This window comes from Pinus tabuliformis, chromosome 9 (genome assembly GCF_031772625.1).
Source record: "Pinus tabuliformis cultivar Carrire ecotype Pingquan chromosome 9, CPIR1, whole genome shotgun sequence".
Taxonomy (NCBI): domain Eukaryota; kingdom Viridiplantae; phylum Streptophyta; class Pinopsida; order Pinales; family Pinaceae; genus Pinus; species Pinus tabuliformis.
The window spans coordinates 1,867,624,396-1,868,201,111 of record NC_142307.1 but is presented as its reverse complement, the minus strand read 5'-3'; the positions used below and the strand labels follow the sequence as shown (position 1 = coordinate 1,868,201,111).

Sequence of the window (576,716 nt, the reverse complement as noted above, 5' to 3'; positions counted from 1 at the left end):
ACTTACTGACATCCATAAGCATGACTGTAAGGAAACCTTTTTCATATATCTAATTGATAGAATACCTCGTTGGACGTTGAATATTGACATAAGAAGAATCAATTCATATTTGGCTACAGGTCAATGAATTGATCTGCATATCCGGATACAAATACACATCCAAAATGATAGTATCCATGGTAATTATCTCTAACTGATATCTTTCTGTTTCATTAAATTACAATACATTTCAAAGATTCAGTGTGACTGATACATTGATAATGATACTTGGCAGGAACATACAATATTAAATCGTCTGGAATTCAATCTTACCGTTCCCACTCCATATGTATTCCTTGTCAGGTTTCTCAAGGCAGCTGGTCCTGACAGAGTGGTAAAGTGATGAACTCCACGTTTCTTTTGTATTGTCAGAATAATCTTCTGATGTATTGATCAAATTGACTTTCAAAATGCTTCTGGAAAATTGAGATTTTGGTTTAAATGTCTTTTCTTCATTGTATTTCCTAATAATCCTCTCCTGTACTGTTAAAAATTAAAATTTATTATCGCAATGGTTCAGATGGAAAATCTAGCATTCTACTTGGTTGAGCTGTGTTTGCTTCATTACAAAATGATCAAATACAGTCCATCAATCCTTGCTGCTGCTGCTGTCTACACTGCTCAATGCACTTTGAAGAAAGATCCATGTTGGAGTAAAACACTTGCTCTTCACACAGGCTACGCAAAAGAAGATCTCAAGTAAGTCTTCTAGTTTTCAAGGCACCATGCTTTTAATGAGTTTAACTTTAGAAAGGATACTTTTAAATATGCTAGGAATTTCCATGAATTACGTAATCTGTAGATTATATATCCAAAACCTAGTGGACCTGCTACAGCACTAATTTACTGGCAACCTGTCTGAAATTGTATCTAATTCTGCAGATGGGAAAGATTGACAAATATGCACATCAAACTGTCTGGGGTGTGTGCACATTTAGTTAACCCTGTACATTGTTAAGGAATAACATTTGATTTACTTGTTCCAGGGAATGTGCAAACTTCATGGTTGACTTCCACTTAAGTGCAGGAGGAAATGAGCTGAGATTTGTTCATGAGAAGTATTCAGATCCATGTCATGGCTATGTTGCTTTTTTATGCCTTGCCAACTTACCTAATGATGACAGTTGCACCACCAACAATGACGCTGTCATTATTATTAGTGAAAACATAAACTCAAGTGCACAAGAAGGGGGATTAGAAAGACCTAGCCAACTGAAAGCCAGGAAACACACTGCACCATCATTGACTGCAATGCTAACATCTCAAAGTGAGGTCTGTGTCACTCATACTTTTCTTGTTCTTGTTCAACAAATATACACAAACCAAAGAGTATCCATGTCCACTCCAAATTACTAGCAAGTTTTATAACCTTAAGATAGCTTTGTGTTTAGTCAACGTTTTATAACCTTAAGTCAGCTTTGTGTTTAATCATGTTGTAAGTTGGATGAAAATGATTAGTTATCTTGATAGCCTCAAGTTAGTGTTGTGTTTATTTATGATGTAAGTTGGCTGAAAATGATTAATAATCTTGATAAGTGTATTTCAGGATGCATTCAGGGATTCCCATCGGGTGCTCCCCAACATTGATGATGGAAACATTGAAAACCAATTGGCGGTTGTTGAATACATTGAAGATATATACAAATTTTACAGGACAATTGAGGTATGTTTCTTGTGAGTGTGAAGGTAAAGTTTTATTTTCCTTAACTAAAATTTGGTATTCATGTATGCCCAGGACATGAGTTGCGTACCTCCAGATTATATGAGAAACCAGGTTAAAATCAACGCAAAGATGAGGGCAATCGTGATTGATTGGTTGATAGAGGTACAACTTTGTTCCTATGCTAGTTCCAACTTCCATTTGCTGTCAAACTTACATCTAAAAGAGATTTATATGGTCTATCTCTTAGGCCTGACATCAAATTCTTAAAATTTTCAGGTGCATCTGGAATTGGAACTAATGCCAGAGACGTTATATCTCACTGTGAACATCATTGACAGATACCTTTCTGTTCAGAGTATTGCAAGGAAGAATTTGCCATTACTGGCTATTGCTGCAATGTTTATAGCTAGCAAATATGAAGAAGTCTGTCCTCCACGGGTAGGATGACTCGCTGACATCTGTAAGGAAGGATGTGTATATATCTAATTAAAAGAACACTTTGTTGGCTGTTGAAAAGTACATGCACCAGCAATCTCTACTCCTACAGAAGATTACGCTTTATGCTGGAATCAGCACAAAATTTATATATAATGGGTAACACAATATTGATAAGAGCTGGTTTATACTTGGCTACAGGTCAATGACTTCATCCGCATCTTCCCAAATGAATGCATGTCAGAACAGATAGTGGCCATGGTAATTAGCTCTAACTGATAATGCTTTGTCATTGATTGCAACGTAGTCTCCAAACATTCAGATTGACTGATCAATTGATAATAACTCTTCGCAGGAGTCTGCGATATTAAAGCAACTGAACTTCAAGCTTACAGTTCCCACTCCATATGTATTCCTCCTCAGGTTTCTGAAGGCAGCTGGTTCCGACAAAGTGGTAAAGTTTTGAATCACACCACTTTTTATATTGTTGAAAGCAGCCTGTGTGGCATTGATCAAATCTGCTTTCAAAAATGCCTCATAAAATCTAGCATTCTTCATGTTTTAAATTACTTTTCTTCATTGTATTCCTAATAATAATCTGCTGTACTGACAAGTCATACTATCTATTATCAAAATGCTTCAGATGGAAAATCTGGCATTCTTCTTGGTTGAACTGTGTTTGCTTCAGTACATAATGATCAAGTACAGTCCATCAATGCTTGCTGCTGCTGCTGTCTACACTGCTCGATGCACTTTGAGGAAGGATCCATGTTGGAACAAAACACTTACCCTTCATACAGGCTACTCTGAAGCAGACCTGAAGTAAGCCTTACAATTTTTAAAACATCATGCTTTTAGTGATTTTATCCTTCTAGAAAAATCCTACTCCTGGACATTTTAGATTTCTTCATCAATTACAGGCAGGCATTGTTGATCAGCGACGGCCAGAACATTGTGTCTTCATCAACTATATGTTGGAACTCAGTTACTAACACCCTGTCTGAATTGAATCTTTATCTAATACTAACGCGCATACTAAGTGTCTGGAGGCGTACGCACATTTTGTTAACTCTGTACATTGAAGTAATAACATTTATGTGCATTGTTCCAGGGAATGTGCGTATTTCATGGTTGATTTTCACCTAAATGCGGGAGGAAATAAGCTGAGAGCTGTTCATAAGAAGTATTCAGATCCATTTTTTGGCTATGTTGCTTTTTTAAGCCCTGCCAAGTTATCTGCTGAAAACAGTTGCAGTTCCAACAACTGATGAATAATGTGCACCATATTTACTTTTCGAGTCTAATTGAAGGTGGCCCATTCTTCAATTTGGGTGGAAACCCAGTTTTGATGGTGCTGTTTTGAGTTATGTTCGTGTAAATAGCCCTTGACAAAATGTATGTTAACTTCTAGTTGAGTTTTTCATCTCTGTATAAAAGTAGAGGGGCCAATAGACCAACAGTTTAAATGTAAATTTGCGCGGGTCCAGAGTTGAAGTGGAATTAGCTCGCTGCTTCAACTTTTTCTAACCAATGTGAATTTTCAAAGATCAAGAAGCATGAATGAAACTTGGATGCAATTTTTCTTGCATTTTATGTTGGTATTAGGCCACTCCTTCAACCTTTCCTAACCATTGTGAATTTCTAAAATCAAGAAGCATGAAGGAAACTTGGATACAATATTTGTTGCATTTTAACTTGGAACAAGATCCCGGTACAGGCCACTGGCCTCCTGCAGATTACTTTTAATTCCAGTCCATCAATGTACTCAAATGAAATCTGTTTATATGTCACAGATGGTCACTTAATCGGAAGCAACGATGCATTTAATAAGAGTTACGAATGAGTCGAGGATCAGTCTGACACGATGGATTTGTGGTAATGATACAGCTGTGATGTATTTATAGTTAAGAATGAATGGACGCTGAATATGACTCGACAGACTTTGAATAACTATGATGAATTTTATTTATAAAGATGGTCTCTTAATGTCAGGAGACCACTGACGTATTTTAAGAGCAGGTAACAATGATTATGGATTGGTAATAGTAATTGTGGTTATAAAATATAATTGATTGTATTGTTATATAATATTATTTATGTGAATGAATTATGTAAATCTCTAATCATGGAGTGGTTTATTCATGAATTTTACGAAGGACTTATGAATTTTATTTTCACTTATAAAGTATAATGGATTTATGAAGTGAAATAATGAATGGATTTACGAAGTGAAATAATGAATGGATTTGGTTGAGGAAGACAATGTTGGTCAAGTTGAATGTGATATTTTGATTTCAATTTGTGTGAAAGGGTTGTTTTAGGGAACATAACATCATTCTTTATTTTAAAGCTTGGATTTAGTCATTTTGGAAATCCACGTAAATTGGGACTAATGCATGAATATCAATATGAGTTCTTGGTGGGAGAGTGTGGGGAAGGGGTTTCTTTCTTTCAAATCAATGTTACTTTATAAATATTTTATTAATTGTTTACATGTTGAGACGAACATCAATAGAAAACATTTTGGGGAGGGTGTGGGGAAGATCTCTTTTGTTGGGGGAAGGATGTGGGAAGGATTTTTTTTGTTATAGGGAGTGGGATGGTAGGGGAGAAAGGGAGTGTGTATCACCTTAGGTCCAATAATGTGTAAAGATTTGGAGGGGATGACTTAATGCCAAAATTGAAGCATTTCATTGATAATTAAAGTCAAAATTTTATGGTCTTTGTATTCTATAAAATTCTTATAGGAGCTATGTGAATCTCTAAACAATAAATGATTCCATCCACAATTTTCATAGGAAATAGGGCATACCAAGTGAAATTGGCATTGGACTTGGGCTTTTGAAGACAACCTACTCACATGGAATGTGGAATGTGGTGCTTTTAGCATGCCCACAAATGTTAAGGGGACAAATCAACTCTACACTGAAGGAGACTCTAAAAGAACATGATATCATCATCTTGAGATGCTCTAGAGCTTGGATTTTACCACCCTAAAGACATAGCTAAAATTGGGAGTAATACATGAGCTTAGTTATTATAGGTTTTTTGAGATCTATCTATATTAGCTTTAAGTGGGCCTTGTAGATCACATCAGGAATTTCTTCCATAATGGCATAAGCATCAAATAGAAGGGGAAGGTTGTGGAGTAAGAAGAGAGAGGAGGAACCAAAGGGTGATTACTCTAGATCTATATATGTGGAAAGATTTGGAGGGGATGGTTATGCAAAAAATTAAACATCATATGGATAATTAAAGTTAAAATATTATTGTCATTGCACTCTGTAATTTTTTTTAAAGGAACTATGTGAATCTCTAACCAAACAATGATTTCATCCACAAATTTCATAGAAAAGAGGGGATACCAAGTGAAATACTTTGGACTTGCACTCTTGAAGACAACCTGCTCATGTGAAATGTGGTTCTTTGACTCCCACTAAAGAAGATTGGTCAAATCTAAATTTGTGCTCAAGGGGACACTCTAACAACATGATATCATCATCTTAAGATACTCTAAAGTTTGGGTTTAACCATGATAGATACAACTAAAAATTAGGAGTAACACATGAACTTAGTTATTGGAGACTTTCGAGATCTAATGATATAGACTTCACATGGGCCTTGTAGATCACCTCATGGATGCTTTTCTTAATTTCTTGCATATTGAGATGAATATCAATATAAAACCTTGGCAGAAGGGTGTGGAGTGAGAGAGTAAGGTGGTGGAGTTGAGATGTGGGGGGATCAAGGGGTGATTTCCCTAGCTCCATATATGTGGATGGATGATGGGGGTTGGGTGGGTAAGTGATAACCTAGAGTTCATGGAAACTATGTTGTCAGCGATGGATGATCAATATAAAAAAAATACGAAAGGGTCTTCTATTGACAATAAATATCATTACATGCAAGTCTTCTTAAATAATTATATGATGGTGTTCTTTCCTTGACATGGGAAGTCTACAACCACCATTGATTTGCAAAAGTGAATACAAAAGTGTCTTAAAAATGATACAAATGAACCTTTGAAATGAAAGTTTCAAATTAAAACACATCCAAACATAATGATATAGATATTCATGCCAATAATAAAACACTAATAATAATAATACTTATAATAATATTATTATCAATAATATTACAGCTATAGTTATTATTAACATTATTATTGTGTTGAGAGACATTCTCCAACAAAATCTGAAAGAGATGTTGTAATGTCTTGTCCTATTATGTTATGTAAACATTTTGACTTGTCAAATTACATAAAAATAAAAATAAAAATAAAATAAAATAAAATTAATTAATTAATAAGTATAATTATTAATTAAAATATTTTGTCTTGGTAAAATTACATAAAAATAAATAAATAAAATAATTAATTAATAATAATTAAACCAACCAAGGTTCATCTTAACTTTGGATCTACCAAGCATCTAGAGCGATCAAATCTCTTAAGGTGCAAACGTTTTTTAAAATGAAAAGAGATTTCATCCCTCTTGGCACTTTGTAGATCTAGAGTTAGAGATGGATCTAGATTGATTTTAATATTACCATTAACATGAACAATATTAATAAGTTTATAGGAATAATATCTATTATTATAACAATTATATATTATTAATAGTGTTAATACTTATAATACTAATTAATGATTAAACCTTTTAATAATATTATATTAATATTAATAATCATAATATTAACTTAACTAATTAATGTTATTGTATTAATATTATTAGTAATATGAATAATATTATAGGGATGTTTGGAAGAATGAAGCACAACGCTAGGGTTCTTTCTCTTTGTTGTGTTGCACAAAGTGCCATCATCAACCTTGTGTTCACTCCTAACAATGTAGGCGAGCCAAGGCATGGGGATGTCAAGATCTGCTACTTTCATGGCAACAACCATGGATGTTTTTGGTTTTTATTAGGGTGTTTTGGCAGCTTCTTGTTATGCTCAAAGGTCTAACAGAGAAAGTGTGGGATCGACTATGTGGAAGCTTCCACTATCTGGGCCCATATTATGAAAGAAAATCATCTACAAAGTGTTGAAAAGTGTCTCAAAGATTGCTTTGATGGTAGCTTCTCATAAATTTTGTCGCTGACATATTTGATTTCTTATGTGTGCACAGTCTAGTTGTTTTGGCAGCCCACAACTGAGAGTACGTCTGTGTGCTTGGGATTTCTCTCCCTTGTTTTCCCCTCTTTGACCTAGTTGAAAGACAAACATAAACATATATGAAATATATTCAGGTTTTCTTAAATAATCTAAATGGAAATACCTCCATCTTCTGGATTAGAGACTTGGACCAGGTGGAAAACTTGAAACAAAACATCCATATTTTTCTAGGCATCCCTGCAACTTCTCAATGCATGTTATTTGAAGGGAAATTGCAACATGATTCCTTCAAAATGAAGGACTATTGCATCAAGGGGAATGCCACCATTATTTTGAATCTATGGTTGTGTGCTTAGCTTCAAGCTCTAGAAACCCCAACACATCCATCTCTTTCAAGGATGTAGTGAAAGGAAAGCCTTTCATCCCAACATAACATATCTGAAACATCTTATGACCCTATATTGTAGGTTAACTCATTGCTTTGGTGCTACCTTCACCACTAGGTATCAATCTCGATCTACCTAGGTGAATCTACTAGATTGAAAGAACTAATGTTGTGAGGTGTATCTCCTGAATGCATTCAACATATACAAAATGTAATTTTGTTCTTTCTTTTATAATGATTAAAATTATGGTTGTTCTTTCTTTTATAATGTTTAAAACTATGGCTTTCATCAATAATATTAATAATAATGTTAATACTAAATAATGATTAAATTGATTAATAATTTCATGTTATTATTATTATTATTTTAATTAAATTTTATTGCTCTAATATTAATATTATCTTAAATTTAAATAATTTAATAACAATGTTATTGTAATATTATCATTAATAAGAGTAATCATTATCAATATTTAGGATAAATAATAATAATAACAACAACAATAAAGATTAAATTTATTAATAATATTTTATTAACGTTAATCATTACTAGCTTAACTAATTAACCAAATATTATTATTTAAGATAATATACTAATATTAACAATATATTAATTTGTATTCACTATATTAACTTCATATTTATTCTAATAATAGGGTAGCCATATAAATTAAATGGTTGGTAAATTCCCATAAGAATTAATTCATAAGAAGCAATAAAGAACTTACTTCATACTACATCTCACATTAAAAAAAAAAAAAACTAAATTATTATTATTATTATTATTTACAAAAAGAATTAATAGATAAATTACATTAAAAAAACACATGGAACAAGATTATTATCCATGGAGACTTATGTCCATTTTACCATAGAGATTCTTAATTTGTAAATAAACTTTGTTATAATATCATGGGCCAATACCATGGGTTATGAATACCACGAGACCACTGACGTATTTTAAGAGCGGATAAGAATGATTATGGATTGGTAATAGTAATTGTGGTTATAAAATATAATTGATTGCATTGTTATATAATATCATTTATTTGAAGGAATTATGTAAATCTCTAATTATGTAATGGTTTATTCACAAATTTTGAGGACTTATGAATTTCATTTACAGATGACCTATGAATTTTATAAAGGGCTTATAAAGTATAATGGATTTATGAAGCAAAATAATGAATGGATTTGGTTTAGGAAGACAAAGTTGAATGCGATATTTTGATTTCAATGAGAGTTGATGTGACAAACATCGGGAATTTCTTGCGTAATGGCATAAGCATCAAATAGAAGGGGAGGTTTTGGAGTAAGAAGAGAGAGGAGGAACCAAAGGGCGATTACTCTAGATCTATATATGTGGAAAGATTTGGAGGGGATGGTTATGCTTAAAATTAATCATCATATGGATAATTAAAGTTAAAATCTTATTGTGATTGCACTCTATAAATTTTTTAAAGGAGCTATGTGAATCTCTAACCAAACAATGATGGCATCCACAAATTTCATAGAAAAGAGGGGATACCAGGTGAAATACTTTGGACTTGCACTCTTGAAGAGAACCTGCTCATGTGGAATGTGATTCTTTGACTCCCACTAAAGATGATGGGACAAATCTAAATTTGTGCTAAAGGGGACACTCTAACAACATGATATCATCCTCTTAAGATACTCTAAATTTTGGGTTCAACCATCGTAGATACAACTAAAAATTAGGAGTAATGCACGAACTTAGTTATTGGAGACTTCTGAGATCTAATTATATAGACTTCACATGGGCCTTGTATATCACTTGATAAATTCCTTTCTTAATTTCTTGCATATTGAGATGAATATCAATATAAAACCTTGGTGAAAGGGTGTGGAGTGAGAAAGTGAGGAGGTGAAATTGAGGTGTGGGGGGATCAAGGGGTGATTGCCCTAGATCCATATATGTGGGTGGATGTTGGGGGTTGGGTGGGTAAGTGATAACCTTGGATCCAACATCATGGAAATATTTAGATGGTATATTTTAATGTCAAAATTAGAACATTTCATGGATAATTAAAGGCATAATTTTATGGTCTTTATACTCTATAAAATTCTTAAAGATATTGCGTGAATATCTAAACAAGCGATGATGTTAACCACAAAATTCATAAGAAGGAGGACATACCAAGTGAAATAGTCTTAGGACTTGTGATTTTGAAGAAAACTTGATTGTGTTAAATGTGGAATGTAGCACTTTGATTCCCACTAAAGTCGACGGAACAAATCTAAATTTGTGCTAAAGGGGACTTCCAGGCAACACGATATCATCCTAATGAGATAGTTTAGAACTTGTGATTCACCACCCTAGACACACAACTAACACTACAAGTAATGCACAAGCTCAGTTATTAGAGATCTTTTGAGACCTATCTATATTACCTTAAGTTGGCCTTGTAGATCACCTCGTGAATGGAGTTATTAATTTATTGCATGGTGAGATGAGCATCAATGGAAAACCTTGGCAGGAGGGTGTAGAGTGGGAAGGATAGTATGGGGATGGTGTGGCGGGAGGGTGGTGATGAGGGGTTAATTACCCTAGATCTATATGTGTGGAAATATTTGGAGGGAGTAGGTGTGGTTGTGATGATGATACTTTTTTCTTTTGTTTCTTCTTTTGGTGGTGAGTTTTGGGTGGTGGATTTGTAATATTAGACACATCATTAGATTTAATTCAAGGAGAAAAGTTTTCCTAGTGAGGGGAAGGGAGTCATTTTGAAATGTTTTCTCTTTGAGTATTTTTCTATAACCTCTATTTAGATTTTGTGGAAACCATTACAATGGCGATCATTGATTAATAGAAAAGGGGAGGAGCTAGTCTTTAGTTCCACACAAGAGAAGAGAACATGGTCCTTTATTCTACTGAGAATTAGAATTTAACGCAGATTTTGAGAGGTTTTGGAGGAATGATGTATTTGAATTTTTTTAATTAAAGATAAAAAATTGAGTGTGAAATCACCATCTACCCCCTCCCCGCATTAAAATCACTGCAAATGTTGTAGTCAATCATGGTGGGGGGGTCGAGGGATAGTGTAATGACTACCTTGGGTTAGGATATGTGGAAAATTGATGGGGGAGGAGTTACCTTACATTTGGATATGTGGAAATATTTGGAGTGGATGATTTTACATATAAAGTAAAGAATCATATGGATAATTAAAGCCAAACATGTATGGTCCCTAGTAAAATTCTTCAAGTAACCATATGAATCTATATTTACAACTATTCTTTTTTTTCTTCTCTTTCTTTTGCTAGAAGTGAATTGTAGGTATTGGTGTCAAATTATCGAATGATGAGAATTATATGAATGGATAGACGTTTGCTAATCTTGGGAGGGGAGTGGCTATGAAATGTTTTCTTTCTCTTATCTGAAGGAGGAGAATTTTGTAGCCTTTACAATGGAGTCCATGGAAACTATGGTGTGAGTGATGGTTGATCAATATAAAAAAAGACGAGATGGTCTTCTATTGAAAATAAATATCATTAAATGCACTTTTTAAATAATTATATGATGATGGTATTCCCTTGACATGGGAAGTCTATAACCACTGTTATTTGCAAAAGTGAATACAAAAGTGTCTTAAAAATGATACAAATGAACCTTTGAAATTAAAGTTTCAAATTAAAATACATACAAAAATAATGATATAGATATTTGTGCCAATAATAATACACCAATAATATTACAACTATAATTATTATTAACATTATTATTGCATCGAGAGACACCCTCCAATAAAATATGAAAGAGATGTCGTAATTTCTTGTCCTATTATGTTATATAAACATCTTGACTTGGTCAAATTACATAACATAATAATATTAATAAAAGAGAAAAATAAAATTAGAAAGAAAATAAAAAGAGAAAAAATAAAAGCATAGGTATGAAAACTAACATTGATGAAATTTTCTATGCATAAAATATTAGTTGAAAAACAAGGGGTCCTTGGCAGCGTATATTTTCACATTTCCATTTTTCTTTTCCCACTTTCTTTTATCCTACATTTTCTCTAAAATAAACTTGTAAGTTTGAAGCAACATCATCAACAGAGAAACATCATCAACATTGTCAGAAATCGTCATCAAAGGTCATCAACGTCATCAACACGATTAAGGATCAACCACATCAACAACAACAATTTTTCAAGTAAATGGTTAAATCGAGGTTAGCTACGAAATTTGCAATATTCTGCAACTTATTTCAAAATATGTAGCTAGTAACGAACCTGCAAATCAATGAACATTTAAAGTCTCCAAAGGCATTTCATATTAGCAAAAAAAGACCAGACATCAATGTTAAAAGGTATGCAATAGGATGTTAAATTATTTTTAATTAAAGGAACAATAAATGTATGAGTCTATTGAATATAATGATATATCTTTTATAATGATGAGCGAAATTATGAGTTGATTTATAGTCCTATCCCAATATTCATACTCATATCATAATCCATCATGTCAAAATCCTCTCTGAATCATTTGAACTTCTAATGGTCCTGAAGGATGAGATCATTTAAATCGTGGAAAATCATGAACGTATAAGCTAGAGTTATATTGGGAATTACCCACCGCCTTGGCAGTTTATCATACTCCAACCATGAAATTACTTCATTCCATCACCATCTACCCATATTCATCCATCTCTGTCAAAAAGAGGCAATTCAAGGATCAACTTCCCTACAGAATGGGTGTTATTGTTTGCTTCGAGCCAAATGGAAAGAATTTCATCAATGCTTATCCACAAGCTAAGGATTAGTTGTAGAAGTCAAGGTGGTTAAAATTATTTAAGAAATTCAATGACTATGAAATTGAAGTGACTAGGGAATTTTCCAGAGCATTAGATAGTGTGGAGGCAGAGATAGGCAACATTAGGCTAAAAAATATGAATTTTTTCATAATAAGGGCTACAAATATTCCTCACCATGCTGAAAGTTGGTTCAAGAGTCAAATACTTAAAGATGAGCATAGGAAAACATTTCTACATGATCCAAGCATGGACACCTCGGCCTTCAAGAAGGGAATTTTGATCACAATGCTCAAATCCAAATGGAGGAACATGTTGCTTGTACTCCAAAAGTTCCTTACTTGTGAAGGTATGTACGAAACCCTCCTTTTTTATCATGAAATCTTGTTAATGAACTTTTTTAAAGGAAGATAATTAAACCTTCTCTACTATTTGATGTCGAGCATGAAGAAAACGACCTTCAACATACATATAGATTCTAGAAACATTGATAGGGTTATTATCACCACGGTTTAGTGAGGATACTTATTGAAGCACATTTCAAGTCTATTGATGATAATTGGTAAGAATTGTTATTAAGGAATAATTTCATAGAGGTTTCAAAAGAATAAGAGCAACCAAAAACTAAGAAGAGTTGATGTAGGATTTTCTGGAACCTTAGCCATGAACCTACAGAAGAAAGAATTGAAGATATGCCAATTGATGAATCGATAGAGACAAGAATTCCACACGAAGGTGCAACGAATAAAGTTCACTTAGGTCAGTTCTTAAAAGAAGTAAAATAGAAAAATAGTCAATATAATGTTAGAAGAAAGAAAGTTGGCCAAAATACTAAACAACTTGAGGAAATTCCATAGAAATTACATATGCAAGGTAGAAAGAAGAGAATTTTGATAGAGGTAGTGCAATCTAATCAAAAGTTGAGAAGGAGCAAGAGAATTTCTATACAATCAACTAATAAAACACAATAAGAACCTCCTGAGACCATAAATCTTGAAGAAGAATATAATGCTGAGACAGAAGTCAGTGAAGAACCCTTAACAAGAAGGACCCCCGAAGTTGATTTTGTTCAACAACTAGTGTATGAAAACTTAGAGAACCTAGAGGAGAGAGCACAAAAAAAGGTGAGTCTTCCTGAAGAAATAGAGTTTCATGAAGAATTTTTACATAATAGTCCTAAGATTAGTCTTGAAATCAATGTTACTTTTGAGACAGACAAGAAATTCTTAACACTCTCAAATAGGATGTATATGCATTAAAAGAACTAAACGGACACATAGAAGAAGAAAATAAAATTGTTAAAACTCAGAACAAAATCCTAAAAGCTTAAATTGAAAGCATGTTATTGAGGATACGTAACTGGTATAAAAAGAATCAAAATTTGAAGGAAAATGAAAATATACTCAAGCATAGAATTGTAGGACTAGATGGGAGACTTGTGATGAGAAAACCCATATGGTCTATTAATGTGAAGAGCAAAGGGATGCCAGGTAATATGGATGTGTTAATTCAGGCCTCGGAAGCAACACAGTAACAACAACACTTCTTCAATTATGATATTTTGATTCATGAGGACATGCAATACCCTCAATGTGGGGGGATGTTGAGGTCATTAATTGTCTTCATATTTTACATCCTTTTATCACTACTTCCATCTTTTTAATAATAATTTTGTTATATTTCCAAGCTACCATGTCATTTCGGTCATGCTCAGACACATTAAAAGGTAGCATCTATTCATGGCTTATAATTTGTATTTTCTTTATGAAAAATATTGAAAACATTCCTATAGCTACTAAAATGAACAAATTTCATAGCTAACTAGAAATTTTGCAGCTCATCCCATGGTTAAACAGGTTTCCCCGAGCTAGAAGGTGAACAAGAAATATGGTTAGATTCCAAATGTTGAGTGTATGGGTGACCACCTGTTGAGCCTACCTAGAAAATCACAAACCATGAGAAATTGGTCGGTCAAACTAGAAGTCAACTATGGTTCTAATAGTCTATCCTTGTGCGAAGTTTGAAAGCGAGCAATGTCATCAACAAATGAGCATGGAATTAAACAAGAAAAGCTTGTTTCGAAAGCAGAGGATGTGTTAAAATGAAATCTTCTCATAATTTTCTCTTATCGTAGCAAATCACGAGAAGCATGTTTCCTATTGTCATTTGAATATTTATATGTCATTCGAAAAACTAGTTTCTCAGCTTCAATGCCTTCGAAGAGGTTAGATTAAGATATTATTTTTTTCTTTGCAAGCAAAGACAATAAAAAGTTTGGTTGTATATTTTAGTTGGTTCTCGGATTTAAGACTGTTTTTAATACAATCACTATATTATTCACTATGATGCAAATGTATTTGTGAGTTAACTTGTTGATCTGAGTTTCACTACACTCAAACTCGAGAGGAGGCCCCCCTGAAAAGTGTGTGAGACTGTATTATTTCTATTTCATTTCTTTTACCAAGCATTAGATTCATTTTGCTTTGATTTCTGAAATGGTTTCACTACTTCATTTCACTCCATTAAGCATTAGTTTGTTTCTGTGTTATGTAATAGGTTGAGCACTCATTTAAAAGATAAAAACACTAAAAACATTTCCTTTCTCAATTGTTTACTTTAATTGATAGCTTAGTCTCAGATTTAATGTTACTTTGGATTGGTTATAGAAGAAATTGCGGACACTAGTAATCTTAGTAATACTTGAATCTCCTTTCCAAGTTGATTTTAGATTTAGATTTCAAATTGATGAATAGAATAGACTTCCATTATGTCCATTAGCATAATATTTTAGTTTTTTTTATTAGTGTTGCATTTCAATTCTTCTCATTAGTATAAAATTTCAATTTTTCTCATTAAAATAGCATTTTAAGTTCATTCATTATAATAAGATTTCAATTTTATTCAATAGCATAAGTTTTATCTTTCATTTTTCTCTTTAGAATAGAATTTCAATTTAGCTCTTAACATAATTATTTTGATTCTTAGCTTAGCATAGTTGTTTTCAAAAGTTTTTAAGAAACAACATGTGTGTTAATTTAACAAGAATGAATTTTGAGTAATTGCATTTTAAATTTCACTTTATATTTAGAACACTTAACAAAAAATAATCCTCCTAGCACATATAGTGCACATATACTTCATAAGAATATGATCCCCGAGTTTGATAATTTAATTACATAACCTAACTATCAATCAAATTACCTAACATAATTATAGGGATTTAACAACAGGATTAGCATAATCTTTTGTGTAGGGTTTTATGAGGAACTAAACAAAAGTGGAGAAACATTTCCGGAAGAAATTTTAAAAAATCAGTAGGGATAAAAGTAAACCACTTATGATTCTACTATTTTAATTAAATTATCTTATTTTCCCTCTCAAAAACCCTTCAAACCATACTCTCCCATTATTTTGTCATTTCCTCTCTCTTCTCTTCTCCTCTCTTATTCTTTCTCCCTTAGGGTTTTATTCTCATGGAGGCTATGGCTTATGTTTCATGGAGGAATTTCTATGAATAAGGTAATGGATTCTTCCATCACTTCACTTTTCTGCCACTTTTACATTGCTTTTCCTTTATTAATTACTAATAGTTATTGTCTTTTTGTTTTTGTAAGTCTAGGCTTTGATGCATAGAGGTTAAGGTTTCTCAAAGGAAACTCTATGATGAAGGTAATGGCTTCTTCCTTCCCTTCTCCTCCTTCCTTTCTATTTTAGTTTTATTTTACTTTCTTGATTTGGTAGCATGTTCTTTTGTATTTGCGGTTTAGTGTTTCATGTATCAGAGCTAGGGTTTCATGAAGGAACCTCCATGAGGAAGATAATGGCCTCTCCCTTCCCTTCTTGTACCTCCTTCCTCTTTTACTTTGCTTGTATATTAATTTGCTAAAAAATATTGTTGTTTCTTTCACGAGTTTAATGAGGAAAGAAAAAAAATGTAGCATGTAGGGGTGTCAATTTAATGCATGGTTCTAGTTGTTGGTATGGCCTAAGGAAGGCCCTTGCATTCCTATAAGGAGATATAGACCCAAATCCTAGAACTTATCTATCTCTCATTACTTAATTTTTCTTTAATATTAAATTTTAACATTTATCTTAAATATGTATTATTGACTTGTTTGCAATGCATAGATCACGTCATTTTCAATTTAGATCCACATTTTTAATGATATTATTTTTGTGGGGTTGTAACTTAATTAGAGTTCTTTCCTTTTGCAAGTGATTTAAGTCCAAATCCCAAAGTTCTATAACAAATTCCCATTTAGGTTTTTTTTTAACCATATGCATTTCTATTTCCATAAACTTTAAATTAGGTAAGTCTAATTTCACTTTATTTTGAAAGTTTGCTTAAAAATAATCTTATTTTATTTTATTATTTATTATTTATTTTTTCTTTTTAATTTTTTAGCCTTTTTAGAGAGAGATTTTTTTCCCATTCTTTTAGGGAAAAAGAGACCTTTGTTTCTATTTTATAATTGTTTTGTAAACTATATATGTGTTATATAAACTAAAAGTGTTTTTCTATTATAATTTTGTTTTATTTTTTTCCACTAGTTATGGTCAAGTTTCACCCCCTTCTATTATAGTTCTTTTTCTTGTATTTTTTTCCTTTGGTTTGCAACAGTATAAATGCTCCATTTTTAAGACCCAAAAAGAGGTGTTATTAATAGCATTTTTGTATGATTCATGATTTGATTTTAATATTTTTGTTGTAGTGGAACTAGTTGTAAATGTTGTGGTTCCAAACAAGTTGTAATTTGAACCTGAAAAGAATGTTGTGTTACTCGTAACACTGCTTTTCGATTTAGGGTTCAATTCATTCTATTGAATGTACCAACATAAGGCCCAACCTTGCAATCCCAACCCCTTCCTTTGTGTAGTCATGGGAATTCCTTTTCTATAATATCCACTAATTGCACTTTTATATGCTTATTCCAATTGTTTGTATCAATTTTCTCTTGACACTTAATAAATTGGTTATAAATCAATAGGTTTAAAAATGCAATATATTCCCTTTAATAGTGTGTAATATTTATGTTGTAATGGTACATCTTAAAAAGGCCATAGTTTCAAAAAGTTGTAGCTTTAACCTTGAAATATTTTGTTGCTAGTAGCACCACTTTTCAATTCAAGTGTTGATTTTAAAATTTTTATTGTAACGTTATTGGTTGTTAGAGCCATGATTTCAAATAAGTTGCAATATCTCGCACCCACCAAACACACACACACATGCCCAAAAAAGGATTAAGGAGAGGGAGGCACAGTGGTTTGGTTACTCAAGGGGGAATGGGAAGTGTGCTATTGTTAGCATTTCTTTTAAATTTAAGAATTATTTTTATGGTTTTGTTAATAAGATTATGGATTTTTAAGGCCGTGCTTACAAAAGGTTGTAATTTAACTTTTAAAAATATGATTTTGGGATAATCACTTTGTGATTTAAGAGTTGATTTAATTTATTTTTTTCCAAATTACATTTTTTAGTTCTAGAGTTCTCATTTTTATGTTAGAGTTGTCATCAAGTCAATAAATATGTTAAATGTTCATCGATGTTGAGAATGTTGTGTTTCTAACAATGGTGGGAAAGATAGATCTAGATTGGAAGTAGGATTTAGTTTATAGGACTGAGGTTGATCAATAGTGACAGCTTGCCCTTCGTGAAGGAATTGCATGGTGTAGAATACCAAGAATGTGGCCACTTTCTAAGAGTAATTTAACTGTGACATAGCATGATCATTAGAGAAACTTTGAGGGCAAGAATGGACATCAAAATAAAAATGTACAACCAAAATTGACTTTATAAGAACCAATAAAATTGAATATGACGATGTCAACCATGGGGGATGATTCACCATTTTTGGAGTAAAAAGGTAAAATGATAAAATAAGATAAAAAAACAAAAATTTAATTTTTCAGCTTGCATTTTCAATTTAGCTTGCATTTTCAATTTATCTTCCTACGATTTTACTCAAATTTCGAGTGAGAGTACTCATTGGATGTAGGATTTAGTTTTGCATCCAAGGAGTACCCATGTTGAATATTTTTGATGAAAACCACTACATGAAAAATGAGAAATACATGAAAAGCATGATTGAAATAATGTGTTTTCATTTATTTCTCAATTTTTGTGTAGTGGGATCCATTGAAATTATTTAACATGAGTAATCCTTGGATCTGAAATTAAATTGTGCATCCAACTGCTTGAAATTTGAGTAGAATCGTAGGAATATAAGTTGAAAAACAAGTTGAAAATGTAGTTTTTTTATTTTTTCACTCCAAAATTTGATGAGATAATCTAATCTAATTTTATTATTTCCTCTGTTGTTTTATAATTTTTCTTACAAGGCTCATTTTAAACCTCAAAAATTCTCTAATATGTTTTAATTAAATGATAATTCCATATCTTCAAGAACATTTTAGTAAAGTCTTATATGATGGTAAGAGTGATCATCATCAAAATGTAGGGTAATGGTAGATGGGGTTAACTTTGAAGATATGATTTTATTTCAAACAAATTAGGATGTAGCACACAATAGGGGAATTTTGAAGTAAAAAATAGACCTTAAAAAGAAAAATGTACTAAAAAATTCAATTATAAAAGAACTAAGAGCATTCAAGACGATGTCATCCTCAGGAGGTAAATATTTTGGAGGGAAAAGAAGGAAACTACTTTTTTCAATCATATTTTTATTTTATCTCTATATAGATTTACTCATATTCAATTGTGGGCACTCATTGGTTTAAGAGTACACACTCTACATACTTTTGAGTAGACTCGTAATAAGAAAATACATTAAAAGACCATATTTCTTGAAAAAAACATGTTTTTTCATGTATTTTCATTTTCTTGGTGTGGGTCTACTTAAAATTATGTGAAGTGGGTAATCATTACAAGAAAAATTTAATTCTACATCTAATGAGTGACAACACTTGAAATTTAAATTAACTTATAATGATGTAAGTCAAAAATAAAATAAAAAAGTAATTTTCTTTATTTTCCTTTAAAAATTCATAAATCTTATTTTAATATTTTTAATATTATTTTATTATTTTCCTTAGGAGGCCTTTTTAGACCTCAAAATTCCCCTAATGAGTAGGCATACCTTCATATACATGTTATTGATGAATAAGAAAGTTTTGAAACATGGTGAGAAGGAACTGGAAAGTTATTGAAAGGAGAAGCCAAGGCTCTATATTATGAAAATCATAGGTCATTAACTGAGAAGTTTCAGGGGTCAATGAGTGATAACGTAGAAAAAAAATCCTTTTGTTGGGAAGAGAAAGTCAAAAGGACCTCTAATGTTGAGATGGAAATTCTAGCAAAATCATCCACAATATCATACTTGTGGTAGGTCCCTTGCATGTCAATTGTGTACGATTTGTTTCAAAGGTGATTTAGGTATACGTGGATGAGGATCAACAATGGGTCAAAGTATGTGCACATGGACACTTGAGGATTCATGTGGTATGTTTCTTTGTTTCCAAATGAATTAAAGGCAAGGAATTCAAAATTCATGAGATTGTATGTGGAGGTGAATATCATTTGATGCAACCATCTAGATGCATGCTTGATAGGATTTCCGTTTGGAGATGGGTCAAAGGATAATTTGGCTTAATACTTATAATCATAAACTCTAATTTTTTAGGAAGATAGATTCTAAAGAACCTAAAGTTACTACAAAATAGTAGCCTAGAATGTTGAGTAGGGGTTTGAGAGGCCGCACATTGCTTACATCTATTGAATCTCAGGTATTTATAAACAATGATGTGTATAGTGTCCATATAACCCACAAAGGACACAAATAAAAATTCATCTTGATCAATGTTCTATTTCCTTCCTTATTTTGATTATTGATGCCCCTAACATGATTTCGTTGACTAGGTTCATTGCCCACTACTTTCTAAATTTGGTTTGGGTAATTGAGAGCATTATATTCTTAATTTTTACCCTTCTCCTTTCAATTATTTTAACATAGTTGATAGGGATGGTTATAAGTTTGGTTCTTTTGAGATGGAGAAGTTTGGGCCGAATTGATACTAGTAAGAGGAGTAGGGTTATTATGGAATGCAAGTCCCTAATAAGATGAATCTTCTTGTGGTACACCATGATGGAAAGGACCAAATTATTTCAGAGGAAGGATACCTCCATAAATAGTGTGTGGGGGTTTGGGGGTTGTGTGGGGGGGTGCTCTTATTATCCATTATAATATGTATTTGCGTAATGTCGTGGAAAAATGGGTCCTCCCATAGGATGCGCAACCTTATCTATAATGATTTTGATAGAGATTAGCATTATGGTTTTGTTGTAGCCGCTACAACTACCCTCCAAAATATTTCTCGTGATTTGATTTTGGAGCCTCCCTTTTATCCATAGGAGCTTACCTTTCACTATCACCAATTATTCATGCTACGATAAAGACTTATCTTTTCATGCTTTACTTGTGATGTATTGATCTCAGTTTGATATCTTTCAGACATAAGTTATCTCTTGACTTGACCTTGTAGCATTTTTGGGCTTGCCTTTGGAAACTTTGCTCATCAAACTCAATGCGGTCTCTATACGCTACTAGAAGTCCACTGATGAATCTCTGAACCTTGCCCTTCTCTTCCTTGAGGTAATGCACATATCTCAAAAACTCGAAGAACCTACTAGTAAACTCATCATTTGTCATGGAGCCCATTTGCAACTCATAAAACTCCTTAGCTCTGTCATCATAGTACCTGTTGAGCCTCAAACCTGCACTCATTTACCCATCCTCCCAATAGCCTTTTCCTACTCATTTCATTCTTTTGTCATCATTTCCTTCATCAACTTGTTCAATTCATTGCATTATAGGACTTTTTATCATGATTTGCTAATTGTGCTAATGACTGTCTGTTGGTTTAGATTTTTGGTTCAAGTGCTGCAATTCTGCAGCTTATACAGGGTTTCCGCAGCCGATTTCTGATTCTGCAGCCGATCCCAGATTCCACAGCCATTTTCTTATTTGCTATGCTCCAGGTGTCCTCCAAGGGAAAGAGCCACATGGGCAAGTTTGTATGACTGTGTACATGGTGCGTGTGCTGTCAGCTCAGCCAAACTGGTCGTCTACACCCCTGGTCAACGCGGAGGTAACTCTGGTCAAACGGCAAGGTTGCAAATGGTGGCACGGCTCTGCGTGTTCAGGTGGAGCACGGAACGCACAGCTGGCCTCTTCTTTAGCCACGAAGACTACAGGGGACAAGAATCCAACAGCAGATTTATCAACCACGATGATCGTTTCCTAAATCCGTGCACGGTGTTGCTGAACGTGTCTTTTGCACAGTTGTTAGTTAGCTTAGTTTACGCATAGAACAGTTTGTGTTCCTGCTATAAATAAAGCGTTTCCACATGCTGATTAGCTAGCTTTTTATTTAGTCTTTTGCTGTTGTTATTCAGTTTGTAAAACTCTGTTTCAAGACTATTTTACACAGCGTTTACGCTCCCCACTGTATTTTTATTATGTGCTGATTTAATACCAAGAAGACAGTTCTGTTCTTACTTGCGTAGCTGATCTTTTTACTTGGTTGAGTGGATGGAGGGCCCCTGTCTGCTACAACCATTGTACAGTAGCTTTTAAATTTATTTTCCTGCATTTCTTTTTTCTAATTTCCCATGTATATTAATGTACAGTTTGATTTCTGCAATTTTGATTTCTTTTGACATGTATATTATTGTACAATTTGAATTATGCTGCTTTACATTTCCGTACTTTTCATGACTGATCAGTGTGTGTTTTTGCAGCTTTATTAGGAGCCCGGGACAGTGTGCTTTTCCTTCTTTTTATTACTAGTGGCATTTGAAGTTGTCTTATCTAAACTGCTGACTTTTGCTTTGATTTTCATTAGTTTCCTTGCTTAGTTAGTTTCCTTGCTTAGTTTACTTTATCAAGTTTTGTCAAGTTGCTAATCTCTCGATGGTTCTTTTTATCATAATTCACTAACTTTTATGGGACCAAAACATCATTTAATTGCAGCTTGGTTTATTTAGTTTTAGACTCATATTGCTAATTCACTCCTAACTCTTTTTCACATGATCAATTTAGCTAAAGGCAGAATGTTAAGGGAGAATTAAGTAGTGTGATTTGTCACTTAATTTTTGCATTGCTTTAGATTCAATAGAGGAGTTAGAGTAGTGTTCTTGCTTTCAATTGAGTTAATGTAGATGTCATTTTCATTCTTATCAGCAGTAAAGGTATTGGACTAGTGCCATTGGTCTTTTTGTTTGATGCTTTACTTTCATTTGAAGCTTTAATTTCATTCCAAGTTATTGTTCAAGTTTTCTCTTTAAATTTCAAGAAGCATTTAGAAATCGCCACATACACACACATTCACTCACTTGTTTATAACTTCATCACATCACATTAGGAAGATAAGTCAAACATGAACTAAAAACGACAAAAAGAACTAGGAAAGGTTACTTAAGTATATATTGTACACTTCACTTCATCAGCTTACGAGCCTCGGGTTGACAATTTATGATAGCAATTTAGAAAACACTAAATTGACTAGACATTTTGGCGCTGTTGTCGGGGAAGTGAAATTAGGTAGCCAATTCTTAAAAAAAAAAACAAGAAAATTTCAAGGAAGGAAATTGATAACCTCTCAAAGTATGCTCTCCTCTTGCACCTAGAGTGACCTGGAGAATTAGAAAAGAGAAAGTTATTGGTTTAATAATTTCTTAAGTATGCTCTCTTCTTGCACCTAGAGTGACCTGGAAGATCAGAAAGAGAATTAGTATCCGGACTTGAAGAAAAATAAAAATGACATGCATAGAGCTAGAGATTCTAGGGGAAGGTTTTTAGCTAGAGCCAAGAGTTTGATTTTTACAAGTCCATCTACTTCAATGGATAGACAAGAGACACCTCCCTCATCTCCAACTGACACTCCTAGCCCTATGGTTCCCAGAATTCAAGAAGCAGGAGTCGACTCTCCCATACCTTCTATCGAGTCTGAATTAGAAAGAGATCCTTTCCTTCTTTCTCCAGAGAGGCAAATTATAATTGAAGAAGTAGAATCACCTGAAGAAGGAGGGAATCCTTCTCATACACCCTTAGTAGAAGAACCAGAAGACTCTGAAGTCTCTGGGGAAACTACCATGGCAGAGGAAGGAGCACCTGGATTTGGTAGAGGTAGAGGTAGAGGAGGAGGAGGAAACAATGGAGGAGGTAGAGGTAATATTGGAGGAAATAGGGATGGGGATAACTCATTCGGGTTCCCTATAGTTGATGAGGATTCCCGAGCCACCATGAAGAACATCTCACCATCTGTCCTCCCGAACTTTCATGGATCAAGGAATGAGGACCCTGAAACCTTTCTATTTGAGTTTGAAGTCGTATGTCGAACTTATGATTATCTGGATGACTCTCAAAAACTCAAACTGTTTCCTTCAACATTGAAAGGACAAGCTTTGAAATGGTTCATGGGATTACTCACTCAATCCATTAGGTCCTGGAATGATATGAAACAAACGTTTTTGGATAGGTACCTGGACTATTGTATGCCCACCAATCATAAGGATGAGGTATTCAAAATGGTACAAAAGGAAGATGAAAACTTGGAGGAATTGATTGAAAGATTTCAATATAATCTGAAAAGAGCAAAAATGAGTAACTTGGATGAAGAGACCTTGAAAGCCCTATTACTAAAAGCCATTAGAGATGAATGGATAGATCTTTTGAATATGATGGGGAAGGGAGATATATCTCAGCTTCCACTTTCTGATATAGCAGAATTATGTGTCCATCTCTCAAGGGGGAAATCCAAAACTCAAAAAGGGCCTAGAGATCCTTCCCTCCTCAGAGTAAACAAATTTGCAACTGGATCAGTAAGTAGGGCTGAAATCGGCAATATGCTTGATGAATTCAAAACTGACATCTTAGGGAGTCTTAGCGAACAATTAGACACCCTTAAGATCCACAATAAACAGAAAGCAGAAGCTGAGGCCTTGGCCATCTTTTGCCCAAAGTGTAGAAAGAAACATGCTCTAAGGGAATGCCCCTTGGATGCAAAAGTTGTAGAAACATGTGTAATCTGTTCAGAGAACCATGAGACCAAGGATTGTCCTTCAATCCCTGGGCTCAAAGCTGTTTTTCAAGAAGATCCAAGTACACTTGAATCTCTCTGTTTTGTTGCAAAGAGACCTTGGCAAGGGCAACAAAATCAAGGGTTTAACAACTCTATGAATTTTCAAACCCCACCAAATTGGAATCCTTGGCAACAACCTTGGCCCCAACCTCAAAATTCCTTTCAATCATGGGTACAAGGTATGCAAAATCCTTATGGGAGATTTGCTCAGTTCTACCAATATCCTCCATCTTTTCAAAATCAACAAGCTCTGCAACTTCCAAATCAAATTCCACTACTATCATTGCCATTTCCTCAACAACAACAACCTTCTCCACAAAATCAAAATTCTCAACTCTTGCTTCCATCCCAACAGAAGTCAAATCAACTTCCTTCTCAGCCATTGCCAAACCCCAATAATAAAAACCCTCAAAATGCTTACATGATGGAAGGTCAACCATTCCCTACCTATATGATTGTTCCTCTTAATGAAGTACAACTCAGATCAGGTAGAGTTCTAGATAAACCTTCTATAAATACTCAACAGCCAAGCATTTCTGAGGAAGAGTCTCTTGAAGCCAATAAGGGTTCTGAAGTTGCTCTTCAAAACCCAAACACTCAAAAAGAAAAAGAAAAAGAAATGACCCCCACAACTCCCATAGTTGAGCAACCTACATCTTCATCCACTCCTCCTTTTCCTGAAAGATTGCAAATCGACAAGGGAGTGGAAAAACAAATTTGGTTGCCTGACTATAATTTTCTAGATGAATTGAAAAATGTCTGTATCAAGATTCCCTTGTTACAAGCCATTAAAGAGATTCCTATTCTAGCAAAAACAATAAAGGAGTTGAGTCTTAAGAAACCAGGAAGGAAACCAAGAGATACCAGAAGGATCCACCTGGTAGGGAAAATTGCAGACATCATGATGGGAAAGATTACTATGCAGAAATATGTAGACCCCGGTAGTCCTATTGTCAAAACACATATCAATGGGGTAGAAATACCAAATACTTTGATTGACTTAGGAGCCGCTATCAACATTATGAGTAGACAGACCATGGACCAGTTAAAACTTCCTAACCTTCTCTTTACACCTACTTTACTGCAACTTGCAGATCGATCAATCATTAAACCTGATGGTGTATTGGAAGACATTCCAGTCTCCCTAGACTCTTGGGAATATCCAGTTGATTTTATGATTTTAACTCCCAAGAACAATCTAGGAGGACATCCTCTTATTTTAGGAAGACCTTGGCTAGCCACAGCTGATGCTTTCATAAGTTGTAGGTCTGGGGATATGTATATTTCTGATGGTAATTCAACAAAGAAGTTCAATCTGTATCCTCCAGCGAAAGCAATTACAGAAATAGGAGATAATGAGTGGGTTGATGATGAAGATACTATACAACCCGTCTTTACCATTTATGAGATTAGTGAAGATAGTCAAATTCTGAACACATTAGAAAACTTTGAACCATCTTCAGAATATGACTCCACACAATTTCAGTTGGATTCTGACATTGAGTGTCTATCATCTAGACAGATGTCTCTTTTCTCTATGGAAGAGTTTGGTAGTTCTGCCATTGAAATTTTTCCAGGAAAAACACTGAATATCAACAAGAATTTGGAAAAATCACAACATGAAGAGCTAACCAAAGTCTTGCAAAAGCATTCTACTGCATTTGCATGGGAGTATACCGATATGAAAGGTATTGATCCTAAGACTTGCATTCATCACATCTATATCGAGGAAAATAGCAGACCAACCAGACAACCTCAAAGAAGGATGAATCCAAATCTTAGGGAGATAGTGAAAGAAGAGCTCCAAAAGTTACTCAATGTAAACTTCATTTACCCCATTTCAGATAGCCGGTGGGTTTCTCCTTTGGTTATAGTACCTAAAAAGAATGGTAAATGGAGGGTTTGCATTGATTACAGGGAGTTGAACAAAGCAACCTTGAAGGATCACTTTCCTTTGCCCTTTATTGATCAAGTATTAGATACTTTAGTAGGCAAAAAGTATTTCTCATTTTTGGATGGTTTTAGTGGTTACAATCAAATTCAGGTAGCACCTGAAGATCAGGACAAAACCACATTTACTTGTCCATGGGGAACTTTTGCTTACCGAGTACTTCCTTTTGGATTATGCAATGCACCCGCTACATTTCAAAGGGCTGTACTAGGAATCTTTTCAGATCTAATCCATGATTGTGTAGAGGTCTATATGGATGATTTTACAGTTTATGGTAATACATTTGAAGAAGCCTTAGAAAATTTGGAAAAAGTACTTATAATATTTAAAGGAACAAATCTTTCATTAAGTCATGAAAAATGTTTTATGATGTTTACTGAAGGGATTGTTTTAGGACATCATATTTCAGGAGATGGAATTAAAGTTGATAAATCAAAAGTTGAAGTCATCTCCAAGTTACCTATTCCAAATTGTCAGAAAGATGTAAGAAGTTTTCTTGGGTTTACTGGATATTATAGAAGATTTATTGAAAACTTCACCAAGATAGCATCTCCGCTCTTCAAATTACTTACAAAAGACTGTGAATTCAAATGGGATCCTGAGTGTCAATCTGCATTTGAAACTTTAAAGACTAGAATATCTGAAGCACGCATTTTGAGAGGGCCAAATTCCAAACTCCCTTTCCACATTTCTACTGATGCTTCAGATACAGCTCTAGGAGCTGTTTTGGGACAAAAGGATTTGGTCCCTTATGCCATTTACTACACCAGTAAAAATTTGACTCCCACTGAGTTAAATTATATTGTAACTGAAAAAGAGTTCTTAGCCGTTTTTCATGCAATCAACAAGTTTAGACATTATATAACCAGCTATGAAACTTTTGTCCATACTGATCATTCTGCAATTAGATATCTTATGAACAAACCTTTTACTAATGGCAGAGTTACAAGCTGGCTTTTACTTTTACAAGAATTCAATATTACTGTGTTAGATAGACCAGGGAAACAAAACACAGTAGCTGATTTCTTGTCTAGAATCCAAAACATTAACGAAGATTCTCCTGTAGAGGATAAGTTTCCAGATGAATACTTGTTTGCAGTAACTACTAAAACCCCTTGGTATGCAGATATTGCTAACTATTTAGTTACAGGGAAGCTACCTCCACACTTATTTCCTAATGAGAAAAGGAAAATCATTCAGGAGAGTTCACATTATTCCTGGATTTCTAATGAATTGTTCAAAACAGGGCCAGATTGTGTGATCAGAAGATGTGTTCGGGAAGATGAAATACCTGACATCCTTAAAGCATGTCATGATGAACCATGCGGTGGACACTTTGCTGACAAGAGGACGGCCTATAAAATCCTTTCTTTAGGATATTATTGGCCTTCTCTCTTCAAAGATGCAAAACAATATGTCAAAATATGTGACAGCTGCCAAAGAGTTGGGAGACCAACTCTTTCAAATGAAATGCCATTACAGCCACAGGTATGCATCGAACCCTTTGAAAAATGGGCTTTAGATTTCATTGGACCTATTAACCTACCATCTAAGCAAAAGAAGTATATATTGGTTTGTACTGATTATGTTACTAAATGGGTAGAAGCAAAGGCATTGCCTTCTGCCACTGAAAATTCACTTGTTCAATTTCTTTTTGAGGATATTTTTACTCGTTTTGGTGTCCCAAGAGAAATTGTGACAGATCAGGGAAGTCAATTTACATCTAATTTGATGGAGAAGCTGATGGAAGAATACAAGATCAAGCACAGAACATCTACTCCATACCATCCGCAAGCAAATGGTCAAGTGGAATCTACAAACAAAGTTCTTGAAAGCATCATCACCAAAACTGTTCATCTCCACAGAAGAGATTGGGCAGAAAGGCTTCCTGAAGCCTTATGGGCCTATAGAACTACATGGAGGAACACAACGGGACATTCTCCCTATGAACTTGTTTATGGGAAAGAAGTCCTACTCCCCATTGAGTTCCAAGTCAAGACCTTCAATATGGCAGTTCAATTGGGGATGAGCCTATCAGAAGCCCAAAAGCACAAAATGGAGCAGCTAAATGAGCTAGATGAGATAAGACAAGATGCAATTTTAAGGGCTGATCTAGTTCAGCACCAAAGAACTAAGTGGCATGATCGACACATCAAAGAGAGGAAGTTTCAAAAGGGAGATTGGGCACTATTGTTTGATTCCAAATTTAAGGACTTCAAAGGAAAATTTCAAACTCATTGGCTTGGACCATATGAGATTGATGAAGTCTTTAACAATGGAGCAGTTCGAGTAAAGACTATTGATGAGTTTCAGACTCCTCTCATTGTGAATGGCCACCGATTGAAAGTCTACCACAAGCCACTCTCAAAGGAGGAATTTGTTAAAATCTTCCAAGAAGATTCTGCAATGAGGCTGGTGGAGAAGAATTCTTCTCCTCCATCAGCCTAGTCTTTATTTCTTTCAGTTGAAAAAAAAAAAAAAAGAGAAAAAAAAAAAGAAAGAAAAAAAAATCTCTTGTATAAGCCTGAAAACCAATCTTGGATTGGCGGTCTTATGCAGAAAATATAAGGTGAAAATCAGGGTCACCTGACACTTTATATTTTCCAAATAAAAAAATCTCTCTTTCTCTTTCCATCTCATCCGCCATTTCATCCATCTCATCATCTCCATTCCACTTCATTTTTTCCTTCCAGTTCATTCATTCCATCTCATTTCCACCAATAAAGTCCCTCTCAGGACTATTCCATTCAGTTAAGTTTGTTCTAATCATCTATGTGCAGGCAGAAAAGTGTTGTTGCAGTTTCCGCAGCTAGGAAACCGTTTCCGCAGCTCATACCAAGTTTCCGCAGCCAGCACACTCTGTCTCTGCAATCAAAGCAACTCTGTTTTCAAAAAGAAAAAATTTACAGTCAGAGGTATCATCATCATCAAAGAGCAGCAAGGATACATAGCACCTATAAGGTCAGAAAGCAATCAAAAGTTAGCCACCATAATCAACAAAAGGATCAAATGCAAACGTATGAAGGTATGTTCCAAATCTTTAACCAACAGTTTAATGTCATTTATGCATGGTTTTCAAATCATGGTAGGAGTCACTTAATGTAATGATTGACAAGATTATCCCACTCCTCGTCCACGATCACGCTTAATCCACCTCATCACCCTCCTAACGGTTCCCTAATTACTATTGATTCAAACTTAATACGGGCTGCTCTTCCATTAATTACTCGTACCTCAGTGACGTATACCAGTGTACTAGCCAAATGTACGTAGCCACCCGACGCTTAAGGATTTGGCCGTTGCTTCATCTACTCATATTTCCATTTCCCGCATGCATAAACTCATTGCCGTATTGTTCTCTACTCTCTCATACCACTGTTTCCATTCTCGTTTTCATACACCACTCTCGTTTTTACTGTAAACCTCTCTGTTCTCTTTTTCCTCACCTCTCTGTTCAAAGCCCCGATCACAAGTTCTGCACCATACCGTTTATCACATTACGGCTACTCCGTTACAGCCATAATTCCCTTGTTTTTCCCGTGAGCATTCTCCTCAAGTGTCCATATACCACTGTTAGAGCTTCAAGTAAAACTGAGAGCCGAAAATGGGGAAATTGTTAAGAGCAGAACCGGAGGGTTCGAAATTTTTAGAGGGTTACCCTCAGACAAAGGAAGCACTGCAGAAAGCCAAATGGTTGAAGTTCATCCAGAAATTTAAAGGGTACAATAAAGAGGTGACAAAGGCATTTGCCCGGTCATTTAATGCAAATAATGAAAATACCGTGGAGGTAGGAGACCTGCGGTTCACCATAACAGAGAGCACCTTGGCCACAGCAACCGGTTTGCCTCAAACAGGAGAACGCTGGTTCAAAAACAGAACAGTTGAAGATCAAGAGTGGAAAAATATGCTCAAGAATCCAGGTATGGATACCTCCATTTTCACTAAGGGAATCCCTGTACATGTCATTAAGGAAGAGTGGAATTCATTATTGTTTCTTGTTCAAAAAATTTTAACATGTGAAGGCCGCTTCGGTACCATGTATGTATACCATGCAAGAATCATGATGCACTTTATGGATGACCATGCTATCAACCTACCTTATTTCTTGTTAGCTAGTCTAAGGAAGATGAGTGCCACTGTTCAGAAACACGTGGGAAACATTGAATCCCACTTGTATCATCATGGACTCATTAGAATTTTAATTGAGGAGCAGTTGAAAATTAAAAAGGATACGTGGGAGAAGTTTCTAGTTAGAAACCATTTTCAAGAGGTAGCTGAAGCCTCTAGCAGCTCTCCTAGGATACCAAAGAGAAGTAGGAGAAGAGGGAAAGAAACTGCCCAAGAAACTGCTGTAGAAGAAACTGCCCAAAAGACTGCTGAAGAAACTATTCAAGAAACTGCCCAAGAAATTGCTCAAGAAGAAAGGAAAAAGGGAGGCAGAACTAAAAGACAAAAGAGGGATAAAGGGAAAGCCATTGTGCAAGAGTCATACCCTTCACCTGAGCCCTCAATTGAAGAAGACTCCCAAACACTAGCTGATAGACTTGCTCAACTCCATGCTACTGCCCTCTCAAAGAAGAAACAAAAGCAAAAACAAAGTACCTTGCAAAAGCAAAAGAGCACTAGTGCCGTGAGAAGGAGCAGCAGACTACAAAGGCAAATGAGGGTCACTAAAGACAAACAACCACATTTTATTGACTTGGGAGAAAGTACACCTGAAAAGGTTGCTACCCAGCTTGATTTTAAATCAAGTTCCCCACGTGTTGAGGTCACTCCTCCACGTGAAGAAAGCCCATTTCAGCAAGACCCTCAAACAGAGTTTGAATATGAACCAAGTCCAAGAAGATCACCTGACATTGACCCTGACCAGCAGGAGATGTATAATTACTTGGAAACCTTAGAGCAATCAGCTGCCGGTCCTAGCACTATCTTGCCTCTTGATCAATAGGTTCAATCTCTAAAACAAGAAGTATTCGAGCTAGAAGTCCTGAATCGCCATATTAAACAGGAAAATGAAGCATTGAGAGAACAGGGCAAGGTGGACAAAGTTGTCCACGACAACACAATGCTTCACTTGGGTCTTTGGCAGAAAAAGAATAGGAAATTGAAGAGGAAATGCAAGAAATTGAGCAGAGCCTTGATTAACTTGAAATTTAGGTGTTTGGTTAGAAAACCAAGAACAAATGTGGCAGCAAGAAGAAAAAGGAGAAGGTTGGATGTCTTGGCAGAGGCATCTGAGCATATGGACTGAAAAATCATGACAAAGTTTTGGTTGCATGAGGACATGAAACACCTTCACAGTGGGGGTATGTTGAGCCTCAAACCTGCACTCATTTACCCATCCTCCCAATAGCCTTTTCCTACTCATTTCCTTCTTTTGTCATCATTTCCTTCATCAACTTGTTCAATTCATTGCATTATAGGACTTTTTATCATGATTTGCTAATTGTGCTAATGATTGACTGTTGGTTTAGATTTTTGGTTCAAGTGCTGCAATTCCGCAGCCGATTTCTGATTCCGCAGCCGATCCCAGATTCCGCAGCTATTTTCTTATTTGCTATGCTCCAGGTGTCCTCTAAGGGAAAGAGCCACATGGGCAAGTTTGTATGACTGTGTACATGGTGTGTGTGCTGTCAGCTCAGCCAAACTAGTCGTCTACACCCCTGGTCAACGTGGAGGTAACTCTGGTCAAACGGCAAGGTTGCAAACGGTGGCACGGCTCTGCGTGTTCAGGTGGAGCACAGAATGCACAACTGGCCTCTTCTTTAGCGACGAAGACTGCATGGGACAATAATCCGACAGCGGATTTATCAACCACGATGATCGTTTCCTAAATCTGTGCACGGTGTTGCTGAACGTGTCTTTTGCACAGTTGTTAGTTAGCTTAGTTTACGCACAGAATAGTTTGTGTTCTTGCTATAAATAAAGCGTTTCCACACGCTGATTAGCTAGCTTTTAAGTTAGTCTTTTGCTGTTGTTATTCAGTTTGTAAAACTCTGTTTCAAGACTATTTTACACAGCGTTTACGCTCCTCACTGTATTTTTATTATGTGTTGATTTAATACCAAGAAGACAGTTCTGTTCTTACTTGCGTAGCTGATCTTTTTACTTGGTTGAGTGGATGGAGGGCCCCTGTCTGCTACAACCATTGTACAGTAGCTTTTAAATTTATTTTCCTGTATTTCTTTTTTCTAATTTCCCATGTATATTAATGTACAGGTTGATTTCTGCAATTTTGATTTCTTTTGACATGTATATTATTGTACAGTTTGAATTATGCTGCTTTACATTTCCGTACTTTTCATGACTGATCAGTGTGTGTTTTTGAAGCTTTATTAGGAGCCCGGGACAGTGTGCTTTTCCTTCTTTTTATTACTAGTGGCATTTGAAGTTGTCTTATCTAAACTGCTGACTTTTGCTTTTATTTTCATTAGTTTCCTTGCTTAGTTAGTTTCCTTGCTTAGTTTACTTTATCAAGTTTTGTCAAGTTGCTAATCTCTTGATGGTTCTTTTTATCATAATTCACTAACTTTTATGGGACCAAAACATCATTTAATTGCAGCTTGGCTTATTTAGTTTTAGACTCATATTGCTAATTCACTCCTAACTCTTTTTCACATGATCAATTTAGCTAAAGGCAGAATGTTAAGGGAGAATTAAGTAGTGTGATTTGTCACTTAATTTTTGCATTGCTTTAGATTCAATAGAGGAGTTAGAGTAGTGTTCTTGCTTTCAATTGAGTTAATGTAGATGTCATTTTCATTCTTATCAGCAGTAAAGGTATTGGACTAGTGCCATTGGTCTTTTTGTTTGATGCTTTACTTTCATTTGAAGCTTTAATTTCATTCCAAGTTATTGTTCAAGTTTTCTCTTTAAATTTCAAGAAGCATTTAGAAATCGCCACATACACACACATTCACTCACTTGTTTATAACTTCATCACATCACATTAGGAAGATAAGTCAAACATGAACTAAAAACGACAAAAAGAACTAGGAAAGGTTACTTAAGTATATATTGTACATTTCACTTCATCAGTTTACGAGCCCCGGGTTGACAATTTATGATAGCAATTTAGACAGCACTAAATTGACCAAACAATACCTCTCTAACAAATACTTCTTCTTGAAGAGTCCCTCAAACACATTCCAAGTTAAGTCATCCTCCCGAATACCTTTAACATTCTTAACATCCTCCCATCATATATCTTCTTTCCTTTTAAGACTAAAATTGGTTATCTTTTCTTTCATGTTATCTAAACAATCATGCAATTTGAATAAATTCCTCATACCAAGCAACCATGCCTCTGCATCTTGTGATTTCTTCATTTCTCCATCGAATGTAGGTTGATTTTCTTTCTTAAACTCATCCAGAAAATATCCCTTATCACTCCTCTTATAAGGATGATATCCATGACGATCATAATGCCTGTCAGAACCAGAACATGAATAGTACTTGTGTTTATCACCCCTCCTATCCGGAGTATCCAAGGACCTGCCATCTTTGATCGTTTCCTCTCCATCCAACATGTACTCACCATGAGACATGCTTCCATATGCCCTGTTAGTTCTATCGTCTTGCTCATGGCTGATCCGAAGTGGTCCCTGTCATTGCCATTGTAACAAACTCTAAAGTATCACTGCATTTACCTAAGCTTCTTTCTCATGTGCCTATATGATTCTATCATTGTCTGCCTTACAACTCCTTATTTCTTCCTTTAAGATTCTCAATGTGTCTGCCAAATCAAAAGAGTGCCCAACACCACGTCGCTCATATTATCCATATGGAGAGTCTTAGTAACTGTAGTCTACCATCTTTCTAATCATCTTTGATATTCTTCCTGCAAGGTATGTCATGTCAGCTAAACCAAATCACAATAAACCAACATACCTTAGCATAATTTAGGGAGGATACCTCATTTGCAGGAGCAAAAAATCAACGTAATACATGTACAACATAATCATGACAACATATAGGAATATAACACATGAGCATATAGCCATATAACCATCATTCTAGCTAGAGTCCAGTCATCAATGCATGACCATATCAACTACACATACCATGACCTCATGCATGACAATAACCACCACATCATTGTACACTTGACCACATGTGAATATTAATGTGCATAAACAATTCATAATCAATCATACATTCATGACGACCTCACTGCAACCATACCCCATACCATACAAATACAACAATCACATGGTCTTACAACATAAGAAACGCATATGCAACCGACATGAATGCATAACCAACACACAACCCATTCAATCCGAGGGGTTAACCATGCTTTGATACCACTCTAAAATACCCTCATCCCATATCTACCCAAGTAACCGGAAAACCGAGGTAAACATGTGATGATAAGTTACTATGATATGATTAGACTCCCTATGTTTCAGTTAAGGAAGTGGAATCAACAGAAACACGCCATAATAGACCTTTTGCACATGCTACAGGACTCCCAAATTGCATCCTATTCATTCCCGAGATGCATGCATATCCATGTTGTGTGTGTGTCCAGAGGTCTTCAGATGCACCATTATCCATATCAAGGGAGCATCTAGGGGTTTAGTGGTCTCAAAGCTTAGTGGGACTAAGGGGTTGGTTGGGGGAATGAATGGGATGCGTTCTGGGAGTCCTATAGTAGGTGCATAAGGTCTGGTATGGTGTGTTTCCATCGATTCCACTTCCTTAACTAACACATAAGGAGTCGAATCATATCATAGTAAATTATCGTCACATGTTTACCCCAGTTGGTCGGTTACTTGGGTGGATGTGGGAGGAGGGTGTTACACCAAGGCTTCCTCAGGCTTTACATTATATCCCGCCAAAGGATTCCTAGGCTTGAACCCTCATCAATACAACTAGGATTTACCGCACTCCCCACCGGATCAGTAGGCCTTGAACAAGCATGGATGCCTCTAGGTCTCTCCACCTAAACCATGAGGAATTTGTTTGTCTCAACCTCTCAAATATAATGTGTATCCCACCATTACCAATCAAGGGATTCCTAGGCCTACGAGGTCTACACTCTTTAGGATTTACTGTGTATACCACCATTACCGGTCAAGGGATTCTTAGGCCTATTCAAGGGTAATCACCTATAAGCTTTACCATGTATCCTGCGATTCACCGGTCAATGATTACTAGGCTCAATCGAGGTGTTCACACCCAGGCATTACCGTGTATCCCATTCCAGATTTCCTAGGCCTTGTGAATAATCCTAAGACCACCCCACTCAGCTTAATGTCCATCTGGAAATCTAACTCAACCAAATACATGAGAACCCACCACACCATGGCTATCCAGAAATGGAAAGGCAAGGCTGAAGAATACTATCACACCTAGAAAAACCCATGTTAATGATAACAAGAGAACCAAGAACCCACATGCATGTACCATGCATGTCACATCTAACAAGGAAATCACACATGAAAATTGATACCTGTAAGTAATCTCAATGTAGCCACTTGCTTCTACTCTCCTTTGCTTTATCTTTTCTTCCCTTTTCCTTCTTTGTCATTCCTTTGCTTTCCTTGATCTAATGCTAGAGTGAGAGAGAGAGAGAGTAGAGAGAGAGAGAGCTCCAAAACTGAATTGATAAAAGGTTAAATTGACAAAAGGTTGTGAACTGATCCTCAAAATCCTTTTAATTAATGAGGCCTCTATTTTTGTTATTTTCCATCATTTTTCTTTCATTTTCCTCCTCACATGCAACCTGTGACCTTTTACCTTCCTTTTCTCCTAATTTCCATTATTTTCATAAATAAAATGCCAATTTGCGTTTCCAAAGCCTTTGCCATTGTATTCGACAATTTCCATAGCCATAATAAACCAAATGAACACCCACACTGGGATGTTTTTTCCAACATTCAACTTTGAATACATGTCCCATGACCTTGGTTAATTTTTCGTTTATTAACTTTATTACATGGAATTTGACTAGGGATGTTACAGAATCCCCCCCCTTGGGTGAACACCGTCCTTGGTGTTTAGTGACACCTACAACCAAAAAAACCTGTTGAAAATTAAAAAATAATACTTCCCATGGAGCTTTATAACTTAGCTCGTTGCGGTATTTACAATGATCAACCTGTTGATAAGCACACAAACATGACAACCATAATGAAATGACACCCATACTGCTTATTGGAGCTTTATAACACATCTCATGGTAGTATTTACATCCATATACATATGTACATATAACAAAACATCACACCAAAACATATGCAAAAACATTCACTAAACCAACGAATAAAGAAGGATACATGGCCCACATTTGATCTACCATCTCCCATGTAGCTTCATCGGGCCCAAAGTGCTTCCACTACACTTTAACCTACTCGATTACTCAGTTCTGGAGCATCAGCATCTTTCTCTACAAAATACACTAAGGTTTTGACTAGAATTCTCCTTTTGGCTCCACCTGCAATACAAACAAGTCAATCACATGATCAACATCTTTAACATACTTCTTAAGCAAGGACACATGGAAAACATCATGGACTTTCATTTTCAGAGGTAGTGCAAGTTGATAGGCTACTGGTCCAATCCTTTCAAGAAACTTTAAAGGTTCACAAAACCGAGGTTTCATCTTTTCACATGATCCAATCCTCAAGGATCTCTTCTTGGGATTGATGTGCAAGTACACCTGTTCTTCAACCTGAAACTCCTTAGACATCATGTTTTTATCTGCATAAATTTTATGTTTGTCCTATGCTATTGTTAGATTATTTCTTATTACCTGCGTTTCCTATTCCATCTCTATTAATATGTCCAGTCTTATCAACATCATGTTCACGGGATCACTCCAACTGATGGGATTATTACAAGTCCTCCCATAGAGTGCCTCAAACAAACTCATCCTCAATGAATCCTAATACCTATTGTTATAATAAAAATAAACCAACGGAAGGTACTCCTCCCATATCCTCTGCTGATGCATCACATACATCCTCAAAATGTCCTCCAATATCCTATTGAACCTCTCTGTCTATCCATATTTCTGCGGGTGATAAGTTGTGTTGAAGGCCAACTCTTTCTGCAAACATGCAAACAACTCATTCCAAAACTTGGTAGTGAACTTAGCATTCTTTTCTGACACAATCTTCCGCGAAACACCACACAACCTCACCACATCTCTGATGAAGGCCTATGGTACGTCATTAGCTAAATACGTAGACTTCATGGAATGAAGTGCATTGCCTTTGTCAACCTATCTACCACAACCATGATGGAATCATGTTTTCTAAATGTCCTTGATAAAACTGTGATGAAATCCATGGAGATGACTTCCCATTTCCAATCTGGAATCGGAATTGACTGTAGTAGCCCCCCTGGATGCTTACATTATGCTTTCACCTACTGACATTCCAAGCATCTAACCACAAAATCGGCCATTTCCTTCTTCATATTCGACCAATGATAACACTTCTTCATTGTTGTCAATGTCTTTTGTTATCCCGGGTGACATGTTGTTTACATGAAATTCCCTCAAGATAAGCTTCTTGAGCTCACAGTTGTCTAGAACATATATCTTGTCCCTTGATAAAGCCATTTGTTGTAAGATGACAGTCCACATGCTGCTCACATGTACCTTTTTATAACCTGTTCCTAAGCTCCATGTACCCATCATCCTATTTTCATGCTTGTAAGATATGATCGTGTAATTTTGTCCATAATAAATAATAGCTACTATATGACTCACCTCTACTCTGCTGCTAAGAGCATCTGCAATCATGTTCTCCTCACCCTTGATGTACCATATTTCAAAGTCAAACTCACTAATCGTGGCCAACCATCTAGCTTTCCTGACTTTCAGATTCGATTGGTTAAATAGATACCTCAATCCACTATGATCACTCATCAATACAAACCTACCACCAAGAAGATGGTGCCTCCACATCTTGAATGCATGGATGATCGCTGCTAACTCAATATCATGTGTCAGATAATTTTGCTCATGCTCATTCAGTTTCTGTGACTCATAACACACTACATGTCCTTCCTGCATAAGGACTCCACCAAGTCCTCTCTTGCAAGAATTTGTACACACCACAAACTCTTTGTTTGGATCTGTAATCTTTAACACTGGAGCATTCGTCAACAACTGCTTCAATTGCTCAAAACTTGTTGCACATTCCTTTGTTGATTCAAATTTCTAACCTTGCCTCTGTAGTGAGGTAATAAGATATGCAATGCAAGAGAAGTTCCCGATGAACCTCCTATAATAACCTTTTAGCCCCATAAATGATCTTACCTCATCCACATTTCTAGGAGATTCCCACTCCATGATAGCCCTTATCTTTTTTGGATCCACTGCTATGCCTTCTTTGGAAACCACATGCCCCAAGTAATGTACCTATGTCTGCAAGAAACTGCATTTGCTAAGCTTGGCATTCAAAATATCAGTACTGCTACGAAGTGCTCAACATGCTATTCCTCATTGTTAGAATATATCAAGATGTCATCAATGAATATAATAACAAACTTGTCTAGATAAGGACACAACACATTATTCATCAAGTACATAAAGGTAGTTGGAGCATTATTCAAACCAAATGGAACTACAACAAACTCATAATTCCCATGCTTGGTCCAAAAAGATGTCTTGTAGATGTCCTCTTCCGTAATGCGTACCTGGTGATATCTTTATCTCAAGTAAATCTTTGAGAACACTGATGCTCCTTTCAACTAATCAAACAAGTCATTAATCCTCGATAATGGGTATATGTTCTTAGTCGTCACCTTGTTCAACTACCTATAATCAATGCATAACCTAAGAGTACCATCCTTCTTCTTTAAAAACAACACTAGTGCACCCCACAATGATACATTTGGCCTAAAGTATCCTTTGTCAAGCATTTATTTCAATTGCAACTTCAACTCTACTAACTATGGAGTGCTCATCTTTTAAGGTGACTTCGATGCTGGTGCTTCTCCTGGTACCAACTCAATGGAAAAGTCCACTTCTATGTGAGGTGGAAACTCTGAAATCTCTGCTAGAAACACATCCTGAACCTATTGAAAGATCAAGTACATGATCAATACCTCTGCATCCTCCTCCTCCTTACCTTTATCACTATAATTATGCATTGCAAATAACACACACCCTTTCTGTGACTACAGTTGTCACCATTCTAATCGATGTTGCCTTCTTCTTACGCTGCAAGACTCTTTGTTCTCCATTGTCATTTAAGCACTCAATTGCCTTATCATAACAATCAATCGTATTCCTGTGAAGGTACAACCAACCCATGTCCAAAAGCATACTATATGACCCCAACGATAATACATTCAAATGTGTTGATGTAGGCATACCATTCAAATCGAATGCACAAGCTCTTACCCAATGATGAACTCTATTATTTGTACCTATATCCAACTACACTAACCAAGGTTCTTCATGCACTTATTTATTCAAAACACACTTATCCACCAAGTTAAGGTTATCATCACTATAATTATATCTAGGGTCAATCAAAATAGAAACAACTTGGTCACAAATCTTACCATCCATCTCGATAATGGATGTCTGGTATCCTCCTGCTTGTTATCCAATGTTGTATAGATATGAGGAATGCTCTTCCTAACATCCCCAACAACCTGAACTTCCTGTACACTGTAGATTTGGGGTCTACCACCCTGACACTGTGGACAATCTCTCTTGAGATGCTCCTTGCCACATATCCAACACTGCAATAGTCCCATACCATCACCTATGTTTTATTGCCTTCTAGACTGTGACCCATGTCCCTGTCTAACCACATTGAACTTCTTATAAGGTGCAACATTTTATTTCTCACCGACATCCTGAGGCCTTGTTCTTTTCAACTGCCATTTACCTTTAGCTTTGTATTTCCCTTTCCAACCCTGCTGTGATTCTATCTTATGCTTTGACTGCTCATAATAGTGCTTCAATTTCCCAATAACTTCCTCAAGTGACTAAGGCTCATCATACTCAATTTGATCTCTAAATGCTAATGGAAATCCACTAACAAATCTCTGAACTTTGGCCTTCTCATCTTTAAGATATGGTACATACCTCAATAAATCAAAACACTTGTTCGTATACCCTTCATCTGTTATCAATCCCATATTTAGCTCATAGAATTCCTTAGCTTTGTTGTCGTAGTACCTTTCTGACAAGTATTTATTCCTGAAAAGTCTCTTGAATTCATGCCAATTCAACTCTTTTATCCTGATGTATCTGACCCGCTTCACATCTTCCCATCAAATTTCTGCTTTCCATTTGAGACTAAAGATAGCTATTTTGGCCTTCATATTCTTTGTGTACTCATGCAACTCAAAGAATTTATTCATCCCAAGTAGCCATGCCTTTGCATCCTCTGACTTATTCAAATCCCCATCAAAGGTAGGTGGTTTTGATTTCTTAAACTCATCTGGAAAATATCCCCTATCACTCCTCCTATAAGGATGACAATCATAGTGCCTATCAGAATCAAAACTAGAATAGAAATTGTGTCCATCGCCTCTTCTATTTGTAGTATCCAAGAGCCTATCATCTCTAATTGTGTCATCCCTATCCGACCTGTGCCCACCGCAAGATCTACTTCCATATGCCCCATTAGTCATGTCCTCCTACCCATGACTGATCTGAAGCGGTCCTTGTCTCTAGAATTCTAACAAACTCTGAAGGATTACTGATTTGACTTATGCTTGTTTCTCCTATGCCTGAATGATTTTGTCATTATCTGCTTTGCAACTTCTTATTTTTGTCTTTGAAATTCTCAATGTGTTTATTATGTCAGAAGAGTGCGCAACACCACGCCACTCATCTGATCCATAGGGAGAGTCTCGTGAACTATAGTCTACCATCTTTCTAGTCATCTTTGATCTTATTCCCGCAAGTATACCATGTCATCTTAAACCAAAACATAACATAATCAACATACCTTAGTATAGTTCAAGGGATGATATCTTATTTGCAAAATCAACCAGATTAGTGTAATATGTGTATAAACATAATCATATAAGCATATAATCATCATTTCATCCATTATCCAGTTATCAATGGATGACCATACCAACCACATATGACGATCTCATGCATGACAACTATAACCATGTATTTGTATGCATAATGACATATAAGCACTAACATGCATAACCAATGCATGACCGACATACACTCATGACAAACACATTCAACAACAACACCATTAGCTTTCACATGGCGACACAACTGCAACCATGATTGCCACCATGCATACACAACAAGCACATAAACCACAAGAATAAGGAACACATATGCAACCGATATGTATGCATATGTCCAACACACACCGCCCATCCAGTCCAAGGGGTGAACCGTGCAGCGATACCACTCTGTAACACCCTCCTCCCACATTTACCCAAGCTAACCAGTCCACTGGGGTAAACATGTGAAGAGAGGTTACTATGATGTTATTCAACTCCCCATGTACAGTTAAGGAAGTGGAACCGACAAAACAAAACCAATTTGACCTTCCACACATGCTACGAAACCTTAAGGAGCCAACCAACCCTTTCAGATGACCAACCCTTGAGGCAACTTGACGCTTTACTGATATGGACACTCAGCTGCTCCCATGAAAAGTCATGCATGTGACTAAGGCCTTCCACTCACTCCCACAGCAAGGCATGCCAGTGATTATGGACCTTTTTAGGTAGATCGTAGCCAATGACCCTGCATTCTGTGTCACTTTTTAAGGGCCATGACTCATGCCACTGCCTAGAATTTCATGAAAATTTAAGAAATGATAAATAACAATGGAATAAAGCTATTAATGCAATCACTGGTATGAGTACTTGATCTGACCCCTGCTATCCATGACAGACATTTAGTTAAACATGTTACAAATATGTAATCTATAGGTCATAACAACATATTTGAGCATATGGGTCTCATACTTATCTGAGATCCGTAAGGAAGCATTGATGCCTTATTACAATAGTTGCATTATCATATATTAGGTTATATATTCATTGTACAGTCAATTTTTAATCGAAACATGATGAGAGCCATACATCAAGTTTGTCATAAAACAGATTGATAGCTAACATATAACCAACAGAAATAATAAGGATATAACAACCATAAGAATCACATTTGAACTAATACATTTACACATGAAATACCAAGGATAAGAAGCTCTTATTAATGAATGCATAAGCCAACCATGTCAGGGACTTTCATGAACCACCCGACCATAGATTGGGATGAACCAAATCTTTCTTTTATCCAATCAACCTCATGCTATATTCCAAGCATGAATGTGGGACTCGCAACAAAACCAACCATGGCTTCCTCAAGCTTTACCGTATATCCAACCAAGGGATTCCTAGGCCTTAACACTCATCAATACAACCAAGATTTATTGCAATCCCCATCGGATCACTATGCCCCGAACAAGCATGGATGCCTTCGAGTCTCTCCACATAAACCATGAGGAGTTTTTCCATCTCAACCTCTCGGCTTTACCGTGTATCCCGTCATTACCAATCAAGGGATTCCTAAGCCTACGAGGTCTCCACCCTCCGGGCTTTACTGTGTATCCCACCATTACCGGTCATGGGGCTTCCTATGCCCAATAAAAGGTATTCACCTATGAGATTTACCATGTATCCTTCCATTCACTAGTCGAATATTCCTAGGATCAATCGAGGTGTTCACAACTAGGCTTGAACATGTATCCCATCCTAGGATTCCTAGGCCTCATGAATAATCTTGAGACCACCCCACTCAGCTTCGAGTCCATCCAGAAATCCAACTCAACCAAATACATGAGAATCCACTACATCATGGCTATCCAGAAATGACAATGCAAGGATGAAGAACACTGTCACACCTGGCAAAACCCATGCTAATGACAACAAGAGAAACAAGAACACACATGCATGTACCATGCATGCCACATCTAGCAAAGGAAATCACACATGCAAATCGATACCTGCAAGTAATCTCGTTGTATCCACTTGATCATGCTCTCCCTTGCTTGATCTTTTCTTCCCTTTGCCTTCTTTGTCCTTCCTTCGTTTTCCTTGATCCAATGCTAGAGTGCTCCAAGAATGCTCTAAGTTCCAAGTGAGAGAGAGAGAGGGAGAGCTTCAAAACTGAAATGACAAATCATTGTGAACTTATCCACATAGTCCTTTTTATTAATGAGGCCTCTATTTTTTTCATTTTCCCCCCATTTTCCTCCTTACATGCAACCTACGACCTTTCACCTTCCTTTTCTCTTAAGTTCCATTATTTTCATAAATAAAATGTCAATTAATGCCACTTTGCCTTTCCAAATCCTTTTCCATTGCCTTTGCCAATTCCCTTAGCCGTAATAAACCAAATGAAAACCCACACTAGAATGTTTTGCCCAATATTAAGCTTGGAATACGTGTCCCATGACCTTGGTTATTATTTTTCCTTTATTAACTTTATTACATGGAATTTTGACCAACATTGTTACAGATGCATTGTCAATTTCACTATCAATATGGGAAGGATTGAGAGAGGATTAGGTTTATCTGGTTAATAATGAGAATTAGAAGCTTGACTAACATATCTCTAGTTCAAAGACCACAAGATAAAATAAATGGAAATCGTGGCCATCATAGAAAAATAATGTAGAAAAAATTGAAACCATAGAAGCCAAAACTAAGGTATTGGAGAGAATGATTATGAGTTTGCTTAAGGAACGAAGAAACAGGAAGTTTGAGGCGCCTCAACCAAATATGGCTATATGTTCATTCCGCTAGAAATTTGGTAATGGGAAAAAGGAGACAACAATGAAACAATGTTGGAAATTGAACGGTGGGGAACAACAAGCTTTTTTCAAGATGGAATCGAGCTTAAAATCTTAATAGAAATGATTGCATCTAGAGGCGCATTATACATCGTAATGTGAGGGAGATGTGTAATTCCTTCCATGCTCAACCTCCAGTGGACATTTGTCCATTTTAAAATAAAAATAAAATATACTTTAAATAAAAAAATATTGACTCTAGTAAAAACATAAATGAATATACATATTTGTTTAGTTTTAATAAAAGCATTATAAAACATCAATAATTATACTCTTATTTTACAACCCAATATAAAATAGATGCGGTAAAAATATTTTACTTTCACTCTCAAGCCATAAATAAAATATTTCAATGTCAAATTTTATATCAAATTAAAAACATTATATCAAAAAAAAGTTGACTATAGTAAAAATGTAAATGAATATACATATATGGTTAATTTTAATTAAAAGAACTACAAAACATCAATAATTACACTCTTATATTATAAACCAAAATAAAGGAGAAGTGGTATAAATATTTTACTTTCACTCTAGAAGCCATAAATAAAGTATTTCTATGTCAAAATTTCTAAAGTGGTAAAGTAATTAAAATTTCTTAATTTTTTTATTATAGAAAATGATGCATAATTCTATTCATAAGAAAAGAATGAAATTAAATTTTTTATATGAGAAATCGCATTACATAGCTATAGACTGTGAAAATAAACTAATTCCATCCAAAAAATCCAAGAGGGCTGATCCAAAGACCACACCATGAGGCATTCCCAGTGGAAATAAACTACACATTGTACACAACCATTTTTAAATCCGTAGGGTCTTCACAAGAAAGACAAACACTAGGACACAGAAAGGAAAACCTTGCAAAAAATAGAGGCAAGGCAAAGACCCCCAAAAACAAATAGACTATGAACAATATCGCATATTACAAATAGGGCACATCATCTTACAAGCATAACCCCTGAAAAATAATAAAGTTGGGTACAAGTCACCCAAAAAGCCGAGACAAATAGTCCAAAACCGAGCATCGAATATATACAAAACAGGGAAACGAAGTCTAAGAAACAAACCTACAACATCATACTAGCGAGTAGACACGAGCGCCTACCAAAGAGGGCATTACTAGCGATAGAAAGAAGTTGAGCAACGACACTTCAAAGCAGAATCCCAAGCAGCTCCCAACCTGAACAAGAAAACTAAACTATTGGTGGCACGAAGGACCCTGACAAAAGTAGAGGGTCGCGACAAAACTCAAAACATGTTGACGAGGTTGCAACAAAACACCAATGCTTTCCACAAAGAGCCAAACCATATATAGAACCATCTTAACCATGAATTTAGAGAGGGATTGAATGTGTTGGGAGTACATTTTTTTCAAGTTTTGCACTCTAAAAGAGGTTTGGTCTCTCTCAACACTTGGTAAATCTGTGATTAAGATGAATCTATACTAGTAATATATAATCTCATCTTTATTGATATTTTCTTGTTGCAATTTAATTTTAAATCACCTTTTTAAATAATATTAAAAATAGAATCTTAAAAAACAATTTTAAATCGATATGTCTTTAAGTGCGCTTTTAAAAAAAAATTGGTTTATTTTCTGATCTAATTTTCCAGAATCCATCATGGATTCATTGAAATCACAAGTTTGACAACTCTGTATAATCGAAAGTGCCTCAAAGGTTTTTCAGGGTGTTGAATCCATATATGCAGTCAAAAAACTAGTTTAAACAACACAAATCAATATTTCACAACATAAATTTTCATTGGATTCTGGCTAGAAATCTGCCAGAAACTCCAAAAAGTCTCACTTAAAGTCAACTCTATTTTAAATCATTAAAAATAACTCAAAAATAAATTTTGATTTTCTTAAAATAATAATAATAATTTTATACTTTTATTTTATATTATTTTCTTTAATTTTATTGTAATTAAATAATAATATAAAAATATCTTTTAATTATAATAATAATACCATTAAATATTATTTATTTATAAATATATAATACATATAATCTCGATAATTTTATTTATATCATAATATATTTTTTTTTAAGCTATATAAGGATATTTATTTTACGACAAAAATGATATTACATTGATAATTGTGTTTTCCCAAAACCTTAGTGGGATCCCCTAAACAAGTAGATTTTGAACAACAATTGTTTCCCTAATCCCAATTAGCCAAAAAAGACAAGAAAAATTATTGACTAGCTTTCGAACTATGTAGCCCATTGGTAATTACATACATTAGTGCTTGATGGGCACTCAAACAAAACAATGTTCTCATATAACATCGTAAGACATATGGACCGCCATAGACACATAGTAGAGATATACATAGCACATACAAAAAAGATAAACCAAGTGCCATAAAAGACTATTAGTCTAATATAATGACCAGAGAAAGAGCATTGGAGTTTCCTTGGGGTGAGTCCTCTGCTAGTGCATTGATAACATCTTGTATGTGAGGCTACGAGTCAAAGCCAAAGCTAGAATTAGAGACCGCATAGCATTCCAACCATGTTGGTATGGTGACTATATCATCCAGATTATATTTGATATCTTGAATGGTCGTTGACAGTGCAGAGCCATTGGTGGAGAAAGTGAAGTTTTCTTTTGCAAAATTTCCCAGGATCTGGAGTCCACCTGAAGGTGTTGCCACTGATTTTAGTGTTAGAAAAATATGTCTTGTTGCAAATTTCCTTTGCTTCTATGTGAAGGATCTCATTCCTCACTTTTGAAGAGACAGAGTCAAAGTAGTAAGCCACTGAGTGCCAACCAAATAGACATCAACGTTGTGAAATGAAACTACTTACAACGCCACCCTAACGACTAGCTTGGTGCAAATGAGAAGCCATAAAAACATTTATTATAGCTAGACCGGACTGAAACAGATGGTATGACTAGACACAAATTGTGTGACCGAGAGTTCAACCCGAATACTTTAATGATGGAAATATGAGAATTCAGGGGAGTAGAAATTAGAATGCGAGTGAAGACAACACATTAGAAAGGTGTCGTGAACCATGAACACAGTGAACGCCCCTAGACACTTGATGATCTATACCTCTATATATTATGGTATATCATAATATATCTCAAAGTAACAATTTTAATACTTATTCTTATTCAAATGCCACCATCAAAGAAATAGCTATATGATAAAAGTAAGGTGGTTGTAAGTGAAGAATCATGTGGCTTTCTTCCTGGGGGGGGGGGGATTTTTAGTTTTTCTTTGGTTGTCATTTCATGGACCCGTTTTCTCGAAGGTTTCAACTCATTTATTTGCGGTTTGGGGTTCTGAAATTGTTTAAGGTTTAACGTTTTTAATTATAATTATTTATTTAAATATTTTTGAATAATGAATGAAGACAATTTATCATATTTTTCTACGTAAGATTGAAGTACATATAAATATTTATTTATGAATGTATTTTTTAAATATAAATAATATTACATATATTTTTTCAAAGTAATGGATATTTATTTTTGTGTGGAGAGGTTCATTCTACAATCCATTATGAGGGTGATGCGTAATTTTATCTGTGCTCAACTTGGATTTGACATGTGTGGCTTTAAAAAATATTTTAAATGAAAAAACATTGTGAGCTATATTAAAAACATAAATGATTATAAATATCAATTAAGTCGAGAGGCTCATTCTACAATTCAATATAAGGGTGATGTGTAATTCCGTCTGTGCTCAACTTGGAGTTGACACTTGTCCCTTGAAAAAAATAAGTTAAATGAAAAAATATTGTCGGTTATAATAAAAACATAATAATATGCATATCTAGTTAGTTTTAATTAAAACCATATAAATTAATAATCACAATGTCATTGTCCTCACTTGGTTCGTCAATATCTCACTTTCTGTATAAATAAAATATTTCGATGTCTATATTAAATAATACATAATATAAAAAAAAAAACTTCCACTTCTCTTATAAATATTTCAATATAAACATAAATCAACTATTTGAATATCGATATTCACTATAATATATATATATATATATATATATATATAAAATGTGTGTGTATATATTTAATGTTGTATTTCTACGTGTGGATCTCTTCACATATAAATCTTTTTTTAAATTTTCATTCTAAAAAGAGATTTACATATAATAATATTTGATCTCTCTAGGCGCTTGGTAAATTATCCCCGTCCTCAGCTTGTTGTTCCAGTCTCCCTGTATTTTTCTTAAATCCGCTCATAAACTAAATATTGACATGAGCGTAATAATTATGATTTAACTTAATTACTCATGCTCAAATTTATTTATGATGCCTTGTAAATAATGTGCTTCATTAAATATTAAATAGGTTTTTTTTTTTTTGTTTGAATGAATTTGTGTTGCATTATAAAAAATACTTTTGAAAAAATCAGTTGTTGAAGAGCTTGTGGTGACTAAAATGATGTATTAAATCCGTCATCATAGTTACATTGTTTGCGAAGAACTTGGAGTAGCAAACAATGGCCTTCGAAAAATATATCCAATGATTAAAAGGTAATCAATTTGTCTATATTAATAATATCAATATATAATATATCTTTGTTACTTTGTAAGTTATCATAACTGATGTCATTCTACATAATCTTCAATGATTGGTTATCCTCACAGTTGTGACAAATTGAACTGCTCCTTAATATTCTCTACTAAAATTAAATAAGCTGATTATATTATAATAATATAAAATTCTGAGCTAAAGTTAGTTTTAATTAAAACCATGATAAAACATTAATAATCACAATGTCATTGTCCTCACTTGGTTCGTCAATATCTCCCTTTCCGTCTTTAAGTAATAAATAAAATATTTCGATGTCTATATTAAATAATACAATATTATATAACTTTAAAAAAAAAACTTCCACTTCTCTTATAAATATTTCAATATAAACATAAATCAACTATTTGAATATCGATATTCACTATAATATATATATATATAAAATGTGTGTGTATATATATGTATATCTACTAATGTTTAGCTTAGTAAAATATTCAATGTTCAAAAGGAAAAAGTAATTGAAGGTAAATTAATTTAGTTACATCTTAATATGAGGACAATACGCAACTCTTTAAATTTTTAGAGAGAGACAAAAAACCATTATAGATATAATTTAATCACGAATTTATCAAACATTATAAGGAATTAAATCTCTTCACATATAAATCTTTTTTTAAATTTTTCATTCTAAAAAGAGATTTACATATAATAATATTTGATCTCTCTAGGCGCTTGGTAAATTTATGATTAAAATGGATTTATATTGATTATATTAAAAGGAAAAACTAAAAACTCGATCAAGACTTTAACATATTTCTTCATGTTATAATATATACTACTTTAGAAGTCAAAAACATGGAAAATATGATTTATGGAAACTTTTTACCTACTATTCTAAATAGATGTGGACTATATATCCTTGGAAAAAAACTCCAACAACATTATAAATCTATATTGCACAGAAATTCAAAACAAGTAACAAGATTATATGTCAGAGTAATCTCATGGTATTCCAGCCTCACCATGCAGATGTATCCCCGTCCTCAGCTTGTTGTTCCAGTCTCCCTGGTGTGCCTGGGCTTCTTCTTCTCAGCTTCTCCGCTGGTGCCAACCGCTCCCACACTGAACAGGTAACTACCACTAGCATTCTCCTCAAGCTCAGACACCCTGATGTCCATAGCCGTCGGCTCGGTTTGAATTTCCGACATGAACTATTCCAGTTTCCCCCACATTAATTCGTGCTTAGTGTTCATGAGAAGCTGATATTTTTTGCGCTTCTGCTGTTCCACGATGTTCTTGTATTAGAGAGTGTGAAACAGTCTTGCTACTGATTCAAGCTACCGTGATAATAATATGTTAGTTTTAACTTGTTCATCCTCCTAAACTTGATTACCCAAATCCACCATTGTTGGACTCTGATGCTCTACAAATCGAGATTCTATGAGTGGTTGGTTGCCTTTGTTCACGACTTTGAACGCTCATCAAGAATGTAGTGTAGAACTTGAATACCACACAACACAATATATATCGATACCTTGTTCAGATGCCATTTTAGGAATTCCATTAAGTCTGGTTTGATTCATTATTTTTTAGAAATAAATATAGACAAATTTTTAAAAGGTTGATTAGAAATTTAAATTCATTAAATATTAAATAGGTTTTTTTTTTTTTTTTAAGAAAAAATAACATTATTTTTATATAAATATTATATATAAAATTGAATTTTATAAAATTGAATTTCTAACTCTTTATGTGTGCATGTGTGAATATATACATATGATTATGACAAATGTTGTTATCTTCTTTATTTAAGTTTGGTCTTTGCAAGTGATATGATATTTTTCATATGGACTATACAAATATTTCTCATTTAAAAAATATAAAAAATTAACATATAATTATAATAATAATTAAGTTTAAGGGCTTGGAGTATGCCCTAATACTGTTTATGTTTGGCTAAGAGCTTGTCTTCCTTGGACGTAATGAAACATGTTAACGGCCCAAGACCCAAAGGCATCCAGAAGGAGTGAAAGTGTACCCCTTACGGAAGACCAACGAAAAATTCCAAGTGGTGTAGTTTTCCTTGAATAACAGTGTTGAGTCAACCTGCATCAATGGATAGCAACCAATGATGGTTGTTCCCATAGTTGGTTTGACAACTAAGTTATGATACATTTTCCCATTGTGTAAAAAAATAATAATCAATTTTACATATAAATAATATCTCTATCATCTCTCCCCATGGTGGGTGCGTTTATGGGCCATCTGACCCAGCCTCGAGATGAGAACAAGAAAAAACATAAGGGATGATAGGTTTCCTTCCACTTGGTAGTCTATATTGATACAACACCGATGCATAAGTAGACGAGCATATGGAAAGTTATTGGATGTTGTTGCAACACATAGATGGTTCATGAGGTGTTTAAGGAAGGTACAATCACACAAAAAAATGTATAGTGAGTAGAGGAGGTTGCCTATTATGGGAGGTCATGGACTGTAGCAAGAAAATATGTCGAAAGGTGGAAAGGAGGAGATTGACTAGTAAGGAGAGAGCACCTTTGCATGCTTATAAGCAACCAACCATGGCTAGAGGCAAAAAAAGTTGGATCTCTTGGATCAAAAAAATTAATCCATGGAACAATTGAGGCTAGGGGGTTTGATCCTGATTATGAACAACAACTACTTCAGTCTTCTCTCTCCTTCTCGAGCGACCTCCTGCAACAATTCTAACAATTTTAGGTTTGGTTTCTTGATTCTTCCTCTTTAGAATCATATTTCAATCTTGAATTCTCTTGTTTTTTGTTCTCTTTCGTTTACAAGCTTCATAGGATTTTACATCAGAGGAAATTTCAGCCTAAAAGTGCCAATGCAATTTTCATGTAATTTCATGTCATAATATGTAACCCAATCAAAATCCTTTAAATTTAAAAATAGGTACATGTAAATATTTTGGAGGGAAAAGAAGAAAAACTACTTCTTTTAAGGCATAGTCTAACTTATAAATGAAACAACCTTTTTCACTAGAATTTACCAAAATCCGGCAATACAATTTCAAGATTTTTTGTTGTTTAAAATACATCTTTAAATCCATAAATGGATTCAACACCCTTGAAAACACCTGTAGCAGTCGAATTATTCATATTAAACAATTTAAACTCAAGTTTTTAAAAATCTTTGTCAGATTTTGATTAAAATTAACCTGAAAAATGGTCGTGAAAAAGGCCATCTCATCTAAAAGTTAGACTATGCCCTTCTTTCAATTGTATTTTTGGCACATATCCTGGTCAGTTTACTCAAATTTCAAGTGTAGACATTTGTTGGACACAAAATTAAATTTCACATCTAACGAGTACTCATTATGTGTACTTTTGAGAAAACCCATATTAATAAAAATTGAAGATATAGTAAAAAACATGTTGACACACTTTTTTTTTTATGTATCTTCATTTTTTATTAATGTGGGTCTTCTCAAAAGTATGCATAATGGGTACTCATTGGATGTGGAATTTAATTCTGAGTCCAACAAGTGTCTACACTTGAAATTTGAGTAAAAATACAAATAGATAAGCCAAAAATACAATTTAAAAAAAGTAGTTTTCTTCTTTTCCCTCCAAAAGTCATAACTCTTATTTCGTTATCTTGACTATTATTTTATTATTTTTCCTTAGGAGACCACTTTTAGGCCAAAATTCCCTCTAATGTGTTTTTCTCCCCTTGTTGGGATTACTTGTTTTGGAAGGTATATTTATGTTTTAGTTTCCATCCCTTATCTATCGTGCTTCTCAATTCCCCTGCCCCCCCTTAGTCTCTTCCCCTATCCCTCTAGTCAGCCTCTTTGTCTTCCCTCCCTATCCTTGTTACATCCATCCTCCCCCCCTCCTCACTTTGGGCTTCTGATTACCCCTTCTTCTCTCCCTCTTAACCCTTACCCTATTTTATCTGTTCTAGCAAATTGCTCTCCATTTTTCTCAGCATGTGGTTTCTCCTCCCTCTATATGGCCAAGCGACAATTATTTGGTTCATCTCGCAAAGTCAAGTGAGGAAATTCTAGCCCCTTCTCTTCTATATACTTTGATCCTCCCTCCATTTGTGGTACTCGAACACAATTTGTTGCAAGAGAGGTTATGGAAAGATACATGGATATAATCCCTATGATTGTCTAGAGATCAATAATATCTGGTGTCAAAGAACAAGTAAGGCAATTTAGAAGGTACATTCATGACAAACATGTGTACGAGGAAGGTAGAGACTGGATCCCAGACATTGGGAACTCTACCAAAGCTAAAGTCTCCTCCCACATGCATACAACCAATCTTTATTGGCGCATAAAGACTCTAACAGGAAAATTCCTCACAGATAGGGCTAATACTCAGCAAGAAATCATCATATGCATGGCAGAGATTTTGGAGAAAGTGGATGAAATCATTAGGAAGATCACACTCCTAACTAAGAGACCGACAGACATGGATCCCTCTAAATTAGATTCTGCTAGAAAGACTCAGCCGCCTAACATGAAGGCACCCCTGTAAAATGAAAAGCAACAAAACACCAATTCACAACAACAACTTGATTTTCAATAGACTTTCTATGATTTATAGTCTATCTCTAGTATTCTATGTAGTTTTTGTAGCATCAAACTTTCAGGTTAAAAATAGTACGAGAAATCACTATTTTTAGTGCCTATACTACTGGTCTGGTTTCCAAGTGGCAAAGCAATAGCAATAATCAATGTCGTATGCCCATGTTTTTTTATCGTAACATAATATTATGATCTTACTAAATAAAAAATATCTTGAAAAATAATATCTCTATTATATAAATTGTTAAACATTTCACTATTCATAATGTAATAATATAAGATTTAATATTCTTAATCTTAGTTATTTATTTACATAATAGAGAAAACCTTGAGCATATCATCTTTTTTAATTGTAAAATAAATATGTCTTCATCATTTATGACATTTATTCATATGATAAAAGAATTGAATATTATATTATCAATTATTGCGTCGATAGGTGCATTTTGTAGTCCTGTATGAGGGCGATATGTGATTATGTCCATGCTCAATGTGGAGTTGACACATGTCTCTTAAAAAATCTCTAAAAAAAGTCGGCTGTAATAAAAACAAAAATGATTATACATATTTCATTAGTTTTAATTAAAAGCATTATAAAACATCCATAATCTCATTATCATGGTGTTCACTTGGTTTGTTGTTAATAGTACAATTTACTATGAAAAAGACGTGGTAAAATTATTTCACTTTCACTCTTAGAGTTATAAATAAAATCTTTCCATGTCTATGTTAAACAATATACTTTTATATCAATTTTATATAAATAAAGTAATTAAAAAAAACCACTTGTATTTCCCTTATAAATATTTCAATATAGAACTTCAATAAATTGCTTGAATATATATATTAACTAATATAGTTTAATATTAACTCGATAATATTAACTCGATATGTATAGACACACATAGTTTAATATTAACTCTATATGTATAGACACACATACAAATATGGATCCAAAGAATAAGTAAATATAGAGAGAGAAATATCTTTTCTTTTTTTTTCTCGTTAAAACTATTCTATTATTTACAGGATCAAGAAAAACATTTACATTCACAGAGTCATTTTACCAGAGGCCAACTGTGGCACTTTGGAATAGGAGAAATCAAAAAGGGCAGCCCTCGCAGGGGCACCACGTCTGAGAAAAACAACCCACACAGGGGCACTAAACCACAAAAGTGCAGCCAGACCAAACTAGACATCCCGCGCAGGGGCTCTGGACCAACAGCATATCCCTTTCGGGCAGTACAGACATAGCAAGAATAGACTTTAAGCCAACATGACATAGACAGAAAACCAAAACAAGACCTGAGCAGCGATGGAGGATATGATTCTGAACAGAAGGACGGCTATTCGTCCGGCTACTCCTCGACCACCCTGCACCAGCCATACTTCTCCATTTCCTCTGCAGTGGGGAAGGCATCCATGTTGACATTGTCCCCCTTAGATGTCAAAACCTCCTGAGTCTGAGGAAGGTTAGAAACATGCTCTGGAGCATCCACTGGCATCTCCTTGACGTCCTCTGAGCTCCCTCCCGGGCACTTCCCCTTACTGTGGTGACCATCGCCATCATCCTGAGATTCCTCAAGGAAGAGAACCGATACGTGGGCATTGATACGGGGTTTGTCCAGAGTGCTACTAAAGGTGAAAATGGCAGAACCGAAGGTAGGCATAGGTGCCGGATCAGAATCTGGGCTACTCGAGTCCATGAATTGGCTTGTTTGGAGGGCGTTGGCCTCAGCGATTCGATGGCAATGGCAGCGGAAAGAGTGGGATTGGGACACATCGCCTGGAGGACGTGAAGACCCTCCCTGGGTAGAGCCTCGACGGCTGAGCAATCGCTGTCGAGGCCTAACCATCTTTGCAAGAGCACCGGTGGTATGGAGCAATGCGGAATAGGATATCTTTTCAGGCTTGAAACGACACCCAACAGGCTTTTCAGACTTGAGACGGCACCCAACAGACAAGAAGATGACTTTGACAGCAAGAGATGTTGCCTGGAGAACCATAGACCAGGCAAGAGCCTGAACTCCGAAAACCAAATACTGAGCGTGAACCAGCGCATGGAGAGCCAACCCACCGCCTTTTTTAAACTCTTCATCACCACCTCGAGTCCTGTTGGCCATAACTGCAATCTGTAGTCGCACCAGTAAACCGAACAGAGCATTGAATTGCTTCTGTTTTTCACCCATATATATATTCCTTGGCAGCGATCTTCGAATTAATTGCTAGCCTTAAGCTTGAGGCAGCACATGGCTAGCATGTGGCTCCTCATTACCACGCGTCTTGTCACCCACATCCGGGGAAGCAGCATCGCTTTGGATCAGGCTAGCGCATTCCTGGGCCTGTACATTGTTTGGTATAATAGTCGTGTTTCCTGTAAGAAGGGTATTCTTGTTTTCCACCCCTATGTTGGCCAGGAGGTCAGCAACCTTGTTGCCTTCCCTTTTTGTATGATTGAAGGAAATGGCCCTGTTGCTGCGGAGCGCTTGTTCGATGGCCTCCAGCCTTGCTTCGAGCCTCCAGCTGGCGCCGACTTTCCTTGCTTGAGATCCATTCTGGAGGCGCTTGGCCATGTTTATAAGGATCTGGGAGTCTCCTTCCACGACCAGGGGTTGAAGGTTGAGATTCCAAGCGAGAAGGAGCCCTTGCCAAAGTCCCTCTAACTCAGCGGAGTTGTTTCCAAAGTATATCTGTAGGGGAGTGCCTTCATGATTCCTCAGTATTCCTCCAAAGCCGGCCATTCCAGGATTGCCTTTGGAAGCACCATCGAAATTGAGCTTATAGGAATGCTTAGGGGGAGCGGTCCATGTGCCCTTGTTTATGATGCTGCTTTTGGAAGGGCCTTTCTTGTGTAGTTCCCGAGGTAGATGCAATTGCCAGTTGTCTAGAATGTCTTTCTCATTGTTTAGTGAAGGAAGATCCTCCTGTGTCTAGGATCGGAGCATCAATGTTTCTTTGAGATTCCCACAAAGCCTATTCCATATATCTTTGATCGGAGAGCGTTGGTTTTTGAATATGCGTTTGTTCCTTTCCTTCCAGATGCTCCATAGGATGAGCCATGGGATTATGTTCCACAAACAGTTGAGAAGCTCGCTTTTATAAGGTTTCTGTGGCCAGTGTCTTAAGGAGTTGGTTATGTCGTTCTCCATTCTACATCTTCTTTGACATCTAAAGCTCGCCTTTTCCCATAGCTGATTGGCTAGGGGGCAGGTGTCCAGGAGGTGTTGGAGAGTTTCCTCATTATGATTGCAGTTGTGACAAATGGAAGGACCGTGAAAGTTTCTGCTCCTTAGTTTGTCCCAAGTGAGGATTCTTTTATGTACTACCAACCATAGGAAATAAGAGACTTTGGGCCAGGATCCGAGACCCCAGATTTTGCTCTAGATTGGGTCAGAAGGGGTAGTGATGTTGCATACGATCTTGTAAGCCTCTGATGTGGTAAAGGCACCTTTTGGTTGGTATCCCCATCGAAGAATGTCACTGCCTTCGTCATGTCTAATGCTTCTTTTCCGTAACTCCTTCTCTAGCTCCTCAGCATCCCGAAGGTTTGTGTTATTGATTAACTGATTACCCTATTTCCATTTCTTGAATCCGTGCTTCGTTTCCTGCATCCAAAACTGTCAGATCTTTTCTTGCTGCTGCTCCTGCCTATTGAATTTTGGAGATGGATGAAGAATGTGGCTGAGCTTTGGCATCTGGTTCCATGCATCTGTCCAGAATCTTGTCGTTTTGCCGTCCCTCACTTCCCAGAAACTGTGCTGCTGAATTAATTGGAAGTGTTGTTTGGCAGCATTCCAGATTAGCGAGCCTTTGTCATTGGGAGTGAACCTGATGAGCTCTTCCTGAGGTCTGTTATTGGCATATTTGGCTGTCCAGATATCTAGTTAGTTTTAATTAAAACCATGATAAAACATTAATAATCACAATGTCATTGTCCTCACTTGGTTCGTCAATATCTCACTTTCCGTCTTTAAGTAATAAATAAAATATTTCGATGTCTATATTAAATAATACAATATTATATAACTTTAAAAAAAAAACTTCCACTTCTCTTATAAATATTTCAATATAAACATAAATCAACTATTTGAATATCGATATTCACTATAATATATATATATATAAAATGTGTGTGTATATATATGTATATCTACTAATGTTTAGCTTAGTAAAATATTCAATGTTCAAAAGGAAAAAGTAATTGAAGGTAAATTAATTTAGTTACATCTTAATATGAGGAAAATACGCAACTCTTTAAATTTTTAGAGAGAGACAAAAAACCATTATAGATATAATTTAATCACGAATTTATCAAACATTATAAGGAATTAAATCTCTTCACATATAAATCTTTTTTTAAATTTTTCATTCTAAAAAGAGATTTACATATAATAATATTTGATCTCTCTAGGCGCTTGGTAGATTTATGATTAAAATGGATTTATATTGATTATATTAAAAGGAAAAACTAAAAACTCGATCAAGACTTTAACATATTTCTTCATGTTATAATATATACTACTTTAGAAGTCAAAAACATGGAAAATATGATTTATGGAAACTTTTTACCTACTATTCTAAATAGATGTGGACTATATATCCTTGGAAAAAAACTCCAACAACATTATAAATCTATATTGCACAGAAATTCAAAACAAGTAACAAGATTATATGTCAGAGTAATCTCATGGTATTCCAGCCTCACCATGCAGATGTATCCCCGTCCTCAGCTTGTTGTTCCAGTCTCCCTGGTGTGCCTGGGCTTCTTCTTCTCAGCTTCTCCGCTGGTGCCAACCGCTCCCACACTGAACAGGTAACTACCACTAGCATTCTCCTCAAGCTCAGACACCCTGATGTCCATAGCCGTCGGCTCGGTTTGAATTTCCGACATGAACTATTCCAGTTTCCCCCACATTAATTCGTGCTTAGTGTTCATGAGAAGCTGATATTTTTTGCGCTTCTGCTGTTCCACGATGTTCTTGTATTAGAGAGTGTGAAACAGTCTTGCTACTGATTCAAGCTACCGTGATAATAATATGTTAGTTTTAACTTGTTCATCCTCCTAAACTTGATTACCCAAATCCACCATTGTTGGACTCTGATGCTCTACAAATCGAGATTCTATGAGTGGTTGGTTGCCTTTGTTCACGACTTTGAACGCTCATCAAGAATGTAGTGTAGAACTTGAATACCACACAACACAATATATATCGATACCTTGTTCAGATGCCATTTTAGGAATTCCATTAAGTCTGGTTTGATTCATTATTTTTTAGAAATAAATATAGACAAATTTTTAAAAGGTTGATTAGAAATTTAAATTCATTAAATATTAAATAGGTTTTTTTTTTTTTTTTAAGAAAAAATAACATTATTTTTATATAAATATTATATATAAAATTGAATTTTATAAAATTGAATTTCTAACTCTTTATGTGTGCATGTGTGAATATATACATATGATTATGACAAATGTTGTTATCTTCTTTATTTAAGTTTGGTCTTTGCAAGTGATATGATATTTTTCATATGGACTATACAAATATTTCTCATTTAAAAAATATAAAAAATTAACATATAATTATAATAATAATTAAGTTTAAGGGCTTGGAGTATGCCCTAATACTGTTTATGTTTGGCTAAGAGCTTGTCTTCCTTGGACGTAATGAAACATGTTAACGGCCCAAGACCCAAAGGCATCCAGAAGGAGTGAAAGTGTACCCCTTACGGAAGACCAACGAAAAATTCCAAGTGGTGTAGTTTTCCTTGAATAACAGTGTTGAGTCAACCTGCATCAATGGATAGCAACCAATGATGGTTGTTCCCATAGTTGGTTTGACAACTAAGTTATGATACATTTTCCCATTGTGTAAAAAAATAATAATCAATTTTACATATAAATAATATCTCTATCATCTCTCCCCATGGTGGGTGCGTTTATGGGCCATCTGACCCAGCCTCGAGATGAGAACAAGAAAAAACATAAGGGATGATAGGTTTCCTTCCACTTGGTAGTCTATATTGATACAACACCGATGCATAAGTAGACGAGCATATGGAAAGTTATTGGATGTTGTTGCAACACATAGATGGTTCATGAGGTGTTTAAGGAAGGTACAATCACACAAAAAAATGTATAGTGAGTAGAGGAGGTTGCCTATTATGGGAGGTCATGGACTGTAGCAAGAAAATATGTCGAAAGGTGGAAAGGAGGAGATTGACTAGTAAGGAGAGAGCACCTTTGCATGCTTATAAGCAACCAACCATGGCTAGAGGCAAAAAAAGTTGGATCTCTTGGATCAAAAAAATTAATCCATGGAACAATTGAGGCTAGGGGGTTTGATCCTGATTATGAACAACAACTACTTCAGTCTTCTCTCTCCTTCTCGAGCGACCTCCTGCAACAATTCTAACAATTTTAGGTTTGGTTTCTTGATTCTTCCTCTTTAGAATCATATTTCAATCTTGAATTCTCTTGTTTTTTGTTCTCTTTCGTTTACAAGCTTCATAGGATTTTACATCAGAGGAAATTTCAGCCTAAAAGTGCCAATGCAATTTTCATGTAATTTCATGTCATAATATGTAACCCAATCAAAATCCTTTAAATTTAAAAATAGGTACATGTAAATATTTTGGAGGGAAAAGAAGAAAAACTACTTCTTTTAAGGCATAGTCTAACTTATAAATGAAACAACCTTTTTCACTAGAATTTACCAAAATCCGGCAATACAATTTCAAGATTTTTTGTTGTTTAAAATACATCTTTAAATCCATAAATGGATTCAACACCCTTGAAAACACCTGTAGCAGTCGAATTATTCATATTAAACAATTTAAACTCAAGTTTTTAAAAATCTTTGTCAGATTTTGATTAAAATTAACCTGAAAAATGGTCGTGAAAAAGGCCATCTCATCTAAAAGTTAGACTATGCCCTTCTTTCAATTGTATTTTTGGCACATATCCTGGTCAGTTTACTCAAATTTCAAGTGTAGACATTTGTTGGACACAAAATTAAATTTCACATCTAACGAGTACTCATTATGTGTACTTTTGAGAAAACCCATATTAATAAAAATTGAAGATATAGTAAAAAACATGTTGACACACTTTTTTTTTTATGTATCTTCATTTTTTATTAATGTGGGTCTTCTCAAAAGTATGCATAATGGGTACTCATTGGATGTGGAATTTAATTCTGAGTCCAACAAGTGTCTACACTTGAAATTTGAGTAAAAATACAAATAGATAAGCCAAAAATACAATTTAAAAAAAGTAGTTTTCTTCTTTTCCCTCCAAAAGTCATAACTCTTATTTCGTTATCTTGACTATTATTTTATTATTTTTCCTTAGGAGACCACTTTTAGGCCAAAATTCCCTCTAATGTGTTTTTCTCCCCTTGTTGGGATTACTTGTTTTGGAAGGTATATTTATGTTTTAGTTTCCATCCCTTATCTATCGTGCTTCTCAATTCCCCTGCCCCCCCTTAGTCTCTTCCCCTATCCCTCTAGTCAGCCTCTTTGTCTTCCCTCCCTATCCTTGTTACATCCATCCTCCCCCCCTCCTCACTTTGGGCTTCTGATTACCCCTTCTTCTCTCCCTCTTAACCCTTACCCTATTTTATCTGTTCTAGCAAATTGCTCTCCATTTTTCTCAGCATGTGGTTTCTCCTCCCTCTATATGGCCAAGCGACAATTATTTGGTTCATCTCGCAAAGTCAAGTGAGGAAATTCTAGCCCCTTCTCTTCTATATACTTTGATCCTCCCTCCATTTGTGGTACTCGAACACAATTTGTTGCAAGAGAGGTTATGGAAAGATACATGGATATAATCCCTATGATTGTCTAGAGATCAATAATATCTGGTGTCAAAGAACAAGTAAGGCAATTTAGAAGGTACATTCATGACAAACATGTGTACGAGGAAGGTAGAGACTGGATCCCAGACATTGGGAACTCTACCAAAGCTAAAGTCTCCTCCCACATGCATACAACCAATCTTTATTGGCGCATAAAGACTCTAACAGGAAAATTCCTCACAGATAGGGCTAATACTCAGCAAGAAATCATCATATGCATGGCAGAGATTTTGGAGAAAGTGGATGAAATCATTAGGAAGATCACACTCCTAACTAAGAGACCGACAGACATGGATCCCTCTAAATTAGATTCTGCTAGAAAGACTCAGCCGCCTAACATGAAGGCACCCCTGTAAAATGAAAAGCAACAAAACACCAATTCACAACAACAACTTGATTTTCAATAGACTTTCTATGATTTATAGTCTATCTCTAGTATTCTATGTAGTTTTTGTAGCATCAAACTTTCAGGTTAAAAATAGTACGAGAAATCACTATTTTTAGTGCCTATACTACTGGTCTGGTTTCCAAGTGGCAAAGCAATAGCAATAATCAATGTCGTATGCCCATGTTTTTTTATCGTAACATAATATTATGATCTTACTAAATAAAAAATATCTTGAAAAATAATATCTCTATTATATAAATTGTTAAACATTTCACTATTCATAATGTAATAATATAAGATTTAATATTCTTAATCTTAGTTATTTATTTACATAATAGAGAAAACCTTGAGCATATCATCTTTTTTAATTGTAAAATAAATATGTCTTCATCATTTATGACATTTATTCATATGATAAAAGAATTGAATATTATATTATCAATTATTGCGTCGATAGGTGCATTTTGTAGTCCTGTATGAGGGCGATATGTGATTATGTCCATGCTCAATGTGGAGTTGACACATGTCTCTTAAAAAATCTCTAAAAAAAGTCGGCTGTAATAAAAACAAAAATGATTATACATATTTCATTAGTTTTAATTAAAAGCATTATAAAACATCCATAATCTCATTATCATGGTGTTCACTTGGTTTGTTGTTAATAGTACAATTTACTATGAAAAAGACGTGGTAAAATTATTTCACTTTCACTCTTAGAGTTATAAATAAAATCTTTCCATGTCTATGTTAAACAATATACTTTTATATCAATTTTATATAAATAAAGTAATTAAAAAAAACCACTTGTATTTCCCTTATAAATATTTCAATATAGAACTTCAATAAATTGCTTGAATATATATATTAACTAATATAGTTTAATATTAACTCGATAATATTAACTCGATATGTATAGACACACATAGTTTAATATTAACTCTATATGTATAGACACACATACAAATATGGATCCAAAGAATAAGTAAATATAGAGAGAGAAATATCTTTTCTTTTTTTTTCTCGTTAAAACTATTCTATTATTTACAGGATCAAGAAAAACATTTACATTCACAGAGTCATTTTACCAGAGGCCAACTGTGGCACTTTGGAATAGGAGAAATCAAAAAGGGCAGCCCTCGCAGGGGCACCACGTCTGAGAAAAACAACCCACACAGGGGCACTAAACCACAAAAGTGCAGCCAGACCAAACTAGACATCCCGCGCAGGGGCTCTGGACCAACAGCATATCCCTTTCGGGCAGTACAGACATAGCAAGAATAGACTTTAAGCCAACATGACATAGACAGAAAACCAAAACAAGACCTGAGCAGCGATGGAGGATATGATTCTGAACAGAAGGACGGCTATTCGTCCGGCTACTCCTCGACCACCCTGCACCAGCCATACTTCTCCATTTCCTCTGCAGTGGGGAAGGCATCCATGTTGACATTGTCCCCCTTAGATGTCAAAACCTCCTGAGTCTGAGGAAGGTTAGAAACATGCTCTGGAGCATCCACTGGCATCTCCTTGACGTCCTCTGAGCTCCCTCCCGGGCACTTCCCCTTACTGTGGTGACCATCGCCATCATCCTGAGATTCCTCAAGGAAGAGAACCGATACGTGGGCATTGATACGGGGTTTGTCCAGAGTGCTACTAAAGGTGAAAATGGCAGAACCGAAGGTAGGCATAGGTGCCGGATCAGAATCTGGGCTACTCGAGTCCATGAATTGGCTTGTTTGGAGGGCGTTGGCCTCAGCGATTCGATGGCAATGGCAGCGGAAAGAGTGGGATTGGGACACATCGCCTGGAGGACGTGAAGACCCTCCCTGGGTAGAGCCTCGACGGCTGAGCAATCGCTGTCGAGGCCTAACCATCTTTGCAAGAGCACCGGTGGTATGGAGCAATGCGGAATAGGATATCTTTTCAGGCTTGAAACGACACCCAACAGGCTTTTCAGACTTGAGACGGCACCCAACAGACAAGAAGATGACTTTGACAGCAAGAGATGTTGCCTGGAGAACCATAGACCAGGCAAGAGCCTGAACTCCGAAAACCAAATACTGAGCGTGAACCAGCGCATGGAGAGCCAACCCACCGCCTTTTTTAAACTCTTCATCACCACCTCGAGTCCTGTTGGCCATAACTGCAATCTGTAGTCGCACCAGTAAACCGAACAGAGCATTGAATTGCTTCTGTTTTTCACCCATATATATATTCCTTGGCAGCGATCTTCGAATTAATTGCTAGCCTTAAGCTTGAGGCAGCACATGGCTAGCATGTGGCTCCTCATTACCACGCGTCTTGTCACCCACATCCGGGGAAGCAGCATCGCTTTGGATCAGGCTAGCGCATTCCTGGGCCTGTACATTGTTTGGTATAATAGTCGTGTTTCCTGTAAGAAGGGTATTCTTGTTTTCCACCCCTATGTTGGCCAGGAGGTCAGCAACCTTGTTGCCTTCCCTTTTTGTATGATTGAAGGAAATGGCCCTGTTGCTGCGGAGCGCTTGTTCGATGGCCTCCAGCCTTGCTTCGAGCCTCCAGCTGGCGCCGACTTTCCTTGCTTGAGATCCATTCTGGAGGCGCTTGGCCATGTTTATAAGGATCTGGGAGTCTCCTTCCACGACCAGGGGTTGAAGGTTGAGATTCCAAGCGAGAAGGAGCCCTTGCCAAAGTCCCTCTAACTCAGCGGAGTTGTTTCCAAAGTATATCTGTAGGGGAGTGCCTTCATGATTCCTCAGTATTCCTCCAAAGCCGGCCATTCCAGGATTGCCTTTGGAAGCACCATCGAAATTGAGCTTATAGGAATGCTTAGGGGGAGCGGTCCATGTGCCCTTGTTTATGATGCTGCTTTTGGAAGGGCCTTTCTTGTGTAGTTCCCGAGGTAGATGCAATTGCCAGTTGTCTAGAATGTCTTTCTCATTGTTTAGTGAAGGAAGATCCTCCTGTGTCTAGGATCGGAGCATCAATGTTTCTTTGAGATTCCCACAAAGCCTATTCCATATATCTTTGATCGGAGAGCGTTGGTTTTTGAATATGCGTTTGTTCCTTTCCTTCCAGATGCTCCATAGGATGAGCCATGGGATTATGTTCCACAAACAGTTGAGAAGCTCGCTTTTATAAGGTTTCTGTGGCCAGTGTCTTAAGGAGTTGGTTATGTCGTTCTCCATTCTACATCTTCTTTGACATCTAAAGCTCGCCTTTTCCCATAGCTGATTGGCTAGGGGGCAGGTGTCCAGGAGGTGTTGGAGAGTTTCCTCATTATGATTGCAGTTGTGACAAATGGAAGGACCGTGAAAGTTTCTGCTCCTTAGTTTGTCCCAAGTGAGGATTCTTTTATGTACTACCAACCATAGGAAATAAGAGACTTTGGGCCAGGATCCGAGACCCCAGATTTTGCTCTAGATTGGGTCAGAAGGGGTAGTGATGTTGCATACGATCTTGTAAGCCTCTGATGTGGTAAAGGCACCTTTTGGTTGGTATCCCCATCGAAGAATGTCACTGCCTTCGTCATGTCTAATGCTTCTTTTCCGTAACTCCTTCTCTAGCTCCTCAGCATCCCGAAGGTTTGTGTTATTGATTAACTGATTACCCTATTTCCATTTCTTGAATCCGTGCTTCGTTTCCTGCATCCAAAACTGTCAGATCTTTTCTTGCTGCTGCTCCTGCCTATTGAATTTTGGAGATGGATGAAGAATGTGGCTGAGCTTTGGCATCTGGTTCCATGCATCTGTCCAGAATCTTGTCGTTTTGCCGTCCCTCACTTCCCAGAAACTGTGCTGCTGAATTAATTGGAAGTGTTGTTTGGCAGCATTCCAGATTAGCGAGCCTTTGTCATTGGGAGTGAACCTGATGAGCTCTTCCTGAGGTCTGTTATTGGCATATTTGGCTGTCCAGATATCTAGTTAGTTTTAATTAAAACCATGATAAAACATTAATAATCACAATGTCATTGTCCTCACTTGGTTCGTCAATATCTCACTTTCCGTCTTTAAGTAATAAATAAAATATTTCGATGTCTATATTAAATAATACAATATTATATAACTTTAAAAAAAAAACTTCCACTTCTCTTATAAATATTTCAATATAAACATAAATCAACTATTTGAATATCGATATTCACTATAATATATATATATATAAAATGTGTGTGTATATATATGTATATCTACTAATGTTTAGCTTAGTAAAATATTCAATGTTCAAAAGGAAAAAGTAATTGAAGGTAAATTAATTTAGTTACATCTTAATATGAGGAAAATACGCAACTCTTTAAATTTTTAGAGAGAGACAAAAAACCATTATAGATATAATTTAATCACGAATTTATCAAACATTATAAGGAATTAAATCTCTTCACATATAAATCTTTTTTTAAATTTTTCATTCTAAAAAGAGATTTACATATAATAATATTTGATCTCTCTAGGCGCTTGGTAGATTTATGATTAAAATGGATTTATATTGATTATATTAAAAGGAAAAACTAAAAACTCGATCAAGACTTTAACATATTTCTTCATGTTATAATATATACTACTTTAGAAGTCAAAAACATGGAAAATATGATTTATGGAAACTTTTTACCTACTATTCTAAATAGATGTGGACTATATATCCTTGGAAAAAAACTCCAACAACATTATAAATCTATATTGCACAGAAATTCAAAACAAGTAACAAGATTATATGTCAGAGTAATCTCATGGTATTCCAGCCTCACCATGCAGATGTATCCCCGTCCTCAGCTTGTTGTTCCAGTCTCCCTGGTGTGCCTGGGCTTCTTCTTCTCAGCTTCTCCGCTGGTGCCAACCGCTCCCACACTGAACAGGTAACTACCACTAGCATTCTCCTCAAGCTCAGACACCCTGATGTCCATAGCCGTCGGCTCGGTTTGAATTTCCGACATGAACTATTCCAGTTTCCCCCACATTAATTCGTGCTTAGTGTTCATGAGAAGCTGATATTTTTTGCGCTTCTGCTGTTCCACGATGTTCTTGTATTAGAGAGTGTGAAACAGTCTTGCTACTGATTCAAGCTACCGTGATAATAATATGTTAGTTTTAACTTGTTCATCCTCCTAAACTTGATTACCCAAATCCACCATTGTTGGACTCTGATGCTCTACAAATCGAGATTCTATGAGTGGTTGGTTGCCTTTGTTCACGACTTTGAACGCTCATCAAGAATGTAGTGTAGAACTTGAATACCACACAACACAATATATATCGATACCTTGTTCAGATGCCATTTTAGGAATTCCATTAAGTCTGGTTTGATTCATTATTTTTTAGAAATAAATATAGACAAATTTTTAAAAGGTTGATTAGAAATTTAAATTCATTAAATATTAAATAGGTTTTTTTTTTTTTTTTAAGAAAAAATAACATTATTTTTATATAAATATTATATATAAAATTGAATTTTATAAAATTGAATTTCTAACTCTTTATGTGTGCATGTGTGAATATATACATATGATTATGACAAATGTTGTTATCTTCTTTATTTAAGTTTGGTCTTTGCAAGTGATATGATATTTTTCATATGGACTATACAAATATTTCTCATTTAAAAAATATAAAAAATTAACATATAATTATAATAATAATTAAGTTTAAGGGCTTGGAGTATGCCCTAATACTGTTTATGTTTGGCTAAGAGCTTGTCTTCCTTGGACGTAATGAAACATGTTAACGGCCCAAGACCCAAAGGCATCCAGAAGGAGTGAAAGTGTACCCCTTACGGAAGACCAACGAAAAATTCCAAGTGGTGTAGTTTTCCTTGAATAACAGTGTTGAGTCAACCTGCATCAATGGATAGCAACCAATGATGGTTGTTCCCATAGTTGGTTTGACAACTAAGTTATGATACATTTTCCCATTGTGTAAAAAAATAATAATCAATTTTACATATAAATAATATCTCTATCATCTCTCCCCATGGTGGGTGCGTTTATGGGCCATCTGACCCAGCCTCGAGATGAGAACAAGAAAAAACATAAGGGATGATAGGTTTCCTTCCACTTGGTAGTCTATATTGATACAACACCGATGCATAAGTAGACGAGCATATGGAAAGTTATTGGATGTTGTTGCAACACATAGATGGTTCATGAGGTGTTTAAGGAAGGTACAATCACACAAAAAAATGTATAGTGAGTAGAGGAGGTTGCCTATTATGGGAGGTCATGGACTGTAGCAAGAAAATATGTCGAAAGGTGGAAAGGAGGAGATTGACTAGTAAGGAGAGAGCACCTTTGCATGCTTATAAGCAACCAACCATGGCTAGAGGCAAAAAAAGTTGGATCTCTTGGATCAAAAAAATTAATCCATGGAACAATTGAGGCTAGGGGGTTTGATCCTGATTATGAACAACAACTACTTCAGTCTTCTCTCTCCTTCTCGAGCGACCTCCTGCAACAATTCTAACAATTTTAGGTTTGGTTTCTTGATTCTTCCTCTTTAGAATCATATTTCAATCTTGAATTCTCTTGTTTTTTGTTCTCTTTCGTTTACAAGCTTCATAGGATTTTACATCAGAGGAAATTTCAGCCTAAAAGTGCCAATGCAATTTTCATGTAATTTCATGTCATAATATGTAACCCAATCAAAATCCTTTAAATTTAAAAATAGGTACATGTAAATATTTTGGAGGGAAAAGAAGAAAAACTACTTCTTTTAAGGCATAGTCTAACTTATAAATGAAACAACCTTTTTCACTAGAATTTACCAAAATCCGGCAATACAATTTCAAGATTTTTTGTTGTTTAAAATACATCTTTAAATCCATAAATGGATTCAACACCCTTGAAAACACCTGTAGCAGTCGAATTATTCATATTAAACAATTTAAACTCAAGTTTTTAAAAATCTTTGTCAGATTTTGATTAAAATTAACCTGAAAAATGGTCGTGAAAAAGGCCATCTCATCTAAAAGTTAGACTATGCCCTTCTTTCAATTGTATTTTTGGCACATATCCTGGTCAGTTTACTCAAATTTCAAGTGTAGACATTTGTTGGACACAAAATTAAATTTCACATCTAACGAGTACTCATTATGTGTACTTTTGAGAAAACCCATATTAATAAAAATTGAAGATATAGTAAAAAACATGTTGACACACTTTTTTTTTTATGTATCTTCATTTTTTATTAATGTGGGTCTTCTCAAAAGTATGCATAATGGGTACTCATTGGATGTGGAATTTAATTCTGAGTCCAACAAGTGTCTACACTTGAAATTTGAGTAAAAATACAAATAGATAAGCCAAAAATACAATTTAAAAAAAGTAGTTTTCTTCTTTTCCCTCCAAAAGTCATAACTCTTATTTCGTTATCTTGACTATTATTTTATTATTTTTCCTTAGGAGACCACTTTTAGGCCAAAATTCCCTCTAATGTGTTTTTCTCCCCTTGTTGGGATTACTTGTTTTGGAAGGTATATTTATGTTTTAGTTTCCATCCCTTATCTATCGTGCTTCTCAATTCCCCTGCCCCCCCTTAGTCTCTTCCCCTATCCCTCTAGTCAGCCTCTTTGTCTTCCCTCCCTATCCTTGTTACATCCATCCTCCCCCCCTCCTCACTTTGGGCTTCTGATTACCCCTTCTTCTCTCCCTCTTAACCCTTACCCTATTTTATCTGTTCTAGCAAATTGCTCTCCATTTTTCTCAGCATGTGGTTTCTCCTCCCTCTATATGGCCAAGCGACAATTATTTGGTTCATCTCGCAAAGTCAAGTGAGGAAATTCTAGCCCCTTCTCTTCTATATACTTTGATCCTCCCTCCATTTGTGGTACTCGAACACAATTTGTTGCAAGAGAGGTTATGGAAAGATACATGGATATAATCCCTATGATTGTCTAGAGATCAATAATATCTGGTGTCAAAGAACAAGTAAGGCAATTTAGAAGGTACATTCATGACAAACATGTGTACGAGGAAGGTAGAGACTGGATCCCAGACATTGGGAACTCTACCAAAGCTAAAGTCTCCTCCCACATGCATACAACCAATCTTTATTGGCGCATAAAGACTCTAACAGGAAAATTCCTCACAGATAGGGCTAATACTCAGCAAGAAATCATCATATGCATGGCAGAGATTTTGGAGAAAGTGGATGAAATCATTAGGAAGATCACACTCCTAACTAAGAGACCGACAGACATGGATCCCTCTAAATTAGATTCTGCTAGAAAGACTCAGCCGCCTAACATGAAGGCACCCCTGTAAAATGAAAAGCAACAAAACACCAATTCACAACAACAACTTGATTTTCAATAGACTTTCTATGATTTATAGTCTATCTCTAGTATTCTATGTAGTTTTTGTAGCATCAAACTTTCAGGTTAAAAATAGTACGAGAAATCACTATTTTTAGTGCCTATACTACTGGTCTGGTTTCCAAGTGGCAAAGCAATAGCAATAATCAATGTCGTATGCCCATGTTTTTTTATCGTAACATAATATTATGATCTTACTAAATAAAAAATATCTTGAAAAATAATATCTCTATTATATAAATTGTTAAACATTTCACTATTCATAATGTAATAATATAAGATTTAATATTCTTAATCTTAGTTATTTATTTACATAATAGAGAAAACCTTGAGCATATCATCTTTTTTAATTGTAAAATAAATATGTCTTCATCATTTATGACATTTATTCATATGATAAAAGAATTGAATATTATATTATCAATTATTGCGTCGATAGGTGCATTTTGTAGTCCTGTATGAGGGCGATATGTGATTATGTCCATGCTCAATGTGGAGTTGACACATGTCTCTTAAAAAATCTCTAAAAAAAGTCGGCTGTAATAAAAACAAAAATGATTATACATATTTCATTAGTTTTAATTAAAAGCATTATAAAACATCCATAATCTCATTATCATGGTGTTCACTTGGTTTGTTGTTAATAGTACAATTTACTATGAAAAAGACGTGGTAAAATTATTTCACTTTCACTCTTAGAGTTATAAATAAAATCTTTCCATGTCTATGTTAAACAATATACTTTTATATCAATTTTATATAAATAAAGTAATTAAAAAAAACCACTTGTATTTCCCTTATAAATATTTCAATATAGAACTTCAATAAATTGCTTGAATATATATATTAACTAATATAGTTTAATATTAACTCGATAATATTAACTCGATATGTATAGACACACATAGTTTAATATTAACTCTATATGTATAGACACACATACAAATATGGATCCAAAGAATAAGTAAATATAGAGAGAGAAATATCTTTTCTTTTTTTTTCTCGTTAAAACTATTCTATTATTTACAGGATCAAGAAAAACATTTACATTCACAGAGTCATTTTACCAGAGGCCAACTGTGGCACTTTGGAATAGGAGAAATCAAAAAGGGCAGCCCTCGCAGGGGCACCACGTCTGAGAAAAACAACCCACACAGGGGCACTAAACCACAAAAGTGCAGCCAGACCAAACTAGACATCCCGCGCAGGGGCTCTGGACCAACAGCATATCCCTTTCGGGCAGTACAGACATAGCAAGAATAGACTTTAAGCCAACATGACATAGACAGAAAACCAAAACAAGACCTGAGCAGCGATGGAGGATATGATTCTGAACAGAAGGACGGCTATTCGTCCGGCTACTCCTCGACCACCCTGCACCAGCCATACTTCTCCATTTCCTCTGCAGTGGGGAAGGCATCCATGTTGACATTGTCCCCCTTAGATGTCAAAACCTCCTGAGTCTGAGGAAGGTTAGAAACATGCTCTGGAGCATCCACTGGCATCTCCTTGACGTCCTCTGAGCTCCCTCCCGGGCACTTCCCCTTACTGTGGTGACCATCGCCATCATCCTGAGATTCCTCAAGGAAGAGAACCGATACGTGGGCATTGATACGGGGTTTGTCCAGAGTGCTACTAAAGGTGAAAATGGCAGAACCGAAGGTAGGCATAGGTGCCGGATCAGAATCTGGGCTACTCGAGTCCATGAATTGGCTTGTTTGGAGGGCGTTGGCCTCAGCGATTCGATGGCAATGGCAGCGGAAAGAGTGGGATTGGGACACATCGCCTGGAGGACGTGAAGACCCTCCCTGGGTAGAGCCTCGACGGCTGAGCAATCGCTGTCGAGGCCTAACCATCTTTGCAAGAGCACCGGTGGTATGGAGCAATGCGGAATAGGATATCTTTTCAGGCTTGAAACGACACCCAACAGGCTTTTCAGACTTGAGACGGCACCCAACAGACAAGAAGATGACTTTGACAGCAAGAGATGTTGCCTGGAGAACCATAGACCAGGCAAGAGCCTGAACTCCGAAAACCAAATACTGAGCGTGAACCAGCGCATGGAGAGCCAACCCACCGCCTTTTTTAAACTCTTCATCACCACCTCGAGTCCTGTTGGCCATAACTGCAATCTGTAGTCGCACCAGTAAACCGAACAGAGCATTGAATTGCTTCTGTTTTTCACCCATATATATATTCCTTGGCAGCGATCTTCGAATTAATTGCTAGCCTTAAGCTTGAGGCAGCACATGGCTAGCATGTGGCTCCTCATTACCACGCGTCTTGTCACCCACATCCGGGGAAGCAGCATCGCTTTGGATCAGGCTAGCGCATTCCTGGGCCTGTACATTGTTTGGTATAATAGTCGTGTTTCCTGTAAGAAGGGTATTCTTGTTTTCCACCCCTATGTTGGCCAGGAGGTCAGCAACCTTGTTGCCTTCCCTTTTTGTATGATTGAAGGAAATGGCCCTGTTGCTGCGGAGCGCTTGTTCGATGGCCTCCAGCCTTGCTTCGAGCCTCCAGCTGGCGCCGACTTTCCTTGCTTGAGATCCATTCTGGAGGCGCTTGGCCATGTTTATAAGGATCTGGGAGTCTCCTTCCACGACCAGGGGTTGAAGGTTGAGATTCCAAGCGAGAAGGAGCCCTTGCCAAAGTCCCTCTAACTCAGCGGAGTTGTTTCCAAAGTATATCTGTAGGGGAGTGCCTTCATGATTCCTCAGTATTCCTCCAAAGCCGGCCATTCCAGGATTGCCTTTGGAAGCACCATCGAAATTGAGCTTATAGGAATGCTTAGGGGGAGCGGTCCATGTGCCCTTGTTTATGATGCTGCTTTTGGAAGGGCCTTTCTTGTGTAGTTCCCGAGGTAGATGCAATTGCCAGTTGTCTAGAATGTCTTTCTCATTGTTTAGTGAAGGAAGATCCTCCTGTGTCTAGGATCGGAGCATCAATGTTTCTTTGAGATTCCCACAAAGCCTATTCCATATATCTTTGATCGGAGAGCGTTGGTTTTTGAATATGCGTTTGTTCCTTTCCTTCCAGATGCTCCATAGGATGAGCCATGGGATTATGTTCCACAAACAGTTGAGAAGCTCGCTTTTATAAGGTTTCTGTGGCCAGTGTCTTAAGGAGTTGGTTATGTCGTTCTCCATTCTACATCTTCTTTGACATCTAAAGCTCGCCTTTTCCCATAGCTGATTGGCTAGGGGGCAGGTGTCCAGGAGGTGTTGGAGAGTTTCCTCATTATGATTGCAGTTGTGACAAATGGAAGGACCGTGAAAGTTTCTGCTCCTTAGTTTGTCCCAAGTGAGGATTCTTTTATGTACTACCAACCATAGGAAATAAGAGACTTTGGGCCAGGATCCGAGACCCCAGATTTTGCTCTAGATTGGGTCAGAAGGGGTAGTGATGTTGCATACGATCTTGTAAGCCTCTGATGTGGTAAAGGCACCTTTTGGTTGGTATCCCCATCGAAGAATGTCACTGCCTTCGTCATGTCTAATGCTTCTTTTCCGTAACTCCTTCTCTAGCTCCTCAGCATCCCGAAGGTTTGTGTTATTGATTAACTGATTACCCTATTTCCATTTCTTGAATCCGTGCTTCGTTTCCTGCATCCAAAACTGTCAGATCTTTTCTTGCTGCTGCTCCTGCCTATTGAATTTTGGAGATGGATGAAGAATGTGGCTGAGCTTTGGCATCTGGTTCCATGCATCTGTCCAGAATCTTGTCGTTTTGCCGTCCCTCACTTCCCAGAAACTGTGCTGCTGAATTAATTGGAAGTGTTGTTTGGCAGCATTCCAGATTAGCGAGCCTTTGTCATTGGGAGTGAACCTGATGAGCTCTTCCTGAGGTCTGTTATTGGCATATTTGGCTGTCCAGATATCTAGTTAGTTTTAATTAAAACCATGATAAAACATTAATAATCACAATGTCATTGTCCTCACTTGGTTCGTCAATATCTCACTTTCCGTCTTTAAGTAATAAATAAAATATTTCGATGTCTATATTAAATAATACAATATTATATAACTTTAAAAAAAAAACTTCCACTTCTCTTATAAATATTTCAATATAAACATAAATCAACTATTTGAATATCGATATTCACTATAATATATATATATATAAAATGTGTGTGTATATATATGTATATCTACTAATGTTTAGCTTAGTAAAATATTCAATGTTCAAAAGGAAAAAGTAATTGAAGGTAAATTAATTTAGTTACATCTTAATATGAGGAAAATACGCAACTCTTTAAATGTTTAGAGAGAGACAAAAAACCATTATAGATATAATTTAATCACGAATTTATCAAACATTATAAGGAATTAAATCTCTTCACATATAAATCTTTTTTTAAATTTTTCATTCTAAAAAGAGATTTACATATAATAATATTTGATCTCTCTAGGCGCTTGGTAGATTTATGATTAAAATGGATTTATATTGATTATATTAAAAGGAAAAACTAAAAACTCGATCAAGACTTTAACATATTTCTTCATGTTATAATATATACTACTTTAGAAGTCAAAAACATGGAAAATATGATTTATGGAAACTTTTTACCTACTATTCTAAATAGATGTGGACTATATATCCTTGGAAAAAAACTCCAACAACATTATAAATCTATATTGCACAGAAATTCAAAACAAGTAACAAGATTATATGTCAGAGTAATCTCATGGTATTCCAGCCTCACCATGCAGATGTATCCCCGTCCTCAGCTTGTTGTTCCAGTCTCCCTGGTGTGCCTGGGCTTCTTCTTCTCAGCTTCTCCGCTGGTGCCAACCGCTCCCACACTGAACAGGTAACTACCACTAGCATTCTCCTCAAGCTCAGACACCCTGATGTCCATAGCCGTCGGCTCGGTTTGAATTTCCGACATGAACTATTCCAGTTTCCCCCACATTAATTCGTGCTTAGTGTTCATGAGAAGCTGATATTTTTTGCGCTTCTGCTGTTCCACGATGTTCTTGTATTAGAGAGTGTGAAACAGTCTTGCTACTGATTCAAGCTACCGTGATAATAATATGTTAGTTTTAACTTGTTCATCCTCCTAAACTTGATTACCCAAATCCACCATTGTTGGACTCTGATGCTCTACAAATCGAGATTCTATGAGTGGTTGGTTGCCTTTGTTCACGACTTTGAACGCTCATCAAGAATGTAGTGTAGAACTTGAATACCACACAACACAATATATATCGATACCTTGTTCAGATGCCATTTTAGGAATTCCATTAAGTCTGGTTTGATTCATTATTTTTTAGAAATAAATATAGACAAATTTTTAAAAGGTTGATTAGAAATTTAAATTCATTAAATATTAAATAGGTTTTTTTTTTTTTTTTAAGAAAAAATAACATTATTTTTATATAAATATTATATATAAAATTGAATTTTATAAAATTGAATTTCTAACTCTTTATGTGTGCATGTGTGAATATATACATATGATTATGACAAATGTTGTTATCTTCTTTATTTAAGTTTGGTCTTTGCAAGTGATATGATATTTTTCATATGGACTATACAAATATTTCTCATTTAAAAAATATAAAAAATTAACATATAATTATAATAATAATTAAGTTTAAGGGCTTGGAGTATGCCCTAATACTGTTTATGTTTGGCTAAGAGCTTGTCTTCCTTGGACGTAATGAAACATGTTAACGGCCCAAGACCCAAAGGCATCCAGAAGGAGTGAAAGTGTACCCCTTACGGAAGACCAACGAAAAATTCCAAGTGGTGTAGTTTTCCTTGAATAACAGTGTTGAGTCAACCTGCATCAATGGATAGCAACCAATGATGGTTGTTCCCATAGTTGGTTTGACAACTAAGTTATGATACATTTTCCCATTGTGTAAAAAAATAATAATCAATTTTACATATAAATAATATCTCTATCATCTCTCCCCATGGTGGGTGCGTTTATGGGCCATCTGACCCAGCCTCGAGATGAGAACAAGAAAAAACATAAGGGATGATAGGTTTCCTTCCACTTGGTAGTCTATATTGATACAACACCGATGCATAAGTAGACGAGCATATGGAAAGTTATTGGATGTTGTTGCAACACATAGATGGTTCATGAGGTGTTTAAGGAAGGTACAATCACACAAAAAAATGTATAGTGAGTAGAGGAGGTTGCCTATTATGGGAGGTCATGGACTGTAGCAAGAAAATATGTCGAAAGGTGGAAAGGAGGAGATTGACTAGTAAGGAGAGAGCACCTTTGCATGCTTATAAGCAACCAACCATGGCTAGAGGCAAAAAAAGTTGGATCTCTTGGATCAAAAAAATTAATCCATGGAACAATTGAGGCTAGGGGGTTTGATCCTGATTATGAACAACAACTACTTCAGTCTTCTCTCTCCTTCTCGAGCGACCTCCTGCAACAATTCTAACAATTTTAGGTTTGGTTTCTTGATTCTTCCTCTTTAGAATCATATTTCAATCTTGAATTCTCTTGTTTTTTGTTCTCTTTCGTTTACAAGCTTCATAGGATTTTACATCAGAGGAAATTTCAGCCTAAAAGTGCCAATGCAATTTTCATGTAATTTCATGTCATAATATGTAACCCAATCAAAATCCTTTAAATTTAAAAATAGGTACATGTAAATATTTTGGAGGGAAAAGAAGAAAAACTACTTCTTTTAAGGCATAGTCTAACTTATAAATGAAACAACCTTTTTCACTAGAATTTACCAAAATCCGGCAATACAATTTCAAGATTTTTTGTTGTTTAAAATACATCTTTAAATCCATAAATGGATTCAACACCCTTGAAAACACCTGTAGCAGTCGAATTATTCATATTAAACAATTTAAACTCAAGTTTTTAAAAATCTTTGTCAGATTTTGATTAAAATTAACCTGAAAAATGGTCGTGAAAAAGGCCATCTCATCTAAAAGTTAGACTATGCCCTTCTTTCAATTGTATTTTTGGCACATATCCTGGTCAGTTTACTCAAATTTCAAGTGTAGACATTTGTTGGACACAAAATTAAATTTCACATCTAACGAGTACTCATTATGTGTACTTTTGAGAAAACCCATATTAATAAAAATTGAAGATATAGTAAAAAACATGTTGACACACTTTTTTTTTTATGTATCTTCATTTTTTATTAATGTGGGTCTTCTCAAAAGTATGCATAATGGGTACTCATTGGATGTGGAATTTAATTCTGAGTCCAACAAGTGTCTACACTTGAAATTTGAGTAAAAATACAAATAGATAAGCCAAAAATACAATTTAAAAAAAGTAGTTTTCTTCTTTTCCCTCCAAAAGTCATAACTCTTATTTCGTTATCTTGACTATTATTTTATTATTTTTCCTTAGGAGACCACTTTTAGGCCAAAATTCCCTCTAATGTGTTTTTCTCCCCTTGTTGGGATTACTTGTTTTGGAAGGTATATTTATGTTTTAGTTTCCATCCCTTATCTATCGTGCTTCTCAATTCCCCTGCCCCCCCTTAGTCTCTTCCCCTATCCCTCTAGTCAGCCTCTTTGTCTTCCCTCCCTATCCTTGTTACATCCATCCTCCCCCCCTCCTCACTTTGGGCTTCTGATTACCCCTTCTTCTCTCCCTCTTAACCCTTACCCTATTTTATCTGTTCTAGCAAATTGCTCTCCATTTTTCTCAGCATGTGGTTTCTCCTCCCTCTATATGGCCAAGCGACAATTATTTGGTTCATCTCGCAAAGTCAAGTGAGGAAATTCTAGCCCCTTCTCTTCTATATACTTTGATCCTCCCTCCATTTGTGGTACTCGAACACAATTTGTTGCAAGAGAGGTTATGGAAAGATACATGGATATAATCCCTATGATTGTCTAGAGATCAATAATATCTGGTGTCAAAGAACAAGTAAGGCAATTTAGAAGGTACATTCATGACAAACATGTGTACGAGGAAGGTAGAGACTCGATCCCAGACATTGGGAACTCTACCAAAGCTAAAGTCTCCTCCCACATGCATACAACCAATCTTTATTGGCGCATAAAGACTCTAACAGGAAAATTCCTCACAGATAGGGCTAATACTCAGCAAGAAATCATCATATGCATGGCAGAGATTTTGGAGAAAGTGGATGAAATCATTAGGAAGATCACACTCCTAACTAAGAGACCGACAGACATGGATCCCTCTAAATTAGATTCTGCTAGAAAGACTCAGCCGCCTAACATGAAGGCACCCATGTAAAATGAAAAGCAACAAAACACCAATTCACAACAACAACTTGATTTTCAATAGACTTTCTATGATTTATAGTCTATCTCTAGTATTCTATGTAGTTTTTGTAGCATCAAACTTTCAGGTTAAAAATAGTACGAGAAATCACTATTTTTAGTGCCTATACTACTGGTCTGGTTTCCAAGTGGCAAAGCAATAGCAATAATCAATGTCGTATGCCCATGTTTTTTTATCGTAACATAATATTATGATCTTACTAAATAAAAAATATCTTGAAAAATAATATCTCTATTATATAAATTGTTAAACATTTCACTATTCATAATGTAATAATATAAGATTTAATATTCTTAATCTTAGTTATTTATTTACATAATAGAGAAAACCTTGAGCATATCATCTTTTTTAATTGTAAAATAAATATGTCTTCATCATTTATGACATTTATTCATATGATAAAAGAATTGAATATTATATTATCAATTATTGCGTCGATAGGTGCATTTTGTAGTCCTGTATGAGGGCGATATGTGATTATGTCCATGCTCAATGTGGAGTTGACACATGTCTCTTAAAAAATCTCTAAAAAAAGTCGGTTGTAATAAAAACAAAAATGATTATACATATTTCATTAGTTTTAATTAAAAGCATTATAAAACATCCATAATCTCATTATCATGGTGTTCACTTGGTTTGTTGTTAATAGTACAATTTACTATGAAAAAGACGTGGTAAAATTATTTCACTTTCACTCTTAGAGTTATAAATAAAATCTTTCCATGTCTATGTTAAACAATATACTTTTATATCAATTTTATATAAATAAAGTAATTAAAAAAAACCACTTGTATTTCCCTTATAAATATTTCAATATAGAACTTCAATAAATTGCTTGAATATATATATTAACTAATATAGTTTAATATTAACTCGATAATATTAACTCGATATGTATAGACACACATAGTTTAATATTAACTCTATATGTATAGACACACATACAAATATGGATCCAAAGAATAAGTAAATATAGAGAGAGAAATATCTTTTCTTTTTTTTTCTCGTTAAAACTATTCTATTATTTACAGGATCAAGAAAAACATTTACATTCACAGAGTCATTTTACCAGAGGCCAACTGTGGCACTTTGGAATAGGAGAAATCAAAAAGGGCAGCCCTCGCAGGGGCACCACGTCTGAGAAAAACAACCCACACAGGGGCACTAAACCACAAAAGTGCAGCCAGACCAAACTAGACATCCCGCGCAGGGGCTCTGGACCAACAGAATATCCCTTTCGGGCAGTACAGACATAGCAAGAATAGACTTTAAGCCAACATGACATAGACAGAAAACCAAAACAAGACCTGAGCAGCGATGGAGGATATGATTCTGAACAGAAGGACGGCTATTCGTCTGGCTACTCCTCGACCACCCTGCACCAGCCATACTTCTCCATTTCCTCTGCAGTGGGGAAGGCATCCATGTTGACATTGTCCCCCTTAGATGTCAAAACCTCCTGAGTCTGAGGAAGGTTAGAAACATGCTCTGGAGCATCCACTGGCATCTCCTTGACGTCCTCTGAGCTCCCTCCCGGGCACTTCCCCTTACTGTGGTGACCATCGCCATCATCCTGAGATTCCTCAAGGAAGAGAACCGATACGTGGGCATTGATACGGGGTTTGTCCAGAGTGCTACTAAAGGTGAAAATGGCAGAACCGAAGGTAGGCATAGGTGCCGGATCAGAATCTGGGCTACTCGAGTCCATGAATTGGCTTGTTTGGAGGGCGTTGGCCTCAGCGATTCGATGGCAATGGCAGCGGAAACAGTGGGATTGGGACACATCGCCTGGAGGACGTGAAGACCCTCGCTGGGTAGAGCCTCGACGGCTGAGCAATCGCTGTCGAGGCCTAACCATCTTTGTAAGAGCACCGGTGGTATGGAGCAATGCGGAATAGGATATCTTTTCAGGCTTGAAACGACACCCAACAGGCTTTTCAGACTTGAGACGGCACCCAACAGACAAGAAGATGACTTTGACAGCAAGAGATGTTGCCTGGAGAACCATAGACCAGGCAAGAGCCTGAACTCCGAAAACCAAATACTGAGCGTGAACCAGCGCATGGAGAGCCAACCCACCACCTTTTTTAAACTCTTCATCACCACCTCGAGTCCTGTTCGCCATAACTGCAATCTGCAGTCGCACCAGTAAACCGGACAGAGCATTGAATTGCTTCTGTTGTTCACCCATACATATATTCCTTGGCGGCGATCTTCGAATTAATTGCCAGCCTTAAGCTTGAGGCAGCACATGGCTAGCATGTGGCTCCTCATTACCACGCGTCTTGTCACCCGCATCCGGGGAAGCAGCATTGCTTTGGATCAGGCTAGCGCATTCCTAAGCCTGTACATTGTTTGGTATAATAGTCGTGTTTCCTGTAAGAAGGGTATTCTTGTTTTCCACCCCTATGTTGGCCAGGAGGTCAGCAACCTTGTTGCCTTCCCTTTTTGTATGATTGAAGGAAATGGCCCTGTTGCTGCGGAGCGCTTGTTCGATGGCCTCCAGCCTTGCTTCGAGCCTCCAGCTGGCGCCGACTTTCCTTGCTTGAGATCCATTCTGGAGGCGCTTGGCCATGTTTATAAGGATCTGGGAGTCTCCTTCCACGACTAGGGGTTGAAGGTTGAGATTCCAAGCGAGAAGGAGCCCTTGCCAAAGTCCCTCTAACTCAGCGGAGTTGTTTCCAAAGTATATCTGTAGGGGAGTGCCTTCATGATTCCTCAGTATTCCTCCAAAGCCGGCCATTCCAGGATTGCCTTTGGAAGCACCATCGAAATTGATCTTATAGGAATGCTTAGGGGGAGCGGTCCATGTGCCCTTGTTTATGATGCTACTTTTGGAAGGGCCTTTCTTGTGTAGTTCCCGAGGTAGATGCAATTGCCAGTTGTCTAGAATGTCTTTCTCATTGTTTAGTGAAGGAAGATCCTCCTGTGTCTAGGATCGGAGCATCAATGTTTCTTTGAGATTCCCACAAAGCCTATTCCATATATCTTTGATCGGAGAGCGTTGGTTTTTGAATATGCGTTTGTTCCTTTCCTTCCAGATGCTCCATAGGATGAGCCATGGGATTATGTTCCACAAACAGTTGAGAAGCTCGCTTTTATAAGGTTTCTGTGGCCAGTGTCTTAAGGAGTTGGTTATGTCGTTCTCCATTCTACATCTTCTTTGACATCTAAAGCTCGCCTTTTCCCATAGCTGATTGGCTAGGGGGCAGGTGTCCAGGAGGTGTTGGAGAGTTTCCTCATTATGATTGCAGTTGTGACAAATGGAAGGACCGTGAAAGTTTCTGCTCCTTAGTTTGTCCCAAGTGAGGATTCTTTTATGTACTACCAACCATAGGAAATAAGAGACTTTGGGCCAGGATCTGAGACCCCAGATTTTGCTCTAGATTGGGTCAGAAGGGGTAGTGATGTTGCATACGATCTTGTAAGCCTCTGATGTGGTAAAGGCACCTTTTGGTTGGTATCCCCATCGAAGAATGTCACTACCTTCGTCATGTCTAATGCTTCTTTTCCGTAACTCCTTCTCTAGCTCCTCAGCATCCCGAAGGTTTGTGTTATTGATTAACTGATTACCCTGTTTCCATTTCCTGAATCCGTGCTTCGTTTCCTGCATCCAAAACTGTTGGATCTTTTCTTGCTGCTGCTCCTGCCTATTGAATTCCGGAGATGGATGAAGAACGTGGTTGAGCTTTGGCATCTGGTTCCATGCATCTGTCCAGAATCTTGTCGTTCTGCCGTCCCTCACTTCCCAGAAACTGTGCTGCTGAATTAATTGGAAGTGTTGTTTGGCAGCATTCCAGATTAGCGAGCCTTTGTCATTGGGAGTGAACCTGATGAGCTCTTCCTGAGGTCTGTTATTGTCATATTTGGCTGTCCAGATTTTGGCCCAAGGTTTTTCTGGGTTAGTGACCCATTTCCACCAAATTTTGGTGCTCATAATGGAGTTGCTATGCTCTGGGTCTCTCAGCCTGATGCCCCCTTTATCTTTGGGCGTGCAGACGGTGGTCCATTTTATAAGAGCCCATTTATGGTTAGTTGCCGAGCTGCCCCATAGGAAGCCACACTGAAGATTCCTGATTATTTTTAAAACCCATTTCGGCGCTGCTAGGATTGAGAACAGATAAAGTGGCATTGCCTGAAGGACTGACTTAATGAGCACCACACGACTGGCCAAATTCAAAGTTCTATATGTCCAAAGGTTAAGACGAGATTCGAGCTTCTCAATGAGAGTTCGCCAAGAGGAATGCTTTATGGCTGAAGCAGTGAGGGGGGCTCCAAGGTATTTGGAGGGGAGGGTAGCAGTGGGAAATCCCAGGATACGAGCAACCGCTGTCTTGACAGATGGAGGAGTGTGAAAGAAAAAGATCTGCGATTTGGAGCTATTGACACTGGTGCCTGAAGCTTCAGAGAAATCATTGAGCAGGGTTTTGAAGCAGGAGGCTTCCTGGACAGAAGGGTAGCCAAAAAGCATGGTGTCATCAACAAACTACTGATGAGAGGTTGCAGGGGTGTTGTGAACAGAGAGGCCTTTGAGCTTATGAGAGTGGAGGGCATGTTTGATGTGACGACCTAGACCTTCAACCAGTAGAACAAAGAGGAAGGGGGATAGGGGTTCACCTTGCTTGATTCCTCGGGATGGTTTGAAGGGGCGGGAGGGGATTCCGTTCACAAGGATGGAGAAGTGTGTGGAAGTAATTAGACTCATGATCCAGCGGATCCACATAGAGCAAAATCCAAAGGCAATTAGCATTTGCTGAATGTAAGTCCAGCTGAGTTTATCAAAAGCCTTAGAGAGATCCAGTTTGAGAATCATACCTGCTTGCTTTGTTTGCTTGAGGGATTGTATTATCTCATGTGTGAGGAGAATGCCATCCATGATCTGTCTCCCTTCCACGTACCCTGACTGTTCCGGAGAGATGAGCAGAGGCAAGAGGGGCTTTAACCGGTTAGCAATAACTTTAGATATGACTTTGTAAATGACGTTGCAGAGAGCAATCGGCCTATACTTGTCATGGGTGATTGAATCCTCCTCTTTAGGGATAAGGGCAATGAAGGTAGAATTGAGAGAGGGAAGCAGCCAGTGGAGAGCTCTTGATTCTTCTACAATTTGCCAGACCTCTAGTTTTATCAACTCCCAGAAGGTGTGAAAGAACGTAGTGGTGAATCCATCCGAGCCAGAGGCTTTTCCTTCCTTAAGCTGGGACATTGCCTCATCCACCTCCTGAGACAAAATAGGGCGAAGGAGAAGCTCATTATGTTCCTCCGTGATGAGCTTTGGCATATTGTTGGTTATTCTTTCAATTGCAGGTCGCCTGTCTCCTTCAGGCTCTTGATGGACATGATTGAAGTGATTAAGGAATTCCTCCTCAATTTCCTCATGCTTTTCTACTTTTCCCCCCCTTGTTTTTGAATGAAAGGGATGTTGTTGTGCATTCTTCGTTGAACCGTAGTTCTGTGGAAGAATTTGGTATTTCGCTCACCTTCCTTCAGCCATCTGATTCTGGATTTTTGCTTCCAATATATTTCCTCCTACTTCCTCCTTTCCTTAAGTTGGCTGTGGATGCATCGTTCATGTTCCTGAGTCACCTCAGTGTGCCCCTCTGTGGTTGCCTTTTGTTGGAGTTCCGTCAGTTCCTTGTTTAGGTCTTGTTGCGCTTTGAAGATGTTTCCAAAGGTCTCCCTATTCCAACGCTTTAGGTGATTTTTTAAAAACCTGAGCTTTTGTTGGAACTGATACATCTTGGACCCTTCTGGTGGGATGAAGGATGTCCATGTAGTTTTGACAAAGTCTTTAAACGATGGATGCAAGAGCCAGAACTCTTTGAAGCGGAAGGGTATCCTGGTTAAGTCACCTGGTCTTTGCCATTGGAGGGCAATCGGCCAGTGATCTGAACCTGTGTACGGAAGAATAGCAGCTGAAATGTCTCCTCCAAGATGAACCGCGTTATCTGATATGAGGAAGCGATCCAGTTTGGATGCAATTTGATGCTTGCCTGCCCTGCGATTACTCCATGTAAAAGTGCCATTACAAAAAGGCATATCTATGAGAGAGGTATTCTGAATGAAGTCCTTGAAATGGGCATTTTCTTGTTCCATTCTATTTCTCCCCCCGATCTTTTCCTCTAGCTTGGTAATTGTTATAGACATTTTTGTGTTGGAAATAATACTAAGAGGGGGGGTGAATCAGTATTATCAGATCAATCAAACTTTTCAATGCTCAGAAACATATACACTACTTCAGTTAAGTGAACCAGCGTGTACACGCTACTGTGACTAAGTAAAACAGCGTATAAGAAGAAAACTCACAATTTAGTTAGCTTATTCTTCAGTTAAGTGCATCAGGACATTATTCACCACATTAACAGTAAACATGTGCAGTATAACAGAACATATCAAAAGCCACACACATGAACACCAAGATATAAGGTGGAAACCCAATGTGGGTGAAAACCACCTGCTGCAAGTTGTCTCTATCTTTCTTTAATATGAAACTTCAGTTTACAATATTTTGTACTGGTGCAGCCTTATACCAGTACGCAGGCTACAACCTGCAGAAGGCTACAACCTTCTCTCGTTCTCCAAACTTCCTTGGAAGGGAGCTCCAACCCCCTTTGCTCTTGTACTAGCCAAGATACTAGTACGTAGGTGCTGACCTACAATCTTCTTTCTTTCAGGTATCACTTTTCATACATTTTCAGACTTGGATATTCCTGAAGCACAACATTACAATCTGAAGACCACAATTCATTCAATTTCCACAACAGATCATTGAAGCATAAAACAACCAAACTCTGAATCACTGAACCACTGAACCCTGTCAATCACCAGTTACCAGAACACAGAGCAGACTACAGAACTCTGTAATAACTATCAGACCCCACTGTAAACCCAAAATCAAGCTTCAAAAGATATACGCTACTTCAAGGAGAAAAACCCGCGTATACACGCGCTTTTACCGAAGCCAACCTGCGTACAGATCTAAAAATAAACTTTCTCAATTTGCAGCTGTACCAGACATTAGTTAGACCCAGAACATAGCATTGCGACAATATGCAGATCTAGAAATAAGCATAATCAACCATATCATGATAGTGCATTTCAAACCATTAGATCCCGATCTATCCTTAGATCTAGTCTTCCATCAACCAATGTGATCTCTCCTTGGCTTAGATCAAGCAACCCAGCACCTGCAAATCAGATCTCTTTCACTCTTAGATATTCAAGCCCTTGTCGAAAGATACATTTGCCTAATGATCTTCTTCTCCTTATATAGCCTTAGGCCTTGCTCAATACCAAGAGCCAAAACCATAGTAACATAATACCATCAACTCCAAAACTAGGGATCGACACGCCCGTCGAGACACAATGGTCCGAAACCATAGGCACAATTTCCAAGGTCTAACCACCATGGACCAAAGGTGCTTTTCCACAGACACGCGCTTTTTCTGAATCCAACTAGCGTGTACACGCGACTTGGGCTTAACGAACCTGCGTATATGAACTTCCTTGGCATGCTGTACTAAGATCTGTCTTCTGATTAAGGTGCCATCACCTGTACCAGCTTCTGAGCACCTGTACCAACCTCTGAGTGAGTTGCCATCAAGGACAACATTTGAATCATAATGCCAACAATCTCCCCCTTTGGACTTGATGGCAACCACCACACCAAGTCACTCTCCCCCTTTGACATCAAGGGCAAAGGGCTGTGCTCCCCCTGAGAACATGCTGATATTGTTGAGAACATGCTGATACCTCTGCTTGGCTGTGCGGACTCATGCTCCCCCTGACAGTAGGCCAGATCTGCAAAAGATGTTCTTCAACAAGAACCATAAGGGACCTTCCTATCACCAAAAGACTCAATAAATACATCCATACTCCCTACCAAGAGGGGACATATCAGAAACAATCATTTATATTACAGCATTCATCCCAGGCATAGTGGGGAAACCAACATGGGCCGTTACATGGCCTTGACACCATAAAGGAGATATCACAAGAGAGATAGAGACAACAAATCTAGACCAAGACTTATGAAAGTTATCAGCAGCATATTATAAACATCTTTTTAGATCAGCAACCAGGATTTCTTTCTGAGCTTCTTTTCCTGAAATCAACAATCAAAACAGCTGAATGCCAACAATGCTTTATGAGACTTTTAAGCTGCTCCCCCTGAACCTGTGCCTGCTGCACTCCCTGAAACCGAGCCTGAAGAATTCTGACATACCCATTGCTGTTCAGAACTCCAGAGAGTGCCCTTGCTGGTCAGATTTTCATATACGCGATTTCTCCTGCATGAACCAGCGTATGGACGCGGATATACTCTCTGCAACTTGCGTACACCATACACGCGACTTTCCTAGCATAAATCCGCGTGTATACGCGTATATACCTTTCGTAACTTGCGTATATTAACTTTTCTGTTGAACAGACAAGCTTCAACAGTAGGATGAAGCATCTACTACTCCCAGCTTTTGTCTGAGATATTCAAAAGTTTCCCTGGGCAGTGGTTTTGTGAGAATATCAGCAACTTGTTCCTTAGAAGGAACATACTCCAATTTAACCTTCTGCTCAAGCACTTGCTCCCGAAGAAAATGGTACTTGATTGGTATGTGCTTGGTCTTTGAGTGCATGACTGGATTCTTTGAAATGCTGATTGCACTTGTATTATCACATAAGATAGAGACAGGTGGAGCGCAAGTGATTTGAAAGTCCTGCAAGGTCTGCATCATCCAAAGAAGTTGTGTGCAACAAGATGCTGCAGCCACATATTCTGCTTCAGCTGTAGATAAGGCAATCGAACTTTGTTTCTTGCTGAACCAAGATACTAATCTGGAACCCATGAAGAAAGCACCACCACTTGTGCTTTTCCTATCATCCACACTTCCAGCCCAATCTACATCTGTGTAAGCATGAAGAGTGAGATCCGTATTTCTAGGATACCATAAGCCATAGTTTTGGGTCCCTTGAAGATATTTGAAGATTCTTTTGACTGCCTGAAGATGAGTTTCTTTTGGGTTGGCTTGAAATCTTCCAACCATTCCTACTGCATGAGTAATGTCTGGTCGAGTACCTGTCAAATAAAGCAAACTCCCAATCATGGATCTATAAGTGGGTTGGTGAACTGCTGCTGATTCATCATTTGCACTGAGGCTACATCCTGTAACCATGGGTGTACATACTGGATTTGACTCTTCCATTCCATACTTCTTCAAGATCTACTTGAGGTATTTGGTTTGAGACAAGAAAATACCTCCTTCATTTTGTTGGATTTGCAATCCAAGAAAATATGTCAATTCTCCAAGAAGTGACATTTCGAATTCTTTCTGCATAACCAAGGCAAAGTTTTGACTCATAGTCTCTTCATTGCTGCCAAAAATAATATCATCTACATAAACAACAAGTATTAGCAATTTGTCATTTTCAACTTTTATATAGAGATTGCTATCTGCTGATCCTTTTGAAAAGCCTTGTTGGTGAAGATATTTGTCCAACCGATAGTACCAAGCCCTTGGAGCTTGTTTGAGTCCATAGAGTGCCTTTTTCAATCTGCATACAAGGTTTGGATCATTCCCAAGAATGAAACCATCTGGCTGCTCAATATATACTTCTTCTTCTAAGTCTCCATTCAGGAAGGCTGATTTCACGTCCATTTGAAATACCTTGAAGTTTTGAAAGCTTGAGAGAGCAAGAAACATTCGGATGGCCTCAAGTCTTGCCACAGGAGCAAAGGTCTCTTCAAAATCTATTCCTTCTTGCTGTGCATATCCTTTACAAACAAGTCTGGCCTTGTTTCTAATTACTTCTCCATTTTCATTTAATTTATTCTTGAAGACCCATTTTGTTCCTATTGCATTCTTATCTTTTGGTCTAGGAACTAATTCCCAAGTGTTGTTCTTTTCGATTTGCTCAAGTTCTTCATCCATTGCTTTGACCCAACTTTCATCTTTGCATGCCTCTTTCACATTTTGTGGTTCAATGGAGGAGAGTAATGCCAAGTAGCTTGAAGCTTCTGCAAGTGTCCTTCTTGTTTGTACTCCTGCTTCTTTCTGTCCCACAATCTGAGTTTCTGGATGATTCTTTTGGACATATCTGGATGGAGTCTTCTCTTCTATTCTTGTCTGCTCCTCTGGTTCTTCTTGAAATTCTTCTTCTTCTTGAGGTTCTTCTTCTTCATCATTTCACCTTTGAGAGTAACCTTCATCTTCTTCAATGTCTTCACGATGAACTTGCCTAGGAATATATCCCTTCTCATCAACCACTATATCAATACTGTCAACAATTCTGCCAAGTCTTTTATTGTAGCACTTGTATGCTTTGCTGTGTGGAGAATAGCCAAGAAGAATGCCCTCATCTGCCCTTGGTTCAAGTTTGCCGAGTTGCTCATCAGTATTCTTAATATAACATTTGCTCCCAAAGATTTTGAAGTGCTTCACGGAAGGAGTTTTACCACTCCAAAGCTCATGAGGTGTTTGAGTGCTATTTACTCGGACATTTGTTTTGTTAAGAATAATAACAGCAGCATGAGCAGCTTCACCCCAGAAGGTTGCAGGAGTACTTGATTCATCGAGCATAGCACGAGCCATTTGTTGGATAGTTCTGTTCATTCTTTCCACAACCCCATTTTGCTGAGGAGTTCTAGCTGTAGAGAATTCCCTTCTTATCCCATGTTCATCACAGAAATCGAAAAATTCATTTGATGTGAACTCCCCACCTCTGTCAGATCTGAGGCATTTAATTTTGTGTCCTGATTCATTTTCAGCCAATGCTTTGAAGGATTTGAATTTTTCGAATGCTTCATCTTTGTGCTTCATAAGCCCTAACCAAACAAACCTTGAGAAATCATCAATGAATAATATCAGATATTCTTCTCCTCGAGGTGTCCTTTTCCTAAATGGACCACATACATCTGTATGGACTAGCTCAAGAGGCAAGCTAGCTGATCCTTCCTTCTCTGGAAAGTTAGTTCTGGTTTGCTTTCCAAACTGACAAGATTTGCATATGGTGTTGTCTGGAATTTTGATATCTGGAAGATCGCGAACTGCCTGATATTTGCATGCTTTCCTTATTTGTGAGAAGCTTAGATGTCCCAACCTTCGATGCCATAACCAATGCTCTTCATCCTTGCTAAGATAGCATTGTTGTTGTCCTTCTTCAAATATGTACAGATTATTTGGAGTTCTTTTGCCTTTGAGAACTGTTTTACCTGTATCAAGATCACGAACAAGACATCCATTTGATCTGAAAATAACCTCGGTTCTTTGATCACACATCTGACTGACACTTAGAAGATTATGCTTCAATCCATCAACATACAAAACATTTCCAGCCTTGACCTTTTCCTTCAAAGGAGCAATACCTTTTCCTTTTATAGTTGCAGGAGTATCATTTCCAAAAGAGACTTTCTTTCCTTTTTCTAAAGTAGAATAAGATTCAAGTTTTTCTTTATCACCTGTCATATGTTTCGAACATCCACTGTCAATGTACCATAGATTTTCCTGTCCTTCTGCATAAAATGCTATCCCACATCTTTCTGTTTGAGGTTCCTTTATTCTCCATGTTTTGGTGCTTGTGGCTTGTTCCTTTTTCTCCTAAAACCTGCTCCTGCATTCAGAGTCTTTATGACCAAAATTATTGCAAATAGAACATTCAACTTCATTTTCAAGAATCGAAAAGTTGTTATAGGTCCTTTTTGTAATCCCTGTCATACTTCTTTGTTTTTGAGCTTCCCTAGTCATGATTGTTTTATATGCAACACACTGAGCTGCTTTGTGACCAAAGTTATGGCAAGAAAAGCATTGTCCATTGAAGAAGCTTCTGCGGTTATTGAATCTACCAGACAACTGATTGTAATTTCTATTTTCATCTATTCTTGTGCCAAACTGAGAAGATTTTACCTGTGGTAGGTTGTAGCTTTTGTTCACCCTTAAGAAGGATTGTCCCTGATAGTTTCTGTTTGTAATTCGTCCCTGCTTTACCTGATTATCTTCATTTTTCTTCTGCTCATTTCTTCTTGCTGCATCAAGATAACTTTTTGAGGTGGATGCTTGAGAGGTTTCTCCATTATAGCCCAAACCTGTTTTGTTTAGAGGAGACCGCTGCACATTGATAATCTCATCCAAAGTTTCAGATCCTTTGACAAACTTAAGATTAATAGCTTTTGTTTTCTCAATTTCTTTTCTGAGACCAACAATTTCACCTTCTAGTTTTTCAAGATGTTTTTCCTTTTCATCAATTTGAAATTGCAGAGTATCAATGATCACACTCTTTTCTTCTATGCATCTCTTGAGTCTAGTAATTTCATTATAGAGATTATCCACATCTATAGCATCCTCATAATCATCATCTTCAAATGCCATTAACAGTTTATATTTATTACCTTGTTCATCTTCATCACTGTTTGATAAGCCATCACTATCTTCATGGGTGTAGTAGCTTTTCTTATTTGCACTTTGTTTCTTGCTCCATCTAGCAGGTTCTTTTCCTTTATCCTTATAAGGACATTTTGCAGCATAATGACCTACTCTTCCACAAGCAAAGCATTTGAAAGGTAGCTTACCTCTGAACCTTCCAGCACCCCTTTGAAGATTTCTGACAAAATTTGATTCTTCCTCTTCTTCTGGAACATGGCTTGCTTCATAGTAATCTTCTTTTCCCGATGCCTTAAAAGCAGCTTCCCTTCTGTCTGATGGACCTCCCTTTCTCATTTCATAAGCAGTTAGAATTCCATGTAGCTGAGACATAGTGAGAACTTTGAGATTTTCCTTTTCTTCTATTGCAGATACTTTAGATTCAAACTTGGGGGATAATGATCTTAGAATCTTTTGAACTACTATAGTCTCTTTTATTTCTTCACCCAAATTTTTCATACAATTAACAATCTCATCTACCCGAAGAAAATAATTAGCCACACTTTCATCATTATACATCTTGAGAGTCTCATATTGAATCCTGAGAGTTTGAAGTTTAGCTTCCTTTACCTGTTCATCTCCTTCATAGCTAGTGATCATTTTGTCCCATATCTCTTTTGCTGATTTGAAGTGCATGACCTTCATGAATTCTGTTTGGGATATACTTCCTAATAGAGTACTGACTGCTTTTGCATTTGTTTCATATGTCTTTTTCTCAGCTGGATCTGTAGGAGTAGCTGAAGGAAAAGCATAGCCTGTTTCTACAATGTTCCAAACTTCTGTACCAAGAGATTGAAGATATGCAGTAACTCTTACCTTCCAATAATTGAAATTTGTTCCATCAAAAACCGGTGGCCTGATTGATGCTTCTTTCTCGTAGTTGCTCATGATGAATGATCTACCTTCAAGCGATCAAGCTTCTCTGAAGGACCTGCTCTGATACCAATTGTTGGAAATAATACTGAGAGGGGGGGTGAATCAGTATTATCAGATCAATCAAACTTTTCAATGCTCAGAAACATATACGCTACTTCAGTTAAGTGAACCAGCGTGTACACGCTACTGTGACTAAGTAAAACAGCGTATAAGAAGAAAACTCACAATTTAGTTAGCTTATTCTTCAGTTAAGTGCATCAGGACATTATTCACCACATTAACAGTAAACATGTGCAGTATAACAGAACATATCAAAAGCCACACACATGAACACCAAGATATAAGGTGGAAACCCAATGTGGGTGAAAACCACCTGCTGCAAGTTGTCTCTATCTTTCTTTAATATGAAACTTCAGTTTACAATATTTTGTACTGGTGCAGCCTTATACCAGTACGCAGGCTACAACCTGCAGAAGGCTACAACCTTCTCTCGTTCTCCAAACTTCCTTGGAAGGGAGCTCCAACCCCCTTTGCTCTTGTACTAGCCAAGATACTAGTACGTAGGTGCTGACCTACAATCTTCTTTCTTTCAGGTATCACTTTTCATACATTTTCAGACTTGGATATTCCTGAAGCACAACATTACAATCTGAAGACCACAATTCATTCAATTTCCACAACAGATCATTGAAGCATAAAACAACCAAACTCTGAATCACTGAACCACTGAACCCTGTCAATCACCAGTTACCAGAACACAGAGCAGACTACAGAACTCTGTAATAACTATCAGACCCCACTGTAAACCCAAAATCAAGCTTCAAAAGATATACGCTACTTCAAGGAGAAAAACCCGCGTATACACGCGCTTTTACCGAAGCCAACCTGCGTACAGATCTAAAAATAAACTTTCTCAATTTGCAGCTGTACCAGACATTAGTTAGACCCAGAACATAGCATTGCGACAATATGCAGATCTAGAAATAAGCATAATCAACCATATCATGATAGTGCATTTCAAACCATTAGATCCCGATCTATCCTTAGATCTAGTCTTCCATCAACCAATGTGATCTCTCCTTGGCTTAGATCAAGCAACCCAGCACCTGCAAATCAGATCTCTTTCACTCTTAGATATTCAAGCCCTTGTCGAAAGATACATTTGCCTAATGATCTTCTTCTCCTTATATAGCCTTAGGCCTTGCTCAATACCAAGAGCCAAAACCATAGTAACATAATACCATCAACTCCAAAACTAGGGATCGACACGCCCGTCGAGACACAATGGTCCGAAACCATAGGCACAATTTCCAAGGTCTAACCACCATGGACCAAAGGTGCTTTTCCACAGACACGCGCTTTTTCTGAATCCAACTAGCGTGTACACGCGACTTGGGCTTAACGAACCTGCATATATGAACTTCCTTGGCATGCTGTACTAAGATTTGTCTTCTGATTAAGGTGCCATCACCTGTACCAGCTTCTGAGCACCTGTACCAACCTCTGAGTGAGTTGCCATCAAGGACAACATTTGAATCATAATGCCAACATTTTGTGCCTTACAGCTTTGAGCATGAAATGTCCATAATCCAAGGGATCCAAAGTCCCTAAAAGTTTTGTTCCTGCCCCTAAAGGAACAAGGTCAAACAATGACAGCTTCTCCCAGAAGTTCTCCACCAAAAACTACTCAGAATCAGTCAAATCAGGATCAATTCAAGTGCTCCACTAGCTGCCTGCATTGCAAAGCACCCCAGTACACTAGCTAGGTGCGTTGCAATGCACCTAAATGCACTACCAGGGTGCGTTGAGTGGGAAATGCCAAATGGCAGTGTCATTCTGCGAGGTGGACATACAATGGAAGCTTCCAGAATATTCCTCAATGACACTTGCCTCACTGAGTTCGACCAAGGATGAGTAAGAGGCTCTCAGCCTCCAATTGGAAACAAGAACTGACAGAGAGAAGCCACAAGTCAAAACATAAGTTGACTCATCCTCTCTGCTTACATCTATATATGGATCCCTCATCCCAGAGATCCAGGGGGCTGGAATTTTGTACTTTGCAGAGAATTGCTGTTGGTTTGAGATTGAGATTAGTGCATTGGGTGATTTATGCTTTGTTGGAGGTGAGGAAGGGATTCCTTTGCTGGGAGGTAGATGCTGGATCGGGACTCACTTGGTTGTATCTCCTCTTGGACTTTCTTATCATATCAATAAAACTATTTGAGTTTCTCCTACATGTTGTGTATCAATGATGCTTTATTATATTTGCATGTTTAGCTTAAATCTGATCCTGAGCTATTTATGAATGTAAATCTATGTCTTTTGTGTAGTTTTCCTCTTCTGTGATCTTGCAGGAACTTGGTGAAGCTGGGCGAGTAAGGGAGCAGGAAGCGGGAAGCAAACAAAGAGGAGAGCGATTGGATTAACAAACTAGCGCAAGACACAGGTTAGTTACATCCTTCCTCTTCGTTTACATTTCATAAAGAAGAATATGAAAGTAGTTTTCCTTGTTTGTTGCTAAGGCACTGTCACACCTTAGAGTGGGATAGGGGCATTCTGAATAGATACTTTTCCCAACAACAAAATGGCGACTCCACTGGGGATCGTGTCTAGTTAGTTTATTTGTGTTTCTCTTGTTGTTTGTTTCATAAACACAGAAGTAGCAATCGAACTGCACTTGCCATTATCAAGTGCAAAGTAGCTGCTACTTCAATCCACTCAGTAGGATTTGTTTATGATTTGAACAGCTGATCCAAAAATGCTCTAATTTCCCTTTGTGATAGCTCTTAGTCCTCCTTTAAATCATCCCTCTGATTGTACCTTACTGATAGCTTTTATCCGGCCAAAAACCACAGATTAAACTGCAAACCGTGACCCAGAACCTAGAGAAAATTCTTGTTTCTGCTTCAGCGCAGGCTCTGTGAAGAGGTTCTGCATTTCAATGCAGGTCCCGAGAGGGCTACCTGCGCTGCAATTCAGTTTCTCTGTGCAACAGGTGCGCTAATCAGCCTTTGCCCTCTGCAGCTGAGGTTCTCTGCTTCATTTTGTTCAGTTTTATCTCTGATTTTTGCAGCCTGTTATCAGTGTATGTACCTATCTGAAAACCCCTTTTCTTTGCCTTAATTCTGCCTCAGTTGTATAAAAGAAACTGTATTTGTTTTTGTGTATTTGTTACGTCATTTAGAGTTTCCCATTGCAAAAGTAAACTAGTCATACTGTCGCCCTTAGATCTAGACCTGTCGTAAGTGTCGTTTTGATCTTTCGAGAAAGTTTGTTTGTTGTTGACAGTTGATTGCGCTTTTACTTTTGCCTTTGGTTTGAATTTATGAATTTCTAGTGTCGAAGCAAGTGTTTATTTCAAAATCATAAAGTGTCGTAATCGTCTCTACTTTGTTGATTTCGAAAAAGAAGCTTGTTTGTGTTTTTCACTTGAAATCGAATTCAAATTTGTACAACAACTTTCTTTTTAGGCATCAATATTAAGAAAGTGAAAACAAATACATGCATATGTGCATTTGCATTTTGACAGTTTGTATGGCTTGATTTAGGAAAAGTGCATTTACAGTGTGCTCTTTTCTCTTTGAGAAAAGATTGTGTCTTTCTTTTCCCCTTGTAGCTAGGATTTTCATTGTTGAAAAGAGATAAAAGCTTGCTTATCATCTTTAGACTGAATTTAGGAATTACATCTACATCTCGCGGTGATCCAAAAAGGAAAACTTCTAAGAAAGATCAACCTAAAATAAATTGAATGAACTTAACAACACTTTGTAACTTAACGCACAACATAGTGGTCTAGGCTAGAGACGTGTTCCGGCGTCGTAAAGCCTGGTAACTGTTGTCCTCACTGTTGGTTGGGTGATTCCTCCACTGTGAGATGATAAGTGCCAGTACGGATTTTGCTCCCACGTACCGTCGAGTATATATTGGGAGACCCCTTATAGGCATAAAACCTTTATCCATAGGAAGCCGTGTCGGCCGCCCTACTGATCGCAATGCACTGAACACAGCATTCGGGAAGATTGACCACCCGTACCCTAAAAAGTATTCTGCGGTTTTGCGATTGGTTTGGCACACCCTCTACCTAGATCTCCAGAGCAGTCCCTTTCGTTCCTTTTCAGACTCCTTAACGGAAAAGGTCCATCTGAGCACTTGTCACTTCAGGCTCATTAAAAATTGAAGGAGACTAGAGTCATCTTTTGTTTTTTCTCGACTCTTTAAAATTGAAAAAACAAGTTGTGTCCAAGCGTCGTTAAAATTTATTTTAAACGGAATATTCATACCCTTTTTCCTGCGTTGATCTTTAGCTTGAGAAAATGGAGCCTACCAACCAAGGAATTCCCCTTGGTGGAAATCCTAGTCCCTTCTCCTCTTGGGGAGATGTTGGTGCGCCCCATATGGCTACATTGTCGCTTCCAGGACTGAAAATTGGCTTGCCAGTCTGGCTCTTCTCAACCAATGTCGTTCAGAACACCACTATTCCTGAACAGTCAAATCAACAGCTAAACGGGTCCAGAGTTTCCCATCAACCTTCTACTTCCTCTAATTCTTCCTCTCTTCCTTCCTCTTCGCTTGACGGAACTAGTAAAACTAAAAACCAAGTTCCTAAGGAGAAGAAGGAAAAGAAGAAGAAATAGAAAAAGAAGAAGGAGCCAAAGGCAAATAAGGGAAAACAAGTGTCGTCTAAAGAAAATCCACACACAGCACTGACCAGGCATAAATTTCCATGTGTCATTTGCAAGGGAGACCACTTTCACAGAGATTGTCCTTGCATCTCTCGGATACTAAGGGACTGGTCTCCCCGTTTGCACAATCCGGTGTCGTCAACCTCTGATGGCCATGTTGAAAGCACACCGTCAAATAGCGAAAGTGAATTCCCAGGACAAAAGGGGAGAGCTAGACCTCCATGTAGACTGTGCGAAGGCGACCATGCCCTTCACCGTTGTCCCTTCTTAGACGAGGCTAAAAGATTTTTGGATGATCGTCCGGTTTCACTGTTACGACTTCCTCCTGGATATAAAAAACTCTCACCGAGTCCTTCGTTAGTTGAGAACCCAGCTGGCCCACTCAAGTGGTCGGCTGAAGCGTCTATCATTGAAAAGAAACCAACTAAATCCATACCAGACGAAATTCAAAAGGTCGAGGCGGTAGTTGACCCGGTCTTGCCTTCAGAAGTTTTATCTTCGAATGATATAGTCACTGAAGAGGATAAGGATGACACCGTCCAAATTCTCTTCGTCAACACAGACTCCGATGAACACAGGGGCAATCTGCCCATTCCTTTATTGCAGGAAGGAAGTTCATCAGAGTCGTACCCGTCCGTCTACTCGGTCCCACCACCAAGCAACCTAGTTGTATCCTTCGACTGGAACCAACTAGGCAGACCCCGTTTGCCAGCAAGCATACCATTCTGAATTATCGTTCAAATATACATAATGGTCATGGCTGGTACCATCATAGATGAGGGGGCGTCTGTGACTATCCTTTCCTCTATTGCTTGGAAAGCGCTTGGTTCGCCATCACTTTTGCCTGAGATGAGAAATCTGACAGGCTTCGATAAAGGAACCAGTCGACCTTTAGGGATCCTCCCCAATGTGCCCATAACATTGAAAGGGAAGATCGTTCAAATGAACGTGATGGTCGTTCAAGGACCCTTGGATTATAACCTACTCTTTGGACGAGACTATATTTATTGCATGGGAGCCATCGTCTCCTCACTCTTTAGAGTAATGTGTTTTCCGCACGAAGGAAGAGTGGTCAAGCTCGTGGACCAACTTTCATTTCCCGGATCACGCATCACAAATAGTCATATACCATCCCTAAATAGTCTCTTCACGCAAGAAATGTCTCAACCCACAGTCCGTCCTCCCGATGAGCGCGAGTAATTCGGAGGGATATGACTGGAACCCATGGGGCATGCGTCCTGGTCTGCTTCGGCAGGAAAACTTCGGGTATAGGGTAGGTTTCCGCGGGAGAATATGACTAGTCCGTACCCCGTCCGTGATTGGAAGAGGGGTTGTTCTAGAATAAGATTCTCTTGTCAAAGTTATGTGTTTGGCGCTCGTTGTCACTCACCTTTTTCTATCTCGGTAGACATCGCCAAAGAAGTGTTTTTTTTGCTGCGCAAATGAGACAATCTTTGGTAACCTGAAAGAGGTAGGCCTTTCCTGATAGAACAAATTTTTTGTCTGCAAATTGAGGGGTAACCTTGAAATCGTATTTTATACCTGGGGGCATGCAAACCTTTTGGAGTGCAAGCAAGGGGCGGCTATTTATTTTTTAAATTTTTAGGTCCTCCCTTTAAGCCTGTAGGCTAACCCTTTAAACTCGTAGGATTAGTCGTTTCTGAACTTGCATAAAGAAAGGATGCGGGGCAAAGATTTGTAAGGTGCAAGCTCCATAAAAAATGGCATCTTAAATGAGACATTCTTATCATATGACTGGATTAATCGAGCAGTTTTAGCACATAGTTCATGCCCGTTAAAAAATAAACATAAGATCGAGCAGTTTTAGCACATAGTTCATGCTCGTTAAAAAATAAACATAAGATCGAGCAAGTGTTTCAATCCGCGTTTAAGCTCGTTAAAAAATGAACTATCCTCCAGTAAATAACCACCGTGAATGTAACATTATCAACCATTAAAGCCTTGGTCGTGTTTGCACCGTCACCTCCACTTTTCATTTGGCCGATCATTCACCCCCATTTGATTGTTTACCCATTTTGAGGAACAGCTGCGAAGAGTGATTTCACTAGCCATCCTTGTGACACTGCCGTGCTTGGAAAATTCCAACCCTTACCTGGAATCAGCTGCTACAAATTTTATCACTCGTTCCTCAAAAGACGAATCTTCTTTAAGCTCTTTTCATCTGACTCGTAAAATATGAAAAGATCGCTGAGTTTTGGCCTTCCAGCTCGTTAAAGCGACCGAAAGTGCTATCCCTCCTCTAGATTTTAATCTTTTTGGACCTGAGGGATTATTGCACAAAAAGATCGAGCGCTTGTTTTGTTTGGCTTGTTAAAACTATCGAAAATTCATCCCTTCTGTATTGTTTTATACTTTTTCGGACTTAAGGGATTAGATGACGAAAAAGGAACTTTGGAGTTACCTTTACGTACCTTTTCAGACTCTCTAAAAATGAAAAGGACCGAGTTATCTTTGTCGTTAGACTCGTTAAAAAGATTAATAGCGACAAACTTGTCTTTAGGCGAGAACGAGTTTCTCTATCGCTAAGCTCGTTAAATCATAGCGATGGGTTTGCCTGAAGGGAAAATTATAGAACAAGCATATGTTATCCTCCTCAAGCTTGACAAAAATAAAGAGGTACTGGTCAACAATGACTAGGGAAAAATTGGGAAGAAACTCAAATAACCTTTATTGGTAGCAAGTCGCTCTTGAACATGACACTTCCACTCCGTGCCTGAGTCGGGTTGGGTTGTTTCATTCACTGGTCACATCACCATGGTCTCGCCATACCATCCACCTTTGGGGTAAATGCTACCAATCCATCATATAAGTGTCGTTGATATGTTCAAGAGAAGTCATCCAAAGAAGTCACCCGTGTCCCATCCACTACCATACATTATACTTCATTCTTTCATGACCGCCACCCTGAACCATATATCATCATATTGTTTTCACCTCCATCAAAATCATTTGCTCCGTTCCGTGTCACTGATGTGGGATACATCAAGGCCCTCCTTTGACGGATCGCTTCTTGTCGACATCAGCTCATTATCCAAGAAGTTGACCTAGGAACACCCCTTCAGTACTTTGAAGCTTGCATGCCTCAATGGCAAGTTTCTCACTTCCGGCGACAGGTATACATCAATGACCTTTGACCGAAAGATTTTGCGTGGTGTTCGACGCCAAGTCCTTTATTCACACCACGTGAATTGTACTGCAGTACCTTGAGGGTCATTATCATTATCGGTGATTCCTCTCGCGCTTGTTAACAGTTTACATCATTGACTGGTAATCAAGCGATGTCTTTCCATGTTCGACTTCAAAACATTTCTCACATGGATCGACTTGTACTTAGAGTGAAGATCGGACGAGATTGAAGACCCCAGATCTAGTTTCATCCATCCGGGCTACGATATATATTCAAGAAAAATAAAGGCATTGACATGTACAACATTGCAGCACAGATAATCATCCTACCAAAAGGATGATGATTTCATCAAGATCATCAGTCTACCATTAGACGATTGTCTGTCCTATTTACATAAAAATGAATTTACAAAGCTAAGCATGGGAATGCCCGCCTCAGCTAGATCATGAAAACAGTATGAAAATAATGTATTGTATTGTATCTTATTACAGGTCTCCTCCCAGCATTGAAAGAACTTCGGATCCTCCTAATAAAGCATTTCACCCGATAAACGGCCTCATACTTTAGGGGGGCAACTGTTATAGACATTTTTGTGCCTTACAGCTTTGAGCATGAAATGTCTATAATCCAAGGGATCCAAAGTCCCTAAAAGTGTTGTTCCTGCCCCTAAAGGAACAAGGTCAAACAATGACAGCTTCTCCCAGAAGTTCTCCACCAAAAACTACTCAGAATCAGTCAAATCAGGATCAATTCAAGTCTCCACTAGTTGCCTGCGTTGCAAAGCACCCTAGTACACTAGCTAGGTGCGTTGCAACGCACCTAAATGCACTACCAGGGTGCGCTGAGTGAGAAATTCCAAATGGCAGTGTCATTCCGCGAGGTGGACAGACAATGGAAGCTTCCAGAATCTTCCTCAATGACACTTGCCTCACTGAGTTCGACCAATGATGAGTAAGAGGCTCTCAGCCTCCAAGTGGAAACAAGAACTGACAAAGAGAAGCCACAAGTCAAAACATAAGCTGGCTCATCCTCTTCGCTTACATCTATATATGGATCCCTCATCCCAGAGATCCAGGGGGCTGGAATTTTGTAATTTGCAGAGAATTGCTGTTGGTTTGAGATTGAGATTAGTGCATTGGGTGATTTATGCTTTGTTGGAGGTGAGGAAGGGATTCCTTTGCTGGGAGGTAGATGCTGGATCGGGACTCACTTGGTTGTATCTCCTCTTGGACTTTCTTATCATATCAATAAAACTATTTGAGTTTCTCCTACATGCTGTGTATCAATGATGCTTTGTTATATTTGCATGTTTAGCTTAAATCTGATCCTGAGCTATTTATGAATGTAAATCTATGTCTTTTGTGTAGTTTTCCTCTTATGTGATCTTGCAGGAACTTGGTGAAGCTGGGCGAGTAAGGGAGCAGGAAGCGGGAAGAAAACAAAGAGGAGAGCGATTGGATTAACAAACTAGCGCAAGACACGGGTTAGTTACATCCTTCCTCTTTGTTTACATTTCATAAAGAAGAATATGAAAGTAGTTTTCCTTGTTTGTTGCTAAGGCACTGTCACACCTTAGAGTGGGATAGGGGCATTCTGAATAGATACTTTTCCCAACAACAGTAATCATGTTAAAATCCCCTTCAATAATCCAGAGCGGGTGCCTCCTATTGTTGTTCAGAGCTTCTATGGTGTCAAGAAGTGCAATTTTGCTTCCTGTATCCTGCGGGAAATATACATTTGATACGTTTCCATGAATATTCGTGCCTAGAATGTGGAAGGCTACCTGGATAAGGTGATGAGAAGTGTGAAAATCTGAAATAGTTAACGCTTGTGTGTTCCATGCTATAGCAAGCCCTCCTGAAGCTCCAGAGGCATCTATCGCTACCGATCGACAACCTGGCCATGCTTTGGAGAGAATGCTGCCTAATGTAGAGCTGTTACATTTGGTTTCCTGGAGAAAGCATAGTTGCGGCTTTTCCATTTTAATCATGTTTTTTAACATTCTGAGTTTTCCTGGGCTATTGAGCCCTCTTAGGTTCCATGATACTAGCTTCATGGTTCAACTATTAATAGAGGGTTTATAGTACTTCGTCAATTTAGCATACCTGCCTGAGTCTACCAGGATTTTCCCAATCTCGATCGTTCGCTGAAGATCCGTTCTTCTTCCTCTCTTTTTGGTGTCTTTTGGGGGAAGGCTTCCATCCCAATGGCTTCCTGGCTGTATACCTAGTTGTTGCTGTTGATAGGCCCTTGAAATGACCACTTCCAGCTTGTTGAGTTGAGTCTCTGGTATACTGTCATATGCTTTCTTTTTGCATGCTAGTTCTAGCTCTAGAATGTCTAGGCCATTCAGATCTATGCTTTCTGGTTCTTCTTCCATCTGTTGCACTTGGCTGCTTCCTTCCATATTAATCTCTGAGCTTTGAAGGGGGTCTAGCTTTCCATCGACTTCCATATCCTTGTATTTCCCTGCCGACTCTTTTTGTCCTTCTTTGAGGTTTGCTGGAATGACAATGGGGGTTTGGAGTTTGGAGGGGGAAGCTGTAGGAGGGGGATGGGAGGAGGAAGAAGGAGGAGCAGGGCTAGTCTCGGAGATCGGGGGTTGCTCATCAGAGGTCTGAGCAAGAATTTCAAAACTGTTCTTTGTAGCTGGGCCATGGGTATTATTTTGCTGGGGCTTATTCCCATTTGTGGGTTTTTTGTGCGCTCGCTTTCGGCTAGGGGCTTTGGTGAAGCCGTCCTGGGTTAGGGTTTCTGAGGGATCAGGAGTATTGGCTTTGGCATTCAGAGGACAATCCCGGATAGATGCCCAAGAGCATGGCATTTTCTGCAACGAAAGGGGACATGCTCATAGTCTAGAGGTTGAATCCATTCTTCGTCACGGTGAGAGAGACTTACCGATTCTGGCAAAGCTTCGTTCAGGTGCATGAAGACGCAGATGCAGGCATAAGAAGTGTATCTGTGCATTTTTGTTTCTTCTGCCGCCCTGATGTATTCCCCCAATCCATTTCCTATATCTTTGAGAATGTCCTCGTCCCAATATTCATCTGGAAGTGAGTACATTCTGATCCAGACTGGCGCCCATGTGAGATCTTCCTTATCCGGGTTAAATCTTGGTATCCATTCCCTCAAATAAAGACCCGCTGAGTTAAAAAAGTAGGGCCCTGCTCCCAAAATTCTGTATTTGTCCTCAAGACAGAAGAAAATTGCAGTAAAGAAGCCTTTTGGCCCTAGCTGCAGAGTAACATCTCCTTTGGGTTTCCACTTCGCCGCAATCCATCCGTATAAGGCTTTTTCTGTTGACCAAAACCCTATAAACACTTATATTGCATTTTCAAGTTAATCTACAGTAAGAATTTCTACATGGTATCAAAGCAATGGTTATCGAAGCTATGAATAGTATACTGAGAAGAGAATTCGAAGTTTGAAGTTCAGGGTTGCAGGTGCAAAATCGAATTATTCTCATACTTCAAGGTTGGTCAATGGCGTTCTATGGCTTGAGATTTGAGTATGCTGGAAGGAAGCTCAAATTACATAGCATGGAAAGATCACATGGAGGCTGTATTAGAAGACAACAACTTGAAGGATTTCATTGATCAAGAAATCCCAAAGCCAGATTCAACTAATGCACAAGAGTTGGCTGAGTGGAAGAAGTATGTGGCGAGGGCGAGACTGATCATCCTTGAGGGAGTTTGAGACCATATTGTCTTGAGTCTTCATTGAAAGGATACTCCATATTCAATGTGGAAGACATTGAAGGACCTCTACTAGAACAATAGTGACCAGAGGAAATTAGCGCTCAAGGATAAGCTTCGAAGAATCAAGATGGAGAACTGCGATACTATTTCAACATATCTGAACAATCTCAACACTTGCAGAGATGAGTTTAGTAGTGTGGGATTAACTACTGATGATGATGATATGGTGAGCCTCTCTCTCCTTGGCCTTCCAAAGAGCTGTAATAGCTACCAGGATTCTGGGAATGGAAGGGAGAAAATGTCGGATTGGGAATGACTGTGGTCATATCTCATGCAGGAGGAGATCAGGAGGAGCACACGAGATGGTTCTTCATCCAAGGATGATGAAGATAATCTGGCCTTAGAAAGTAAGGAAAGGAAAGGGAAGGGAAGGAGAAGGAGTCTCATTCCAAATCAAATTCTTCTCATGGAGGGAAGAAGGTTGAAAAGTCTAAAGTGAGATGCTTTAATTGCCATGATATGGGACATTATGCGACTAATTTCCCATCAAAGAAGTCCAAGAAGGGATCTTCAGAAGGATATGAAGGTGAGGTATTAGCCTTTCAGTTCGAAATGGACTTTACCCTCATCGCATGCAGGGTGTCGTCAATGATGGGTTATGGTTGGTATCTTGAAACTGGAGCCTCATTCCACATAATCGGTGATAAGAGTTTATTCAATACCTTGAAGGAGAAAGACCTCAAGATGCGCACAGAGATGGGTGACAATGAAAGGTATAGTGTTTCAGGTGTGGGCACAGTTGCTTTTCAGAGGGAGCATGGAGCTCTTATCGCCTTGACAGATGTGAAGTATGTGCTTGGACTGAAGAAGAATTTGGTATCGATCGCGATGTTGGAGGACAAAGGCTACGATGTTGTTTTTAGTAAGGGAAAGGTTTTCCTTAGACACATTACCACGAGACACGTGAAACAGATTGGTTCATGAGTTAAGGACATATGTGCTCTTGAGGTTCAAGATGCATGAAAAGCCTTGAGGAACAAGGCAAATGTTAGAGACTTGGTGGTTGAGATTGAGAGTACATTACCTCTCAACATGCAGCCCAGAGGAAGTCTCAGACACATGCGAAGGAGCCACAAGTGGAGATGCTAAGAGGAGACCGAGTGGAGGCATCCACTCATGCAGATACCTCCATTAGGGGGGAATTTCGATCCAAGTGGGCAGAGGGATCACATGCAGCCATACCTACACGTATGAGGCAGGGCGATGTGAAGTGATAGTCCCAAGAAGGATGAAATTGGGCACAGTCCATTGAAAGGTTTTATCTCATGGATCGTACCTTACTAAATACTCTTTCCAATATGAAATATACACCATTTATGCTTTTCCTTTTGGTACTTATGGTTGTAGGAACAGTACCGCAGTGAGATGGAGAACAGGTGCAATGTTCCCAAGCCAGTTGGTACAGTAAAAGGTATCTGGCTATATTGAAAAATTCTTGTGTTTATAAGTATTTAGACTATATTTTATTTTATTTATTTATTTTCTAAAACATGTGTGCACAAAATGTGAGGCCCTGCAATGGTTTCACCCAATCAAAAAGCACAGCAAGGAGACAACAATAATAGGAAGACCTTGCGAGAAATTGGCAATGTGATGGGAGCTCGGAATCCAAAATACAATATCAACAAAGATGCGGTGATGGAGTATGTTGTTTTATGTTATGTATTATCCTTTAGATGTATAAATTGAATCAATATACTATTGGGTTTTCGTTTGTTTCCATTTTGTTGTTCTATTTCAAGACACTTGGATGAGATTTGAGCGCATATTTGGAAAGCTTGGGAACCACTAATGAAGAAACACATATTTGTTCAATCGAACTAAGAAAAAAGAGGCCCGGTCAATGATAGTCAAACTTGACCTATCATTGAGGAATTCCTAGTAAAGAGGAGAAAATTTATTATTTTGTGGGATTTTTCCTAATTTTTTGAACCAGAATTGATGAATTCGACCTGTATGGATCAATTAGGATTGATAAGGCTATTAGAGCCATTATAGCAAAGTTTGTTTATGATTTTCTTATTTAAACAGAGTTTATGGACCATTCAAGGGAGTGTAATTTTGTATTAATATTATTGAAGACTTTTGAGATAATTTGAAGAATCATTTGTACTATTCTATCTGTTGTTCATGTTGTGGATGCTTTATTAAGTTAGTCATAGCTGAAGAGTTCTTCAGGTGTACAAGACAAGGCTGGAGGGTCCCCATACCAAGCTAAGTACACTTTGGTTAAATTTTGTATAAATTAGCATACTTTTGATTCAATATTTCTTGTTTTAGTTTTATGATTCAGTTACTTAGAGGTATTATGATTTCTGTATGATTTTTGGATGATTTTGGTTTAAAATATAATTTGCATATGAAAGGACAACCAAGGATTTAAGTTAAATTCTCTTTCTATCAAATTATGAATCACAACTAAAAATCATCCTTTTGCATTTCTTGAATTGTTTATTGAAATTTAATTTATGATTTGATGCAATGGTAATGTTGTTGGACTAGAACAGGTGCAATGTTCCCAAGCCAGTTGGTACAATAAAAGGTATCTGGCTATATTGAAAAATTCTTGTGTTTATAAGTATTTATACTATATTTTATTTTATTTATTTATTTTCTAAAACATGTGTGCACAAAATGTGAGGCCCTGCAATGGTTTCACCCAATCAAAAAGCACAGCAAGGAAACAACAATAATAGGAAGACCCTACGAGAAATTGGCAATGTGATGGGAGCTCGGAATCCAAAATACAATATCAACAAAGATGCGGTGATGGAGTATGTTGTTTTATGTTATGTATTATCCTTTAGATGTATAAATTGAATCAATATACTATTGGGTTTTCGTTTGTTTCCATTTTGTTGTTCTATTTCAAGACACTTGGATGAGATTTGAGCGCATATTTGGAAAGCTTGGGAACCACTAATGAAGAAACACATATTTGTTCAATCGAACTGAGAAAAAAGAGGCCCGGTCAATGATAGTCAAACTTGACCTATCATTGAGGAATTCCTAGCAAAGAGGAGAAAATTTATTATTTTGTGGGATTTTTCCTAATTTTTGAACCAGAATTGATGAATTCGACCTGTATGGATCAATTAGGATTGATAAGGCTTTAAGAGCCATTATAGCAAAGTTTGTTTATGATTTTCTTATTTAAACAGAGTTTATGGACCATTCAAGGGAGTGTAATTTTGTATTAATATTATTGAAGACTTTTGAGATAATTTGAAGAATCATTTGTACTATTCTATCTGTTGTTCATGTTGTGGATGCTTTATTAAGTTAGTCATAGCTGAAGAGTTCTTCTGGTGTACAAGACAAGGTTGGAGGGTCCCCATACCAAGCTAAGTACACTTTGGTTAAATTTTGTATAAATTAGTATACCTTTGATTCAATATTTCTTGTTTTAGTTTTATGATTCAGTTACTTAGAGGTATTATGATTTTTGTATGATTTTTGGATGATTTTGGTTTAAAATATAATTTTCATATGAAAGGAAAACCAAGGATTTAAGTTAAATTCTCTTTCTATCAAATTATGAATCACAACTAAAAATCATCCTTTTGCATTTCTTGAATTGTTTATTGAAATTTAATTTATGATTTGATGCAATGGTAATGTTGTTGGACTAGAAATGTGAGGAAGGACAATGAGGACCTCCTAAGTTAGGAGCCTCGTCTTAGGCACATATTCTAATCAATAAAAGTAAGCTAATATAGTATGTTCATATTTGATTTCATACCAAAGCATTATCCTAATAGCTTAAGCACATGATGCATGATGTTGTGATCCTTTTATATTCACAGTGTTAATTCATTATATTTCCATAAATAATCTAGGTGTGTTAACTAATTGTAGATTATGCAACATAATATGTTATAGATTACATTATATGTTACACTATTATATATGATTAAAATGAAATATCAATCCTGCATTAGCAATTCACCTTCGCCGATTTTCAATTCAAATTTTCCAGTTTCATAGCTTATGAACTTCTTTTATAAGGCTCATTATGTAGACAAATGCATATGCTCCACACTATTATACTTTACCATTAAATAGTTTCATTTTAATTTATTTCAACTAAAATAGATATTAATTATGAACAAAAGACAGAATGATTACTAATTGTGTGAAAGAAGTTGTCCAAAGGTGACAATAAGGAGAAAATGAAAGTGTGAAAAACGCTCTAGAATAATTATTTAATAATCTATATACGAGAAAACAGAGGCGACAATAAGGACATTGAAAGCTTCCTCTGCATAATACAACTCATCCGCACTTCTGCACATATACCTAATTATTTACAATTCAAATATTATCAATAATTTTTCGGAGCTATTTATATTATTTTCTTATTGGAAAATGAATATGTCATTACCAAGAAAACACTGAAAAAAATCAGATTATTTTGTTTTATTATTGAAAAATAAATATGTCATTACCTTTCTTATTGGAAAATAAATACATCATTACTCAGAAAAGAACTAATAACTTTTGTGCGAGAAACTTAGCATATTATGTGAAACTTAGCTCATTGTGCAAAGCTTATAGTCCATTGTGCGGAACGTAGCTCATTGTGTGGAGAATATAGCCTATTGTGCGGACCTTAGTTCATTATGCAGAACTTATATCCTGTTGTGTGGAACTTAGCTCATTGTGCAAAACTATTTATTTTATTTTATTATTGAAAAATGAATTCATCATCTTTATTATTGAAAAATGAATACATTATTACTGAAAAAACAACTAATAACTTTTGTGTGAGAAACTTAACCTATTGTGCGGAAGGGACAAACTCAACGTATTGTGTGGAACTTAGCTCATTGTGCGGAGCTTATATCCTATTGAGTGGAACATAGCTCATTGTGCAAAGTATATATCCTATTGTGTGGAACTTAGCTCATTGTGCAAAGCTTGTAGCCTACTGTGTAGAACTTAGCTCATTATGCAGAGCTATTTATTTTATTTAACTATTGGGAAGAAAATATGTCATTACTGAGAAAACACTATGCAAAAAAAAATTAATTAAATAGGAAAACAAATACATCATTACCGAGAAAAAACTAATAAATTTTGTGCAAGAAACTTAGCCTATTGTGCAGAACTTAATTCATCATGCAGAGCTATTTATTTTATTTTATTATTGGAAAACGAATACGCAATTACCGAGAAAACACTATGCAAAAAAAAAAAGAATTAAATAGCGGTAGAGGCATGACTATGTTTCATCACAACAATTACCCTTGTTACAATATTGCTAATTGTAAATCAAAAAAGATAATGACACATAAAATAAAGCAAGCGAATGGATATCAAAAAATAACTAATGTGAGTATTGACTAGGAGCTTGAAACATAACAACAAAAAAAGAGAAACCCACACTTAAATATTAGTTGTCTTCAAAACAATTTTCAACCTTTTTTTTTAGGTACATTACAAAGGTGGAATTACCAATGCATTTCAAACCAGTGATTAGTATATATTCACATAATATTAATAATACTAAATATATATTAAAATATATATATAATTTTTTAAAATATATTAATTACTATTTATTCTCCTCAAATTTTAAAAAATTTCACTAAAAACTATATTATTAGTATATAAACTTTAAGTAAAACAACATGTTACTAGTCAATAAACTATTATTATCATGTAATTTGTCATATAAAATTGAAAATTGTTTTATTCATAGAAACAATATGGGTCTAGCCTATTGATCGATATGCATATTTAAAATAGTTAAATCCATTTTTTTCCTTGCTTTTGCCACAAGTATTCTAACTCTCAAATTGATATTATTCTTCCAAAAAATTTCACTTAATCTTAAAAATAAACATATTGTATCTGTTAGGAACTCCCTGGCACATGGAAAGTAAATGAGTGTTATGCCCATTGGAATTTCCAATCCAAATTCAATCCTTCATTTATCTTCAGTTACGTCTCTATAATTGATATCACTCAGTGCTTCCTTTTCCTTAGCACAGGTTGGTGCCATGCCATGAACAAAGGTGTTATTGGACTTATTATAAATATTCAAGATTCCTTCGTGTCTCGCTGCAAAAATTGTCTAAAATTATCGAATTTGGAGTTGGAGCTTGAAATGATATGATGTTATTAGAGAATCAAATTAGAGGTGTGCTAAGCGGATAAACATCTAGGTAGGCCTAGTACATTTTGCATCTTATGTACAATTAATTTGAAACTGAGATCATTAAACAACCATCTGATTTTCCTATGTTTAATGAGAAAATACGGGAGATTTTCATTTTCAAACGTATGGCATAATCAGTCTGATACACGAGACGAGTCTTTGGAAAAACTCAAGAATCAGTAAGCCGAGCATAAACGTGTTCTTATTGTATTTAATATCATCTTTCTGATCTGCCAAACAGTCTACATTACCAAATTGCAGCAGTGCTAAATAAAACGTTTGCCAGGATAACCCATAATTGGATCTGCTAAATACACTTTACAATATGAAATATAGACCATATATGATTTTGTTTTTGGTACTTCTGGTTGTAGGAATAGTACCGCGATGAGATGGAGAATAGGTGCGTTGTTCCCAAGCGAGCTGGTGCAGTAAAAGGTATCTGGGTCTATTGAAAACTTCTTGTGTTTATAAGTATTTAGACTAAATTTCATTTCATTTATTTATTTATTTATTTTTCTAAAATATGTATGCACAAAATGCAAGGTCCTGTAGTGGTTGCACCCAATCAAAAAGCATGACAAGGCAACAACAATAATAGGAAGGCGTTAGGAGAAATTGGCAATGTGGTGGGAGCTCAGAACCCCAAATGCAATATCAACAAAGATGCGGTGATGGAGTATGTTTTTTTATGTTATGTATTATCCTTTAGATGTATAAATTGAATCAATATGTTGTTGGGTTTTCGTTTGTTTCCATTTTTTTGTTCTATTTTAGGACACTTGGGTGAGATCTAAGTGCATATTTGGAAAGCTTGGGAACCACTAATGAAGAAACACCTATTGGTTCAGTCAAACTGAGAAAAAAGAGGCCCAGTCAATGATAGTCAAACTTGACATGTCATTAAGGAATTCCTAGTAAAGAGGATAAAATTTATTATTTTGTGGGATTTTTCCTGATTTTGTAAACCATAATTGATGAGTTCGACCTGTATGGATGGATTAGGATTGATAAGGTTGTTAGAGCCATTATAGCAAAGTTTGTTTATGATTTTCTTATTTAAATAGAGTTTATGGACCATTCAAGGGAGTGTAATTTTGTATTAAGATTATTGAAGACTTTTGAGATAATTTGAAGAATCATTTGTACTGTTCTATCTGTTGTTCATGCTGTGGATGCTTTATTAAGTTAATTATAGCTTAAGAGTTCTTCAGGTGTACAAGGAAAGGTTGTAGGGTCCCCATACCAAACTAAGTACACTTTGGTTAAATTTTGTATAAATTAGCATACTTTTGATTCCATATTTCTTGTTTTATTTTTATGATTTAGTTACTTAGATGTATTATGATTTCTGTATGATTTTTGGATGATTTTGGTTTAAAATCTAATTTGTGTACGAAAGGAAAACCAAGGATTTAAGTTAAATTCTCTTTCTATCAAATTATGAATCACAACTAAAAATCATCCTTTTGCATTTCTTAAATTGTTTATTGAAATTCAGTTTATGATTTGATGCAATGGTAATGTTGTTGGACTAGAAATGTGAGGAAGGACAATGAGGACCTCCTAAGTTAGGAGCCTCTTCTTAGGCACATATTCTAATTGTAGAATTTCTCACTGTAGTTCACCTGATAATGCAATATACTAAAGCAACTACTTGATCTACTTCTACAAACAAACTTGTGGAAGCTTAATCAATTTGAGCAAGATCAAATAAAACACATATAATAGAGAATGAGAAATCAATCACACATGAACACAAAAGAATACTCTGGGGAAAGCCTCAGCTAAAAACCCCAATCTTTGTATTATTATACAAGTGGAAATATGTCAGGAGTACACAAAGCTTTAGCTCACAAGCTATCCAGCTCTTAGTACAATCCCTCAATGTTTCTCATAGACAGAATAAACAACACATATGTCTTCCTTCAGTCCTCCAACCCTCCTATTTCCTTGCGTAGTTTCTCCTGAGTCCTCTAGCTTCCACCTGTGTGAATTGACTTCTCACACAACTCATGAAACTCAAAAGTAACTACGTAATCTGCAAGGAATGAATTCCTTTTACATGCAAGAGATATCCTCAATGGAATATTCCTGCAACTGATAGTACATTGTCCCATCATCTAATCTCAGCTGGGTCTCTCACTGAACTGACATGCATGAGTTATTTATGAGAAAATATTTAGTTATCTGAAGTGCAATAGTTACATGCATGCATGCATTAACTAGCTGAACTCACAATCAGTTCAACAAATTGCTGGAACTATTCTAATTAGACTTAACTCAATTAACTAAGATATCTAATTACAACTCAAAGTACAACTCATCCTGATCTCCTTAATCAAGGGATAACTTCCTCAATCAAAGGGGAAACTCTTGCATGTCTTCACATAGACTTCATGTTTGATTTTCCTCAACTACTTAACTCAAGATGAATTAATTAATTATTTTTCAAATAGCTACTAAAATAAAATTTGAATTTGAATTCTCAATTTTAGTTCAGGGACTAACTAAAATTGGAATGTATCACGAAATGATATTTATAGTAGTGTTATTTTTAGCACTTCTATTCTTAGCATTTCTTGTTGCTATTTTCAACACTCCCTCTCAATAAGAAAGGGATTATCTGTCACCCCAATCCTGTCTCTATGGAACTCGAACTTGCATTTTGAAAATGCCTTAGTCAAAATAGCTGTATCCTATTCCTCCGTCGAAACATACAACAACAACATGATCCTCTTCACCACACAATCTCGAAGATGATGACACTGGATATCAATGTGCTTGGACCTGTCATGAAATATTGGATTCTCAAAGAGTTTGATACTATCTGATTATCAAAAAATATCACAGTTGGATCCATCCTCTGACCAACCAATCCAACTAGAATCTTTTGAATCCAAATGGCCTCACATGTTGCCTGACTGGCAGCCATGTATTCAGCCTCTCCTAAGCTAAGTGAAACTAACCCCTGTTTCTTGCTGTACCAAGAAACTGTAGTTGAACCAAGGTTGAAGACTCCTCTTGAAGTTCTCTCCTAATCTGATGGACTCCCTACCCAATCTGCATCTGGGAAGCCTTGAAGCTTCACTCCCTCTATCCATATGTACCACAATCCATACTGAAATGTGCCTCTAAGGTATCTAAGCACATGCTTTGCTACCTTCCAAAACAGCTTGGTAGGCTGAACCATAGATTGACTCAACTGGTTCACCACAAAGCACAAATATGGTCATGTGTTCACTAGATACATTAATGAAGCCACAAGCTGCCGATAAATAGTAGCAACTACTACCTCACCGGAAGTAGTATCCTCCTTCCTCCAGTTACTAGCTAGAGGAGTCTACATGGGCTTGCACTTCTCCATGCGGAATCGCCTGAGTATCTCATTGGCATACTTACCTTGAGACACAAACACTTCTCCATCCTTTTGCCACACTTCCATGCCTAGAAAGTAGTGCATAAGATCCATGCCATTCATCCCAAACTCTCTTGCAAGGTCCTCCTTGCAAGACTTGATCAACTGATCATCACCTGTCAATATCATATCATCAACATAAAGAACAATGATCAATGGCTTACCTTCTACCATGATGTGGTTAAGGTTTGCATCCACTTCACTCTTGGTGAAGCCCAACCTGGTGAAATAGCTGTCGATCCTGGTGTACCAAGCACGAGGTGCTTGCTTCAGCTCATACAAAGTCCTCTTAAGTCGGCACACATGTGACTCACGATCGAAGGTCTCAAAACATTCCAGTTGCTCAATGTACACCTCTTCCTCAATATTCCCATTGAGGAACGCAGTCTTCACATCCATCTAATGAATATTCCAAGCCATCTAAGCTGATAGTGCCAACATCGATCTGATAGATGAATACCTTGCTACAAGAGAAAAGGCCTCATCGTAGTTGATCCCCTTGACCTGTGAGAAACCACAGGCAACAAACCTTGCCTTATGTTTCTCAACACTACCATCAGCTGCTTAATTTACCTTGTAAATCCATTGGGAACTTACCATTGACTTGTCCTCCGGTCTTGGGACAACATCCCAAACACAGTTCTGAATGATGGAGTCGTACTCCTCCACCATTGCATCAACCCAAACTGGTTGCTGCACTACTTCCTCGAATGAAGAAGGTTCGGTCTCTACACACTCCCCAACCAAGGCCATGTAACCAGTGTACCGCTCGAGTGACCTCCTCTGTCTGTGTTGAGAAGATGGTTGTCTCACATTCTCTCTCGCATTAAGCATCAACCTGTCAGCTTCCCTTGAGCATTTCCTCCCATCTCTGGAAGACTCTGCATGAGTGGATGTCTCCACTCTCGATTCCTCTGCATGTGGTTGCTCTGCATCAGTATGAAGCTCCTCCTCCTTAGGAACTGAAAATTCCTCCTCTGCATGCAACTTGAACTCCCTCTCAAGTGATACTCGCATGGCTTTCTACTCGTCAAACTTCAGATCTCTGCGTACCACTATCCTCTGACTGGTAGGCAAGAACACCCGATAGTTGTGTGGTGTATCAGTGTACCCCACAAGTATCCCCAACTCAGTTGTTGGATCTAGCTTCTTCCGGGCATCTTTGGTCACATGGAAATAAACTGATGATCCAAAGATCCTGAAGTGACTCACATCTGGTATCTTCCCGAAAAATACCTCCATTGGTGTCTTCATTCCCAGTATACGATGCGGGCTTCTGTTCTGCAAGTATACTATTGTATTGCATGCCTCAGCCCATAAATGAAGTGGTAGGATTTGGTCATGCAACATCACTCGAGCTGCTCCCACAATCGATCTGTTCTTCCTTTCGGCCACCCCATTCTGCTGTGGGTTATGGGGTGCCGTCAACTCCCGTTTAATTCCTTTTGATGCAAAGAAGTCCTTAAACTATTGGGATACATACTCTCCAAGGCTTTGAACTCAAAAAACCTTGAGAAGGTTTGATCCTTCTTCTGCATAAAGAGATCCAACATATATGAGAAAAATCATCAACAAAAATAACATAGTACCTTTATTTAGCGGTGGAGGCTGTAGAGAATGGTCTACACACATCTGTATGAACTCGCTCCAGGATTTCTCCAGCTCTATTGTCTTGATCCTGAAAGGATGATTTCACATACTTACCCAAGGTAAAACCTTTACATGTATCCATTTTCTCAAGTTTTCCTTTGGGAAGTCCGGTAGAAATCTACTGCATTATCTTCAAGGCCCCAAGGTGCAAGTGGCCCAATCTTCTATGTCGTAGCTCGCCAACATCTTGGCTCTGCACCAACTCTACTTTGGAACTCAATGCAGCACAGTCATCTACCTCCTTCTTGTAGAAATTATTTACTCGAATCCCAATCCTCTTGGTTTGTCGAGTGCCGATATGCCTCAAGAATGCCTTTCTTTTACTAAAGACTACATCATAGCCTTTGTCTTCAAAAATAGTGACGAACACAAGATTCTTCTTCAGACCTGGCACATACTTTACATCAGTCAGGGTGAGAGGAGCTCCATGCTCCCTCTGAAACACAACCGTACCTTCACCTGAAACACGATACTTTCCATCATCACCCATCTCAACCCGCATCTAAAGGTCCTTCTCCTCCAAGGTACTGAAACTATTCTTGTCACCAGTCATGTGGAATGAAGCTCCACTGTCGACGTACGAAACACACCCCACCATCAATGAAACCATACATGCGATGAGGGTGAAATCTGATTCGAACTGTGAGGCCAATTCCTCACCATCTGATCCCTTCGAGGATCCCTTCTTGGATTTCTTCTGTGGACAATTCGTAGCATAATGGCCCACCTCAAGACAATGAAAGCATCTCACTTTTGATTTGTCAATCTTCTTCCCTTTCCCTTTCCTCGCCTTACTTGCTAAGGCTAGATTTTCTTCATCATCTTGCTTTGATGAAGATCCATCTCTGGTGCTTCTCCTTATCTCCTCCTACATCAGATCCGACCAAATTCGTTCCTAATCTAGCAGTTTCTCTCTTCCATTTACCGAGTCTTGGTAGCTATGCCATCTCTTAGGAAGATCGAGGAGAGTAAGACTCACCATGTCATCATTGACTATTATGATCCCTACACTTCCAAGCTCATCCTTGCAGGTGGTGATCTTGTTCAGATATGTAGAGATCATGTCGCTCTTTTCACATTTGATTTTCTGAAGCTTGTCTTTCAATGCCAACTTCCTCTGATCGTTGTTGTTTTGATATAGATCCTTCAATTTTTTCCACATTGAAAACGGTGTCTCCTTCCCATGGAGACTCGAGACTATGTGGTCTCGAACTCCCTCCAGAAGAATCCTCCTCACTCTAGCCACCCATTTCTTCCATTCCACTAATTTTTGGGCATTAGCAATTGTTGGCTTTGGGACTTCTTGATCAATAAAGTCCTTCAAACCATTAATACCGCTTCCATGCAATCCTTCCAACCTATATAATTCGAGCTACCGTCAAGGGCATACTTAAGTCTCAAACCGTTGAACGCCATTGGTGAAATTTGAGATGTGATAAGAATTTGAATTCCATAATCAGGAACTTTAAACTTCGAACTTCTCCCTTCTTTGTATATTGTTCTTTTCTTTGATCACCTTTGCTCTAATACCATGTAGAATTTCTCACTGTAGTTCACCTGTTGATGCAATATACTAAAGCAAAATACTTTATCTACTTTTACAAACAAACTTGTGGAAGCTTAATCAATTTTAAGCAAGATTAATAAAACACACATAATAGAGAATGAGAAATCAATCACACATGAACACAGAAGAATACTCTGGGGAAAGCCTCAACTAAAAACCCTGATCTCTATATTATCATACAAGTGGAAATATGTCTGGATTACACAAAGCTTTAGCTCACAAGCTATCCAGCTCTCAGTACAATCCCTCAATGTTTCTCATAGACATAATAGACAACACATATGCCTTCCTTAAGTCATCCAAGCCTCCTATCTCCTTGCGTAGTTTCTCCTGAGTCCTCTAGCTGCCACCTGTGTGAATTGGCCTCTCACACAACTCACCAAACTCAGAAGTAACTGTGCAATCTCCAAGGAATGAATTCCTTCTGCATGCAAAAGATATCCTCAATGGAATATTCCTACAACTGATAGTACACTATCCCATCATCTGATCTCAACTGGGTCTCTAACTAAAAAGACATGCATGAGTTATTTAGGAGAGAATATTCAGTTATCTAAAGTGCAGTAGTTACATGCATGCATGCATTAACTAACTGAACTCACATTTAGTTCAACAAACTGTTGGAACTAATCTAACTAGACTTAACTCAGTTAACTGAGCTAACTAGTTACAACTCAAAGTACAACTCATCCTGATCTCCTTAATCAAGGGATAACTTCCTCAATCAAAGGGGAAACTGTTGCATTTCTTCACATAGACTTCATGACATTTTATTTTCTTCAACTAATTACTCAAGATGAATTAATTAATTATTTTTCAAATAGCTGCTAAAATCAAATTCGAATTTTAATTCTCAATTTTAGTTCAGGGACTAACTAAAATTAGAATGTATCTTGAAATGCTATTTATAGCAGTGCTATTCTTAGCACTTCATTTTTTAGCATTTCTTGTTGCTATTTTCAACACTAATCTATAAAATTAAGCTAATCTAGTATGTTTGTATTTGATGTCATACCAAAGCATTACCCTAATAGCTTAAGCACAAGATCCATGATATTGTGATCCTCTTGTATTCACAGTATTGATTCATTATATTTTCATAACTAATCTATGTGTGTTAACTGATGGTAGATGATGTAACATAATATGCTATAGATTACATTATATGTTACAATATTAGATATGATTAAAATGAAATATCAATCGTGCATTAACAATTCACCTTCGCCGATCTTTTATTCACATTTGCCAGTTTCATAGCTTATGAACTTCGTTTATAAGACTCATTATGCACACAAATGCATATGCTCCACACTATTATCCTTTACCAATAAATAGTTCCATTTTAATTTATTTCAACTAAAATAGATATTAATTATGAACAAAAGACAAGATGATTACTAATTGTGCGAAAGACACTGTGCGGAGGCGACAATAAGGAGAAAATGAAAGTGTGAAAAACACTCTAGAATAATTATTTAATAATCTATATACAAGAAAACAGAGGCGACACTAAGGACAAAATGCAAGTGCCATAAACACTCTCGAATAAGGATTTAGTAACGTATATACAAGAAAATGACTAGTTGTGCGGAGAAAGCTATCTAGAAACATATTGAAAGATTCCTCTGCATAATACAACTCATCCGCACTTCCACACATATACCTAATTATTTACAATTCAAATATTATCAATAATTTTGTAGAGCTATTTATATTATTTTATTATTGGAAAATGAATATATCATTATCGGGAAAACACTGTGCAAAAAAATCGGATTATTTTATTTTATTATTGAAAAATGATATGTCATTACCTTTATTATTGGAAAATAAATACATCAATACTCAAAAAACAACTAATAACTTTTGTGTGAGAAAATTAGCATATTGTGCGAAACTTAGCTCATTGTGCGAAGCTTATAGCCCATTGTGCAGAACTTAGCTCATTGTGTGGAGCATATAGCTTATTGTGCAGAACTTATTTCATTGTTCAAAAACTATATCGTATTGTGCTCAACTTATATCCTATTGTGCGGAACTTAGCTCATTGTGAAAAACTATTTTTTTTTATGTTATTATTGAAAAATGAATTCGTCATTATATTTATTATTGCAAAATGAATACATCATTACCGAGAAAACAACTAATAACTTTTGTGTGAGAAACTTAACCTATTGTGCAAAAGGGACAAACTCAACGCATTGGGTGGAACTTAGCTCATTGTGCGGAGCTTATATCCTATTGAGTGGAACTTAGCTCATTGTGCACAATATATATCATATTGTGTGGAACTTAGCTCATTGTGCAAAGCTTATAGCCTACTGTGCAGAACTTAGCTCATTGTGCAGAGGTAATTATTTTATTTTATTATTGGGAAGAAAATATGTCATTACCGAGAAAACACTATGCAAAAAAATTTAATTAAATAGGAAAACAAATACATCATTACCGTGAAAACAACTAATAACTTTTGTGTAAGAAACTTAGCCTATTGTGCAGAACTTAATTCATTCTTATAGCCTATTGTGCGGAACTTAGCTCATTGTGCAAAGCTTATAGCACATTGTGCAGAACTTAACTCATTGTGCAGAGCTATTTATTTTATTTTATTATTGGAAAATGAATACGCAATTACCAAGAAAACGTTATGCAAAAAAACTCAAATAAATAGCGGTATAGGCATGGACTATATTGCATCACAACAAGTACCATTGTTACAATATGGTGAATTGTAACGCAGAAAAGATAACGACACACAAACTAAAACAAGGGAATGGATATCAAAGAATAACTAATGAGAATATTGACTAGGAGTTTGAAACATAACAACAACAAAAATAAAGACCCACACTTAAATATTAGTTGTCTTTAAACCAATTTCCAATTATTTTTTTAGGTAGATTACAAAGGTGGAATTACCAATAGATTTCAAACCAGTGATTAGTGTATATTCACATAATATCAATAACACTAAATATATATTAAAATTTATATATAATTTTTAAAAATATATTAATTACTATTTATTTTCCTAAATTTTTTCACTAAAAACTATATTATTAGTATATAATATTTATGTAAAAAACATGTTACTACTCAATAAATAATTATTATCATGTAATTTGTCATATCAAATTGAAAATTCTTTTATTTATAGAAACAATATGGGTCTAGCCTATTTATCGATATGCATATTTAAAATAGTTAAATCCATTCTTTTTCATGCTTTTGCCACAAGTATTCTAACTCTCAAATTAATATTATTCTTCCAAAAAAATTCACTTAATCTTAAAAATTAACATACCGTATCTGTTAGGAACTGCCTAAAACATGGAAAGTAAATGACCGTTATGCCCGTTGGAATTTCCAATCCAAATTCAATCCTTCATTTATCTTCAATGACATCTCTATACCTGATATCACTCAGTGCTTCCTTTTCCTTATCACAGGTTGGTGCCATGCCATCAACAAATCTGCTATTGGATTTATTATAAATATTCTAGATTCCTTCATGTCTCTTTACAAAAATTGTAAAAAATTATTGAAATTGAAGCTATGTGTGGAGGCGACAATAAGGAGAAAATGAAAGTGTGAAAAACACTCTACAATAATTATTTAATAATCTATATACGAGAAAACAAAGGCGACAATAAGGAGAAAATGCAAGTGCCATAAATACTCTCGAATAAGGATTTAGTAACATATACACAAGAAAATGACTAGGTGTGCGGAGAACGCTATCGAGAAACATATTGAAAGCTTCTTGTGCATAAAACAACTCATCTGCACTTTTGCACATATACTTAGTTATTTACAATTGAAATATTATCAATAACTCTGTAGAACTATTTATATTATTTTATTATTGGAAAATGAATATGTCCTTACCAAGAAAACACTATGCAAAAAAAATCGGATTATTTTATTTTATTATTGAAAAATGAATATGTCATTACCTTTATTATTGGAAAATAAATACATCATTACTCACAAAACAACTAATAACTATTGTGTGAGAAACTTAGCATATTGTGCGAAACTTAGCTCATTGTGAGAAGCTTATAGCCCATTGTGCAAAACTTAGCTTATTGTGCGAAGCTTATAGCCCATTGTGCGAAACTTAGCTCATTGCGGAACTTAGTTCATTATGTAGAACTTATATGCTATTGTGCGGAACTTACTCATTGTGCAAAACTATTTATTTTATTTTATTATTGGAAAATGAATTCGTCATTATCTTTATTATTGCAAAATGAATACATCAATATTGAAAAAACAACTAATAACTTTTGTGTGAGAAACTTAACCTATTGTGCGGAAGGGACAAACTCAACGTATTATGTGGAACTTAACTCATTGTGTGAAGCTTATATCCTATTGAGTGGAACTTAGCTCATTGTGCAGAATATATATCCTATTGTGTGGAACTTAGCTCATTGTGCAAAGCTATTATGTGGAACTTAGCTCATTGTGTGAAGCTTATATCCTATTGAGTGGAACTTAGCTCATTGTGCAGAATATATATCCTATTGTGTGGAACTTAGCTCATTGTGCAAAGCTTGTAGCCTATTGTGCAGAACTTAGCTCATTGTGCAAAGCTATTTATTTTATTTTATTATTGGAAAACGAATGTGCAGAACTTAGCTCATTGTGCAAAACTATTTATTTTATTTTATTATTGGAAAACGAATACGCAATTACCCAGAAAAACTACACAAAAAAACTCAATTAAATAGAGATAGTGGCATGGACTACGTTACATCACAAAAATTACCCTTGTTACAATATGGCTAATTGTAAAGCACAAAAGATAATGTCGCACACAATAAAGCAAGTGAATGGATATCAAAAAATAGCGAATGTAAAAATTAAATAGTAGCTTTAAACATAACAACAAGAAGAGAAACCCACACTTAAATATTAGTTGTCTTTAAACGATTTTTCAATTATATTTTTTTGAGTAAATTAGACAGGTGGAATTACCAATGGATTTCAAACCAGTGATTAATATATATAGTAATACTATATATATTAAAATCTATATATAATATTTTAAAATATATTAATTACTCTTTATTTTCCTAAAAATTTTCACTAAAGAAATTGTTTGTTTTATTTATAGAAACAATATGGGTCTAGCCTATTGATCTATATGCATATTTAAATAGTTAAACCAATTTTTTTCTTGCATTTGCCGCAAGTATTCTAACTCTCAAATTAATATTATTCTTCCAAAAAAAACATTCCCTTAATCTTGAAAATAAACCTACCTTGTCCGTTAAGAACTGCCTGAAACATGGAAATGGAAAAATTCCCTTAATCTTAAAAATAAACATGCCTTGTCCGTTAAGAACTGCGTGAAACATGGAAATGGAAAGTAAATGACTGTTATGCCCGTTGGAATTTCCAATCCAAAATCAATCCTTCATTTCTCTTGCAAGCTACGTCTCTATACTTAATCTCAGTCAGTGCTTCCTTTTCTTTAGCACAGGTTGGCTCCATGCCATGAACAAAGCTGCTATTGGATTTATTATGGATATTCTAGATTCCTTGTGTCTCTCTGCAAAATTTGCCAGAAGTTATTGAATTTGGAGTCTGAACTTGAATGGATATGATGTTATTAGAGATTCAAATTAGAGGCGTGCTAAGCGGTTAAACATCTAGTCAGGCCTAGTACATTTTGCATCCTATGTGCAATTACTTTGTAACTGAGATCACTAAACAACCATCTGATTTTCTAATACCGGAGATTTTCGTTTTGGAACGTAGGGCATAATCAGTCTGATACGGGCGACAGTCTTTGGAAAAACTCAGGTATCAGTAAACGGAGCATAAACGTGTTCTTGTTGTACTTAATATCAGCTCTCTGATCTGCCAAACAGTCTACATTACCAAATTGCAGCACTCCTAAATAAAAATTTTGCCAGGGTAACCCATAATTGGATCTGCTAAATACCCTTCGCAATAGGAAATATAGACCATTTATGATTTTGTTTTTGGTACTTCTGGCTGTAGAAACAGTACCGCGGTGAGATGGAGAACAGGTGCGCTGTTCCCAAGCCAGCTGGTGCAGTAAAAGGTATGTGGGTATATTGAAAACATCTTGTGTTTATAAGTATTTAAACTAGATTTTATTTTATTTATTTATTTTCTATGATATGTGCGCGCAAAATGGCAGACCTTGCAATGGTTGCACCTAATCAAAAAGCACAGCAAGGCAACAAAAATAGGAAGGCCTTAGGAGACATTGGCAATGTGGTGGGAGCTCGGAACCCCAAATGCAATATCAACAAAGATGCGGTGATGGAGTATGTTGTTTTATGTTATTTATTATCCTTTAGATGTATAAATTGAATCAATCTGCTGCTGGGTTTTTGTTTCTTTCTATTTGGTGGCCTCTGCTTCTAATGTCAAGTCCTACACTATTGGATTGACTACTGTTTCAGGAGGTCTAGAGTAAACTTGGTTGTCAATGCCAACAAGGGAGCCAATCCCAGCACTCAGGTAAGTTTAATCAGAGTCAATTAAGCAAGCTGAATTATTGTTTTTTTGTAGAGAACTGGGTCTACCGTTTATAAAGAACAATCTCCTGGGGAATTGAACTAGCAACCAGGCAAAACCTCTGTTTTCAGCCACCTGCTTTTTCGATCTTCCTGCCTAGTATTCTGCTTTTCTGGGCATGTTTAATTTGTTGTTTTCATTTCCGGGACTCATTCTGTTCTCTATTTTCTGTGAGCCCAAGCATGGAATCTCACTCTTTAATTTTCCCATTTTGATTCCAGCAATTCCAAGCAGATGATATTGTTGTTAAGGCAGGAGCCAAAGCAGAGGCAAAGGCAGTCCGGGGAAACAAACAGAGGCGGATTGTCAGAAGGAAGGCTGAGAATGACACTGCTAGGAAGAAGGATAATGTCGTTTCTATCGGTGATAGCGTAGACTCAAGTGCACAAGATGGGGGATTACAAACATCTAGCCAACTCAAAGCAATGAAACCCATAGCACAGTCACAGACTGCGGTGCTAACAGCTCGAAGTGAGGTATGTCTTATTGATTAAGTTTATTAGTTTTCTGATTCTTTTCTTGGTTTATGTACTGGCTCAAATCCAAATATATATAAGCCAAAAGTACCCACATCCACGCCCAATTACTAAGAGGTTTATAGCTGTAAGATCGATTTCTGTTTATCTATGATGTAGTTTGGATAAAAATGATTAATAATTTTGGTGGGGGTATTCCAGGACGTGCAAGAGGTTCTCCCCAGCATTGATGATGGAGACCTTGAAAACCAATTGGCAGTTGCGGAATATGTTGGAGACATATACAAGTCCTATAAGAAGATTGAGGTATGTTTCTCTATCAATGAAAGATTTAGATTTGTGTGAATGTGAAGGTAAATTTTTAATTTTCATTTAGTAATCATGGGCAGTCCCATATGTCCAGAACATGAGCAGTGTACCTCTAGATTATATGAAAAGACAGGATGAAATCAATGAGAAAATGAGGGCAACCCTGATTGATTGGCTGATACAGGTACAATTTAGTTCCTATCCTAATTTCGTTTGCTGTCAATCTTGGATTTAGAAGAACTTTATGTGGGCAATTTCTTAGGCTTTACTTCGAAATATTAAATTTTGCAGGTGCATCACAAATGTGAACTAATGCCAGAAACATTGTATCTCACTGTAAACATTATGGATAGATACCTTTCTATTTATATTGCTAGAAAGTGGGAATTACAATTAGTGGGTATCGCTGCGATGTTTATAGCTTGCAAATTTCAAGATACCTGCACTCCTCAGGTAGGATGACTTACTGACATCCATAAGCATTAGTGTAAGGAAACCTTTTGTATATATCTAATTGATAGAATACCTCGTTGGATCTTGAATATTGACATAATAAGAATCAATTCATATTTGGCTACAGGTCAATGAATTGATCCGCATCTCAGGATACCAATACACATCCAAAATGATAGTGGCCATGGTAATTATCTTTAACTGATGTCTTTCTGTTTCATTAAATTACAATAGATTTCAAAGATTCAGTGTGACTGATACATTGATAATAATACTTGGCAGGAGCATACAATATTAAATCGACTGAATTTCAATCTTACCGTTCCCACTCCATATGTATTCCTTGTCAGGTTTCTCAAGGCAGCTGGTCCTGACAGAGTGGTAAAGTGATGAACTCCACTGTTTCTTTTGTATTGTCAGAATAATCTTCTGATGTATTGATCAAATTGACTTTCAAAATGCTTCTGGAAAATTGAGATTTTGGTTTAAATGTCTTTTCTTCATTGTATTTCCTAATAATCCTCTCCTGTACGGTTAAAAATTAAAATTTATTATGCAATGGTTCAGATGGAAAATCTAGCATTCTACTTGGTTGAGCTGTGTTTGGTTCATTACAAAATGATCAAATACAGTCCATCAATCCTTGCTGCTGCTGCTGTCTACACTGCTCAATGCACTTTGAAGAAAGATCCATGTTGGAGTAAAACACTTGCTCTTCACACAGGCTACGAAAAAGAAGATCTCAAGTAAGTCTTCTAGTTCTCAAGGCGCCATGCTTTTAATGAGTTTAACTTTAGAAAGGATACTTACTCTTAAATATACTAGGAATTTCCATGAATTACGTAATCTTTAGATTATATATCCAAAACCTAGTGGACCTTCTACAGCAGTAATTTACTGGCAACCTGTCTGAAATTGTATCTAATTCTGCAGATGGGAAAGATTGACAAATATGCACATCAAACTGTCTGGGGTGTGTGCACATTTAGTTAACCCTGTACATTGTTAAGGAATAACATTTGATTTACTTGTTCCAGGGAATGTGCACACTTCATGGTTGACTTCCACTTAAGTGCAGGAGGAAATGAACTGAGAGTTGTTCATGAGAAGTATTCAGATCAAAGTTTTGGCTATGTTGCTTTTTTAAGCCCTGCCAACTTACCTGATGATGACAGTTGCACCACCAGCAATTACGCTGCCATTTGTATCAGTGATAACATAGACTCAAGTGCACAAGAAGGGGGAAGGAAACACACTGCACCATCATTGACTGCAATGCTAACAGCTCAAAGTGAGGTCTGTGTCACTCTCTTATACTTTTCTTGTTTGGTAATTGGTACTGGTTCAACAAATATACACAAACCAAAGAGTATCCATGTCCACTCCAAATTACTAGCAAGTTTTATAACCTTAAGATAGCTTTGTGTTTAATCATGTTGTAAGTTGGATGAAAATGATTAGTTATCTTGATAGCCTCAAGTTAGTGTTGTGTTTATTTATGATGTAAGTTGGCTGAAAATGATTAATAATCTTGATAAGGGTATTTCAGGATGCATTCAGGGATTCCCATCAGGTGCTCCCCAGCATTGATGATGGAAACATTGAAAACCAATTGGCAGTTGTTGAATACATTGAAGATATATACAAATTTTACAGGACAATTGAGGTATGTTTCTTGTGAGTGTGAAGGTAAAGTTTTAGTTTCCTTAACTAAAATTTGGTATTCATGTATGCCCAGGACATGAGTTGCGTACCTCCAGATTATATGAGAAGCCAGGTTAAAATCAATGCAAAGATGAGGGCAATCGTGATTGATTGGTTGATTGAGGTACAACTTTGTTCCTATGCTAGTTCCAACTTCCATTTGCTGTCAAACTTAGATCTAAAAGAGATTTATATGGTCTATCTCTTAGGCCTGAAATCAAAATCTTAAAATTTTCAGGTGCATCTGGAATTGGAACTAATGCCAGAGACGTTGTATCTCACTGTGAACATCATTGACAGATACCTTTCTGTTCAGAGTATTGCAAGGAAGAATTTGCCATTACTGGCTATCGCTGCAATGTTTATAGCTAGCAAATATGAAGAAGTCTGTCCTCCACGGGTAGGATGACTTGCTGACATCTGTAAGGAAGGATGTGTATATATCTAATTAAAAGAACACTTTGTTGGCTGTTGAAAAGTACATGCACCAGCAATCTCTACTCCTACAGAAGATTAGGCTTTATGCTGGAATCAGCGCGAAAGTTATATTATAATGGGTAACACAATATTGATAAGAGTTGGTTTATACTTGGCTACAGGTCAATGACTTCATCCACATCTTCCCAAATGAATGCATGTCAGAACAGATAGTGGCCATGGTAATTAGCTGTAACTGATAATTCTTTGTCATTGATTGCAACATAGTCTCCAAACATTCAGATTCACTGATCAATTGAAAATAACTCTTCGCAGGAGTCTGCGATATTAAAGCAGCTGAACTTTAAGCTTACAGTTCCCACTCCATATGTATTTCTCCTCAGGTTTCTAAAGGCAGCTGGTTCCGACAAAGTGGTGAAGTTTTGAATCACACCACTTTTTATATTGTTGAAAGCAGCCTGTGTGGCATTGATCAAATCTTCTTTCAAAAATGCCTCATAAAATCTAGCATTCTTCATGTTTTAAATTACTTTTCTTCATTGTATTCCTAATAATAATCCGCTGTACTGACAAGTCATACTATCTATTATCAAAATGATTCAGATGGAAAATCTGGCATTCTTCTTGGTTGAACTGTGTTTGCTTCAGTACATAATGAGCAAGTACAGTCCATCAATGCTTGCTGCTGCTACTGTCTACACTGCTCGATGCACTTTGAGGAAGGATCCATGTTGGAACAAAACACTTACCCTTCATACAGGCTACTCTGAAGCAGACCTGAAGTAAGCCTTACCATTTTTAAAACATCATGCTTTTAGTGATTTTATCCTTCTAGAGAAATCCTACTCCTGGACATTTTAGATTTCTCCATCAATTACAGGCAGGCATTGTTGATCAGCTACGGCCAGAACATTGTGTCTTCATCAACTATATGTTGGAACTCAGTTACTAACACCCTGTCTGAATTGAATCTTTATCTAATACTAACGCGCATACTAAGTTCCTGGACATTTTAGATTTCTCCATCAATTACAGGCAGGCATTGTTGATCAGCTACGGCCAGAACATTGTGTCTTCATCAACTATATGTTGGAACTCAGTTACTAACACCCTGTCTGAATTGAATCTTTATCTAATACTAACGCGCATACTAAGTGTCTGGAAGCGTACGCACATTTTGTTAACTCTGTACATTGAAGTAATAACATTTATGTGCATTGTTCCAGGGAATGTGCGTATTTCATGGTTGATTTTCACCTAAATGCGGGAGGAAATAAGCTGAGAGCTGTTCATAAGAAGTATTCAGATCCATTTTTTGACTATGTTGCTTTTTTAAGCCCTGCCAAGTTATCTGCTGAAGACAGTTGCAGTTCCAACAACTGATGAATAATGTGCACCAGATTTACTTTTGGAGTCTAATTGAAGGTGGCCCATTCTTCAATTTGGGTGGAAACCCAGTTTTGATGGTGCTGTTTTGAGTTATGTTCCTGTAAATAGCCCTTGACAAAATGTATGTTAACGTCTAGTTGAGTTTTTCATCTCTGTATAAAAGTAGAGGGGCCAATCGACCAGCAGTTTAAATGTCAATTTGCGCGGGTCCAGAGTTGAAGTGGAATTAGCTCGCTGCTTCAACTTTTTCTAACCAATGTGAATTTTCAAAGATCAAGAAGCATGAATGAAACTTGGATGCAATTTTTCCTGCATTTTATGTTGGTATTAGGCCACTCCTTCAACCTTTCCTAACCATTGTGAATTTTTAAAATCAAGAAGCATGAAGGAAACTTGAATACAATATTTGCTGCATTTTAACTTGGAACAAGATCCCGGTACAGGCCCCTGGCCTCCTGCAGATTACTTTTAATTATAAGGTTGGCGTCAAGGCATTATTCTATGCCAGCCACTGCTAAATGGACGATAAATGTCACTTGTGCATCAATGTACTCAAATGAAATTTGTTTATATGTCACAGATAGTCACTTAATGGGAAGCAATGATGCATTTAATAAGAGTTACGAATGAGTCGAGGATCAGTCTGACACGATGGATTTGTGGTAATGATACAGCTGTGATGTATTTATAGTTAAGAATGAATGGACGCTGAATATGACTCGAGAGACTTTGAATAACTATGATGAATTTTATTTATAAAGATGGTCTCTTAATGTCAGGAAACCACTGACGTATTTTAAGAGCAGCTAACAATGACTATGGATTGGTAATAGTAATTGTGATTATAAAATATAATTGATTGTATTGTTATATAATATTATTTATGTGAAGGAATTATGTAAATCTCTAATCATGGAGTGGTTTATTCATGAATTTTATGGACGACTTATGAATTTTATTTTCACTTATAATGGATTTATGAAGTGAAATAATGAAAGGATTTGGTTGAGTTACACAATGTTGGTCAAGCTGAATGTGATATTTTGATTTCAATTTGTGTGAAAGGGTTGTTTTAGGGAACATAACATCATTTTTTATTTTGAAGCTTGGATTTAGCCATTTTGGAAGTGCATATCAATTGGGACTAATGCATGAATATCAATATGAGTTCTTGGTGGGAGAGTGTGGGGAAGGGGTTTCTTTCTTTCAAATCAGTGTTACTTCATAAATATTTTATTAAATGTTCACATGTTGAGACGAACATCAATAGAAAACATTTTGGGGAGGGTGTGGGGAAGATCTCTTTTGTTGGGGGAAGGATGTGGGAAGGATTTTTTTTGTTATAGGGAGTGGGATGGTAGGGGAGAAGGGGAGTGTGTATCACCTTAGCTCCAACAATGTGTAAAGATTTGGAGGGGATGACTTAATGTCAAAATTGAAGCATTTCATTGATAATTAAAGTCAAAACTTTATGGTCTTTGTATTCTATAAAATTCTTATAGGAGCTATGTGAATCTCTAAACAATGAATGATTCCATCCACAATTTTCATAGGAAATAGGGCATACCAAGTGAAATTGGCATTGGACTTGGGCTTTTGAAGATAACCTACTCACATGGAATGTGGAATGTGGTGATTTTAACATGCCCACAAATGTTAAGGGGAAAAATCAACTCCACACTGAAGGAGACTCTAAGAGAACATGATATCATCCTCTTGAGATGCTCTAGAGCTTGGATTTTACCACCCTAAAGACATAGCTAAAATTGGGAGTAATACATGAGCTTAGTTATTATAGGCTTTTTGAGATCTATCTATATTAGCTTTAAGTGGGCCTTGTAGATCACATCAGGAATTTCTTGCATAATGGCATAAGCATCAAATAGAAGGGGGAGGTTGTGGAGTAAGAAGAGAGAGGAGGAACCAAAGGGTGATTACTCTAGATCTATATATGTGGAAAGATTTGGAGGGGATGGTTATGCCAAAAATTAAACATCATATGGATAATTAAAGTTAAAATCTTATTGTCATTGCACTCTATAATTTTTTTTAAAGGAGCTATGTGAATCTCTAACCAAACAATGATTGCATCCACAAATTTCATAGAAAAGAGGGGATACCAAGTGAAATACTTTGGACTTGCACTCTTGAAGACAACCTACTCATGTGGAATGTGGTTCTTTGACTCCCACTAAAGAAGATTGGTCAAATCTAAATTTGTGCTAAAGGGGACACTCTAACAACATGATATCATCATCTTAAGATACTCTAAAGTTTGGGTTTAACCATCATAGATACAACTAAAAATTAGGAGTAACACACGAACTTAGTTATTGGAGACTTTCGAGATCTAATGATATAGACTTCACATGGGCCTTGTAGATCACCTCATGAATGCCTTTCTTAATTTCTTGCATATTGAGATGAATATCAATATAAAACCTTGGCAGAAGGGTGTGGAGTGAGAAAGTGAGGTGGTGGAGTTGAGATGTGGGGGGATCAAGGGGTGATTTCCCTAGCTGGAGTTGAGATGTGGGGGGATCAAGGGATGATTTCCCTAGCTCCATATATGTGGATGGATGTTGGGGGTTGGGTGGGTAAGTGATAACCTAGAGTTCATGGAAACTATGTTGTCAGTGATGGATGATCAATATAAAAAAATACGAAAGGGTCTTCTATTGATAATAAATATCATTACATGCAAGTCTTCTTAAATAATTATATGATGGTGTTCTTCCCTTGACATGGGAAGTCTACAACCACCATTGATTTGAAAAAGTGAATACAAAAGTGTCTTAAAAATGATACAAATGAACCTTTGAAATGAAAGTTTCAAATTAAAACACATCCAAACATAATGATATAGATATTTATGCCAATAATAAAACACTAATAATAATAATACTTATAATAATATTATTATCAATAATATTACAACTATAGTTATTATTAACATTATTATTGTGTTGAGAGACATTCTCCAACAAAATATGAAAGAGATGTTGTAATGTCTTGTCCTATTATGTTATGTAAACATTTTGACTTGTCAAATTACATAAAAATAAAAATAAAATAAATTAATTAATAAGTATACTTATTAATTAAAATATTTTGTCTTGGTAAAATTACATAAAAATAAATAAATAAAATAAAACAAAATAATTAATTAATAATAATTAAACCAACCAAGGTTCATCTTAACTTTGGATCTACCAAGCATCTAGAGCAATCAAATCTCTTAAGGTGCAAACGTTTTTTAAAATGAAAAGAGATTTCATCCCTCTTGGCACTTTGTAGATCGAGAATTAGAGATGGATCTAGATTGATTTTAATATTACCATTAACATGAACAATATTAATAAGTTTATAGGAATAATATCTATTATTATAACAATTATATATTATTAATAGTGTTAATACTTATAATACTAATTAATGATTAAACCTTTTAATAATATTATATTAATATTAATAATCATAATATTAACTTAACTAATTAATGTTATTGTATTAATATTATTAGTAATATGAATAATATTATAGGGATGTTTGGAAGAATGAAGCACAATGCTAGGGTTCTTTCTCTTTGTTGTGTTGCACAAAGTGCCATTGTCAACCTTGTGTTCACTCCTAACAATGTAGGCGAGCCAAGGCATGGGGATGTCAAGATCTACTACTTTCATGGCAACAGACATGGATGTTTTTTGGTTTTTATTAGGGTGTTTTGGCAGCTTCTTGTTATGCTCAAAGGTCTAAGAGAGAAAGTGTGGGATTGACTATGTGGAAGCTTCCACTATCTGGGCCCATATTATGAAAGAAAACCATCTACAAAGTGTTGAAAAGTGTCTCAAAGATTGCTTTGATGGTAGCTTCTCATCAATTTTGTCGCCAACATATTTGATTTCTTATGTGTGCACAGTCTAGTTGTTTTGGTAGCCCACCACTAAGAGTACGTCTGTGCGCTTGGGAGTTCTCTCCCTTGTTTTCCCCTCTTTGACCTAGTTGAAAGACAAACATAAACATATATGAAATATATTCAGGTTTTCTTAAATAATCTAAATGGAAATACCTCCATCTTCTAGATTAGAGACTTGGACCAGGTGGAAAACTTGAAACAAAACATTCAGATTTTTCTAGGCATCCCTGCAACTTCTCAATGCATGTTATTTGAAGGGAAATTGCGACATGATTCCTTCAAAATGAAGGACTGTTGCATCAAGGGGAATGCCACCATTATTTTGAATCTATGGTTGTGTGCTTAGCTTCAAGCTCTAGAAACCCCAACACATCCATCTCTTTCAAGGATGTAGTGAAAGGAAAGGCTTTCATCCCAACATAACATATCTGAAACATCTTATGACCCTATATTGTAGGTTAACTCATTGCTTTGGTGCTACCTTCACCACTAGGTATCAATCTCGATCTACCTAGGTGAATCTACTAGATCGAAAGAACTAATGTTGTGAGGTGTATCTCCTGAATGCATTCAACATATACAAAATGTAATTTTGTTCTTTCTTTTATAATGATTAAAATTATGGTTGTTCTTTCTTTTATAATGTTTAAAACTATGGCTTTCATCAATAATATTAATAATAATGTTAATACTAAATAATGATTAAATTGATTAATAATTTCATGTTAATATTATTATTATTTTAATCAAATTTTATTGCTCTAATATTAATATTATTTTAAATTTAAATAATTTAATAACAATGTTATTGTAATATTATCATTAATAAGAGTAATATCATTATCAATATTTAGGATAAACATATCATAATAATAATAATAATAATAACAACAACAATAAAGATTATATTTATTAATAATATTATATTAACGTTAATCATTACTAGCTTAACTAATTAACCAAATATTATTATTTAAGATAATATACTAATATTAACAATATATTAATTTGTATTCACTATATTAACTTCATATTTATTCTAATAATAGGGTAGCCATATAAATTAAATGGTTGGTAATTTCCCATAAGAATTAATTCATAAGAAGCAACAAAGAACTTACTTCATACTACATCTCACATTGTTAAAAAAAAAAAAAAAAAAAAAAAAAAACTAAATTATTATTATTATTATTTACAAAAAGAATTAATATATAAATTGCATTAAAAAAACACATGGAACAAGATTACTATCCATGGAGACTTATGTCCATTTTACCATAGAGATTCTTAATTTGTAAATAGACTTTGTTATAATATCATGGGCCAATACCATGGCTTATCAATACCACGAGACCACTGACGTATTTTAAGAGCGGATAAGAATGATTATGGATTGGTAATAGTAATTTTGGTTATAAAATATAATTGATTGTATTGTTATATAATATCATTTATTTGAAGGAATTATGTAAATCTCTAATTATGTAATGGTTTATTCACAAATTTTATGGAGGACTTATGAATTTTATTTACAGATGACCTATGAATTTTACAAAGGACTTATAAAGTATAATGGATTTATGAAGTGAAATAATGAATAGATTTGGTTTAGGAAGACAAAGTTGAATGTGATATTTTGATTTCAATGAAAGTTGATGTGACAAATATCGGGAATTTCTTGCGTAATGGCATAAGCATCGAATAGAAGGGAAGGTTGTGGAGTAAGAAGAGAGAGGAGGAACCAAAGGGCGATTACTCTAGATCTATATATGTGGAAAGATTTGGAAGGGATGGTTATGCCTAAAATTAATCATCATATGGATAATTAAAGTTAAAATCTTATTGCCATGGCACTCTATAAATTTTTAAAGGAGCTATGTGAATCTCAAACCAAACAATGATGGCATCCACAAATTTCATAGAAAAGAGGGGATACCAGGTGAAATACTTTGAACTTGCACTCTTGAAGAGAACCTGCTCATGTGGAATGTGATTCTTTGACTCCCACTAAAGATGATGGGACAAAACTAAATTTGTGCTAAAGGGGACACTCTAACAACATGATATCATCCTCTTAAGATACTCTAAATTTTGGGTTCAACCATCGTAGATACAACTAAAAATTAGGAGTAATGCACAAACTTAGTTATTGGAGACTTCCGAGATCTAATTATATAGACTTCACATGGGCCTTGTATATCACTTGATAAATTCCTTTCTTAATTTATTTCATATTGAGATGAATATCAAAATAAAACCTTGGCGAAAGGGTGTGGAGTGAGAAAGTGAGGAGGTGAAGCTGAGGTGTGGGGGGATCAAGGGGTGATTGCCCTAGATCCATATATGTGGGTGGATGTTGGGGGTTGGGTGGGTAAGTGATAACCTTGGATCCAACATCATGGAAATATTTAGATGGTATATTTTTATGTCAAAATTAGAACATTTCATGGATAATTAAAGGCACAATTTTATGGTCTTTATACTCTATAAAATTCTTAAAGGTATTGCGTGAATCTCTAAACAAGCGATGATGTTAACCACAAAATTCATAAGAAGGAGGACATACCAAGTGAAATAGTCTTTGGACTTGTGCTTTTGAAGAAAACTTGATTATGTTAAATGTGGAATGTGGCACTTTGATTCCCACTAAAGTCGACGGGACAAATTTAAATTTGTGCTAAAGGGGACTTCCAGGCAACATGATATCATCATAATGAGATAGTTTAAAACTTTTAATTCACCACCCTAGAGACACAACTAACACTACAAGTAATGCACAAGCTCAGTTATTAGAGATCTTTTGAGATCTATCTATATTGCCTTGAGTTGGCCGTGCAGATCACCTCGTGAATGGAGTTATTAATTTATTGCATGGTGAGATGAGCATCAATGGAAAACCTTGGCGGGAGGGTGTAGAGTGGGAAGGATAGTATGGGGATGGTGTGGGGGGAGGGTGGTGATGAGGGGTTAATTACCCTAGATCTATATGTGTGGAAATATTTGGAGGGAGTAGGTGTGGTTGTGATGATGATACTTTTTTTCTTTTGTTTCTTCTTTTGGAGGTGAGTTTTGGGTGGTGGATTTGTAATATTAGATACATCATTAGATTTAATTCAAGGAGAAAAGTTTTCCTAGTGAGGGGAAGGGAGTCATTTTGAAATGTTTTCTCTTTGAGTATTTTTCTATGACCTCTATTTAGATTTTGTGGAAACCATTACAATGGCGATCATTGATTAATAGAAAAGGGGAGGAGCTAGTATTTAGTTCCACACAAGAGAAGAGAACACGGTCCTTTATTCTACTGAGAATTAGAATTTAATGCAGATTTTGAGAGGTTTTGGAGGAATGGTGTATTTGAATTTTTTTAATTAAAGATAAAAAATTGAGTGTGAAATCGCCATCTAGCCCCTCCCCGCATTAAAATCACTGCAAATGTTGTAGTCAATCATGGTGGGGGGGTCGAGGGATAGTGTAATGACTACCTTGGGTTAGGGTATGTGGAAAATTGATGGGGGATGAGTTACCTTACATTTGGATATGTGGAAATATTTGGAGTGGATGATTTTACATATAAAATGAAGAATCCTATGGATAATTAAAGCCAAACATTTATGGTCCCTAGTAAAATTCTTCAAGTAACCATATGAATCTATATTTACAACTATTCCTTTTTTTCTTCTCTTTCTTTTGCTAGAAGTGAATTGTAGGTATTGGTGTCAAAGTATCAAATGATGAGAATTATATGAATGAATAGACGTTCCCTAATCGTGGGAGGGGAGTGGCTATCAAATGTTTTCTTTCTCTTATCTGAAGGAGGAGCATTTTGTGGCCTTTACAATAGAGTCCATGGAAACTATGGTGTGAGTGATGGTTGATCAATATAAAAAAAGACAAGATGGTCTTCTATTGAAAATAAATATCATTAAATGCACTTTTTAAATAATTATATGATGATGGTATTCCCTTGACGTGGGAAGTCTACAACCACTGTTATTTGCAAAAGTGAATACAAAAGTGTCTTAAAAATGATACAAATGAGCCTTTGAAATTAAAGTTTCAAATTAAAATACATACAAAAATAATGATATAGATATTTGTGCCAATAATAATACACCAATAATATTACAACTATGATTATTATTAACATTATTATTGCATCGAGAGACACCCTCCAATAAAATATGAAAGAGATGTTGTAATGTCTTGTCCTATTATGTTATATAAACATCTTGACTTGGTCAAATTACATAACATAATAATAATAATAAAAGAGAAAAAATAAAAGCATAGGTATGAAAACTAACATTGATGGAATTTTCCATGCATAAAATATTAGTTGAAAAACAAGGGGTCCTTGGCAGCGTATATTTTCACATTTCCCTTTTTCTTTTCCCACTTTCTTTTATCCTACATTTTCTCTAAAATAAACTTGTAAGTTTGAAGCAACATCATCAACAGAGAAACATCATCAACATTGTCAGAAATCGTCATCAAAGGTCATCAACGTCATCAACACGATTAAGGATCAACCACATCAACAACAACAAGTCTTCAAGTAAATGGTTAAATCTAGGTTAGCTACGAAATTTGCAATATTCTGCAACTTATTTCAAAATATGTAGCTAGTAATGAACCTGCAAATCAACGAACATTTAAAGTCTCCAAAGGCATTTATATTAGCAAAAAATACCAGACATCAATGTTAAAAGGTATGCAATAGGATGTTAAATTATTTTTCATTAAAGGAACAACAAATGTATGAGTCTATTGAATATAATGATATATCCTTTATAATGATGAGCGAAATTATGAGCTGATTTACAGTCCTATCCCAATATTCATACTCATATCATAATCCATCATGTCAGAATCCTCTCTGAATCATTTGAAATCCTAATGGTCCTGAAGGATGAGATCTTTTAAATTGTGGAAAATCATGAACGTATAAGCTAGAGTTATATTGGGAATTACCCACCACCTTGGCAGTTTATCATACTCCAACCATGAAATTACTTTATTCCATCGCCATCTACCATATTCATCCATCTCTCTCAAAAAGAGGCAATTCAAGGATCAACTTCCCTACAGAATGGGTGTCATTGTTTGCTTCGAGCCAAATGGAAAGAATTTCGTCAATGCTTATCCACAAGCTAAGGATTAGTTGTAGAAGTCAAGGTGGTTAAAACTATTTAAGAAATTCAATGACTATGAAATTGAAGTGACTAGAGAATTTTCCAAGGCATTAGATAGTGTGGAGGCAGAGATAGGCAACATTAGGCTAAAAAATATGAATTTTTTCATAATAGGGGCTACAAATATTCCTCACCATGCTGAAAGCTGGTTCAAGAGTTAAATACTTAAAGATGAGCATAGGAAAACATTTCTACATGATCCAAGCATGGACACCTCGGCCTTCAAGAAGGGAATTTTGATCACAATGCTCAAATCCAAATGGAGGAACATATTGCATGTACTCCAAAAGTTCCTTACTTGTGAAGGTATGTACGAAACCCTCCTTTTTTATCATGAAATCTTGTTAATGAACTTTTTTAAAGGAAGATAATTAAACCTTCTCTACTATTTGATGTCGAGCATGGAGAAAACGACCTTCAACATACATATAGATTCTAGAAACATTGATAGGGTTATTATCACCACGGTTTAGTGAGGATATTTATTGAAGCACATTTCAAGTCTATTGATGATAATTGGTAAGAATTGTTATTAAGGAATCATTTCATAGAGGTTTCAAAAGAATAAGAGCAACCGAAAACTAAGAAGAGTTGATGTAGGATTTTCTAGAACCTTAGCTATGAACCTACAGAAGAAAGAACTGAAGATATGTCAATTGATGAATCAATAGAGACAAGAATTCCACACGAAGATGCAACCAATAAAGTTCACTTAGGTCAGTTATTAAAAGAAGTAAAATAGAAAAATAGTCAAGATAATGTTAGAAGAAAGAAAGTTGGCCAAAATACTAAACAACTTGAGGAAATTCCATAGAAATTACATATGCAAGGTAGAAAGAAGAGAATTTTGATAGAGGTAGTGCAATCTGATCAAAATTTGAGAAGGAGCAAGCGAATTTCTATACAATCAACTAATAAAACACAATAAGAACCTCCTGAGACCATAAATCTTGAAGAAGAATATAATGCTGAGATAGAAGTCAGTGAAGAACCCTTAACAAGAAGGACCCCCGAAGTTGATTTTGTTCAACAACTAGTGTATGAAAACTTAGAGAACCTAGAGGAGAGAGCACAAAAAAAGGTGAGTCTTCCTGAAGAAATAGAGTTTCATGAAGAATTTTTACATAATATTCCTAGGATTAGTCTTGAAATCAATGTTACTTTTGAGACAGACAAGAAATTCTTAACACTCTCAATTAGGATATATATGCATTAAAATAACTAAACAGACACATAGAAGAAGAAAATAAAATTGTTAAAACGCAGAACAAAATCCTAAAAGCTTAAATTGAAAGCATGTTATTGAGGATGCGTAACTGGTATAAAAAGAATCAAAATTTGAAGGAAAATGAAAATATACTCAAGCATAGAATTGAAGGACTAGATGGGAGACTTGTGATGAGAAAACCCATATGGTATATTAATGTGAAGAGCAAAGGGATGCCAAGAAATATGGATGTGTTAATTCAGACCTCGGAAGCAACACAGTAACAACAACACTTCTTCAATTATGATATTTTGATTCATGAGGACATGCAATACCCTCAATGTTGGGGAATGTTGAGGTCATTAATTGTCTTCATTTTTTACATCCTTTTACCACTACTTCCATCTTTTTAATAATAATTTTGTTATATTTCCAAGCTACCATGTCATTTCAGTCATGCTCAGACACATTAAAAGGTAGCATCTATTCATGGCTTAGAATTTGTATTTTCTTTGTGAAAAATATTGAAAACATTCCTATAGCTACTTAAATGAACAAATTTCATAGCTAACTAGAAATTTTGCAGCTCATCCCATGGTTAAACAGGTTTCCCTGAGCTAGAAGGTGAACAGGAAATATGTTTAGATTCCAAATGTTGAGTGTATGGGTGACCACCTGTTGAGCCTACCTAGAAAATCACAAACCATGAGAAATTGGTCGGTCAAACTAGAAGTCAACTATGGTTTTAATAGTCTATCCTTGTGCGAAGTTTGGAAGCGAGCAATGTCATCAACAAATGAGCATGGAATTAAACAAGAAAAGCTTGTTTTGAAAGGAGAGGATGTGTTAAAATGAAATCTTCTCATAATTTTCTCTTATCGTAGCAAATCACGAGAAGCATGTTTCCTATTGTCATTTGAATATTTATATGTCATTCGAAAAACTAGTTTCTCAGCTTCAATGCCTTCGAAGAGGTTAGATTAAGATATTATATTTTTCTTTGCAAGCAAAGACAATAAAAAGTTTGGTTATATATTTTAGTTGGTTCTCGGATTTAAGACTGTTTTTAATACAATCACTATATTATTCACTATGATGCAAATGTATTTGTGAGTTAACTTGTTGATCTGAGTTTGACTACACTCAAACTCGACAAGAGACCCCCCTGAAAAGTGTGTGAGACTGTATTATTTATATTTCATTTCTTTTACCAAGCATTAGATTCATTTTGCTTTGATTTCTGAAATGGTTTCACTACTTCATTTCACTCCATTAAGCGTTAGTTTTTTTCTCTATTATGTAATAGGTTGAGCACTCATTTAAAATATAAAAACACTAAAAACATTTCCTTTCTCAATTGTTTACTTTAATTGATAGCTTAGTCTCAGATTTAATGTTACTTTGGATTGGTTATAGAAGAAATTGCATACACTAGTAATCTTAGTAATACTTGAATCTCCTTTCCAAGTTGATTTTAGATTTAGATTTCAAATTGATGAATAGAATAGATTTCCATTATGTCCATTAGCATAATATTTTAGTTTTTTTATTAGTGTTGCATTTCAATTCTTCTCATTAGTATAAAATTTCAATTTTTCTCATTAAAATAGCATTTTAAGTTCATTCATTATAATAAGATTTCAATTTTATTCAATAGCATAAGTTTTATCTTTCATTTTTCTTTTTAGAATAGAATTTCAATTTAGCTCTTAACATAATTATTTTGATTCTTAGCTTAGCATAGTTGTTTTCAAAAGTTTTTAAGAAACAACATGTGCGTTAATTTAAAAAGAATGAATTTTGAGTAATTGCATTTTAAATTTCACTTTATATTTAGAACACTTAACAAAAAATAATCCTCCTAGCACATATAGTGCACATATACTTCATAGGAATATGATCCCCGAGTTTGATAATTTAATTACATAAAATAACTATCAATTAAATTACCAAACATAACTATAGGGAAATAACAACAGGATTAGCATAATCTTTTGTGTAGGGTTTTATGAGGAACTAAACAAAAGTGGAGAAACATTTCCGGAAGAAATTGTTGGGTCCCTATAATACTAGTGATTACCCCATTACTATTGTAGTTATACCCCTTATTTATATTGTTATGCCCCCATTGCCCCCATATTGTTATTAATGTGCCCATAGAATCCCTCTATTGTTATTTTTGTGGCTTTATATTATTATTGTTAGGTCGGCTGGATTATATTGTGACTCCTTAGACTCCTATATATAGAAAGGAGGTTTTGTCATTTGAATCATCCAAGAATTGTTCATTTATGTAATGTAAAGGAGGTTGCCCCCTCGAAGAGGCTGAATTCTAAGGCGTTGATCTATATTTTCTATCTTTTCTTGAGCTGGTTTCATAACATTTGGTATCAGAGCTTTGGATTCTAGGGTTTCGCTGCTCCAAACAGGTCATCGTGGAAGTTTTGCTATAAATTTTTTTCTGTGACGTTTCAGAAGTCGCAAAAAAAACCCATTTGAGAAGAAATCGCGCTGAACCTTGGGTAAAAATTTCAGAGCTTTTCGCGAGATATGTTCGGAGATATGATCTGAGGAAGTTGGTTTTTTTGCAGACTCCTAAATTACACTCAAAACATGTGACCTGGGGAAAATCGTCATAACTTTCTTTCTGAGCATCGGATTGAAATTTCGTAAGAAGTTACAGAAAGAAGACGGACTGTAGTTTTCTTTTATATATTTTTCAAAGTCAAAGGTTGAAACAGTGACACGTGGCACTTCATACAAGTTCGCTCTATTGAACTAGTCTATAATCAGGTCACTGCGGGAGATTGTGCATATCTCTTCCTTGGAGAATCTAATTTGGATCAGACTAGTGGAATTGGAAAGAGGAAATAGAAGGATACTACAGGTCACAATTTTAGAACTGGATGATTCGAAATTACAGAGATACATCAGATTCAATATCAGGCTTCTACAAAGTAAAAAAAGGTGTGTAGTTTTTTTTTTTTAATTTTTGCATAAGCTTGGTTTGAAGGAATTCAAAGGGCATAGTAAAGAATTATTATCGGTAACTGATGCCCCGAGGAAAGAAAATGCAAACACCTAGTAAGGAACCTGAAAGCTCTAGCATGACTCATGAAGAAGAGGAAGAAATGCTACATGATATATCAAAATTACAAGAACAAGTGCAACAAATGTCACGCTCACAAAAGCTAACAGATGCTAAGATAAATGGCATGGAATCTAAGATAAAGGGCATGAAGCTAAGATGGATGATCTGAAGGCAGATTTGAGGACAGATTTGAAGACAGACATGGCAGATTTGAAGACAGATTTGACAAAGTTTCTACAAGAAATACTTACTAATGGTGAAAAGGTTGTAAAGGAAATTCATGATGTGAACAAAAGAAATTTTAATCATGATTCCATAGACTCTAATGTTGGATCAAAGACCCACCATATTCCAAAAATCGATATGAGGAAGTTTGATGGCAAGGATCCCGCCACATGGATATTACAGATGGAGAAGTTCTTCGATCTCAATAATGTGCAAAACACACAAAAGGTACATATGGCAACTTTATATTTGGAACCAAATCAGTTTGTATGGTATCAATGGCTTTGTTCTCGTAAACAATTTATCACTTGGGCAATTTTTACGGAAGAATTGATAGCACATTATGAGGATACAAAAAGCAACACTTTTTTTAGCCAATTGATAAGTCTCAAACAAAAGGGTTCAATAATGGAGCACATTGAGGAGTTCCAAAAATTGAACATAAGGGTAAAAGATATTCCAGAGGAGCATAGGATTGATGTGTTCATAGGGTCTTTAAAGGATAATATCCAACATGATGTTCGACTTTGGGAACCTGATTCATTAGAGAAGGCATTCAGGTTAGCAAGAAAAATGGAAAGCAAAATTATGGCAACCAGGAAGCATACCACTCACAACTATAAAGACGGAAGTGTAGTTGCCCCTAGTCTTCCACAACCTATAAGGTTGACACCACAACAATTGGAAGAAAAAAGAGCAAAAGGCTTTGTTACAGTTGTGATAGCAAATACACTAAAGGTCATAAGTGTGCTGAGAAGAAATTATTCTACATAGATTGTGAAGAGGAAGAAGAAAAGGAGCAAGAAAGGTCAAAAGAAGAGGATATGCTCCAGGAACAAAGCCTAGATGAAGAACAAATAAATCTGACCATATCTTGTAATGCATTGGCGGGAATTACCACTCCTCAAACCATCAAGATAGAAGGACAAATCAAGAAGAAAAAGGTAATAGTGTTGATTGATTCAGGAAGCACCCACAATTTTATTCATTGTAGGGTAGCAAAAGAATTGAATTGCTTCCTATATCCAGCACCAGAGTGTCAAGTGATGATTGCAAATGGAGGAACAATAAATTGCTCTGGAAAGTGCCATAATATCAAGCTATCCATGGGAGAATATGTATTGACTAGCCCAATGCTTTCCATTCCAATGGGAGGTGCTGATGTTGTACTAGGAGTCCAATGGCTACAATCCTTGGGTACAATAGCTTTTAATTTTCAAGAACTTTTCATCAAATTTTCTACGGAAGGAAAGGAAGTTGAATTAAGGGGTATTGTAGGGAAACTAGGAAAGATAATCAGCTCTAATGGTATGAAAGAGCTTCTAGAAAAGGAGCAAAGGGGTGTAATTGCACAATTATGTTCGCTAGATGTTTCCACATTAGAATCATCTATTTCTCCAGATCTCCAAAAAGTCCTGGACAATCATTCCAAGGTATTTGAGACTCCCAAAGGTCTCCCACCTATGTGTGATCATGATCATGCTATTCATCTGATTCCAGGAAGTGTTCCTCCAAACATCAGGCCGTACAGATATCCCTATGTCCAAAAAAGTGAAATTGAACGTATGGTTGCAGAAATGCTAGAGGCTGGTATAATTCAACCGAGTCAAAGTTCTTTCTTTGCTCCAGTAGTATTGGTGCACAAGAAGGATGGATCATGGTGCATGTGTCCGGATTATAGGGAGCTCAACAAGCTCACTATTAAAGATAAGTTCCCCATTCCTGTCATTGATGAATTACTGGATGAATTGCATGGATCAATTTACTTCACCAAGTTGGATCTTCGTTCAGGATATCATCAAATCAGAATGAAGATTGAAGACATTCCGAAAACGGCATTTAGAACTCATGAGGGTCATTATGAATTTTTGGTCATGCCTTTTGGCCTTACCAATGCACCTTCAACATTTCAAGGTTTGATGAATTCAATTTTCAAACCATTCCTTAGAAAATTTGTGTTAGTATTTTTTGATGATATACTTATCTACAGCAAGTCTTGGAAGGATCATGTTGACAGGGTGCTACAACTATTGGAGGAGAAACAATTATATGCAAAAAGATCCAAATGTTTTTTGGAGTCCAGGAGGTGGAATATTTGGGTCATATTGTATCTCATGAAGGAGTTAAGGTAGACCCTAGCAAAATTAAAGCCATTAAGGAATGGAAAATCCCCACATCCATAAAGCATTTGCGCGGATTTCTTGGGTTGACAGGGTATTATCGCAAGTTTGTTAAGAATTATGGGAGAATAGCAACACCTCTAACGAAATTATTGAAGAAAGATGCATTTTCATGGACTCCGGAAGCAACAAAGGCCTTTGAACATCTTAAAGAGGCAATGTGCCAAGCACCGGTCTTAGCTACACCAGACTTCACAAAAACCTTTATTGTGGAATGTGATGCTTCAGGAAATGGAATTGGTGCTGTTCTAATGCAAGATGAAAGACCCATTGCTTTTGAAAGTCGTCCAATCAAGGGAAAGTTTCTAAGAAAAGCTATTTATGAGAAGGAAATGTTGGCAATACTCCATGCACTTAAGAAATGGCGACCCTACCTAATGGGAAGACACTTCAAGGTAAAAACGGATCATGATAGCCTTAAATACTTTTTAGAACAAAGATTATCCTCTGAAGAGCAACAAAAGTGGGTCACAAAGATGTTGGGTTATGACTTTGAAATCATCTACAAAAAAGGGAAGCAAAATGTGGTGGCAGATGCACTCTCAAGAAAGGATGAGGATGTGGAAGCATTGTTGTGCGCTATTTCTATCATCCAACCAGATTGGATAAATGAAGCAAGGGAGGAATGGAAGAATGACAAAGAAGTGTGGGCACTTATTCGAAAGCTACAACAAGATTCCAGTACGTCTGATACATTTAGCTGGAAAAATGATTCGTTATGGTACAAAGATCGCTTATACCTCTGTAAGAATTCCCAGCTAAAACAAAAGATTCTTATGGAATTGCACACTTCTCCCTTAGGAGGGCACTCAGGATTTTTAAAAACTTACCACAGGGTTAAGAAGGAATTTTTTTGGGATGGCCTTAAATCAGATATTCAAAAGTTTGTGGCAGAATGTTTGGTTTGCCAACAAAATAAAGTTGAAACAATTAAGACACCGGGTCTATTACAACCTTTATCCATTCCAAGCCAATGTTGGGAGGAGGTTTCAATGGATTTTATCACAGGTTTACCCAAGTCTGAGGGAAAGAGTGTCATCATGGTGGTAGTTGACAGACTTACCAAGTATGCACACTTTTGTGCATTATCACATCCATTTAAAGCCAGTACAGTTTCTACTGCATTTATGGAAACAATTCAAAAGCTACATGGAAACCCAAAGATTATTGTAAGTGACAGAGATCCCATTTTCACTGGAAATTTTTGGACAGAATTATTTTCTTGTCTTGGTACTCAGTTAGCTCATAGCTCATCTTATCATCCTCAATCTGATGGGAAAACTGAGATAGTAAACAAATGTTTGGAAGGATATCTTCGTTGCTTTGTATCTGATAAACAGACACAATGGGTCAAATGGTTGCCTCTGGCTAAATGGTGGTATAACACTTCCTTTCATACAACAACAAAAATGACCCCATTTATGGCAATTTATGGGTATCAACCACCATCCATCACATCATATTTAAGAGAAAATTCTAAGGTTCAGGCAGTGGAACATCACATCGAACATCAACAAGTCCTCCAACTCTTAAAGGATAACCTCGTGTTGGCACAGAATAGAATGAAACAACAGGCAGATCAACATCGCAGTGAAAGAAGTTTTGATGTAGGTGATTGGGTATTCCTACGGCTACAACCATATAAGCAAATGTCCCTCAAGCAAGCTAAGAAGGATAATAAATTATCACCAAAGTATTATGGTCCGTACAAGGTGTTGCAAAAGATTGGTACTATGGCATACAAATTGGAGATTCCTGCAGCTTCTCGATTGCACCCAGTTTTCCATGTTTCATGCTTAAAGAAGGTTATAGGCGACAAGCTCACAGTTCAAACAATATTGCCAGAACTTGACAAGGAAGGAAAAATTATATTGGAACCGGAAACAGTTATAGAAATACGAACTCGACAGCTACGAAATCGATCAATTTCAGAGTACCTTATCAAGTGGAAGAACTTATCCGCTGAAGATTCCACATGGGAGGATGAGAATTTATGCAGAAATATCCACAACTACTCAAGCATTGAGGACAACACTTTTTTGAAGGAGAGGGGCATGTTGGGTCCCTATAATACTAGTGATTACCCCATTACTATTGTAGTTATACCCCTTATTTATATTGTTATGCCCCCATTGCCCCCATATTGTTATTAATGTGCCCATAGAATCCCTCTATTGTTATTTTTGTGGCTTTATATTATTATTGTTAGGTCGGCTGGATTATATTGGGACTCCTTAGACTCCTATATATAGAAAGGAGGTTTTGTCATTTGAATCATCCAAGAATTGTTCATTTATGTAATGTAAAGGAGGTTGCCCCCTCGAAGAGGCTGAATTCTAAGGCGTTGATCTATCTTTTCTATCTTTTCTTGAGCTGGTTTCATAACAGAAATTTTAAAAAATCAGCAGGGATAAAAGTAAACCACTTATGATTCTACTATTTTAATTAAATTATCTTATTTTCCCTCTCAAAAACCCTTCAAACCATACTCTCCCATTATTTTGTCATTTCCTCTCTCTTCTCTTCTCCTCTCTTCTTCTTTCTCCCTTAGGGTTTTATTCTCATGGAGGCTATGGCTTATGTTTCATGGAGGAACTTCTATGAATAAGGTAATGGATTCTTCCATCACTTCACTTTTCTGCCACTTTTACATTGCTTTTCCTTTATTAATTACTAATAGTTATTGTATTTTTGTTTTTGTAAGTCTAGGCTTTGATGCATAGAGGTTAAGGTTTCTCAAAGGAAACTCTATGACGAAGGTAATGGCTTCTTCCTTCCCTTCTCCTCCTTCCTTTCTATTTTAGTTTTATTTTACTTTCTTGATTTGATAGCATGTTCTTTTGTATTTGCGGGTTTAGTGTTTCATGTATCGAAGCTATGGTTTCATGAAGGAACCTCCATGAGGAAGATAATGGCTTCTCCCTTCCCTTCTTGTACCTCCTTCCTCTTTTACTTTGCCTGTATATTAATTTGCTAAAAAAAAATTGTTGTTTCTTTCACGAGTTTAATGAGGAAAGAAAAAAATGTAGCATGTAGGGGTGTCAATTTAATGCATAGTTCTAGTTGTTGGTATGGCCTAAGGAAGGCCCTTGCATTCCTATAAGGAGATATAGACCCAAATCCTAGAACCTATCTATCTCTCATTACTTAATTTTTCTTTAATATTAAATTTTAACATTTATCTTAAATCTGTATTATTGACTTGTTTGCAATGCATAGATCACGTCATTTTCAATTTAGATCCACATTTTTAATTATATATTTTTTGTGGGGTTGTAACTTAATTAGAGTTCTTTCCTTTTGCAAGTGATTTAAGTCCAAATCCCAAAGTTCTATAACAATTTCCCATTTAGGTTTTTTTTTTAACCATATGCATTTCTATTTCCATAAACTTTAAATTAGGTAAGTCTAATTTCACTTTATTTTGAAAGTTTTCTTAAAAATTATCTTATTTTATTTTATTGTTTGTTTTTTCTTTTTTCTTTTTAATTTTTTAGCCTTTTTAGAGAGAGATTTTTTTCCCATTCTTTTAGGGAAAAAGAGACCTTTGTTTCTATTTTATAATTGTTTTGTAAACTGTATATGTGTTATATAAACTAAAAGTGTTTTTCTATTATAATTTTGTTTTATTTTTTCCACTAGTTATAGTCAAGTTTCACCCCCTTCTATTATAGTTCTTTTTCTTGTATTTTTTTTCCTTTGGTTTGCAACAATATAAATGCTCCATTTTTAAGCCCCAAAAAGAGGTGTTATTGATAGCATTTTTGTATGATTCATGATTTGATTTTAATATTTTTGTTATAGTGGAACTAGTTGTAAATGTTGTGGTTCCAAACAAGTTGTGATTTGAACCTGAAAAGAATGTTGTGTTACTCGTAACACTGCTTTTCGATTTAGGGTTCAATTCATTCTATTGAATGTACCAACGTAAGGCCCAACCTTGCAATCCCAACCCCTTCCTTTGTGTAGTCATGGGAATTCCTCTTCTATAATATCCACTAATTGCACTTTTATATGCTTATTCCAATTGTTTGTATCAATTTTCTCTTGACACTCAGTAAATTGGTTATAAATCAATAGGTTTAAAAATGCAAGATATCCCCTTTAATAGTGTGTAATATTTATGTTGCAATGGTACAAATTAACAAGGCCATAGTGTTGTGGGGAAAAGTATCCGACTCGGAATGACCCTATCCCTACTCTAAGGGTGATAGTTCCTTAGCAACAACTGAAAGTAAAGCTTTGATATTTTCCTTTATGAAAGTACAAAGAAGGAAGAAAAGATTGACCAACCGATATCCTTCGCTTTTGTCGATCTTGTCTTCTCTCTTCGTCCCTTGCTCCCAGCTCCTTATTCCCTTGCCGGCCCAGCTACACAAAGATCCTGCACAAACAAGAGAGGGAGACTACAAGAAACATGTACTCATAACTGATGCATGGATTAGAGTGAATCAGATATACAAGTAAATACAATACATCAATGCAATACAAGTATATAGGAGAACATTCAAAGCTTTATTGATAGAAGTAAAAGGTTCTGAGAAGGTTACAACCATCAATGGCTCCAATCCAGCAGCACCTCCCCAGCAGCAAGAAATCTCCTCTTCACCTCTATAAAAGAAATCACCCAATAGCTCTAACTGTAAACCACCAGCACTTCCTTGCTTTATACAAAATTCCAGCCTCCTTAGACCTCATAGAAGAGCTCTATATATAGGAGATTTGGAGAAAGGATGAGTCAGCTTGAGACTGACCTAAAGCTACCTTGTGTCCTCTCCCTCTTCAGTTAAACTTCAGTTCTTGAGTCCACTTGGAGAATCTTGCTTCCACTTGGAGATCAAGACCTTCTTACTCATCACAGGGCGAATCCTTTGAACCAAGTGTCATTTGGAAGCTTCCTGGGCAGTTGACACCTTGCAGAATGACTATGCCACTTGGCCAATCTCGCCCAGCGCAGGTAGCCTTCATTGGAGTTGACTTTCAGCGCAGGTACAAGGAGGAGCAGTTGACATTCAGCGCAGTTGCTCAGTGGAGCAGCTGACATGATCCAAAAATAGCCTGTTTTTGAGTGTTTTCAGGTGGAGAACTGATGGGAAGTGCTGTGGTTTGCTGACCTTGTTCTTCTAGGGGTAAGAACAACATGTTTAGGGACTGAGGATCCCTGTAATTATTGACATTTCATGCTCCATGCTGCGAGGCACAAAAATGTCTATAACAGTTGCCCCCTAAAGTATGAGGCCGTTTATCGGGTGAAATGCTTTATCTAGAGGGTCCGAAGTTCATTCCAGTGCTGAGGAGGCGCCCTGTAATACAATACAATACAATACATTATTTTTCATTTTGTTTTCATGATCTAGCTGAGGCGGGCATTCCCATGCTCAACTTTATAAATACATTTTGGTACATAGAACAGACGATCGTCTGATGGTAGACTGATAATTCTCTGCTGAAATTATCATCCTTTGAATAGGATGATCATCTGCTGCAATGATGTACATGACAAATGCTTTTATATTTCCTGAATATATATCGCAGCCCGGATGGATGAAACTAGATCCGGGGTCTTCAAACTCGTTCGATCTTCACTCTAAGTACAAGTCGATCCATGTGAGAATTGCGCTGAAGTCGAACATGGAAAGACATCGCTTGATTACCGGTCAATGATGAAAACCGTTAACAAGCGCGAGAGGAATCACCGATAATGATAATGACCCTCAAGGTACTGCAGTACAATTCACGTGGCGTGAATAAAGGACTTGGCGTCGAACGCCACGCAAAATCTTCTGGTCGAAGGTCATTGATGTATACCTGTCGCCAGAAGCGAGAAACTTGCCATTGAGGCATGCAAGCTTCAAAGTACTGAAGGGGGTGTTCCTAGATCAACTTCTTGGATAATGAGCTGAAGTCGACAAGAAGCGATCCGTCAAAGGAGGGCCTTAATGAATCCCACATCAATGACACGGAACGGAGCTAATGATTTTAGTGGAGGTGAAAACAAACTGTGACATATGATTCAGGGTGGCGATCATGAATGGATGAAGGATAATGTATGGCAGTGGATGGGACACGGTTGACACTTTCAGAATGACCTCTCTTGAACATATAACGACACTGATGCGATGGATCGGTAGCATTACCCCAAAATGTGGATGGTTTGGCGAAGACCATGGTGATGAGACCGGTGAATGAAACAACCCAACCCGATGTGGTACGGAAGAAAAGTGTCATGTTCAAGAGCGACTTGCTACCATTAAGCTTTGATGTTCTCCCAATTTTTCCCCAGTCATTTCTGACCAGTACCTCTTTATTTTTGTCAAGCTTGAGGAGGATAACATATGCTTGTTCTATAACCTGCCCTTCGGGCAAGCCCATCGCTATGATTTAACGAGCTTAGCGATAGGGAAACTCGTTCTCGTCTAAAGACAAGTTTGTCGCTATTTAATCATTTTAACGAGTCTAACGACAAGGAAAACTCGGTCCTTTTCATTTTTAGAGAGTCTGAAAAGGTACAGAAAGTTAACTCCATAATTCCTTTTTCGTCATCTAATCCCTTAAGTCCGAAAAAGTATAAAACAATACAGAAGGGATGGGTGTTCGGTACTTTTAACGAGCCGAACAAGACAAGCGCTCGATCTTTTTGTGTAATAATCCCTCAGGTCCAAAAAGATTAAAGTCTAAATGAGGGATAGCTCTTCCGGTCCTTTTAACGAGCTGGAAGGCCAAAACTCGGCAAACTTTTCATATTTTACGAGTCTGAAAAGAGCTCAAAGAGGACTCGTCTTTTGAGGAACGAGTGATAAACAGGGATAGCAACTGATTCCAGGTACAGGTTGGAATTCTCCAATCACGGCAGTGTCACAAGGATGGCTAGGTGAAATCACTCTTCGCAGCTGTTTCTCAAAAGAGGTAAACACACAAATGGAGGTGAATGATCGGCCAAATGAAAAGTGGAGGTGACGGGTGCAAACACGACCAAGGCTTTTATGGCTGATGAATTTTCGATCTCAAATGGTTATTTACCGGTTCATTTTTTTTGGATGAGCTTGAACTCTAAGGGAAAGCCTGCTCACAATCTTATTTTTATTTTTTAACGAGCATGAACTATGTGCTAAAACTGCTCGGATCTTGCGTTTATTTTTTAACGAGCATGAACTATGTGCTAAAACTGCTCGATGATAAGTTAGCATGCCCCCAGCATAATAACGCAAATCGAGGTGCATGCCCCCCAAGCTTCATTGCATTCAACTCGGTGATTGGAATGAAGGTTTACCTTTGAGATTTGGAAAGGGGATTTGTTTCATTTTTTAACGAGGTTGACATGGGATAGGAACTATCCTCGAAGCCCACTGTATTTACAGTATTTCTATTAGGGCGATGATCCATGCTGACAAAATGTTTAGGAATCTTCCGAATCCATTAGATATAGAAGATTTCATATTGTAGGTTTCCACTGTGGCCACCTCCGCCAGATTACTTGCAGGCGGTAGGGAAAAAGTACCCATTAAGGCAGGGTCTTTTAGGAGACCTACTCCAATATTTTGAAGCGAATGATCGCTTCCATGTGTCATTGGAATGCTTCCCGTAACTTGTGAACTGTCGGGGAGGAAAGTTTGTTGGTCGACGACTGTAATCCCTCCTTGAAAGGGAAATGCAATCTTCCTGAAGTAGGTTGACACGACTGCGGCCATGGCATATATCCAGGGCCTTCCTAATAGGATGTTGTAATCAAGGTTTCCATCAATTACTTCAACATCGACTTCTACTGTTTTGCCCCCCAGTTCAACTTGCAAGTTACCTAAAATCCCGTAGGGAGTGTATGATCGTCCATCAAATGCTTTTAAGGTCGTTGACGATTTCGACAAGGGTGGTGAGCCTAAATTTTTCCAGGAACTCATCGACATAAGACATGTAGATGCCCCCTCATCAATAATTGTTCGATGAACAGTTTTGTTGAGGGCTTTCACTTGAATAAGGAAAGCTAGTTGAGCTGGTAACTTAGGGTCATATCCTTTATGATCAAAGGCCACAAGATTGGAATCCATTGGGCCAATCCCACCTATTTCTGATAATAAAGTTTGCTCTTGGGAGGGGCAATTTTGCGGTACCTCAAGTGTTGACATAGCGGACGGCGATTGGGCCAGGTCCTCTATTATATTATAATTCTGTGCTATTTTGGCATGAGGATTAAATGTCGATTTGTGTACTGCTCCCTTTGGCAACTTTACCATTGGTTCAGGAATGATGGGTGGCACAACTTTGGTCAAAGCTGTCGTCGAACTACTAGGTTGTTCATTAGCCTTGTTATTTGACAGCCATGGATTCCCGTAATCTTTATTCCTTGTCAAAGCATTATTCTGCTGCTTTGAGGTAGACAACATAAGCACTTGGGATCTGGAAGCATTTTGATTAGCAACCAGATTTTGACCAGGATTAGGAAACGGATCAGTCAACACAGCTGAGGTTTTCGGACTCTTAAAGAATCTTTTAAGCTCAGCTTTGCATGGACAATCTGCTGTCCAATGATCCTCATCGCATATATGACACCCCGAAGGGGGTTTCCCTTTTCTCCCTTTCTTTTTCTTCTTGTCTCCTGGTTGCTTCAGTTGTTTGCCCTTGTCATCCGACACGGCACTTACTTCCAAGGCAAGAAGTTCTTCATTTGCATTTTGATTCAAAGTTTTACGGGTTTTCTTAGATGAATCCCGTGTTGACTTTGCATTTGCAGTGCCAATCACACCATCGCCGGCATGATAGTCACTATTTGATCCAGGAGGGGGAGGAATTGAAAATTCCGGTCTAGGGGCGTCAGGTATCTTGTCATAGAGCATGCCAGACTGAGTATATACTAAGTCTAAATACTGGGCACAAGCAATAACTTGCTCCTCTGTTACGACGCCTCCCTTGGCCACATCTTCTGTTATAGCAGGAAGAAGCGACTTTATAAACCACTCAGCTAAAAGCTGATCTGGAACATAAGTCTTTACCATTCTGCGACGACGACGCCACTCATGTATATGATCTGATATATGTGTGGCCGTTGTCTGCTTGAAATTGGTTAAGATCTCGGTTCCAGTTTCGTACCTTATAGGTAATTGAAAGTGTGTTAAGAAAGTCGTGGCTAGGGAACTAAAATTGTCGAAAGAGGCTCTAGGTAATTCAATATACCATTTAGCCGTCAGACCAGTCAATGTCCTTTGGAAAAGGCGAAGCCTTATCGAATCATCATTCAAGGTATTCGACGAACACCACAGATGGAAAGTCATCACATGATTCGACGGGTCTTCGCCAGGATTTCCATTGAATTTAGGAATGTCCGAAGGAAGTTTGTGAGGAATCGCTGGCCACCAATGGGCATAGGCGATTGGATCATTCGTCAATCGATGTAAATCTGGTAATTCTAGAGTTGCCACGAATGGCAACTGCTGATTCAGGTTTGGCGAGGCGTACCCAGGATACGATGGAATCGCCTGAGCAGTAGGCCTTTGCATACCAGCATAATGCAACTGATGTTGATAGGACTGATATGGCTGGTGGGCTTGGCCACTGTAAAGTGGTTGATTTAACCCGTTCTGAATATAGGGTTGCCCACTATTTGCAAAGATCTGTTGCTCAGATCCCTGGTACACCTCTTGAAACTGAGGTTGTTGGTATTGCACCATCCATGGTTGTGAAGCCATGTTTTGCTGTGCTATATTAACCGACGGACCAAGATGCGGGGGTATTGTTCCCGTTTGTATCTGTGTCATCCCGGCAGTTGGCGATTGTGGTTGTGTTGCAGGGTCAAGGGGCTGTTGCATTACAACTTGGGGTTGACATACAACAGGCGTCGATTGAACTTGCGACACGGTTACAATTGCTGGCGTCGTCGGGATGCTAGACATAGGTACACATTGTTGCATGGAATATACAACTCTCAGTTGTTGGGGTAACATAGGCACCCAACCACTCGTCGTAACTTTAGTCAAACCTGAATGCGGTTGAAAACTGCCGTATGGGTATCCTCCCGGAGGGGGAAGTGAAAGGGCATATTGCCCCCCATACGGTAACAATCCGGAGCTCAAGGGTATAGATTGCCTTTGAGGACTGGATGGTCCAAACTGATTTCCAAAGGGATCAATTTGTCTAGTTTCAACATAAGAATTACCGGGTATTATACCGGAAGAACAAACTGGAACAGACCAAGTTGTCATAATAGTCCCTGGGTGGACTCCTTCTAGCTGTTGAGAGCTAGTCGGGACAGCTGGTATGCCGGCAAACATCGTCGGAGTGACAGCAGGAGCTTCTGCTGTCGCTGTGTCATTTGGCACAGTCCTAGATGTCGACGGTTGCTCAGACATTTTAAGTCTATCCAATAAACTGCCTAACGATTCTACAGGAACTTCCTGTGGCGACGGACAAACTTCTGATGCAGAAGGAAAAAGAGTGGCGCCTACTCCAAAATGAGTTGGAGTATTTGCTTGCTGGTCCTCTATGATTTCCTCTATTGCAATCAGACCAGGAGGAAGAGGAAGACCGTTAGGTCTGTAAAAGATTTCTGGTGCCGAAGAAGGGGTTGCTTCGACAGCGACAGTTGTTTGAGCAACAAGACTCTGTGGACCGATTCTAGATGGAACTGGTTCAGTTATGCAAGTACTTGTCTTCAGACTAGGATCAGTACAACTGTCCCTCTGTTGCTGTTGAACTTCTTCAATAGAGGCAGGGATTCCAGAAATATCAGGAGTGACCAGAATCTCAGATGTTGTCGGAACTGTTGTTCTAACTTTAATGGGAGATTTTGACCCGGTCAAGCGAGTTCGCTTTGTCCGTACTACTCTCGATTCCGGAGACAAAGACGGTTGACTCGCGAGTCTCCTCGAACGACGGAGTTTTAATTGACTTTCCTCCACGGTTGCGGATTACTTGATCAACTAAAATACAAAAAGGGGAATTATGTTTCCGTATTGAATGAATTTTATTAGACACTTTTAGACACAACTTTGCTTTTTCATGTTTTAAGAGTCGAGAAAAAGCTAAAGATGACTCTAGTCGCCTTCGATGTATTAACGAGCCCGAAGTGACAAATGCTCGGTTGGACCTTTTCAGTTATAGAGTTTGAAAAGGGCCAAAAGAAACTGCTCTAGAGATCTAGGCAGAGGGTGTGCCAAACCTTTCGCGAAACCACAGAATACGTTTTACGGTACGGGTGGTCGATCTTCGTGAATGCTGTGTTCACTGCATCGTGATCAGTAGGGCGGTCGACGCGGCTTCCTAAGGATAAAGGATAAATGCCTATAGGGGTCTCCCAATATACGTGACGGTACGCGGGAGCACAAGTCCGTATTAGTGCTATCGTCCCTCAGGAGGAATCACCCACCTTCGTAGAGATCGACAGTCACTACGTTTAACGACGCCGGAACACGTCTCTACCTAGACCTCTATTGTGAGCGTTATGTTACAAAGCGTTTTTAGATTCATTCAATATATTTTAAGTTGATCTTGTTTAGCAGTTTGTCTTTCAGGATCACCACGAGATGTATTGGTACAAATTCCTAAATGCAGCTAAAATGATAAGCAAGCTTTACAATCTTTTTAGCTTTGAAAATCCTAACTACTGAGGGGGAAAGAAAAACATTATCTTTCCACACAGAGCACAAAGCACAAACTAATGCACTTTCTCCTAGATCAATCACGCAAACTTATCAAAATGCAAATGCAAGATGCATGTATTTCTTTTCTTTTCCTTTAATGTTGATGCAAACAAAAGGAAACTGTCGTATAATTTTCGAATTCAATTTGAAGCGTAAACAAACAAGTTTTGTCTAAAATCAAAAGACGCCTTACAGGTACTTGTTTCGACACTAAAAATGTATGAATTCAAACCATAAAATGAAAAACAAACAAACTCAAACAACCATGAACAGTAATAAAACTAGCTCTTAAGATCACAAAGACACTTTTACAGTTCAGGATCTAAGAGGCCACAGCTATACTGGTTTGCTTTTCACAATGGGAAACTGTAACTGAAGCAAGAAATACTGAAAGAACAATCACAGTTTCATCACACAACTGAGGCGGAATAATGTCAAGGAAAGTTGGTTTACAGCAAGTACAATGACAAGCAATCAGCAGTAAAACAACAGTGAAAACAGGGCTAAGACACAGTGGGAAACCTCAGGAAGACATAGCCTAACTGGATCAGCGCAGGCTCTGGTCTGTCAAATTGACTCTCAGCGCAGTTCCCGAAGGGAGTACCTGCGCTGAAATGCAGACTGCCTGTGGACAGCCTGCACTGAGACACGAGAGTTGCGTTTACAAGGATTTCCGGGTCATAAAAAGCTCAAACATTCACTGTTTTTGCTGAAATAAAAAGCTATAGGTCAAGTACAAGCTAAGGGATGATCAAGAGGATGAAAAGCTATCACAAAGAGCACAAGAGTCCTTGTGGATCAGCTCTTCAAATCATAAACTTGCTCAGAAACTGAGCCAGAGCAGCTGCCCTCTACTTTGCAATTGAAGGACTCAATTGCAATTCGATTTGGTGCTCTCCTTGTTTATGAGATGAATAGCAAGAAACACAATAAACCAACAAGATACTAGTTTCCCCAGCGGAGTCGCCAGTTTGTTGTGGGGAAAAGTATCCGACTCGGAATGACCCTATCCCTACTCTAAGGGTGATAGTTCCTTAGCAACAACTGAAAGTAAAGCTTTGATATTTTCCTTTATGAAAGTACAAAGAAGGAAGAAAAGATTGACCAATCGATATCCTTCGCTTTTGTCGATCTTGTCTTCTCTCTTCGTCCCTTGCTCCCAGCTCCTTATTCCCTTGCCGGCCCAGCTACACAAAGATCCTGCACAAACAAGAGAGGGAGACTACAAGAAACATGTACTCATAACTGATGCATGGATTAGAGTGAATCAGATATACAAGTAAATACAATACATCAATGCAATACAAGTATATAGGAGAACATTCAAAGCTTTATTGATAGAAGTAAAAGGTTCTGAGAAGGTTACAACCATCAATGGCTCCAATCCAGCAGCACCTCCCCAGCAGCAAGAAATCTCCTCTTCACCTCTATAAAAGCAATCACCCAATAGCTCTAACTGTAAACCACCAGCACTTCCTTGCTTTACACAAAATTCCAGCCTCCTTAGACCTCATAGAAGAGCTCTATATATAGGAGATTTGGAGAAAGGATGAGTCAGCTTGAGACTGACCTAAAGCTGCCTTGTGTCCTCTCCCTCTTCAGTTAAACTTCAGTTCTTGAGTCCACTTGGAGAATCTTGCTTCCACTTGGAGATCAAGACCTTCTTACTCATCACAGGGCGAATCCTTTGAACCAAGTGTCAGTTTGGAAGCTTCCTGGGCAGTTGACACCTTGCAGAATGACTGTGCCACTTGGCCAATCTCGCCCAGCGCAGGTAGCCTTCATTGGAGTTGACTTTCAGCGCAGGTACAAGGAGGAGCAGTTGACATTCAGCGCAGTTGCTCAGTGGAGCAGCTGACATGATCCAAAAATAGCCTGTTTTTGAGTGTTTTCAGGTGGAGAACTGATGGGAAGTGCTGTGGTTTGCTGACCTTGTTCTTCTAGGGGTAAGAACAACATGTTTAGGGACTGAGGATCCCTGTAATTATTGACATTTCATGCTCCATGCTGCGAGGCACAAAAATGTCTATAACACATAGTTTCAAAAAGTTGTAGCTTTAACCTTGAAATATTTTGTTGCTAGTAGCACCAGTTTTCAATTCAAGTGTTGATTTTAAAATTTTCATTGTAATGTTATTGGTTGTTAGAGCCACGATTTCAAATAAGTTGCAATATCTCACACCCACCAAACACACACACACACATGCCCAAAAAAGGATTGGGGAGAGGGAGGCACAGTGGTTTGGTTACTCAAGGGGGAATGGGAAGTGCGCTATTGTTAGCATTGCTTTTAAATTTAAGAATTATTTTTATGGTTTTTTTAATAAGATTATGGATTTTTAAGGCCGTGCTTACAAAAGGTTGTAATTTAACTTTTAAAAATATGATTTTGGGATAATCACTTTGTGCTTTAAGAGTTGATTTAATTTATTTTTTTCCAAATTACATTTTTTTAGTTCTAGAGTTCTCATTTTTATGTTAGAGTTGTCATCAAGTCAATAAATATGTTAAATGTTCATCAATGTTGAGAATGTTGTGTTTCTAACAATGGTGGGAAAGATAGATCTAGATTGGAAGTAGGATTTAGTTTATAGGACTGAGGTTGATCAATAGTGACAGCTTGCCCTTAGTGAAGGAATTGCATGGTGTAGAATACCAAGAATGTGGCCACTTTCTAAGAGTAATTTAACTGTGACATAACAAGATCATTAGAGAAACTTTGAGGGCAAGAATGGACATAAAAATAAAATTGTACAACCAAAATTGACTTTATAAGAACCAATAAAATTGAATATGACGATGTCAACCATGGGGGATGATTCACCATTTTGGGAGTAAAAAGGTAAAATGATAAAATAAGATAAAAAAACAAAAATTTATTTTTTCAACTTGCATTTTCAATTTATCTCCCTACGATTTTACTCAAATTTCGAGTGAGAGCACTCATTGGATGCAGGATTTAGTTTTGCATCCAAGGAGTACCCATGTTGAATATTTTTGATGAAAACAACTACATGAAAAATGAGAAATACATGAAAAACATGATTGAAATAATGTGTTTTCATTTATCTCTCAATTTTTGTGTAGTGGGATCCATTGAAAGTATTTAACATGAGTAATCCTTGAATGTGAAATTAAATTGTGCATCCAATTGCTCGAAATTTGAGTAAAATTGTAGGAATATAAGTAGAAAATACAAGTTGAAAATGTAGTTTTTTATTTTTATTTTTTCACTCCAAAATTTGATGAGATAATCTAATCTAATTTTATTATTTCCACTATTGTTTTATAAATTTTCTTACAAGGCTCATTTTAAACCTCAAAAATTCTCTAATATGTTTTAATTAAATGATAATTCCATATCTTCAAGAACATTTTAGTAAAGTCTTATATGATGGTAAGAGTGATCATCATAAAAATGTAGGGTAATGGTAGATGGGGTTAACTTTGAAGATATGATTTTATTTCAAACAAATTAGGATGTAGCACACAATAGGGGAATTTTGAAGTAAACAATGGACCTTAAAAAGAAAAATGTACTAAAAAATTCAATTATAAAAGAACTAAGAGCATTCAAGACGATTTCATCCTCAGGAGATAAATATTTTGGAGGGAAAAGAAGGAAACTACTTTTTTCAATCATATTTTTATTTTATCTTTGTATAGATTTACTCATATTCAGTTGTGGGCACTCATTGGTTTAAGAGTACACACTCTACATACTTTTGAGTAGACTCGTAATAAGAAAATACATTAAAAGACCATATTTCTTGAAAAAAACATGTTTTTTCATGTATTTTCATTTTTCTTGCTGTGGGTCTACTCAAAATTATGCGAAGTGGGTAATCATTACAAGAAAAATTTAATTCTACATCTAATGAGTGACAACACTTGAAATTTAAATTAACTTATAATGATTTAAGTCAAAAACAAAATAGAAAAGTAATTTTGTTTATTTTCCTTTAAAAATTCATAACTCTTATTTTAATATTTTTAATATTATTTTATTATTTTCCTTAGGAGGCCTTTTTAGACCTCAAAATTCCCCTAATGAGTAGGCATACCTTCATATACATGTTATTGATGAATAAGAAAGTTTCGAAACATGGTGAGAAGGAATTGGAAAGTTATTGAAAGGAGAAGCCAAGGCTCTATATTATGAAAATCATAAGTCATTAACTGAGAAATTTCAGGGGTCAATGAGTGATAACGTAGAAAACAAATCCTTTTGTTTGGAAGAGAAAGTCAAAAGGACCTCTAATGTTGAGATGGAAATTCTAGCAAAATATTCCACATTATCATACTTGTGGTAGGTCCCTTGCATGTCAATTGTGTACGATTTGTTTCAAAGGTGATTTAGGTATACGTGGATGAGGATCAACAATGGGTCAAAGTATGTGCACATGGACACTTGAGGATTCATGTGGTATGTTTCTTTGTTTCCAAATGAATTAAAGGCAAGGAATTCAAAATTCATGAGACTGTATGTGGAGGTGAATATCATTTGATGCAACCATCTAGATGCATGCTTGATAGGATTTCCGTTTGGAGATGGGTCAAAGGATAATTTGGCTCAATACTTATAATCATAAACTCTAATTTTTTAGGAAGATAGATTCTAAAGAACCTAAGGTTACTACAAAATAGTAGCCTAGAATGTTAAGTAGGGGTTTGAGAGGCCGCACATTGCTTACATCTATTGAATCTTAGGTATTGTGTATAGTGTCCATATAACCCACAAAGGTCACAACAAAAATTCATCTTGATCAATGTTCTATTTCCTTCCTTATTTTGATTATTGATGCCCCTAACATTATTTCGTTCACTAGGTTCATTGCCCCCTACTTTCTAAATTTGGTTTGGGTAATTGAGAGCATTACATTCTTAATTTTTACCCTTCTCCTCTCAATTATTTTAATATAGTTGATAGGGATGGTTATAAGTTTGGTTCTTTTGAGATGGAGAAGTTTGGGCCGAATTGATACTGGTAAGAGGAGTAGGGTTATTATGGAATGCAAGTCCCTAATAAGATGGACCTTCTTGTGGTACACCATGATGGAAAGGACCAAATTATTTCAGAGGAAGGATACCTCCATAAATAGCGTGTGGGGGTTTGGGGGTTGTGTGGGGGGGTGCTCTTATTATCCATTATAATATGTATTTGAGTAATGTCGTGGAAAAATGGGTCCTCCCATAGGATGCGCAACCTTCTCTATAATGATTTTGATAGAGATTAGCATTATGGTTTTGTTGTAGCCGCTACAACTACCCTCCAAAATCTTTCCCGTGATTTGCTTTTGGAGCCTCCCTTTTACCCACAGGAGCTTACCTTTCACTATCACCAATTATTCATGCTACGATAAAGACTTATCTTTTGATGCTTTACTTGTGATGTATTGATCTTAGTTTGATATCTTTCAGACATAAGTTATCTCTTGACTTGACCTTGTAGCATTGTTAGGCTTGCCTTTGGAAACTTTGCAATCTTGGAAGGTAGGGTAGTCTTGATGATCTGAACTGCACAATCCAGAATGGTAGGTCTTCCTTGAGCTTAGAAACTGCACAATTTGGGGAGACATTCTAACCTTAAGTTCACAAATTGCACAAAGCATCCTTGCTCTCAGAAACTACACAATCTTCCTTAGTAGTGTGAATAGTCAGTTTCCTGAAAAAGAAAAAAAAATCAGCCCTAGAAACTAGGGAGAGGATAATTAGTTTCTCAAAGGATGACACAACTTTCTATTTTCAAATTTCACTAAGTGTCTCTTTTTCCTTGATTTTAGGCAAGCGCATCATAGACCATAATCAATATAAATCTATACAATGGACACCCATAGATCTCATTTGTATATTTGATCATGGAGCTCCAACCTTCCTAAGTAGATCAAGGAGCCTTTGGTGGAGTTTGCAACGCTTTTCCGGTTGAGTTTTTCTTTTGTCGTTTTTTGTGGATTTCTCTGTTTCTTTTTTTTGTTTTGCTTCTATGAGTGTTTTGTTTTTTGTTTTTTTTCATGTTTTCTGGCATTTGAACTTATATTAGCTTGTACAAGTGTTTTTTAATTCCATCATTCGCCTTTTACAAGTGTCACATCAGTTTTCTTATTGTTTCCCATCAGTGGCCATCATTTCAGCAACTCTCCAAGCATGTTTGGTTTCCCTTTTGCATATTTATATTATGCACTTGATTTGCATTGATCCATCTATCCTTAGTTAGATATACACTCTAACATGCACCATCACTCACATTTTCCAGTTTCCCATACTCTTTCCGGGCATATCTTCTCTTCCCTTGGGCAGAAGTTACCTTGTCTAGCTAGGCATTGTGCAAGTCCAAGCTTGAAGCTTGATGCTTGGCCTGTGAGTCTGTGCAATGCACACTACCTGGCTAGCCCAAATTTTCATTGTGCAGTTATAGGTCTCAAGCATGTCCCTTGGCCATTGAGATTACACAATGCGTAGTCTCTACCTCAATCTGCCTAGGCTGGCACTACGCATTGCACAGTCTCTAGCCTCAAGCTGCTCCCCTGGTTGCTGAGACTGCACAATGCACAGTTCAGGAAGATAGTCCCTCTCTCCTCACCTCAATAATTACGCAATCCTTCCCTTTAGTCATGTATTTGTTGTTGTGATATTTCTTTGTGAGTCATTTTGCTGAAGCTAATTTATGTCTTCCATGAATGCATTTTCCTCCTATAGGTATTGCAGTTGCTGAGAACTTCTCTTCATTAGTTACTAAAATCATGGAACCAAAGAGATCTAATTCAAAGGTGTTGTGCACGACCCAACTTGGTCCATTTTTGGTCAAAGGTTCTACATTTGTTTGGTGTGTGTTATATTCTTTCCACGACTACCCCACACGCAGGGGGGTGGCTTCCCCCCCTGTTGGGGGGTATGTAGGGTGGCGGTAGCCCCGCTGCATGGGTTTGGGGCAGTGTCCCGGGAAATATTTTTGGACCCTATATTAGGTGAGTGGACCTACCTATGGTTTTGTGCATGGATTTTGCACATGGTTTTGGGCATGATGATTTTTTATCCATGGTATTTTGTAGATCTGGTCAAGGGAACTACGGTTATGTTCTAATCCAAGGTTAATGGATTGGGGTTTATGGATGCTTTGACATGTATATATATGTGTTGTAAAATTGAAAGGAATATAATGAAAAATCAATCTGGTAGTCCCAGTTTTGGGATCTAAAGGAAAATCTCTGTGCATATATGTTTTATGTTTTATGCTCTCGCCATTTTTTATTTTCCATTTTTTAGGATTCGTATGTAGGTAATTTCTATACAGGGTTAAAACCTACAACATTTTGAGGAGTAGAGAGTGTTACACAAAATATTGTCACCATGACTATTTGCAGTCAGTATGGGTCTATCATCATTCATACTATCCTCCTAAGCAAGTCTCAAACCTCAGCTCTTCATGTCAAGCTTTGAAAATGAGAGAAAGACCTTAAAAATCAATAAACCTCTGGTTCCGCACTTTCGCTCACTATTGCCTGCGGTCCCGCACCCCCTGTTCATGTTACCTGCAGACCTGCCCGCTCTGTCTCTAAAGGAGTGGGTGAGGACCCTTGTGAAAGTAAAAAAGGGGCAAGTTTATTCTTAAAAATTCACTTTGGGTTAATTCTAGATGATTCTAGAAGGAATTTTGACATGGATGGTTCCCTCCTAGGTGGTTCATGCATCCCAAAAGTGAAGGAGCTAATCCCTTGATGAGAGGAGCTATCCCTTTGAAGGAGGGCTTTATCCTTTTGAAGGTGGACCTAGTAACTTCCCTCCATTGCACTATAAATTAAGGCATTGGGCTGGTTGCTAAGGAGGTTAGAAGCTGAACATTTTTTAGGGTAAATGCTGGTGGAATTGAGACTTCCTAGTTAAGCTTGAGAGGAGAGATCACATACCTTTTGGCTTCATTGGGAAGAGAGTGAAACTTGTCAAAGTAGAGGAGACTTCTTGTTGGACCCTGGGAGGAGCTTGTACAGCATCAAGGCACAGGTTGTAAAGTTCTTCTTTGATTTGAATTAATACAATCAGATTCATTTTTCTCAACAAATTGTCTTATGTGATTTGTTTCATGAATTCCTTGATCATCATGATAAGTATGCTTTATTATATTGGCTTTTCAGGTGCTATTTAATTTGTGTTCTTGTTTATGTTTGCAGATTCGCTACAAGGGATCTCATTTGGATCAAAGGAGCGAGGCTTCCACAAACTTGCATTGGACCCAAGATAGGCCTAAAACACTTGTTTGCCTTTGTTTATAAATTGCATTCTTGGAGAAAGATAGGATTTGATTGGCTTTCTTGTAACTAGATATCATTAGATACTAGGGAGGTCGATCTTGTCCGCAAGAACGACTCATTCCGTGTGACAAAATGGCGACTCCACTGGGGACTTGATTTTTTGATTTTCTTTACTTTGACTTGAGAAACTGTGTTTTTGTTTCTGTTTTTGGCTTGTTGTGTGTGGAATTGGGTAGATTTAGTAGATCTTGGATTATTTTATGTTTTTCCTACTTTTGGGAGAGGACCGCACCCTCTACTTGTAACACAGTGCGGACCTATCCACACTTTTGCTTTACACACAGAGCGGTACCGCACTTGTGTGGACTATGGGCCTACGGACCCTGTCAAAATTTTGGAAAACTTAAGATTTTCTCTTTCAGTCAGCTTAGGATTTTTTTAGGTGTTGTTATCCCCTGCCCAGACCTGCATGTGACTTGTCAGGAACTTTTCTTAGGTTAATTCCATTGGTATTAGGGTTTTAGGTGAAATTCCTAGAAGTTTTGGTTGCCAGGCTTGATTTTCATTTTGGTCTTGTAGTAGCTCAGAGCTTAGAAGCCTTAGAAGCCTCAGATCACCTTGGTTTTTATTGGCCTTCTTATGAGTCTGACCATTTGCAAAATCTACCTTTGTTGAGGAATCCATCTTGTGTTTCTCTTTGTGAAACTTCGAAAAGACTTGTGTTAAAAGTTTTGGATTTCATTTTTAGAAAAGACAACAAAAATTGGCTGTTTTTTTACTGATTTGTGATTCTGGACAAATTAGTCCTTAGTTTGCTTATAGCTAAGTAAAACATCCTTGAAAAGAAATCTTGTAAGCTTTTACTTCAAATATTTCTTAGAATTTATAGATCTCAAGATTAGATTTTTCCATAATTTTGAGGGTTTTGTAAAAATAAAAAATCTCTTTTGGAAAAAGTTTGTTTTTGTAGTATTTGAGTGTTTGAAAGAAAAGGGAAATTTTTGTGAGCATAACTAGTTGTCTCGTTTAACCATTGTCGAGGAGCCTGGGGTCACTTGTTGGTAAACCTTGGATTATGTCAAGGAGCCTTCAAGGGGATTGAGCTTGTTACTCTGCCCTTGCATGCGTATCGGATCATAGACTGTTCCCCCAGGTATATTTGTTTCCGTTGGTAACCATAGTGACCATATTCTATAGGATTCTTTCCTAAGGTGATGATGGAGGGAAGATCCCACTGTACCTGGAGCAGACGTTGGCTAGACTCACTTGGATTTTCTGGGGGGTTCTCTTCACTCGAGATGGTTTAGTGGAGAAACTTGTGCCAGTCTATTCATTAAGTAGGTTGCCGGGGTAACTATTCCAACCGCCATTTCTGTATTGAACTCTGCGATTTTGGATTTCATCACCAACAGTTTTTTCAGTACGGAAAGTTATTGTTTGTGTGTGGTTGATCTCCTAGATTCTTTAGGTGTGTGATTCAAAATTGTTTGGTTCTTTAGAGGCTTTAGGTGGTTTTCATTGAGATTTTTCTTTGTTTGCATGTGAAGTAGTTAAAATATTTAATCGTGGCTGAATTATCGAGGAAGTCCCGCAGACTTCAGGGCCAAGCTCCTGAGTTTTCACCGAGCTAGCCTGAAGGGTTACAAGCCCTTGTAACTCCTAGAGACAGTAGAGTTGGGTCACCTGAAGAAGGAGAATCTTCTTTAGTGGTACATCCTGATTATCAAGCTCTAGTAGCAGATTATAATCCACAATCTGTTTATGTTTCCGAAATTACTGGTAGTTTTTCATCTACTAGTGATTTAGGTGAGGAACCTGATATATCTGAACCTTAAACTGAATTTGCTGCTACGCCAACGTCGAGATTTGCCTCTCCAACTTCTAGTGGTCTTGGTTCAACCAGGGTAGAAAGAATAATTACCCAAAATCTTCCTTCTGGACTTATAGCTATTGAAGAACTTGCTACTCCGGTAGAGGAAGGTATCCCTATTCCTGAAAATCAACTTGTTATAGAACTCAAGGAACGTGAATCAATATTTTATAGTCCACCTAGGACCATCGCTTGGTATCTTTCATTGACCAATTTTTTGAAAAACCCGGGATTAATTTTTTCACCACCTCGCATTCCTTTTCAGCCAACACCTAGGGGTTATTATCCTCCGTTAAATATGTCAAGATAGTCGTCCATGTTTTCTCAATCTCCAGAAACCTTTTTATACGACGGTCCTTCTGTACCCTCTGGGTATCAGTCACTCATTGGTACTTTTTCGGGAGCATCTCCTCAACCTATTGAACAAGGGTTATTAACTGGAAATAATGGAACTAAGTCGTTGAGTGTAGAAGATATTCTTATGATGTCAGGTACTATCCCTAATCCTCAACCTCAAGGTGGCCAGTTATTGCCTGGGGGCAGCCTCAAAGTCCTCAATTATCGCCTGGGTGGCAACCTCAAGGTACCCAATTTCCGCCTGGGGGGCAACCTCAAGGACAGTACATACCTACGGGACAATACGTTCCTCAAGGTCAACCCCAGACTCAATATGTACCTCAAGGTCAACCCCAATATTAATATGTACCTCAAGGTCAACCCCAGTACCAATATGTACCTCAAGGTCAACCCCAGTATCAGTACGTGCCTCAAGGTTATCAACCTCAAGGTCAGTACCCAACACAAGGTTTCCAACCACCTTCTGGTCAATCATATGTCCAAGGAGCTGGAAATGTACCTTTGAATTATCAACCCTACCCTCAACCCGGTTATGGTCCTCAATATTCTCAACCTATTATGGGTCCATACCCCGGAATGAATTTAGTGTGGGATCCATCTCAATCTCAACAAGTCTTGCAACCGAATGTACAATTTTCATCTCAAACTGGACAACCCTTGGTTTCTGGTTCACCCCAGCAGCCTGTCCAGTCTACTGTTCAAACTTCTGCACCTTCTGTAGTTTCTCAGTCTGGGCCTAGTACGCCTCATACTCCGCCTCAAACGACTGCTGCAACTACTGCAACATCTGTTCAATCTACCCCACCTACTTCTGGAGTATCGATAGCTTCAGTTTCTACTGTTCCTGTATCAACTCCTCAGACATCTTTACCTCAGTCTGGATCCACAATTCAGACTTCAGTTCAAATGCCTGTAGGACAACCTGGTCTAAGTATGGTTGTCACAATTCAACCTCAATTTACTTATCAATCGTACCAGGGACAATACCAATTCGGTCTTGCTGTGCAGCAGCCAGTCTATCAGTATCAACCGTACCCTGGGTATACATATCAACAGCCTCAACAACCCCAGTACGGTCCAGTTAATCCTGGTTTTCCTGGAGGATATAATATCCCAAATGCAATTCCAATTCCTAGTTATCCTGGATATCCTCCTCCTGGGGCTGGTCTCATGACCCAGGGTTTCAGGGACCCTAATCGTCAGTTACCATTTATTGCAACCTTGGACTTGCCTAACTTGTCGCGCCTTACGAATGATCCCATTAACTCTCTTCTGTTTTGGCCGCCAATGCCGAATAAGTTGCCTAGTGATATTCCTAAGTTTGAAGGCAAATCAGGAGAGGACCCGTCGAACCATGTGTGACTTATCATCTTTGGTGTGCGTCTAATTCCATTTCAGATGATTCAATCCGTTTAAGGCTTTTCCAACGCACTCTAATTGGTCTTGCAGCCAAGTGGTACATTGAGTTACCGCGAGCCACCTTTTATAACTTTAGTTAGTTGGCTACTTCGTTTTTAACTCATTTTTAGTTGCCAGTCCGATATGACAATGGCACGGAATTATTAACTTCATTAAAACAGTCAACGTCCACCTACATTTCAGATCACATTCATGAATGGAGACGTCAATGACATTTAGTGAATGTTTTTATTCTAGATCAAATCTTAGCTGAATGGTTTGTAAAATCTTTATTACTGAAGATCACTGAGGATGTAGCTAAGGCCGGAGTCGTTATTGAAGAGAAAGTAATTGCTCAAGCTCAGTAACTTGACTTAGTTTATACACAGTCAGGTACTTACACGAGAAAATCCCCGATCTTCCTAAACAAAATCAAATAACTGCAACTCCTTCAGGGTCTCATGCCGTTGATGGTATGATTGGTACGGTTAATACCAAAAGTAAGAAGAAATCTTCCAAGAATTCTTCTCCTATCATAACTTTACCAGATTCCCCGACAGGAGATTCTTCCGTGGAAATTTCCGCCGATATTCATGTTGTAGAGTCATCTACAACCAAATCAAAATCCGGTGGTAAGAAGAAAGGGAAGAAGAAAAATAAAACAGATAAAAAGTCGAAAGAGAAACCAGAAAAAGCGGAATCATCTGCTGAGAAATGAAAACCTCATTATCCTTGTCTCATTTGTGACGAAGAGAATTTTACAAGAGACTGCCCTCATCGTGCAGAGGTTGTGAAAATTGTCAAAGGTTCCCAAACACCTATTGTTTTGAAGGATCCTTTTCCTAGTCAAGACAGTAAGATGATAGGTTCTTCCTCAAATGCCTCCGAAGAACCCATAATGATGATGTCCCATGTTAGGATTGTGACTCGATCGCATGATTATGGAAGTAAAATTCTTGTTGATGGTAAGGAAGCAGAATCTTCTCATTTGAACCCATCAACTTCAACTCCCGATTCCGATCCACTACAGATCGAGAAACCTAACCCAGACTTAGTAATCAAACCGCCCGCAAAGGGTATACTTTGAAAGTTAGCTTTCAATCCAGATGCGAGATCGGCTCAGAACTATAACATTGCTGAAGATTTAGCTATTTCACCTTCAGCAATGTCGGCTTTGGAAGTGCTGCAATAATGTCCAACACAACGTAAATTACTATTGTCGGCTATAGGAGCTGTTGACGTTCAGGACTCGAACCTTTTAATTTTCGATCTAGAAAATAGTACACTATGCCTACCTCATCAATTGGCTTTCCAGATCCCAGTGTTAGTAAAAAACAGATCTTGTTATAGGACTGTGATTGATGAGGGAGCCTCAACGTGTATTATGTCGATACAGTGTTGGAGATCGCTTGGTTCTCCTACGCTAAATCAATCCCCGACAATTCTAAAGGCCTTTGATGGCCGTGGGTTTCATCCTTTTGGAATTCTACAGGATTTACCTATAGGGGTTGAAGGCAAAACTGTTAATCTAGATGTGGAGGTGGTTGATGCCCCTCTAGATTACAACCTTCTCTTGGGTCGTAGTTGGTCTTACGCTATGACAGCTGTCATTTCATCGGTCTTTCGGCTTATAAATTTCCCTCATAATGGAAAGATCGTAACTATAGACCAGCTGACATACTTTTCATCTGACCCAGCCTCTTCTGAAAGCATTCAGCATGTCGGCAAAAAAACTATCCCGTATAAGGATGTTGGAGTAGGACTAGTTAAAGATTCTAGTTTACTAGGAACTTTTCCTTTTCCTCCTATCAACGCATCGTCTTCTACTGCAACCATTCATATGATTTCGTCAGACACTATTTTTTATGATGATCCTTGGATCGTACCTTCCGAATCTAAGATAGACTCATTTGGTGATGTTATGCCTTTGAGTCCATATGAAATTTCGTATAAGGCCGTGCAGTCGTTTTCCGACCCATCTTCAACCAAAATTGACGTAATGAATGTGGTCCATGAGCAATCATTTTCAACATCAAACTCAGATTCAACAATGTTTTCCGAACTTGTTCACACTGATGAGCAAATTCGTGAAATCCTATGTGTCGATGATTTACCATGGGAAGATCTTCATCATAGATCTTCATTTTTACTGAGATTGATCGTTTTGAAAATGATTTTTCATCTATTTTTACGACTAAATATGTCAAGGAACCTCAAAATCCAATGAAAAATCCTGATTCAGAGTTAAATTTGGGAAACATTTCTCGAACTATTCCTATTGATATTTTGTTTAAGCCTGGAATTGTTGAAAACATTCATATAGGCGCCTCGTGTACGGAAGATGAAATTCAAACATATAAGGCCCTATTTCAAGAATTCCGCGACGTGTTTTCCTGGTTGTTACACAGTAATTTGTCACCATTGGTCACCGTCCCTATCGCCCTGTTTCTGTACATTGGAGGACGCATTCTGGAACCTATGAGCAGTGACATAACCTAAAAAGACTTTTATTATGTTCCCCTGAGTATGTACTTCATGTTCCCTGAAGACACCTTCTGCAAATTCTCCCTGAAAAGTACTCTTTTTCCATTGGCGCAGGTCCACAAGTATCTTACCCACTCCAATCACTGAGATCCTCAAAAGAGGGCGAGACCATTGGCGCTCTGTCACAGAACAACACCCGCGCCAGCCCAGTTTGGTAATGATTTTTGCTAAACGCACGCCCATCTGTTTTTTCCTTTCAAATCACGAAGTCTTTTGAGGGAAAAATCCAGGTCGAAAGTCATCATCTATCCTTGATATCTATCCACAGTGGCTTTTTAGAGATAATGCCAATCCACAATGGGTGTCCTGGTTCATCGAATCTTTCTCCCTTCTCCATCTATAAATATCTATCCTCATGCATTAGGCAAGCTAGTTTTTAATTCTTGGAGGAATGCTAGTTGTGATTATGCTTGTCGTGAGTGATAGTGAAGCATAGAGAGGTTATGCTGCCGGAGAGGAGGTACATTGCAAGACACATATAGTTGCTCGCCCAGCCAGAGGAGAGGTTCAACGTCAGAACCTTGGTTGTAACTTTTCCTGTCTATTATTCATTAATGAACGACTGCTATTATAGTTCCAATGTCATTGTCTATTATAGTGATGTTTGATTTATTTCCTTTCTGACTGAAATATAGTTGTGCCTTGGTGGATTTTATGCTTGTTTTTGTTTGTTCCTTTGCATGTGCAGGTGTCCGTTTGCAAGGATCGTAAGGATTGTGACCTGTCGGAGCGAGGGAGCAGGAATACCAACTCTGCTTCGACTATAGCGTTGGATTCCAGGTTGGTCTTCTCAATTCACCTTTAATGTACAACTAGGAACTTGCGTGGCAGCGTGAATTGATTGTGGCTAGTTCTGTTTTAGGCTAGTGGGATCGCCTCTGTCCGCAGAGGGGATTTACCTATCCAACAATTTGGCGACTCTGCTAGGGATTGCCTATTTGGAACTTGTCTTGCATGTTCATTTTCTCTTGCTTGCTTGAGTGAATGAGCTTTCTGGGTCAATTTTGAGATTGTTCTTTACTGTTTGGTCCATCTGAACATTGTCAGCCCGACCTGGGGTCGTGTTATTTATTTTTTAAGCCGGAAAGCTTTGTTGGCGCGGTTTTTATTCTGACAGTCGCGCCAGTTGGCGCATGTTGCCCAACAACAACCCGCGCCAATCTTTTGGTAGCACAAGTTGCAGGCTGACAGTCGTGCCAGCCCTGTGAATTTTGCCTGTGTGTTGGTTGGAAGCTCTTTCAACTCAGATTTTTATCTTTTTATATCTTTTACAGCCTCTGGAAGTGTGTTGAACCTCTGTTTGACTGGTTTTGGCCTTTATCCTTCAGTTGTTTGCTTATTTCTATTGATTTTCGTCTCAGCCCTAGAACATCTAGTGGCTTTGCATGTCTAGCCTTCTGTGGGAAGTTTCGGTCTTTTGATTTTCCGGTCAACTTGTTGGTTGTGTTCCGCACCTATCTAGTGATTGTTAAAGCTTGATCTTCTATGCTTTGGGTGATTCACTTCTAGCTTCTCTGGATTTTGCTCGACTTCATTTGAACTTAGATTACATGGTTCATTGAAAGTCTTTGTGTTTCTCCTTGCTTGGATAGTTCATCTTGGTGTTTCAGAATTGGTTCCATTTCATCAAGTGAGCTTGGTTTGTTTATACTTGTGAATATCTCTTAAGATTTGTTTATATGCATCATGCCATCTTAAAGGAAAGAAAAACAAAAGATCTTTTGCATCATATTAGTTAGCGTTTACTGTTATTTGTTGCTATTAAAAAGAAAAAGAAAAATTTTCATTTCTTGTTATTAGCTGCATCAGGATCTTTGTTGTTTGCTGAGTGATCATTTCGTTTGTGTAAAGATCTCAACCCTCCTGTAGATAGAATTCATCGAATGAAATGGTATAGTTTTGGCATGTAGTTTGCATCTAAGAAGCTTTTGAGATATCACATACGGTAGGACCAAAAAACTGAAACATAATTGAAGATAAACTTTAAAATAAACTCAATGAACATAACAACGCATTGGAACCTAACGCAAACATTCTAGAGGTCTAGGTTTGAGACATGTTCCGGCGTCTTTAAACCTGGTAGCTTACCGTTGAGTGGTTGGGTGATTCCTCCACGGTGAAACGATAGGTGCCAATACGGACTGAGCTCCCATGTACCGTCGCGTATATATGGGAGACCCCACTAGGCTATCATCCTTTATCCATAGGAAGCCGAGTCTGCCGCCTTACAAGCCGTAATGCACTGAACACAGCATTCGGGAAGATTGACTGCAGTACGGGAAGTCCTCGGTTTTCATCTGATTGCCGAGGTGTATAAGCAGTTTTACGGATTGTTTGGTAAACCTCTTGCCTAGTTTTCCAGAGCAGTCACTTTTGATCCTTTTCGAACTCCCTAAAAGAAAAGGTGCCTGTGAGCGTCTTGTCACTTCGTGCTCATCAAATATTCGAAGGAGACTAGAGTCATCTTTTGTCCTTTTCTCGACTCTTAAAACATGAAAAGGTCAAGTTGTGTCTTTGCGTCCTAAAATTTATCTGGCTACGATAACATCTACCCAATTAGATTTTTGTGTGCAATAGTTTGAGTAGGGGTTGTCGCGGTAGATTCCTTAGGTTTGCGAAGTTTCATCCTGGCGGAATTACCAATTTCGTCTTCTGCCGAGATACCGGTTGTGAGTCTTCCTGTGGTTCCAAGTATACAACCACTTAGTTCTCGTGCCCCGGGCGACGAGACTTACCAATTTCATTGGAACCCTACGTGGGAACCTTCTGAGGACAGTGTACCTTTTTGGGACTATACTTCTCCTCGTGTGTCAGTCCCACCTTTTTCCTCTGACATGGATGATTTGTCCCCTACAACGACTGATGAGTCCGTTGCGACGAGCGGTGAAATTCCCACCTCAACGGACCCTATACATGTTAGTAGTACACCTACTACTACAGATTTCCCACCAGGCTATAAAGCTTTAAGAGATACTATGCCCTCTGGAACTCCTTTTACGGGTTCCATTTGGTCACCACACACTCTTCCTACTACGGAGCCTGTTACTCCGCAAAGTCGCAGTCCAGCTGTTACCTCATTCACAACCGCTCCAACGGTCTGTGCAACCTCTTCGACTCCTATTTTTAGTCATCCTTCGGTTTCCTTGTTTGGAGTTTTTGATCCCATTACAAATGTCCCCATACAGGGGCCATACGATCCATATTTTTCATCCCAACCGGTTGTTGAGGTATCAGTTCCATTGTCAATTGATTGGACCTCCACCTCTTTCCATGGTGGTCAAGTTTCATCTGCGCAGTCTCCAAGACAACCCCCTCAAGACCAACAAGGGAAATCCTTTCGTGGAAACCCTTTCGCTACTGGTGCTCCCTTTTCCTCTTATTTTGTGCAACCTTCCGGCAACTCAGGTCAGTCGTCTATTCAACCAGCCCAACCTGGTCTCCAGCAAGGTTATCCTACTGGACAAATTGGTCAACAAACTGTTAACCTAAACCAATCCAATGTCCAGTATGCTTCAATATCTGGACCAGCTATTCAACCACATGGTCAGCCTACTGTCCAGTATAATCAACTTTCTGGGCAAGCCGGTCAGCCTCAAATCTAGTTAGGCCAACCAACTGCCCAGCCCATTCAGCCATCTGGTTCCTTAGGACAACCTTCAGCTACGCAACAACAGCTCCAATCCCACCAGTTAAGCCAACTTCAGTATCAGCAGGCACCACCTTCTGGACAAGGGGGTCAACCACAATATCAACAAGGTTATCCTTCTGGCCAGATAGCCCAACCTACAGGACATCCCTCTGGTCCTGCTCAACCTGGTTTTTCGCCCCAGGCTGGACCCCAACAACCGTCGGGGTTTCAACCGCAAGCCGGGTTTCAAACCCAGCCACCGTATCAACCTCCGACTACTCCTCCGCCTCCATTTGGAGTCCAGCCGCCTTATCAATCTCCGCCCACTCCTCCGCCTCAGATTGGAGCCCCGCTACCCTATGGTTACCAGCAACCTCAAGGGCAACCTATGTTTGCCCCGTATCAAAATTACCAACAACCGCAGACGAATCCTTATTATTCGCAACCATATGGTGCTTCTGCGGGACCATTTGGTAATCCGTGGAGTGCCGGGGGGCAAAACTTAAATCCTTACGGAAAAAACCCTATGGGGCCAAATCCGTCTGGACCTAGCCCTTGGGGGCATCCACCAGTTGGTTGGAACCCTGGTGCTCCATCCCAACAACAGCCTCAGATGTCCTTTAATCCTCAATTACCTTTCTTAGCGACTTTAGAATTACTGGATGTCTCTAAATTGACCAATGATCCTATCCTGCATAATCCATATTGGCCTCCGGTTCCAACAAAGATTCCCGGTGACTATCCAAAGTTCGATGGTAAGCCTAATGAGGACCCACAAGCTCATGTCATGACTCATCACCTATGGTGCTCATCCAATTCGTGGCTTGATGATTCCATTCGGCTGTGTATTTTTCAAAGGACTCTCACCGGCTCTGCTGCTAAGTGGTATATCGAACTCAATCGCGGATCCTTTCAGGATTTTAACTCCTTGGCTATGGCATTTCTCACTCATTTTCAGTTGCCCGTTCGATGTGAAACGGGTACACACCTCACATCCTTGAGACAAACCACAACTACGCATATCTCCGATCATATCCATGAATGGAGACGGCGTAGACGTATGATCAAATTTTGGATTCCCGACCAGCTGCTCACTGATTGGTTTACGACTTCGTTCGTGCCTCCAATAGCTCGGGATATCGCTATGGGAGCATCTGTCACTGAAGAGTAAGCTATCACGCGAGCTCAGTACCTTGACTTGGTTTATTCTCAGTCAGGTACCTTGTATGATTATTTACCTGATGCCCCTAGACCAGGAACATCCAAAGCCCCGCCAACACCAACTGTTGACGGTATTATTGGTACTGTTAGTTCATCCTCAAAGAAAAATTCCGCGAAACCTGGGAAACAAAAACCGTCTGTTTCGAATGAACCCACCTCCCAGGTAATACCCACTTCAAATGTTACTTCCGAGGTCAATGCCGTCCAATCCACCACGGCAGACAAAGCCTCGAAAGCAAAGAAGAAAGGGAAACCAAAGAATAAGCCAGATCAACCCAAGCAGGAAGCCCCTAACCCTCCGCCCGAGGAGGGTGCCAAACGCAAACCCAAGTATCCGTGTCTTATCTGTGATGAGGATCACTATACAAAGGACTGCCCTAGGCGGTCCGAAGTTAGTCGTTTGTTGAAAGGCGCTCCTGGGACTCCTGCGGTGCTTAAAGAACCCTTTCCCTCACAACAAACTCAAAAAACTCAAATGGTGGCTGACCCCTCTCAGCCTCCCTCTTCCTTTGGTTCTCAAGTATTTATGGCTGGAACGATACCCATCAATATCAGTACTCGAACAAAAGATTATCCGCCATCTACCGGGAAGGAGCCTGAGATACCCTCTAGTGCTCCTCCGTTCAGTTCGGGTCCCCTCCATATTGAGAGACCTACAACTGAGACGCCTCTTCGACCCCCTCCAAAAGGAGTACTCCGGAAATCTTCTTACAACCCTAATGCTCGTGCTGCCCAGCACTACAATATCGTTGAGGACTTAGCGCAGACTCCGTCTGCTATGTCCGCTTTAGAAGTTCTCCAGAGCTGCCCTTCTCAGAGGAAGTCCTTGCTATCTGCTATTGGTAGCATAGACCCGGCAGATTCGGATCTAATTACTTTTGACTTGGAACGCCATACGCAGAAACTGCCTCCTCAAATCGCTTTCCTTATACGGCCATCAATGAAGGTGCTTCAACTTGCATCATGTCTGTCCCCTGTTGGAAAGCTATTGGGTCTCCTACCCTCAGTCAGTCTCCCACAACCTTGGAAGCCTTTGATGGAAGAGCCTCTCGTCCTTATGGTATACTCCAACGTTTGCCCATTACTTTAGAAGGGAAGAGGGTCGAGATGGAGGTTGAAGTCGTTGATGCCACTCTTACCTACAACCTCCTTCTCGGGCGTAGCTGGATCTACGCGATGAAAGTTGTTGCTTCATCACTGTTTCGTATCATCCATTTCCCTCATCAAGGGAAGATTGTTACCGTGGACCAGCGATCTTTTTTCGCTTCTTCTTCTGCAGGTAACATCCCTTTTGTGGAGCATACTCCGAAATTATCCGAGAGTTTGGGGGCTGGACTTTTTAAAGATCCTGCCCTTATGGGTGTTTTTCCGCTCCCACCTCCTAACTTCACCTCTGTTAATATGATCACTACTTGTTTTGATCCGTGGATCATCCCTCCCATTGACCAAGTAGATTCTTGGGGCGACAAAATGCCGTTGAGTCCTGCCGAACTCAACTACGTTGAGATTATTGCTGCAACAGCTCCCTTTTCCAATTCCTTCGATCTATCCTCAGGGTTTGTAGATGAGACTCCTTCGGATTCTTTGCAAGAAAAATTCTCGTCCGATGAATCCATCATTGATACCATGTCTCTAGAGGAACCTCCTTGGCATGATTCTCACCATCGTTCCTCATTGCTACCTGCCCCTCAGGATATTCTCACTTGCCTTGTACGATTTGCTCCTTGTCTCCCACTGCAAACACCTATTCAGATTGATCAGGTGTCTTCTGAAGGGAATATGGCAAATATTACGCAAACCCAACCCATCGACATCTCTGTGAAACCAGGGATTGTTGAGCATATTCATATAGGAGTCACTTGTACTTCTGAGGAGATTCAACTTTATTCCAACCTCTTTCGCGAATTTCGTGATGTTTTCGCATGGTCCTACGAAGAAATGCCCGACATTGATCCTAGCATAGTGGTGCATGAGATAATCACGTACCCAGGTGCTAAGCCTGTACGTCAACGGTTACGCCCTGTACACCCCAGGAAAGCTGTCGCGATTAAAGCCGAGGTAGAGAAGCTTCTTAAAGCCGGTTTTATCTACCCTATTCCGCTCACAGATTGGGTTTCAAATATCGTACCTGTGACTAAAAAACAGGGCACAATCCTCGTTTATGTTGATTATCGTGATATAAATCGCGCCTGTCCTAAAGATAATTTTCCCACACCATTCATTGATCAAATTATTGATGAGTGTGCTGGAAGTGAAATGTATTCTTTTATGGACGGATTTTCTGGCTATAATCAGATCAATATTGCTCCCGCTGATCAACACAAAACTGCCTTTATCTGTCCTTGGGGGCACTTTTGCCTATAATAAGCTCCCTTTCGGTCTTAAAAATGCTGGTGCCACTTTCCAGCGTGCAATGTCCTATGCCTTTCATGACATTCGACACATTGTGCAGCCTTACCTGGATGACCTTCCTGCTCATTCAGCTAAATGTCAGGACCACCCTACACACCTTCACGAAATCTTTCTTCGCTGTCGATACTACCGAATCAAGATAAATCCTCACAAATGTGTCTTCTGCGTTGAATCTGGCAGACTTCTCAGGTTTATCGTTTCCCGAGAGGGCATCCGTTTGGATCCCCTTAAAGTCGAGGCTATCGTGAATCTTCCTCCCCCCGCTTCTTTGCATCAGTTGCAGAGTTTGCAGGGAAAAGCCAATTTTTTACATCGTTTTGTTCCCAACTATGCCGAGGTGGCCAAAGGTTTTACACGGTTATTAAAGCATGATGTCCCTTTTCATTGGGATGCCACAGGAAATGCCTCAACATCCAGTCCGTCCTCCTGATGACGGCAGCTGACCCGGGCGCGTGACTGAAACTCGGGGGGCATGCATCCTCCTTTTCAAAATCGAGTCTTTCCAAGTGAACCTTCATTCCATCCACTCCGTGAATGCCATGAAGCTTTGGGGGCATGTACCTCGATTTGCATTGTCATGCTGGGGGCATGCAAATTTATAACAAGCATAGTTTTTCGTTTCAAGCTTGTGTAAACATGAAACCGAACCCAAGCAAAGTTCTCTATGGTTCAAGCTTGTGTAAAAATGAACCCATACCTGATTCACATCCCGTGATTGCCTTTTATCTGCTAAATTCTGCTAGATGAGCCTTGGTTGTTTCATTCCATCGCCACCATCTCTTTGGCCGATCATATGCTTTCACTTGGTTGTTTTCCTTTTCCTGAGGAACCGCAGCGATGAGTGGTTTTATTAGCCAGCCTCTTGACCATTACATGTTTTGAGCAGTTCCACCATTGCCGGAACCAGTTGCTACCCTTTATACCACTCATTCCTCTAGGACGAGTCTCCTTTAAGCTCTTTTCAGACTCGTAAAAAAGGAAAATATTGCCGAGTTACTCCTCTTGAATCGTTAAACATTAATAAGGGGCGGTCATTTTAAGTTCTTTTTGTCGACCGTTAAAACATAAAAAGATTACCGGGTTTTGTCGTTTCAAACTCGTTAATGGTCATGAAACGACGTGATTTCAATCGCTTTTTTACTTTTTCAGGTCGGAATCACTATTTATGAAAAGTACTCCTCGATCGTAATGGTCGAGCGGTTCTTTCGGGCATCATTTTATACTTTTTCGGGCCCGAGAGACACAACTTTACGAAAAAGGACATCCCTGGAGTTTCCTTTTCTGCTGTCTTTTCAAACTCTCTAAACATGAAAAGACGCCGAGTTCTTCCTTTGTCAGACTCGTTAAAACCTGATGACATCGGATTTTGTCGAAATGACGTACCACAAGCATATGCTATCCCCATCAAGCTTGTTAAAAACAATTGGGGTACTCGCCAGAAATGACGGGGGAAAAAAAGGAACCATAATTACCGTCGTGTCAGCAGTATGTCGCTCTTGAACATGGCACTTCTCTGCTTTCGTGTCCAGGGTGGGGATATCTCATCTCATATTTTTCACTTGCTTCCATGGACTTGGGTACCCTATTTGACCTCTCATCTACTCATTGCCTCGTCATCATGACCTTTGATCCAACGATGTCAAATACTGCCAATTCCACTATCGTGCCGCCGATATGTTCAAGAGAAGTTGACCTCTGAAAAGAAACAATCTCCATCTGATAGTTCACATGATCTTGATGCACAACATTATCCCTCTGTCTCGTGTCGATGATGTGGGAAACATTACGGCCCACCTTCGATCAAGGTCACTTCCTGTCGACTTCAGCTCATTATCCAGGAAGCTGATCTAGAGACTCCATTCCGGTGCCTTGGAACCTGCATGCCTCAATGGTAGGTTCTTCATGTTCGACGTGAGGTTTTCATCATTGGCCTCCGATCGAATGATTCTATGGGTGTTCGACGCCAGCTCATTAATTCACACGCCGTAGATTGTACCTATAGTACCTTGAGGGCCATTGTCATTATTGGTGGTACCTCTCGCGTCTGTTAACAATTTCCACTATTGATTGGTAATCAGACGATGTTCATGCATGTTCGACTTCAGCTCATATATTCGCATGCTTGAACTTGTACTCTTGTTCGGGTCGAGATGGAGCGCAAGACCCTGGATTGTGTCTGTTGTAATCCAGGCGTGATTCTTGATACATGACTCATTCACTGGATGGCTGCGACCATGCCTGAGTCTATTCATTGATCCTAACTAGATGGCCGCGTCCATACTATGGATCTAGATTATTTATGTACTCTCTTATGGATGGCTGCGACCATACCACGTACATCATGTAATTGAACTATCAGTCGTGTCTCTCAATGCAGATCCTCGGTGGCAGCTATATGTGTTCTTGTGTGTTTCTATAAAGCATTTCACTCCTCTCTCTCCCTCTCGGACTTCATGCTTTAGGGGGCATCTGTTACACAGTAATTTGTCACCATTGGTCACCGTCCCTATAGCCCTGTTTCCGTACATTGGAGGACACATTCTGGAACCTGTGAGCAGTGACATAACCTAAAAACACTTGTATTATGTTCCCCTGAGTATGTACTTCATGTTCCCTGAAGACACCTTCTGCAAATTCTCCCTGAAAAGTACTCTTTTTCCATTGGCGCAGGTCCACAAGTATCTTACCCACGCCAATCACTGAGATCCTCAAAAGAGGGCGCGACCATTGGTGCTCTGTCACAGAACAACACCCACGCCAGCCCAGTTTGGTAATGATTTTTGCTAAACGCACGCCCATCTATTTTTTCCTTTCAGATCACGAAGTCTTTTGAGGGAAAAATCCAGGTCGAAAGTCATCATCTATCCTTGATATCTATCCACAGTGGTTTTTCAGAGATAATGCCAATCCACAATGGGTGTCCTGGTTCATCGAATCTTTCTCCCTTCTCCATCTATAAATATCTGTCCTCATGCATTAGACAAGCTAGTTTTTAATTCTTGGAGGAATGCTAGTTGTGATTATGCTTGTCGTGAGTGATAGTGAAGCATAGAGAGGTTATGCTACCGGAGAGGAGGTACATTGCAAGACACATATAGTTGCTCACCCAGCCAGAGGAGAGGTTCAACGTCAGAACCTTGGTTGTAACTTTTCCTGTCTATTATTCATTAATGAACGACTGCTATTATAGTTCCAATCTCATTGTCTATTATAGTGATGTTTGATTTATTTCCTTTCTGACTGAAATATAGTTGTGCCTTGGTGGATTTTATGCTTGTATTTGTTTCTTCCTTTGCATGTGCAGGTGTCCGTTTTCAAGGATCACAAGGATTGTGACCTGCCGGAGCGAGGGAGCGGGAATACCAACTCTGCTTCGACTATAGCGTTGGATTCCAGGTTGGTCTTCTCAATTCACCTTTAATGTACAACTAGGAACTTGCGTGGCAGCGTGAATTGATTGTGGCTAGTTCTGTTTTAGGCTAGTGGGATCGCCTCTGTCCGCAGAGGGGATTTACCTATCCAACACTTGTCATATGAGGAAATGCCAGGAATTGACCCAACAATTGTTGTTCATGAAATCAAAACTTACCTGGATGCTAAACCCGTCCGGCAACGTTTGCGTCAGATCCACTCGCGAAAAGATGCTGCTATTAAAGCTGCTCCTGGTGGCATTTTTTAAACTTAGTCCACTGGTCCCGGCACCTGGATAGGCATCCGTTATCACTACTACCTAGAGCTTCACAGTGATATCAGGTCCTTCCCTGTGTGTATTAGTATCCTTTGATTAGGCCCATTGATTAGGTCCAGTGATTAGGTCCCTCCCTGTGAATTATTCCCCTGTGGATAAGTCCCACCTATAGCCCCTATTATTAGGGCCCTCCTTGTGAGTAGCTGTAGTAACTCCTGTTCCGTATCAATTGGTAAGGCTGCCACCGCTCAAGATGTTGTCATTCGTCCGTCCGTTGGACTGTGCCCCTCTCTACCGATGTGGGAAATCAATCAGTTACTAACTGGTGCTACTTACTCCCCATTGCTGGCTGGCATTCCCTGAACTTGAAAAATCACTCAAAGCAGGTTTCATTTATCTGATTCCGTTAACAGATTGGGTATCGAATATTGTTCCTGTTAACAAAAAGCAAGGGACAATAAGAATATGTATCGATTATAGGGACATTAATCGAGCCTGTCCAAAAGACAATTACCCAACTCCCTATATCGATCAAATCATTGATGATTGTGCCGGTAGTGAAATATTCTCCTTCATGGATGGTTTTTTCGGATACAATCAAATCAATATTCTACCTACCGATTAACCAAAAACGGCTTTCATTTGTCCATGGGGGACATTTTCTTATTGCAAATTACCTTTTGGGCTCAAGAACATCGGGGAAACTTTTCAAAGAGCCATGTCTTACGTGTTTCATGACATCAAGCACATTGTGAAACCCTATCTCGATGATTTACCTGCTCATTCATTACATCAAGCTGATCATCTCATCCCTTTACGAGTAATCTTTATGAGGTGTAGGTATTATCGAATTAGGTTGAATCCACACAAGTGTGTTTTCTGTATAGAAACAGGTCGGTTACTGGGGTTTGTTGTTTCGAAAGCTGGCATTCGCGTCGATCCCTCAAAGGTTGAAGCTATTGTCAAATTGCCTCCTCCTTCGAGTCTTCGCCAACTCCAAAGTTTGCAAGGGAAAGCAAAATTTTTACGTCGATTCATTCCTAACTACGCCGAGATCACAAAGGGTTTTACCCGGTTGTTGAAACAAAATACTCCATTCTTTTGGGATGAGATAGCTGATAAATCTTTTGATGCACTAAAACACGCATTGACCCATGCACCGTTATTGCATCCTCCCAACTACAACCAGGACTACTTCTTGTATCTCGCCGCCTCCCATTCCACCATTGGAATGGTCTTAGTTCAGGAAGATGAATTCAGTACTGAACATGTGATATATTACCTTAGTCGAACTTTAAATCCAACTAAGCTAAAATACTCACATGTGGAGAAATTGGCATTGGCAGCTGTTCAAGCTGTCCAACGTTTTCGACATTACATTTTACTATGTAAAACTACAGTAATTTCTGATTGCAACCCTATGATCTATATTTTTACCAAACAATTGCTAGGGGGCAAGTACTCCAAATGGATTGTGATCCTGTAGGAGTTTGACTTCGAATTTGAAAAGTCTAAGTCGAAGAAATCTTTAGTTTTTGCGGAGTTGATGTGTGACTTCCCGCGTGATGACACGGAAACTGTGGTGGAGGAGCCCATTGCGGACGAATCCTTGTTTCTAATTAGCACTTTAGATCCATGGTATGGGGATATCATCGTCTATCTCCAGACCCAATCCTTTCGGCCAGAAATTTCAAGGTTAGAACGTCGAAAAATACGATTCCAGTCCCAACAATTCAAAATTATTGGAGATACACTTTATCATCGTGGGGCGAACTCTATTTTTCGACATTGTTTAACTCATGAGGAAGCTGAAAGGGTTCTAAATGAGTGTCACTCTGGAGCATGTGGAAATCATATGTCTGGGTTCGCCACAGCCCAAAAGATATTGCGCATAGCTATTTCTGGCCATCTTTGTTTAAATATTGTATTAACGCAGTCCGAAAATGCCACAACTGCCAAATTTTTGATCGAAATATGCGCGCTCCGCCTGCTCCTCTCCACCCTATAATTTCCGTCGGTCCATTTGCAAAATGGGGTATTGATTTTATTACATGTAACCCTCACTCGGCCGGGGGGCATGCGTATATTATCCTTGCGGTAGATTATTTTACCAAGTGGGTCGAGCCGATGCCTACATTTGAGGCAGACGGTAAAACTGCTGCGATTTTCGTGTTCAATCATATAATTGCTAGGTTTGGTGTTCCACAAGCGATTATCACTGATCGTGGGCATCATTTTTGAAAAATTATGATGACTGAACTTACAGGACAACTTGGCTTGCGTCACGACAGTTCAACTCCATATTATCCACAAGCTAATGGTTTGGTTGAAGCCATCAACAAAGTTCTAGTCGTCATGATTTGACGAATCATTGGGATTCATAGGTCGAATTGGCATAACATGCTATTTTCAGTGCTTTGGGCGTATCGAACCTTAGTAAAAACGTCAACTGGGTTCACTCCTTTCCAACTAGTTTATGGTCTGGAAGTTGTGTTACCCATTGAATGCGAAATCCCGTCATTGCAAATGGCCATCGAATTACTTCCAGCCACTTCCGAAGAGGAAAAACGTTTGTTATACTTGGATCAGCTAGATGAGAATCGACGTGATGCTGCATTAGCGATGGAAACTTCCAAATGTATTAAAGCTCAGTATGATCGAAATGTTACCCCTCGGAATTTTCAGAAGGAGACCTAGTCTTATTGTACGATCAAGCAAATGATAAATTAGGCGCTAGAAAATTCATACCCATGTGGCATGGTCCTTATGTTGTCAAGCGAAAGCTGGCAAAAGGTTCCTATGAATTGGTAGACTTTGACGGGGTCTTTTTAGGTAAACCCAGAAATGGTCTTTACCTGAAGAGGTTATTATGCTTAAAATCTGGGTGTGGAGATTTTTAGTTATGTTAGTTTTCTTTCTAGCTGGTATGTATTAGTTTTAAAAGTGTGCTTAGCTTAGAGAGTGTTTTTTGTCATTATTCATGCTTATCTTGGTTTTACTCTTGATATTGCAGATGTCGACGCCTCTCCAAACATACATTGGTTTTGCTGATGGTGCTTGTCGTAATACATGGAACATTTCTTCTGCAGCTTGGGTTATCTATTCGTCCTCTGACGAGTTGGTATCTATGCATGGGGTAAGCCTCAGTCAAACAACGAACAAGATTGCCGAGTATAGTGCAGTGATTGATTGATTATCTGAATCTATTTCATTTGGGATTCAGACTTTGATAGTGAGGTTAGATTCTGAACTCATTATATTACAACTTAATAGAGTATGTGCCATTAGAAATCCAATGTTATTAAGATTATTTTTGAGAGTGTGTCTCTTGGAACGTGAATTTGACTATATTGAATATCAGCATATTCCAAGATATTTAAATACATTAGCAGATGCAATTGCTTCTCGAATGTTAAATAGACATTTGCAATAATAATACAAGTAAATTTAAAAACATTCAATAACATGTTTTACAAGATAAGCCGGTAATAGTAATATAGTATAATATAGGAGTGTGTCAAAATATACATCGTCTTCGATCATAGGTTGAAAAACACCTTATGATCGGCAAAAATGATAGTACAAAAAGTAAAAAATGTCATATGTATCTACAACACGCGATCATCCTATCACTGGTGATGATCTCGATAAGAAACCACTGTACGGGCCACCTTACAAAGGAACCTCTTGAAAGGTCCTGGGACCCCAATCAATAGCACTGTAGCCTAAGAGGAATGTCATCTATGCCGGTCTCCGAAATGTCTCTTGTCAAACGCTCTAGATGGCTCTCCAATTCGGCCAAGGTCTTTGCTGATTCGTCTTGTGGGGCTGGTGCCGCTGCAGCTGGTTGTTTCCTCTCATAGGGCCGGAGAGCGGCTGGTCGCCGTGGACCTACATCTGCATTTGAAACTTTTACTATCAATTTTGGGACGAGATAAAAACAAAAAAAAATTAAATTAGGAAAATGTTGAAAATGATTTTACCTGAATCATCCCATTGCTCTCCAGGTGGAAGAGCCATGTCTGGGTCACCACAGAAATCTACCCCAGCATAAGGAAAGTCCTGAATAGCAAAAACCTGGTTCTCCAACCAATGGAAATACTCAGGAGTGAATCGAACGACCTCTGTCCCCTCCTCAGGATGACGGGCCATAACTGCAACCCATCGCATCAGTTTGGGCTCTCGAGGAAGTCCAGCTCCAACAGTGAGGTGCTGTGGGACCAACATTGGGACCCTCTCTAGACCAAATCTCACGACTAAAGCACCATATCCAAAGGTCTTCAGTTGTCCGTTCTTTGCTCTAGTTAGTTGGCCTTTTATATTAGCCAACACAGCATCGCACCAGTTGAAGATGGTGCCTCGAAAGCAGTCTACTACCATCCGCATTTGGGATCCAGTGGCTACATGTAGTGCTGCGCTCCCGCAGAGCCTGGTAACAGTAAACGCAATTACCTTGAGTTCAAGAAGGGATATGGTTTTGATGTCTATCCCTTTGTCTCTAGTCTAGTTGTTGCAGAACTCTAGCCGGAGGCTATCGACAGACTGGCCACCTGGCCTAGTCCCAAATAGAGTCAAGTGTTCACCTCTCTTAGGCAAACCAATCAAAAAGTAAATGTTTGCCGGCTCCATTTCGAGCTGGTGACCACCAATGAAGAAGCATTGGTCCTGTATGCTCCACCTGTCTACCAGCCACTGCAAAAAGTCCACCTGGGCCCTCATGCTAGGTATGGCCCAGAATTTGTATAAGCTGCATGCCTTCAATGCATCAATCGAAGGTTGATGATTTATCGCGGCGAGATCTACATCCTCATGCTCCCATTCTCGCCAATCAAGCATGATGTATACTCTACATTCAATAAAAGGCGAATTAGAATGTCTAAAAGCAAAGTTTTTGGGTGAATTTTGAGAAATTTAGGTTTAAGAACCCTTGCTGTGGGGACCGCACCCTCTCCCGTTACGAAAAATTCGGGGTCCGCAGGTTACCTGTGCTATGCCTGCGGGCCCCCGCGCGCGGGTTTCTAACCTAAGAATCCCTTAAAAATGAAATTAAAGCCTAAAAACAAATTTGAAACGGATGAAATTAAAGAGTAGGATGATGTAGATTACCTGGAGGAGATGGCGTTCGATTCCAACGAATGGATTTTCCGCAATATTCACGGGAAGTTTCTGACCAAAAGCTCTATTTTCTCAGCCAGAACTTAAACGGTAAAAATGAATTTACAAAAGCCATTTTTATAAGTTTTTTGAATAAATGAGTTTTTAATTTGTTTATGTTTCACTTTAAAGAGGTAACTTTTGAAGCATTTTTATCCATTTTAAACAAGTATGAGTAATGTTTGAGTTTTTGTTCAGGATAATGGATTTTTCAGGCAAAATTGGTCATTTTCGATAAAAAAACATTAGAGTCACCTTTAAGCTCTTTTCTGACTCCTAAAACGTGAAAAGATCGCCGAGTTTTTCTTTTTAAACTCGCTAAAATGGAACTAAAAAGACGATCCACTTACAACCCTTTTCTGACCGTAAAAACATGAAAAGATTGCCGGATTTTTGTCGTTTCAAATTCGATATTGGTTATAAAACGACGTGTCATTGATCACTTTTTGACTTTTTCGGATTAGAGGCACTAATTACGAAAAATACTCCTTGGTCATAATGATCAAGCGGTTCTCTCAAGTATTATTTTATACTTTTTCGGGCTTGGGAGACACAAATTTACGAAAAAGGACAACCATGGAGTTTTCTTAAGTTTTTTTAGACTCTCTAAACTTGAAAAACTCCAAGTTTCTCCTATACTGGACTCGTTAAAATTTAACAGTAAAGGACCTGTTCAATTACAAACAGGAACGAACCACTCCTTCTTAGGGTTGAAATTTAAACTAAGTTGGACTCATCCGAAAGATGAGCTTATAATCAAGCAAATGTTATCCTCCTCAAGCTTGTCAAAAATAAAGAGGTACTTGCCAGAAATGGTGGGGGAAAAGAGAGAAAAATGAGCCTTTTTGTCATACTTTGTAACCACTCTTGAACACGACACTTTTATTCACCTGGGTTGGGAAATCCTTTGCCTAACAGTTGATCAAACCATATTGAAAGTCTTCAGCCGGTTTCTGGGTATTAACTTTGTGTCAATTGTCACCAAACCATCTGCTGTGTCGTTATGTGTTCAAGAGGTCAGTGTAAATAAGCCATTCATCTGCAAAATATCTGTCATCCATTTTGACCATCCCTGAGTCAGTCCTTGCAACTAAATTTCTTCAAACTTGATCTATGATTTCATGTTGTGGGCTTGCCTATGACGGATCGCTTTCTATCGACTTCAGCTCATTATCTAGAAAGATGATCTAGAAATCGTCAGTACCTTGGGATCTGCATGCCTCAATGGCAGGTTTCTCGCATTCAACGATAGGTTGCATCATTGACCTTCGATCAAAGGATTCCGTGGCATGTTCAATATCAACACATCTATTCACATCTCATGGATTGTACTGAGTACTTTGAGAGCCATTGACATTACTGGTGGTTTCTCTCACACTTGTTAACAGTTTACATCATTGACTGGTGATCAAGTGGTTTCTACAATGTTCGACTTCAACACATTCATTCGCATGGATAGAATCGTACTATTTTTGGAAGTAGAAATGAAGACCCTCGATCTAGTTTTCGCCATCCAGGCTGCGAGGAATTTTGTATTCATTATACTGTGGACTATTCATAAACGGATGGCTGCGTCCATACTGTGTCTACATGTGTCTATACTTGTGATGTATTACAAGATCATTCCTATGTCAGAGCAGTAGTTAGTTTTCTAGTCAGTTTTAATCTGAGTATGGGAATGCCTACCTCAGCGATGATATGATCTCATATATATATTTTGCATTGAATGTTTTTACAGGTTCCAACCGGGCTCTCCACAAGATGATTCTCGAAATGATAAAGTACTTCACTCTTCCTGGATGATAAATGAAATCCTCATCTACTATAGACTTCGCACTTTAGGGGGCAATCTATTACACAAAATATTGTCACCATGACTATTTGCAGTCAGTATGGGTCTATCATCATTCATATTGTCCTCCTAAGCAAGTCTCAAACCTCAGCTCTTCATGTCAAGCTTTGAAAATGAGAGAAAGACCTTAAAAATCAATAAACCTCTGGTTCCGCACTTTCTCTCACTATTGCCTGCGGTCCCACACCCCTTGTTCATGTTACCTGCGGACCTGCCCGCTCTGTCTCTAAAGGAGTGGGTGCGGACCCCTGTGAAAGTCAAAAAGGCGCAAGTTTATTCTTAAAAACTCACTTTGGGTTAATTCTAGATGATTCTAGAAGGAATTTTGATGTGGATGGTTCGCTCCTAGGTGGTTCATGCATCCCAAAAGTGAAGGAGCTAATCCCTTGATGAGAGGAGTTATCCCTTTGAAGGAGGGCTTTATCCCTTTGAAGGTGGACCTAGTAGCTTCCCTCCATTGCACTATAAATTAAGGCATTGGGCTGGTTGCTAAGGAGGTTAGAAGCTGAACATTTTTTAGGGTAAATGTTGGTGGAATTGAGACTTCCTAGTTAAGCTTGAGAGGAGAGATCACATACCTTTTGGCTTCGTTGGGAAGAGAGTGAAACTTGTAAAAGTAGAGGAGACTTCTTGTTGGACCTTGGGAGGAGCTTGCGCAGCATCAAGGCACAGGTTGTAAAGTTCTTCTTTGATTTGAATTAATACAATCAGATTCATTTTTCTCAACAAATTGTCTTATGTGATTTGTTTCATGAATTCCATGATCATCATTATAAGTATGCTTTATTATATTGGCTTTTCAGGTGCTATTTAATTTGTGTGCTTGTTTGTGTTTGCAGATTCGCTACAAGGGAGCTCATTTGGATCAAAGGAGTGAGGCTTCCACAAAATTGCATTGGACCCAAGGTAGGCCTAAAACACTTGTTTGCCTTTGTTTATAAATTGCATTCTTAGAGAAAGATAGGATTTGATTGGCTTGCTTGTCACTAGATATCATTAGATACTAGGGAGGTCGGTCTTGTTCGCAAGAATGACTCATTCCGTGTGACAGAGAGTGTAGAGCCCGCATAGTTCTATTCATCACGTAGTGTCTAAGGGATTTGGGTGGGTCAAAGCCCCTTATTCGGTAACGGGAATCAGGTGTAAGTTCATTGTTTTGTTGGATCCATAGTATGTGGACCATAGTTTTGTAGTAATGGAATTTGTATAAGGAGATTTAATACTTTGTCGAGGAAGTATAATTCAGATATGATGTTGATAAATTAGTTATATCTTATGTCTTTGGTATGTATTTTAGGGCCTTAAGGGAAGGCTCCGTAGGAGGCCTTGAGGATTTTGCAACTAAGTGCGCAGACCACCTGCAACTGGGTGTGCAGGCTAAAGAAGTGCATGTGTAGAAAGATCCATCTTAATAAAGAAGAAGAGGATTTGGAAAATTCTTGTGTGTATTTGTTCATTATCTATGTTTATACATACTATTATGCATGCTTTTTAGTGAATTATGTGAAGGAATACTTGTTACACTATTCTCTGATATGTTTATGTGATAAGTGAAAACATGTGAAGTAAATCATCAACACGAAGTTATTTGTGTATCTCAAGTTGTATATAAGTTCAAAACATAAGTAAACTCATGGATGCCACAGTGTACATATCCCTCTAGCTGCAGAAACATGATTTTGCAACCTCCCATAACCGCTTCGGGTGAGACTCCGATCTTCTTGTAGGTCATTGCTGAAAGGGCCAATGGTTGAGGGTTTTGTTGGTGCGCAGTACACTTTGAACCTGGGTCAAACCCCCTTAAACCAAAAAATGGTTTTGTTGCCGGAACCAGAATATATTTGAGGTATATGTTTTGGCGTCTGTCAAAGAATAAAATATAGGAGTGGGTTGAACAAAAAGAGCGATAATTTATATTTGTGATTGTCGACTAAAGCCTGGTTTTAGAAGAATCTCTATACAAAACAACACGGGATCTTCTTCGTGACATTTGGTAATGGACTATATGAATGGGTATCAAAGTTGACCAAGCATAAGACAAGTTTCAAGAACGACGAGCCTACCATGTGGAGCCCGGAATTGATACATCACCTAAGGAAAACTAACAACAATATCTCAAGAGTGGTTGATTTTTGGATTGACAGTATCTTGGGAGGATTTATTACTGAATTCACAATATACATGACGGTATCTTACAACAAATATGAGTGAATATTTTTCAATGGTCCACGAGGTAAGTACTTGAAATATTTGAAGTTGTGGATTAAAATTCTTTTATGTGAAAAGGGTGTACTACAAATGCAGTCAAATTAATGTTTGGACAAAGAGGGAATAAGTATGAACCAGGACTAGGATCTACGTGAAATGGGAAGTGATATAGAGTAGGGCATGGACCAAAGAACTTTATTGAGATTGAATATAGTCCCTTGTTAGGTGGGTTTGAGAGTGAAGAAGAAGGAAGTAACCCTACAACCCCGCAGTATTCCCTCTCCCATCCTAAAGGTGCGTTGAAGTTAGGAGTTGAGAAAAATCAGGGCGTCTTTGGGATTCCCCATCCATATACTCCCTTTACTCCCTAGGCTCCTCCCCATAATTTCCCTACACCCCCTCCCCCTCCCCCTCCACCTAGCCCCCATAAAAGAAAAATGCCCAATGACATTAAGTTACCTATCTATAAAGGGCTTGGATCAGAGGATCCTGACCAGTTCTGGTTCGTAGATGATGCAGTATGGAAAGCGAGACAAATCACTGACGAAGATGTAAAGAAGGCACAACTCATCATGATGCTGCAAGTAATAGTGCTAACATGGTCCATGAAGTAATATGTGACTAATCCGGTAGCTTTGTTGGATGATATTAAGAGAGTTATGGTATTAGAATTTAAGAAGCTGAAGTTAGAATCACAGTGCATCACGAAGCTGAAGGAAATCAAATAGTTAACTACTGAGTCTATGTGGGAGTTGGATCAATGATTCAAGGTATTAATGGGACAAGTAAGCTTTAACATACCCATAAACAACATAAAGAGTGGTTTATAGCTACACTACTGTCACATATCTGGTTACCCTTGACGCAATATAGGATCGTGACTCAAGCTAAAACATTGGAGATTTTGATGAAGCTGGAAGCTTCACTGATTGGAGATACTCAAGCAAGAGTACAATAGATTCCGAGCCAACTAGCAAATTTGACCTTGGAATTGCAAGATCTCAATAAAGGTAAGGAAACCAGATCAGAAGTATGGTGTATAAAATGCAAAGTAGAGGGCCATTATAAGGATCAATTCCCTACGTTTAGAGATTATTTGGCAAGTGGAGTACCTAATCCATTAAAACTAGGATCAAATTTATGGTGTGAGATTTGTAGAACGAGAGGCCAACATTTCTTTGAAGATTGTTATTTATTATGAAAGTACATACAGGACCCAAAGAAGTTGTTTTGAAACTTTTGTAAATCAATAGGCCATGATGAGAGAAATTGTCAAAGTAATGACTTGATGATGGAGCACACTACCAATGCTTATAGGTTGCAAGCTAACAAAAATACACATGAGGAGCCAGGCTAGCATGTTGTTTGAGGAGGAGGAGGAGGAGTTGCTCGAGGACATGGATATATTATCTGTTATAACTATGGACAGGTAAGACACTTTGCAAGAGATTGCCAGAACCCTACGACAACTTGCAGCTACTGTAAGTCTTTTGATCATGTGATAGAATAATTTTTCGTCCTTATCGCGAAGATTCAATTGAAAACAAACTAGTAGCTTGCAACGAATATTCAAATGATGGCCATTGAGCCAAGGGAGGATGAATTGTGCATCAATATTGTAACAAGAAGTGGAGCTGCGATTAGTCTCTTAAAAATAGCAACAAGAAATGATAAAAATAGAATCCATAATATTCCAATTTTAATTTTTCCTTGAATTAAAATTGTGAACTAAAATTCGAATTTATTCTCACCAGCTGCTTGAAAAATAATTAATTAATTCATTATGGATTAATTAGTTGAAGAAATTCAAGTTAGAAGTCTTTGTGAAGTCATGCAATAGTTATCCCTTAAATTAAGGAGATTATCCCTTAATTAAGGAGATAAGGTTGAGTTATATTTGAGTTGTAATTAGTTAGCTTAGTTTACTCAGTTAAGTCCAGTTAAATTAGTTCCAAACTGTTTGAGGAACTAATTGTGAGTTATCAGTGAGTTGATGCATGCATGCACTCAGCAAGTGTACTCCAGACAACTAAATATTCCCCCATCAGAAACTCATGCATGTCTATTCTGAGAAATACCTAGTTGAGATTAAAGTCAAGGAACATGTACTAACAGTTACATGTTTTCTCCTATAAAGGAAACTCATGCATGCAGAAGGAATAAGGTTCCTCGAGGATTGTGCAATTCTGACAGGGTGTTAGATCAGTGTTCCACTTGGTTGAGAGTCTTCCACTTGGTAACAGGAGGATCAACCAGGAGAAACTGTGCAAGGAAATATTAGGCTTGGAGGGCAAAGAGGAAGGCTTGTGAGAAGCCAGGTTTGCCTGTGAGCATCTATGAGGATTGTACTGAGAGATGGCTAGCTGTATAATTCCTATGTATTTCCACCTTGTATGATAATACAAATAGTGGGTTTTTTAACTGAGGCTTTCCCTGAGGTATTCTCATGTGTATTGTGCATTGATTCTTCTTCTTTTGGTTATATGTGTTAAGCTCAATCTTTAAGCTTCCACAAATTGATAGTAGAAGTAGGTTATAGTATTTTTATTTGATCTATATTATATTATCTGGTTAATCTACAATCAGAATTTCTACATGGTATCAGAGCTAGCTGATCTATAGAGAAATTTCTACATGGTATCGGAGATATGAACAGTATACTAAGAAGATAATTTGAAGTTTGAAGTTCAAGGTTGCAGGTGCAAATCGAATTCATATCATACTTCAAGTTGGCCAATGGAATTCTATGGCTTGAGACTTGAGTATGCCTTGGAAGGTATCTCGAATTACATAGAATGGAGGTTGTATTAGAAGACAATGGCTTGAAGGATTTCATTGATCAAGAAATCCCAAAGCCAGCTTCAACTAATGCACAAGAGTTGGCTGAGTGGAAGAAGTTTGTGGCGAGGGTGAGACAAATCATCCTTGAGGGAATTCGAGACCATATTGTCTTGAGTCTCGATGGGAAGGATACTCCATTTTCAACGTGGAAGACATTAAAGGACCTCTACCAGAACAGTAGTGACCAGAGGAAATTGGCGCTCAAGGATAAGCTTTGAAGAATCAAGATGGAGAAGGGAGATATTATTTCCACATATATGAATAAGCTCACCACATGTAGAGATGAGCTTGGAAGTGTCGGAATAACTACTGTCGATGATGATATGGTGAGCCTCACTCTCCTTGGCCTTCCAAAGAGCTGGAATTGCTACCAGGACTCTGTGAATGGAAGGGAGAAACTACCGGATTGGGAACGACTGTGGTCGGATCTTATGTAGGAGGAGATTAGGAGGAGCAAATGAGATGGTTCTTCATCTAAGGATGATGATGAAGAAAATCTGGCCTTAGCAAGTAAGGCAAGGAAAGGGAGGGGGAAGGCTTCTCATTCCAAATCGAATTCTTCTCATGGAGGGAAAAAGGGTGACATATCTAAAGTGAGATGCTTTAATTGTCACGAGATGGGACATTATGTGACTAATTTCCCATCGAAGAAGTTCAAGAATGGATCCTCGGAAGGTGAGGCATTAGCCTCTTAGTTCGAGATGGACTTTACCCTCATCGCATGCATGGTGTCATCGATGATGGGTCGTGTTTGGTATCTTGACAGTGGAGCCTCATTCCACATGATCAGTGATAAAATTTTATTCAATACCTTGGAGGAGAAAGACTTCAAGATGCGCATAGAGATGGGTGATGATGAAAGGTATAATGTTTCAGGAGTGGGCACGGTTGCTTTTCAGAGGGAGCATGGAGCTCTTATTACCTTGAAAGATGTGAAATATGTGCCTAGACTGAAGAAGAATTTGGTATCAATCGCAATGTTGGAGGACAAAGGCTACGATGTTGTTTTTTTTAAGGGGAAGTTTTTCCTTAGACACATCACCACAGGACAGGTGAAGCAGATCGGTTCACGAGTCAAGAACCTGTATGCTCTTGAGGTTCAAGATGCATGCAAAGCCTTGAGGAGCAAGGAAAATGTTAGAGAGTTGGTGGTTGAGAGAGAGAGTAAATTACCTCTCAACATGTAGTCCCAGAAGAAGCCTTAGACAATTGTGGAGGAGCCATAATTGGAGATGCTGAGAGGAGACCAAGTGGAGGCATCCACTCATGTAAAGACCTTCAGTAGGGGGAAATTTCAAGCCAAGTGGGCAGAGGGATCACATGCAGCCATACCTCCAGGTGTGAGGTGGGTCGATCTGAAGTGATAGTCTCAAGAAGACTGAAATTAGGCAGGGTCCATTGAGAGGTTTTATCTCATGGATCGTACCTTGCTACGGGAGCCCAAAGTACATAGTAGCGGGAGGAATCTGTGGGATTGATGCAGTCAGAGATAAAAGAGGCAGAGGCTAGAGAAGTTAGATACTGAAGAGCGCAGAGAAGGATTGACAACAGTGCAGAAAGGCTGAGTCAGCAGAAGTGCAGAGTTTTCAGTTGACAGAGGCAATAGGAGTTAGGAACTTTGATGAGAGAGGCATCATTCTGATTCAGGTTGGATATTGTTTTGTTTCTCGAGTTTCTAGAGCAACAACACTAGAGAGAAGTGTTGCATGTAGAAAATTCCAAAGGTTTAGGATTGGGATCGAGTTGAATTCCTTTCTTGTTGAGAGGGAGTGTTAAAAACAACAACAAGAAATGATAAAAATAGAATCCATAATATTCCAATTTTAATTTGTCCTTGAATTAAAATTGTGAACTAAAATTCGAATTTAGTCTCACCAGCTGCTTGAAAAGTAATTAATTAATTCATTATGGATTAATTAGTTGAAGAAATTCAAGTTAGAAGTCTTTGTGAATTCATGCAACAATTATCCCTTCAATTAAGGAGATTATCCCTAAATTAAAGAGATAAGGTTGAGTTATATTTGAGTTGTAATTAGTTATCTTAGTTTACTGAGTTAAGTCCAGTTAAATTAGTTACAAACTATTTGAGAAACTAATTGTGAGTTATCAGTTAGTTGATGCATGCATGCACTCAACAAGTGTACTCGAGATAACCGAAGATTCCCTCATCAGAAACTCATGCATGTCTATTCTGAGAAAGACCCAATTGAGATTAAAGTCAAGGACAATGTACTATCAGTTGCATGTTTTCTCCTATAAAGGAAACTCATGCATGCAGAAGGAATAAGGTTCCTTGAGGATTGCACAGTTCTGACAGGGTGTGAGATCAGTGTGAGAGATCAGTCTTCCACTTGGTTGAGATTCTTCCACTTGGTAACAGGAGGATCATCTAGGAGAAACTGCGGAAGGAAATATGAAGCTTGGAGGGAAGGGAGGAAGGCTTGTGAGAAGCCAGGTTTGCCTGTGAGCATCTGTGAGGATTGTATTGAGAGCTGGCTAACTGTGAGAGCTAAGGCTAGCTGTATAATTCCTATGTATTTCCACCCTGTATGATAATACAAATAGTGGGGTTTTTAGCTGATTCTTTCCCCAAGGTATTCTCATGTGTATTGTGCATTGATTCTTCTTCTTTTGGTTATATGTGTTCAGCTCGATCTTGCTCGATCTTTAAGCTTCCACAAATTGATAGAAGAAGTAGGTTATAGTATTTTGCTTTGATCTATATTGCATTATTGGGTTAACCTACAACAGATTTTCTACATGGTTTTAGAGAGATAGATCTACAATGAAATATCTACATGGTCCATAATAAAGTTGATGGGAAAAAGGAAGTTGAATGTACATGGGTAAGAAAAACTATTGAAAAATGCCTCGAAAGGAAAATAAAGTATTCATGGAGGGAAGGTGAAGATTTATGGATGATGGGGCTTCGACCTGTACTATGCAACCAACACAAAATAATAACTATGAGGTAGTAACAATTACGACACAAGATGTGCATCCGAATATTTTGAATTATTTTCTACTGACTTACATGAAATCGCTAAGAAACCAGAAAGATGTGGGAGGATTGCAGGAATTGATAAACTCCTGTGCTTCTAAGGAAGTACCACAGAGTGAGATGAGTGTCGTAACAAACCTACATTGACACAGCAAGAGGACTGGAAAATAAATGAGGCTTACTATGCATATTGGAGAATATGACATGGCTCAGGTTATCCTAGATCTTGGATCGGATGCCAATGTCTTGCTGAAGCAGACTTGGGAATTGATGGGTAAGCCAAATTTGCAATTTTTAATGATCCAGCTAAAGATGGAGAAGCTATAGAAGGTTTCTCTTCTAGGAAGGTTGTGAGGTATCATGGTAGAAATTGAAGGAGTGCACACTACTACTAACTTTGAAGTGATCGAAATTGTGGATGATAGTAATCACTATCCTACGTTGCTTGGTTTTGGTTGGGAATTTGATAACATGGCTATGATTAACTTGAAGAAAAGGCAAATTATATTTGAAAGAAACAATGTGAGAGTGATTTTTCCATTAGATCTGTTATCACTGACAAAATTTAAAAAAAAAAAAAAAGGATCTCCATAAAGAAATCTCACTTCAAGTAAGGATATGCTTCAAAGTTTTGGTAGTTATGCTTGGTATAATCTTTTCAAACATTTCCATTCAGTTTTGGAGGGTCTTGAAACATTTGAAAGAATGTTTTAATAGAAAAGTTCTCAAATAGAAAAGTTTTGGGTTGAAACTATGATTTTTGAAACAACTCAGCAGTTTCGTAGCGCGCTACGAAACTGTTGAAGGTGACAGTTTTGTTTTTTGAGGATCTACCTTGAAAGAAAAAGAAGATTATTTTGAAAGGGATGTTGCTGCAGAGGTGTAATAAGATCACTTGAGAAGGTTTGAGCCCTAATCAAAAGGAAAATTCAAGAAATGAAGATAAATACGCATGCTAAACCTTGCGCTACGAAATCAGTGTTTTCGCAGCGCACTGTGAAACCCCTGTAGCAGCCTGTTTCAGCAGAAAAAACTGTTTTACTAGGTAACTTCCAGAAGCTTTCCAGAGCAGCTGAGAACTCAATTTTCAAAATGAAAGAGGATTTTCTTCCTAACATGTTGAATTAAAAAAACCTCTTCCACTTTCTTCAAATTGATTATGAGCTGGGATAAAAGGGTTACCAAAGTTGCGCTACGAAACTGCTGTAGGTGCAGTTTTTCATCTCCTGTTTGACAACTGTTCTTCAAGGATCAATTATGGGCAGCTGGAGTAGTGTTTCAAAAAACCAAGAGAGGTTTTTGTTAAGCACAGATTTGTTCACAAAAACCTCCTTCAGTTTTTCTAAATAATTTTTTTACGAGAAGTTATGACCTCTGTCCCAAGACCTATTTTTCAGCCAGAACAGAGCAAGGGACAGTTACCTGTTTGACACGTGTTTTTTAAGGACAGATTATGAACAGCTGGAGAAATTTTTTCAAACACCAAGAGAGGTTTTTGTTCTAGAAATCATGGGATACAAAAACCTCCTTCATTTTCGTAAAATGTGTCATGGATGAAGAGATAAAGGCTCTTCAATTTTCAAGGATCTAAACCTAAAAACAGAGAAACATGTTCCCTAATTTCTAGGGTTTGTCATCAGCAGTTGGGTGACCACGTGGGAGGCTTCATCAAATTCGACTTCATGGAGTGTTAGGTGTCAAATAATGCTTTAAATGTTTAGATAAGGTTGTTTTAATCATGATAAGGAGTTACACTCCTAGTTGTATTAGGTCTCTAGGATTGCTAGTTAGGTGTCATTTGCATTTAATAGTTAGTTTTGAGTGTCATTAGGTGTCAGGTCAGGTAGAATTCGAATTTTCCTCATCCTAGAAGAGGAATCTAAGTTGTGTAAAGAGCTCTATATATAGCAGAAGAGCTGATGTACAAGAGGTTGGATATTTTATAAAAACAGGGTGTTGTTTTGGCTTGTGTAAAGTACAGAGTTCAGTAATATAAGTTATATGCTTTTCTTCTCAGGATTCATACATCATTTCCACGTTCAAGATGTGTTATTTTACTTTGTCCTTCATGTCTTTTTTCAGTTGCTTAGATGAGTAATCACTCAAAATTCACTTATGCTGCTCTGACTTCCTGTACTCATCTATGAACTGTGGTTTTATAAGAGTTGTATTTTGAACATTTAAATGTCACATGCCCTGACTTCTATGTTAAAGCAGTGTCATTTTTTACTGAAGTATGATTGACTCCATAAGCCCAATGGAAACCTATGTAATGCTTGTCCAGCCTTCATATTTATTAATGTTATTTCAAGAGAGTTAGCCATCTTATTAATAGTCAAAATCAATAACCCTTTGAGAGAGCCCTCTCAGGCTAAGGAGGCTAAGCCTTAGTCAAAAGATTGGTCTGAAATAGTTACTTGAAGTCTTCCTGGTCAGCAGCCTTCCAGGGCCTGATTTTGAGATAACATTTTGGTGCGTCTGCCGGGAGTCTGAAGATTATTCATTCCCGAAATCAATGGCTGAACTTCTGAAGGTAGCAGGAGCTCAGACATCATTTTGAGGCTGCAAAACTACCTTGGCGACTCCACACATCGAATAAGGAATTGGAAGGTGACTCCACTGCTAGAAGATCAGTAGCTTGATGAAGTTTCAAGATGAATTCCACTGCAAGAATGAATGCCAGGTATGCTCCTATGGATCGGTCTCATATCCCTGGTTTTCCAAATCCTATGCCAGAGGTTGATTGGTTAGATGATCTTCCAATATTCAAAGATGAAAAGAAGGATAATGCTGCTCTTCACTTGGTTAGGTTTCATATGCATGTACATAGTCTTAAGGTTCATTTCCCTTAAGATTGTCTCATGAAAATGTTTATGACCACTTTAGAGGGAAAAGCATGGTCTTGGTATAAAAGTCTGGAAAATGGTTCAATATATTCTCTTGCTAGTTTTCATGATGAATTCTGTGAAATGTATAAAGAATGTCATCCTTCCTTATTGTTGCTCAAAGATTGCTGTAGACATTCTTTAAGTCTTATTCAATACTTGGAGGATTGTTATGATGATGATGAATTTATGGATGAAGAAATTTTAGAGGCTCTTCATAACAATGCATTCCAGCACCAAGAAGAAGGCATAATATCTCATGAAACGCAACATGAAGATCAGCAGGGGTTTACTTATGAAAATCATATTACATCCTCTGAGATTGATGTAGAGATGCAGCAGACTTGTCAGTCTTTTGATCATAAAGAATATGAAATTGATTGCAAACACCAAGAAGAAATATTGGAGGAAATTTTCTATGACCCTCAGGCGGAGGAAAAGGTTGTTCATTTTTGTGATTCCTTGCAGCAGCTTGCATCAAAGAATGATCTTTATAATGAAGAAAATTACATTGTTTGTGGGCATCATTTAGAAAGGCAGTTGGATAGCATATCTAAAGAATCTGGTGTGGTTGAGAATCAGTTGTCCAGAGATGTAGAATGTTATGATGATCATCAACATAACCATGTATTCTTTGACCCTATAAGTGAATATATGGACAAGCTTTGTACTCCGGTCTTTCATTTTCATTTGCATTATGAAGATCAAGTATATTATGAGTTGATGTGGTCATCTCACTACCATGGTTATTTTGAGGTTAAATGCAGTCAAGAGCCTCCAATATCAGAGAAGACAATTGATTGGCTTTATTGGAAATATCATGTTGCTTGAGCTACAAGTGGAGCTTGCAGCCGATGGGGTAGGTAGGTAGGAAAGTGCAAATAAGCTCAAGGTGATTGAGCATTTTTATTTTTCAGTAGATATAGACTTCTTTCTCCTACAGTGATCATCAAGCTTAAGCCTGAGGTGAAGGCCCAAGGAACTTAAAGAAGATGTTTGTCAAATAAATTTTTGTTCATGATAAGAGGATAAGGCACTGGAACTGCAGGTTCTTAGTGTACCACAAGGGCACACTATCCCAAGTGGAGCCACTATTATCACTGACAAAATTTCAAAAAAAAAAAAAAGGATCTCCATAAAGAAATCTCACTTCAAGTAAGGATATGCTTCAAAGTTTTGGTAGTTATGCTTGGTATAATCTTTTCAAACATTTCCATTCAGTTTTGGAGGGTCTTGAAACATTTGAAAGAATGTTTTAATAGAAAAGTTCTCAAATAGCAAAGTTTTGGGTCGAAACTATGATTTTTGAAACAAATCAGCAGTTTCGTAGCGCGCTACGAAACTGCTGAAGGTGACAGTTTTGTTTTTTGAGGATCTACCTTGAAAGAAAAAGAAGATTATTTTGAAAGGGATGTTGCTGCAGAGGTGTAATAAGATCACTTGAGAAGGTTTGAGCCCTAATCAAAAGGAAAATTCAAGAAATTAAGATAAATATGCATGCTATACCTTGCGCTACGAAATCAGTGTTTTCGCAGCGCACTGCGAAACCCCTGTAGCAGCATGTTTCAGCAGAAAAAACTGTTTTACTAGGTAACTTCCAGAAGCTTTCCAGAGCAGCTGAGAACTCAATTTTGCAAAATGAAAGAGGCTTTTCTTCCTAACATGTTGAATTACAAAAACCTCTTCCAATTTCTTCAAATTGATTATGAGCTGGGATAAAAGGGTGACCAAAGTTGCGCTACGAAACTGCTGTAGGTGCAGTTTTTCATCCCCTGTTTGACAACTGTTCTTCAAGGATCGATTTTGGGCAGCTGGAGTAGTTTTTCAAAAACCCAAGAGAGGTTTTTGTTAAGCACGGATTGGTTCACAAAAAATTCCTTCAGTTTTTCCAAATACATTTTGTACGAGAAGTTATGACCTCTGTCCCAAGACCTATTTTTCAGCCAGAACAGAGCAAGGGACAGTTACCTGTTTGACACGTGTTTTTTAAGGACAGATTCTGAACAGCTAGAGAAATGTTTTCAAAACCCAGGAGAGGTTTTTGTTCTAGACATCATGGGCTACAAAAAACTCCTTCAGTTTCGTAAAATGTGTCATGGATGAAGAGATAAAGGCTCTGCAATTTTCAAGGATCTAAACCTAAAAACAGGGAAACATGTTCCCTAATTTCTAGGGTTTTTCATCAGCAGTTGGGTGACCACATGGGAGGCTTCATCAAATTCGACTTCATGGAGTGTTAGGTGTCAAATAATGCTTTAAATTTTTAGATAAGGTTGTTTTAATCATGATAAGGAGTTACACTCCTAGTTGTATTAGGTCTCTAGGACTGCTAGTTAGGTGTCATTTGCATTTAATAATTAGTTTTGAGTGTCATTAGGTGTCAGGTCAGGTAGAATTCGAATTTTCCTCATCCTAGAAGAGGAATATAAGTTGTGTAAAGAGCTCTATATATAGCAGAAGAGCTGATGTACAAGAGGTTGGATATTTTATAAAAACAGGGTGTTGTTTTGGCTTGTGTAAAGTACAGAGTTCAGTAATATAAGTTATATGCTTTTCTTCTCAGGATTCATACAGCATTTCCATGTTCAAGATGTGTTATTTTACTTTGTCCTTCATGTCTTTTTTCAGTTGCTTAGATGAGTAATCACTCAGAATTCACTTATGCTGCTCTAACTTCCTGTACTCATCTATGAACTGTGGTTTTATAAGAGTTGTATTTTGAACATTTAAATGTCACATGCCCTGACTTCTATGTTAAAGCAATGTCATTGTTTACTGAAGTATGATTGACTCCATAAGCCCAATGGAAACCTATGTAATGCTTGTCCAGATGTTGTAGGGAAAAGTATCCGATTCGGATGACCCTATCCCACTCTAAGGGTGATAGTACCTCAGCAACAACTGTAAAGAAAACTACTTAAGGTTTACTTCTTTACGAAAGCAAGAGAGAATGAGGAAATGCACTAACCGTTGCCTTGCGCTTAATGTCGAATCCAAACTCTTCTCTTTGGCTGCTTGCTCCCAGCTCCTTGCTCTATTGCTGGCCCAGCTACAATGAGATCCTGCAAAATAGCAAAGAAGGAAACTACAAGAAGCATGCAATCGTAACTGATTCAAGGATTAGCATAAATCAAATATACAATTATCACAATACATAATTGGAACAAGTGCATATAGAAGAACCTCAATAGCTTTTATTATTGAAGAAGTAAAGTTCTAAGAAGGTTACAACCATTGAAGGCTCCAATCCAGCAACACCTCCCAGCAGAAATAATTTCTCCTCTTCACCTCCTTCAAGCAATCACCCAATAGCTCTATAGTGAAACCAACAGCATATAATTACTTTGCACAAAATTCCAGCCTCCCTGAGCTCATAGGAGAGAGCTCAATATATAGATGAATTGAGAAAGGATGAGTCAGCTTGCAACTGATGTGTAGCTACCTTGTGTCCTCTCTCTCTTCAGTTGATCTTCAGTTCTTGAGTCCACTTGGAGAACCTTGCTTCCACTTGGAGAAACAGAGCCTCTGACTCATCACAAGGCGAAATCCCTGATCCAAGTGTCATTTTTGGAAGATTCCAGAGAAATGACTCAGTGTGCCACTTGTCCCATCTCGCTTAGCGCAGGTGGCCTTTGTTCCACTTGCTTTGCAATGCAGGTACACCATGGAGGAGTTGAGTTTCAGCGCAGAAGCCTAGTGGAGCACCTGCTTTGATTTCAGGATTGCTTGTTTTTGAGTGTTTTCAGGTGGAGAACTGATCTGAGAGCTGTTGGTTTGCTGACCTTGTTCCTCTAGGGGTAGGAAAATCATGTTTAGGGACTTTGGATCCCTTGGATTATTGACAATTCATGCCTGTTGCTGTAAGGCACAAAATTGTCTATAACAGATGCCCCCTAAAGTATGAGGTCGTTTATCGGGTGAAATGCTTTATTAGGAGGATCCGAAGTTCATTCAATCTGCTGAGAAGTGTCCTGTAATAAGATACAATACAATACATTATTTTTCATACTTTTTCATGATCTAGCTGAGGCGGGAATTCCCATGCTCAGCTTTATAAATTCATTTTGGTACATAGCACAGACGATCGTCTGATGATAGACTGATAATTCTCTGCTGAAATTATCATCCTTTGAGAAGGATGATCATCTGCAGCAATGATGTACATATCAAATGTCTTTATATCCTGAATATATATCGCAGCCCGGATGGATGAAACTAGATCCGGGGTCTTCAATCTCTTCCGATCTTCACTCGATGTACAAGTCGATCCATGTGAGAATTTCTTGAAGTCGAACATGGAAAGACATCGCTTGATTACCGGTCAATGATGTAAACCGTTAACAAGCGCGAGAGGAATCACCGATAAGGATGATGATCCTCAAGGTACGGCAGTACAATTCACATGGTGGGAATAAAGGACTTGGCGTCGACCACCATGCAAAATCTTCTGGTCGAAGGTCATTGATGTATACCTGTCGCCGGAAGTGAGAAACTTGCCATTGATGCATGCAAGCTTCAAAGTACTGAAGGGGTTGTTCCTAGATCAACTCCTTGGATAATGAGCTGATGTCGACAAGGAGCGATCCGTCAAAGGAGGGCCTTAATGAATCCCACATCAGTGACACGGAACGGAGCTAGTGATTGTGATGAGGTGAAAACAAACTGTGATGTATGATTCAGGGTGGCGGTCATGAAATGGATGAAGGACAATGTATGGCAGTGGATGGGACACGGTTGACTCTTTGCAGAACAGCATCTCTTGAACATATAACGACACTGATGTGATGGATCGGTAGCATTACCCCAAATATGGATGGTGTGGCGAGGACCATGGTGATGAGACCGGTGAATGAAACAACCCAACCCGATGTGATACGGAGGACAAAGTGTCATGTTCAAGAGCGACTTGCTACCATTAAAGCTGTGAGGTTCTCCCAATTTTTCCCCAGTCATTGCTGACCAGTACCTCTTTATTTTTTATCAAGCTTGAGGAGGATAACATATGCTTGTTCTATAACCTGCCCTTCGGGCAAGCCCATCGCTATGTTTTAACGAGCTTAGCGATAGGGAAACTCGTTCTCGTCTAAAGACAAGTTTGTCGCTATTTAATGAATTTAACGAGTCTAACGACAAGGATAACTCGGTCCTTTTCATTTTTAGAGAGTCTGAAAAGGTACATAAAGTCAACTCCAAAATTCCTTTTTCGTCATCTAATCCCTTAAGTCCGAAAAAGTATAAAACAATACAGAAGGGATGAATTTTCGATTTCTTTAACGAGCTGAACAAAACAAGCGCTTGATCTTTTTGTGCAATAATCCCTCAGGTCCAAAAAGATTAAAATCTAGAGGAGGGATAGCTCTTCCAGTTGCTTTAACGAGCTGGAAGGCCAAAACTCGGCAAACTTTTCATATTTTACGAGTCAGTGAAAAGAGCTCAAAGAAGACTCGTCTTTTGAGGAACGAGTGATGAACAGGGATAGCAGCAGATTCCAGGTACAGGTTGGAACATTCCAATCACGGCAGTGTCACAAGGATGGCTAAGTGAAATCACTCTTCGCAGCTGTTCCTCAAAATGGGTAAACAAACATATGGAGATGAACGATTGGCCAAATGAACGGATGGAGGTGATGGCATATAAACACGACCAATGGCTTTTAATATGGCAGTCAAAGGTTACATTTCTCAAGGTTATTTACCGGTTCATTTTTTCTGGGTGAGCTTGAACTCTAGGGGAAGATTGCTCACAACTTATGTTTATTTTTTAACGAGCATGAACTATGTGCTAAAACTGCTCGGATGATGGATGCCCCCAGCATAATAATGCGGACGAGGCATATGCCCCCTAAACTTTAAGGGGCAGTTCATTTTTTAACGAGCTTGAATGCGACCAAACCTTGCTCAAATATACCAGTCATAATACAAGGAACGCCTCAGGTGAGGTAGTCATATTTAAGGAGCTATACCTCACTAGTTACTCCAATTTGGCAAGTTTTAACTTTTGCCCCACATCCTTTCTTTATGCAAGCTGGAAACGGCCAATCCTACGAGTTTAACGGGTTATACCTACAGGTTTAAAGGGAGGACCTAAAAATTTAAAAAAAATAAATAGTCGTCCCATGCTTGCACTCCAAAAGGTTCGCATGCCCCCAGGTATAAAGTATAATTTCAAGGCTGCCCCTCCTCTGTCCCACCTCTGTTTTTCCACTTGTCGTCTTGCTATATTTTTAACGATACTTGTCTTCTCGTTATTTTTCGGTGCCGACGGTACTTGTCTTCCCATCAGTTCACTTTTTGATTTTTGCAAGATCACAACAGATAAAACATTGGTGTTACGGGCGGAGGTTTGCCTCTTACTTATTATCCGAAAAATGGTTTTGTTCGCTGCCGCAAACTAAACTCTTTTTTCCGGCGATGTCTATTACTAGGTTGCTAAGGATGGTGACTACTTGTTGCAGCAATTTCATCTCTTTCTTTGGAGGCTGCCCCTACTTATCCTTCAAAACATATGTTTTAATGGGTGAGGCTTGAACTCTAAAGATGGTGGCTACTTGCCGCCACAAATGGATCTCCTTCCTCAGGAGAGCCTAATTTCTAGACAAAGGGAGCCGATTATTTCGCTCACATAACTTTGACAAAAGAAGTTTATCCTAGAACAACCCTCTCTTCCTTCCTTCGGACGGGGTACGGACTAGTCATATTCTTCTGCGGAAATTAACTTTATACCCAAGGTTTCCTCTGCCCAAGGCAGGCCAAGGTGTATGCCCCCTGGGTCCCAGTTCTTTCTTCCGAATCACTCGCATTCATCGGGAAGTAGAACCGGGGGTGGAGGCATTCCTTGAGTGAATAAACCGTTAAGGGATGGTATTTGACTATTTGCGATGCGTGATCCTGGAAATGAAAGTTGGTCTACGAGCTTGACCATTCTTCCTTCGTGCGGAAAACACATAACTCTAAAGAGTGAGGACACTATCGCCTCCATGCAATATATATAGTCTCGTCCAAGGAGTAAGTTATAAACCAAGGGTCCCTAGACGACCATGATGTTCATATGAACTGTCTTCCCTTTCAATGTAACTGGAACATTGGGGAGAATCCCTAACGGGTGGCTGGTTCCTTTATCAAAACCTGATAGATTTCTCATCTCAGGTAAAAGCGCCGGGGAACCCAGTGCTTTCCAAGCAATAGAGGAAAGGATACTCACAGATTCCTCTTCATCAATGATAGTTCCAGCCATCACCATTCTGTAGATTTGGACGATGATTCTGAATGGGATACTTGCTGGTAACCAGGGTCTGCCTAGTCGATTCCAATCAAAGGACACAACCAGGTTGCTTGGTGGTGGGACCGAATACATGGCCGGATACGACCCTGACGATGTTCCTTCCTGCGATAAAGGAATGGGCGCATTGCCCTGATGCTCATCAGAGTCTGTGTTGATGAAAAGAATATGGACGGTGTCATCCTTATCCTCTTCAGCGAGGGTGTCATTTGAAGATGAATCTTCAACGACGGTGTCATTTGAGGATGAAACCTCTGAAGGAAGAACCGGGTCAACTGCCGTTTCGACCTTTAGACTTTCGTCTGGTCTGGATTCAGCAGGTTCATTCTCAATGACTGACACTTCAGCTGACCACTTGAGTGGGCCAGCTGGATTTTCAACTATCGAGGGATCAGGCACGAGTTTTTGGTATCCAGGAGGAAGTCGTAACGGTGATACCGGACGATCTTCCAAAACTCTCTTTGCCTCATCTAAGAATGGACATCGGTGGATGGCGTGATCGCCTTCACACAACATACAAGGTGATCTTGGTCTCCCTTTTTGTCCTTCACTCTCGCTAGTTGACGGACTGCAATCAACATGACTACCAGAGGTTGATGCTACCGGATTGTGCAACCTGGGGGACCAGTCCCTTAGTATCCGGGGAATACAAGGACAGTCACAGTGGAAGTGGGTCCCTTTGCAAATGACACATGGCGATTTAGGCCCGGTTGGTGCAGTGTGTGGATTTTTGTCAGATGTCTTTTGCTTGCCCCCAGTCGCCTTCGCCATAGGCCCCTTCTGCTTCTTTTCTCTCTTCTTCTTTTCCTTCTTCTCCATGGGAGGCTGACTTTTGCCGGCTCTACCTTGCGAAGATGAAGGATCAGAGGAAGAATTGTAAGAAGTGGAAGGCTGGTGGGAAGCTCTAGACGGGTCTGACTGTTGATTCGACTGCTAAGGATTAGTGGCGATCTGAACTACACTAGTTGAAAAGAGCCATACAGGTAGGCCAATTGTCAATCCTGGAAGTGACAATGTGGCCATATGAGGCGCACCAACATCTCCCCAAGAGGAGAAGGGATTGGGATTTCTGCCAAGGTGACTTCCTTGGTTGGTGGGCTCCATACTTTTCAACTGAAAGATCAACGTGGGAATAACAGGTGATTATGTTCTGATTAAAATAAATTTTATTAACGACGCTTTAGACACAACTTTGCTTTTTCATGTTTTAAGAGTCGAGAAAAAGCTAAAGATGACTCTAGTCTCCTTCGATGTTTAACGAGCCCGAAGTGACAAATGCTCGGATGGACTTTTTCAGTTATAGAGTTTGAAAAAGGCCAAAAGAAACTTCTCTGGAGTTCTAGGCAGAGGGTGTGCCAAACTTTTCGCGAAACCACAGAATACGTTTTACGGTACGGGTGGTCGATCTTCGTGAATGCTGTGTTCACTGCATCGCGATCAGTAGGGCGGTCGACACGGCTTCCTATGGATAAAGGCTTTGTTCCTATAGGGGTCTCCCAATATATACGCGACGGTACGTGGGAGCACAAGTCCGTATTAGTGCCACCGAATCTCAGGAGGAATCACCCACCTTCGTAGAGATCGACAGTCACTATGTTTAACGACGCCGGAACACGTCTCTACCTAGACCTCTATGTGTTTGTGTTATGTTACAAAGCGTTGTTATGTAAATTGAATTTATTTTAATGTTGATCTTGTTTAGCAGTTTGCCTTTAAGGATCACCACGAGATGTATGTAACAAATTCCTGAATGCAGTCTAAGATGAGAAGCAAACTTTTCAATCTTTCAACTTTGAAAATCTTAACTATTGAGGGAGAAGAAAGGCAAATCTTTTCACACAGATCATAGAGCACACACTAATGCAAAATTTCCTAAATTGTCATGCAAACAGTCAAATGCAAAATGCACAATGCATGTATTTTCTTTTCCCTTTCTTAATGTTGATGGGTTACAAAAAGAAAGTTGTTATATAACATTGATTTCGATTTAAAGCGAAAGTAAACAAGCTTGTCCAACATCAAAAGACACCTTAAGATTTACTTGTTTAATCACTGGAAATGCATGAAATCAAACCATAATGACGAAAGTAAAAAGACTAATCAGCTATGGACAACAAACAAGCTAACTCTTTAGACCAGCAAAATGCCTAACACAGGTTCAGATCTAAGAGGCCAAAGCAAGACTAGTTTACTCTTCGTTATGGGAAATTGTAAATGAAGTAAGAAATACAAAAGAACAAGTACAATTTTGTTATATAACAGAGGCGGAATGATGGCAAGTAAGGTTGGTTTTAGAATAGGTACAAGACTGGTAACTGGCTGCCAAATCTATAGTGAAAACAGGCAAGAAAAAGGGAGGAAACCCCAACTGCACTAGGCATAATTGGGCCAACGCAGTTGCTGCTCAGCCAGTCTAGCTCTCAGCGCAGGTAGCCCCTTCGGGACCTATGTTGCAAAGCAGGTAGCCTGTGTACTACCTGCTTTGGAAAACGAAAGTTGCGTTTTCACAGTTTCCGGGTCACAATTTTCTCAAAAATGCACAGTTTTTGCTCAAATCAGAAGCAATCAGTCAAGCACACTCAAAGGGATGATTAGGAGGATGAAAAGCTATCACTAAGAGCTTACAAGGATCCTTGTAGATCAGCTCTTCAAATCATGAACATGCTCAGAAATGAGCTAGAGTAGCTGCCCTCTACTTCGCTTTTGATATAGTCAAAAGCTTTTCGATTTGGTACTCTTTTGTTCAGGAAATGAATAGCAAAATACTACAAACACAATCAAACAGATATGATCCCCATCGGAGTCGCCAATTTGTTGTAGGGAAAAGTATCCGATTCGGATGACCCTATCCCACTCTAAGGGTGATAGTACCTCAGCAACAACTGTAAAGAAAACTACTTAAGGTTTACTTCTTTACGAAAGCAAGAGAGAATGAGGAAATGCACTAACCGTTGCCTTGCGCTTAATGTCGAATCCAAACTCTTCTCTTTGGCTGCTTGCTCCCAGCTCCTTGCTCTATTGCTGGCCCAGCTACAATGAGATCCTGCAAAATAGCAAAGAAGGAAACTACAAGAAGCATGCAATCGTAACTGATTCAAGGATTAGCATAAATCAAATATACAATTATCACAATACATAATTGAAACAAGTGCATATAGAAGAACCTCAATAGCTTTTATTAATGAAGAAGTAAAGTTCTGAGAAGGTTACAACCATTGAAGGCTCCAATCCAGCAACACCTCCCAGCAGAAAGAATTTCTCCTCTTCACCTCCTTCAAGAAATCACCCAATAGCTCTATAGTGAAACCAACAGCATATAATTACTTTGCACAAAATTCCAGCCTCCCTGAGCTCATAGGAGAGAGCTCAATATATAGATGAATTGAGAAAGGATGAGTCAGCTTGCAACTGATGTGTAGCTGCCTTGTGTCCTCGCTCTCTTCAGTTGATCTTCAGTTCTTGAGTCCACTTGGAGAACCTTGCTTCCACTTGGAGAAACAGAGCCTCTGACTCATCACAAGGCGAAATCCCTGATCCAAGTGTCATTTTTGGAAGATTCCAGAGCAATGACTCAGTGTGCCACTTGTCCCATCTCGCTCAGCGCAGGTGGCCTTTGTTCCACTTGCTTTGCAACGCAGGTACACCATGGAGGAGTTGAGTTTCAGCGCAGAAGCCTAGTGGAGCACCTGCTTTGATTTCAGGATTGCTTGTTTTTGAGTGTTTCAGGTGGAGAACTGATCTGAGAGCTGTTGGTTTGCTGACCTTGTTCCTCTAGGGGTAGGAACATCATGTTTAGGGACTTTGGATCCCTTGGATTATTGACAATTCATGCCTGTTGCTGTAAGGCACAAAATTGTCTATAACACCAGCCTTCATATTTATTAATGTTATTTCAAGAGAGTTAGCCATCTTATTAATAGTCAAAATCAATAACCCTTTGAGAGAGCCCTCTCAGGCTAAGGAGGCTAAGCCTTAGTCAAAAGATTGGTCTGAAATAGTTACTTGAAGTCTTCCTGGTCAGCAGCCTTCCAGGGCCTGATTTTGAGATAACAAGATCCATCAGAAGGAGCAAGGTGTACTAAACTTGTTAAAGATGAGTATAGCATAGATGATATCGAAAACATTTACCAGATAAGAGAAAAAGGAGAAGAATGGATCAACCCTATTGCAGATGGAAAATTGGGTTGGGAGAAAGACAATTCCTACACTTTAGATTCATAAGAGGAATTAGAAAACTGGAAAAACAAGTTACATGAAGTATCTACAAGACGATGTGCAAGGATCACTAAAGCAGTATGTTGTATGACAACAGAGGTATGTGATTTACCTTTTTATGATGGTTTGGGTAATGTCGATACTTTCTTTAGAGATTATGAAAGACAGATGCCAAAATTTTAGAGTTTTTTAGCTCTGGATCTAGCCCTAAGAGCTACTCCTACTAGATGGTGGGGTACACATAAGAAGAATATAATATATTGAAGACAATGTCGAAGATTGATGTGGGTAAGGTTTGGTCAAATAGAAACAGAACTGGAAGATAAGTATGATGGTCAAACTGATCCTAGAGAACACATATAGCTCTGTATGACAGCATGGGAAGAAATTATGTGAGAAGAATGGGTGCATGGATTCATCCATACCTTGGAGACAGTTCCTCAAAATTGATATTTGGAAACAAAACTGCGACATGGTACCACAAACTCGGTAGAGATGGTTGATGGATTTATAATGAAACTTAGTTTTGAAGATGATTGTCCACATATAGATGTAGCCCTTTAGATAGTTAAGAAGAATATTTCTTAAAATGAAGTTCAATGTACCTGGAAACGTGATTGGGCCGCGTAGTTACATAATGTAATGGAATGTTACAATATCACTGTAGAATAGGAGGAATATCCTCGCAATATTGACATCATAGAATCTGAAGGTCACCACGAAGTGAATGGTCTTGAAATAGAGATGCCTGATATAACGAAGACATTAAAGACGAAGAAGATGAATACAAGGTCAAAAGATGAGCCAAAGTTTGCAACAGTAACATATTACTGGGATGAAGACATAGTCAACAAGATAACATATCTTTTTCATGGGTACTAGGAGTTGTTTCCAACTAAGTTCTCAGATATGAAGGGCATAGTAGGAGACTTGGGAGTTATGAAGATTCCTCTGAAGCTTGATTCAAATCCTGTCAAGCAGAGACCTTATAGTTTGAATCCAAAATATAAGGAAAATGTGAAGGAAGAATTAGACAAGATGATAACAGTTGGGATCATCGAACCTGTCGAAGAGTCTGAATGGGAGAGTCCCATGGTGGTTTAGGAAAAGAAGGCAAAAAGGGAAATTAGAATTTGTGTGGACTTGAGGAAATTGAATGATGCATGTCTCCATGACCCCTTCACTACACCATTTATAGAAAAATTATTGGACAATGTAGGAGGACAAGAGGTCTATTCTTTCACAGATGGCTATTAGGGGTACCATCAGATCAGAATTGCGCCACAAGATAGACATAAGACAACCTTTGCTATAGAATGGGTCTCTTACCAATACACAATGATGCACAAGGGCTTCACTAGGGGAGCAATACCATACCACGTGGGTTCATATTGAGGGATATATATTGAGGAAAAAATGACATAATATATTCAGGGATATATAGGGGATAAAGGGTTTTTATATTAGCAGGCATAAAAAAATGGAGATCAAAGTTAATGAAAAAATATAAAGGGGTATAAAAAATGTTGATGAAAAAATTGATAGCTACAATATCTAGTGGAAGTAGGGGTTTTTCAAAATGGGGAGGTTTATTGGGTTTGTATGTTGGGTTGTCAGGGGGGTTTGAGGGGGGTGGGTAGCCCTCCTCTACGGGGTCCAGGGCAGCGCCCTGCGAAATCTTTTTTTGGACCTTATATTAGGTTGGGCGAACCTACCTATGGTTTTCGGTCCATGGTTTTGGACGCGATGATTTTTGGACGTGATGGTTTTCGGTCCATGGTATTGGATGCTTCAACATGTATAAATATGTATTGTAACATTGAAAGGAACATAATGAAAAATCAAGCTAGTAGTCTCGATTTTGCGATCCAGGGGAAATCTCTATGTATATGTGTTTTATGTGTTATGCTCTCGCATTGTTTATTTTCTTTGTTTTAGAATTCGTATGCAGGTAATTTCTGTACGGGGTTAAAACCTACATTTGGTATCAGAGCTGTTTTGGCTTCAAGGGGATGCCTTTTTTGCTGAGGGGTTTCGCTCGAGCCTGTGGTAGACCTTGTTCAATGGGAGATCTGCGAGATTGATTCTAGTGGTAAAAGAAGATGGGGAGCAGTGGAAAGATAGAGATCGAGAAATTTAATGGTAAGAGTTTTGAGTTGTGGAAACTCAAGATGGAGGATCTGTTGGTGGATAAAGATCAGTGGATCACCGTAGATCTGGGTACTAAACCAATGGGAGTGATCGATGAAGAATGGAAGAAGTTGGATCAGAAGGCAAAGAGAAAAATATGATTGTGTGTATCATATTCAGTATTGCTGAATGTATTAGGGGAAGCTACGACGAAGGCTTTGTGGGACAAGTTAGGGAATTTGTACCAATCTAAGTCTCTAGTGAATAAATTGTTCCTGCGAAAAACATTGTATAACTTGAGGATAAAAGATCGAGACTCGGTGACAGAGCATCTGAATGTGTTTAATACTGTGGTAAGTCAGTTATCATCTGTTGATATCAAAATTTCAGATGAAGATAAGTGCATTAGTTTGTTGCATTCTCTACTAGATTCGTGGGATAGTCTAGTTATTGCAATAGGTATGTTATAGGACAAAATGACCTCCTCATCAACTTAGAGGTGAAACATAGGATGACTGAAGCAAAGACCACAATTGCAGGCCTTGATTCCACACTAACGCTCTCTCCACACTGCTAACCTGCTTTATAAAGCTTGTTACCAAGCATAGAGGAGCGTTAGTCACCCTGCTAACTCAAGCTGTTAGACCAAGGGGAGTGTTAGTGAACCTAAGAGAAGTTCAGAAGGTCAAGCCAACGAAACTGCTCACACATATCTAGATATTTACCCCTAAATTTTCTCAAGAAAAGCAATGAAACTCCAAAAATCGAGATATTTGGAGAAATTCCAATCTAAGAATGAAGGAAAATGGGAAAAAGCTTGAAAACAAGGCAGGTTCATGGCTTTTGCCCTAATGAACTCTAGGAGGAGCTTGCTAGCCCTAATTCGATTGCTACATAAGCAGCGAGAGGGCCATTGTGAAAGGGGTCAGAGCATTTGGAAGGATAGCCCATTGAGCTATTGTGAAATTGTCATACACTTGAAGAAGTGAGTTGAAAGAGGGAGAGAGAGAGAGGAAGAAGGGGCAAAGGAAGGCTGATACAATGGATGGTTGTAATCACTCTTCCATCATAAATATAAAACTGCAGTTGTGTTCCCTACTCCACAGTGTCAGTAATGTTGTTCATTTATTTGTTCATTCTGATGCTTGTCGAGATGAGTAGTTAAGTTATACACTAATATATGTTTATTGTGAATTATTACATTAGTTTTCAAGAGCGTATGTTGTGATTGGTTTTCCTTGTCCTTTGTGTAGGAATTGTCTTGGATCTAGCCTTGAAGGAGTTCTTCTTGCTGCATAGAGATCTCCAAACAAATCTAGAAGGAACTAAAGGTGATATTCTTTCCATACCTTGTCAATTTATGTTTGATAGATGAACATGTTCATAACTTCATAGCTTCTGCAGATAATCTTACAGTCTAACAAAGGTCCCTGGAAGGCCTTTGAGGGTAGTTTTCATCACCGTGCATTTTACCCCATACCAGAGTTGGAAACTCTGCTGGGGACTATACATCTAGTTCCCTGTTTACCTGGACTCCTCTCAGTTCTTCTCTTTCTTCTAAGAGCTCCCTACTTCTTCAAATCCTTTTCTAATCCACCAAATATCTTGTTACATCCTACTAGTTTACATTCTCCTCAGAAACTGATCCTAAAGGCCCTCTGTTTGAGCAATTTCCCTCACTAACACAGGTTACCAGGCTAAGAAGAGCTTTCTAAAGCACTGTGCCTATGTACGGGGAGTGATTGTGCACCAACTAACTCTCTGTTTACATTGAAACAGAGCGTTAGTCTCCCATTTCCATGATTTCCAAAAGAGTCTGTGGACCAAATGGGGGGGGGGATTTTCTCATGGGCTGAAGTAAGATCTACAACTATATTATGTTAAAAAATTTGGTGTCCTGAAAATTCATTTTTAGGAAAATGTTTTAGTTTTTCTCTCTTAAAATACATTTTTTTTGAAAGAAAGACTGATAAATTGTATTCATCCTTCTGTCGAAATAGTTGTAAGCTACTTCATTTTGGTTTTCAGTAGTTGTTAGGAAATATTGGGAAAATAATCTTTTGGTTATGCAAGTGTTGAATGGCTTTAGATGCACAGACGAATCTATGAATATGTGAAAATATGAATATGTAGAATAAGACTTGTTTGCATAAGAAATTGAAAAAAAAAATCAGAGCATTGTTCTACATGATTTATTGAGTCAAGAGTCTCACCATATTCATACGTCAACACCCCTACCGAAGAAAAATAATCAAGTACACTAAAATTTACATTAAAATCAATCAGTTACTCTTTTGAGCAAACCAACATCAGCTAGGCTAGGACCTTGGGATAAGCATGTGAGTGAACTGCCCAAGGTTCAAAACCAAAACTAGTGTCGCTAACGAGTGAAAAATCCTTTTGCACTCATATTACTAGGACCACTCCACTAACAACGGAGAAAAATATGAGACAACATCGGACTGTAATAGAAGGTAGCCCACCTTCTCTTACAAATCCTTTGGGCATTTTGTGTATTGGGGGTCCCTTCAGGGATTTCAGAACTGAGTCGTGGACTCAGGTATCTTGCCCACACATCGTGCTATCTACAAATATGTCCCCCCTGGTAATGTCTGTGATTTGAGGTATCTCTAGTGACCAAAACTTCTAGGTACTTACATAAGGTGACTGGGACGGGCTATCCTGGTACCTAACACAGACGGATCTACTTTGTGTTTAGTTTTTGGGAGGGTGCTCGTCTTCACGAGAGTACTTGGTCCCTCAATCTGAGGTTTGGGCGAAGCTCTAAAGTAACCGTAACCATACATTTGGCCATCCTTCTCTGTTATTCATTGAGATACTGGGTTTCATCTCCAGTGATCGGTGCTTATCAGACGAGGTACTTTCCCTCTATTTACTGATTGATATATTTAGTGTATTTTTTATTTTTAGGTACCTGAGTGCTATAATTTTTGAGACTTTAAAGAATATCACATTAAAATCTATTTGATAAAACTTAACAGTCATTGTGGTTACATCTGACCCTCATCGTCACTCCAGACAATTGTTAGGAATTCCTCCACTCATTGTGGAGGATCCGTCGAGTTCCACTAACTTGGATTCCTCATCTTCAAGGAATTAGTCTCCTAAATCTCACATGGGATCTGTGTGGATGACCGACGATTCTAGTTTGCCAGAGGATTTCTTCATAGAAGGATTTCTTCCTCACTTTAACACTCTGCTCACAAATCTGTTGAACCCTATCGTGGTTCTCGTGGTACCTGTACTTCCTTCTTCATTAGGTGGAACTTTCCCATCTATCTAGTCGACGCCTCAAGGTTTGTGGAATTTCAGAGACACTGTTGGTCCTCTACCACTTCCCCAGTCGACAGCCATCGCAACACCAGTGATGTGGAATCCTACTATCCCATTTTTCCTAGGTATGACAACTCACACAACACCCTCTATAAGTGGAACCCAACAGATGCCAGGTTCCACTCCTATGGTGCCACAAATCATACCTTCGACTAGTGCCACATATAGTGCTCCATATAACACTCAATGCCGCACTATGGGTGCGGTTCCCGTATACCAACAACAAGGTCGGCCGCCAATGTACAGTTCCAACCCCTAGATTCAGATATTTGGGGGGGTTCCCAATATGCACATGCTGGTGGGGAATGTCACAATTCCCCCTCCATTCTCAGGTATGCATGGACAGTCACTGATTGACATGAGTGTTCCCTCTATCAATCAAAGCCATATGGTTAGTTCTGTGTCGGTTGGGAATCCACAAGGGGTTCCCAACCAATCCATGGGGGCACCCTACTCACAGACTCAAATGAGTCAAGGGGGCACCGCTTATACTGGGGGCAATTTCATACCCTAGTATCAAAATCCTCATGGAAATCCACTCTACAACACCGTACCGCAAAGCAACTGCTACACCACACAACCCATGTACACTATGGGGAACCAAATGATGGGAGGAGCACAGAGCTCCTCAGGTCATCCATCATCACCATGGTCTGAGTCAGGAGCACCCAACTCTCTGCCTTTTTTGGCAATGTTGGATATTCCTGACTTATACAAATTGAAAAACGACCCCATCTACCACAAATTACAATGGTCGTCGATCTCACATAAAATACTGACGAACATTCCAAAGTTCGATGGAAAACAAGGGGAGGATCTGGGCACCCATATCACTACCTACCATCTCTGGTGTGTTTCAAACTTTATGGTGGATAATTGTGTCTGGTTACATCATTTTCCCTACACCCTCACTGGCAATGCCACGAAATGGTATATTGAGTTACCACACGCGTTAGTAAATACCTTTGACACTTTAGCGATGGAGTTCCTAAAGCACTTTCAGTTACCTATCCGCTATGAGACTGGGATAGAGCTCCTTACTTCATTTCGTCAAGATACCACCACCCACATCTCCGATCATATTCATGAATGGAGACGTAGGTGGAGGTTAGTCAAAGCTCCCATCCCTGATTTTCTCTTAACGGACTGGTTCTGTAAGTCCTTACTCCCACAAATCGCTAGAGATGTCGCTCTAGGTGGTGCGGTCACAGAAGACCAATCCATACGTCGTGCCCAGCACTTAGATTTGATTTATTCACAGTCTGGCACTCTTTACGACATAATCCCCCATGCTCCTGGTAACCCCAATGCTCCCACCACTCAGCACCCTGGAGTGCACGCCGACAGGATTGTCAGCGCAACCTTTGGGGTCACTGTAAAACAACTTAGTGGTTCCATTTCCAAGCTAGTAGTGGACCCCTCTACCAAAGCGACTGCTCTTCCTGCAACTATGATAAACTCTATGAAGTCTACACAAAAATCCGGTGGAAAGAACAAGAAGAATAAGAACAAGACTTCTCCCTCTGAAGAACAGTCATCCAAGAAGCCCAACCCGAAACAGAAGGCTGATGTGCCTACTAATGAGGAAAAGGATAAAGGCACCAAATATCCATGCAAACTCTGTCTTGAAGACCACGTAACCTAGCATTGTCCGTGTCTTCAAGAATGAACAAATTACCTTGCCAAAATGGATTCTGATAAGGCACCTGTTGTCCTTAGAAATCCTTTTCCTACTGAACAACAGAAAAATCTCGTTGCCAACCAACCGCAACCCATCTTAGGGGACATCGATGGTTCGCAACATCCTTCAGCTTGTGAAGGGTTTTCTACCGTTTACACAATTGAAATGGTAGAACTCGCCACAAGAGCTAAATCTTATGGAGCTCCTGTCACTTTGGCAGAAAAACCATCCTCAGGTCAAAACCCATCACCGCCCAACGATCTGCATATCGAATGGTTGGTTGAGGACTTTGAAATTCAACCCACAAAGGGGGCACTTCGATGCACAATGCACAATACATTTGAACGTGCCACCCAACACTACAATATCATAGAGGATTTGGCACAAGTGTCATCGGCTATGTCAGCGCTCGAAGTATTACAAACATGCCCCAGCCAATGGAAAGCTTTGCTTTCGGCTATCGGAGGTATTGACCCTACAGATTCCATGCTTGCTATTTTCAACATGGACAAGTGTAAACCTCCCCTTTCCCACCAGCTTGCATTTCAAGTGCATATCACTTCAAAAGGTAAAGGTATACACTGAACTATCATCGATGAAGGTGCTTCAACCTACGTCATGTCGGCTTCATGTTGGCTCGCCTTGGGTTCCCCAACCCTATCCCCGCCATTGAACTCCCTTAAAGCTTTCGACGGCCACACCTTTATCCCAAAAGCATACCTAGCCAGTTTTCCCATCACTTTGGTTTGTAAAATAGTAACGGTGGACATAGAAGTCGTGGACAAGAAACTCGACTATAATCTGTTGCTGGGTCGCAGTTGGACATATGCCATGATGGTCATCATATCCACTGTCTTTTGTATCATCCTATTTCCATTGGATGGAAAGGTCATTACAGTGGATCAGTTGTCTTTCTGCACCCCCGATTATTCACCATTACCAAGTGGCTTCGTACCCCTAGTAGGAGGTGGAACTGACAATTATGTCAGTATAGGTACCGGTCTACTGAAGGCTTCTTCCCTTATGGGTTGTTTTCCTCTTCAGCCACCCTAGGTTTCACAATCGGTCAACATGATTTCATCAATTCCTCATGAACTAACCGATCCCTGGATCCTAACGACTCCTTTAGACCTTGACACATTCGGAGACTAGATGCCATTGTTACCAGCTGAATCAGCCTACCAAGGCATTCAATCTGCATCCACATCTTTGGTCATGTTGGCTATCACCGACGGTACCACCACCCTTCCCATAACTGCTCCTCCTTTAGATCCATTCAATCAACTCATACCTACAGATGAAGTCGTCAAGAAATTATGAGTTTTGGAGAGAAACATTGGGAGGATTGGCACCATCGTGTCCCGAGATCTAATTCGGACATGATGCCTCTTGAAATCCTGTCCTCTAACTTACCAGAAATTGTTTCCTCACCATACGTGATCATCCAAACTTTGGATGCAGAAGGAAACATGGGTGACACTTCCAAGTCACTGCCCATAGATATTTTAGTCACGACAGGCATTGTGGAAGACACCTAGATGCGAGAAGATTGCAGTCCTGAGGAAATTGCAAGCTCCACCTGCCTACATGAGGAATTCCATGATGAATTTGTTTGGTCTCATGAGGAAATGCCCGACTTTAATCCGTCATTTGTCGCGCATGAGATCCAACTTTACGATGAGGCAAAATGAAATGGGTGGCCAATCCCTTCCCTAGAAATAGCCATTGAACCCATGCCCGACCCTACTGCCGAAGAAGAACACCTACTATACCTTAAAAAACTGGATAAAACCCGTCGAGATGTTGATTTGGCACTCACAGCTCACAAGGAGTGGGTACAATCCCAATTTGTGAAAGAGTTTAAGTTTTGTTCTTTCCAAGAGGGCGACTTCGTATCGCTCTATCATCCAAAAGATAACCTCTTGGAGGCATGCACGCTTCGACCCATTTGGCTAGGTCCCTATGTCATAACGAAAGTCCTCCCCACAGGGGCATATGAACTGTAAGACCAGGAAGGAATCCCACTCAAGGAGGCCAAATACGGGCTCTATCTGAAAAAGTATTATGCTTAGTATTGCACTGGGCATGTGCTTTGTAATTTTATGTATTCATAAGTTTTTCTTACCCTTTTTGATGTGATTGGATTGTTTTTTTTATTTAGTGGCATACTTGTCTCATGCATTCTTCTCGCAATGCAGATGTCGTCGTTGCCCTTAGCATACGTAGGATACGCGAATGGTGCTAGTCATCACACACGGCACATTGCATCAGCTGCTTGGGTCATCTACACACCCGAGTCGGAACTATTTTGCTCTAGGGGGGTATTTCTTGGTACCACCACCAAAAATATTTCCGAGTACATGTCCGTCGTTTCACTTCTCACGGAAGTGTAATCAAGGGGCATCTCCAATCTGGTGATCAGGTTAGACTCCCAACTAGTTGTTATGCAATTGACAAACCATTATCACGTTCGTAATCCAGCCTTGTTACGTAACTATCTAAGGGTACGACTCTTGGAATGTCGATTTGAAATAATCACATATGAGCATGTTCCTCGAGAATTAAATACAGTCGCTAATTAGATAGCTAACTATGTATTGGATTGGAATTTGTCTCATTCATTATAACAACATGCATGAGAAGTAAAACATTTACTAAAGTTAAAAATTTGTTACAAAAAACATTTAAAAACACATCTACACCACCAAAATAAAAGAAATATCTGTATATATATAGATCGAAATCCAGTTTTTTACATCAAAATATTCCAAAACTTGGATGATTTAAGTACAAAATGGCTCAAAGCCTAGCTACAAGCACTCATATGGCTACGCCAGAACACCTGTTAAAAGGAGCCTATTGCTCCAAAAAAGTTAAAACAACTCTAGCTACCCTCCGAAGAGGAACCAGAAACCGCTCAGGTACACCAATGGTTTGCCGCTGCATATGAGTGGGAATCCCCCTCATAGGAAGGGGGGGGACACCCATAGTTAAACCCTCTAAGTTCCTCAGAACCTTGTGGAGACTGTCAGCATCGCCCCCTCCAACAAGTAGTTGGCCGCCTCATCGCACATATCAAGGTTCACCTGCAGGTCGTATTGGCGCCACATCTGTGTTAAGCACAAAAGTTTCATGTCAGTTCTTATCTCACCTTGAAAAAACATTACATATACATTGAAAAGCACAAAAATACTTAAGTACTATCAAAATTCTTCTCACCTTGAGGACCCCAGTTGGTCCCGGACAATAGCATCAAGTCTGGGTTGCCGGTAAAGTCCATGCCTTCATAGGCATAGTCATCAACAATCACAATCTAGCTACGGAGCCACTGGAAGAATTTTTCGTCAAAGAAGTGCCAAAGCGGTCCTCCCCCTGTGCGAGGATCAAGTGATGACCAACGACCCTGACTTGGCTCCCTCGGATCAAAGGGACCTAAGCTCACCCATGGGTGCATAACAGGTACCCTCTCAAGGAAAAATGAGACTATGATAGTACCGTACCCAAAACTATGTTGGGTATGGGTCTTGCATGTTGTCAATTCTGCCTTCAACTGGCAAAGCACTTCTTCACACCAATTGAACATCTGTGGCTAGATACAGTCAACCACAAGCAACAATTGGACCTTTTTTGCTACGTGGGGACTTTTTGACCCTGCCAACCGCACAATCAACCATAAAACTGCCCTCATAGACCGAGATCGAATCCTCTCTATAGGGACTCTGTTGCTGACTAGTCCACTCTCAGGGATGTAGTAGATCTGTACCAGCTTTGAGGTAGATCGTGGATCTGACCTGCCACTGGTGAGGTTTGCTTGTGCCCCACGACACGACAAACCAATCAAAAAGTAAATGTCATCCCGGTCAATCGCCAGCTCCTGATCTCCAATCCTGAACACTTGCTCGTGTTCATCCCAATGTTGAATGATCCATCTTAGTAAATCCTCCTGTCCTTTCATAATCTCTAGTGTCTCATACTTAAATAAACTACAGGCGCAATACAAGTATGCATGCTGGATCATTTCACATAAGCAATTCCTCATTTTCATGGGCCCGTTCTCTCCATAGGTGAGTCATTTCAGCCTGAAACCTGCACAAAATAACCCTAAAAACAGTTAAAATGGGGCAAAATCACTTAAGGAATCCATGCATGAGGGTTTTAACTGCGCCCTACAGCCCTAATGCTACCCCCAGTGCTACACAGGGAGGATTAACACCCTCCAGTGGCTCGTACAAAGTGTTTAACGCTCCCTACTAGCCATCTGGAGGGCGTTAGTGCACAAATAAGGCTCTAGGGCACCTCAGATATGAAAAATTCCACCCATAAAATTGTTAAGAAAGGTTTAGTAAGGCATAGAGAAAGGTTTTAGCTCTCACCTGGGACTAACGACACGTCGAATGGTTGCCCGGATCTCCTGCAATGGTCTACGGAAAATCTGCTCCTCTTTAGCTCCAGCAAGCTCTCACAAACTTCAAAATAGTGAAAATGATGCATGTGAAAGCTCAAAGCATCTCCTTATCTAAATTTGAGAGACATGAGTTTTTTACAAATCATTAAATAGGAAGTAGTCCATTCTCCATGATTTTTTATCATGCATTAACCCAGATAATAGGAATTGCTGCTTTTTTATACTTTTTACCGCTTTTGATGAAAGTAATTTCAGGAATGAAAAGCAGTAAAAGCTGCATGCAATTCTCAATAGAGCACTTTTTGAGATATTTTATTGCTCTTTAAAAAATATAAACATCTCTGAGTTTTTTGTTATGGGGCTCGTTAAACATACACCACGATCAATAGAGCACTTTTGGAGATATTTTATTGCTCTTTAAAAAATATAAACATCTCTAAGTTTTCATCGTTAAGCTCATTAAATCTTTGCGATGATGGTCAGAGAAATTTTTGTGATATTTTATTGCTCTTTCAAAAATAATAAACATCTCCGAGTTTTCATCATTACGCTCGTTAAATACATGTAACAATGCTCTGAGCAACTCTTTTTTAATCTTTTTCCAGCTCATAAACTGAAAAGGACCAAAGGAGCATTCTTTTTAGGTGCTTTTTTCTCGCTCTTTAAACTAAAAGAATCCTGAGCTATGTCTTGCTGCTCATTAAAATTGCTAAAAATGACCCGGGCTATGTCTTTCTGCTCATTAAACTTGCTAAAGATGACCCGAGCATTCTTTTAGGTACTTTTCTCGCTCGTTAAAATGAAAAATCCCGAGTTTTCGTTACTAGGCTCATTAAAAATTCACAACAAAACACAAGTTTAGTCTTTTGCCTCGTACTCTTAACAAAATGAGGTTGAAATCTATTGAAAACAGGTTTCTTTTTATCCGGGTTCAATAGATTAAAAGACTGAAAAGTAACTGATCCGGGTATATTATTAACCTTTTGTCACACCCGGTAACAACTATGAAAAAGGGACCACCATGGAGTCTCTCTTTACGATCTTTTCAGACTCTCTAAATATGAAAAGACCACTGAGTTGTCTAGTATGGACTTTTTAAATTACATAGACAAGATATAGAGTCATTCTTTTTACCATTCTTTTCAGACTCTTAAAACATGAAAAAATCGACGAGTTTGCCTGTCTGGACTCATTAAACTAATCAAATAGGGCAAATAGTTGTTATTTTTGTGATCCTTTTTAGACTCTTTAAACATTTAAAAATCGAGGAGTTTACCCATTTGGACTCATTAAAAAATTAGACGGGGAAATGGACAATACAACTATATCCTATATTTGAAAGCGTGGTTTAGCAGCAATCGTTCCCTTGAACGTGGCACTCCCTCAAATAAACCTTCATTTTGATGGCCTCTCAATATGAACCCTACCAACCTATGAGTTTTATCCTATATACCCTGATGTAATTGCATCTTCGTATCTTAACACTTTGTAGTGTTCATGAGTCTAGTGTTGTCTAGTTAAAACCGTTGTCATGCCTTCTATTGTTCAAGGGTCCCCATTTGTTTCCTCTATCAACTGATCATACATATCCTTTCATCATGCCCTCCATTGTTTAGACCCAAATGCTTAAAATATTCCTCAAAAAACAAAATCATTCTTGTCTGGTTTCATGTCAACTGATGTAGGACACGTCATTTGCCTACCTTTTGACAAGTTTCTTCCTATTGACTTCAACACTCTATCTAGGAAGATAACCCAGAAACACATTCAATGCCTTGGTACTTGCAGACATTAGTGGCAGGTTACCTTGTGTTTCATCACGGGTTTTCATTATTGGCTCCTGGTTAAGCAATTCTACAAGTGTTCGATGACAAAGAAATCTTTCACACTCGCTAGTTTGCACTGTGCATCTTGGAGACCATCACCATTATTGGTGGTCTTCCTCGCACAGTTAACGGTCTCCATTATTGACTAGTAATCAGATGATTTCGTGCATGTTTGATGTCAACACATATTATCACATGTACCAATCTATGTTGTTCAGTGAAGCGGAAATCAAGACCTTGGGTAGAGGCTTGCATCATTCAGCCTTTTTTCCTCTCCCAAGCTGCGGATATTGTTCTTTGGAGACAACTATTTCAGGATGATCCATTATGACACTAGATCCATTCTGTGCTTATTGGCGGCCAACATTGTTATATCTTAGAAGAGAAAATTACTCTGACATAGCTACTGAGCATGGGAATGCCCGACTCAGGACATGATTTTAGCAGTATATATATATATATATATATATATATATATATATATATATATATATATATATATATATATATATGTATGTATCTATGTTGTATCAGGTTTTCCTTGCCGCCTGAAACTTCTCTCTCTCTCTACAAAAATTTTGACAGAAAATTATAGTATTTCAGCCATCGTCTCTGCCTATGATATCATACTTTAGGGGGCATCTATTATAGGACAAAATGTCCTCCTCATCAACTCAAAGGTGAAGGATAGGATGACCGAAGCAAAGACCACAATTGCAGGCCTTGATTCCACACTAATGCTCTCTGCAGACTGCTAACCTGCTTTATAAAGCTTGTTACCAAGCATAGAGGAGCGTTAGTCACCCTGCTAACTCAAGTTGTTAGACCAGGGGGAGTGTTAGTGAACCTAAGAGAAGTTCAGAAGGTCAAGAAAACGAATCTTCTCACAAATATCTAGATATTTATCCCTAAATTTGCTCAAGAAAAGTAAGGAAACTCTAAAAATCGAGATATTTGAAGAAATTCCAATCTGAGAATGAAGGAAAATGGAAAAATCTTGAAAATAGGGTAGGTTCATGGCTTTTTCCCTAATGAACTCTAGGAGGAGCTTGGTAGCCCTAATTCGACTGCTACATAAGCAACGAGAGGGTCATTGTGAAAGGGGTCAGAGAATTTGGAAGGATAGCCCATTGAGCTGTTGTGAAATTGTCATACACTTGAAGAAGTGAGCCAAAAGAGGGAGAGAGAGAGGAAGAAGGGGCAAAGGAAGGATTATACAACGGATGGTTGTAATCACTCTTCCATTATAAATATAGAACTGTAGTTGTGTTCCCTACTCCATAGTGTCGGTAATGTTGTTCATTTATTTGTTCATTCTGATGCTTGTGGAGATGATTAGTTAATTTATACACTAATATATGTTTATTATGCATTCTTACATTAGTTTTCAAGAGCGTACGTTGTGATTGGTTTGCCTTGTCCTTTGTGCAGGAATTTTCTTGGAGCCGGCCTTGAAGGAGTTCTTCTTGCCGCATATAGATCTCCAAACAAATCTAGAAGGAACTAAAGGTGATTTTCTTTCCATACCTTGTCAATTTATGTTTGATAGATGAACATTTGCATAACTTGGTAGCTTCTGCAGATAATATTATAGTCTATCAAAGGTCCCGAGAAGGCCTTTGAGGATAGTTTTCATCACTGTGCATTTTACCCCATAGCAAGGTAGCAATGCAACTGCCTTGCAATTTGATGAAACAGTCTCATCCTTGCTGACGGAGGAGATGAGATGGAAAAATATGGAGATCCAAAATGGTAATGCCTTGTCTGTACGAGGATGGTCCCAGAACAGGAAAAAAAATAGGTCATGAAGTGGGAGATCTAAATCTAGAGGGAGATCTAAATCTCTAGGAAAACCTGTAAAGGTGGTGTGCTAGAAGTGTGGAAAGGAAGGGCACTACAAAAGGGACTATAAATCTAAAGCTCCTAACAAAGGAAAGGGATCTGATGACACTCCTTCTACAAAGGTGAAAACCACCTCAGATGTAGGTGGGGATGTGTACTTGGCTTCTTTAAGTATACATGTAGATCACGAGGCATGGTTGATTGACTCAGGTGCATCCTTTCACTTCACTCCCCATAGAGAGTGGTTCTGCAAGTATGAGAAATATGAGGGTGGTGATGTCTTCTTAGGGGATGATAGGAAGGCTAGAATCATTGGTCACGGAAAGTAAAGTTGAAGTTGCAAGGTGGAAGGGTTAGAACACTTCCGGGTGTTCTACATATTCCTGCATTGGCCAGAAAACTGATTTATGTAAGCAGGTTGGATGATGCAAGTGTAAAAACAATGTCTGAGAAGGATACCTGCAAGATGGTTCGAGGAGCACTGGTATTGATGTGGAGAGTTCAGACTGGAAGTCTGTACGAGCTACAAGGTATCACTATCATTGAAGGGTGCAATAGTTCTATGGTTCCTGAAAGTGGAGCAGAAAATCTAGTGGTCTCTGGAGAGAAGACCATGCTGTGGCATCAAAGGCTTTGACATATTGGAGAGAAGGGCCTTCGAATACTTCATGGTAAAGGTATGAGTAATAGCTCTTTGGATTTTGATTTCTATGAAAATTGTGTATATGGGAAGCAGAATCGGGTGAGTTTCCCCTCTGTTGGTAAGAGGGGAAAGAGATATTAGATCTTGGGCACAGTGATGTGTTTGGACCTATGAAGGTTCCATCAATAGGTAATTATGTGTACTATGTATCATTTATAGATGAATTCTCAAGGAATACATGGATATATTTCCTTAAGAAGAAATTTGAAGTCTTTGACAGGTTTAAAGAATTTAAGGCTCTGGTGGAAAACTAGACAAAGAAGAAGATAAAGGTATTGAGGACAGATAACGGTGGAGAGTTTTGCAGTAAGGAATTTGAAGAATTCTGTAAGAAGTGTGGTATAGCATGGTAGAAGACTACTCCATACACACCTCAACAAAATGTAGTTGAAGAAAGAATGAATAAGACGTTGATGGAAAGGGCAAGAAGCATGCTCAATGGTGTCAGGTTAGGACAGGAATTCTGGGCAGAGGCGGTGGAGACAGCATGTTACCTGGTCAACATATCACCTTCATCGGCGTTGGAGGATAAGACTCCACAAGAGGCATGCACTGGTAAGAAATCCTCTCTTTCACATCTGAGGGTATTTGGATGTGATGCATATGTACATGTTCCAAAGGAGAAACGAACCAAGTTGGATACTAAATATGAAAATTGTATGTTTATTGGGTATAAGGATTGTTTCAAGGGTTATAAGCTTTGGAGCCCAACAACAAAGAAGGCTGTGTACAGCTAAGATGTGGTGTTCAGAGAGGTGAAAGATGTTATTAAACATGAAGTCCAACCGAAGAAACCTGAGAAGATAGAGTTTGAGCTAAAGGAGGAAGAATCAAACTCTATAGCAGAGGAGGAATCAGAAGATGAAGAGCCACAAACTCTGGGCGTAAGAAGATCAGTTCGAGAAAGAAGGCAACTAGAAAGGTATAGTCAATCTACTTTCTGTTCAAATTTTTCTTTATCTATTACTGATGATGATCCCATAACTGTGAAGGAAGCAGTAGATTAGAGGATGGAAAACTCTGGAAAGAGGCCATGGTTGATGAAATGGCATCTTTGCACAAAAATGAGGCTTTGATCTGGTGGAGTTGCCTGCTGGAAGGAATCTCATTGGCAGCAAATGGGTGTTCAAGAAGAAGATAAATGCAAAAGGAAAGGTGGAGAAATACAAAGCTCGGTTGATAGCAAAAGGTTATTCCCAAGTGCCGGGAATTGATTTTGGTGATATTTTTTCTCCAGTTTCCAAGGAAACTTCTATTAGATTACTTTTATTTGTTATTGCTGCTTTTGATTTTGAGGTAGAACCGATGGATGTGAAGACAACATTTCTTCACAGGGATCTAGAAAAGGAGACCTACATGAAGCAACCTAAAGGCTTTGCGGTGAAGGGTAAGAAAGAACTGGTATGCAAGTTAAAGAAGTCTCTGTATGGGTTAAAACAGTCACCAAGGATGTGGTATCAGAAATTTGATACATTTATAGGGGGACTTGGCTTCACCAGAAGAAAAGCAGATCATTGTGTGTATTTTAAATTAATTGGTGACTGTGTTATTTATCTGGTCTTATATGTGGATGATATGTTGCAAGTTGGAAATGGCAAAGAAATTATCCAGGATTTGAAGACTCAATTGTCCTCCAAATTCGACATGAAAGATCTTGGTGCTGCAAACTATATTTTGGACATGGAAATTAAAAGTGATCATGCAAAGAGGAAGCTATGGTTAAACCAGTGGAAGTATGTTGAGACAATATTGCAGAGGTTTAATATGCAGGATAGTAAACTGGTCAAGGTTCTTATTCCTGTAGGTGTAAAGCTATCTGCTGAACAATGTCCCAAGACACAAGAAGAGGAAGAGGATATGTCTCATGTTGCGTATGCAAGTGCAGTCGGTAGCCTGATGTATGCAATGTTATGTACTAGACCAGACATTGCACATGCAGTCAGAGTATTGAGCAGGTTTATGTTAAAACCAGGGAAGGAGCATTGGACAACAGTGAAGTGGGTTTTCAGGTATTTGTGTGGCACTAGTGATTATGGTTTGTGCTACCAAGGAAGACCAGGATTGGACAAAGTTTTGGATATATGTGGCTTTGTTGATGCAGACTGGGCTGGAGATTTGGATCAGAGAAGATCTACAAGTGAGTATGTGTTTAACCTATTTGGAGGAGCAGTCAGTTGGATGAGTAAGAAACAATCTGTAGTGGAACTATCAACTATAGAGAAAGAATACATGGTAGCCACTCATGCAAGCAAGGAAGAATTTTGGTTGTAGAGATTGTGTTCAAGTATTGGGTTAGTACAGGGAGCTATAAGGATAGACTGTGATAGCCAAAGTGCAATTTTCTTGGCAAAGAACCTTGCTTATCATTCAAAGACAAAGCACATTGATGTTCAGTATCACTTTGTGAGGGATATGATAGAAGAAAAAAAGGTGTTGCTAGTAAAGGTGGACACTTTGAAGAATACTGCAGATGCATTGACAAAATCTGTGAGCTCTGAGAAGTTCTCTCAGGGTAGAGAAACAATGGGCGTTTCAAGGCTGGAAAAATGAGTAAGCTCTCTTGTGGCCCCCTGTGGAAAGAAAACAACAAGTGGGAGAATGTTGGGTTGTGTTATATTCTTTCCACGACTAAACTACGTAGTGAACCGGGGGAGTTAGAGGGGGGGTGGAGCCCCCCCTTCATTGCGTCGATTGCACAACGGGGGGTGGAATCCCCCCCTGTCTCGGGTAGCACCATGGGAAATTTTTTTTTTTGACCCTATATTAGGTTGGGTGAACCTACCTACGGTTTTCGGTCCATGGTTTTGGATGCGATGGTTTTCAGTCCTGTTTTGGACACGATGGTTTTTGGTCCATGGTATTGGATGCTTCGGCATGTATAAATATGTATTGTAACATTGAAAGGAACATATTGAAAAATCCAATTGGTAGTCCCAGTTTTGGGATCCAGGGGAAAATATTTGTGTATATGTGTTTTATTTGTTATGCTCTCACATTGTTTATTTTCTGTGTTTTAGAATTCGTATGCAGGTAATTTCTGTACGGGGTTAAAACCTACATCATATTGGTAGGGGGTTAAATAATGTGATTTTTAGGGGTATTTTCCAATATGTAATCAAATTAAGGGTATTTTTTAATATGCCATGAATGCACGTGATAGGTCAGAGGTTGATTGAGTGAAACCCCCCTGCAGTGATGCCTTTTGGTTTGAAGAATGCTCCTGCCATATTTTTGAGAGTTGTAGTTGCAGCCTTCAAAGAATATATACACAATTTTTTGGAAGTTTACTTTGACGTTTGGATAGTCTTTGGGATGTTGAAGAAGCATGTAGCGAGCTTAAGGTTGATGCTGGATACATGTAAACAATACCAGATATCATTGAACTTGAAAAAGTGTATCTTTTGTGCACTGTTTGGTACACTCTTTGGACATGTAGTTTGTAAGAAAGGATTAATGATGGATCTTGTAAATATTGCAATTATTGTGAACTTGCCAGCATAAAAAATAGTGAGATAACTGCACACGACACTGGGACACACTGGCTATTACAAAAAGTTTATAAAGGGGTATGTGTAGATAACTGCACCGATTGAGAAATTTCTAAAGCAATGTGTGACCTTCTAGTGGAGCGAAGAGTGCGAGAAAATTTGGATGTATTGAAAGAGAAGATGGTGACTTCACCTATACTGGTCGTTTTTCCAGACTGGAATAAGATGTTTCACGTACATGTTGATGCATCTTGCATAGAGTTGGGTATAGTACTAGCGTAGTCAGGAGCAGGAGAAATTGATCACCCCATAGCATTTGCAAGAAAAAAATAACTCGAAGGCAGAATAGAAATATAGCATGATAGAAAGAGAGGGGTTAGCTATGGTATATGCATTATAAAATTTTAGGCACTATTTATCAGGAGCACATTCCAAGATGTTCACCAATCACTCCACATTGAAATATTTTGTGAATAGCTTATTTTAGGAGGAAAAATTTGTTAATGGTTGTTATTGTTCCAAGAGTATGACTTCGAGGTTTTAATGAAGCTAGGAAGATTGAATGTCGGGCTTGATCATCCATCAAGGGTAGATATAGGAGAAGAATCCACAAGTATTGAATATAACCTTCCTGATGCACAATTATTCACAATTAGAGTCAAAGATCACTTCACAATATTATTTAATTTTTGGCTATAGGAATGGCGCCCGCAAAGTACAGTATGAAGCGAAAGAAGTAGTTAGTAGTTAGAGAACCTAATTTCTCGTTGATTGCTGGACACTTATACAAAATGGAGCCGGATGAAATATTTCAAAGATATGTCCCTGAACACAAAATATAGAGTATTTTTGGAAAGATCATGGAGGAATCGTAGGTGGACATTATGCAAGAAAGTCCACCACGCAGAAAATCGTGATAGTTGGGTTATGGTGGCCCATAGTACATAAGGATGCAAAATAAATCTTCCAAGCATGTGATGTATGTCAAAGAAAAAGGGAAGTCACCTCGGAGAGATGAGATGCCACTAGTACCAGAGGTAACTTTGCATGATTTTGACAATTGGGCTATTGAATTTGTTAGACCTATCAATCCACCAGGGAAAAGGACTGGTGTGAGTTATATAATCATTGCAATTGATTATTTGACAAGATGGACTGAAGCACATCCAGTGAAGGATTACAATGCAGAAACTGTTGTGAATTTCATCTTTGAATATATATTGTCAAGATTTGGTTGCCTAAGGATTCTGATGAGTGACTAAGGGACACACTTCTTTAATAAGACCATTGAAGCATTAACTAAGGAATTTCATGTTTTCCACCAAAAGAGAACTCCTTATCATCCACGGGGAAATGGAACAGTGGAAATTTCAATAAGATTCTAAAGAATTCACTGACCAAGGTATGCAATGTGAACATAGATGAGTGGGATTTGAGGATTCCAGTGGTGTTGTGGGCATACAGGACAACATATAAGAAATTGACAGGGAAGACATCTTTTAGGTTGATATCTGGACAAGAGGAAATTATGCCTATGGATTACATTGTGCCAAGTTTTATGATCAATGTGTTCATAGATATGGAATACCCTGACATTATAATGGAAAGGATGTCACAGTTACTGGCTCTAGAAGAAGACAAGTTCACAGCATGGTTCCATCAGTAAGTGCAGAAAGAAATGGAGAAATTTTGTCATGAGAGGGACATAAAGAAGAAGACATTCTAGAAAGGAGATATTGTACTATTATATGACAAAAAATTCACAAACTTCCTAGGAAAATTTAAATCACATTGGTTAGGGCCATATGTCATCAAGGAAATCTCTTATGGTGGTGTAGTTCAACTCAAGAGGTTAAATGGTTAGCTGATTCCAGGATGACTGAATGGTAGCAAATTGAAAGTATGTAGGGATGATTTTGTCCCTAGAACTTTCGCACTAAGGAATGAAACGAAGAAAACTTAGTGCCACCTACAGTTGAAAGTGGGCATGAGACTATAAACTACTCTACATAAAGGGACTTCGCCAAAGGGAGATTACTGTGTGATACTCAGGGGTATGATGAAGTCTGAAGGAATTATGATGAAGAAAGGATGACTATGCCACAAAGGAAGGTTCATCAAATTTGGCTAGAAATATGACTTTTGGAAGGAAAAAGCCGATGTTAAAAGGAAGTTGTCGTTAAAGGTTGAGAGAGAAACACATTTATGAAGCACAACTGGCCGAATCTAGCACCATACCTACATTAAATGAGCAATATATTAGCCAATCATGGGGCTAGGAATTCAAATTCATTATAAAAACCATATCCCGTGCCACATTTTACACTTTTTTGTCTGGAGAATTCGGTTTGAGAACTTTCAATTAATTGTGAGAGAAGTGAGTCATTGTATGTCTGAGAGAAGCTTTGAAGAACTTGTTAGGATGTTTGTAGAGAAAGGATTAGTAGGTATTATGGAACCACAGGCCAGTAAAACCACAGTGGCAAATGTACCCATGTCCCCAAGGTGCACGAGGTTGCCAAGAAAGTAAGTACCCACAGAAGCCGAGCCACAGAAGAAACAGGAAAAGCCACCAACTAAGGTCTCTAGGGTAGAACTAAGAACATCCCTGAGGAAGAAGAGACAGAAGGAAGCATGACCAAAGAACAAGGAGGACAAGGGGAAGAAACCTACGTAGAAGGGAAAAAGGCCAATGCAGTAGAAGGAACCATAGGAGATTCATGACCATGAGGAAGAGGCTGAGGTGCATCAGATGGAGACGGAGGGTGAAAAAATTTCCTCTGTGCTCCCACCTTACATGCCAATGAGAAAACTGAGCACCAAGTTGGTCAAGGACTCAAAATATCCAAAGTTTGGCACGTTCACTCCATTTCTACTGGAGGATGTGTCATTTGACGACTAAGTGTTGGGGAAGATCCCACAGTTGAAAATAGAGGACTCATATTTCAATGATTGGAGAAAGTACCCATTATTTTATCCGAGAAGATACCTAGAGTGGTTATATTACCCAGAAAGTGGAGTTGCAAGGTTAAAGCCACACCGATGGGTTGTAGGATTGCAAAGAGCAGGCCTGTTAAATATGCTAAATGTGCCGCACTTTGGTAGAAGCACATCTAGTATAGCGTGTGTGTGACAACTTCTTACATTAGTACATGGTGGATGCCTCTGGCTGGGGACGAGGATCCCGATCAAAGAAATGTTGATCAAAAGGATTACAGGACTGCCTCACCAAGGAAAAGACCCGACAAAAGAGTTTGTGGACAAGAATTAGGACAAGGCGATGGCACAAATAATGAAAGCATAAATTTGGAATAGTGAATAAATTGCACGGGTAAGACATTAACTCCATCGACGACCAAGGGGTGCACTTCACCATGCACATCTTAGTAGGGAACATCATGTGGAAGTGTAGAGAAAATGAGGTCCTTGCAACCATGATTTCTTTGGCTACGTAGTGCAACGTTGGGGTCCAATTTAATTGGGTCACTTACATCTGTAAGGAGTTTTTCGTAGATTGTAGGGAAGCACAGGAGGAGGGGAAGACATTTCATTATGTGTGGTTAATCATCATCATTATGCTAATTGGATGGAGGGAGTCAGAGTACTCGCAGTTTCTTCCTATTGAAACAGATGTATGTGAAGTTGCACGGTATGCCTCATTGTTGCATACAAAGGAGCCATCACATGCGATGGAAAATAGGATTTTATTCATACTGCTATCAATGGATTTACACATGGTTGTGAATCAGCACCCAAGGTTGTCACCCAGTCTGTATAGGAAATACTGCAACATCGCGGACTTTAAAGCAGACTTCCATCGAGTCTATGTGAAGGCAAGGAGGGACCCGATGAGGACATGGAACCCATTTCCATATTTAGCAACTGAGGATGACTTACTCATAGTAGTACAATGCTAGTTAGTAGTGTGGATGGCTCCACCCATCAAAGATGTTGGAACAGAGAAGGGTACCCTGCAGGATGCAGGTCCGAGTGGAAAGGGTACTAAAAAAGAACAAGGCATAGAAGACACAGAGCTAAAATAGGAACATGGTACTCAAGAACTGCTTAGCGATGCACGAGCATCAGAGGAGTCTTTCATCATTAAAAAGAAGGTACCTACAACAACCATTTTTGGAATGAGGAAAAACTAGAATGCGAACAAATCTAGGGGTGCTATGCCACTTTTCCTCACTGATGGGGACATCGATGAGATCAGGGAGAAGGTCCAAGAGGTAACAACAAAGACTTGGGATATAATTGACGATCACTATAGAGCGATCTTGGATGAGGTTCTGTAAGGTATCATAGAATTGAAGGCATTGTCACAGGCAGTGAGACAACCAAAGAAGACGATTCAACCACTGCACGCAAAGCAATGAATAGAGACAACATTCGGTGTTAGGATTTTGCAAGTGCCAACTAGAGCACTACAGTTTGAAGCACCGGAGAATGAGGAATGAGCTAAATCTTGGATCAGTGTCAACATGAACATTTTTGTGTTGTCGATTCAGGTATGGCATGAATTCCACTAGAGCATAACAACTGAGTTGCAAGAGCAGGAACAACGAACTTTGTTATTGACTAGTCAAGTGGAAAAGGAGAAAGCTTCACTGAAAAGGGAGCTGGAGCAGTTTTCTAAAAAAATAGAAGAGGCATGGTAGAAATAGTGACAACTAGAAAAATCCATTGTAGAAACTTGTAGCAGAGTTCAGGACATGAAGGTCTGTGAACAGGAGCCACCAACAGAAAAGGTTGCAAAGCTCACCCTTGTGATAAAGGAATCAAATAATAATCTCATGAATATGAAATTTGAATATGAAGTGAAGATGTTTGAGCTACAAATAAGGATGCAACCAACCATGCCACCAGAAGTACAGGATCAGAGGGAGAAGGATTTGAATTCTGCATTGAAAGGCATCTCCGACACAATGGTGGAATGTGGGAAGCTGCTAGATGAAACTATGTAAGTTTGGACCTCACTATAGGGGGATCCAAATATTCAAAAGATCAAGGAGGAGGTATAGGTGAAGCAGAAGCGGTGGGAAGAGATCCTAGCAACTTTGAAGACCCTACCACTCTCGAAGAGGCTTACCATCATTACTGAAGGAAATAACCTACAGTATTCTACAGTACTTGTTTCTCCCTTTTCTTTGGAGGAAGGAGCAGATATTGCAAGAGAGCACTGAGTCATGGTAGGATGAGGCCCTCCAACTTTCGTAGGTAGTGGATGGATGGCTCAAGGAGTTAAATAAAAGGGAGAAATAATTATTATAGAAGACTGTTGGTACAACTATAGAGCCATTGTTGGAGGAGTTGTGCCGAGAGGAGAAAAAAGTAGCATAAATACTTCAGCAATACAGTGCAGTCTACAGTGGTATTGTAGCGAAGATCAAGGGCATTTTAGCTAAGTGACTCAGGATGAGTCACATGTGAGTGATGGGGGCCTATTGGGCGTAGCCCAACTTTGTCTAGTTTTGGTCAAAGACTCCACATTTTGAGGAGTGGAGTGCATGTAACCCACAAATTTATATTCATCACATAGTGTCTACAGGATTTGGGGTGGCTCAAAGCCCACAAATTTATATTCATCACATAGTGTCTACGGGATTTGGGGTGGCTCAAAGCCCCTTATTTTGTATCGGGCATTTGGTGTAAGTTCATTGTTTTATCGGATCCATAGTCTGTGGACCATAGTTTTGTATTAATGGAATCTATATAAGGATATGTAATACTTTTTTGAGGAAGTAAAAGTCATATTTGATGTTCATGAATTACTTATATCTTCTCTCTTTAGTTTGTATTTTTGGGCCTTAAGCGAAGGCTCCATAGCTAAGTGTGTGGAGGCCTTGAAGAGTGTGCATTTGAAGAGTGTGCATTTAGCTAGGTTAAATAAGTGCATGTATTGAAATATGCATCTTAATAAAGAAGAAGAGAATTTGGCGAAGTCTTGTGTATTTGTGTTCATTATCTGTGTTTATACATACTTTTATTTATGTTTTTTACTGAATTTTGGGAAGGAATACTTGTTATATTATTCTATGTTATGTTTATGTGATAAGTGAAAATATGTGAAGTAAATAATCAATATGAATTTATTTATGTATGCAAAGTTGTAGATAAGTTAAAAACATAAATAAACACATGGATGTCGCAACGTGCATATCCCTCCGGCTGCATGAAACTGGTTCTGGAACCTCCCATAACCGCTTCGGGTGAGACTACAGTATACTTACAGGTTGTTTTCGAAAGGGACAGTGGTTGAGGGTTTTGTTGGTGCTTAGTACACTTTGAACCTGGGTCAATTCCCCTTAAACCAACAAAAGGAAACTACTGAAAGAAAAAACGGGGAGGTAGTTGAGATACTCTAATAAACTTATGAGTTTACTAAGATACTCAATTGTTCATAGAGAAAGAATTAGAAATCACATGGAAGAAAGTGAATGAAGCTTTCTTACCTTGAAGACCAACATGTGTATATGAATGTCCAAAAGTCAGGGTTACATAAGGTTGCATGCAAGTACCCAACTTTCCCATGTGCAGGCATTGTTAGTTGGATATTGTCTCATACAAATCCAAAAACTATGACTCTAAACAATGCGAGTGGACAAAGGCTTACTTATTTTCTAGCACCATATTATCATCACATGTACCATTTTCCCGATCTAGAATCTCTCATGAATTATTTCTTCTATGCTTCCACCAACTACATGAGCACAAAGGACATTATAAAACATTGGGTGAAAGAGACAACAAAGTTTCTCCATACACCCACCAATACCTACAATAAAAAATCTCTCAGGAGGACCTATCAGCTCTTGATAGTTATATGTTGCAGAATCTATGGTCAGCGGACTATTGAGACCTTCCCTGAAGGGTGGGAATTCTTACTGAACCAGGTTATGAATGAAGGAAGACCATTCAAATGGTCAAACTTATTGGCTCAACAACTGAGGATCCATGTAGCTAATGCCCTCAATTATCCCAAGGGAAATCAAGATAGATTTTACATGTTTTCCTATCTATTGGATGAAGTATGCGACCATAATGCATTCCCTAGCATGAATTTGACTTGGACACCACAAGACCCTGCTGTGCACATTCATTGCAACCTACTTTCAGAGTGCATCCATAAAGGATTAATGCAAAAGTTGATTGATCACTTTCTTATTATGTTGTATAAGTTTATCTTTAAGGAAGAACCACCTTGCATGTCACTGGATAAATGGAAGTAGTGTCGGAGATAGCATACGGGTTTGACACACCGAATGACACTTTCCTTAGAGTGTTTAGAAAACAGAAGTCTCCGCATCTTCTATCAAGTTATGTCACTCATAAATTAGTCATGCAAGAAGTTGTGTATCATCTCTCCATAGGGTTGTCAGCAGATTTTCGTAGGAAGAATAAAGCACCTTGGCTTATTCTTCCTTTGCAGATCAGATTGTACAAGATTAAGAACTTGAAAGTTGCAGACACTAAAGACAAGGAAATAAAAAAAATTCACATTCAGTTATTTTGAATTCAATCCATATGATCCTTGGAATGTTTGTAGAAACCACTATGCGAGGATTCATTTCTAGTGTCTAAGCAAGACCTTTTGCAGACCCAAGGAGGAAGCATGGAAGAATTATTAAAATGCCTCCATGTATCGTGAACTAGTCATCTTTGCTGGAACATCACAGGTTACTCCGTGGAAAGAAATCACCCCAGAGATAGTACCGACATAAAGGTGCAACCCAATGCGTGAATAGGGCAAGAGGAAGGTTGTATATAGCCCAGCGGAGAGCAAAGTCACAATATGAAAGAGGATCTAGTCATTCTGAAAGTGTCCATAGCAACACAGAAGAAGAGGAAACAGAGGATGAAAGCTGAATAGAAGTAGAGGGAAGAACAAGAGAAGAGGATCTGGAGGAAGAAAGGCAGAAGTAGGAAGAAGAAGGAAGGTGAAGAGTAGAAGAAGAAGAAGTCACACGAAGACAAGTAGAATAACAAGAGTAGAACTGACACCCAAAGGAGGAGAGAAAATATATGTAAGAGAAGGAGCTCACTCAAGATATTAAAGAGTTAATAGGGATCCAAGGCATGGAGCTAGAACTAAAGTCGAAAAACCAAGATGTTGATCTAATGACAAGTACACAGTAGGTCACCATTCACTCTCCCCACCCTATAACAATAGAGCAAGCCCCAAGAAAGGAAGAGGAAATTGTTCCTTTTAATGATGGTCTAGTTATGAACATGTACAATATAATTTAGGGCAAGCTTCAAAAAAATATTGTACAAGCAAGGAAGGAACATTTTTTCGGATGATCTTTCATCTCCTGCATTCATCGAGAAAGGGTGATTGTGACAACACTAGAATAAATCCAGGTGCCACTGTTGTAGCCAACTTGGCCTTTGTAGGTGCTACAAATTCAAACACGGAGTATATGATAGACAAGAACAAACACTTGGAAAATAACTTGAAGGATGCAAGGAAAGAATTTGAACAACTTTGAGTAGAGGTTCAGAACGTAGCTCCCACGTAAGTTTATATGGAAGAACTCAAGGAAGCCATACTTGGTGAATTATCGGCATTGAGAGAAACTATGCAGAGCTTGTACGAAGAATTTGTCACTTTGCATAAGGCAGTTTTCCACTTGCACGACATGCAGCATAAGTCTAAGGATAATTCCAAATCTCTTAAGGTCGTACATACAACCATCACCACTATGCATGAATGGTCAATGCAGCACAAAGGGGCACCATTCGAGTTGGTGAAGAAACCATGACAATAGGAAGAGTTCGAGAAATCACAAGTGTGGATGATCATTCAGAGAAATAAACAACTCGCCTCATTTATCGCCAATATTCAAGTCTCATATGCACGATTGTAAAACAACGTAGATTTCATGGTGAAATCACACAAGATCCCATCAGTTTTCTCACCCACTGAAGCCGAAGACAAGAATCGGGTCAGACAGGAGGTTGAAGAATACTTGGACTAGTTTCGACAGATCACTACTAAGGAAGATCTTGAAGTAAACATGTGGAACATGAAAAATTACATTGTTTCCAAATCAGTCTACCCAGATGCCATGGAGGCTAGAGTATGCTTTTAGCCTGATCCCATCACACAGTTTGTGGAAGTCACACGTAGTACAAAACTTGGCACCAACATGTGATTGAGAAACTACAATTTGAAGTTGTTGAGCTGGCGTTTCCCCCAATTCAAGCTTGACTTTTGTCTTATTAGGTTGTCGAGTTGGCTCTACCTAATTTTGTCTTATATGGGTATGAGTACATTGTAATATTAATTTTTAATTAATTTGTAAGTGAAATTCCAAGTGTCAATTATGGACCATGAAGAGTTGTGATGTAATGAAGTTGAAGAGTGAATTTGTAAAGAAGTTGAAGAGTCATGAGGAAAGTCCAAGAGTTACAAGGGAAAGTGAATAGTCACCCCTTTCATTATAAAAATACCCTCATAACTCATTTAAAGGGATTTTGGGAGACAATCTTTTCGTTAAGCTTTTAGCTTAGGATCAAGGTCTTGGGAGTTTGTTGAGAGCCTTGGCTTCTCCATAGCATAGATGGAATGTCTTTCTTTGGACGAGCAGGTTTAGCCTTCATGTTCCACTATTGGGGCTAGTGGCTTGTCAATGGTATATGTATGCTTGGAAATTTCACTTTAATAAAATCTCAGAGCTGACATGTTTTCATGCATATGTTGTTTTTTCCTCCCCTTGGAAAAATCATAATTTTATTCATAAGACAAAATTACATGTTATAGATGCTAGTATAGCATATGCAAAATAAGATTATTCTATTAAAATAGAGTACATAAAAGAAACTAGAAATTAGAACAACCTATTCTTTTCTACCTTTCTTCTTTTCCACTTTTCTCCAACCTCGAGTGTTGGGAGTGGAAGTTACAATGGACATTTGATTTTCATATGTGTGTATAGGATATTCTTTGTCAGAATCAGAGCCCTCTGATCCATGAGTTCATTTGTTGTTGTGTACTTCCATTCCTGTTATTTGGGGCTCCTAATGTGACAAGGGGTTGTTGGGCCTCAAAATACAAGTAGTGGTATGGTCTGTCTCCTCCTTTTGTGTGTTGTTCTGGTCCTTCTGTAAATCCTTTTCTGCATTATTTTCTCTTGCTTCTACTTGTCCTGCTTCTTCTCCCAAAATGTTTGTGCATTGCCAACCCTTTGGTTTTTTGGGTTGCTTTTTGTTCCTTTTGGGATCTTTTTTAGTTTCTGGGCAGGCACTATGAAGGTGGCCTGTTTGCAAATATCCACGGCACTGAAAAGTTGTATTTTTGTAATCCAGAGGTTGTGTCCAGTGTGTGTCATTGAAGATCAATGTAATACTATCGGGTAGTCCTTGACTGAGGTCTACTTCGATGCATATCCTAGAAAAAGTGAATATGCCCCTTGTGAATCTATCTTGATCAATCTTTAGGAACTTCCCCAGGGAGTTCCCCATACCTTCTAACACTTGATGATGCTAGAAGTGTAATGGGAGGTTGTATAATCTGACCCAAACTAGTATTTTTTATACCACGATTGTGTTGGCATCAAATTCTTGGAATCAAGGGGTCATGAAGAGCCCTACATTTCCACAGAACCATGCTCCTTTATTAAGTATATATTCCTTTTCTTGAACTATGGTGAATCTGACAATAAAAAATCCTTTGGAACATAAAAGGATTTCACAGGTTGGTGACCAAGTAGCAAAAATCCATTGGTGCAAAATATCAGATTTGGGCCAAAACCCATCAAATCTACATATGACCTATTTGGTAAGAAAATCAGAGTACAACCCATTTACTTCAGGTATTGAGACTGTGTAGGCGAGGTTCTGAGATTTTTTCTCCACTATGTAGGGCCCTGGTAGATCAAGGGATAATGCTAGATTGGTTTGGGCTTTTTCCTTTCCTTTGACTGCATCTTTAAATGTGCTTGTGCCCTTTGAACTGGTACCAAAGAATCCTCCTCAGCCACAGATTGACTATGATATTCGAGTCTGTGTCAATACCATAATCATGTAGTGTGTGGTTATCTTGTAGGTTGTGTCCTGAGTAAATCAGGTTTTGCATGCTTGCTGGTATGCCTAAGTGTGTCTGGATTTCACGTCTTAAATCTTGGATCCATCTCCCTCTCGTGATTCTCCTACAAATACTCTTTCCTTCTGGAAATTTTATGAATATTTGGTTCAAATCTAGGTCAAGATTAACTGGATCTGCCTGGTGTAGGGCTCGATCTAGCAATTTATTTGTAGGCTAGAGAGAAATACAGAGCTTCAAAATCTTCTTGCACTATGATACCATAAGAAGCAGCTTGCAGAGATCATCTTCCGAAAACTCAACCACAATTCCAAAAGTAGCTACTAGCTGTAGGAATGCCTGTACCTCCAAGGACTTGGTGTTATTGGTGGGATTCGCATCAACATCGATCCTTGACTTCCACTCATTAGCGATAACCCTCGCCTGCTCCTTAGTTCTTAGAGACACAATGGGCTTCTCGGCTCCCATTGTAGAGTCTGCCAGGAGGGGAAGAATCGATTCCAGCAACAAAGAACAGGCCCGTCTCTAGTGCCCGAGACCCGAGTCCTTCTTCTCCGTTTTCCCGTTACCCTTGTCATAAAAACCCTCGAGAGCTTGTGAAACCAGCCGAGCGGGATCAATGGCACTCTCCAGCGCTGACGACAGCTCGACCCTGAGTGCTGAAATGACTTTTCTGCATTCCACGATGAATCTCTAGAGACCCTCAGCGTCCATTTTCTCACAGAGGACCTTGTCGACTAGATCCTTCATGCATATGTTGTTAATATATTAGGACTGTTATTTTTATGTTTGCAATATATGTTATTTCACTTACACTAATGCTTATGAACTATTTTTTTCTCATTAGTATGAATCTTGTTGAATGTGTTTTGTTGTTTATTTCCATCATGGTTAATGTGTGAACTATTTTACAGGCTAAATCATGATGTCTTTATGCTCGTGTGTCCCTTTCAAGCTGCATACTCTTATAGGCTTCTAAGGGGCTCACTCATTTTCCCCTTGTATATTAAAACCTTTAATACATTTCACTTGACCCTCTGCAGAGTCATACACTTGTTCACCAAAGTCATTATTACACCACTCTATGCGTTATTGCAGCCAAGGCACATCATTAAAACCCATTGCTTTAGAAATCAGGCCATATTTTGGATGGGGATCCTACACTAAATGATATGAGGTCTAATTGGGACTTCGTATCGGGGAGACCATCTAAATGTTGGAGGGTCCAACACCATCAACAGGTCTTTAATCACAGAAAAAGTTGATCACCTATATCAACACGTTAGGTTTATTGAAATACACCTTTAATAGCATGGATATCCCATTTGTAAACACACCTTTACACTATTCCCACTAAAACGAGTAAGGAAACGACTTTTCTTAAAGTTATTTTCATTTAATAGAGTCATAAGATAACTTTAGGAATTTTTCCTCTTGAAATTATCTAAAAGTAAAATAAATAAAAATAAAACAAAAATCCATAAAAGTAATGTTTAAAATTTATTTGGTCAAATAATTATATTTTATTGTCTTTCCCTTTTTTATCTAAGGAAAAAATACACATTTTTGATGAAAGTAGAATATAAAACACAATCATAATGTACTCCAAGCACTATCCAAAAATCCCTTCCAAAGGGATCTAGGAACTAACAAAAAGAGAGCTAATAAGTGCTCAATAAAAGCCAAAACTTGTCATTTATCACCAAAAGGTCAAAGACTCACATATTTCATACTTGACTAATACCTATCAGATTAACAACGAACTTGAACAATAACTATCAACTCAAAGAACATTGAGGTAAGATTGTCTATTAATAGCACATTGACCATCATGAATTCAGAGAGTAAATTGGTTCTCCAAGATTTCCAAACCTTCTTTGAAAATTTTATTAGAAACTTAATTGTGTTCTCGAAAGATATGAGAAAACCTAACATCATGAAAGCTCCAACAATCTTCTTCATTTTGTTTAGCCACAACAAGAAATCTAATGTTTTGAAGCTAAACCCACTTAGTCATCAGTTAATGACTAGAAGGGAGACACCAAAAACCTACAAGTATCTCAAGCCCTTTACCAAAGCAACTTTTAGAATGTTAAGGAGAACCATAAGTTATCTAACTTTATAAGCCCTCTTGCCCATATTTTCTTTGAAGTGAAAATATTGTTATTAAAAAATAAATGAGATAAACCCAAGGCTAATAGTGATAGTTTATCATTAATAGGCCCCATTAAAATGTCCATATTTGTCTTGAAAGTCTCCTAAAAACCTAGAAGATTTTTGTTTGGGAATCTCTTTGTGAAATGGAAGTAACTCTATCACCTACATCAACACTTGAAAAGTAGGAATTTATTTATCCTCAAATAGAGAGGAGCTCTTCACATGCCAAATTTCCCATTAAACTAGATATGAACAAATAAAATATAGATAACCACATTAAAGTTGATTTAGAAGGTGCATTCACTTTCCACAAAACATTCCACCACTAATAAACCACCTCATGTCCATGTGTAAAAAAGAGCATAATAACACATTTTTACAATAATGAACCTCCTTGTTTATTGAACCCCCAAATTATTTCATTTGAATTCTTGCAAAGTTTGATGTGTACCTTTTGTAATTTTGAGACAAATAACTCCTAATACCTCACAAAATCACCATCCAATCACAAGTCACTTCAGTTCAACCAACCATTCTTCCATATATTTATTTATTAAGTGCCATTATTCCAATTGCACATAAATATTAAACAAGATCCTCAGGAAGAAAAATATCCTTATTGTAACCCACTATAGCATCAATCCCAATCCTGACTTGTGGCCCATCCCTGACATGCCAAGTTTAGTGAGAGCTTATTGTTGGGAAGACTATCAGATATGAACTTCCATTTCTTCAACACGTTATGGATCAATATTTTATGCTCTTTCTTTATCCAATCAATCATGGACCTAGGGACAAAATAATTATTTACCAAGATCCTGGTCCATAGACTATCCTTTGTGAGGATAGTCTAGAAAGGCTTTGCTTCCAAAGAATGTCCAAAAAGATGAATGATTTTTAAGCCCCACCTCCAAGTGATTTTTGAGCTACCAAATTCTACCACCTAACCCAATGTCTCTCTTTAAATTCATAACTCCCTTGCTAGAGAAAATTATAATAATTTTTTTGAAATTTCTCTAATATTCCTTTCAGAATGTGCACAAGATCATTCCAATAGAAAAGAATGGCTTCTAAGACTATCTTAACCAGTACTAGTCTTCCACGTCATGATAACTACTTATTACACTGTAGAAAAATTATGTTTCTCTATTTTAGAGAAAAACCTCTATCAATCTCTTTTCTAGTAACAATTTAGTTTTAGTGTAAATCCCAAATACTTAATATCATTATTCAGATCCATGTGTTGATAAGAAAAATATATTTCAGGCTCGATACATTGATTCTCATTTATGCATGAATTAAGTAAAGAAAAAATGGCACCATTCACTTCCATTCCTGTAGCCTTGTTATATAATAGTAGTAACTCTTGTAAATTTGAACCTTCTCTACAAGTCCAAAAGCTAAAAAAACAATATTGATCAACAACAAATGATTTAGAGCTTCCATCCCAATATTAACTCGAATTAATTGTACCTTCTTATCCTCAAGCATATATCTATTCAAAACCCTTTCCATGAGGAGAAAAATATATGGATATAGGGGGGAACCCTTCCTTGCCCCCCTAGTAGGCTTGAAGAAACTAGGGGTATCTCTATTGATCGAAATTGGAAATCAAGTAGTGACATGACACATAATCCACCTAACTAAATGAAGAGAGAATCTAAGATTAATAAGCAATAAATGAAGATAAAACCAAGAAACATTTCCACACACTTTTGATAAATCGAGGTTGATTATTACTAGAAGTGAATGAGAGATATTAATAGTGTGTATACCCTCCTTAGATATACCAATGGCCTCGCGAATTTGTCTTCCCTTTAGAAATCTAAACTATTTAGCTAAAATTAACTTGGAAATTATAGCCTTCAAGCTTGTTGAAATTACATTTTATATAATATTACAAAACAATTACAAAGTGAGATAGATCTAAACCCATCAAAAGAATTAGGGTAATCCTATTTTAGGAATCAAGGCTAAAAAACTTGCATTTAGGACAGACACCAACATGCCAAATGTTCCACCACTCTCAACAAGTCCATACCCAATAGATCAAATGATTCAAGATAAAACTTCATCAACCACCTACTAACTCCTATCCTTCCTAAAAGACTATAAGATTGAAATCAACTCCTTTTTGAGATGACAAAATAATTCCTCATTACCCATTTTAGGGAAATAATAAATAACTTTTTAATGTTTTACCAAATTTTCCCTCTATCATTTCTTACAAATCTTTTAAAAAGGTTACCAAGTCCTTGAATCCTTTAACATTTGTTCCACCTTGATCCTGCAATTCCCATATTGTATTAATGTTACTTATATGGCTGGAAAATGGATGAAATAAGTTAGTATTTTTGTTCCCAAACTCTAACTAGGTTTCCCTACTTTTAATTCTCCAATCCATCTCTTTGTCCAAAAGTAATTTTAACCTATTTTCCTCTAGCTATTTTAGACTAAAAGTGGGTCCTCTCTAAAAGAATCGAAATCTAGTTGAGCTAGCAACTCATCCACCTCCTTTTCCACTTCTACATATTGTTGATCTCTAGACTTGTTTCTCTCCCCTACCAAGGATGCCACTTATTACCTAATAGTTTTGAGTTATAATGAATTGATCACAAGTAGAATAATTCAAACAATGGTTAAAGTGTTTCCAATTCTCTTTAACCAAATGTATGAACTACCTCTCCTCTATCCACCTTGGATTAAAGTTAAAATGGTTACTCATTTGGGGACATCATGGTCAAGCTCAAGCAATATAGGGAAATGGTTAAGGAATTTTCTTGAGCATATACAAGGCCTATATATGAGCACCTTTTGCAACACCATATTATGAACCACAAAGCTATCCATTTTTTTGTAAAACTCATCCCTTCCAAAACTATTATTGCTCTAGGTATGTCTAATATTAATAATTTCCACATCTACTAGTCCACTACCTTCAAATCAATTAATAAAAAAATATATAAGATAGTCCACCCTCACATTATACACATAGAGCTATCCTATATTCAAGGTAAAATTCATATATCACCTCATGATAAGATTATCATACTTAAACATTGAAAAGTGAGAAATGTATCCCAACACTATTGTTTTTCCTCATAAGGCCATAAATACCGAGTGGAGTATATGATAATACCATGATTTTGCTAAAGACCTCTATATAAAAACATGAGATAGAAAAGGAATTTATTAAGGAAATGTTGTGGTTCCATCCAATAATTATTCCCCTAAATAAACCTTTTTAATCAACAACAAGGAAGTCCTAATTACCTATAACCTTATTCAACTCAACCGTCAAAATATCCCTAAATCCCCATAAGTTTCTGGATCGAATTGATATTAGGCTAGTTGAGTTTTACCATCCATTTTAGGGTTAAATTGTTATCCTAGACCCCCAACCCTTGAATATTTATTGAGAGAATTTGCATGGAGGAATAGAATAAGATGCATGGCCTACTCTAAGGGTCCCAATTATGAGATTTTGATGACCTTGTTTAATCTCCTTAATGGACTGTTCCCAATCCTACTGTAGGGAATATTTCCTTCCCGCTGAAGTAACCCCTAGATTTTTAAGATATTCATATCCCAACCCTCTAAACTATGGAGGATATAGGTTGATGACCCATTTTTGGGATGCAACTATTAGTATATGTTGCCCCTATATTGATAAGGAGATGTATCACTCATATTACCCAACCTAAAAGTATGATGCACAATCAAAGAGGGGTTAGAATCCTTTACAAGATCCAAATATTTTAGTTGAGGATTGAAGAAATAGGTTGTGTTTGTGACTCAACATGTACTAAGGAAATATTAGTCTCCTAAAATTTCTTCTTATTAGATCACAAAAGAGTACCAAGAACCATACGACACCCCCCTCCTTCCACCCACAAATTCCTTCCTTAATTTCAAAAAGTAGGTAAGAAGGAAAAAATAAAATTAAACTTATTAGATTGCAGATCCATCTCTAGTCCATATTCGATAACATCTAAATCAATTTGAAAAATTGTGGATGGGGTGTATGTTCCAAAAACTAATAGAAACTCCCTACTACTAAAAGGCTAGAGAATGAACATCCTTGAGCCTTAGATAAGAGGAATTAAGAGGTCCCATATGACCTCTTACTGAAGATACAACCAAGAAAAATTTCCACACACCTTTGATAAATCGAGTTTTATTATTGCTACAAGTGAGTGAGAGATATTAATAATTTGTATACCCTACTTTGTTATACCAGTGACCTCACAAATTTGTCTCCCCCTTAGAAAACCAAACTATTTAGTAAAATGAACTTGGAAAATATAGGCTTCAGTCTTGTTGAAACCCTTTTCAATAATATTATATAAGCAATTACAAAGTGAGATGGGTCTAAACCCATCAAAATAATTATGGTAGTCCTATTTTAGGAACCAAGGCTATAAAACTTGCATTTTGGCTAGCCTCCAACATGCCAAATGTTCCACCACTTACAACAAGTCCATACACAATAGGTTAAAGTATTCAAGATAAAACTTCATCAACCACCAACTAACCCCTATCCTTCCAAAAGACTATAAGATTGAAATCAAATCCTTTCTCACATGAAAAAAGACTTCCTCATTAGCCATTATAGGGAAATAGGAAATTACCTTTGAAATTTATACCAAAATTTCCCTCTATATTTCCTTATAAGTCCTTTCAAAATGGTACAAAGTCCTTGAATCCTTTAACCTTTGTTTCACCATGATCTTGAAATATCTATATTGTACTAATGTTCATTCTATGGTTAGAAAATGGATGAAATAAGTTGGTATTTTTGTCACCCAACTCTAACTAGGTGGCCCTACGTTTAGTTCTCCAATCCATCTCTTTGTTCAAAAGTAATTTTAACCTATTTTCCTCAAACTATTTTAGCCTAAAAGTGAGTCCCCTATAGAATAATCAAAGTCTAGTCGAGCTACCAACTTCTCCACCTCCTTTTCCACTTATACGCATTGTTGATCTCTAGACTTGTTTCTCTCCCCCACCAAGGACTCCACTCATTACCTAATAGTTTTGAGAGTTATAATGAATTGATCACAAGTAGAAGAATTCAAGAAAGGGTGAAAGTCTTTCAGAACATTTACAAAAATTTCAATTAACACTCATCATAAAAGAGCCTTGAGAACCATTAAGATTTATGTGAAAAAAAAATTAAGAAAAAACAACAATCGTTTGTACTAGATAGAATAAATTTGAGTAATAATAAAGAAACCCATGGACAGATAAAAAATCTATCGATAATTAGGAGAAATCAAAACAAGAAAATGCTTACTTCTTGTACTAGGTAATATTAATTGTCACCTCTCTAAATATGCTTATATTAAAAAGTTATATTACTACTGTAGGAGGATCCATATCGTTGAAAAGGTAAAATGATGTTCCATAGTACTTGAATCCTTAACCTAAACAGATCTAATGTTAAGCATTATCCATCCCATAGTAAACTAATACCGACAACACCACATACTTATACTTTATTGTTGCACTCACTCCAAAAATGGCTTGATCAACCAACAAATCTTTCTGCAAAATTTCATGTACCAAGTGAATAGAGATGTGATTCTTAGACTATTGGGAAACATGACATCAAGAAACATAAGCTTCTTTCCTTACGCCAGAGTAAACATTGAATGAAGTATCTACATTCTAAAAAAATAGAAGAATAGGCTTCTTGGCCTCGACCATAAGCATCAGTTGATCCAAGCACCATTTTGATTCTACATATATCAGAAAAAATATTTCAATATGGAAAAAAAGAAGTTTAATTGAATCTTTCAACTGGGAAGTAACACCAAGTCCCCCATCCAATTCTAGCTTGTCTAGAAAGGATTGACAACCAATGGTATTAAAGCGATGGTAAAGTTTGGTGGCAAAGCCTAATTCAATATTATTTGAAATATAATTGATGTACTTGGAAAATGTTTGGATGCAAGGACATTATTTTTTACCAAAGCTTGCATTGTGTTATCAATTTTCCTCCAAGAGTGAAGGTGCGAAGGAAGCTTTCATTGTGCAGAGTACTTGGCAAATGTTTAGATGCAAGGATATTATTTTTTACTGAAGCTTTCATTATGCTCTCATGTTTCCTCAAAGTGCGAAAGTGTGGAGGTAGCTTTCATTATGTGGAGTGCGAATGTGGAACCTCCATACTCTACACAATGAAAACCTCCTCCACACTCCCACACTCTAAGGAAACCTTCGCACTCCCACACCTCAGTTCGACAACTACTTAAATATACTAATTAATTTCCATTTTTGAGTACTATTTGGTTGATCAAACACTGTGCTCTGTAATTAATTTTTTTTAATTTCTTGTGTTACATGTCTTTTCTAGTGGAACATTTTATGGAATGTAAAAAGAAAAGCCTTGTTAAGTTTTATGACTTTTTAAATGTGCTATAGAAGTTATTTGGTGTATCATAGAGGTTGATCTATCACAATACTTTTATAGATTCTTCTAATCAAAATATTTTCACACGACCACCTATGATGTCTATTGAGCCTTGCAATAGGTATGTATTTACTCTTGATTATTGTCTTTTTCCTCCTTTCTTATCCATTTTGTGCCATGATATAATAACATATTGATAGGGTTTTGATAAGGAATGAATGAAACTGCTCTTGATACGATTTGACCGACCAAACTAACTCTCATTACTTTTTATGTAGAAAAACAGTAGATGGAATAGCTGTTGTTCCAAAGTCGGAACAACAAAAGCTAATCAAGGGAAATGAGACGTGTCGTGTGCGGTCGAACCCAGGGATGAATCGAGAAGATCAGTGCAAGATAGAAGAATTGTCTGAAGATAGCATTTAGTTGTGAATCCCTCAGGGTCTCCTGATCCTGAGGGATCACATTTATCCTTTTTCCTCTTGATTATAAAAGGGAAAATTGAAGAGAGATCTCTTGTCTTTTACTTGGATTGTAATTTTAATTTACAGAAGCGTGATTCTGAAGAACAAGATCGTATTGTAATGACAAGTGACTTTGATGATTAATATACAACTTGTGTTGATGTTCATTTGAATATTCTGAAATAGCTATGCAGTGTTCGCTGGTGGCTAGGGCCCGGTCTTTGGTGGATCTTACTGTTGTTCCTTGTTTTATGCATTTTTTGTTTCCTAAAAGTTTATTCTACTTTACAGTTTTGAAGTTGATTTATTTTCGTTGATTTGGATTTCTGGTATTCATTTCATTAATGTGCAATCCTAGTTGGTTTTATTTAATTCATATTGTGGATTGAATTAGTTATCAGTTAAAGAATCATTTCTGGTTAATTAAAGAATAGAGCGTGATTGATTCAATTATTTCCTTCTATCCAGTAGTTTAAGTCCAGCCGAAAGAGCTCAGTTAATGCTACGGTGCTCTTAGTTGATTATCATTTTAATTTGGTTGATTAATATTGAATTACGGTTTTGTTTGAGATTGAGTCATGATGCTTAGATGAATTATTTCCTTTAAAGTTACAAGCATGAGATTTATGATTGCATTCATTTACTCTTGTATTGAATTGAATAACTTATTTTAAAGCATTACTCTCTGCCTTTATAGCTTGCACATACTGTGTACACTCTTGGAATAAAAAGACTTACCCAGGTTGATAATTAATGTGAGGCAATTAGGAGTTTTAAAAGACACCTTTTAGCACCCAACATTTTGGTGCTGTAGCCAAGGAGAGTGTTGCCATTTTACAAAGAGTGATGTTTGTCTGCTAAGAGAGAATTGGGTATTAAAAACGGGAGGTAAGAACCTGTGTAACAAGCGAGTAAAATGCTCACTCCTCCACCAGCGTTCCAGCAAAATTGCGTAGGAATTTAAGGTAGAAATGAACGTTTGTATTTTTGTATGAATGACTAAGAAGAAAAGACCAGAAAAAAGATATAATTCATCCCCCAAACTTGAAAAATCTAAGGGATCGATGACCCTTGTATGATCAACCTTTATTGACAAAATCATAAGAAAAGTTGAGTCTCAGTCATTAGTAGGACCCCGAACTATTGCTACCAGACATCCTACTATTTCCCTTCAGGCCACAGGATCACCATATGTAGCTAACACTAAGATTCATAGTAAGACTAAAGGGCCTGAATAGAGTTTTCAAGATATTGAAAATTCACAACCACGCCCTTCACAAGAAGGGAATTATTGCAACCTCCATGAAGGAGAAGGAGAGATAGGTAATCCTGAAATTAAATCATTAGAACCTAGATCTTCTGAAGCAGTGATTGAATAGAGGACAACTAGTGTTCTGGATCTAGGTAGCACTGTTAAAATCATTCCAGCCTCTTTTGGACATCCTAGGAACAACTCTCTAGCTCCAGAGATCCCTGAATAATATTGGCATATTTTTGACCAAATGGCCACTAATCAGCGACAGCCCCAAACCTCTAAGTTAAAATACCCTATTGTGGACACAACTGCCAATGCCCCCATGAAAGCTATCCCATTACAAAATATTCCTACCTTTCATGGGCTAACTTTAGAAGACCTTGATGCATTGCTTTTTGAATTCGATGTCCTATGTAGGGTTTATGATTACACCACCGACCTCCAGAAGCTTAAAGTGTTCCCCTCTACTCTAAAGGGAGCAGCTCTGCATTGGTTTATGGGACTTGGTGGAGGTACCATCAATGACTGGGAACAGATGAAAACATCCTTCCTTACAAAATACCAAGATTATTGCCAAACTAGAGAACTAAAAGATGAAATCTTTCAAATGGTAGCTAAGCCTAACAAGGCTCTGGAAGAATATGTGGAACATTTCGAATATAATATGCAAAGATCTCCTTATGCAAATCTTCCTGATAATGTTCTAAAAACCACAATGATTAAAGGTATGATAGACCAATGGGTAGAAACATTGAATATAATGGGTAAGGGTGATATTTAGCAAGAAGATTATGACAATATTATAGACTTGTGCATCAGGTGCTCCAGTGGCAATATAAGGTTGAAACTAGTCGGATGCGATGCGATCACCAGAGATAGCAAAGCCTCAGGAGGAAGCATTGCAAGAGTCAAAATCGGCAATCTATTGGAAGATTTCAAGACTGATATCCTGTGGACCCTGACGACACAATTGGATATCATACAAGCTAAACAAAATCAGGCCAAAGTAGAACAAAATCTAGCTATTTTTTTTCCCCGTTGTAGAAAGAAACACAGTCATAAAGAATGCCCACTAGATATGATACAAGCATGTGCCATATGTACTAAGAAGCATGCCACGGAAAGTTTCCCATCGCTCCCAGGATTAAAAGTAGTCTTCAAGGAAGCGGAAGAATAAGTGGAACTAGTATATTTGATGAACCAATGTTGCCAATGGCAAGAACCAACGTTGTCAATGGCAAGCACGTCAGACAGGTATGCCTACTGATCCATCTTTGTTCTTTCCCCCTTTGAAATATAATTCTCAGCAATATTCAGGGGCAGCATGGCAGAACTAGCCACCATTTTCTACTTGGCCACCTCAAACATTTTCTATGCCACCATGGCCAACCAATCAAATCCAAATAGTAATTAGCCAAAGCCCTCTTACCCTCCACCATTCTGGCAGAACAATCCCTATTCATCTCAATGGTCTCCTTCAACCTCACAAAATCAGAATTGGAAATCAAACTGACAAAGATCCACGAACCAACTTATGGGGACAGTTCCTCTGTCTCAACCAACTTTACTAGCACCTTACACATTGCAGTAGAATCCTTAATCTAATATATGGCCACAACTCCTAGCCCAACCCAACCCAAATCCCAACAACAAACCAATCCAGTGAATATAAATCATTAAGGGTTTGGACCCTGAAGCTGAGTTGAGAGAGTGTAATGAACTCAAGTTAAGATGTTGACGCGTAATCACTCCAGACGAGGATAAAAATCTGCAACCTGAAGAACCACACACAAATAAGCCTTTGACTGTAGATGATCAACAAGGGGAAGATACAGTCATGCAGAAAAATCCCGAACAGATCATAACTACTTCCCCACCATTCCCAAAAAGACTGATGATATCGCACCCAATTGAACACCCTGACTTTGATCTTCCGGGTGAACTCAAGAATATCTGTATAAAAATACTCCTCCTCCAGGCTATTCAAGACATTCCAATATATGTTGTAAAATATAAAGACCCGGGAAACCCCATTGTCATAGTACAAATAAATGGCCGCTCTTTTCCCAATGCTTTAGTTGATTTATGGGTAGCCATTAACATTCTCACAACAACAACTTGCAAAATGCTTGGCATCATAGACTTGGAACCAACAACTACATTGCTGGAACTTGCTGACCACTTAGTCATTAGGCCAGAGGAACATTACTGGATGTGATGGTTTCTATAGACACTTGGGAATATCTTGCAGATTTTTTGATTATTAACCCTAGGAACCAGCGAGATGGACATCCCATAATTTTAGGAAGGCCTTGGCTAGCAACCGCTGATGCTTATATCAGCTATCAGACATGAATTATGACCATAACCAGAGGGAATGATGTGAATAATCTAGCCTTATACCCTCCTGCTCAGCCAAGCCTAACCATTGTAAAAACTATGAAGCACCCTATAACATATTTAATAGAAAATATTCGGTCACCATTGGCTGTGGCAGATGCACTTGAATTTAAAAACCAAAGAAAAGACGATGTCATTAATACTTTTATCAATCACCTTGCTACAGTGTCTAGTCTGAAATGTCACATGATTAAAGTAGTCCTTGACAATGAAATTGAAGAATATTCCATGAGAGATATCAATGACCAACCAATACCAACAACCATTGTCTATAATAGCAAACCTATCGAAATTGAGCCAAGGAAGATCCTAAACATTAATAGTAATCTGAGTGATGACCAGCAACAGAAACTTGTTCAAGTCCTTAGAAAATATAAAGGGGATTTTTCTTGGCATTACCCAGACATGAAAGGGATTGACCCTTAGCTATGCATGCACCACATTTACACTCAAAAAGATGCAAGACCCATTCGACAACCTTAGCATATGTTAAATCCTCACCTAAAGGATATTGTTAAAGAAGAACTTAAAAAACTATTAGATGTGAATTTTATCTATCCTATATCTGACAGTAAATGGGTTTCTCCATTAGTAGTGGTCCCCAAAAAGAATGTGAAGTGGTAGATATGCGTTTACTACAGAGAACTCAACAAGGTAATGCAAAAACACCATTTTCCCATTCCATTCATCAATTAGGTCCTAGATACACTGGCAAGGAAGAAATTCTTCTCTTTCTATTGTTGGGAAAAGTATCCATTCGGAATTCCCCTTGTTGGATAGGTAAATCCCCTCTGCGGACAGAGGCGATCCCACTAGCCTAAAACAGAACTAGCCACAATCGATTCACGCTGCCACGCAAGTTCCTAGTTGTACATTAAAGGTGAATTGAGAAGACCAACCTGGAATCCAACGCTATAGTCAAAGCAGAGTTGGTATTCCCGCTCCCTCGCTCTGGTAGGTCACAATCCTTGCGATCCTTGCAAACGAACACCTGCACATGCAAAGGAAGAAACAAATACAAGCATAAAATCCACCAAGGCACAACTATATTTCAGTCAGAAAGGAAATAAATCAAACATCACTATAATAGACAATGAGATTGGAACTATAATAACAGTCGTTCATTAATGAATAATAGACAGGAAAAGTTACAACCAAGGTTCTCACGTTGAACCTCTCCTCTGGTTGGGCGAGCAACTATATGTGTCATGCAATGTACCTCCTCTCCGGCAGCATAACCTCTCTATGCTTCACTATCACTCACGACAAGCATAATCACAACTAGCATTCCTCCAAGAATTAAAAACTAGCTTGTCTAATGCATGAGGACAGATATTTATAGATGGAGAAGGGAGAAAGATTCGATGAACCAGGACACCCATTTTGGATTGGCATTATCTCTGAAAAGCCACTGTGGATAGATATCAAGGATAGATGATGACTTTAGACTTGGATTTTTCCCTCAAAAGACTTCGTGATCTGAAAGGAAAAAACAGATGGGCGTGCGTTTAGCAAAAATCATTACCAAACTGGGCTGGCGCGGGTGTTGTTCTGTGACAGAGCGCCAATGGTCGTGCCCTCTTTTGAGGATCTCAGTGATTGGCGCGGGTAAGATACTTGTGGACTTGCGCCAATGGAAAAAGAGTACTTTTCAGGGAGAATTTGCAGAAGGTGTCTTCAAGGAAAATGAAGTACATACTTAGGGGAACATAATACAAGTGTTTTTAGGTTATGTCACTGCTCACAGGTTCCAGAATGCGTCCTCCAATGTACGGAAACAGGGCGATAGGGACAGTGACCAATGGTGACAAATTACTGTGTAACACCCCTATCCCACTCTAAGGTGTGATAGTGCCTTAGCAACAAACAAGGAAAACTATCTGAGTATTCTTCTTTATGAAATGTAAATGGAGAAGAAGGATGTAACTAACCTGTGTCTTCCATTGGTTTGTCGATCCAATCACTCTCTCCTTTGCTCGCTTCCCGCTGCTTGCTCCTTCACTGGTCCAGCTTACACCAAGTCCCTGCAAGATCACAAGAGAGGAAAACTACACAAAAGACATAGATTTACATTCATAACTAGTTTAGGATCAGATATAAACTAAATGTGCAAATATAACAAAGCATCATTGATATACAAGCACATAGGAGAAACTCAAATAGTTTTATTGATATGATAAGAAAGTCGAAGAGGAGATACAACCAAGTGAGTCCCGATCCAACATCTACCTACCAGCAAAGGAATCCCTTCCTCTCCTCCAATAAAGCATAAATCACCCAATGTACTAATCTCAATCTCAAACCAACAGCAATTCTCTGCAAAGTACAAAATTCCAGCCTCCTGGACCTCTGGGTGAGAGATCCATATATAGATGTAAGCAGAGAGGATGAGTCAGCTTATGTTTTGACTTGTGGCTTATCTTTGTCAGTTCTTGCTTCCACTTGGAGGTTGAGAGCCTCTTACTCATCACTAGTCGAATTCATTGAGGCAAGTGTCATTGAGGAAGATTCTGGAAGCTTCCAGTGTCTGTACACCTTGCCAAATGACATTTCCATTTGGCATTTCTCGCTCAGCGCACCCTGGTAGTGCTTTTAGGTGCGTTGCAACGCACCTAGCTAGTGTACTGGGGTGCATTGCAACGCAGGCAGCTAGTAGAGCATCTGAATTGATCCTGAATTGACTATTTCTGAGTGGTTTTTGGTGGAGTCCAGTGCGAAATCTCGTCTCTTAAACTCGCAATCGATCTCCTCCCCGGAACTTCTAAAGAAGAGGCCCGTTTCTTGGAATTAATCCAATTCGATGAAACCTGTCGTGATGCCGATTTGGCTAAAGAAGCCCATAAGAAACGAGTCAAGGCGCAGTTCGACAAAAATGTCAAACCCCGTGTCTTCTCAGAAGGTGACTTGGTCTTGCTTTAGACCAAGAATCCGATAAATTGGGAGCAGGTAAATTCAATTCTTTATGGATGGGCCCCTACATTGTTAAACGAGTGTTAGCAAAAGGAGCCTATGAGTTAATGGATTATGACGGAATTCCACTGGCGCAACCTCGTAATGGGTTGTACCTCAAGCGTTACTATGCTTAAATAGTAACCAATATGCTTTTGTTGTATTTTGTTTTCGCTAAAGTGGTCATTTTGGTCGAGTAATCCACCCTTTTACATTTATTTCAGATGTCAAACCTTTTGGAGACATTTGTGGGATATGCGACGGAGCGAGTCGTAGTTCGCGGAACCTGTCTTCCGCAGCCTGGGCCATTTTTTATCCAAGCGGCGAGTTAGTAAGTTTCAGAGGTGTATGTATTGGTCAATCAAAGAATAACATCGCTGAGTATAGCGCGTTGATAGAGCTGCTCTCTGATGCCATCACCCATGGTATACGTCGACTAATCGTCAGGCTAGACTCACAACTCGTAATACTACAACTCAATGGTATATATTACGTCCGAAACCTAGCCATTTATCGCATGTTCCTAAGGGTTACGATTTTGGAAAGACAATTTGATTCGATTCAATATCAACATATTTCCAGAAACTTAAACACATTAACCGACTCATTAGCAAACTATGTGTTAGATAGACATTTGCGACATTTATAAAAAGAAACACATCATCAATGTTTTACATGTGGATCATAAAACTCAACCAGAATAAACCCCGAAAATCAATATATATATATATATATATATATAACTGTTTATGGTTTACATATAATGTTCAAAAGACTAGATACCAATGGTTGCTAAGGCACTATCACACCTTAGAGTGGGATAGGGGCATTCCGAATGGTATACAACCAGGTTGCTTGAGAGGAAAACTACACAAAAGACATAGATTTACATTCATAACTAGTTTAGGATCAGATATAAACTAAATGTGCAAATATAACAAAGCATCATTGATATACAAGCACATAGGAGAAACTCAAATAGTTTTATTGATATGATAAGAAAGTCCAAGAGGAGATACAACCAAGTGAGTCCCGATCCAGCATCTACCTCCCAGCAAAGGAATCCCTTCCTCTCCTCCAACAAAACATAAATCACCCAATGTACTAATCTTAATCTCAAACCAACAACAATTCTCTGCAAAGTACAAAATTCCAGCCTCCTGGACCTCTGGGTGAGAGATCCATATATAGATGTAAGCAGAGAGGATGAGTCAGCTTATGTTTTGACTTGTGGCTTCTCTCTGTCAGTTCTTGCTTCCACTTGGAGGTTGAGAGCCTCTTACTCATCACTAGTCGAATTCATTAAGGCAAGTGTCATTGAGGAAGATTCTGGAAGCTTCCAGTGTCTGTACACCTTACGGAATGACATTGCCATTTGGAATTTCTTGCTCAGCGCACCCTGGTAGTGCTTTTAGGTGCGTTGCAACGCACCTAGCTAGTGTAATGGGTGCATTGCAACGCAGGCAACTAGTAGAGCATTTGAATTGATCCTGAATTGACTGTTTCTGAGTGGTTTTTGGTGGAGAACTTTTGGGAGAAGCTGTCATTGGTTGACCTTGTTCCTTTAGGGGCAGGAACAACTCTTTTACGGACTTTGGATCCCTTGGATTATGGACATTTCATGCTCAATGTTGTAAGGCACAAAAATGTCTATAACAGTTTCCCCCTAAAGTATGAGGCCGTTTATCGGGTGAAATGCTTTATTAGGAGGATCCGAAGTTCTTTCCAATGCTGGGAGGAGACCTGTAATAAAATACAATACAATACATTATTTTTCATACTGTTTTCATGATCTAGCTGAGACGGGCATTCCCATGCCTAGCTTTATAAATTCATTTTTCTGTACATAGAACAGACAATCGTCTGATGGTAGACTGATGATTTTGATGAAATCATCATCCTTTTGGTAGGAAACTATCTTCGTATTCTTCTTTATGAAATGTAAATGGAGAAGAAGGATGTAACTAACCGGTGTCTTCCGCTAGTTTGTCGATCCAATCGCTCTCTCCTTTGCTTGCTTCCCGCTGCTTGCTCCTTCACTGGTCCAGATTACACCAAGTTCCTGCAAGATCACAAGAGAGGAAAACTACACAAAAGACATAGATTTACATTCATAACTAGTTTAGGATCAGATATAAACTAAATGTGAAAATATAACAAAGCATCATTGATATACAAGCACATAGGAGAAACCCAAATAGTTTTATTGATATGATAAGAAAGTCCAAGAGGAGATACAACCAAGTGAGTCCCGATCCAGCATCTACCTCCCAGCAAAGGAATCCCTTCCTCTCCTCCAACAAAGCATAAATCACCCAATGTACTAATCTCAATCTCAAACCAACAGCAATTCTCTGCAAAGTACAAAATTCTAGCCTCCTGGACCTCTGGGTGAGAGATCCATATATAGATGTAAGCAGAGAGGATGAGTCAGCTTATGTTTTGACTTGCGGCTTCTCTCTGTCAGTTATTGCTTCCACTTGGAGGTCGAGAGCCTCTTACTCATCACTAGTCGAATTCATTGAGGCAAGTGTCATTGAGGAAGATTCTAGAAGCTTCCAGTGTCTGTACACCTTGCGGAATGACATTGTCATTTGGCATTTCTCACTCAGTGCACCCTGGTAGTGCTTTTAGGTGCGTTGCAATGCACCTAGCTAGTGTACTGGGGTGCATTGCAACGCAGGCAGCTAGTAGAGCATCTGAATTGATCCTGAATTGACTGTTTCTGAGTGGTTTTTTGTGGAGAACTTCTGGGAGAAGCTGTCATTGGTTGACCTTGTTCCTTTAGGGATAGGAACAACTCTTTTAGGGACTTTGGATCCCTTGGATTATGGACATTTCATGCTCAATGATGTAAGGCAAAAAAATTTCTATAACAGTTGCCCCCTAAAGTATGAGGCTGTTTATCGGGTGAAATGCTTTATTAGGAGGATCCGAAGTTCTTTCCAATGCTGGGAGGAGACCTGTAATAAAATACAATACAATACATTATTTTTCATATTGTTTTCATGATCTAGCTGAGGCGGGCATTCCCATGCCCAGCTTTATAAATTCATTTTTCTGTACATAGAACAGACAATCGTCTGATGGTAGACTGATGATTTTGATGAAATCATCATCCTTTTGGTAGGATGATTATCTGTGCTGCAACACTGTACATGTCAATGTCTTTATTTTTTCTGAATATATATCGCAGCTCGGATGGATGAAACTAGATCCGGGGTCTTCAATCTCGTCCGATCTTCACTCTAAGTACAAGTCGATCCATGTGAGAAATGTTCTGAAGTCGAACATGGAAAGACATCGCTTGATTACCAGTCAATGATGTAAATTGTTAACAAGAGCGAGAGGAATCACCGATAATGATAATGACCCTCAAGGTTCTGCAGTACAATTCACGTGGTGTGAATAAAGGACTTGGCGTCGAACACCACGCAAAATATTTCGGTCGAAGGTCATTGACATATACCTGTCGCCGGAAGTGAGAAACTTGCCATTGAGGCATGCAAGCTTCAAAGTACTGAAGGGGGTGTTCCTAGATCAACTTCTTGGATAATGAGCTGATGTCGACAAGAAGCGATCCGTCAAAGGAGGGCCTTAATGTATCCCACATCAGTGACACGGAACGGAGAAAACGATTTTTATGGAGGTGAAAACGATCTGATGATATATGGTTTAGGGTGGCGGTCATGAAAGAATGAAGGATAATGTATGGTAGTGGATGGGACACGATTGACTTCTCTTGAACATATCGGCGACACTTATGTGATGGATTGGTAGCATTTATCCCAAAGATGGATGGTATGGCGAGACCATGGTGATGTGACCGGTGAATGAAACAACCCAACCCGACTCAGGCACAGAGTGGAAGTGTCATGTTCAAGAGTGACTTGCTACCAATAAAAGTTCTTTGAGTTTCTTCCCAATTTTTCCCCAGTCATTTCTGACTAGTACCTCTTTATTTTTTTCAAGCTTGAGGAGGATAACATATGCTTGTTCTATAATTTTCCCTTCGAGCAAACCCATCGCTATGTTTTAACGAGCCTAGCGATAGTGAAACTCGTTCTCGTCTAAAGACAAGTTTGTCGCTATTGATCTTTTTAACGAGTCTAACGACAAAGATAACTCGGTCCTTTTCATTTTTAGAGAGTCTGAAAAGGTACGTAAAGATAACTCCAAAGTTCCTTTTTCGTCATCTAATCCCTTACGTCCGAAAAAGTATAAAACAATACAGAAGGGATGAATTTTTGATAGTTTTAAAGAGCTGAACAAAACAAGCGCTCGATCTTTTTGTGCAATAATCCCTCAGGTCCAAAAAGATTAAAATCTAGAGGAGGGATAGCACTTCCGGTCGCTTTAACGAGCTGGAAGGCCAAAACTCGGCAATCTTTTCATATTTTACGAGTCAGATGAAAAGAGCTTAAAGAAGACTCGTCTTTTGAGGAACGAGTGATAAACGGGTAGCAGCTGATTCCAGGTAAGGGTTGGAATTTTCCAATCACGGTAGTGTCACAAGGATGGCTAGTGAAATCACTCTTCGCAGTTGTTCCTCAAAATGGGTAAACAATCAAATGGAGGTGAATGATCGGCCAATGGAAAAGTGGAGGTGACGGTGCAAACACGACCAAGGCTTTAATGGCTGATAATGTTACATTCACGGTGGTTATTTACCGGAGGGTAGTTCATTTTTAACGAGCTTAAACGCAGAAAAACACTGTTCGGTCTTATGTTTATTTTTTAACGAGCATGAACTATGTGCTAAAACTGCTCGATTAATCTAGTCATATGATAAGAATGCCTCATGTAAGATTCCATTTTTTATGGAGCTTGCGACTTACAAAGTTTTTCTCCTGGAATCCTTTCTTTATGCAAGTTCAGAAATGACTAATCCCACGATTTAAAGGGTTAGACCTACGGGTTTAAAGGGAGGACCTAAAAATTTAAAAAATAAATAGCCGCCCCTTGCTTGCACTCAAAAAGGTTTGCATGCCCCCAGGCATAAAGTATGATTTCAAGGTTACCCCTCAATTTGCAGATAAAACATTTGTTCTACCAGGAAAGGCCTACCTCTTTCAGGTTACCAAAGATTGTCTCATTTGCGCAGCAAACAAAACATTTCCTCGGTGATGTCTACTGAGATAGACAAAGGTGAGTGACAACGAGTGCCAAACACATAACTTTGAAAAAAGAATCTTATTCTAGAATAACCCTCTTCCAGCATGGGCGGGGTACAAACTAGTCATATTCTCCCACGGAAACCTACCCTATACCCAAAGTTTTCCTACCGAAGCAGACTAGGACGCATGCCCCCTGGGTTCCAGTCATATCCCTCCGAATTACTCGCACTCATCGGGAGGACGGACCGTGGGTTGAGACATTTCTTGCGTGAAGAGACCGTTTAGGGATGGTATATGACTATTTGCGATGCGTGATCCGGGAAATGAAAGTTGGTCCACGAGCTTGACCACTCTTCCTTCGTGTGGAAAACACATTACTCTAAAGAGTGAGGAGACGATGGCTCCCATGCAATATATATAGTCTCGTCCAAGGAGTAGGTTATAATCCAAGGGTCGTTGAACGACCATCACGTTCATTTGAACGGTCTTCCCTTTCAATGTGATAGGCACATTGGGGAGGATCCATAAAGGTCGATTGGTTCCTTTATCGAAGCCTGTCAGATTTCTCATTTTAGGCAAAAGAGATGGCGAACCAAGCGCTTTCCAAGCAATAGAGGAAAGGATACTCACAGATGCCCCCTCATCAATGATGGTGCCCGCCATGACCATTCTGTATATTTGGATGATAATTCGAAATGGTATGCTTGCTGGCAATTGGGGTCTGCCTAGTTGGTTCCAGTCGAAGGATACAACCAGGTTGCTTGGTGGTGGGACCGAGTAGACGGCCAGATATTGCTCTGACGAACTTCCTTCCTGCGATAAAGGAATGGGTGGATTGCCCCCGTGTTCGTCGAAGTCTGTGTTGATGAAAATAATCTGGATGGTTTCATCCTTATCCTCTTCAGTGACTGTATCATTCGAAGATATTACCTCTGAAGGCAAGACCGGGTCAACTGCCGCCTCGACATTTTGACTTTCGTCTGGTATGGATTCAGTAGGTTTATCCTCAATGATAGACGCTTCAGCTAACCACTTGAGCGGGCTAGCTGGATTCTCAACTAACGAAGGACTCGGCAAGAGTTTTTTATATCCAGGAGGAAGTCGTAACGGTGAAACCGGACGATCTTCCAAGACTCTTTTAGCCTCGTCTAAGAAGGGACAACGGTGGAGGGCGTGGTTTCCTTCGCACAGTCTACAGGGAGGTCTAGTTCTCCCTTTTTGTCCTAGAACTTCACTTTCGCTAGTTGACGGTGTACTTTCAACATGGCTATCAGAGGTTGATGACACCGGATTGTGCAAACGGGGAGACCAGTCCCTTAGTATCCGAGGGATGCATTGACAATCTATGAAAGTGGTCTCCCTTGCAGATGACACATGGCGATTTAGGCCTGGTCAGTGTTGTGTGTGGATTTTCATCAGACGACACTTGTTTTCCCTTATTTGCCTTTGGCTCCTTCTTCTTTTTCTCTTTCTTCTTCTTTTCCTTCTTCTCCTTGGGAGCTTGGTTTTTAGTTTTACCAGTCCCGTCACGCGAAGAGGAAGGAAGAGAGGAGGAATGAGAGGAAGTAGAAGGTTGGTGGGAAATTCTGGACTCGTCTAATTGTTGATTTGACTGTTCAAGAATAGTGGTGTTCTGAACGACATTGGTTGAGAAGAGCCAGACCGGCAGGCCAATTGTCAGTCCTGGAAGCGACAATGTGGCCATATGGGGCGCACCAACATCTCCCCAAGAGGAGAAGGGACTAGGATTTCCACCAAGGGGAATTCCTTGGTTGGTAGGCTCCATTTTCTCAACCTAAAGATCAACGCAGGAAAGAGGGTGATTATTCCGTTTAAAATAAATTTTAACGATGCTTAGACACAACTTGCTTTTTCAATTTTAAAGAGTCGAGAAAAAGCAAAAGATGACTCTAGTCTCCTTCAATTTTTAATGAGCCTGAAGTGACAAGTGCTCAGATGGACCTTTTCCGTTAAGGAGTCTGAAAAGGAACGAAAGGGACTGCTCTGGAGTTCTAGGTAGAGGGTGTGCCAAACTTTTCGCAAAACCGCAGAATACTTTTTAGGGTACGGGCGGTCAATCTTCCCGAATGCTGTGTTCAGTGCATTGCGATTAGTAGGGCGGCCGACACGGCTTCCTATGGATAAAGGTTTTATGCCTATAGGGATCTCCCAATATATACTCGACGGTACGTGGGAGCACAATTCATACTGGCACTTATCGTCTCTTAGGAGGAATCACCCAACCATTAGTGAGGCGACCAGTGACCAGGTTTTACGATGCCGGCACACGTCTCTAGCCTAGACCTCTATGTTGTGCGTTAAGTTACAAAGCGTTGTTAAGTTCATTCAATTTATTTTAGGTTGATCTTTCTTAGAAGTTTGCCTTTTTTGATCACCACGAGATGTATGATACAATTCCTAAATGCAGTCTAAAGATGATAAGCAAGCTTTTATATCTTTTCAACAATGAAAATCCTAGCTACAAGGGGAAAATAAAGACACAATATTTTCTCAAAGAGCATAGAGCACACTGTAAATGCACCTTTCCTAAATCAACACATACAAACTGTCAAAATGCAAATGCATATACGCATGTATTTGTTTTCACTTTCTTAATATTGATGCCTAAAAAGAAAGCTGTTGTACAAATTTGAATTCGATTTCAAGTGAAAAACACAATAAAAAAGACGATTACGACACTTTATGATTTACTTGTTTCGACACTAGAAATGCATAAATTCAAACCAAAAGACAAAAGTAAAAGTGTAATCAACTGTGAACAGCAAACAAACTCACTCCTAAGATCAAAACGACACTTACGACAGGTCTAGATCTAAGGGCGACAGTATGACTAGTTTACTTTTGTGATGGGAAACTGCAAATGATGTAACAAATACACAAAGAACAAATACAGTTTATTTATACAACTGAGGCGGAATTGAGGCAAAGAAAAGGGTTTTTAGATAGGTACACACACTGATAACAAGCTGCAAAAAACATAGATAAAACTGAGCAAAAGGAAGCAGGGAACCACAGCTGCACAAGGCAAAGGCTGATCAGCGCACCCCCAGCACAGAGAAACTGAACTTCAGTGCAGGTAGCCTTCACGGGACCTGCGTTGAAATGCAGAACCTCTTCACAGAGTCTGCACTGAAGTAGAAACAAGAGTTGTTTCTGGGTTCTGGGTCACGGTTTGTAGTTTAATCTACAATTTTTGGCCGGATAAAAGCTATCAATTAGGTACAATTAGAGGGATGATTTAAAGGAGGACTAAGATCTATCACAAAGGGATGTTAGAGCACTTTTGGATCAGCTGTTCAGATCATAAACAGGCCCAGCGAATGGACTAGAGTAGCAGATCTCTACTTTGCATTTGAAAATGGCAAATGCAGTTCGATTCAACACTCCTGAGTTTATGAGAAGAACAACAATAGAAACACAAATAAACTAACAAGATACGATCCCCAGCGGAGTCGCCAATTTGTTGTTGGGAAAAGTATCCATTCGGAATGCCCCTATCCCACTCTAAGGTGTGATAGTGCCTTAGCAACAAACAAGGAAAACTATATGAGTATTCTTCTTTATGAAATGTAAATGGAGAAGAAAGATGTAACTAACCTGTGTCTTTCGCTAGCTTGTCGATCCAATCACTCTCCTCTTTTGCTTGTTTCCCGCTGCCTGCTCCTTCACTGGTATAGCTTACACCAAGTTCCTGCAAGATCACAAGAGAGGAAAACTACACAAAAGACATAGATTTACATTCATAACTAGTTTAGGATCAGATATAAATTAAATGTGCAAATATAACAAAGCATCATTGATATACAAGCACATAGGAGAAACTCAAATAGTTTTATTGATATGATAAGAAAGTCCAAGAGGAGATACAACCAAGTGAGTCCCGATCCAGCATCTACCTCCCAGCAAAGGAATCCCTTCCTCTCCTCCAACAAAGAATAAATCACCCAATGTACTAATCTCAATCTCAAACCAACAGCAATTCTCTGCAAAGTACAAAATTCCAGACTCCTGGACCTCTGGGTGAGAGATCAGTATATAGATGTAAGCAGAGAGGATGAGTCAGCTTATGTTTTGACTTGTGGCTTCTCTCTGTCAGTTCTTGCTTCCACTTGGAGGTTGAGAACCTCTTACTCATCACTAGTCGAATTCATTGAGGCAAGTGTCATTGAGGAAGATTATGGAAGTTTCCAGTGTTTGTACACCTTGCGGAATGACATTCCCATTTGGCATTTCTCGCTCAGCGCACCCTGGTAGTGCTTTTAGGTGCGTTGCAACGCACCTAGCTAGTGTATTGGGGTGCATTGCAACGCAGGCAGCTGGTAGAGCATCTAAATTGATCCTGAATTGACTGTTTCTGAGTGGTTTTTGGTGGAGAACTTCTGGGAGAAGCTGTCATTGGTTGACCTTGTTCCTTTAGGGGCAGGAACAACTCTTTTAGGGACTTTGGATCCCTTGGATTATGGACATTTCATGCTCAATGCTGTAAGGCACAAAAATTTCTATAACACTTTCCTAGATGGCTTCATGGCTACAACAAAATTCAGATTGCCCCTGAAGACTAGGATAAAACCACTTTTACCTGCCCGTGGGGAACGTTTTCTTATAGGGTATTACCTTTTGGATTATGCAACGCACCTGCTACATTCCAAAGAGCCATACTCAGTATTTTTGCAGACTTGATAAATGAAGGATTGGAAGTGTACATGGATGATTCACACCCTATGGAGATGACTTTGGACAGGCATTATAGACATTGGAGAAAATATTGGTGCGGTTTATCGCTACTAGGCTATGCTTAAGCCACGAGAAGTGCCATATGATGATGATAGAGGGCTTGATCCTAGGCCATTTCATTTCAGCAACTAGAATATAGGTAGATCCAACAAAAATACAGGTAATCCTCTTATTAGCTACTCCCTACACTCAAACAGAGGTACGTAGTTTTTGGGATTTGCAGGATATTATCGTAGGTTTATAAAGAACTTCTCACAGATTACTGCACCATTATATGCCTTAATAGGAAATATTGATTTTATATGGAGTGAAAAATGTGACATTTCCTTTACAGAGTTGAAATGGCTACTATCAACAACACTAGTATTACGAGGCCGAATTGGGATATACCATTCCAGATTTCATCAGACGCATTAGATTCAACCATTGGAGCAGTTCTTGGCCAAGAAGAAGACAAGAAACCCTACACTATATATTACATTAGTAAAAACTTAACTCTTGCTGAGTTGAATTACACAGTAACAAAGAAAGAGTTTCTAGCTGTTATTTATGCTATTAACAAATTCGGACATTATATAACTGGATACCCTATAGTTATGTATATTGATCACTCTGCTATCAAATATTTAGCTAATAAACCCATTACGAATGGAAGAGTGACACGTTGGTTACTACTTTTGTAGGAATTTGACATAACTATAAATGATCGACCAGGGAGGGAAAACCTTGTGGCAGATTTCCTCTCGCGAGTGCCAAGAATAGATGATGCAGTGGTGATAGAAGACCAGTTCCCGGATGAACACTTGTTTGTTGTGGCCATAAAAACACCATGGTACACAGATGTGGCGAATTATTTAGCAGTGGGAAAACTGCCCAAACATCTGACACCCTGTTGTGGGGAAAAGTATCCGATGCGGATGACCCTATCCCTACTCTAAAGGTGACAGTCTTTAGCAACAACTGAAAGTAAAGCTTTGATATTTTCCTTTATGAAAGTACAGAGAGAAGGAAGAAAAGATTAACCAACCTGGTGTCTTTCGCTTAGTCAATCCTTATCCTCTCTCTTTGTCTCTTGCTCCCAGCTCCTTGCTCTCTTTGCCGGTCCAGCTACACACAGATCCTGCACAAAACAAGAGAGGAAACTACAAGATACATGTACTCATAACTGATGCATGGATTAGAGTGAATCAAATATACAAGTAAATACAACACATCAATGCAATACAAGTATATAGGAGAACATGCAAAACTTTATTGATAGAAGTAACAGGGTTCTAAGAATGTTACAACCATTGATGGCTCCAATCCAGCAACACCTCCCCAGCAGCAAGAACTCTCCTCTTCACCTCTAGTAAAACAATCACCCAATAGCTCTAACTGTAAACCAACAGCACCTCCTTGCTTTACACAAAATTCCAGCCTCCTTAGACCTCATAGAAGAGCTCTATATATAGGAGAGAAGAAGAGAGGATGAGTCAGCTTGAGGCTGGCATAGAGCTGACTAGTGTCCTCTCCCTCTTCAGTTAATCTTCAGTTCTTGAGTCCACTTGGAGATCCTTGCTTACACATGGTGATCAAGTACCTCTTACTCATCACAGGGCGAATCTCATGAACCAAGTGTCAGTTTGGAAGCTTCCTGGGCAGTTGACACCTTGCAGAATGACTGTGCCACTTGGCCAATCTCGCCCAGCGCAGGTAGCCTTCATTAGATTTGACTTCCAGCGCAGGTACAAGGAGGAGCAGTTGCATTCCAGCGCAGATGCTCAGTGGAGCAGCTGACATGATCCAAAAATAGCCTGTTTTGAAGTGTTTTCAAGTGGAGAACTGATTGGAAGTGCTGTGGTTTGATGACCTTGTTCTTTTAGGGGTAAGAAAAACATGTTTAGGGACTGAGGATCCCTGTAATTATTGACATTTCATGCTCCATGTCGCGAGGCACAAAAATGTCTATAACACACCCAGAGAAAGGAAATTAATAATGCAGTGCAACACTCGGTTCTCCTGGATTGGAGGATACCTTTTTCACACAGGGGCCGATATGCACATCCGTAGGTGTATCAGGGAAGATGAAATTTATGATATCTTAAAATCCTGCCACGATGGACCTTGTGGTGGACATTTTGTAGACCGCAGAACTGGACATAAAATTTTGCAAATGGGCTACTACTAGCCCACGATTTTTAAGGATGCTAAGAAATTTGTCCAGGCATGCGATAGTTGCCAAAGGATGGGATGCCCTAGCCAATCTGATGAAATGCCCCTGCATCCACAGTTGGTGATAGAAACCTTTAAGCGATGGGCGTTAGATTTCGTCAGGTCGATCAACCCACCATCCAATAAGAAATCATATATATTGGTTGCAACAGAATACATGACTAAATGGGTGGAGGCAGTAGCATTACCAAGAGCAATAGAGGAAACAATGATTAATTTTATTTTCAAAATTTTTGTGTGATATGGCTTACCCAGAGAAGTAATTACTGATGGGGGGCCACAATTTGTAGGCCACAAGATCGCTGCTACACTGAAGAATCATCACATTATCCACAGAATTACCTCTCTGTATCACCCGCAGGTGAATGGGCAGGTGGAGAGTACCAACAAAGTAATTGAAGCTATTCTAATGAAGACAGTCTCATCGCACAGACGAGACTAGGTGACTCGACTGCCAGAGGCCTTGTGGGCATATCGCACGACTTGGAGGAACACAACTGGATACTCTCCATATCAGCTGGTATTTGGTAAGGAACCCATTTTCCCCATAGAATTTGAGATACAAACGCTAAGGATAGCCTAGGAAGTGGGACTGGATTTAACTGAAGCCCAGATTAACAAACTACAACAAATAAATGAATTAGATGAAATTAATATATTGGCTCTACAACATACTGCACTCATTCAACAACAAAGAGCCAAGTGGCACGATTCCTTGATTAAGAAAAGAACATTTCATGAGGGTGACTGGGCACTTCTTTACGATTCCAGGTTTCAAGACTTCCCTGGTAAACTACAGACTAGATGGTTAGGCCCCTATGAAATAAAGGAAGTGCATGAAAATGGCACTCTTACATTGGCCACCATTGATGGGTCTAGTTTTTCCTTCAAAGAAAATGGGCATCGGGTGCACCTCTACCAAAAACCACTTACAAGAGAATCCTTTTACCAGCAGATACGCGAGGACTCCACCATGCAAATTCTAGCTGCAGAAGGCAATCCTTCAGCAACTTCATTGTTGTAAAAAGTTATTTCTTTTTGTAAAAATTGTAAATATGATTGTTGATTTGATTTTCTGTGTTTTTTGTTTTTTTTTTGTTCCCACTTCAGAACAACACTTTCTGTTTTTTGCCGTTCCCACTTCGGAACAACACTTTTTGTTTTTGATGTTCCCACTTCGGAACAACACTTTTTTGTTTTTGTTGTTCCCACTTCGGAACAACACTTTTCGGTTTTGCTGTTCCCACTCCGGAACAACACTTTTTCATTTTTGTTGTTCCCACTTTGGAACAACACATTTTGCATTTTTGTTGTACCCACTTTGGAACAACACTTTTTGTGTTTTTTGCTGTTCCAACTTCGGAACAACACTTTTTGCGTGTTTTCTGTTCCAACTTGGGAACAACACTTTTTGTTGTTTGCTAGTAAAATACCACCTTTTTTTTTTAGAGTGTCTTACTGTTCCTTCTTTGGAACAACATTTTTGCTTCTTGAAGTCATTTGTTTTCTAAACAACACCCTTTTCCTTGCATTATTGTGATGTTGAACAACACTTGCAGGATTATTCCTAGCTCATCTCAGCGCCATTTTTTTTATTCCCTTTCATGGCATGAAGCACAATACTTTTATAAGGACAAGAATTATGGATTATATTGAAGCAGGTGAATACCCTTAATGTTATGATCTTTAACAAGATAACTTCTTGATGATAGATTTTTTTTTTTTTTTTTAAGGGAGGGACACAATTATTTATATATTACTTTACTATATTGATTTCTATTGTATATGATACTGATTGATCATCTTTACCATGCTGGTTCCACCCCTCCTGGTTATAATCCTCTCTGTCTATTATAAGTGAGATTATGGGTATATTTTTTTTTTCTATTGACATGTTAAACTTCTTCCACCATCCCTGCTCTTAAGGAGTACTGAGCCTCCCTCTATTTATTATAAAAATGTGTAATAACAACAAAATTTTGCCTACAGATAGAGGATAGGGGGTCTCATTAAGAGCCAGCCTACCATGTTCATAAGGATGTAGCAATGTGACACTCCCACTATGGCCACCACACTAGGGTTATGATCGAATGGATGGCTAAAATATCCTTGGAACAAGAGGTCTCATCACGAGCTAGCCTAATCACATTTTCTACTTCCCAGTGAATGTTAGTATGTTCATTTGGTTACCATGCCAACACACTGATCTCTTCTGTAGAAACAACAATGGATTTCTCCAACTATAAATTGAGGATCCTGACTCATATGGGTTAAAAAGCAACTCTGTCGAGGCTATGGATGCCTGCTAACAACAGAAGCTCTGCTTATGGTATTGAAGTTCTATTTTCAACATTAATAATTATTATAATACCCTCTTCTTACATTTCTTTTCATCAGAAGAATTATTTCCCTATTTCTCACTACCTTGAACCTTTATGCATGAGATAATGTTTTTAATCAATCATATCATTTTCAGCCGGAATATTGTCAGCAAAGCATCTTTTTCTTGCATATTTTTGTCCTTTTTCCTTACCGCATAACCTATCATCAACCAAAGCATCTTATCTCTTATCAATAACCATCATTACACACCTCACTTTCATTATATCCATACCTTTTACAATCCTTTCATTAATATACATACTTTGTCTCATATTAATGCCGTATCTTTCACCCTTGTACATTTCCATCAGAACAGCGTTTCCCCGTCCATTCAGTCATAGGTGGCCTCTCATCTTGAAGGGGGGAGGGGACCTCCATTACACTTGATGAGCCCCAAATTTGGTAACATTTTGGGCTCATTTGGCCTAACTACCAGGGAAAATTTTAAGAACCCCCCCTAAATTTATAAATACAATAAATGGGCGAATCTCCATGGTATATAGGAAAAATGGAAGGCGATTTTATCAATAATATAATATGTATATATAATTTTTTGGCGAATCTCTCACCAGGCATGGCGAATATTTTACTCAATTATAAAATCTTGTAAGATCTTGGCAAGTCTTTCACTAAATAATAAAACTTTATATGGATCTAAGACGATAGAATTTCCCCTTTAAATAGTCTATGCTCACATGAATACCATGGTATTACCATGGGTCAATACCATGGGTTATCATAAACCTGGAGCTTAAAAATTACTATTAGTAATTTATAAAAATTAATAAAATTAATAGTTGATTTTTATTTTATTTTTTATTTTAACCAAGCTAAAATGTTTAACCTACATTAAATTACAACATCCATTTTTACTCTTGACCAAGCCCCAAGAGGATCAAATATTTTTTCACTCTATGCTAGTTTGCATATCACGATATTTGATACCTCTCGGGGGTTAGTAGATCCAGAGATGGATCTATGCTGGTTTAATTAATTCCCCCATTTAAATAGGCTACATTCCAGGTGAATACCATGGGTCAATACCATGTGCCATTTTGGTGAATACCATGGGTCAATACCATGTGCCATTTTTATTTTTATTAATTCTAATATTAGGGTTAATAATGGTTTTTTGCATGGTATTAAAAACAATCTAGTCCATGGTATTTGTCCCATAGTATTTTGCCCATAGGTTTCACCTTAATATAACCCATTTTTTGAGTGTTCGTAAATATAAGGTGACTTATGGAGTAAATATAAAAAAATATTTTATTTGTTTACCATACCTCTTGTTTATTTATATTTTTATTAATTTACCATACCTCTGTTACAAATATGGTATTTGGCCCATAGGATTCACTTAAATAAAACCTCTTTCTTGAGCCTTCATAAATAGAACGAGGGTTATGGACTAAATATAAAAAGAGGTTTTATTTATTTACCATACGTTTAGTTTATTTATATTTTTATTTATTTACCATACCTTTTGAGTAAGTATAACAAGTCGTTTATTTATTTACCATACCTCCACTTTACTTATATTTTTATTTGTTTACACCAAGTGACTTATGGAGTAAATATAAAAAATGTTTTATTTATTTACCATACCTCTCATTTATTTATATTTTTATTAATTTACCATACCTCTTTTATAAATATGGTATTTGGCCCATAGGATTCACTTAAATAAAACCTATTCTTGAAAATGGGAGAATGGATTCACTTAAATAAAACCTATTCTTGAAAATGGGCGAATGGAAGGTTGTAACTCCTAATTTCAAGGGCTAAATTTACCTTTTTTACCCTATCCCTTAAAATAAGGTGGGCTATTTGAGGTGATTTGTAAAAATGTACTATGATACAAAATATTCGCCCACTAAAAATTTAAAACCCCTTAATTTCGCCAAAGGGCGAACATTCGCCCCTAAAATTATCCTTGCTAACTACCCTTGCTCAATCCTTCATTTTTCATAAATTATGCATCATTTTTTAGTATGTTTATGTCATTTGTACGAATAAGGGCAGTCACTAGTCCTAGGTGGATAACACGTGCTCATTTCAGGTTTTTTTTGACACATGTTGGAGCAAAACCGAGCAGATAAGGGCTAGGAGACAGCCAAGATGGGGTTGAGGATTCGTAGGAGGGTTGTCAACGGCATTAAATATCCTTCCTCGGGATCTTCACCCCCAACTCCGAGCTCCAAAAGCCACCACAACCGGATCTAGAAGGCAGCCAAACAGATTTTGAGGAAGCAGTTGTTCACTCCCAGTTTGGTCAGCCAAGTCCCATAGATTTAGGAGGCCAACTTGGGGCCTCGTGATGTATAAATGATAAGGCTTCAGCCTTCGAAAAGGACTTTTGAAACACTGTTGCACATTCTGCACTACGAGCTGCCAGCTCTATTTTTTCTCTTTTGTAGCCATCATTGGCATACCTCTGGACTTATGATTATTATTTTTTAATGAGAAACAGTCAGATTTGATTTCAGCTCTGAGTTTCTAAAGGAGCCATAGCTCTCGGGGTTGGGCCCAACCTGAGAGCCTAGGGCCTCCTTCTTTTGTATTGATATCCTTCCTTTCAGTAATATGGTTTTCTTTACATGCATTTGAAACGCAGTTTGTTGAAGTTAGATTTCGTGGTGTGGTTAAGTAGGTCATTGTTAGAAGATAGAATTGCTTCAGATGTTTAGAATAGAGTAAAGAGATTAGAATTGATAAAAGTTCCAGAAAAGGGTTGCCTGCACTCTCATTTTCACCTCTTTCTAGAGGCTGGAATTGCAGACAGTGCTACCCACCAAAAACATTGGTTTACATACTCATGCAATCTTTGGTGCAATATTTTCATTTGTAGAAGTTATCCATGCGCTCAGACCTCTTGGAATGTTCCTTTGCTTCAGTACCATACATGGTTCTCTTTAGAAATAACGTTGTTGTTCATTGGTTTCATTTAGGATAGATTAGGAATATTTTGATTATGTGCAGGACGTGGATGATTTGGTTCAGTTTACACTGTGCAGTGCAACTCCATCACTCTCTCGTCCTTCTAAGCTTCGTCCAGGCCAACTGCTTATCTCCAAATTAGACCCCTCGTCTCACAATTACTTTACTGCCCACATCATCCTACCTTTTTGGCCTTCCATTCCTTCTGCCCTCTTTAAGACAAACTAGCTTTACACACCCTCTCATCACCTCATCTCTCTGTCACCAAGTCATTACAAACCCCTCTCCTACCTCCCTATCCATCCATGCAGCCTCTTCCACTCACCCATCATCCAAAATCCAATCGTAGAACATCCTGTAGGAATTACTGAACATCCTCTAGAAATTCTGAAACCCCTGCAGACTTCTTGTAGAAGCTCATAAACGCGGTTTCTTGGCAGCCAAACTTTGTGAAACTCTCTGGAAGGATGTTAGGGACTCCTTAGACCCTCTCTAAACCTTCCCAGCCTCTTCCAAGCATTTATCCTCCATGATCCGCCTCTGCACAGTAAAAAGCCAGTTACATGCACATGCATGATAATTCTAAATAACTTATTCAAAAATACAAAAAGATGTTTTCTTCAGGTAGAAGTAGTCTAGACACATGCATCTCACCTTCATAGAAGTAATGGCATCTCTTTCAGTAGCTTGCATTCCCATCTTTGCATCAGTAGGACTAGCTGGTAGAATTAGAATTTACTAGGGTTTGCGTTTCTTGTTGGCTTTCAGTTCCTTTCTGCAAGTAGATTAGCTTCCTTTGAGTTAGCTTTCGTCCATCAGTTAAAAAGCTTCTTCTAAGAGCTCATAGAAGTTTGCTTGAGCCCCTAGTGGACTTGTGCCAGCTGACCAAGTGACAGCTGCGGCAAGAGCTAGTACTTGTGCATACAGCACCGTCGCTTCCAAGTTTGTTACAAACTACCGGGTTGATAAAATTAAAGAAGGAAGCTCCAGGAGTTGTAGCATTATTTCTACAATACTGGAGCCCACCATCTTTTTGGCGCCGTTGCCGGGGAAGCGTCAGAGTATTGGTGATTTTTGCTTTTCTTCTATTTTCGTACTCTCGCCTTCTGCTAAGTAGTTTATTTCATTTCCATTCTGCAATTTCCTTTCCGCAAAAGTAGCATAGACATTTCCTGCTTTCATAGATTAACATTTCAATTCTGCAATTTCATTTCTGCAAGCGTAGATTAGCATTTCAATTCCGCAAGTGTAGCCTAGCATTTCATTCCTGCAATTTCATTTGAGCAAAATAGATTAGTTCTTTCATGTTTTCATTTCAATTCCGCATTTCCATTTCAGCAAGATAGTTAGTTACAGTTCAATCTGTTTTAAGTTTTGCAGGTACCAGAAAAAACAAAATCAATCAAAAGTCTTTCCATTTCATGCCTCGTATAAATCGAGATAAAACAGGCAGATTCTTACCCAACACCCCCACCACTTCACTGAGTCACCCTTCTCTCTTCTTTGGTGACAGTGATCCAGAAGAACCTATAGGCGAACCTCCTGAGATATACAAAGATCCTATAATAGAAGAAGAGTTAGAAAACACTCCATCTGAAGCTATGGCTGACAATAGGGGAGAAGATGAGAGAATTGAAGGTGCCTTCCCCATCCGAGAGATCAATGGAGACATGAAAATGAAGAACATAAGCCCCTCCGCTTTACCTCACTTCCATGGACTGACTACTGAAGACCCTGATACCTTCCTGTTTGAGTTTGCCGTCCTTTGTCGAACCTATGACTATACCGAAGATGAGAAAAAACTGAAACTCTTCCCCTCTACCCTTAAGGATGCAGCATTACGCTGGTTCATGGGCTTACCTGGGAACAGTATCACCACTTGGGCCCAGATGCAACAAGCTTTCAATACCAAATACCGGGACTACTGTAGGTCCAAGGAAGCCAAGGGAGAAATCTTTCGGATGACCATGGGAAATGATGAGTCCTTAGAAGATTACGAGGAAAGGTTCCAACTAAGCTATAAACGGGCCAGGTGCACACTTGACCCCGAATCTCTCAAGTTGGTCCTGCTCCGAGGAGTCCCTGAAGACCTCTTAGATACCCTTCACATGCTAGCTGGAGGAGATATTTACCAACTACCTTATGAGGATATAAAGACTGTGTTTAGAAACCACTCTAGGGCAGCCCGGAAAAGAGGTAGGGGAAACCTCCTCTCAGCCGGTATTCCTTTCTCCAAACATGAGTTTGCAAATCAATTAGAGGACCTCAAGAGTGAAGTGAGACAGACCATTGCCATGCAACTTGATACATTCCGAATCCAGTAGAAGAAAGAGGAAGCTGAGAGGGCTTTGGCTATCTTCTGCCCTAGGTGTACAAGGAAGCACCCTAAGAACGAGTGCCCATTACATTCGGTTGAGGTATGTTTTGTTTGTGAGGAGGACCACCCCACAAACCAATGTCCAACCTTACCTGGGCTTAAAGCCATGTATCAAGGGACAGAAGCACCCACTGAACCTCTCTATTTCCTCAACCAAAGGAGGCCACATGGACCTAGACCTTACCAACAGGGGATGCAAGGGACACCCCAAGCTTATTATAGCCCCAACCAATATGCTCCTATGCCTTCCTGGGGTCCCCCTGCTCATCCTTCCTGGTCTGTGCCTCCTCCATGGTATTACCCGCCTCAGTACCATACTCAGCCCACTACTCATTCGTTTCACTCACATGCCCAGCCACAGCCTCAGTGGAATGCACCTCAACAGGGGTGGAGGCCCCGGTACAATACTCCTCCTGCCATTTTGCCTCCACCATCAGCTCAACCACAACCATTACCTCCTGCTCCCCCAAGGCAACCCCAAATGCCTGCTCAACCGAACCTGAACCCCAACAACCAACAGGCCCAGTAGGTATATACTGGGGAAACATCATGCCCTACCTATGCTGTGGAGATCCAGGAGATCAACCTGCGATCTGGAAAGACTCTTCTGGATTGCCAACCTCCTCCCCCAGAGGACGAGGAAGATAAACAGGAAGGTGAACCAAAAGCCATTCCACCCTTTCCTAAGAGACTAACGACCACCACACAACCCAACCCAGAGGAGGATGAGCTTCTGGGAGAACTCAAACAATTGTGTGTGAGAATACCACTTCTCCAAGCCATCAAAGATGTACCGATATACAACAAACTAGTTAAGGAAAAGTGTTTTAGACACCCAGGCAGGCGAAAAAGAGACGCTTCAACCATCAATGTCATAGGACAACTGTCTGATCTTATGTTGGGGCAAGTCATCTGCCCAAAGTATTTGGATCCTGGGAGTCCTGTAGTTGATGTCCACATCAATGGCACCATCATACCACACACATTGATTGATCTGGGGGCTGCCATTAATGTGATGACCAGGGATACCATGCTCAAACTCAACCTTCAGGGTTCCTTGAGAAAGACCTCGACAGTCCTGCAACTAGCAGATCGCTCCACCGTGACTCCCGAAGGGATTGTAGAGGATGTCTTGGTCTCTGTTGACTCTTGGGAGTACCCTGCAGACTTCTTGGTTTTGCAACCAAAGGCAAAGCTTACTGGATACCCTCTTATTTTGGGAAGGCCTTGGTTAGCCACTGCAGATGCTTACATAAGCTGCCATGCAGGAAACATGACCATCAAAAATGGTCCTATGTCCAAGCAGCTAGTCCTGTACCCTCCGGACCAACCCTTATTAGAGCATGACTTACCACTTTGGTTGGAGGAAGGAGAAGAGGATGAGGTGTACTCAGCACCCTTGTGCACCCCAGACACCACTAGGGGAGGCCCCCCAACCAAGGATGATTTGATTGAGACCTTGATTCAGAATCCACCTCCCAGTGCATTGTCCTTAGAGGAGTTGGTGGAGGATGCCCAAGCCAACACCTTAGTGGACCTTTGTGCGACCAACCCAGTCGCTCCCAGAGTAAAAAATGTGGAGTTCGGCCCCGAGAGAACGTTAAAGATCAGCTCCTCCCTATCTCCTTCCCATGAAAAGGAGCTGTGTAGTCTGTTGGCCAGTCATCTAGATGCTTTTGCTTGGAGCTATAAGGAGATGAAAGGAGTCCATCCTTCGGTCTATACCCATCACATCTACATCAAAGAAGATTGTAAACCGGTTAGGCAACCCCAAAGGAGAATGAATCCAGCCCTTAAGGACATCGTCAAGGAAGAATTGCAAAAACTATTGGATGCCGGATTCATTTACCCCATCTCGGATAGTGAATGGGTGTCCCCTCTGGTGTTGGTTCCCAAGAAAAACGGGAAGTGGAGAATCTGTGTGGACTACCGAGAACTGAACAAAGCCACCAAGAAAGACCACTTTCCTCTACCCTTCATAGATCAAGTGTTGGATGGACTGGCAGGAAAGAAGTTTTTCTCTTTCCTAGATGGGTTTAGCGGGTATAACCAGATCCAAATCAACTCGGAAGACCAAGATAAGACCACCTTCACTTGTCCTTAGGGTACCTTTGCTTACCAAGTTCTTCCCTTTGAACTATGCAATGCTCCTGCCACCTTCCAGAGAGCCGTCTTGAGCATCTTTTCTGAGCTAGTCCATAATTCGGTGGAAATCTATATGGATGACTTCACTCCTTATGGGTCCAACTTCCAGGAAGCATTGTCCAATCTGGGAAAAGTCCTAACCAAGTGCATTGAGATGAACCTGTCCCTTAGTCCTGAAAAGTGTGAATTCTTGATGACTAAAGGGACCGTGCTAGGCCATACCATTTCTCGCCAAGGGTTACAGGTGGATCCTAACAAAATTGCTCTCATCAAGAAGGTTCCACCTTCTCAGAAGGTAAGAGATGTTCGAAGTTTCTTAGGTTTAGCAGGGTATTATAGGAGATTCATTAAAGACTTCAGTAAGCTAGCCTCGCCATTGTTTATCCTCTTGGCAAAATATGTTGAGTTTAAATGGACTGACGATTGTCAGAAGGCTCTGAATGAACTAAAGGATAAGTTGGTGTCTGCCCCAATCTTGAGAGGTCCAAATTGGGCCCTACCTTTCCACATCCACACTGATGCCTCGAACAAAGCCATAGGGGCAGCCTTAGGACAAGTTGAACAAAAAACTTCCATACGCCATATATTTTGTCAGCAAAAACTTATCCAAGGCAGAACTGAATTATACTATAACTGAGAAAGAATTATTGGCCGTGGTCCATGCACTGAACAAGTTCCGACATTATATCACTGGCTATCAAAAATTTGTACATATGGATCATGCTGCAATTAGATATTTAATGAATAAACTAGATGTGAATGCTTGTATTATTAGATGGTTACTTTTGTTGAAGCAGTTTGATTTGACTATCATTGACAAACCAGGTAAGGAAAATGTTGTTGCTGACTTTTTGTCTAGATTGGATTTACCTGTAGGTGAGGATGGAACAGTGGATGACCAGATGCCAGATGAACATCTGTTTGCTATCTCAGTACTCTCTCCATGGTTTGCTGATATAGCAAACTACCTTGTCTCAGCACAGTTCCCTCCGCACCTATCCTCAAGAGAGAAGAGCAGAATCGTAAGGAAGAGTGCCTCATTCACTTGGATCGGGGGAAACCTGTTCAAGCTTGGCCCCGATCAGATCTTAAGGCGTTGTGTAAGGGAGGAGGAAGTCTTTGATATCCTCCTAACCTGTCATGAAAGGACTTGTGGAGGACATTTTGCAGCCAAAAGGACTACCTTCAAAATCCTACAGGCAGGCTACTATTGGCCCACGCTTCATCAAGATGTCAGAAGGTATATCAGCCAATGTGACCGATGCCAAAGGATGGGGAAACTGACTCCAAGGGATGAAATGCCTCTCCAACCTCAAGTGACTCTTGAGCCATTTGAGAAGTGGGGTATGGATTTTGTGGGTCCAATCAATCCTCCTTCGAGGCAAAGGTCTTACATCATTGTGTGCACAGACTACCTAACAAAGTGGGCAAAAACCAAGGCAATCAAAGCAGTGACAGAAGAAAAGGTGGCCGAGTTCTTAAGAGAAAACATCTTCTACAAATTTGGCTACCCAAGAGAGCTAGTCACCGATCAAGGAAGCCAGTTCACCTCCAACTTAATTGAAGACCTACTCGCTCATCACAAAATCAAGCATAGGACTTCCACCCCCTATCATTCTCAAGCAAATGGGCAGGTGGAAGTCACCAATAGAGCATTTGAAGGGATCTTGACTAAAGTGGTGAGCAGCAGTAGAAAAGATTGGGCAGATCGCTTGGTTGAGGCCACGTGGGCTTACAACACCACTTGGAAGACCACAACTGGCTTCACACCTTATGAGCTGGTCTATGGGAAGAGAGCTTTACTGTCAATTGAGTTCGAGTACAACACCTTGAGGATGGCAGCTTAGCTGGACCTGGATCTCAGCCATGCCCAACAAGAAAGGTTATTGTAGCTGAATGGATTGGACGAGCACTGAATGCAGGCCCTTCTTCACTCAGAAGTGGTTCAACTTCAGAGGAAGGTATGGCATGACCAACACCTCAATGACAAGCAATTTCAGCCAGGAGATTGGGCGCTATTGTACGATTCCAGGAATAAGGAATTCAAGGGGAAGTTGAGAACCAGATGGTTGGGACCATCTGCAGTGGAAAAATGTAATGAAAATGGGTCTGTTCTTATTCGGACCATTGATGAGGGGGCCATCCCCATGCTCGTCAATGGGCATCAACTAAGGATCTACAGAAAACCTCTTTCAAGGCAAGAATTCATCAAAACTGTGGAAAAATTAGTGCTGGTCATAGAGAAGGGTTCTGCCTCTATTTTGGGCATACCCTGAACATCTCATAAAAAAAAAAAAATGTATATAATAAAGATCCTTGGGTGAAAACCTTTCTGAGGCTCCCAAGGCAGATGGTAGGGGTGAAAACCTCATTGAGGCATCCCTGCTGTCTTTCTGAAAATGTTTGAAAAAATACCCTTGGGTGAAAACCTCTCTGAGGCGCTCAAGGCAGATGGTAAGGGTGAAAACCTCATGGAGGCGCCCCTGTTGTCTTTCAAAAAAAAAAAAAGAAGGAAAAAACGAACAAAGAAACAGGGAAAACAGGTTTGAGATTTGACAACTCATGCAGCTTGCAGGTATTCCATGCAGGAAAAGAGGTCCCTCAACTCAAGGACAAGGGTCCCTACTATGCTACCAGGTGACCTCACCAGCACTCCCTCCAGAAACACTCATCTCTTCCAAGGTCTGGGCATGATTTGATCACAATTTAGCCTTCTACAGGAAGCTACAGGACTTTCTACAGGAAGTTCTGTATTTCTACAGGAAACTTCCTGTAGAATCTTTGGACGGCCCAGGACCGACTGTGTGGGAAGATCTGAAGCCCGAGGTCTGACACGGAGGCATGCAAGCCAATGTTTTTCTCCATCACCCACTGCTGTCGCCTCCTTCTACCACCCCTGTTGCCATGCAATGGAAATACCTGCACAGTCAAATCAGAACGTTGAATTCTCAGAGGAAGCAATTCTCAAATGGAATAAAGGATGCAGAGACCCCATGCGCTACTTATCAAAGCCATCCGAGGACCCTGCGACTGTGACCGTGATGCCACCGTCTCCACCGTTTCGGCATGCACCCGAGGAGGAGAAACGGCTACAGGATATCCTACAGGAATCCTGTAGCAGTTCATCCAGCTAGAGCGTACACCATCAAGGCACCTGCAACACATAGAGCGGGCACATGCACCATCCGCAGCCAGGTAATAAGTTTTGTAACCAGCAGCAGTTGGCAAGGAGGAACCCCCGTGCCTATGCATGAAGCAACAACAAGCGGATCCGTCACCCTCGTCCTAAAGCCTGAAAATAACGTCGCGGCCGCACAGGTAAGTGCCTCACCCTTTTTCGTCAAATTACATGAACAATGCTCTAAAATGTTTGCGAGTATGAAAATGAATGGGTTGAGCCAGTCGGGTAGCCATTCAACTGGCCACCACGACCAGTCCAATGGTCTCGTCAGATTCAGAAAGTGTTGGTCGTGTCAAGCAAGACAGGAAATGGACACGTGGGAAGCGTCCAGTCGGGGAGAAGCGACGATCTAACAGAAATGGCGGCGGTAGATATGCAGGGAATGATGCGGCGGTCAGGCAGACTTGCAGTGGAATGAATAGGTGACGTCGTCCAACGGTCCGGCAGGGACAGTTCACCCCCGCGCTATGAGTTCCGTAAGGATTCAAATTCACCGGCTAGATCGTGTATGGCACTCCACTCATTTATCATCCACTGCTTTGCAGTCGAGTAAGCATCCGAAATTCCCTGAAGCTTGTTGCTCTGAGTCCTTGGCTTGTTCAAACGTCTGGTGGTTTCACAGAAGGCCCAGAACCACTGACGCGCTCTCCAGAACCCATGCGCGACTTCTACAGGAAGTTGCACTACAGGAAGCTCCCCGCTACGAAGGAAATCAATCTATTCACGTCAAAGGTGGCGAATTGGAAGAGGTAAGCCCGAACCTAGTACTCCCATGCAATTGGTTTGAAGGGTGGCGAAGTCGACGTCCTAAAAAAGTAAAACTACAGTCTGGGCATAAATTTGCAAGCGTCGTCTTCCTTTTGCATGAGAATTGTCGTCGTAGTGTATATGCGGGGTTTTCTACAGGATTTGGTTCGTAATTGAGCCCTTGCCAAGGCTCACCTGTAGATAGCCGAGAATTCATGAACTGTGTGCTTGACAGATGCGTAATTCTGCGCTCTGTCTAAAGAAATCCCAAAGGCCCATCTTTTGATATGCGCTAGCCACCTCCAGCTAACACAGCAAGCTTTCACCATGCCGGGTGGGTTCATTAGGAAGGAACCGACAGACTCAAAGAAGCTACGGGAAAACCCTGAGGTGGTAGAACTGTTTTCTCGTGCACGATGGATGTCGTTCTGCGACAAGCTTCAAGGTTACGATGACGAGGTGGCAGAGGAATTCCTGCGAGCTTTCAAACCAAAATCAAAAACGCTGGCCGTCGTCAATTTCAGGGGTTTGAATCTTAGGCTCACCCCACAGTTCATCAGCAGAGTCACTGATCTCCCAATGGGGGTACTGTGGGATAAGGAGGAGAGAAAACTAGGCTAGAAGACTAAAAAGGAGTTCTTTCTACCGGAGGAGCAATTCTCAGAGGATAAGAATGGGGTTCGCAGAGCTAGCCTACAGCCGCTCTGGAGTGAGGTCAGCCTCCAAATTATGAAATATATCACGTGCGAAGGACGATTCAACATTGTATATGGGTACCATTTCCGGTTGCTCACAGAACTTAGGCACCAAATGGACCTACCTTCAGAAAACAAGCTAAGTATTCCTTACTTCCTCCTGCAATCCATGACTGAATGTGCCACCAAATTATGAGAGGGCACGCCAGACCAGGTAGCCCATCATGGGCTCATTAAGCTCCTCGTGGAGGATGCACTCCACACATACACCGTCCCTCTCTCGTGGGAAGCCTTCCGAAATTTGACTAAGGATGGCGACATCAAAATGTTGACCGAGGAGCTCACCTCCTCCAGCAGCGAGGAGAAGGAACCAATACAAACAGAGAAGAAAGGGAAAGGCCAAGAAACCACGGCCAAAGCACCGAAGAAAGAACAAAAGGGGAAACAAGAGAAACACCAGGTTGCCGAAAAGAGGATGACAAACCCACATTGACACCCAGGGAGAAAAGGTTACAGAGTAGGGTGGAAAGGACTGAACAAGTCCACGTTAGTGAAGGCACCTCGAAAGCAGCCTCAGCAAAGTCAAAATACAAAGCACCCTCAGCTAAATAGGCTAAAACGGTGCCACCTGTTTCTACAGGAAAATCAAAAACGGCTTCTACAGGAAGCCAGAAATCAGCCGCTATAGGGCTTTCTACAGGAAGTCCTGAGAAAGGAAAACCAAAGGAGAAGACAGCCGAAATCCTTGCAAGGGAGGCAACAGTCGTGTTGGCCACCCTTAGTACCCCTCCCAAGCCGAAGGAAAAATGAAAGAGGGAGATCCCTCTGTATTTCAAAGCAAGGAGAAGTGTGAGAATCAAAACAGGCAGGCCCCAACCTCCATCCAGCAACCCAATTACCATAGAAGACACCCCTACCTCGCCAAGGAAGAGGTACCCCTCAAAAATATCAGTCACTTATGAGCGAGGGAGCCCGAAGACAACTGCTTGGAAGGAGAGAATGGACAGGTTGGCTTCAAAAACCCCGCTACAGGATGCTGAGGCCGTTCTACAGGAAACATTGGCCCAGCTCAAGGAGACTGAGAGAATGGAGGGAGAGGCAGCCACATCACCACTTAGGGAAGACGAAGTAGAGCCACCGAGGGAAGAAGAGGAAGAGCATATTCTGGAACCTAGTCCCCAGCCAAGCTTGAGCTCGTATTATAACTTTTTGGAGGCTGGAAAAATTATTCCACAGAAATTCACAGTGCCGCTTTTCTTTGCGTTGGAGGAAGAAAGAGTGAGAACCCACACGTGGATGAAGATAGCTAAATCTAAAGGAGTGGCAGATATAGGCCCCTTGGAGGAACAACTCAAGGAGGCACGAAGAGAATTAGCTATGGCCAAACACGTGGCAAACTACCAGCGGGTATTCCTACAGGAAGAGAATGAGAAACTTAAACTGCAGCTACAGGAACTGAGGAAAGAAAGGGGCACATCATCAGGGGACACTACAGCAGAACCTCAAGGCAAAGAAGGACTGCAAGTTGGTCTTGGGGAGCTAACCTCGCATCTACAGGAAAGGGAACTGCAAGCACAAATCGAGATACAAGCTCTCAAACAGCAGTTGCAGCAAAAAGAGGCACAACTGGCCTGCATGGCCAGTTGGGCTATGGATGCTCTACAATGTAGACAACCGGAAAAATCTTATGGCCTATACCTACGGGACCAGTGGCTGCAATTCCAAATTAATGCATTGGCACAGAGGGGTATCTCCCAAATCCAAGACCCCCAGCAATTCACAGAGTTATGTAATAGCAGTTCATCAGAGGACAAGGCCAAGCTATCGGAGTTCTATCTCCATAATTTGGCCCTTCCTAATGTGACTTCATGGGATCCCAACACAGTCGTAGGAGATATGCAGTTGATGGCATTTGCCTCATGGTTGAACCATGAAGAAAAGAGAGCAGCAGAGGTCAAAGAGGTCATGAACCGAGAGTTACATGAGCCACTGCTGATTAGAGCAGAGCTAGGGGATCCCACTGCATTGATAGCAGCCCACCAACACTTAGCCACCAACCCTCAAGCTTTATTGAAATACATGGATCAACAGGCTCAGGCTATAGCACATTTCGAGGATATGGAGCGACTATTAGGGGACAACTGTGTTCATGCTTGCACCCGCCGATGGAACACATTGTCCCACAGCCTCAAAATCAGGGAATATCACACTCCAACTCGAATGAGGGAAGCTCTAGTACGGGTGCCCCTCTATAAGAAGTCCATACAGAACCTCCAAGCCAGCTGGATTGGCCTCAAGCTAAGCCCACCTTTGCTTTTAGGATTGATGGAAGGCAGCACAGAAAAAGATGAGCATAAGCAGTGGGAAGAGGTGGAAAGGAAGGCTCGGTTCCATGCCAGTGAGGAGGATACTACTTCAGAAGCCTGGGATGTGAGGGTGGCGGTGAAAGCTATGAAGGATGAGGAGCTGGATTAGTTTCCCAGGGATGAGCAATCATTTTAGCTGGGGGGTGATGATGAGCCCCAAATTTGGTAACATTTTGGGCTCATTTGGCCTAACTACCCTTGCTCAATCCTTCATTTTTCATAACTTATGTATCATTTTTTAGTATGTTTATGTCATTTGTATGAATAAGGGCAGTCACTAGTCCTAGGTGGCTAACACGTGCTCATTTCAGGTTTTTTTGACACATGTTGGAGCAAACCCGAGCAGATAAGGGCTAGGAGACAGCCAAGATGGGGTTGAGGATTCGTAGGAGGGTTGTCCACGGCATTAAATAGCCTTCCTCAGGATCTTCACCCCCAACTCCGAGCTCCAAAAGTCACCACAACCGGATCTAGAAGGCAGCCAAATAGATTTTGAGGAAGCAGTTGTTCACTCCCAGTTTGGTCAGCCAAGTCCCATAGATTTAGGAGGCCAGCTTGGGGCCTCGTGATGTATAAATGATAAGGCTTCAGCCTTCGAAAAGGACTTTTGAAACACTGTTGCACATTCTGCACTACGAGCTGCCAGCTCTGTTTTTGCTCTTTTGTAGCCATCATTGGCATACCTCTGGACTTATGATTATTATTTTTTAGTGAGAGGCAGTCAGATTTGATTTCAGCTCTGAGTTTCTAAAGGAGCCATAGCTCTTGGGGTTGGGCCTAACCTGAGAGCCTAGGGCCTCCTTCTTTTGTATTGATATCTTTCCTTTCAGCAATATGGTTTTCTTTACATGCATTTGAAACGCAGTTTGTTGAGTTAGATTTCGTGGTGTGGTTAAGTAGGTCATTGTTAGAAGATAGAGTTGCTTCAGATGTTTAGAATAGAGTAAAGGGATTAGAATTGATAAAAGTTCCAGAAAAGGGTTGCCTGCACTCTCATTTTCACCTCTTTCTAGGGGCTGGAATTGCAGACAGTGCTACCCACCAAAAACATTGGTTTACATACTCATGCAATCTTTGGTGCAATATTTTCATTTGTAGAAGTTATCCATGTGCTCAGACCTCTTGGAATGTTCCTTTGCTTCAGTACCATACATGGTTCTCTTTAGAAATAACGTTGTTGTTCATTGGTTTCATTTAGGATAGATTAGGAATATTTTGATTATGTGCAGGACGTGGATGATTTGGTTCAGTTTACACTGTGCAGTGCAACTCCATCACTCTCTCGTCCTTCTAAGCTTCGTCCAGGCCAACTGCTCATCTCCAAATTAGACCCCTCATCTCACAACTACTCTACTGCCCACGTCATCCTACCTTTTTGGCCTTCCATTCCCTCTGCCCTCCTTAAGACAAACTAGCTTTACACACCCTCTCATCACCTCATCTCTCTGTCACTAAGTCATTACAAACCCCTCTCCTACCTCCCTATCCATCCATGCAGCCTCTTCCACTCACCCATCATCCAAAATCCAATCGTAGAACATCCTGTAGGAATTACTGAACATCCTGTAGAAATTCTGAAACATCCTATAGAACCCCTGCAAACTTCCTGTAGAAGCTCATAAACGCGGTTTCTTGGCAGCCAAACTTTGTGAAACTCTCTGGAAGGATGTTAGGGACTCCTTAGACCCTCTCTGAACCTTCCCGACCTCTTCCAAGCATTTCTCCTCCGTGATCCGCCTCTGCACAGTAAAAAGCCAGTTACAAGCACATGCATGATAATTCTAAATAACTTATTCAAAAATACAAAAAGATGTTTTCTTCAGGTAGAATTAGTCTAGACACATGCATCTCACCTTCATAGAAGTAATGGCATCTCTTTCAGTAGTTTTCATTCCCATCTTTGCATCAGTAGGACTAGCTGGTAGAATTAGGGTTTGCTAGGGTTTGTGTTTCTTGTTGGCCTTCTGTTCCTTTCTGCAAGTAGATTAGCTTCCTTTGAGTTAGCTTTCGTCCATCATTTAAAAATCTTCTTCTAAGAGCTCATAGAAGTTGGATTGAGCCCCTAGCGGACTTGTGCCAGCTGACCAAGTGACAGCTGCGGCAAGAGCTAGTACTTGTGCATATAGCACCGTCGCTTCCAAGTTTGTTACGAACTGCCGGGTTGATAAAATTAAAGAAGGAAGCTCTAGGAGTTGTAGCATTATTGCTACAATACTGGAGCCCACCAACACTCGTGCATGCATTATAACTATTTTATTGGATTTCATAGGTTGATATGGTACTCTATGATCACGCGGCATGTGGAAAATAATAGTCCTCGAATTAATTAATTCTCATAGAAATATCATTTAACATTGTAAAACTTAGCTGTTACAACTTACTTCTTGTTGTATCTCTATGTTGATGTTTGTTGCTGTGTTTTCTCCACTGCTCTAATCCTTTGGAATAGTAGGAAGAACTCAAGCATCATGGGTGGTAATACAGTGCATCGAGAACCTTTAGTGATGGAAGTCTTCGACGGAGCCAGGGAAATTCTGGTCCACGTAGGGTGGATATCATATTTCACAAGATTTCAGCCCCCTAGTGAGGAAATCACTATTGAATTTCTATAGCATCTGCAGAATGGGAAATCCTTGGTGAGAGGTATAAGAATCACAGTATCAGATGTTGTAATAGCTGAAGTATCTAGGCTGCCGGCGAAAGGAACTACATGGACAAAAAAACATGTAATGTTGCAAGACGCGATGGACATTTCAAAGATGCAGATGAGGAATTAACTAAGAAAGGTAGGGGCATACAACCATCTTCTCTGGCAGAACCATGGTGTGAGTTGGCAAGTGTTTTCCAGAGGTACATTACCTGTGATGGACGATGAGACGTGGTAAGACCACGACAACTCAAACATTTAGTTGTTTTAAAACTAAAGATCATTGTTAATCTGCATCTTTCTTGATATCATTGTTGCATGATAGCACCGATAGAATAAGACAGGATAGGCACCCTGAAACCATAGTTAGCCACCATGGATTGATTAGAGTAATTGTTACCCATAACCTTATTCAACAAAACTTAACTTGGGATGGTCTCATAGCGCCCCTGGAGATTAGTCAAAACCCTGTAATCCAAAATCCTGCAATTTTGGAGATAAGCCAGCAGAGCCCTGTTCCGAAAAGGAAAAGGACTACCCGCTCAAACATTGAACCCCATAAGCACAGGCGGTTTGCAAGGTTAAATCTAGCCTAGAGAATGTCTATAAATCCACAAGATAGCGCCGAACAACCTACAGAATCATCTAGACCAATTAGTATACAGTACTCTGAGTCAGAACCAGAGGAAGAACTTGAACAAGGGGAAGGAAGTCATTTAGAATCACAACCCAGGGAAGAGGCCAATTCAAAACAAGAACCCGAGGAAGAGGATAGACCAGACTTAGAGCAAGAAAGGGCACAACACTTTGATGATGAACTGGAAAATGAAGAAGAACCTCCTCAAACATTAACCATGAGCCCCCAAAATGATATTTTGTAAGATTTTGAGACAGGGATGGCTCAGGTCTTGGCAAATCTGAATGCGTACATGCAGCCTGGAGGATAACTTAATCCTAACCTAATGGAAGCTCAATCCCCAGAAGATTTTGGGCATACAGAAATTCTACCTTCTTTAGAAGCTACAGACTAGGAAAAGGAAGCAGACATAGAAGTTATTCATGAATCAGACAACGAGTCTGGTGACACAATTCTATTGGAACATAGCCATGATAAACAATAGGAATATTTAGATATAGAAGCTATTGACAAGCCTATTAGTGCAAAAGATGCTCCTTGGAAGAGGTGAGTAGCCGAAGCAAAACTAAAGAAGCTGAGACAAAAATACCAAAATATTCAAAAGATAGCTAAAAGGCTACGTTAGAAGATTAAAGAAATTGCAAATGGCAAAGCCCAGAAAACTACTCCTGAGGTAGTCTCTGTGGCTATGCAAACGGAAATATGTAAGGGTAGGTCAACAGAAACCCAAACCAAACTCATTCCTCCTCAAACAATAGCCACCCAAGCAAATTTTCATGCAGACTTAGTGGATGCAGCCATTTAGATGGAGGGTTGGTCCTCCCACAATAAGGAAGTACAGACCGAGGAAATATCCTCTCGTAGCACAGGCACTCACACATAAGAGCAAGCAAAGGATATCATGTCAAGAAAAGACCCTATTTTTATAAAGCTACAAGAAGAATTGATGCAAGACCAACTTGGTCTAGAACGATGTGAGTAGGAGACAGTCCCCTTGTAAAAATATCAAGAGTTGCAGAAACAATTTAGGGAATTAGCCATAATTGAGAATGGGACTTTTGATAGATTTAGACAGCAAGAAGAAAAGCTGAAGAAGGTAAATACCAAGCTGGACAGATCCAGGAATCAGATAGACACCATTTTCTCACTATATTCGGATGTCTTGACATGTAGGTCTCCTGCCACAAATTATGCCCTGTTCTTATTAGAATGGTACTTATTGTTAAAGATTAAAGCGGTAAGAGCTAGCAAGCCAATTGAATTAAAGACAACTGAAGATTTTATAAGTTGTTGCAAGGAACATGGGGAAAAAGTCCAAAGGCTTATTCACGAATTTTATTTGCATAATTTCATATTAGAAGAAGAAGTGGATAAGACTCCTAGCCCTTTTGTTGGAGATATTCAATTCCAAGCTTTTATCTCTTTCGCAGTTAATCAACTTAAGTGGTTTAAGGAGTATAATTCATTCCAAAGACAGGAACACAGGCTGGATCTATGGGTAAGGAGTGAGCCTGCTCACCCTTTGCAACTATTTGCTAAACATAAAAGGCTGATGACACAAGAAGGCGTGATTCAAATTTTAGGGCCCATACATAAGGAAATTGTACATAAAGGAACAACATATTTCCTCTCCATCCAGGAAAGATCCCTAACTACATCCAAAATGAGATGGAAAGTCTCAACTAACAGTGTTAAGGAAAGAGAACCATTTAATTATGGGAACTTCAAAGCTGCTGCATGCCGATTAATCACATACATCAATCTTATTTTGAGGGAAGGGTCTTATTGGTTGGGATGCCGATTTAGGTGTCCCATTATTTGGTATCCTCCTGAAGGGTATAAGTTTGACTATGAGTTACCCGAAGGAAACGAACAGACAGCCTTTGCAAATTTGGCACAAAATCACGGTTTCAGGCCTGATAAAGAAACCTTTTCTCCAGCTTACTCCTTAACTACATTACATAGGAACTATTTATTTGTCATGAGGACATGAAAAAAGGTAAGCAGGGGAGTATGTTGAGCCTTGCAATAGGTATATATTTACTCTTGATTATTGTCTTTTTCGTCCTTCCTTATCCATTTTTTGCCATGATATAATAACATATTGATATGATTTCGATAAGGAATGAATGAAACTGCTCTTGATACGATTTGACCAACCAAACTAACTCTCATTACTTTTTATGTAGAAAAACAACAGATGGAACAATTGTTGTTCCAAAGTCGAAACAACAAAAGCTAATCAAGGGAAATGAGACACGTCGTGTGCGGTCGAACCTAGGGACGAATCGAGAATATCAACGCAAGATAGAGGAATTGTCTGAAGATAGCATCTAGTTGTGAATCCCTCAAGATCTCCTGATCCTGAGGGATCACATTTATCTTTTTTCCTCTTGATTATAAAAGGGAAAACTGAAGAGGGATCTCTCGTCTTTTACTTGGATTGTAATTTTAATTTATAGAAGTGTGATTCTGAAGAACAAGATCGTATTGTAATGACAAGTGACTTTGATGATTAATATACAACTTGTGTTGTTGTTCATTCGGATATTCTGAAATAGCTAAGCAGTGTTTGTTGGTGGCTAGGGCCCAGTCTCTGGTGGATCTTACTGTTGTTCCTTGTTTTATGCATTTTCCGTTTCCTGCAAGTTTATTCTGCTTTACAGTTTTGAAGTTGATTTATTTTCGTTAATTTGGATTTCTAGTATTCATTTCATTAATGCACAATCCTAGTTGGTTTTATTTAATTCATATCGTGGATTGAATTAGTTATCAGTTAAAGAATCATTTCTGGTTAATTAAAGAATAAAGCTTGATTGATTAAATGCTTTCCTTCTATCCAATAGTTTAAGTCCAGCTGAAAGAGCTCAGTTAATGCTACGGTGCTCTTGGTTGATTATCATTTGAATTTGGTTGATTAAGATTGAATTACAGTTTCGTTTGAGATTGAGTCATGATGCTTAGATGAATTATCTCCATTAAAGTTACAAGCTTGAGATTTATGATTGCATACGTTTACTCTTGTATTTAATTTAATAACTTATTTTAAAGCATTACTATTTGGATTTATAGCTTGCACATACTGTGTACACTCTTGGAATAAAAAGACTTACCCAGGTTGATAATTAATGTGAGGCAATTAGGAGTTTTAAAAGACACCTTTTAGCACCCAACAATGTCTGCTCGTTTCATCATTGTGCATACAATATTATTTCTATTATCTTAAATTTTAACTTTGTGTGTTTCACATGTTTTTGTAATCTCATTGTTGATTTTGTTTTTGTTCCATGGCATTTAATTATTATAAGTTTGGGATTTTTTGTTGATCATTATTTTTGGTCATTCAAAATGTATTTTTGATTGCGTATATGAATATGATACACTAAAAACATCTACAAAAATTAACAACTTGAATCAATCCCTACAAATTTCCAAATGAAAATGTGGCATGAAAACTTCGAAAACGTATATGAATATTGAATCCAAACATGTTGCTAATATTGAAACATATAGTGTGATGATTGTTGTATTTTTTCTTGGTGCGTTTTATATGGGTGACCTTAATTTTTGGTCATTGCAGCAATGGGCTCACCGCTCTTAATATAATATGGCTTTTTTCCCAAAGCATTTCTGATGGATGACTTGAGATTTCAGTCATCACACCTTCGCATTCTGAGGAAACCTAACTACACAATGAACGTTGTAGTCACAAGTAATATCCTTGCATCCATAATTTTTCCAAATATGTCAAGTCTATTTGAAATAATTTTGAGTTAAACTTTGCCACTAGGGTTTACCATTTATTACACCTCCGCACTCCACACAGTGAAAGCTTCCTTGACATATTTGTTTAGTCCCACCGCCCCCCCCCGCCTCCTTGCTTACATAAGGGACATAGAAGAAAGAGCCTGCGCACCATACTTACCTTGGGAATATGTGCATAGGTGCAGAAATGGAAATGTCTCTTTTTCATTCTTTCGCATACATCCCCACTTCCGCAGCTCTACGGACATTCCCCATTTTTCACCCTCCTTCCACACACCTTTAACCCACACAACACTTCCTTCGCATGAAAATTTTGGTTTACATGTACAGTGAATGCAATAGGTTATATTGTAATCATGGATAAACATGAACAAGTTATTCAATAACTACCACAAAATATTTGTATGACAACAGGTGGTGTAGAAACAATTCATAATATTGAGTATGAAAGTGTCGAGAAAGAATAAATGCAAGAAAGCAATTGTTGCAGAGTAGTGTCTATGTAGAAGTTTCTTGTAAGGAAAAGATGTTTGGAAGAAGTGTGTGAAGGTTGGAATAATGAAAAATTGCAGAAACAGAAGAAATAATGACAAAATATGAACCCCCACTACCTTAATATTAATAACTATGAAAAGAAATAAAGACTATATCATTATGCAATTATCACTCTTATTATTTTAATAATATATAATGTAAATGTTAAGAATTCTAATTCATTGAATATTTATAAAAAGAAAATTACCATTACTTAAATCTTAAAAAAACTTATTAAATAATTTAAATTAATATATAATTACAAAGTAATTTATATACGAAATAATACATATTTATAAATAACAAAATCTATTGCTGAAATAGTTATAAAAATGTTAAAAACTATCTTGATTTGTAATAAACTTTTATACTTCATTAGTAAATTACTTATAAGGTTATCATTAAAGTTGGCATAAATTTAATCTATCCTTGATCACTTGGAATGGAAGTTCTAGTACACATTTCATTGATAAGCCTATCCTCACTAGTCCAAAGATTGTAAAATTGGGAAAAGCCAAATTGAAAAAATGTTGAATGTGCCATAACGATGACATGTTGATATAGGTTACAATTGCACTAGTTGGTGCAAGTGTGACAATGAAAAAGATTCAATCAATCAAAGAATGGGGTGGGATGAATCTAGATAAAGGTTCTTTTTCCAGTGATACCGTGGGATAAAAAGGGGTTCTTCATAGGTTAGAAGTGCAACAAGGCACGTGCGAACTTAGCTAACTTTTGTTCATTGACTTTGTTAGTGGGAGTTAAATGGGGGTGAATGCATGTACATGAACTTTTTATTATATATTACACATTGGCTGATCGTGAGAATTCTACATTACGATATTGACTTTGGGAATTTCGAAGCTGGCTCATTCACAGAAAAGTGGGGCTATTGAAACTTGCAAATTGGAGTTTCTTTGTTCTTTGGCTTATTGCAAATGGACCATTATCGTTTTCCAACATTCCAACTAGACCTTGGAGGTGCCCCTTTAACAGAAGCCTCGTGTATACAGTGAATCGATAGCTGGTACCCGCAGCCTCATCAATCCATCACGGGCATGAAAACGTTGTAGTCACGCTCTGAGTAAAGAGAAGGGGAGATTTATGTCACACTTAGTTGTTGTTGAGCATTTGGCATGTCTATCCAAAAACAGGACCTGTTTCACCAGCCAGCTTCAAGTTGTAAAGAAGAATTATTTGTCTTGACGATGAATTACACTAGCTGGTTCGAAACGCGTCGACAAAAGTTTTTCTATGTGATTTTCGCCGAAGATTCCTCAATAAAAATAAAAATTATCTGTTCACTCGAGTTCATTTTAATTCCGGATTTTCTAAATACTCTAGGATCTGAAGGACATGGGCGAGCTCAATTATTTGATCTCACTTAGGTGGGTCCCATGTCCCATTTGTTTAACATGGGTTTTTTACTTGCAAACCTATTCCAAAGACAAAAATTTCAGATTTTCTAAATATTCTAGGATCCCAAGGACATGGGCGATGTCAATTATTTGATCTCACCTATGTGGATCCCATTTGTCCAACACGAGTCTTTTACTTGCAAATCTATTCCAAAGACCAAAACTTCATTGACCGAAGTTCATGATGGGACTTACTTTCAATGCTTGTATATCCTATCTAGAGGCTTCTCGGTGAAGCCTCCAAGAATTGAACACTTGTCTTTTACTTCAAATCAACTCCACACACCAAAACTCCAAATGTCGGAGTTGGTGAGGGGATTTGCTTTCATTGCTTGTATATCTTATCTATGAGCTTATGGGTGAAGCCTCCAAGAGTTGAACACACGTATTTTACTTGTGAATCAATTGCGAACACCATAATTCCAGACGCTGGAGTTGGTGATGGGACTTGCTTTCATTGCTTGTATATCCTATCTACGGGCTTATGGGTGAAGCCTCCAAGAGTTGAACATAGGTTTTTTACTTGCAAATCAATTTCAAACACTAAAACTCCAGAGGTCGGAGTTGGTGATGAGACTTGCTTGTATTGCTTATACATCATATCTATAGGGTTATGGGTGAAACCTCCAAGAGTTAAACACAGGTCTTTTACTTGTAAATCAATTCCAAACACCTAACCTTCAGAGACAGAAATTGGTGATAAGACTTACTACTAAATTATTCCGAAAAATACTTCCGGAAAATAAATCAAAGTAGGTCTTTGATGTCACAAAGGAATCCTTCGGTAATATTTCTCCGACATTGAATCACAGAGGGAAGAAGTTCTTCCATTGCTCATGTCTCGTCGTCATTGACGTTGAAATGGTTGATGTGGATGTAAATAATAAACGTACACGTGAAGGCAATGTAGAGAAGTGAGAATGTCAACGACAATGCAGGTCCAACAACGACTGGTTTGGGTGGAGATGCGAGATGCCCAACAACTAATTGCGACGTAAATCTGCCCTTCTCTTTACGCAGAGCGTGACTATAATTTTTTACTCCCCGTGATGGATTGATGAGGCGGCGGCTACCAGCTATCAATTCACTGTATACACGAGCCTTTTGTTAAAAAGGCATCCCAACGGTCTAGTTGCAATATTGGGAAAACGATGGTGACCTGGAGTTTATCAAAGTTTCCATGTTGAGATTTTTGGTTTTATTAAATTGGTAAAAATCTTATATATGTGATAACAATAGGATTAGTTGTTATATTAGTTTTAATATTTTTTGAGGAGGAGTTAATGCATTTTATATTTGTTGTGAGGGAATTTATGATTCAGTTTCATACTCCAGCTATAAAGGAAATGTAAAATCCATGGAGGATATGGGTCTGTAGAGAAAATAGGATAAGCTGAGAGTATGTGTTCGCATGATACTGGTGTATTCTTATGGTGAAGTTCATTTGAGATTAATATGGGTCTGTAGAGAAAATAGGATAAGCTGAGAGTATGTGTTCGCATGATACTGGTGTATTCTTATGGTGAAGTTCATTTGAGATTAAATTTGGCGAGTCTGATGGTTTCATATTTACTCAATTATAATTTATTATCTAATTTATAAACAATTTTATATATTTTTAAAATTGTAATATATATATATATATATATATATATAATTTTAACTTAAATAAATGAAAGGAAGGTCAATTCACATGTACCTTAGTATAAGTCTAATGAATGACAACATGGAAACAACTCTTTATTTGATTGACTTTTCCTTCTTGTCATTCTCATATTTGTACCTATTAGTACCATTGAACATTTAACAAGGAATTTAACGTATCGTTGATTTATATAAACATATTAATAATATTATATATATTAACATATTATCATCATGATTTATATTTAAAAGGTTTATATGGAATTTAATGTGTTATTGATTTTATTAACCTATCGTTATTATGACATATTATCATAATATAACGTATCGTTGATTTATATGAACATATTAATAATATTATATATATTAACATATTATCATCCTGGTTTATATTTAAAAGGTTTATATGGAATTTAATGTGTTATTGATTTTATTAACCTATCGTTATTATGACATATTATCATAATATTTGAGTTAGCTTTCTCAATTTTATGTCATATTTAAGAGTGGGTTACTTTAATTTAGAAAATTTTAATTGAGTTTCCTATGTAGTAAGTATTTTATTAAGAATAATCAAGTTTATGTTTTTTAATTTAATTATTAATTAGAATAATCAAGTTTATGTTTTTTAATTTAATTATTAATCTATAAATAATTTATCGATTTTAATAAGTTATAAAGGTTTATTACAATTTAAAATGATTTTATAATTTTTTTATAATTTTATTAAAAAATATATTATTTTATATATAAAGGGTTAGCTTTAAGGTTTAGTGTAATTAGTTTAGTCTTTGTTATAAGAGGTTATGGGTTCAATTCTCTCGATACCTTCAGGGTTAGTTTTCGTGGTTGAGTTTGTAGGGAGTGATCCCTTAAGGTGGATCTTACTAGTACAAATATTTCATGGACATAACGGTTACCAATCCCCAAGGGTTGTGAACCACATAATAATAATAATAATAATAATCTCATATATAAAGTGTCATATAATTGAAATTATTTTAATCATTTAACAAGATCAATCTCACCCACAAGTGTTTCTATGATTATAAGTTATAATGATTCATCATATTACTTTAATGATCCATTTTGAAGTGGTTAGGAAGTTAAAAACACCTCATTTATCTATGCTACATACATTTAAACAAATGTTTGTCTAAGAATATCACAATCTAGATTTATTTTTATATTTTTCTCCTTGGAAATAAATCTTTGGAAAACTTCAGAGCACTTACCCCATTTTGAGGATGGTAGTGGTGTGTACGTATTGTACCTAACCTTGTAAGAATTGAACCATCGACTTGCATAGTTCAACTGATTATCAACAATGTCTTAGCAATGATGGCAACAACCAATTGAACTAGGAGTGTTGAACTATGTTGGAATTTTGAGTAAGATATAAAGAACTTCGATTTTCTTTTTTGAGCCATAATTTAAAACTTTCAAATGTTTGGATGTTCCCATTATTGACCAATCACATAGAATGATGGATTGGATTCCAATGCTTCAGAAAGTCAAAGCTAAACTTCCTTCACAAGGAACGTGATGGCTCAATCTCCATGAAAAACTAAACATAATTCAAATATGTTTTATAGTTTCTCCCATATTATATTTGATATGTTTTTCCCCCTATACAAATAATGAAGTCACTAGCCTCCCTCATAGCTTCCTTTGGAAGAGTGGGAGGAAATCCAATTGAAAGAAATATTAGCTTGTCAACTAAAGCATCACAAGAGCCACAACTATGTCAAAGGGACTAACAATTAAAGACCCTAGCCTTGGAGGGCTAGTAATGGTAGAAAAAATCATTTGGAGCCTTATCTCATGACACACAACCTAGTGGAAACAATAAATAATTTGGAAATACTTTGATGAAGTGGAAATGAATCCTTGTTTAAACAAGCCCTCTAGAAGACCAAGGTCTCCCTAATTTGGAAACTATTATAAGCATCAACCCCTCTCATCTAATACTTCCAATCATAGAGCCATACTAATGATGTTCATATCTCAATCTAGGAAACAAAATAAATGGCCTTGATCCATTATCATACTTCAAATTATGTCAACAACTATGACCTTGGTAAGCCTTGAAAACATCCATACAGTGACAACAAACTTTTCTATTTGGGGAGACATCCTCACTTAAGGATGGGTCTCTTAAGTACCCCTCCAACCCACTCCTCAACTCTAGCCTATGTGGCAACAATTATTTGACTCCCTCAAAGGGAAAGCCTCAATTGGTAAATATTTACATTATGAATGAGACTAGGATGTCAATCTTTGGAATTTATTAAGTTAAGAAAGGATATGATGTTTTAATCTCTAGAAATACAAACTTTCAAAATCCATTAAAAATCCAGAAGAAATTTCCACATATACACAACCTCCCTAAAATCCAAATCTTTCTTTAGTTTCTAGTGCATAAAAAATTCCTCACTACTAAAATTTATAGAGTGCAATCATTGTCCCTTCAAGATGTGCGTTATGCAAATTCCATCAGGAGACTACCAAGCACTTTTCCTTGAAATGTGTAGTGACAAAGAAAGTATGACAATGGGTGGTTAAGATGGTGGTGCTAAATTAATGCTCCCTCGAAACTAGAAATAACTACTTATACATTGGGTTAACCAATTCTTAAGGCAAGGTAGGCCCAAAGGTGCTCCAACTATAGTTTAGATTGCTCTACCAAAATTCCTCTCTTGGAAGAATTAACTAGCCAGAAACCATGCCATCTTGAAGGACAAAAACATTAATGCTCAAAGAAAATATGTTGTTTCTAAAGGAATTAGAGACAAATTTGATCATCTCTACACCACCCAAAACACTTAGATTAATCCATTGTTATCTCAAGCATATAAAACTTTTGAACTTTGAAGGACCGCAATAGAGATCCTCAAAGGCAATGAAATCATCTTTGGACAACGAACTAAGCCACTTGTTACAAGATAAAACAAAAAAGGTATTATGTTACGATAAGGCCTCTAAAGGAAACCTAAGGGTGATAAGTATGGACAAGATCTTCTTTCATCCGAAGGTAATTAAAAATACCACATACGCTTGTGAGTTAGGTCAAGCAACCAACAATGAGATAGAAACAATATTATTACACCATTTTTGTTTGTTTGCATAGGTGAAAGAGTTTTACACTGAAAACATCATTTATGATCATGCACTAATACAACGAGGCCACTTAAACACTAAAACATAAGGAGTACCTCGTTTATCTATGAAGAAACAAAGTCAAATCAAGTAGTTGACCAAACTATTACCTACATGGCACAACCATTATGGAGGAAAGATAAGTAATCATTTGATACTTGCATAGTCTTCTTGTATAACAAAAACACATTAAATATATCAGACTAGTTATTTCCATTCAATATTGAAGTTTGAAAAATATCAAAAACTCACATTTTTTTCGAGTCGTGATGAAGTACTAAAGTTAACAGGCAATTGTGTGGCCTAACTTGGGAAACATATTCACTTCCCATGCATGGAATTTTATAGAGAAAAATATAAATATATGGAACTCTAATGGGTTTTGTGATTTCAATAAATGTAAGTTTAAAATGCACAAGTGTATTCAAATATTTATTCATTTTATATAGTATCAAGTGAATCATTGCATCTCATTAGTATTGGTGTTCCTACCATCTTCTATCATTAAGCATTAATTTTCTTCCAGATACTACTATAATAGTGTGGAGACAAAAAGCCTCCTCCAGGATGTGATTGTCTCAAAGATGAAGATTGGAGGTCATCTTCACAAATATACCAAGGTGATATAGTTCTTTTATGTAAATTTCTTTCCCAATTAAATAATATAGAGATTCATGTTGTCTTTCCCAATTTAAATATTCATTTCAATGATTATCATATATTCTCACTAGTTTGATTTCTAACCTACTAATGTTGTGAATAATTTATAGAGTTGTTTGCTTGTTGGTCATCACATTTAGGATCATCATGTTGAAGCTTATGGTAGCTTTAGTAGGTATTTTGTATAGGCTTTGTGTCTTAGCATGTAGAAGATGATTCACTTCTTGTTTAGGTGCTTGCTTGACAGAGTAAGTGAGTTATGTCTTCTTTCCTAAGTCTAACTTAGGAAAAGTATAATAATTAAAGTCAATTAATTATTGTGGACTATTAAGCCACTTTTGATGGATAAATATTAAACTATTTAAGTGACTCAGAAATGATCTCAACCATTGATCTCCTATATCTTCTAGAAGGGAGATTAGGGTGTTGAGGGAAATGTTCCCCTAGGGCTTTTTGGGTTGAAACCCTAGCAGACTGAAAGTTGTCTATACAGAGAAACACGCATTCACACAGCCATTATGCTATTATAAGCAAATTCTAGGATAAGGGAACGTACCTTAGGTCCTACATTTGAGAAGGTCCTCAAGGGTCCAAACCCTTCTTCAAGTTCCTCTTGCTCCTTTGTCCTGCAAAACAACCAATTCCAAAGAACACAAGAGTATATGGACAAAAACTTATAAAGAAACCATCTTCATGTTATAAAGAAAGGTAGTTAGTTATGAAATATAAACAACCATTCACATATGAATTCTATCATGAATATCATAAACATAAAGAAGATTCATATCAGGAACCAAGACATGTGTTTCTTTTATTATAGACAAATAAAGTACAGAAACGGAATAAATTCACCTGAGTCGCCTTTCGCAGGCTCCAAGCAAAGCTTCCTTCCGGATCCGTCCAGCCTCAAGCCTTTAACAAACTCCTTCCATGACCTACTCCATGATGTCATAAGTAGTGGATGAACATCAACACACAAGGAAACAAGGGTTTCGTGTACAAATGGGGGAAGTGTAGAAGGCACAAGGGACTTCAGACCTGGTCAGGGGAAAATCTCAGCATAATAACCTTTCTCTCTCTTCTCTCCTCCCTTAGGCCTTCCTATTGAGGTCTTTTTATACCTCTCCCAAAGTAGTTTTTTAGTTGGGAGTTGGTTGGGAACAGTTGGGCCACAGGCACTAACAGGTGATAAGCAGGTAAAACCCGTGATCTCCGCCCAAAATTAAGGAATTTTATATATTTTTAAGTGTTTTAATACATACACGCGGGTTGGGTATATACCTACCCGCATATACACGTGTTTAACTCAGGGCAATGTCACGTATAAGGGATAAAACACTGTTTTTTAAATTTTAGGACCAGTTCTAGAAGGAGGGGTTGCCCTAGGCCATGAGTGCAGCATCACAAACCATAAGAGTGAGATTTGGAGCTATAACATAAGGTTAGGGATTTGGACTTAATGAAGATTATAAAATAAGCCTAAGGGAGAGATAAAGATACACAAGTAGTGAAAACAATTTTCTCTAGAATGAGAGGCCCAGCTATATTGTAGCACAAAAGAGGAAGAGTGCAGGTGGATTCGAGAGGATTTCTAGGAGGTCGAATTGTTGGAAATTATAGGGTCAGATTGTCGAAGCGAGAAGGAGGTCGAATTGTTGGAGTGACCAATTTTCCAAGGCTGAATTTCCTAGGCACAAAGGTTTGAAAGGAAGATGCAAGGCCGAGTTGTTGGTGAGATGTGGGCCGAAAATATCCAAGATGAATTTCTTTAAAGGGTAATTTCAACTAGGTTGAAATCCCTAGGGTTGGTATCTTCGAGTGGGGTCCATTTACAAGTTCCAGTGAATGCAAATTTCCTTGTAATTTCGTTGTAGGTCAAAATCCTAATTTTCCCAAGATTGATTAATGAAGGAGAATTGTTGTGGGTTTTTATCTATTGTAATATGTGATTGATCTCTCTCTAATTTTATTTCCACCCATATAAATTTCTAGAAGTTAAAATATCAATGATTTAATTTCAAAAATTCAGAATTTATTTGGATAATAAAATAAATTCGTGTGAATAAATAATTGTTGCGAGAAAATAAATATGGGTTGGTATTAGGATATTTAACACATCAAGAAGAATTATCTTCTCAATAACTTGAAATAAGTCCTAAAAGGAGGTAGTTTTATTTAATTATTTTTCATAAATTTTGTATATTTACACATTAAGGGCAGGGAAAATTTTAAGGATGAAAATTTATCCTAAAATTTAGAAACCTTTTTGAATCTCACTAGTCTATAATATGCAGTCTCTAAAATATTTGGTGATATTTTTTTAATTTTCATAATTCTATTAATTTTATATAGTCTCTATATAAATTTTTGGTGATTTTTAAAGTAAAATAATTTTATATTATAGAATTTGGGCAAATCAGTTTTAGAAAAAATGAAAATTAGCGAATTCTATTTTTTGAAAAAACATGGAAAATTAGCCCACAGAACCCCAAAATTTTTACTTGATTAAAAGAAAGAAATAACTTATCATTAAATATTAATACTTGTACTCTTCACTCTTTTGTTTACACCAACCACTCCAACCTAATGGTTGAGTTTATTTGGTACACTCATACACCAAATAACCCACAATAAACTAACCACCCTATTAGAGAAGAAATCCATTGTTTATTCATTTAGTTGGATTTGAGGCCTTCTGAAATCATTTAGCACATTCAATCACTTATCACTCTAGAGTTGACTCTCTAGTTGTCATGTCATTTAATTGTGAGAATTGATATATTTTCATGTTTTCAAACTTTTCATTCTCAATCTTCTTTTAGCATCAATGCTTAGAATTTTATTTTGAAAACCATATATTTCATCACATTGAAATATTCATGTCCTCCCACCCACATAGTATGTCATTTATATGCCAATTAAACCCCATATAGTTGGGCTAAAATTTCATTTGTTACTGTATTAGAGGTTCAGTATACAATTTTATTTTAGCTCTGACTTTCCTTGAGCATCACATAACGCAAAATTAAGCAATCTAATTTTATTAAGTCATAACTAATTAGATTTGGATAACTTTTATTATGTTATACATATCTAGTATTGTTGATTAAATGTGAGTATTTTGTTTTGTTGTTTAAAGTACTGGAAGTTTTGAGGCCACATTTAAAAAATTAGTGTATGCTATTGTCCTTGCACTTTTTTGTGATTTTGGAAAATAAAATATGGAGATAGGGGTTGCCTTTTCTTCTCGTTGATTTCAATTTACTTTTGAGCATTTTCTTCTTCATGTTTAATAATTTCACATTATGCATGCACCCAAACCTTTCCTAAGAGCTATTAGTCAATTAATTCCTTCTAATAAGACTTTAAAATATATATTTCTTAATAAAATTAAATTTGCTAGTTAATTAGAAAACTCTCACATTTAGTTTCAAAATAGCGATATGGGGTCAACATTCCAAGGTAACCAAACATTTCAAATTAAAATTTATTACATTGAGTGTAAACCCTTCAGTAATGGAGAATGCTTATTGGAAAATTACATCCCATGCATTCATCAAGCTCTAGTTCAAATTGAATAAGTGTTAAGATTACTCGTACTTAATCAATGAATGAATCCATATTAGGGGACTTTGGTTATTTAATACATTGCTTAGAATGACACCTAACTAATGAATTTTGTCCCTAGTATTTCATTATGATGTGGCAACTTAGTGGCCTTGTTTTTAGCACTTCTACCTAGGTAATTTGACCATGGGTTGTGAATAGGATCTAGAATAAACAATGCATCATTCCTTATATTTCATCTCCTTGGGTCATGTCACTATACCTATTTCATTGAGCTGAGAGGCTCATTCTACAACCCAGTACGAGGGTGATGTGTAATTAATTTCGTGCTCAAGGTGGAGTTAACATGTGTCCCTCTTAGAAAAAAATAAATTATACTCTAAATAGGAAAACAATGTCGCCTATAATTAAAATTAAATTGAATATAGTATGCATGTTTAGTTAGTTGTCCATATGACATAATATAATTTCATGTAAAGTAATTAGAAGTAAAAAAAATGTGTGATTAAAATGTTTAAACCTTATATTTTTCAAAAATATTTCAGCACAATATTTAAATAAACTATTTGAAGATATATGTTAACTAATTTATGTCGATATCAACTTTATATATCTATATATTGAAAAAATATGTTAAAAGAAAATATTTTAATGTGGTATATAATAAGGTATTCAATGTATGAATTAATATTGACATATACTTATAAATGTATTAATAACAAAAAAAATGTTTTAATGTGCGTTGATAAAATGTCTTGATGCACATGTCATGTAAAATATTTCAATGTCAACTATGTATATATTATATTTTGTTTTTAAAAAATTATGTATATATCATATAAAACTATGGAAAAAAAAGTAAGATTTTATGGTTAAAACGTTTGAAGTGGTCTCAGTGTTTTACAATTTGGTCTTTTTTTAGGTATATTTTTTTTTTTATAAAAATCCTACAAAGATTTTTTTGATTTACAAGTTTAATTTATGTATTCAAAAATACAATTTAAACAACGAAAATTAGACATTGTATTTTTCACTTTGAAAAAAGTTTGCACCTAAAGAAATTTTATCCCTCTTGTCTCATGTTAGATCCATACTTAAGATGGGTCTATGTTGGTTATACATTCACTTAGGGTTCACCTCCAATCGATTTCACCACCCACCATGGAAACTCAATTGGAAGGCCATATTCACCCCCTTTATATTTTCTTTGACCATGCTAGAGTCATTAAAGATGTGCTTTTATCATTTTTTTGGCATATCATTTACTTTGGTATTATTTGTAGTATTAAGGCACTTCTTGTGTCAACATTTACCTTATTCAAGATACTTGTGACTAATCTATTATTGTAAAAACCCCTGGTTGATTTTCCATGTAAATAAAATAAGACCAAGGTCATGGAACACACATTCCAAGTTGAATGGTGGGTAAACATTATAGCCGACATCACTTGTGGTTTATTAATGCCTCATGAAATTGGCAAAGGCAAACAGGCAATAATTAGAATTTAATTAAGGAAATAAACTAAAATGGTAGAAAAGGAAGGTGAAGAGACACAAATATTCATGCAAGGTAAATTGGATAGAAATTAGAGGAAAATGAAAGAAAAAAATAAAAGAAAGAGACTAGACATAATGATAAAAAGGCATCAAAGAAACAGTTCACAAATTTTGGCCATTACAACTTTTGTCATTTTAGCTTTTAGCTCTCTTCTTCCATACTCTTACACTCTTGCAAACTTAGAGCATTCTTGGAGCAATATAACATTCACTTGGACATGGAGAAAGCAAGCAAAGGACAAGAAAAAAATTGGTGGGCAACGAAAGAGAAGGTTGGATCGGAAGCTATAACATGAATACTTTGAAGGTAATAGGTTGCATGTGTGATTTCATTGTTGGTTGCTAGATGCATGGTACTTTCATGTGGTTGTTTGGTTATTTGTTTGCCATTGGCATGGGATTTTCCTGGATTGGCAATGGTTTCATCCTTGCCTTGTCATTTCCTAGATAGTCATGGTGTTGTGTGTGCCTTGTGTTGGTTTAAGCTTTGGACGACTAGTAGACTTTGGATCGCGGTGAGGTGGTCTTACGAAATTTCCAAGGGTCAAGGGTGGAGATGGGTTTTCTCCTATAACTCTTGAAAGATGGGTAGAGATAGGAAAATTCCTCTGGATGTGGTGAATAAAGTTGGAGCCATCCAAGCTTGTTTTGGTCTTAGTGATTTCTGGATTGGTTAAGTGAAATCACTGTGGTTGAGGGTAGAGGTGCTTGGCCTCTTGAATCCCTGGTTGGTTCTATTTTGGTTGAACCCATATGACCCCACATTCATGCTTGGAATATGGAATGTGGGTGATTGGTTGAAATATATATTTGGTTCAGCCCAATCTGTGGTCGGGTGGTACATGGAAGTCCCTAACTTGGTTGGCCTTTGCATACGTTAATATAAGTTATTTTCTTATTGTGGTTGATGTGCACTTTCACTGGTTATTATATTTATCGTATGGTTGATTTGTCATGGATTCTATTCTAGTTATGTGCTGGTTATATGCTTCATTATATGATGTGCTCTTGTTATGGATCTTGTTCATGATTTGATAAGTGATTGAATGATTGATGAATTCATGGATTAATAAGTGTCACTACAGCTACCTTGAGAGGACATTGTACCTTCATGATAATTCTCTAATGAATTTCAGAAGTTTATGATCATATATGCATTCATGACCTCTAGCTTCTATGTTTACCATATATTTGACGAAATGAGTATCATGTATTAGGTATGTCTAGGTCAAGATCTTACTCAAGTTTTGAATGGTTGGAATTGTTATCATTGTAGTTATGTGTCTGGAATGTTATAGGCAGTTATGGGTAGTGGCCTAAAGGCTAGCCTAAAAAATTGGCATAGATCTCACTAGTGCATGCAAAAAACTAGGGATTTTGGGTCATAAGAGCATGGAGACAAGCTTGTTGGTGTCGTTCTAGCCTACCAACTGCATCGATGTTGTGTTATGGGTGCAGTTGTGGAGTTAAGCTAGAAAAAGCAAATTTCAGCTCAGGGATTGACCACCTGGGGTGGATTCCAAGTTCTTGAGTGGTATGTAGTCTGTGAGGGATGTCAGTATGTGTGCTAGTTTGTAGGCCTCACTTCCACAACTGGAATTTGGAGGTTAGGTCATATCATAGTGAAACCAAATTCATCTTTACCCTACATAGCTTGTAAAAGTTGGTAAATGTGGGAGGAGGCATTACAGGGTGGTATTAGAGCCTATAGGTTTAAACACTTGGATTGGATGGGATAAATGTGATCGTTATGCATGCATGTAAATTATCAATGTGTTTGTTGTGCATGTATTGTTATTATTATGGTTATGATATTTATGTAAAAATTGATATACTCGTAATATTGTATCATGCTAATCTATATCAGCCTCTGCAGATGCAATAGCCTCCCTTGAGATACATTGAGGTATATTTTGATTATTTCTTCTATTTGGTTTATCTGACATGGTATGTTTTCAATACATAGAAGATCAGAGATGAAGAGAATATTACTGGATTATAGTTCACATGACTCCCCCTACAAGCCTGATGTGAAATCAATGGAATGGAAAAGTTTGGTTGATCAGAAAGGAGAAGAGTACTCTCCTGATTTAGTAGATACATTGAGGAGTATGAGGGAAGATATTCGAAGTTTCAAGGTAGACAACAATAGGTTGATTGAGGCATAGGAAAGGCCTTTCAAAGCTCAAGAAAAGCAAGCGGAATTCAACGCAGTGATTCTGTAGATAATTACAGATTTGCAAAAGCATGGATAGTTGGGGAATAGTCATGGAGATAAATAGGAGGAGAAGACAAATGGGGCATATGGTAGCAAGTCTCAGAGGAGATGCATGATGGACAAATATGATATAGTTAGAGGTGACATATATTTGGTTACACCTGATAGACAGGCTAGAAATCATGTATTTTATTCAAGATCGAGTTCTAAGAGACATCATAATCATTACTACCATCATCCTTATAGGAGGAGTGAGTAGGGGTACTTTCTAGATGATTTCAGGAGAGCCAAGACTCCTAATTTTGATGGGGATGTGAAGAAGTCAGAAGATGTAGAAGAATGGCTCCTTGGGATGAAGAAGTTATTCAGATTGCATGATTATTCAAAGAACATGAAAGCTAAGGTAGCTATATTAAGTCTTAAGGGAAAATAAAATATTTGGTGGGAAGAAGTTAAGCATGTCAGAGGCATCAGGGAAGAGGAGCTGAGTTGGCATGAGTTTAAAATACTCTCCAGGAAGAAGTACATATCTGAGATATATTATGACGGGAAGACCAAGGAATTCTATGAGCTCAATATGGGTTCCATGATAAATGAAGAGTACATAACCAAGTTTATGGAGATGTTGAGGTATGTTCCCTACCTCAAGGATGAGAAGGCAAAGGTACAATGGTTTGACAATGTATTTCCTTTAACATTCAAGGATCAGATTTACTATGATGAGCCTCAAATATTAGAGGAAGTGTTGGTTTAAGGGTGCTAGACCCGGGTTCAGAGTGTACTGCTCACCAACAAAACCCCCAACCATTGGCCCTTTCGGCAACAGCCTGCAAGCAGATCACAGTGTCACCCGAAGTGGTTATGGAAGGTTGTAGAACCACATTTGTGCAGCCAGAGGGATATGAGTGTTGTGGCACCCATGTATTCACTTACATCTTGTATCTATCTACAACTTTTCATACATGAATAACTTCACATCCCCGCGAATTGATATCATATCCCCGCGACTTCTTCACTAGTACTAACTTTTCCTTCATGATTTTTGCCATCTCCTTGTCCTTATTTTTACCCACAAATTCTTTTGCAGGGTCCTTTCCCTAATAAGGAAAAGCTATGATTATTTTGATTAACATCTCATCGATCGAGATCCTCATCCCTAGTCAAATGCATCCATCATGTACCAGTGCGAGGAGTTGTCACACACATATTGTACTGGATGTGCTTCGGCCGAAGTGTAGTGCATTCAGCATATTCAAGAGGCCCACTCTCTACAATCATGCAGCCCACTAGTATGGCTCTAGCCTCGTGACTCCACTTTTTGGATACCGAACCTTATCAGATATCTACTTGGTTCAAATTACAGGTATTTTCTCTGATCTTTAAATTCCCAGTCTTCCATCTTCACCTATGAGATCTTCCCCAACAATTCACCATCAAACGACACTTCCTTCGGCAACAATGGAGTGTACATGGAAAAATTTCCCTCCTTTGGTTCCTTAACCAACTTGGCGTTCAATTTTCTTGGTGGCATGTGATGAGCACCATTATTGCAGCAAGAATGCTGCAAATCCTAGGCTACCAACTTTACTTTATCAACCTAGGGTTCGTACAAACTTGGAGGTGACAGTGTTGTATACACAAGTAAAAGTGATGGTTCTGCCTTTTGTCACTTGTTGAGTTGGTGAGAGACCACTGGGGGTTTTCAAGCCACACATCTATGGATTCATAAGAAGCTTGGTTTCTTGATAAAAGAAAGGGAAATCTAATCTAAGAGAGAGTTGATCTATTGCAATCATGAAAAAGGCCGAAATTCAATGCGAAATCACACCATTTCCTAATTAACTGCTAAGAAACGATGCTTTGCAATAATGCTAAATTAACATGTACCAAATGCTACTCTCTAAGTATGGAAGTTAAAATCGTAAAACATCACTATTCTGCAAGTAAAGGGACTGAAATCACTCTATTTTTGTCTTTTTGTTCTTTTCATGCAAAATCAAATATGCAAACTAATCTCTTGTGGTGATGTGGAAGGTGGTTTAAGGATGTTTGAGGATGGCTGGAAGGTTTAGGAGATGGATGGATGGTGTGGGATACTCTTGGGTGACCTTTGGGGGATTCCTATAGGTTTTCCCTCAATTCGGCCTCAAAATAGGTCACTACAGGAAAACCTACAGGATGTACTAGAAACCTTCAGGATTCCCTGTATTTCTACATGATGCAGTCGTGAGAAAAATGATGGGTGTTGAAGGTGATGGAAATATTAGGTAAGGTGGTTGATGGGTGGAATGAACTAAGAAGAAACCTAGGATCACTCAGAAGTCAACAACAAGGTTAGGAGATGGTTGGATTCACTCAATGTGCTTGGAAGAATTTCTATGTAAAATGATGAAATTAGTGAAGGCAATGGTGAAAGAAAGGAATAATTATGGTGGATGAAGTGGAAAGTGATTGCTGGCTATGAGGTCTATGTCTCCTCCTAAAGCACCTTCTCTGCATCAGACATGTATAATTTCCAAAAAGTCATTTAAGCAAGAAGCATTCTCATAATCTAGAAAAGCAGAATTAATGAACTAATTGTCTACCTTATGCATGAGGAAATTAGATGAAAGGAATGGAATCAAGGATGAGATCTACTGTAATAATGAAGATAGAAGAGATGGAAATGCAATCCTCCTTTTCAAAACTAATCAAATGCTAGCTTAAATACAGTAAACTCTAAAGCTTATGAAAGAAATAGAAATCTGTGTTTTTGGGGCTGCATAAGGGTCCCTTCCTCAAATCATGATCCCAGAGGGAAGAAGTGAGGCCAAGACACCTGCTGACAATATTGTGGTGCTTCTTCTATCCCTACCAACCTACTACTGAAGTAAGGCACAAATGGAAGCAAACTAATAAACAACCAATCAAATCTACACTACTTGCAATGAAAATACCTCTAAAGACAAATTAACAATGAAACTATGAAACTAAGCTAAACATACAGATACAAAAGAGGAGACCTAGATGCTAGGGTTGGGCCCTAACCCAAGAGCTTTAGCCCTCTGAGTTAACTCAGTGCTTGCTCAAAACAAAACTCATTCTTATTACCAAAATAGAAAATTACATCAAAATCTTCCACAAGTCTGGAGCTTGAAAATAACTTAGAATTTTACAACAAAATTTCGAATCCTAATGAGGCTCTAGGCCTCTCTACTTATACAACTAAAGTCCCTAACGATTTCCTTAAATTTAGGGAGGCTCGGCTCCCAAACTCGAGATAAACTAGCTCTTTGTCTCTCATTTGCTCGACTGCCTTCTAATCCTCATAACTCGGTTGCTTGCACTCCGAGATGGTGTGATAAATGAGGGAATATTCGAATGAAGGACAAGTAAACGAGGAGGATTTACCTCCTACAATCCCTCTCCCTTGTCTCATTCGAGTTTCAACCTTAGTCTTTGCTAAAATTCCTTTATTTCTTCCTTCAAACCTACATTCAATGCATATTAGTCCACTAGGCATGATATCCCACTCTAACTCATCTCATAAACTGAATATAATAAAAAACATGTAATACGTGGTGAGAAAAGTTGGTTTGACTAAGCTAGGAGGTGAATTAAGGCCCATATGATTACCTAATGATGAGTCTCAGTATCACCCCCCTACTGAAAGTGTTGCTCATCCTCTGAGAAACTCAATCGATATCCATATCCTTCATGTCTCTAGGGGCCTCCCTGACATCCCATGCCTATATTGTGGTTTCCTCTTCTTGTTCATAGAAACTTGCTTTCTTTTCTACCTCCTCCCACTGTCTCTTTTCTTCTTCTTACTTCCTTCCTTCTAGCATTCCTAAGAGTAGTGGTGGACTGACTTTCAAGCCAATCCAAATGACTTTGAGCCTTTGCATAGATTGCTTGTACATGGGTGTCATGTTTAGTGCTTCTCTCATCCTTTGAGGAGAGTAGTACTCTCTTATCTTTAAGATGTATGGCAATGTGTTCCATCTCCTCAGACAAGCATGTATGTTGTCATCCCCTAACAACCTGAACATGTCCTCAAAATGTGAAATTTCTTGCTCTTGGGTAGCAAGATACATGGGTGCAAGTTGAGGATCATTTGAAATTAAATTATGTGTGCTGATGAGAGCCATTGGATTGGACTGCTCAGCTCTGATCATAAGAGGTTCTGTTTTTTCTCTTGCCAATATCCTTTTCATTTCTGCAGCCCTTGCTTCCTCATGGTTCATCCATGATGCCAAAGCCATCAACTGTAAATCTCCTAGCTTGGCATTAGGGTCCCATACATTCATGTCTGTTAAGGCCATATTATGCAAATAAAACTCAGACATCTTGGCCCTGTCTTCCAATGTGCTCTGATCACAAAGATTAATGAACTTTCTGTAATCCTCAAATGGCTTAGTGCCCCTCTATACCAGGGTCTTAATTTGGATCTGTAACCACTATTCCTTGAGGTATAGGGCATAGGATTTAGCTGGCATCCTACATTATATTTGTTCCAAAGAGAGACTGGCCATACATGCCAATTGGTTCTCCCTTTCTTACAACTGTCCTTCCAACCATGCATTTTATGTCTCTAACTGATTTCTCATTATGGCCTCTCTGTCTCTCGAGCTACTTAATTTTTTTCCCATCTCCTTGAGCTTCTCCTCCATGTGACCAATGTCTTCCACCCCCTTAGATTTGGAAATCTACATCCATCAATGAGTTCTGGCTCTCTCCTTCTCAAGCTCAAAGAATAGTGGAATAGAAAATTTTTGTGGAATGACCCTGCCCCCTTCAATAAATCTGTAGTAAGAGTCAAGGTTAGGTTGGGGGCTAGGTTCCTTTAACTTTGGGTCCTCTTCTTTGGTTTCTTGATGAAGGCTTCCCTCCTTATCCAATTTTTGAGTATCATGTATGTTTAACAGAGTATCATGTAGGACTGCTTCAGCTTCCTGTAGGTCCTATAGTGTATCATGTAGGATTGCTTTTCCTTTGGATGAGGTGGATCTAGTTATAGGCCTTCTCATGTAGGTGATAGGAGGCTTAGGAAGAGGCATTTTCTACTACTGTTTAGGTGAGTCCTCAATCACAATGGGAATTTTGGTTGGTGTTTGGGGTTTCCCCTGCCTTATCCTTGTGCTTTTCCTTGTCATGAAATATAAGGGGGTTTGCCTATGTCTTTTGACTTTTTGTTTGATAGGGGTGCTAAGAGTAGCGAGGGCAACTACTGCTTTTGTCTCAGTGGCCTCTGGAGACACATTAGGTGACTCCTCCTTGTCTTATGCCTCCTCTTTTTCATTGTCCTTTTCCTCTCCTCATCTCCTTCTAGATCCTCATCTTGTTTATTCGTCTCTTCTTTGTCATCTTCCTCTATTTCCTCATCATTCTCTTTCTCTTTCTCCTCTTCTTCTTCATCCTCTTCCTCATCTATCTCATCTTCATCTTGCTTTGCTTGTTCTTCCTCTGCTTCTTCCTCTTCTTTAGTCTCATCCTCATCCTTTTCACTGATAGTAGGAATAACATCATATGTGAGATCCTTGATCTCCTCCTATGTCTGCATGTCTCTGAAAATTGACCATTGGATAGGAATTTTGAGGTTTTGGAGGACATCTTCTATGATGATTTTGATTAACCCATGATGAGCTAATTGTTGGGAATTTCCCTCTTGCACCTTTATGCTTGTGTTTATCAGTGATTGCAGAAGGAAGTATGGTATGTTGAGCCTCTGGTGAGGAGGTGTTTTTGCTCCAAACTTCAACTCTTCAAGAAGCCTAAAGTGATAGCCATAATCCACACTATACCTACCCTCACATGATATGTATTTGATAAGTTGGTAGCTCACCTCATTCTAGGGATATGGCAGGCTTGCTCTCCTTATTCCATTCTTGTCTTCAATGGGTTCCTCACCTTCTAAAAAGAATTTCCTCTTGGAAATCTGGCTATCTCCCTTGTCTTCCTTCCTCCATGGTACTCCTAAGGGCAGTGTGGTAACTCTGTTGATGAGTTCAGGGTGAGCTCTATGGAGAGGCCTCTTACCACAACAGTGGCATGGACTCTGGTAAGTGGAATGAGGGAGAGAGAAAACTCTCAGGCCACTTCATCATCATACCCTCTTAATTTTTTAAAATACCCCATCCAATTATGCCTTGTGAAGATTTCTAGCACCTGAGGGTGTTGTTGAATTCTCACAGTGTTAATGGGATCCCTTCTATTAAACCCTCCTGTCATCTTGGTTTGTGAAGTTTGAGGAAATGAGATGGTTGATACAATTTTTAAATGCAGCAGTAAATAACTGAAATGACTGTGTGGACAATTCCCTTACACAACTGCCAAATTCACTCAAACTAGAGGATTTCTTGTTCAATTCACTTGGAAAAAGGGAAGTAATTACAGAGCCTACCTCTTCATAGTGTTTGTTGTGGCCAACCCCCATGTTTTCCCCTCTGAAACTCCTCTCGGCCAATCCTATAGACTGTCTTTGTGTATCCTGTAGGAATCCTGTGTGCAATCCTGTAGGATTTCCTGTGCAATCCTGTAGGAAGTCCTGTGCAGAAAAACGATGGAGTTTTCCTCTTTTGTAGGTGGCCTAGGTATGAGAGTGACTTTTTCAAGAGTGAGCCTCAAGGAAATGCATGCATGAGTGCATGGGGATCAACAAATATTTCTTCTTATGGCCGAGTTATGTGAGGTGGTGTGCTGGCAGCAGAGGTACGTTTTCTATTTTTGGACTGTTGGTCCCCACTACCACCTCATCATTTCCCCCTCCTCGTAATCAACTCCTAGTTCATGCCTTCGTAGACTTAAATATTTTTGTCTTGCTCTTCTCCTTCTTTGACTTGACTATTGCCACGTGTGGAAGGACCAATTGTTTTTTCTTCGTCGACTGAATGAAGGTGGCCAAGTTAACTGGCCACCTTTCACTTATAAACCAACTTACTCGTAACCTTTACAACTTTTGACTACATTATGAAAATGAGAGAGTGAGCGAGATACTTACCTGTGGTGCTAACCCTTGCTGCAGTTGTTAAAGACCGGAGGTGCTTTCTGTGTGTTGGCTACATGTTATTTTTTCCTTTCTTTTTTTTTTATTTCCCTCTGATGATTCCTTTGATGTGCAGGTACCTGTTGTTGAATATGTTGGTGCTGGTGCTTCTTTGGAGATCCTTCTGCTCTTGGACCATTATGCTAGAAGCTTGTTGCAATCATGATTTGTATTCTGTGGGATAGGATGCTACAAGATTTCCTACAAGATGTATGTAGTTGCTTCTCCCTTAGAACTCTTAATCATACACTCTACTGGGATTTTGAGGATGGTGACATGGATCGAGAGGAAGACTAGGAGTGTGGAGAAATGAGACATAGTCAGATGGTGCTCCCTTGTGCTCTCTATTTCATGTTTTTTATTTTTTCATTTTCTTGAAGACTATGACAAATATTTTTTGAAACTGATTTTTTTGATGGTGACTACAGGGGTGATGGAAGTGGACATAGGTATGGTAATGAAATGTTGATGTAGGGGTGTTATTTATTTGACATAGCAGGTCATTTTTTTCCCTAGGGTCACTTCTTGTAGGATTCCCGAGCCACTGTAATTCCTACAGGATCATCCTGTAGGTTTTTAGGGGATCCTGTAGGTTTACATGGGATCCTATAGAAAACACAGTCCCCTTGTAAACAGAAGCAAAGGAGTGAAAAAAATGGAAGAAATGGTGGAGTGATGAATGACAATGAGTGGAAAAATAACAATGTGAGTGAAATAGGTCCCTTTTTTATCCTCCTTTGTTCTCTAATCGTCCTCCTTGCTGACTTGCAAATAGAATTTTTCATGAATTTTTCTCTTTTTTTTTTTTTTGAAAACAACTAGGCTGCCTTTGAGAGGTTTTCATCCTAGCTGTTTGCCCTGGGCACCTCAAGAGATGTTTTCACCCAGGGATCCTTTTTCTTTTTCTTTTTTTGACACCATTGGGTTGCCCTGAGAGGTTTTCAACCCAATAGTGGGACTCAGGCACCTCATGGAGGTTTTCACCTGAGTCCTTATTTTTATTTTTTTCTCAGTGATTTGATGAGGCAGGAGCTGAAACTTGCTCCACTACCATCACTGTTTTATTGATACCATCAATGAACTCTTGCTTTGACAATGGTCTTTTGTAAACTTTCAATCAGTGGCCATTAACAAGTAAAGGAATGACCTCTTCATCTATGGTTCTGATCTGCACTGAACCATTATCATGACATGTCTCTATAACATAAGGTCCTAGCAACCTTGTCCTTAAAGTCTTTATATCTAAAATCATATAACAAGACCCAATCACCTTCTTGAAATTATTTATCCTTGATGTTTTTATCATGCCATATCTTCCTCTGAATTTGGGTTAACTTCCTGTGCAAGAGGGCCTGCATTCTGAACACATCTAAACCATTTAACTGCAGCAATCTCTCTTTTTGTGCACTGCTGAGATCTAGATCTAGTTGGACTGCCATCCTTAGTGTGTTATACTAAAATTCAATGGACAGTAGGGCCTTTTTCCCATAGACCATCTCATACAGTGTGAATCGAGTGGTGGTCTTCCAGGTGGTATTATAGGCCCAGGTGGCCTCAACTAGTCTATTTGCCCAATCTTTCTTGCTGCTATTAACCACTATGGTCAAGATGCCTTCGAGCACTGTCTTGGTCATCTCCACTTGCCCATTATCTTGTGGGTGATAGGGAGTGAAGGTCTTATGCTTAATCTTGTGCTGGCTGAGAAAGTCTTCAATCATGTTGGAGGTAAACTGATTGCCTTGATCAATGACTAGTTCTCTAGGGTACCCAAATTTGTAAAATATATTCTCCCTTAAGAACTCAACCACCTTCTCCTCTGTTGCTTCCTTAATTGCCTTGGTTTCAGCCCACTTAGTCAGATAGTCCGTGCACACAATTATGTATTGTTTTTTCTTGGAAGAAGGGTCAATAGGTTCAATGAAGTCCATGCCCCACTCGTCAAATGGGTTGAAAGTCACTTGAGGCTGCAGAGGAATTTCATCCCTTGGAGTAGGCTTTCCCATTCTTTGGCACCGATCACACTGACTAGTATATATTTTCACATCCTGATGAAGAGTGGGCCAATAATAGCCTGCTTGTAACACTTTGAATGTTGTCCTATTTGCTGCAAAGTGACCTCCACAAGACCCATCATGACAATTTAGAAGGATGTCAAAGACTTCCTCCTCCCTGTCACACCTTCTCAAGATTTGATCTGGACCCAAGTTTGAAGAGGTTTCCTGCAATCCAAGTGAAGGGTGCACTCTTATAATATTTATTTTCTCCTTGGAGGACAAGTTCGGTGGGAAATGTGCAAATATGAAATAGTTTGCTATGTTAGAAAACCATGGAGAGAGAACTGAAATGGCAAAAAAGTGCTTATCCAGTAACTAGTCATCAACCATTCCCTCTTCACTTGTAGGAAAAGTTAATCTGGACGAAAAGTTTGCAACAAAATTTTCCTTACCAGGCTTATCAAAAATAGTTAGATCAAATCATTGTAATAAAAGAAACCATCTTATAATACAAGCATTCACATCGGATTTATTCAGTAAATATTTGATTGGAGCATGGTTAGTATGGACAAATGTTTGATAGACTATAATATAATGCCTAAATTTGTTCAATAAATGCACAACAACCAAGAGCTCCTTTTCCATCACTATGTAGTTCAGTTCGGCCTTTGACAGATTCTTACTGATAAAGTAAATGGCATAAGGCAATTTTTCATCTATCTGACTTAGGGTTGCTCCTATGGCCTTGTGTGAGGCATCAACATGCATGTGAAAAGGAAGGGACAAATTTGGGCCTCAGAGAATTGGGGCAGTGGTTAACTTGTTCTTTAGGATGTCCAAGGCCTCTTAACAAATTTTTGACCATATTAACTCAGATTCCTTGGCCAACAACCCAAATAAAGGAGAGGTCAACTTGTTGAAGTCCTTTATGAACCTTTGGTAGTATCCAGCTAATCCTAGGAAACTTCTGACATCTCTCTACTTTTGAGGAGGTGGGACCCTTTGGATAATAGCTATTTTGTTGGGTTCCACTTGCAGTCCTTGTTAAGATATTGAATGGCCCAGCACTGTCCCTTCAGTCATCAAGAATTCACATTTCTCGGGACTAAGAGATAGGTTCATCTCAATGCATTTGTGTAGTACCTTACCTAAGTTGGACAAAGCCTCCTCGAAATCACCCCCATAAGGTGTGAAATCATCCATATAGATTTTGTTGAAAAGTGTGCAACAAGAAATGCTTGTTGAGATTGCAACAAGATGATGGAGCTTAGTGAAAAGAGTCGCCTTCACTATGTGGGCCCGCGGGCTATTTTTGGCGCAAGTCTATTTTTAGACTATGTCTATTTTTAGACATATGGATCATGTCTATGGATTGCAGGTTGCTGTTTATGGATGATTGGTCAAGTTGGGAAAAATATATGGACTTCTATTTTTTATCAAAGTGTGAATGATCACAGTGTGAGTGATCAAAGTCTATTTTTAGATTGGCTGTCAAAAATAGAAAAGTCAAATATTATTGTCTCATAATAATATTTGGACTATAAACTTGATCTTATTCTCTTGGAGCACTTCAGGATGAGCTACAGATGTGGTACACGCAGATCCCAGAGGGAAATACGTGGTTACCTATGGGATGACTAATATTTGCATGAAGGACTTCAGTTAGAACTCAAGTGAGTTGAGTTTAGTGGACTGGAGGTGCAATTGATGGAGTTTTGTTCAGTTTAGCTTTGTTAAACTGGTTGTATTTAGTCTAACTGATCAATAGACTAGAGATGAGTTGGGTGAATTAGTTATTAATTAATTCACAAGTTATTAACTCATAATGAAACTATATAATACATCAGTTAACTCAGTTGCATGTCAGTGCATGTTCAGTTCAGTAGGGATAGGTGGTAGAGAATCAGATTGCTATCAGTTGTGACTATAGTTTTGCACTAGATCTTGAACAATCAAGGGATTGAGTATGCCAATGAGTTTGCTCACGTATTTTCCCAGTATTGTAGCCTTTGCTCACGTCCAACAAAGTGTGAGTGATTATTTTGAGGTGAAATACGAGTTTGGGAAGTCATTCTCATCAATTCTTGAGCAGGTATTGAGCTGTGGAGGCAGGCAAGCAGCGGGAGAGATTTGGAGATCAGATCTGAGTTGTATTGTGTGTAACAGGTGGAGCTGGTACTGGATTTCTTGTGACAAGCACTGTAGTTTGTAATGTTACATGATTCAATCAATATAATATACAGATAGTGTGGGGTTTTGAGTGAGATGCTTTCCCCGGGATACATACTGTGTTAATGAGTTTGATTGATGCTTCTATGTGTGCCTGTGAATGTTTCTGCTTCTATAAATTGATGATCAACGTAGAGGAGATTATGTATTATACATGTTCCACTTATAATTGTATGATCAGGATAATCTCTGTGAATATGTGTCATATTATTCAAAATTTTTACATGGTATCAGAGCTGCTTGATTTGTAGAAGAGATTTTTACAGGATATCAAGCGAGGATTGATCATCAGATCTACTATTCAGAAAGTGTTTACAATTTATTTCTTCAGGCAGAGTTGTAATCGGGCCAGGTAGCCTCTGGATTCATCCTTCTTTTGGAAGGTGAGATATCTGGTGAATGCCCATACAGTCGATATCTGTACAAGAAATACTTTGTTCTCACGAATTCTAGATCGGAAGTGGTTGAGTTTTTAAGCTGGTGGAATTCGAATTTAATTCCAAAGCAAGAGATAAAACTCAGAAACATTCAGTGTGAGAATGGAGACAGTATGCCCCAGTATCTCACGAAGTTCACCCAATTCCGGGATGAGCTGGGAAGTGTGGGGGTGACTGTTGGATGAGGATGGTGAGTCTAGGACTCCTTGACCTTCCTAAGAGTTGGCATAGCTACCAGGACTCAGTGAATGGAAGGGAGAAACTGCCAAATTGGGAACGACTATGGTCGGATTTGATGCAGGAGGAGATTAGATGGTGCACCAGAGACGGTTCTTCATCCATGCATGATGAGGAGAACTGTGCCTTAGCGAGTAATGCGAAGAAGGGGAAGGAGAAGGTTTCTCTTTTCGAATATTGTTCTTCCAGTGATGGGAAGAAGGTTGACAAGGCGAAGGTGAGATGCTTTCGTTGTCATGAGTTGGGTCATTATGCTACTAATTTCCCAAAGAATAAGTCCAAGAAGGGGTCCAGGGAAGGATCTGAAGGTGAGGCAGCCTCACTTGCTTCACAGTTTGAGTTGGACTTCACACTCTTCGCATGCATGGTTTCATCCATGGTGGGAAGTGGTTGGTTTCTTGACAGTGGAGCTTCTTTCCACATGACCGGTGACAAAATTTTGTTCAGTACTTTGGAGGAGAAAGATCTCCAGATACTCATAGGGATGGGTAATGATGAGAAGTATAGTGTCTCAGGTGTAGGCACAATTATTTTTCAGAGGGAGCATGGAGCTCGCCTTACCTTGACCGATGTCAAGTATGTACCAGGACTGAAGAGAAACTTGGTGTCGATCGCGATGTTGGAAGACAAAGGCTATGATGTGGTCGTTAGTAAGGGAAAGGTTTTCCTTAGACACATCATCACTAGAAAGGTGAAGCAGATTGGTTCACGGGTCAAGAACTTGTATGCTCTTGAGGTTCAAGATGCATGCGAAGCCTTGAGCAGCAAGGCAATTGATGGAGACTCGGTGGTTGAGAGGGAGCGTATATTACCACTCAACATGCAGAGCCAGAAGAAGTCTCAGACGATTGTGGAGGAGCCACGATTGGTGCAGCAGCTTCAGGAGGTTGTGGAGGAGCCACAACAAGGGAAGCTGAGAGGAGATAGAGTAGAGACATATACTCATCTAGAGACCTCCAGTAGGGGGAAACGTCGAGCCAGATGGGCTGAAGGATCGCATGCAGGCATACCTCCAGGTAGGAGGTGGGGTGATGTGGATTGATTGTCCCAAGGAGGAGGGGCAGGATCCTTGAGTTACCCAACCTCTTGGATGAGACCTTGCTACGGGGGCCCCGATGTGTAGTAGCAGGAACTGACTGATTGGGTAGAGACAGATGCGGATGGAGCGGCAGAGAGAGCGACAGTGTAGAGAATCCCAGGACAACGCATAGCTAGTAGGCTGTAGCAATGCGAGAGGCACAAGTGTTTTGCACAGTGCTAGGTGGCACAGAGAGGTGTGCAATGGTGCGAGATGCATGGAGATGTTGCAGTAGCGCAGATGTCAGAGAGGGAGCACTTGTCAGCAGCAGGTAGAGCTTCAACATCAGAGGGTGTTTCTATCCCAACAGGGAGGTCAGTTGGGAGGTGCAGTGCGGATGCAATGCTGGGAGATAGAACCAACAGCAGCACGGATGTAGTCAGAGATCAAAGTGATAGAGGCTAGAGCAGTCAGATACTAAAGAGCATAGAGATGCAAAGTTTCAGTCGACAGAGGCAATAGCAGTCAGAGACTTTGATGCCAGAGCAAGTGGACTGGCCAGATGTGTTGCATGGAGAACATTCCAGAGTTACAGGATTGGGTTTGAGAGGAAGCCTTTCTTGTTGAGAGGGAGTGTTGAAAAGTGTGCAACAAGAAATGCTTGTTGAGATTGCAACAAGATGATGGAGCTTAGTGAAAAGAGTCGCCTTCACTAAGTGGGCCCGCAGGCTATTTTTGGCGCAAGTCTATTTTTAGACTATGTCTATTTTTAGACATATGGATCATGTCTATGGATTGCAGGTTGCTGTTTATGGATGATTGGTCAAGTTGGGAAAAATAGATGGACTTCTATTTTTTATCAAAGTGTGAATGATCACAGTGTGAGTGATCAAAGTCTATTTTTAGACTGGCTGTCAAAAATAGAAAAGTCAAATATTATTGTCTCATAATAATATTTGGACTATAAACTTGATCTTATTCTCTTGGAGCACTTCAGGATGAGCTACAGATGTGGTACATGCAGATCCCAGAGGGAAATACGTGGTTACCTATGGGATGACTAATATTTGCATGCAGGACTTCAGTTAGAACTCAAGTGAGTTGAGTTTAGTGGACTGGAGGTGCAGTTGATGGAGTTGTGTTCAGTTTAGCTTTGTTAAACTGGTTGTATTTAGTCTAACTGATCAATAGACTAGAGATGAGTTGGGTGAATTAGTTATTTATTAATTCACAAGTTATTAACTCATAATGCAACTATAGAATACATCAGTTAACTCAGTTGCATGTCAGTGCATGTTCAGTTCAACAGGGATAGGTGGTAGAGAATCAGATTGCTATCAGTTGTGACTATAGTTGTGCACCAGATCTTGCACAATCAAGGGATTGAGTATGCCAATGAGTTTGCTCACGTATTTTCCCAGTATTGTAGCCTTTGCTCACGTCCAAAAAAGTGTGAGTGATTATTTTGAGGTGAAATATGATTTTGGGAAGTCATTCTCATCAATTCTTGAGCAGGTATTGAGCTGCGGAGGCAGGCAAGCAGCGGGAGAGATTTGGAGATCAGATCTGAGCTGCATTGTGTGTAACAGGTGGAGCTGGTACTGGATTGCTTGTGATAAGCATTGTACTTTGTAATGTTACATGATTCAATCAATATAATATACAGATAGTGTGGGGTTTTTAGCGAGATGCTTTCCCCATGATGCATACTGTGTTAATGAGTTTGATTGATGCTTCTATGTGTGCCGGTGAATGTTTCTGCTTCTGTAAATTGATGATCAACGTAGAGGAGATTATGTATTATACATGTTCCGCTTATAATTGTATGATCAGGATAATCTCTGTGAATATGTGTCATATTATTCAAAATTTTTACAGATTTATACCGCGTCATGGACCAACTCAGCAAAGTTACTGAGGACTGCTCTCTGAAAGGTGGCGGGAGCATTTCATAGGCCAAAAAGAAGGACCCTATAGGCAAAGGTGCCCCAAGGACAAGTGAAGGTGGTTTTATCCTGGTCTTCAGGGCTAATCTGGATTTGGTTGTACCCACTGAATCCATCTGGGAAAGAGAAAAACTTTTCCCTGTTAAGCCATCTAGCACTTGGTCGATGAAAGGTAGAGGGAAATGGTCCTTCTTTGTGGCTTTGCTCAGTTACATGTAATCAACACAAATCCTCAACTTACCATTTTTCTTGGGAACTAACACCAGAGGGGATACCCACTCACTCTCAGAGATAGGAGAAATGAATCCAACATCTAGTAATTTTTGCAGTTCCTCTTTGACTATATCTTTAAGAGTTGGATTCATCCTCCTTTGGGGTTACCAGACTGGCTTGCAACCTTCCTTGATATAGATATGGTGAGTACACACTGAGGGGTGTACTCCCTTCATTTCTTTGTAACTCCAAGCAAAGGCATCCAGATGTTCCTTTAGCATGTTGCACAACTTCCCCTCTTGGAGAATAGAAAGAGATGGATTGATTTTCAAAGTTTTCTCAGGGCCGAATTCTATGGTTTTGACATGGAGAGGATTGGAATCGGCCAAGTACAGATCAATTGGATGGTTGTTCTAGGTTTCCTTTACTACTTCTTCTAGGGACAATGTACTGGGAGTTGGACTTTGGAGCAGGTGTTCAATCAAATTGTCTTCATCTTGTGGTCCTCCTCCCATGGTTGTTTCTAAGGTATACAATTGGGCAGTATAAACTTCATCTTCTTCCTCCTCTTCCAGCCATAAAGGTAAATCATGCTCTAGAGATGGCTGAGCAAGAGGGTATAGGACTAACTGCTTGGACATATGCCCATTCTTGATTGTCATATTCCCAGCTTTGCAGCTTATGTAAGCATCGGCAGTGGCCAACCAGGGCCTCCCAAGTATGAGAGGGTAACCAGTAAGCTTAGCTTTAGGCCGGAGAACTAGGAAATTTGTAGGGTACTCCCAAGAGTCAATGGAGACTATCACATCCTCCAAAATCCCCTCAGGGGTCACTGTGGAGTGGTCTACAAGTTGCACGACCGTTGTGGTCTTTCTCAATGAACCTTGGAGGTTGAGCTTGAGCATGATGTCCTTGGTCATCACATTAATGGTAGCCCCAAGATCAATCAAAGTGTGTGGGACAATGGTGCCATTGATGTGCACATCTACTACAAGGCTTCTAGGGTCCAAATACTTTCGACAGATTACCTGCCCTAGCATTAAGTCAGACAGTTGTCCAATGACATTAATGGTAGGAGCATCTCTTCTTTGCCTCCCTGGATGCTTGAAGCACTTCTCCTTAATCAAATTATTGTAAATAGGCACATCTTTTATTTCTTGGAGAAGTGGAATCTTTACACATATATTTTTCAATTCTCCCAGAAGTTTAGTCTCTTCTAGGGTAGGTTGGAGTGGTTGGTTTAATCTCTCAAGAAAGGGTGGATTTACTTTAAGAATGCTTTCCTCTCTTTCTTCCTCAACCTCCCTAGGTGGAGGTGGAGGTTGGTTATCCAGGAGAAATCTCCCAGATCTCAGGTTAATTTCCTGGATTTACACAACATAAGCTGGATGTGATGTCTCTCCACTGTATACCTATTGAGCTTGTCTATTGCTTGGGTTCAGATTAGGCTAGACAGGCATTTGGGGTTGCTTGGGTGGAGCAGAGTGTAACATCTGTGGTTGGGCAGGTGGTGGTGGCAATAAAGCTGGAGCATTGTTGTATTGGGGCCTCCACCCCTGGGGCAGTGCATTTCACTGAGGTTATGGTGGAGCATATTGTTGAAACGACTGGTTGGCTGGCTAGGAATGATACTGAGATGCAAAGGACCAAGGAGGAGGTGTAGACTAGGAAGGATGAGCAGGGTGTCCCTAGGAAGGTATGGATGTGGTCTGGTTGGGGTTATAATATGCATGGGATGACCCTTGCATGCCCTGCTGGTATGGCCTAGGCCCATGAGGTCTCCTTTGGTTCATGTAGTAGAGCTACTCACTGACCCCTTCAGCTCCTTGATATATAGTTTTAAGTCGAGGAAAAGAATGGCACTTGTATCTGGAGTGGGTTTCTTCACAGAATGAGCATATTTCAATAGAATTTAATGGACATTCATTCCTAGGGTGCCTCTTGGTCTGCCTAGGACAGAAAATGGCCATGGCGCCTCTCTCTGCTTCCTCCTAATTTCTCTTAATCTGCATAGTGTCCATTTGTAAGGTAAGGGTTTGCAACATCTCACTCTTGAAATCCTCTAGCATCTTTCCAATTTCACCCTTGATGGATGATTTGGAAGAGCATGTACTGACCATAGGTTGACTACCCCTACCCCTTTTCTTGGCTTCCCGAGAATGGATTCTAAAGACAGTCTTGATGTCATCATAGGGTAACTGGTAGATATCCTTCTCCTAACAAGTGTAGGGTATCCAGAAGATCTTCCCTTACTCCCCTAAGTAGGACCAGCTTTAGTGACTTAGGCTCAAGTGTGCACCTGGCCCTTTTGTAACTAAGCTAGAATCTCTCTTCATAATCCTCTAGGGATTCATCATTGCCTAAGGTCATCCTAAAAATTTCTTCTTTATTATCCTTAGACCTACAGTATTCTTGACACTTATTGTTGAAGGCATGTTGCATTTGAGCCCAAGTTGTGATGCTATCCCCAAGTAAACCCATGAACCAGTGCAGAGCTGCATCCTTGAGGGTAGATGGAAATAGTTTCAACTTCTACTTATCATCTGTATAGTCATAGGTTCAACATATAATAGAAAACTCAAATAGGAAAGTGTCAGGGTCTTCTGTGGTCAGGCCATGGAAATGAGGAAGGGAAGAGGGGTTTATATTTTTCATCTTAGTGTCCCCATTAGTTTCCCTAATGGGAAAGGCACCCTCAACTCTCCCTTTATTCCCTCTGTCATTTATGTTTTCGGCCATTGGCTCATTAGGAATTGGTTCTTCTTCTTCCCTTGTAGTTTCTTCAAATATGTCTGGTTGCTCACCTAAGGGTTCCTCCAGTTCACAACCACCGAAGCAGAGGGAAGGTTGGTTGTTGGATGCAGTGGGGGTATTTGGAAAAAATTTCCCTAAGTTATCCCTATTCCTACGAGGCATGAAAGGAAATGTTTTTGGTTTGGTTTTGTGATTTTTTCAAATTTTGAAAGTGCTTTGTAGAACTGAATTTGCAGATGGAATGAAAAGTATTAACTGAATGAAAATATTAGCTAATTGCTTGAAATCTAACTTGCAGAATGGAAAGGAAAGCAAAGAATGCAGAATGAAAAGCAAACTAAATTACTTGTGCAGAAATGAAACTAATGGCAAAATAGTAGAAACAAGAAGTAGAAGAAAGAAAGCACTAATCACATATTACTTAGACACCTCCCCAACAACGACACCAAAAAGTGATGAGCACCAGTATTGCAGTAAGAATGTTGCAACTCCTAGGCTACCAAATTTACTTTATCAACCTGAGGTTCGTACAAACTTGGAGGTGACAGTGTTGTATACACAAGTAAAAGTGATGGTTCTTCCTTTTGTAACTTGTTCAGCTGGCGAGAGACCACGGGGGTTTTCAAGCCAGACTTCTATGGATTTAGAAGAAGCTTGGTTTCTTGATGAAAGAAAGGTAAATCTAATCTAAGAGAGAACTGATCTATTGCAATAATGAAAAAGATCGAAATTCAATGCTAAATCACACCATTTCCTAATTAACTGCTAAGAAACTATGCTTTGCAATAATGCTAAATTAACATGAACCAAATGCTACTCTCTAAGTATGGAAGTTAAAATCATCAAACATCACTATTGTGCAAGTAAAGGGACTGAAACCACTCTGGTTTTTTCTTTTTGTTCTTTTCATACAAAATCAAATATGCAAACTAATCTCTTGTGGTGATGTGGTAGGTGTTTTAAGGATGGCTGGAAGGTTTAGGATATGGTTGGATGGTGTGGGAGACCCTTGGGTGACATTTGGGGGCTTCCTAGAGGTTTTCCCTCAATTCAGCCTCAAATCAGGCCACTACAGGAAAACCTATAGGATGTACAAGAAACCTACAGGATTCCCTATATTTCTACAGGATGCAGCAGTGAGAAAAACGATGGGTGTTGGACGTAATGGAAAGCTTAGGGAATGTGGTTGATGGGTGGAATGGAGTGAGAAGAGACCTAGGATCACTCAGAAGTCAACAACAAGGTTAGGAGATGGTTGGATTCGCTCAATGTTCTTGGAAGAATTTCTATGTAAAATGATGAAATTAGTGAAGGCAATCGTGAAATCAAGGAATGATTATGGTGGATGAAGTGGAAATTGATTGTTGGATATGAGGTCTCTGTCTCAACTTGAAGCACCTGCTCTGCATCAGACATGTATAATTTCCAAAATGTCATGTAAACAAGAAGCATTCTCATAAGCTAGAAAAGAAGAATTAATTAACTAACTATCTACCTTATGCATGAGGAAAGTAGCTGAAAGGAATGGAATCAAGGATGAGATATACTGCAAGAATGAAGATAGAGGAGATGGAAATGCAATCCTACTTTGCAAAACTAATCAAATGCTAGCTTAAATACAGTAAACTCTAAATCTTATGAAAGAAATAGAAATCTGTGTTTTTGGGACTGCATAAGGGTTCCTTCCTCAAATCATGATCCCAGAGGGAAGAAGTGAGGCCAAGACACCTGCTGACATCCTTGTGGTTCTTCTCTTGTCCCTGCCAACCTGCTACTGATATAAGGCACAAATGTAAACAAAATAATAAACAACCAATCAAATCTACACTAATTGCAATGAAAATACCTCTAAAGACAAATTAACAATGGAGCTATGAAACTGAGCTAAACATACAGATACAAAAGAGGAGCCCTGGCTACTAGGGTTGGGCCCTAACCCAAGAGCTTCAACCCTCTAAGTTAAATCAGTGCTGGCTCAAAACAAAACTCATTCTTATTACCAAAATAGAAAATTACATCAAAATCTTCAACAAGTCTGGAGCTCGAAAATAACTTAGAGTTTTACAACAAAAATTCGAATCCTAATGAGGCTTTAGGCCTCTCTACTTATACAACTGAAGTCCCTAATGAATTCCTTAAAATTACGGAGGCTCAGCTCCCAAACTCGAGATAAACTAGCTCTCCGTCTCTCACTTGCTCAGCTGCCTTCTAATCCTCATGACTTGGCTGCTTGCACTCCGAGCTGGTGTGATAAATGGGGGAGAAGTAAATGAAGAGGATTTACCTCCTACAATCCCTCTCCCTTGTCTCATTTGAGTTTCAACCTTAGTCTTTGCCAAAATTCCTTGATTTCCTCCTTCAAACCTCCATTTAATGCATATTAGTCCACTAGGCATAATATCCCACTCTACCTCATCTCCTAAACAAAATATAATCAAAAACATGTAATCAGTTGTGAGAAACGTTGTTTGACTAAGCTAGGAGGTGAATTAAAGCCCATATAATTACTTGATGATGAGGCTCATCAGCATGCAAGGTGGGAGCACAACGAAAATCTCTTCGTCCCCTGTCTCCATCCTTGAAATTCAGCCTCCTATTCACCGTCACTGATCTGTTGAGGTGGCTTATGTTTCATTGGCTTATTTCCTTTCTACATAGGCTTCTTCCCCTTATCTTCTTTGTTCTTTGTACAGACTTCCTTCTATGTTTTCTTTCTAGGGGATGTTCTGAGTTCCACCCTAGAGACCTCAGTTGGTCTCTTCACCTGCTTCTTCTGTAGTTATGGTTTTGTGGGTACTGATCCAGATTTAAATAGGAATGCAACAAATTACAGAGATAACCATAAACATAGACATGTAGCGGAAATAATACTTCATTTCATTAATGTAAAATACTGATGCTTACAAATGGAAATGGAAATGGAAATACACCAACTAGGGCGATGGTAGCTTATCTCTGAGAAGAGATGTGTTGGCTACATGCCTCTGAACTATACTACAATGAGGCTCAAGGTCCTTTTTATTATTGAACAGTAAGAGAAAACCCTAAACAACCAAAACCCTAACCCAAGGAGATGTGACACCAAGAGTTTATGGGCCCCGTTGGGGTGAGTTCGACAACCAACTTCTCGGGGTCGTGACTTAGTCATATTATCTTTGTTTGACGCGCATGATAGCCCATTGGAAAGATATATCCGAGGACTACGACGGAAAAGACGATTTTAAACAAAAAATTGTTGGCAGTATATTTCCCAAAAAACGTCGTTTAGGGCCTCAAAATGGCTCCAGAAGTTTAGGACCCAAAAAACTACTAAAACTAGTAAATTGTGCTACAATTAAGGAAACTGAAAAACTAAAAGAAGAAAGGGTGGGGCCCCAAGTGGAATTGGTGAGTGGCCACCAATATCCACCTGGATCATTCCTCCCCCCTTAGGAAGCAATGGCCCCTATTGCATTGAGTTCCTCCATGAGATGAGGAAACTTCTGTTGGACTTGGTCCCTAGTGAGCCACTTGCCCTGGTGAAGGAGTTGGCCTGCTTTGACAACTCGATACAGTTGGATATTCTACTAGCAAGTGTGCTTAATCTGTGTGTCCATGATCCGATCAGTTGTAGCTTGTTCCATGGAATCTAGATTTAACTGTGTGGGTGTGAGTTGTTCTGCAATGTCAGATGTGTCTAGTAATGGTGGAAAGTATGGTTGAAGGTGGTCCACATTAAAAATTGGGTGCATGCCAAGGAATGGGGGAATGTTGAGCTCAAATGTATTGTCTCCCATAGCCTTGGTAATGGTGTAAGGACCATATCAGAGTGGTGTGAGTTTATGATAGGCTCCAATAAGGCGTTCCTTTTGAAAATAGAACAAGACTTTGTCGCCCACCTGAAACTTGTGTGGCACCCGATGTTGATTAGCTGCTCGTACTTGGCATTTGATTTCTCCAAAATGTCATGGACCTGCTAGAAAATATGTTGGATGTTCTCAATGAAGCTATTTTCCTTATTTGTTTTGGACTGGACATGAGCTGAATCTGCGTGAGTAGTGGAAAATGGCATGGACACATCAATGGGACATAGTGGCTGGAATCCCAAGCCCACCTGAAAAGGGCTATGGCTAGTTGAGTTGTGGAGAGCCCATTTGTAGCTGTGCTGAACATAGGGGAGGCTCTCGTCCCATGTGCGTGGATGCTTTGAGTTGTACATGTCAAAAATGTGTACAATCATCCTGTTGACAACCTCTGTCTGGCCATCAGTTTGAGGATGGAAGGCTATGGACTTAGTGAGTTTGGTGTCTAGCATTGACCAGAGACTCGACCAAAATGTATTGAGGAACCTGCTGTCCCTTCTGAGATGATAGACTGTGGGATACCAATGTGTACCCACACTCATTCAAAGAAGAGTTTAGCAGTGGCTTTGGCTATGATATTCTTCTTGTAGGCCGCCATAACGGCCATCTTCGAGAACCTATTGACTACCACAAAAACACAGTCGTTTCCATGCTTAGTGGAAGGAAGCCCTGACATGTAATCCATGGAGATGGATTCCCAAGGTCGACTAGGGGTAGGTAACGAGGTATAGAGGCCTTGCTTCTTGATGGTCGGTTTGGAAATGGCGCAGGCAGTGCATGATCTGATGTACTTCTCGACATCCTGTCAAAGATTCGGCCAGTAGAAATACTTCTGTAGTATTGAAACCATTTTCTCGACCCCAAAATTCCTAGCAGCCCGACTGTAGTGTGCTTCCTAAATCATCTTGGCATGCTCGCTTGAAGGAACACAAAGGTGACCCAGGTGGCATAAAAGGGCATCCTGGAGGTGAAAATTTGCAAGAGTGACTGGTATGTGTGGCCGAATTCTGAGTCGCTTTTGTGGAGAAGTGGCCAATCAGAAGTCTCATGCCCACAAGAGTTGAGCATGATGGTCAATGCCATGATCAGTGGTCGACTGAGGCAATCTTCCACCTTATTGGTGCTGCCCTTCTTATACTTGATATTCAAATGGAACTGTTGTAGGTATGTGGATCACTTCTGATGGTGATCATTCTACAATTTCCCTTGGGTCTGTATGAACTGTAGGGGTCAGTGGTCTGTGTGGATGACCGTTTCCTTCCCCAAAATGTAATGTTTCCATTGTCGGCAGGCCTACACAATGGAATACATCTCTTTGTCATATGTGGGATACTTCTAGATTGTGTCGGAAAGCGTCTCACTATGATATGCCACTGGATTCCTGTGTTGAGTAAGGACTGCCCCAATAGCATAGTCAGAGGCATCTGTCTCGACCTCAAATGGTTGTTGCAAGTCTAGTAATGCGAGCATTGGTGCCGAGTAGAGGCGATATTTCAACTCTGTGAATGCCTTCTGGTTAGATTCAGACCAAAAGAATTTTGCTTTCACTCCTCCCTTGGTGACTTGACTCAAGGGCCAAGTGATATGAGAAAATCCCAACACGAACCTATAGTAGAAGTTGGCAAGACCTAGAAAGCTATGGAGCTCTATCAGAGTGGTTGGAGATGGCCAATCCCGAATGACTTGGATCTTGGCTGGATCCACATGCACCCCTTGTTCATCAATAATGTATCCCAGATATTGAACCTGGGTCATGCCAAAAGTGCATTTCTCCAATTAGCACATAACTTGTGTTGTCGCAGTGTTTGGAGAACCTGTCAGATGTGGTGGAGGTGCTCTTCCCAACTCCGGCTGAAGATCAGGATGTCATCCAAGTATACCACTACAAACGAGTTGGTGAATGGCTGCAATATGTCATCCATTAGCCTCATGAAGGTTGCAGGAGCATTCGTCAATCTGAAAGGCATAACCAACCATTCGAAAAGGTCCTCCTTGGCTTTCAAGGTAGTCTTCCACACATCGGAGCGTTCGATTGGTACCTGGTGATATCCTGACTTCAAATCGATCTTGCTGAAATATTTTCCCCCCTTTAGTTGGTACAGGAGGTCATCAATCTGTGGGATCGGGTACCTATTATCGACAGTGATCTTGTTCAGTGCCCGATAGTGAATATAGTGTCTCCAAGTCCCATCCTTTTTTGTACCAACACGATCGGGCTCCCATAGGGCGATGAACTTGGATGGATGTGACCTTTCTGCAGTAGCTCTTGAATCTACCTCTTGATTTCATCGTTCTCTAGAACGGAGCGCTGATAGATTGGTCCATTGCGCATCGGTGCACCCGGCGTCAAATCGATGGAGCGCTTGACCTGACAGTGCAGAGGAACCCCTGTGGGGGAGGTGAAGATGTCCTCGTACCTCCACGATCTTGTCCATCTATAATTGTCATGCAAAGGGGCCCTGTCTCAAGGTCGTGGCCACCGTCTTCTTCTTTCCTTGAGGGCATATCATCAGGGAAACAAATTTCCCAGTTTTGGAAATGAGCTTACTGCATTGTTTTGCAGTAAGCAAAGAGATGGCGGTAGGTGGTGCTACCTCTGGTATCCTGTACAAATTATTTCCCAAAGTAATAATAATAACATGGGGCCTTGATTCATACACAACATGTCGCTTCCACAAGTATGGTTGTCCTAATAATACATCACAAACTTCAAGGGGAGCAATGTCACATAACACCTCATCCATGAAAGGCTTGATGTTGTATGGAAGGTGACACTGCTGGCTCATGCGAAGATCCCGTCCTTGGTGAAGCCACCTAATGGTGTACGGTTGTGGATGTGTTGTGGACAGTAAGCCCAACCGCTTCACGACCTTTGTCGAAATGAGGTTCTTTTGGCTCCCGCTGTCGACAATGAACTGTAGCGGAGAGCCCTTTACTCACATCTAGGAGTGGAAGAGATGCTCCTCCTCCTATAAATCTTCGAGTTCCTCCTTCTGGATCTTCATGGTGGTAACAATGGCATTGGGCTCTGCATCAATAATCTACTTCCCTTTGTCATTCCCCTTGTCGGGTTCTGACTCAGAGTCGGAACATACATCTAATTCTGAAACCTTTAGCTCAGCCACCAGTGACTGCCTGGCCTGACACTCACTTGTGTTGTGAGTGGAGCTCTTATGGAACTCACACCACTTTCCCGTGTCCTTTTTCGGTTTCGCGGCATTGTTCTTTGCTTGCAGCTTTAGCGAGTTGTCTTGGGTCACCTCGCCTTGGCTTTGTCCTTTGTCCTGTGGTTTGGGGGCACCTTTCCCTTGCTTCAGATTCATAGATCCAAAGTCTCGCTTCTTCTATTTAAACTTTTGCTCGACCTTGACGGCCTATCAGTATGTTGTGCCGAGCGAGGAGATGTTAAGGAATTCTATTTCTTCCTGGATGTACTTGTGCAGGAAGTCGTAGTATTTGAGTACCAAATGCTGCTCCGAATCTGTTATAGACATTTTTGTGCCTAACAGCATGAAGCATGAAATGTCAATAATCTAAGGGATCCAAAGTCCCTAAACATGTTGTTCCTACCCCTAGAGGAACAAAGTCAGCAAACCACAACACTGAAAATCAGTTCTCCACCTGAAAACACTCAAAAACAAGCTATTTCTGGATCATGTCAGCTGCTCCACCGAGCATCTGCGCTGAATGTCAACTGCTCCACTCTGTACCTGCGCTGAATGTCAAATCTAATGAAGGCTACCTGCACTGGGCGAGATTGGCCAAGTGGTACAGTCATTCTGCAAGGTGTCAATTGCCCAGGAAGCTTCCAAACTGACACTTGGGTCAAGGAATTCGCCTTGTGATGAGTAAGAGGGTCTTGATCTCCAAGTGGAAGCAAGAATCTCCAAGTGGACTCAAGAACTGAAGTTTAACTAAAGTGGGAGAGGACACTAGTCAGCTTCATGCCAGCCTCAAGCTGACTCATCCTTTCTCCAAATCTCCTATATATAGAGCTCTCTCATGAGGTCTAAGGAGGCTGGAATTTTGTGCAAGTAAGGAAGTGCTGTTGGTTTGTGTATAGAACTATTGGGTGATTGCTTTGAAGGAGGTGAAGAGGAGATTTCTTTCTGCTGGGAGGTGTTGCTGGATTGGGCCTATTATGGTTGTAACACTCTCAGAACTTTACTGCTTCTATTAATAAAGTATTTGAGGTTCTTCTATATGCATGTATCTCTATGGTGAATTGATGCTTGTATATTTGATTTATTCTAATCCTTGAATCAGTTATGGATGTATGCTTCTTGTAGTTTCCTTTCCTTGTGCTTTTACAGGATCTTTGTGTAGCTGGGCCGGTGAAAGAGCAAGGAGCTAGGAGCAAGCAGCAAAGAGGGGAGATTGGATAGCTCTTCCGGTCACTTTAACGAGCTGGAAGGCCAAAACTCGGCGAACTTTTCATATTTTACGAGTCAGGAGAAAAGAGCTCAAAGAAGACTCGTCTTTTGAGGAACGAGTGATAAACAGGGATAGCAGCAGATTCCAGGTACAGGTTGGAATTTTCCAATCACGGCAGTGTCACAAGGATGGCTAAGTGAAATCACTCTTCGCAGCTGTTCCTCAAAATGGGTAAACAATCATATGGGGGTGAATGATCGGCCAAATGGAATGGAGGTGGCAGGTGCAAAACACGACCAAGGCTTTTATGGCTAATAAATTTACGATCACAATGGTTATTTACCGGTACTGGGTTCATTTTTTAAAGAGCTTGAATGCGCCAAAACACTACTCAAAAGCTTATGTTTATTTTTCAACGAGCATGAACTATGACGCTAAAACTGCTCGGATCTCGCTTTTCTATTTTTTAACAAGCATAAATTCCGCGGTAAAACTGCTCGATATACCAGTCATAAGATAAGAAATGTCTCCTGTGAGATAGCTATTTTTTATGGAGCTTTATCTCACGAAGCTATGCTCCTCATTTGGCAAATTTTTACCTTTGCCCCACATCCTTTCTTTATGCAAGTTCGGAAACGACTAATCCAAAAAGCAGATAAATAACCGCTCTTTGCTTGCACTCCAAAAGGTTTGCATGCCCCCAGGTATAAAATACAATTTCAAGGCTGCCCCTCCTCTCCCCCACCTTTGTTTTTCTTTGGGTTTTCACAGCTACTTGTCGTCTTGCTAGTCTAATGTTAACGATACTTGTCTTCTCGTTATTTTTAACGGGTCTTACGCGGTACTTGTCTTCCCGTCGGCCCAACTTTTAACAGATCTTTTACAAGATCGCAAGAGAACAGCTACTTGCGACAAGAGAGAAGCTACTTGCGACAAGAGAAGAACACTACTCAAAGACAAAACATTAATGTTATTGAGGGAGGCTTGCCTCTTTCAGGTTATCCAAAAAATGGTTTTATTTGCTGCCGCAAATGAAACTCTTTCTTCGGCGATGTTTATCATTAGGTTACTCAAAGATGGTTACAATTTGTTGCAGCAAAGGAATCTCTTTCTTTGGAGGCTGCCCCTACTTATCCTTCAAAACATTTGTTTTAATGGGTGAGGCTTGCCTTTTTACCCAAAGATGGTTACAATTTGCTACCGCAAAGGAATCTCTTTATTTGGTATTGCCTACCTATTTAGACAAAGGTGAATGACTAGAAATCATCAAACACATAACTTTGACAAAAGAATCCTGTTCCAGAACAACCCCTCTTCCTTCTTTCGGACGGGGTACGGACTAGTCATATTCTTTCACGGAAATTCTACCTTATACCCAGGGTTTCCTCTGCCCGAAGCAGACCAGGATGCATGCCCCCTGGGTTCCAGTCCCATCTTTCCGAATCACTCTCACTCATCGGGAAGGAGGACTGGGGGTGGAGACATTTCTTGGGTGAATAGACCATTCAGGGTTGGTATTTGACTATTTGCGATGCGTGATCCCGGAAATGAAAGTTGGTCTACGAGCTTGACCATTCTTCCTTCGTGTGGAAAACACATTACTCTAAAGAGTGAGGAGACTATAGCTCCCATGCAATATATATAGTCTCGTCCAAGGAGTAGGTTATAATCCAAGGGTCCTTGAACGACCATCACGTTCATTTGAACGGTCTTCCCTTTCAATGTAACAGGTACATTGGGGAGGATCCCTAATGGTCGAATGGTTCCTTTATCAAAACCCGAGAGATTTCTTATCTCAGGTAAAAGCTCTGGGGAACCCAGTGCTTTCCAAGCAATAGAGGAAAGGATACTCACAGATGCCCCTTCATCAATGATAGTTCCAGCCATTACCATTCTATAAATTTGGACTATGATTCTGAATGGTAGACTGGCTGGTAACCGGGGTCTGCCTAGTTGGTTCCAATCAAAGGACACAACCAGGTTGCTTGGTGGTGGGACCGAATACACGGTCGGATACGATCCTGACGATGTTCCTTCCTGCGATAAAGGAATAGGCGCATTTCCCTGATGCTCATCAGAATCTGTGTTGATGAAAAGAATCTGGATGGTGTCATCCTTATTCTCTCCAGTGAGGGTGTCATTTGAAGATGAATCTTCAGTGACGGTGTCATTTGAGGATGAAACCTCTTAAGGAAGAACCGGGTCAACTGCCGTATCGACCTTTAGACTTTCGTCTGGTCTGGATTCAGTAGGTTCATTTTCAATGACTGACACTTCAGCTGACCACTTAAGCGGGCCAGCTGCATTTTCAACCAACGAAGGACTTGGCACGAGTTTTTTGTATCCAGGAGGAAGTATTACCGGTGAAACCGGACGATCTTCCAAAACTCTCTTCGCCTCGTCTAAGAAGGGACAACGGTGGATGGCGTGATTTCCTTCACACAGTCTGCAGGGGGATCTTGCTCCCCCTCTTTGTCTTGAACCTTCACTTTCGCTGGTTGACGGTAAGCAATCAACATGGCTATCAGAGGTTGATGCTCCCGAATTGTGCAAACGAGGTGACCAGTCCCTTAGTATCCGGGGAATACAGGGACAATCTCTATGGAAGTGGTCTCCTCTACATATGACACATGGCGATTTAGGCCCGGTCTGTGCTGTGTGTGGGTTTTTGTCAGATGTCTTTTGCTTGCCCCTAGTCACCTTAGGCTCCTTCTTCTTCTTCTCCTTCTTCTCCATGGGAGCTTGGCTTTTGCCGGCTCTACCCTGCGAAGATGAAGGATTGGAGGAAGAGTTATAAGAATTAGAAGGTTGGTGGGTAGCTCTAGACTGATCTAACTGCTGATTCGACTGTTCAGGAACCATGGTGGTCTGAACTACATTAGTTGAGAAAAGCCAAATAGGCAGGCCAATTGTCAGTCCTGGAAGCGACAATGTGGCCATGTGGGGCGCACCAACTTCTCCCCAAGAGGAGAATGGACTAGGATTTCCATCATGTGGAGTTCCTTGGTTGGGGCGTTCCATGTTCTCAACTTAAGATCAACGCAGGAATAGGAGGTGATTATGTTCCGTTTAAAATAAATTTTATAACGACGCTTAGACACAACTTATTTTTTCACTTTTTAAGAGTCGAGAAAAAGCTAAAGATGACTCTAGTCTCCTTCGATGTTTTAACGAGCCTGAAGTGACAAATGCTCGGATGGACTTTTTCAGTTATAGAGTTTGAAAAAGGCCAAAAGAAACTGCTCTGGAGTTCTAGGCAGAGGGTGTGCCAAACCTTTCGCAAAACCACAGAATACGTTTTACGGTACAAGTGGTCAATCTTCGTGGATGCTGTGTTCACTGCATTGCGATCAATAGGGCGGCCGACACGGTTTCCTATTGGATAAAGGCTTTATTCCTACATGGGTCTCCCAATATATACGCGACGGTACGTGGGAGCACAAGTCCGTATTGATACTTATCGCTTCACCGTGGAGGAATCACCCAACCACTCAACGCTAAGATATCACGTTTAGCGACGCCGGAACACGTCTCTAGCTTAGACCTCTATGTGTTTGCGTTATGTTTCAATGCGTTGTTATGTAAATTCAATTTATTTTAAGGTTGATCTTGTTTAGCAGTTTGCCTTTATGGATCACCACGAGATGTATGATAACACTCCTAAATGCAGTCTAAGATGATTAGCAAGCTTTGCAATCTTTCAACTTTGAAAACCTTAACTACTGAGGGAAAAGAAAGATAACACCTTTTCACACAGATCATAGAGCACACACTAATGCACTTTTTCCTAAATCAACATGCAAGCTGTCATAATGCACATGCACAATGCAAGTATTTCTTTTCTCTTTCTTAATGTTGGTGCAATACAAAAAGAAAGCTGTTGTATAACTTTGAATTCAATTTCAAGTGAAAGCAAACAAGCTTGTCCAAAATCAAAAGACACCTTAAGATTTACTTGTTTCGACACTAGAAATATATAAACTCCAACCAAATGACGAAAGAAAAAGCTGAATCAGCTATGAACAGCAAATAAACTAACTCTTAAGATCAAAACGACACTTTATCACAGGTCTAGATCTAAGAGGCCACAACAAGACTAGTTCACTTTCGTTATGGGAAACTGTAAATGTATAAGAAATACACAAACAACAAACACAGTTTCTTTATACAACTGAGGTGGAATAGTGACAAGGAAAGTTGGTTTCAGATAGGCCCACTGACTGGTAACAAACAACAAAAACAAGAGTGAAAACAAGGCAAGAAACAGCAGGAAACCCCAGTAGCACAAGGCAACACTGGTCCAGCGCAGGTGGAACACTGCCTGTTTGACCTTCAGCGCAGGTAGCCCCTTCGGGAACTGCGCTGAAATGCAAACAGCCTTTGTACAGCCTGCACTGAAGAACGAAACTTTCGTTTCTGGTGGTTTCCGGGTCACAGATTGCTCAAAAATTCACAGTTTTTGCTCAAATCAGAAGCTATCAATCAAGGACACACTAAGGGATGACAAGGAGGATGAAAAGCTATCACTGAGAGCTTATTAAAGTCCTTGTGGATCAGCTCTTCAAATCATAAACTTACCCAGAAACTGAGCTAGAGTAGCTACCCTCTACTTTGTATTTGAAGGATTCAAACACAGTTCGATTCGATACTCCCTTTGTTTATGAAATGAATAGCAAAAACACAAACAACCAACAAGATACGATCCCCAGCGGAGTCGCCAATTTTTTGTTGGGAAAAGTATCCAATACGGAATGACCCTATCCCACTCTAAGGGTGATAGTACCTCAGCAACAACTGAATGCAAAGCTATTCAAGATTACTTCTTTATGAGATGAGAGAGAGAAGAGAAAAGGGATCCACTAACCGTTATCTTCCGCTAATGGTTGATCCAATCTTCCCTCTTTGCTGCTTGCTCCTAGCTCCTTGCTCTTTCACCGGCCCAGCTACACAAATATCCTGTAAAAGCACAAGGAAAGGAAACTACAAGAAGCATACATCCATAACTGATTCAAGGATTAGAAAAAATCAAATATACAAGCATCAATTCACCATAGAGATACATGCATATAGAAGAACCTCAAATACTTTATTAATAGAAGCAGTAAAGCTCCGTTCCGTGTCACTGATGTGGGATTCATTAAGGCCCTCCTTTGACAGATCGCTTCTTGTCGACTTCAGCTCATTATCCGAGAAGTTGATCCAGGAACACCCCCCCCCAGTACTTTGAAGCTTGCATGCCTCAATGGCAAGTTTCTCACTTCCGACGACAGGTATACATCAATGACCTTCGACCAGAAGATTTTGCGTGGTGTTCGATGCCAAGTCCTTTATTCACACCACGTGAATTGTACTGCAGTACCTTGAGGGTCATTGTCATTATTGGTGATTCCTCTTGCGCTTGTTAACGGTTTACATTATTGACCGGTAATCAAGCGATGTCTTTCCATGTTCGACTTCAGCGCAATTCTCACATGGATCGACTTGTACTTAGAGTGAAGATCGAACGAGTTTGAAGACCCCGGATCTAGTTTCATCCATCCGGGCTGCGATATATATTCAGGAAATATAAAGACATTTGTTATGTACATCATTGCAGCAGATGATCATCCTACTCAAAGGATGATAATTTCAGCAGAGAATTATCAGTCTACCATCAGACGATCGTCTGTTCTATGTACTAAAATGAATTTATAAAGCTGAGCATGGGAATGCCCGCCTCAGCTAGATCATGAAAGCAAAATGAAAAATAATGTATTGTATTGTATCTTATTACAGGGCACCTCTCAGCGATTGAATGAACTTCGGATCCTCCTGATAAAGCATTTCACCCGATAAATGACCTCATACTTTAGGGGGCAACTGTTATAGACATTTTTGTGCCTAACAGCATGAAGCATGAAATGTCAATAATCTAAGGGATCCAAAGTCCCTAAACATGTTGTTCCTACCCCTAGAGGAACAAGGTCAGCAAACCACAGCACTGAAAATCAGTTCTCCACCTAAAAACACTCAAAAACAAGCTATTTCTGGATCATGTCAGCTGCTCCACTGAGCATCTGCGTTGAATGTCAACTACTCCACTCTGTACCTGCACTGAATGTCAAATCTAATGAAGGCTACCTACACTGGGCGAGATTGGCCAAGTGGCACAGTCATTCTGCAAGGTGTCAATTGCCTAGGAAGCTTCCAAACTGACACTTGGGTCAAGGAATTCGCCTTGTGATGAGTAAGAGGGTCTTGATCTCCAAGTGGAAGCAAGAATCTCCAAGTGGACTCAAGAACTGAAGTTTAACTAAAATGGGAGAGGACACTAGTCAGCTTCATGCCAGCCTCAAGCTGACTCATCCTTTCTCCAAATCTTCTATATATAGAGCTCTCTCATGAGGTCTAGGGAGGCTGGAATTTTGTGCAAGTAAGGAAGTGTTGTTGGTTTGTGTATAGAACTATTGGGTGATTGCTTTGAAGGAGGTGAAGAGGAGATTTCTTTCTGCTGGGAGGTGTTGCTGGATTGGGCCTATTATGGTTGTAACACTCTCAGAACTTTACTGCTTCTATTAATAAAGTATTTTAGGTTATTCTATATGCATGTATCTCTATGGTGAATTGATGCTTGTATATTTGATTTTTTCTAATCCTTGAATCAGTTATGGATGTATGCTTCTTGTAGTTTCCTTTCCTTGTGCTTTTACAGGATCTTTGTGTAGCTGGGCCGGTGAAAGAGCAAGGAGCTAGGAGCAAGCAGCAAAGAGGGAAGATTGGATCAACCATTAGCAGAAGATAACGGTTAGTGGATCCCTTTTCTCTTCTCTCCCTCATCTCATAAAGAAGTAATCTTGAATAGCTTTGCATTCAGTTGTTGCTGAGGTACTATCACCCTTAGAGTGGGATAGGGTCATTCCGTATTGGATACTTTTCCCAACAACAGAATCCTTAATACCCAACTTTGTGCGAAGGGTATGGAAAATATCAGTAAACTCTAGCACGTCTTAGTTCCTTCCCTGCCGCAACATGGTCTACTTTATGTATTGATCCTCATAGCTTCCAACAGGGTAGTACTACTCCTTGATGGCATCCCAGAATGAATTCCAAGTGCGTGCGGCTGAAAATACTGAGCTTGTACTTTCATCCTTCTGCTCATAGTAGGTTTCCCACCAGTCCTTGATGTGGGGGGCTTCTTTGAGAGAAGTGAAAATAATCTTTTCCCGAATGGAAAAATCAGAACAGAAAAATAACCCTCTAGCATATTTAACCATTTATCAATGACATCTACATCTATCTATCCCTCGAATATGGGGATTTCAAAGTTAACTTGTACCTTTAACGATGTGGCATTTCCAGAGTAGCTGTTGGAAGTTGATGTGTTGCCCATGGGTAGCCACTGAAGGATTTGGGAAAAGCTGTCCATCATCGCATTCCTTTGTCACTCGAGGGCTTCTTTGAGCAAGATTTTGATAGGATCTCCTGCTCTCTCGTCTTTCTTTTCATCCACCATGGGTGGCCGTCAGGATTTGCGAGGCTGGTCTTGCAAAGGTTCGACCAGTTCAAGCCCTAACTCCTTATATCCCGACCTCGTTGGGGACATGCAAAGACCTCAGTTGGTCTCTTCTCCTGCTTCTTCTATAGTTATGGTTTTGTGGGTACTAATCCGGATTTAAACAGGAACGCAAAAAATTACAGAGATAACCATAAACACAGAGATGTAGTGGAAATAATACTTCATTTCATTAGTGTAAAATATTGAAATATGCTCACAAACGGAAATGCAAATACACCAGCTAGGGTGATGGTAGCTTATCTTTGAGAAGAGATGTTGCGGCTACATGCCTCTGAACTATACTACAATGAGGCTCAAGGGCCTTTTTATTATTGAACAATAAGAGAAAACCCTAAACAACCAAAACCCTAACCCGAGGAGATGTAACACCAAGAGTTTATGGGCCCTGTTGGGGTAGTTGGACAACCAACTTCGTGGGGTCGTGACTTAGTCATATTATCTCCGTTTGACGCGCATGATAGCCCGTTGGAAAGATCTCTCCGAGGACTATGATGGAAATGACGATTTTAGTCAAAACATTGTTGGCGGTAGATTTCCCAAAAAACGTCGTTTTAGGGCCTCAAAATAGCTCCGGAAGTTTAGGACCCGAAAAATTGCTAAAAATAGTAAATTGTGCTACAATTAAGGAAACTGAAAAAATGAAAGAAGAAATGGTGGGGGCCCAAGTGGAATTGGCGGGTGGCCACCATTATCCACCTGGATCAGGTACCTACTTTCTTGATGACCTATGGCACCTTGGGGATATGATTACCTTCGATTCTTGTGCCTCCATAATACCTACTAATCATCTTTTTGCAAATATTTTGACAAGTTCCTCAAAACTCTCCTCAGATATATAGTAGCTCTCTTCTCTTCACACTTAGATGCAATTTCTCAACTTCTCCAAACAAAAAAGTGTCAAATGTGGCACAGGATATGGTTTTTATAATGAATTGAATTCCCAACCCCAAGATTGGTTCAATATTTTCTCATTTCATGCAAGTATGGGGCTAGATACAGCCAATTGTGCTTCATAAATGCTCTTCTCCCATGCTCCTTAATGACACTTTCCTTTTAACGTAGTTTTTTCCTTCCAACAGTCATATTTCCAGCCAACTTCAACGAACCTTTCCTCGTGGTGCAGTCAACTTTTATTGGTCACAATTCCTTCAGACTTCGTCATACTCCTGAGTATCACTGTAGTAATCTTCCTTCAGCAAAGTCCCTTCTGTAGTGTAGTTTATAGTCCCATGCCCACTTTCAATTGTAGGTGGCACTATGACTTCCTTCCCTTAATTTTTTAGTGTGAATCTCTAGGGACAGAGTTATCACTATATATCTTCAGCCTGCTACCATTCACTCATGCCGAAATCAACTTACCATTCAACTTTGTGAGCTGAACTGCACCACTATCAGAGATATGCTTGATGATATATGGTCCTAACCAATGTGTTTTAAATTTTCCTGGGATCTTCATGATTTCTCTATCATATAATAATACAAAATATCCTTCCCGAAATGTCTTATTTTTTATATGTGTGTCATGCCAGGCTTTCTCCCTTGCTTTCTACACTTGTTGATGGAACCCTGCTATGAACCTGTCTTCTTCTAGAGCTAGTATCTTTGAAATTCCTTCCTTCATAATGTCAGGATCTACCATATTTGTGACAGCTGCAATTCTTAAACTTGGCACAATGTATTTCATAGGAATAACTTCCTCTTGTCCATATACCAACCTAAATGGTGTGTGCCCTATAAATTGCTTTCATGTTGTTCTATATGCCCATAACACCACTGGAATCCTTAAATCCCAGTGATATTTGTTCACTTTCCATACCTTGGTCAATGCATTTTCCAAAATCTTATTGAAATCTTCCATGGTTCCATTTGCTCGAGGATGATAAAGAGTGCTCTATGGTGGTAAATTAAAATTCCTCAGTTAGTTCTTTAATGGTCTTGTTCAAGAAATGTGTTCCTTGGTCACTCATCAAGATCTTCGAATAGCAAAACCTAGAAAATATATATTCAAATATGAACTTCACAGCAGTTTCTGCATTGCAATCCTTCACTAGTTGTGCCTCGGCCCATCTTTTCAAATAATCAATGCCAGCGATGATATAACTCGTACTAGTCTTATTTATTGGCGGACTGGTAGGTCCAACAAAGTCAATAGTTCATTTTTCAAAAGCTTGCAAAGTTACCTCTTGTTAACACCCAGGTTGTTCCCTATGACTCCCAAGGGAATACGGCCGGGGTAACCACTAACCAATCTTTGGGTTACAGTTCCTAGCCTAACTGCAACCAGAGAGGGCTCTCTCTTTATGATTTGTATCTGTTATGATGGTGTTTTAGGCTAGCTATTATGCTCAGGTTTTGGTTTATGTTTTGGTTGAAGGATTTCTTTCAGGTCTTATGATGCAGTGTTAGACAGTATAATACCATTGGGCAATGGAGTCTGAAGTTGTGAAGTGATCTGATATGCTGGTTTGGTGGTGCTCAAACTGCAGGGCCTATTGTGTATTTTAAACAGACAAAACTAGATCAAATGGTGATGTATGTCGATCAACAGAAAGCAATTAAGAATTTTCTATTGAGCTGGTGGGTGAAGGTGAACTGCACAGGAGCAAAACTTGAATTCCTGTGACAAAGGTCACTGTGATAGATGTATTCTGAAAGTGCAGCATTTAAGAATTACACTTAACTAGATTACAGCTGAAGAAAACATTGATAAACAACGCAGATTGAACTCAGGTTACTCAATGAATAAATCCTGAAAGCTATTCTTTTTCCTTGTTGCTTAGTATTGAAAACAGATAACATATATGGATTTTAACAAAACAACAAATTAACAGAGAGAGATACAGAGACTTATTGTATGATGAAATACACAGGGATCCAGTAGTTATCAACAGACACCAGAATGCATCCAACACCTCGGAAATCCGAGAAATTCCATTGCTTTGCTCTATTAACTTCTGAAAAGGATTACAGCATAAGAACTTCTTCAGGAGAAATCAACAACAACCCTTGCTATCTCATGCGAAGGGGACTTTATAGAAATGTGTATACAAAATATCTCAGGCATTGAGTCATCTGAGAGAGAAAATATCTTCATTATTACGTTCAGAAAGTAGGCAAGGAGTTATTACAATTTTGAATGCAGCGTAAATGCCCTTTATGTCTGTCAGAGGATTGTTTTGACTTTTGAGAGTCATTGAGTCGGTTGCATTACTCTGTTTTAATTCTGGAAATACGCATTTACTTTTGGCTGCGCAGTGCATTCTCGGGTTTGCCAGCTGTGGTCTTCTATTTCTGCTCTGTTGGCCGCTAGATCCGCTGAGTTGGCTCAGCTTTGATTTATGCTGCATGCTGACTTTGCTGAACTGTGCTTTTTATAAAAAATTTGTAATAAAACAGAAATTTGGTGAATGCCTTAGTGATTACAAAATTCTCTGTATTGCATCGGTCCACCATTCCTGTGTAGGGAGCTGATGCCTGAGGATGGCCTCCATTGTCTCTTCAGCTTCTGTATATTTGAAAAAATTTGGGGCCACATCAAACAAGTGATTAATTTCATTCATTATGAAAAATAGATTTTCTATTTTACTATAGAAAACCTGTCCTGTAATAGGCCCTGTGTCTTCTGAAGTGCTGGCCTTCTCATTGATCTGCGCTGAGGCAAAAACATTTACTCTTTTAGCATACTGTTCATGGGTGAATAATTTCCCTCCGCTGTTCAGTAAGCTAGGGAGCCCTCTATTCTGCAATACCTGGAATTTCTCCATGAACCTGTTCACCTCTGTCTGCATATCCTGGGTTCTTCTGTCCAATGTCTGCACCAGATTTCTAAGAGTAAGAACCCTTTTGATCAGTTGAATAGCCTCAGTTCTATTTGTGATTCCAATGGTGGCCAACTGAGAACTTGTTTTGTGGTTGAGCACATTGATCATTCTTGTAGCAATCTCAGGCATATTTCCCAATAAGGCTCTTGATGCTCGAACTTCCTTCTGTGCCTTTGGGATGAGCTCTAGTTGCTCATGGATTGTCTCAATATATGGCCATTGGTTGGTGATGGATTGGCCAATATTGGACCATATCATTGCTCTAATCTCAGATATGATTTTGTCTAGCTTGAGCTCATTCTCCAGTTCCTTGATCCTGTCTTTTAGGGCTTTAATTTCCTTGGCCTTTTCTCCCACCTCTCTTTTTGTCTTATCATGCCTTTCATTGACCTTGGCCAGCTTATCTCTGGTTTCATGCAGCTCTGTCATCTGAGCTTCCAAGACTTGTATTTCATTTTTTAATTTCTGCATGTCCAGAGTGTGTGCCTGTTCGGTACTTGTAGGTGCTGCTGAAGTGGATGTAGCTGTTTGCTCAGGTTGTTGAGGTGGAGGCACTGTAGTAGGAGCAGCATCCTCAAGATTGATGACTTGAGGAGGAGGCTGAGAAGTCTGACCCTCTTGTCTTTGCTTTAGTGCTGCTTGTAAGGCCGCTTGAGTAGCCTCAGATTCTCCTAATTTCTCTTGTGTCTGCTGGAGCTGCTTGTATATAGCTATTAGCAGGTCTGTGGCATCCTTTTCCATCCTTTGTTGAGCTACCTCATCTGTTTGGGGGTGAATGGTAGCCGGGAGCTTGACTTTTTTCCTTAATGCAGCCATGTCAGCATCTCTTAGTTTCAGAATTTCCTGTATCCCTTTGATGTCATTTGGGTTATGACCAATTTCCACGATGATCTCCTCCAGGGATCTTATCCTGTTGTCTTTTGCTTGAGATGAAGCCCTCTCCAGTTCTAGTTGAGAGGCTGTAGCATTGAGGCTGCTTGTTAATTTGTAATTATCCAACGTTTTGTCTGCCAAGGCTGCATACACCATTTCACCAGTTTGCTTGTGCAGCTCTATTTTATCCATTGGATGGATATCCTTGGCCAGGACCTCTAGATTAGTCCTGAGATAATCTGCAGTGGTTTGTGGTTGGAGCGCTGTGGGTATGAAGTGACTCATTGTCAACTTGCCTTCGTCCACATCAAAAGCAGACATCAATCTTTGTTGGTTGGAGGGGGCCAATTTCAACAAATGGTTATATAACTTGACCTTCATGGGCTCACTCCTTCTTTTAATGTCTATGAATTGTTGTTTGATGCCTACCTCTCCTTCCCTCTGCTGGCTGGAAGAAGTGACCTCCCCTCCTATGATTCTGTCTTGTTCTTGGTGGAAGGAACTGACCGAGGCTTCCCTGCTGGGTGGGCCCATACCCATTGCCTGTCTGATTGCAGCATCATCCTCTGGGAAGTCATTCAATCTCTGTCTCTTCTCCCCTTGGTTGATGGATGAAGTCATGGGTGTTTCTCTGTCTCTTTTCCTACTTAGGTCCTCCTTCTGTGGAGTTTGAAGGACCGAGGCATCAGTGATGTTTTCAGGCCTCGAGTGTTCTACATTTTGGGCCTGCTGCTCGGTGGTAGGTGGGGTATCTACCACTCTTTCTTGCTGTAAAGGCTGCTGCGTTTCAGGTTGCCCTCCTCCTTGCTGCTGTTGCTGTTTTTGTTGTTGCTGCTGCTGCTCCTGCTCTGCCTCCATCTCCTTTTCTTTTCCCTTCTCTGATATCTTTCCAGCAACTTTTGTAGTTTGCTGTGGGGCGGTTGAAGAGGACGCTGCTGCTCCAATTTGTATGCTTGGCAGTGAACTGACCTGTGAATAAAACTCAAGGTCAGCCATCTTCTTTAGGTTTCTTAGAGCTCTTTGATTAAGCTCTTCTTGAGTAACAGCTTCTTCCAAAGTGCCTCTCCTCCATTTGCTTTGGTTGGCATGTTTTTCTATGTGAGGAAGGCTGCAATGATCATAGGCAGATAGTTTGTATTTAAGCCTCCTCATGGTTATGAAGTTGTTGGGGTCATAAGGTTTCCATAGGAAGCTGTATTTGAGACCAAAGCCCCCAAGTTTTCTATCTGCTTCCTTCCATCCTTCATCCCTTTCATTATAGAGGAAATGGCCAAGTTGACTTTTAACTTTTAGCTGTGCCTTCTTACCTTTGCCTGAAAAGTGGAACATATCCACAAAGCCAAACTGCCTGAAGTATTCTAAGGCAAATAGCCTCATAGGCACATATCTGGGTAGTCTAAATGGGGGCACCTCACACCCATATATTCTGATGACGGTGTGGTGTTGGTAGAAGTACCAATCCCCAATACTGTATGCTTTTGATAGCTGCAGGAGTCTTTTCATCTCATCTGTCAACCTGGGAGGAGGTGAGCCCAAGAGTAGAGTCATGGCTGGATGAATGAAGTGATCAATGAACTCACAGTAGGTGTATGGAGAATAGCAAGTGAGGTGGAAAACAGAGGTCCAGTACACCACAGATCTCAGATTTCCCTGTGCATCTTCTCTCTTCATTGGGAAGGAGAACTTCTCATGCTGGAAGTATAGAAGCAAATGATATATGTAGGAGGTGTATTTAAATACCCTATCTCTTGATAGGTTCATCAACTGATCATGCATCTTGTCTGAGATGTATGTAGCATAGTCATAGCAGACTGGTTTTCTACCTGGAGCAAACATGAGCATTATGTGCATGACTGTTTCATCCACATGCTCCACTGAATCATATCCCATGATGGGACTGATCATGTCAACAAGGTCCAGGCCCAATTGGTTGAGGTAGACAGAGTTGATGGGAGGAGCTTGTACAGTGTCAGCTTTGATGAATAACTGGTTAAGCTTTGTAATCTGGGCCTCTGTCATTCTGGCTCCCTCCATTATCAAATCAGCTAATAATAGAGGGACCAACTTCTTATCTGTTTTGAACTGCAGCATTTCCCTGATGGCTTCAGGGGTAATGAGAAACAGAACTGCACCTGAAGAATCAAGCACCACCCTCTGGGATGCATCATAATACTCAGCACATAGGTGGATGAGTTCTGGGAATTGGTTGACCTGAGGTAGCTTGAAGATTGGGAGAGAGGAATCCCAAATTCCCAAGATGTCTGTCCCATTTTGATGTTTGATTTTAATTTCATTCAGTATTTGAAGATGGAACCTGCTCCTGCTTAGCATTTCTTCTGATATGTTATAGTCTAAGTCAGCTAATGCTTGCCAGCCCAATGCTCTGTGAGGGGCATTCAGAGGAGCTACATTGAGGGCTATGGGAGCCACAGGGGGATCCATGGTTCTTTTCAAGATTATGTTTTTCAAGGACTGTTGTTACAATGCAGAGTAACACAACCGGAGTTTCTTGCAAAGAATGAAAATTTCTGAGAAAAGGGTGAATGTAGAGGCTGCAGCAGTTGAAATACTGCCTTTGAGTTAACAGGTGAGTTGCAGACCTGAGCAGAGTTCGTTTTTGAGGCAAATTGGCTTCTTGCAGATGACTGGTTCACGATTGCGCGAACCAGCGACAGTTTACTTTCAAATTACCCACAGTGGTTCGACAGAAGTGTAGTGACGGCTCTGGTTCAGTCTAAATGTCAATTCAGTGGCATTTAACGGTGAATTTCGGGTCTTAAGGTCTGTTACTTATTGATACGCGAAATGCAGTGAAAATGGAGTTTCAGAGCTCAAATGAGGAATACCTGTAGAGTTGGACTGGTTAGAGCTTGCTGGCGCTGAAGAGATGGACATTCTAGCGGTCAGGAAACACTTTTCCGCGGCTGGTGCAGGTTTGGTTGTGATTATGCATGCAGGATAAACAACGATGAATGCGCTCAAAATGGCAAAAAACACGGATTTTCAGCCAAAATAGACTTTTTGGTGATTTTGGCGCGAATTCGTGCTGACGTCATGAGTGGGGTCAGGGCCGGATGACGTCAGCAGGACGTCATCCGGCCAGGTGGCGGGGTCTGGTTGGTCCACTGGGGCAGTGAGATGGCAGGATAGGTGGACCAATCACTGGGCAAGGAAATGACAAGACGGCGTACCTGGGGTGACGGAGCGATGACGGGTTGCTGAGGTCACGTAGGCGGGAATGGCAAAACTAGAAACCGCGGCGGTTTGATATCGCACCGCCTATGGTACGATGGCGGTTTGCAGCAGTAGTACCTCCGACGGATTGTGGAGCCGACGCGTGGATACAGCGTGACGTAACCTTTATACGGCCGTCGGGAGGTAACTTTCGGGCATCGGATGAGCTCCGACGCTATAGTGGCCGTCAGATCTGGAGGGGCCAAATCGGACGGTGATCGGAACACTGACGTGACAGGGAGATAGCGCGCTTAATTCTCGGACGTCGGAAGGACTCCGACGCGATCAGGGCCGTTGGAACGGGAGGTATTTGATCGGACGGTTGTCGGGACAAGTAAAGTGACAACCAAGTACGGGGAAGGGGAGGGTTAAAATAATGTTTTTTCTGGGACTTTGCGCGATGGCGGAGACTATGTAAAAATGGGTTTTCACGTTTTGTTTGAAAATAGCTCCGCCCTTTAGACTTAGCATAAAGAGAACATGTCGGTTTTTCATGATTTTTGGCCATTTGAAGCGGGTGAGGGTAGGAATTAGGCTTTTTAGGGGTTTTTATGTGCAAAAGGGGGTCAAAATGAAGGAATTAGCTCATGAAGGGGAAGAGGTACTTGGCCTAGGTTCATCAACATGACCAGGTGTCATTTGATCCCTAACTCAAGACTTATTGGCTATAATACCAAGGGGGTGGGTATTTATAAGATTTTGGGGTTTATACACCATGGTGTTAGTAATATTAGGGGAAAAGGTGATATAAGGCATTTATATAATAGGGTTAGTGTTAGCATGGATGAGAGGGTAAGTGGAGGGGAAACCATTAAGTTTATGTGAAACAAACTTGGTTTTAAGAGTAGATCAAAATGAAAAGATTTTTAGACAAGAAATGTGGCTTCTAAAGATTAAGAACCACCATGAAACCTTAGTCTTTTCCATGAATCTTAGCTGATGGGGGAATGTTAGAAATGAAATTGGAGGGGAATGAGGGAAATTAGTCATGCTTCCTGCTGTAATTCGATGAAGAAGAACACCTTTGTCAATTAATTGACTTCGCTTTGATGCCCACAGTTACCATCTCTGCAATGGTAGGGATAACCTTTCTGCAACCCCAACTACTTACCCAGCTACTTGCCTAGCATTTTTATTTCTTCTTGGAGGGTGCACTTGGACTTGCAGACCCTTACTTGCCTTTTCTTTTCTTTGGCTTTTTTCTTTTGCTTTTTCTATCTACTTCTACCCTTATCTCTTCCAAGGTCCCAGATTAAGCTGTTGGGAGCCTTTTCTTCTCTACCTGAACTAGTTGTCTGCCAAGATTAAGCAGTTTGGACAGACTTCTTTCTCTATTCTATAACTGAAAATTGAAAACATGGCATGATCCAGGTTAAACTGTTGGATCATCCACCAAAATTGAAATAAGGTCATCAACATTGAAACACTTTACACACCTCTTGTTCTCTAGGAAATATGGGATCTTTGTGATATCAAAGCAGAGCATATTTGTACTTTCCCTTGCCAATCATGAAATATGAAACCTATTGGTATAGGTATCCAACACCTCTGGTACTAGCGACATCTCGCCTCTTCTAGATGGACTTCTTGTTCTTTGACATACATCACATGCTTGACAGAATTATTTTTTATCCTTATGTACTGTGGGCCACCATAGCCCAAATCTCAATATTTTCTGCACAGTGGCTTTTCCTGCATAGTGCCCACTTGCGACTCCTCCATGAGCATCTGTCAGAATACTCTTTCGTTCATGTTCAGAGACATATTTGTGCAATACTTTATCTGGTCCCATTTTGTACAATTGTCCAATGATCATTGAGAAATCAACTACTCGAACCACTTTTGTTTCATAGTGTACTTCATGGGTGCCATTCCTATGGTCGGAAACTGAATAATATCTGCGAAGTGATCATTTGCAACTCTAGTTGCGAATATTTGTGCATTAGGCAGGTTATATTCAATATTTGTGGGTTCTTCTCATGTCTCTATTCTTGATAGATGATCGACCCAACATTCAATTTCCCCGACTTCACTGGAACCTTGAAGTCATACTCCTAGAATAATAACAACCATATACAAATCTTTCCTCCTAAAACAGACTTATTCACCAAATATTTCAGTGCGGAGTGATCAGAGAACATTTTGAAATGTGCTCCCAACAAGTAGTGTCTAAACTTATGTAATGCATATACCATATCTAATCCCTCTCTTTCTGTCATGCTATATCTATTTTCCTCATTGGACAGTTTCATGCTTTTAAATTCTATGGGATGATCAATTTCGCCTCCTCCTAGAAGTGCTAACACTACACCCAACGCTATGCAAGATGCATCAACATGTACATGGAAATCCTTCTTCCAGTCTGGGAAAACTAGAATAGGCACAGTTACTATCTTCTCTTTCAGTACATCCAAGCTCTTCTGGTACTCTTCACTCCATTGAAAATTCACATCTTTCTTCAACAATTTCTCCATTGGCACAGTTATCTACACATACCCCTTTATAAACTTTATGTACTAGCCAGTGTGTCCTAGTGTCGTGCGTAATTATCGCACTATTTTTGGTGCTGGTAGGTTCATAATAACTACGATCTTCATGGGATCCACCATTAATCCCCGTTTACAAACTGCATGTCCCAACAGTATACCAAATGGTGCACAAAAGATGCACTTCTTCAAGTTCAATGAGATCTGTTACCTCCTACACGTATCCAGCATTAACCTTAAGCTTTCCACATGCTTCTTTAATGGCCTAAAGACTGTCCAATCATCGAAGTATGCTTCCAGAAACTTGTGTATATACTCTTTAAAGGCTGCAACTACAACTCTAGGAAAAATAGCAGGCATGTTCTTCAATCCAAAACGCATCACCATGTATTGATAAGAGCCCCACTGTGCAGCAAAATTCACCTTATGTCTATCTTCTAGCGCAATTATGATCTGATGGTATCTTGAAAAGCCATTTGTGAAAGAATAGGCCTCCTTTCCTCCGAAATTGTCCAATGATTCATTTGTAAATAGTGTAGGGAAGGGGTCATGCACGCATGCATCATTCAATTTCCTTAAGTCAACACAAATTCTGATTTCCCCTTTTGCCTTCTTTCCCTGAACCACCATGGGACTTACACATTCAGACTCTTCGATAGGTTCGATTATCCTAGCTGTTAACATTTTGTCTAATTCTTCCTTCACCATCTCCTTGTATTTTGAATTCAATCTATAAGGTCTCTGCTTGACAGGCTTCACATCAGGCTTCAGAGGAATCCTCATAACTCCCAAATATCCTACTATACCCTTCATATCTGACAACTTATTGGGGAAAAAATCTTGATATTCATGCAAGAGATCTATTATCTTGTTGACTATGTCTTCATCCCAGTAATATCTTATTGTTGCGTACTTTGGTTCAACCTCTCATCCTATATTCACCTTCTTCATCTTCAATGGCTTCGTTATATTAGGCATCTCTATCTCAGGTCCATTTACTTCGTGATAAGCTTCTGATTCTTTGATGTCAATATTGCGAGGATCTTCATCCTCTTCCACAGTGAGATTATAACATTTCATTACATTACATATCTGTGCAACCCAATCTAATTGCCAGATAACTGGAACTTTGTTGTCAAAAATCTTCTTCTTAACTATATCCAGAGTTGCATCTATATGTGGATAGTCACCTTCAAATCTAAATGTCATTATAAATCCATCAACCATTTTTTCCGAGCTTGCAATATCATGTTGAACCTCAGTTTCCAAATACCAATTCTAAGCAATTGTCTCTAGGGTATGGATGAATCCATGCACCCATTATTCTCATGGAATTTCTCCCCAAGCTACGATACAGAGTTGTATGTGGTCTCTAGGATCATTCTGGCCATCATACTTGTCTACAATCTATGTTTTCACTTCACCAAAACTTACCCACATCAACCTTTTACACTTTTGACAATATCCTATATTCTTCTTGTGAGTACCCCACCATCTAGCAGGAGTAGTCCTCAGTGCTTGATCTAGAGCTAATAATATTTGACATTATGGTACCTGTCTTTCATAGTCTCTAAAGAAGTATTTATATTACCCAAACCATCATGCAAAGGTAAATCACATACCTCAGTTGTCATACAACGCACCGCTTTAGTGATCCTTGCACATCACCTTGTAGACACTTCATGCAACCTATTCTGCCAATTTTCTAATTCCTCTTATGAATTTGAGGTGCAAGAACTATCTTGCTCCCAAGTCAGTTTTCCATCTGTGGTAGGGTTAATCCATTCTTCTTCTTTTGTTGTTATTTAATAAATTGTATTGATGTCATCCACATTGCACTCTTCTTTGACAGGCTCAGTATACATTTCGCCCTCTGATGGATCTAAGGGAACAATAAATATCATATTATTTATTTCAAATATAATTTGCATTTTCTTCAAGTTAATTATAGCCATGTTAGAAAATTCCCAATCCAATATAAGAAATGTGGAGTATGGATTAATGTCATCCACAATCTCAATCACTTTGAATTCAGTGGTAGTGCGCACTCCATCAATGTCTATTGTGATACCTGACAATATTCCTAGAGGGACAATCTTCTATTGATTCGCCATCTTCAGCTAGATAGTCGACCATTGCAGCTTCGTCTTATGCATCAATTCCCAAGTTTTCTTCAGCAAGGCATTAACATCAGATCCTAGATCTAAGATAACCTGATCCATGTCGTATTCCCTAATCTGCGTTGTAAGCCTCAATTCCTTCCTAGTTTGCTTCTTGTGCCTATGTATATTATTCACTACATGCATCTCTCTTTGTGGTACCTCTTTAGCAGCATAAGAGTCTTTCAACTCCTTCAATCCCTCTATGGACTTCTGATTTCTCAACAACTTCATGCAAGATTGTAGAAAAGACTTCAAAATATTGGGATCCACATCTTGTGTCACAACTAATATGATATTAGAGTCATCCTTCTGAGTCTATTGCATGATAGAGGTTGAGGCCCCATCATCAATAAAGCTTTGTCTCACCTCCATGAATACTTTCTTTTCCTTCAAGATATCAAATGCAAGAGCTTTTCTAGTAGTTTTTCTTACCCATGTAGCTTCAACTTCCTTTCTCTCATTTCCTTTATCATTTCCAGTCACAGACCGCTTCTTGTTATAATGCTGATGCGCGGTTGATCCACCCTTGGCTCAATGGTCATCATTTGAATATTTTTTGCGGGTTGTTGGTTTCTTTTCTCATGCATATTTGCAATAAGGATGGGGAATTATTCTACCACATGATCAAAAGACTTACCGTAGCTGCAGGTTGTCGTAGCATTCTGATAGCCTCTTGCAAACTATCTTGCCTGTTCACAGTTATAATAGATAATTTGGCCACGTCCTTGACCAAATCCTCGTCCTCGTCCTTGAAATCCTCCTCGACCAACATGTTGTCCTAGTACCTTGCGTGTATGTCCCTCAGTTTGCAGTCTATAAGCATCAGTAGTGTGTTCGATCATAAAGTCATAACTTCGAAAAAAATCTCATCATGGCCTACTAATCTACAAAAGTTACAAAATAGTTTCTTCGGGGTCTACACATACTTCTGTAATAGGTAGCAATCTTCAGAGAGATGTTGGCCTCTCGTTCTACAAATATTCCGCCACAGACCTAGGTTTACTGGATTAGGTGCTCCACTTACCAAATAATCTCTGAACACATGGCATTGATCCTTATAATGACCCTCTACTTTGCATTTTGTACACCATACTTTTTATCTTCTCTCTTTACCTTTCTTCAGATCTTGCAATTCCAAGGTAAAATTGGCTAGCTAACTTTGTATCAGTTGTACTCATGCATGAGTATCTCCAATCTCCAAAGCTTCCATCTTCATCACAATCTCCAATGATTTAACTTGATTCACGCTCTTTTTTGTGTCAAAGGTAACCTAATATGCGGCAATAACACAGATATGAACCATTCTTTACACTGTTCTGGAGGTAGGATAAAGCTTACTTGTCCCCTTAACACCTTGAATCACTGATCCAATTCCCACACAAACTCATTTTCCGCCTGTTTGATTTCTTTTAGCTCTATGATGCACTATGATTCTAATTTCAGCTTCTTGAATTCTTATACCAATGCTTTCTTAATTTCATCAAATGAAGTAGTTATATTAGTCGCAAAGTATTTCATATACCATGTTAGCACTCTTTCTCACAGTGACGTGACGAGTTGTTCCTTCTTTACATCATCACTAGTGATATGTTTTGTTCTCCATACTACATCAACTACAAACCAAAACTGGTCAAGATCCTCTAATCCAAGTCCTTTAAACATAGGAAGCTTAATGTCATTGCCCATTTTCCTCCTTGGGGGGACAGATGAAGGGGGAGGGGGTGGGGGTGTAGGGGAATTATGGGGATGGGGATGGGGTGTAATGGGGTGGATGGATGGGGAATCCCAAAGGTGCCCTAATTTTTCTTAGTTCCTAACTTCGACGCACCTTCGGGACGGGAGAGGGAATGTCATGGGGTTGTAGGGTTACTTCTTTCTTCTTCACTCTTAGATCCTCCTAATAAGGGGCTATAGTCAGTTTCAATAAAAAAAATTGGATATGTTCTATATCATTTTCCACTTCACGTGGACTCTAGTTCAGGATTATTTTCTCTTTGTCCTTACATTAATCTAACTGCATTCACAAAATTCGCTTTTCACACATTAACATCTTAATCCATAGATTAAAAGATATTAAGAACTTACCTCGCAGTCCTTTGAAAAACATTCATTTAGCTTTGCTATAGGATATAATTGCATCTATCACGAACTTAGTGATAAATCCCACCAATATGCTATCAATCCAGAAATCAGCGTCCCTTGAGAAATTGTTAATGACGTTCTTGAGTAACCATATCAATTCAGGATTCCACTTCTTAGGTTCGTCATTCTTGAAACAAGTCTTATGCTCGGTCAACTTAGATACCAACTCGTACAATTCAATGTGGAATGAACCAAAGAATATTTCATATTTATCTTTGAAGAAATACTTCTGCAACTAGTCTTTCCCTGATAATCGATGGTTTATGTTCTATTTTTTCACAAATTCTCTTTCTTTCTATTCAACCCAATCCTAGATTTATTTCTTGGACAGACGCCAAAACATATCCCTTAAGCATACCTCGGTCCCAGCAACAGAACCATTAGTTGATTTAATGGGGCTAGACGTAGATTTAGAGTTTACTGCGCACCAAACAAACCCTCAACCACTGGCCCTTTCGGTAATGACCTGCAAGAAGATCGTAGTCTCACACGAAGCGGTTATGGGAGGTTGCAAAACCAAGTTTCTGTAGCTAGAGGGATATGCGCATTGCGGTTACCGTGTATTCACTTACATCTTATATCTATCTACAACTTTTCATACATGAATAACTTCGCGTTGATGATTAATTTCATAGATTGGTACTTAACGAATAAAGGTAACAAATAACAGTAAAACATGTATTCTTTCTCATAATTTAGTAAAATGAATGCATGATGATATATATGACAATAGATAATGAATACAGTAAGATACTCAATACTTTGCCACACATTATTTTCTATTAATAAGGATCTTCAATAGATACACTTCTCTAACCTGCACACCCAACTGCAGGTGGTCTACGCACCTAGCTGCAGACTCTTCAAGGCCTCCATGCACTCAGCCACGGAGCCTTCCCCAAAAGACAAACTTAGATAACATGATCAATTATGAATTCTATCTATGCTTAGTTAGTTATCTTTGACAAAGCATTACATCTTCTTTATATAAGCTTCCATACTATGAGACAATGGTCCACATACCATGGATCCAACAAAAAAATGGACTAATACTCGATAGTTGTTACAAAATAAGGGACTTTTAACCCACCCGAAATCCCCTAAACATTGCGCGATGAATAAAACTTTGTCGGCTCCGCTCCTCAAAATGTGGGGCTTTTGACCAAAAGTTCGACCAAGTTGGGTTAATCCCAACAAGAAGTCATTGGGAAGTTGAAGCATTATTATGAGTAGTGTAAGCACAACCCTGAGTTCAAGCATGACTAGAAAGGTAATGAAAAGACAAAAGGAAAATTTCGTAAGAAGCGAGGGAGATCCCACGATGAAGGTGAAAAGGAGAATGTGGGACCCCATAACAAGATCAATGCAATTGAGAGAGGACATGGGTCTTAACCTGAGGAGAAGAAAAAAAAAGGCATTGCAAAAAGCCTTTACGGTGTTGGAATTATGGTGAAGATAATCGCAGGAGAGATTGTCCATCACATTTGGGTAGAAGGCCTCAGATTTATAGTGCTCAAGAGGCACAGATAGTTGGATATATAGGCTAGAGTATTCCTTGGATTTATGCAGTGGTGGATAATAGGCAGGTTGATCATTGGACATCTATTATTGAGATGGAAGCTAAACTTTTTGATCAAGTTTTTTCTATTTTGATTGATCCTAGATCAAATTATAGTTGTATCATTCCTGACCTGGTGGATAAGTTTTGCTTGAATAAAGAACTGCATGAAGAATCTTGGTTGGTATAGTTCACTATATGGACCAATATAATAGTTCATAATTGGGTGAGATATTTTGCATTTGAGCTTAATGGTATTCCTACATTAGCACATCTAAATGTGCTTACTTTGGGATCATATAGTATTCTTTTGGGCATGGACTAGTTATTCATTCACAGGACTAAATTGGAATATTATGACAAATCTATTGAGTGTTTGGATGATGATGGGGAAAGGAGAGTCTTGCAAGGAATGAAGAATCCTACATCAGTAAGAATGGTTACAGGTATGCAAGCTAAGCACAGTTGTTGGAAGGGAAGTGTATTGTTTGCAATTCATATTTATAGTGATAAAGGGAATGAGGATGAGGATGATGAAGTCATGAAGAGGTATCATGTTTTGCAATAGTTTCAGGATGTTAGCTACAGAGATTCTAGAGTTACTTCCTCATAGGGAAATGGACTTCCCTATTAATTTAGTGCTAGAAGCAACACCAGTATCTAAATAATGGTACAGGATGAGTACTTTGGAATCAGTGGAATTAAATTTGCAACTTAAAGATATGCTTTATAAGGGATACATAAGGCCAAGCGTGCCATGTTGAAGTGCACCAGCGTTGTTTGTAAAGAAGAAGGATGGTACTCTGAAATTTTTCATTGATTACATGAAGCTAAATAAAGTGACTATCAAGAATAGGTATCCATTGCCACAAATTGACGATTGGTTTGATCAGTTGAAGGGAGCTGTAGTGTTCTCAAATATTGGTTTGAGATCAAGATATCACCAAGTGCACATCAAAGAAGAAGACATCTATGGAAATTATGAGGTTATGGCGATTCCCTTTTGTCTTACTAATGCTTCAACCACCTTCATGTGTTTGATGAACAGTGTGTTGCATCCTTACCTAGACAAGTTTGTGATAGACTTTTTTGATGATATATTGGTATATTCCAAGAATGAGGCAGAGCATGCAGAGCACCTAGAAACAATGTTGAGATTGTTGAGAGAGCATTAGTTGTATTCAATGCTAAGAAATTTCAATTTCTTTCAAACTAATATTCATTACTTGAGACATGTTGTTTCCAGGGAATGGATAACAGTACACCTGGAGAAGGCTGAAGGTATCATGGAGTGGCCAACTCCTAGGAATTTGGATGAGGTCAGATCATTCTTGGGACTAGAAGGTTATTACAAGAGGTTCATCAGGAACTTCTCAAATATTGTCTATATTATTACATCTTTGTAGATAAAATGAAAGATGTTTGAATGGACATAGGAGTGTGTATCTAGTTTTGATCAGTTGAAGCATTTTCTTACTGATGCTCTAGTTTTCAAGGTTGCAAATCCTGACAAGGAGTTTTTGGTTTGTAAAAATGCTTGGAAGGAAGGACTTGGTGGAGTCCTTATGCAAGAAGGGAAAGTGGTATGCTATGATTCAAGGAATCTAAATGAGAATGAGAATAACTATGTGACTTAGTATCTTGAGCTGGAAGCTATCATTCATGCATTGAATATGTGGAGACATTATCTCCTTGGAAGGAGGTTTTTTTATGAATGATCATAATGGACTAAGGTATTTGTTTGACCAACCCAATCTAAATGTCAGGAAATCTAGATGGTTTTATACTCTCAATGATTTTTATTTTGAGATCAGGTACATTAAAGGAAAGGAGAATAAGGTTGTAGATGCTATTAATAGGAGAGTGCAGGTGAATGATTTTTTAGTTGTGGTCTCTTATGGGATAGATTTGCGGGAGAAGATCTTGCATGCAGGGAAGCATGATGAGAGGTACTAGCAGTTGAAACAGAGGTTGGAGCAAGGTGATAGAGATGAGGAGTATCACCTCACAATAGATGGCTTGGTTAGATTCAAGAACAGGATCTATGTGCATGATTGAAATGAGCTCAAGAAGCTTATCTTGAGGAAATTTCATGTCAAGCCATATTTAGGCCACCCGGGATACCAAAAGACTTTAACAGTGTTTAAGAGCTTTTATTATTTGCAAAATTTGAAGAAAGGGGTAGTTGAGCTATTGCGAAGTGCTTGGACTGTCAACAGGTAAAATTTGAATGCAAGCATCCAACTATTTCATTACAGCCTATTCCGATTCCAGAATGGAAATGGGAGGTCATTTCCATGGACTTCATTACAAGTTTGCTGAGGACATCGAGGCAACATGATTCCATCATTATTGTGGTTGACAGGCTTATCATTATGGAAACTTATTTCATTCTAGTGAATTCTATGAATTCAACTAATGATTTAGCTCAGATCTTCATTAGGGAGATAGTGAGATTGCATGGTGTTCCCCAAAATATTATATTAGATAGAGATTCCAAGTTCACTTCCAAGTTTTGGAAGGAGTTGTTTGTAGTCTTAGGGACAAATTTAGCCTTAAACACAACTTATCATTCAAAAATAGATGAATAGATAAAGAGGGTTAACAACATTCTTGAGGACATGTTCAGGATGTATGTCATGCATAAGCAAAGGAAGTGGGAGGGGTATCTTCGACTGGTAGAGTTTTCATATAATAATGGGTATCAATAATCCTTGAAGATGAGTCCATTTGAGGCTCTCTATGGGAAAAGTTACAATACTCCTATCAGTTGGAGTGATCCAGTGTACAGAGTACTGATTGAAACATATATGTTGGTTGAGATGGAGTAGGAGATGTAGGTTACTATAAGGAATCTAAAGGCAGTGCAAGAGAAGAAGAAAAGTTATGCAAATCAACATAGAGTATTCAAGGAGTTTTAGGTTAGGTAGCATCTGTATTTACGCATCAATCCCAAGAGAATCTCCTTGAGGATTGGGTCATGTGCCAACTTATCACCTTGGTATTATGGGCGTTTTGAGATCCTAAAGAGGATTGGACTAGTGGTATACAAACTTGCACTACCTCTAACAGTGAAAGTCCATGATATTGCTTTCCATGTTTCTTTTCTTAAGAGATATGTCCAAGATTTTTATCATGTGATTGATTGGTTTGTATTGTAGGTGGAACTAAATGAAGAGTTCCAGCTAAAGCCATAATTCATATTGCAGTGGAAATAGCCCATGCTCTGGAACATAGCAATAGAGCAAGTTAAAGTGTAGTGGAAGCACTTTGGACACTGTTATCACAAAATCAACCCTTGATAGGCTACTAATCAGGAAGACTTTGAGTAACTATTTCAAACCAAACTTTTGGCTGAGGCTTAGCCTCCTCAACCTGAGAGGGCTCTCTCACTAGGTTAAAGATTTCAATTTAAGGATTAGATGGCTAACTCTATGGAAAAAATCAAATGAAAATGTATAAATGGTTGAAATGCCAATCAACAAACATCTATTGGGCTATGGAGTCTAAGCATGTTCAGTACAACAGCAAGATCAGCTTAACATGGAAGTCAGGGCATAAAGAGTCTTAATATATCAGCAAAACAGAGACATAATGCAAGGAACACAGTTTATAAACACATGAAGGAAGTTAGAGCATTATCAATGAATTCTAAGTAACATGTGTTCATACCACTGCAAGTAGGTAGATAAAGAAAGCCATGAGAAAATCAAACATTAAAACTCTCTCTAAATCCTGAATAGTGAAGCCAAAATCTTTGTATTAACATAAAAACACACAATCTCTTACAATAACACAGTGTGCTTGTTTCTTTTGAAAATTGCCAACCCTGAGGCATTCCACCTCTTGTCTTTTATAGATTTATCATTACAATCTTGGATTCCCTGATCCAACGTGAGGGGAATTCGAATTTCCTATCTTGACACCTATTCATTCCTAAAATAGACCATTAATTACAAGTAGCAGTTACCTAACAATCTTAGAGTCCTAATACAATTAGGAGTACAACTCCTTATTATGATAGTAACAACTTAAACTAGGAATTAAATTCGATACTTGACAGTTGCTCCTCCTTAAATTCAACCTTGGTGATATCCATAACCGTCTTGCTGGCCTTCAATAACTTCTCCTTCATCTATCCTGAAAACTAGGAAAATGTCCCCTGCAGTGTAACCTTGGTCTTCAATGGTGTTCCTCGAATCTCCTACTGACCAAACTAGCCCCTTTAATCATATAAAATATGTTGAATTAGCCCTAGAACCTTGCTCTTGCACTTTGCGCAAAAATTAAATCCCTTGAAGTTGCATGAAGAAACTCAATCTGGATGTGCTACGAAATAAACTGTTGTTTTTGTAGCGCAAATTTCTTTTCTTGCATATATCTTTCATTCCTTGAGTTTTTCCTTTACTTGGGCTTTAAACCTTCTCAAATGATCTCCTCACATTTCTCCAGCAGCATCCTTCTCCAAAAATAGCCCCTTCTTTCCTTTCAAGATTGATAAAGAAAATAAAACTGCACCTACAACAATTTTGTAGCGCGCTACAAAACTGCTGTGTGAATCAATTTACACAATTTTTTCCAAAAAAATTCCTTCTAAGGATTCTTCATAGCTGTTTCATTATGTACATATGCCACATATACCTAACATCACCCGTCCTTGAAAACTCTTCAAAAAGTAATGTCTTTGTTTCAACCAAAATTGTTATTAGGGTTTCATCACTTACTTTCTTGTTCATTTGTGCTGAGGCTGACCTCCAGACTTGCTCAGCTGAATTTCAAGGTCTTCAATTTGTCTTTTCATCACCCTGATATTAGTTCTTAGTCTATCATTGATCCATCTGATATACCTTGCTTCCTTGATTGCAGGGACAGTCCAGGTGAAGTATTGAGCCTCTCTGCTAACTACTTTAGGTTTTGAAGCTTTTTCATCTTCCCACAGGGCCTTCATTCTTTTGAAATTGGCTTTCTCAACTACATGTTTCCTTGCCCTTTTCTTAAGTTTGGCAATCTCAAGATTGGCAAGCTTCAATTTCTTCTTGACTTCCTCATAGTTATTTTCTTCTTCTTGAGTATCGACTGCTCTGTTTCTGTCATCTTCGTGCATGAGTGATGGTTGCATTACTGGAACTATGAGCTCTTCACGGAATCCTGATATCTCCCCTGTCTCACTTATCTCTGGATCTACCTCCTGTAACATTTTGGACTACCTAGTCATAGGCCTTCTGGGCTTAAAAACAAATTCTGAAACCTAATCATCAAGCTGTAGCTTTTTAGAGGATTTCATCTTTTTTTACTTGCCCTCACCTAATTCACTGAAATCTACTTGGACCAGAGGGGACTCTTCAATGTCAATAACCTGAAGAAGATCATTCGAATTGCCTTTTGAGACTGGGCTTTCATCAGTGACCATTGTTTTACCCTTTTCTTTGGCTATTTGACTTCTAGTTACCCTTCTCTGGACTATTTCACCAATGGACTGCTCTTGTGCTGCTTCCTTAATTTTAACTTTCTTCTTCTATGAATGTTGAGGAGTATCTTGAATAGCCAATGGTGTTCTAGTCATTGGCTACTTAACTTGCTTTCTGGCCTTCAATTTAACAAACCTGCTTGACCTTTTTTCTGCATGGTGACTAGTCACTGGTGATGATATTTCCTTAGCCCTAGGGCTAAGTCCTATTTCAGCTCTAAAACCAGACATAAAGAGAAATGAAGACCATTCTCTACCTACCTTCTGAAGTTCATGCAAGACAATTAATTTAACTAAGCCATGATGGAACAATGATGTTTCACATGCCTCTTTCTTCAACTGTATTTTATCAGACATCTTGCCTAAACTCCGAAACAGAAAGAAAGGTAGATCTAGAGATATTATCCCAGTGAAATGCAATAGGAGTTTGAAATGATAAGAATACACCTTGTGGTATCTTCCTTCACAGGTGAAGTACCTTTGTATGCATGAGAGTAGGTTGGCATATGAATCTTTGACATAACCCCTTGGCACTGCATTAGTTAAATCTGTGTCTACAAACTCTGGCTTCAAAAATGTCTTGCAAGGTGCCATTTCAAACTTGAAATTCTTAAACCACTTTTCCTGACCTCTAGGAATTTCTATGACTAAAGATATAACTTCAGGAGAAATTGGAAATTCTAACACTCCAATATTTGTATGTAAACCTGTGAAATTTAGAGAAAATTCCTTGGTCACTTGGTTATGTCCTCCTTGTAGTTTCTCACAGAACCTCCAACAACCTACTTTTTTGAAGGTTTCCTCAACTGTTTTATCCTTTGTGAGATCATCTAAGCCTTCAGGTTCAGTTCTCAAACATCGGCCTGACCTGTGACTCCTTCTTTCTTTCGACATTTCTCCTTTGAAATCCCTATAGATAGAAGACCTGGAAGAAACTGCCTTGCTTAATTTGATGAAGAGATGCCTCGCTTGAAGCCTGTGGAAAAATTCTGGTCTCTGCTCACCCTGGGTTTATTTACTTCGAACTTAAGAATAGCAGCAAGTGTCTCTTGCATGAATATGACCAAGATCAACATGGATATGACCAGGATCAACTAACCCTTTCCATTTTTGACATTTGAAATGACTGCAGACAAATGAACCCTAACAAATCTAATGATGGATATGAATGATTGCATGTGAGAGGTAAGGTTCATGGACTGACACCTGATGATGAAATTTTAATGGATTCTGGTTGATTTGACAGCTAGACATGATTGTTCATGACTCCTTGATTTCGTAGCACATCCAATGTAATTTCAGGGTTTTGCGCTACGAAAACGCCTAACTACGAATCCCCGATTTTGTAGCGCATCCAGTGTAATTTCAGGACTTTGCGCTACGAAAAAACCTAGACAGTTTCATAGTGCTTTCAGATTTTTGAAATGACCAGACACATGAAACTTTAAACATGATATGGGATCCATAAGGGGCAAAACAAGGTTGTTGAACTTTATTTGATGATGGAAATGAGACTCTAATCCTATGACTTAGACTCTAAAAACATAAAAATGAATTGACCATGTCTAACACAAAAACTTTGGAGCCATGCAGGTTGTCCAAAATTTTAAGAACTTTTATAGTGATAACAGACACAATGAAGCTACATGGGAGATGGTTGATCAGATGTGGGCTTTGTATCCTTCTTGTTTTCTAATTGAACATATGTGTTTGGTATATGAGTTTTTGGTATATATATATATATTTGTGCATGTATGTATGTCATTGTAAATATTGTGTCATGTTGTGTTATAAAGCTTCAATAAGTGATATGTTTGTCATGTTTGTCATGTTCGTCATGATTTCAACAATTTTTTTATTGTAAATACTACATCGAGTTGTGTTATAAAGCTCCATGGGAAATATGTTTTGTTGGTCATAAGTGTCATCTAACACTGATGACAATGTTCCTCCAAGGGGGAGGAGTTTGTAACAACCCCTGGTTGATTTTCCATGTAAATAAAATAAGACCAAGTTCACGGGATATGTATTCCAAATTGAAGCATGGGTAAACATTATAGTGGGCATCACTTGTGGTTTATTAATGGCTATGGAAATTGGCAAAGGCATTGGAAAAGGAAAAAAGACAATAATTGGCATTTAATTAAGGAAATAAAGGAAAATAGGAGAAAAGGAAGGTGAAAATACACAAATATGAATGAAAGGGAAATTGGAGAGAAATTAGAGGAAAATGAAAGAAAATAAATAAATAAAGGAAGAGACTAGACATCAATGATAAAAAGGCATCAGAGAAACATTTCACATCTTTTGGTCATTATTGCTTTTTCCAATTTAGCTTTTGGATATCTTCTTCCATAATATTGTACTCTTGCACACTTAGAGAATTCTTGAAGAAATCTAGCATTCACTTGGACTTGGAGAAAGAAAGCAAATGACAAGCAAGAAATTGGTGGGAAGTGGAAGAGAAGGTTGGATCAACAACTACAACAGGGATACTTTGAAGGTAATAGGTTGCATGTGTGATTTCCTTGTTGGTTTTTGGATGCATGGTACTTGCATGTGGTTCTTTGGTTATTTTTTTGTCATTGGTATGGGATTTTCCTGGATTGACAGTAGTTTTATTCTTTCCTTCCCATTTCCTGGATAGTCATGGTGTAGTGGATGCATTGTGTTGGTTTAAGATTTGGATGGTTGGTATTCTTTGGATCTTGGTGATGTGGTATCCAAAAATTCCCAAGGGTTAAGGGTGGAGATGGTATTTCTCCTAGAACTCTTGATGGATGGGTGGAGACAGGAAAATTTATTTGGATGCGATGAATAAAGTTGGAGGCATCAAAACTTGTTTTCTTGTTAGCGATTTTTGGGTTGGTTAGGTGAAATCACTGTGGTTGAGGGTTGAGGTTTTTGGCCTCTGTAAACCCTCCTTGGTTCTATTTTGGTTTAACCCATATGATCCCACATTCATGCTTGGAATATGGCACAGGGGGTGATTGGCTAAAAGAGAGATTTGGTTTAGTCCACTCTATGGTCTGGTGGTAGGTGAAAGTCCTTGACTTGGTTGGCCTTTGCATATGTTAATATAAGTTATTTTCTTATTGTGATTAATGAGCACTTTCACTGGCTATTATGTTGATCTTATGGCTGATTTTAATGGATTATATTTTGGTTAGATGTTGGTTATATGATTGACTATATGATGTGCTATTGCTATGGGTTTTGTTTGTGATTTGACAAGTTATTGAATGAATGATGAATTTATGGGCTAATAAGTGTCACTACAGCTACCTTAAGAGGGAATTAGACCTTCTTGATAATTCTCTGATGAATTTCAGAAGTTTATTATCATATATGCATTCATGACTTGTAGCTTATGTTTATCATATGAGTATCATGTATTAGGCATGTCTAGGTAAAGATCTTGCTCAATTTTTGAATGGTTCCCATTGTTATCATTGTATTTATGTTTATGGAAAGTTATAGGTAGTTCTGGGAAGTGGCCTAAAGGCTAGCCTGAAAAAGTGGCATAGATCTCGCCACCACATGCACTGAACTTGGGATTTTGGGTTATAACCACATGGCGACAAGATTTTGGGTGTGGTTATAGCCTCCCAACTACATGGATATTGTGTTATGGGTGTGGTTGTGTAGTTAATCTAGAGAAATTAAGTTCAAGCTTAGGGATTGAGCACCTGGGGTGGCTGCTCAATCCCTAGTCTGTAGTCTCTGAGGGATGTCAGTATGTGTTTTGGTTTGTAAGCCCAACTTCCATAACTAGAACTTAGAGGTCGATTCATATCATAGTGAAACTTAGCTCATGTTAACCCTAAAAAGCTTGTAAAAGTGGGTAAATGTGGGAGGAGACATTACAACTATTGTGGTCCCTTCCTTTCCTAAGTGATCTCTTAGGAAACATCGTATTTCACCATCACTAATAGTACTAGATAGGCATACTACTATGATATATATCTTGCTTTCTTATGAAAGGAACACACATGTTGGCTTTATTTTGTTAACAAATGTCTTATCACATTCATTCATAAAGTCAACTTTAAAATTGTGAAAAATAGAGAATATATTGTATGTATGGGGGAGGGGAGGATATGGGGTACGAAGGATTTATAGGTATTGGTAGGTACCAAATGAATATTTGGTTAAAAAAAAAGGCTTTTTTTAATAGAAAGGTGCATCAAGAGGAGAGTTCAATGAAATGATATTGGGAGGTTTTTATCAATATCCAGTGAGATTAGAGGTGTTGAGTCTTGAAAATGTCATTCATTTGCATTACACTTTCGCTATTATGTCCATTATATCACCTCCATTTCACCTCCATTTCACTACTATGTCACCACATTCATCCCACTTTCATTATCATTGGGCTACCTTTATGTTTTTCCAATATTTATTATTTCTAAGCCTTTTAAGTGAATTTGTGGTTAAACATTATAAAATAATGTGCATATGCTTATACCTAACAAATGGGTTGAGTTTGTTGACATGTGTAGGTTGAAAGGAGACTTCTAGAAGACCCTTATGTGGCACTCTAAGGCCAAATTCGAATTTGGTTGGAAAGAATCATGGGATCATGAGGATATGTGTCACATCTCCTAATTGTATTGTAACTCTAAAAGACATGTGTCTTATCAGTTCCTATTTTGATTAGAACTCTAGAGGTAGAGGGAGAGATTCATGGATTATCATTAATGAGATGGCTCTCATCTTTTTTGTATAAATAGGAGATCTCTCTCCTTCATTAGGGAGTCTTTTTAGTCTCTTTTAGTCTCTCTTTGGAGAGCTTTGTTGTACTTTGCACTTTTGAAGAAATTGAATAAAGCTTTGATGTTCTCAACATGGAAGGAGATGTGAAGTAGATGTCATGGAGCATATTAGGATGTAAGTAGATTAGATTTCATTTTGTAAATATTGCTTTGTAGAATGTAAGGTAGATTAGATTTTCATTCATGCAATTTTAAGTATGCTTTGATTTCATAGGTAGAAGGGGGCCCCTGCCTTGTACAGTTTGAATTATTGCATTTTATTTTCTCCCGGGATTTGTTTTTATGTTTATCTATTTTCTTTACAAACTAATGGTATTTGAAGTTGACAGGTTCAAGCTGCTGCCTTTGTTTTTATAGCTGATTTTTAGTCTTATTTCTCAAAGTTCTGCTAACACATGAATGATCTTTTATCATAAACTGTTATCTTTTAAGGATCAGAATACCACTAACTTGTAGTTGGCTTTGAGTGCTTTTTAGACTAATCTTTCACTACTTTCTAATCATACTTTGCATAGTACATATGGCTGAAGTAGAGAGTTAGAAAGAGCAAAACGTTATCACTAGTCTTTAAAGTAGATTTTTCTCATTTTTAATCACTTTTCTAATTCAACTTGAGCTACTTCCTAATCATACTTTGCATAGTACATATGGCAGAAGTAGAGAATTAGGGAGAGATAATCATTATCTTTGGTTTTAAAAGTGACCTTCTTTTATTTTATTTGCAGCAGCATGAATGGTGTCTAGTGCCATTGGAAGTGGTCATTTACTTTCAAGTTCTTTGCTTTCAGTTTCATTTCAAGTTATTTCTTTCAAGCTCTTTCTTTGCAAGTTTAAAGTTTGATTACTTTCTAGACTTATTTCTAACTACTTCCTAATCGTGCTTTACATAGCACATGTGTTTGAAGCAAAGTTTTAGGAAGAGTTGAACATTATAACTGGTCTTTAAAGTGGTTTTTCTTACTTGTCACCTTAGAGCTTGACTACTTTTTGGACTTATTTCTGACTACTTCTTAATCGTGCTTTACACAGCACGTGTTTGAAGCAGAGTTTTAGGAAGAGTTGAACATAAACTATAAAACAACGAAGTAAGAGAAAGGTTAACTAAGCACATATAGTGCACCACACTTCATCAGTTTACGATACCCGGATTGATAATTTATGTAGAGCAATTTAAGACGTTAAATTGACTAAACATTTTGGCGTTGTTGCCGGGGAAGTGTAATTAGGAGACCTTATTTCTTACATCTGAAAAAAAAAATTAATAATCCTTGAGTATGCTCTCCTCTTGCACTTTGTGTGATCTGGAGGATCAGAAAAAGGATTGTTAAGTAAAAAAAGACAAAATAATAATTCTTGAGTATGCTCTCCTCCTGCACTCTGTGTGATCTGGAGGATCAAAAAAATAATTGTAAAAAAAAAAAAAAAATAGGAGACAAAATAAACTTCATCACTTCAATTGATTCAAAAAAAAAAAAAAAAAAACTCAAGTGCTTTGATAGGTTCAAATTGTCCAAAATTGTCTGGTTATGCTTTGTAGTGGTCTTCAAAACACTGTATCTTGTTCAAATAAGGTTTTGCAACTTAGTTGCAGAAACTGCCCTGATCCCGCAGCTATCTGACAATCCCGCAGCTATTTCAAGGTTTAACAAGTTACAGGCATCTAATAAAAAAACCGACCACATGGGCATCTCCAGAATTGTCCCGACATGGATCCTATCCTAGTCACCCAGCTCAGATCGATGAAAAACCAGCCTAGGACCTTAGTCAAAATCTTGTTTTTAACATGTTTTTCTTGAAGTATTTGCTGCCTGAAATTGAAAATCATTAATCCTTTTTATAAAAAATTTACAATTTCAGAGAAGAGAAAAAAAAGAGAGAGAAAAACAATCTAGGGCTATCTCCATTCTTAGTTTTCACTGTGGCTTCAATAAAAAAAAAAAAAAAAAAAATATGCCTCCCTGTTCAAGCTTTGACCTGTTGATTCTTGTAGGAGGCATTCATCATTTAGTGGCAGATTTCTGAGTTGATTTCACCTTTGGATAGCTACCTTATCAATTAGAAGCAGAGAATTGAACTTACTAATGATGGAAGCACCATTTGCATAAAGGAAGTGAAGGACCTTACTGTTGCCAGGGAAAATCCAGATGTTTCCAGCAATGACTTGTTGAATAAGATTCAGAAAATTGGAAGGTCTCTTGCTCAGAAAGACATGGCTGATCCCCCTAAATGTTTAGAGCACCCATCTAGTGAGGATTTAGAGGATTTAAACTCTTCTCTAGATGGCACTGGCAAGGGTCCTGTTTGTCCACGCACGCCCTCTGAACAAAAAAAAATTGCTGGAAAGAGGAAAGGTCTACCCTCCAATCAAGAGGTGGAACACTGTACAGAAAATAGCTCTGATCCAGTTCGGAAATTGGGTGAAGTGGTCAAAGAGATGGTTTCTGATGCACCAACAGAAATGGTTTGTGTTTCAGGAAAGAGCACAGAAGATGGACTAAATGCATCCAAGATGAGTAAAGATGATGATGAAGAACAAGTTCAAACACATGTGAAAACCTGTACTTTTGAAGATGGTAAGTTGGCTGGTGATATTGGAATGGACAGAGATATTAAAGATAATAGTGCAGATGATCAATTGATAGTTGTAGAGAATTATGCAGGTGCTAAGACCCCTGATAAAACATTGGAGGTTGCATCCACAATGTGGAAAGAAGTTGAGCAAGAAGTGGTTGGAGATGGAAAATCAGTTCTCAGCACGACTTCATTTAATGATGCTCTCCATAAAAGTGCAGCATATAACCTCAGAAACGACCAAGAAAGAGATAGTGACCTGCCAGATGACAAACACCTGCAAAACAATAGATCAGATAAGAAAACGAATGCAAAAAGTGCAGAACAGAAAAAATTAACTCAGAGAAAAAACGCAAACAGCAGAAAAACGTCAAACTTTACATGCTCGATTTGCCCAAATGGTAGCGAATTTCAAAAAACAAAAACATGGGTTTTGTTGCCAGGTGGGTTAATTAGATAACCCAGAAACCGTTTGGGAAAATTCGTGGTGGGCTGGGAGAAATGTTCGGTTCTTTGGAGTCCCTTTTTGGCTGCCGCGCATAAAAAATCAGTGTTTTTTTAACAATTGTGACTACATTTCGTTTTTCCTGAGAAATCTGCTCAGATCCGGTTTTCTTGGCAGCCAAGTCATACACGGTGCGCTTTGATTGTTTGAAATAGTACGTCTTCTGCCCTTGCAAATCATTAATACATGTGTTGAACAGTCCGAATCGAAGACGGCTCTGTTTGATTTGGTTGGATACGGCTCTTTCACCTTCACCACATTTCCGTTCTCCACCACGTCACTTGTACCACGTCACCTGTACCACGTCTCTTGCCCTCCAATTCAACTCATAGTATCATTTTGTCAAAGTGCGTACTTATGGCTGAAGGAAGATATAGAGAATGTAGTAGTTGTTCTTCCAAGCCAAATTCACTATGTAAAATATTTTGAACGAGTTCTCACATATTCCAATGATGAAGTTCAACCTGGTAGGAGATGTATACTTCGGGGATTCCGTCTTCATAAATGCCTTACTGGGTTCGACCATCTATTACAGTATCTGATCATAATGGAGTTCTCTTTTCAACAAAGAAGCATCCGAGGATAAAGGATATGATAGTTGCTTGCTTCCCCTTTGATGACCATAATGTTTTAAACCCCGCAGCTCTGTTTCAAACTCCACAGTTCCATTTTTCAGCTGAAGTTTGAGATGGAGAAATTGCTTAGTTTGTTCGCACACAGCCACTCCATTTCACAGTGTTTTTTACACTCTGCAATCCCGCAGCCATTTAGCGATCCCGCAGCCATTTAGTGATCCCGCAGCTGTTTTGTTAAACTCTAGGTTGTAGGTGTCATCAGGCAAAACAGGTCACATGGGTAGCTAGGGAAATGTCAGTACATGGATGGTGTCCTATTCATTTGGTCAAATTTGCTGAAAAGACCCCGGTCAAAGGAAAGTCAAATTGGGTGTTATAACAAAGTCGTCACACTGAGTCGCCACACTAAGTCGTTGCATGTCAAGAAAAAATAATAATTTTGAATCAATGAAATGAACAAGTTATTTTCTCACTTTTCTGAAGGTATTGATTAATTTTGGACTGATAATGAAATTGAATGGCTAACTTTTTATTCAAGATTTTTAGCTACAGAGCTGTTCCTCAATTCCGCAGCCAGAAAAACCTCATTGTTCAAATCAGCCTATCTTTCTCATACAAAATCAGAGTTTGATGATTTAAGCACCATTGGAAAGATCTCAACAAGATCTATACAATGAGAAATATATCATTAAAGTTTGAAATGGCAAATAATGAAATAAATTGCTGAAAAGAAGCAACATCAAATTGAGGCACTAATTCCAAAGCAGGTATAAATTCCTTTGATTTTTCCTTTGAGAACTTGTTTCATTAATACAAATTTTTAGTTTTGCGTGTAAATATCATAACTAGAGAGATTGGCCACCTCTCTCCTTTGATAATCTTACATTCCATTGTAGAAGAAGTATTAGTTTTTTTTGCAGGTTCCAGGAGGAAGGACAAATGACTACAAGGGAATGGTGTCTCTCCAAGAGACCAATTTGTTTCATAAGAGGATGATCAACAACAAAGAGGAAATAAGCTGATGCAAAATCAGATCCAAACACTTGAAAAACCTTCAGATACTATTGTCTCCATCACATCCATACTTCATAATAAACCATTCACCTCATTCCACTCCATATTTTCCATCTTCATTTCACATACACTTTCCATCTCATAAACCACCGATAAAAGCAAAAGGCTCATTCACATGCTTATTGCCCATTGTCATTTCTGTTCTCCAGTGCCATTTTCCATTTTCACTTTCCATTCCTTGTCATTTTCATTCCGCAAATAAGCTCTGCTTCAATGCAAATTATTGAGTCCATAGCCCTTTGAGTCTAAGTTCTTTGTAAAAACACCTTGAGACTTGCATGCCTTAATGGCAAGTCCTCATGCTGACAAACAATGGGAATACATTAATGTCCCTTGTTCGTTAGATCTTCTAGGTGACTCGACATCAGAAAATTCATTCGTACCTAGCAAGATGTGTTTGGGCATCTTGACTCTCATTGTCATCAATGGTGAGAGTTCTCGTGTTGACTAGTGGCATCCATTAATGGCCACTAAGCCAACAATTTCCTACTATGTTCGACATCAGAACATCTTTTCACATAGTAGGAATTGTGCCAATGAGTTTTGAAGACATGAAGACTATTATTTTCATCATTTTGGAGCAGATTCAGCAAGTTTTAGTAGAAGCAATAAAAAACCATCTTATCTCTCTATCCATGACTCCTTTTGTTCAGCCACTTGAAGAAGAATATGATCAGAAGTTTTCAGCCACCACACACATACAACTCATCCATTCCAAAGGGTAAGTGAAGGTACGGCATTTTCTAACTTTTAACCATAGAATTCCATAAAAAGCTAGAATGATACTTGTTGGAAAAACATTTCTCTTCCTCATTTCATAAAATTGCCAATACCATCAGTTGGGGGGGGGAATACATTCATATTCATATCTTTCCATGTCCATAACATATTCAAGAGCTCACATACTTCCAACATATATTAATTATTACATTGCTATTATGAGCATACAATGGCTTTTGAAAAAGTGCTTAAAGGATAAATTGGATACAAACAAAATCATGGTTGTCACACAAGAACCAACCATCATGCAATCCAATAAAGATATACTTTGCAACAATAATCAAAATATCATTATGCAAAGTTTAAAGATCAAAATAGAAGGCAACAAAAAAAAAAAAAAATGGTTGTAACACAAGAACCAACCATGTTGCAATTCAAGTAAAACACTTTGCAGAAATATGAAGTTATCAAATGATATCATGCAAAGTTAAGCCAAAGCTCAAGGATCAAAAGAGTCAATGTAATATATGTTGCATGAGGACATGCAATAGCTTCAGTTGGGGGGTATGTTGAGTCTTGAAAATGCCATTCATTTGCATTACACTTTCGCTATTATGTCCATTATATCACCTCCATTTCACCTCCATTTCACTACTATGTCACCACATTCATCCCACTTTCATTATCATTGGGCTACCTTTATGTTTTTCCAATATTTATTATTTCTAAGCCTTTTAAGTGAATTTGTGGTTAAACATTAGAAAATAATGTGCATATGCTTATACCTAACAAATGGGTTGAGTTTGTTGACATGTGTAGGTTGAAAGGAGACTTCTAGAAGACCCTTATGTGGCACTCTAAGGCCAAATTCGAATTTGGTTGGAAAGAATCATGGGATCATGAGGATATGTGTCACATCTCCTAATTGTATTGTAACTCTAAAAGACATGTGTCTTATCAGTTCCTATTTTGATTAGGACTCTAGAGGTAGAGGGAGAGATTCATGGATTATCATTAATGAGATGGCTCTCGTCTTTTTTGTATAAATAGGAGATCTCTCTCCTTCATTAGGGAGTCTTTTTAGTCTCTTTTAGTCTCTCTTTGGAGAGCTTTGTTGTACTTTGCACTTTTGAAGAAATTGAATAAAGCTTTGATGTTCTCAACATGGAAGGAGATGTGAAGTAGATGTCATGGAGCATATTAGGATGTAAGTAGATTAGATTTCATTTTGTAAATATTGCTTTGTAGAATGTAAGGTAGATTAGATTTTCATTCATGCAATTTTAAGTATGCTTTGATTTCATAGGTAGAAGGGGGCCCCTGCCTTGTACAGTTTGAATTATTGCATTTTATTTTCTCCCGGGATTTGTTTTTATGTTTATGTATTTGCTTTAAAAACTAATGGTATTTGAAGTTGACAGGTTCAAGCTGCTGCTTTTGTTTTTATAGCTGATTTTTAGTCTTATTTCTCAAAGTTCTGCTAACACATGAATGATCTTTTATCATAAACTGTTATCTTTTAAGGATCAGAATACCACTAACTTGTAGTTGGCTTTGAGTGCTTTTTAGACTAATCTTTCACTACTTTCTAATCATATTTTGCATAGTACATATGGCTGAAGTAGAGAGTTAGAAAGAGCAAAACGTTATCACTAGTCTTTAAAGTAGATTTTTCTCATTTTTAATCACTTTTCTAATTCAACTTGAGCTACTTCCTAATCATACTTTGCATAGTACATATGGCAGAAGTAGAGAATTAGGGAGAGATAATCATTATCTTTGGTTTTAAAAGTGACCTTCTTTTATTTTATTTGCAGCAGCATGAATGGTGTCTAGTGCCATTGGAAGTGGTCATTTACTTTCAAGTTCTTTGCTTTCAGTTTCATTTCAAGTTATTTCTTTCAAGCTCTTTCTTTGCAAGTTTAGAGTTTGATTACTTTCTAGACTTATTTCTAACTACTTCCTAATCGTGCTTTACAGAGCACATGTGTTTGAAGCAGAGTTTTAGGAAGAGTTGAACATTATAACTGGTCTTTAAAGTGGTTTTTCTTACTTGTCACCTTAGAGCTTGACTACTTTTTGGACTTATTTCTGACTACTTCTTAATCGTGCTTTACACAGCACATGTGTTTGAAGCAGAGTTTTAGGAAGAGTTGAACATAAACTATAAAACAACGAAGTAAGAGAAAGGTTAACTAAGCACATATAGTGCACCACACTTCATCAGTTTACGATACTCGGATTGATAATTTATGTAGAGCAATTTAAGACGTTAAATTGACTAAACAAGAGGTATTCTTTAATATCACATGAATGAAATAACTATGACACAAGTTAACTGGGTGGATATCCCATCGGGGTAGGAAGAAAAGTAGGATTGTTAGGTCCCTATAATACAAATGTAGCCCGCTTATTGTTACTATTGTGCCCCATAGAAGCCCACTCTTGTTATTGTTGTGCCCTTACATTATTATTCTTATGTAGGCTTTGATTATATTGTAACCCCATAGACTCCTATGTATATCAAGGAGGTATTTTCATTTGAATCATCCAAGATTTTTTCATTTATCTGCTATAAAAGGAGGTTGCCCCCTCGAAGAGGCTTACTTTGAAGTCATTGATCTATTTCTTTTATTTTATGATCTCCACATTTTGAGGAGCGGAGCATGATTAGCGCTAGGTTATAAGAGTCTTAGGACACACCTTATTTCACCATCACTAATACGACTAGATAGGCATACTACTACTATATATATCTTGTTTTCTTATGGAAGGAACACACATGTGGGCTTTATTTTGTTGACTAATGTCTTATCAGATTCATTCTTAAAGTCAAATTTAAAATTGTGAAAAATAGAGAATATATTATATGTATGGGGGAGGGGAGGATGTGGAGTATGGGGGATTTATAGGTATTGGTGGGTACCAAATGAATATTTTGTCAAAAAAGAAAGTTTTTTTTATTAGAAAGGTGCATTGGGAGGAGAGTTCAACAAAAGGATTTTGGGAGGTTTTTATCAATATCTAGTGAGATTAGATGTATTCTTTAATACAAAATGAATGCAATAACTATGGCACAAGTTAACTAGGTGGATATCCCATGGCAGTAGGAAGAAAAGTAGGATTGTTAGGTCCCTATAATACAAATGTAGCTCCCTTATTGTTACTGTTGTGCCCCATAGAAGCCCACTCTTGTTATTATTGTGCCCTTACATTATTATTCTTATGCAGGTTTTGATTATATTGTAACCCCTTAGACTCCTATGTATATCAAGGAGGTATTTTCATTTGAATCATCCAAGATTTTTTCATTTATTCGCTGTAAAAGGAGGTTTCCCCCTCGAAGAGGCTTACTTTGAAGTCATTGATCTATTTCTTCTTCTATTTTGTGATCTCCACATTTCGAGGAGCAGAGCGTGATTAGCACAAGGTTATAAGAGTCAAAGGGGCTTTAGGGTGGGTCAAAGCCCCTTATTTTGTAAAGGGATGGGATTATCTAGAGAATTCTGAACTCTGCACATGGTATTGTAAGGGTAAAAGGATATATATAGGGATGTTTTAGCAAGTCTAAAGAGTTAGCTAAGCTGAATGTAATGTTCTGAGTTTATAATTAGGATATCTTTCTATATTTAGGCGAAGGGGAAGGCTTCTGCAGCTGTGTGCACAGAGACCTTGGTAAGCCTGTAGTTGTGTGCGTAGGCCCCTACAGCTGTGTGCGTGGGATAAAAAAGATTGTATTTGTGAAGACTTGAACCAATAAAGAAGAATTTGAGACAAATCTGTGTTTTTCCTTATGTTCGCATAGTTTCTATGTTTTAGCCTATTTATGGTTCATTTTTTTATATTTATTCTGCAATTGCATCATGAAGGTTCAAATATTATTTTATATGATGAATAATACATGTTAGACTAGTTACGTGCAACTCACAATTCTGTTAAGTAGGAAAACGCTTTACAACTGTAAAAATAAGGTTAACGGTTCGTGAAGGTCGGATTAAGCCCTAAACTGATAGAAACCTTACAAGCACACTGCATATTCCCTTTGGGTGCAGAAATCTGGTTCTAGCATCCCCCAATGTTGCCTCAGGTGAGACTATGATCTGTGCTACGCAAATCGTTACCAAAAGGGCCGGTAGTATAGGGTTTTGTTGGTTAGCGCAAATAACTTTGAACCTGGGTCTAAGCCCCTAAAGCCAACAAATGGTTCTGTTGCCGAGACTGGGATCTATCTGAGGGATGTGTTATGTGGCAACCGACTAGAAAATAGATCCAAAATTGGGTAGATCGGAAGTTGCATGAATTTGCAGCATAGGAAAGAAGAAATATGTGCCAGTCCGCATAAAGGTGGTTATAGAGGTATCTCTATGGAACAACATGATATCTTTTTCACATCATTCGCTAACGAGCTGCATGAGTGGCATTCAAATCTAGCGGCAAACAAACCTTGTTGGACACACGATAATCCTATTGTGTGGACCCGGGAGCTGATTAAGCGACATAAGGAGCCTGAAAATAAGGTCGCAAGTGTTGTTGATTACTAGATCGATAGTATCCTCATGGATTCATTACTGAATTCACAATTGACACAACATTATCCTACAGTGAAACTAAGCACAAATTTTTCAAAGGTCCATGAGGTAAGTATCTAAATTCCTTAAAGCTCTGGATTAAGATGTTGTTATGTGAAAAGGATGTTATGCCTATAGATTGATGTTTAAAAGAAGCTAGAATAGATCTATGTGAAGCAGAAAAGGATTCAGAGTAGATTGTGACAAATTTATTGAGGGAAAGTATAACCCATTATTGGGTGAATCAAGAAGCGAAGAAGAAAGGAGAAATCCTAGTACACCTAGAAGTGCAACGCAATTAGAAACTGAAGGCACTTATGGGATTCCTCACCCGTACACTGCACCTCCACCTTTGCCTCCTCCTCATACACCTACACCGCCACCTCCACCTCCACCTCCACCACCACTATTTGACACGGCTAAGACAGTGAAGATGCCTATATTTAAGGGTTAGGGATTAGAGAATCCTGATCAATTTTGGTTTGTCGCAAAAGCTGTGTAGAAATCACAACAGATTAATGACGATGATATGGAGAAAGCACAACTTGTCACAATGTTGTAGTACAGAGATTTTTCATGGTATATCAGGTACAGTATGACGAATCTAGTAGCTTCATAGCTGTGATGAAGAATGCATTGAATGTGGAGTTTAAGAAGCCCAAGTTGCAGTCAAAGTGTATTACAAAAATAAAATAAATTAAGAAAGCCATCAATGAGACTGCGTGGGATGTAGATAAGAGGTTAAAATGTTTGATGGGATAAGCCAACTTGCAGAGTGGTATATAGTTTCGTTATTGCCACACCTCATATTACCACTATAACAACAAAAGATTGGGATGCTGGTGGAAGCATTAGAAATCACAATGAAATTAGAAGCTTCACCGATACAAGATACTCACATAGGGGTTCAACAGATACAGTCCCAATTGGCAAGCTTGCATATGGAGTTTCAAGACTTGAAGAAAGGAAAGGACGTTCGGTCTGAGATGCGCTCAGAAGTATGATGCCTAAAGTGTAAAAAGGAAAGTCACTAGAAGGACCAATGTCTTGTCTATCTTGCTTATTTGGCTGGCGGAGGTCCCAATCCTTTGAAGTTGGAGCCTAGTGCTAGACCAAGTAACAGACTGAGCATATGGTGTAGTATTTTCTGAGTTGCGGGGAAACACCTGACTAATCACTATTATTTACTATATAAATATGTGTAAACATCATAGAAATTATTTTTTAAGTTTTGTCGATTAGTAGGACATGATGATAGTCATTGTCATAACTATGAATTGACGGTAGATCGAACCTCGGCATATAGGATGAAAGATGAAGGCCACGTGCATGAAGATAATGGTTCATTGCGGTTCATGGATGATTTCAAGGTCGAGGAGGAGGCGTTGGATGAGGTCAGGGTCAGATCATGTGCTATAATTGTGGCGAAGCTGGACATTATGCACGAGATTGTTAGAATCCCACTCACCCTTCATGTCAGTATTGTAGACAGTTTGACCACGTGATAGAGGATTGCCTTGTTTTAATGGCTAAGATGCAAGAAAAGAAGAATCAATATCCTGTGTAGAATTTACAAATGATGAAATCCAAACTGCACAAGGATGTTCCAAGCATTAATATAGTGACACGAAGTGGTGTGGCTACTGGAGAAGATAAAGCAGAAGGCAAAAAGCCTGTGGAAGATACATGGGTTAGGAAGGCAAGAGAGAAGAATACTGGGTTTAATCTGCAGAAGGAAAAGGAAACTTTCATAGAGGAAAATAAGAGTTTCATGGACCCAGGAGCTTCGACATCAAGGACGCAGATGCAGTTGGTACCCCGAAAGAACACACCTGAAGTAGTTACTGCAACAGAGAACCCTGATTTGACTGTTATGAAGTCTTTTCTGCAGACATGTATGAAGTTTCTAAGGGACCAAAAAGTAGTGGAAGGGCTGCAATAATTGATCGATAACTTTGCCGTAAATATAAGCCACAACTTGAGCAACGCGTAGTAAACAAGGTCAACAAAAATAAGAAAAGAATTCACCAGCAAATGCAATTAACTACGCAGATTGGTGAATTTGAAATGGATCAACTAATTCTGGACTTGGGATTGGATTTGAATGTCTTACCGAAGTAGACTTGGGAGAGAATGGGACAACCAAAGCTACAATGATCAGCAATTCAGCTACACATGGTCAATCAGTAGAATATTATCTTGATGGTTTGATTGTAGGGTGTTGTTGTAGACATTGAAGGAGCACGTGTAATGGAGGATTTTGAAGTTATTGATATTGTGGATGACAATAATATGTATCTAGTATTACTTGAAATCGATTGGTATTTTGATATGGATGCCATAATCAATCTAAAAAGGAGAAGTATTGTATTTGAAAATAATGGTACCAGGGTCGTTGTTCCTTTAGATCCCTCTGAAGGAGCATGATATACATAACCCATACATGAAGAATACGGTGATGAATACATTGAACATATCTATAAGTTAACTGTGTGAGACAAGGATTAGATCAACCCCACCACAAATGGATGGATAAGCTGGGATAAGGATAGCTCACGTCATTCAAACTTGGACGAAGAATTGGAGAACTAGCAGAACCGGCTGCATGAAGTGTCTACGCTACATTGTAATCGATTGGAAAAATATCTTCACTGCATATCAGCCGAGGTACGTAATTTTCCATATTATGATGGGATAGGTGATTTCAGCTTATTTATGTATAAATTTCAAAGGGATGTACCATAAGAATAACAATTCTAGGCTTTGGATATAGCTTTGAGGGCTACACCTGCGCACTGGTGGGGCACCCATAAGGATAATATAGGAGATTGGAGGGAGTACTGAAGGTTAATGAGGCTCAGGTTTGGTCATGCAAACACAAGGATCATAGAAAAGTACAATGGAAAGGATGATCCTTGATATCATTTATCTTGTTGGACTAAGGCATGGGGCGAAGAACCTCGACAAGAATGGGTACATGTATTTTTTCACACTTTGGATTTGATGCCAATGAATTGGTATCTTGAAATGGAGCTGCGCCATGGTACCACCTATTGGAATGATATAAAGGAAAATTTTATATTGACCTTTAGCTTAGAGGATGGTTTTTAGTGTATAAATGATTCCCTTCAAGAAATTAGAGCAACATTTTTCAGACACCTAATGAGCCAACGACTTGGGTACAACCCCACTGGAATGCACAGTTGCAGCACACACTAGAATGCTATAATATTATTACTGAGGAAGGCAAGGAAGATCCACACAACATTAATAATCTTGAGTCAGAAGGACAATGCGAAGTAGAAGGACCCAATTTTGAAATACCTGATGTAACACAACCTGTTAAGACGAGGCAATTCAACACAGGCTCAGAGGTGGAGCCCAAGTTTGCGTGCATAGGAGATTACTGGGATGAGGATACAATATGAAAGGTTGTCGAGATACTGCATGAGTACCAAGATTTGTTCCCAACGAAGTTCACAGAGTGAAAAGGCATCGTGGGAGACCTGGGCATCATGAAAATCACTCTTAATCCAGATGTGAAGCCTATAAAACAACAACCGTATAGGCTCAAACAAAAATACAAGGAGAAGGTGAAGGAGGAACTTGAGAAGATTGTCACAGTCGACATAATTGAATCTCTAGAAGAATATAACTAGGTGAGTCCAATGGTAGTACAGGAGAAAAAGACTAAGGGAAAAATAAGTATATGTGTCGATTTAAGGAAGTTGAATGATGCATGCATACATGACCCATTCCCAACACCATTCATGGATGAAATTTTGGAAAATGTAGGAGGACAAGAGGCTTACTCCTTTACAAATGGGTTTTCTGGGTACCATCAGATTAAGGTAGCACTGGAAAATAGGAGTAAGACCAACTTCGCTACTGAATGGGGATACTTTCAATATACAGTCATGTCATTTGGGTTTAAGAATGCACCGACAATATTTTCCAGAGTTCTTGTCACAGCGTTTAAAGAATTCATTCATAAGTTTTTGGAGGTTTACTTTGATGACTAGACAATATTTGGACTATTAAAGAAGCATGTCTCGAGCCTAGGCTTGATGTTGGATATTTACAGGAAGTATGAAATCTCATTAAACCTGAAGAAGTGATCCGGATTTAGACAGGAACACAACAAATTACAGAGATAACCATAAATACAGAGATGCAATAACCATAAACACATAGATGCAGCGGAAATAATGATTCATTTCATTAATGGAAAATACTGAATACAACCAGAAATGGAAATAAACCAGCTAGGGCGATGGTAGCTATCTCTGAGAAGAGATGTACGGCTACATGCCTCTGAACTGTTCCGAACTGTGTTACAATGAGGCTCGAAGGCCTATTTATTGTTGAGAAACAATGGAAAACCCTTCACATCCCGAAACCTAACCCAAGAAGATGAAACGCCAAATTGTGGGCCCCGTTTGGGTAAATTGGTACATCAATTTCCCGGGGTCGTAACTTTGGCATACGATCTCCGTTTGACGCGCACGATAGCTCGTTAGAAAGATCTATCCGAGTACTACCACTTCCATGGACCCATGTTGCCCCCAGATTTCCCAAAAAACGTCGTTTAGGGCCTCAAAACGGCTCCGGAAGTTCAGGACCCGAAAAACTGCTAAAAATAGTAAGTTGTGCTACAATTAAGGAAACTGAAAAGACTGAAAGAGACAGTTGTGGGGGTCCAAATGGGTTGGTGGGTGGCCACCAACATCCACCTGGATCATTCCTCCCCCCTTAGGAAGCAATGGTCCCCATTGCGTTGAGTTCCTCCCTGAGATGAGGAAGCTTCTGCTGAGTTGGTTCTCTGGTGAGCTGTTCTGCAATCTCTGATGTGTCCAGAATTGGTGGAAAGCATGGTCGACGATGGTCCACATTGAATACTCGGTGCAAGCGAAGGAATGGAGGAATGTTGTGCTTCAAAGCATTGTTGCCCATAGCCTTGGTACTGCTGTGAGGACCATGTCGGAGTGGTCGGAGCTTCTGATGGGCTCTTGTAAGGCGTTCTTTTTGCAGATGTAACCAAACTTTGTTGCCCATCTGAAACATGTGTGGTATCCCTGTGGGTGAGGAGAAGTTGTTCCTGTGTTCTGTCATGACCGTGTCCCTCTGCTGCTGCTGCTGTGTGGAGTAACCCTTTGCGGGGGCCATGGATGTAGCAACGATCTTCCCCTTACTTTGGGAGTGAACCAGACAGATGAATTTCCTTGTCTGTGATATGAGCTTGCTGCCTTTTTTGGTAGTGATCAAAGATGTGGCGGTAGGTGGGGCTACCTCTGGTATCCTGTATAATGAATCACTCAAAGAAATAATGACAGCACGAGGCCTTGACTCATACACAGCATGTCTCCTCCACAAGTATGGCTGGCCTAATAATACATCACAAACATCCAGAGGTGTAACATCACACAATACCTCGTCTGTGAAGGGCTTGATGCTGTATGGAAGGCGACACTGCTGGCGAACTTTCAGATCTCGTCCTTCGTGAAGCCACCCGATACTGTACGGCTGCGGATGCGGTGTAGTCGGTAGGCCCAACCGCTTCACGACCTCTGCTGAAACCAGGTTCTTTTGGCTACCACTGTCGACAATGAATCGCAGCGGTGAACCCTTCACCCACATCTGTGAGTGGAAAAGACGCTCCCCCTCCTCTGGATCTTCGGGCTCATTTTTCTTGATCTTGGCAGTGGCAACAGTGGCACTGGGATCCGCATCAATGATCTGCTTCCCTTTGCCATTCCCCTTGTCGTGTTCTGGCTCAGGGTCAGAACATGCATCTGATTCGGAAGCCTTCAATTCAGCCACCAACGACTGCTTGGTCCGACACTCACTTGTGTTATGAGTGGGACTTTTGTGGAACTCACACCACTTTCCTGTGTCCTTCTTCGGCTTCATGGTGTTGTTCTTTTCTTGTGGCTTCGACGGGTTATCTTGGGTCACCCCGCCTTGGCTTTGTCCTTTGGGTTTCGGATTTGCAGATCCAAAGTCTCGCTTCTTCTGTTTGAACTTTTGTTCGATTTTGACAGTGTATCGATATGCTGTGCCAAGTGAGGAGATGTTCAAGAACACCATCTCTTCCTGGATGTACTTGTGCAGGCAGCCACGGTATTTGAGTACCAGATGCAGCTCAGAATCTTTAATACCCAACTGTGTGCGAAGGGTATGAAAAATGTTTGTGAACTCCGGCACATCTTGGTCTCGTCCCTGCCGCAGTGTGGTCCATTTGATGTATTTGTCCTCATAGCTTCCGACAGGGTAGTACTGCTCCTTGATGGCATCCCGAAAGTCATTCCAAGTGGGTGCGGCTGAAAATAGTGAGCCTGTACTTTTATCCTTCTGCTCGCAGTAGGTTTCCCACCAGTCCTTGACGTGGGGGGCTGCTTTGAGAAGAGCGAAAACAATCTTTTCCCGACTTGAAAATTCATGAACAGAAAAATGTAGGAGGATAAGAGGCTTACTCCTTTACAAATGGGTTTTCTGGGTACCATCAGATTAAGGTAGCACTGGAAAATAGGAGTAAGACCAACTTCGCTACTGAATGGGGATACTTTCAATATACAGTCATGTCATTTGGGTTTAAGAATGCACCGACAATATTTTCCAGAGTTCTTGTCACAGCGTTTAAAGAATTCATTCATAAGTTTTTGGAGGTTTACTTTGATGACTAGACAATATTTGGACTATTAAAGAAGCATGTCTCGAGCCTAGGCTTGATGTTGGATATTTACAGGAATTATGAAATCTCATTAAACCTGAAGAAGTGTATTTTTTATGTACCTTATGGAATTTTACTAGGACATGTTATCTGTAAGCAACGACTGATGGTATATCCTGCAAAAATCATTGTGATTATTAATTTGGATCCGTTGAAGAATGTGAAGCAGCTACACGCAACTCTTGGAAACACTGGATATTATCGAAACTTAATTAAGGCGTATGCGCAGATCACTTCACTGATGGAGAAATTACTAAAGAAATATGCCACCTTCTATTGGGATGATGAGTGTCAGAAGAGCCTTGACGTCTTAAAGGAGAAAATGGTCATTGCGCTGATCTTGGTGTTTCTAGATTGGAAGAAGGAGTTCCACGTTCATGTGGATGCATTGTGTACATCTTTTGGAGTTGTCTTAGCACAACCAAGAGAGGGGGATCTTAATCACCCCATTGCATTTTTGAGTCACAAATTATCTAAGGCAGAGAGGAATTATTCCACGATGGAACAGGAAGGCTTGGCTATGGTGTACGCACTGCAGAAGTTCAGGCATTACTTGTTGGGTGTGCACTTCAAGATTTTCACGAACCATTCTACGATGAAATACTTGGTGAACAAGCCTGTGTTGGGGGGGAAGATTTTCCAATGGATATTGTTGTTCTAAGAATATGATTTTCAAGTAGTAGTCAAGCCAGGACAACAATGTTGGGCTAGATCATTTGTTTAGAATTGATACCGGCAAAGAACCGACCAACATTGAAGAAGGATTTACTAATGCACAAGTCTTCACAGTAAGGGTTTTTTATGAACACTTTGCAGATATTATTTACTTTTTGACTGCTAGAGTAGCCCTTGCAGAGTATACAATGCAACAGAAGAAAGAACTAGTAGTCAGAGCGATGGATTTTTCTCTAATTGTTGGGAATTTGTATAAAATGGGACCTGATGAAATATTGTGCATATATGTCCCTGAGCATGAAAGACACAATATTTTGGTAGGCGTGCATGGTGGTGTCGCGGGAGGGCGCTCCGTAGGAAAAGCAACCACACGGAAAATTTTGAGGGCAGGACTATGGTGGCCCACGATGCATAAGGATCGTAAGGACTATTGTAGTGCTTGTGATGTTTTCCAGAGGACCAGAAGACCATCGTAGAGAGATGAATTTCCACTGAATCCACAAGTTACTTTGTAGGCTTTTGTTAAGTGGGTGATTGATTTTGTGGGGTTGATCAATCTGCTAGGTAAGAAGACCAGTGCGTGATATATTATTACGACGATAGATTATCTCACCGGGTGGGCTGAGGCATAACCGGTAAAGGATTTCGGTGTAGACATTGTTGCGCACTTCATATTTGAGTATATATTGTCGAGGTTTGGGTACCCAAAGATCTTGATGAGCGGCAGAGGAGCGCACTTCCTCAACAACACTATTGAAGAATTAATAGAAGAATTTCAAGTACATCACCAAAAGAGAATGCCTTATCACCCTCAGGCGAATGGTAAAGTTGAGGCTTTTAATAAAATTTTGGATAACTCTCTAGCGAAGGTGTGCAACATCAACAAGAATTATAGGGATGTGCACATACCCGCAGTGTTATGGGCATACAACACTACTTGCAAGAAGTTGACAGGGTAGACTCCATTTAGAGTGGTCTATGGATAGGAAGTTGTAATGTCAATAGAATATATAGTACCAAGTCTTAGATTCGTAATAGTCATGAATATGGAAGACAACGATATTATGGAAGAAATATTGGAACAATTACTTGCGCTAGAAGAAGATCGCTTTCTTGCAGGATTTCACCAACAAGTAGAGAAAGCCTGAGAAAAGGCATGGCACAATCAACATATTAAGCAGCGAAATTCTAAGAATGGAGACTTCATTTTGCTATACGATAGTAAGTTCTTGCAGTTCCCTGGTAAGTTCAAGATGCATTGGCTAGGCCTGTACATTATCAGGGATATCTCATATTGTGGTGTAATTCATCTCGTGAAGCTGAATGGAGAATTATTTGTTGGGAGAGTAAATGGGAGTAGGTTGAAAATCCATAGGGACGATTTTGTCCCTAGGGCTGCACAATGAGTATATGAATGTAGGATAGTCTTAGTGATATAGGAAGTTAGAAGGAAGCACAGGACTATAAAGTACTATGCCAATGAAGGACCTTGTCGAAGAAAGAGGGTTGCGCATCATTCGGGAGGATGGCGCAAGTGGAGGAAGTTATGACGAAGAAGGGGTAGCTATGCTATAGGGAAGGCTCTAACGTAGTTCATCAATAATATGACCGCTCGGGTTTCTATAGTTGATTTGATGGGGAAATTTCCATTAAAAGGAGTGGGGAAAACACATTTAAGGAGCATATCTAGGAAAATCTGTTGCCAAATTCATATTTATGAGGAGGATATGGAGGAGATTGAGTGGTTTGAATTTGAAAAGGTTATAAATATGGCACCTCGCTCCACATTCAGACACTTTGTTTGTTGACAATTTGTTGTGTTCTTTTTCGCCTAAGTGTGAGCCGAGCATTCTACTACATGTCTGGTTAGAGTTGGTAGGAGCTTGAGCAAGAGTTTCTGAGTTGAGGGCTAGAATCCATCATGACCACTTCACAGCCAACGGATACTACTGCACCAACATCACCAAGAAATAAGCCTACTATTGCAACAACATCGACCAAGAAGCATAAGAAGCCCCAAGGGACCCCAATTAGGCAATCATCGAGGAAAATCCCCCATAGGAATGAAGTAAGGAGAGAATGGATACAAAGAAGAAACCAATGGAGCCTCAGGATTTCGATGAGGAAGAAATAGCTGACGGATTTTAGGATATTATCACAGATGAGGTAGAACCAATCTCCAGGTTTCCACTCTATATGCCGCCGAGGAAGCCAACTTCGAAGGTGACAAAGGACCCAGATTCTATCAAATACAAGATATTTACACCCCTGTTACTAGAAGAAGTAATGATTGAAGGATAGTTGTTGTCTAGGGTGCCACAGCTGTGCATGGAGGATTGGGATTTCAATGATCACAACAAGTATACCCAATTTGAGCCCAGTAAGTAACTCCAATCGGTTTATTACGAAGAAGTTGGAGTAACAAGGGTTGAGCCGATGAAGTGGGTAGCAAGGATTCAATATGTTGGGTTGCTAAATATGATTTATGTTCCACACTTTAGGTGCAACAACATAAACACAATCTATGTGCGCCAACTATTGGCATTGGTACATGATGGTTTTTTCTGGCTCAGAACACCAATCCCGATTGATGATTTGTTAATCTGAAGGATTACTCATTACCTTACCAAGGAGCGAACACTGACAACACATTTTTCAGAAAGTCTCAGGAGAAAAAGCTAGCCATTCAGATGAAGAATGACTTTGGCTTAGTCAAGATGTCTTGGGTCTATGTTATTAGTTTTATTAATGATGAGGATGTGCATTTTTCTGCATCCATTTTGGTTAGTAAGATCATGAGAAGTATCGAGCGGACAAAGTTTCGTCCTAAGTTGTATCCTTGGCTGTGTAGTGCAGTAAGGGGTCCATTTTAACTTAGTCGGGTATCCATGTCAGGAGTTTTTGGATGACCGACATGAAGCATATGAATAAGGGAAGTCATTCCACTACTTATGGCTATTTCTCTTAATCACATTGGAAGCATGGAGAATGCCGGATGAGTCAGAGTTCCCCAATGTGGACAGTGATGTGCATTAGGCTGCACAGTATGCCTCGTTGTGGGCATCTAAAGAACCAACCCAGGTTACAGAGAAGAAAATGTTATGGGTTCTATTTGAGATGGATCTACACAGAGTCATCAACCAAAGGCCACAACTATCACCTTCATTATTTCAACAATATAGCGACATTGTCGACTTTAAAGCAGATTTTCACAGTGTCTTTATGCACACCAAGAAATATTTGGAGGAGGTATGGCATGAGATACCACACTTAGTTTCTGAAGAAGAAATCTTGATGGTCATCAGTAAGTGGTCGAGTAATTGGCTTACTCTAGTTGTAGCAATGACAGAGAAGGTGAGCACAAGTAAGACCACTACAGGTATGCAGGCTGAAAAATCAGAAGCCAAGAAGGATACAAAGAAGGTGCCTCCGATGGGCACAATTGACCTTGAGGAAAAGACTGTGCAGCAAACCGAGCACGCAGTTTAGAAGGAGACCAACAAGGGGGATCAAAGTTGCAAAGATCTTGTTGTGGACATGGATGATGTTGATTCCCCGTTTATAATAACGAAGCGACAAAAGAAGAGTGTTGGTGATGCGTAGAAGAAGAAGAAGTTAGATAAATCCACCAATGTAGAATGATTGGTCCTCACTGAGGGGGACTTTAACTAAATTGGTGACACCATCTGAGCTGTGATGGAGGAGATGTGGGAGAGCATTGAAGATCAATAAAAGGCAGTATTGACAAAGGTCCAGTAGGGCCTTAAAGAATTGTAGGTTCAGATGAGTGTGATCCATGCGAGTGTGGTTCAAGTGAGCGTTAAAGAAGAAAGCGTAGTATCTTTGAAAACATATCTTACCACGAAGCTCCAGGAAGTACATTTTCTAGAAGGTTCACTAAACATTGAGACTACAGAAGAAAGGGTGAGCACACAAAAATTAAATAATCTGAGCCTCAATCTTATGGCACTCCCCCTTCAGACATTGCACAAGCTACATCACAGATGATCTCAAGGTATGGGAGTAGCGAGCTCTGTTGGTCATCAAGAAGTCAAAATCAATAACCAATAGATGTTTGAAGAAAAGAATAAAGAGATGAAGGATTGCGAGGAGGTAGTTGCGCACAACCAACAACTGGAAGAAGTCATAACAAATGTATGTAGTGAGCTTCCAGAGCTCCAGATCCTTGCAGAGGAAACTTTAGCAGAAAAACTTCAGAAACTGATAGCAACAGTCAAAGAATTAAAGGTAGAGGTGGGCAAGGTTAGATTTGAACTAAATATGCAGATTACAGAACTTCAGATGAAGTTACATCCTACAATGCCACTAGAAGTTTGAGAGCAGCGCGAAGCTACCATAAAATCTGATATGGCATAGATGGCGACAACAGTCAAGTATTGTAGTCAACTTTTTGAAGATAAAATGAAAGTGTGGGCCTCAATGCAAGAGGACCCACATGTGCCAAAGATAGAAGTGGAAATTAGAGATAGGCAACTACAATTCAATGAGTTTAAAGCAACAATGTAGACCTTAGCACTTGTGCAACGATTCACCCATATTTAGGAAGGAAGAGCGATGTAGGGAAAAATTGATGAGTTGCAGAGGAAGACACATATCATCTCCACATGGACGTAGCCTTGGGTAGAAGAGGCCTGCCAGCTCTCACAGGAGGTAGAGGGAAAATTGAAGAGCATGCAAAAAACACAAAGGACAATCATCTTCTTAGCAAAAGGACAGACAACAGTGAAGCTCGTGGACAAAGTTCGACAGGATGCAAAGCAATGCACAACTACACTTCATCGCTTGAAGTCTACATATAGAGGCTTGAAAGCAAATATCGAGGATGTACTAGCTGAGTGACTCGAGGGCGAGCCACATCATTGTGTTGGGGGCCTGTTGGGTAGTGGTCCCCCAGGTCTAAGTTTTGTTCGACTCATATAAAGTCTCCACATTTTGAGGAGAAGAGCGTGGTTAAAACAGGGTTATAAGAGTCAAGGGGGATTTAGGGCAGGTCAAAGCCCCTTATTTTGTAAAGAGATTGGATTATCTAGATCATTTTGAGCTCCGCCCATGGTTTGCGGACCATGGTATTGTAGGGTTAAAAGGATATATATATAGGGATATTTTAGAAAGTCTAAATAGTTAGGTAAGGTGAATGTAATGTTTTGAGTCTTTAATTAGGAGATCTTTCTATATTCATGTGAAGGGGAAGGATCCTGCAACTGTGTGCGTGGAGACATTGGTAAGAATGTGGTTGTGTGCGCAGGCCCCTGCAGCTGTGTGCACATGGTTACAAAGGTTGTATCTATGAAGACTTGAACTAATAAAGAAGAATTTGAACTAGATGTGTGTATTTTCTTATATTCGTGTAGTTTCTATGTTTTAGCCTGTTTATGGTTTGTTTTTGTACATTTCTTCTGCAATTTCATCGCGAAGGTTCAAATATTGTTTTATATGATGAATAATACATGTTATACTAGTTACGCGCAGCTCGCAAGTCTATTAAGTACGAAAACACTTTACGACTGTAACAATAAGGTTAATGGTTCGCGAAGGTCCAATTAAGCCCAAAACTAATAGAGACATTACAAACATAGCGCATAATCCCTCTAGATGTAGAAACCTAGTTCTGGCATCCCCCAATATTGCCTCAGGTGAGATTGTGGTCTGCGCTACGCAAATCGTTGCTGAAAGGGCTACTAGTATAGGGTTTTGTTGGTTAGCACAAATAACTTTGAACCTGGGTCTAAGCCCCTGAAGCCAACATAAGGGCACAATGATAACAATAGTGGGCTTCTATGGGGCACAACAATAACAATAAGGAGACTACACTAACAATAACAATGAGGAGGATACACTAGTATTATAGGGAACTAACATGCATTGAGGAAAACAATTTTTAAGGAGAGGGACATGTTAGGTCCCTATAATACTAGTGCAACCCCCTTATTGTTATTGTTGTGCCCCATAGAAGCCCACTATTGTTATTGTTGTGCCCTTACATTATTATTGTTATGTAGGCTCTAATTATATTGTGTCCCCTTATACTCCTATATATATCGAGGAGGTATTGTCATTTGAATCATCCAATAATTGTTCATTGATGTGATATAAAAGGAGATTGCCCCTCAAAGAGGCTTATTTTGAAGTCATTGATCTATTTCTTCTTCCATTTTGTGAGCTGGTTACATAACCAGGATTGGAAGGATCTATAGGATCATCAATTCTACCCCCATTTCCACCATCACCTCCACCTTTTACTAATGCTCCCATGAGAGGAACCCCTTCCTCCAAGATATTTTCATTCATGGAATGCTTGAATCTTTGAGACCCTTTAAAACTTATCAATTATCCCATACTTTGTAATGTAGCTTAGCCACCCATGCTTATGAAGGTCCACCTAAGAACATAATGATTATTTTTATGGTTTTCATCCAATAGCATCATAGAAGGATTTGTTTTACTTAACTGCTTTTAACAAACCCATAAAGGACTTGTAGTGATATTTAACCCTTAGCATTGAATAAAAGCTAGGTATTCAAAGATTATAAATGTATAAGTAGATACATGAGACAAATAAGATGAAATATGTGGAATATATCCTTATATTAGAAGAAATAAAGCAATGTTTGCATGCCTCTTAAGGTAGGGCCACCTCTCACTATTTATAGCTCCAATTACAACAATACTTAACAAAAAAATACCTTAGAGTCATATCACTTTAAACATATTCTCAATAGAAAAACCATAACAACTTGTGTTCCCATCATGAATGAATATCATATACCTAGCGGGCCTTATTTAATAAAAATGACCCTTTTACATTAAATAATTGTCTAATACTATATAATGGACCTCATTAAAAGAATACAATTCTATACATTAATTGATTATTTCCTAAGTAACCAAAAGTAATAAGGTTAGGGTTGGACCATAACATTTCATCCCCTTCAAAAGTAACATTTTCCTCAATGCCAAAGATGGGTAAATTGCTACATGATCACTTCCTCTTCCCATGTGGCGTCTTCTATTTGCATATATTTCAACTAGATTAGAACCTCTTGGAAAATGTACTAGTATAATTGACACTCTCCATGGAAAATTTTAGGGGCGAATGTTTGCCCTTTGGCGAAATTAAGGGGTTTTAAATTTTTAGTGGGCCAATATTTTGTATCATAGTACATTTTTACAAATCGCCTCAAATAGCCCACCTTATCTTAAGGGAGAGTGTAAAAAAGGTAAATTTATCCCTTGAAATTAGGAGTTACAACCTTCCATTAGCCCTAATTTTCAAGAATAGGTTTTATTTAAGTGAATCCTATGGGCCAAATACCATATTTATAAAAGAGGTATGGTAAATTAATAAAAATATAAATAAATGAGAGGTATGGTAAATAAATAAAACATTTTTTATATTTATTCCATAAGTCACCTTATATACATGCAAGGGTGTAAACAAATAAAAATATAAATAAAGTGGAGGTATGGTAAATAAATAAAACCTCTTTTTATATTTAGTCCATAACCCTCTTTCTATTTATGAAGGCTCAAAAAAGATGTTTTATTTAAGTGAATCCTATGGGCCAAATACCATATTTGTAAAAGAGGTATGGTAAATTAATAAAAATATAAATAAACGAGAGGTATGGTAAACAAATAAAACATTTTTTTATATTTACTCCATAAGTCACCTTATATTTACGAACTCTAAAAAATGTGTTATATTTAGGTGAAACCTATGCGCAAAATACCATGGGCCAAATACCATTGGCTAGATTATTATTAATACCATGCAAAAAAATATTATTAACCCTAATATTAGTATTAATAAAAATAAAAATGGCACATGGTATTGACCCATGGTATTCACGTGGAATGTAGCCTATTTAAATGGGGGAATTAAACCAACATAGATTCATCTTTACTCTGGATCTACTAAGCCCCGAGATGTATCAAATATCGTGATATAGAGTGAAAAGGAGTAAAAATGGATGTTGTAATTTAATGTATGTTAAACATTTTAACTTGGTTAAAATAAAAATCAATTATTAATTTGATTAATTTTTATAAATTAATCATAGTAATTTTTAAGCTCTAGGTTTATGATAACCCATGGTATTGACCCATGGTAATACCATGGTATTCATGTGAGCATATACTATTTAAAGGGGAAATTCTATCATCTTATATCCATCTTAATTCTGGGTCTACCAAGTGCTCAGAGGGATAAATAGATTTCATCCCCCTAAGAGTGGTAGATGTGGAGTTAAGATGGATATAGGTTGGTTTTTATGATAATGAAGATATTAAATAGACTTAGGAAATTATATTGTAAAAACATCTTAAGGTGAACGATTAAAGCTACATTTAGTCACTTCACAAAATTTAGTAAAAAATACCAATATCTCCATTAATATTGGTTTTTAACTTTTTCTGATTTAACAAAAAAAATTCAAAACAATGAAACCTTATCACACTTTCCGCATCACCCTCGCAGAATATTTCTCACCATTTTTCAAACCTTCTCAGTATGATATCTTCATGAAAAATTTTAGGTACTGATGTTGGATTAGTTGTTTGAAAAATAAGTTGGTTTGTACAACCTTTCATCTTCTGTGCTATTCTTAGTTTGTCCTAATGATCTGTAGGGGTTGGAGCCACTGGACCATATTTTCCTAAAAGGTGGAGATTGTTCACCAAAAAGGAAATTAATCTACATGTTACTATGTTGTTAAAAATTGCGAGACCTATGAGGGTAGTGAATTATGCTAATAAGAAATTTAGATTGGGAGAGACATAATTAAATTTTATTATTTAATTGAAGATTTCCAATTAAAATAATAATAAATCTACATTTATATATTCATATATTGATTGGAAGGATTCTCACAATGCTCACTTCTTTCAATTAGATCCCATTCAAGCCCTTGGGATACCTAATACTTTCTTATATAATATAGTTGGGCTTGCTACTTGTTGGCGTGTTGGGGTAAACAAACTTGATGTGTTTTTTTTTTTATCGTAGTTGGAGTCTATGGAATAAGAAAGAAATTTGATAACTTGACAAAAGTTGTAGAGAAAAGATTAATCTCTCCTACCTTGAAAGAACTTGTTTTCAATATCAACACCTACAAGAACTTTGTTGTGGAATATTATCAAAACTAATAGAAGGATATGAAAGAGTGTATTGTAAGAACCTTGACAAACACGGCCACTGAAACTTGGAACATTGTTTGTAGGAAGAGAAAATTATGTCTCTTTTTCCAAACATGTATATTAGTATATTATAGTTTAATGAATATGTTTTCTTATTATCATATATGGTTTCATACTTTAACAAAACATTCGCCAAGACTTCACAATGTTTTTTTATTCAGTAAAAGATTTGCCAAGATCTTACAAGATTTTATAATTCAGTGAAAGATTCTCCATCATTGTACAAGATAATATAATTTGGTGAGAGATTCGCCAAAAAAATTATATATACATATTATATTATTGATAAAATCGCCTCCCATTTTTCCTATGTATCATGGGGATTAGCTCATTTATTATACATATAAATTTAGGGTGGTTCTTAAAATTTTCCCTGACACTCTCTAGTATCCAATATTTCTTCCAAATTAGGGACAAAAAGTTTTATAAATTGATTTGAATGTTGTCATCTTCTTTTTCACATAAAAAAAATTGCAAAGTAAAAAAAATAAAAATAATTTCCCTATTTCGGCGCAAAAAATAAATACAAAGCAAGTTTTGATGTATTTAACCCCAAAGTTTATTGAATAATTACATAAAATCTAGTGCAAAACCAAGGAACACAAGAGAAAATAGATAAAAACTAAGAAATATTCCTTATTAATGATAATAAAAGAAAAAGTGACCTATTTCACTTGTCTCTCTAAAGGGAAACTTCCTAGAACAAAACACCAAATACAATAGCAATTCTTGACAAAATGTTATATATCCTACTACTTAATATATAGATATCAAAAGAGAATATTAACTACCTATGCGTTGACTTTAATGAGATCCCACTAACTAATTTTGGTTTTATTAATGAAGGTAACCCTTTTTAGAATGGGTGACTATTAACTAACTATTTAGTAGGACTTATCAAAGAATATGGCCTCATGTTACAAAAAAAAATCCTAAGGGGTTAGGGTAGAAGTTTAAAATGTAATATGTAAATATTGTACATTGAAAATAATAACCAAAATACATCACCAAATGGAAATGACAAGGATAAGAACATGGGGGGTTATGATTCCATAAGAAAGGAATGGAAGAGGGCTTAGGGGGCTAAAAGGGGTCTAAATTCAAATAATAACATTTTATTATAAGCCAATGTTCATGCCTTAAGTTATGCCAAGGCAAATCAACCTTGGGATGAGTTCCAAGGTAGTTACATGAGCTTCTTAGTGAGCCACGTGGTTAATCATGGACATGGAAATATAAACCATATTTTTGGTTGTTTACCATCATTCTCTTAGTAAATTGTCCATATTTCAAAGGGAATCCATACTAAAGAGCTATGCTACCATGCTTCTAACAAAGGGAATCCATACTAAAGAGCTATGCTACCATGCTTCTAACAAAGTGTTGAATGTCTATTATGTGAATTATGTGGGAAATTACCCACGTGTATCAGTAAGCACTATTATTTAGAGTGCCATTACAAATAAGAGTTCTTGGAGCCCCCACCTAAGAGATTTCATACCCAATTTATGTTGGCACCCTAGAATAAATTGGAATAGCCGTAGGGACTATGCAAAAAATAAGATAATTACATACCTTAGATTGTGCAAACTAAAGGTGAAGAAAATTGGGTAGTTGGAACTTTTGTTGGAGTGAAATACTATGATATCATTGGGAATTCGATTGTGCATGAGGATTGAAGCCATATGTAGGATCCAATTCATCCTTATGGACTTGTAGCCCCATCTCAAGGTTAGCCTATTATAGAGAGATTAAGTGCACCAAATCCTATGATTTAGTGGAATGTTCGACATCTACATCTTGTTGGTGTATATTTTCATAAAGATAAGTGATAAGGATTATTATGTTAATGTTGAGTTAAAGTTATGTATCTTATGTGTTTAAATGTTGTCATGTTGAATAAATACTCTACATATGTAGTTTTAAATGCTATAGTTAAAATTGGATTATTATTCTTGTCATATTGCATGTATTAATTCATTATAAACCAAGGAAAAGAATAATATGGTACTACAACCAATTTTAATTGGTGAAAAAAGAGAAATTTTCAAGTAACCCATTATTCTAATAATATATAGGGGTGGTGGGTATGTCTTAGAGTGATATCAGATTTGTTATAAAACTTTCACTATATGGACTAGAGATTAGAGTTAGTAGAGGGAGAATCTACAAATTATATGTTAAATGTTTGATAGAATTTCCCTCAAGGTGTAATTTGGGGAAATATTATGATTGGGGAAATATTATGAATTTGGAATGATTGGAATAAGAATTAAACCCCCCAAAAGTTATTTTCTTTTCAAGCATATGGAGGCATGATTTTATAAACTAATTGCTTTCAAGTTTGTCATACATGAAAATTGGGAAAAATCCCTCATAATATGTGAAATACAATAGGAAATTGGCATAGTGATGTTGAATTTATAGGTCAAGTAATTGAATTTGGTGAAAGAGTGGATGAATTGTAGAGGCCAATCCTAGAAAATCCATGGAAGCCATAAATTGTTTTGGAAAATATATATACATTCTTGAAATTTTGAACTTTTGAGAAAATTCAAGGTGATGTTGGCATCGAATGTATCAATTTCATGGACCATACCAATGACGTGGATTTCTAGGGTTACATGGAGGTTTCAAGGTGTTTTAAGTTGTAGCAAAGGTGCATAGGTGGTAGGGTCCATGGTGGTGGTTTCCCACCCAAAAAAATATTAATGAGTTGATACAAGGTGGTTTTTCATTGATGCCTTGGGAACATGTAATCACCATAGAGGTGATGTGTGTCACTTGGGTGAAACTAGGTGGTAGGTGGTTACGGAAACTTGGAGTAAAATTAAATTGAGTGAAAGTTATCGACTCGTAATGAATATAATTTGTAGATATGAGATACACAAGTTGGAACATGCACATTTGTTGATGCATAAAGGAGATGGGAACCCTACTCATCACATCAGCGTATGACCATAAGCCAAGTGGCCCAAGTTAAATTAAAATATAATACTAAGTGAAAAACTAAAGGAAAAGATGGTGTAATGGGGCCATAGAGTATGACATGGTAGACTTAAGAGGTATGGGTGGTAAAATGGCCACATTAGAGGTCGACAAGTGGAAACTAGCACCATAAATGTATGTTAAAAGATTAAAGTCAAATTTTATGGGTAGGTCCATGGTGAGGAGTACCATAAAAGTGCAAGTGAGGTTCACTAGTTGATTCTACTCAAAATTTCTAGAAATTGCAAATAAGGGGTTTTTGAAGAATAGGGCGGTACTCCTTAATAAAGGTCAAGTAAAAAAAAATTCACAAGAAGTCATGGAAGACGACATGAATAAAATTAGTGAACTATTTGGTTAATTTCTTAGGGATTTGTAATGGAGATGCAAGAATAGGCCCAAATCCATTATTTTGGGAGACTTTTGGGGTTTTTTTTAATCTTTATACGAGAAAAAGGGACCCTAGTTCTTAAATATAGGGGGAAAGATCTACTTTACACTTTACATTCTCAATAATCCAAACAACTTTAAATATTTATCTGTTTTTCTTTATTTAAGAGATAGTCATTTGACTAAAAAAAATTAAGTCTTGAGAAAATGTTAAATTGACAAAATTGATGCATAATTTTCTAGGAGCATCATATTTACAATTTAAAGGTTGTTGTGTGTTCATAGTCAGCATTTTTATATTCATTCTTAATTCCTAATATATTTTCTCCTATTGGTAGTAGAAGTTGGACTTTGAGTTTAATGGAAATAATAAGAAGAATGCAGAACTAGGGAAAAAACAATCATTTTTAAGAGTTATAAATTTTAGCCATGAACTCATAATGGAGCTTGAGTATAAGTATTGGAAAGCTTATTTAGAAGAGGATGTGAATGAAGAATTAGAATTTATATAAAATCTTCAAGTTTCTTTAGAAAATGAGGAGGACATGTAACCATAATTTAGGAATAATAAAAATTACAATGTGCATAATTTCCATAAAGTGATACACATGTTATGGATATGGAAAATAAGTTCTTTTTAATAGGATTATTTGTATGAATGCTTCTTACATAGTTAATATTACATCCAGAACAATTAAAATTTAACATTAAAGAGAAAAGATATGGGAGACGTATATGGAACTTACAACCATAAAGAAGAAGTTAAAGGTTTGAACATCAATCTAGGGAATGAGAAGATAGAGTCTAAAAGACATAGAGATGGAGTACAATCATTATAGCTAGTAGAAATTATGAGGAGACTGAGGATGGAAGTGGCCAGTTACATAGTTTATAATGAAAGGACAATAAAAGCTCAGAAGGAACAAAACAAAATAAACATTTAGCTATTATAGATTCTAAATTAGTTACAAAGGAAAATAAAGAATGGATCAAGTTCAAGACATGAGGAAGAAGTTGGATATCATGCAATGAGGGATAATGATAGAATATTTGGGCACTCAAGAATTGATATTGAAACTCAAAGAAAACATTATTCACCCACTTATTTAGCTAAGATGTCATACACATATGAAGAATCATAGAGTAGCTTTGTAGTGTCCCTTGTTATGCACCAAAGAAGAATGCATGAATTGCATAGTTTACAAGGAGAGCTTATGAATATTAATTCATAAAACTTTGATGGTGGTGGAAAAAAGAAGAGAAGATGTTGAATCCTAATTGCTTGGGATAAGGAAATATTTTCAATTGCATAATTATTCATCCAAATTAAAAGCTCATATTGTTATACATAATCTAGGAAAAGGATTCTATGTGGTGGAATCAAATTAGGAAAGTCAATCACATCATTAAGAAAAGGATTGTAGATCAAGAAATATTTCCAATAATAGTATCTTTTTTAGAACTATTATGACAAAAATATGCAAGAATTCTAATTTGAGTTTGGGAAATATGACCATGGAGGAATACGAAAAGAAGTTCTTGCAATTGTTGAGATATATGGGATTTATTAAAGAGGAGAAGGTGAATATATATAGGTTCTTAAGTGTAATCCAAAATTTTTATAAAGACAAGTTAAACTTTGAATAATCCAATAATCGAAAAAGGTTATCAAGAAGGCCGAATATCTATATCAACGAAATGAAGGAAAAGTTGTTCATAGGTCTTGGAAAGATAATAAGAATGAAAAAATGGATCAAATGAAGAGAGGATTCAAACCTCCCTTTTTTAGGAATAACCCTAATACATAATAGAAATGTCAAATAGCTATGAGTGAATCTAAAATGGAAAAATATTTTAGAAAAAGGCCAAGAAAACCAATTAAATATTTGGGAGGTAAAGGAGATCATATGTACATTTGTTTTCCTCATAAGGAAGACATAATTAGGAGTGTAACAACATATAGGATGCTATTATAGTGGAAATTGTGGGAGAAACATCCCAATAATATATATGAAACTTTAAAGAATTGACATACAGATAATTAGTTAAATATGATTGAAGTAGGAGGTAATATTGCATTTCAACCTATTTTTATTTTAATTGCTTTAGGATCAAATAATAGTATTGTCCTTAATTTAGTGGAAAGATTTCATTTGAAGAAAAGTAAGCATGATAAATATGGTTGGTTTAGTATATATTGGGACCAAAAGGAAGATTAATGATATTGTTAAAGGTTGTCCAATAGATATGAATGGAGTTAACCCAATTTCAAATCGAAACATCATACCCCTTATAACATGCAATGCCCTTGTTAGAATGGATTGGTTTGATATGCATCATGCTATACAACGATAATTTTACTTGTCTTCATGAAGAAGGAAAGTAAAGCATAGTGAATGGAATTCCAAGACCCATTTTATATAGGAAATTTTAGTCTTACAACTAAAGAGGTGTTTCACAAAGGGGTGCCATTATATGTAGCTCATGTGGAAGAGCTAGCCAATATTAAAGGTCCAAGTCTCAATACTTTCCAATGTTGCAAGTATTTGAGGATGTGTTTGGGGAAATACTAGGTTTACCACTAAAGAGAGATATAGAGTTATCTATTTGTTTAATGTCTAGAATTGCTTCAGTATTAAAGAGTCCTTAGAGAATGAGAACATTAGAATTAAAATATTTGTGTATGTAGTCAAAAGAATTTCTAAAGAAGAGGTACATATTCCCAAGTGTCTCACCATGGGTAGTAGCAATACATTTTGTGAAGAGGATGGAAGCTTGAGGCTTTGTATTGATTTTAGATGGCTAAACAAAGCTATTATGAAGAACAAATATCCTCTACCTATAATTAATGGCCTATTTTATCAACTAAGAGGAAAAAATATGTTTTCAAATATAGATCTGAGTCAAGTTACCATTAGGTGAGGGTTAGGTATTAATGCTTCCATAAAATAGATTTTAGAACTAAGTATGGGAACTATGAGTTTTTAGTGGTACCATATGGATTGAAAAATGCACCAGTTATCTTGATTCTTTATATTCTTGACGAATGGAATCTTTAGAAATTACTTGGATAAGTTTGTCATTATGTTCTTAGATGACATATTTATCTATTCTAGGTCATAAGAAGAGCATGAACAACACATGAGGTTACTACTATAGGTGTTAAGAGAGCATTAATTGCTAAGCTAGAGTTATTTTTATCAAAGGAATATCCATTACTTAGGGGACATAATTTTAGAGGAAGGAACAGTGATGGATTTGGAGATGATTGAAGTTATCAGAGGATAGCCAACACTAAGGAATATAACAAAGGTAAAAAAATTTCATGGAGCTTGCAAGATATTATAGGATATTTATATAACGATTCTCCAAGGTTTCTCATCCCATCACTTATTTACAAATAAGGGAATAAAATTTGAATGGACATCAAAGTGTGAAGAAAATTTCTAGCTACTAAAGGAATTATTTACTAGTTCACCAATTTTGAAGATTTCAAATTCAAATGAAAATTTTGTGGTGTGCACAAATGCATGCCAAGAGGGAGTTGGTGAAGTCCTTACTCAAAATGGATATGCCATTTTTTATGAGTCCACAAAACTTAAAGAGCTTGAAAAAATTATTCCACACATGACTTGGAGCTTGCTACCATAGCTTATGCACTGAAGATCTGGAGGCATTATTTAATGGGGAAGAAATTTGATTTGAGAATATATCACTATAGGCTAAAATATTTGTTTGAACAACAAAATTATTAATTACTAGGAAAACAAGATGGCTAGAATTTATAAGTATAAGTGATATTAAACATATCAAAGGAAAATAGAACAAGTATGTTGATGTTCTAAACCTAAGGATACATGTAATGCATGCTACAATCATTAGAATTTATAAATAAAATTTAAAGAGAAGAATTTTAGATATATCATTCTAGATGCAAACCACATATAGGTAAAATAAGGTTTATGATAGGAAAATGTATAGAAGACATAAAGAATATAAGTTGTGAGAATATGGAATGCTTATGCATAATCATAGAGTTATGTGTGATACTAGATATTGGATGATTGGAAAGTAACTCACTTTATAAAAATATCGGAAAGGTATTGTCTCAATTGACAAACCACACTTGTTGCCAAATTCTTTGACAATTTTCATGACTAGGGGTGTTGCAGTCACAAAATGCAATTTTCCCTTTTTGAACCAATATATCGGGAATACCCAAAAAAAATTTACAATGGAAACCCTTGCAAAACCAAGACTTCAAGGTATGGAAGAAAACAAAAGATCCTATTAATTGTTGTTTATGTCTCTGTCAATTAGTGGGTCGGGGTAACAGGATATCATGATATCGAGATAACTCCAACATAACACTTTTGACAAAACAATGAAAATAAAAATTTTGAGATCCTTTAGCTCCAAGTGTTATTTCTTAAACACTCTACAACCAAGGGTGATGACCATGAGCCTTTAGGTATTGAGATACCATAATATCTTCATAATTATGCATCAATGATATATATGCCAAGGGCTTAAACCCTTAGGTGATACACTTTAGCACCCTTGCGGCTAGGTATGATGACCAAGTGCTAACTAGGTATCGGGATATCAATGGATCCAAAACTCTTCCCTTTTAACAATGTTTCAATATGTCGATATGCCACAATCCTTTGGCCCTCTAGTGGTAGATATTAGCACTACATGAATAAGGTTGTGAACAAGATCTTAATGCTATAAAAATACCAAATAATTTTCAAAAATTTCTCTATATAAAATATCTAAGGCATTGAGGGTTTGGCAGGAAAATTAACATATGACGGGAATTTCTCTATTTTCTAACTAACAAAGGAAATCTAAAGAAATTTGATTTGTAAGTTATTCATGTTAAAATTAAATTTGGTGCTTTTCAACAAATTCAATAGATTACTTATTTTCACCTTTCCACTAGTATCATTTGGTCCTGATATAGTTTATGCCTATACATAGATCGTCGTGCCTCTTTCTACCTTAGATTTCCTTGCCATTGTTTCTTCAAGCCTCATACTTCTTCTTCACATTCACTCTTCATATTATAACCACATATACTCCTTTTATTATCCTCTGCTTCTCTACTCCTCACGCTTCTTCTTGCTTGCCTCAGATTACATTTCTTCTCGCTTTCTTCATATCACACTACTACACACACACTACCAATTTCACTCACCCATGTTTTTATTTATAGAGATTTGATGATTTGTTGAAGATCCAACTTGTAATATATCCCCCTTGACTCAGATCCATTCTTCCTCTAATTTTGGTTAACCTCCTTATCAGTCTCCCCTGACTTGGGCATGTATCCATCTTGGGCGGGTCACCCCCCAACTTTGATATGTGTCCATTTTGGGTCTCCCCATAACTTTGACATATATCCATCTTGGGTCTCATGTATTCAACTTGCAACTCCCCCTAATGTTGACATCAATGACAACACTTTATTCAACACATTTTTCTAAAAGTAATTATAAATGGGTCATAACTAAATTTCCCCCCTTGCAACATATTCCACATGTTACAAAAAGGGTTTTGCATGATCAAAAGAGATTAAAGAAGACACTAATATTTATGCCATGTTAGGAAATCTTCAATTTTCCATAATAAGAGAATATTCAGCTTGATAAAGGATAAAGCATCTGTTCATTTAAACCAAGGTGTCGCCATCATAAAAATACATTCCTATTTTTTCCGAGAGAAATTAACGAACTGTTAGGTCCCTATAATTCTAGTGTAGCCCCAATATTATTATTGTTGTGCCTGATAGAATCCCACTATTGTTATTATTGAGCCCTTACATTGTTATTGTTATGTAGGGTCTATTCTATTTTGACCCTTTAGACTCATATATATACCAAGGAGGCCCTTTCATTTGAATCATCCAAGAATTATTCATTTATGATATGTAAAGGGAAGTTTCCCCCTCAAAGTGGCTTATTATTTAGTCATTGAACTATCTTTTCTTATGTTTCTGTGTTATTTTTTATCTAGATACATAACATTTGGTATCAAAGAAATGCTTCAACCTCTTCATCCCTTCTTGAGAGTGAATTTGCAATAACATTTTTCTTATCTTTTTTGTAGATGATTTCAAACTCATAACCCAACATCTTTGTGACCCATTTACATAAGCAAGAATGTGGTAGCTAAAAAATTGATCAATTTCAAAGTATCTCATGAAGTGGAAGAACTTTCCTGTTGAATGTTCTACATGGGAGGATGAGTATTTCATAAAAGAGCATATAAAACTACTAAAACATTGAGGACAACACTTTTTTGAAGTTGAGGGGCATGTTAGGTTCCTAAAATACTAGTGTAGCCCCCATATTATTATTGTTGTGCCCCATGGAAGCCCACTATTGTATTGTTGAACCCTTGCATTATTATTGTTATGTATGACCTAAATATATTTTGACCCTTTAGACTCCTATATATACCAAGGAGATCTTCTCATTTGAATCATCCAAGACTTGTTAATTTATGTGATGTAGAGCGAGGTTTCCCCCTCAAAGTGGCTTATTATCTAGTCGTTGATCTATCTTTTCTTTTCTTTTTTTTTGTTATTTTTTATTTGTATACATAACACAAACACATTGTAATATAACAACTAATAATTGATCCATTAAATTGATTGTCCTCTACCTGAATTAAGTATGGTACTCATGTTCCTCAAAACTATAATCAATGCATGAATGAGTTTATTAGTGTATGGGTGTTTTGGAGTCTATACTTAGTGATGGATCATAATGATCCAAATTTAGTTGTAATTAGTAGTATATAACTCCCAATCAAGGAACCCTATCTCCCTTATTTTTGGACAAGTGGATACTTTTCTTGCATATATGTATGAGGGTATCATTGCCTTTGTGGGAAAGGATGCTTAGAGAAACAAATTTTTGTTGTTGGAATTGTAATATTTTTCCAACAGTAATATATATAATTGATGTTATTTTTCTTGTGTGTGATTTCCCCATTGTGTTCTTGGGTTGATTTCATAGTTGGGCACATAGGCTAAACCATTGGAGGGGGCCCACTTGAAGGTGATGCATTGTGTAATACCTTTGTATATACTATAGATGCATGTTGTAGTTTCATTTTTTTTCCCATTTCCATTCCTTAGTGTTTTTTTTTTCTATATAGAATGTTTGGTTGTGGAAATAGGTTATTTAATTGTAGATTTGGAACCACGAATGGTTACAATTATAATATCAGAGAAAAAGAAGTGTTATCACAAGACTAAGTCATCGATGGTATTACTCTAAGAGGAGCCATACATTAGGTTTGAAATCATAATTGTTAGATTGCAGTTTCTAATGTGGTTGATGAGTGTGTTTATCTATTTTATTGTGTATTTACTTTTCTGTAAAGTGTGTTGTGCTTTGTTTTCTACAAAGTTATTTTATTTCCTAGATAGTAATGAAATTTTATTTCTTTACCATATAAACATGCTACAAAACTAGTGGAAGTTAAGAATCTATAACATGCACATATAGTGCATGACAACTCATGAGCATTAGTACTCGGATTGACAACTTAATGATCTATATTATTCCAATTGTACAGTAATAAAATAGCTCATCAAATATATTTTAGGTATTGTGGTGGAGGGGATGTTGGGTAGAGGGGTATATAGGTATTGGGGTATATGAAAAAGGGTATTTGATAAAATTAAGAGATATCTATTAAAAATAGGGGTTATTTTTATTATTAAAAAGCATTAGGAGTGAGGTTCAACAAAAAGATTCTCGGTGGATTTGATAAATATCTAGTGAAATTAGAGGCATTCTTTAATATCTCGCAAATAAAAGCACCATGACACAATTTGAATGAGTGGAGACCCCATGGAGGATTGTTCCATATATGCATATGTGAAGCACTAGCATGCCCTCGCCAATTTGGAATTCTAATGCACCAAGGCCAAAGGAGAGCACCAAAGTCTATTTGGAGTATTTTCCCCTCTAACACACATTGGTCCTGAAGCACTAGTGCACCAAGATGAAAGTAGAACATGAATGTTCTTAAGAAATTAATTCTCCCTTCACATTTGCATTCATTATGGAACATTGACGTATGGACCACTTAAATTTCAATGTACAAAGTTTAAAGTGGAAAATCAATATCTTTTTAGTTTTTTCCCCAAACTATACACATAGGTCATAGAGCACCAACACATTAATGCATTAATAACACCAATGCACAAATGTCAAATTAATGCCTCAAGCCCAATCTCTCCAAAAATCTCTTCGTGCCATCTCCGCTAAAAATTTCTACAAATGAAAAGACACCATCATAATAACCTTCATTTAAAAAATATAATTTTTTTAATTTTTATGGTTGTTTCTTTGAAAATAAAGCACTAACTTGATATTGGTATTGGAAGTAAAGCCTTAAGATGACTTTAAAATAATATAATCAGTCATTCTTCCCTCTGGTCATCTTAAAATAATATAATTATAGTGAGTCTTCCCTATTGTAGATAATTGTTCATACATAATCATAAAAAGCCTAAGTACGCGTTATCTTCTTGCTTTAAAAATTTTGACTCACCAATAATTCTATGCTTGCTGCAAGTTACAAGGGGAATACTATGCCCTGATCATGGGCATATTGTTTTATGATCAGGGCATATTGTTTTCCCCAAAAAAAAATCCGTTGAGTTTATGGAAAATGAATGTCGGTGTGAAACGACAGCACAAAGTCTCATTTTAATGTTGAAACAAATAATCAATTAATGATGTCTTCATAAATATCCATCCATAGTTCCTTTAAAATGGCATTCGAACGTGGATAATTTTTGGAAAACTGTGTAAGTTACGATTTATCTAATGCAATTTAAAGATTAAAACTATTTAATAATGTTAAAATGTTTTTTTATGGGTGGTTTATAGATATTAGGTGGTCGTTATATTTACAGGAAAATTTACGTAGATAAATTTGATGGCATTTACTCATCGGCTATACAAACAGGGCTTAATCCCAAGGGTGTTGAGGAGATTTGACTCTATGATGTAGGAAATGTTCCCTCTACAGACAGAGGCAACCCCTCTAGCCCTAGAGTGGGTCTAGTCATAGCAAGACAAAACAACAGCTAATTTCCTTAAACAGTCATTGTTGAAAGAGCCTACCTCAAACCGGTGTTCGATGGAGCTTTTTGTTGCGCCGCTTCAGCTATCATTTCCTTCTCCTCAATGAGCAATTTACCTGAAACAACACAAGAGAACAAAAGAACACGTAACAGAATACAACAATGATCTATTTACTTATAGAGTCAAGGAACCATAAGCTATCAAGTATATTTTACACAAGACATAGGAAATCACCATTGATTGTATTAAAATGAATAAAAGAAAAGATTACAACCAAGCCTTGACATCGCAAGCCTTCTCAAAGGGTCCAGACGGTATGTTTCTTCAAGATTTCACTCTCAAAAGGGTCTCCCAAATGGATGATAACTCTCTCTCTCACTCACAAGCTCTAATACAAAACTAAGGCAATCCACAACCAATTGCTAAACTATCAGCAATTCACACTGCAAACTCACACCAAAGCTAGCTAATTTGCTTCAATCCAAAAAAAACTAGCGGATCATAGCAATAGGGAGTGTTTTTATAGGAAGAGGAGCCTCCATGAAATGAGGGAGAGGGAGCTTATCCTTAAGGGAGGTTTCTCAAAAGGTGGAACCACCATCCCAGAGGAGGAAAGGCGAACTCCCTTGACCCAACAACCAGCGCTAGAATCACCTAGAAGCATTTTGTTTGAACTAATTCGCCATAGTTGGATCGTCGCAAGTCATACACTAGGTCTCAGCGACGACATCGCAAGGAAGCAGTGTACACAGAGGCATCATCGCAATAATGATCTTGAGGACTTGCATCGAGCCCTAAAATTCGATCGTCGCAGGAAATAGATGTACCCATGTGACAACGTCACGACCTTATAGTTTATCACAGAGGATCATCGCAGGCAGAATGATGCTTACTTGCGACGATGCAAAAACATGGGTAAAAGGGTCAATCTTCAGGGTTAGATATCACTTGTTTAATCTGCTTGAATGAGTGGGAAGATACAGACATATTTATTTGATGTATGACACAACGGAGATGTTACTTAGAGACTGACTCTATCTGAGATCAAGGGATATGAGGCTAGTGACAAATAACTATGTAAGAAACCCCATGATCTCCCAATTGGCAAGGTACTTAACAATAAGTACTCGACCAACTGAACTAACCCTTACGGCTTAATAATATTAAAATGTTAAAGCAAGCTTTTGACAATTATTTGAAACAAAAAAAATGAAAAATAAAAGATAATATTACATAAAGTTAAAAATTAAATTAAAAACAAAAAAGTAAATAGATTAGATATAAAGAAATCAGTTTAGGGATTTTAAAGTTAATTTTAAATAGTACAAATTAAATCAAAAGAGAAATTTTATTTTTTCAGTGGAGTTACAATTTACCCCTAAATGGCGATGGAATTGAATCAAAATAGAAATTTTGCAAGATTTTGAGTGGAGTTTATAAAAGTAAATAGTGATAAAAATTAAAAAAGAAGAATAAGGGAAAAATTAAAAAAACAAAAAAGGAAAGAATAACACTAATATAATCATACAAATCAACGAGAAATTTTAGAATTGGTTTTCAATAGGAAAAAAGGCAAACTAAGCACACAAATTATGTAACATCCTATTGGATAACAAATTGAAGTGTTTGATGAGAAAATACATTACAAAGTAAATCAATTTGTTTGGAATGCCATATAGTTTTTCCACACAAATATATCTCTCACTTTGAATGACAAAAAGAGAATATATATATATATATATATATAATTGAAAATATAACTTAAAAAATAATATAGTAAAAAATTAAATAGTTTCCTAAAAAAAAGTTATTTTATAATAAAAGTATTTTGAAATTTATCGATTTATAATAAAAGTAAAGCTGGATCATATCAATATCATTTCTTTCTAATTAAAAGCAACATTTTTTGAATTATGATTTAAGAATTTTTTTATAAAAAATGTGAAAGGAAATATGCCATGTTATTGGAGTTGTAATTGAGTAATATTTTTTAGTGAAATACATTGTTATGGTTGATTAAATTTCATTTGAGTTTCCACCATAAAGAGTGAGATATTCTAGGTTAGGTTTCATTAAGAAGATTTTGGAATGTTTTGTTATCTAAAATTGAAGTGATCAAAGTGATTTATCAAATTGAAAAAAATAATGAAAATAGGTCACGGGATGTAGAGCAGATGGTGACAAGGCATTTTGTTAAGAAATTCTGTGGTGAAAAGACTATTAGTTCAAAATTTTGTGGGCAAAAATTCATCCATGCTAAGGGTTGCTATGGCCCAAGCCTAGTGCGATCCTCGGACGATTTTGATGGCTTATATGCACCTGGGTCACAGCTACTCAAGCCACAGGTTAGGTGTGCCAGTGATCTCAAGACTCACATTACCTAACAAACAAAAAATAGTAATAATGAAGGTAAGTTAAATTAAATTTTGTTATGCAAAATTGAAGTGACTAAAGTGATATGTAAAATTGGAAAAAAAATAATGAAAATAATGAAAATAGCTCAGGAGGTGTACAAGAGATGGTGACCACATGGTGACATGGTATTCTATTAAGGCACTGTGGTGAAAAGACCATTGGTTCAAAACTTCGTGGGAAAAAATTCATCCATGCTGAGGGTTGGTGTGGCCCAAGCTAGGTGTGATCCTCGAGTGATTTTGGCGACTTGGATGCCCCTGGGTCGCAGCTACTCAAGCCACAAGTTAGGTGTGCCAGTGATATCAAGATTCACAATACCTAACAAACAAAAAATAATAATAATGAAAATAAATTAAATAAAATTGGATATATTATCCTATGGATTTTTGGGTTAATAATGAATAAGTGTACTATTAAAACACTCCTTGCAAAAAAGCCACTAATTTAAATCCCACATAAATTTACTCACTCCAAAAAAAATAAAAAATATATAATAACTAAAAAATTACATTTTTTTCAAAAAAAAAAAAAAAAAATAAATCTAATTATTTTATATAATGTGCTCACTATGAAAAATGTGGTCAATAACATATTACAATATAAGTATTTTTTGATAGTTTAGTTTTTCAACTGCATAAATATTATAAGAGAATAAAAATTGCATATTCATATACCACAAAAAGGAAAATAGAAACAATATGCATTAAAATATTTTGAAATGACTAATTTCATAGATAGAAAATTATTGGCTAAAAAAATATATTTGATTCTACTACTCTAGAGAGAAAGACATCTAGCGAAACAATATGCCTTAGCACATAAATAATAATAAATCATCTACGTATTTACACTAAGAGAACTAACATAAATATTTTATGTTAATTTCTAAAAATGGAAATCAAAGCAACTATAAACAATATTTTAATTAATCAATTCATTATTTTAAGGTTAGTGGATTGTAATCAAGAATGGCATATAAAATTAATAGTGAGAAGACAAAAAAAACCAAAAGAATAACTATGGGAAAAGACAAATAAAAAACCCAAAAAATAACTAGGGGCTTGGAGAACCCTAAACAGTTGAAGTAATTCAATTACCTTAATCTAAACACAAAAGTGATTTGAAAACCTTAAAAACTACAAAGAATCAAATCAAACGTTAAACTATTACCATTATCAAAATCCAACCATCACATCTTTCAATATCTATGAAAAATATAGAAAACCTAAGATCATTTTGAGCATTCATGTGTTATATGGAATAGTTATCCATCTTATAACCATGAAATCAATCAAATAAATACACAAATAAAACGAGTTAACAAAAGGAAAACAAAATGAATGCATTTAATTTGAAAGAGAAAATATATGTAGAATTCCCCTAAAATTTTCTTTTATTAAAATTTTCTTTCGAGAAAATTATGAATTTGTATATCATATCCTATAAAGCTTGAGGGATCTAAGCATTAAGACGGTTAATGACAATCTTGGAATTCCCTTCCTAAGCAATTTTCTTTAAGACCAGTTCTTAAGCCATTTTCAATACACGTAACTAGGATTTGAGTTTCAATAGTTATTTGATCTCTAATCTAGAAACTTGAAAGTGGCTATCATAGTGAGGCCACAAATATTTCTAAATAGAATTTTTAACCTACTATATAGGGCTTCCTTAGTTATACACTTTATTAAATTTGGCCTTAACCCAACTCCCGAAAGTGGAGTTCCAAATATGAGACATTATGATCTAAACGGTGATGGGATTAGTTATGTCGATGCATAATTCTTTAAATCTGTAGGGATATTAGTTAGAATTGAAGATTAGAGTCATGGGTGATTGCAAGAAGATGATGGCTTCAAAAGTGGCCATAGAGCTATCGGGAATGTGTGTATTTTTAGGAATGTACACGTGTTCCTGGGTTTCAAGCTCAGCAAGGCCTGAGCTACCAACCAAGATGCCATCTAGGATGCCAATTTAGAATAACTCAAAAGCACATGTTTGTTCTTAGGAATGCACAAATGTTTATATGGTGTGACCAATTTTATGCGCTTGTAGCCCCATTTTTTACTATTTTTGGACCACATGGAAGATTTTTAAGAGTCATTGAGAAATATTGTTGATTTGTAGTCTACATTGAGTGCCAACTCAATGGCATACATCGTATATGGATTCCAAGTAAGCATTCTAATGGTTTTTTTCTAATTTTCTTTTTTAATTTGCTTTAAAATTGTGAAAAATACCTAAATTATACCTTGAACACAATCACTATATTGAATAGGGGGGAAATTGGTTACTATGGAACCTAGTAAAAACTCAAACCTGCCATCACCAAACCACAATTTAGAATAACCAAACCCTAACCAAGAACAAAGAAATCCAAATGATGAAATTGATGCATCCTTGCCTACTTTGAGGTCATTGATACGAAATCTCCCAAACGCTAGAGAATCGTCATGGTTGTCTCTTGCAAGTTCGTTAAACTCAATTTTATCATCCATCTCTAATTCCTATGGCTAGTTAACCAATATTTCAAATCACTGAGGGATAGAATGTATGAGCACTATAGAAACGGTCTAAATAAAAACCAAATTAGAAACCTCAAAATTACTAAACAAGATTTGTTGTCTTTGATTTTTGACCCAAGAAACAACCAACCTTTACTGGTCATCAAAAAATGCATTTGCATGGATTGGTTCACCTATCAACCATTTCAAGACCACTGGATGTATAGATGGTTCATGGTAGTTGATAAACCTCCCTATAATAATAGGGAGGCACCTCTATATTTCTTGAGGAAGCTATGGGTATATTTGAAGCTAACACTCCAGGTCAACTACTCTAATGTGGGAGAATTCAAGGGGGTGGGTCGTGGGTCTACACAAAATAGACAAAATGTTAGGCGCAACCCAACACTAGGTCCTTGTCCACCTAAACGAAAGCCTAACCCACCTGCCCAACATCCCCTATTAATGGATAAAATTATTGAAACATAGATGATAATAGCCAATGTGACTCGCACCCTAGTGCAACATGGAAACTTGGTAGCATCATCACACCATGAGCCATTAGTAGTTTATGTTGTGGGAGGCGTTGGATGATCAAAACCACTTAAGCCAATTGTGTGCTTCATTTTACTGCTCGATGCATCACCCAGAGGTTCTTCCCCAAATCTTTCATAAACTTTGCCTTCCAATCCACCTCGAGATCACCTTAAGGGATGATGCAATCATACACCATGGCATATGTCGATCCTCCTCTTTCACATGGTTTTCATTTAAAATTTAACCTCCCCACACTTCGTCCTATCATTATAACATGGCATCCTAGTCCTCCTTTATCAGAGGTTTCATGTATTATTTCATTCAAACAAGTCAAGGATGAACTCTTGGGACAACTCAACACCACACCTCAACTTGTAGGCCCCTATTATTCTTACACTCCATTTATCTTATTGGGCACCCGTAGGCCCCGCTTTCCATGTAATCCTAGCTTAGCCTTCCTCGGAACTCTTAATGTGCAATCCCCTTGTTTCTCATGGGATCCCATCTTTGGGATGACTCAAGCGATTTCATAATCATTCATGGCATCTTCCATTTGACCACATGTGACTACCCTAATCCAAATTTATAAAGGAACGAAATGGATTATAGATATAAACAAAAACATAGAGATATAGTGAAAACAAAACTTCAATTCATTAATAACAAAGTATTGAAAACTATTTACATGCAAAATGGAAATAAACTAGCTTGAGCCATGGTAGCTTATCTCTAAGAAGAGATGTGGCAGCTACATGCCTTCTGAAATGTGTTACAATGAGGATCGAAGACCTATTTATTATTGATAAACAATGGAAAACCCTAAACATCCAAAAACCTAACCCTAGGAGATGAAGTAGAAAACGTTTGTCGGCCCCGTCAAGGTAATTTGGTACATCAACTTCCCGGGGTCATAACTTTGGCGTATGATCTTTGTTTGACTTGTACAATACCTCGTTAAAAATATCTATATGAGAACCATAAATTTCATTTACAATCCCATGCCATAACCTTTTGGATTTCCATTTTTCCATAAAAACGGCTCTCGAAGTTCGGGATCCGAAAAACTGCAAAAAATAGTAAATTGTGCCATAATTAAGGAAACTAAAAGAAACAATGGCGGGGGTCCAATTTAAATAGGTAGGTGGCCACCAATATCCACCTATATCAGTCTTTCCCCCTTAGGAAGCAATGGTACACATTGTGTTGAGTGCCTCCATGAGATGGGGGAACTTTCGTTGAACTTGGTCCTTGGTGAGCCACTTGCCCTAGCGCAACATTTGGCCAGCTTTGACAACTAGATACAATTGGATCCTTTGTTTGTGAGTGTTGTTGATCTATGTTTCCATGATCTGATCAATTGTGGCATGTTCAATGCAGTCCAAGTTGAGTTTTTTTTGCATCAACTTCTAAACAACGTCTGATGCGTCCAACAATGGTGGAAAGTATAACCGAAGGTGGTCCACATTGAATATTGAGTGCAAGACAAGGGATGGGGAGATACTAAGTGATGTTCCTCCAAATTAGACACAAATTAAGGCTCATGTAACCTTTTCTAGGCACATAAAGGCTATATTAAATCTCTCCTTCTATACTTAATAATGCTTTTTTTTAGCTTTAACATGTTCTTAGGAATGTTTAGAGATAATTGCATATTAAGTGCCTATACTATTTATTTTTGCAGAATATTGAGTAAATTATGAATGAGATAATATAGGGACTTTATCCCTACTACATGATTGACTAATATTGGATAATAAATGAACAAAATATCATGAAATTATTGACAAATTATGGAGCTCCACTGATTGAGAAAATCTAAGAATGTGCCCACTATCATTTAATGAAGATTCCTAATGTTGGGAATTGGATCCACTTTTTGAGGGATTTTGGAGGGGAAAGTTACCTCCTTTCAAGGATAATGCTTCATCATCACTTTGTATAAGTACCAATTCGAATTTTCATATAGGGGCATGCATTTCTTAGTCTTCTTATGGAGAAAACGTGTTATTTAGCAGCTCCACTTTCATTTCTAGAATGTACTTGGATTGATTCAAATAATGAAGTTTGGTGCCATTTTTAGCCTCTAAAGCTTTGTTTCCTCCATAGGACTCTGATTTTTCTTGGGATTTTCCATCCTAGGAGCCTCAGATCCCTCTTATATAATTTATTTATTTCCTTTGAATGTCTTATTCACTTGCATCTCTTATTTCTGCATTTACTATTCATGCTTCTTTTGTTGTAGGTCATATTGGTTAAATTATTGAAGTGATTTGTTTTTGATTTTATTTATAGAGTCACAAACATGATGAATCCTTAGAACAACTTTGAAAATTCATATTTATCATTGAGCTACTTGGATTGGTTTACTAGTTCACAAATCTAGATTTTTTGGAAGTCCCTTGTACCAAAATGGTAGTAATTTTATTTTATTTTTTAGAACGTGTTAATGAGATTCATTTGAGTTAATTCCAATTTTATTTGGTCATAAAAGCATTAACGTTAATAAAAAAATTACCCCATATCTTTTTCACATGATTAGGTTAGTAATTTGATAGGTTAACCCGCTCACTAGTTCTTGAATTTCCGGTTTTTAGAGTAGTAATTTTCTGCTATTTTTTAGCACATGTTAACAAAGGTATTTTGGAGTGGTTCCACTTGGAACGGAGTCCTAGGACATCCTACATAATAATAATAATAAATCCCATCTCATTTTCATTTATTTATTCGGTCATTCGACAAGTTATGTCACTTATAGAAAAACAGGGCCTCCTATAGCACCTCCTGTAGCACGTGTAAACTTGACCATATCTCCTCAAAAAAATTTGTTTTTTTTTTTCTCTTAGGATTGAATAATGACCCCTAGGCTCCAAAACCATGATTGAGTAAGACCAAAAACCTCTTAAGCCTTTCCACTTCTCCATTTCAATTCACCTTTGGAATTATGGTTAGTGGACAAATTCATGACTTGAAGAGTATAATGATGATTTTCATGATTACTTTATGAAGTAGCTTATGAACTTTGTTGACAAAATTTATCTTGAATGTAGTGACTGAAGAATTATTTTATTTCGTTTCATACATATTAAGCTATGTTCTCCATTTCGAATATTGTTATTTCTATTGTATGGACTAGGCTAACTTTTGATGTACCATTCACACTCTGCAAATAGGTTAATGTTTACATTTTTGCAAATAGGATTAACATATACATTCATGCAAAGTAGAATAGCCTTTCCTTTTTGCAAAAGTAACTAGGATTTCCTCTCTAAAAAAGTAATTAGGTTTCTTTTCTGCAAATAGAGTGGAATTTTCATTTTTTAAATTATTTTAGGCTTAGTTTTCATGGCATTCACTCCATTGCATTAGATCAACGAAAGAAGGACACATTGCATGTTGCACATATAGTGCTGACAACTTTTAAGTTTTTACAAAACCCGAGTTGATATTTAAGTTGGTAGCCTTGGGAATTGTAGCATTCTTGTTGCAATATTGGAGCTCATAAGTGAGCTTGAAAGCATTGTCTCCCACAACCTTGGTGATGGTGTAAGGTCTTTATCAGTGTGGTCAAAGTTTATGATAGGCTCCAGTGAGGCACTCTTTCTGCAGATGTAACCAAACTTTTTTTCCCACCTAAAAATTATGGGGCACCCAATTGTGATCATGTCATTGTGTTTACTTAGCATTGGATTTCTCCAATATGTCATGAACCTACTAGCGCATGTGCTAGGTGCACTCAATAAACTTTGTGACTTTATCAACTTCAGACTGAACATGGGAAAAATATTCCTATGTAGTCACAAAAGGAAGTGCGACATCAAGGGGACATAATGGTTGAAATCCCATGCTCACTTCAAAAGGGATATGGCTAGTCGAGCTTTGGAGAGATCTGTTGTACATAGGGAAGAATATTATCCCAAGTTCATGGATTCTTATAGTTTCACATCCATAGTATGTGCACAATCATCATGTTGAAAACCTATGTCTGACCATCAATCTGCGGGTGGAATGCAGTTGACTTGGTGAGCTTTGTGTCCAACAATGACCAAAGGCTCGACCAAGATGCACTTAGGAACCTACTATCTCGATATTATAGAATGTTTTTTGGGATCCCAAAATTTACCCACACTCGTTCAAAGAAGAGACTAGCAGTGGCCTCTGTTATGATACTCTTCTTGCAAGCAGCCAATATGGCCATCTTAAAAAATATGTCGATGACCACAAATACACAGACATTTCCATGCTTGGTAGAAGGGAGGCCAAACATATAGTCTATGGAAATGGATTCATAGGGTCAGCTAGGAGTAGGAAAAAGAGTATACAAACCTTGCTTCTTAATAGTTGGCTTGGCAATGGCACAGGCAGTGTAGGATCTGATGTGTTTTCCAACATCTTTTCAGATATTTGGCCAATAAAAATACTTTTTTAGTATGGCTAAATTTTTCTTTATACCAAATCTCCTTGTGACCCAATTATAGTGTGCCTCCCAAACTAGCTTGGTACGCTGGCTTGAAGGAACACAAAGGTGGCCAAAGTAGCATAATAATGCATCCTGGAGGTGGAAGTGTGGAACTTGCTTGCCATCCACTAGCATCTAGTATGTGGTGGTGAACTCACCTCTCTTTTCTCATAGTAGGGTTCCCTTTCATCTCTCTTCTCATAGTAGGTTTCCAGCTAGTCATTGACATAGGGGGTGGCTTTTTAGGAGTGAAAAAGTAATCTTCTCCCTATTGGAAAAATAATGAACGAAAAAATATCCTTCCAACATATTTAACCATTTATCTATGGCATTTGCATCTATCTGGCCTTCAAATATGGGAATGTCAAAGTTGACTTGTACCTTAAATGGAGTGGTGCCTCTAGGGTGGATGTTGGATGAAGATGCATCGCCTGTGGCTCTTCGCTAAAGGATCTGGGCAAAGTTGTCCATCATCACGTTCCTTTGTAGCTTGAGGGCTTCTTCGAGAAATATTTTGAAAGGACATCTTTCTCCCTTGTCTTTCTTTTCTTACGCCATAGGAGGTCATCGGGGTCAGCAAGGCCATTCTTGCAAAGGTTCAACCAGTTCAAGCCCTACTTCCTTATACCCTAACCTCATTGGGGACATGCACAAAAAAAGAGAGAAAGGGAAGACCACTATGATACCACTAATCTATATTTATGAAGGAATGAAATGAATTACAGATATAAACATAAAAATAAAGATATAGGGGAAAGAAAAATTCAATTCATTAGTAAGGAGGGTTCCCTTTCATCTCTCTGCTCATAGTAGGTTTCCAACTAGTCTTTGACGTAGGGGTGGATTTTTAGGAGTGCAAAAGTAATCTTCTCCCTATTGGAAAAATATGAGAGGAAAAATATCCTTCCAACATATTTAACCATTTATCTATGGCATCTGCATCTATCTAGCCTTCAAATATGGGAATATCAAAGTTGACTTGTACCTTAAAGGGAGTGGCACCTCCAGGTGGCTGTTGGATGAAGATGCATCACCTGTGGGTCTTCTCTAAAGGATATGGGCAAAGTTGTCCATCATCACGTTCCTTTGTAGCTTGAGCGCTTCTTCGAGAAATATTTTGAAAGGATATCTTTCTCCCTTGTCTTTCTTTTCTTCTGCCATAGGAGGTCGCCGAGGTCGGCAAGGCCAATCTTGCAAAGGTTCAACCAGTTCAAGCCCTACTTCCTTATACCCTGACCTCATTGTAGACGTGCACAAAAAAATAGAGAAAGGGAAGACCGATATGATACCACTAATCTATATTTATGAAGGAACGAAATGAATTACATATATAAACATAAAAATAGAGATATAGGGGAAAGAAAAATTCAATTCATTAATAACAAAGTACTTAAAATTGTTTACATGCATAATGGAAATAAACTAGCTCAGGCAATGGTAGCTTATCTCTGAGAAGAGATGTGGAAGATACATGCCTTCCAAAATATGTTACAATGAGCATCAAAGGTCTATTTATTATTAAGAAACATTGGAAAACCCTAAACATCTAAAAACCTAACCCTAGGATATGAAGCGCCAAAAGTCTATCGACCCCATTGGGGTAAAATGGTACATGAACTTCTTGAGGTCGTTACTTTAGCATAAGATCTTTGTCTAACATGTATGATACCTCGTTAGAAATATTGATCCAAGGAATACAACTTTTGATTCTTCCTGTGTAGGTGCAAAAGGTAGTGCAACATCAAGGGGACATAATGGTTGAAATCCTAAGCCCACTTCAAAGGGGTTGTGGCGAGTAGTATGTGCACATACATATGCAGTATATGCACATACATTCGTAGTATATGAAAAATAATCCCATTGATAACCTCTTTCTGGTCATCGGTGATCTGAAAATAGAGGAGGAGGTCAATTTCCTCTTGCTAAAAACAGGGATCATTCTGTGACGCTTTGCAAGGGAAAATGGGTCTTAACACAAAACATATTTTCCAAAAGGTCTCTTCAAGATATGAGTTTGTTTTCACATGTAAACTTAAGCATAAGAAACACAACATCACATAACTCATACAGGAATTCATGAAGAGTATAACAAAGGATTTGGTGACAAAGTTCACCTCTCCTGGGTTACATCTCTGGGCCTGCCAACATAGCTAGACTGCTCCATATATTCAATGGAAAAGGAGTACATAAAATTTTGATGATAAAACATGTGGTTATTTCCCCTTCAAGGAAATATTCTCCTGCAATAAATCTCACATAAACATCATGAAAACCTACAGTCAGTCGTGAAAACATCAACAACACAAGGTGTCTCCTACAAATACCTTGTACTCCATCTGAAAATGAGCATATAAGCACTTCAATTCCACATTGAAGGAAAAATAGAAAACTTTCCTCAACAAGACATAGTGAGAAAAGTATAGAAGAGATGAACCCTGTAATTAATAGTTTCTACAATAAACTTATGAAGGTAAGAAAACCCCTACAAGGCCTTCTCCCTGCTCAAACACCTTCAAGAACGACTCCAAAACATTGATTGATCCATATACCCATGAACTTGAACCTACAAAATATTGCTTTATATGTGCCCAAATCAGCAACTAGAGCTTACCATTAGATCTAGAATGTCCAAAAACCCCTAGGTAGACTCTTCTTGAGCTCTAAAAGGCAAAAAAATCTCAAAGATATGGATCTACAATCTCTCCAGGTAATTTTGTTATTATCCTACAAATTGGACCAACAATCTAACTTTCCTACAAATCTACCTTTTATCCATTGTGGAGGTGAAAAATTATCCTACTGAAGGTGGAATTTGTTGGATATTTAAATTTTGTATTAACCCTTATGCGAAATAACCTAGAGACATGGGGCATGCGTTGGGGTCCGAGACTAATTACATGCCCCCGCCAGCCTAGCCCCTTATATGCTAGTTCGATGGTCATGTTGATGCCCATGGGGCCGAGATTCAGGCCAATGGCCCAACCTTACTTCCGTAGCTCCCTCACTACAACTATCACGGTCATGTGAAAGGTGATATGGCTTGGGGCTAGCCCCCTTCACAAGTGCCCATCTGCCCAGCCCTTTCCACGGTCCTTAAGCGCCCAGGTGACCTAGACCTAGAGCTTCCATCGTTGAGCACCCTCCTGACTCTACCTAAGGTCCTGTGCAGGTAACATGCGACCGAGGCCTAGGGCCAATCCTTATCCCCCTCCTCCATCTGTGCTCTGGTGGCTCCATGTGCAGTCACGTGAGGGTCTTGTGACCAGGGGTCGGGGCTAAAAACCTGACCCCTCCTCCCATATGCGCCTTTGATAAAACTTAAATAGAGGTCGCAACCCATATATGTTAAGACCCATAGTGTAGAAGAGATGGTAAGGTGCTAGAGTATTGGACTGGAGGTCATGCATTTGAATCCTACCTATAATGTCTGATCATTAACCAAATTTTGGCCAATTGTGGGGTGCCACGTGGTGGCCTTTAGTTGGGCCATGTGGCCCACCTTAATTGGTCCACCAAATATAAAACGACCCAATCAAAACACAAGCACCTGCATGAACTAGAGCTTGACACTTGGTAGCAACCAATTGGTCCATACCTGCACAGTCACCTTGGATGTTGTTAGTTGTATGGAACCCCAGTCAGCTTCCCAATCAGAAGACTTTCTCATTTTTTAGATGTTGGGCCAAATGACTAGAGTGTGATAACTTGAGCATACGATGTCGGATTGAGGTGAAATAAAAATCATTGGATTCAGAATGACGAGAACTTTGAATTGATGCAAGTTTCAAGACAATCTGGGAATTTTCATTTTTGAGCTAAAATTCGATCACCTTATCAATTAGTGTGGGGGTGGAATGTAGTCGACTTGGTGACCATGGTGCCCAACAAATACTAAAGGCTCGACCTAAATGTGCTTAGGAACCTACTATCCCAATATGATATAATAGTCTGCAAGATCCCAAAATGAACCCACACTCCTTCAAAGAAGAGTCTGGCAATGGCCTCTACTATGACACTCTTCTTGCAATCAGCCAATATGGCCATATTAGAAAATATGTCGATGAAAAAAAATACACAGTCATTTCCACGCTTGGTAGAAGGAATAACATACATATAGTCCGTGGAGATGGATTCCCAGGGTCAACTAGGAGTAGGTAGAGGAGCATACAAGCCTTGATTCTTAATAGTTGGGTTTCCAATGACACAGATAGTGTAGGATCTGATGTATTTTCCAACATCCTATTGAAGATTTAGCCAATAAAAATACTTTTGTAGTATGTCCATAGTACAAAGTGTCTTGCGACCCGACTGTTGTGTGCCTCTAAAATCACCTTGGCACGTTCACTTCAAGGAACACAAAGGTGGCCCTAGTAGCATAATAATGTATCCTAGAGGTGGAAGTCTCGAACTTGCTTTACATACACTAGCATCTGGTATGTTGTGGCAAACACTGGATAATTTTTATATAGTTGCAACTATCTAGAGGTCTCATGGACACAAGAGTTGAGAACAATGATCAATGCTGCAACTGGTGGCTAACTAAGGCAATCTACAACATGATTGGTGATTCCCTTCATGTATTTGATATTTAAATGGAACTATTGTAGATATGCGGACCAATTCTGATGGGGATCGTTTTGCAACTTCCCTTGGGTCTATATAAACTACAAGGGTCATTGATCTATGTGGATGACCACCTCCTTCCCTATAATTTAATGTTTCCATTGCCGACATGCCTAAAAGAGGGAGTACATCTCCTTACCATAGGTGTGGTATTTCGGAATGGTGTTAGAAAGTGTCTCACTATGATAAGCCACCGAATGCCCTTGTTGGGTGAGAACTACACCAATAACATAGTTAGAGGTGTTTGTCTCAATTTCATATGGTTTTTGCAGGTATGGCAATGTGAGTATTGGTGCAAAGTAGAGGGGGTGCTTTAGCTCAACAAACACCTTCTATTAGGACTCTAACCATAACTTTTTTTCTTTTACTCCACCCTTGGTAATTTGACTAAAAGGCCAAGTGATATGAGAGAATCCTAACACGAACCTTCGATAAAAATTAGCAAGGCCCAAAAAGTTTTGAATCTCTTTTAGAGTGGGCGAGGCTGGCCATTCCTGAATGACTTGGATCTTAGTCAGATCCACATGCATGCCTTGATCATCAATGATGTAGCCTAGATATTAGACCCGACCCATGCCAAATGTGCATTTCTCCAATTTGACACACATTTTGGGTGGTCACAGTGTTTGAAGGACTTGTCAAATGTGTTTCTAGTGCTCTTCCCAACTTTTGTTGAAGATGAGGATGTCATCTAAATAAACAACCACGAATGAGTGTGTGAAGGGTATCAGTATGTCATCCATCAACCTCATAAAAGTAGGAGGGGCATTTGTCAACTTGAAGGGCATTACCAACCATTCAAAAAGGCCTTCCCTGAATTTGAAGTGGGTCTTCCATATATCTATGGGATCTATTAGAACCTGGTGATAGCCAAACTTTAGATCGATATTGCTAAGATACATGGCCTCGTTTATCTGTTCAAGAAGGTCACCAATCCATGGGATTGGAAACCTGTTCTTGACAGTGATTTTGTTTAGTTCATGATAGTTAATGCAGCACCTCCAAGTCCCATCCTTCTTATGTACAAGTACAATGGAGCTCCCACAGGGTGAGGAACATGGTTGGATGTGCCTTTTTTACAACAACTCCTAGATGTGCCATTTGATCTCTTCATTTTCCATAATGGAGTGATGGTATATCAACCCATTAGGCAGAATTGCTACAGGAGTCAGATCAATCGAATTCTTGACCTGATAGTGTAAGGGTACCCCTGTGGGTGAGGAGAAGATGTCTTTGTATTCTTCCACGACCTTATCCACCTAATTATGTTGTGTGAAAGAACCCTTCCAATGGTCCATGGATGTGGCCACGATATTCCCCTTACTTTGTGAAGGAATTAGAAAGAAAACAAATTTCTTGGTATGGGAGATGATCTTAATGAACTACTTAGTGGAGATCAAAGAGATAGTGATAAGCATGGCTACCTCTGGTATTTTTGCAACTCACTGCCAAAATAAAAATTAACAGTGTGAGGCCTCAACTCGGAAACAACATGATGCTTCCACAAGTATGGCTAGCCTGATAATACACCAAAAACTTCAAGAGGAGCAACGTCATAGAGTATCTCATCTGTGAAGGGTTTGGTGTTGTATGGAAGATGACACTGTTGGCTGATGCAAAGATCTCATCCTTGGTGGAGCCACCCGATGGTGTATGGTTGTGGGTGTGGTGTGGTCTCTAGCCCAAACCACTTAATGACATCTACTGAGATGGTTCTTTTGCCTCTTGATGTTGGCAATGAAATACAATGGAGACCCCTTCACCCACATCTATGAGTGGAAGAGACACTCCCCATCTTCTGGATCTTCGAGCTCAATCTTTTGGATATTTGTTGTGGAAATGGTTTCACTGTACTCCACATTAATATTCTTCCCTTTTTTAATCCCCTTGTCAGGTTCTAATTCATAGTTGAAACATGCATATGACTCTGAAGCATTCAACTCGGCCACCAATGACTTCTTGGCTTAACACTCATTTGCGTTGTGAGTGGGGTTCTTATGGAAATCACACCACTTTCCTATATCCTTATTTGTCTTCGTGGTGTTTTTATTTGCTTCTGTATTTAGGGGGTTGTCTTGGGTGACACCTCATTGGCTTTGTCCCTTGTTCTACAATTTGGGGGCACATTTCCCTTGCTTCGAATTCACAGATCTAAAGTCTCTCTTCTTTTGCTTAAATTTCTGCTCAATCTTGATAGTGTATCAATAGGTGGCACCAAGGGACGAGATGTCCATGAACTCCATTTCATATTGGATGTATTTTTGTAGACAACCTGATCCGGATTTAAGCAGGAACGCAACAAATTACAGAGATAACCATAAATACAGAGATGCAATAACCATAAACAGATAGATGCAGCGGAAATAATGATTCATTTCATTAATGGAAAATACTGAATACAACCAGAAATGGAAATAAACCAGCTAGGGCGATGGTAGCTATCTCTGAGAAGAGATGTGCGGCTACATGCCTCTGAACTGTTCCGAACTGTGTTACAATGAGGCTCAAAGGCCTATTTATTGTTGAGAAACAATGGAAAACCCTTTACATCCCGACACCTAACCCTAGAAGATGAAACGCCAAATTGTGGGCCCCGTTTGGGTAAATTGGTACATCAATTTCCTGGGGTCGTAACTTTGGCATACGATCTCCGTTTGACGCGTACAATAGCTCGTTAGAAAGATCTATCCGAGCACTACCACTTTGGGAAGGGCAACATTGGTCTATAGACCCATGTTGCCCCCAGATTCCCAAAAAAACGTCGTTTAGGGCCTCAAAACGGCTCCGGAAGTTCAGGACCCGAAAAACTGCTAAAAATAGTAAGTTGTGCTACAATTAAGGAAACTGAAAGGACTGAAAGAGACAGTTGTGGGGGTCCAAATGGGTTGGTGGGTGGCCACCAACATCCACCTGGATCATTCCTCCCCCCTTAGGAAGCAATGGTCCCCATTGCGTTGAGCTCCTCCATCTGCTGAACTTGTCCTGCAATCTCTGATGTGTCCAGTGATGGTGGGAAGCATGGTCGATGATGGTCCATATTGAACACTCGGTGCAAGCCAAGGAATGGAGGAATGTTGTGCTTTGAAGCATTGTTTCCTGTAGCCTTGGTACTGATGTAAGGACCATGTCGGAGTCGTCTGAGTTTCTGATGGGTTCTGGTAAGGCGTTCTCTCTGCAGATGTAACCAAACTTTGTTGCCCATCTGAAACTTGTGTGGTACCCCTGTGGATGAGGAGAAGTTGTTCCTGTGTTCTGTCATGACCTTATCCCTTTGCTGTTGCTGCTGCGTGGAGGAACCCTTTGCAGGGGTCATGGATGTAGCAACGATCTTCCCCTTACTTTGGGAGTGAACCAGACAAATGAATTTCCTAGTCTGTGATATGAGCTTGCTGCCTTTCTTAGCAGTGATCAAAGATGTGGCAGTAGGTGGAGCTACCTCTGGTATCCTGTATAATGAATCACCCAAAGAAATAATGACAGCGCGAGGCCTTGACTCATACACAGCATGTCGCCTCCACAAGTATGGCTGGCCTAATAATACATCACAAACATCCAGAGGTGTAACATCACACAGTACCTCGTCTGTGAAGGGTTTGATGCTGTATGGAAGGCGGCACTGCTGGCGAACTTTCAGATCTCGTCCTTCGTGAAGCCACCCGATACTGTACGGTTGTGGGTGTGGTGTAGTCGGTAGGCCCAACCGCTTCACGACCTCTGCTGAAACCAGGTTCTTTTGGCTACCACTGTCGACAATGAATCGCAGCGGTGAACCCTTCACCCACATCTGTGAGTGGAAAAGACGCTCCCCCTCCTCTGGATCTTCGGGCTCATTTTTCTTGATCTTGGCGGTGGCAACAGTGGCACTGGGATCCGCATCAATGATCTGCTTCCCTTTGCCATTCCCCTTGTCGGGTTCTGGCTCAGGGTCGGAACATGCATCTGATTCGGAAGCCTTCAACTCAGCCACCAGCGACTGCTTGGTCCGACACTCACTTGTGTTATGAGTGGGACTCTTGTGGAACTCACACCACTTCCCTGTGTCCTTCTTCGGCTTCGTGGTATTGTTCTTTTCTTGCGGCTTCGACGGGTTGTCTTGGGTTACCCCGCCTTGGCTTTGTCCTTTGGGCTTCGGATTTGCAGATCCAAAGTCTCGCTTCTTCTGTTTGAACTTTTGCTCGATTTTGACAGCGTATCGGTATGCTGTGCCGAGTGAGGGGATGTCCAAGAACCCCATCTCTTCCTGGATGTATCTGTGCAGGCAGCCACGGTATTTGAGTACTAGATGCAGCTCAGAATCTTTGATACCCAACTGTGTGCGAAGGGTATGAAAAATGTTTGTGAACTCCGGCACATCTTGGTCTCGTCCCTGCCGCAGTGTGGTCCATTTGATGTATTTGTCCTCATAGGTTCCGACAGGGTAGTACTGCTCCTTGATGGCATCCCGGAAGTCATTCCAAGTAGGTGCGGCTGAAAATAGTGAGCCTGTACTTTCATCCTTCTGCTCGCAGTAGGTTTCCCACCAGTCCTTGACGTGGGGGGCTGCTTTGAGAAGAGCGAAAACAATCTTTTCCCGACTTGAAAATTCATGAACAGAAAAATACCCATCTAGCAGATTTAACCATTTATCTACGGCATCTGCGTCTATTTGACCCTCGAAGATGGGGATTTCAAAATTAACTTGTACCTTAAACGGCGTGGCGTTTCCAGAGTCGCTTTTGGAAGTCGATGCGTCGCCTCTGGGTAGCCGCTGAAGGATCTGCGCAAAGCTATCCATCATCGCGTTCCTTTGCCGCTCGAGCGCTTCTTCGAGCAAGATTTTGATAGGATCTCCTGCCCCCTCGTCTTTCTTCTCATCCGCCATGGGAGGCCGTCGGGATTTTCGAGGCTGGTCTTGCAAAGGTTCGACCAGTTCAAGCCCTAACTCCTTATATCCCGACCTCGTTGGGGACATGCAAAGAAAAACAGAGAAAAAGCAGACCGCTCTGATACCACTGATCCGGATTTAAGCAGGAACGCAACAAATTACAGAGATAACCATAAATACAGAGATGCAATAACCATAAACAGATAGATGCAGCGGAAATAATGATTCATTTCATTAATGGAAAATACTGAATACAACCAGAAATGGAAATAAACCAGCTAGGGCGATGGTAGCTATCTCTGAGAAGAGATGTGCGGCTACATGCCTCTGAACTGTTCCGAACTGTGTTACAATGAGGCTCAAAGGCCTATTTATTGTTGAGAAACAATGGAAAACCCTTTACATCCCGACACCTAACCCTAGAAGATGAAACGCCAAATTGTGGGCCCCGTTTGGGTAAATTGGTACATCAATTTCCTGGGGTCGTAACTTTGGCATACGATCTCCGTTTGACGCGTACAATAGCTCGTTAGAAAGATCTATCCGAGCACTACCACTTTGGGAAGGGCAACATCGATCTATAGACCCATGTTGCCCCCAGATTCCCAAAAAAACGTCGTTTAGGGCCTCAAAACGGCTCCGGAAGTTCAGGACCCGAAAAACTGCTAAAAATAGTAAGTTGTGCTACAATTAAGGAAACTGAAAGGACTGAAAGAGACAGTTGTGGGGGTCCAAATGGGTTGGTGGGTGGCCACCAACATCCACCTGGATCACAACCATGGTACTTGACATGGGGGCCTCACTCAATGAATCTATGACATATCACGTGCATTCGTTGCATACTAAGCAATACCCTTAATTTGACTACATATTGGAAAATACCTCTAAACATCACATTATTTAACCCCCTACCAATACAAAATCGATACACCTTCCCAATTTAAAAAACCCCCACGTTCACTAGATATTGTAGGTATCCATTTTTTCATTAACATTTTTTTGTGCCCCTTTATATTTTTCATTAACTTTGAGATCCACTTTTTATACCCGCCAACATAAAAACCCTTTACCCCGTATTATATGCTCAATATGTTATGTCATTTTTTCCTCAATATATATCCCCCAATATGAATGCATGTGGTATGGTATTTACCCCCAAGAGCCCTCATGGTACTTGAGAACCAGATGCTACTAAGAATCCTTGATACCCAACTTTCTGCAAAGGATATGAAAATATTTGTGAACTCCGAGACGTCTTGGCCCCTTCCCTATCACAACATGTTCCACTTTATGTACTTATATTCATAGCTCTCGAGTGGGTAATATTGTTCCTTAATGACGTCTTTGAAATAATTCCAAGTGGGTGTGGCTAAAAACAATGAGGGCTCTGTTTACAGTTCTGGAAATCCATCAACCAAGGGGATCTCCCTGATATGAAGTCCCAACGATACCTCACATCGTTTGGTGCAGGAGTCCCATCCAGTATAAAGGCTCGGTTTCCATATACTTAGAGATATGCCTTGGCTCTCTCTATCATCATGGGAGAGTGATGCAATGGTATATTTGAACAACAAGGTAAGTGTGCCTGGTGAGTTTGCAACGCAACGATGTCAAGGTTCTCTTACTGAAAAAGGTGGGAGAAAAGTGAGCCTCTAAGTGAGAGGTAATAGTACCACCCAGGAAGAGACACACATGAACGAGGAAGGTTTGTTCAGCATCCAGTGGAATAGTCCACAGTAGATGCGGCAGTCATTAAAACCAAAGTACAGGGAAAGATTCATCTACCATCCAGTGGAAGAGTGCACAATGGATCTAACAGTCGTTATAACCAATCAGCTAGAAAGGTCTGTCTAGTTTCCTATAGAGTAGTCCACAAGGATGAGACAACAATGATAACCAAGACAACACATTCCCAACAAGGTAAGAACTAAAACAACCGAAATAGTTCAACTATCATAGTACATGTGAAACAAACATGAATTATAAATGTTCAAATAATAGTCTTACAAACATCCACAGGTCATGCATGGAAACGTGTTGGCTTGAATAGGCTTCTGTATTAAGAAAAAGTTCCAAGACACATATTTACATTATACATCACTAGCCCTAATAGTGGGACATTGGAGCCACTCCTTTCTCCTCAAAGAAGTCACCGAAGCTATCTATGCTTTGTGGGAGGAGCCAAGTTGTAAATTCCTTTGCTCATACAATGAGTGAGTATATATAACCAAGGGTTGATGCTTGACCCTTGTGACTCTTTGAATACACTCATGACTATTCAATTTTCTATGACCTTTCAGCTGACATGACTCTTCATATTCATGTGTGTCCATTGGACTTCCACTTTATATTACATTCGATTACCAATAGACATGTCTCATAATAGTGATGTGGCTTTTGAGAACTCATGACACGACTTGACATGACACTGCTGACAAGGACTAGCTTGATGAGGTGGAAATGTCAAGCCATTGTTGTTGCTGAGTGATAGATGTGTTCTTGGATGTGATTTCTCTTCTCCTCTGCATATCTTGATGATGTGGGGTCTTCAATGATATTTGGTCTTGAGAGGTGATTGCATGCATGTGTTCCCTTTGCTTGTTCTTGATAAGCTTCTTTTTCCATCCAGTTGTAAGTGAGTCTTCTAGCATGTCCACTCCTCCTTCTCCTTCTTCATCATCTCACCATGATCTAACAGTGTACCTACTCCTTCGATTCACTCATGATGGGATGACATCAAATCCAAAAACTCCCTAGTCTATGCATTGTTATCCATGGATTGAGCCTGAGATAGTTGATAGACTGGGAAAGAGGGCCTAGTAACTGCACATTGCACAGTTCTAGCTGATAGGGAGGAAGACTGGTGATTGATATTGCGCAGCACACAGCTCAGGCTTGGCTGAGGAACTCCTCAACACAATCTTCATTGTTGGGGAAAATTGCGTAGAGGCCACTGGGGGACAAGATTACACAGTTGAGACCATTAGTGGCTACTGCAATATGGGACTCTAGGAGGTAGGTCTACATATTTTTTAGTGTCAAGGCAAGAATGGGCAATAGAGGGACCTGGGAGGACAAATCTGCGCAATTTTGAGTTCAGTGAGTTTGGGCTGAGGGAGGACATTAGGGGACACTTCCGCACAGTTTTGGGAGGCAATGCAGGCTAGGTTCTCTATGCATTGTAGGGTTCCAACAGGTAGGGAGAAAGCTTGATGATTGATATCGCGAAATGCACAGTTCAGGTCAAGCTGGGAGGAGTTACTACACAATTCTAGGGATCAAGGGAGGTTGCTCGGCTCTATAATTACTCAGTGAAACTGTCCCAGGGACAATGACTGCACATTGTGCAGTTCCAGGCAATAGGGTTGCATCATTGAAGGCTGAGACTATGCAGTGCGCAATTCAATTGGTGTCAAGAGAAAGAGAGTTACTCGGTCGGGAGGATTATCAGAAAAATAGCTAAGTGTTGGAGGCAGTTGAACTTGTGAGGAACTTGAGATTTTGATCACACGCTTAGCATACTTAGATGAAACAACAAAATACACCACTAGAACAAAAAGACAAAGAATTACCCTCCATGAGACTGTCTAGGACAAAAAACGATAAGTGTGACACTTGAGATAGGCCTTAGGATGATCGTGATGACACTTGTGCAACAATGCTTAAAAATTTGTGTAAAAAAGGTGATGCAGGAGCATTCAGCCTAAGGAAAATCGTTGTAAATAGTAGACATAGGGGGTCATGCATCTTAGGAATTAGTTTCCTAAGTTCCATGTCAAAGTAATATTTAGGCCTTTAAGTGTGATTTTATTAGAAATGGGAGACTATGTAAATGCTCTCAAAACAAATAAATGATAACATGAGTAGTTCCATGATCCTAGGAGCAAGGGAGAGCTTTTAGGCATAAAAGGGAGAATAGATGTGGACCATTGAGCAAAACAGGGGGCTTTTCTGTTTTAAAACAGAGAAAAGATGGAGTGGATAAAGTCTGTCATATATGTACATATGTAGCAAGCTTTAAGGCTTTAGTGAGTGATTTAAAGAAAGGATGTGATCGATCTGATCCAATGGTTTGATATAAATATGTAAGCCTACGGGTAGAAAAGAGGAGGCCACAAATATTGAGAATCGGGCTTGTGTGTGTGTGCAAGACCGAGGAGTCTCAGATGTAGTCTATCTTTTACATTAATATACGCAAGATTATTTCCTGTCTGTGTCATGATGCTTAAGAAGTAATTTATGTGTGAATTACTTGTGAATGAATGTGGTATGGTATTTCCCCCCCAGAGCCCTCATGTTACTTGAGAACTAGATGCTGCTAAGAATCCTTAATACTCAACTTTTCGCAAAGGATATGAAAAATATTTGTGAAGTGTGAGACGTCTTGCTCCCTTCCCTATCACAACATGGTCTACTTTATGTACTTATCTTCATAGCTCCCAAGTGGGTAATATTGTTCCTTAATGACGTCTTTGAAATAATTCCAAGTGGGTGTGGCTAAAAACAATGGGGGCTCTATTTACGGTTCTGGAAATCTGTCAACCAAGGGGATCTCCTTGATATGAAGTCCCAACGATACCTCACATCGTTTGGTATAGGAGTCCCAGCTGGTATAAAGGCTCGGTTGCCATATACTTAGAGATATGCCTTGGCTCTATCTATCATCATGGGAGAGTGATGCAATGGTATCTTTGAACAAAAAGGTAAGTGTGCCTAGTGAGTTTTCAACGCAACTGTGTCAAGGTTCTCTTACTGCAAAAGGTGGGAGAAAAGTGAGCCTCTAAGTGAGAGGTAATAGTACCACCCAGGAAGAGAAACACATGAACAAGGAAGGTTTGTCCAGCATATAGTGGAATAGTCCACAACAGATGCGACAGTCATTAAAACCAATGTACAGGGAAAGATTCATCTACCATCTAGTGGAATAGTCCACAATGGATCTGACAGTCGTTATAACCAATCAACTAGAAAGTTTTGTCTAGTTTCCTACCGAGTAGTCCACAAGGATGAGACAACAATGATAACCAATACAACACATTCCCAACAAGGTAAGAACTAAAACAACCAAAATAGTTCAACTATCATAGTACATGTGAAACAAACATGAATTATAAATGTTCAAATAATAGTCTTACAAACATCCACAAGTCATGCATGGAAACGTGTTGGCCTGAACAGGCTTCTGTATTAAGAAAAAGTTCCAAGACACATATTTACATCATACATCACTAGCCCCAATAGTGGAAAATTGGAGCCACTCCTTTCTCGTCAAAGAACCACCGAAACTATCTATGCTTTGTGGGAGGAGACAAGTTGAAAATTCCTTTGCTCATACAATGAGTGAGTATATATAACCAAGGGTTGATGCTTGACCCTTGTGACTCTTTGAATACCCTCATGACTATTCAAATTTCTATGACCTTTCAAATGACATGACTCTTCATATTCATGTGTGACCATTGGACTTCCACTTTATATTACATTCGATTAACAATAGACATGTCTCATAATAGTGATGTGGATTTTGAGAACTCATGACATGACTTGACATGACACTGCTGACATGGACTAGCTTGGTGAGGTGGAAATGTCAAGCCATTGTTGTTGTTGAGTGATAGATGTGTTCTTGGATGTGCTTTCTCTTCTCCTCTGCATATCTTGATGATGTGGGGTCCTCAATGATATTTGGTCTTGAGAAGTGATTGCATGCATGTGTTCCCTTTGCTTGTGCTTGATAAGCTTCTTTTTCCATCCAGTTGTAAGTGAGTCTTATAGCATGTTCACTCCTCCTTCTCCTTCTTCATCGTCTCGCCATGATCTAACAGTGTACTTGCTCCTTCCATTCACTCAGGATGGGATGACATCAAATCAAAAAACTCCCTAGTCTAAGATGTTGCATTGCTATCCATGGATTGGGCTTGAGATAGGTGACAGACTGGGAAAGAGGGCCTAGTAACTACACATTGCACAGTTCTAGGTGATAGGGAGGAAGACTGGTGATTGATATTGCGTAGCGCACAACTCAGGCTTGGCTGAGGAACTCATTATCATAATCTTCATTGTCGGGGAAAATTACGTAGAGGCCACTGGTCGACAAGATTACGCAGTTGAGACCATCAATGGCTACTACAATATGGGACTCTGGGAGGTAGGTCTACATAATTTTCAGAGGCAAGGCAAGAATGGGCAACAGAGGGACCTGGGATGAGAGATCTGTGCAATTTTGGGATAAGTGAGTCTGAGCTGAGGGAGGACATTAGGGCACACTTCCCCATAGTTTTGGGAGGCAATGCAGGCTACATTCGCTATGCATTGCAGGGTTCCAACAAGTAGGGAACAAGCTTGATGATTGATCTCATGAAATGCACAATTCAAGTCAAGCCGGGAGGAGTTACTACACAATTTTGGGGATCAAGGGAGGTTGCACAACTCTGGAATTACCCAGTGAAACTGTCCCGGGGAAAATGACTGCGCACTGTGCAGTTCCGGGTAGCAGGGTTGCATCATTGAGGGCTGATACTATGCAGTGCACAGTTCAATTGGGGTCAAGTGAAAGAGAGTTACTTGGTCGGGAGGATTATCAAAAAAATGGCCGTGTGGGAGGCAGCTGAACTTGTGAGGAACTTGAGATTTTGATCACACGCTTAGCATACTTAGATGAAACAAAAAAATAGACCACTAGAACAAAAAGACATAGAATTACTCTCCATGAGGTTGTCTAGGACAAAAAACGATAAGTGTGACACTTGAGATAGGTCTTAGGAAGACCGTGATGACACTTGTGCGACAATGCTTAAAAATTTGTGTATGAGTGCGGCAGGTGTTTACATGGCAAGGAAAAATTGTATAAAAAAGGTGATGCAGGAGCATTCAGCCCAAGGAAAATCATTGTAGATAGTAGACATAGGGGGTCATGCATTTTAGGAATTAGTTTCCTAAGTTCCAAGTCAAAATGATATTTAGGCCTTTAAGTGTGATTTTATTAGAAATGGGAGACTATGTAAATGCTCTCAAAAAAAATAAATGATAACATGAGTAGTTCCATGATCCTAGGAGCAAGGGTGAGATTTTAGGCATAAAAGGGAGAATAGATGTGGACCATTGAGCAAAATAGGGGCTTTTCTGTTTTAAAATAGAGAAATGATGGAGTGGATAAAGTTTGCCAAATATGTACATATGTAGCGAGCTTTAGGGCTTTAGTGAGTGATTTAAAGAAAGGATGTGATCGATCTAATCCAATGGTTCCATATTAATATGTAAGCCTACGGGCAGAAAAGAGGAGGCCACAAATATTGAGAATCAGGCCTGTGTGTGTGTGAGACAGAGGAGTCTCAGATGTAATCTGCCTTTTACATTAATATATGCAAGATTATTTCCTGTCTGTGTCATGATGCTTAAGAAGTAATTTATGTGTGAATTACTTGTGAATGCATGTGGTATGGTATTTCCCCCTAGAGCCCTCATGGTACTTGAGAACCAGATGCTGCTAATAATCCTTGATACCCAACTTTTTGCAAATGAAATGAAAAATATTTGTGAACTCTGAGACCTCTTGGTCCCTTCCCTATCACAGCATGGTCCACTTTATGTACTTATCTTCATAGCTCCCAAGTGGGTAATATTATTCCTTAATGACATCTTTGAAATAATTCCAAGTGGGTGTAGCTAAAAAAAATGAGGACTCTGTTTATAGTTCTGGAAATCCGTCAACCAAGGGGATCTCCCTAATATGAAGTCCCAACGATACCTCACATTGTTTGGTGTAGGATTCCCATCTGGTATAAAGTCTCAGTTGCCATATACTTAGAGATATGCCTTGCCTCTATCTATCATGATGGGAGAGTGATGCAATGGTATCTTTGAACAACAAGGTAAGTGTGCCTGGTGAGTTTGCAACACAACTATGTCAAGGTTCTCTTACTACAAAAGGTGCGAGAAAAGTGAGCCTCTAAGTGAGAGGTAATAGTACCACCCAGGAAGAGACACACATGAACGAAGAAGGTTTGTCCAGCAATGCATAATAGTCCACAGTAGATGCGACAATCATTAAAACACAAAGTACAAGGAAAGATTCATTTACCATCCAGTGGAATAGTCCACAATGGATCTGATAGTCATTATAACCAATTAGCTAGAAAGGTCTGTCTAGTTTCCTATGGAGTAGTCCACAAGAATGAGACAACAATGATAACCAATACAAGACATTCCCAACAAGGTAAGAACTAAAACAACTGAAATATTTCAACTATCATAGTACATGTGAAACAAACATGAATTATAAATGTTCAAATAATAGTCTTACAAACATCCACAAGTCATGCATGGAAACGTGTTGGCCTAAATAGGCTTCTGTATTAAGAAAAAGTTCCAAGACACATATTTAGCTCATACATCACTAGCCCCAATATTGGGACATTGGAGCCACTCCTTTCTCCTCAAAGAACTCACTGAAACTATCTGTGCTTTGTGGGAGGAGCCAAGTTGAAAATTCCTTTGCTCATACAATGAGTGGGTATATATAACCAAGGGTTGATGCTTGACCCTTGTGACTCTTTGAATACACTCATGATTGTTCAAATTTCTATGACCTTTCAACTGACATGATTCTTCATATTCATGTGTGTCCATTGGACTTCCACTTTATATTACATTCCATTAACAATAGACATGTCTCATAACAGTGATGTGGCTTTTGAGAACTCATGACATGACTTGACATGACACTACTGACATGGAATACCTTGGTGAGGTGGAAATTTCAAGCCATTGTTGCTGTTGAGTGATAGATGTGTTCTTGGATGCGCTTTCTCTTCTCCTCTGCATATCTTGATGATGTGGGGTCTTCAATGATATTTGGTCTTGAGAGGTGATTGCATGCATGTGTTCCCTTTTCTTATGCTTGATAAGCTTCTTTTTCCATCCAGTTGTAAGTGAGACTTCTAGCATTTCCACTACTCCTTCTCTTTCTTCATTGTCTCGCCATGATCTAACAGTGTACCTGCTCCTTCCATTCACTCATGACGAGACGACATCAAATCCAAAAACTCCCTAGTCTAAGATGATGCATTGATATCAATGGATTGAGCTCGAGATAGGTGACAAACAGGGAAAGAGGGCCTAGTAACTGCACATTGCAAAGTTCTAGGTGACAGGGAGGAAGACTAGTGATTGATATTGCACAGCACCCAGCTCAGGCTTGGCTGAGGAACTCCTTAGCACAATATTCATTGTCGGGGAAAATTGCGTAGAGGCCATGGGGAAAATATTACGCAGTTGAGACCATCAGTGGTTGCTGCAATATGGGACTTTGGGAGGTAGGTCTACATAGTTTTCAGAGGCAAGGCAAGAATGGGAAACAAAGGAACCAAGGATGAAAGATTTGCGCAATTTTGAGATTAGTGAGTTTGGGCTGAGGGAGGACATTAGGGGACACTTCCGCACAGTTTTGGGGGACAATGCAGGCTGGGTTCTCTATGCATTTCAGGGTTCCAATAGGTAGGGAGAAAGCTTTATGATTGATCTCACGAAATGCACAGTTCAAGTCAAGTTGGGAGGAGTTACTACACAATTCTGGGGATCAAGGGAGGTTTCTCAGCTCTGGAATTACTCAGTGAAACTGTCCCAGTGACAATGACTGTGCATTGTGAAGTTCCAGGTAGCAGGGTTGCATCATTGAGGGCTGAGACTATGCAGTGCACAGTTCAATTTGGGTCAAGTGAAAGAGAGTTACTTGGTCAAGAGGATTATCAGAAAAATTTCTAAGTGTGGGAGGCAACTGAACTTGTGAGGAACTTGAGATTTTGATCACACGCTTAGTATAGTTAGATGACACAACAAAATAGACCGCTAGAACAAAAAGACATAGAATTACCCTCCATGAGACTGTCTAGGAAAAAAAATGATAAGTGTGACACTTGAGATAGGGCTTAGGACGATCGTGATGACACTTGTGCAACAATGCTTAAAAATTTGTGTATGAGTGCGGCAGGTGTTTACATGGCTAGGAAAAACTGTATAAACAAAGTGATGCAGGAGAATTCAACCCAAGGAAAATCATTGTAAATAGTAGACATAGGGGGTCATGCATTTTAGGAATTAGTTTCCTAAGTTCCAAGTCAAAGTAATATTTAGGCCTTTAAGTGTGATTTTATTAGAAATGGGAGACTATGTAAATGCTCTCAAAAAAAGTAAATGAGAACATGAGTAGTTCCATGACCCTAAGAGCAAGGGAGAGCTTTTAGGCATAAAAGGGAGAATAGATGTGGACCATTGAGCAAAATGATGAGCCCCAAATTTGGTAACTTGTTGGGCTCATTTGGCCTAATTATCCTTGTTCAATCCTTCATTTTTCATAACTTATGCATTATTTTTCAGTATGTTTATGTCATTTGTATGAATAAAGGTAGTCACTCTTCCTAGGTGGCTAACACGTGCTCATTTCATGTTTTTTGACACATGTTGGAGAAAAACCGAGCAATCATGGGCTAGAAGACAGCCAAGCTTGGGGTGAGGATTCGTAGGGGGGTTGTCTATGGCATTAAATAGCCTTCCTCAGAATCTTCACCCCCAACTCCGAGCTCCAAAGGTCACCAAAACCGGATCTAGAAGGCAGCCAAGCAGATTTTGGAAGGATCTGTCTACTCACAGTTTGGGCAGCCAAGTCCCATAGATTTAGGAGGCCAGCTAGGGCCCTCGTGGTGTATAAATGTTAAGGCCTCAGCGTTCGTGAGGGACTTTTGGAAACCATTGCATATTTTGCACTACAGTGCTGTTAGCTCTACTTTGTTCTCTTGTAGCCATTTTGGGCATAACTCTTGACTTATGACTATTTTTTTATAATGAGAAGCAGTCCGATTTTATATCAACTCTGAGTTTTCTATAGGAGCCATAACTCTCAGGGTTGGGCCCAACCTAAGAGCCTAGGGCTTTCTTTTTGTACTATTACCTTTCCTTTATGCATCGTTGTTCTCCTTTTATGCATTTGAAACGTATTTCTGTTGGGCAGATTTAATTGTGTTGGTTAAATAGGTCACTGTTTATGAATAGAATTGCTTCAGATGTTTAACATGGATTGGTAGGGTAATAACAGGAAGAAACTCTAAAAAAGGGTCAACAACACTCTCTGTTTCGCTTCATCCTTATTGGATCAGGGGCTGGAACTGAAGAAATAGTGCTGCCCCAACAAAAACACTAGTTTGCTTGACCATGCAATCTTTAGTGTACTGTTTTCATTTGCAGAAGTTAGTTATGGGTTCAGATCTCTGAAATGTTTCTTTGCATGATTGATGTACATGGTTTTCTTTCCAAATAAAGCTGTTGTCCATTCGTTTTATTGACAGTTAGATTAGATTAGCTAGGATTTTGATTATTTGTAAGACGTTGATTCGGTTAAAGGTACATTGTGCAAGGCATCTCTACCACTCTCTCATCCACCTAAGCTTCATCAGAGCCAGTTGTTCCATCTCCTAGCTAGGTTCCTCGTCTCACATCTGTCCTCTTGTCCACGTAACCCTACCTTTTTGTGAAATCATTGTTTTAGCCTTCTTTGAGCCAATTTAGCCATCTACACCTTCTAACCACTCCATCCACTAGTCCCTGGGCCACTTCAGACCCCTATCCTACCTCCATATCCATTCATGCATCTTCCCTCACTCACCCATCCTCCAAGATCCAATTTTTAAACATCCTGTAGAAATTTCTGAACATCCTGTAGAAATTCTTGAACATCTGTAGAACCCCTACAGACTTCCTGTAGAAGCTTGCAAATGAGGTTTCTTGATAGCCAAACTTTGTGAAACTCTATGGAAGGGTGTTAGGGACCCCTTAGACCCTCTCTAAACCTTCCCGACCTCTTCCAAGCATTTCTCCTCCTTGATCCACCCCTGCACAGTCAAAGAAAAGTGAAAGCATATGCATGATGAAACTGACGACTTAAGCCAAAATACAAAATGATGTTTTCTTCATATAGAGGTAGTCTAGACACATGTATTTTACCTTCTGTTGTGGTAAAAACACAACCCCCCATTATTGATGTGTTCACTTCAAATAATGGGGACCCTTTCTATAAAAATTTGGCTAAACACCTTTTTGGATTTTTATTTTAGTTGATTGCCCTGCGCTTTTGTTAATTTTTAGTTTTCTTTGAATTCTTGTTTTGATTGCTTTGTTAAAATCGATTTTTTATAAGCTTCCCATTGACACTTGTTTCGCCTCATTTGGTCAACTGGTTTGAGAATGGCACTCCTTTGAAGTCTCATCATTTATCTAGCCTGGGTTAAAAATGCATAAAATGTACAATATCGCATTTTGTAAATAAATTAGTTCAATAAGGTATTCATTTTAAATATTAACCCGTAGCAAGTTTTTACTAACATTTTTCATTTTTAGTCATGCAGCGAAATTATTAATTATCGGGGTTTTAAGAAATTCACTCCAATTGCCAAATCAAATCTTAATCTCAAAAATCTAAACATTCAAGTGGCTGCAGTTTATTTTTCGTTTATTTTCCAAATAGCTATCGTTTAGAAACTTATGTTCATAAAAATAAAACAAAAAATGAAAATTTAAGTTTAAAATTAAATTTTAAATTAATTTAATTAATTAATATATTATATAATTAATTTAATTAAATTAAAATTTAAAACAAACAAAAAAAAATATAAAAAATAAATATATAATCGCATCGGGAGTTCTATTCGCATCGGGAGTTTATGCGATATCGCACCGCAAGTTTTATTCGCAACACATTTGTATGAACCCCTCCATCCTCCCGATGCGAAGTGCCGATAAACCTTCATACCTCCGATCACCGACAACCAAAGTACAATGGAGCATTAATCGTTTCAATCGTATCGGAAATTTTTATTTGGTATAAGTTATATACCCCGACACCACTCCTCCTCCGATGCGATAAGTCAAATCTTTGACTTCAATGCCAATAACTTAATTCGATGGTTTTAGGAATGGTTTGTGTTACCATATGAATCGTTAATGATTCAATGGTTTATATGGTTATGTTTTAAAGTTTTTATATATTATGAGTGAAGTTAGTATATTTAACGTATGGTGTAGGTTAGTTATTTAACATTATGGTAATATGTTAGTTTTAGTGTTTTATATATGTATTAGAAGTAGTATAGGATAATGTATATTAATTAGTTTCTATATTAATATGTAATATATTATATTATTTAAATTAATTCATATATATTATTAAATTAATAAATTTTAAACTAATCATATTAATTAATTTATAACAGTTAATTAATTTGATTAATTATCATTTAGATATCAGTTAATTAGATTAATAAATAGTTCATTAAAAATTAGTTTAATTCATAAATTAACAATTAATTAGAATTCTAATTTAGGATTTAATTTTTAATGATAATTTTGAGTTTTTTTAGCTCAGCAACAAAATTTCCAGATTCATGCGAGATTTGACTCCTCAACTTTGGAAGCTCATAGATTGAGTTATACTTGGCCAAATGAGGCCCAGGACGGCTCATTGGAAAGATAAAATCAAGGAGAACATTTTGGAGGAGGTTTCACCAACAGATTTACTCATTTATTGGGGCAAAAATCAGGCAGAAGATCAGGCTGCGAATTTTGAAAAACAAAATCAATTTTCTGAGTTATTTGCTTCAATTTCATTTATCCAAACCCTCTTCTAATTGCAGATCCATTGGCCAATGATATCCTTTGCCAATCAAATCATTCCAAGCATCAATACATAGCTTATATTTTATTATTTGTTTAAATAGAATTTGATTGAGTTTGATTTAATTGCCAGAAATGATATTTTGATTGCATTTTAATTTATTTTGATTTCTTTTGCAGGAAAACAGTGGAAAAGATATGGAGAAAAGGAGCTCAAGCAATAAGAATGCTACAACAATTAAAGATTGGAATTATGAGCAATTAAAATTGGATTTAGCAGATTTCTCTTGAACAAACTCTCATCTCCAAAAATTCTTTTACAAATATTATAAATAACAGATTGCAGAATGGAACAAGGGGCTGCTCTCCTCTGCAATTTTAGACTCCATGAAAGCACTATTGTAATTGGAATTTAGAGTTGTAGGAGGGAGGAGTGAAAAATCTCAGATCTGGGGATTATTGAGGATTTTCCCTTTGTATATTGAATTATGCATGAAGATCAAAGCTTGCACTATTGTGGCTCTAGTTTTGAAGGCAGAAATTCAAGCAATGTAAAGGGCTGTTGGAGACCAAAGACAGAGAAATGGATGCAATAAATTTGTATTTCTAATACTACTGTTTTAAATATCAGTTTTATTTTTATGGTAACAGGAATGTTTCATTTTATTCATGCTTGTGCATTATTGTCAATATGGGTAGTTTGTCTCAATGTTGTTATCATGTATCTCTGTTCTTATGAATTAATTTCTGATTTCTGAGTAACTATTTACTCAGAAATCTGCCTTATTAAAACTGATTTATTGAGTGGTAATATGTTGTGAACTATTTCCACATATTATTGTTTAGTTATTGGATTTGCTGATTTGATAATCAATATCATTTATGTGAACTACTTCCTGAGTGTTGTTGATTTATTATTTCAGTTAAGAGGTCTCAATAGGATGTGTTTTGATATCCATAATATCAGTTAATTGAACTACTTCATTGACTTGGTATTCATTATAAACAAGACATATCTAAATCCCAATACTTTAATTATCTTGCTCTTAGTTGCGTTAGATCCATATCTGCCTAATTAAGATAGGATTTAGATTAGTTTCTTTTGCTTGCATCATAGAATAAGCTTGTTGAAGAGAGATTCCATACAGGCTGGAAGAGTATTTTAATTAATGGAAAAACCTGTGAGCAATTTATGAAACCGATGTTTCGGACTAGCAAGGTGAGTCCATCATCAGGGTAATGAGATCTGAATTTTGAGAAGAGAGAGTCGAGAAGAATAAGAAGCTATTAATAGAAGAATGGAAAGATATCATTTTAGCTTGTGATGTCGGCTTGATTGATTTACATTTAATAATTAATTAATTAAATAATTCTTAATCAATTTAAATTAATATTTATTTATATTTTATTTTATTTTATTTATTTACTTATTTTTTTTATTTTTTTTATATTTTTTTATTTATTTTTTTAATTTATTTATTAATTTATTTTATTATTAATTTATAATTAATTTTAATTTTTTTTTTTTTTTAATTTTATGAATAAAATTTTTTTATTTAAAAGACAAATGTATAAATATTTTATTATGTTATCTTTCAAAATTAAATTAAATTAATAAATAAATTTCAATTTAAAAAACTTATATATAAATATTTTTATGTTATTAAAATTAAGTGATATGTTGTATATTAATTAATTAATTAATTATAATTATTTTGATCTAATTAATTAATTAATTATTATTTTTTATTATTATTTAATAGATTTCAAAATTAAATTAAATTAATATTAATAAATAAATTATATTTGAAAGTCTTGTATATGAATATATATATATATATATTATTTTTTTATTTTTTATTATGTTATTTAGAATTATGTGATGTGTTATATATTAATTAATTAATTAATTTTAATTATTTTAATTTTAATATTTTTTAAATTAAATTAAATTAATAAATACATTTTATTTAAAAGACTTATATATAAATATTTTTTTTTAAATAAAAATCAAGTGATATGTTATGTATTAATTAAATAGTTAATTTTCCATTAATTTAATTATTATTATTATTATTCTTTATATATTTCTTTATTTATATTATTTATTTTTTAAATTTCAAAATTAAATTAAATTAAATTATTTATTTAATTAATGAAATCAATTATGAAAAGACAAATACAGTCATAAGGGCGAATTAGATTATTTTAAGGTTTTTTCATTTTATTTATTAAGGGTTTCCAGGTACTACTTAGCTTAAGACCATCATCCCTATTCATATTATTGGAGGATTTCTCAATTTCAATTGCCTCTTTAATTCTTCTTTTTAAATAATGGTCTTCCTTATGGATTAATTGAGCTTGTTCCATACATATATAGTGAGAAGATGAACATGCGTGCTCTGCTAGACCTGATTTATCTGACCTATTTCTAGTAATGTCATTAATGTGTTCTTTTAATCTTACTCCAAGGGATCTCCCTGTTTCCCCTATATAAACTTTACCGCAAGAATAGGGAATCGAATAAACACCTTTATGATTTTTTGGGTCTATTTTGTCTTTAGCAGACTCAAGCATGTTTTTTAGAGTAAATTCTACATTCTTTTAAGTCCTCTCCTCAAAGAGGCAAAACTTTAGTTGTGGCTTGGCTGAACCCAAATCAGCTTAAGGGTCATTCTCTTGCCTGATCAGCAAGAAGAAGTGATCTGATGTCCCTGTCTATTGGTAGTTAAGGATACATTATAAACCAATAGCAATAGGGAGAAGGTAACTGGACCTAGATGAACAGTCGGAGCCACCACACCAAACGGAAAAGGAGCTGCTTTTAAGGTCCGGACCGGGTGGTTATCCCCCAATGTTGTTGCAGCGATTTTAGAGGCATCAACATTTTTTGCGCTAGAAGGAGGGCCTGAGAAATTTGTCTATTAGAGTCTTTTCAATTTTAATATTTTATTGTGATGGCTCCTCTCAAACTTCCAATTTGGAGTTGCATCCATGGACGTGCATCTTCTAATACTCCACCCGAAGTGGTAAGACTCTTGTCTCAGGTAAAGTTTAATGGTAAGAGAAATTCTTCTGCTTTTAACCATGTCTTTCAGTTTCTTCAAATAATTTTAAAATATGATTTTCAAGGGATTGATGAAGGCATTTTATGCAGAATTTTTACTCTTACATTTGCGGCAAAAGCCAGAAGCTGGTGTAGAACTCTTCCAGTTGCTTCAATCCACAACTGGGATCAATTTGTTACAATTTTCATGTGTAAATTCGACAACTACGATTATGAACAGGTATGTGAAGAAATTGAATATCTACAAAGGTTTAAAAATGAGTCTGTTAATGATTTTCATATTCGATTTCACTTGAATTGCTTAAGATTTAAAGATGAAGATAAGCCTACGGAAGAAAAATCATTAGATTGGTTTGAATATATTTGTTCTCTTCCACCCATTCCCAATCCATATGAAATTAATTCAAGCTTTGTTCCATCCCCTTCCAATATAAATGAGAATTCCAATATGGATGTGCAAATAAATGGTGATGAAGTGTTTTCACAAAGCTTGGAAAATATTTCCATTCAAATGCAAGAAGACAACAACAACAATTTTGGAGAAAAATCCGCCTTGAAATCTGAAAGCTACTTTGAAGTAAATTCGGAAAATCAAATCGCAAATCAGCAAGTACAAGCAGCAATCAAAATGCAAACTGCTGTACAAATTTCTGAATTTCTCCATGATAAGCAAATGCCAAAATCAGAGCAGCAAAGCAGCGTTCTTCAAGAAAGCATATGCACGCAAAGGAATGATCTGCAATCTGAAATTTACAATGAGCATAATGCACAAGAGTTCTCAAACAGAGACAGTTTTAAATGCATTGTTTCAGGTTCACATTTTTCCTTTTATCCTGATATTTTCAATAATGGTAATATTTTTCCTCCTGGTATTAATGATATTTCATAAATTAAAGAGGATGATTTAAATGAATTACCATTAAATTTTTATCAAGATAAAGAAATAATAATCGATCATTCTTTTGCCATTAATGAACCAGAAATTCTTGTTCCTCCTTGTTTTGATATATTGGATGAGATAGAAGGGAATTGTAGAAAATCTTGTGAAGTCATTTATGATAATTACTCTGACATTGAGGATGTTGATTTCTATTCCTCTCAAGAGAATCCTCATGAGAAAATTCAAATGACATCTGAAAATGAGGAACGCTTCAATTTTGGAATTATCCCAACTAATCCTCATTTTAGAGTAGTAAATTATTTTCATGATTTCATTATTCAAGAAAACATTCCAATTTATGATTCATATCATGAGGATCAAACTCCCATTCCTATTCATAATCATAATTCGTTTTCTATTTCACAAGTTGGAATTCAAAATTACCCAAATTCCATAATTCTGGCCATTCCTTGTGAAAATGAAATTATTTCAAAACGATTCCAATTGTGCTGTAACATTAGTTGTACAAATAGTGATTTCATTTTATTTTTGTTTCCTCAGCTATTTTGTTTAAACTTAGATTTATTTTCTGATTTTATTTTGCAAAATTTTCACACTCTTCACTGGCATATTGAACACCTTATTATCAAACACTCAATTGATGCATTGTCCGATTGGGAAATCGAAGTTTCATATTATAATCATGAGCATCAAAAGATATTAATATTCCAATTTATATCAATGCTAATGTTTCATCAAAAGCTTCTATCTTTTCAAAGGCAATGTCAACAAGAGAATGTATTTTTGCAATCTGGCCAGCAATTCAATTCAATTAATAAATTGCCATTTTATTTGAAAGGCTTCCATCCATTTTTCATTGACTCATTTGAAAATTGTTTGGAAATTTTTCCTTCAAGTAAAATTGACAATGATTTAACATTTTGTACATAACACTAACAATTTTTTTCAAGCCTTTGAATTTAAAAGCTCATCTTCACAATGTGGCCTGTTATCTCTTCCTTTGAACATTTCTCAATCCTTAATAGAAATCCATCCAGATTTTTATGATCCAATTGGTAGTCAATTGGAAAGGAAATTTCAGGAGAGAGAGATTTTAATTAAATTCCTAACAATAACTGTACATTTTGATTTCATATTTATTTTCCTTAGTTTAGCCAAATCTGTATTTTTATTACTAACATTTGAACTGTACATAAATGCGGGAATAAAAATGAGAAAATGGCTACACTGGAAATATGACTATACCTAGTCATTTTCATGTATATGGTTAGAATAGGAGTAGAATTAATTTAGTTAGTTTGTTTTATGTAGTTAATTTATTTTCAACAACTCTGTAGATTAAAAATAAAACAAAGCAATCATCCATTCTCATGTATGTTCACTGAAACATTTTCTCCTTATTAGAAAGTTTTAATTCTTGCTTGCCTTTTAAAATTTCTTGCAGCAATACCGTAACTCTGCTTATTTTGAATAATGTCTTGATTAAATTCAATTAAAAGTTGCACTTGGTATCGTTTACCTCAAAGCCACTTTTCTTCAATTCGGGATTTCCTTCTAAGATTTTCGTTGGAAATTTATACGGTAAGGATTTAAGGATATAAAAGCTTCATGATCCCATTATCCCATGAAATGTATGACTATCTATCATAAGCTTAATTCTAATTCAATCATTATTAGTCAGTCTAACCTTTCACGGTAATCATAAGGAGTTCATATTATCTTCCTCGGAATTTGCTAAAAGCTGATTTTAAGGATGTCCATTTTGCCAAGTGCACACATTCAAATCTGTTTTGATATTTTTCTACAATTAGTGGCTTAATCTCATTCTAATCTTTAGTTTATTATTTGATGCTGTAAAATGCATCATCTTTATTTACTGAAGGCATTATTGAACAGTCACTATAATAATATAGATTTTTCTCAAGATTAATTCGGAATGAGCAGAGGTAATAAATTGTTGTTTCACTTCGAAAGGGAAGCATAGCTTAATATTTATTTCTGGTAAATTCTATATTCCATGAACATGAATGATTGATTTCATTTAGGCTGATTGTACACTTAGAATTAGAATAAATAATGAGATGATTTTAATCAAAGGAAGAATTTGAGGATTTATCAGGTAAAATTTACAGACAAATTCATTTCAGGTACGTATTTACAACTTTATTCTCATCCATTATTAGCTCATCTTTTCCTTAGTTTATTTTTGATTTGTGTTATGTTTTATTTGCAGGTTTTCATTTGTTTTCAAAACTTGAAGTAAGCAGCAAACCCAATTCAAATTTGCAATAGGCTCAAGGAAATTTTATTTGTGATGCATTAGAATTTAAGCATTTTTAATTTTTCTTTCATTCATTAGAAAACTGAAATTTCAAGAAATATCATAAGACCATTCGCATCATAAGATTTCATCGGAAGTAGTTTTTTAGTATTTCTTTTGATAAAAAATTGTTCATCAAAGACCTCCAATGTATTATCTTACTCATGTGCCATATTGCATTTCACATATCGGAGTTTTCCAAGTAAAGTATACTTCCATGAACATGAATCGCCGATAATCGATTTTACCGATATTGCGATAAACACATAATTCCGGACCCAATATGAAACTCAAATCAAATTCATAAAAATATCGCGTCCGTTCAATCGCAATAATGGTAGGAGTATAACTTTAAAGGAGGCCGATGTTTCGGATCCGATATGTTATCAAATTTTCATCATAAAATTATCGGGTCCACTCTTCATCACATATCGGCATATTGAGAATTGTTATATCGTGCGCATAACATTGCCGATCGCGATCGTCGATTAGCCACGTCATTCATCGCATATCGGCATCGCAACAATCATATTGTGTTACATCGGGTGCTTAAGATTGCCGATTGCTGATTTACGTCATCCATCGCATCGCCGATATCGCAATCGCTTCCTTGCAGTTTTATTTATGGCCGATGTCTCGGATCCGATATGTTATTAAAATCCCATCATAAAAAGTAATCGGGTCCGCTCTTCATTGCATATCGTCATCGCAAAAAATAAACTGTGTTACATCGGGTACCCAAAGTTTCCCGATTGCCGATTAGCTACGACATCCATCACATCACCGATAGTGCAATCATTTCATCACATTTTTATGCTCACGTCACTTCTCTGAATCTGCGATGTGCGTTTTGCGATACGGGAAGCACAATGTCAATATTTTCTAATCCCCGATATAATATTTCTTTAATGATGTGACCGCTTCATTTCATTGCACATGTTCTTATCAGCAATTTGCCATTGCAATCTCCGATGCAATAGCTCCCAATGCATGCCTTTGAGCCATTAACATTTAATCGATATATGGCATGGCAACAAAAGTGAAGTCTTGCAAATTAAAATTCAAGCATGGTGAAGAAACATTTGATACGAATCATCCGATACGGCAATGTGTTATTTTAAAAAGCGAGCGTGGGTAACCACTATGGTAAGAAAGCAGTTAATAACCAATTTGCAGCATATTCAAATTATTTCAATTTCTCATACATTTTAGTTTAAATATATAATTCCATAATTAAAAATGGAATTCAAGACCTCTCTATCTTCATATTTAAATTTTATTATCTTGAATTTGGTCTTGATTCTGGACAATTTATAAAATCTTGGAATTTATATGAAACTAATGATATTTTGAGAAACAGTCATTGCTGCAAATTCTCATTTTTGTTTCTAATGCATTTCTTTTAATTTCAATTCCCTTAAGCACTAAGCATTCCATTTGTTTACTGCTTGCTTTAGTTTAAATAAAATAAATAATGATTTTGGGTTATATGATTTTGGTTAGTTTGACTTTTTCATGCTTTTAATGATAATTAAAATAAGAAGTCAGCCACTTTGGAGAAACTGATACCTTTCAGGTAAGATCAAAAGCAATGATCCAATGGTAAGATTCATGTACCCACTTTCATTAATTTCCATTTCATCACTCTAGTTTCATTTTTTGTTTTTAAATTATGCTGATATAAAACTCTGCTTTGCAGCTCTTCACAAAATTTTTCAATCTTCTGCCGAATCATATTTTCAAAGTCCATACTCTTCTCCTCGCTTTATTTCGATAAGCAGCGATAATCTTCATCGAAACAGCTACGCCAGGAAGTTTCTGAACCTTTAATCTGTTTCTTTAAGCATTCATTTTCTTTTAGAAAATGATTAAGATGATGCTTGGGAACAAGAAGACTCATATCAAAAAGAAATTATTCATTGTGGCTGAATTTTACGATCTCTGTTATCTAAAAGCCTAAAGCATTCACAACTCTGCAAGGTATGTTTTTCTAAATCTCAACATAAGAAGGAAAGATTACATGCTTATTTTCTTTTTCTTCATATTGTTGGAGACATTGGTATAAACATTCTTGTTTGAGTTTATCTTGCGAGACTTGGATTTTCCTTTCCATTTTTAGAGATTTCTTTGTTTTTATTTTTGTTTGCTGATTTCTTTTCTCATTGTAGCATAAGACTTCTTTTCTTTTGGTTTTCAGTTTTGATTTTGGTGACTTTGCCGTGATTTATATGGAAGGTCTTCTTGTTACCTAACAATGTTCAGCGTACATGAAAAAAAATTGTTAATAGTCACCTATTAGCTTTTTCTTAAATCTCTTAGTAAAGTTTGATTTTCTTATTATAAAGGTAGACATACTTAAGGAAGAGATTACCAATCAAAAGAAGTTGGCAAAGTATCATAAAATCTGAAAATTTCTTTTTCATCAAATTGTAATCATTTTGAGATTTCAAAATTTCACTATGATCTTTCAAAGTTTTATTATCAGTCAAGAAAAGTTATTTTTAACCAAGTAAAGACACTTTACAACAAAGCACCTTTAACTCTGAAATTGTCATTTGTAACTCTTAAGGAGTCAATGATTCTCCCTGTCCCAAAGAAGTCTTATTTTCTAGAGTATAATCCAGAAATATATTTAAACTTAAAAGATAAGAGGTCTCATCATGAGCCTGCTTACCATGATCATAGGGGAACATAGGCTGACATTACCAACACTACTAAACAAACCAAGGTAATGGCTTATGATTGCAAACAATTATAAGACAAGGGGTCTCATCACGAGCCAGCTTGTTCAGTCCAATTTTAACCAGTGAATGGCATTGTCAACTATCTGGCTACCATACTAGGACAATGGCTTTTAAGATTTATAACAAAAAAAAAAAATATATACATATATAAATGGATTTATCTCTAGATCAATAATTCTTAAACAGATGAGATTCTGAATCATTTATGATTAAAAGGTAACCCTGTCGAAACTATAGATGTTTGCTGGCAGCAGTGGCTCTACCTATGACAAAGGAGTATATTTTAAAAGCTAAGCTGTAAAGTGACACTTGCTTTATCTCTACAACTAATTAAGGATTGATATAGAGTTTTGAAATATTTTAATTCGTGAGAAATTTTGAGAAAAATTACAATTAGATGATCCCTGTTTTTATTCAGATTAATAAACTTAGTCAAGCATTTCAAGCATAATTTTCTCTTCTTTAATTATTTTTGCTTTACTTTTAGGAAAATCTCATTCATAACAAAGATAACTGGTTCTTCTCCCGCGTGTCGCTTTTGTTGTGGTAAAAACACAACCCCCCATTATTGATGTGTTCACTTCAAATAATGGGGACCCTTTCTATAAAAATTTGGCTAAACACCTTTCTGGATTTTTATTTTAGTTGATTGCCCTGCGCTTTTGTTAATTTTTAGTTTTCTTTGGATTCTTGTTTTGATTGCTTTGTTAAAATCGATTTTTTATAAGCTTCTCATTGACACTTGTTTCGCCTCATTTGGTCAACTGGTTTGAGAATGACACTCCTTTGAAGTCTCATCATTTATCTAGCCTGGGTTAAAAATGCATAAAATGTACAATATCGCATTTTGTAAATAAATTAGTTCAATAAGGCATTCATTTTAAATATTAACCCGTAGCAAGTTTTTACTAACATTTTTCATTTTTAGTCATGCAGCTAAATTATTAATTATCGGGGTTTTAAGAAATTCACTCCAATTGCCAAATCAAATCTTAATCTCAAAAATCTAAACATTCAAGTGGCTGCATTTTATTTTTCGTTTATTTTCCAAGTAGCTATCGTTTAGAAACTTATGTTCATAAAAATAAAACAAAAAATGAAAATTTAAGTTTAAAATTTAATTTTAAATTAATTAATATATTATATAATTAATTTAATTAAATTAAAATTTAAAACAAACAAAAAAAAATATAAAAAATAAATAAATAATCGCATCGGGAGTTTATGCGATATCGCATCGCAAGTTTTATTCGCAACACATTTGTATGAACCCCTCCATCTTCCCGATGCGAAGTGCCGATAAGCCTTCATACCTCCGATCGTCGATAATCAAAGTACAATGGAGCATTAATCGTTTCAATCGCATCGGGACTTTTTATTTGGTATAAGTTATATGCCCCGACACCACTCCTCCTCCGATGCGATAAGTCAAATCTTTGACTTCAATGCCAATAACTTAATTCGATGGTTTTAGGAATGGTTTGCGTTACCATATGAATCGTTAATGATTCAATGGTTTATATAGTTATGTTTTAAAGTTTTTATATATTATGAGTGAGGTTAGTATATTTAACGTATGGTGTAGGTTAGTTATTTAACATTATGGTAATATGTTAGTTTTAGTGTTTTATATATGTATTAGAAGTAGTATAGGATAATGTATATTAATTAGTTTCTATATTAATATGTAATATATTATATTATTTAAATTAATTCATATATATTATTTAATTAATAAATTTTAAACTAATCATATTAATTAATTTATAACAGTTAATTAATTTGATTAATTATCATTTAGATATCAGTTAATTAGATTAATAAATAGTTCATTAAAAATTAGTTTAATTCATAAATTAACAATTAATTAGAATTCTAATTTAGGATTTAATTTTTAATGATAATTTTGAGTTTTTTTAGCCCAGCAACAAAATTTCCATATTCATGCGAGATTTGACTCCTCAACTTTGGAAGCTCATAGATTGAGTTATACTTGGCCAAATGAGGCCCAGGACGGCTCATTGGAAAGATAAAATCAAGGAGAACATTTTGGAGGAGGTTTCACCAACAGATTTACTCATTTATTGGGGCAAAAATCAGGCAGAAGATCAGGCTGCGAATTTTGAAAAACAAAATCAATTTTCTGAGTTATTTGCTTCAATTTCATTTATCCAAAGCCTCTTCTAATTGCAGATCCATTGGCCAATGATATCCTTTGCCAATCAAATCATTCCAAGCATCAATACATAGCTTATATTTTATTATTTATTTAAATAGAATTTGATTGGGTTTGATTTAATTGCCAGAAATGATATTTTGATTGCATTTTAATTTATTTTGATTCCTTTTGCAGGAAAACAGTGGAAAAGATATGGAAAAAAGGAGCTCAAGCAATAAGAATGCTACAACAATTAAAGATTGGAATTATGAGCAATTAAAATTGGATTTAGCAGATTTCTCTTGAACAAACTCTCCTCTCCAAAAATTCTTTTACAAATATTATAAATAACAGATTGCAGAATGGAACAAGTGGCTGTTCTCCTCTGCAATTTTAGACTCCATGAAAGCACTATTGTAATTGGAATTTAGAGTTGTAGGAGGGAGGAGTGAAAAATCTCAGATCTGGGGATTATTGAGGATTTTCCATTTGTATATTGAATTATGCATGAAGAACAAAGCTTGCACTATTGTGGCTCTAGTTTTGAAGGCAGAAATTCAAGCAATGTAAAGCGCTGTTGGAGACCAAGGACAGAGAAATGGATGCAATAAATTGGTATTTCTAATACTACTGTTTTAAATATCAGTTTCATTTTTATGGTAACAGGAATGTTTCATTTTATTCATGCTTTTGCATTATTGTCAATATGGGTAGTTTGTCTCATTGTTGTTATCATGTATCTCTGTTCTTATGAATTAATTTCTGATTTCTGAGTAATTATTTACTCAGAAATCTGCCTTATTAAAACTGATTTATTGAGTGGTAATATGTTGTGAACTATTTCCACATATTATTGTTTAGTTATTGGATTTGTTGATTTGATAATCAATATCATTTATGTGAACTACTTCCTGAGTGTTGTTGATTTATTATTTCAGTTAGAAGGTCTCAATAGGATGTGTTTTGATATCCATAATATCAGTTAATTGAACTACTTCATTGACTTGGTATTCATTATAAACAAGACATATCTAAATCTCAATACTTTAATTATCTTGTTCTTAGTTGGGTTAGATCCATATCTGCCTAATTAAGATAGGATTTAGATTAGTTTCTTTTGCTTGCATCATAGAATAAGCTTGCATTTAGAGTAAATTCTACATTCTTTTAAGTCCTCTCCTCAAAGAGGAAAAACTTTAGTTGTGGCTTGGATGAACCCAAATCAGCTTAAGGGTCATTCTCGTGCCTGATCAGCAAGAAGAAGTGATCTGATGTCCCTGTCTATTGGTAGTTAAGGATACATTATAAACCAATAGCAATAGGGAGAAGGTAACTGGACCTAGATGAACAGTCGGAGCCACCACACCAAACGGAAAAGGAGCTGCTTTTAAGGTCCGGACCGGGTGGTTATCCCCGAATTTTGTTGCAGCGATTTTCGAGGCATCAACACCTTCATAGAAGTAATGGCATCTCTTTTAGTAGTTTTCATTCTCTCCTTTGCATCAGTAGGACTAGCTGGTAGAATTAGGGTTTGCATTTTCCTTCAGTTTTTCAATCTCTTTTCGCAAATAGATTAGCTTCCTTCGAGTTAGCTTTCATCCATCAATTAAAAAGCTTCTTCTAAGAGGTCATAGAAATTGGCTTAAGCCCCTAGCAGACTTGTGCCAGCTGACCAAGTGACAGCTGCGGCAAGAGCTAGTACTTGTGCCTACAGCACCGTCGCTTCCAAGTTTGTTACGAACTACCGGGTTGATAAAAGTAAAGAAGGGAGTCCCAGGAGTTGCAGCATTATTGCTGCAATAATAGAGCCCACCATCTTTTTGGCGCCATTGCCGGGGAAGCGTCAGAGTATTTTTGATTGCTGCTTTTCTTCTATTTTCCTGCTCTCGCCTTCTACTAAATAGTTTATTTCATTTCCATTCTGTAATTTCATTTCTTCAAAAGTAAAGTAGACACTTCCTGCTTTCATAGATTAGACTTTCAATTATGCAAGCGTAACATAGAATTTCAATTCTGTAAGCGTAAAATAGAATTTCAATTTTGCAAGCGTAGTCTAGTATCTCTTTCTCACAATTTGATTTCAGCAGAGTAGATTAGTCCTTTCCTGCTTTCATTTCAATTCGGAATTTTCATTCCTGCAAGATAGTTTCTAGTTAGTTGCAATCCCATCTATTTTAGTTTTGCAGGTACAAGCAGAGAAAAAGCAAAAACAACCAAAAATCCTTTCATGCCTCGTAGGAACAGAGATAATACCGGAAAATTCCTACCCAACACCCCCACCACTTCACTGAGTCACCCTTCTCTCTTCTTTGGTGGCAGTGATCCAGAAGGACCTATAGGTGAACCTCCTGAGATATACAAAGATCCTATAACAGAAGAAGAGCAAGAAAACATTCCTCTTGAAATTATGGCTGACAACAGAAATGGTGGAAACGATGATGAGAGAATAGAAGGTAACTTCCCCATCCGAGAGACTAACGGGGACATGAAAATGAAGAACATAAGTCCCTCAGCCTTACCTCATTTCCATGGATTGACCACTGAAGACCCTGATACCTTCCTATTTGAGTTTGTTGTCCTTTGTCGAACCTATGATTATACAGAAGATGAGCAAAAATTGAAACACTTTCCCTCTACCCTCAAGGATGCAGCATTACGCTGGTTCATGGGGTTACCTAGAAATAGTATCACCACTTGGGCTCAGATGCAGCAAGCTTTCAATACCAAATACCAGGACTACTGTAGGTCCAAGGAAATCAAGGGAGAAATCTTACGAATGACCATGGGAAGTGATGATTCTTTAGAAGATTACAAGGAAAGGTTCCAACTTAGCTATAAACAGGCCAGGTGCACACTTGACCCTGAATCCCTAAAGCTGGTTCTGCTCCGAGGAGTCCCTGAAGACCTTCTAGATACCCTTCACATGCTAGCTGGGGGAGACATCTACCAACTGCCTTATGAGGACATAAAGACTGTGTTTAGAAACCACTTTAGGGCAGCCCAGAAAAGAGGTAGGGGAAACCCACTTTCAGCTAGTACCACCTTCTCCAAGCATGAGTTTTTTAACCAAATGGAAGACCTCAAGAGTGAGATGAGACAGACTATTACCATGCAACTTGATACCTTCCGAATTCAGCAAAAGAAAGAGGAAGATAAGAGGGCTTTGGCCATATTCTGTCCTAGGTGTATGAGGAAGCACCCGAAGAACGAGTGTCCATTGCACTCAGTAGAGGTATGTTTCGTTTGTGAGGAGGACCACCCCACAAACCAATGCCCAACCTTACCAGGATTTAAAGCCATATACCAAGGGTCTGAGGCACCCACTGAACCTCTCTACTTCCTCAACCAAAGGAGGCCGCATGGACCTAGACCTTACCAGCAGGGGATGCAAGGGACATCCCAAGCTTATTATAACCCCAACCAGTCTGTTCACATGCCTTCATGGGGTCCCCCTGCTCATCCTGCCTGGTCTGCACCTCCTCCATGGTCTTATCCCCCTCAAGACCATGCTCAACCCACTGCTCATTCGTTTCAATCACATGTCCAGCCACAGCCTCAGTGGAATGCACCTCAACCGGGGTGGAGGCCCCAGTACAACACTCCTCCTGCCATTTTGCCTCCACCACCGGCTCAACCGCAACCATTACCTCCTGCTCCTCTAAGACAACCCCAAATGCCTGCTCAACCGAACCTGAACCCCAAAAACCGCCAGGCCCAGCAGGTATATACTAGGGAGACAACATGTCCTACCTATGCTGTGGAGATCCAGGAGATCAACCTGCGATCCGGGAAGACTCTTCCAGATCGCCAACCTCCTCCCCTAGAGGACAAGGAAGAAAAACAGGAAAGTGAACCCAAAACCATTCGACCCTTTCCTGAGAGACTAACAGTAACCACACAACCAAACCCAGAGGAGACTGAACTTCTAGGGGAACTAAAACAGTTGTGTGTGAAAATACCACTTCTCCAAGCCATCAAAGATGTACCGATATACAACAAATTGGTTAAGGAAAAGTGTTTCAGGCACCGAGGCAGGCGAAAGAGAGATGCCTCAACTATCAATGTCATAGGACAACTGTCCGATCTTATGTTGGGGCAAGTAATCTGTCCAAAGTATCTAGATCCTGGGAGTCCTGTAGTTGATGTCCACATCAATGGCACCATTATCCCCCATACCTTGATTGATCTAGGGGCTGCCATTAATGTGATGACCAAGGACACCATGCTTAAACTCAACCTTCAGAGTTCCTTAAGGAAGACCTCGACAGTCCTGCAGTTGGCAGATCGCTCCACCGTGACTCCCGAAGGGTTTGTGGAGGATGCCTTGGTCTCTGTTGACTCTTGGGAGTATCCTGCAGACTTCTTGGTCCTTCAGCCCAAAGCAAAGCTTACTGGATACCCCCTCATTTTGGGAAGGCCTTGGTTAGCCACTGCGGATGCTTACATAAGCTGCCGAGCGGGAAACATGACCATAAAAAATGGTCTTATGTCCAAGCAGCTAGTCCTATACCCTCCTGCCCAACCTCTATTAGAGAATGACTTACCACTTTGGTTGGAAGAAGGAGACGAGGATGAGGTCTACTCTGCACTCTTGTGCACGATAAAAAACACTAGGGCAGGTCCTCAAACCGAGGATGATTTGATTGAGACATTGATTCAAAATCCACCTCCCAGTGCTCTCTCCTTAGAAGAATTGGTGGAAGATACCCAAGCCAGCACCTTAGTGGACCTCTGTGTGACTGATCCAACCTCTCCCAGAGTTAAGAATGTGGATTTTGGTCCCGAAAGAACTCTAAAGATCAGCTCCTCCCTATCTCCTTCCCAGGAGAAGGAGCTGTGTAGCTTACTAAACAATCACTTAGATGCTTTCGCTTAGAGCTATAAGGAGATGAAAGGAGTCCATCCTTCGGTCTGTACCCATCACATCTACATCAAAGATGATTGTAAACCAGTCAGGCAGCCCCATAGGAGAATGAATCCAACCCTTAAAGACATTGTCAAAGAAGAGTTGCAAAAATTATTGGATGCAGGATTCATCTACCCCATCTCCGATAGTGAGTGAGTTTCACCTCTAGTTCTTGTGCCCAAGAAGAACGGGAAGTGGAGAATCTGTGTAGATTACCGAGAACTTAACAAAGCCACCAAGAAAGACCATTTCCCTTTACCTTTCATAGATCAAGTGTTGGATGGACTGGCAGGAAAGAAGTTTTTCCCTTTCCTAGATGGGTTCAGCGGGTATAATCAGATCCAAATCAGCCCGGAGGACCAGGATAAGACCACCTTCACTTGTCCATGGGGTACCTTTGCCTACCGAGTCCTTCCATTTGGGCTATGAAATGCCCCTACCACTTTCCAGAGAGCTGTATTGAGCATCTTTCCCGAGTTGGTTCATGATTCGGTGGAAATCTATATGGACGACTTTACTCCTTATGGGTCCAACTTCCAAGAAGCATTGACTAATATGGGAAAAGTTTTAAGCAAATGCATCGAGATGAACCTGTCCCTCAGCCCTGAAAAATGTGAATTCCTGATGACTGAAGGGATTGTGTTAGGTCATACCATTTCTCGCCAAGGATTACAAGTGGATCCTAACAAAATTGCTCTCATCAAAAAGGTTCCACCTCCTCAGAAGGTAAGAGATGTTCGGAGTTTCTTAGGCTTAGCGGGATATTATAGAAGATTCATTAAAGACTTCAGTAAGCTAGCCTCACCATTGTTTGGCCTCTTAGCAAAAGATGTTGAGTTTAAATGGACTGACGACTGTCAGAGGGCTCTGAATGAATTAAAGGATAATTTGGTGTCCGCCCCGATCTTAAGAGGTCCAAATTGGGCCATACCTGCACATCCACACTGATGCCTCGAACAAAGCCATAAGGACAGCCTTAGGACAAGTCGAGGACAAGCTTCCATATGCCATATAATTTGTCAGCAAAAACTTATCCAAGGAAAAATTGAATTATACTGTAACTGAGAAGGACTTCCTGGTCGTGGTCCATTCCCTGAACAAGTTCTGACACTACATCACTGGCTATCAAACATTTGTACATACTGATCATGCTGCAATTAGATATTTAATGAATAAACCTGATGTGAATGCTCGTATTATTAGATGGTTACTTTTGTTGCAACAGTCTGATTTGACCATCGTTGACAAACCAGGTAAAGAAAATGTTGTTGCTGACTTCTTGTCTAGATTGGATTTACTTGCAGGTGAAGAAGGCACAGTGGATGACCAGATGCCAGATGAACATTTGTTTGCTACCTCAGTACTCTCTCCCTGGTTTGTTGATATAGCAAACTACCTGGTCTCAGCACAGTTCCCTCCGCATCTATCCTCAAAGGAGAAGAGTAGAATCATGAGGAAGAGTGCCTCATTCACTTGGATCGGGGGCAACCTGCTCAAACTTGGTCCCGATCAGATCTTAAGGCATTGTGTAAGGTAGGAGGAAGTCTTTGACATCCTCTTAACCTATCAGGATGGGCTGTGTGGAGGACATTTTGCAGCCATGAGGACTGCCTTCAAAATTCTACAGGCAGGCTACTATTGGCCCACTCTTCATCAAGATGTCAGAAGATATATTAGCCAATGTGACCGATGCCAAAGGATGGGGAAACCGACTCCAAGGGATGAAATGCCTCTCCAACCTCAAGTGACTCTTGAGCCATTTGAGAAGTGGGGTATGGATTTTGTGGGTCCTATCAACCCTCCTTCAAGGCAAACGTCTTACATCATTGTGTGCACAGACTATCTGACAAAGTGGGCGGAAACCAAGGCAATCAAAGTAGCAACAAAAGAAAAGGTGGCGGAATTTTTAAGAGAAAACATCTTCTACAAATTTGGCTACCCAAGAGAGTTAGTCACCGATCAAGGAAGCCACTTCACCTCCAACTTAATTGAAGACTTGCTCGGTCATCACAAGATCAAACATCGGACTTCCATCCCATATCATCCTCAAGCAAATGGGCAGGTGGAAGTCACCAATAGAGCATTAGAAGGGATTTTGACTAAGGTCGTGAGTAGCAGCAGAAAGGATTGGACAGATCGCCTGGTTGAGGCCACTTGGGCCTACAATACCACTTGGAAGACCACAACCAGTTTCACACCTTATGAGATGGTCTATGGGAAGAGAGCTTTGCTGTCAATCGAGTTTGAGTACAACACATTGAGGATGGCAGCTCAGCTGGACCTAGATCTCAGCCATGCTCAACAAGAAAGGTTATTGCAGCTGAATGGGTTAGATGAGCACCGAATGCAGGCCCTCCTCCACTCAGAAGTGGTTCAGCTTCATAGGAAGATATGGAATGACTAGCACCTCAATGACAAACAATTCCAGCCGGGAGATTGGGCGCTGCTCTATGATTCCAGACATAAGGATTTCAAGGGGAAGCTGAGGACAAGATGGTTAGGACCGTATGTAGTGGAGAAGTGTAATGACAATGGTTCTATCCTCATCCAGACCATTGATGAAGAAGCCCTCCCCATGCTCGTCAATGGGCATCGACTAAAGATCTACAGGAAACCTCTTTCGAGGAAAGAGTTCATCAAAACTGTGGAAAAATTAGTGCTGGTCATAGAGAAGGGTTCTGCCTCTGTTTTGGGCACACCCTGAGCATCATTATACATATAAAAAAAAAAGGGGAAAAGAAAAATGCAATAAAAAAGATCCTTGGGTGAAAACCTTTCTAAGGCACCCAAGGCAGATGGTAGGGGTGAAAACCTCATTGAGGCGCCTCTGCTATCTCTCTGAAAAAGAATTGGAATAAAAAGATCCTTGGGTGAAAACCTCTCTGAGGCACCCAAGGCAAATCATAGGGGTGAAAACCTCATTGAGGCGCCCCTGCTGTCTCTTAATAAAAAAAAAAAAACAAAAATAAAGGAAAAGAAAAAGAAGAAAGAAGAAACAGAAAAAAAAAACAAGTTCAATCTCTAGAAACTGTTGCAGGTTGCAGGAACACAATGCAAAAAGGAGGCCTTTCAACTCAAGGACAAGGGTCCCTACCAAGCTACCAGGCAACCTCACATACACCCCCTCCATGGACACTCATTTTTTCCAAGGTTTGGATGCAATCTAGTCATGGTTTAGCCTTCTACAGGAAGTTCTGTATTTCTACAGGAAACATCCTGTAGAGCCTTTGGGCGGGCCAGGACCGATTATGAAGAAGAATTTGAAGCTTGAAGCCTGTTGAGGAGGCATGCAACCACTCTTTTCTTCCATCCTCCACTTGTTTCACCTCCTTTCACCACCTTTGCTGCCATATGGTCGAATATACCTGTACAGTCATACCAGAACTTTGTTTTCTCAGATAAAAAAAATTTGTTTTTAAGGAGGAAATAAAGCATGCAGAGGCTCACACGCTTTACCTATCAAGGAAATCTCAGGACCCTGCACCTGTGAACGCGACTCAATGATCTCGACATGCACCCCAGGAGGAGAAACAGCTACAGGATGTCCTACAGGAATCCTGTAGCAGCTGATTCGGCTGGAGCACATACCATGGAGACACTAGCAGCTCATGAAGCTGGTGCATGCAGCATACACCACCAGGAAATTGCGTCTCAAGGTCTCATAGCCAGCAGCAGCCAATGAAGAGGAGCTCCAGCACCTGTACACGAAGCAACAGCAAGCAGATCTAGCATTCCTTGTCCTGAAGCCTGAAAAAACCCACATCCACGGCCGCACAGCTAAGTGCCTATCCTTATTTCGTCAAATTACATAAGTTATACTCTAAATGTGCATGGCTGTGAGAATGAACGGATTGAACAAGTCGGGTAGCCATTCAACTGGCCACCACAACCAGTCCGACGGCCTCGTCAGATCTTAATGGCCTTGGTTATGTCGAAAAGATGGGCAATTGACACGTGGGAAGCGTCCAATCGGAGAGAAGCGACAGTATAACAGGAATGGCGGCGGTGAATGCAGAGGGAAGAATTTGGCGGTCAGGGACATGCCGCAGAATGATGGTTGTGACGTCGACTAATGGATCGACTGGGACAGCTCACCCCCGCGCCATGAATTCCGCAACAATTCAAAATCGGCTGGCTGAATCACTTATGATACACTGCAGTCATTTACTCACAACCGTTTTGCAACCGAGTACGCGTCCTCAATCCTCTGCAATTTGTTAGCCCGAGTTCTTGGCCTGTTCCAACGTCCTGTTGCTACTCAGAAAGTCCAGAACCATTGTAACATTCTCCAGAAGCCGTGCACGATTTCTACATGAAGTTGCGCTACAAGGAGCCCGGCATTACGGAGAAGCTTGGATTGTTCACGTCGAGGGTGGCGATTCTTAGTGAGGTAGGCCTGAACATAACTTTCCCATGCAAATGATTCAAAAGGTGTTGAATTCGACGTGTTGAGAGGGTAGGGAAAATGTGAATAAAGTCTGTCTATGAATTCAAAAGCTATTTTCTTATCGCTGCATGAAATTGTCTTCGTAGTCTGCATGCGAGATTTTCTCCAGGGTTTTGAATTAAAATTGAGCCACTGTCAAGGCTCACCGGTGGAAAATTGTGAATTTCATATGACTGTGTGCATAACAGAGACATAGCTCTGTGCTCTGTGTAGAAAAATCCCGAAGCTCTCCTTCTGTACATGAGCAGGCAAGTTCAGAACAACAAAAACAGGTTTTTTTACCATGCCGGGAGGATTCATTAGAAAAGAGCCTTCAGACTCCAAGAAATTACGGGAAACCCCTGAGGTGGTCGACTTGTTTTCCTGTGCACACTGGATGCCATTCTGTGACAAGCTTCAAGGTCACGATGATGAAATTACAGAAGAATTCTTTAGGTCTTTGAAGACGAAGTCAGCAACTGTGCTGGCCACCCTAGGTACCTCTCCCAAGCCAAAGGAAAAATGAAAGAGGGAGATTCCTCTGTATTTTAAAGCAAGAAGGAGTGTGAGAATTAAGACTGGCAGACCCCAGCCTCCATCAAAAGAGCCAATCACAATTGTGGATACCCCTACCACACCAATGGATAGGTCCCCCTCCAATACATCCATTACTTATGAGTGGGGGAGCCCGAAAACATCCTCATGAAGGGAAAGGATGGAGAAATTGAACCCGGAAGCCTCTCTACAGGATGCCGGGGCAGTTCTATAGGAAACTTTGGCTAGGTTGAAGGAAACTGAGCAGATGGAGGAAAGAGCAGCTAAGTCACCACAAGAGGAGGAGAAGACCGAGGTCATCATGGAACCAAGCCCCCAGCCCAGCTTGGGCTCTTATTATAACTTCTTGGAGGCCGGCAAAATTATTCCTCAAAAATTCACAGTGCCACTGTTTCTAGCACTAGAGGAAGAAAGAGTACGAACCCACACTTGGATGAGGATCACTAAATCCAAGGGGGTAGCAGATATAGGGCCTCTAGAGGAAAGGCTCAAGGAAACACAAAGGGAGTTGGCAAGAGTACGGCATGTGGAAAGCTCCCAACAGGCCAAGTTAAGAGAAGAGAATGAGCTACTTAGACAGCAGCTACAGCTACAGGGATAGAGGAGAGAAGAGGACACAACAGCCAAGGACACCACAACAGAACCTCAAGAAAAAGAAGGAATGCAAGTTGATCTTGAGGAACTAAACCGGCAACTACAGGAAAGGGAATTGCAGGCAGGCATAGAGATACAATCTCTAAAACAGCAAATGCAAGAAAAGGAGGCACAACTGGCCTGCATGGCCAGTTGGGCAATGGACGCTCTGCAATGTAGGTAGCCGGCCAAATCCTATGGCCTATACCTCAGGGATCAGTGGCTGCAATTCCAAATTAACACATTGGCACAGAGGGGTATCTCCCAAATCCAAAACCCCCAGCAGTTCATGGATTTATGTAACAACAGTTCACTAGAAGACAAGGCCAAGCTATCAGAGTTCTACCTTCATAATTTGGCCCTTCCAAATGTAACCTCATGGGACCCCAACATAGTAGTAGGGGATATGCAACTGATGGCAATGACCTCATGGTTAAACCACGAAGAAAAGAGAGCAGCAGAGGTCATAAATGTCATGAACCAAGAACTACATGAACCACTGCTAATTAGAGCAGAGCCAAGGGACCCCACAGCATTGATATCATCCCACCAGCACCTAGCAACCAACTCTCAGGCTTTAGTAGAGTACATGGATCAATAGTCTCAGGCCATAGCACAATTCGAGGATATGGAGCAATTATTAGGGGACAATTGTGTTCATGCTTGCACCCGTAGGTGGAACACATTGTGACACAACCTCAAAATTAGGGAATATCACACTCCAACTAGAATGAGGTAGGCCTTGGCACGAGTGCCTCTCTACAAGAAGTCTATGCAGAACCTCCAGGCCAACTGGATCGGCCTCAAGCTAAGTCCACCTTTGCTTTTGGGATTGTTAGAAGGAAGCACAAAAGAAGAAGAGCATAAGCAGTGGGAAGAGGTGGAAAGGAAGGCCGAATTCCATGACAGTGAGGAGGATACTACTTCAGAAGCCTGGGATGTGAGGGTGGCGATTAAAGCAATGAAACATGAGGAGCTGGACTAGTTTCTCAGAGGATGAGCAACCCTTTTAGCAGGGGGGTGACGATGAACCCCAAATTTGGTAACTTGTTGGGCTCATTTGGCCTAATTATCCTTGTTCAATCCTTCATTTTTCATAGCTTATGCATTATTTTTCAGTATGTTTATGTCATTTGTACGAATAAGGGTAGTCAGTCTTCCTAGGTGGCTAACACGTGCTCATTTCAGGTTTTTTGACACATGTTGGAGCAAAACCGAGCAATCATGGGCTAGAAGACAGCCAAGCTTGGGGTGAGTATTCGTAGGGGGGTTGTCTATGGCATTAAATAGCCTTCCTCGGGATCTTCACCCCCGACTCCGAGCTCCAAAGGCCACCAAAACCGAATCTAGAAGGCAGCTAAGCAGATTTTCGAAGGAGATGTCTACTCACAGCTTGGGCAGTCAAGTCCCATAAATTTAGGAGGCCAACTAGGGCCCTTGTGGTGTATAAATGTTAAAGCCTCAGCCTTCATGAGGGACTTTTGGAAACCATTGCATATTTTGCACTACAGTGCTGTTAGCTCTACTTTGTTCTCTTATAGCCATTTTGGGCATAACTCTTGACTTATGACTATTTTTTGATAATGAGAAGCAGTCCAATTTTATATCAACTCTGAGTTTTCTATAGGAGCCATAGCTCTCAGGGTTGGGCCCAACCTGAGAGCCTAGGGCTTCCTTTTTGTACTGTTACCTTTTCTTTATGCATCGTTGTTCTCCTTTTATGCATTTGAAACGCATTTCTGTTGGGCAGATTTAGTTGTGTTGGTTAATAGGTCACTGTTTATGAATAGAATTGCTTGAAATGTTTAACATGGATTGGTAGGATAATAACAGGGAGAAGCTCCAAAAAAAGGGTCAACAACACTCTCTGTTTCGCCTCATCCTTATTGGATCAGGGGCTGGAACTGAAGAAACAGTGCTGCCCCAACAAAAACACTAGTTTGCTTGACCATGCAATCCTTAGTGTACTGTTTTCATTTGCAGAAGTTAGTTATGGGTTCAGATCTCTGAAATGTTTCTTTGCTTGATTGATGTACATGGTTTTCTTTCCAAATAAAGTTGTTGTCCATTCGTTTTATTGACAGTTAGATTAGATTAGCTAGGACTTTGATTATTTGTAAGACGTTGTTGATTCGATTAAAGGTACATTGTGCAGGGCATCTCTACCACTCTCTCATCCACCTAAGCTTCATCAGAGCCAACTGTTCCATTTCCTAGCTAGGTTCCTTGTCTCACATCTGTCCTCTTGCCCACGTAACCCTACCTTTTTGTGCAATCATTGTTTCAGCCTTCTTTGAGCCAATTTAGCCATCTACACCTTCTAACCACTCCATCCACTATTCCTTGGGCCACTTGAGACCCCTATCCTACCTCCATATCCATTCATTCATCTTCCCTCACTCACCCATCCTCCAAGATCCAATTTTTAAACATCATGTAGAAATTTCTGAACATCCTGTAGAAATTCCTGAACATCTTGTAGAACCCCTACAGACTTCCTGTAGAAGCTTGCAAATGAGGTTTCTTGATAGCCAAAATTTTTGAAACTCTCTAGAAGGGTGTTAGGGACTCCTTAGACCCTCTCTGAACTTTCCCGACCTCTTCCAAGCATTTCTCCTCCTTGATCCACCCCTGCACAGTCAAAGAACAGTGAAAGCATATGCATGATGAAACTGACGACTTAAGCAAAAATACAAAAAGATGTTTTCTTCAGATAGAGGTAGTCTAGACACATGTATTTTACCTTCATAGAAGTAATGGCATCTCTTTCAGTAGTTTTCATTCTCTCCTTTGCATCAGTAGGACTAGCTGGTAGAATTAGGGTTTTCTAGGGTTTGCGTTTTCCTTCAGTTTTTCAATCTCTTTTCGCAAATAGATTAGCTTCCTTTGAGTTAGCTTTCATCCATCAATTAAAAAGCTTCTTCTAACAGCTCATAGAATTTGGCTTAAGCCCTTAGCAGACTTGCGCCAGCTAACCAAGTGATAGCTGCGGCAAGAGCTAGTACTTGTGCATACAGCACCGTCGCTTCCAAGTTTGTTACGAACTACCGGGTTGATAAAAGTAAAGAAGGGATTCCAAGGAGTTGCAATATTATTGCTACAATACTGGAGCCCACCACAAAACAGGGGGCTTTTCTATTTTAAAACAGAGAAAAGATGGAGTGGATAAAGTCTGTGATATATGTACATATGTAGCGAGCTTTAGGGCTTTAGTGAGTGATTTAAAGAAAGGATGTGATCGATCCGATCCAATGGTTCCATATAAATATGCAAGCCTATGGGCAGAAAAGAAGAGGCCACAAATATTGAGAATTGAGCCTGTGTGTGTGTGTGCAAGACTGAGGAGTCTCGGATGTAATTTGTCTTTTACATTAATATATGCAAGATTATTTCTTGTCTGTGTCATGATGCTTAAGAAGTAATTTATGTGTGAATTACTTGTGAATGCATGTGGTATGGTATTTCCCCCCAGAGCCCTCATGGTACTTGAGAAGCAGATGCTGCTAAGAATCCTTGATACCCAACTTTTTGCAAAGGATATGAAAAATATTTGTGAAGTCTGAGACGTCTTGGTTCCTTCCCTATCACAGCATGGTCCACTTTATGTACTTATCTTCATAGCTCTCGAGTGGGTAATATTGTTCCTTAATGATGTCTTTGAAAGAATTCCAAGTGGGTGTGGCTAAAAGCAATGAGGGCTCTGTTTACGGTTCTGGAAATCCGTCAACCAAGGGGATCTCCCTGATATGAAGTCCCAACAATACCTGACATCGTTTGGTGTAGAAGTCCCATCTGGTATAAAGGATCAGTTGCCATATACTTAGAGATATGCCTTGGCTCTATCTATCATCATGGGAGAGTGATGCAATGGTATCTTTGAACAACAAGGTAAGTGTGCCTGGTGAGTTTGCAATGCAAATATGTCAAGGTTCTCTTACTGCAAAAGGTGGGAGAAAAGTGAGCCTCTAAGTGAGAGGTAATAGTACCACCCAAGAAGAGACACACATGAATGAGGAAGGTTTGTCCAGCATCTAGCGGAATAGTCCACAGTAGATGCGGCAGTCATTAAAACCAAAGTACATGGAAAGATTCATCTACCATCCAATGGAATAGTCCACAATGGATCTGACAGTCGTTATAACCAATCAACTAGAAAGTTCTTTCTAGTTTCCTATGGAGTAGTCCACAAGGATGAGACAACAATGATAACCAATACAACACATTCCCAAAAAGGTAAAAACTAAAACAACCGAGATAGTTCAACTATCATAGTACATGTGAAACAAACATGAATTATAAATGCTCAAATAATGGTCTTACAAACATCCACAAGTCATGCATGGAAACATGTTGGCCTGAACAGGCTTCTGTATTAAGAAAAATTTCCAAGACATATTTACGTCATACATCACTAGCCCCAATAGTGGGACATTGGAGCCACTCCTTTCTCCTCAAAGAACTCACAGAAACTATCTATGCTTTGTGGGAGGAGCCAAGTTGAAAATTCCTTTGCTCATATAATGAGTGAGTATATATAACCAAGGGTTGATGCTTGACCCTTGGGACTCTTTGAATACCCTCATGACTATTCAACTTTCTATGACCTTTCAACTGACATGACTCTTCATATTCATGTGTGTCCATTGGACTTCCACTTTATATTACATTCGATTAACAATAGACATGTCTCATAATAGTGATGTGGCTTTTGAGAACTCATGACACGACTTGACATGACACTGCTGACATAGACGAGCTTGGTGAGGTGGAAATGTCAAGCCATTGTTGCTGTTGAGTGATAGATGTGTTCTTGGATGCACTTTCTCTTCTCCTCTACATATCTTGATAATGTGGGGTCTTCAATGATATTTGGTCTTGAGAGGTGATTTCATGCATGTGTTCCCTTTGATTGTGCTTGATAAGATTATTTTTCCATCCAGTTGTAAGTGAGTCTTCTAGCATGTCCACTCCTCCTTCTCCTTCTTCATCGTCTCGCCATGATCTAACAGTGTACCTGCTCCTTCCATTCACTCATGACAAGACGACATCAAATACAAAAACTCCCTAGTCTAAGATGATGCATTGCTGTCGATGGATTGAACTCGAGATAGGTGACAGACTGGGAAAGAGGGCCTAGTAACTGCACCTTGCACAGTTCTAGGTGATAGGGAGGAAGATTGGTGATTGATATTGCACAGTACGTAGCTCAGACTTGCCTGAGGAACTCCTTAGCACAATCTTCATTGTCGGGGAAAATTGCATTGAGGCCACTGGGGGACAAGATTACGTAGTTGAGAACATCAGTGGACACTGTAATATGGGACTATGGGAGGTAGATCTACATAGTTTTCAGAGGCAAGGCAAGAATGGGAAATAGAGGGACCTGGGAGGAGATATCTATGCAATTTTGAGATCAGTGAGTCCGAGCTAAGGGAGGACATTAGGGTACACTTCCGCACAGTTTTGGGAGGTAATGTAGGCTGGGTTCTCTATGCATTGTAGGGTTCCAACAGGTAGGGAGAAAGTTTGATGATTGATCTCGTGAAATGCACAGTTCAAGTCAAGCTGGGAGGAGTTACTACACAATTCTAGGGATCAAGGGAGGTTGCTCAGCTCTAGAATTACTCAGTGAAACTATCCCCGGGACAATGACTGTGCACTGTGTAGTTCCAGGTAGTAGGGTTGCAACATTTAGGGCTGAGACTATGCAGTGCACAATTCAATTGGGGTCAAGTGAAAGAGAGTTACTCGGTCGGGAGGATTATCAGAAAAAATGGCTAAGTGTGTGTGTTTCTGGGAAAACTAGTATTCCTAAAGAATGCTATCCCTCTAGGTTTGGCAGCTACCCTAGAAACAACAGTTTAAATCAATCCAATGATTTCTTCTATGTGTAATAGATAAGAGAAAGATAATGGAACCAACCTAGAACTTCTGCTTAATCCCTTGCTTGATCTCTCTCCCCTTTGATAGATCTTGCAACTCCTCCCCATACTTAACATGCTTGGAGAGTACCTACACAAGTACAGCACCAAAGAACCATCAAAGCATCGTGATCTATTACAACATAAACATTAGAGAATTAGATATATAATGAACAAATGATAGTATTCACAATTGCACAATCATATGGAAGAAAAATTGAAGAGCTTTATTAATAGAAAGTAGAATTACAACCCAGTTGTTTGATCCAGCATCATCCTCCCAGCTTCAATCCTTCTTCACCTCATGAAATAGCAAGATCACACCAACAATACAATGCTCTTTCCTTAATTACAAACTATCAGCACTTCCTTGCAATTCACAATATTCCCACCTCTAGATCTCTTGGATCAGGGATCCATTTATAGATGTGTTCAAGGGTATGAGTCATCCATGGGGTTTGATCAGTGTCATTCCACTTGTTACAGTTGATTCCATAAGAGAAGGGATTGGAGATTTTCTTATATCCCTTACTCATCCTTGGGCAAATTCAGAGAGGCAAGTGGCACAGGAGAAGTTTCTATAAGATTCCATGAGAAACCACCTAGCAAATTGTCTCGGACATTTATCCATCCTCACCCATTACACCCTATAGAAGGCCTAAATAGTATGCATCGCACCTTGGCAGTGTACCACTCAGTATGCATCGCACTTTGCTAGTGGATCAATCAGTATGGTTCAATTTAGGCAATTTCTGGATGGTTTCTCAGATGGAACTTTTGGGGAATGATGTATTCAGATGTCTACGTTATTTTAGGGTATGAAACAAATCTTTTAGGGGTTTATGAACCCTAATACATAAACATATAAGTTTGGGGTTGATGTGCCCAAATATGTATATAACAGTTGCCCCCTAAAGCATGAGGTCATAAATATTCATGTCAGGTGAAATGATTTATCATGAGGATCCGAAGTTTCGAACTGGAAGGTGACCTGCATTAGTTACAATACAATGCATTATCATAATATGATTTTCATGATCTAGCTGAGGGAGGCATTCCCATGCTCAGCTTTATAAATTTCATTTCATGTACATAGATCAGATAGTCATCTTTAGATACAGACTAGTGATTCTTCAGATATAGAGTCATCATCCATGGTTAGGATGACCATTTGTGTAGAGCCTTTGTACATTTGATGTTTTTATATCCCTGAATATACCACAGCCCGAATGGATGAAACTAGATCCAGGGTCCTCAAACTCATTCAATCTTCGCTCGATGTACAAGTCAATCCATGTGAAGAGATGTTTTGAAGTTGAACATGGAAAGACATCGCCTAATTACTAGCCAATGATGTGAGATGTTAACAGACGCGAGAGGGATCACCGATAATGATAATGATCCTAAAGGTACTACAGTACAATTCATGTGGTGTGAATATATGATCTGATGTTGAACACCACGCAAAATCTTTCGGTCGAAGGCCATTGATGTCAACCTGTTGCCGGAAGTGAGAAACTTGCCATTGATGTATGCAAGCTTCAAAGCACTGAAAGGGTTGTTTCTAAGTCAACTTCTTGGATAATGAGCTGATGTCGAAAATAAGTGACTCATCATATGAAGGCCTTGATGTATCCCATATCTACGACACAAAACACAACAAATGATTTTTGGAGGTGAAAATGAACTAACGACACAAGGTTCAAGAATGGTGGTCATGAAAAAATTAAGGTTGGAGGTATTGCAGTATATGGGACATTAAATGGATGGTAATTTCCCAATTGAATGACTTCTCTTGAACATGTCGGTGACACTGAGATGAATTGGTAGCGTTAACCCCAAAAGATGGATGGTATGAAAGACCAATGGTAAGATAACCGGTGAACGGAATAACCCAACCCAACTCAATAATGGTGATGAAGTGAAATTGTCATGTTCAAGAGAGACTTGCTACCATAAATTCTTCAAGTTTTTTCCCTTTTTTCCCCAGTCATTGCTGACCAGTACCTCTTTATTTTTTTCAAGCTTGAGGAGGATAACATATGCTTGTTCTATAATTCACCCTTTGGGCAAACCTGTCGCTATTTAATATTTTAACGAGTCTAGCGATAGTGAAACTCGGTCTCATCTAGATGGACAATTTTGTCACTATTGTTTTAACAAGTTTAACGACAAGGATAACTCGGTCCTTTTCACATTTAGAGAGTTTGAAAAGGGATGAAAAGAGAACTCCATAAGTTCTTTTTTGTAAAATAATCCCAGGTCTGAAAAAAGGATAAAATAATACAGGAGGGATGACATTTCCAATACTTTAATGAGCTGGAAAAGACAAGCGCTCGATGATATTTTCATGTTTAACGAGTCTGAAAAGGGTTTAAAGAGGACTCTATTTTGAGGAACGAGTGGTGTCTAGGGTAGCAACTGTCTCTGGTGATTTTGGAACTTCTCAAAACATGTTGATTTATGTGAAGATGCTAGCTAATAAGACCACTCATTGCAATTGTTCCTCAAAAAGGGTAAAACAACCAAGTGAAAGTGTATGATTGACCGAAGAGATGATGGTAATGAGATGAAAACAACCAAGGATTAAAAAATGCTGATAGAATGGAAATCACAATGGTTAAAAATTGAAAATGGGTTCATTTTTAGACAAGCTTGAACCATGGGGAACTATGCTTGGATTCGGTTTCATGTTTACACAAGCTTGAAACAAACAAAATATGCTTGGCTTTAGTTTCTTTTTTACACAAGCTTAAAACGAAAAAATATGCTTGAATTGGTTTACATGCCCCCAACATGATGAAAAGGAGAGCCTCCCGTAACCAGATGGAAATCACTGTGGTGAAGCAGGACGGTTATCCAACACCTATTTGGCTTCGTTCAGATAGACAAAGATGAATGATGTGATATATCAATCATATAGCCTACAGGGAAACTTATCTTTACCCCCATCATGATGAAAAGGAGAGTCTTCTATAACTAGATGGAAGTCGCTACGGTGAAGCAGGATGGTTATCCAACACCTATTTGGCTTCGTTCAGATAGACAAAGATGAATGGTGTGATAGACCAATCATATAACCTACAGGGAAACTTATCTTTACCATTAGGTGCATGCCCCCCAAGCTTCATTACATTCACCTAAGTAGACTACTCATGGCTATCAGGTGGGTGGAATGAAGGTTCTTTTATGAGATCAAGTGAAAGACTCGACTTTGAACTTGGGACCTTGTTTCATTTTTAAATGAGCTTGACACAAGACAAGGAATTATGCTCACATCCTTGGTTTCATTTTTTAACGAGGTTGACACAAGATAACGAACTCTCCTTAAAGACCCTTGGTTTCATTTTTTAACGAGGTTGACACAAGATAACGAACTATCCTCAGGGATCCTTGGTTTCATTTTTTAACGAGGTTGACACAAGACAATGAATTATCCTCGGAGCTCTTGATCACAACTCATAAGTGGTCATGAAGGAGAGATCTGGTTCCAATGCCCCTAGTACATAATGTACAACATCATTGAATTGATCATCAGTCGATGTAGGTATGGAACAGGTTGCAACATAATTAACCAATGGTGGGGATGATACCATTGGTATAAATGGACCATATAGGGATGATGGTTGACTAGGAGTTATATTTGGATTGGGAAATGAAAGCTGGTCAACGGTGACAATTTTTCCTTCATGCTGGAAACAAATCACTCGAAAGAGTGTTGAAACAATAGCTCCCATGTGATAAACATAGTCACGCCCAAGAAGTAAATTGTAATCTAAAGGTCTTGGGACTACCATCACATTCAGATAAATGGTTTTTTCTCCCAAAGTGATAGGTAACAGAGGAAGCATCCCTAATGGTCGACAGGTTTCTTTGTTAAAGCCCAACAGATTCTGTGTAACAGGCACATGCGGTGGCAAACCGAGCGCTTGCTAAGCAGTTGAGGAAAGGATACTCACTGATGCACCTTAATCTATAATAGTGCCATATACAATCCTTTTACAAACTTGTACTATTATCTGGAAAGGAACATAAGAAGGAAGGCGGGATCCTGCCAGTCGATTCCAATCAAAGAAAGTGACTAGACTACTTGGAGGGGGTACCATAGAAATGGGAGAATTAACCCCTTGAGTTACGAGAACTGGAGGATTTTCCTCTTGTCTGGATGGAACAGGTGGATTTCCCCCAAGCTCATTTGAATCTGAGGAAACAAAAAGAACTTGAGCGGTATCATTTTCACTCTCTTCCGGAAAGGTACGATTAGCTGAAGGTGAAATCGAGTCAACTATTACCTTGACCTGTTGATTTTGGTCAGGTATAGACTTATAGGATTCACTTTCAAAGAGAGTGGTTTTGACTGACGGTTGATTTAAGTCAGTCGGTTCATCACCTAGTGAAGGATTCAGGGAGAGTTTCCTGTAACCAGATGGAAGTCGTTGCGGTGAAGCAGGATAGTTATCGAATACTCTTTTGGCTTCATCCAAAAAGGGAACAAAGGTGAAAGGGGTGTATACCTTCACATAACCTACATGGAAGCTTGACTTTTCCCTTCTGTCCATGAACTTTACTATCACTAGTTGATGGTGTGTTACCAACATGATCGCTAGAGGTTGATGACATGAGATGGTGTGAATGGGAAGACCATTCTTTCAAGATCCGAGGAAAATAATGACAATTTCGATGAAAATGGTCTCATGTACACACTATGCATGGATATTTGACTTTGTGTGGCTTAATGAACAAATTTTCATCAGATGTTGCATTCAAAGCAATGGTTGCTTGGTTGGCCCCTTGCTGAATTGGCTTCTTCTTCTTCTTCTTCCCTTTCTTCTTCTTCTTAGCCACATGGTCACTAGTATCAATACTTTCACCAAGAAAAGAGGAAGAAGGGGAGGAAGAAACAGATGAGGAAGAAGACAAAGGGTTAACGTTAGGATCAACTGGAGGTTGATTTTGTCCAGTTGGAGGTGTACTCGATTTCAAAGAAGTCTCGACATTTTAAACCAAGGAGGTTGAAAAGAACCATACTGGCAGGCCAATGGTAAATCCTAGAAGGGAAAATGTAGCCATATAAGGAGCACCAATGTTTCTGAAAGAAGGAAAAGGACTAGGATTCCCATCAAAAGGGATTCCTTGATCAGTGGACTTCGGATTTGTCGCCATATGTCTCAACCTAAGATCAACTAAAGAATAGGGATGTTATTCGTGGTCAATTAATTTTAACGACACTTTGGGCACAACTTTGCTTTTTCAGTTTTTAAGAGTCGAGAAAAAGCTAAAGATGACTCTAGCCTCCTTCGATTTTTAATGAGCCTGAAAGGACAAGTGCTCAGATGAACCTTTTCTTTTAAAGAGTCGAAAAGGAATGAAAGTGACTACTCTGGAAAATCTAGATAGAGGGATTACCAAACCAATCGCAAAACTGCAATATACACCTTGGTGATAAATTAAAGAGAAATTACCAAGGACTTATGTACAACAGTCAATATTTCCGAATGCTGTGTTCAGTGCATTGCGATCAATAAGGCGGCAGACTCAGTTTCCTATGGATAAAGGATTTAAGCCTATTGTGGTCTCCCAATATATATGTGATGGTACGGGGAGCACAAGTTCGTGCTAGCACTTGTCGTATCAAGGAGGAGGAATCACCCAACCTTCAATGAAAACGATAGCCACTAGTTTTAACGACGCCGGAACACATCTCTATTCTAGACATCTAGATATGTTGCATTAAGTTCCAAAGCGTTGTTAGATTCATTGAAATTCATTTTAAGGTTGATCTTGTTTAGAGTTTACCTTTCAATGGTTCACCACGTGATGATGATTTGAAATTCCTAAGATGCAATCTACAATGATAAACAATCTTTGTTTATTTGAGCAATGAAAATCCTAGCTACTAGGGAAAGAAAATAACAATGCTTTTAAGCAAAGAGCAAAGAGCACACACTAGTGCATTTCCCTAAATCATCTTTTTGCACACAAATCAAAAAATGCTAAATGCAAATGCATGTATTTGTTTTTTGTTCTCCTTAATGTGAAAAATGCCAAAAAGGAAAACTAAATGTAGCAAAGATCTGAAATATTTCACTCAAAATGACATTTTCGACAATTTCTTCTTCAAAAGAGAAAGGAAGACTCAAAATGACACTTTTCAATTTTGAATAAAAATTCTTTAAACACTTTGAATATAAAAAAATCAAACCAAATACATGAAGAAAAGTTTAATCGATTATCAAGGGAAGGAATAATTTACAACACTTCTCTTTTCGACACAAAACGACAATTACGACACTTTTTGTATCAAAGCGACAAATCGATTTAAACAAATTTTCGACAAAGGATTGTAAATGAGGAACAAATACACAAAAACATTCATTAATCCTAATGTAATTGAAGCTGATCTAAGTGATGCGAGTAAGCTTCAAGAAAGAGGTACTGTTCATATGCAGAAAAACAACCAAACAAAACTAAAAACAAGGTCAAAAACCCTCAATTTCTAGATGGAAAAAGAGTTCAATCAATCATCGCATCTGGGCTTCACAGAAACTGAGATGCATCACACTTACTACACTCGGGAGGTGCTATGCATACTGAGTAGTGGAAGACAGTGTGATAGTCCAGGGAGCGCAACTAAAATGGGTTTTGGCTCAAATGTGGGGCTGTTTTCAATGAGTTCTTCTGGGTTTTGATGAACAATGAGGAGAAAAGTATGTTGGAATATCTTGAGAGGTTACTGAGCTACCAAAAGGGTATCTAGATGTGCTTGTAAGTCAAATTTTTAATTCATAAACTAAACCAGAGATTGACTGAAGCAGCATTCATCTATTATGTAATTGCAAAGCAAGAGCAGCTCGAAGGCTACCTGGATGACTTTAGACTCTGTCTATAGTTTATAAAACAAACAAACATATGTTCATTCCCCAGTGGAGTTGCCAATTTGTTTATGGGAAAACTAGTATTCCTAAAGAATGCTAGCCCTCTAGGTTTGGCAGCTACCCTAGAAACAACAGTTTAAAGCAATCCAATGATTTCTTCTATGTGTAATAGATAAGAGAAAGATAATGGAACCAACCTGGAACTTCCGCTTAATCCCTTACTTGATCTCTCTCCCCTTTGACAGATCCTGCAACTCCTCCCCATACTTAACATGCTTGGAGAGTACCTACACAAGTACAACAACAAAGAACCATCAAAGCATCGTGATCTATTACAACATAAACATTACAGAATCAGATATATAATGAACAAATGATAGCATTCACAAATGATAACATTCACAATTGCACAATCATATGGAAGAAAACTTGAAGAGATTTATTAATAGAAAGGAGAATTACAACCCAGTTTTCTGATCCAGCATCATCCTCCCAGCTTCAATCCTTCTTCACCTCATGAAATAGCAATATCACACCAACAATACAATGATCTTTCCTCAATTACAAACTATCATCACTTTCTTGCAATTCACAATATTCCCGCCTCCAGATATCTTTGATGAGGGATCCATTTATAGATGTGTGCAAGGGTGTGAGTCATCCATGGGGTTTGATTAGTGTCATTCCACTTGTTACAGTTGATTCCATAAGAGAAGGGATTGGAGATTTTCTTAGATCCCTTACTCATCCTTGGGCGAATTCAGAGAGGCAAGTGGCACAGGAGAAGTTTCTAGAAGATTCCATGAGCAACCACCTAGCAAACTGTCTCAGACATTTGTCCATCCTTTCCCATTGCACCTTATAGAAGGCCTAAACAGTATGCATCGCACCTTGGTAGTGTACCACTCATTATGCATCGTACTTTGCCAGTGGAGCAGTCAGTATGGTTCAATTTAGGAAATTTCTGGATGGTTTCTCAGATGGAACTTTTGGGGAATGATGTATTCAGATGAATATGTTCTTTTAGGGAATGAAACAACTATTTTAGGGGTTGATGAGCCCTAATACATCGATATATAAGTTTTGAGTTGATGTGCCCAAATATGTCTATAACAGTGGGAGGCAGTTGAACTTGTGAGGAACTTGAGATTTTGATCACACGCTTAATATACTTAGATGACACAACAAAATAGACCACTAGAACAAAAAGACATAGAATTACCCTCCATGAGACTGTCTAGGACAAAAAACAATAAGTGTGACACTTGAGATAGGCCTTAGGACAACCGTGACGACACTTGTGTGACAATTCTTAAAAATTTGTGTATGAGTGCGGTGTTTACATGGCTAGGAAAAATTGTATAAACAAAGTGATGAAGCAGGATTCAGCCCAAGGAAAATCATTGTAAATAGTAGAAATAGGGGGTCATGCATTTTAGGAATTAGTTTCCTAAGTTCCAAGTCAAAGTAATATTTAGGCCTTTAAGTGTGATTTTATTAGAAATGGGAGACTATGTAAATGCTCTCAAAACAAATAAATGATAACATGAGTAGTTCCATGATCCTAGGAGCAAGGGAGAGATTTTAGGCATAAAAGGGAGAATAGATGTGGACCATTGAGAAAAACAAGGGGCTTTTCTATTTTAAAACAGAGAAAAGATGGAGTGGATAAAGTCTGCCATATATGTACATATGTAGCGAGCTTTAGGGATTTAGTGAGAGATTTAAAGAAAGGATGTGATCAATCCGATCCAGTGGTTCCATATAAATATGTAAGCCTAAGGGCAGAAAAGAGGAGGCCACAACTATTGAGAATTGGGCATGTGTGTGTGTGTGAGACCGAGGAGTCTCGGATGTAATCTGTCTTTTACATTAATATATGCAAGATTATTTCGTGTCTGTGTCATGATGCTTAAGAAGTAATTTATGTGTGAATTACTTGTGAATGCATGTGGTATGGTATTTCCCCCCAGAGCCCTCATGGTACTTGAGAACCAGATGCTGCTAAGAATCCTTGATACCCAACTTTTTGCAAAGAATATGAAAAATATTTGTGAACTCCAAGACGTCTTGGTCCCTTCCCTATCACAGCATGGTCCACTTTATGTACTTATCTTCATAGCTCCCGAGTGGGTAATATTGTTCCTTAATAACGTCTTTGAAATAATTCCAAGTGGGCGTGTCTAAAAACAACTAGGGCTCTGTTTACGGTCCTAGAAATCCGTCAACCAAGGGGATCCCTGATATGAAGTCCCAACGATACCTCACATCGTTTAGTGTAGGAGTCCCATCTGGTATAAATGCTCGGTTTCCATATACTTAGAGATATGCCTTGGCTCTATCTATCATCATGGGAGAGTGATGCAATGGTATCTTTGAACAACAAGGTAAGTGTGCCTGGTGAGTTTGCAATGCAACTATGTCAAGGTTCTCTTACTGCAAAAGGTGGGAGAAAAGTGAGCCTCCAAGTGAGAGGTAATAGTACCACCTAGGAAGAGGCACACATGAATGAGGAAGGTTTGTCCAGTGGAATAGTCCACAGCAGATGTGGCAGTCATTAAAATGAAAGTATATGGAAAGATCCATCTACCATCCAGTGGAATAGTCCACAATGGGTCTGACAGTTGTTATAACCAATCAACTAGAAAGGTCTGTCTAGTTTCCTACGGAGTAGTCCACAAAGATGAGACAACAATGATAACCAATACAACACATTCCCAACAAGGTAAGAACAAAAACAACCAAAATAGTTCAACTATCATAGTACATGTGAAACAAACATGAATTATAAATGCTCAAATAATAGTCTTACAAACATCCACAAGTCATGCATGGAAACGTGTTGGCCTGAACAGGCTTCTGTATTAAGAAAAAGTTCCAAGACACATATTTACATCATACATCACTAGCCCCAATAGTGGGACATTGGAGCCACTCCTTTCTCCTCAAAGAACTCACCGAAACTATCTATGCTTTGTTGGAGGAGCCAAGTTGAAAATTTCTTTGCTCATACAATGAGTGAGTATATATAACCAAGGGTTGATGCTTGACCCTTGTGCCTCTTTGAATACCCTCATGACTGTTCAACTTTCTATGACCTTTCAACTGACATGACACTTCATATTCATGTGTGTCCATTAGACTTCCACTTTATATTACATTCGATTAACAATAGACATGTCTCATAATAGTGATGTGGCTTTTGAGAACTCATGACACGACTTGACATGACACTGCTGACATGGACTAGCTTGGTGAGGTGGAAATGTCAAGCCATTGTTGCTCTTGAGTGATAGATGTGTTCTTGGATGTGCTTTCTCTTCTCCTCTGCATATCTTGATGATGTGGGGTTTTCAATGATATTTGGTCTTGAGAAGTGATTGCATGCATGTGTTCCCTTTGGTTCTGCTTGATAAGATTCTTTTTCCATCCAGTTGTAAGTGAGACTTCTAGCATGTCCACTACTCCTTCTCCTTCTTCATCATCTCGCCATGATCTAACACTGTACCTGCTCCTTCCATTTACTCATGATGGGATGACATCAAATCAAAAAACTCCCTAGTCTAAGATGATGCATTGCTATCCATGGATTGAGCCTGAGATAGGTGACAGACTGGGAAAGAGGGCCTAGTAACTGCACATTACACAGTTCTAGGTGACAGGGAGGAAGACTGGTGATTGATATTGCGTAGCGCGCAGCTCAGGCTTCACTGAGGAACTCCTTAGCACAATCTTCCTTATCGTGGAAAATTGTGTAGAGGCCACTAGGGGACAAGATTACATAGTTGATACCATCAGTGGCTGCTACAATATGGGACTCTGGGAGGTAGGTCTACATAGTTTTCAGAGGCAAGGCAAGAATGGGCAACAAAGGGACCTGGGAGGATAGATCTGCACAATTTTGAGATCAGTGAGTCCGGGCTGAGGGAGGATATTAGGGGACACTTCCGCATAGCTTTGGGAGGTAATGTAGATTTGGTTCTCTATGCATTGCAGGGTTCCAAGAGGTAGGGAGAAAGCTTGATGATTGATGTCATGAAATGCACAGTTCATGTCAAGCTGGGAGGAGTTACTACACAATTCTTGGGATCAAGGGAGGTTTCTCAGCTCTGGAATTACTCAGTTAAACTATCCTGGGGACAATGACTATGCACTGTGTAGTTCCAAGTAGCAGGGTTATATCATTTAGGGCTGAGACTATGCAGTGCACAGTTCAATTGGGGTCAAGTGAAAGAGAGTTACTCGGTTGGGAGGATTATCAGAAAAATGGCTAAGTGTGGGAGGTAGCTGAACTTGTGAGGAACTTGAGATTTTGATCACATGCTTAGCATACTTAGATGACACAACAAAATAGACCGCTAGAAAAAAAGGACATAGAATTACCCTCCATGAGACTATCTAGGACAAAAAATGATAAGTGTGACACTTGAGATAGGCCTTAGGATGATCGTGACGACACTTGTGCGACAATGCTTAAAAATTTATGTATTAGTGCGATAGGTATTTACATGGCTAGGAAAAATTGTATAAACAAAGTGATGCAGGAGCATTCAACCCAAGGAAAATCATTGTAAATAGTAGACATAGGGGGTCATGCATTTTAGGAATTATTTTCCTAAGTTCCAATTCAAAGTAATATTTAGGCCTTTAAGTGTGATTTTATTAGAAATGGGAGACTATGTAAATGCTCTCAAAACAAATAAATGAGAACATGAGTAGTTCCATGATCCTAGGAGAAAGGGAGAGCATTTAAGCATAAAAGGGAGAATAGATGTGGACCATTGAGCAAAACATGGGGCTTTTCTATTTTAAAACAGAGAAAAGATGGAGTGGATATATTTTGCCATATATGTACATAGGTAGCAAGCTTTAGGGCTTTAGTGAGTGATTTAAAGAAAGGATGTGATCGATCTGATCCAATGGTTCCATATAAATATGTAAGCCTATGGGCAGAAAAGAGGAGGCCACAAATATTGAGAATTGGGCCTGTGTGTTTGTGCGAGACTGAGGAGTTTTGGATGTAATTTGTCTTTTACATTAGTATATGCAAGATTATTTCGTGTTTGTGTCATGATGCTTAAGAAGTGATTTATGTGTAAATTACTTGTGAATGCATGTGGTATGGTATTCCCCCCCCCCAGAGTCCTCATGGTACTTGAGAACCAGATGCTGCTAAGAATCCTTGATACCCAACTTTTTGCAAAGGATATGAAAAATATTTGTGAACTCGGAGACGTCTTGGTCCCTTCCCTATCGCAGCATGGTCCACTTTATGTACTTATCTTCATAGTTCCCGAGTGGGTAATATTGTTCCTTAATGACGTCTTTGAAATAATTCCAAGTGGGTGTGGCTAAAAACAACGAGGGCTTTGTTTACAGTTTTGGAAATCCATCAACCAAGGGGATCTCCCTGATATGAAGTCCCAACGATACCTCATATCGTTTAGTGTAGGAGTCCCATCTGCTATAAAGGCTCAGTTCCCATATACTTAGAGATATGCCTTGGCTATATCTGTCATCATGGGACAGTGATGCAATAATATCTTTGAACAACAAGGTAAGTGTGCCTGGTGACTTTACAACGCAACTATGTCAAGGTCCTTTTATTGCAAAAGGTGGGAGAAAAGTGAGCCTCTAAGTGAGAGGTAATAGTACCACCCAAGAAGAGACACACATGAATGAGGAAGGTTTGTCCAACATCCAACGGAATAGTCCACATGAGATATGGCAGTCATTAAAACCAAAGTATAGGGAAATATTCATCTACCATCCAGTGGAATAGTCCACAATGGATCTGACAGTCATTATAACCAATCAACTAGAAAGGTCTATCTAGTTTCCTACAGAATAGTCCACAAGGATGAGACAACAATGAGAACCAATACAACACATTCCAAACAAGGTAAGAACTAAAACAACCAAAATATTTCAACTATCATAGTACATGTGAAACAAACATGAATTATAAATGATCAAATAATAGTCTTACAAACGTCCACGAGTCATGCATGGAAACGTGTTGGCTTGAACAGGCTTCTGTATTAAGAAAAAGATCCAAGACACATATTTACATCATACATCACTAGCCCTAACAGTGGGACATTGGAGCCACTCCTTTCTCCTCAAAGAACTCTCCAAAACTATCTATGCTTTGTGGGAGGAGCCAAGTTGAAAATTCCTTTGCTCATACAATGAGTGAGTATATATAACCAAGTGTTCATGCTTGACCCTTGTGACTCTTTGAATACCCTCATGACTATTCAACTTTCTATGACCTTTCAACTGACATGACTCTTCATATTCATGTGTGTCCATTGGACTTCCACTTTATATTACATTCGATTAACAATAGACATGTCTCATAATATTGATGTGGCTTTTGAGAACTCATGAGACGACTTGACATGACACTACTGACATGGACTAGCTTAGTGAGGTGGAAATGTCAAGCCATTGTTGTTGTTGAGTGATAGATGTGTTCGTGGATACGCTTTCTCTTCTCCTCTACATATCTTGATGATGTGGGGTCTTCAATGATATTTGGTCTTAAGAGGTGATTGCATGCATGCGTTCCCTTTTCTTTTTCTTGATAAGCTTCTTTTTCCATCCAGTTGTAAGTGAGTCTTCTAGCATGTCTACTCCTCCTTCTCCGTCTTCATCGTCTCGCCATGATCTAACAGTGTACCTACTCCTTCCATTCACTCATGACGGGACGACATCAAATCCAAAAATTCCCTAGTCTAAGATGATGCATTGCTATCCATGGATTGAGCCTGAGATAGGTGAAAGACTGGGAAAGAGGGCCTAGTAACTACACATTGCACAGTTCTAGGTGACAGGGAGGAAGACTGGTGATTGATATTGCGCAGCGCGCATCTTAGGCTTGGCTGATGAACTCCTTAGCACAATCTTCATTTTTAGGGAAAATTGCGTAGAGGCCACTAGGGGACAAGATTACGCAGTTGAGACCATCAGTGGCTACTGCAATATGGGACTCTGGGAGGTAGGTCTACATAGTTTTCAGAGGCAAGGCAAGAATGGGCAACAGAGGGACATGGGAGGACAGATCTGCGCAATTTTGAGATCAATGAGTTCAGGCTGAGCGAGGACATTAGGGGACACTTCCGCACAGTTTTGGGAGGCAAAGCGAGATGGGTTCTCTATGCATTGCAGGGTTCCAAGAGGTAGGGAGAAAGCTTGATGATTGATGTCATGAAATGCACAGTTCATGTCAAGCTGGGAGGAGTTACTACACAATTCTTGGGATCAAGGGAGGTTTCTCAGCTCTGGAATTACTCAGTTAAACTATCCTGGGGACAATGACTATGCACTGTGTAGTTCCAAGTAGCAGGGTTATATCATTTAGGGCTGAGACTATGCAGTGCACAGTTCAATTGGGGTCAAGTGAAAGAGAGTTACTCGGTTGGGAGGATTATCAGAAAAATGGCTAAGTGTGGGAGGCAGCTGAACTTGTGAGGAACTTGAGATTTTGATCACATGCTTAGCATAGTTAGATGACACAACAAAATAGACCGCTAGAACAAAAAGACATAGAATTACACTCCATGAGACTGTCTAGGACAAAAAATTATAAGTGTGACACTTGAGATAGGCCTTAGGATGACTGTGACGACACTTGTGCGAAAATGCTTAAAAATTTGTGTATGAGTGTGGCAAGTGTTTACATGGCTAGGAAAAATTGTATAAACAAAGTGATGCGGGAGCATTCAGCCAAGGAAAGTCATTGTAAATAGTAGACATAGGGGGTCATGCATTTTAGGAATTAGTTTCCTCATTTCCAAGTTAAAGTAATATTTAGGCCTTTAAGTGTGATTTTATTAGAAATGGGAGACTATGTAAATGATCTCAAAACAAATAAATGAGAACATGAGTAGTTCCATGATCCTAGGAGCAAGGGAGAGCTTTTAGGCATAAAAGGGAGATTAGATGTGGACCATTGAGCAAAGCAGGGGGCTTTTCTGTTTTAAAACAGAAAAAAGATGCAGTGGATAAGGTCTACCATATATGTACATATGTAGCGAGCTTTAGGGCTTTAGTGAGTGATTTAAAGAAAGGATGCGATCGATCTGATCCAATGGTTCCATACAAATATGTAAGGCTACGGGCAAAAAAGAGGAGGCCACAAATATTGAGAATCGGGCCTATGTGTGTGTGCGAGACCAAGGAGTCTCGGATGTAATCTATCTTTTACATTAATATATGCAAGATTATTTCCTGTCTATGTCATGATGCTTAAGAAGTAATTTATGTGTGAATTACTTGTGAATTCATAGGCTCTGTTGTAGGTTGCAGACAGAATTCAGAAGGACACAGAGGAGCAAAGATGATTCAGAGAAACCATAGAGGGATCATGGAATCCAAGTGAAAGGCAAAGTTGCCTTGGAGAGGAGTTGCGAAGCAAGAATTTGTTAAATAATCCATTGTAGATAAAGCTGAATAATGGAAGAAGAAGGCAGAGTTTGAATGATGCTGCAGGGAAGAATACGATTGGAGAAATCGTATTGATCCATTTGAGGGGTCAAGAGTTACTTTGAAGTAACAACAATTAGAGGAGCAATCGAAGAGAAGCTCTGAAGGAAGAGTCATAGTGGATAGTGAAGGAGGAAGAATCCTGTGAAAACCCAAAAGAGCCATAGAAATCATTAAAAAGGTGTAAATTCTAAGTAAAGGGATGAGCGGAGAGCTAAAGGATTGATGCTCAGCAGCCATTGGATCTTCAAGATCAATGGCTACGATTGGATCGCTAAATCACAATCGGAATGAGCCTTGGAAGTTTGCAAAGAATGGCAGCAATTAATCGTGGACCATTGGATCATGGCCAGATCAATGGTCATGATTAAATCGCATATCAGCAATCAGAGGCACCAAAGGTCAGCAGTTTAGTGCATATGCGATATCGCCGATAGCGATATCAGCGATCGGCATTGGCTATATATCGGCGATCGGAGGTCGGGCTATCGGAGGGCGCGAAGGCAACATAGAGGAGGCGGACCTAACGGGGATATGAACGGGAATATATAATATTTGAAATCCGTAAGGAGAAGATTTCCTTTGTGTTCCCATATGTTTGATATTTCGATAGTTTATATAGCGCGACCTTTTATAATGCGAAAGTATGTGTTACACGACCCGATAGTCATATCGGAGTCGGAGGAGGGGTAATAGCATATATATATGACCATTGAACATGCGATGGCCGATTGCGATGAGGTTTTAGCCTCGAGGTCTGTGCTAAGGCTGTAATAAAGCTGATTTGTGTGGAATTCCTTTGAGAAAGGATTTCACCAGGGGATTAGCGCCCATAGTGTTTTGTGTTAATATATATATATGTAACCAAAACATATGAAGGAGTATGGTTATATATATGGATTGATATTATGAAGGGGTTTGAGTTCCGATAGAGGGTTACAACGGGGTGATTGAAGTTTTGTTATAAGGAACTACGATAAAAGGGCCACTTGACCATTTATGGTCTATAGATTTGACTCCTTCATCGAGTTAAATATCCTGGGACAGGTGTAGATGCATTATTGTTGTTAATGCATAATGTGGGTATGTGCAGGTGTGTTACCCTGGTATCAGTTTGGACAAGAAAGGTTATATGCTAGTGTATGCCTGCACCATTAGTGGTATCAGAGCAGAAGGTTGTATCAGAGCAAAATTGAGGTCAAAGCAGAATTACTATCAGAGCATAAATAAAGCAGGGAAGATTTCTGTAAAAAGGAATTGGCACACAGGAAAAGGTAATGTGCTGAATGATAAAGACTATAGTGGGAGATTGTATCAGTTCCAGCAGAGGCTTGGAGTAAGTAGGAATAGAGGATTCCTTGAAGGAAAGAGAAACCAAGATTGCTTAGCGCAAGTTCTGAAGGAAAGAGGACTTGGAGACAAAACAGAGGAAAATCCATTCAAAGGACATCTGGAATGGTGAAGCAAGATCATGCTGAGATCTTGGAAGGTGAGGTAATATGTTATGTTTTAAATTAAGAATGTGTGTTTTTATACTAATGCACAGGTGACAGCAAGGGAAGCTGTGAGAAGAGAACATATGTGTTCTTGAAGACAGAGTAAGGAGAATACTTTGAAGGAGAAGTGGCAATGAACCTGAAGAATCCAACAAGAGATTGGACAAAGAGGACAGCTGAAGTGTTCTCAAGAGAAAATGAGAGATTGCAGAAGCCTAGAAGGAGCAAAGGTGTTGCTCAAGAAGAGGTTATAGACAGAGGACCTGTGCTTACCAAAAGACTGAGTGAGGAGAGCTTAGTGAGGTAAGATTGCAGCCATGAGGACTAGCTGTTGCAGAGGCTTGTTGCAAAGGAGCTCATGAAGATAGAAGAGAAGAAGATGACTAATGATAGTCATAGCAAAGGTTCATAGAGAAGCCACAGTAGAAGATATGAGAAGAAGGATTCCAAGGAAAATGGAAATAGGATGAGTCAAGAAGAAATTAACAAAGAGATTGATGAATTAAAAGAACAACTCAATGCATTAAGGAGAATGCTTCAGGAAAGCTAGAGACTAGGTTGGGTCTTGAGTAAGAAGCCAGTAAAGTGGCATAAGTTGTAGAGAAGGCTACAACAAAAGAAAGTAAAGTGGATGAAAGAAAAACTCAAGGAAGTTGAGTTAGAAATGGAAGAATCCATTTGTGAACCAGAATAGGGAGAGTTTCTGGGAGAAAGTGAAGATGAATACTTGAAGACTGAAACTTCAAGTGAGACCAAAAGGTCTGATGATTTTAAATCTGACAATTTTTGTATGTTTGTAGATGAAGGACAATTTGTTGATATTGTCATTAGGAAGGAAGAAGACAAGCAGAATCTAAATTATGTTCTGGAAGAAGATGAGAGAGAAAAGTCTCATATGTAGTTGGAGGAAGATATCAAGAAACCAAGTGAAGGGCTTGAAGAGATTGAAGAATTTTTGAATCATATGAATGATTTGGAACAACAAGGAGACATGATCACTGAAACATCAAGCGGGACCAAAGAGTCTTATATTTTTAAAACTGATAGTTTGCGGATGATTGAAGATACATCACAGGAGGATGAACAAACATTAGAGTTTGTCAGAGAGAAGGAATAGAATCTGAAATCTGTTCAGATCAAGACTGAGAGTAGGCAGCAGAATGATAAAATTGTCTTAGGGGAGGAAGATGACAATCTTGTTTCAATGAAGACTAAAGAAATTTTTTCCCAAAGAAGTGATCCAATGAATGTCATTAGGGAAAGATAGAGATGGTTTGAAGATGATGAGACAAGAATAACTTTGGGAGAAGAGTTATAGAGGGACAGCAAGGAAAAATGTACTGAAGAAGAAGAGACTATGTTAACTGAAAACATAGTAAAGGATCATCAATCCACTATGATGATAGACACAGTTGAAATAGCCATGGAAGCTATTGAGACAGTCAGTGAAGAAGAAGAACATCTATTGGAAGATGTTAAGGAAGAAGAAGTCTATGGGAAAGACTTAGCAAAAGGAGAAAGGACATCTGATGATCTATCCATAACAAGGGAAGGTATGGAGAATTGTGTAAAATTTCCAAAATCTACTCCAATTGAAGTTATTGAGTTATATATAAAATTAGATTTTGAGAGAAGGGAGTTGGAAAAACAGAGAATAGATGTTCAAGAGAGACTGCTAAAAAAGAAAGACAAAAACATTGTCATGAATGACAATCATAAGGAAAAGGAGATGGATATGGAAGTTCAGCAGATTGACACTGCAAGAGAAAGAGTTCACTATGGTGGATAAGAGCGGGAAAGCATCATTAGAACAGATGGTGTGGAAAAGAGACTAATGGATAGTCTCAAGAATTCTTTTGAGAATTTGAATCAGCATACTAATGTGCTGACAGAAAGGAAAGAAACAGAGCAGCAAACTGAATTGTTGCCAAAGGGAGATAAGGCACAACAGCCTTCTGTTTTTAATTTTAACAAGTGTTTGGAGTGTGCAGGTTTTGTTGCAAGTGTTGGAGCAAAAATGGCAGCAAGTAAAGCAAGAGAAAGTAAACCAAAGAATGAAGCAAGTAAAACAAAAATGGTAGCAAGCCAAGTAGGAGTCAGCATAGGAGTTAGCATAGAAGACAACAACAGTAACCTGAAACAAAGAGAAAGAGACAGAAATACAAAGAAGAAGATGGACCAGACCAAAGATATGTTGGACATAGAAATTGAAGAAATATGGCAGCAGACGATGAAGCAATTCAAATGGAGGAAAATGGTAGCAGCAGCAAGCAAGATCAATCAGAAGTTGAATCTGATTGACAGGAAGAAGAGAATGAAGCAAAGGATAGCAAAAGTATAGCAGCAACAAAGGTACAAGGCATCTAGAGAGTTACAGAACAAAGTGTGGGATCTAGGAAGACAAAGACTAGAAGAAACATGATCAAAAGATCATGAAAATTTTCTACTTTGGAAGTTTGATGTAGGAGCATTCAGCCCAAGGAAAAAAACTGTAAATAGTAGACATAGGGGGTCATGCATTTTAGGAATTAGTTTCCTAAGTTCCAAGTCAAAGTAATATTTAGGCCTTTAAGTGTGATTTTATTAGAAATGGGAGAATATGTAAATGCTCTCGAAACAAATAAATGAGAACATGAGTAGTTCCATGATCCTATGAGCAAGGGCAAGCTTTTAGGCATAAAAGGGAGAATAGATGTGGACCATTGAGCAAAATAGGGGGCTTTTCTATTTTAAAAGAAAGAAAATATGGAGTGGATAAAGTTTGCCATATGTGTACATATTTAGCGAGCTTTAGGGCTTTAGTGAGTGATTTAAATAAAGGATGTGATCGATCTGATCTAATGGTTCCATATAAATATGTAAACCTACGGGCAGAAAAGAGGAGGCCACAAATATTGAGAATCGATCCTATGTGTGTGTGTGAGAGACCGAGGAGTCTTAGATGTAATCTGTCTTTTACATTAATATACGCAAGATTATTTCTTGTCTGTGTCATGATGCTTAAGAAGTAATTTATGCGTGAATTACATGTGAATTCATAGGTTTTGCTGTAGGTTGCAGATAGAATTTTGAAGGACATAGAGGAGTGAAGATGATTCAGAGAAATCATAGAGGGATCATTGAATCCAAGTGAAAGGCAGAGTTGCCTTAGAGAGGAGTTGCGAAGCAAGAATTCGCTAAAGAATCCAGCACAGAGAAAGCTGAACAATGGAAGCAGAAGGTAGAGTATGAATGATGTTGCAGGGAAGAATACGACTGGAGAAATCATATTGATCCATTTGAGGGGTCAAGAGTTGCATTGAAGTAACAGCAATTAGAGGAGCAATCGATGAGAAGCTCTGAAGGAAGAGTCGCAGTGGATACTGAAGGAGGAAGAACCCTGTGAAAACCCAAAAGAGCCATAGAAATAATTGAAAAGGTGTAAATTCTAAGTAAAGGGATGAGCGGAGAACTAAAGGATTGACACTCAGCAGCTGTTGGATCTTCAAGATCAACGGCTACGATTGGATCGCTAAATCACAATCAGAATGAGCCTTGGAAGTTTTCAAAGAATGGCAGTGATTAATCCTGGACCGTTGGATCATGTCCAGATCAACGGTCATGATTAGATCACATATCGACAATCAGAGGCGCCAAAGGTTAGTAGTTTAGTGCATATGAGATATCGCCAATAGCGATATCAGTGATCGGCTTTGGCTGTATATCGGCGATTGGAGGTCAGGCTATCAGAGGGCGCAAAGGCAACGTAGAGGAGGCAGACTTGACAGGGATATGAACAGGAATATATAATATTTGAAATCCGTAAGGAGCAGATTTCCTTTGTGTTCCCATATGTTTGATATTTTCGATAGTTTATAGCGCGCAACCTTTTATAATGCAAAAGTATGTGTTACATGACCCGATAGTCATATCGGAGTTGGAGGAGGGGTAATAGCATATATATGTGACCATTGAACATGCGATGGCTGATTGCGATGAGGTTTTAGTCTCGAGATCTGTCCTAAGGCTGTAAGAAAGCGAATTTGTGTGGAATTCCTTTGAGAAAGGATGTCACCGGGGGATTAGTGCCGACAGTGTTTTGTGTTAATATATATATATGTAACCAAAACATATGAAGGAGTATGGTTATATATATATGGATTGAGGTTGTGAAGGGTTTTGAGTTCCGATAGAGGGTTATAGTGGGGTGATTGAAGTTTTGTTATAAGGAACTATGATAAAAGGGCCACTTGACCATTTATGGTTTGTAGATTTAACTCCTTCGTGAAATTAAATATCCTGGGATAGGTGTAGATGAATTATTGTTGTTAATTCATACTATGGGTATGTGCGGGTGTATTACCCTGGTATTAGTTTGGACAAGAAAGGTTATATGCTAGTGTAGGCCTACACCACAAAGACCAACCTTTGAGGTCACTAGAAAGGTTCAAAAACATGACATAACAATCAAACATGCCAAAATATGACAATTGATCCAACAAGCGAAAGTGAGTAAGACACTTAGAGGAAACACATGGAATGGCTTTCCGTGCTTGCAACCATGCATATGATTAAAGACAAAATGATATGACAATGATCAATGGTCCTTCACGCTACTCCAAGAGGTGTATTTCAAAATATGTGCTATGTTTTCCATACCTACCCTCCAAAGGGTTATGCATCAGATGGAGTCTTCATGCAGTCTCGATCTTCTATCATACCCTGGGTTGCTTGGTCTCCTTATCTTTTCTCCTCATTTCCTTGAGAGTCATCTAGCATGCCATCCTTATTAGTGGCCATTGAAAGACAATATTGTATATTTTAAGAGGGTAGTGATTGTTGTGGCATAAGGCTCTTAGAGGACACATCTACATAGTTTCGAGTGGCAAGGTGGCCTAGCCAGCTGTGATTCTTGAGGGACAAAACTACACAATTTTTGGAGAAAGTGGGTTCCGGCTGAGGGAAGGACATTGGAGGAAGAAATTGTGCAATTTTGGATGCCAAGAAAGGCTAGGTTTTCTGTGCATTGTGTAGTTCTAGCAGGAAAGGGAAATTTTTGGGTTTGCAGATGTGAAGTGTGCAATTCAAGAAAGCTAGATGAGGATAGGCTAATAGGGAAACTCCGGAATTTGGTTAAGTGTGGGAATAATGGAATTGATGTGAACAGTGATAGAACTTGAATACTATCGCACACTTGAACACTTAGTGATACAACATAGACCGTCCAAAACATATAAAACATACTTCACTTAATGCAACAACCTTTGTGGAAGCTTACAACAAGTGTGGCTCCGATGATAGGATTTGGGAGGTTAAAAGTGACACTTGTGAAAGAGTGCGTGAAATGAGTATGAAACATGTCTACGTGATTAGAACAACCCATTCTCACAAACATTTCCCCTTGAAGCAAACAAAACTTTCCTTTACACGACAAGCGATAATTCTCATGGCCAAAGATGACACGCATTATATAAAGATAAAAGTGTGAACAACTCTTAAAATCGAAGAAGGGAGCTTGATATCATTAGCTTACCAATAAGTTACTAAGAAGAATGATCACACGATCCACAGTGGGCTCCAAAAATTGAGTGCAGGCCAAAATTTTGGAGGGTGTTGTAGTCACTACAACACTTGGTGACACATTGGTTGAATACCAACTAATCTGTCTTGGTTCATTTTAGTGTAGGGCCTGTAGAAAATCTTGTATATTCACAAGCTCATGTAATCTACTAAAACAAGAGATAAGAATCTACTTCTACTCTTTACAGCAGAAGCCCATAAACATTGAGTAAACAATAATCAATAGAGGAAGAGAATCAAAGGCACATAACACAATAAATATTCAGGGAAAGCCATAGCTCAAAACCCCACTATTTGTTTTGTATTAATCCAAAAAATCAAGATGAAATTATAATTCTTGTTCTCTCTAGAACAATCCTAGCACCCAACAAATTCAATCTCCAACTCATAAGAAATCTCAAGGCCAAAGCTTAGCCTCTTCACAAGCTCTCCAAGTCTCTATTCCAATTTTGTAACTCCTATGGAGAATAACTTGTCTTTAAAGGGAAATAAAACCTCTAAAAATAGCGCAATCCCTCAAGGATCAGTTCCTGAATGCATGACCTATCAGTGTGTTGTAGCGGCTACAACCACCCTCCAAAATTTTTGCCTTAGCTTCGTTTTGCAGCCTCCCTACCAACCTTTCATAGTAGCATGTCTTGCTTTGTCAAGTGTAGAAGCTCCAGTGATTTTCATGCAGAAAGATAGCCTGTCGATCAAAAACTGATGCATTCCCCTCATAGGTTGTTCATCCAGGCTTGGTCCAGCAGCAGGTTGAGTAGATCCTTCAAGAATTTGCACAAATCTGGAGGGAAACCAGCCTTCCCTCCAAAAATTGCACAATCCTGACTGGCAGCCTACTGGGCACCAGAATTGCGCAATTTTGCTGAGCAAGCTTCACCCATAAAATTGTGCAATCCTTCCCAGCTGGGATGCTCAGCCCATAATTTGCACAAATATGGGTAGCAGTCAGCTTCTCTACCTAGAAACTGCGCAAATCCTCTGAGTAGCCAATTCATCTCCCAGCCACAAATCCACATTTTTTCCGAGCAATTGAGAAACCTCTTGCATGTGCAGTTGAGTTGATCGGTTCCCTCCGGGACCAAGCAAAACTGAATTTCATGCATGGGTTTCTTCTCCCAAGAAAGCATGCAAAGGCATCCCTTGTTTCAGGGATCTATTTTTGGAAGTTGGAGGTTACATGCAAGGATCATTTCATAAACCTCCCACCAAGTTCCGCTTTCCCTAGATTTGTGACATGCACATCACAACCTTGATTTTATCAAAACTCATCAACCCAATGCTGTAGAGCTCATTCCTCACATCAGCCTTGCAGCTTTGACAACCCACATCTCATCTAGGAGCCGTCGGCACATTCAACTCATTTGTTTTGGGGTAAGCCCGCTTCCCATGTCTTGTGTTTCATTTCTAGTGCTTTTTTGTTTTCCTTACTATGAATGATGTGTGCTTGATTTCAGTGAAATCTTGTTTTCATTTTGATACAAACTAGCTTGTACTAGCACCATTTTAGATTTCATTAAAATCTCACCGCTATCGCATGCATGAAAATGTTTTTCATGAACGGTCACTGATTCACCGACTCACCTCACTCACATGCATGTTGTTCTATTTTCTGAATCTGTCATTCACTGTTTGCATGCACGATCATTCTCTTATTCTTACACTCAGCATCGCCATGCGACCGCATTCACTTTCTCTTTTAGTTTCCCATCGACAAGTCTGGGCAGCGTTGGCCTGGACTCCACCTCACCAAGACAACATTGTGTAATCCTGAGAAGAAAGGCTCTCACTTCCTCTCAGGAAATGCACATTTCTACCCAGTGATTTTCCTCCAATCTTGCATTGCACAATTCTGAGGGAAAGTCACTGTTGGCCCAGAAAATTACGCAATGTAGTCATTAAGCCTAAAACCATTGTGATCTGAGATTGTGCATCGTGCAATTCCAGCAGTTAGTAACCATAATAGACTGTGCATTGCACAGTTCCAGCAATCATTCAGCCTGCCAGTAGCTCAGACTGTTCCTTGCGCAGTCTTGGTAGTTAGTCTCTTGACCTCCCAATGGAAATTGCACGACCTTCATGATTAGTCACACAGTGATGTTGCAAGTCAGTTCTCAAGTTGATTTTGGTTTTCGATTGACAAATTGCTTGCCATGAGTGTTTCCATGTCTCTAGGTATCGTAGGTGTACAATGGTTTCCAGGAGAGCAGAGTCAAAGACATCGTTCAAAGAACTCTTGGGGATGCAGTTGATCAAGTGTCTATGATCTTTCCTACTCATGAAGACATAAAGTTGTTCATAGACAAGGACATCAAGATATGATGACAACAGCATCACAACGAGCAACATCATGAACAGCAGCTGAAGGTAGCATACCGGATGCAACGAATGCAAGAGGAAGGTTGTTAACAAAACGGAGGCGGAACAAAGTTGCAAGCTCAACTAGATCCACTGATGATGAAAGTAACTTCGGAGACTCAGGCTATGAGGTGACGGCACGATCACACGAAGACAAGTAATGGAACAAAGAAGGAGTTGTATGTGCTGAAGCAGCAACTCAAGGAAGAACATTAGCTACATAGACAAGCCAATGAGTTGCAGTAGGAACAGGAACAGTAGGGGGCGCGACATGCACTCATGGATGAAACTGCACCCGTACTAGTTATAGACCCATCCCAACAGCTGGCATGGAGCATACATGGTTAGAAGTGTTGTTGATCGCATGCAAGGGATTCAGAAGCATGCATGTCATTGTGCGCATGCATGCGATCCAACCCATTGAGCACACTCACGAAGGTGAAGACAAGAAGCAAGTCCGACAGAAGCTGAGCATGTAGTTTACAGTTGATGCGCATGACCACCAGCACACACTGGAAGATCAACACGGACACCATGCAATAGTGTGTTTCTGGTTTAGTTGCACCTAGAATACCATGCGCATGCTAGCATTCGAGTTGGATGAAGGAGCCACACCAATGCACCCCAATGCAATGGAGGTAAGAGTTCGCTTCAGAAATATGTCACCATGGGGTGCATGCACACCATCACGGATGACCAAGCTTGGCATCAGCTCACCACCTTCACCATCATGGACGACCAAGATTGGCATCAACTCACCACCTTCACCATCACAAGAATGTCAAAGATTTGGTCTCACCACAATGGACCAAGTGTCAATGATGTCTTGCATGGCTTGCTCAAGCCATTTTGTCTCACATGAGCACATGTTCATTGTAATGTAACGTCATGTTAAGTGGAAGTTCAAGTGTCAATAGTTGGATGTAACAGTAATAGAGTAGATGAAGAGTCATGAGGGTAGATGAAATGTCACAAAGGGGAATGTCAAGGGTGACCCCACCCTTTGCTATAAATAGAACCCCGTAACTCATTATAAAGGCTTTTGATTAGCCAAGCTTCGATAGGAGCATCTTAGAGAAAGCTTGGATAGTATTGTAACGAGCCTTGGCTTCTCTAATGCGCAGAGCTAGTACATCTCTTTGGATGAGCAAGCAGTTGTGGCTGTAACGTTCCACTGTTGGAACTAGTGGTTGGACATGGATGTATTGTATGACTAGAACTTACACTTAATATAACAGAGCCAACAAGTTTCATGCATATGTTGTATTGTATTCTATGCTATCTAGTTTACTCTAAATGATATATGTATTTGTTTACTTACGCATGCATGTATGGACTATCTTGTATAAGTATGTATGAATCTTTCTAAAATGTGTTGTTGGTTTAACTAGCACTTTGGATTGCTTGCTAACTTGATTTCCAGCTTTTGATGCATCTTCGCTCATGTGTTCCCTTCCAAGCCACGTACTATTACAGGTTTTCAAGGGGCACACTCACCTCACCATCAGTGTGTTAGAACCTCTCATGTACCTTCCTTGGCTTGCTGTAGTTGTCACACCCTTGCTACCAATAGAGACATCTTACTTGCCTCTATGTGAAATCGTGGTCAAGGCATTACCATATGACCCACTGGTGGGACTCTTACACCAAACGGTCTGACGTTTAATTGGGACTTCTTACCGGGGAGATCCCCTTGCATATTGGTGAGTCCATTACTGTTGTGGGGAAAAATGCCTATGCACGACGATCCTATCCACCTAAGGTGTGGCAGTGCCTTAGCAACAAACAGAGACAGCTATTCTAGTATTCTTCCTTTATGAATTAAGAATGAAGAGATAGATAGATGGACTAACCGGTGTCTTCCATTTGTCCCTCGATCTGGCTTCTCTTCTCTTGGAGAGTTCCCAGCTACTTGCCTTCTCGCTCGCCCAGCTTCAAGAGGTTTCTGCAAGATCACAAGAAGAGAACACTACACAAGACATGTATTCATATTCATAACTAGTTCAGGATTAGAAATAAACTAAACATACGAATGCATTCATACATCAAAAATACATCAGCATATAGGAGAAACCAAGATAGCTTTATTGATGAATAACAAGGTTCAGGAAGAGATACAACCCAGAGGGCTCCAATCTAGCATCTCCTTCCCAGAAAATGGAATTCCTATCTTCACCCCCTTCAAAGCATTAAGCACCCAATGATTCCAATCTCAAACCAACAGCAATTCTTTGCAATAACAAAATTCCAGCCTCTAAGATCTCATGGAGGAGAGATCCATATATAGATGTTTGGAGAGAGGATGAGTCAGCTTGAGATCTGACTAGTGTCCTCTCCCTCTGTCAGTTCTTGATTCAACTTGGAGGTTCTTGCTTCCGCTTGGAGATTTGGAACCTCTTACTCATCAACAGTCGAATTCCCTGAGGCAAGTGTCATTTTGGAAGCTTCCTAGGTTTTGACACCTTGAGAAATGAGCTTGCCACATGTCCATTCTCGTTCAGTGCAGGTGGCCAGTGTTCCCTTTGACATCCAACGCAGGTAGCTAGTGTTGGCTTTGACATTCAGCACAAACAGCTAGTGTAGCCACTGAAATGATCCTGAATTGACTTGTTTTTGAGAAGTTTCTAGTGGAGAACTTCTGTGAATTGTTGTGGTTTGTTAGCCTTGTTCCTCTAGGGGTAGGAACAACATGTTTAGGGACTTTGGATCCCTTAGATTATGGACATTTCATGCTCAATGCTGCAAGGCACAAAAATGTCTATAACAGTTGCCCCCTAAAGTATGAGGCTGTTTATCAGGTGAAATGCTTTATCAGGGGGATCCGAAGTTCATCCAATGCTGGGAGGAGACCTGTAATAAGATACAATACAATACATTATTTTTCATACTGCTTTCATGATCTAGCTGAGGCGGGCATTCCCATGCTCAGCTTTATAAATTCATTTTTCTGTACATAGAATAGACAATCGTCTGATGGTAGACTGATAATTTTGATGAAATTATCATCCTTTGAGTAGGATGATTATCTGCTGCAATGATGTACATGTCAATGTCTTTATCTTTCCTGAATATATATCACAGCCCGGATGGGTGAAACCAGATCCGGGGTCTTCAACCTCGTTCGATCTTCACTCTAGGTACAAGTCGATCCATGGGAGAAATGTTCTGAAGTCGAACATGGAAAGACATCGCTTGATTACCGGTCAATGATGTAAACCATTAACAAGCGCGAGAGGAATCACCGATAATGATAATGACCCTCAAGGTACTGCAGTACAATTCACGTGCTGTGAATCAAGGACTTGGCGTCGAACACCACGCAAAATCTTTCGGTCGAAGGTCATTGATGTATACCTGTCGCCGGAAGTGAGAAACTTGCCATTGAGGCATGCAAGCTTCAAAGTACTGAAGGGGTTGTTCCTAGATCAACTTCTTGGATAATGAGCTGATGTCGACAAGAAGCGATCTGTCAGAGGAGGGCCTTAATGAATCCCACATCAGTGACACGGAATGGAGCTAATGATTTTAATGGAGGTGAAAAAGATCTGTGACATATGATTCAAGGTGGCGGTCATGAAAGGATGAAGGATAATGTATGGCAGTGGATGGGACACGGTTGACTTTTCTGAATGACTTCTCTTGAACATATGGCGACACTGATGCGATGGATTGGTAGCATTACCCCAAATATGGATGGTATGGCGAGACCATGGATGTGACCGGTGAATGAAACAACCCAACTCGATTGTGGTACAGAAGAAAAGTGTCATGTTCAAGAGCGACTTGCTACCATCAAAGTTTTCTTGAGTTTCTCCCAATTTTTCCCCAGTCATTGCTGACCAGTACCTCTTTATTTTTGTCAAGCTTGAGGAGGATAACATATGCTTGTTCTATAACCTGCCCTTCGGGCAAGCCCGTCAATATGTTTTAATGAGCATAGCGATGGTGAAACTCGTTCTCGTCTAAAGACAAGTTTGTCGCTATTTAATGATTTTAACGAGTCTAACGACAAGGATAACTCGGTCCTTTTCATTTTTAGAGAGTCTGAAAAGGTACATAAAGTTAACTCCAAAATTCCTTTTTCGTCATCTAATCCCTTAAGTCCGAAAAAGTATAAAACAATACAGAAGGGATGAGTTTTCGATAGTTTTAACGAGCCGAACAAAACAAGCGCTCGATCTTTTTGTGCAATAATCCCTCAGGTCCAAAAAGATTAAAATCTAGAGGAGGGATAGCTCTTCCTGTCCCTTTAACGAGCTGGAAGGCCAAGGACTCGGCAATCTTTTCATATTTTACGAGTCAGTTGAAAAGAGCTTAAAGAAGACTCGTCTTTTGAGGAACGAGTGATAAACAGGGTTAGCAGTTGATTCCAGGTACATGTTGGAATTTTCCAATCACGGCAGTGTCACAAGGATGGCTAGGTGAAATCACTCTTCGCAGCTGTTCCTCAAAATGGGTAAACAAACATATGGAGGTGAACGATCGGCCAAATGGAAAAGTGGAGGTGACGGTGCAAACACGACCAAGGCTTTAATGGCTGATGATATTACATTCACAGTGGTTATTTACCGGGATAGTTCATTTTTTAACGAGCTTAAACGCGGGTGGAACATTTGCTCAATCTTATGTTTATTTTTTAACGAGCATGAACTATGCGCTAAAACTGCTCGGATCTTGCGTTTATTTTTTAACGAGCATGAACTGTGTGCTAAAACTGCTTGATAAGTTTGCATGCCCCCAGCATAACAACGCAAATCGAGGTGCATGCCCCCCAAGCTTCATTGCATTCAACTCGGTGATTGGAATGAAGGTTTACCTTTGAGATTTGGAAAGGGGATTGTTTCATTTTTTAATGAGGTTGACACAGTAAAAGAACTATCCTCATGACTCCTTGTTTCATTTTTTAACGAGGTTGACACGAGATTAGAACCGTCCTCGGAGCCCACTGTATTTACAGTATTTCTATTAGGGCGATGATCCACGCTAACAAAATGTTTAGGAATCTTCCAAATCCATTAGATATAGAAGATTTCATATTGTAGGTTTCCACTGTGGCCACTTCCGCCAGATTACTTGCAAGCGGTAGGGCAAAAGTACCCATTAAGGCAGGGTCTTTTAGGAGACCTACTCCAATATTTTGAAGCGAATGATTGCTTCCATGGATCATTGGAATGCTTCCCGTAACTTGTGAACTGTCGGGGAGGAAATTTTGTTGGTCGACGACTGTAATTCCTCCTTGAAAGGGAAATGCAATCTTCCTGAAGTAGGTCGACACAACTACGGCCATGGCATATATCCAGGGCCTTCCCAGTAGGATGCTATAATCGAGGTTTCAATCAATTACTTCAACATCAATTCCTACTGTTTTGCCCCCTAGTTCAACTTGCAAGTTACTTAAAATCCCGTATGGAGTGTATGATCGTCCATCAAATGCTTTTAACGTCGTTGACGATCTCGACAAGGGTGGTGAGCCTAAATTCTTCCAGCAACTCATCGACATAATACACGTAGATGCCCCCTCATCAATAATTGTTCGATGAACAGTTTTCTTGAGGGCTTTCACTTGAATAAGGAAAGCTAGTTGAGCTGGTAACTGAGGGTCATATCCTTTATGATCAAAGGCCACAAGATTGGAGTCCATTGGGTCAATTTCACCAATTGCTGATAATAAAGCTTGCTCTTGGGAGAGGCAATTTTGCGGTACCTCAAGCGTCGACATAACGGACGGCGATTGGGCCAGGTCCTCTATTATATTATAATTTTGTGCTATTTTTGCACGAGGATTAAATGTCGACTTGTACACTAGTCCCTTTGGCGACTTTATCATTTGTTCAGGAATGGTGGGTGGCACAACTTTGGTCAAAGTTGTTGTTGAACTACTAGGTTGTTCATTGGCCTTGTTATTCGACACCAGTGGATTCCCGTAATCTTTATTCCTTGCCAAAGCATCATTTTTCTGCTTTGAGATAGACAACATAAGCACTTGGGATCGGGAAGCATTTTGATTAGCAACCAGTTTGGTACCCGGGCTTGGAAACGGATCAGTCAATACTGCTGAGGTTTTTGAACTCTTAAAGAGTTTCTTAACTCTTGTCCAATGATCCTCATCGCATATATGACACCCCGCAAGGGGTTTCCTTTTTCTCCCTTTATTTTTCTTCTTGCCCCCTGGTTGCTTCAGTTGTTTGCCCTTGTCGGTCGACGCGGCATTTACTTCCGAGGCAAGAAGTTCCTCATTTGCATTTTGACTGGAAATCTTACGGGCCCTTTTAGATGTAGCCTTTGTCGATTTCGTGTCTATCGTGCCAATCACGCCGTCGATGGCATGAGAGTCATTGTTTAATTTAGGAGGAGGAGGAATTGAGAATTCCGGTCTAGGGGTGTCAGGTATTTTGTCGTAGAGCGTGCCGGACTGAGTATAGACCAAGTCCAGATATTGCGCACAAGTGATGACCTACTCTTCTGTTACGACTCCCCCCTTTGCCACATCTTCCGTGATTGTAGGAAGTAAGGATTTGATAAACCATTCAGCTAATAGCTGATCGGGAACGTACGTTTTTACCATCCTACGATGACGTCGCCACTCATGTATATGATCAGATATGTGAGTGGCCATTGTTTGTTTGAAGTTGGTTAGGAGTTCCGTTCCCATTTCATAACTTATCGGTAATTGAAAATGGGTTAAGAAAGTCGTGGCTAAGGTACTGAAGTTGTTGAACGAAGCTCTAGGCAATTCAATATACCATTTTGCCGCTGGACCAGTTAACGTCCTCTGAAAAAGGCGAAGCCTAATCGAATCATCGTTTAGGGTGTTTGATGAACACCACAGATCAAATGTCATCACATGATTCGACGGATCTTCACTCGGATTTCCATTCAATTTAGGAATATCTGACGGAAGTTTATGCGGAATCGCTGGCCACCAAGGGGCATAAGCAATTGGATCATTCGTCAGCCAGTTTAGATCTAGTAATTCTAGAGTTGCTACAAAGGGCAACTATTGATTCAGGTTAGGTGAAGCATACCCAGGATAAGATGGAATCACCTGAGCAGTGGGTCTTTGCATACCAGCATAATGCTGGCAACTTTGACAAGGTTGATGGGCATAACCACTATAATATGGTTGCCCATTACTTACAAAGACTTGTTGCTCAGGTCCTTGATATGATTGCTGGAATGGCGGTTGTTGAGATTGAACCAACCCTGGTTGTTGAACCATTTGTTGTTGACCAATACTGGATGATTGACCAAGATGAGGAGTCATAGTACTTGTTTGATCCTGAGTCGCTCCAGATAAGGAGGCACTAACCTGAGGTTGTGATTGAGTCGTTGAGACAAGAGGCTGTTGTATTGCAACCTGAGACTGTTGGGGTTGAAATAAAACAGGTAGCGCTTGTACTTTCGATGCAATAACCATATCAGGTATAGTTGGAATATTCGACACAGGGTGGACTGGTTGCATTGAATATACAACCCTTGGTTGCTGAGGCAGTATTGGTACCCAACCGCTGGATGTAATTCCAGTTTGACCTGAACTTTGTTGTAAACTCCCATATGGTGTTTCTCCAGGAGGGAACAATGAAAAGGCATACTGCCCTCCATATGGTGGCAATCCAGTACTTAAAGGGCAGATTGGACTTTGAAGATACATTGGATCAATTTGTTGAGTTTCAACATAAGAAATACCAGATGATAATCTGGATGAAGAAATAGGAACTAACCATGTCGTCGAAGCGGTCCCTGATGGGACTCCAGCTTGTTGTTGATAACTTGCCGGGACAGATGGTATACCATCGAACATCGTTGGGGTAGCAGCAGTAGGCTCTGCCACTGCTGTGTCGGATGACACAGTCCTGGATGTCGACGGTTGTTCAGACATATCTAGTCTATCCAAAATATTTTCTAGCGATTCTACAAGAACTTACGATGAAAAGAGACTAACTTCGAAGATCAACGAGGGAATGGTGATGATTATTCCGTTTAAAATAAGTTTTAACGAAGCTTAGACACAACCTGCTTTTTCAATTTTAAAGAGTCGAGAAAAAGCAAAGGATGACTCTAGTCTCCTTCGACGTTTTAACGAGCCCGAAGTGACAAATGCTCAGATGGACTTTTTCCATTATAGAGTCTGAAAAAGGCCAAAAGGAACTGCTCTGGAGTTCTAGGTAGAGGGTGTGCCAAATTTTCGCAAAACCGCAGAATACTTTTTAGGGTACGGGCGGTCGATCTTCCTGAATGTTGTGTTCAGTGCATTGCGATCAGTAGGGCGGCCGACACGGCTTCCTAAGGATAAAGGTTTTATGCCTATAGGGGTATCCCAATATATACGCGACGGTACGTGGGAGCACAATCCATACTGGCGCTGTCGTCCCTCAGGAGGAATCACCCACCATCAACAAGATCGACAGTCACCAGGCTTTACGACGCCGGAACACGTCTCTAGCCTAGACCTCTATGTTGTGCGTTATGTTGCAAAGCGTTGTTAAGTTCATTCAATTTATTTTAGGTTGATCTTTTTAGAATTTTTTCTTTTGAGGTTCACCACGAGATGTATGATACAATTCCTAAATGCAGTCTAAAGATGATAAGCAAGCTTTATATCTTTTCAACTTTGAAAATCCTAGCTACTAAGGGAAAGGAAAGACACCATCTTTTCTCAAAGAGCAATCAACACACTCTAATGCACTTTTCCTAAATCAGACATGCAAACTATCAAGATGCAAATGCACAATGCAGGTGTTTGTTTTCCTCTTTCTTAGTATTGATGCCTACAAAGAAAGCTTTTTGTACAACTTTGAATTTTCTTTTAAATGACCAATACAAACAAGTTTACTTTTTCGAAATCAGAGAGGGTAGAAGAGATTACAACACTTAATGATTTTCGAAATGAATACTTGTTTCGACACTTAAAAGAGACAAACTCAAGCCAATAAGCAAGAGTAAATGTATAATCAATCTGCAAACAACCAATGAACTCTCTTCTAAGATCACAATCAACAGATCTGAATCAAGGGCTACAGGATGACTATTTCACTCATGCAAAGGAAAACTGTAAATGACGCCACAAACACATAAAAACACTCACAGTCTTTTTGTACGAAAGGAGGTGGAATCTAAGCAGAGAAAAGGAGTTATCAGACTGGTACCTATGCTGGTTACAGGCTGCAAAAATCAGAGATCAAAACAAGGCAAAACAGAGCAGAGAACCCCAGCTCCACAAGGCCTAACTGGATCAGCGCAACCTCAACACAGGGGTTTTGACATTCAGCGCAGGTAACCTTCACAGACCTGCGTTGAAATGCAGAACCTCTTCACAGGGGTCGCGCTGAAGGAGAAACAAGAGTTTCTCACTGGTTCTGGGTCACAGATTGCTATTTAATCTACTGTTTTAGGCCAAATAAAAGCAACAAGCAAGGTACAACCAAAGGGATGCTTTGAGGGGTACTAATATCTATCACAAAGGATCATCAAATCATTTGTGAGTCCATTGTTCAGATCATAGACAAGTCCAGTGATTGGATCAAAGCAGCAACTGTCTACTTTGCATCCGGGAATAACAGATGCAGTTCGATTGTTGCTGTCGAGTCTATGAAACAAAAAATGATAGAAACACAAATAAAATGACTAAACATATATCCCCAGTGGAGTCGCCAATTTGTTGTGGGGAAAAATGCCTATGCAGGATGATCCTATCCACCTAAGGTGTGACAGTGCCTTAACAACAAACAGAGACAGCTATTCTAGTATTCTTCCTTTATGAATTAAGAATGAAGAGATAGATAGATGGACTAACCGGTGTCTTCCGTTTGTCCCTCGATCCGGGTTCTCTTCTCTTGGAGAGTTCCCAGCTACTTGCCTTCTCCCTCGCCCAGCTTCAAGAGGTTTCTGCAAGATCACAAGAAGAGAACACTACACAAGACATGGATTCATATTCATAACTAGTTCAGGATTAGAAATAAACTAAACATACTAATGCATTCATACATCAAAAATACATCAGCATATAGGAGAAACCAAGATAGCTTTATTGATGAATAACAAGGTTCAGGAAGAGATACAACCCAGAGGGCTCCAATCCAGCATCTCCTTCCCAGCAAATGGAATTCCTATCTTCACCCGCTTCAAAGCATTAAGCACCCAATGATTCCAATCTCAAACCAACAGCAATTCTTTGCAATAACAAAATTCCCGCCTCTAAGATCTCATGGAGGAGAGATCCATATATAGATGTTTGGAGAGAGGATGAGTCAGCTTGAGATCTGACTAGTGTCCTCTCCCTCTATCAGTTCTTGATTCCACTTGGAGGTTCTTGCTTCCACTTGGAGGTTTGGAACCTCTTACGCATCACCAGTCGAATTCCCTGAGGCAAGTGTCATTTTGGAAGCTTCCTGGGTTTTGACACCTTGAGAAATGAGCTTTCCACATGTCCATTCTCGTTCAGTGCAGGTGGCCAGTGTTCCCTTTGACATTCAACACAGGTAGCCAGTGTTGGCTTTGACATTCAGCGCAAACAGCTAGTGTAGCCACTGAAATGATCCTGAATTGACTTGTTTTTGAGCAGTTTCTGGTGGAGAACTTCTGTGAATTGCTGTGGTTTGTTAGCCTTGTTCCTCTAGGGGTAGGAACAACATGTTTAGGGACTTTGGATCCCTTAGATTATGGACATTTCATGCTCAATGCTGTAAGGCACAAAAATGTCTATAACAATTACCATCAAAATTTTTGTGATAGAAGGAGGGCCAGACGATAAGCTGAGTCCTCACATCTATTTTGAATCTCTACATATCTATCATGACTAACTACCGAGTTTCTCTTCTGGAGTGTATGTCTTATGGAAACGATTTCATTATCTTAGAAAAGCTCTTGGATAACTTGTGCCATAAAACATATGATGGTGGAGGCCACATAGTCTTGGTTAGGCACATGATCGGCATTGTAGGCTCATGCGAAAGACATGGATTCTTTGAAGAATACATGAGTTGCGCGTTGTTCATCTACATGCTTCGAGGGCACCCAATGCACTGGTGTGCCACGGTGCCCGAAAAATATATTCATTCTCTTGCTCATCTGGTCATAGAGATAGACCATGCTTTCAATCATTTTGATCGTAAAGCACTCAATAAAGAAATTATGAAATTATGAAAAGCACCTAATGAATCCGTTGAATAGTTTCACACACGCTTTTGTAATCTTGCATATCGATTCCCTAAAGATGATATTTATTGGGAATTTCTCGATGGGAGATTTGAGTATCTTCTTTACATATCTGAAAATATGCAATTATTGAAATCACTTGAATCTTGCTCATACTCCGGTGATAGAACTGTACAATCACGAGCAGGCACAGTTGTTGTCACAAGTGATTGTCTACCTTCACCTCATCAAATAGCTCCACCACCGCTGAGTGATGTGGGAGATCATGCATATAAATTTGTTGAACCATCACATCCTCCCACCCCACCTGCTCTTGATAGCTGCACAGATTTGGCTTGCAAGCCTATTGGTTGTCACGTGGATTCATTCCCTCGACTTCCATCCTCATGTTCTATTGATCCTTCAGATTGTAATGTCTTGTGTTCTTCCATTCTAGACTCCTCACCTATTGTGAATGAGGATCAAGTTTTCAACGGAGTTATGCAACCAACTTGCACCATCATTCATGATGAGTAAGTGTGGGAATCTAAATAAGAACCCACAGTGAAGGATAACTCCCTTCTAGCCGCGCCTCATCCGCTTCAACCCAACATCCCTTGTGATTCTTCCACTACTGATTTCCCCTGTGAAAAACCATTTCCGAATGTTTCTACTTCTGATCATTCGTAGGACACGTCAGATGTCAATCTATCATCATAGTGTAGGGAGGACACATCTTCCTCCAGAAATCTATCCAATCTATCATCTGTCATTTCTGAAAACATAGAGGGTGAACATCTTTCCTTCTCATCTACCCCTCTACCTAATTCATCAAATAATGAGGATGCCGATAAACATCCTAAATTTTCTGATCTTGGTTTTTGTGATCTCTCTACTTATTCATTTGATCATGATGTTGATTCAATCATTGTTAATCTATCTAAGACACTGGTCTACAATGATATATCTGTCAACAAAGTCGAAACCCTGCAGACTGTCGAGGCACATCAGCCCAAGCTGATGGTTATGTCAAGCCCTCGTTGTCCCGAGGTTGGTTTCACTTCCAGTCAGGAAATTGTTGAAACACTCAAGGCTCCTCATCACTCTCTGCTTTGCATTGAAGATCAACCAAACACCTAGATTTTGATTCTTCCACTCGAACTACATGATCCCATCGCTCATGTGTTGGAGGAATCTTACACAGCAAACATACATGCACAACATAAGTGGTCTACCTTTCTCACATTTGCTTGCATGTCACAATCAAGAGAATGCACACACTCAACATCTACATGCAGTGTAGCACAACACCATGGCAGCTCCATAGAGTGCATGTCATTCACTTTCACTCATCTCTATTCTGTGGTCACTTGTAAATTCAGAGTGTGTTTGTCTTCACTGTTATATCTTTCTTGTTTGTTGGTTCACATAGTTTTCTTGTTCGCAAACCATGCCTTCATCAACATGGGTCAACCAATGCGCTGGTGGCTGCATTGGAAGTATCACTTCACGTGAGATGGCCCATGCACTATTAGCTTAGGAGTAGGAGTAGTGTTTGCTTTTAGTCTGTTTGCTTGCATGCTTGTTTGCTTACTTTCTTTGTTGGTTTATTTGCTTGCTTGCTTGTTTTCTTACTCGCTTTGCTTTCGCTTTTGCTTCTGCTTCTGCTTTGCTTCATTGTTTATTCACTTGTTTTGTTCATAGGTTAGTTTCTTATGAAACCATGTATGACTCTTGAAACAAGCTAGGTAAAGTATGAGAGGACTTGTACAACTATCAACATTTGGTTATCTTTTGTCCTCTCTCTTATGTAAGAACTTGTTGTCCTCAGTCCATGATACATCAATGGAAAATATGTACTATTCGAAGTGAACCTTGGTGAAAACACAACGCTTGCGTGCTCACTAGTATCACCTACTCTAGTTAGTTGTTGTTGGGTCAATCCTTGTCAGCTCATTCAAGTAGAGTAAGGTGAGGGGGAAAACCTTAACAGGCACGTCAGAGGTATAATAAAATACTTCTCTGCAGGACAACCTCTTTTTCTCTCAATAAGTCAGGATCCCTCTTCTGCCTCTGAAATGAATAAGTTTTATGCAAGTTATGAAGCCGAAAAATGAAAAAATGAAAAAGCGAGAAAAGTTTGAAAAATTAAAAATGAATAAGGCGAAAGAAGAGAAAGGGTTCCTGTGTAGAGAGGATATGCAAGTAACTCCATCGGGGTACTGACTAGGCTCATTGGTGGTGGAGCTAGCTTGTGTTCCTATCTGACTCCACCGGGGTATTGTCTGGGCATGTTGGAAGCGAAGCAACACTAGAGATGAAACTAAGACTTTGACGACTATACTTCTTGTGCACCAATATACCCATCAACCCCAATCGAAACAACTACGTTGAATTGGCTTGGAATGTGTGTCAATCAACCAACAACGTGGTATATGCTACGTCTTACAATCAAGAAAGTGTGGAAACCGAGATGAACTGAGAACTGAACAATACTTCTCGAGGTGTTAGACTTGTTTTTCACGAACAAGTTCCATTAATAGAGCTAGAGTTCTACCAGTGTGTCACCAAGTGTTGTAGCAACTATAACCACCCTCCAAAATTTTGCCTTAGCTTCATTTTGGAGCCTCCCTACCAACCTTTCACAGTAGCATATCTTGCTTCATCAGGTGCACAAGCTCCAGTGATTTTCTTGTAGAAAGACAGCCTGTCGATCAAACCTTGATGCATTCCCCTCACAGGTTGTTCATCTGGACTTGGTCTAGCAGCAGGCTAAGAAGCTCCTTCAAGAATTTGTGAAAATCTCAAGGGAAACCAGCCTTCCCTTCAGAAATTGTGCAATCCTGACTGGCAGCCTGCTGGGCCCCAGAATTGTGAAATTCTGTTGAGCAAGCTTCACCTAGAAAATTGTGCAATCCTTCTAAGCTAGGCTGCTCAGCCCATAATTTGTGCAAATCTGGGTAGCAATTAGCTGCTCCCCCCATAAATTGCATAAATCCTCTAAGCAGCTAGCCCAGCTCCCAACCAGAAATGCGCATTTTCTCTCAGTAGTTGAGCAGCCTCTTGCATGTGCAGTTGAGTTGACCGATTCCCTCCGAGACCGAGAAAAACCGACTTGCATGCATGGGCTACTTCTCCCAAGGTATCATGCAAAGGCATCCCTTGTTTCAGGAATCTATTTTTGGTAGTTGGAGGTTACATGCAAGGATCATTTCAGAAATCGGCCACGAAGTGTTGCTTTCCCTAGATTTGTGGCATGCGTGTCACAACCTCGATTTTGTCAAAACTCATCAACTGGACATTGTAGAGCTCATTCCTCACATCAACCTTGCAGCTCTGACATCCCACATCGCATCTAGGAGACGTCGGCACATTTAGCTCAACTGTTTTGGGTAAGCTCGCTTCCCATGTCTTGTATTGCATTTCTGGCGCTTTTTGTGTTTCACTTTGTATGAATGTTGTTTTCTTGATCTTAGTGAATGCTTTCTGTCATTTTGATACAAACTAGTTTGTACTAGCACTATTTCAGTTTTCATTAATATCTCACTGTTGCCGCATGCATGAAATTGTTTTTCATGAATGGTCGTCAATTTGGCGACTTGCCTCACCCACATGCATGTTGTTTCGTTTTTTGAATCTGTCATTCACTATTTGCATGCATGATCATTCTCTTATGCTTACACTGAGCATCGCCATGCATCCACATTCACTTTCTCTTTCGGTTGCCCGTCTGCGAGTCTGGGCAGCCTTGGCTCAGACTCCACCTCACCAAGACAACATTGCATAATCCTGAGATGAAAGGATCGATCTTCCTCTCAGGAAATGTGCATTTCTATCGAGTGACTCTCCTCCATTCTTGCATTGTGCAATTCTGAGGGACAGTGATTGTTGGCCTAGAAAATTGCGCAATGCAGTCACTAAGCCTGCCACCATTGCCAACTGAGATTGCGCATTGCACAATTCCAACAGTCAGCAGCCAGATTGGACTGTGCATTGTGTAGTTCCAGCAATCAGTCAGCCTCCCAGTAGCCCAGACTATGCCTTGTGCAGTCTTGGCAGTCAGTCTCCTGAACTCCTAGTGGAAATTGCATGACCTTCATGATCAGTCACACAGGCAAGTTGCAAGTCAGTTCTCAAGTTCATTTTGGTTTTTGAATGACAGATTGCTTGCCATGAGTGTTTCCATGTCTCCAGGTGTCACAAGTGTACAATGGTTTCCAGGAGAGTAGAGTCAAAGACATCGTTCAGAGCACACTTGGGGATGCAGTATATCAGGTGTCTATGAGCTTGCCTACTCATGAAGACATCAAGATATGACTGCAAAAACATCACAGCGAGCAACATCATGAACAACAGCTGAAGGCAGCATACATGATGCAACAAATGAAAAAGGAAGGTTGTTGACAACACAGAGGTGGAAAAAAGTTGCAAGCTCAACCAGATTCACTGATGATGAAAGTAACTTTGGAGACTCAGGCTATGAGGTGATGATGTGATCACACGAAGACAGAGAATGGAAAAAATAAGGAGTTGCATGTGCTGAAGTAGCAACTCAAGGAAGAACATGAGTTGTGCAGACAAGCGAATGAGTTGCAGCAGGAACATGAAAAGAAGGGGGTGCAACATGCACTCACGAATGAAACTGCGCACGTACTAGTTATAGATCCAACCCAACAACTGGCATGAAGCAGACATGGTGAGCAGTGTTGTTGATCACATGCAAGGGATTCAGCAGCATGCATGTCATTATGCACACACATGCGATCCAACCAATTTAGCACACTCACCAAGGTTGAGACAAGAAGCAAGCCCGACTGGAGCTGAGCATGTAGTTGACAGTTGATGTGCATGACCACTAGCACACACTAGAAGATTAGCATAGACACCTTGCATTAGGGTGTTTCTAGTTCGGTTGCACCAAGAAGACTAGGCGCATGCTAGCAGACGAGTTAGATGAAGGAGCCACACCAATGCACCCGGATGTAATGGAGGCAAGAGTTCGCTTCAGTGATATGTCACCATAGGGTGCATGCACACCATAATGGATGACCAATCTTGGCATCAGCTCACCACCTTCACCATCATAAGCATGTCAAAAAGTTGGTCTCACCACAACGGACCGAATGTCAGTGATTTCTTGCATGGCTTGCTCAAGCCATTTTGTCTCACATGAGCACATGTGCATTGTAATGTAGCATCATGTCAAGTGGAAGTTCAAGTGTCAATAGTTGGATGTAACAGTCATAGAGTAGATGAAGAGTCATGAGGGTAGATGAATTGTCACAAAGGGGAATGTCAAGGGTCACCCACCCTTTATTATAAATAGAACCCTGTAACTCATTGTAAAGGCTTTGGGTCATCCAAGCTTCGATAGGAGTATCTTAGAGAAATCTTGGACAATATTGTAATGAGCCTTGGCTTCTTCATTACACAGAGCTAGTACATCTCTTTGGAGGAGCAGGCGGTTGTGGCTGTAACATTCCACTATTGGAACTAGTGGTTGGAAATGGATGTATTATATGACTGGAACTTACACTTAAGATAATAGAGCCAGCACGTTTCATGCATATGTTGTATTTTATTCTATGCTATCTAGTTTACTCTAAATGATGTATTTGTTTACTTATGCATGCATGTATGGACTATTCTGTATAAGTATGTATGAATATTTATTAAATGTGTTGTCAGTTTAACCATCACTTTGAATTTCTCGCTAACTTGCTTTCCAACTTGTGATGCATCTTCACTCGTGTGTTCCCTTCCAAGCCGCATACTATTACAGGTTTCCAATGGGTGCACTCACCTCACCCTCAGTGTGTTAGAACCTTTCATGCACCTTCCTTGGCTTGTTGTAGTTGTCACACCCTTGCTACCAATAGAGACATCTTACTTGCCTCTGTTCGAAATCGCAGTCAAGGCATTACCATATGACCCACTGCTAGGACTCTTACACCAAACGGTCTGAGGTCTAATTGGAACTTCTTACCAGGGAGATCCCCTTACATGTTGGTAGGTACAACACTATCAACATAGTGCAAGTCAAAAAAATCTAAAACAAATAGTAAACTGTCCCTACAGTCTAGTCTCAACTGGGTCTTTCTCAGAATCAATGTGCATGAGTTTCTGATGGTGGAATCTTTAGTTAAATAGAGTAGCACTAATTAGTCACTAGTGTCCCAACTGACTATTTACTCACTATTAGTTCCTAACACTAATTGGAACTAATTTAACTAGACTTAACTCAATAAACTAAGTTAACTAATTACAACTCATTCATAACCCATCCCAAACTCATATAAGTTAGGGAGAACATATACATGTCTTCTAAAAGACTTCGAATTTGAATTTCCTAAATTAATTAAGTTAACTAAACTTAATTAATTATTTTTAAGTTGCTATGAGAAAAGAATTTTATTTTAATTCACAGTTTAATTCAAGGACAAATTAAACTGTAATTTATTGTTGCCATTTCTCAACACTCCCTCTCAACAAGAAAGGGATTATCCACTACCTTGATCCTGTCTCTGTGAAACTCGAATTTACATCTTGGAAATTCCTTTATCAATATGTCAGCATCTTGCTCCTCTTTGGGAATGTAATCTAACAACATGATCTGCCTCAATACACAATCTCTGAGATGATGATACCGTATATCTATATGCTTGGACCGATCATGAAAAACTGGATTTTCAGAGAGTTTGATAAAACTCTCATTATCACAATAAATCACTGTCAGATCCATCTGCTGGCCAAAAAAAAAAACTAGGATCTTCGTCATCTAGATAGCTTCACATGCTTCTTGACTTGTAGTGATGTACTATGCCTTTGCTGAACTAAGTGCAACCAATCTCCATTTCCTGCTGTACCCAAAAACTGTAGCTGACCCAATACTAAAGATCCCTCCTGATGTGCTCTTCTTGTCGGATGGAATCCCTGCCCAATATTCATCAGTGAAGCCTTGAAGCTTCACTCCCTCTTTCCGTTTGTACCATAACCCAAACTGAGTAGTGTCTCTGAGGTATCTCAATACATGCTTTTCCACCTTCAAATATAACTTGGTAGGCCTAACCATTGCTTGCCTAAGCTGGTTGATTGCATAACACATATCTGGTCGTGTGTTCACCAAATACATGAGTGAACCCTCAAGTTGCCTATAAGCAGTAGCTTCCACCACTTATCCTAAAGTAGCATCCTCCTTCCTCCAATTACTAGCTAGAGGAGTCTCCATGGGTTTACTACTCTCCATGCGGAATCTCCTGAGTATCTCATTGACATACTTTCCTTGAAAAACAAACAACTCCACATCTCCCTACCATACCTCCATGCCAAGAAAGTAATGCATAAGCCCCATGTCCTTCATCTCAAACTCTCTTGCAAGGTCCTCCTTGCAATATTTGATGAGCTTCTCATCACCTATTAGTATGAGATCATCTACATAAAGTACAATGATCAAAATCTTACCTTCCACCACTATGTGATACAGGTTCACATCTAGCTATCTATCTTGGTGTACCAAGCATAGGGTGCTTGCTTCAGCCCATACAACACTCTCTTGAGTTGGCACACATGCGACTCACGGTCCAAGGTTTTAAAACTTTAAGGCTTCTCTATGTACACCTCTTCCTCAATCATGCCATTAAGGAAGGTAGTCTTCACGTCCAGCTGATGGATACTCCAACCCATCTGTGTAGATAGTGCTAAAATAGATCTGATAGCTGAGTATGTTGCAATAGGAGCAATGGTCTCAACATAGTCAATCCCCTCTACCTGTGAAAAGCAACAAGCCACAAATCTAGCCTTATGCTTCTCAACAGTACCATCTGTAGCTTACCTTACCTTGTAAAGCCAACATGAGCTCACAATTGACTTGTCCTCCGGTCTCGAGACCACATCCCAAATACTGCTTCGAGCTATGGAGTCAGACTCCTCCACCATCGCGCCAACCCAAACTGGCTGCTACACTGCTTCCTGAAAGGAAGATGGCTCTGTCCAAACACATTCACCCATAAGTGCCATGTATCTAGTGTACCTCTCTGGTGACCTCCTCTATCTGCGCTGAGAAGAGGGTGCCCCACATTCTCCCGTGCATCATCCAACAATATGTCAGCATCTCTAGTGCACTTTCTTGCCTCTTTGGAAGACTCTTCCTTAGTGGATGTCTCAAATTCCAGAAACTCTGCATGTGGTTTCTCCACATCAATATAAGGCTCCTCAACCTTAGGAACTAAAAGTTACTCCTCCGCATGTAGCTCAAGCTCCCTCTCAAGGGATACTTGCATGGCCTTCTCCTCATCAAACTTGACATCCCTGCAGACCATTATCATCTGACTCATTTGCATGTACAACCAATAGTTGTGGGGAGTATCAGTGTACCCCACAAAGATCCCCAACTCTGTTGTTGGCTCAAGCTTCTTCCGTGCATCTTTGGTCACATGGAAATAAACCAATGACCCAAAAATCCTAAAGTGACCAACATTTGGCCTCTTACCGGAATAAGCTTCCTTTGGTGTTTTACTCTCAAGTATCCAATGTGGGTTACAGTTCTGAATATAAACCATTGTGTTGCATGCCTTATCCCTCAAGTGTAGTGGTAGGCCCTGATCATGAAACATCGCCCTTGCTTCCCCTACTATTCTCTTGTTCTTCCTCTCGGAAACCCCATTCTATTGAGGGTTATGAGGTGTCATAAACTCTCGTTTAATCCCTTCCACTACACAGAAGTTCTTAAACTCATTGGAGAAATATTCTGCACCGTTATCACTCTATAGAGCTTTAACCTTCTTTTTTGACTCTTTCTCGACCAATGCTTTGAATTCACAAAACTTTGCGAATGTATGATCCTTTCTTTGTATAAAAAACATCCAACATTTACAAGAATAGTCATCTACAAATAAAACATAATACTTGTGTTTTGCGATGGATACTGTCGAGAATGGTCCACACACATCTGAATGGACTCTCTCCATAATAGACTTTGCTCAACTGTCTCTATCTCCAAAGGAAGACTTAGTGTATTTTCCCAAATTACAACCCTTGCATGTATCAAATTGCTCAAGCGTACCTTTGGGAAGGCCGGTATAGATTTGCTACAATATCTTCAAAGCCCCATGATGCAAGTGGCCCAATCGCCTATGCCACAACTTGCTAACGTCTCAGCTCAACATCTTTTCCACTTTTTAAATCAAAGCAACACAATCCTCTACCTCTATCTTATAGATATTCTGAACTCGAATCCCTATCTTCTTTGCTTGACCCATGGCTATGTGTCGAAGGAACGCCTTTCCTTTTGGAAAGATAACATCATAGCCTCTATCCTCAAGCATGGCAACAGATACCAATTTCTTTGTTAGTACGGGTACATGCATAACATTCTTCAAGGTTGGTGGAGCCACATTATCCCTCTGAAAAGTAATAGTGCCCACACCAATAACACTATACTTACCATCATCACCCATCTCGATATGCATATTGAGATCTTTCTCCTCCAGTTCATTAAATAACTCTTTGTCATTGGTCATGTGGAAAGAAGCTCCATTGTCTAAGTACCAAACACTTCCCATCATTAAAGACACCATGCATGCAATGAGGGAAAAGTCCAATTTGAATTGGGAGGCCAAAGCCTTACCCACCGCTCCTCCTAAGGACTTCTCCTTGGACTTCTTCAATGGACAATTTGTAGCAAAGTGACCCATCTTGTGAAAATGAAATCATTTAACTTTCTTCATGTCCTTATTCTTACCTCCATGATAAGAATCTGATTTGGAACGAGAAATTTTACCTTTCCCCTTCCTTGCCTTAATCTCTAAGGCACAGTTCTCTTCATCATCAGTCTTTGATGAAGAGCCATCCCTGGTGTTCCTCCTGATCTCATCCTGCATCAAATACGACTGTAGTCGTTCCCAATCTGGCAGCTTCTCCTCACCATTGACAAAGTCCTAATAAATATGCCAACTCTTTGGGAGTCCAAGAAGAGCAAGGCTCATCATATCCTCCTTGGAAACTATGATTCTAACAATTCCAAGTTCATCCCAACATTGAGTGAACTTGGTCATGTACTATGAAATCATCTCGCCTTTCTCCATCTTGATTTACAAAGTTTATCCTTCAATGCCAACTTCCTTTGATCGCTGCTATTCTGATACAAGTCCGTCAATGTTTTCCACATAGCATGCAAAGTTTCCTTTCCATGGAGACTCGAGACAATGTGGTCTCGAACTCCCTCAAGGATCGCCACACACTTCTTCCATTCGGCCAAGTTCTGTGCATTTGTAGCTGCTGGCTTGGGACTTCTTGATCAATGAATTCCTTCAAGTCATTATCTTCTAGCACAGCTTCCATCCTGTCCCTCCAGGCTATAAAATTTGAGCTTCCTTCCAAGGCATACTCAAGCCTCAACCCATGGAACGCCATCTGCCGATCCTGAAGAATGTATGCAAATTTGACTTTCACTTGTAACCTAGAAACTCAAAACTTCGAAATCTCCTCTAGAGAGTTGAATTTAAATCAGTGATATCTCCCTCATCTGAACCCCAATTCTGCCGATTTTTTTGTTTGAATTTGGGTATCATTTCCCAAGGAATCCAAATATGCAATTTGTTTCTAAAAATTTTGCACAAAAATTATCATAAATTCTCTGCAAACTCTCGGCTTAAAAAGCAATCTTGCTCCGATACCATGTAGAAAAACCTGTATATTCACAAGCTTGTGTAATCTACTAAAACAAGAGACAAGAATATACTTCTACTCTTTACAGTGGAAGCCCATACACATCGATAAAACAATAATCAATAGAGGAAGAGAATCAAAGGCACATAACACCTTAAATATCCGGGGAAAGCCACAACTTAAAACCCCACTATTTGTTTTGTATTAATCCAAAAAATCAAGATGAAATTACAATGCTTGTTCTCTCTAGAACAATCCCAGCACTCAGAAAATTCAATCTCCAACTCATAAGCAAGCTCAAGGCCAAAGCTTAGCCTCTTCACAATCTCTCCTAGTCTCTATTCCAATTGTGTAATTCCTATGGAGAATAGCTTGTATTTAAAGGGAAATAAAACCTCTAAAAATAGCGCAATCCCTCAAGGATTAGTTCCTGAATGCATGCAATATCAATGAAACTCAGAAAAATCTAAAACAAATAGCACATTGTCCCTATACTCTAGTCTCAACTGGGTCTTTCTCAAAATCAACATGCATGATTTTCTGATGGTGGAATCTTCAGTTAATTAGAGTGGCACTAATTAGGTCACTAGTGTCCCAACTGACTATTTACTCACTATTAGTTCCTGAAACTGATTGGAACTAATTTAACTGGACTTAGCTCACTAAAATGAGTTAACTAATTACAACTCATTCATAACTCATCCTGAACTCCTATAAGTGAGGGAGAACATATACATGTCTTCTAAAAGACTTCCAATTCGAATTTCCTAAATTAATTAGGCTAATTAAAGTTAATGAATTATTTTAAAATTGCTATGAGAAAAGAATACTATTTTAATTCACAGTTTAATTCAAGGACAAATTAAACTGGAATTTCTTATTGCCATTTCTCAACAGGGCCTTGGTCCTTCAGGGAGTAATGATTCATCGTGTAGATTACTTTGGCTTCTCCACTTACCCCATCGGTAGACATGGTCCCCTTTTTATCTTCTTAGTTGAACACAACATAAGATTCAGCTGGATCACATTGTTTTGAACTGGGAAGGGTAGTTTAGCTCGCGAGCCTAAGGTTTTTAGAGTATATTTTTTCATCTCTGGTGTTGCTCCACTACCAGTAGGCCTGGAAAGTACCCCGACGGAGTCACGTGGGAACACAAGCATTGCTCCACTGCCAGCGAGACTAGAAAATACCCCTGGTGGAGTTTCTTGCTTCACCTCTCTATGCAACAAGCCTTTCTCTTCTTTTGCCTTTGTTATTTTAAAGAGAAATGTGCATAGCCACTTATTTATTTTTGGGGCGGAAGATGGATCTCGAATTATTGAGATCAGAAGAGGTTGTTCCTTTAGAGAAGGATATAAAGACCTTTGATTTTTGTCTTTCTCATTTAGATATTCCCCTTCTCCATTTCTACTAGTTAGATAATCTTGAAAAACCCAAAGCATAAAACTGAGTATATGAATGAGGTTCCTAGACTAGAAATAGGTTCGTGGTTGGACCAAAATTATCCTTACGGATGGATCATATTTTCTGTCAGAACTTCATCGGCCAAACGATACAGCCAATTACAAGGAATCTAGACACAAGTCTGGACAAATGTTGAAGTGTGACAAGACTCTTTGAACTTCAACCACATACACACTTGGAAGCCAAACAGGTCCAGGCACAACACTTATGCACGTAATGAAAACAAAAGGAAAAACTCAACAAGAAATAGAACAGAGAAAAAAGAAAGAGAAAACAGAACCAAGAAACAAAATCAAAAGACAAGACAACAAAATGACTAAGCAAACATGATGTAGAATAAGGAAACAAGGACATACTACGAAAAATAAATGCAGAATGAGTGCACGAAAGGGAAATCTATTGATGCAGCTAGTCCTACTCCTAACCTAACAGGTAGAAGGTTAGGGTCACGTAAAATGAATTTCCAGTGAAGCCACCATGATTGTTCCTTACCTACATCTATAAAGATAAGAACAATTAAAACGAATAAAAAGTGATGTGCAAGATAAGATATTAAAACTTGAAAAACTTGCATAGGAAAAGGAAGTTCTTTCCTGTGGGAAGAAATATGTGTCACAACCACTACTTTCACCCAATCCACATGCTTGCCTTTTTGATGAATACCACTTTTTAACAAACCTCAAAAGGCTCTTGTGGATATGTCTTCATCTACACTAAGCTTCTTAGTAAGCACGAGGAAGGATTGAAACTTGTTTTCTATAATAGAGCTTTCCAAATAAGATTGTCCCAACCATTCAATGATTGGATCGTAAAATTCATGATAGCCCTCTTGAAAAAATCGTGACCTTTGAAAAGATGAATTTTTAATTCGAGAAGCAGGATCATGATGGGAATCTTGTAAGGAAAAATAGATTTGATCATTCTCGGCAGTCATGCCAAGACAGTGAGGACCTGCCATAACCATCAGTGAAGGCTGAAGTGCCTCGCTTGCTTAACATAAATATGAATAGAGAGATGTTGAATGATGAAGATCAAATAGTGTGAAACAACTGTCATTGGATGTGCTTATGGGAAAATGATAAGTGGAATGACAATCACCAAAGATAGAGAAATGATTAGATGAGATAGTTAAAGTAACAAATTCCCAGTTTGCAACAAACAAACAAAAATTAATTTGAAAAATTTTGTGAATGCTCTAAACAATCGAACCATGTTCCCTGCAAGAAAGATATGATAGACCACCTTCCTGCAACTGGTGACAAATTGTACAAGCATCATAGTCATCAAAAGATTTTAAAAATGATGCTAGCACCACAAATGCATGAGATGAGTTGAGGCATGGTGAATGGATAAGAACTTGATTCATGTGACAACTTGTGCATTCATTATCACTCAAGAGGATTTACAGTGCTATGAGAGGACAAGTTTGCAATACAATATTCACAAGAAGACTGGGGAGCTGACCATTAAGGGAGAAATTCGATAAGTATGATTCTTGCGGGAAAATATAGTCCTTGAGATGATCAACTTCACAACTCCATGACTTCATGAGAGACAGGAATTCCCAACCCAAGTTTGATGTGACAGATTTCCAAGAAGACGAATGAACTGTAATAGATTCGTGAATTTGGTCATAAGTAAAATGTTGAAAATTTGAGAGGTTGCACCCGAAATACAAAACATTTTTTACATTGGAATCGACATTGAGTGAAACCATGCAGATAGATGGATTGTGTGATAGAAACAAGATCTGATTTAGTTCGGGGAGCTTACCAAAGTCACGAGATCCTGACATAACCATTGACAGATGTTGAAGTACCTCGACTCCCTCGCAAGTCCCAGAAATTTCCAAAATTGTAGAATCTCATCTTGAAGCTTCAACCAGATCATGCATGGTTTGAGGGTGGTTGTTGTTGCTAATTTCAAAACCGCTCTCCATATGGCAGCCATCTCTGTCACAGGTTTCACAATATTTTTCATTTTCAGCAACAATCATATTAGTCAATTGAAGAGTCTCATCTGATATCACATTCAGAGATAAATGCATTGGTGAAATCTCATGAGCAAGATGATTTGAAGAGGTGTCTTCACGCAGAAGTGGAGATGATGAGGGTTGGGAAGAGTTCTCTATGATTTGACTGTTTTCAATTTCATCATGGGCAACCTCACCACCTTGTTTCAATCGAGGAGATATCTCATTGGATGAATAATCAATAGAACATTGAGTATCTTCGTCGCAAGTGGATGTGTTGTGAATGGTAGGCCACAAGGGAAAGTGAGGTGAAGGGGAAATTTCGAAATGAACATCTTCTTTTACTGAGGAAGATTCTAGATTCAAATTAAAATCTTCATTAGGAACCAAAAGACCACTTGATGTGCTTAGGAATTCGTCATGGCATATGGAAGAATTGGAATGATTACTACCCAAGGCTGGGGGTTGATTGAAAGAATTGATTGTACTAGATTTTCCACTGAGATTAGAAGATTGAGAATTGTTTAAGAATGGAAACTCATTGTTTTGATGTGGATGGAGTGAGTCATGGTACAAGGATTCATGGCATGTAGATGATAGAGGATGGCAGAGATCTAGATTAGATTCGAGACTTGAGTCACGAACTATGAGATCCTCTTGTGGAATGGAGGAGTGAGTCTTCATCATAGGCTTCATGAGCCATTCTGGAATTTCCTCCATTGAAGTGGGAGACAAATGAGAAGATGGATTGGAGAATTGATTTAGATATTTCCCAGTTTCATAATCACTGCAAGGAGGCACCCACATTAGGACTGGAAAAGGAGGAGGAAAAGGAACGAAAGGGGTAGTAGGCTTCTCCTCTACGATTTGAGGGGAAGTAGAAAAATCAGGAGGTTCAGGTTCCCCATATGAAGAGACAAGAACCAAGCGCTCAAAATATTATGTCAAGAAATCCCATTTCAAATCTTCTTCCGGAATTTCAGAGAAAAGGTGAAGGAATCAATCAAAAAAAATCTCAACTGATTCATTAGGCTACATTCTTAAGTGATTGATTCTTCCACAAATCATGAGCCTCATCATTGGGTAATTATATGGGCCTTAATTCACCTCCTAGCCTAGTCAAAGCAACTATTCTCACAACTTATTGCATACTTTTGATTATATTTTGTTTATGAGATGAGTTAGAGTTGGATATTTTGCTTTGTGGTCTAATGTGCATTTAATGTAGGATTAAAGGATAAAAGCAAGGAGTTTTGGCAAAGACCTTGGTCAAAACTTGAATGGGACAAGGGAGAGGAACTATAGGAGGTAAATCCTCCTCATTTACTACCCCTCCATTCAAATATTCCTCCATCAGCTTGGAGTGCAAACAACCAAATCATGAGGACTAGAAGGCAACCGAGCAAGTGAAAGACAAAGCACCAGTTTATCTCAAGTTTGGGAGCATAGCCTCCCTAATTTTAAGGAAGTAGTTGGAGACTTTAGATGTATAAGTAGAGAGGTCTAGGACCTCAATAGGATTTGGATTTTTTATTGAAAATTCTACTCTATTTTCGAGTTGCGAGACTTGTGACAATTTTGATGTAATCCATTGTTTTGATAATAAGAATGAGTTTTGTTTCAAGCCAGCATTGAGTTAGCTCAGAGGGGTGAAGCTCTTGGCTTAGGGCCAAACCCTAGCAGCCAAAGCTTCTCTTTATTGTACATATATGCTAGCATATATTCATAGTTTAATTGTTCATTTTCTTAAGTAGCTGCATTTCCATTACAGCAGTGTAGAGTAGATTGGTTGTATGTTAGTTCGTTTCCATTTGTGTCTTCTTTCAATTAGCAGGTTAGCAAGGAGAAAAAGATCATGATAAGGTTGTTAGCAGGTGTCTTGGCCTCACCTCCTCCCTCTGGGACCATTACTTGAGGAAGAGAGCCTTCAACAACCCCAGAAACACAGATTTCTAGTTCTTGCATGAGCTTGGGAGTTTGTTGTCTTGGTTCAGTACTTGGTTCATTTCATTGCCATATTTTTCCATTACCCTATTTTTGCAATAAGATCTCACTCATGTTCTCATTTCCTTCAACACTTTCTTCATGCATAATATGGGCAATTGATTCATGCTTTTCTAGTTTATGAAGATGTATCTTGTTGCATAGTTCTTGAAAGTCACACATGTTTTAAGCATTGCAGGTACTTCAGGAGGAGGTCTAGACTTCATAACCAGCATCCATCTTCCACCTCATCAACCTTAACCATCTCTTGTTCCACCATCACCCTCACTAGTTTTTTTGTCCTTTTTTATTGAAATTTCCCTAAACACATTGAGTGAATCTAGCCATCTCTTCTCTTGGATATTGACTCATGAGTGTTCCTAGACATTCTAACACCCTATCCCACTCATCACACACCCTTTCCAATCTTCCCAAAACCTCACAATTAGCTCTCGGCTGTATCTTGTAGGTTTCCTGCAATTCCTACAGGATCATCCTATAGGTTTCTAGTACATCCTGTAGGTTTTCCTGAAACAACCTGTTTTGTGGCCAAATCGATGGGGAACCTCTAGGAAATCACAAAAATCCTCCTAGGACATTTCCACACCATCCACTCACTCCATAAACCTTCTAGCCATCCTCAACCACCTTCCATCCACCTGTTACATCCACAAGAGCAATTAAATTGCATGCTTGATTTTAAAAAAAAAAAACAAAACACAAAAAAATGAAAACAGATTTAGTTTAATTTTCTTGCTCACACATTAGTATGGTTTGATTCTCTTTACTTCTGTAACTTAGATAGAAGCATTAGGTTAGTGTTGATTAAGAAATTCTTCTTAGCATAGCTGTTTCAATGGTTAATTAGGATATGGTGTGATTTAGCATTACATGTTGTTTTCCTCATTACTACAGTAGAGTAGCTCTCTTAGAATAGATTTTCTCTTCTTCCATCAAAGAATCAAGCTTCCTCTGACTCTATAGAACTTTGGCTTGGAACCCCTGGGGTCTCTCGCCGGATGAACAGTGACAACATGCAAGACCTTCACTTTTAGTTGTGCATATAGCACTGTCACCTCAAATTTTGTACGAACCCCGGGTTGCTAAGTAAAGCTGGTAGCCCAAGAATTGCAGCATCCTTGCTGCAATACTAGCGCTCATCAATTTTTGGTGTTGCTGCTGGGGAGGTGTCTGAGTAGAATGTGATTACTGCTTTCTTTTCTTCTACTTCCTGTCTTCAATTTTCTACCATTATTTTATTTCTGCAAAAGTAATCTAGTAGCTTCCTTTCTTTCATCTTTCATTATCTGCCTTCCTTTCCATTTTGCAAGTAGAATTTCAATTCAGCAAGTAGCTTCTTCATTCTGTCAGTGATTATCATTCAATCATCAATTTCATTTCTGCAAAGTAATTTCCAACTTAAAAAAATCTTACAAAAACCAACCCAAAAACATTTCCTTTCATGCCTCGTAGTAATAGGGACAATTTAGGGAAATTCTTGCCAAATACCCCCACTACATCCAATAGCCAACCTTCTCTCTTCTTTGGTGGCTGTGAACTGGAGGAACCTTTAGGTGAGAAACCTGACATATTTGAAGAACCTATAGGGGAAGAAGAAGAAGAAGAACCCATCCCTACTGAACCAATGGCTAAAAACCGAAATGACAGAGGGAATAGAGAGAGAGTTGAAGGTGCCTTCCCCATCAGGGAAACCAATGGGGACACTAAGATGAAGAATATAAGCCCTTCTGCCCTACCTCATTTCCATGGCCTGACCATAGAGGACCCCGACACTTTCCTATTTGAGTTTGTTGTTATATGTCGAACCTATGACTATACAGATGATGAGCAAAAAATTAAAACTGTTTCCATCTACCCTCAAGGATGCAGCATTGCGCTGGTTCATGGGTTTACCTAGAGATAGCATGATAACTTAGGCTCAAATGCAGCATGCTTTTAACAACAAATATCGAGACTACTGTAGGCCAAAGGATACTAAAGAAGAAATTTCCAGGATGACCATGGACCAGGATGAATCCTTAGAAGACTATGAAGAAAGATTCCATCTCAGTTACAGAAGTATCAGGTGCACACTTGACCCCGAGTCACTAAATTTGGTCCTGCTCAGAGGAGTAAGGGAAGATATCAGGAGGAGATATCTACTAATTACCCGATGAGGATATCAAGACTGTATTTAGAAACCATTCTAGGGTAGCTAGGAAAAAGGGTAGGGGTAGTCAACCTATGGTCAGTACATCATCTTCCAACTCATCCATCAAGGTTGAAATTGGAAATATGCTGGAAGATTTCAAAAGTGAGATGCTACAAAACCTTTCCTTTCATTTAGACACCATGAACATCAAAAGGAAGCAAGAGGAAGCAAAGAGAGCCTTGGCCATCTTTTGCCCTAGATGCACCAGGAGGCATCCTAGGAACGAATGTCCATTGAAATGTATTGAAATTTGCTCGGTCTTTGAAGAAAACTACTCCACAGATAAGTGCCCTTCTTTACCCGGACTCAAAGCAGTATATCAAGGAGCTGAAGGGGTCACTGAGCAACTTTCCTACATCAACCAAAGGAGACCTCCTTGGCCTTAACCATACCATGAAGGCATGCAAGGGTCACCCCATGCATATTACAACCCCAACCAAACCACAATTATACCTTCATGGGCACCCCCTGCTCATCCCTCTTGGTCTACACCCCCTCCTTGGTCCTATACATATCAGTATCATTCCCAGCTAGCCAGCCAGTCATTTCAACCTTACGCTTTTCCATAGCCTCAATGGAATACACCACTCTAGGGGTGTAGGCCCCAATACAACAATTCTTCAACTCTATTGCATCCACCACCTACCCAACCACAACTCCTACACTCTACTCCATCCAAGCAACCCGAGATGCCTGCCTAGCAAAATCCAAACCCAAACAATAGGTAGGCTCAACAAGTATACAGTGGAGAGACATCATATCCAACTTATGTTGTAGAAATCCAGGAGATCAACCTAAGATCGGGGAGAATTCTCCCGGATAACCAACCTCCCCCTCCGCATAGGGAGGTTCAGGAAGAAAGAGAGGAAGCAACCTTAAATCAAATCCACCCTTTCCTAAGAGATTAACCCAACCACTCCAGCATGCCCTAGAAGAAACCGAACTTCTAGGAGAATTGAAAAATCTATGTGTAAAGATCCCCCTTCTCTAGGCAATAAAAGATGTTCCCATTTACAATAAGTTGATTAAGGAGACATTCTTCAAGCATCTAGGAAGAAGAAAAAGGGATGACCCTACCATTAATGTCATTGGGCAGTTGTCCGACTTAATGCTGGGGCAGGTAATATGTCTGAAATATTTGGACCCTAGAAGCCATGTAGTAGATGTGCACTTCAATGGCACCATCGTCCCACACACTCTGATCGATTTTGGGGCTACCATTAATGTGATGACCAAGGACACCATGCTTAAGCTCAACCTCCAAGGGTCATTGAGGAAGACCACAATAGTTCAGCAACTTACGGATTGTTCCATAGTCACCCCTAAGGGAATTGTGGAGGATGTGATGATCTCCATTGACTCTTGGGAGTACCCTATAGATTTTCTAGTTCTCCAGCCTAAGGCTAAACTTATTGGTTACCCTCTCATCCTTGGGAGGCCATGGTTGGCCACAGCTAATGTTTACATTAGCTGCAGAGCTGGGAATATGACCATCAAGAATGGGCATATGTCCAAACAGTTAGTCCTATACCCTCCTGCTCAACCTTATCTAGAGCATGATTTAACTTTATGGTTGAAGGAGAAGGAAGAAGATGAGGTTTATTCCACCCAACTTTATGCTTTGGAAGCAACCATAGGAGGAGGACAACAAGATGAGGATGACTTAATTGAACACCTACTCCAAAGTTCAACTCCTAGCTCGTTACCGTTGGAAGAAGTAAGGGAAACCCAGAACAATCATCCAATTGACTTATGCTTGGTCGATTCCAACCCACTTCATGTCAAAACCATAGAATTTTGCCTAGAGAAAACCTTGAAAATTAATCCATCTCTTTCCGCTCTCGAAGAGGAAAAGCTATGCAACATGCTAAGAGAAAACCTAGGAGCCTTGGCTTGGAGTTACAAGGAAATGAAGGGAGTACACCCGTTAGTCTGTACTCACCACATATACATGAAAGAAGGTTGCAAGCTGATCCAACAACCACAAAGGAGGATGAATCCAGCTCTTAAAGATATAGTCAAAGAAGAACTACAAAAACTGCTAGATGCAGGATTCATTTACCCTATCTCTTACAGTTAGTGGGTCTCTCCTTTAGTGTTAGTTCCCAATAAAAATGGTAAGTGGAGGATTTGTGTCAATTATAGGGAGTTGAACAAAGCCACAAAGAAGTACCATTTTCCCCCATCCTTCATCGACCAAGTGCTAGACGACCTGGAAGGGAAAAAGTTCTTTTCTTTCCTAGATGGATTTAGTGGGTACAACCAAATCCAAATCTGCCTGAAAGACCAGGATAATACCAAATTCACCTATCCTTGGGGTACTTTTACCTATAGGGTCCTTTTCTTTTGGCCTATGCAATGCTCCTACCACTTTCCAGAGAGCAGCCTTGAGTATTTCAACCGAAATAGTATATGATGTGGTCGAAATTTAAATGGATGATTTTACACCTTATGGCTGTGACTTTCAAGAAGCCTTGACTAATCTAGGAAAATTATTGCACAAATGCATTGAAATGAACCTATCTCTTAGTTCGCAAAAATGTGAATTCTTAATGACTGAAGGGACTATGGTAGGTCATTCAATAACTTAGCAAGGACTGCAGGTGGACCCGAACAAAATAGCAATCATCCAAAGGGTCCCACCTCCGCAAAAGCAGAGCGATGTCAAGAGTTTCTTGGGGTTAGATGGATACTACCGAAGGTTCATAAAGGACTTCAGCAAGTTGGCCTCTCCTTTATTTGGGTTGCTGGCCAAATATTCTGAGTTTATATGGTCAAAAAGTTGTTAGGAGGCCTTAGACATTCTAAAGGGTAAGTTAACCACTGCACCAATTCTTTGAGGCCCAAACTGGGCCCTCCCTTTTCATATTCATGCTGATGCCTCACACAAAGCCATAGGATCAGCCATAGGTCAGGTAGAGGAGAAACTGCCCTATGTCATCTATTTTATCAGTAAGAACTTGTCAAAGGCTGAGCTAAATTATACAGTAACTGAAAAGGAACTTGTGGTTGTTGTGCATTAATTAAACAAATTTAGGAATTACATTACAACCTATCAAACATTTGTGCATACTAACCATGCTGCAATCATATATTTAATGAACAAAACAGATGTGAATGCTCGAATTATAAGGTGGTTGCTTTTATTACAGTGGTTTGATCTAACCATTGTTGACAAGCCTGGTAAAGAAAATGTTATTGCAGACTTTTTATCTAGGGTGAATCTGCCTGCAGGTGAAGAAGGAATGGTGGATGACGAGTTACCAGATGAGCACTTGTTTGCTATTTCAGTTCTCTCTCCATGATTTTCTGATACGGCAAACTATTTGGTATCAGCACAGTTCCCACCAAACTTGCCCTTTGAAGAAAAGAGCAAGATAGTCAGGAAAAGCACCCCCTTCACCTAGATTGGGGGCAAGCTTTTCAAACTTGGCCCAGATCAAATCTTGAGAAGGTGTCTAAGGGAAGAGGAGGTTTTTGATACCCTTCTAACCTGTCATGATGGGTCTTGTGGAGGTCACTTTGCAGCAAAGAGGACAACATTCAAAGTGTTACAAGTAGGCTATTATTGGCCCTATCTTCATCAGAATGTGAAAAGTACATTAGTCAATGTGATTGGCGCGAGAGGATGGGAAAGCCTATTCGAAGAGATGAAATGCACCTATAGCCTCAAGTGACTTTCGAACCATTTGACAAGTGGGGGATGGACTTCATTGGGCCTATCAACCCTCCTTCAAAGAAAAAACAGTACATCATTGTGTGCACTGATTATTTGACTAAGTGGGCTGAAACTAAGGCAATTAAGGAAGCAATAGAAGAGAAGGTGGTTGAGTTCCTAAGGGAGAATGTATTCTACAAATTTGGGTACCCTAGAGAGCTAGTCATAGACCAAGGCAGCCAGTTTACCTCCAACATGATTGAAGAACTGCTCAGCCATCACAAAATCAAGCATAGGACCTCCACTCCCTATCATCCACAAGCTAATGGGCAAGTGGAGGTGACCAACAGGGCACTGGAGGGCATCTTAACCAAGGTAGTGAGCAGCAGTAGGAAGGATTGGGCAGAGAGACTAGTTGAGGCCACTTGGGCCTATAATACCACATGGAAGACCACCACTGGATTTACACCCTATGAGATAGTCTATGGGAAAAATGCTTTGTTTTCCATTGAGTTTGAATATAACACATTGAGGATGGCAACCCAACTAGATTTGGATCTCAGTCATGCATAGAAAGAAATATTGTTCCAATTGAATGGCTTGGATGAATTCAGAATGCAGGCCCTCCTACATACAGAGATAGTTCAGCTTCAGAGGAAGATATGGCATGATAAACATATTAAGGAGAAGCAATTTCAAGAGGGCGATTGGGCATTGTTATATGATTCTAGGTATAAAGAATTCAAGGGCAAGCTAAGGACAAGATGGCTCAGACCTTATGTGGTGGAGAGATGCCGTGATAATGGTTTAGTGAAAATCAAAACTATAGATGAAGAAGCCATTCCATTGCTTGTCAATGGAAACCGATTGAAAATGTACAAGAGGCCTTTATCAAAGTAAGAGCTCGTTGACAATATCAATGAAACATTGATGATGGTAGAGCAAGTTCCAGCTTCTCCCTCATTAGGTTGCTGAAAAAGAAAAAAGAATAAGGACTCAGATGAAAACCTCCATGAGGCGCCCGAGTCCCATCTTTGGGTTGAAAACCTCGTGAGGTGGCCCAATGATGAAAAAAAAAATAATAAGAAGATTCCTGGGTGAAAACATTCCTTGAGGCAGCCAGGGAAAACATCTCAGGTGAAAACCTCTCTGAGGCAACCTAGGTGTTTTTCAAAAAAAAAAGAAAGGAGAGAGAAAAGAATATAATTGTTATTTGCATGTGGGTGAGAAAGACAGTCAAGGAGCAAAAAGAGGATCCAAAGGGAACCCTGCCTCACACATATCCATCTCCTCCACTCCTTACCATGCATCCCTCCATAATTTCTATCCTTTTCCACTCCATTGCTTCAATTTATGTGAAGACTATGTTTTCTACAGGATCCCCTAAAAACCTACAAAATGATCCTGTAGGAATTATAGTGGCCCAAAAAACCTACAAGAAGAAATCTGAGGGCACATGGTAGGTTTCTTAGGTCCTAAATTCATCCTAGACATGATCTAACACATCACCTCTTCCATTATCATCATCCCTGCACTCACCATTCAAAACAAAAAGAGATCAGTTTCTGCCAGTTATGAGAAAAGAAAAAACAAAAACAAAAACAAAAGAGAGTAAGAGAATTACCTGAATGTCCCTTACTCCACACACACTCCTACTCCCTCTGTCCATTCATTGTACCATCCTCACAGCCCCAGCCAGTGACATGATTAAGGAATTCTGAGGGAGAAGCAGCTACAGGACATCCTGTAGGAAATCATGTAGCAGCCTATCCCACAGAATGTCAATCATCAGCTACAGGTCTTCACTAGGATGATCCAGGAGCTCCAGAGCAGCAACATCAGATCTTCAACCACAGATACCTGCAAAATCCAAGAAACCATCAACAGACAACAAGAGGAGGAAGAAAAATGACCATGCAACAAATAAATAATGAAACACCTCTGATCTTCAACAACTGTAGCATGGAATCAAAACCATAGGTAAGTATCCCGCTCACTCATTCATATGCATCATTTAATCAAAATTTGTAAAGGTTATGAGATAGTTGGTTTCTAAGTGAAAAGGTGGCCAGTTAACCTGGCCACCTTCGTTCAGTTAGTGCATGCAAAACCAGGTTTCCTCTCACATGTGGTTGTATTCAACTCAAAGACAGAGGAGGAGTAGGACAAGAAGTGGTTAACTACGGATCTACGAGGTGGGAGCTGATTACAAGGAGTGGGAAATTATGAGATGGTAGTGGGGACCAATGGTCCAAAAATGGCAACGTACCTTTGCTGCCAGCACACCACCTCACCCCGAAACACCATAAAGGGAAATAAAACATTGTTTGCATGCATTCATGCATTCCACCTCCTCAAAACTCCCTCACTCAAGTCACTCTCATAATGTTGGCCACCCACCAGAAGCAAGGATCCATCATTCTACAAGAGAATTTCTACAGGAGCATGCACAGGAATTCCTACGGGAAGAGTCTACAAGATATAGTCTACAAGATCAATCTATAGGATACATAGAGGCAGTCTACAAGATAGGCAGAGAAGAGATCAAGAGGGGATATCACGGGAATTTTCCACTTCCACCATTCTAAAAGAGGTAGGCTACAAAAATCCCTCCCCATTTACAAGCAAATGAACTAGAAATGCTCTAAAATCTAGTGAATTTAGCAACTGTGGGAGGTGAATTACATACACAGTAAACTCTATTTTCCTCTTGAATTTAAAAATTTTGTGTCAACCCTCTCATTTTCTCCTCAAGCCTCACAAGCAAGATGACAGGAGGGTTTAATAGGAGAGAACCCACAAACACTGTGAGGATACAAAAATACCCCCAAGTGCTTGAAATCTTTACAAGACACAACTGGATGGGGTTTTTCGAAAAATTCACAGGCTATGATGATGAGTTGGCTCAAGAATTTTCTCATTCCCTCACTCCACACAGAATAATGCATGCCATTATTTTAGTTAGAGGCCTCACTTATATAGATCTCACCCCAGATCTCATTTGTAGGGTCGCCACACTTCCCCTAGGAATTCCATGGAGAAAAGAAGACAAAGGAGACAGTCAGGTGGCAAAAAGGAAATTGTTTTATAAGGTGAAGAACCCACAAAGGATAACAAGGGGTAAGGAGAGACAGTCTGCCATACCCATTGATTGAGGCAGGCTACTAACTCATCAAATATATCTCATGTGAGGGTAGATATAGTGTTTTTTATGACTACATTTTAGGATCCTTGAATAATTAAGATTTGGGGTAGAAACACTAGTTCACCAAAGACTCAACATACCCTATTTCTTGATGCAATCACTCATAGACTCTAGCAACAAAGTAAAGGAAGGGAATTCCCAACAATTGGATCACCATGGGTTGATCAGGATCCTCATTAAGGATACCCTCCAAAACCTCAGAATCCTTATAACATGGTCAGTCTTCAGAGACTTTCCAGTGGAGGAAGACATGAAAACCGTCACTTATGATGTTAGTCCTTCTGTCAGTGAGGAGGAGGCAAAATAGGAAGAAGAAGATACAGAGTTAGATAAGGATGATATGGATGAAGAAGAAGAAGCTGACACAGAGGAACATGATGAAGTAGAAGAAGAAGAGGGAGAAGAGAAGGAGGATGATGATGAAACAGAGGAGGAAACTAAGGAAGAAACTGATGGGGATGAGGAAGAACAACAAGTGGAAGGAGATAAGAAAAACAGAGAGGAAGAAGGCATTGAAACAGAAAAGGAAGAACACAAAGAGGAGTCACCTAGGGTGTCTCCAGAGGCTACTAAGAGGGAGGCAACAACTTCCCTCACTTCTCTCAGCACCGTAGTCAAGAAAAAAGGGAAAAGAAGGAGGCAAGCCCCACTATATTTCAAAACAAGGAGGAGCACAAGAATCAAACAAGGGAAGCCATAAATATCAACAAAAATTCCTATTTAGATTGAAGATACCCCTACACCAAGAGACAAAATGCCTTCCCCTAAGTCACCAATCACCTATGTAAGGAGGCCTAGTACCAGATCAACTTCCTTAAAGGGTAAGGCCATCCTACAGGATCCAAAACAAAACCTACAGGAAGCAAAAGCAGTCCTACAGGAAACTTTGCAAAAACTATAGGAAGCACAGAAATTAGAAGGTAAGGTAGGGGAGCAGCAAGAAACAAAAGAAGAAGACCTTGAAATAAAGGAACCAAGCCCCCAACCTAACCTAGACTCCTACTACCGGTTTATTAAAGGAGGCAGGGTGATACCTCAAAAATTCGTCATCCCATTGTTTTTCAAACTTGAGAAGGAGAGGGCCAAAACCCACCAATGGATGCAAATTGCCAAGAAAAAAGGGGTGGAAGACATTGGGAACATGGAAGAGAAGCTCAAAGAAATGGGCAAATAGCTAAGTGGCTTAAGGGACAGAGAAGCAATAATGAGAGATCAACTTGAGAGGGAAAATGCATGGCTGAGGGGACAGTTGCAGGAAAGGGAGAACCAACTAGCATGTATGGTCAGCCTCTCGTTGGAGGCCATCTAGTGTAGGATTCCAGCTAAATCCTATGCTCTTTACCTCAAATAATAATGGTTGTGGTTTCAGGTTAAAACACTAGCACAAAGGGTCACCATGCCATTTCAGGACTACATGCAGTTTATTAATCTTTGTGATCAAAGTACACTAGAGGATAGGGCAAAAATGGTTGAGTTTTACTTGCACAACATGGCCCTCATAGACATGAATGTTTGGGACCCTAATGCCAAGCTAGGAGATCTATAGGTAATGGCTTTGGCATCATGGATGAACCATGAGGAGTCAAGGGTTGCAGAGATGAAAATAATATTGGCCAGAGAGAAAAATGAACCCCTTTTCATCAGAGCTGAACAATCAAATCCCATGGCCCTAATCACTACCCATAATTTGATTGCGAATGATCCTCAGCTAGCACCTAGATATCTTGATGCCCAAGAGCAAGCAATTTCACATTTTGAGGATACGTGTAGGTTGCTAGGAGATGATAGTATACATGCCTGCCTAAGGAGATGGAACACACTACCACACAACTTGAAGATCAGAGAATGTCGCTCCCCTTAAAGGTTGAGAGAGGCACTCAACAGGACACCTATGTATAAGCAGTCAATGCAAAGGTTGAAGGTCAATTAGATAGACCTAAAACTTAGTCCACTACTACTCCTAGGGATGCTAGAAGGGAGAAAAGAAGAAGAGGAAAAGAGGCAGTGGGAAGAAGTAGAAAAGAAAGTAGGCTTCTATGTACAAGAAGAAGAGACCATAGTAGAGGCATGGGATGTCAGAGAGGCTACTAGAGCCATGAAGGACATGGACATTGACTAAGTTGCTCAGAGGATGAAAAACACTTTTAGTAGGGGGGTGATGATGAGCCTCGTAATTGGGTAATTATATGGGCCTTAATTCACCTCCTAGCCTAGTCAAAGCAACTATTCTCACAACTTATTGCATACTTTTGATTATATTTTTTTTATGAGATGAGTTAGAGTTGGATATTTTGCTTCGTGGTTAATGTGGATTTAACGTAGGATTAAACAGTGAAAGAAAGGAATTTTGGCAAAGAACTTGGTCAAAAATTGAATGGGACAAGGGAGAGGAATTGTAGGAGGTAAATTCTTCTCATTTACTACCCCTCCATTAGAATATTCCTCCACCACCTTAGAGTGCAAATAGCCAAATCATGAGGACTAGAAGGCAGTCGAGCAAGTGAAAGACAAAGCACCATTTTATCTCGAGTTTGGGAGCCGAGCCTCCCTAATTTTAAGGAAGTCGATGGAGACTTCAGATGTATAAGTAGATAGGCCTAGGACCTCAATAGGATTTAGATTTTTGAATGTAAAACTCTACTCTAATTTCAAGCTGCAAGACTTGTGACAGTTTTGATGTAATCCATTGTTTTGATAATAAGAATGAGTTTTGTTTTGAGCCAGCACTGAGTTAGCTCAGAGGGCTGAAGCTCTTGGGTTAGGGTTCATCCCTAGCAGCTAAGGCTCCTCTTTATTGTACATGTATGCTAGCATAGATTCATAGTTTAATTGTTCATTTGCTTAAGTAGCTGCATTTCCATTACAACAGTGTAGAGTAGATTGGTTGTATGTTAGTTTGCTTCCATTTGTGCCTTCTTTCAATTAGTAGGTTAGCAAGGAGAAAAATATCACCATAAGGTTGTTAGCAGGTGTCTTGGCCTCACCTCCTCCCTCTGGGACCATGACTTGAGGAAGAGACCCTTCAGCAACCCCAGAAACACAAATTTCTAGTTCTTGCATGAGCTTTGGAGTTTGTTTTCTTGATTCAGTACTTGGTTCATTTCATTGTCATCTTTTTCCATTACTCTATTTTTGCAATAAGATCTCACTCATGTTCTCATTTCCTTCAACACTTTCTTCATGCATAATATGGGCAATTGATTCATGCTTTTCTAGTTTATGAAGATGTATCTTGTTGCATAGTTCTTGAAAGACACACATGTTTTAAGCACTGTAGGTAATTCAGGAGGAGGTCTAGACTTCATCACCAGCATCCATCTTCCACCTCATCAACCTTAACCACCTCTTGTTCCACCAGCACCCTCACTAGTTTTTTTGTCCTTTTTTATTGAAACTCCCCTAGACACATTGAGTGAATATAGCCATCTCTTCTCTTGGATATTGAATCATGAGTGTTCCTAGACCTTCTAACACCCTATCCCACTCATCACACACCCTTTCCAAGCTTCCCAACACCTCCAACACCTCACAATTATCTCTTGGCTATATCCTGTAGGTTTCCTGTAATTCCTACAGGATCATCCTGTAGGTTTCTAGTACATCCTGTAGGTTTTCCTGAAACAGCCTGTTTTGAGGCTGAATCGATGGGGAACCTCTAGGAAATCACAAAAAGCCTCCTAGGATCCTTCCAAACCATCCAGTCACTCCATAAACCTTCTATCCATCCTCAAACACCTTCCATCCACCTGTCACATCGACAAGAATAATTAAATTGCATGCTTGATTTAAAAAAAACAAAACCAAAACAAAAAAATGAGAATAGATTTATTTTAGTTTTATTTCTCACACATTAGTATGGTTTGATTCTCTTTACTTCTGTAACTTTGATATCAGCATTAGGTTAGTGTTGATTTAGCAATTCTTCTTAGCATAGTTATTTCAATGGTTAATTAGGATATGGTGTGATTTAGCATTACATGTTGTTTTCCTCATTACTGCAGTAGAGTAGCTCTCTTAGAATAGATTTTCTCTTCTTCCATAAAAGAATCAAGCTTCTTCTGACTCTATAGAAGTCTGGCTTGAAACCCCTAGGGTCTCTCGATGGATGAACAGTGACAACAAGCAGGACCTTCACTTTTAGTTGTGCATATAGCAATGTCACCTCAAAGTTTGTATGAACCTCGGGTTGATAAGTAAAGCTGGTAGCCCAGGAGTTACAACATCCTTGCTGCAATACTAGCGCTCATCAACAAATATCTTGGTACTTATACTTACCGAAGGCTTGATGGATCTCCATAAGGAAGTGACGAAGGGAATGAATAGAATCAAGTGGCAAAGTATGGCACCAAGGATTGGCATGACCTTCAAGAGTGAGGAAGAAAAGCATGTAAGAAAACTCTTTATTATTGATTTCATAAGGTTTTCAAAATTGAAGAAAATTGGAAATGTGATTGGTTATGGACATTCCATTCTAACCATCAAACTTTAAATGGGACAAGTGATTGAGAAGGTCATTGGGGCGTGAAAATTTATAAATGGAAAAATTGGACAAACACCTCAGGAGTACGATTTGGGTATGAGCCATTTTAGATAAGAGATTCAAACCAGATGCAATGGGCTAAACTTGTCATCTCACCCTCCTTCTAGCACCATTATGTTGATGGTGCTAGAAATCTGTCAACCAAGGGGATCTCCCCAATATGAAGTCCCAACCAGACCTCAAACTATTTGGTTTAGGAGTCCCATCTGATATAAAGGCCCGATTTCCATATACTTAGAGATCTACCTTGGCTCTAGATGTCAGCATGGGAGATTGATGCAACGATATCTTCAAACATCAAGGTAAGTGTGCCTGGTGAGTGTGCAATGCAACTATGTCAAGGTTATCTTACTACAAAAGGGTGTAGAAAAGTGAGCCTCTAAGTGAGAAGCAATAGTACCACCCATGAAGAGACACATGTGAACCAGGAAGGTTTGTCCAGCATCCAGCAGAATAGTCCATAGCAGATGCGGAAGTCTTTAAAACCAAAGTATAGGGAAAGATCTATCCACCATCCAATAGAATAGTCCACAATGGATGCAACGGTCATTATAACCAATGAGCGATAAATGTATGTCTAGTTTCATGCAGAGTAGTCTAGAAGGATGAGACAACAATGATAACCAATGCAACACATTCCCATCAAGGTAAGCAATAAAACAACCGAAATAGTTCAACTATATTAGTACATGTGAAATAAACATGAATTACAAATGCTCAAATAATAGTCTTACAAACATCCACAAGTCATGCATGGAAACGTGTTGTCCTGAACAAACTTCTGTATTAAGAAAAAGTTCCAAGACACATATTTACATCATACATCACTAGCCCCAGTAGTGGGACATTGGAGCCACTCCTTGCTCCTCAAAGAACTAACTAAAACTCTCTATGCTTTGTGGGAGGAGCCAAGGTGAAAATTCCTTTGCTCATACAATGAGGGGGTATATATAACCAAGGGGTGATGCTTGACCCTTGTGACTCTTTGACTACCCTCATGATTGTTCAACTTCCTATGAATTTTCAACTGACATGACTCTTCATATTCATGTGTGTCCATTGAACTTCCACTTTACATTACATTCGATTTACAATAGACATGGATCATAATAGTGATGTGGCCTTTGATAACTCATGACATAACTTGCAATGACATTGCTGACACATGCTAGCTTGCTGAGGTGGCAATGTCAATCCATTGTTGCTGCTAAGTGATATATGTGTTCTTGGATGTGCCTTCTCTTCTCCTTTGCATAGTTTGATGATGCGGGGTCTTCAATGATCTTTGGTCTTGATAGGTGGTTGCATGCATGTGTTCTCTTTGCTTTTGCTTGATAAACTTATTTGTCCATCTAGCTATAAATGAGTCTTCTATTATGTTCGCTTCTCATTCTCCTTCTTCATCGTCTCACCATGATCTAACAGTGTACCTTCTCCTACCATTCACTCATGGCGAGATGACATCAAATCCAAAATATCCATAGTCTAAGATGATGCACTGTTATCCATGAACTGAACCCGGGATAAGTGGCAAGCTAGGAAAGAGGGCCCAATAATTGCACATTGTACAGTTCCAGGTGACAAGGAGATATTTTGGAGACTGCAAGTCATGCTTGACTGAGTAACTCTTGAGCACAATCTTCACTACTGAGGAAAATTGCTTAGAGGCCACTGGGGGATAGGATTGTGCAGTTGAGACCATCAGTGGTTGCTGCAAGATGGGACCCTCAGAGGTAGGTCTACGTAGCTTTCAGAGGTAAGGTAGGATTGGGAAACAGAGGGGCATGGGAGGAAACTCTATGCAATTTTGAGACCAGTGAGTCCCAACTGAGGGAGGACACTAGGGGAATTTCTGTGTAGTTTTGGGAGGCATTGTAGGCCAGGTTATTTATGCATTGTAGGGTTCCAACAGGCAAGGAAAAATCTTGATGACTGATCTTGCAAAATGTGCAATTCAGGTCAAGGTGGGAGGAGCTACTCAAAAATTCTGGGGATGATAGTGACTATGCACTGCGCAGTTCCAGGAAGTAGGGTTGCATCACTGAGGGTTGAGACATCGTAGTGCATAGTTCAGTTGGGTTCTGGTGAAAGGGAGTTTCCCGGTCGGGAGGATTTTCATAAAAATGGCTGTGTGGGAAGCAGGTGAACTTGTGAGGAACTTGAGATTGTGATCACACACTTAGCATAATTCGAAGACACAACAACCTAGATCACCGGAACAACAAGAAAAAGCATCACCCTATGTGACACTATCTAGGACAAAAAATGGCAAGTGAAACACTTGATATAGGCCTTAGGATGAACGTGACGACACTTATGTGATAGTGGTTAAAACTTTTTGTATGAGTACGAGAGGTGTTGACATGGCGAGGAAAACTTGTATACACAAATACCAACCTTTGAGGTCACTAGAAAGGTTCACAAACATGACATAAAAATGAAACATGCCAAAAGATGAAAATTGAACCAAGAAGCGAAAGGGAGCAAGACACCTAGAGGAAACACATGGAATGGATTTTAGTGCTTGCAACGATGCATATCCTTGAAGACAAAATGATATGAAAATGACTAGCGGTCCTTCATGCTACACTAAGAGGTGTATTTCAAAAGATGTGTTTTGTTTCCCATACCTACCCTCCAAAGGGCTATGCATTAGATGGATTCTTCATGAAGTCTCGTTCTTCTATCATACCTTGGGTTCCTTAGTTTCCTTATATTTTCTCCTCAGCTCCTTAATATTCATCTAGCATGTCCTCCTTCTTAGTGGCCACTGAAAGACAAGATTGTGCAATTTAAGAGGGAAATGACTGATGCGGGATAAGGCCCTGGGAGGACACATCTATGTAGTTTCAGGAGGCAATGTGGACTAGGCAGTTGAGATGCCCGAGGGACAATACTGTGCAGTTTCTGGAGATGTTAGGTTCCGTTTGAGGGAAGGCCACTAGAGGAAGCCATTGTGTAGTTTTGGATGCCAAGGGAGGTTGGGTGTTCTATGTAGCTCCAGCAGGCAAGGCAAAGCTTGGGGGTTACTGATGTAAAGTGCACAGTTCAGGAACGCCAAATGAGGCTAAGCTACTAGGGAAAATTTGGAATTTGGCTAAGTGTGGGATCAGTTGAACCAATGAGAATAGTGATAGAGCTTGACTATGATCACACACTTTAACACTTAGTGATACAACGTGGACCATCCAGAACATATAAAACGTACTTCGCTTAATGCAACAACCTTTGTGAAAGCTTATGACAAGTGAGGCTCCGATGATAGAATTTGGGAGGATAAAGGTGACACTTGTGCAAGAGTGTGTGAAATGAGTGAGAAACATGTCTATGTGACGAGAACAACCCATTCTCACAAATATTTCTCCTTGAAGAAAAAAAAACTTCCCTTTGCACGAAAAGCAATAATCCCCATGCCTAAAGATGACACATACTATATAAATATAAAATCGTGAATAACTCTTAAGATTGAAGAAGGGAGCTTGAGATCACCAACTTACCAATAAGTGACTAATGAATGATTGATCACAAGATCCACAGTAGGCTCTAAAATTTGAGTTCAACCCAAACTTTTGGAGGGTGTTGTAGCCGCTACAACAGGTTCCCTCTCATCCCTCTACTCATTGTAGGTTTCCCACCATTCCTTGACGTGCGGGGCGACTTTGAGGAGTGCAAAAGCAATCTTCTCCCTATTGGAAAAATCATGAACCAAAAAATATCCTTCCAACAGATTTAGCCATTTATCTATGACATATGCATCTATCTGGCCTTCAAATATAGGGATTTTAAATTTGACTTGTACCTTAAAGGGAGTGGCACCTCCAAGGTGGTTGTTGGATGAAGATGTGTCTCTTGTGGGTATCCACCGAAGGATCTGGGAAAAGTTGTCCATCATCGCATTCCTTGGTCACTCGAGGGCTTCTTCAACCAATATTTTGAAAGGATCTCATGCTTTGTTTTCTTTCTTTTCTTTCCCCATGGGAGGTCATCGAGGTCAGCTTGGCCTGTCTTGCAAAGGTTCAACTAGTTCAAGCCCTAACTCCTTATACCCTGACCTCATTGGGACATGAAAAAAAAAATAGAGAACGAGCATACTGTCTAATAACACTGATCCATATTTATGAAGGAACTAAATGAATTTCAAATATAAATAGAAACATAGAGATATAGTGAAAATAGAACTTCAATTCATTAATAACAAAATACTAAAAATTGTTTACACGCAGAATGGAAATAAACTAACTCAATGAGTGTAGCTTATCTCTGAGAATAGATGTGGTGGCTAGATGCCTTCCTAACTATATTACAATGAGTCTCAAAGGCTTATTTAGTATTTAGAAACAATGGAAAACCATAAACATCCAAAAACTTAACCTTAGGTGATGAAGCGCCAAAAGTTTGTGGCCCTCGTTGAGGTAAATTGGTACATCAACTTCCCGGGATGGTAATTTTGGAATACAATCTTTGGCTGATGCATATGATAACTCATTATAAATATCTACCTAAGGACTACAAACTTGTGTCATTTTTCCATTTTCCAAAAAAACATCGTTTAGGGCCTCAAAATGGCTCTGGAAGTTCAGGACCTGAAAAACTGACAAAAATAGTAAATTGTGCCACAATTAAGGATACTAAAAGAAATAATGATGAGGGTCCAAGTGCAATAGTTGGATGGCCACCAATATCCACTTGGATCATACCCTCCATGTCATCCCAGATCCAATCATCCTAGTGATTTCTTAAGCGCACATCCTTAATTCCTTTTAAGATTTAGCTCCCTGCTTTATGCAAATAGCCACAATGGTTACCAACTCACTTCACCTTTAAATCATGTTATTCCACCTGTCATTTTTTTGCAATTTTCATTATTACATGGAAAATTGGAAAAAGTTTCCATAATGAATTTCTTACGCATGCCCATAATTTATACGGTTTCTTGCAATTATATTTATTTACAGGTTTTATCGTAATAACTTAGTGAATATCTCTTTAACCATGGTTTTCCTTGGAAATAGCATAAATCTTTTGTAAGCTATGTATCAACTATCAGAGTGAAAAAACCAAAGAATAAGACGTCGGTTCAGCAACCAACAAGGCCATTCTGAGAGATAATTGGTGAAAATCTGATAGACTCTTTCCTCTTTTATGATACCGTATGCACAATGGATTTCGACATTTCATCCTAGAATGAAATGTATAATTTATTGGAGGAATAATTACCAACATAATATTGTGTAAATCTGACTATTGCAACTGCAGAATAGGGTGGCATGAAAACTTTAGAAGCAATGCTTCAGGACTCTATTAAATAGCACAATGCATAGAATTGTTTCCCATTTGAGACTTCTACCATATATTGATATGATTCACTAGGTGGTTGAGAACATAGACATCATTGAAAGGAAATTCATCACCTCGTGTGGGACAATTATTGTTTCATCAAACCATCCTAACTCCATGATATGTATCAATTACCTGAGCCACAACTTTTGTATAATTCTAGTTTGTAGAGAACTTTATGAAAGAAGAATGTAATAGTAAGGAGAAAGAGTTCCCTGGTTTGATTAAAGAATGGAGGAGAGACCCTAAAAATCATAAGGAGGATGAGTCTCGAAACTATTCCATTCAATATTTAAATTCTCCTTTTTGTTATGTTGCCTCTATGTTATCTTGGTTTTTGTGTATCAGAATGTCTCACAGTTCCCTAAAGATTAGGTCCCTCTTATTCATAGGGTTACCAAGAGGTTTTATTTGTAAATTGGCCCAAATATTATTTGACAATATGGAAAAGCATATCCTTCATTTCCACTCCAAGAAGACGGTCACCAATAACCCTCATTTTTATATGTCTTCCTTTGTAATAGACACCATCTATTTCTCCTTAGACTTTCCAGCTATGGGTAGGAAATGGACAATTGTTGATCCTCTCCCCATTCACATTTAGCATAGCATATTGTAAGAAGAGAATTATTTTAATAATTTTTACCCAATCTGTCACCTTGTTATGATTCCCATTTATCGAGCCAATTTCAATTCAAAACCTCCAATAATGTCTACATCCGTTATGGACTATCTATTAAGAATTGGGGATTGGTTCGTGAAATAAATTTTGACCTATATCATGGTTTGGGGAAGTAATGGTAAACCACATGTTTTACCATTGTATGTTATAGATAAGCTCCTATGTATGAGAATTTTCCCATAAAATGGTCAGAACAAGGATAACCCTTGAACTAAAGAAAGATTGCAAGAAACTCTAGCCTAAATTCCCTTTACAAATTGGTCTATTTACCCTTCAGAATTATACTCATGTTTGAAAAATAAGTACAACCTTTATTTGAGTTGAAATTGGCCACTATTATTGTAAAGCCACATGATCCTTCAAAATTGGTTGAAAATTTAATCATTGATGCGAATATCTTGAAATATGTTCATGACACTAACCATTATGATGAATTGTTTTGTGGAGCTTCTTCTTATTTAACTGTCTAGAATAAAGCTTAACAATTTTCTCCAGACAAATATCAACACTTTTTAATTTTCATAGACTCTAGAAGGTCTACCTTGCCTTTTCATTTTCTCAAACTGCCGGAAGGAGAAGGTATATTAGATAAATCTTCCAGTTCTTCAATGCAGCAGGTCAATCCTCAAATTACCTCTCCTATTTAAATTTCTTCTATGGATTCTCGAGAAAAAAATACTTCAAAAATCTCTGTGCTTAATGATATCATTAAATACTAACAATAATTTGTAGATATTACTTTGAAACTGGTCAAACTAGTGAAAGAAAAAACCATGCCTAAAACTAGTGTTACAACCATTTTTAGACAAGAGTCAATGGATATCTCTCCTAATTCCTCTAAGACCTCTCTTGCAAAACTAGGTGTTATTGCTAAAACACTTGTTAATGCTTAGCCTACCATGGAGACAATTTTAGTATCTCCAACTATTTCAATTTAGTTGAACATTGAGGAAATTCCCCCAATAGAGGTTTTCTACAACCCACAGAATAAGGCCATTTTGAGGAAAAGTAGGAAGAAGAGGAAGGTTGTTGAGACACAACTCTTAACATAAAGAACTACATTGCAAGCACCCTCATTAGAGGTAGTCTAGAAAGGAACATCAACAACACCTGATGAAGAGCTTAAAGAGTTGACTCAATATGCAAGAGCTTATACTACTGCTAGTAGAAAAAGTAGCCAAAGTCAAACAAATTATCAAGGAGAAAAATGAAAATACAACAACTAGAACAAGAATATTCACAAGTTCAAGCACAAGTGAAAGCTCATATTTCCTAGGTTAAAAGTGAATATGAGTCTAAAATTAAGAAGATAGATGACAGGATAAGCAAACTACAAGGGAAGATAAAGCAAACTAAGCCAAATTCTTTGGATCTGATCGAAGTAGGAAGCTCATGAACTAAACCAACAACTTCAACATCATCAACAACTCCTTTGTAACAATTTAAGCATGATATAGGCTCAAGAAAAGTTGATCAATTCTTTTGTTGATGATGTTATTGATATTGTAACCCAGTATGATGAAACCAAGTGTAAGCTCAATGAGCTTTTGCAATGGAAATAATATCCTAAAAGGTTCTATCCAAACTTTCCTAGGATCAATGAAATGAAAAATTTAATAGTGCTTCACATTTGGAAAGATAAGATACATTTGGTTAGGAAATTAGTAAATTATGTTCAAAGGATTTCTAATTTAGTTATTCGGTCTATCTTCTAGTCACTCAAGGAAACAAATATGCTATCAAGTGATTCAAAATATGATCTCCCAAAGGTAGATGTATTAAAAGTAAATTTGCAAAACAATAGGGAAAACTTTAGTAAAAGGATTGAGCAACTGTCAAAAGTTGATTTTGAATTTTCCTAAGAATTCATAATCAAACCACATGGTTACCTTCAAGTAACCAAGGTTAGTATTGAACAAGCAACTCAAGTACTTCCATCTTTTCAAGCTCAAGTATTCAGTTGTCAAATAAACATAAGGCCTCACTCGCCTCCCAACATGGCACATCTTCTAGAAGTTCATCAGCATTAAAAAAGTGCCCACTGGCTCCTCATCTATAGTTGTCCCTCCAAGTTGAATATTTCATTTCAAAGTGTAACTAATATATATTTTCTTCTAATTTATTTTTCTTCAGTTGAGAGAATATCAGACCTGTAATTATTCTCTCTTTTGTTTGAAAAACTATTTAAGGGAATCTCAAGATCAGAACTAGGGGTTCTGAAATTTTGCAGGAGAGGCCTTGCTACACTTTTGTACTTTTATATTTCTTTAATATAATCTTTGAACCATTTTTAGCTTCCATGTTGCAAAGGATCAAAATAGAATTGGTACTTTTATCAGTTGTTTCTTCCTTCAAGTTATAATTAGAATGTTATCTTATATATTGGTCCTTATCCTTATGATTTATTGATCGAAATGTTGTCACTTTTAACATATTGATGTCTATTAATTACAGGTATAAGTGAAATGAAATAATATGTGAATATTTTTATGAAACTAATTCAATTAACTATTTAATTGAATTAATTTACCTTCATATTGTTTTAATTAATGATATAGCTTGGAAATCTATATTTCCAGTTATAAGTTATTTTTCCTTTTCACATATAAAGTATCAGAACCCAGGTTAATTAGTATATGATATCATATAGTTTACATTTCCATTTACAATTTTCATTAATCATTACCAATACATTCCCATCCTTTCCCCATAGTTTTCACATATTTCAAGTCTCCACTTGCTGGAGTAATTTCTGTACAAGTAACTAGACCTAATTTAAAACCAATTGGTACCACCAACCCAAATGGAAAATAGTCTAACTTGATAATCTAACTGGGTGGTCTCCCAAATGTTGATGAGGACAATTTTTGCCATCAAAATTTCTAGCGCTAGAAGGAGGGACATCAGATTGTGAATTTCAAGAAGATATCATTAGAAAACTGCAAGCCATTCAAATATTTTATCTCCACCCTTTATCTCTCATGCAACTTCTATATCTCCTTCACGATCAACTCACCCATGATATGAAGTTGCAGATCTTCTCACACACTTCCTAATATTGTTTGTATATATTAATCCAGTGAGCCTTTGTTCAATACACCTTCACTTGAAGGTCCACCTATGTCACCTAAATTTCAAGGCATTATTCAAAATATTGAAGGATTATCAATTTTAGGAGATCAACCCCAAATGTTTGAAGCCTCTAAAGGAAGTCTTACATCATCACTGATGAGTTTTGGCATCCTAACCAGAGCTTAAAGTGAGAAACTAGGAGCCAAACCATTTGAGTTTCCTCTATACACTCACGAATGAAATAAACCTTTCATAGGTTTTGATTCACTATCTAGTGAAACCATAACTCCTAGTTCACCTCCACCTACACCTACCATCACTTTAAAAAATTCTCATCCATCATAGACTCTTCCTCTCTCAAGCTCATCCACATTCCCTTCTTATAATGAACCTGTAATATCTTCCATTGTTACTAGTTTGGTAAGTACTTCATCACCTATTATACCATCATCATCCACTACCACCTCACCCGGTTCTATAGTTGGTACAACCTATGCTACTACCAAAATGGCCCAAAAACACATGAAACCCCAGGAGCTCTCAATATTTAGGGTCAATTACATCCTCCTCCTAAACATATTGAATAATGGCTACCAAAATTTAATCCCAATAATGGCGTTCTTCCTTAAGAACATATTCATAATTTTATGTTTTCTATTAATCTGAATGGTGTTTCTAAATAAGACATTGTGTGTAGACAATTCTCATTTACTTTTGAAGGTAAATTCGCTTCCTGGTACTTCTCTCTACCTGACTATATTAATAATTGGGATGCATTCAAAGAAATATTTTTAAAGGAATTTTGTGATGATAAGATAACAAGTTCATTAATAATTGAATTATCCAATATAAAGATGGGTCCTAATGAAAGAGTCAAAGATTTTAATTCATGATTCAATAAAACTTTTAATAATATCCCAGATACATCTAAACTAGGTGAATATGTACGAGTTGATTGGTATATCAAAGCTCTTCCCTATTAATGGCTATGTTTATAGACAGAGTAGGAAATACTTCTCTTACAGATAATATGAAAGAAACATTAATTTCTGAGAAACGAATCCTTGCTGTTTCCAAGAAATATCTCGTTGAAGAGAAGAAACCTGCTAAAAAGGTCACATTTCAATGTTATGATAGGAATATAAGGAGTACTAAAGACACATTTGATATGGAAGGACTTTATAAGGTGATAAAAACCCTTTAAAATGAGTCAGTATATCTCAAAAGATAATTTTCAGAAGAATTTTCTTCTACAATACCTTTAAGAAGGACGCAACAAACTCCCCTTGCAGCTTATATTTCTGCAACAAAAGAAGAAGAAGTGGAAGAAGAGGAGTTGTAAAAACTGATGAGGAGGAAGAGGAAGAAGTATCTAACACAAATTCTTCCTGGGACTTCATTGGAAATCTTTCATAAGATGAAGAAGAATAAAAATCCCTTGATGTAACTTCGAGAAGAAAAAATTATATGATTATGTCTACTGCCAATCAAAGTCCTGTTGTAAACACCCCTTCATCCAATAAGGGTTATCCTATAAGTTATTCCTCTACTCTAATGAAGAAAAGTCCTATGATGACTCATGGCTCTCCACATCCCACTATTAAAAGTACCATTCCAGATAAGTGTGCTCCTAAAACTCTTGTCATTTCTAATAACTTAGATATAAGATCATAGAATATTGAAGAATATCAAGGAAAATATTTCACTATATGATTTTTGTAAAATTAAGAAACAACATAAAATTTTATTAAATGCTTTAAATGCTACTTCAAAATCTCCTCTAACAACTATTGTTGTTACTACTAAGACTACACATACTAAAACTAAGTCAAAGCCTCCTTCATCCTCTGATAAAATGAAACAAGATGATGCAATTCTCATAGGAGATAGATCTAATTTGCAAACCCCAACTTTTATGTTGACTTTTGAAATATTTAATAAGAATGTACATGACTTTTTAGTCAATTATGGTGCCTCCTCCAACATCATGCCTTATGTTTCCTACTTAAAATTGAATGTTAGGCCCCAGGAATCGGTCACTCAAATCATATAATGTGATAGATCAAAAGTCAGAGTTTTAGGTGAAATAAAAGAAGTCTTGATTAGGTTAGCCTCCCTTCCTAAATGATTTCCAATCACTGACATTATAATAGTTGATATTCTTGAATCCTATGGTATTATCTTCAGTAGAGGCTAGTTAGAAAATTTAAAGGGTTATTTCACAACTATCTGGTCACATTTCTAGCTACCTTACAATGGTAAGCCTAATCATATCATAGTTGATCGGGAAAAACACATGAAACATATTGTTACTGAGATGGAAGAAGAAAATGAACCCATTTCCTTTATTAATAATATCTCGGGACATATTTACTAAGAAATTATACATATGGTTTTTTCTATTTTTTATACCTTTCACAAAGTACTCCTCTAGATTTATACCATCCTCCTTCTTGAACCTTAAAAATGTTATCCATCATCCTACTCTTGCATCCCCAACCTTACCTCATTATCTAGTTTCCATTCTAAATTCCCCTCTCCCCAATTCACCATAATCCATATGCTATTTTTCTCTCTCTCCCTTTCTATACCTCATGTCCTAATTCCCATTGTTCTCTCCATTGCTATAATACAAATATCTCCACCATTTCTACTAATTTGAGGAGACACATATGATCATCATCTCACTCAACATAGAAATGGTCTCAAATTGTTGATTATGAACAAGACTATTTTCCTCAAAAGGGATATATCATGTGGTCCAATTCTCTTGTCGCCATCCAAAAAAATGATAGCATGTGCATTCAAATCTTACCTACTAGTGAGGTTCAAAACAACTTATATAGCAATAATATACTTATACAAATGGAGGCTTTTTTCCAAAATCACTCCTCATTAACTTACAACACAACATGATCTATCTCTTCTTGAAATTTAAGAACACACACATAAACATGCGCACACAACACACACACACACACACACACACACACACGCACACACACACACACGCACACACACACACACACACACACACACACACACACACACACACACACACACACACATACACACACACGCACACACACACACACACACACACACGCAGGTGCGCACACGTTCATTCACATACACGTGCATGCGTATACACACAAACACATGATACAACACACCTTATTATCTTCATATTTCTATATAAATGTAAACATCCCACAATCATGGCCATCAATATTATCTTTCTCCTTAAACTCTGTTGCCTTTTTTTCAAAATAGATGCCCGCATGAATTCTACAACACTTCCTTTGCACATTCAATTGTAGTTGACACAAACCTATCTTTGGAGTTGGATTTCTCACTTCACCTCTAGTGTAGTTACACAACGTATATGGTACATTACATGTAGTATTTGGGATATATTTTTTTTTTCCAACGTGAATTCTATAACCCTTACCCTTCACACTCTTTCTCATTCTAGCATTTGAAGGCACCTTTAACACAACAATTTAAGTATCACATATGTGTCGCAAGGAATTTTAAATCCATGTTTAAATTGATGTCAACTATAAAAAACCCTAAAAAACTAATCATTTGTGATTATAAAACTTAAATCAAGTATTTCTTAAATAGAGAAAGAAGGAAAACATAACACTCAAGTACAAGAAAGGCTACCAAAATATACATGTCCTTTGTTTCCCAATTCCTTAATAAGGAAATTCTAGTAAGTGTTTTTGGTCAAGTTCCATGTCACCACACTATCAACAATATCTTAAGCTAGGGTTTTGAAAAATTCACCCCCTTGTGCAAAATTTTCATTGCACTTTGTTGAACAAAACTATAGCCTCGAAGAACCTAAAAAAAGACATTTTTTTCACTATGGGATCCTAGGAGGGAGGTGATTCTGGTTGTAACCTGGTGCCAAGAGTCTAATGGAATTAATGGATCACCTATTCAAGTCTTGGCTTGAATTTTTTGGCTAGTTACATCTTCTTTCCCATTTCCATTCACAAACATATTCATTAGAGAAATTTCGAGGTCTCAAATGGGCCTCCTAACAAATATTATAAAATAAGATTAGATTACATCATCAAATTTTAGAGGGAAAAAAATGAAAAAATTACTTTTTCAACTCATATTTTTAACTTATCTATTTGGAATCATGATTTCCATTAGACCAAAACCTGCAGGTGTTAGTCAGTGATCACATTGCTAGAGATAAGGATCCACGAGAGGAGGTTAGTCCATGTCGCGAAACACATGAGGAGCATTGGTTTATCCAATGTCCAACAATCTCCCCCCCAACACGAGCCAACTGTGTATCGAACTCATGACCTATGCTCTAATACCACTTGTTGGGAATCACGATTTCCTTTATACCAAAACCAGCAGGTGTTAGTCAACGATCGCATCGCTAGAGATAAGAATCCACGAGAGGCGGTGATGGCGAGCTAAACCCCACGAAACCCAGAGTCACACAAACTGATGCATATAGAATGCATCTCAGTATTTTCCCAAATCAAATCTCAATACTTGGCATTGTTGCACTCAATATATGCCTTTAAACTTAATTGAGATTGACATCCACAATCACCACCAACGCATATGGGATTATTAATCTTCAAGATTTATTCAACATACAGTTACTCTGTTCAAAAGTCGACTTTTCCTTTATTTAAAAATAAATACCATACAAGCTGAAACCCATACCTGGCCTTTTCTTACCTCTATGCTTCTGGTCGAATAATCAATTAGAATGTAATTAGGCTCAATTTCAACAGATCGGGTTCCACTATTGTGGCACCTCTACGATTTCATTCGATTTTAAGAATCGAACAAGCTTAAGACATAAGCTTTGTGCCTAATTCCAATACCATTCAGCCCTTAGACAGAGTTCAACTCATTCTTCATACGCTTCTGCATTGAAGCTTTGATACAATCGTTGTCGATGGTTACAAATCGACATCATTCCCATGTAGGGTCTGCTGGCAAACCTCACTGCATAGTTTCCACAGAATCTGCAACTCCACTACACTCCACTTTCCAATCTACCACTATGTAATATTAATCGGCGTTCACAAATTATAACCATCGCCAAGCCCACCATTCCGGTTTGATACAATCTCTATACTCCCGATCACGCTAGCTATAATACATATTGCTTAACAACCGATCTGATGCAATATCCATATAATTCCACAACTCCCATGCACACCGACATGATAACAATCACTGTTTAAAGCAATTCAAACTCTGACATACACCGATATATATCAATTGGCGACCCCAATCTATGTGATTTAATATCACCACCAGCTATTTGCAGTTTCAATAACTCCAATCCGAAGTTATCGGGATATCGAAGATCACTGGGTTTCCAATGCTCACAACTCTCCTTCGTTCTTGGATTAATTATACAAGTAACTATTCCATTCAACGCCTCAGGAGACCAGCCACAGCTTTTTATATATATTAACTGATCCAAGGCGGCTTTCTAGACTTTTCTCAACCCGAAACGTGGAACGCGTCTCTTCGTTCTCATTGTCTCTAAACCGTTTCTCATAGTAAATCTCTTCCTAAACACTTGGGGTCGGCGTGTATATAATAAGCGGCAATGCATCGGTGAACAATATATGGGTTTTATTTCGGTGAATACACCTTACCAAAATGATTTTCTAGTCATGCCACCGCACCACGCTTCCACTGCGATCAAACTGTGTAGGATTGTCTCTTTAGAGAAACAATGATCAATAGCATCCCACAGTACAAACTTCACTCTGCACAAGATCTGTGCCACGTAGATCCCAAATACATTTTGTAATCCAACGTTCAAATTTCGAAACAACTCATAGCAATCTATGAAAATCATTTCAATATATGGTTAAACACTAGCAATGAAGCTTCCACGTGAACAATTTTTATATCAACAGTCTGGAGAGTCATCGGTGATTACCATAATCTCAGGCCTTGCAAAACTAGAAACGCTCTAGATTCACCATATCTTTCGTTTGGGAAAATGTCTGGACCTCCTCAAGGTTGCAAACATATGCCCACGCAACTCGACAGATCACAAGTTTACAATTCGAGCTCTCATAGCATGACTCGATCATTGGACAAAGCCAGTAAGCTCCTCTAGGCTCTATAGCATGTTTATGAGCATGGTCCCATGCTTTCCCATCCTCCTTATGTCAAAACGACCTTCTCTACCTGTTATCACACATAGGCTTTCATGCGATTTCTCAAACTTGCTGCAAATAATTTCACTCAATCCTCAACCTGCTTTGACACCACTTTGATGCAGCAAAACTGCAACTTTGAAATGATCCTTGGGCCTGTGGTTTATTGGTCCAACGCAGCAAATCTAAGGCCTCTAAAATAAAATCAAAACATAATATTGAAGTTTACACAATATGTATCAACAAAGAAAACTCAGAAATAATTTATTATAAATAAAATATTTACAGGAGAATTATTCACATTCCTCACTCTCACTCACACACTTCTCCCCCTTAACTTCACTCTCAATATCACTAATCTATATCAATTGAATTGAACCAATTTTGGTTCATATCCCTTTAGTCACTCCACAAAATCCCCAAGTATCTCAACACCCCTATAATCTAGATTTTATCCCTAAAATTTTGAAACTAAATCTAACTTAGGCTTCATCATTAATTCTTAATTATCTCAAGGCTAATTCCTCTCATGTTTTCAGTTGTTTGGAAACACTTACAACCCTGTCAAAATCTCATAAATATTTACATAAAATTAATAATTTCTCAAAAACATGAGACCCCTTAGGTTTAATAAATACAAGGTATTTTTCCGAGTCTATGCTCCTGCATCAGGCGGTTAGTCCATGTCGTGAAATAGACGGAGAGCGTTTGTTTATCCAATGTCCAACATTATCTCCCAATGGTCTTACTCAAATTTCGAGTAGGAGCACTCATTGGATGTGGAATTTAATTCCTCATCCAATGAGTACCCATGCTGCATACTTTTGATGGACCCTACTACATGAAAAATGAGAAATACATGAAAAGATGTGATTGCAATCACACTTTTCATGTATTTCTCATTTTTCATGTAGCACAGTCCATAGAAACTATGCAACATGAGTATTCCTTATATGACGAATTAAATTATGCATCCAACGAGTGCTTCCTCTCAAAATTGGAGTAAAATTGTAGGGAGATAAGTTGAAAATATGAGTTAAAATGGTGGTTTTTTATTTTTAACTTTTTTTAATATTTTTACTTTTTAACTCCAAAAATGGTGAATCATCCCCATGGTTGACATCATCATCTTGAATCCTATTGGGTCTTATAAAGTTGATTTTGGTTGTACATTTTTGTTTTGAGGCCCATTTTAGACCTCAAAATTTCTCTAATGGTGAAGTTTGTCCATGGGTATAAAAACCAAATTGAGCATCAAAAATGAGTTTTGTAAGCTCTAGAAAAAAAAATGGCCAAGGATCATGTGAGAAAAGTATACATGATCACTTGAATTAGTTTTTTTCAAAATCCACTCCCTTGAAAAAATTTGCATTTGCCTTTACTAAATAAAACCCTAGCTCTGAAGATCCTTAATTATTAATATTTTGGCCTACAAAATGCTAGGAGTGGTTTCCCTCATATGTAATCCATTGCCAAGAGCCCAACAAATTGGAAATTTTCCAATCTAAGTCCCAGTTTGCATTTTATGGCCAGATGCATCTCACTTGCTTGATCCATTTTAGGGACATATTGTGATTTTTTTTCTATGGGTGTAAAAACAAAATTAAGTAGAAAAGATGAGTTCCCTAAGCTTTGGGAAGTGTGTTTGGACAAGGACCATGTGAGAAGACTACTCATAATTACTTGAGAAAGTGTTTTTCAAAATCCACCCCTTTGTGTGAAACTTGCATAAGCCTTTACTGAACAAAACCCTAGCTCTAAATATCCTCAATAAATCACTTTATGGCCTATGGAACCCTATAAATGGGGGTGCACCTAGTTGTAACAATCTGTCAAAATTCCAAAAAAATCCATGGTTTTCCCATACGATTCCTGGTTTATATTTTATGGCTAGTTGCACCTCACTTGCTTGATCCATTTAGGGAAATATTGTGAATTTTGTATATGGATATGAAAACAAAACCAAGCTACAAAAATGAGTTTTGTAATATTTTCAAATTATGTTTTTCAAAGGCCTATGTGAGCATAGCACCCATAATTACTCGAGAAAGTGTTTCTTAAATCCAACCCCTAGTGCAAAATTTGCGTTAATATTTATTAAAAAAAACACTAGCTCTAAATATCCTCAAATAGAAAATAATTTTTGTAATATGGACTCCTAGGAGGGAGATGTCCCTAGCTATACCATGATGCCAAGTGTACAATGAAATCAATTATTTTCCCATTCAAGTCCCTGTTTAATTTTTATGGTGACTTGTAATTCTCTTCTAAGATCCATTTAGGGACATATTATGCATTTTTTCTAGGGCTATAAGAATGAAAGTGAGTAGCAAAAATGAGTCTTGTAAGCTATAGAATTTTTTTTCCATAAGGCCCATAAGAGCACACTACCCATGATTATTCAAGCGATAGTTTTGTAAAATCCAATCCCCCATGAAAATTTGCATTGATATTTACTAAACAAAACCCTAGCTCTAAATATTGTCAAATAAATCAAATATCTACCTATGGAGTTCTAAGAAGGGTGATCTGAAATGGGAAAAATTAGATCTTTCTTTCTCTCCTTGGCAAGAATAATTAAATGATGCTTCATGCAACTTTGTTAATTAGTTGTTCATTATGGATGACTTCATCACATGTGAAATTAACTGTAAAGAACTTTAAACAAAAGTTATGCAATCAACAAGATAGAAACACCGATGTTGATGACGGAGTTCACCCCTCCTAGGCTATGTCTTCGAGCCCTGCGCAAAAGGCTAGGCTACTCGTATTTCAGTGAATAAGAGGTATGTTACATTTGCTACCACAGTTGCGGCTATTTCCCCAGAATGGAAATTCTCTTGGACAGAGAGCTCTCGCAACTTCACATGGACATTCTACCAGTGAATTTTTCAATTACAGCAAAACAAAAGAGTCTTAAATTGTAGACTCAAACCTCTACTGAAAATGAGAATATATCAACAACAATGAGAATACAAATCAAACCTCCCTCACTTGACATAGGAGTCAGATTGTCTCTATACTGAAATATGGAATTTTGGCTACTTCATTCACCGAAAGGACCCTGTCAGTGTCTCCGGAGCACCTTGAAACCCCTGTCTAGGATTTTGAATCACTCCATTTGGTTTTTGTATGACACCAGAAAGCCCAAAACTGACTGGCTTATGACTTCATGCTTCTCGATGCCTTGATCTGGCACAATGGTTCTCTACCTTCTGTGCTCAAATCTGAACTTCAACTCTTGTAATCGAATTGAGTATGTTGCATCCTCTGCTGCCTTCCTGAAAAGCTTCAAGAAGAACTCTCACACTGAATATGTGATCTCCACAAGTGTGTCCTCCTATGCTTAAAACATTCGAAGCATTTATAGGATGGATGAATGCTACATTTAGCATAGTTTGTTTTAACAAACTTAGAAGCTGGCCAATACAATGGCTCAGTGCAAATACATTATGCACTTAGTTTTAACAAACTATATCATAATCTAGCTCCTTAACTTCAAGGTATTTCGAATGGTATCAACACCATGATTTTCGAAATATATATAAATGACTTGAAGCCACCTTATGGTTGACTTATCCAAAGTCTCAACCATAATGCCTAGCACAAATGAAAGTTGTTTGTTTTTAATAACAAAACCCAAAATTAGACTTTAGGAATAACAATAATATGTTGGCGGTTTACAGACGACGCGAAAGGCTTAACTGTTTTCTATGTGACTAGCAAAATCCCTTATCCTTTATTGGTTATCTCTATGGCGGTTCCGGTCTTCAAACGGCGGCAACTATCTCTGCATAAAATGTAACATTGGTGGGTTGGAGTGTGGCCACATGCGCACAACCCCAAACCCCATTACATAGCATAAAAATCCACGTTTAAATGGAACTGGAGTTAAGTTAAACCCCAAGCGGAAACTCCGCTCACCTGGGAGCTAACATATGTGGTTAATGCCAACGGTTGGAGTGGGTGGTCAAAACCACACGGGCTTGACCCACCATGTGACAGCTCCCATCTTTCACACTGACCGTTTAACGCAACCGCCACGCTGGCCCGGAACCTTGACTCCGGTGGAACTTCGAATGTGACGTGGTCTTGACCCGCTCCCATGTGGAGTCAACCATAACCATTGCAGACAGGATTTGAACTTCAACCGGCGGAACCTGGACTTGGAACCTTGACATATGACGTAGCACCTCAGTCTCCTGCTCTGACGGATTGACAGTTTCGTGCTCTGACGCTTTCGTGGCATGTTGTTCTGACTGTCCAGCTACGTGGATACCATCATATGCTTCATCATTTGGTAATGCCGTGGATTTGCAATACAAATGTAATGCAACAATAATACATTTACCATATAAATGCGACATTTCACAATAGTTGAAAAACTATATCATATAGTTTAAAAACACTATTGCGTATAGTTTGATGGTGTTTATTAAAATTCCACCATGAATTTTATTAACGTGCATAAACCATTTGATTCAGATTTTATATGCACTCACCTTGCCACATAAACTTTGGATATGACATAACCTTTACCATCATGGTTTTGTTACACTCAAAAATGTCACCATGGCTATTTACAGTCGGTATGGCTCAATCAACAGTCATACTACCCTTTTGAGCAAGTCTTATGCCTCTACTATTCATATCAAACTCCAAGAAAGAGAGAAAGTCTTTATAAAACATGTTTATCTCTGGGTACGCAGGTTCTCTCAAGCCTTGCCTGCGGGTACGCACCTTTTGTTCATAAGGTCTGCGTCTAAGGATGCTCTGTATCTAAAAGGGCAGGTGCGTCCCTCTGAAAAGGTTAAAATGCGCAAGTTTTATCTTCAAAAACTTACTTGTGGTCATTTCTAGAGCATTCTAGAAGATTCTTGGATGAGTATTGAGCGCCTCCAGATGGTTCATGCACTCCTATCAAAGAGGAACTTATCCCATCAATAAGGGAGTGATCCCATCCAAAGAGGGGACTATCCCATTGATGGTGGACCTGATTAACTTCCTCTTGAGCACTATAAAAAGAGGCATTGAGCCAGAAGGAAGAAGGTTGAAAGCTATAGATTTCTAAGGGTAAATGCTGCAGGAATTAGGACTCCCATTTAGAAGCTTGTGAGGAGAGATTGTCATCTTTACTTGTTCTATTTGGAAGTGGGTGAGCTTTGTCAAAGTAGAGGAAGACTCTTGTGGACCCTGGAAGGAGCTTGCACAACACCAAGGCTCAAGTTGTAATGGTTCCTTTTGATTACCTTTAATGCAAATTGGTCCATTCTTCTCAATAGCTTGTTGTTAATGGGTTATTTCATGTACTCCTTGGTCTATATGTTGAATATGCTTTGTTTTATGTTATAATCAGGTGCTATTTAATTGTTTGACTGTTGGTGATTGCAGGTTTTGGAGAACGGGAGGAGCTCATCCGGATCAACAAAGCTTGGACTTCTACAACAGCGTTTGGACAGAGGTAAGAACGAAACACTTGATTTCTCACATCATAATGTATGTTTAGAGAAGGATAGCTCCAGTTTGTTTTGTTTGTCATTAGAATGTCTTAGACTTCTAGGAAGGTCAGCTATGTCCGCACCCTTGACTGATTCCGTGTGACAAATTGGCGACCATACTGGGGATAGTTTCCATTAATGAGAAGAGTCTTTTCTTTTGTTTGAACTTTGCTTTGAGAAAATTGGTTTATTTTTCTGGTTTTGGCTCTGTGATCTTGTCTTTGGGTGGGTTAGCTTAGGATTAGTTTTATTTTTGGTTTTCTTGATTTTTTCAGTAGGACGCACCCTCTGAGTGCTGCACAGTGCGTCCCTGGACGCACTTTTGCTGTGTGCACAGAGCGGGCCCGCACCTGTGCTAACGGGTTGCCTGCGTCCCCTGCCAAAATTTAAGAAAATTCCACTTTTTGCCTTTTTTTCTCTTGGATTTTGTTTTTTCTTAGTTTTTTCTGCCCAGATTCATCAGTCCCTTGTCCAGAATCTTCACCTGAACTGGTTTCATTAGTATTAAGTGTTTTAGTGGATTTCGTCGAAGTGTAAGCCCTAGGGTTTGATTTTGAGTAGGTCTTGTAGTGACTTTAGCGGTAGGAATTGTCAAGCCATAGATATCTCTGGTTTTGTCAACTTTCTAAGAAGTCAGACCTGTTCTAAAAGTCTACCTATAGAAATAACTTATCATCAAGTTGTCTTTTGGGCCATTTTCGAAGTGCTTGTTATTTAAGTCTTGAATTCCATTTTACGAAAAGAACAAAAAGATTTGAGTTTTGTTTTGGCTAGTCTTTTGATTCTGCATTAGCTAGTCCTTGATTTGATTTTGATCAAGTAAAACATCCTAGAATCGCCTTTATGAGCTTTTTCCTTGTTAGGTTTACTTAGAGTAATCTCTCTTTTGGTTTGCTTGTGAGTCAAATTTTCATAGTTTTGTAGCTTTTGAGATTGTTTTTTGTTAAAGGTAGGTTTACATGCTTTATTGAAAAAGAAAATACAAAAATATCTCCTTTGAAAAGTTTTGTTTCAAGTAGCTTTAAAAGTTTTTGAAAGAAAAAGAGTTTTTCGTGCAAGTAAAGAGTGGTTATGTTTGTGTGCTCGAAAAGAAAACGAGAATTTTTTCTTTGATTGTCTTTTCTAAGGAAGTTGTTTTCTTTAAAAATTGCATTCTCTCAACTCTCTTAGTTAAAGATTTTCATTGAAAAATCAAAAGTAGTAATAGATCATCTTAGGTGCATCTTTGTAGTGGTTGGAGTCGAGTCTACACACCATTGGTTTCACTTCCATCACCTTGTGACTTTAAAGAACAATCTTAAAAGTAACGCTTAAAGTAAAATTGAACTAGTAACTTTTATTTTCTAGGGCTCTGAAGCACCAACATAGCTTAGGCTAGTGTCTTGGAGTAGGTGAGTACTTAACTCTCCAAGGCAGTAAAACAAACAAGTAGTCGATCTTGTGATAGAATCAAATCCAATTGTTACATTTACACTCTGGGAAAGCTCCTCTTAAAGGAGAAGCACGAGCTCGTGTTCGAACCAGTGAGGGGATCATTCCCCCCTCGTTGGGAACGACGCCAGACAGTACGTATTACAAACGGTAAACCTCAGATTAACCATTGTCGAGGAGCCAGGGGTCACTTATCGGTAAACCTTGGATTACTGTCAAGGAGCCGGTAAGGGGATTGAGCTTGCTACTCTGCCCTTGCGTGCTGTCGGAGTTTAGACTGTTCCCCCAGGTGTACTTGTGGCCGTTGGTAACCTTAGTGACCATAATCTCTAGGATTCTACCCAAGGTGACGGTGGAGGGAAGGTCCCACTGTACCTGGAGCAAACGTCGGCTATACTCACTTGGATTTTCTGGGGGGTTCACTTCACTCGAGACGGTTAAAGTGGAGGAACTTGGTCCAGTCTATTCATTAAGCAGGTTGTCGGCGTAACTGTTCCACCCGCCATTTCTGTACTGAATCCTGCGAGGTTGGACCTAATCACCAACTAGCGCTTTTGGTCCAGAAGATACTGTTTGTGTTTGGTTTGACGCCCTAGATTCTTTAGGCGTGTGATTCAAATTTGTTTGGTTCTTTAGAGACTTTAGGTGGTTTGATTTGAAATTTTATTTTGTTTTCGTGTGTAGTAGTTAAAAGTTTTTAGCTGTGGCGGAATTACCGAGACAGTCCCGTAGAATTTGGGGTCAGTCTCCTGAAGTTGTTTCCGTGGCCGAATTGTTGAGAAGATCCCGTAGACTTAGGGGTGAACCTCCTCGAGACGACCCCAGTAATTTAGAAGGTTTAAAGGTCCTTGTAACTCCTCCTAGTGGCAGTAGAGTAGGTTCACCTGAAGAAGGAGAATCTTCCTTGGTAGTCCATCCAGATTACCAAAGTTTAGAGACAGGTTATAATCCCGAAGCTGTTACAGTTTCTGAGCTTGTTGGTAGTTTTTCGTCTGCTAGCGATACAGGCGAAGAACCAGAAATATCCGAACCTGTTACTCCAACTCCTAGTGTTCCTGATTCACCGAGAATAGAAAGAATTATCACCGAAAATCTTCCTGTTGGTTTGATTGCTATAGAAGAACTTGTTCCAGAGGAAGAAATAGGCGTCTCTGATCCTGAAGATCAAATTACCCTTGATCTAAGGGAGCGTGAATCCATCTTTTACAGTCCTCCTAGAAGTACCACTTGGTACCTTTCGTTAACCAATTATTTAGACAACTTTGGGCTAGGTTTTTCTACACCTCGTACTCCTTTTCCACCTAGAGGTATTCATACTCCTGTAAATATGTCTGGTCAGTCATCTGTGTTTACACAAAGTCCTGAATCTTTTTTACATGGCGGTCCTTCTGTTCCTACTGGGTATCAATCTCTTTCTGGTACCTTTGCGGGAGCGTCTCCTCAACCCATTGATCATGGGTTATTAGTTGGAAACAGTGGTAATGTACCATTGAGTGTAGGAGACATTTACATGATGTCAGGTTCAGTTCCCGTTACCCAACCTCAAGGTGGCCAATTACCGCCTGGGGGGCAGCCTTCGTTAATGCCTGGGGGGCAACCTCAAGGTACTTCATTCGTGTCTGGGGGGCAACCTCAAGGTCAGTATGCTCCTATGGGGCAATACATACCTCAAGGTCAACCCCAGCCTCAATATGTACCCCAAGGTCAACCTCAGTATCAATATCAACCTCAAGGATGGCAACCTCAAGGATGGCAACCCCAAGGGTATCAACCCCAAGGGTATCAACCTCAAGGATACCAACCTCAAGGTCAAGGTCAACCCCAGTACCCGTATTTACCTCAAGGTTATCAACCTCAAGGTCAATACTCAGGTCAAAGTTATCAACCACCTCAAGGGCAATCATATGGGACTGCACCTTACAATTATCAATCCTATCCTCAATCCGGCTATGGATCTCAGTACCCTCAACCTGTTATGGGTCAATACCCTGGAATGTTAGTGTGGGATCCGTCACAAGGTCAACAGATGTTGCAGCCAAGTATACAGTCGGTACCTCAAGCAGGACAACCTGTAGTTCCTGGTCCACCCCAGCAACCGCAACCTGTCCAGTCAAGTGTTCAGACCCCTGTAACTTCGGTAGTTACTCAGCCGCCAATTGCACCTAGTACTCCATCTCAAACGGCTGTAGCAACTACCGCCACATCTACCATACTTACTTCTGGAGTATCGACGGCTCCGGTTTCTACTGTCCCTGTAACCACTCCTCAGACATCTGTACCGTTGTCTGGATCTACGATTCAAACCACAGTCCAGATGCCTGTAGGCCAACCTGGTATAAGTACGGTTGTTACTACTCAACCTCAATTTGTTCAACCTCCGTACCAGGGACAGTATCAACCTGGGCAAGCTGTCCAACAACCGGTTTACCAGTATCAACCGTATCCTGGGTACACTTATCAACAACCTCAACAACCCCAGTACGGTCCGGTTAATCCTGGTTTTCCAGGAGGATATAATATCCCAAATGCGACTCCTGTTCCTAGTTATCCTGGATATCCTCCTCCTGGGGCCGGTATTGTGACCCAGAGTTTTAGAGATCCTAACCGGCAGTTACCGTTTATCGCAACTTTGGATTTACCAGACTTGACGCGCCTAACGAACGATCCAATTCAATATCTTCCGTTCTGGCCGCCAATGCCAAATAAGTTGCCCAGCGATATACCCAAGTTCGAAGGTAAGTCTGGAGAGGATCCGTCCAATCACGTGATGACTTACCACCTCTGGTGTGCTTCAAATTCCATCTCGGATGATTCGATCCGTTTACGTCTTTTCCAGCGTACACTCATTGGTCTCGCGGCCAAGTGGTACATTGAGTTACCACGGGCCTCTTTTTACAATTTTAGCCAGTTAGCTACCTCGTTCTTAACTCACTTTCAGTTACCGGTCAGATACGATAACGGTACGGAGTTATTAACTTCACTAAAACAATCAACCTCCACGTATATTTCAGATCACATTCATGAGTGGAGACGTCGAAGAAGGCTAGTGAAAGTTTTTATCCCGGACCAAATCTTAGCTGAATGGTTTGTTAAATCATTATTACCAAGAATTACTGAAGATGTAGCTAAGGCCGGAGTAGTTACTGAGGAGCAAGTCATTGCTCAGGCACAATACCTTGACTTAGTTTACACGCAGTCGGGTACATTACACGAGAAGATTCCGGATCTTCCAAAGTCGAACCAAATCGCTGCTGCTCCTTCGGGATCTCATGCCGCTGATGGTATGATTGGTATCGTGAATACAAAGAGCAAGAAGAAGTCTTCCAAGGCTTCAACTACTCCTATTATCACTTTGCCCGATTCCCCGACAGGAGAGTCTTCTCCTGAACTTACCGCCGATATTCACGCTGTAGAGTCATCTACGGCCAAATCAAAAAACGGTGGAAAGAAGAAAGGAAAGAAGAAGGCTAAAGCAGACAAGGCTCCAAAGGAGAAAACTGAAAAGTCGGAAACCAATGACGAAAAGCGCAAACCTCGATATCCTTGTCTTATTTGTGAAGAGGATCATTTTACGAGAGATTGCCCTCATCGGGCCGAGGTAGTGAAAATAGTCAAAGGTTCTCCCACTCCTGCTGTGTTAAAAAATCCATTTCCGGAGCAGGAGAATAAGATGATAGGTTCTTCCTCGAATGCCAGTGAAGAACCCATTTTGATGATGTCTCATGTGAGGATTGCGACTCGATCGCAAGATTATGGTAGTAAGAATCCTGTTGATGGTAAGGAAGCAGAATCTTCTCACTCTAACCCATCAACCTCAGCTCCTGGTTCCGATCCACTACAGATCGAGAAACCTAACCCAGACTTAGTAATTAAACCGCCCGCCAAGGGTGTACTTCGAAGGTCTGCTTTCAATCCACATGCGAGAGCGGCCCAGAATTACAACATTGTTGAGGACTTAGCTGTTTCACCCTCAGCAATGTCGGCGTTAGAAGTGCTGCAATCATGTCCAGCACAACGAAAATTGCTTTTGTCGGCTATAGGAGCTGTTGACGTTCAGGATCCGAATCTAATGATCTTCGATCTAGAAAATAGTACACCACGACTCCCCCATCAAATGGCTTTCCAAATTCCAGTGATAGTCAAAAACAGGCCTATTCATCGAACTGTGATTGATGAGGGAGCTTCTACGTGTATTATGTCAATTCAATGTTGGAGATCCCTTGGTTCTCCTTCGTTGAACCAATCCCCCACCATCCTTAAGGCCTTTGATGGCCGTGGGTTCCGTCCGTTTGGTATTCTACAGGAATTGCCTATAGGGGTAGAAGGTAAAACCGTTAGTCTGGATGTGGAAGTGGTTGATGCCCCTCTAGACTACAACCTTCTTTTGGGTCGAAGTTGGTCATATGCTATGACAGCGGTCGTTTCATCGGTCTTCAGAGTAATTAAGTTTCCACATAACGGTAAGATCGTGACTATTGATCAGCTGACATACTTTTCATCCGACCCAGCCTCTTCAGAGAGTATCCAGCATGTCGGTAAGACGACAATCCCTTATAGGGACGTTGGTGTAGGTTTAGTTAAGGATTCCGGTTTACTGGGAACTTTTCCTCTCCCTCCACTCAGCGTAGAACCTTCGTTTGCAACAATTCATATGATTACGTCAGAAAACATTATTTATGATGATCCTTGGTATGTTCCATCTGACTCTGAGATAGACTCATTCGGTAATGCTATGCCTTTGAGTCCATATGAAATTGCTTATGAAGCTCTTATGTCTTTTACCGACTTTCATTCAACCGAAGTCGACCAAATGAATGTGGTCAGTGAAGAATCACTTTTCACCTCAACCTTAGAACGGATAGCGTTTCCCGAAGTCGTGTCATCTGACGAACAACTTCGCGAAATCCTAAGTGTAGACGATCTACCATGGGAAGATCTCCATCACAGATCTTCGTTTTTACCTAAGGATGATGCATTTGAAAATGATTTTTCATCTATCTTTACCGCTGAATATGTCAAAGACGCTCAGGATCCAACGAAACATTCTGATTCAGAGTTGAATTTAGGGAATATTTCTCGTACTATTCCCATTGATATTTCAGTGAAGCCCGGAATTGAGGAGAACATTCATATAGGTGCCTCATGTACAGAAGAAGAAATCCAAACTTACAAGGCCCTATTCCAAGAATTCCGCGATGTGTTTGCATGGTCTTACGAGGAAATGCCGGGAATCGATCCTGCCATTGTTGTTCATGAAATCAAAACCTACCCGGATGCTAAACCCATTCGGCAACGGTTGCGTCAGATTCACCCTCGAAAAGCGGCTGCGATTAAAGCAGAAGTCGAAAAGCTGTTGAAAGCAGGTTTCATTTATCCGATCCCGTTAACGGATTGGGTATCGAATATTGTTCCGGTCAACAAGAAACAAGGAACAATAAGAATCTGTATCGACTATAGGGATATCAATCGAGCTTGTCCAAAAGACAACTATCCTACGCCTTATATCGATCAAATTATTGATGATTGTGCCGGAAGTGAAATGTTTTCCTTCATGGATGGTTTTTCGGGCTATAATCAAATCAATATTCTACCTGCCGACCAACCAAAAACGGCATTCATTTGTCCATGGGGGACATTTGCTTATTGCAAATTACCTTTTGGGCTTAAGAATGCCGGGGCCACTTTTCAACGGGCGATGTCTTACGCATTTCATGACATCAAGCACATTGTGCAACCGTATCTCGATGATTTGCCTGCTCATTCTTTACATCGAGCTGATCACCTTGACCACCTACGAGCAATCTTTATGAGGTGTAGGCATTATCGAATTCGGTTGAATCCCCACAAGTGTGTTTTCTGTATAGAAACAGGTCGATTGCTGGGATTTGTTGTTTCAAAAGCCGGCATTCGCGTCGATCCCTCGAAAGTCGAAGCGATCATCAAATTGCCTCCTCCTTCGAGTTTGCGCCAACTCCAAAGTTTGCAAGGGAAAGCGAACTTTTTACGTCGATTCATCCCAAACTACGCCGAGGTCACTAAAGGTTTTACACGGTTGTTGAAACAGAACGTTCAATTCTTTTGGGACGAGATTGCCCAACAATCTTTTGATGCACTTAAACACGCGTTGACCCATGCACCGTTGTTGCATCCTCCCAACTACAACCAGGACTACTTCTTATACCTCGCAGCTTCATATTCCACCATTGGAATGGTGTTAGTTCAAGAAGATGAATTCGGAGCAGAACATGTGATATATTATCTCAGTCGAACCTTAAATCCCACTGAGTTAAAATATTCGCATGTGGAGAAATTGGCCCTGGCAGCCGTTCAAGCTGTCCAGCGTTTTCGTCACTACATTCTTCTCCGTAAAACTACAGTTATTTCGGATTGCAACCCTATGATTTATATTTTGACAAAACAATTGCTAGGGGGCAAGTACTCTAAATGGATCGTTATCCTGCAAGAGTTCGACTTGGAGTTCGAGAAGTCCAAGTCTAAGAAATCCTTAGTTTTTGCGGAATTGATGTGTGATTTCCCGCGTACTGACACAGAGACTGTGGCAGAAGAGTCCATTGCGGACGAATCTTTGTTTCTTATCAGTACTTTAGATCCGTGGTTCGGGGATATAATCATCTATCTCCAAACCCAAACCTTTCGGCCTGAAGCTTCCAAAGAGGAACGTCGAAAAATTAGGTTTCAATCCCAGCAATACAAAATTATTGGAGATACACTTTATCGCCGGGGGGCAGACTTAGTTTTTCGACGTTGTCTAACTCACGAAGAGGCTGAGAGAGTTTTGAATGATTGTCACTCTGGAGCATGTGGCGGTCATATGTCTGGGTATGCCACAGCTCAGAAGGTGTTGCGCGCTGGTTACTTCTGGCCATCTATGTTTAAAGATTGTATCATTGCAGTCCGGAAGTGCCACAACTGCCAAGTGTTTGATCGAAAGATGCGCGCACCACCTGCTCCTCTCCACCCTATAATTGCCGTTGGTCCATTCGCCAAATGGGGTATCGACTTTATTACTTGTAACCCTCACTCGGCCGGGGGGCATGCGTATATCATCCTCGCGGTTGATTATTTCACTAAATGGGCCGAGGCGATGCCTACATTCGACGCAAGCGGCAAAACAGCTGCAGTTTTCATATTCAATCATATAATAACTAGGTTTGGTGTCCCACAAGCAATTATTACTGACCATGGAAGCCATTTTCGAAACACCATGATGACTGAACTTACAAGCCAGCTTGGTTTGCGCCATGACAGCTCTACTCCTTATTATCCGCAAGCCAACGGTTTGGTTGAGTCTATCAACAAAGTTCTGGTTATCATGATCCGACGAACCATTGGTATTCATCGGTCGAATTGGCACAACATGTTATTTTCGGCGCTATGGGCATACCGAACCTCAGTGAAAACCTCAACAGGGTTCACTCCTTTCCAGCTAGTTTATGGCTTAGAAGCAGTGTTACCCATTGAATGTGAAATCCCATCACTTCAAATGGCTGTCGAATTACTTCCAGCTACTTCCGAAGAGGAGAAACGTTTATTGTACTTAGCTAAATTAGATGAGACTCGACGTGACGCTGCATTGGCAATCGAGACTCACGCGAAACGAATGAAAGCTCAGTATGATAGAAATGTGACCCCTCGAAGTTTTTCGGAGGGAGACCTAGTGCTCTTATATGATCAAGCTAACGATAAGCTAGGTGCTGGAAAATTCGTTCCTATGTGGCATGGACCCTATATTGTAAAGCGAAAGCTAGCAAAAGGGGCTTATGAGCTAGTAGATTTTGATGGGGACTCTTTGGATAAACCCAGAAATGGACTTTACCTAAAGAGGTATTATGCTTAAATGGTGGGTATGGAGAATTTTTAGTTAGGTTAGGTTTTCTTTCTAGCTAGTTTGATTGTTAGTTAGTCAGTGTGCTTAGCTTAGTGAGTGTGTTTTTCGTCGTTATTCTGGCTTATCTTGGTTTTGCTCTTGATATTGTAGATGTCGACGCCCCTCCAAACATACATTGGATTTGCTGATGGTGCTTGTCGTAGTACACGGAATATCTCTTCCGCAGCTTGGGTTATCTATTCACCCTCTGACGAGTTAGTTTCTATGCATGGGGTAAGCCTCGGTCAAACAACGAATAACATTGCAGAATACAGTGCAGTGGTTGAATTATTATCCGAATCTATTTCATTTGGAATTCGACGTTTGATAGTGAGGTTAGATTCTGAACTTGTTGTATTACAGCTTAATAGAGTTTATGCCATTAGAAATCCTGTGTTATTAAGGTTGTTTTTGAGAGTGCGTCTCTTGGAACGTGAATTTGATTACATTGAATATCAGCATATTCCAAGGTCCTTAAATACATTAGCAGATGCAATTGCTTCTCGAGTGTTGGACAGACATTTACGATAATCATGCAAGTAAATTTAAAAAACATTTCATCATACATGTTAAACAAGATAAGCCGGTAATAATGATAGGAGTGTGTCAAAAAAATATACATCGTCTTCGATCATAGGTTGAAAAACACCTTATGATCGGCAAAATGATAAGTACAAAAAGACAAAAATGTCACATGTGTCTACAAAGTGACTAGCCAATCACTGGTGGTGCTCCCTGTACGACACCACTGCACGGGCTACTTTGCGCAAAAATCTCCTCAACGGTCCAGGGACCGCGACTACGTAGCGCTGAAGTCTGATAGGAATATCATCCATAGATGTCTCCGGTATATCCGCCGTCAGACGCTGTAGATCATGCTCCAACTCAGTCAGTACCTCCGCAGCCGCCGCGTCCTGTGGGGCCGTAGCGGTGCAACTGGATGTCACCTCTCGAAAAGCCGGAGGTTGGCTGGACGCTGTGGACCAACATCTGCATTTTGAAAATTTTACTGTCAGTTTGAGACGATATATATAAAAAACAAAAAAAAATACATAATTTGAAAACTCGTGAAAAATAAAGTACCTCTGTCATCCCATTGTTCTCCCTGTGGAAGAACCATGTCCGGATCACCTCGAAAATCTATTCCGGCATACGGAAAATCCTGGATCGCGAACACCTGGTCCTCTAACCAGTGAAAATAACTGTCAGTAAATCGAACAACTGCCGCACCCTCGTCCGGATGCCGGGCCATCACAGCAACCCATCGTACCAGCTTTGGCTCCTGAGGACCCGAAATATCAACAGTGAGATGCTGAGGGATCAGCATTGGTATCCTCTCTAAGGCAAAGCTCACGACTATAGGCCCATATCCAAAGGTCTTTAGTCTGCCGGTCTTTGCCTTGGTCAGTTGGGCTTTCAAGTTAGCCAACAGCGCATCACACCAGTTGAAAATGGTGCCTTGGAGACAATCAATTGCCATCCGAAATTGAGACCCAGTAGCAATATGTAAAGTGGCTGAGCCACAAATTCTGGTCACAGTGAAAGCCAAGACCATGAGTTCACGTTGAGAGACATATTTGATCTCTATGCCTTTCTTGTGCTCTCGATCAGGTAGGCACCAATCTGCTCGGAGACTATCAAGGGATTGGCCACCCGGCCTAGTCCCAGCCAGATTGAGTTGCTCACCTCTGTTCGGCAAGCCAGTAAGAAAGTAAATGTCAGCAGGCTCTATCTCGAGTTGTTGCCCGCCGATATAAAAGCATTGTTCTTGAACGTTCCATCTCTCAACCAGCCACTCCAAGAACCTTACCTGAGCTCTCATACTGGGTATGGACCAGTATTTGTATAAACCACATCCTCTTAGGGCATCGAGGGAAGGTTGATGATTGATTGCAGCTTCATCAACCTCCTCATGCTCTCTTTCTCTCCAATCCAGCATGATAAGTGCCCTACACATGAATAAACAGGCATTAAAATTAGTTTTGAGAAATTTCAATGGTTGGTTTGGGAGTTTGGGGTTTCAAAACCCGCGTTTTGCGGAGGACGCACCCCGCGTTTAGCACACAGTGCGCCGGGACGCAGGTGGCCTGAAGGCAACCTGCGTCCCCCGACCTTTTCCCTGTGTAGGAAAAAGTCGGGGGACGCAGGCCAGCCTTTAGGAAACCTGCGTCCCCCGCAGGGCGGTTTCCAAAACCCAAAACCCCCTAAAAATCAAAAATGAAACTTAAAACAAAATTCTAAACGGATGAAATTGACAAGGAGGATGTTGTGAAATACCTGGAAGAGACGGCGTTCGATTCTAACGGTCGGATTTTCCGCAGCGACCACGGGAAGTTTCTTGTCAAAAGCTCCTTTTTCAACCTCAACAGTCAAACGGTAAAAATGACATGGTAAAAAGTCTTTTTATAGGTTTTTTGGATGAATTTGTTCATTTTTCACCATGGAAAGATGTTTTTCGATGAATTTTTGCCTATCTTAAACAGGTATGAGTAATGTGTCGCTTTTGTGCAGGACAAAGGGACTTAGAGGGAAAATTGTCATTTTTCACAAACAAAATATCAGAGTCATCTTTTAAGCCCTTTTCTGACTCCTAAAACATGAAAAGATTGCCGAGCGTTTCTTTTACACTCGTTAAAACGGAATTAAAAGACGGTCCCCTTATAGCTCTTTTCTGACCGTAAAATCAGGAAAAGATTGCCGTGTTTTTGTCGTTTCAAACTCGATACGGAAATAAAACGACGTGTCCTTGATCGCTTTTTACTTTTCAGGTCAGTGACACTAATTATGAAAGTACTCCTTGGTCGCAAGATCAAGCGGTTCCCCCAGGTATTATTTTATACTTTTTCGGGCTTGAGGGACACAAATTTACGAAAAAGTTCAACTTGGAGTTTCCTTAAGTTTTTCAGACTCTCTAAAATTGAAAAACGCCGAGTTTCTCCTATACTGGGCTCGTTAAACATTTCACAGTAAAGGACCTGTTCAATTACAAACAGGAACGAACCACTCCTTCCTAGGGTTCGAATCAAAACTGGGTTGGACTCGTCCGAAGGATGAGCTTATAATCAAGCATATGTTATCCTCCTCAAGCTTGTTAAAAATAAAGAGGTACTTGCCAAAAATGGTGGGGGAAAAGAGAGAAGAATGAGCCTATTTGTTACCTTTTGTCTCAAAAGAAACTTTATTACCACTCTTGGACACGACACTTTTCATTCACCTGGGTTGGGAAATCTTTTACCTCACAGTCAATCAAACCACTTTTGAAAGTCTTCAACTGGGTTCCGGGGATTAACTTTGAGTTATTTAGCACCAAACCATCTGTCGTGTCGTTATGTGTTCAAGAGGTCTGCAAACAAAACTTTCATCTGCAAAATACTTGTCATCCATTTGACCATCCCTGAGTCAGTCCTTACAGCAATATTTCTTCAACTTGAACAATGATTTCGTGTTGTGGGCTTGCCTGCAACGAGTCTCTTTCTATCGACATCAGCACATTATCTAGAGAGATGACTTAGAAATCATCAGTACCTTGAGGTCTGCATGCATCAATGGCAGGTTTCTCGCCTTTGACGTCAGTTTACATCATTGACTTTCGATCGAAGGATTCCGTGAAATGTTCGACACCAACTCATTCATTCACATCTCATGGATTGTACTGGGTACTTTGAGAACCATTGACATTACTGGTGGTCTCTCTCACGCTTGTTAACAGTTCACATCATCGACTGGTAATCAAGTGGTTTCTACCATGTTCGACATCGACTCATTTATTCGCATGGCTAGAATCGTACCAATTCGAGAAGTAGGAATGAAGACCCTGGATCAAATCTTTACCGTCCAGGCTGCGAGGAGTTTTGTATTCATTATCTAAGTAGACTAATCATAAACAGATGGCTGCGCCCATACTGTGTCTACAAAAGTCTATGATTATGATGTACTACAAAATCATTTCTGTATCAGAGTAGTTAGTCTGTTAGTTAAAGTTTTTATCTGAGTATGGGAATGCCTACCTCAGTGATGATATAATCTTATCCATGTATTTTGTGTTGAAAATTGCAGGTTCCAACCAGGTTCTCCATGAGATAATCCTCGAAATGATAAAGCGCTTCACCCTTCCTAGATAATACAAAACCCTAATCTATTCCAGGCTTCGCACTTTAGGGGGCAATCTGTTACACTAAAAAATGTCACCATGGCTATTTACAGTCGGTATGGCTCAATCAACAGTCATACTACCCTTTTGAGCAAGTCTTATGCCTCTACTATTCATATCAAACTCCAAGAAAGAGAGAAAGTCTTTATAAAACATGTTTATCTCTGGGTACGCAGGTTCTCTCAAGCCTTGCCTGCGGGTATGCACCTTTTGTTCATAAGGTCTGCGTCCAAGGACGCTCTGTATCTAAAGGGGCAGGTGCGTCCCTCTGAAAAGGTTAAAATGCGCAAGTTTTATCTTCAAAAACTTACTTGTGGTCATTTCTAGAGCATTCTAGAAGATTCTTGGATGAGTATTGAGCGCCTCCAGATGGTTCATGCACTCCTATCAAAGAGGAACTTATCCCATCAATAAGGGAGTGATCCCATCCAAAGAGGGGACTATCCCATTGATGGTGGACCTGATTAACTTCCTCTTGAGCACTATAAAAAGAGGCATTGAGCCAGAAGGAAGAAGGTTGAAAGCTATAGATTTCTAAGGGTAAATGCTGCAGGAATTAGGACTCCCATTTAGAAGCTTGTGAGGAGAGATTGTCATCTTTACTTGTTCTATTTGGAAGTGGGTGAGCTTTGTCAAAGTAGAGGAAGACTCTTGTGGACCCTGGAAGGAGCTTGCACAACACCAAGGCTCAGGTTGTAATGGTTCCTTTTGATTACCTTTAATGCAAATTGGTCCATTCTTCTCAATAACTTGTTGTTAATGGGTTATTTCATGTACTCCTTGGTCTATATGTTGAATATGCTTTGTTTTATGTTATAATTAGGTGCTATTTAATTGTTTGACTGTTGGTGATTGCAGGTTTTGGAGAACGGGAGGAGCTCATCCGGATCAACAAAGCTTGGACTTCTACAACAGCGTTTGGACAGAGGTAAGAACGAAACACTTGATTTCTCATATCATAATGTATGTTTAGAGAAGGATAGCTCCAGTTTGTTTTGTTTGTCATTAGAATGTCTTAGACTTCTAGGAAGGTCAGCTGTGTCCGCACCCTTGACTGATTCCGTGTGACAGTTTTAGCCATCATAAGTTTGCAACAATAAACCAATCATGACCATCATGACCATGCTCCTGAAACTAGAATAAGAGCCCAATGATATTACCATCAACTAAAGATATGCACGGTAAATGCAAGTTTGACACATGTCAATTTGCAAAAACGTCACCTAGCCTGCTAAGCCCTCTTTTGTGCCTATGCTTCATAAACTTTGATGGATGTTTTCTCTGTCATATGAAGTCCAAATGAGAAATCGTAAGAAGCATCAGATTTAGAACGATGGAAACTTCAACGTGACATTGTTTTTCAAGATGATCTGGGACTTCCTATTTTCTGCACAAGTTAAAAACAAATTTTCTACATGGGACCATCTTGGTCGTTAAGCAAATTTCGACTTAACCTACAAGATTCATTTTGGGTCAAGGGGGTTATCTCTAGATATAATCTAGTGCCAATATTCCTATAGAATGGACGATTTTCCCATCCAAGTCTTGATTTGAACTTTACAATGAGTTGTAAATTTCTTCCAAGAGATATTTAGGGACATATTGTGAATTTTGTCTAGGGGTATAAAAATAAACTGATCAATAGAAAGAATTTTTTAAGGCTCTATCATTTGTGCTTGGCCAAGTCCCATGTGATTACACTAACAACAATCACTTGAGTGAGTGTTTTGAAAAATCCAATCCCTTGTGTGAAATTCTCATTAATAGTTATTGGAAAAAAAACATATCTCTAGAGATCCTCAAATAGATCAAATTTTGACCTATGGAATCCTTGTGGGAGGGGAGTCCCTAGCTATAACCTAGTTCCAAGACTCAAACAGAATCAATAGTTTTCTCATCCAAGTCCCAGTTTGAATTTTATGGCAAGTTGCATCTCACTTCCCAGAGTTATTTAGAGACTACTGTGAATTTTTTCTATGGGTATAAAAACAAACCCAGGAGAATAAACAAGTTTCATAAGCTCTAGAATTAGTGTTTGGCCAAAGACCATGTGAGCACACTACCCACAATTGCTCGAGCAAATGTTTCACAAAATCCAATCCCTTGTGAAAATTTTGCATTGATATCTATTGAACAAAACCATAGCTTTAAATATCCTCAAATAAATCAATCTTTGTCCTATGGACTCCTTGGATGGGGATGTCGATAGCTATAACCTAAAGCTAGGATTCCAATGGAATTAACAATTTTCCCATCTGATTCTTGGTTTAAATTTTATGGCGGGTTGCAACTCACTTCCAAGAGCCATTTAGAGACATACTGTGAATTTCTTCTTGGGTGTAAAAACCAAGATTAATTATTTCTCTTTAATCCTCTCTTATTTATATGGATTCTAAAAAATGGTTTTTATTATTTATTTGGATTTTAACATGAATTTCTTGATTCCAAAAGATATAGAAGATCAACAGAAGCAATATAAGAAAAACCTTATATAACCTTACAATGAGTTTTTCCCCTTTATGCAAATCCCCATGCTTATGTTAATTTCGATCTCGAAGACTAGCACCATACAAGGATTAAATTGAAATTGCAACTACAGAAGTGTTGATTGAATATACATACATACATACGTATGTATGTATATATATATATATATATATACATACATACGTATGTATGTATGTATATTCAATCAACACTTCTGTAGTTGCAATTTCAATTTAATCCTTGTATGGTGCTAGTCTTCGAGATCGAAATTAACATAAGCATGGGGATTTGCATAAAGGGGAAAAACTCATTGTGCAATTTTAAGATCCTAGTAACGTGGAATGTGGAAACTCCAACATCGGTGGTTAAAATTTGAGTGTGTAATTATAAAATGTAAGTAAGCACACCATATTGACCTTTCATTTCATTTTGGTAATATTCATCAATGTATATTGCAGTCGAATTTGGAAACCCTAGTTTTGTGCAACATGAAAACCATAGTTTGTACAATTTGAGACCCTTAGGAATGTGGGATTTTATAAACCAATTTTATGGAATTTGAAAAGCCTAGTTGTGGGCTAAGGTCTCTTATTTTGGTTGATGCCCTATCAAGGGTTTGGATACTCTCACTTGTGCCAACTTGTACTAAGTTATGGTGGCTAAGGCTAAGTGTGGAAAACCTAGTTTATGGTTAAGGTCATATGTGGATAACCTCATTTTTACCTAAGACATCAACATAAACTTTATCTTCATGCAAATTCCTTGGATGTTATATTTGTTCAGTATATTTATGAATGTTATGAATTAATGAAATGTTATATGGATGGAATGGATTTTTATTCCATTGTGAATATATCCAACACATCATAAGAGACACCCATATGTGACATACTTAACTAATGCCCCATAAGCAATGTACATAAGTGATACTATTCAAAGTGAGACACATAATCAACATTCCACATGATACCTACCATAATTGGCATACTTAAGCATCAATCAGCTAAATAAATGCATAAAAGGTGTCACACATTGTTTGGTAGGGGTCCCCTAGGTCTAAGATTTTGTCCCAGTCATGTAAAGACTCTGCATTTTGAGGAGTGGAGCATGATTAGCTCAAGGTTATAAGAGTCAAAAGGGCTTTAGGGTAGGTCAAAGGCCCTTATTTTGTAAAGGGATGGGATTATCAAGAGTATTTTGAGCTCCACCCATGGTTTTCAAACCATGGTATTGTAAGGGTAAAAGAATATATAAAGGGATGTTTTAGCAAGTCTAAGAAGTAATCTAAGTTGAATGTAATTTTTTTTTAGTATGTTGTTAGGAGATCTTTTTGTATTTGGACGAAGGGGAAGGCTCATGTAGTTGTGTGTGTGGAGACCTTCGTAAGTCTGCAGTTGTGTGCGTAGTCCCCTACAGCTGTGTGCGTAGGGTAAGAAAGATTGTATCTGTGAATTCTTGCATTAATAAAGAATAGTTTGAGACATGTCTGTGTATTTTCTTATGTTCATGTAGGTTCTATGTTTTAGCCTGTTTATGGTTCGTTTTTGTATATTTCTTCTGCAATTGTATCGTGAAGGTTCAGATACTGTTTTATATTATGAATAATAAATGTTAGATTAGTTACGTGCATCTCACGAGTCTGTTAAGTAGGGAAACATTTTAGGATTGTAAGAATAAGGTTAACAGTTCATGGAGGTTAGATTAAGCCCTAAATTGGTAAAAACGTTATAGCCACACTGCATAGTCCCTTTGGATGCAGAAACCTAGTTCTAGCATCCCCCAATATCGCCTCAGGTGAGACTGCGGTCTATGAAAGCATGTCGTTGTTGAAAAAGCCGATGGTATAGGGTTGTTTTGGTTAGTGCAACTAATTATGAACCTAGGACTAAGCCCTTGAAGCCAACAAATGGTTCTTGGATCCCATCCGAGGCAGATTCTGGAGAAAAAATTTAGAAACTGGTAGCAACATTTAGAGAATCGAAGGATGAGGTGGGAAAGGTTAGATTTGAACTACATATACAGATTACAAAATAGAATATGAAGTTGTAGCCCACAACGCCACTGAAAGTTCAAGAGCAGTGCGAAGTTGCCATAAAAGTTGATATGGAACAGATAGTGACTGCAGTCAAGGACTGTATTCAACTTTTAAAGATACAATGGAAGTGTGGGCCTCACTATAGGAGGACCTACATGTGCAAAAGATCAAAGTGGATATCATAGACAAGAAACTACAGTTCGATGAGCTTAAAGCAGCAATGCGAAACTTATCACGTGTGTAAAAGTTAGACCATCTTCGGGAAGGAACACTTTTGCAAGGACAGATTGATGAGCTGTAGATAAATTCATATATCATCTTCGCGCAGACGTAGCCTTGGGCATATGAGGCCTGCTATCTCTCATAGGAGGTAGAGGGAAAATTTAAGAGCATGCAAAAAAAATAGAGGACAATTGGCCTCACAGTAGAAGGGTCGACAACAGAGAAGCTCATGGATGAGGTTTGATAGGTTGCATATTAATGCACAACAACACTTCATCCATTGAGTCTACATATAGCGACCTAAAAGAAAATATCTAGGGTGTACCAGCTGACTGACTCAAGGACACGTCACAACTTTGTGTTGGGGGCCTGTTGGGTAAGGGTCCCCTAGGTCTAATTTTTTGTCTGATTCATGTAAATACTTTGCATTTTGAGGAGTGGAGTGCGATTAACGTTGGGTTATAAGAGTGATAGAGGCTTCAGAGCATGTCGAAGCCCCTTATTTTGTAAAGGGATGGGATTATCTAGAGTATTTTGAGCTCTGCCCATGGATTTCAGACATGGTATTGTAAGGGTAAAAGAATATGTAAAGGGATGTTTTAACAAGTCTAAGAAGTAAGCTATGTTTAATGTAATGTTTTTGAGTCTATAAATAGGATATCTTTCTATATTTGAGCAAAGGGGAAGGCTCTTGTAGCTGTGTTGTTATAGACATATTTGGGCACTACAACCCCAATCACATATGTCCATAAACCAAGGGCATCTAAACCCCTAAAAGTGTTGTTTCATACCATAAAGGAACAAGGTCAGCTGATTACATCATCTCCCAGAAGTTCTTACTCAGAACTGGTCGAAACAAGACCATACAGACTGCTCCATGCATAGGGTGCGATGCATCTCACCTATTACACACGGGGGGTGTGATGCATGCTAGAAAGCCCTTCTGTAGGGTGTGATGAGCGAGATCAGACAAATGACAGAAGCAGTTTGCTAGGTGGAAACTCAAAGAATCTTCTAGAAAGTGCTCATATGACACTTGCCTCTCTGAATTCACCCAGGGATGAGTAAGAGATCATGAAATCTCCAAGTGGAACGAAGAACTATCAGTGAAATGACACTAATCAAAATCCCAAAAGCTGACTCACTCTCCTGCAAACATCTATATATGGATCCCTCATCCTAGAGATCTAGAGGCTGGAATTTTGTAAATTGCAAAGAAGTGTTGTTGGTTTCTCTTTGAAGACATTGTTGAGTGATCTTGCTTTGTATGAGGTGAAGAGGGATTTCATGCTGGGAGGATGATGCTGGATCAGAAAACCTAGTTGTAATCCTCTCTTCTACTACTTCTATCAATAAAGCTATTTGAGTTTTCCTACATATGCTTGTATATCTCTGAATCTTGTATTTGTATATGCATTTATATGGTTAATGTATATCTGATCCTACACTGTTTATGGTTATAGATCTCTATGATTTGATGGTATTTTGCTGCCTTGACTCTATAGGTGTTCTTTGAAGCGGGAAAAGTGAGAAAGGAGTGGCGAAAGCTCTATCAAGGGAGAGAGGAAACGAGCAAGGAGACTAGCGAAAGATTGAGGTTGGTACTCTTTGATTCTCTCTCATCTATCTCTCATAAAGGAAAACACAAGTAACTTTAGTTTGTTTGTTTCTAAGATAGCTACCCGTCTTAGTGGGACTAGCAGCTCTGAATGGACACTAGTTTTCTCGATAACAAAATGGCGACTCTACTGGGGAGCGAATAGTTTGTTTGTTTTGTTACTGTTGTTTGCTTTATAAACCACAGATGGAGCCTGAAGTTAAGCCAGCTAGATTTCGAACTTCTTTTGCTATGCAACTACAAAGTGGATCAACACTGCTTTTGTCAATCTTTGGGTTGGTTTATGAACTAAACATCTAGCTTGCAAACATCCTAAGTGCCTTGGTGGTAGCTCAAATAACCTCATTAGATCATCCCCTGTACTTTGTGTTTACTGACAATCATTAGCTTAGCCTAAATCCCTAAACTTAGCTGGAAACTGTGAGTGAAAACCAAGCTTAGTCTCATCCTTGGACCATCGCATTGTCTCTTCTTGGCAATCTGGATGCATCGCACCTCCCGTGTGTTGCAGGTGAGATGAATCCCTATTTCCCTGTGTTACAGGTGCGATGAATGACTAAGACTATTTCTACATCTAGATTTTGGTTTTTTCTTCATTGTCTTCAGCTTTATTCAGTAGTTTTGTTGTCTATGATCAATAATTCTCTGTTGAAACCATCTTCCTTTGCATTATTTCAGCCTCCATCAGAAGGAATTATGAATGTTTTTTATGTATTTTTCATCATTTACGGTTCTCCTTTGCAAACAGTAGCTTAATCGAACTGTCGTCTTTTGATTTGAAAAGTGTCGCAAGTGTCATTTTCAGTCAAGAAAAAGAGTGTCACAAAGCATTCCTCTTTTAGATAGTCGATTACACTTTTTCCATTGTACTTGATTTGAAATTATTAGTATTTCAAGTGTCAAAAACAATTTTAATTCAAAATCGCAAAGTGTCGTCGTAGTCTCCCTTTCATTTTTTTGAAGAGAAAATTGTTAGTACTGTCGCTTTGAAAGAAAATGATTCAGATCTGTACTTAGTTTTCCTTTTTTCATTCTCACATTAAGGAAACTAGAAAAACAATACATGCATGTGCATTTGCATTTAGACTGCATGCTGAAATTGATTTAGGAAAAGTGCATCTAGTGTGTGCTCTCTGCGATGTGTTGAAAGAATTTCATCTCTCTTTCCTTAGTAGCTAGGATTTTCATTGCAAAAAGAAAGTAAAAGATTGTTTGTCATATTAGATTGCACATTTAGGAATTGTATATCTACATCATGCGGTGAAACTTAAAGGCAAACTTCTTAAGAAAGATCAACTGTAAAATAAACCTCAATGAACATAAAATTGCTTTGGAACCTAACGCACAACATTTAGAAGTCTAGGCTAGAGACATATTCCAGCATCGTAAAGCCTGGTAACTATCGCTTTCATCATAGTTTGGGTGATTCCTCCTCTTTGAGACGACAAGTGCCAGTATGGACTTGTGCTCCCACGTACCGTTGAGTATATATTGGGAGACCACAATAGGTTGCGTCCTTTATCCTTAGGAAGCCATGTCTGCCACCCTATCGATCGCAATGCACTGAACACAACATTTGGGAAGATTGACTGCTGTACTATAAAAAGTATTCTACAGTTTTGCAATTGGTTTGGTAATCCCTCTGTCTAGATTTGTAGAGTAGTCACTTTCATTCCTTTTCATACTCCTTAAAAGAAAAGTTCCATCTGAGCACTTGTCACTTCAAGCTCATTAAAACTCAAAGGCAACTAGAGCCATCTTTAGCTTTTTCTCGACCCTTAAAAATTGAAAAAGCAAGTTGTGTCAAAGTGTCATAAAATTTATTTTAATCAGAATAACATCATTGTTCCCTTGTTAGTCTTAGGTTGAGAAAATGGATTCTACCAATCAAGGATCTCCCCTTGGGGGAAATCCTAGTCCCTTCTCTTCTTGGGGGGATGTTGGTGCTCCACACATGGCCACATTTTCCCTTCCAGGACTCACAATTGGCCTTCCAATATGGCTTTTCTCAACCTTTGTCATTCAAAACACCGCAATTCCTCAGCAATCAAATCAGCAACCAGATGATCCTAAAGTTGCTCCCCCACCTTCTACTTCTTTTGTTTCTCCATCTCCTTCTTCCTCTTCGCTTGGTGAAGCTAAAGACAAAGTAACTAAGAAGAAGAAGAAAGGGGAGGAGAAGAAGAAGAAGAAGCCAACAGCAAAAGGGGGCAACCATGCATCGTCTGGCGAAAATCCACACACTACACCTTCCAAACCTAAATCTCCATGTGTCATTTGCAAGGGAGACCACTATCATCGAGATTGTCCCTGCATCCCACAGATCCTAAGGGACTAGTCTCCCTGCTTGTACAATCCGGTGTCTTCAACCTCTGATGATCATGTTGAGAGCACACCATCAACAAGTGAAAACGAAATCAATGGAAAAAAAGGAAGATCTAAATTTCCTTGTAGACTGTGTGAATGTGATCATGCCCTCCACCATTGTCCTTTCCTAGGATGAAGCTAAAAGAGTCTTGGATAACCGTGTTGCTTCACCGCAGCGACTTCCTCCTGGAAACAAGAAACTCTTGCCGAGTCCATCACTAATTGAAAATCCGACTGACACGCCATTGTTGTCGGTCGAAGCACCTATCATTGAAGATAGATCCTCTGAGTCCACACCGGACCAAAGTCAACAGGTCGAGATGACAGTCGACCCAATCTTGTCTTCAGAAGGTCCACCTTCAGATGATACTGTCACGAAAGAGAATGAGAACGACACCATTCAAATTATTTCCTTAACATAGAATTCAATGAACATGGGGGCAATATACCCGTTCCTTTACCGTAGGAAGGAAGTTCGTTAGAGATTTATCTGGTCATTTATTTGGTCCCACCTTCAAGCAATCTAGTCATTTCCTTCTATTGTAATCTACTAGGGAGACCCCGCCTACCATCTAATGTACCATTTCGGATCATAGTACAAGCTTACAGAATGATAATGGTTGGTACTATCATAGATGAAGGGGCTTCTGTGAGTATCCTTTCCTCAACTGCTTGGAAATCACTTGGTTCGCCATTGCTTCTGCCTGATATTAGAAATCTGACAGGCTTCAACAAAGGAACCAGTTGACCGTTGGGGATCCTTCCAAATTTGCCTATAACTTTGAGAAGGAAAATCGTTCATCTAAACATGATGGTAGTCCAAGGGCCTCTATATTCCAATCTACTCCTCGGACGTGACTACATTTATAGCATGGGAGCTATTGTTTCCTCACTCTTTCGAGTGATGTGTTTTCGACATGAATGCAGAGTGGTCCAGCTCATAGACTAGCTTTCATTCCCTGGTTCAAACACAACTATTAGTCAAATGCCATCCCTAACTGTTCTTTTTGCACAAGGAATGTCTCACCAATCTCCAGTCCGTCCACCTGATGAGCGTGAGTGATTCAGTGGCTGTGACTGAAACCTAGGAGGCATGCGCCCTGGTCTGCTTCGGAAGGAAAACCCCAGATATAAGGTAGATTTCCATGTAGGAATATGACTAGTTTGACAATTCTGTCCGTTTAGGAAAATGGATCAGACTGGAAAAAGATTCCCCCGTCAAAGGTTATGTGATTGGCACTGACAACAATCACCTTTGTCCATTTCGATGGACATCGCCAAGGAAGTGTTTTGTCTGCTACACAGATGGAACAACCTTGCTAATGCAAGAACTTCCATATAGTGACCTGGAAACTCTACTTTATACCTGGGGGCATGCAAACCTTTTTGCATGCAAGTGAAAAGCAACCATTTATTTTCTTAGTTTGTAGGCTCTTAACCCTTTACACTCATAGGTTGGTCGTTCCTAGCTTGCATACGGTAGGCTCCAGGAGAAAAGTTTCGAATGGGGCAAGCTCCCTAAAAAATGAACCTATCAATGAGACATCCTTATTATACGACTGGCACGAGCATTTTTACATGAAGTTCAAGCTCGTTAAAAAATAAACCTAGCCACGAGAAATTTTACGCAAATTTCAAGCTCGTTAAAAAATAAACCTAGCAATGATCAAATGTTCCCCCAAAGTTTAAGCTCATTAAAAAATGAACCCACCTTCAGTAAATAACCATTGCGATCGCATAATTATTAGCTTTTGAACCTTGGTCGTGTTCTTACCATCACCTCCACTCTTTTTTAGCCGATCATATGCCTCCATTTGATTGTTTACCCTTTTGAGGAACAGCTGCGATGAGTGATTCTATTAGCCATCTTCTTTACACTACTTTGATTGAAAAGTTCCAAACCTCACCTGGAACTAGTTGCTATCCAAAAACATCGCTCGTTCCTCAAAAAACGAGTCT

General features: G+C 38.6%; 2 protein-coding genes across 2 annotated transcripts in view; both read left to right on the top strand.

The window, feature by feature from the left end:
• The window catches only part of LOC149156340 (uncharacterized), a 14,489-nt gene extending 10,944 nt beyond the window's left edge, over window positions 1-3,545 (top strand). The window contains exons 10-20 of the mRNA XM_089444730.1: window positions 120-179; window positions 275-373; window positions 560-738; window positions 1,026-1,311; window positions 1,586-1,702; window positions 1,775-1,864; window positions 1,979-2,140; window positions 2,339-2,398; window positions 2,493-2,591; window positions 2,781-2,959; window positions 3,249-3,545. Coding sequence (XP_089300856.1) covers window positions 120-179; window positions 275-373; window positions 560-738; window positions 1,026-1,311; window positions 1,586-1,702; window positions 1,775-1,864; window positions 1,979-2,140; window positions 2,339-2,398; window positions 2,493-2,591; window positions 2,781-2,959; window positions 3,249-3,405 — 1,488 coding nt within the window. The 3' untranslated portion in view covers window positions 3,406-3,545. The remainder of the gene's footprint in view (window positions 1-119; window positions 180-274; window positions 374-559; window positions 739-1,025; window positions 1,312-1,585; window positions 1,703-1,774; window positions 1,865-1,978; window positions 2,141-2,338; window positions 2,399-2,492; window positions 2,592-2,780; window positions 2,960-3,248) is intronic.
• Window positions 3,546-122,001: 118,456 nt separating this feature from the next.
• On the top strand, window positions 122,002-127,343 carry LOC149156339 (cyclin-B2-2-like). Its single transcript, XM_089444729.1, has 17 exons — window positions 122,002-122,138; window positions 122,277-122,334; window positions 122,613-122,867; window positions 123,069-123,173; window positions 123,271-123,360; window positions 123,468-123,629; window positions 123,757-123,816; window positions 123,912-124,010; window positions 124,197-124,375; window positions 124,667-124,925; window positions 125,179-125,295; window positions 125,368-125,457; window positions 125,572-125,733; window positions 125,933-125,992; window positions 126,087-126,185; window positions 126,375-126,553; window positions 126,998-127,343. Exons 1-17 carry the CDS (start codon window positions 122,002-122,004, stop codon window positions 127,152-127,154), a joined length of 2,268 nt encoding a protein of 755 aa, XP_089300855.1. The 3' UTR covers window positions 127,155-127,343.
• Window positions 127,344-576,716: the final 449,373 nt, after the last annotated feature.

Excerpts from the sequence above, each read along its gene's own strand:
- LOC149156339 (XM_089444729.1), top strand. The coding sequence starts at position 122,002 with ATGGCAGACCTTGCAATGGTTGCACCTAATCAAAAAGCACAGCAAGGC. Across the intron at positions 123,630-123,756 it reads AAGATACCTGCACTCCTCAG|GTCAATGAATTGATCCGCAT; the intron begins GTAGGATGACTT and ends ATTTGGCTACAG. Across the intron at positions 124,376-124,666 it reads TACGAAAAAGAAGATCTCAA|GGAATGTGCACACTTCATGG; the intron begins GTAAGTCTTCTA and ends TACTTGTTCCAG.